The 576,716-nt window shown below is 45.4% G+C and overlaps 6 protein-coding genes, 2 long non-coding RNA genes and 2 pseudogenes across 11 annotated transcripts in view; 7 read left to right on the top strand and 3 right to left on the bottom strand.

The window, feature by feature from the left end:
* The window catches only part of LOC141182708 (uncharacterized), a 14,674-nt gene extending 13,514 nt beyond the window's left edge, over window positions 1-1,160 (top strand). The window contains exon 5 of the mRNA XM_073660851.1: window positions 1-1,160. This exon is cut by the window's left edge and continues 2,547 nt beyond it. The gene's annotated coding sequence lies outside the window, so the exon portion shown is untranslated.
* Window positions 1-198,822, top strand: part of LOC141182619 (uncharacterized) — a 213,623-nt gene extending 14,801 nt beyond the window's left edge. The window contains exons 1-14 of one of the 4 annotated variants that reach the window (XM_073660782.1): window positions 155,704-155,901; window positions 173,674-173,832; window positions 173,962-174,138; window positions 174,222-174,345; window positions 174,429-174,526; window positions 174,724-174,814; window positions 187,882-187,953; window positions 188,109-188,266; window positions 189,179-189,328; window positions 189,458-189,634; window positions 189,717-189,840; window positions 189,923-190,020; window positions 190,219-190,309; window positions 193,367-198,822. In XM_073660782.1, coding sequence (XP_073516883.1) covers window positions 173,740-173,832; window positions 173,962-174,138; window positions 174,222-174,345; window positions 174,429-174,526; window positions 174,724-174,814; window positions 187,882-187,953; window positions 188,109-188,266; window positions 189,179-189,328; window positions 189,458-189,634; window positions 189,717-189,840; window positions 189,923-190,020; window positions 190,219-190,309; window positions 193,367-195,648 — 3,735 coding nt within the window. In that variant the 5' untranslated portion in view covers window positions 155,704-155,901; window positions 173,674-173,739 and the 3' untranslated portion in view covers window positions 195,649-198,822. Of the gene's footprint in view, window positions 1-155,703; window positions 155,902-173,673; window positions 173,905-173,961; window positions 174,139-174,221; window positions 174,346-174,428; window positions 174,527-174,723; window positions 174,815-187,881; window positions 187,954-188,108; window positions 188,267-189,178; window positions 189,329-189,457; window positions 189,635-189,716; window positions 189,841-189,922; window positions 190,021-190,218; window positions 190,310-193,366 lie in introns of those variants that run through there. The other 3 variants (XM_073660781.1, XM_073660783.1, XM_073660784.1) reach the window with 3 other exon arrangements.
* Window positions 19,829-93,087, top strand: LOC141182707 (uncharacterized). Its single transcript, XM_073660850.1, has 5 exons — window positions 19,829-19,923; window positions 25,269-25,396; window positions 54,976-55,055; window positions 55,157-55,493; window positions 93,083-93,087. The coding sequence occupies exons 1-5, from the start codon at window positions 19,829-19,831 to the stop codon at window positions 93,085-93,087; spliced, it is 645 nt and encodes a 214-aa protein (XP_073516951.1).
* LOC141182634 (uncharacterized) lies at window positions 122,175-129,409 on the bottom strand. The gene is made up of 3 exons (XR_012257931.1): window positions 129,308-129,409; window positions 129,020-129,110; window positions 122,175-122,292 (listed from the first exon to the last, which is right to left on the bottom strand). It is a non-coding gene; the product is annotated as an uncharacterized lncRNA (long non-coding RNA).
* A 14,570-nt stretch (window positions 198,823-213,392) lies between the features above and the next one.
* Window positions 213,393-218,620, top strand: LOC141182706 (oocyte zinc finger protein XlCOF7.2-like). Its single transcript, XM_073660849.1, has 3 exons — window positions 213,393-213,614; window positions 213,698-213,821; window positions 218,577-218,620. The coding sequence occupies exons 1-3, from the start codon at window positions 213,393-213,395 to the stop codon at window positions 218,618-218,620; spliced, it is 390 nt and encodes a 129-aa protein (XP_073516950.1).
* A 26,700-nt stretch (window positions 218,621-245,320) lies between these two features.
* Window positions 245,321-292,706, top strand: LOC141182628 (uncharacterized; annotated as a pseudogene).
* Window positions 292,707-331,948: 39,242 nt separating this feature from the next.
* On the top strand, window positions 331,949-398,108 carry LOC141182705 (uncharacterized). Its single transcript, XM_073660848.1, has 16 exons — window positions 331,949-332,094; window positions 332,219-332,398; window positions 332,482-332,605; window positions 332,689-332,801; window positions 332,971-333,061; window positions 335,617-337,223; window positions 341,927-342,337; window positions 342,699-342,814; window positions 342,904-343,054; window positions 380,109-380,159; window positions 386,006-386,089; window positions 386,219-386,398; window positions 386,481-386,604; window positions 392,688-392,785; window positions 392,981-393,071; window positions 396,464-398,108. Exons 1-16 carry the CDS (start codon window positions 332,017-332,019, stop codon window positions 397,966-397,968), a joined length of 5,004 nt encoding a protein of 1,667 aa, XP_073516949.1. The 5' UTR covers window positions 331,949-332,016; the 3' UTR covers window positions 397,969-398,108.
* On the top strand, window positions 368,710-576,184 carry LOC141182624 (uncharacterized). Its single transcript, XM_073660788.1, has 7 exons — window positions 368,710-368,772; window positions 568,056-568,202; window positions 568,332-568,511; window positions 568,641-568,764; window positions 568,848-568,945; window positions 569,143-569,233; window positions 571,874-576,184. The coding sequence occupies exons 2-7, from the start codon at window positions 568,110-568,112 to the stop codon at window positions 573,319-573,321; spliced, it is 2,034 nt and encodes a 677-aa protein (XP_073516889.1). The 5' UTR covers window positions 368,710-368,772; window positions 568,056-568,109; the 3' UTR covers window positions 573,322-576,184.
* On the bottom strand, window positions 431,030-542,297 carry LOC141182703 (uncharacterized; annotated as a pseudogene).
* LOC141182633 (uncharacterized) lies at window positions 510,618-513,754 on the bottom strand. The gene is made up of 3 exons (XR_012257930.1): window positions 513,653-513,754; window positions 513,364-513,454; window positions 510,618-511,548 (listed from the first exon to the last, which is right to left on the bottom strand). It is a non-coding gene; the product is annotated as an uncharacterized lncRNA (long non-coding RNA).
* Window positions 576,185-576,716: the final 532 nt, after the last annotated feature.

Genomic DNA, 576,716 nt, shown 5'->3' with positions numbered 1-576,716 from the left:
CAAGCTGCAGAGCAGGAGGCTCTGTGCACTGCAAGCCTGAGTGAAGGCATAACACAGGCTTGTGAAGGAAACAACTGGTGCACCCCAGACTGGAACGGTACAGCCGTCTCCCATGGCATCAGGTTTACACGGACTATTTGGATATCCCAGCTGCAATCTGGAGGACAGCTTTTGCATTTGAGCTTGGAGTTTTGGCAAATAAAGACATTTAAGTTGAACTTTCCTTGGGTCAATGCCTCATTACTGCACAGTCTGAACACCGTCGCACTACAGTGGGGACATTGACGTCAACACTGATTGGGCACAGGGCTCACGTGACATACTAACCTCACATGAGTCCTAGGAATGCAAGTGCTGACACCGCTGGAATGGCGACGGCATGGGAAGTTTGTATTTCTTATTTTATTTTAATAGAACCAAACATGAGGAACGAAAAAGGCTTGTCCAAGTAGTGGACAACGTTTTTAAACATAAAAAAAATGAATTACTGGAAAGTTCTATTTTGTTGACCATCAAAAAGACTCCAATGGGGAGAAACTATATATGTTATTGACAAATTATGCAAAAACATATAACACACAGTTCTATAATTAAATGAGAAAGGGAAATTACTTTAGAACTTACCTTATTGTTTGACTTATAAGACACTTTTTAGCAATAAAAAAATATTGCTAATAAGTGAGTGTGTCTTATAGACTGGAGGCAATTTCCTGTGTCAGAGGAGGACAATGAGACAGTTTCCTTCCTGATCACTGAGATAGCTGCTCTCTCTCCTCCAACCCATACTTATCTAATTGATTGGTGCAGAGTAGGAGGGAAAGGTACCGGGACCTGCACAGAGCCTGTAAGTACTGAGTGAGCAGCTTAAGAACCTTCCACCCAAGTAGCTCATATATGTTTCAGATCATGTAACACTGTTTTACATATTTTCAAACTTTCTCATGTTCAGTTATGAAATGAGCCATTTCTTATGACTTTGACCTGCTTTCAAATATGACAATGAAAATTTTAGTTGTCTCTTGTTTCTATGATATCAAAGAGTTTTCCTTTTACTGCTACATATAATTAATGCATAAAAGTTTCAACACTTTGAAACATTATTATTTTTGAAAATATAAAGATTCAAAATATTTTGTTATTCCAATTTTCTGATATTTATTTAGTGGAAACTTGGCAAGAATTCAAAAACCTAAAATCTGTCTAAACACTATTGTGAATCATCAACAGTTAAAAAATTTGCATTACAAAATTTGTTACTCATTCAGTGACAATTCTTTTTTTGCTTGACTCTTGTCTTCCATCAGCTATTCTCTTACAATTGTCCATCAATAATCTGCAAGCATTGATGGATTCCATTTTCCGTGATATCTTTTCTCCATAGCTGCAATATCTTGGTGAAGTCTCTCAGCTTGCTTGTCACTTACTGCACCGCAGTTTGGTGGACACAGGTGATGTAAGAAATTAATCTTTAAATATGGGACCAAGGAAGAGAAGGTGGCTTGTATGCCAATGATTTGCTCTTCTTCCTAGGGAAGGCTCGGGGGGTCTCTGGAGAGCACGATGTCGACTATCTCCAGCTGACTTATTCCGTCCAAAGACCATTCTGAGGACTAGAGGGCACTTATTACAGGTGGAAGAATGGCCAATCCAGCAAACAGGCAAGAGTTCTTTACAGTTAGAGCAGTCAGACTGTGGAACACCTACTACAAGACGTAGTAATGGCAGACACTATTGTGAAGACCCTATTTCTTCCGTGGGCGTAACACTACTCAGACAACACAGTGTGAGGGGAAAACAGTGTGGTAATACTTTATTGAACCACAAAGTGGACAATAAACAGATAGAATAGTCCCAGCTAGTACCCTAGATGGTGCAAATGACAGAGTCCTCACCCTTCCACTGGCCCACCGGGAATAGAGAAGCTGCGATTTCGGGGCTTCCAGGGTCGACCACACCCACCACTGGCACCCCACTTTTGTAGGGCCCCCAAAGAGAGAAGGTAATGACAAGCTTAGAAAACTATCCGAGAGAAGTGAAGTCTGGGGCCAGGTGACTTGGATTGTTCAAGATGTCTCTGAGGGTTCAGCAATGGTCAATGGAGCCGATCTGTATTCCTCCAGCTGGGACCAAAGTCCCCTAAGCTGACCAGCTGTAGAATGATACTGAATAGAGGCAGAGACCCCTTTTTATGGACCTTTTTGGAAGTGCATTGAGGTGAAGGGTGCATTGCTGGAAAGGGGAAAAAAAACAAAAAAAAAACTTTAAATCTCTTAGTTTGCGAGTGTGAACGAGCTGCGTGTGTCTGGAGCGTAAGTGCGAACGAAAGTAAGTGTGTGACTTGTTTTTCAGTGACTTTGTATTCAGGGAGTTTGGAAGGGAGGACTTTGGACTGAATTGCTGACTGTATTTCATTAATTCTTTACTTTACTTTTTACTTAACATTTCTGTCTAGTGCAATCCCCATTAGGAAATGAGCTCCATTATTGACAATGCTATCCAGTGTACATCTTGCCACATGTATGTATTCCTTGAACAGCCGGTCGTGGGTGCATACTGCTGTGCGAGATGTGTGCACGTTGTGCGTTTGGAAGCCCAGATACTGGATCTAAATGAGCAGCTGGCAACACTGAGATCCATTGACAACATGGAAAGGAGTCTGCTGCTCACTGAGCAGCAGCTCACTGGGGTAGATGTGGGGGAGGGTGGTAGTCGGGAGCTGCAGGACAGTGAGGTCTCTAGTTGGGTGACAGTTAGAAGGGGGGGTAGAGGGAAGAGTGCCAGGGAGGCTAGTCCTGATCTTGCACACCCCAATAAGTTTGCAAAGTTGGCAGATGAGGGGAGTGACGGTACAGGGGTAGCACTACTACAGCAAGGCATGTCCTCTGAAAGCCGGAGGAGTGTCAGCTCCAGTAAAGAGGGAAATAGGAGAGTAGGGCAGGCTAGGCAGGTGCTGGTAGTTGGGGACTCAATTATTAGGGGAACAGATAGGGCAATCTGTCACAAAGACAGGGATCGTCGAACAGTGAGCTGCCTACCTGGCGCTCGAGTCCGGCACATCGCTGATCGGGTTGACAGATTACTGGGAGGGGCTGGTGAGGACCCAGCGGTCATGGTGCACATTGGCACAAATGACAAAGTTTGAGGTAGGTGGAAGGTCCTTAAAGATAATTTCAGGGAATTAGGCTGCAAGCTGAAAGCAAGGACCTCCAAGGTGGTATTCTCTGAAATACTACCGGTACCACGTGCCACGCCAGAGAGGCAACGGGAGATTAGGGAGATAAATAAGTGGCTCAAGAACTGGTATAGGAAGGAGGGATTTGGGTTCCTGGAGAACTGGGCCGACTTCTCAGTTGGCTACAGACTCTACGCTAGGGACCGGCTGCACCTTAATGGGGAGGGTGCAGCTGTGCTGGTGGAGAAAATGGCTAGAAGGTTGGAGGAGTGTTTAAACTAGGGATTGGGGGGGAGGGTATTCATTTTATAGGTGGGGAAGATAGTGCAGATAGTGACCTGGGCACAAATAAAGAAATTGGGGGTGGGGTTTGAACAGTCAATAAAATAAGAAGGAATAGAGGTACAGAGAGATACATAAAATGCATGTGCACTAATGCCAGAAGCCTCACCAACAAAATGGAGGAATAAGAATTAATTCTGTTGGAAAATAATTATGACATGGTAGGGATATCTGAGACGTGGCTGGACGAGAGCCATGACTGGGCAGTTAATTTACAGGGCTATAGTCTGTTCAGAAATGACCGTACAAACAAGCGAGGGGGGGGGTGTTTATATGTAAAATCATCCTTAAAACCTGTCTTGTGGGAGGATATATGTGAATCTAATGAAAATGTAGAGTCCCTGTGGGTGGAGATAAGGGGAGGGGGAAAAAATAATAAATTACTGATAGGGGTTTGTTATAAGTCTCCAAAAATAATGGAAGTAGCGGAGAATATCCTCGTAAAGCAAATAGATGAAGCAGCGACTCAAGGAGAAGTCATTATTATGGGAGACTTCAACTACCCTGAAATACATTGGGGGACAGAAACATGTAGTTCAAGCAAAGGAAATAGGTTTTTGACAACTATGAGAAACTGGTCTGGTCATGGTTCACAACTGGTTCAGGACCCAACAAGAAGGTGGGCACTGCTAGACCTAATATTAACCAATAGTCCAGACCATTTATCAAATATACGAGTTGGGGGTCACTTGGGTAATAGTGATCACAAAATAATACGTTTTCATGTAACCTTTAATAAGATGTGTAGTAGAGGGGTTACAAGGACACTAAACTTCAGGAAGGCAAATTTCCAACGGTTAAGAGATGATCTTAGTGCAATAAACTGGAACAATATCCTGAGACATAAAGCTACACAAAGCAAATGGGAGACATTTATTAACATCCTGAATAGGACCTGTGCACAATATATACCCCTTGGGAATAAACATGTTAGAAATAGAAGGAAACCACTATGGCTAAATAGAGCTGTAAGGGGTGCAATAAGTGACAAAAAGAAAGCATTTAGAGAACTAAAGCAAGTAGGTAGTGATGAGGCATTAAATAAATCTAGAAAATTAAATAAATTATGTAAAAAACAAATCAAGGCAGCAAAGATTGAGGCAGAGAGAATCATTGCCAGAGAAAGTAAACATAACCCCAAAATATTCTTTAACTACATAAATAGTAAAAAACTAAAAAATGATAGTGTTGGCCCCCTTAAAAATAGTCTGGGTGAAATGGTGGATGAGGATGAGGAAAAGCCAATATGCTAAATGATTTTTTTTCAACCGTATTTACACAAGAAAATCGCATGACAGAAAACATGATTAGTGATAACAAAAATTCTCCATTAAATGTCACTTGCTTAACCCAGCAGGAAGTACGGCGGCGTCTAAAAATCACTAAAGTTGACAAATCCCCGGGCCCGGATGGGATACACCCGCGAGTACTGCAGGAATTAAGTAACGTCATAGATAGACCATTATTTTTAATCTTTAAAGATTCCATAATAACAGGGTCTGTACCACAGGACTGGCGTATAGCAAATGTGGTGCCAATATTCAAAAAGGGGACAAAAACTGAACTTGGAAATTATAGGCCGGTAAGCTTAACCTCTACTGTGGGTAAAATCCTGGAGGGTTTCCTAAGAGATGCTATACTAGAGTATCTGAAGAAGAATAACCTCATGACCCAATATCAACATGGGTTTACGAGGGATCGTTCCTGTCAAACTAATCTGATCAGTTTTTATGAGGAGGCAAGTTCTGGACTGGACCAAGGAAATGCAGTGGATGTTGTGTATATGGACTTTTCAAAAGCTTTTGATACGGTTCCACACAAAAGGTTGATACATAAAATGAGAACAATGGGGATAGGGGAAAATATATGTATGTGGGTTAAGAATTGGCTCAGTGATAGGAAACAAAGGGTGGTTATTAATGGAAAACACTCAGACTGGATCTCAGTTAACAGTGGGGTACCACAGGGGTCAGTATTGGGCCCCCTTCTTTTTAACATATTTATTAATGACATTGTAGGGGGCATACAGAGTAATATTTCAATATTTGCAGATGACACTAAACTCTGCAGGGTAATCAATACAGAGGAGGACAATTTTATATTACAGGAGGATCTATGTAAACTAGAAGCTTGGGCTGATAAATGGCAAATGAGCTTTAATGGGGATAAATGTAAGGTAATGCACTTGGGCAGAGGAAATAAAATGTATAATTATATGCTTAATTGTAAAACACTGGGCAAAACTGTAACTGAAAAAGACCTGGGTGTATTGGTGGACGACAAGCTTACGTTTAGTAGCCAGTGTCAGGCAGCTGCTGCAAAGGCAAATAAAATAATGGGATGCATTAAAAGAGGCATAGATGCTCATGAGGAGAACATAATTTTACCTCTATACAAGTCATTAGTGCGACCACACTTAGAATACTGTGTACAGTTCTGGTCTCCGGTGTATAAGAAAGACACAGCTGAACTAGAGCGGGTGCAGAGAAGAGCGACCAAGGTTATTAGAGGACTGGGGGGTCTGCAATACCAAGACAGGTTATTACACTTGGGGTTATTTACGGTGGAAAAAAGAAGGCTTAGGGGTGATCTTATTACTATGTACAAGTATATGAGGGGACAGTACAAAGATCTTTCTACTGATCTTTTTACTCTGAGGCCTGAGACGGGGACAAGGGGGCATCTTCTACGTCTGGAGGAAAGAAGGTTTAATCATAAACACAGACTGGGATTCTTTATTGTAAGAGCAGTGAGACTATGGAGCTCTCTGCCGCATGATGTTGTAATGAGTGATTCACTGTTAAAATTTAAGAAGGGCATGGATGCCTTTCTTGAAAAGTATAATATTACAGGTTATAAATACTAGATTCCTTGATAGGGCGTTGATCCAGGGAACTAGTCTGATTGTCGTATGGAGTCGGGAAGGAAGTTTTTTCCCCAATGTGGAGCTTCGTGTTTGCCACATGGTTTTTTTTTGCCTTCCTCTGGATCAACAAGTTAGGCTATGGGTTGAACTAGATGGACTTAGTCTTCCTTCAACCTTAAAAACTATGTTACTATGTTACTATGTTACCGTTGTCCTTTCTGCCATAATTCACAGGTCAACCGTCAGAGATCAAGGTGGAAGGGGCCCATGACTCATTGTTTGAGCATTTAATCAACTTGCATAGTTTGTCCTCCATTTCTCAGCAAATCAACAACCCCCTGGGCTGGTGTAATACGTAATCAGCATATTATCAAACTGTATTGCTCCATGACCCTATCTTGCAAGATTTGCAGACAATACAAGTGCTTCTCACTAAATTAGAATATTATCAAAAAGTTAATTTATTTCAGTTCTTCAATATAAAGAGTGAAACTCAAAAGTCATTATCTCAGTAAATTAGACTAATTAACAAAAAACACCTGCAAAGGCTTCCTAAGCATTTAAAAAGGTCCCTTAGTCTGTTTCAGTAGGCTCCACAATCATGGGGAAGACTGCTGACTTGACAGATGTCCAGAAAGCAGTCATTGGATTCTTGTATGTGGCTCATAACAATTTCCTCCTTTATGTGTAATTATGAGTATACAATTTCTCTCGCTGAATGTGAAAGGGTTAAATTCACCTGCCAAACGCTCTATGTTGTGGAGGGAGGTGAGAAAATCAAAGGCAGACATTGTGTGTCTGCTGGAGACACATTTATTGGCAGCTGATAATCATAGATTGCATCAGGCACAATTCCCCCAAATATTCTTTGCAAATGCCCAGACTAAGACAGCAGGAATCTGTATTATGATAAAAAATTCGGTGGCCTTCCAGAACATTCAGATGTGTGCAGACCCCATGGCTAGATACTTGGAGTTGGTCTGTACATTGAATGGGACCCCTCATACGATTTCAGCACTATACGCCCCAAATTCTGCCCAGCTCCCATTTGTGCAAAAAGTACTCTCTACCATTTAAACACTTAAACAAGGGGAGGTTATTGTATGCGGGGATTTTAACATGCCAATGGATGGTACTTTAGACTGCTCATCTAGATCGGGTCGTCCTCGGAGAGAATTGGGCAAGTTGGTCCATGAATTTGGTCTGCACGATTTTTGGAGATACTCTCATGCCAGTGAAAGGGACTATACTTTTCATTCTCTCCGACATGGGTCATATAGTAGGATTGACTTATTCCTAGTAGACAATAGAGCTCTGAATAGATGTATATCTGCGGAGGTTGGAACGATTACGTGGTCTGACCATGCACCGATCTACCTACGTGTACGTCTTGCGCACCAATTCAACCCAAAACCACACTGGCGACTAAACACCTCTCTATTATTGAATGACTCTATAGTGACAAAAGCAACAGCAGAATTGACATCTTATTTTGAATTAAACAACAATAGCACAGTTTCCGACGAGACTTTATGGATAGCGCACAAAGCTGTGATACGGGGAGTCTTCTTACAACAAGCGTTACAATTGAAAAGAAAGAGGGAGCAACACAGGAATGACCTCCTGACTGAGTTGAAAAAGCGAGAAATATTAAATAAAACCTCCCCCTCCCCGGCTACCACTGAGGCCATATATCAGCTCAGATTTAAACTGCGCTCTGATTTGCTGGCAGTATATGAATATAACCTCTGCAAGTTCCAACTTAGTCACTACACCATGGGAGATAGGCCGGGAGCCGTTTTGGCCAGGCGGGTCAAGAAAAGGGCTGCAAAATCCAGAATAGATAATCTATGGGACTCAAAAGGGTTGATAGCCAGAAGTCCGAAGGACATAGCTGCAGTCTTTGCTGCATACTATAAATCTTTATATAACCTAAAAGATGATGTTGATACCCCACAGCCACAACAGGCAGATATTGATCAATATTTGAGTGATTTGAAGCTCCCGAAGATTTCCCGGGAACAGTTACAAATATTGAATGCCCCCTTCACAGAAGTAGAACTGAAAGATGTTATTAATTCATCCAAATGTCACAAGACCCCTGGCCCAGATGGCATGGCTAATGAGTACTATCGTGGTTTCCAAAAAATTCTTACCCCATACCTTATCAGGTTATATAATTCCTGGAGAGACTCGGGAAATGTAGCAGTACCTAATTTGGAGGCTACGATCGCCACATTGCCTAAGCCTGGAAAGACCCCTGATTCTCCAGGTAATTTTATACCAATAGCACTTTTGAATAGTGATGTAAAGATCTTTACCAAGCTCTTGGCTGTTAGACTAAATCGTGTCGTTGCTTCCCTGATATCCTCGGATCAAGTTGGTTTTGTAGCTGGTAGGGAAGCTAAAGATGGTACGAGGAGGATGTTGGATCTGATCAAAGTGGCAGAGTTGAGCGGCCTCCCCAGTACACTCCTGTCGCTAGATGCTGAGAAAGCGTTTGATAGGGTGCACTGGGGATACCTTAAAAGTGTTTTGCTTAAATTTGGACTAAAAGGACCTATTCTGTCTTCGATTAACGCATTGTACTCCACTCCTTCCGCTAAGGTTTTGACGTCTGGTTTCCTCTCTGAATCCTTCCCCATAACAAATGGGACACGGCAGGGCTGCCCCTTATCTCCAGTCATATTTGCTTTATGTATGGAGCCCTTGGCTGAAAAGATTAGAAAAAACTCAGAGATTTCGGGCATCTCGGTGGGGGGGTCCTCCCACAAAATCGGTCTATATGCAGACGATGTGGTTATCCCGTGCACTGATCTGGACAGGTCCTTCTCTGCCATTATGTCCGATCTCACTACGTTTACAAACATCTTGTATTATAAACTGAATGCAACTAAGATGGTTGTCCTGCCGATTCTTGTTCCGTTGTCACTTAGGCAAAGACTGGAAGGGGCATACCCTTTTCAGTGGGTGCAGGAAGGAATGACGTATTTGGGTATCACCTTAACCCTTTCATAACAATTGGTGGAAGTAAATTTTACTAGACTGATAAATACGGTGCGGGAGGAGCTGGCGGTATTACAAAACGTTGTTGCATCGTGGATAGCCAGGATAAATATTTTTAAAATGAAGGTCCATCCAAAAATGTTATACTATTTTAGGTGTATCCCAATTAAAATCCCTTCTAAAATCATAAATACTCTTCAAAGACTGGCTAATAATTACGTTTGGGACAATAGGAGACAGAGGGTGTCTGGTAGACTTCTGTATTATCCAAATGACATGGGAGGGATGGGCATGCCCAATCTCATAGCCTACTATAGAGCGGCGGTCTTGACGGGACTCAGGAACTGGTGGAACATGGACAGCGACCACAAATGGTTGCAAATAGAGTCCTTACTTGCCCGAAACCATTCTACCAGATTGATATTGGAGACAGAAGTAGTGAAGCGAAGCATTATGGTCGCCGTGTTACCAACATCGGAGGCTACTATGCATTGTTGGAGGAATTTGGCATCCAAACTGCTGTTACTCCCCAGGACTGAGATCTCTTTACGAGCTCTAGAATATCATATTCCATATATTAACCTTCAACGTTGGGTGTCAGCTGGAGTTCAATCGCTAGCAGACCTCTTGGAGGACAATGTAATAATTCCTTTTGATAAACTAGTCATGAGATTCCCGGACCTACGGCCCTTGTTTTACCAGTATTTGCAAATAAGGCATTCACTTCACTCTACACAGACATCCCCCTTTTTTATTCTACCTAAGGATAAAAAAGCTATGGGTTATTTTCTCCACTCTAAGACCGGTTCTAAGGGGGTTTCTATACTTTATAGGGCTCTAAACGACCCAGATCTGGACGATAAATTGAGGTATATGACTCGTTGGGAACGGGATCTAAGAATTTCGACGGACCCTCAGGACTGGCGGGATGGTTTGGATGAGGTCCAGCGAGTTTCGTCGTGTTTACACCACCTAGAGCAGCTTAAAAAGACGCACATGAGATGGTACTACTACCCGGCACAGATGGTACACTTCGGGTCATCTTTATGTTGGAGAGGATGCAATGGGGAAGGCTCGTTGGGCCACATGTGGTGGTTTTGTCCAAAACTTCAATCACTATGGGGGACATTGGATAGTTTGATATGGGATGTACTGGGGACTCACCTGGAGATAACACCTAGCATGGGAATACTTCATATAGGATTAATGGATGTCCCCTGGGAAATTATAGGAATTTTGTCACATATTCTGATCGCAGTTAGATCAGCTATCGCGGCTAAATGGAAAGGAGTGGGCATCCCTACGGTGGGGGAGATAGTGACCAGACTAAACACGAACTGTCAATATGAAAGGGCTCTGGCACACACACTCAAGGCAAAGAAGAAAACTGATAAAATATGGGAACCTTGGTTAAACAGCCCATTGTCTATACATGGGGAACGTTGAGGAAGCGGGATATTTTGTGCGCCGTTCTGAGTTTGGGTGACGCACGGGACGATTCTGGGCCCCTCTCCCTACATTGCACCTCCGATCTTGCAATAGAGCAAAATATGAGCCATGCGACATTCACAGCACTTACGGATATAAATTATTTCTCACAACCATCTAATATATGGGGAATTTAATGTAATGAATCCATTCTTTTTTCTTTTGTTTTCTTTTATGTATATGTAATTTCCTTTTATTTTATTTTTATACTGTTCATTTTGTACATTTTGTAAGCCCAGAGGTTGGGGCACAGTTTTTGGGCATCTGTTGGCCCTATAGATTGTATGTTCTGATTTTTGTGCAAAATTCAATAAACACATTGTTTAAAAAAAAAAAAAAAAAGAAAGAAAAAACGACCAAGTATGGAATGGACAAGGCAACTGTTAGGTGGATTCATAACTGGTTTAGTGATCGGACTCAAAGAGTGGTCGTAAATAGCTTCACATCCAGTTGGATGAATGTCTCAAGTGGGGTACCACAGGGCTCTGTCCTGGGACCTGTATTGTTCAACATCTTTATCAATGATTTAGATGAAGGAATTGAGGGTAAACTGATTAAATTTGCTGCGGACACAAAGCTAGGAGGAATAGCTAATACTAGAGAAGAGAGAGAGGATTCAAAAAGACCTAAATAAACTGGCGCAATGGGCAGTGTTACGCTCGTGCCCGGACTGACTGGCGTGAGCGTGATTAGTGATCCCACTGTACCATGAGCCGAGGAGTGTCTGGAGGGGCATAACTAAGTATCAACCCGATCTGACCAAGGTCGCACAGCGGCTCAGTCGACTCCGTGAACCAAGGAGGAACCGAGCAGAGGGACCAGGTGCTACTCCAGGTCAGACCCCAGTCACAGCTGTTGACCCACACCGGGGAATGCAGGAACAGGCAGGTTAGACTGGCGTACAGACAGGTGGGTATTGGCAGGCATGGCTGGTATGCAGACATGTGGGTACTGGTAAGCACGGCTGTATGCAGACAGGTGGGTACTGGCAAGCACGGCTGGCATGCAGACAGGCAGGTGCTAGCAGGTTGGAGCGCAGGCTGGATAGGGTCCAGTACAGACTGGGAGACAGGAACAGAGCTGCAGATGCGGTAGACAAGCAGAGTAAAGCGAAACCGCCGGAACGGAGGACAAGGCAGAGCAGAGCGGAACCGCAGGTGCGGTGGACAAGGCAGAGCAGAGCGAAACCGCCGGAGCGGTGAGCAAGCAGAGCGGAGCGAAACCGCAGGTGCGGTGGACAAGGCAGAGCAGAGCGAAACCGCCGGAGCGGTGGACAAGGCAGAGCAGAGAGGAACCGCCGGAGTGGTGGACAAGGTAGAGCAGAGCGAAACCGCAGGTGCGGTGGAGAAGAAAGAGCAGAGAAGAATTGCCGGAGCGGTGGGCAAAGCAGAGCAGAGCGAAACCGCCGGAGCGGTGGACAAGGCAGAGCAGATAGGAACCGCTGGAGCGGTGGACAAGGCAGAGCAGAGCGAAACCGCAGGTGCGGTGGACAAGGCAGAGCAGAGGGGAACCGCCAGAGCGGTGGGCTGGGCAGAGCAGAGAGGAACCGCCGGAGCGGTGGGCAAGGCAGAGAAGAGCGAAACCGCCGGAGCGGTGAGCAAGCACAGCAGAACAGGGCTGACGGTGCAGGCAGAGAGGACAGGGCTCTGTTCACATGGAACAGACTGGAAGATACAGGAAGATGGCTAGAACACAGGAGGTAGATACAGAGGAAGGGAAAAGGGACAAGCAGAACCAGATACACACAAGGTACTTACAATGAAGTAGCGAGTGGACACAAAACTCACAAACAGAAGTACAGAGACAACGAGTTGGAGTTAGGTGCAGGTTCAGACACTGCAGGAAAAGGGAGGGTACAGACATAGAGACAAACAGGTAACAGGCTAGGAGACAGTTCAGACAGGAACTGATACTGCAACGAGATACAGGAACGAGCCTGGGTATACAGTCCCCAGGGTGGCGGAAATGGACTAGAAGTCACAGATAACAGGCCTGGGTATACAGCCCCCAGGGTGGCAGAAACAGACTAGAAGTAAGAGATAACAGGCCTGGGTATGCAGCCCCCAGGGTGGCAGAAACAGACTAGAAGTCAGAGATAACAGGCCTGGGTATGAAGCCCCCAGGGTGGCAGAAACAGACTAGAAGCAAGAGATAACAGGCCTGGGTATGCAGCCCCCAGGGTGGCAGAAACAGACAAGATACAGGACAAGACCTGGCAACTCAGAGGCAAGGAGGACACTGATAGATAGTGTTGCTCAGGCACCTCCTTCTGGGTGGAGGGGGTTTAAATATCCAGTGACTCACAGCAATAGGGTGGAGACGCATTAGGGGTGTGCCCACAGCAGCTATAAGAATCAGGAAGTAACCGGGCCGCCGCCCTAAGCAGTGAGACAAGAGACATGCACACAGCATGAACTGGAGCAAGGTTTGCAGGCTGGACTGATGGGTAAGATTGCGGTCTTGCATGGTGGGAGGTGGTGCACTATGCAAGCAGGCCGCCAGGGATGTTACAGGCAGCAACTAACAGAATGTTTTTTAACAGGGAAAAATGCAAAGTACTACATCTGGGCAATAAAAATGAAAAAAGCATATACAAAATGGGAGGAACAGAGCTAAGCAACAGTACATGTGAAAAAGACTTAGGTATACTAATAGATCATAGACTAAACATGAGTCAACAGTGTGATGCAGCTGCAAAAAAGGCAAATACAATTCTGGGATGTATTAACAGAAACATATAGTCTAGATCACGTGAAGTCATTATCGGACTTTACTCCTCTTTGGTCAGACCTCATCTGGAGTACTGCGTCCAGTTTTGGGCACCACATTTTAAAAAAGACATCGACAAACTGGAGCAAGTTCAGAGAAGAGCGATCAGAATGGTGACCGGTCTGCAAACCATATCCTATGAGGAACGGTTACAGGATTTGGGAATGTTTAGCTTGCAAAAAAGACTGAGAGGAGACTTAATAGCTGTCTACAAATATCTCAAGGGCTGTCACATTGTAGAAGGATCATCTTTATTCTCATTTGCACAAGGAAAGACTAGAAGCAATGGGATGAAACTGAATGGGAGGAGACACAGATTAGATATTAGGAAAAACTTTTTCACAGTTAGGGTGATCAATGAGTGGAACAGGCGGCCACGAGAGGTGGTGAGTTCCCCTTTAATGGACGTCTTCAAACAGAGGCTGGACAGACATCTGTCTGAGATGATTTAGTGAATCCTGCTTTGAGCAGGGGGTTGGACCAGATGACCCAGGAGGTCCCCTCCAACTCTACCATTCTACGATTATGATTCTATGATTATGATTCTATGATAGGTTTGTTAACAAAACAACTAAAAGAAGCTGAGATTGTATTTAGACATGAACAAGGTCATTTAAATGATATTGAACATGAATGGACAAGTATGTCAGGCTCATCTTGTTGGAGGAATCTAGGATGATCAGTAACTAGTTGGTCACAGTCTTCAGCGAAAATGGCAGCAGGAAATGTATTAAATCCAATTATAATCATTTTTATTTTGATCTTGCTGTATATCATTTATCGGATTTTAATAATGTGTAAAATTAAGAAAATATCTAAAAAGATAATGACAGAAATGAAAAAGGAGGATGATATTTTAAGAGAAATGCTAAAAAGAAAAAATGTACTTTTTGAGTGAATTTTTATTTTTATTTTTTAATTTAGAAGTTTTTGAGAACTCAATGACATTCAGTACAGGAGTTGATACAAGGTTTTCAGAATAAAGAATGAATGTGATACGAATGGTGAGACAATGTGTTTAGGATTGATTATGATATTTCTTAAATTATAATCAGGGGGGACTGTAAAATATTAATCTCTTATGATAAAAAATACATAATAAGAAACTTTGAAGCTCTGGTTCGAACCATGTTTAGTTTTAAATATTTTTAGAGAAAGACTGAGGGGTTATTTTGAAGATCTTGGCAGAGACACCTGTTGTGTTTGTCAAACCTATAGGGCCTTTGTCAATATGGGTTATTTGGAGATAACTAATGATCCTTTTAAAGGTCATTAGTAGTGTTGAGCATTCCGATACTGAAATATCGGGTATCGGCCGATATTCGCGGTATCGGAATTCCGATACTTAATTCCGATACTTTTACAATATCGGATACCGGAATCGGAAGTTCCCATAATGCCTGCGCTCTGCAGTGTCTGTGAAGGATGACAAGTTGGATGGCAGCGCGATCCAGCCTGTCATCAGAATGCCATCCCAGCGGGGGAGAATTCTCCTGATTGTTTAAAAGCCGGCGGGCGGTATAAAGCCGCCGGCTTTTAAACAATCACACAGCCCCATACTGCTTCCCCGCAGCCTCCCACCCCGATCCTCCGCTCCCCTCGCCACCTCCCATCCCGATCGTAAGTTAGGACCGGGCGGGGAGCGCAGCTCCAAGGAGCGGGGAGTGAAGGACCCGGGCGGGGAAGCCGGCAGTGAAAAGACTTCACTGCCGGCTTTCCCGTTCTGTGCTGCGCTTTCCCGCCGGTTATTTCAAATGAACAGCTGAGGTATCAGGTGATGCCGATCAGCTGTTCATTTGAAGTCGCCGCGTTGCCCTCAGAGGGTTCATGTGAGTTCATGCTTGACTGCATGAACTCACATGAACTTTCCCACGGCCGCACAGGTCAGCCTCACCTCCCAGACCATCAGCCCGTCATGATTAGTGTGTGTGCGGGGTGTGTGTGCGGGGTGTGTGCGCGATGTTTGTGCGGGTGTGCGCGGTGTCTGTGCGATGTGTGGGGGTGTGTGCGGTGTCTGTGCGGGTGTGTGCGTGCAGGCAGACATAGGCCGATGTGACACTACTACTCCCATCGGCCTATGTCTGTCCCCCGTCCACTCCTGCCAGCAGGATCAGCTCGATGGGAGCAGTAGTACCCATCAGACTGATCCTGCTATTTAAATTGCCCTACTGTGTCCCCAATAAATGTTAGATACATGTCATTGGTGGCCAGTGGTTACCTACAATAAATTAGTTTATACATTACCTGTCCCCGCCGATCGCCACCTAAAATAAAGTAAAAAATAAAAAATTACACCTATACTCACCTAGACACCTAATTCCCCGAAGCCATCGATCTCCTGTAATAAAATATAAAATAATAAACCACAACCTTATCCTTACCCCTCCGTAGCAGTCCACGAGTGTCCCACGAAGATCTCCAGTTCAGAGCAGCCACATAGAATGTGACCGCTCTGAACCGCTGCCGCCGCTAGAATGACGGGGCCGTAAGGGTTCACCGGAGTTCAGGCAGCGCTGCTCCGGTTAGCTCTATCGGCCCTGCTGTATCGTGAGAAATTCCCACGGTACAGCAGTGCCGTAAAGGAGGTCTCCGGAGCTGCGCTGCCTGAATTCACTCCGGTGACCTCAGTCAGTGGCTCCCGCTGCCGGGAGCGGACGTGTTCCCGGCAGCGTGAGCTTACAGCAGCCATGCACAGCTGTCACCATCTCCAGATGTGACAGCTGTGCATGGGAGATCAGCGCAGGAACGTGGACAGGTAACTATTATTTTTAGTAAACTAAGAATTAAATAAAATTGTGTGTTTTATTTCAAATAAATTATTTTTTTCTGGGTGTAGTGTGTTTTTTCTTTTTAACACTTTGTAGGTTAGTAATGGGGGTGTCTTATAGACGCCCATCATTACTAACCTGGGCTTCATGGCAGCTGGCACTGACATGAACCCCACCACTATTACCCCCTGCCACCGCACCAGGGCAGCGTGGAAGAGCGAGGCTAAGTGCCAGAGTTGGCGCATCCTATGGATGCGCCATTTCTGGGGCGGCTGACGACTGGTGTTTCTAGCCTGGGAGGGGGCCAATATTCATGGCACCCTTCCTGGGCTATTAATATCAGCCCCCAGCTGTCTGCCTAGCCTTTGCTAGCTATTAAAATAGGGGGGACCCCACGTCATTTTTTTTGGGGGGGTCCCCCATTTTAATAGCTAGTAAAGGCTAGGTATTCAGCTGGGGGCTGATATTAGTAGCCTGGGAAGCTCCGTGGGTTTTACCCCCTTCCCAGGCTTCAAACATCTGCCCCAGCCGTCTGCTTAACCTCCGCTAGAGACTAAAATTATGGGGGATCCCACGCCATTTTTTTTTTAAATAAATCCATTATTTTAACACTAAATGACATTTGAGGAGTTAATAAAGATGCAGTCCCTAAATTATTATTTATTTTTTAATTAATTTTTCCCAAAACTTTTGACGTGGGCTTCGCCATATTTTTGTATGCCAGCCAGGTACAGCATCCAGCTTCTATGAACGCGCCATTTTCCGGGGCGGCTGCGGACTGCAATTTTCAGCGGGGGGCAGAAAGCTTGGGCCTCCCTGCGCTGCAGATTCCATCCCCCAGCTGCCTAGTTGTACCTGGCTGGACACAAAAATAGGGAGAAGCTCCACGTTTTTTTTTTTTTTAATTATTTCATGAAATTCATGGAATAATTAAGAAAAAAAGGGCTTCCCTATATTGTTGTGTCCAACCAGGTACAAATAGGCAGCTGGTGGTTGGGGGCAGCCCGTTCCTGCCTGCTGTACCTGGCTGGACCCAAATATAGTGCAAAGCCCCACGTCAATTTTTTTTTAATTATTTCAGGAAATTCATGAAATAATTAAAAAAAAATTATGTGGGGCTTCGCCCTATATTTGTGTCCAGTCAGGTACAGCAGGCAGGAACGGGCTGCCCCCAACCACCAGCTGCCTATTTGTACCTAGCCGGACACAACAATATAGGGAAGCCCTTTTTTTCTTAATTATTCCATGAATTTCATGAAATAATTAAAAAAAAAAATACGTGGGGCTTCGCCCTATTTTTGTGTCCAGCCAGGTACAACAAGGCAGCTGGGGGCTGGAATCCGCAGCGCAGGGAGACCCAAGCTTTCTGGGCCCCACCCGCTGCAAATTGCAGTCCGCAGCCGCCCCGGAAAATGGCGCGTTCATAGAAGCGCCATCTTCTGGCGCTGTACCCAACTCATCCAGGGCCCTGGTGCGGTGGCTCACTGGGTAATAAAGGGGTTAAGGCCAGCTTGGCATTATCAGCTGGCCCTAAGCCCGAAATTCATGGGGTCACGCCAATATTAGACATGACCACCATGAATTTCTAGTAAAGTATTTAAAAAAAACACAAACACCCAGAAAAAAGTCCTTTAATTGAAATAAAGACACAATTCTTTATTGTTCTAAATTAAACCATATTTACCATCACGCCCATTCCAGCTGAAGCCAACGATCTCCTGCAATAAAAGTAAAATAATAAAGCAACCTCATCCTTACCTTTCCATGGTTCCCAGGACAGCTTCAGCTCTGCTACATCGAGATGACAGGCTGGACCGCAGCAGAACGCTGCCATCCATCCTGTCATCCCGCAGACACTGAGAAGCGCAGGCATACTTCCACTCCTCAGTGTCTGACTGTGACGGCATCCAGATGAGCCGAGGTCATGTCCAATGAACTCAGCTCACCTCATGTACGTCACTGACAGCGTGGGAAAATTCTCCTGCACTCAGCACTTCAGCGTGAGAATTTTCCCACGCTGTCAGTGACGTGCATGAGGTGAGCTGAGTTCATTGGACATGAACTCGGCTCATCTGGATGACGTCACAGAGAGACACTGAGGAGCGCAAGCATGCCTGCGCTTCTCAGTGTCTGCGGGATGACAGGCTGGATGGCAGCTTTCTGCTGCAGTCCAGCCTGTCATCTCGATGTAGCAGAGCTGAAGCTGTCCTGGGAACCATGGAAAGGTAAGGATGAGGTTGCTTTATTATTTTACTTTTATTGCAGGAGATCGTTGGCTTCAGCTGGAATGGGCGTGATGGTAAGTATGGTTTAATTTAGAACAATAAAGAATTGTGTCTTTATTTCAATTAAAGGACTTTATTCTGGGTGTTTGTGTTTTCTTTTAACTTTGACTATGGGGTTAGTAACCTGGGCTTGATGTCAGCTGGCATTATAAGCTGACATCAACCCCAACCCTATTACCCCCTGCCACCGCACCAGGGCAGCGTGGAAGAGCGAGGCTAAGTGCCAGAATTGGCGCATCCTATGGATGCGCCATTTCTGGGGCGGCTGACGGCTGGTGTTTCTAGCCTGGGAGGGGGCCAATATTCATGGCACCCTTCCTGGGCTATTAATATCAGCCCCCAGCTGTCTGCCTAGCCTGTGCTAGCTATTAAATTAGGGGGGACCCCACGTTATTTTTTTTGGGGGGTTCCCCCATTTTAATAGCTAGTAAAGGCTAGGTATTCAGCTGGGGGCTGATATTAGTAGCCTGGGAAGCTCCGTGGGTATTACCCCCTTCCCAGGCTTCAAACATTTGCCCCAGCTGTCTGCTTAACCTCCGCTAGAGCCTAAAATTAAGGGGAACCCCACGCCAATTTTTTTTTAAATAAATCCTTTATTTTAACACTAAATGACAAGTACAGTAATCAACACTGTCACTGTACTTCATATATATGTGACTGACATGTTTCTATCTATCTAATCTATGTGTGAAGCTCTATTCTTTCTGTTGTAAATTGTCGGGTACCGGTGTATGCCGCTGATGAATTGCCGGCTTTTCATGTCATTCTACATTATTCTTAGTTGTTTTACTTCATGTAGAATTAACCTACAAGGAAAGAAAGGGTTTATTTTCATTCCGATATTTGTGTCCCATTGACTTGCATTGGTTTCCGGTATCGGAATCGGCGATATCCGATACTTTTTGGGTATCGGCCCGATCCAATCCGATACGATATTTCCTGATATCGGAAGGTATCGCTCAACACTAGTCATTAGACATATGCCAACATGAAGTAATTGTGCACGTAGTAAAAATACATATTCCATTACTAGGTTTGCCTTAATATGGAGACGCTACGAATATATTAGCAAGTCGCCATATTGGGTTATGAAACTGTAAAAATAATCTTCAATGTATATCTATGGGGCAAGATGGTATTTAAGCAGAGACAGTTGTATGGAGTGGAGATATCTCATACCTTGAGAATCTCCACCACGGATCATCTCATGCTTCTAAGACTGGATACGTAAGAACTTATAATTGCTTCCTTTCTCTTTTTAACCTGATACTTCTTTTTGTGTGTTCTGGACTATTTTTTCCGTTTTTGTAATCACTTGTGAATGAACATTAAATAAGCTTTTGTTTTATCCACACAAATCAAGATTGCTTTTCTTCTATCTTCACCGTGTCCTTACCTAGAGAAAGGAAGTGTTAATTTTTCTAACAAACCAAAGCTTATATTGGACGAGCTTGACCTTAAGGTGAAGTTATCGAGAAGTAAGGATGCTTTGTGTCTCATGTCCGCAGAAGCCGACTTGTTCAAGGTGCAAATCTTACAGGCCGCTCTCTATGTAAAGAGGGTGCAAGTCTCACCGGCTGTCCATATAGGCCACAGCCAGGCACTACTAGCGGCCACCACCTAATATCCACTTGATCGGGCTTGTTTAAAAGTTTACAGTATTCCAGTTGGTACGAGCGTAAGAAACCACGAAAATATCTTCCTCGGGCCACTACCTAAAACCGTTATATTAGGTTTTGTCGATAATGAAGCATTTAGCGGCACAATTAATAAAAATCCATTGCTGTTCCAACATTATAATGTGAACCACGCCGCGCTATACCTGGACGGACAACAGATCCATGCAAGGCCCTTTCGAGCCTTAATTTAATGTCGATTTAGCAGTCAGGGAGTATATGGCACTTGCGCACATATCTGGCAAATACAAGTCTAATAGCGGACTGTCAATAGACCGTGAAGAATTTATGGATGGGTTCACCTTGTTTGCATTTGATTTATCACCCGATCAAGAACTGGGAGGTCATTTCTCCTTGATTAAAACAGGTAACCTGCGTGCTGAGGTATGTTTTGCCCTACCGACACCCCACACGGTTAGCATGATTGCAGATTTGATCAGTACGGCCATCTTGGAATTAAATCATCAAAGAGAGGTCTTGTACGATTTTAACTGATAATGGATACTCTAGAACTCACAGTCCTGCTGAAGGCCGACCGCTATACAGAGCGCATATTTGGGGGTGTGCTGCCGTATGACTTGCTGCTGTCTGAGAGAGTGAACAATAGACCCGCCGCCTTCATTATCAACACGGATCCCTTAGGTCGTCCCGGTGGGCACTGAATATTGATAGTGCTTTGCAATGATAAAAAGACCATATTCTTCGATAGTTACGGATTCGAGCCAAATAATATTTTATTTCCCCGTGATTTTGCGACATTCTTGAATAGGAACTGTGCGACATATGCCTATCAAAACCGGCAGTTGCAAGATACATTTAGTAGTGTGTGCGGACATTTCTGTGTATTTTTTCTGAATCATTTTGCCCGGGGGCTGACCTATAAGAAGATATTGAGCTTCTTCAATACAAATTTAAATCAAATTGGGCAAATAGTGACCCCGTTTCTGAAGAATAATCTATGTCCTGCACATTGAACCTATAGAACAAGCTACCTTTATAAGCAGCGTTGTTTGGCCCTTTGTGATAACAGCTAAAATTATCGTTATAGTTGCTAATGCGATAATGAATTCTTTGATTGAAGACATAAATTAGGTTTATTTTCTAGTGAGTAAAAATACACTTTTTCTGTGTTACCCTAGTATGGCGGTGTTTAGCTGACAATGTGATGTGGAATTGCTTTGAGCTGACCACACTGCTGCATCACGCTATCAGATGATAACACTGGACACTATCTGGTCAGGACGAGGCGTTGCTGGGTTAGTGGTCATTTTATCTGGTAGCCAGGGCACCTAGCTGGTAATCGCTCTAAAAACAGTCTCTGACCATGCTGAAAATGATGCTGGCCCTGCGACATCCTCAATGTGTAGAGGTCAGCGGTCTGAGACGCGCTTGTAAAATGCCTGTGCTACTACATATTATGAAATACTTTTTATATTATTCTGAACACTTGTAAAACATATTTTTTCAAATTCAACACGTTATGTTATTGTAATGCTTTACATCACTCTGCAATTTGGCAGAAATGTGATGTGTCTGATACATTCTATTTTTTAATAAAATCATTAAAACTTATAAAGTGCCTTTCATATTCACTGTGCAGTACAACAACATACACTGTGCAGAATTATTAGGCAAGTTGTATTTTAGAGGATTATTTTTATTATTGATCAACAACTATGTTCTCAATCAACCCAAAAGACTCATAAATATCCAAGCTTAATATTTTTGGAAGTTGGAGTGTTTTTTTTTAGATTTGGCTATCTTAGGAGGATATCTGTTTGTGCAGGTAGCTATTACTGTGCAGAATTATTAGGCAACTTAATAAAAACCAAATATAATCCCATCTCACTTGTTTATTTTCACCAGGTAAACCAATATCAGTGCACAAAATTTAGAAATAAATATTTCTGACATGCAAAAACAAAAACAAAATAACTAGTGATCAATATAGCCACCTTTCTTTATGATGAGACTCAAAAGCCTCCATCCATAGATTCTGTCAGTTGCTTGATCTGTTTTCAATCAACATTGCGTGCAGCAGCCACCACAGCCTCCCAGACACTGTTCCCAGAGGTGTACTGTTTTCCCTCCCTGTAGATCTCACATTTTATGATGGACCACAGGTTCTCTATGGGGTTCAGATCAGATGAACAAGGGGGCCATGTCATTATTTTTTCTCCTCTTAGACCTTTACTGGCCAGCCATGTTGTGGAGTAGTTGGATGCATGTGATGGAGCATTGTCCTGCATGAAAATCATGTTTTTCTTGAACGATACCGACTTCTTCCTGTACCACTGCTTGAAGAAGTTGTCTTCCAGAAACTGGCAGTAGGTCTGGGAGTTGAGCTTCACTCCATCCTCAACCCGAAAAGGTCCCACAAGTTCATCTTTGATGATACCAGCCCATACCAGTACCCCACCTCCACCTTGCTGGCATCTGAGTCGGAGTGGAGCTCTCTGCCCTTTACTGATCTGGCCCATCCATCTGGCCCATGAAAAGTCACTCTCATTTCATCAGTCCATAAAACCTTTGAAAAATCAAGATATTTCTTGGCCCATTCTTGACGCTTTATCTTATGTTTCTTGCTCAAATGTGGTCGTTTTTCAGCCTTCCTTACCTTGGCCATGTCCCTGAGTATCGCACACCTTGTGCATTTTGATACTCCAGTAACGTTGAAGCTCTGAAATATGGCAAAACTGGTGGCAAATGGCATCTTGGCAGCTTCACGCTTGATTTTCCTCAATTCATGGGCAGTTATTTTGCGCCTTTTTTGGCTAACACGCTTCTTGTGACCCTGTTGGCTATTTGCCATGAAACGCTTGATTGTTCGGTGATCACGCTTCAAAAGTTTGGAAATTTCAAGACTGCTGCATCCCTCTGCATAACATCTCATAATATTGGACTTTTCAGAGCCCATCAAATCTCTCTTCTGACCCATTTTGCCAAAGGAAAGGAAGTTGCCTAATAATTAAGCACAACTTATATAGGGTGTTGATGTCATTAGTCAACACCCCTCCTCATTACAGAGATGCACATAACTAGATTTACTTAATTGGTAGTTGGCTCTCAAGCCTATGCAGCTTGGAGTAGGACATGTATAAAAAGTATCATGTGATCAAAATACGCATTTGCCTAATAATTCTGCACACAGTGTAATAATAATAGTGAATTTGATAGTGACATACATAATATGCCACAATCAAATTCAACCTAATTCAAAACAACATAATAATAATAACAATAATAATAATAATAATAATAGCCCCCGGACATTTAATTGATAGTAACACTATTGAATCTATTTTAATAGTGTCACTATCAATTTCATTGTGCAGCACAGACCCAAAAATAATAATAAACCCCGGAAATTGATAGTAACATTATCAAATCAATTAATTTAATCAAAATTAAATGATTTGATAATGACCCTATCCATTTTAATTGCTACACTAATAACACTATCAATTTCATAGTGTCAAAGGGGAGGGGTCAAGCTCTGCAAAAAGGGGAGGGGTTAGACAGTTTGATACACTTTGTTGGGGACGGGGCACCTGTCAGATTGAGTTTGATGGATTATATGAATTCTCGACTACTAGTATTTTAACTCAGGAGTGGGAGCCAAAAACAGGTGAGGAACAATCAGAGAAAAGGTATATTAGAAACAAGTGCACCACTTCTGAATTTTTGACTCACTCCTGGTTTTGGTTCCCACTCCTGAGAAAAAATACTCACCAAATACTGATAGTGGGGTCGTAGCCTCATATATAGCCATCCACCTCTCCAGTCGCCTTGGGGGGTTTTCTTGTTAAAAAAGGTTGGAGGGTTCCATTTGTGCTTGGATTTTAGAGCGATCAATAAAATAACGGTTCACAATCCCTATACTTTACCCCTTATACCGGACCAGTTTAACCAATTATCTGGAGCTGCATGGTTTTCCAAATGTGACTTGAGAGGGGCATATAACCTTATACTCATACTTCAGGGTGACGAATGGAAGACCGCATTCAATACCAGGGCTGTGGAGTCGATAAGCTTAACCTCTGACTCAGACTCCTCAATTTCCATGACACCAACTCCGACTCCCTCATACATGGCTCATGTTTAATTTACTGTAGCACAGATTCATCTCAGCTAAAAGTCTAGACTCTTAGATCAGGGGTAGGACAGATATTTACAGGACATTTCATAACTTTCCCAAATTCTTCTGAATAAAATATTCCCCACAAACTGCATTGAACTACTGTACCCAATTTATTATATATTTTAGGAGTTGGAGTCGGTACATTTTATACCGACTCCATCAAAATGGAATCAGACTCTTACTCCACAGCCCTGTTCAATACTCCTCAGTGTAATTTTGAAAATTTAGTGATGTAATTTGGGTTAACCAATGCTCCTGCCGTCTTTCAAAATTTCATACATTTTTTGCTCACTGGTGGGTAGATTTGTGGTGATTTACCCAGATGACTTTAATTAATTCACATACTCTGGAGGAGCATTGTGAGCATGTCAGGCAGTTTCTCCAGGTTCCACATGACAACCATTTATTTGCCAAACTGGAGAAATGTAAATTTGAGATCCAGCACCTAAGGTGACTGCCTTGACCGATCATAAGAACCTGTTGTATATTGATGGTGCTTAAGTGCCTAAACACCTGACAGGCTTGGTGGGCCCTGTATTTTTTGCCCGCTTAGATTTTGCTGTTACTTATCTCCCCAGATCTAAGAATGCTAACATGAAATTCCAGTCAAGATTCTTAGTGAGGTGGTGAAGATCTCAGGCACCATATTCAGGATGCTGAGGACAGTGTGAAGGAAGGTTTACCTATAAACAAACTTTATATACCTCCCTCTTTACGCGTAGATCTTCTTAATGAAGTACATGATTCCGTTTTAGCTACGTGGGTTCGTCTGCCACTTGGAGATCTCTTTCTAGGTCCTTTTGGTTTCAGAATGCTCTTAAGGATATTGAAGAGTATGTCTGTAAATACAAAGTCTGTGCCAGGGCTAAAGCCTCTCATCAAGGTCAGCGGGTTATCTCTTTCCTAACGATGTTCCGTCGCAGCCCTGGACCCACGTCCATGTACTTTGTCACCGATTTGCTGAACACTGGTAGTAATACTGTAGTGTTGTTGGTGGTGAACAGTTTTAGCAAAATGGTTCTTTTGGTCCCTCTTCAAAAGCTGCTTGGGTATCAAGCTGTCTTTTCTCTCAGTCTTTCAACCCGAGACTAATGGACAAACGGAAAGAATGAACCAGGGAATAGAGCAGTATTAGGGATGTATTGTCTCCTCTAATCAGGAAGACTGGGTGGAAATTCTGCCCCTTACAAAGTGTGCGCTAAATAAACATTCCTCAAAGGGTACTTAGACCTTGGCTTTTTTAGTTGCGGTAGTTTTCATCCAGTGTTTGGGAATTTTTCAGGATTACAGTCCTCTATGCCAGAGGAGGAGAGATTTTGTTCCCAATTAATTAAGGTGTGGAGGGAGGTCGAAAGGTATCTTTTGGTAACTGGTGACCAGGCCAAAAGAGGTGCTAATCGCAGACGTAGGAAGGCTCCTGTCCTTAGGGTGGGGGGATTTTGTGTGGTTGTCCTCAAAAACTCTGCGCTTAAAGATCACATCTAGAAAGTTTGCACTTAAATTTGTAAGTTCTTATAAAATTTAAATTTTAAATCCTGTGATATTTAAGTTGCAACTTCCTTTTGCCTGGAAAATCAATAATTCTTTCCATTCTTCTCTTTTAAAAAAAAATTGAGGGGACCTCAAGACATAATTGAGGTGGATTTGGAAGGGTATCGGGAGTATGAGGTAGGGCGAGTTCTTGGTTCCAGGTGGGTCAGGTGCTGTCTGCATTATCTCATTAAGTAAAAAGATAATGGTCCTTAAGATAATTCCTAGAGGGAGCTTAAGGAGATAATTAAGTAGCAGGAAGAAAGGGTTTGGGTTCATGGAGAACTAGGCTGTCTTTTCTGTCAGCTACAGGCTCTACGATAGAGACAGGCTGCAGTTCTAATGGGGAGGGTGCAGCTGTGCTGGGGAAAAACTGGTTAGATGGATGGAGGAGCTTTCAAACTAGGATGTGGGGGAGGGAGGGTAGCTGTGCAAATAAGGGGGTAGAGTAGACAGAGTGACAGTAGGGGTCAATGAGGATTTAGGGGGGCTGGAACATTAAAGGAAAGAAAGAAGGTGAGTAGGAGTAATAAATGTGCTAATAGTATTAAATGTCTGCAGACAAAAGCAAGAAGTCTTGAAAACAAAATGAATGAATTAGAGACTCTTATGTCAGCCACAGATTACGATGTAGTGGCCATTACGGAAACCTGGCTGGATGAAAGCTTGGGTGACAAACAGAGAGGGTTACACTACATTCAAAAGGATAGGAAAGAAAAGAAGGTAGAGGGGTGGGTAATTTTGTTAAATCCAACTTAAGACCTTTTAGCTCAATGACAACATAGGGGGAAGCTTCGACAATGTAGAGCACACATGCCAGACTTTGGGTGATTATATTTGGCCTGCGATACCAGAACCACCACACCTATGTGGGGTTATTATTCTGCATAGAGGACTTTGTGTAGCCCATTATACTGTATGGAAAGCTATGTAGGGCCCATTATACTGTATGGAAAGCTATACGGGGCCCACTAAACTGTATGGAGGACTATGTGGGGTCCGTTATACTGTACACTGGTTGGCCCACGACTTTGTTCAAGTTTTTCAATTTGGCCCTCTGCGTGTTTTGAGTTTTACATTCCTGATGTAAAATCAGTTGGGGTAATGTACATGGAAATGGCAATAATGGAAAGCTGCTAATTGGACTTTGCTACAAGCCTCCTAATATAGCTGAACACGTAGAGGATGATATGCCGCAACAAATTAAAAAGGAAACAAAAACAAGTCATGTTCAAAAGTGTTGGCTCCCTTGAAATTGTTCCAGAAAATGAAGTAATTCTCCCAGAAAATTATTGCAATTACACGTTTTGTTATACACGTTTATTTTCTTTGCGTGTATTGGAACAACACAAGAAAACAGAGAAAAAAAGGCAAATTGAACATAATTTCACACAAAACCACATAAAATGGGCCTGAAAAAATTGTTGGCACCTTGCCAAAATTGTGGGTAAACAACTTTTTTTCAAGCACGTGAAGCTTGTTCAAACGCAATTGTGGCAAGTAACAGGTGTGGGCAATGTGAAAATCACACCTAAAACCAGATAAAAAAGGGAGAAGTTGATTCAATCTTTGCATTGTGTACATGCATGTGCCACACTAAGCATGGAGAAAACAGAAGAAGAAAAGAACTGTCTGAGGACTTGAGAACCAAAATTGTTGAAAAATATCAACAATTTCAAGATTACAAGTCCATCTTCAGAGATCCGGATGTTCCTTTGTCCATGGTGCGCAATATAATCAATACATTTACAATTCATACAGTCAAATAGGGTGGAGGTTCAAAGATGTTTTGGGGTTGTTTTTCTGCCTCTGGCACTTGGCACCCTGACTGTGTGCAAGGCATCATAAAATCTGAAGATTAGCAAAGGATTTGGGGTCACAATGTAGTGCCTAGTGTCAGAAAGCTGGGTTTGTGTCCTAGGTCATGTGTCTTCCAGCATGACAATGACATACTTCAAGAAGAACCTAGAAATGGGTGGAAACAAAGTGCTGGAGCGTTCTGGCCAGCAAGGAGTCAGGAGCTATATCCCATTGAACACATGTGGAAAGATCTTAAAATTGCTGTTTGGAGAAAAATATTAAAATTTGGGAGTCCTCAGTGGTTGATACCTTTTAATGGCTAACTGAAAAGATTGCAAATTGCAAGCTTTCGAGACTACTTAGGTCTCTTTATCAACACGAAATCTGAAGTCTCATATTTATACACAACAGGGCACAGGAAAAATGCAATAGATAAGACAAGTGACGTGAAGCAGAACTATCAGTATGGGAGAGGGAGAAGCAGTTGTGGCCGTAAATATTGGAACAGTTCAAAGATAAAGAGTGCGAAAGTTTTATTGTCCTGTGTCTGAGGTTTGGTTCATGATTGTGATGCCCTTAAATGGTCTGAGGAGCACATTCCTTAGCTGAAGTAAAAAGACAAATCCAAGTGACACATTCATTCCTGCACCGAGTGTCAAAGGTTGTCATAACTCTGTCTCTCTGAGATTTGAAGTTACCTTTTAATACAATTAGTTTCATGTCCATGATGCCGTGATCAGGGATACAAAAATATTTTGTAACAAGTAGGTCTATTCTTTAATTGTATGGCAATGAGAATTCATCCGTGTTCTAAGTTTTTGCCCTGTCTCCCCTACTTACAGACCCCCAGTTGTACATTTGGTACATATAATTAAGTACACTACATTAGATGTGATGCATCTGAAAGTACCTGGGATCTTGTGGTCCTGATGTGAGTTGAGAATCTTTATCTTGTCCGTGGTCATTATAAATGGACAGGTTTTACATTTACAGTTGGTGAGGATGAATTTTGTAAGTTTCACAACAAAAGTGAAACTATCCTCCCGGTCAGTTTGCTTTCCCTCCCAGTACCTTTTCATTCTAACAATGTTAGGTTTCTGGGAGATTATACTTGTTCCTTTTATTTTAGGTTCTCCTTAGCTTGCCTTCTTTGCCCTATATGAATATGTTTTAGTTTCTCACTCAGGGTTTTCATATATTTCTTCATACTTTCCTTTCCCCTTGTTCACAGTGTTGCGACCTCCCCTCTGGTTCCTCAGGAGGCACGAGAAACTCATCAACGGCCTATTAGGGAGTTAGGTCCGTGGTGGCGTTTTTAGTTGTGCAGCTAGGGCCTTTCTAGTCTGTACAGAGACTGGATGTGGCTGCAGCATTCTTACCTGCGTGGTTTCTCCGGTGGCTATCAAGATGCCCTTACTGGTTAAAACATTTTCCACATACTGAACATGAAAAAAGCTTTTCCCCTGTGTGGGTTCTCTGATGTGTATTAAGTTGTGATTTCTGTACAAAACATTTTCCACAATCTGAACATGATAAAGGCTTTTCCCCTGTGTGAGTTCTTTGGTGCTTAACAAAATCTGATTTCTGGTTAAAACATTTTCCACATTCTGAACATGGAAAAGGCTTCTTCCCTGTGTGAGTTCTCTGATGTTTGGTGAGATTTGATTTCTTTGAAAAACATTTCCCACATTCTGAACATGAAAATGGCTTCTCCCCTGTTTGAGTTCTCTGGTGCCTAACAAGATCCGATTTCTGCTTAAAACATTTTTCACATTCTGAACATGAAAATGGCTTCTCCCCTGTGTGAGTTCTCTGATGTGTAATAAGATTTGATTTCTCTGTAAAGCAGTTCCCACATTCGGAACATGAAAATGGCTTCTCTCCTGTGTGGGTTCTCTGGTGCCTAAAAAGATCTGATTTCTGGTTAAAACATTTTTCACATTCTGAACATGAAAAAGGCTTCTCCCCTGTGTGAGTTCTCTGGTGCCTAACAAGATCTGATTTCTGATTAAAACATCTCCAACATGTGGAACAAGAAAATCTATTCTTCGCTGTGTGAATTTTTTTATGTTTATGAAAACACTTTTTAAGGGAAAAACTATTTCTATATTCTGAACCTGAAAATGACTTATTTGCTTTAGGAGCAGTTCGTTTTTTAATGCTTATTTTGTGACTTTCATTTTCCTGAGTAGTCTGTAATGAATCAGAAGATAGAACCTGTTTCAAAGGATCAGATGACAGATCTTTGCTGTGAAGGGATGATGGTAAATCTGGAGAAATGGCATTAATTTCAATTGTATTCTGTTGGATATCAAAATTATCTGATTTGAAAATTGAAGATGTCAGCTGTCCCTCTGATCTCCTGGTACAGACATCTGCCAAGAATAAAAACAATTATTATTTTTTAATAAAAAATTGTTGAATTTTATATTTTTGAACATCTCTACTTAAACTGTCTGAAAAAATGGCAAGTTTTGCAAAAAAAATTTACTCCTCACCTCGACAATGACAGTTCACAGTCTAATAGACAACCTCATAGCATGAACCAGTAGAATGTGGTGTTTAATTGTTTGTTCATTCTGCCTCCCAAATATGGAATAAAAAGCCACCAATGTTATGTAGGCGAAAATAATACCAATAAAAACTTCTACTCATCTCACAAAAAAACAAGTCCCCACTCAGGTCCACCATCTGTCAATGGAAAAACAGAGGTTTCCACATTATTAGTGGCTCAAAGGCTTTTGAAAAGAAACATGGCTTCTATAAACAAATCCAGCAATATCCGCTCTCCCAAAGTCGAATCTCCCCCTCATTTCAGAGCCTTGCAGTGTGCCCAAACCACATTTAGCATCTATGTATTCGGCATTACTATAATGAGAAGAACCCACTTAATTTACGGTTTGTGTGTCTCCTGGAGCACAATCTGGGCACAATGTGTTGGGTTATAAAACGACAAATGTGCAATTTTCACTCTAGAACATCCACTGCGTGCTAATTTCAGGAAAGTGCCTGTGGAGTCAAAATAGTCATTACTCCGATAGATTAATTCACTGAGGATTATAATTTCCAAAATGGAGTCACTTCATGGTGATTTATACTGCTCTGGTTTTAGGCCATTTTGTAACATTAGGGCTTCTGAAAATGGTGTGTCTCATCTCCTCTGGGATCTCCTTGTGCGACGTCTGTTTCTGTCACCAGGAAGCGTCTTATTCAATATGTAGGCGGCGCTGGAGGAGACATCAGAAAAAGAAGCTCTGGGCGGTGCAGGCTCTGTTCAGCCACTAATAGCCCTAGCCCCCTGAGGAAGCCAGACATGGCGAAACTTGTTGGGGAGGATATGCATATATTTTAGTTAGCACTATGGAATCCTGTGTATGTCCTAAATAATCTGACCAACCAATCTATGAACTACAGGCATAGAGTAAGACTATAATGAATATAATGAGCTCATGATATCAGATGTATTCTAATACTATACAGTTTCAAGAGACTTATTATTATAGTAAGGAAAACAAAAGCAGTTGGAGTGCCAATGGGGAAGAGCCTGACGTTTGGGGGGAATGAAGGGGGAGGATGTTATGACCACTCACCTGGTCCTGTTGTGCAAAGGGGCCCCGCACAACAAGGGAAAAAGCTTCCAGGTGGGAGTCTGTAAGATGACCGCAGCTTAGCAGAGACTGCTGTAAGGAGTTTCTGTCTGCTTCAGCGGTCACATGACCAGGACCATGTGACCAAAGTGGGCGTTCCACAATGACATCACGGCAGGTCCTGCAGTAGGCTAGTTGTAAACAGAGCAGCTTCCACCGCTCTCCACAGGGGAGATTAGCAATCAAGAAAGAAAGAATTGTGCGGTGTTAGGGAAGCGCTAGAACAACTAGACAGGGGATTAGGTTATAACACACCAACCTTTTATTGTTTAATACGCTCTCTAACGCCACGACGCGTTTCGATAGCAGAAGCTATCTTCCTCAGCTAGATACTATCTGATCTACCTGAGGAAGATAGCTTCTGCTATCGAAACTCGTCGTGGCGTTAGAGAGCGTATTAAACAATAAAAGGTTTGTGTGTTATAACCTAATCCCCTGTCTAGTTGTTCTAGCACTTCCCTAACACCGCACAATTCTTTATTTCTTGATTATTATAGTAAGGGCACAGACAAACTAGTGTAGTTTTAATTTACTTCTTTACCACATTTTAGTAAAACAGTAATAAAGGTAATGTTTTAATATACCCCTCAACCATGTTTTTTTTACACACCTCATTTAAATATTTTTCTGTATTTTAATGACTATGAAAATTGTACATTCACACTGAAGGCATCAAAACTATGAATTAACACATGTTGAATTATATGCTTAACAAAAAAGTGTGAAACAACTGAAAATATGTCTTATATTCTAGGTTCTTCAAAGTAGCCACCTTTTGCTTTGATGACTGCTTTGCACACTCTTGGCATTCTCTTGATGAGCTTCAAGAGGTAGTCACCGGAAATGGTTTTCACTTCACAGGTGTGCCCTGTCAGGTTTAATAAGTGGGATTTCTTGCCTCATAAATGGGGTTGGGACCATCAGTTCTGTTGTGCAGAAGTCTGGTGGATACACAGCTGATAGTCCTACTGAATAGACTGTTAGAATTTGTATTATGGCAAGAAAAAAGCAGCTTAGTAAAGAAAAATGAGTGGCCATCATTACTTTAAGAAATGAAGGTCAGTCAGTGCAAAAAATTGGGAAAACTTTGAAAGTCCCCAAGTGCAGTTGCAAAAACCATCAAGCGCTACAAAGAAACTGGCTCACATGAGGACCGCCCCAGGAAAGGAAGACCAAGAGTCACCTCTGCTTCTGAGGATAAGTTTATCCGAGTCACCAGCCTCAGAAATCGCAGGTTAACAGCAGCTCAGATTAGAGACCAGGTCAATGCCACACAGAGTTCTAGCAGCAGAAACATCTCTTCAACAACTGTTAAGAGGAGACTTTGTGCAGCAGGCCTTCATGGTAAAATAGCTGCTAGGAAACCACTGCTAAGGACAGGCAACAAGCAGAAGAGACTTGTTTGGGCTAAAGAACACAAGGAATGGACATTAGACCAGTGGAAATCTGTGCTTTGGTCTGATGAGTCCAAATTTGAGATCTTTGGTTCCAACCACCGCGTCTTTGTGCGACGCAGAAAAGGTGAACGGATGGACTCTACATGCCTGGTTCACACAGTGAAGCATGGAGGAGGAGGAGTGATGGTGTGGGGGTGCTTTGCTGGTGACACTGTTGGAGATTTATTCAAAATTGAAGGCATACTAAAACAGCATGGCTACCACAGCATCTTGCAGCGGCATGCTATTCCATCCGGTTTGCGTTTAGTTGGACCATCATTTATTTTTCAAAAGGACAATGACCCCAAACACACCTCCAGGCTGTGTAAGGGCTATTTGACCAAGAAGGCGAGTGATGGGGTGCTACGCCAGATGATCTGGCCTCCACAGTCACCAGACCTGAACCCAATCGAGATGGTTTGGGGTGAGCTGGACTGCCGAGTGAAGGCAAAAGGGCCAACAAGTGCTACGTATCTCCGGGAACTCCTTCAAGATTGTTGGAAGACCATTTCCGGTGACTACCACTTGAAGCGCATCAAGAGAATGCCAAGAGTGTGCAAAGCAGTCATCAAAGCAAAAGGTGGCTACTTTGAAGAACCTAGAATATAAGACATATTTTCAGTTGTTTCACACTTTTTTGTTAAGTATATAATTCCACATGTGTTAATTCATAGTTTTGATGCCTTCAGTGTGAATGTACAATTTTCATAGTCATGAAAATACATAAAAAGTCTTTAAATGAGAAGGTGTGTCCAAACTTTTGGTCTGTACTGTACACACACACACACACACACATATATATATACATACACGCACGCAGTAGGGAAAATAAGTATTTGATACACTGCCGATTTTGCAAGTTTTCCCACCTACAAAGAATGGAGAGGTCTGTCATTTTTATCATAGGTACACTTCACCTGTGAGAGACAGAATCTAAAAATAAAATCCCCCAAAAAATCACATTGTATGATTTTTAAATAATGAAATCGCATTTCATTGCATGAAATAAGTATTTGATCACCTACCAACCAGCAAGAAATCTGCCTCTCACAGACCTGTTAGTTTTTCTTTCAGAAGCCCTCCTACTCTGCACTCCTCACCTGTATTTATTGTACCTGTTTGAACTCGTTACCTGTATAAAAGACACCTGTCCACACACTCAATCAATCACACTCCAACCTATCCACCATGGTTAAGACCAAAGAGCTATCTAAGGACACCAGGGACAAAATTGTAGACCAGCTCCAGGCTGGGATTGGCTACAGGACAATATGCAAGCAGCTTGGTGAGAAGGCAACAACTGTTGGCACAATTATTAGAAAACGGAAGAAACACAAGATGACTGTCAATCTTCCTCGGTCTGGGGCTCCATGCAAGATCTCGACCCGTGGGATAAGGATGATTCTGAGAAAGGTCAGGAATCAGCCCAGAACTACACAGGAGGACCTGGTCAATGACCTGAAGAGAGCCGAGACTACAGTCTCAAACATTACCATTAGTAACACACTATGCCGTCATGGATTAAACTCCTGCAGGGCACGCAAGGTCCCCTGCTCACGCCAGCACATGTCCAGGCCCGTTTGAAGTTCGCCAATGACCATCTGGGTGATCCAGAGGAGGCATGGGAGAGGGTCATGTGGTCAGATGAGACCAAAATAGGACTTTTTGGTATCAACTCCACTTGCCGTGTTTGGAGAAAGAAGAAGGATGAGTACAACCCCAAGAACACCGTCCCAACTGAGAAGCATGCTGGGGGAAACCTTATACTTTGGGGGTGCTTTTCTGCAAAGGGGACAGGACAACTGCACCCAGCAACAGTCCCGAAACTTGAAAGATCTGGAGAAGATCTGTATGGAGGAGTGGTCCAAAATTCCTGCTGCAGTGTCTGCAAACTTGGTCAAGAACTACAGGAAACGTCTGACCTCTGTAATTGCAAACAAAGGTTTCCGTACCAAATATTAAGATCTGTTTTTCTATTGTATCAAATAATTAATTTGCATAATTGCATGAAATAAGTATGTAAAAATTATAAAATGTTATTTTCTGTTTTTTATTTTTAGATTCTGTCTCTCACAGGTGAAGTGTACCTACGATAAAAATTACAGCCCTCTCCATTCTTTGTAGGTGGGAAAACTTGCAAAATCGTCAGTGTATCCAATACTTATTTTCGCCACTGGATATACTTTGTTACTAAAAAAGAAAAAACCCACCGCTCTTCTATGTGAACATAACAAAGACTATAACTAAAAATCTTATATATTAAAAAAAAAAACTAAAACAAGGTTGACCACATTTTCTTATGGTATTTTCATCTGAAACTTCCTTGGAAAATTCACTGGAAATATCAGAAATGTCTGAAGTGGGGACCTCAATGTAAGACCCCCACCCATTAGATGTAAGGGGGCTCCCAAACCTCACGTGTCGATGCAGCACAGCCATCTGCAGCCACATTTTACGTAGAGCACACGCAGAACCGGGTCATTAACACATACATTAATCCTTTCATTTCATTCTCCTTTGCTGAAGATGTGTTTGACAAAGACCTCATCTACCAAAATAAAGAGGTGTATTCCCTATGAACTAACAATACCGTGGCATCTCTTCTTCCCAGGTCCTCTGCGTTGTGTCAATCTTCTGGAAATGTGTGGATACATTGGCAACTGGCCACTGCCAGGCCCCTGGTCGTAGTGATTATGCCTACTGTCCAAACTGATTAGACATGGACAAGGAGTAAGGTAACACCCCATTGTCAATTAGATGTAAGGCTATGTTCACACTAGGCGTTTTTTCACTACACATTACTTTCAATGGGTGAAATACACTGAAAGAAGTGACGTGCTCTATTCAGCAAAAAACAATGCAAATCACAAAATACTGATCATACAAAAACCAGGGTGTGAGCGTGAGATTTCTGAAACCTCATAGACTTTGCTTGTACTGTAAAACACAGCTGAAAATTTGCATTAAAAAAACGCTGAAAAAAACGCAATGTGTGAACATAGCCTTCAAAGGCACTGCACAGTGGTCTGAAACACAAATTCTGCAGATTTGTGATTTTATAGGGTTTATAAGATTACTAAAACAGATGTGTCAGGAGACCACACAGATCCACTTTATAAAAAACAAAAAAACACCTCAGTCATTGAAAGGTTAAATTACAACATTCCTAAGTCCAGTGCTCAAAATCTCCCAAGTCTCCTTACATTATGTAGTAAAGGACAGGTGACATTGGGGCCTTGCTTGTCCACCAGGTGATGTCTTATCGGTGGAAAGACTGTGATGAGAGGTTTGTCTTGAGGAAATTGTGGCGGAAGTAAACTGCAATAAAAACAAAGTATTAGAGCAAGACGCGGGATACATGACTGCAGCCTACAGAAACGTGACAGGTCCGGGGAAAATACCCAACACCCTCATCTCATCTCAATGGAAAATCCATTTAGGTGGCACGTAGCGTAAGGCATAAAGGGACGTCAGCACCTTGACATATGATCGTAATGGTGTTATAAGAGATCTGATGAGTCCATCATGACAAATCTAGTGTGGAAAACATCTGCAAATCCGGCTGGAAGTGCACTGGGGCGTATCCCTGCACTTAGACAGCTCCTTTCAAGTGCACGGACACGCCCCTCTGCACTCCCACACCAATCTGCAGACACTCCATTTCCTTTTGACTGGCACATCGGAGCTCTGCAAAAAAAAAAAAAGGATAATTTTTCTGGGGAGGGACAATCGACGATACTGTTCTACCACTACTTCCATATGTAAAAGGAAGCTGAGAGGACCCTATAAGCCTCCATATTGATTTAAAGTGATTTCTTATTAGTAGCAATTAAACAACTTGCATTAATACACATCATCTATAGTGACGTCATGAGCCGCCAAGCAACATCATTTAATGGCTCCAGTGCTACAAGACATGACTATGGATGACAAGTCATTGTAGGGTACCGATTACACGCGGTGGGGTCTATCAACAGCATGGGACAAAGATATTCTAGAAGTACCTAATATGGTCTGCTTTCTTTAAGGGGTTGCCCACTACCTTGATATTGATCACTTACCCATTGGATAGGTCATTAATATGGAATCAGTGGGGGCCATCTTCACAAGTGAATAGGAGCATGCGGCTCCCTCTCTGGGGGGCTGTCAGAACCCCATCGATTTGATATTGATACCCAATGCTGATGTTATCAATATCAAAGTAGAGGACAATCCCTTTAATTCCCATTAGGTTCACATTTAATAACCCCAACAAATGCAACGTAATCTCTCAACTAAGACAATAGCACCCCGTGTCACTTACATATTGATGCTGATGGTGAAGTTCTTAAAGGTGATTGGCAGTCTGTACTCCACATCTTTCTGAATTTCAGTAATAATGGAAAGATAAAAAAAAGAAAACATTAATGATGACAATTCTACAAACTGCTGTGTCCCAAAAGAAAACACAACAGGTGGATATGTGTAAACCTAACCGATGCTCCAGTATTGTGGGTGCTGGAGCGTGCAGTCTCACAAGACACGATTTGTCTACCGTCTTGAATTGGAGGTGCCCCAGCCCCCAATAATGATCTAGGTCTGATTCGGCAGAACAGCATGAGGTCCGGCAAATCTGACCGCTTTATGGATACAACATGCTCCATATTACGACCACAAGAAAAAAGCCAAATAAAGAAGTGTGAGAACAGGACGGCGATGGGTGTATGGAGGATGGCAGAGAGATGACTGCAGAACGCAGCATAAAGCACTCAGACATTAATCATCCCTGACAAAACATAATACAAGTCCTGCTTCATGCTGGGTACGCTTCTCAGGTAACCCTATACTGAAGGACTTGTACTGTTCATAGACCTAACATACAACACATTACATACAAGTTATCCCGCAGCAAGAGACACGTGACATTTTGTAATGGTTTGGAAATAATAACCATCCTAGACATCAAGTTCCCCTTTGAGAGGTCACAAGTAGTGTTGAGCATTCCGATACTGTAATATCGGGTATCGGCCTATATTCGCGGTATCGGAATTCCGATACTTAATTCCGATACTTTTACAATATCGGATACCGGAATCGGAAGTTCCCATAATGCCTGCGCTCTGTAGTGTCTGTGAAGGATGACAAGTTGGATGCAGCGCGATCCAGCCTGTCATCAGAATGCCATCCCAGCGGGGGAGAATTCTCCTGATTGTTTAAAAGCCGGCGGGCGGTATAAAGCCGCCGGCTTTTAAACAATCACACAGCCCCATACTGCTTCCCCGCAGCCTCCCACCCCGATCCTCCGCTCCCCTCGCCACCTCCCATCCCGATCGTAAGTTAGGACCGGGCGGGGAGCGCAGCTCCAAGGAGCGGGGAGTGAAGGACCCGGGCGGGGAAGCCGGCAGTGAAAAGACTTCACCGCCGGCTTTCCCGTTCTGTGCTGCGCTTTCCCGCCGGTTATTTCAAATGAACAGCTGAGGTATCAGGTGATGCCGATCAGCTGTTCATTTGAAGTCGCCGCGTTGCCCTCAGAGGGTTCATGTGAGTTCATGCTTGACTGCATGAACTCACATGAACTTTCCCACGGCCGCACAGGTCAGCCTCACCTCCCAGACCCGTCATGATTAGTGTGTGTGCGGGGTGTGTGTGCGGGGTGTGTGTGCGCGATGTTTGTGCGGGTGTGCGCGGTGTCTGTGCGATGTGTGCGGGTGTGTGCGGTGTGTGTGCGTGCAGGCAGACATAGGCCGATGTGACACCACTACTCCCAGCGGCCTATGGCTGTCCCCCGTCCACTCGTGCCAGCAGGATCAGCTCGATGGGAGCAGTAGTTCCCATCAGACTGATCCTGCTATTTAAATTGCCCTACTGTGTCCCCAATAAATGTTAAATACATGTCATTGGTGGCCAGTGGTTACCTAAAAGAAATTAGTTCATACATTACCTGTCCCCGCCGATCGCCACCTAAAATAAAGTAAAAAATAAAAAACTACACCTATACTCACCAAGACACCTAATTCCCCGAAGCCATCGATCTCCTGTAATAAAATATAAAATAATAAACCACAACCTTATCCTTACCCCTCCGTAGTAGTCCACGAGTGTCCCACGAAGATCTCCAGTTCAGAGCAGCCACATAGAATGTGACCGCTCTGAACCGCTGCCGCCGCTAGAATGACAGCATAAGCGGGTTCACCGGAGTTCAGGCAGCGCTGCTCCGGTTAGCTGCTTTACGGCCCTGCTGTATAGTGAGAAATTCCCACGGTACAGCAGTGCCGTAAAGGAGGTCTCCGGAGCTGCGCTGACTGAATGCACTCCGGTGACCTCAGTCAGTGGCTCCCGCTGCCGGGAGCGGACGTGTTCCCGGCAGCGTGAGCTTACAGCAGCCATGCACAGCTGTCACCATCTCCAGATGTGACAGCTGTGCATGGGAGATCAGCGCAGGAACGTGGACAGGTAACTATTATTTTTAGTAAACTAAGAATTAAATAAAATTGTGTGTTTTATTTCAAATAAATTATTTTTTTCTGGGTGTAGTGTGTGTTTTTTCTTTTTAACACTTTGTAGGTTAGTAATGGGGGTGTCTTATAGACGCCCATCATTACTAACCTGGGCTTCATGGCAGCTGGCGCTGACATGAACCCCACCACTATTACCCCCTGCCACCGCACCAGGGCAGCGTGGAAGAGCGAGGCTAAGTGCCAGAGTTGGCGCATCCTATGGATGCGCCATTTCTGGGGCGGCTGACGACTGGTGTTTCTAGCCTGGGAGGGGGCCAATATTCATGGCACCCTTCCTGGGCTATTAATATCAGCCCCCAGCTGTCTGCCTAGCCTTTGCTAGCTATTAAAATAGGGGGGACCCCACGTCATTTTTTTGGGGGGGGTCCCCCATTTTAATAGCTAGTAAAGGCTAGGTATTCAGCTGGGGCTGATATTAGTAGCCTGGGAAGCTCCGTGGGTTTTACCCCCTTCCCAGGCTTCAAACATCTGCCCCAGCCGTCTGCTTAACCTCCGCTAGAGACTAAAATTATGGGGGATCCCACGCCATTTTTTTTTTAAATAAATCCATTATTTTAACACTAAATGACATTTGAGGAGTTAATAAAGATGCAGTCCCTAAATTATTATTTATTTTTTAATTAATTTTTCCCAAAACTTTTGACGTGGGCTTCGCCATATTTTTCTATGCCAGCCAGGTACAGCATCCAGCTTCTATGAACGCGCCATTTTCCGGGGCGGCTGCGGACTGCAATTTTCAGCGGGGGGCAGAAAGCTTGGGCCTCCCTGCGCTGCAGATTCCATCCCCCAGCTGCCTAGTTGTACCTGGCTGGACACAAAAATAGGGAGAAGCTCCACGTTTTTTTTTTTTTAATTATTTCATGAAATTCATGGAATAATTAAGAAAAAAAGGGCTTGCCTATATTGTTGTGTCCAACCAGGTACAAATAGGCAGCTGGTGGTTGGGGGCAGCCCGTTCCTGCCTGCTGTTCCTGGCTGGACCCAAATATAGTGCAAAGCCCCACGTCAATTTTTTTTTAATTATTTCAGGAAATTCATGAAATAATTAAAAAAAATTATGTGGGGCTTCGCCCTATATTTGTGTCCAGTCAGGTACAGCAGGCAGGAACGGGCTGCCCCCAACCACCAGCTGCCTATTTGTACCTAGCCGGACACAACAATATAGGGAAGCCCTTTTTTTCTTAATTATTCCATGAATTTCATGAAATAATAAAAAAAAAAAATACGTGGGGCTTCGCCCTATTTTTGTGTCCAGCCAGGTACAACAAGGCAGCTGGGGGCTGGAATCCGCAGCGCAGGGAGGCCCAAGCTTTCTGGGCCCCACCCGCTGCAAATTGCAGTCCGCAGCCGCCCCGGAAAATGGCGCGTTCATAGAAGCGCCATCTTCTGGCGCTGTACCCAACTCATCCAGGGCCCTGGTGCGGTGGCTCACTGGGTAATAAAGGGGTTAAGGCCAGCTTGGCATTATCAGCTGGCCCTAAGCCCGAAATTCATGGGGTCACGCCAATATTAGACATGACCACCATGAATTTCTAGTAAAGTATTTAAAAAAAACACAAACACCCAGAAAAAAGTCCTTTAATTGAAATAAAGACACAATTCTTTATTGTTCTAAATTAAACCATACTTACAGTCACGCCCATTCCAGCTGAAGCCAACGATCTCCTGCAATAAAAGTAAAATAATAAAGCAACCTCATCCTTACCTTTCCATGGTTCCCAGGACAGCTTCAGCTCTGCTACATCGAGATGACAGGCTGGACCGCAGCAGAACGCTGCCATCCAGCCTGTCATCCCGCAGACACTGAGAAGCGCAGGCATGCTTCCGCTCCTCAGTGTCTCGCTGTGACGGCATCCAGATGAGCGGAGGTCATGTCCAATGAACTCAGCTCACCTCATGCACGTCACTGACAGCGTGGGAAAATTCTCCTGCACTCAGCGCTTCAGCGTGAGAATTTTCCCACGCTGTCAGTGACGTGCATGAGGTGCGCCGAGTTCATTGGACATGACCTCACCTCATGCACGTCACTGACAGCGTGGGAAAATTCTCACGCTGAAGCGCTGAGTGCAGGAGAATTCTCCCACGCTGTCAGTGACGTACATGAGGTGAGCCGAGTTCATTGTCGGCTCATCTGGATGCCGTCACAGCCAGACACTGAGGAGTGGAAGTATGCCTGCGCTTCTCAGTGTCTGCGGGATGACATGCTGGATGGCAGCGTTCTGCTGCGGTCCAGCCTGTCATCTCGATGTAGCAGAGCTGGAGCCCTCGTGGGAGCCATGGAAAGGTAAGGATGAGGTTGGTTTATTATTTTTCTTTTATTGCAGGAGATCGTTGGCTTCAGCTGGAATGGGCGTGATGGTAAGTATGGTTTAATTTAGAACAATAAAGAATTGTGTGTTTATTTCAATTAAAGGACTTTTTTCTGGGTGTTTGTGTTTTTTTTAAATACTTTACTAGAAATTCATGGTGGTCATGTCTAATATTGGCGTGACCCCATGAATTTCGGGCTTAGGGCCAGCTGATAATGCCAAGCTGGCCTTAACCCCTTTATTACCCAGTGAGCCACCGCACCAGGGCCCTGGATGAGTTGGGTACAGCGCCAGAAGATGGCGCTTCTATGAACGCGCCATTTTCCGGGGCGGCTGCGGACTGCAATTTGCAGCGGGTGGGGCCCAGAAAGCTTGGGTCTCCCTGCGCTGCGGATTCCAGCCCCCAGCTGCCTAGTTGTACCTGGCTGGACACAAAAATAGGGCGAAGCCCCACGTTTTTTTTTTTTAAATTCATGAAATTCATGGAATAATTAAGAAAAAAAGGGCTTCCCTATATTGTTGTGTCCGGCTAGGTACAAATAGGCAGCTGGTGGTTGGGGGCAGCCCGTTCCTGCCTGCTGTACCTGACTGGACACAAATATAGGGCGAAGCCCCACGTCAATTTTTTTTAATTATTTCATGAATTTCCTGAAATGATTTAAAAAAAATTGACGTGGGGCTTCGCACTATATTTGTGTCCAGCCAGGTACAGCAGGCAGGAACGGGCTGCCCCCATCCACCAGCTGCCTATTTGTACCTGGCCGGACACAACAATATAGGGAAGCCCTTTTTTAAAAAAATTATTTCATGAAATAATTTAAAAAAAATTGACGTGGGGCTTCGCACTATATTTGTGTCCAGCCAGGTACAGCAGGCAGGAACGGGCTGCCCCCAACCACCAGCTGCCTATTTGTACCTGGTTGGACACAACAATATAGGGAAGCCCTTTTTTTTCTTAATTATTTCATGAATTTCATGAAATAATTTAAAAAAAAAATGCGTGGGGCTTCGCCCTATTTTTGTGCCCAGCCAGATACAACTAGGCAGCTGGGGGCTGGAATCCGCAGCGCAGGGAGACCCAAGCTTTCTGGGCCACCCCCACTGCAAATTGCAGTCCGCAGCCACCCCAGAAAATGGCGCGTTCATAGAAGCGCCATCTTCTGGCACTGTACCCAACTCATCCAGGGCCCTGGTGCGGTGGCTCACTGGGTAATAAAGGGGTTAAGGCCAGCTTGGCATTATCAGCTGGCCCTAAGCCCGAAATTCATGGGGTCACACCAATATTAGACATGACCACCATGAATTTCTAGTAAAGTATTTAAAAAAACACAACACCCAGAAAAAAGTCCTTTAATTGAAATAAACACACAATTCTTTATTGTTCTAAATTAAACCATACTTACCATCACGCCCATTCCAGCTGAAGCCAACGATCTCCTGCAATAAAAGTAAAATAATAAAGCAACATCATCCTTACCTTTCCATGGCTCCCACGACAGCTTCAGCTCTGCTACATCGAGATGACAGGCTGGACCGCAGCAGAACGCTGCCATCCATCCTGTCATCCCGCAGACACTGAGAAGCGCAGGCATACTTCCACTCCTCAGTGTCTGGCTGTGACGGCATCCAGATGAGCCGAGGTCATGTCCAATGAACTCAGCTCACCTCATGTACGTCACTGACAGCGTGGGAAAATTCTCCTGCACTCAGCACTTCAGCGTGAGAATTTTCCCACGCTGTCAGTGACGTGCATGAGGTGAGCTGAGTTCATTGGACATGAACTCGGCTCATCTGGATGACGTCACAGAGAGACACTGAGGAGCGCAAGCATGCCTGCGCTTCTCAGTGTCTGCGGGATGACAGGCTGGATGGCAGCGTTCTGCTGCGGTCCAGCCTGTCATCTCGATGTAGCAGAGCTGAAGCTGTCGTGGGAACCATGGAAAGGTAAGGATGAGGTTGCTTTATTATTTTACTTTTATTGCAGGAGATCGTTGGCTTCAGCTGGAATGGGCGTGATGGTAAGAATGGTTTAATTTAGAACAATAAAGGATTGTGTCTTTATTTCAATTAAAGGACTTTATTCTGGGTGTTTGTGTTTTTCTTTAACTTTGACTATGGGGTTAGTAATGGGGGTGTCTTATAGACGCCTCTCCATTACTAACCTGGGCTTGATGTCAGCTGGCATTATAAGCTGACATCAACCCCAACCCTATTACCCCCTGCCACCGCACCAGGGCAGCGTGGAAGAGCGAGGCTAAGTGCCAGAATTGGCGCATCCTATGGATGCGCCATTTCTGGGGCGGCTGACGGCTGGTGTTTCTAGCCTGGGAGGGGGCCAATATTCATGGCACCCTTCCTGGGCTATTAATATCAGCCCCCAGCTGTCTGCCTAGCCTGTGCTAGCTATTAAATTAAGGGGGACCCCACGTTATTTTTTTGGGGGGGTTCCCCCATTTTAATAGCTAGTAAAGGCTAGGTATTCAGCTGGGGGCTGATATTAGTAGCCTGGGAAGCTCCGTGGGTATTACCCCCTTCCCAGGCTTCAAACATTTGCCCCAGCTGTCTGCTTAACCTCCGCTAGAGCCTAAAATTAAGGGGAACCCCACGCCAATTTTTTTTTAAATAAATCCTTTATTTTAACACTAAATGACAAGTACAGTAATCAACACTATCACTGTACTTCATATATATGTGACTGACATGTTTCTATCTATCTAATCTATGTGTGAAGCTCTATTCTGTCTGTTATAAATTGTCGGGTACCGCTGCTGAATTGCCGGCCGGCTTTTTTAAAGAGACGGTGCACGAAAACACTAATATTTTTTTTAATAAATCCTTTACACTAAATGACAAGTACAGTAAGCAACACTGTCACTGTACTTCATATATATGTGACTGACATGTTTCTATCTATCTAATCTATGTGTGATGCTCTATTCTTTCTGTTGTAAATTGTCGGGTACCGGTGAATGCCGCTGCTGAATTGCCGGCTTTTCATGTCATTCTACATTATTCTTAGTTGTTTTACTTCATGTAGAATTAACCTACAAGGAAAGAAAGGGTTTATTTTCATTCCGATATTTGTGTCCCATTGACTTGCATTGGTTTCCGGTATCGGAATCGGCGATATCCGATACTTTTTGGGTATCGGCCCGATCCAATCCGATACGATATTTCCTGATATCGGAAGGTATCGCTCAACACTAGTCACAAGGTAATATCCGATGGCTCTAAAATGGAATCTGCCACCAGGTTTTGCTATCCCATCTGCATGATGTAAGGGCAGAAACCTGATTCCAGAAATGTGTCCCTTATTTCGCTGCAGTTTTGATAAATTTTAGTTTTATCTACTGCAGATCTAGCAGTGCTCTGAATGCTGAGCTCCGTATAACCGGCTGCACCACTGATTGGCAGCTTTCTGTGTACACTGTGCATAGGCAGAAGGCTGCTATACAGACCTTGTGAAAAATGAGAAAAGAGAAAGGGAGAAAAAGCGCGCCATGTACCACCTGAGGAAGATAGTTCACTATCGAAACGCTTTGTGGAAAGGGCTCATTAAATTTATTTTTTAGTCCTAAAAATTTTTTCACTTCTAGTGTTCATTCTTTTAGCGCCCTATAGACCGCTTTTTTATTTAATTTGGACCACTCCTGAAAAATGAGGGATACCTGGTTGCAGGTTTACTAGTCTTCTAGTCACAACCTCCTACTGATAAAACAAAGATTTTATCAAAACACCAGCAAGCAGCCCAGAAAGTGACACATCGCTGGAATCGGGGTCTCTGTCTCTACATCATGCTGCTCTCGGAATATATGGCAAAAACCTAGTGACAGATTCCTTTTAAGCTCTCATCTCTAGTGATCAGGACCCTAGAATTTTCTTCTGAGGTGGGTTTCCCTTTAGCTCTGCACCTACCTAGCGTCACTGCATGGCTGCGGAAATAAAAAAAAAAATAAAATAAAAAAAAATCTTTCTGAATTCTGAAGAGAAGGAGCAGTTGTGGAGTGTCTATATAATAGATGTAGAGAAGTGGGATGACGGCGGCCTGTGCTGAGCATTGCCCGGCTGATCGGGTGATGACTGATGGGTCACATGAATGAGTTATTACAGCAGAAACCGCACCCGTCCTGATAACTATTCCTGCAAGGAACCGGCCGTCCCTAACCCTGCAGCTACATAATAGAGATGCAAAGAAGCAAGGAGAAAGAAAGGATGCAATGACAGGGATCACCAAGGAATAGCAAAAATATAGAATTTTATTAAAGACTAAACATACAAGACATGTTAAAAAAAACAACTAAAAAGCAACAATTGCCCCAATGAATAACAAAACCATTGCAAGGTACTGATATGGTTAATCCTCACATATATATGCCCAACTAGTCACAGAAAATCTCAATATATGACTACAGACTGCCCACCACAATATAATAAAGAGCAAGGTAGCAGCAAAGTATCTATTCACAAAGGCATTAATATCCAAATAAGCCTATAAAAATAGTGCCCATTATATAACCCCACAATGAACCTGCTGCTGACACAATCGCCCCAAATGTGAAACTATACAATTGGATTGTTAAAAGAGCGGAGAAGTCATTATTCCCCAACACATGATACGCTGAGACACCAGTGGGGGGCGCCACACTCATCACATCTCCCATCTGGAAGGATCCAGCCATCACTTCTAATGGGGGTCACTGCCCTTTTTTGGTGATTGCTGGAGTTTCCCGCGGTCGGACCCCACTGATCTATCAGTCGTCACCGTGCCCACGGATAAGGGGATGACTTGTTCCATCTGATAATTCCCCTTTAATGAAGCTCAGATACAGAACAGTAAATATCCTACACATTTCCCAATTTGCCCTTTCCCCAGCAGAGCCCCCGAATTATTTATAGCCAATGTTTCTAAGACCAAAGAAATATCAGCCAATCCCCAAACCCTCTGCTGACGCCTCCTGAGGTTTTATAGATTTTGGAGACATTTCTACAAGAGAAGATATCAGCGGACACCATGGGGATGGAGTATTCTGCCAGCGTTGGAGCAGGTAGTATCCATCACTCACTCACCGTTCTCTATACTCTTGTTACATGGCTTTCTGGGGCTTTCATTAAACAGACTCATCTGTGGGGACATTTTCTTTCCTTTAATGCATATACTTGGTGGTAAATATTTTTCTGAGTTTTATTGAAAATTGTGCACAGTTTGCCTCCTGTACCCTCTGTGCTGTACTGTCTATTGCTGGCTGCAGAACTAGTTAACTGAGAATCCATCAGTGAGCTCCTTCTGACAGTCTTAACATACAAATGTGGCACCCCAGGGGTCTGGTTTCCACAGTAACAGCAATGTTATGTCTGAGAGCAGGTGGGAGGTCTCTTGGTCAGGGATCCTATGCATGCCACACCTCCTGCCCAGTCCTGGGAGGGGAAGAACTTCCCCTATATAAACCTAGGGCTGAGGCAGGGTTAGTGAGTAGAGAAGAAGTAGAGACAGAGAAAAGAAGCAAATATAGGAACAGAACATCAGGAGCTCTGTGGGAGCAGTGTTACAAGGAGTCAGGGGCTGGCAGCTGCAGAGCTCGCCCTGACTGAGAAGATTTCTTACCGGACCCGGAGTCCGAGGCTGTGGGGACTAACTCCTACCCAGCAGCAGAATCCGTCAGGCAGGGGATTCCAGGTCCTCTGGCCAAGAAACCCGAAGGCACGGTCACACGCATGGGACCAGCACCGCTGTCGTGGAGCGGAAGCTACTAGAAGGCCCCGAGTCACCGGCCATACGGGTGAGCACCACACGGTACACTCAGGGACGTGGGCTACTTATACCCGCCTCTAGCAAGGTAGCCAGAAGAGTACAGTTAGTTTGGGAGGCCTACAACTCCGCCTGGCCAGGGGAGATCCCATCTGCTCAAGGACTGACCAGGCCCCAATCGCTAGCCAGTACTCCGGGAGGGTCTATCTTTGTCACCAGTAAAGACCCTGAACTACACCGTACCGTCTCTGAGTGGTTCCTGCTACCCCCATCATCCACGTCGGCTGCCCTGAGGCCATACCCCTCCCGTTGGGGGTTATACTATCACGCTGCACAATCCTACCACCGGCCTCAGCGGTCTGTCCTGCAGCAGCAGCTCCTTAGCTGTACTCAACGGGTGGCGTAGTCGTCCAACATCTACCGCTGATACATCGCCGCGCAGTTTGACTCCCTGGGCACGGACCGGGTCACCGCCACGAGACTACAACCCTCAACAGATCCGGCTCCGGGTAAGCTCCCGCGTGCGCAACGCAGCGCGACACAGGCCCAGGGGCGCGTCAACTTTTGGCGTAGTCGGCAGGATTTCGTGCCCGCAACCACCGGGTACTGCGTGCCTGAAAAAGACTGTTCAAACTTACCTGTGGTGAAGATTCCCGCCATCCGGCGCCATCTTCCGCTTCCTTCCCGCCATCGGTGGAGTTTTCCCGCCATCCGGCGCCATCTTCAGCCTTCTTCCCGCCATACGTGGAGTTTTCCCGCCATTGGACGCCATCTTGAGGACGCCGCGCGGGAAGAAGAGGGGCGTGGACTCCGAAAGCGCGCGAGAACTGAAGCCCCGCCTCACGTCCGGACGTTGCGTAAGGTCCTGGAAGGAGCCCAGCAGACGCCGACGTCACAGGAGCGCGACGGAAGGTCCTCAACCCTGACGATCCACTGCGGAGCCGCGGCCTACGGAAGAGGATCATCGCAAGGTAGGCCACGGTCCACTAGGGGGGAGAAGGATGTCTGATACGGAGGAGAGCTTCACCGCTTCAACCCCCGCCAGCGCCACCGCTGTTGCGGTCATGCCTTTCACCATGCCCTATATCCCGGGGGCAGCCTGGCTACCCCAGTACTCAGGGGAATCGCATACCCTGCATGACTTTAGAGAAAAGCTGGATAGCCTCTTCCAGGTGTACCCCCTTACAGAAGAGCAAAAAGTGAGCATCCTGGTGGCCCAATTAACCGGGGCAGCCCAAAGGGAGGTAAAGTCCTGGCCACCTGGGGGGAGGACTGTCGCAGGGATACTGGCCCGGCTGAGGGACACCTTTGATACCCGCACCTCAGCCGAGATCAAGCTTAGATTCTACGGGTGCAAACAGCGGGCACATGAGAGTATAAGGGACTATGCATTAAACCTACAAGAAGCCCTGAGAGCCATTAAGCAGACCGACCCTGACGGCGTGGGAGACGAGGACAGGCTGTTGACTGAACAATTTACAGAGGGTTTATATTGCAATGCCCACCGAACCCAGTTGCGGGCAATGGCCTTACAGGACCCTCATCTGGGATTTGCACAGTTCAAGGACAGAGCCATCCGGGTGCTCCGAGAACCGGCACCAGGTGGCGTTGTGACCCACAGACACCCCACTACTACTTACCACCAGGAGGCGGCGCCCTTGTCGGCAGGGCCTGTGGGAGCTGATGCGCAGGCTTTGAGCAATGACCCGGCTCCAGACCTGCACCATCAGGTCCAAGAGCTAGCAAAAAGCGTTGCTGCGCTAACCCGAACTGTGCAGTCTTTACAGGTTTCTACTCCAGGGAAGATCCAGCTGGCATCCGGACCGGAGGACATCCCGTGGCGTCGACCAAGGAGGACCCCACCGGCCAGAGGAAGACCCAGCGACCGATACAACGAGGACGGACGACCCATCTGCCGCCGCTGTAATCAACCCGGACATATGGCAAGGTACTGTCCTTTAAACTGGCACAACCTAGGGTAGAGGGCCAACCCCTAGGAAAAAGATCATCAGGCCCATCGAACTGGCGCGACAAATATGTGGGAGGACGTCCAGTCTTGCCTGTGGTACTGGATGGCATTCCTATGAGTGCCCTACTGGACACCGGGTCACAGGTCACCACCATCCCGTACGTGCTCTTCAAGCAGTACTGGAATGACTCGGATATTACCCGCTACCCTGACGACGACTTGAGTATCATCGCCAGCAATGGTCAGCCCGTGCCACAGGTCGGATTTAAAGAGGTGACCATTAAAATTGGTAGAGTTGAACTGGCAGCACAGGGACTGATCATTGTAGACATTGACAAACACGAGAGTCACCCAAAGATAACTCTAGGAACTAATGTAATTGAAAATTGTCTTGCAGAGGTGATTTTCCTTTTACAGCAGGTTGCCAAGAACGCCAGCTCCGGCGAGCAGCGAGTGCTCCAAAAAGAGATCCGGGCACTGATGCGACGGCAACAGGTGGAACTCTCCGGCGGTGAGATTGGTAGCGTGAGAATGTGTGACCCTTTCCCTATTGCCATGCCCCCAAAAAGTGAAATGATGATTTGGTGCCGGGCAGCTATTGGTCTGAGAGGTAGAGATTACCAGGCAATGGTAGAACCAGTTTACTCAGACAGTAGGCCCACCATCTTGACAGCACGGGGGGTGGTTAATGTACGCCATGGGAGGGTGCCCGTTCGCATAATCAATATCGGGAAGAGGGAAGTGTACCTGCCCCGGTATGCCACGCTAGCCAAATTATATACCATTAACCAAAATGCTATACAATCTGTGGAACCCTTGCCTCCATCTCACCCGGAGGAAGGTAACGGCTCTAAGAAAACAATGGAGGACTGGTGTCAGCAACTACATTTGGGTACTGACTCCACTCCCTCACACCAGAAACAGGGAGTCTATCGGGTGGTTCAAGAGTACGAGAGAGTGTTTAGTAAACACCCGTTAGACTTCGGGCGAGTCAAGGGGGTAGAACACCACATCCCCACGGGAGACCATCCTCCCATAAAAGAGAGGTATCGACCCGTACCCCCTGCACACTACCAACACGCCAAGGGGATGCTTAGAGACATGAAGGAGGCTGGGGTGATCAGGGATAGCTGTAGCCCCTGGGCAGCTCCACTAGTCTTAGTCAAAAAGAAAGACAACACCATGAGGATGTGTGTAGATTACCGGAAAATCAACCGTATCACACACAAGGATGCGTACCCCTTACCAAGGATAGAGGAGTCTTTGGCTGCTTTAAGATCTGCTAACTTCTTCTCTACCTTGGATCTCACTAGTGGGTACTGGTAGGTTCCTGTAGCAGAGGCGGACCGGGAGAAGACCGCATTCACCACCCCGATGGGACTTAGCGAGTTTACCTGTATGCCGTTCGGACTCTGCAACGCACCAGGAACCTTCCAACGATTAATGGAGTGCTGTCTGGGCCACAGAAACTTCGAGACGGTCCTGTTGTACCTGGACGATGTCATCGTATATTCTAAGACTTATGAGGACCACCTGAAACACCTGGCGGAAGTGTTCGAAGCTCTGGCAAGCTACGGCCTAAAGGTGAAACCCTCCAAGTGTCACCTCCTGAAACCAAAGGTGCAGTACCTGGGACACGTGGTGAGCGCTGACGGAGTGGCTCCCGACCCTGATAAGATCACCGCAATTAAGGAATGGCCAAGTCCCTCCAGTGTAAAGGAAGTGCGGCAGTTCCTCGGGTTGGTAGGCTACTACCGCAGGTTCATCCCCGGTTTCACCAAAAAGGCAGCTCCTATGCAGGACCTCCTGATAGGCCAGTCCCGGAAGGCCAAGAACCAGAAGCCGCCCTTCAGATGGGAGAAGTTGGAAGAAGAGTCCTTCCGCCAGCTGAAGATGGCCCTCACGGGGGATGAAATCCTGGTGTACCCGGATTACAGCCAGTCCTTTATCCTCTACACCGACGCAAGTAACATCGGGCTAGGAGCCGTGCTGTCCCAGATCCAGCAGGGGAAAGAGCGAGTAATCGCTTACGCCAGCCGAAAACTGCGACCCACCGAAAGAAACCCTGAGAATTACAGCTCATTTAAGCTAGAGTTCCTGGCAGTGGTGTGGGCAGTCACCGAACGCTTTAAGCACTACCTCGCTTTTTCCCGGTTCGTCGTGTACACGGATAACAACCCGTTGACACACCTGGACACGGCAAGACTCGGTGCCCTAGAGCAGAGATGGATGGCCCGCCTGTCCAACTACGAGTTCACCATCAAATACCGGGCAGGACGCTCCAATACCAACGCGGACGCCCTGTCCAGGATGCCAAACCTACCGGACGTAGGAGAAGATCCAGAGGGACTGGAAGAAGTCGAACTCCCCGCGTTTCACCGTCATGGGACTATCCAGTATTCCCATCGGGTAAGGAGTAAGCAAGGCGCTACGCTTAACCCCTTACCTCACTACAACTGGGCGGAAACGCAAGACAGTGACCCTGCCGTCCGGCTGGTGAAGGAGATGCTGACTCGGCCAGAGGCTCGCCTTGACCCAGACGCTCCGGAGGAAGCCAAGCAACTGTGGGCAGAAAAGAGTAGACTGTTCCTTTACAAGGGGAAGTTGTGCCGCAGGATGGTTAACTCCCGGACGCATGAACTAATCTGGCAAGTAGTGGTGCCACGACGAGACGCAGCCATGGTAATGGAGGCATACCACGATGGAGCTGGGCATTTCGGATGGAAGAAGCTGGAGTTCCTGCTGCGCGGGCGGTTCCATTGGGTAGGCATGAGGGGAACCATCGAGAGGTGGTGCAGAGACTGTGGCCCGTGCAACCTGAGGAGGAAGGACCGTGCCAGCCAGAAGACTCCCCTGCAGTCCATCGTCACCCGGCAGCCGTTGGAACCGGTAGCCTTGGATCATGTAAAACTGACCCCAAGCAGAAGTGGCTACGTCTACGCGTTAACCATCGTGGATCATTACTCCCGGTTCTTGGTTGTCGTCCCCGTCAAGGACTTAACGGCTCAAACAGCAGCTAGAGCCTTCCAGCAGCACTTCTGCCGTCCACACGGGTACCCGGACCAAGTGCTGACGGACCAGGGACCTGCCTTTGAAGCGGAGGTCTTCCAGGAATTCTGCAATCTGTATGGCTGCCGGAAGATAAGGACGACACCCTATCATCCGCAAACTAATGGACTTTGTGAGAAAATGAACCAGGTGGTAATGGATCTTCTGAAAACGTTGCCCCTGGAAGAATGCAGTCTGTGGCCTGAGAAGCTGCCCGACCTGGTGGACCTATATAACTACATCCCTGTAGGTTCCACCAACTGTACCCCGGCTTACCTAATGAGGGCAAGGCCTGGTAAGCTACCTGTTGACCTGGAGATGGGAGTCCTGACACCCGAGGACACTTCACCGGAAGCAGACTGGGACACAGAGAGGCAGCAGCAGTACCGGAAAGTACAGGAGAGAGTGGAGCGAAGTCTCTGTCTCGCTAGGGAAAGACAAGAGAAAAATTACAACCAGTATGCTCCCGCTGTTCCCCTGGTACCCGGAGAGCAGGTCTTGAAGAGGAAGAGACGGCTCCACAAGTTGGACGACCAGTGGGAGAAGGACCCGTACACCGTACTGCCCTCAAGCCACGACAACCCAAAGGTTTGTACCATCAGTAAAGACGGAGGGGAAACCACAGCCATTGTATCCCGGGATCACCTGAAGAAGTGTCCCGAACAGCTACGGAACCCAGAAGGAGAGCAAGAAGACCCTCGACCCGTAGAGGAAAGGGAAGATATGGTTAGTACTGTGCTCGGAGACTTCCCTCGATCCTGGACTCAAGTCAATGGTGCAGTTGTGGTACCCGTCCTCACGTTCCTCCAACCAGCATCCCAAGTGCCTACGGAGCAACAGGTAGAGCTGGAAGAGCAGCCGGTCCAGGAGGCAGCAGACTCCACACAAGCAGAACAGGAGGATCAACCCTCTGCTCATAGTGAGCCTGCCGTACCCCTAGTGAGCCAAAGAGCCCGTAGACAGCTGCCCAGTTTACCCTTGACAGCTCCTACACCCTGTAGTTCAGGGCCAGACAGTCAACTCCGTAGGTCCACTAGGGCCACTAGAGGCCAGTTACCCGCACGTTGGAGGATTTGAAGTGTTTAAATTGTTTTATTTGTGGTCACCTGTCTGTTACTTGTAAATAATTATGTGTTTCTAGTTATTTTTAGGAGTCCTTGGTGGATTTACCGGGAATCCTTGTACAATTGGTTGGAGCGTAACCCAGGAATGGACTAAAGACTGTTAAGGACTCGGGGCAGGACAGACCCCTACCTGGTTACGTCTCCCTGTTTTGGTGAAATGGACACCTTTGTTTTCTTCAAAACTGCACCCGGTTGCGGACACGCCGTAACCATCTTATTGTGTTTTTCTTATTGTATTATTATTGTTTATACCTTGTTATGTTTAGTCCCGGAGTACTAAATTTCACTAGGGGGGAATGTGGCACCCCAGGGGTCTGGTTTCCACAGTAACAGCAATGTTATGTCTGAGAGCAGGTGGGAGGTCTCTTGGTCAGGGATCCTATGCATGCCACACCTCCTGCCCAGTCCTGGGAGGGGAAGAACTTCCCCTATATAAACCTAGGGCTGAGGCAGGGTTAGTGAGTAGAGAAGAAGTAGAGACAGAGAAAAGAAGCAAATATAGGAACAGAACATCAGGAGCTCTGTGGGAGCAGTGTTACAAGGAGTCAGGGGCTGGCAGCTGCAGAGCTCGCCCTGACTGAGAAGATTTCTTACCGGACCCGGAGTCCGAGGCTGTGGGGACTAACTCCTACCCAGCAGCAGAATCCGTCAGGCAGGGGATTCCAGGTCCTCTGGCCAAGAAACCCGAAGGCACGGTCACACGCATGGGACCAGCACCGCCGTCGTGGAGCGGAAGCTACTAGAAGGCCCCGAGTCACCGGCCATACGGGTGAGCACCACACGGTACACTCAGGGACGTGGGCTACTTATACCCGCCTCTAGCAAGGTAGCCAGAAGAGTACAGTTAGTTTGGGAGGCCTACAACTCCGCCTGGCCAGGGGAGATCCCATCTGCTCAAGGACTGACCAGGCCCCAATCGCTAGCCAGTACTCCGGGAGGGTCTATCTTTGTCACCAGTAAAGACCCTGAACTACACCGTACCGTCTCCGAGTGGTTCCTGCTACCCCCATCATCCACGTCGGCTGCCCTGAGGCCATACCCCTCCTGTTGGGGGTTATACTATCACGCTGCACAATCCTACCACCGGCCTCAGCGGTCTGCCCTGCAGCAGCAGCTCCTTAGCTGTACTCAACGGGTGGCGTAGTCGTCCAACATCTACCGCTGATACATCGCCGCGCAGTTTGACTCCCTGTGCACGGACCGGGTCACCGCCACGAGACTACAACCCTCAACAGATCCGGCTCCGGGTAAGCTCCCGCGTGCGCAACGCAGCGTGACACAGGCCCAGGGGCGCGTCACATACGTCCTCTTTGTACGGTGAGGATTGCTCCTAATATCTGGTTGTGTTTTCTGCAGATTACATCAGTCCTGAGGAACAGCTGAGGAGACTGGCGTATTGTGTGAAGTTTCTCCCTTCTCCCCTCTACAAGAAGGAGGTCAGTGAGACGACTCAGGGCAACGCTACGGCCTCTTCTATAAGGTAGCTGTGTATTCGGATCTTCCTTGTAGCCTCCTAACTTCATCTCTTCTCTTCCAGCGCCTTATGCCGACCAACCCCATTGCCCAAAGAAGATGCATCGAAGAGTATAAAGCCAGGGAGAAAAGAAAGAGGGAAGAAAGGCGCAAGGAACTAAAAGAACGGCGCAAGTACCTGGATGAAGAGGAAGACGAGGAAGAAGAGAAGGAAGAAGAGGAGAAAGCAGCAAAGAAGATAAAGCTGGACATCATGGATTTAAGACAGAAGACACTAAAAGAACTGTGCGCCTACCTGGATGAAGAGGAAGAAGAGGAAGAAGAGAAAGAAGAGAAAGAAGAGAAAGCAAAGAAGATGAAACTCCACATCAAGATCCCTAGGGGGGAAGTGACGGCCAAAGGCCAGAAAAGAAGACAACCGATCCCAACAACAAGAAGGAAGAAGGAGAACCAGACCAACTTCCGCCAGTACATCAACCGGTATTTGAGAGGAAAGAGGAACATCATGTGGACCATCCTGCTGGTGTTAGAACCTTGCTGTTAGGTTTTTTTTCCTTTGCTGGTCACATGACCTTGTTGGCCTATTTAATCCTGCTCCGCCCTTCTGGCTTTGCTGGACTTCATTGTATATCTACTTTCTAGCTAGCCTGTGCTCTGTATCTAACTCTGTTAGTTTGCTTGGTCTACGGACCTCTAGGTTCTATCTATTTTGTTTGTTCGTCTGTCTGCTACTATTTCTGTTAGGAGGTGTCCCATATTCCTCCCAGTCCTTAGTACTTGTAGGGATTCCCTCCCCAAATCTATAGGTCTCCGTACAGACTAGATTAGGACTTTAGCAGGTCTGATCGCAGGATCAGGTTCCCTGTTACATCGTAGGGATTCAGCTGAGTCTTATAGTAGGGACAGATCTCCTCTCTTTCCTTAGCTTTGGTAGCAGAACATAACAGTAAGTCCAGCCTGTAAATTCTCTAAGGAAAGATTTTTTTTTTTGTTCCATCATGGTGTCGGTTCAGGATTTGGCTAAACACCTGCAGGGACTCTCTCTGGAAGTGGCCGAGCTCCGTCAGCACGTGAGTAACTGTCCTGGAGCATATTTCTTGGAGCCTAAGGTATGTTTGCCGGATTTATTTTTTGGTGAACATCGAGAATTTTTTTCATTTAAAAATGCTTGCTTATTGTATTTTCGTTTGAGACCCAAGTCCTCTGGGGATGAATCCCAGCGCGTAGGGTTCATAATGTCACTTTTGCGCAAAGAGCCTCAGGAGTGGGCCTTTTCTTTGCAACCTAGTGATACATGCTTCAGATCAGTGGATAGTTTTTTTTCTGCTTTAGGACTATTATATGATGATCCTGACCGTGTGGCATCAGCTGAGACTGAGTTGAGACGTTTAAAACAAGGATCAGGTAATATGGAAAAATATTGTACACATTTTCGTCGTTGGTCCACTCAAACAGGGTGGAACGATTCTGCTCTGAAAAGTCTATTTCTTGCTGGGCTCAGTGAAAAGGTTAAAGACCTGCTAATTGCTTATCCTACACCTGAGGATTTGCAACAGGCTATGCAATTAGCTATACGGGTGGACAGAAGACTGCGTGCTAGGGTTAATGAGAGCAAATCCTCTGCTATGTCAGTTTCTGGTTATGATAATGTGTGTACTAACAGTGGTGAACCGATGGAGATTGGATCGGTGGCACCTCGCTCTCAAGAAAAACACCGTCGTTTTTCAGAAGGCTTGTGTTTCTATTGCGGGAAATCTGGTCATTTGATTAAAGGCTGTGAGCTTCGTATGAAGAAAGAAAAAAAAATGGTCAGTCACGCCCGTATTGCCTGTTTAAATTCCAAGGGTATATTTTTAGCTGCTTCCACGATTGCTCAGGAAAAATTAATGGAATTTCGGGTGTTTGTTGATTGCGGGTCTACACTGAATGTTATTGATGGGGGATTCGTGGAAAAACTCAATTTAAAACCTGAACCTTTATCATCCCCCATTGCTGTGGTTTCTGTGGATGGCTCCCCTTTGAAGAATATTACTCTCAAGGTCAGTGAATTTCCTCTCACTATTAATGGTGTTCACCATGAGAAATTGGATTTGGTAGTGTTGAATAACTTGCCTTCTCCAGTAATATTGGGTTTGCCCTGGTTAAAATTTCACAATCCTGTACTGGATTGGTCTACCAGTGAAATTAAATCCTGGAGCCATAAATGTTATGACAAGTGTTGTAACGGGCGTATTGCAGCTTTGGATAGGGGAGAATTGCCTGTTCCTATTCAGGATTTTTGGAGAGTTTTTTCTGAGAAAGAATCGCAGGTTTTGCCTCCCCATAGAGACTATGATTGTTCTATTGAATTTGTCCCTGGAGCGACTCTTCCTAAAAGTCGTTTATTTAACCTTACTATTCCTGAGAGGAAGGCTTTGGAGGAATACATACAGACAAGTTTGGCCGCCGGTCACATTAGGCCCTCTAAGTCTCCTGTGGCGGTTGGATTTTTTTTTGTAAAAAAAAAAGGACGGCGGTTTACGTCCTTGTCTGGATTTTCGTGAGATTAACAAAATTACGGTACGCAATCCTTACCCACTGCCATTGATTCCTGATCTGTTTAACCAGTTATTGGGGGCCAAGTGGTTCTCTAAAATTGACCTTAAGGGGGCATACAATCTGTTGCGCATGAAGGAGGGTGATGAATGGAAGACTGCTTTTAACACTCCTGTGGGTCATTTTGAGAATCTGGTTATGCCTTTTGGTCTTACTAATGCTCCTGCATTTTTTCAGAATCTGATTAATGACATCCTTAGACCTTTGATCGGTAAAAATGTGGTTGTGTATTTGGATGACATTTTGATTTATTCGCCAGATCTGGAGTCTCATTGGCGGAGCGTGCGTGAGGTATTACAGTTATTAATGGACAATTCGCTTTTTGCTAAGCTGGAGAAATGTGAGTTCGCTGTACAGAGAATTAGTTTTTTGGGCTACATTATCTCCAGCAAAGGTTTTGAGATGGATCCGGTTAAGGTTCAGGCTGTGCAGGAATGGCCTAGGCCTATTGGTTTGAAATCAATACAGAGGTTTTTGGGTTTCGCCAATTACTATAGAAAATTCATAAAAAATTTTTCTAGTATTGTCAAACCTCTGACTGATCTCACCAGGAAAGGTGCTGATGCGGTTCAGTGGTCTTCTGAGGCCATTGAAGCTTTTGTGTATCTCAAGGAGAGGTTCACCTCTGCTCCCATCCTTATGCAGCCTGATGTTACTAGGCCGTTTTTGGTTGAGGTTGATGCTTCCTCTGTGGGGGTTGGCGCAGTATTGTCGCAGGATAACGGGGATGGATTACATCCCTGTGCATTTTTTTTCAAAAAAATTTTCGGAGACTGAATTGAATTACGATATTGGTAATCGGGAATTATTGGCTATTAAACTCGCATTTGAACACTGGCGCCACTTCTTGGAAGGTGCGGAATTTCCCGTTCAGGTTCTTACGGATCATAAAAATCTGATATATCTTGACGCTGCCAAGCGCCTGAATGCCCGTCAGGCTAGGTGGGCACTGTTTTTCTCGCGGTTTAATTTCTCCGTTACTTACATCCCTGGTACTAAGAATGTTAAGGCGGATGCCTTGTCTCGCAGTTTTTCTCCCATAGTCGGTGCTGAGAAAGAGGAAAACATTTTACAAGAAGGTGTTGTGATAGCTGCTTTAGACTCCGTTTTGGAAGATGAGATTCTTAAAGCTCAGGAGAATGCCCCATCTAACACTCCTCATGGGAGGTTGTTTGTGCCTGGGACCTTTAGGAGAGATTTGTTTGTTGAGTGTCACGAATCTCGGTTGGCAGGTCATCCCGGAATCTCTGAGACCAAGAGACTGGTGGGTCGCAGTTTTTGGTGGCCTGGATGGCAGAAGGAAGTCATTAAGTGGGTGCGCCAATGTACTATATGTGCTAGATCTAAGTCCTCACATACTCCTGCTGCGGGGTTGCTTTGTCCTTTGGAGGTCCCCAGTGCTCCTTGGACACATTTGGCTATGGACTTTATAACTGACCTTCCCCCCTCTGAGGGTTTTACTGTCATCTGGGTGGTCGTGGACCGTTTTAGCAAGATGTGTCACTTGGTTCCCTTCGTCAAACTGCCCTGCGCTAAAACTCTCTCTAAGGCCTTTGTCAAGGAAATTGTCAGACTTCATGGCGTTCCTACTGACATTGTTTCTGATAGGGGTCCTCAGTTCGTGGCTCGTTTTTGGCGTGCCTTTTGTGACAGGTTGGGAATTCATTTGTCGTTTTCGTCCGGATATCATCCTGAATCTAATGGCCAGACAGAAAGGAAAAACCAGGATGTTGAGCAGTTCTTGCGTTGTTTTGTGGCAGACAATCAAGAGGGGTGGTCTGAGTTTCTGCCACTTGCCGAATTTGCTCTGAACAATCATACATCTTCTTCTGCTGGTTGTTCGCCTTTTTTTTGTTGTTCTGGGAGACATCCGTCGTTTGGGTCGTTCTCCAAGTTGGGATCTGCCGTGCCTGAGGAGGAGAATTTTTCCGGTGATTTGGAAAGAGTTTGGACGGATGTGCGTGGTAATCTTCAGGAGGCCAACAGAAAATCTAAAGACTACTTTGATAGGAAACGACAGGAGGTTTTGTTCGCTGTTGGTGACATGGTTTGGTTGTCCTCTAGGAATCTGCGGTTGAGGATTCCTTCTAAGAAATTGGGTCCCAAGTTTGTAGGGCCCTTTAAGGTGCTTCAGGTTGTCAACCAATCTGCTGTTAGGTTGGAGGTTCCTACCTCCTGGAGAATTAATCCGGTCTTTCATGTCTCTCTGTTAAAAAAAGCTGTTGTGTCGGATGGTGACGCCTCTGCCTCTGTTCCTCCGGTGGTGGAGGACGGGGAATATGAAATTTCTCGCATCCTTGACTCTAGACGGTATAGAGGTAGTTTGCAGTATCTTGTGGCCTGGAAAGGTTTCGGACCCGAGGATAACTCTTGGGTGAGGTCAGATGATGTTTCCGCGTCCAGACTTATCAGAGCGTTTCACAGGAGATTTCCTGATAAGCCTGGTCCTAGGGGATCCGGAGGATCCTCTTAGAAGGGGGGGTACTGTTAGAACCTTGCTGTTAGGTTTTTTTTCCTTTGCTGGTCACATGACCTTGTTGGCCTATTTAATCCTGCTCCGCCCTTCTGGCTTTGCTGGACTTCATTGTATATCTACTTTCTAGCTAGCCTGTGCTCTGTATCTAACTCTGTTAGTTTGCTTGGTCTACGGACCTCTAGGTTCTATCTATTTTGTTTGTTCGTCTGTCTGCTACTATTTCTGTTAGGAGGTGTCCCATATTCCTCCCAGTCCTTAGTACTTGTAGGGATTCCCTCCCCAAATCTATAGGTCTCCGTACAGACTAGATTAGGACTTTAGCAGGTCTGATCGCAGGATCAGGTTCCCTGTTACATCGTAGGGATTCAGCTGAGTCTTATAGTAGGGACAGATCTCCTCTCTTTCCTTAGCTTTGGTAGCAGAACATAACAGCTGGAACCTCTCTGCCGATAACATCACATACGGCAATACCGGCTGGTAAGTATCAGACCACCAAATAACAGCAGGATAGTGTAATATAGTGGTAGTGTATCAGTATTAGTGTAATAAGAGTAATAATACTAGTGATAATAGTAAGAAATAAATAAAATAGTAATAAAATAACAGTAGTAATAGTAGTAGGTAGAATAGCAGTGTGATCCAGGGTCCTAGGACTGATCGCCTTTTCTCGGGGTCAAGAAGGAATTTTTCCCCTGTGACACAAATTGGCTGAAGGTGTCCAGGGGTTTTTGCCTTCTTCTGGATCAATACTGTAGTTATAGGGCAGTATTAGTAGTGATAGCAAAGTAGAATAATACTGTAAAAATATAGCAGGTTATTAATAATAATAAGAATATTAAATAGCTATATTTATAAAAATAAAAACATAAATTAAAATAACTCCAGTAGTACAATAAGTAATATAGTAATTATACAACTAATAATAACATTATTAGATTTGATCCAGGGTCCTAGGACTGATCGCCTTTTCTCGGGGTCAAGAAGGAATTTTTCCCCAGTGACACAAATTGGCTGAAGGTGTCCTGGGGTTTTTGCCTTCTTCTGGATCAACACTCTAGGTATAGGGTAGTATTAGTAGTGATAGGAAAGTAGAATAATACTGTAATAAGATAGCAGGATGTTAATAATAGTAAGAATATAAAAATAATTATAGTGTTGTTTTGATTATTTTAAGTAGTTATAGAAAAGTTAGAATAGCAAAGTAATAAGATAGCAGGACATAAATAATATATAATCTATAAAAAGTGCAAAAACCTAAATTAAAATACTAATAACTACAGTAGCAGTACAATTAGTTGTGTAATATTAATAAGAATTATTAATAACTAGTAATAACATTATTAGATTTGATCCAGGGTCCTAGGACTGATCGTCTTTTCTCGGGGTCAAGAAGGAATTTTTCCCCTGTGACACAAATTGGCTGAAGGTGTCCTGGGGTTTTTGCCTTCTTCTGGATCAACACTAAGTATAGAGATTTTAGTAATACCATTATCATAAACACAAGAGTAATAAAAAATTATAAAAATAATTAAAAAAATGAATTATAACAGGTACAATTGATTGCATTAGTACAGTAATAATAAACATTAAAAATGGTGGTCCCAGTTAGTAAGTTAGTGTAGTGTTAGTGTAGGGACCCATCTGAAGAGGTCGCCTTGACGTTGGCAGATGGGCTCGCACAATTTGCTCAAAGTGTGCGCTAAGAACCTCATATTTCTATGTACAGGAGATCTAGCAGTAATACCATTCAGGAGATAGGTATTTGTGCACACACATTTTGTTATATACTTTTGTGCCGCACACAGGGCAGGTATACAGGTACAGGACGCTCATATGTAGTGAGAGTGTTGCAGTAATATTATAACTGGGCCTTAAGGGTAAAATGTTGATAACTACAGGTCCTGGAAACACATCAGAAACTAGAACCTGTAAGTAACTGGTTCCCAGCTAGTGATTAATATGTAAAGGGCAGTCTGGTACCAGGACCCGCGTTATAGGACACATTATCATCAGGCAGGTGCAGCCAGGGCTCTTACAAGATCTGCGGCAGTCGTGTGGCGGTATAACACAGTCCCGCTCCTGCCTGAGGTGCCAGCAGTGGAGCCAACCCTGATCCTGGCAGCTTAACCCCTTATATGACACAGTCAGTGGCTTTCACAGCATTTAGGCACTTAAGACCGGAGAGGGAGGCGCGATCATGGTGCCGATGAGTTTCTATGGCAGCCGAGATCTAACAATGGACCCCATGACGGCCATCTTACTGCTCTTATTAGACCCCGGCTGAGGAGAGGTCTATGAGGACACCGGTCAGAGTTATGTCGCCTGCTCTGCAGCTATTAGAAATATCTAGGGCTGATTAGTTTGCTATCTGTAAATCGGATCTAGCCCTGCCCCCCCCCAGCAGCACTGGGCTACCACTGGTGTGATCAGGGCTATTGGGCTCCTAGATTGGGCAGAGGAGCTCAGTCTTCAGCAGGAGCTGGCTGAGGAGAGCGGAGCGACTTGCATGGGGCTGCTGCACAAGAAGCAGCTCACAAGGTGGAGATTTATCCGGAGACGCGGTACCCGGGCTGTGATCTGCTTTGCAGGCTGCATAGTCGCTGCCTCCTAGGACCCGAACTTCACCCCTAACAGGCACAGCAGAGCTCGGACAGCTGCAAGTGCCGGAGAGTGGCTGATTAGTGACTGCTGTGTCTCCTGCACTCAGATAAGAGCGGTACAGAGCGGGGGCTCAGTAATGGTGAATACGGGAAGTGTCCACCCCTCACATGCCCTATATGTGGCCCCCAGAGGTAAAGTCTTCCCTGTACCCAGCGCCTCCTCCCGCCTTCACTGCTGGCGTGCGCCATTGCTTAGAGGGGATGTCTGAAGATAACAAGTTACATACATAGTAACATAGTTTTTAAGGTTGAAGGAAGACTAAGTCCATCTAGTTCAACCCATAGCCTAACATGTTGATCCAGAGGAAGGCAAAAAAAAACCCTGTGGCAAACACTAAGCTCCACATTGGGGAAAAAAATTCCTTCCCGACTCCATACGACAATCAGACTAGTTCCCTGGATCAACGCCCTATCAAGGAATCTAGTATATATAACCTGTAATATTATACTTTTCAAGAAAGGCATCCATGCCCTTCTTAAATTTTAACAGTGAATCACTCATTACAACATCATGCGGCAGAGAGTTCCATAGTCTCACTGCTCTTACAGTAAAGAATCCCCGTCTGTGATTATGATTAAACCTTCTTTCCTCCAGACGTAGAAGATGCCCCCTTGTCCCCGTCTCTGGCCTCAGAGTAGAAAGATCAGTAGAAAGGTCTTTGTACTGTCCCCTCATATACTTGTACATAGTAATAAGATCACCCCTAAGCCTTCTTTTTTCCACAGTAAATAACCCCAAGTGTAATAACCTGTCTTGGTATTGCAGACCCCCCAGTCCTCTAATAACCTTGGTCGCTCTTCTCTGCACCCGCTCTAGTTCAGCTATGTCTTTCTTATACACCGGAGACCAGAACTGTACACAGTATTCTAAGTGTGGTCGCACTAATGACTTGAATAGAGGTAAAATTATCTTCTCCTCATGATCATCTATGCCTCTTTTAATGCATCCCATTATTTTATTTGCCTTTGCAGCAGCTGCCTGACACTGGCCACTAAACATGAGCTTGTCGTCCACCAATACACCCAGGTCTTTTTCAGTGACAGATTTATCCAGTGTTTTACAATTAAACATATAATTATACATTTTATTTCCTCTGCCCAAGTGCATTACCTTACATTTATCCCCATTAAAGTTCTTTTGCCATTTATCAGCCCAAGCTTCTAGTTTACATAGATCCTCCTGTAATATAAAATTGTCCTCCTCTGTATTGATTACCCTGCAGAGTTTAGTGTCATCTGCAAATATTGAAATATTACTCTGTATGCCCCCTACAAGGTCATTAATAAATATGTTAAAAAGAAGGGGGCCCAATTCTGACCCCTGTGGTACCCCACTGTTAAATGAGACCCAGTCTGAGTGTTTTCCATTAATAACCACCCTTTGTTTCCTATCACGGAGCCAATTCTTAACCCACATACATATATTTTCCCCTATCCCCATTGTTCCCATTTTATGTATCAACCTTTTGTGTGGAACCGTATCAAAAGCTTTTGAAAAGTCCATATACACAACATCCACTGCATTTCCTTGGTCCAGTCCAGAACTTACCTCCTCATAAAAACTGATCAGATTAGTTTGACAGGAACGGTCCCTTGTAAACCCATGTTGATATTGGGTCATAAGGTTACTCTTCTTCAGATACTCTATTATAGCATCTCTTAGGAAACCCTCCAGGATTTTACCCACAGTAGAGGTTAAGCTTACCGGCCTTTAATTTCCAAGTTCGGTTTTTGTCCCCTGTTTGAATATTGGCACCACATTTGCTATACGCCAGTCCTGTGGTACAGACTCTGTTATTATGGAATCTCTAAAGATTAAAAATAATGGTCTATCTATGACGTTACTTAATTCCTGCAGTACTCGCGGGTGTATCCCATCCGGGCCTGGGGATTTGTCAACTTTAGTTATCACTTATCCACAGGCTCAGTGATCACTTACTGATCGTGGGGTCTGACCACTGCGAACCATCGTCTGATCGGGAAGGAACGGAAAGTCAGGGAACAACTGCAGCTCCATTCATTCTCTATGGGGATCTGGAAACAGCTGAGCTCAGCGCTTGGATGCCACATAGGGAATGAATGGAGCAGATCCTGGAGTAATAACATGTCCTCCTCAGCTTTCTGTCTGTGTAAGTGGCTCAGCCCTCGCCTCCCCTTCTGTTCCCGACTTCTGTTTTGTTCCCTGTGGACTTTCTCTCAGTCCTCTGCAGCCATTATGTGTGTAGACAACTTCAAAAAGAAAAAGTAGCAGAACATCAGTCATCTAATAATCCACGATATTCAGGGGGGAAAACAAAACGGTGATGTTCTTACACAGTCGCCTCCTCCTGAGCTGATGAAGATGTCGGTGGCAGCACATTGCGGTTTGTGTTCTCTGCCTGAATATCGCGGATTATGTGACGTCCCGCAGCTTCTCATCATCCATGTTGGGCTGTTGGACGACGTGTGGACGCTCGGCTTGTTGGATTCTTGTGTTACTACCAGCACTGACTTTATATTGTGACTCCTGTGCCGATTCCCATTTCTAATTGCAGCGTGTTATACCAGCACGTGACGGCTGCCACAATCACGTGACGGCTGCCACAATCACATGACGGCTGCCACAATCACGTGATGGCTGCCACAATCACATGACGGCTGCCACAATCACGTGACGGCTGCTACAATCACGTGACGACTGTAGCGTCGGCGTCCCTGCCTCCTGCTAGGCAGGGACGCAGTTCCCCTCACCTCTCCGCTCCGTGCCCGGCGTCTTCCTCCCGCTCTGCTGGCAGCGCATACTGCTTCCTGGTCAATGTGCTTAGGGCGCGCGCGCTCCCTCTCTCTTAAAGGGGCCGCGCGCGCAGTCCTAAGGAGTCCCCGGCCAATGGCCGGAGGACCTCACCATATATAAGGCACCTCCTCCAAAATGAAGGTGCCCGAGCTCTGTTGTTGCAAAGCCTTTCAACTCTGCTTCAGCCCTCAGGTCCCTGTGCCTGATACCTGCCTGATATCTGCCTGATTTCTGTCTACCTGCTTGCAATCCTGTGGTTCGACAGTCTGCCTACCAGCACCTGCCAGTCTGTCTATGGATCAGTCCGCCTGCGGACCAGGAACTACCTGCCAGATACCTGCCTGCCTGTCCAGAGACTCTTACCCGCTCACCTGGGAGCGCTCACCTGGGAGCGCTCACCTGGGAGCGCTCACCTGCTACCCGCTTGCTAGCCTACCTGGAGGCTTAGCCGTCACTTGCTGTGACCACCTGCCTGTCCAGAGACTCTCACCTGCTCACCTGGGAGCGCTCTCCTGCTACCTGCCTGCTAGCCTACCTGGAGGCTTAGCAGTCACTTGCTGTGACCACCTGCCTGTCCAGAGACTCTTACTCGCTCACCTGGGAGCGCTCACCTGCTACCTGCCTGCTAGCCTACCTGGAGGCTTAGCCGTCACTTGCTGTGACCACCTGCCTGTCCAGAGACTCTTACTCGCTCACCTGGGAGCGCTCACCTGCTACCTGCCTGCTAGCCTACCTGGAGGCTCTGCCGTCACTTGCCGTGACCCCCTGCCTGCCTAGATTCTCTTACCCTGTTGTCACTTGCCGTGACCACCCGCCTGTCAAGAGACTGTCCCCGTCACTTGCCGTGACCACCCGCCTGTCAAGAGACTGTCCCCGTCACTTGCTGTGACAGTCCTGCCCTTCTACCCTGAGACTGTCCTTGTCACTTGCAGTGTCTACCTACTCGCCTTCCCTGGGAGCCACCTGCTTCCTTACAAGGACTGCCCTTAGTATAGTAGCTCAGAGGTTCCACCTCCCAGACCCGTTACAGTTTGCTCGGGCCATGGAACCCGGTGGCACCCAAGCTCCCTCGCTCTCGGACCTATGTCATGAACTTTCCCGTCAGAGGTCCCAACAGGAGTCCATCCTGAGTCACCTGCGTAGTGTTAACTCTCGCCTGGACACACTGACTGTCTCATCGGGAGCTGCTTCCACTCGCACACTTACTACCCCGGCACCGCCGCTGCCCATCAATACCATAGCATCCCTTCCCGGTCCCCGTCTCTCCGCCCCGCCTCGTTTTTGGCACGGGGCTTTACTAACCAGTGCACTCTGCACTTCGAACTTTTGGCACACCAGTTTTCCACCGACCGAGCCAAAGTAGCCTTCATCATGTCCCATCTCACGGGGGAGGCGCTGGCTTGGCTAAATCCTCTATGGGAGAGAGGAGATTCCCTGGTGTCCAACCTGCCAGCCTTTCTCACGGCTTTCCGGAAAGTCTTCGACGAACCAGGACGGAAGACCTCATCCGCCTCATCTCTGCTACGCCTCCGTCAAGGAAGTCTCACCGTGGGCCAATATGCCATACGGTTCCGTACCCTTGCTTCGGAGCTTGCCTGGGATAACGACGCCCTGGTTCTCCATCTTCTGGGAGGGTCTGTCCGGCCGTATTAAAGATGAACTCGCCGGTCGGGACATTCCTACCACTCTCGACGACTTAATAACACTCGCCACCCGGATTGACATCCGGTTCCAGGAGCGCACCAAAGAGGTCACCCGTGAGAGGAGGTTTCCACGCCTTGCCCCTACCTTTCAGAAACCCGTCACTTCCTCCGTTCCTCCGTTACTCCTCAGGCGCACTCACCCGAGCCTATGCAGGTCGACCAGACCAAGATGATCAAAACCCGTCAAGAATTACGCCGTGCCGAGCGGAGCTGCTTCTACTGTGGCAGTAAGGAGCACCGGATCCGTTCCTGCCCGGAGAAGTCGGGAAACGCCTGTGTCTAGGATCGCTCAGAGAGGTCGTCCTAGACAACAGTAAACCCTCTCCATCTCTGATGCTGTCGGTCTCTATCATCTGCGGGGAGAACAGTTTCTGTGAACTAGCTAAACTTGACTCTGGAGCTGCCAGAAATCTCATTTCTCTATCCCTGGTAGAGAAATACCACATTCCCACCAAACCCCTGGCTGTACCCTTATCTGTCACCTCCGTGGATGGGGGTCTCTTACCGCATCCCATTCAACTCATCACCGAATCCATAACTCTGCAGGTGGGAATGCTGCACTCTGAGAGCATCTTCTTCCATGTTCTGCCTGGACTCTCTCACGCCCTCTTGCAAGGCCTACCTTGGCTCCAGAAACATGCACCCGTGCTTGATTGGCAGACCGGAGAAGTCCTTCGCTGGGGAGAGGACTGCCATAAGACTTGTTTAGTTCCCGTTCTTCCTGCCCGTCCTTCTCCTACCCCAGCCAATCTACCCGGCCTACAGGTTCCCTATTGGTCTTATGCGGATGTCTTTAATAAAAGAGAAGCAGAGACATTACCCCCTCATAGACCATACGATTGGCCAATCGACCTGATACCCGGCGCTACTCCTCCCCGTGGGCGTATTTACCCTTTGTCCGCGGCTGAGACCCGGTCCAAGTCTGAATATATTGAGGAGAATCTGGCCTGGGGATTTATCCGGAAATCTACCTCCCCGGCGGGAGCAGGCTTCTTCTTCGTCAAAAAGAAAGACGGCTCACTCCGTCTAGACATTAGAAACGTATCGTCACATTTAATGTCGGAGTTGTAGATCACTTTAAGAGAACTTCCGTCCCGTCGTGTAATGAGCCATGTGAGCTCCTTGTCTGATCAGGATAACAGAGGGGTGGAATGTATTTGTACACCGGACAGATTAGTTGTTGGCTTCTCGGGTTTGGGCTTTGGACGCTGTAGGCCTCGTCTTTACAATGTACTGCCTCCTCTCTGTTTACAGCCTGGGAAGACACATGATAAGTTCAGGTAATATGATCTGTAGGAAAAAAATGGGTGAAGCCGGACTGCGGGACTAAGTTTAGATCAAGTGCGTCAGTAACCTTTATCTCACCAAACAGGTCACAGTCGTTCACGTTCATTTCAGATCTCACATGTACAAATACACATGAATGAGCACGGTCATGCACTGTGGACTTGTGGACTGAGGCCACGGCCCCACTATCAGTATTCGGTCAGTATTTTTTCTCAGGAGTGGGAGCCAAAACCAGGAGTGGGTGATAAATGCAGAATTGGTGACTTGTTTCTATTAGACCGTTTCTCTGATTGTTCCTCACCTGGTTTTGGCTCCCACTCCTGAGAAAAAATACTGACCGAATACTGATAGATAGTGTGGCCAATCATCAGCGTCAGGCCACAGCCCCACTAACAAGTCCACTGGTGCTCATATAAAGCCTTTTCAAAAGGGCCGATACAAAGTGTACCAAGATGGTTGCTTATTGTCGGCAGCACGTCCTGTTTACATGGGCAGATGAGATGACTATAAACAATCCAATCAGGCGATGGATGAGTCTTTTTCTAAATAATACATTGTTCCTGGTTAATAATATTTTTTTAGGACTTGGACCTTCTAAAATTAGGACTTTAAAAATCCTAAATATTTTCACCGTGATAGTGATGCTCATAGTCAGTCTCCTCTCATATGCCACAGCAATTCCAACAGTAAAGCGTTGTCCCATACACAAGAGTACTTCAGCCGAGTGTCTCTGTGTTCTCTATAAGAGAACCGCAGTCCTACATCTTTGGTGATAAGTTATCTCCAGGGAAACAGAAGGATCAATAGTTCAAAATCGGACATGTCGGACACTGTAGAGGTATTCTCATCTCCAAAATCCTATCCCAATATGTAGTAGGTGTAATAATATTAGCAAATACCTACAATTATAAATGTAGGATAGTTCTTCTGATTAGCTATGTCACTTACCCCATGTGCAGGGCATTGCAGTAGCTTAGGTATTCATTGTTACGACCACTAAGCGTAACTATGTGTGGTCGTAACCATGGATGCCTAAGCTACTGCAATGCCTTGCACATGGGGTAAGCAACATTGCTAATCAGAAGGACTATACTACATTTCTAATTGGAGGTATTTGCTAATATTATTATTACACCTACTACATATTGGGATAGGATCTTGGAGATAGGAATACCCCTTTAACTTCCCCAACAATCAGTTGTCTGGGCCCCCATACACATTTGAGTTTCAGCTGAATCTGTCAATATCGGTGGGATAGGTCAGCATTAGTCTAATATGTATAGTGGGCCTTCAGTTAGATATTTTGGTTCTAATACAGCTAAATATACCAGTAGAGTTTATACAATGGGCTCTGTGCTGCTTTATAATGGTCACCCCAGAGTTTGAAGCCCCCGTAGATCCCAGTATACCACACAATAGAACATTTGCTGCATTTTACAACAGTTTGGCTTTTGTAGATCCTTATTTCCATAAAGAATGGATGCAGCCAAATATCCCAGAATACTAAGAATTATTCAGGAATGGTTCCTTGAATAGTCAGGTATTTTCTTTTTTTCCTCGATGTCCTGGAAAGAGGTGAAGGCTCAGCAGGAGAAGCTCCGAGATGATCATTCCATCATAATGTGTCATTGTCGAGTCTTCAGATGTGGTCCTCTCCCCGCATGGGGTTTTCCTTTTAGGAGGAAGCTTTAGATTTACCACGTCAGTGTTCTGCATTGTTACTTATTTTTATGTTATGTGAATGTTTTATACACGAGAACATTGACCACTGAGCCTTTATTATAGAATTCTCGGTAAAGCTACTAAATATAGCCTAATGATAATATACAATCACGTTTGTTGTACTTGCGGAATTTTATTCTAGTGGTTTCCTGCTTCCTGACTAATTGTGATTTAGATTAAATACTATCTGACCGCGGTCACTTGTGAGGTCCGAGTACTATCTACGTCTTATACAAGTGTTGATCATGTTAAGGAATATATCAGCTAGAAATTTCTGTAATTATTAAAACCAGACATTTATATTCTTTTTTATCAATAGGTTTTTAATTTCTGATTGTCAAGATTTTTCTAATTGTATTCTCTGTAAATGATCAGGCGGCAATATTACCTGAGCTGATAAGCCTTACAGTGGATATATGGACCACTTTAGACTGTGGATGTTCACTGGGTTATAGGCATGCTCTCTTACCTGTGCAGAGGTCATTGTGCAGAGAGGGGGGAGAAGGTCAGCTGAGACCATCACCTTTTGTGAATGGTGGATCCTGTATTATCTATATGACAAGATGTTACCTTTTATTTTAATCCTGTCTGTGATGATAATAAGATGGCTGCGGAGAATCTCTACAGAACAGGCAGGGTAAGCCAATGCTGAGACTTAATATGCATTTACACTGAAAGATTATAAACGAGAGCTGCTGAGAAGTGGAGTGTAAATAGGCTATAGGGTACAACGAGAAAAAGACGGATTTTGGTAAGACCTTACCTGTAAAATCCTTTTCAGCGAAGGAAGGAAGGGAGACACAGATCCATTACTAGTGGGGGTTGGCGGAGCCCCACAGGATAGTTCACCTCAGATTTAGAAAAAGTGACAACCGGCCCCTCCAGCTAAGGCTCCTCCTACTCCCATGTTCTCCAGTCCGTACACAAGCTAAGGAAGAGCAGACAACACCAGGGGAACAACACAACCCCTTCTGAAAATTCAGAAATGTGAGATAACAGGTTATGTATATAACAGCATGAAAACACACAGTCCCAGGCACTACTTACTGGACCTGACAACTGCGATGAGCTGGCAATGCTGGAACAGAGCCCTAGTGCGCCAACCCCAGACCAGATGACCGCCAGCAGGAGGGAGTCGCGCCGCATCTAGAGAAACCATAATACACTTCTGCCATGGGAGGGTGCTGTGTCTCCCTTCCTTCAATCGCTGAAAAGGATTTTACAGGTAAGGTCTTACCAAAATCCGTCTTTCAGCAGCAGAAGGGAAGGAAGGGAGACACAGATCCATTACTAGTGGGACGTCCCAAAGCAGTCCAGAACTCAAGGGTGGGAAACAGTGGCAGAATCGCCAACACCCCAACAACTTAGGCAAGTGCGCAACAAGCGCCGAACAAAAAATAAAGAGATAACCTAAACCACCGCCGCCTGCAGGACCCTGCGTCCCAAGGCTGCATTGGCGGAAGCACTCACGTCCACTTTATAAAATTTAGTAAAAGTGTGAACGGAGCATCAGGTAGCCGCCCGGAAGAGCTGCGCTGCCGAAGCCCCCTGACGAAAAGCCCACGATCAACCAACAGCTCTCGTGGAATGAGCTTGAACCTTAACCGGACAAGGCTCGCCCTTGAGCCGGTACGCCTCCAGGATAGCCGAACATATCCACCGAGCTATAGTGTCCTTGGAAGCCCGCTGACCACGGTGACGACCAGCAGGAATCACAAACAGAGAATCCGATTTTCGAAACCCTTGCGTGATTGAAAGATAGAACTTCAATGCCCGCACCAAATCCAACGAGTGCAAGGCCCGCTCCTTCGGACTCTTTGGTTTCGGACAGAGGGAAGGCAACACGATGTCCTGATTGAGGTGGAAAACGCGACACCTCTTTAGGTAAAAAATCTCCACGGGTACGAAGCGCCACACGATCCGGGTGGAATTCCAGAAAAGGGGGCGAGCAAGACAGTGCCGCCAACTCCGAAACCCTTCTTAAAGAGGTGACCGCCACCAGGAAGGCCACCTTCCAAGAAAGCAAGTAAAGCGTAGCTGAATCCATAGGCTCAAACGGCCCATGCTGAAGAGCCTCCAAAACTAAATTGAGCCGCCAAGGAGCCACAACCGCCCTCCGAGGAGGAAACTGACGTGCAACCCCGCGAAAAAATGAACGCACATCCCTGCGTGAGGCAATAGCCTTCCGAAAAAGCCCGGATAGTGCAGAGACCTGACCCCGCAAGGTACTAACTGCTAGACCCTTGACCAGACCACATTGCAGAAAGGCCAAGAAGTTGGGAATGGAAAAAACTCGGGTTCCTTGACGATCCAGAACACCATGAATAGAAGGCCTCCCAAGTTCTGTGATAAATCCTAGTCGTAGCTGGACCTCTGGCCGCCCGCAAGGTGGCAATGACCTCGGCCGAAAACCCACGACGGGTCAAGATTTCGGTCTCAAGAGCCACGCCGTCAAACGAAGTGACTTCAGGTCCGGATGACGAATGGGCCCTTGGGTTAACAGGTCCGGGCGAAGAGGCAGTGGAAACGGAGGTGCCGCCAGAAGAGACACCAGCGTTGAATACCACACCCTCCGCGGCCAATCCGGCGCCACCAAAATCGCCGATACTCGTTCGAGATTGATCCGCCTGATCACCAGAGGAAGTAAGGATACCGGCGGAAACACATAGATCAGCTCGAACTGGTCCCACGGGGCCACTAGAGCATCTACCGCCACAGCCTCCGGGTCCCTGTACGTGGACATGAATGTCGGAATCCTGGCGTTCAGCCTGGATGCCATCAAGTCCACTTGGGGAGTCCCCCAACGGGAGCACAGCAGAGCAAAAACCTCCAGATGAAGACTCCATTCTCCGGGATCTACCCGCTCGCGACTGAGGAAGTCCGCCGAGATATTCAGCACACCCGGGATGTGAAACGCGGAGATGACTGGAACCCTGGACTCGGCCCAAACCAGGATCCGAGAGACCTCCATCATGAGTCTGGAACACCTCGTCCCGCCCTGATGGTTGATATATGCGACAGCTGTCGCATTGTCCGTCTGAATCCGGACCGGCAGACCGCTCAAAGGGACCGTCCAATGTCGGAGGCAGAGAAATATTTCTCTCAACTCCAGAATGTTGATTGGCAGAGACGACTCCTCTGACGACCAGACCCCCTGAACCCAGAGGTCGTTCCAAACCCCCCCCCCAGCCAGTCAGGCTGGCATTGGTGGTAATCACCGACCACCATGGGAGAAGAAGGGATTTCCCCAGGGATAGAGCCTCCAGACGTAATCACCATCCAAGAGACTCTCGCACCCTGCGGGAGATGACGACACAGCGATCCAGCGAAGTCGGCGATCGGTCCAAACGGGTCAGAATAAGATCTTGGAGATCCCGGGAATGAAATTGTGCAAACGGCACCGCTTCCACCATCAGACCCAGAAGGCGCATGCACTTCCGAAGGTACATCGCCCTCACCGACCTCATAGCCTGGACGTGGTGACGAAGGTTCGCTTGTTTGTCCGGAGGGAGGGACACCACTGCCTGTACGGTGTCGAAATGCATCCCCAAGAACAGGATTGACTGCGACGGCTCCAATGACGACTTCTTCCAATTGACCAGCCACCCGAAGTCCTTCATGTGCTGAAGGGAGAGATCGCGAGCTGTCACTGCTTCCTCCGCTGTGGGCGCCACAATTAACAGGTCGTCCAGGTAGGGGAGAATCGTAACTCCTTGCTTTCGAAGGAGCGCCATGAGCGGCGCCAGAACCTTTGTAAAAACCCTGGGCGCCGAGACCAACCCGAATGGTAGGGCCACAAATTGGTAATGGGCCTGCCCTACGGCGAAACGCAGGAAGCGCTGGTGAGCCCTGCCGACAGGGACATGCAAATAGGCGTCGCGGATGTCGATCGACACCAAAAAATCGTACTGCGACAAGGCCGCCACGACGGAGAGAAGAGACTCCATACGGAATTTCCGGATTCGGACATGAAGATTCAAATCCTTGAGGTCCAGAATGGGACGAAACTTGTCCTCCTTTTTTGGGGACCACAAAAAGGTTGGAGTAAAAACCCCTTTCCCCGGTCCTCCGGCGGAACCGGAACCACTACACCCTGCTGCAGAAGAGAGTCGACCTCCCGCAGCAGAGCGGCAGCCAGCTTGGGCACGGACGGGATGCGAGACTGATGAAACCTGTCCGGGGGTAGAGAGTGAAACTCTATGAAATAGCCCGCTGACACAACCCGCGTCACCCAGGCGTCCGATACGTGGGACGCCCAAACCGACCAGAATTGTAGCAGCCGACCTCCCACCCGAGAGCCCTCGAGAGGGATCCTGGCGTCAGTCCGCCTTAGCGGGCTTTTTGTCAACCTCCCTTTTGTCCCGACGGAAATGCTGTTTCCAGGGAGTACGGGATTTCTGGGTGGACTTCTTACCGGAAGACGAGGGACGACCCGATCTCCAAGAGGGCTGATCGAATCGTCCCCTGGGTCGAAAGGACCGACGACCACTACCGGCATTTGACCTGTCAGACGTAGGAGCCGCTGCTTTTCGCTGTGGCAAAGCCACATCCTTGGCCTTAGCAATCAGCTCCGTGAGGTCTGAACCAAAAAGCTGACCGCCCTTGTACGCCAGAGTTAGCAAACCTTGTTTGGATACTGCGTCTCCAGTCCACTGTTTGAGCCACAGTGCTCTCCTGACTGTGACGGCCGAGGCTTGAGCCCTGGACAGAACCGAAGTAGTATCCAGCACTGCATCTCTGCTATATCGGGCCGCCTCTTCCAACAGCTGGAAGAGCCTTTCGACGTCAGACAGCGGAGTCCGATCTTGCCATGCCGACCGCAGCTGATCCAACCATCTCAGGGAAGCCTCACCAGTATAATGTTAGGTGTCAGGCATGTGCTGGGCATGAAATTGGGTCAGAATCATCTGTGGATTCTGTGGTCTCCAATTCTGGTCCAGCCGGGGCAGACACTGCTCAGCATCACCATCTGGCCCAATGCCTAACTAGTGCACTAGATGTACAGGCTGTCCACACATGGCCCCCAAGGCCGCTCGGAATCCATGACCCGCGGCCTCGTAGATGGACTTCGCCGCTAACTCCGTCCTTCTGTCCAGCGGATCCTGTAGACTCGCCTTCCCTTTAACCGGAAGCAAAGAAGATTTGCTCAGCTGAGACAATGGCACGTCCACTTCAGGAGAGGGGACCCAATTAGCGATCGTCTCTGTGGAGCAGGGATACAGGGCATCAAAAAACCGCATCCCTTGGAAGCGTTTATCCGGACACAGGCGTTCTTTCTCCACCGCCTCGTTAAGTTCATCGTGCGCCGGCAGTGTCGAACGAGCCCGACGCGACTCCTGATACAGCCGGGCCGACTTGCCCGGCCTCGTCACCTCTTCAGACAGCTCTAACACTTCCCGCATGGCTCCAATAAGAGCATCCACGCGGCCTGAAAGTGAAGCCGGGCGACCCTGCCGATCCTCTTCATCAGAATCGGAGATCTCACCAGCAGAGCTTGTCGGTGAATCCGAAGCCTCTGATGCGCTGCGCGGAGGAGACAGCGCCACCACAGGCCTGTGGCGCTTCTTGCCCCGCGCCGGTAGGGACTTAGCTGATACCCAGTGACCCAGGAGGTCAGACAGACTGTCAATAGAGCGAGTGAGCGCTTTAGCATCACTGAGGCCCCTGACCAGAGATAAACCTGACGCCGTCAACCCCGGCATATCAGATACGCGTGACCGATCCTGAAGCGGGCCGGGAGAGAGGTCCGCGCCGCCTGGACCCTGATCCGACATGCCCCCTACTCAGTAGCGAGCGTCGCGGAAAGAGCAGTAATAATCCCTTACAAGAGCACAGTAACCGGGGAAGTGAGATCCTGCTATCACAGCCTGTTCCCACAAAATAATTTACCAAGCACTGAAGGGTTAAAGCTTCTCCTTAGAGGGAGAAAAGCTACCCCAGTGTAGCACCCTGAGGATTCGGCTGCTACAGGGGTATTACACCTCAAGCCAGAGGTGTGGTATTCCACTCCCGGGTAAGGATGGAGTGTGGGACTGAGCTCAGTAGGCTGCATACACTACATACATCCCATTTCCGGGGGACAGATCGACGGTACTCCCACCAGTTTATGTGCAGGTACGATAGTGTCTGTCCCTGGCTGGAGTGGGAGGGGGGTGGAACATCCCAGTAGTGTAGGGGCAGATAGGGGGAGCAGTCTGGGTAAGGCTAGGAGCTCATTGGGTGCTGGTCACCTGAGCTCACACATAGAGGGAGTATATAAGGTGGGCACCATCTTGGATCAGGGTCAGTCTGTCAGAGTGTAACCTGAGGAGCAGAGCAGAGAAGCTCAGCCAGAAGGGCTGACAGGGAGTTGTGGTTCCGGCTGGGCCCAGCTCCAAGGCCAAGAGAGATAGAGGAGTCAGAAGGACCCAGAGAGAAGGAGAAGGAACCCCAAGACCCCAGAATACAAGCAACAGGGTGAAGGGTTGGCACCTAGGGTACCGGATCCCAAGCTGGCAGAGAGAAAAGCACACCTTAGCCAGAGACCGGAGGTCGTGGGCAGGATCTGCCACAACCCTCACCAAATCCACCAGGAAGGCAGACCAAGTATAGGGTCAGGGAACCCAGAGGAGGTGTACCCACCAAGAGACCCGAGGGAGCCGGACATAGGTGGATCCCTGGTGAGAACGGCCAGAAGAGAGGGAAAGTCAGACAGGAGCTCAGGACCACGCTCCAGAATTACTTGGGGGTTGGCCGAGTCCAGGACCTGGTGGACGCAGCACGGCTCGGGTGGTCGCTTCAGGCCAGAGTGACCATAAGAACACCCGTAAGTAAAAACCCCTGAACTGCACAGCCCGACTCTGAGTCTTCTTGCTGATTCATCCTGCACCTTCACAACCACCATCCTCCACAACTGACCCCCTGAGGCTATACCCCTCCCGTTGGGGGTTATACTATCAGAAGCTGCACACACACCACCAGCCTCAGCGGACCCTGCTGCAGCGGCGGCCGTATTGACCGCAAATCAACGGGTGGCGTAGTCGACACTAAAGAACATCCAGCAACATCTGTAGGACTGCCACACACTGAGCTTGACACCCTGGGCACGGACCGGGTCACCGCCACTCGGAGACTACAAACCCCATCTGATCCGGCTCCGGGTATCCCCCAAACAGCACTGGCCCAGGGGGCGCGTCAACTTTGGCGTAGTCGGCAGGATTACGTGCCCGCAACAACCGGGTACTGCGTGCCTGAAGAAAAGTTCACCGTTACCTCAAAAAGAAGTCTCCCGCCGGTTCCGGAGGGTCCCCGCCAACGGACCCCATCACAGGTCGTTTCCCGCCGGTTGTCCGCCATTTGCAGCTTTTTCCCGCCATCCATGGAGTTTCCCGCCACTGGGAGACGATTCCCGCCATTTCCAAAGATTTCCCGCCTTGGAAGAACGGACGCCATTATGGGCGTGCCAGAGGGTGGCAAGAGGCCACCTCCCATCGTGGGCCAGGTCAAAGAATGGCGCCAAAAGCGGAAACCGCGCCCACCAACAGAGACTGTGATGCTGGAAGTGTCCATCAGCGTAAGAGAACTGCCCCTGGAACTGACAATCACTAAGTTGCCCCGGGACCACCCTCGATGTGGGCGGAGACAGAACAAAAGAGCGAAGATGGGTGCAGCCTGGAGGAGTCTGGAGAGAGCGCACCCGGAGACAAGAAGTCTGGAGAGAAGTCCAGAGAAAGCGTACCCGGAGATGGAGGGAGAGACAGGCAGCACCGACCCAGTGGTCAGGAGCCTGCTGCAAGCAACAACCCCACTAGGCTTAGTGGAGATCCTAGCACAGCTCCCCCGAGACCGGGAGTGTGCACAGACCGCGCTGGAGGGCCTCGCACGGAGGATGGCCCAGGTGCAGCAAGACACGCTGACGGAGTGGAGCCGTGAGATGGCCCAGCAGACCGGAACCCGTCAGCGGAGCACGCCACCCGAGACGAGGAGACAGACCGCCTCTGAGGATGGTGCAGGAGGAGTGAAGGCCGGAGACGGCGCCGAGGAGGGAGCTGAACGGACGGAGGCAGGTAAAGGGGACGTCTCTACCCCGAGCCGAGAAACCGTGTACCTGTCCCAGCTCCCCGTCGCAGAGCCCGAAATTCCCCCTGCCGTGCCCGTCGCTGCATCGTCACCGTGCCGGACTAGGCCTCAAGCAGAAGCCGCGGCCGCGACCCCTGTGACGTCAGACGCCTCGACCCTGAGCGCGACCAAACAGGAAATACCAACGGCCTGGTCGCAAGGTCTAGTACCTCCGGGCGCCGCAATTCCAACAGCGGCCCCTACCTCCGCGGAGCCACCGGCCCGGTCGCAGGGCCGAGTACCCCCGGGCGCCGCCGTCCTTACGGTGCCCTTTACCTTTAGGGTGCCCCAAGCCTGGTCGCAAGGCCTGGTCAACCCGGGCGCCGCTACCATCAACGCGCCCTCAACATCTCGAGTGCCGCACCTGGGCGAAGATCTATTTGCCCAGCACACGTGCCCGGATGGGCAGCCCTTTGTATGGCCCCAGGAGTACTACCAACTGGAACTCCAAAGAGCAAGGCCCCTGTGCGAGCCCCTGATTCCGGCTCCGAAGCCCGTCAGGAGAACACCGCTCCCGCTAGAAGAAGCACAATTCGAGTGGGACCCCACCGGAGGAGACCTCATGGGGTTCACTCAAGAAACGCGGGCAGCCGCAGCAGAGCGAGTGGAGTGCTGCCGCCAGCAGTTGGCAGCCTTCGAGCAAGAGCGGAAAGAGAGGCGGATCCGTGAGCAGCGGCTGCAGGAACAGAGCGCAGGGCAGAAGAGACGGACCAGGAGGAACCCCCGTGCAGCTCATGGTCCCCGTACCACCGGGACTGTGATTAAATTCAACCTGCAGCATGGGTGGGGCTTCATAAGAGACCATCATACCCCCGGCGACGTCTTTGTAACCCGCAGAGACGTAGAGAGCCATCTGCCGGAGGGACACAGAGGTCGTGACCTGTACGTAGGGGACGAGGTCACGTTCACCCGGCACAAGTGTGCCAAAGGACCCTACGCCCTCCATGTGCATCGCCTGACGGAGGAGGAGCTGCGGTGTGAGGAGGAGCAAGAGGACCCGGACGGGTCTGAAGATAAAGAAGGAGCAGGAGGACGCCGTCGTTAAAGTACGGTAAAGAGACTGTAAATAGTTACCCGTCGGGGTACAGTGAACTGTTGCTGCTTTAAATATGTCCCCGTTGGGACAAGTGTAAACTGTTAACCCGTGTGTCCCTTAATCCCACTGACCGAGGACTGAGAGCGGTCATTCCTTCCTTATACCTGGCCGAGGACTGAGAGCGGCCATATCCCCTTGTATATAGTTGCGCCCCCTACCGGTTTTATAGGAAACTGTTGTTTTTCTTGAAGAGACTGTCGCACTTTACCCGGTCACAAGTTGCACCGTGGCCGGAGGAACAAGAATGTTATTTATGAAAAGTTTATGCTGATATATATATTGTTTTATATGTTTATGTTTTATGAAAAAAAAAAATTGTATGTTTTGGATGTTTATTCTCTTACAGCCCGAGGACGTGCTGTGATTTACCAGGGGGGAATGTAGCACCCTGAGGATTCGGCTGCTACAGGGGTATTACACCTCAAGCCAGAGGTGTGGTATTCCACTCCCGGGTAAGGATGGAGTGTGGGACTGAGCTCAGTAGGCTGCATACATTACATACATCCCATTTCCGGGGGACAGATCAACGGTACTCCCACCAGTTTATGTGCAGGTACGATAGTGTCTGTCCCTGGCTGGAGTGGGAGGGGGGTGGAACATCCCAGTAGTGTAGGGGCAGATAGGGGGAGCAGTCTGGGTAAGGCTAGGAGCTCATTGGGTGCTGGTCACCTGAGCTCACACATAGAGGGAGTATATAAGGTGGGCACCATCTTGGATCAGGGTCAGTCTGTCAGAGTGTAACCTGAGGAGCAGAGCAGAGAAGCTCAGCCAGAAGGGCTGACAGGGAGTTGTGGTTCCGGCTGGGCCCAGCTCCAAGGCCAAGAGAGAGAGAGGAGTCAGAAGGACCCAGAGAGAAGGAGAAGGAACCCCAAGACCCCAGAATACAAGCAACAGGGTGAAGGGTTGGCACCTAGGGTACCGGATCCCAAGCTGGCAGAGAGAAAAGCACACCTTAGCCAGAGACCGGAGGTCGTGGGCAGGATCTGCCACGACCCTCACCAAATCCACCAGGAAGGCAGACCAAGTATAGGGTCAGGGAACCCAGAGGAGGTGTACCCACCAAGAGACCCGAGGGAGCCGGACATAGGTGGATCCCTGGTGAGAACGGCCAGAAGAGAGGGAAAGTCAGACAGGAGCTCAGGACCACGCTCCAGAATTACTTGGGGGTTGGCCGAGTCCAGGACCTGGTGGACGCAGCACGGCTCGTGACCATAAGAACACCCGTAAGAGTGACCATAAGAACACCCGTAAGTAAAAACCCCTGAACTGCACAGCCCGACTCTGAGTCTTCTTGCTGATTCATCCTGCACCTTCACAACCACCATCCTCCACAACTGACCTCCTGAGGCTATACCCCTCCCGTTGGGGGTTATACTATCAGAAGCTGCACACACACCACCAGCCTCAGCGGACCCTGCTGCAGCGGCGGCCGTATTGACCGCAAATCAACGGGTGGCGTAGTCGACACTAAAGAACATCCAGCAACATCTGTAGGACTGCCACACACTGAGCTTGACACCCTGGGCACGGACCGGGTCACCGCCACTCGGAGACTACAACCCCCATCTGATCCGGCTCCGGGTATCCCCCAAACAGCACTGGCCCAGGGGGCGCGTCACCAGCACTACAGAAAAAAGGTTTTCTGATGATGGCCAGAAGGGGTTAATGCTGCTGAACACGCAATGCACCTTGCCTTAAAAGGACTAAGGTGTGCATGCAGCAGAGAAGACAGCAGCGCTCTGTGCTGTAGAGATGAGACAAACAGATGACTCACCAGCTTCCTGGAGCCTGTGTGTGAGAGCGGAGAGCAGGGGGGAGGGAGAGGACAGCGCTGAGCTCCGTGAGGCAATGGCCGTTTGCAGAGCCGAAGAGAAGGAAGGCAGGAGGGGGGCGGGGACTGCCCAGCGCGCGCTTTCCAGGCGCTTCCTGTCTGCACAGACGATGGCAGGCAGCCAAGAACATAAGCCACGCCCCCCCGTTACACTAACGGAGCCCGCGCTCCTGTGACCCGCTCCCCTGCTAACAGCAGCGGTGATGTGCATTCTCCAGTATTACACCTCTGCCTGAAAAGACAAAAGGTGCAGTCACCATAAGACAGTAACACACACACACACAGGGCACTTACCCAGCTGAGCGCCACAGGGACCCCCAGGGATGTGTGGCGCCATGGCCCTTCGCTCCCCCCCACGGCGGAGCTCGCAGGGACCCCTAGATGCAGCGTGCGTCTCCGCCAGGGAGCGCCCTGTATCCCCCGGGGCCGGCAGGCTTCTGCGGGGACCTCCTTAGGGGGTACGCAGATCCGCCAGGGGAGGGCCAGGGGTCCAAGCAGCGCTGAGACCCCATGAAACCTCTAGACCACGGGGGGTCCAGGTCTCCTGGTAAAAATAAAAAATTCTTCTGAGGAGCTGCAAAGGCAGCGACTAACCTCTGCGACCTCAAATTTTAGACTTGAGAACATGGGAGTAGGAGGAGCCTAAGCTGGAGGGGCCGGTTGTCACTTTTTCTAAATCTGAGGTGAACTATCCTGTGGGGCTCCGCCTACCCACTAGTAATGGATCTGTGTCTCCCTTCCTTCCCTTCTGCTGCTGAAATGCTTGTTCGTAGGGTGAAATTATTTTTAAATCATTAAAAATCATTCTTCTTGGCGGCGCATCATCCTGTATAAACAGGACTTGCACTGCCAAGAACAATGGTAAGCTTACGCCTTCTGAACGTTCAACGCACATCATTTAGCATGGTTTTCCTGTGTAAACAGGCTTCTAAACCTCCGACAATCAGTAAATAGTTACCAGTTAGTGGTAGTTTACTGCCACTAATCTGTCTGTGTAAATGGAGTATTAGTGGGCAAAGCAAAAATTCCAAGATTTTAGGATTTTATTTTTATATGTAACCTCTCACCGCATTAGGATGTGAATGAACATCCTGAGAAGGAGCCTGCGTGTGTGGAGGTGGCTCAGGAGCTCCACAAGAAGCTGATGGTGTCTGTTAACTATTTTGAATGTGCGCTGTTAATCGATGGGTTACCACAGCAGCCGGGGGCCAGCTTAAGCAGAGGCGTTCATAGAAATCATGGGGCCCCATACCAAGAGTCTATATTGATGGACTAGGCAGGGTTAAAACATATTGATGCAGTCACACAAGGGCCTACTTTCCAACTTTTAAATACAGGGAGAGGACATGTTTTGTGGCTTGGACACAGAAATAATGCCCCTGCTACTAATTCCTCTTGTTTGCACACACTGATACCATTTTAATAAACCCCATAGAGTATGCTGCCCTCCACACACAGTGCGATACCTCGGAGTGAATCTCCTGTCATAATTTTCTCCCACAGTAGTCCTTATGACGCGCCCCCTGGGCCATGTTCAGGGGATACCCGGAGCCGGATCTGTATGGGGGTAGTAGTCCTTGTGGCGTTGACCCGGTCCGTGCCCAGGGTGTCAAACTAAGTGGCAGTCTATGACAATAGATGTTAACTTGGATGTCGACTACGCCACCCGTTGAGTGCGGCTTTGAAGCCGCCGCTGCAGAGCAGTCCGCTGAGGCCGGTGGTATATGTGCAGCAGTGATGGTATAACCCCCAACGGGAGGGGTATGGCCTCAGGGCAGCAGGTGTGGATGATGGGGGTTGTGATGATGCAGGAAGGAGAGGCAGAGTCAGGAGATGCAGTTTCAGGGTTTTTACTCACTGATGTTGCTTTAGTCACTCTGGCCTTGAGTGACCACCCGAGCCGTGCTGCGTCCACCAGGTCCTGGACTCGGCTAACCCCCAGGCAGTCCGGAGCATGGTCCTGAGCTTCCCTGTCTCTCTCTCTTCCTCCTGGCCGTTCCCACCAGGGATCCACCTTTGGCCGGCTCCCTCGGGTCTCTTGGTGGTCAAACCTCCTCTGGGTTCCCTGACCCTATGCTTGGTGTGCCTTTCTGGTGGATTTGGTGAGGGTCGTGGCAAATCTTGACCACGACCTCCGGTTCCTGGCTGAGGATTAGTGGCCTCCACCAGTTCGGGTTCCGGTACCCGTGTCCGCCAACCCTTCACCCTTTCTGGTCTGTTTCTGGGTTCTTGGGGTTCCCTCTGTCTTTCTCTCTGGGTCCTTCTTACTCCTCTCTCTCTGCAGGCCTTGCTCTGGAGCTGGGCCCAGCCGGAGCCACAGCTCCCTGTCAGCCCTCCTGGCTGAGCTCCCCTCCTCTTCTCCTCCTGCCTGAACTGAACCCTGATCTAAGATGGTGCCCACCTTATATACTCCCTCTATGTGTGAGCCCAGGTGACCAGCACCCAATGAGCTCCTAGCTTTACCCAGAGTACTCCCCCTATCTGCCCCTACACTACTGGGATGTTCCACCCCCCTCCCACTCCAGCCAGGGACAGACGCTGTCGTACCTGCACATTTACTTAGTGGGAGTACCGTTGTTCTGTCCCCCGGAAATGGGATGTATGTGTGGCACCCCAGGGGTCTGGTTTTCCACAGTAATGTAATGTTATGTCTGAGAGCAGGTGGGAGGTCCTTTGGTCAGGGATCCTGTGCATGCCACACCTCCTGCCCAGTCTTGGGAGGGGAAGAACTTCCCCTGTATAAACCCGGGGCTGAGGCAGGGTGAGTCAGACAAGGAGAGTGGAGAAGAGAAGCAGCATAGGAAACAGCAGAGTTACAAGGAGTCAGGGGCTGGCAGCTGCAGAGCTCGCCCTGACTAAGAAGATTCTTTACCGGACCCGGAGTCCGAGGCTGTGGGGACTAACTCCTACCCAGCAGCAGAATCCGTCAGGCAGGGGATTTCAGGTCCTCTGGCCCAGAAGCCCGAAGGCACGGTCACACGCGTGGGACCAGCACCGCCATCGTGGAGCGGAAGCCATTAGAAGGCCCCGAGTCACCGGCCATACGGGTGAGCACCACACGGTACACTCAGGGACGTGGGCTACTTACATCAGCTTCTAGCAAGGTAGCCAGAAGAGTACAGTCAGTTTGGGAGGCCTACAACTACGCCTGGCCAGGGGAGATCCCATCTGCTCAAAGACTGACCAGGCCCCGTTTGCTAGCAAGTACTCCGGGAGGGTCTGTCGTTGTTACCAGTAAAGACCCTGAACTACACCGTACCGTCTCTGAGTGGTTCCTGCTACCCCCATCATCCACGTCGGCTGCCCTGAGGCCATACCCCTCCCGTTGGGGGTTATACTATCACGCTGCACAATCCTACCACCGGCCTCAGCGGTCTGCCCTGCAGCAGCAGCTTCCTGGCTGCACTCAACGGGTGGCGTAGTCATCAACTATTTACTACTGCCGTCTAGTTTGACTCCCTGGGCACGGACCGGGTCACCGCCACGAGACTACAACCCTCCACTGATCCGGCTCCGGGTAGGCTCCCGCGTGCGCAACGCAGCGCGACACAGGCCCAGGGGCGCGTCAACTTTGGCGTAGTCGGCAGGATTTCGTGCCCGCAACCACCGGGTACTGCGTGCCTGAAAAGCAAAGACTGTTCAAACTTACCAGTGGTGAAGGTTTCCCGCCATCTGGCGCCATCTTCTACCTTCTTCCCGCCATCCGCGAAGTTTTCCCGCCATCCGGCGCCATCTTCGACCTTCTTCCCGCCATCCGTGGAGTTTTCCCGCCATTGGACGCCATCTTGAGGACGCCGCGCGGGAAGAAGAGGGGCGTGGACTCCGAAAGCGCGCGAGAACTGAAGCCCCGCCTCACGTCCGGACGTTGCGTAAGGTCCTGGAAGGAGCCCAGCAGACGCCGACGTCACAGGAGCGCGACGGAAGGTCCTCAACCCTGACGATCCACTGCGGAGCCGCAGCCTACGGAAGAGGATCTTCGCAAGGTAGGCCACGGTCCACTAGGGGGGAGGAAGATGTCGGATACGGAGGAGAGCTTCACTGCCTCAACCCCCGCCAGCGCTACCGCTGCTGCAGTTATGCCCTTCACCATGCCCTATATCCCGGGAGCAGCTTGGCTACCCCAGTACTCAGGGGAGTCACATACCCTGCATGACTTTAGAGAAAAGCTGGATAGCCTCTTCCAGGTGTACCCCCTCACAGAAGAGCAAAAAGTGAGCATCCTGGTGGCCCAACTAACCGGGGCAGCCAAAAGGGAAGTAAAATCCTGGCCACCTGGGAGGAAGACTGTCGCAGGGATACTAACCCGGCTGAAGGACACCTTTGATACCCGCACCTCAACCGAGATTAAGCTTAGATTCTACGGGTGCAAGCAGCGAGCGCATGAGAGTATAAGGGACTATGCACTAAACCTACAAGAGGCCCTGAGGGCCATAAAGCAGACCGACCCTGATGGGGTGGGAAACGAGGACAGGCTATTGACTGAACAATTTATAGAGGGTTTATATTGCAATGCCCACCGAACCCAGTTGCGGGCAATGGCCTTACAGGATCCCCATCTGGACTTTGCACAGTTCAAGGATAGAGCTATCCGGGTGCTCCGAGAACCAGCACCGGGTGGCGTTGTTACCCACAGGCGCCCAGCTATCACTTACCACCAGGAGGCGGCGCCCTTGTCGGCAGGGCCTGTGGGAGCTGATGCGCAGGCTTTGGACAATGACCCGGCTCCAGACCTACACCATCAGGTCCAAGAGCTAGCTAAGAGCGTTGCTGCGCTAACCCGAACTGTGCAGTCTTTACAGGTTTCCACCCCAGGGAAGATCCAGCTGGCATCCGGACCGGAGGACATCCCGTGGCGTCGACCAAGGAGGACCCCACCGGCCAGAGGAAGACCCAGTGACCGATACAGCGAGGACGGACGACCCATCTGCCGCCGCTGCAATCAACCCGGACATATGGAAAGGTACTGTTCTTTAAACGGGCACAACCTGGGGTAGAGGGCCAACCCCCAGGAAAAAGATCACCAGGCCCATCGAACTGGCGCGACAGATATGTGGGAGGACGTCCAGTCTTGCCTGTGGTACTGGATGGCATTCCCATGAGTGCCCTACTGGATACCGGGTCACAGGTCACCACCATCCCGTACGTGCTCTTCAAGCAGTACTGGAATGACTCGGATATTACCCGCTACCCTGACGACGACTTGAGTATCATCGCCAGCAATGGCCAGCCCGTGCCACAGATCGGATTTAAAGAGGTGACCCTCAAAATCGGTAGAGTCGAACTGGCCGCACAGGGACTGATCATTGTAGATATTGATAAACATGAGAGTCACCCAAAAATAACTCTAGGAACTAACGTAATTGAAAATTGTCTTGCAGAGGTGATTTTCCTTTTACAGCAGGTTGCCAAGAACGCCAGCTCCGGCGAGCAGCGGGTGCTCCAGAAAGAGATCCGGGCACTGATGCAACGGCAACAAGTGGAACTCTCCGGCGGTGAGATTGGTAGCGTAAGAATGTGTGACCCTTTTCCTATTGCCATGCCCCCAAAAAGTGAAATGATGATTTGGTGCCGGGCAGCTATTGGTCTGAGAGGTAGAGATTACCAGGCAATGGTAGAACCAGTTTACTCAGACAGTAGGCCCACCATTTTGACAGCACGGGGGGTGGTCAATGTACGCCATGGGAGGGTGCCCATTCGCATAATAAATATCGGGGAGAGGGAAGTGTACCTGCCCCGGTATGCCACGCTAGCCAAATTATATACCACTAATCAAAATTCTATACAATCTGTGGAACCCTTGCCTCCATCTCACCCGGAGGAAGGTAACGGCTCTAAGAAAGACATGGAGGACTGGTGTCAGCAACTACATTTGGGTACTGATTCCACTCCCTCACATCAGAAACAAGGAGTCTATCGGGTGGTTCAAGAGTATGAGAGAGTGTTTAGTAAACACCCGTTAGACTTCGGGCGAGTCAAGGGGGTAGAACACCGCATCCCCACGGGAGATCATCCTCCCATAAAAGAGAGGTATCGACCCATACCCCCTGCACATTACCAACACGCCAAGGGGATGCTTAGAGACATGAAGGAGGCTGGGGTAATCCGGGATAGTTGTAGCCCCTGGGCAGCCCTACTAGTTTTAGTCAAAAAGAAAGACAACACCATGAGGATGTGTGTAGATTACCGGAAAATCAACCGTATCACACACAAGGATGCGTACCCCTTACCAAGGATAGAGGAGTCATTGGCTGCTTTAAGATCTGCTAACTTCTTCTCTACCTTGGATCTCACTAGCGGGTACTGGCAGGTTCCTGTAGCAGAGGCGGACCGGGAGAAGACCGCATTCACCACCCCGATGGGACTTAGCGAGTTCACCTGCATGCCGTTCGGACTCTGCAACGCCCCAGGAACCTTCCAACGATTAATGGAGTGCTGTCTGGGCCACAGAAACTTCGAGACGGTCCTGTTGTACCTGGACGATGTCATCGTATACTCCAAAACTTATGAGGACCACCTGAAACACCTGGCGGAGGTGTTCGAAGCTCTGGCGAGTTACGGCCTAAAGGTGAAACCCTCCAAGTGTCACCTCCTGAAACCAAAGGTGCAATACCTGGGACACGTGGTGAGCGCTGACGGAGTGGCTCCCGACCCCGATAAGATCACCGCAATTAAGGGATGGCCAAGCCCCTCCAGCGTAAAAGAAGTGCGGCAGTTCCTAGGGTTGGTAGGCTACTACCGAAGGTTTATTCCCGGTTTCACCAAAAAGGCAGCGCCTATGCAGGACCTCCTGATAGGCCAGTCCCGAAAGGCCAAGAACCAGAAGCCGCCCTTCAAATGGGAAGAGCTAGAAGAAGAGTCCTTCCGCCAGCTGAAGATGGCCCTCACGGGGGATGAAATCTTGGCGTACCCGGACTATAGCCAGCCCTTCATCCTCTACACCGACGCCAGTAACATCGGGCTAGGAGCCGTACTGTCCCAGATTCAGCAGGGGAGAGAACGAGTAATCTCCTATGCCAGCCGAAAACTGCGACCCACCGAAAGGAACCCCGAGAATTACAGCTCATTTAAGCTAGAGTTCCTGGCCGTGGTATGGGCAGTCACCGAGCGCTTTAGGCATTACCTCGCTTCTTCCCGGTTCACCGTATACACGGATAACAACCCGTTGACACACCTGGACACGGCAAGACTCGGTGCCCTGGAGCAGAGGTGGATGGCCCGTCTGTCCAACTACGAGTTCACAATCAAATACCGGGCAGGACGCTCCAATACTAACGCGGATGCCCTGTCCAGGATGCCCAACCTGCCGGACGAAGGAGAAGATCCGGAGGGACTGGAAGAAGTTGAACTCCCTGCGTTCCACCGTCATGGGACTATCCAGTATTCCCACCGGGTAAGGGGTAAGCAGGCTGCTACGTTGAACCCCTTACCCCACTACAACTGGGCGGAAACGCAAGACAGCGACCCTGCCGTCCGACTGGTGAAGGAGATGCTGACTCGGCCGGAGGCTCGCCTTGAACCAGACGCTCCGGAGGAAGCCAAACAGCTATGGGCGGAGAAGAGTCGACTATTCCTTTACAAGGGGAAGTTGTGCCGCAGAATGGTCAACTCCCGGACGCATGAACTACTCTGGCAAGTAGTGGTGCCACGAAGAGACGCAGCCATGGTGATGGAGGCATACCACGACGGAGCTGGACACTTCGGGTGGAAAAAGCTGGAGTTCCTGCTGCGCGAGCGGTTCCACTGGGTAGGCATGAGGGGAACCATCGAGAAGTGGTGCAGAGACTGTGGCCCGTGCAATCTGAGAAGGAAGGACCGGGCCAGCCAGAAGACTCCCCTGCAGTCCATCGTCACCCGGCAACCGTTGGAACTGGTAGCCTTGGATCATGTAAAACTGACCCCAAGCAGAAGTGGCTACGTCTACGCGTTAACCATCGTGGATCATTACTCCCGGTTCTTGGTTGTCGTCCCCGTCAAGGACTTAACGGCTCAAACAGCAGCTAGAGCCTTCCAGCAGCACTTCTGCCGTCCACACGGGTACCCGGACCAAGTGCTGACGGACCAGGGACCTGCCTTTGAAGCGGAGGTCTTCCAGGAATTCTGCAATCTGTATGGCTGCCGGAAGATAAGGACGACACCCTACCATCCGCAAACTAATGGACTTTGTGAAAAAATGAACCAGGTGGTAATGGATCTTCTAAAAACATTGCCCCTGGAAGAACGCAGTCTGTGGCCTGAGAAGTTGCCCGATCTGGTGGACCTATACAACCACATCCCGGTAGGTTCCACCAACTGTACCCCGGCTTACCTAATGAGGGCGAGACCTGGTAAGTTACCTGTTGACCTGGAAATGGGAGTCCTGACACCTGAGGACACTTCACCAGAAACAGACTGGGACACAGAGAGGCAGCAGCAGTACCGGAGAGTACAAGAGAGCGTGGAGCGAAGTCTCTGTCAGGCTAGGGAAAGACAAGAGAAGACTTACAACCAGTATGCTCCCGCTGTTCCCCTGGTACCCGGAGAGCAGGTCTTGAAGAGGAAAAGACGGCTCCACAAGTTGGATGACCAGTGGGAGAAGGACCCGTACACCGTACTGCCCTCAAGCCACGAGAACCCGAAGGTCTGTACCATCAGTAAAGACGGAGGGGAAACCACAGCCATTGTATCCCGGGACCACCTGAAGAAGTGTCCCGAACAACTGAGGAACCCTGAAGAGGAACAAGAAGACCATCGACCCGTGGGAGAAAGGGAAGATATGGTTAGTACCGTGCTCGGGGACTTCCCTCGGTCTTGGACTCAAGTCAATGGTGCAGTTGTGGTACCCGTACTCACCTTCCTCCAACCATCATCCCAAGAACCTACGGAGCAACGTGTAGAGCTGGAAGAACAGCCGGTCCAGGAGGCAGAAGACTCCACACGAGTAGAACAGGAGAATCAACCCTCTGCTTATAGTGAGCCTGCCGTACCCCTAGTGAGACAAAGAGCCGGTAGACAGCTGCCCAGTTTACCCTTGACAGCTCCTACACCCTGTAGTTCAGGGCCAGACAGTCAGCTCCGTAGGTCCACTAGGGCCACTAGAGGCCAGTTACCCGCACGCTGGAGAATTTGAAGTGTAAAAATAGTTTTATTTATGTTTATCTGTGTATTGTTGCTTGTGTATAATTTTGTGTTTCCAGTTGTTTTTAGGAAACCTTGGTGGATTTACCGGGAATCCTTGTATATAGTTGGAGCGTAACCCAGGATGGACTAGAGACTGTTAAGGACTCGGGGTAGGACAGACCCCTACCTGGTTACGTCTCCCTGTGTTGGTGAAATGGACACCTTTGCTTTTCTTCAAAGACTGCATCCGGTTGCGGACACGCCGTAACCATCTTATGTGTTTTTCTTATAGTATTGTTATTGTTATACTTTGTTATGTTTTTCTAAATGTGTTTAGTCCCGGAGTACTAAATTTCACTAGGGGGGAATGTGGCACCCCAGGGGTCTGGTTTTCCACAGTAATGTAATGTTATGTCTGAGAGCAGGTGGGAGGTCCTTTGGTCAGGGATCCTGTGCATGCCACACCTCCTGCCCAGTCTTGGGAGGGGAAGAACTTCCCCTGTATAAACCCGGGGCTGAGGCAGGGTGAGTCAGACAAGGAGAGTGGAGAAGAGAAGCAGCATAGGAAACAGCAGAGTTACAAGGAGTCAGGGGCTGGCAGCTGCAGAGCTCGCCCTGACTAAGAAGATTCTTTACCGGACCCGGAGTCCGAGGCTGTGGGGACTAACTCCTACCCAGCAGCAGAATCCGTCAGGCAGGGGATTTCAGGTCCTCTGGCCCAGAAGCCCGAAGGCACGGTCACACGCGTGGGACCAGCACCGCCATCGTGGAGCGGAAGCCATTAGAAGGCCCCGAGTCACCGGCCATACGGGTGAGCACCACACGGTACACTCAGGGACGTGGGCTACTTACATCAGCTTCTAGCAAGGTAGCCAGAAGAGTACAGTCAGTTTGGGAGGCCTACAACTACGCCTGGCCAGGGGAGATCCCATCTGCTCAAAGACTGACCAGGCCCCGTTTGCTAGCAAGTACTCCGGGAGGGTCTGTCGTTGTTACCAGTAAAGACCCTGAACTACACCGTACCGTCTCTGAGTGGTTCCTGCTACCCCCATCATCCACGTCGGCTGCCCTGAGGCCATACCCCTCCCGTTGGGGGTTATACTATCACGCTGCACAATCCTACCACCGGCCTCAGCGGTCTGCCCTGCAGCAGCAGCTTCCTGGCTGCACTCAACGGGTGGCGTAGTCATCAACTATTTACTACTAATAGACTGCCGTCTAGTTTGACTCCCTGGGCACGGACCGGGTCACCGCCACGAGACTACAACCCTCCACTGATCCGGCTCCGGGTAGGCTCCCGCGTGCGCAACGCAGCGCGACACAGGCCCAGGGGCGCGTCATATGTAGTGCATGCAGCCTACAGAGCTCAGTCCCACACTCCATCCTTACCCGGGAGTGGAATACCACACCTCTGGCTTGAGGTGTAATACCCCTGTAGCAGCCGAGTCCTCGGGGTGCTACACTTACATGGACAACATGATGACCCCATGGCAAACCCCACCAGTATAATGCACCTACACTACTCCCCCCACACACACACACACAGTATGATGCTCTTACAGCCCCCCAAACATATACACACACAGTATGATGTCTTCCACAGTTCGCTCACGCAGTATGATGGCCCCCAACAGTTCGCTCACACAGTATGATGGCCCCCAACAGTTCGCTCACACAGTATGATGGCCGCCCCACATCATGTATGATGGATCCCACAGTATACGCTTTTCTTGTTGCCAAAATAAAAAAAAACTCCACACAGAGGGCCCGATCTAGTGACGTCATTGCACCTGCAGTGCTGAGACTTCGAGCACAGAGTACAGGCTGAATGATGGGGAACAAAGGCCATCTTTCAAAGAATGATATGCGGAAGAAGAAAGCCCTGTAGCATCAGGCTTTCCCAGCTAATGAGCGCCATAGTGGCCACGTGGTCTACCGCTATGGGCAAAATGCCTTTACCTTTAAGGCCCATCTTAGTACTTTTTACAGCAGACTGAGTGCCATAGGAAACCATGATTTCCAGTAAATACCGCAATACTGTGGTATTACAGTATATATAAGCAATCCAAGGATTACATGTTTAAGTCCACTAATGGGTACAAAAAAAATGTAAAAAAAATAAAAAAAGTCAAAATATAAAAAATAGATAATTTTTAACTATCCCACGTTTTCCCTATTAAAAACAAAGAAACGGAAAAAAAAAACATTTGGTATCGCCACATCCGTAAAAGTCAGATGTATCAAAGTATGGAATTATGGTAATTAACCTTTACGGTAAACATTGCAGAAAAAAAAAAATCAAAATGCCAAAATTGTGGGTCCTTTGTCACCTCACTTAACAAAAAAATACAATACAAAGCTAGCAAAACGTTCTATGTACTCCAAATTGGTATCAATAAAAACGTCAGCTCCATAAACACAAAAAGCGCTTAAATAAAAAACTCCCTGGTTCTTAGAGAGTTAAAATAGCGATCACAAGACGTTATGTCACCAAACTCATTAAGGCCTAGTACATTAATGGTGCCACAGGAACGGGCAACAGCGAAAAATGTTATTTGCAAATCTACTTTCAGCGTATGTATGTTGGCCCTTGAGGACATTGCACACGCTGCTGCCAATTTATAGTTTTCCATGAATGTTTATTTTGTGCATAGGGTAAAAGAATACATAAAAGATATTTCTTATAGATGGCAGCTAGCGTTCTATTACTCCTGGTTTAGGAGCTGTGACTCTCACAATCCCTCCAGGTGAGCACCTCAAATGATTTCTTTCCCCCTCCACTGTTTTTTTTCCCTATGTTCTGTGCGCTCTATTCCCTAAACAGCTCCATTTTCAATGGACAAATCATGATGTCTAGAGATCTCAATATTCTCCTTGTCAGAGGTGCCCCCATGAGGGTTGTCAGAAGATCTCAAAAACAGCAGGTGTTGTGGGGTGTGGCTGGCATACAATAGTTAGTGCCTACCAGGGTAGAACATCCGGTGAGCAGGTGGCGGAGTCATGGGCGCCCAAGGCTCATTGATACTTGTGTGGAACGAAAGGTACGGTAGCCCCAGCTGGTCCGGTGCTGCAGAAGAAATACTGTGGCACATATTGCTGAAAAATTAACTTTTGGCTATGAAGAAAAGATGTCAGGATAAAGTATTGCAGTTTATTACATATGGAGATGCACACTGGTCATTGTCATGCTGACCCGGTTACAGCCAAAAGCACCTACAAGGGTATATGGGCATCAGAACTGAACCATAAAGTAATAGAAGAAAGGGTTCTGGTCCGATGAATCATGTTTTCTTGTACATCACGTAGATGGGTAGAGGTGTATAGCTTACCTCGGGAGAAACATGGCCTCCAGGCGCACCTTAGGAAGAAGGCAAACTCCGGGGAAGTAATCTATAGTTGTATGTGCCAAACATTACATTTTATCACCCTTTTGGAATTTTTTTTATATAAAGTGACCAACCCCAATATAATAAATAATACAGAATTTTACATTTTCATTGTACAATTTTTAAGTCATATCCTCACTTGGAGTATCCTACACAACCCTATATATATATATATATATATATATAAATATATATATATATATATATATATATATATTCTCTACCTCAAGTCTTGGAGCAGAAATACTTCACATACAGAATCTGTTGCTATAGTGAGCTTATTGTTCTGTTCATGATTGCAGTTTGTGAGCTCCGATCTCCTTCTATGGGTGAATTTCTTTGGGGTCTTGAATCCTCTGGCTCGTTAAAACACGTGAAAACAATCCTAGATGCTGGTATCTTCATTGCAAAGGTAAGATGTGTTGTATCTGTTCATATTCTACTGCTGCTTGTCTGATTTGTACTATTCTAGGCACGGACTGTACAAAAATGATCCTTTTAGTGCTGAGAATAAACGAGATTTGTAATTATATAAATGTGTAATATTTTACATTTAATTTGCACATTTAGGCCGTGTCAGAAGAGGGCGCCAGCGTGCTCGTTCATTGTTCTGATGGATGGGATCGCACCGCTCAGGTCTGCTCTGTATCCAGTCTGTTACTTGACCCCTATTACCGAACCATCAGAGGATTTATGGTAAGAGGTTTTATTTCATATACTCTATGTACTGGTGGAGATTTACGGAGTTGATATTTTTTGCATAGTGTAACTTTTATTTTTCCCAATTACTATTAGGTGTTAATTGAAAAAGACTGGATTTCATTTGGACACATATTTAATCACAGGTAACCCTGGTCACTGCACATATGTTGGAAAAGTCAAACAGAGTCACTTATTTACAGAGGGCCTTTCACCAAATTTTTCATGTTGAACTGAAAACACGTTGTAGCTTCAGAGCAGAAAAAAAAAATTTGTTAGTTCTTTTTTTATTTTGCATCTCTGTTGCAGGGATATTAACAATCAAAGTATTTGTCACCTAATGAGTTAATTTTCGTTACATCCAAGTGGGTGTTATCAGAGAGCTTTCACTGTGGGGCATGTACTTCTCCTTGTACGATGCTGTCCAATTATAAACAGGCAGCAAGATGCTAGAAAAAGAACACGTCCACACCATATCTTACAGCAGGTTTCTCAGTGTGTGGGTTATAATGAAAGCCCGGATCTCCTGGTCTATCCTCCTGCATGATTAGAATATCAACTGTATTCAAATCCCATCAATCAACACATTTCAGATATGGGCCCAGCAGTCAGTGTGGGGCTAGGTTCAGCACAGCTGAGTTTAGCTGTGTCACTTTCCAAATCTTCCATCAGCTCTCCTCCTCTCGGCAAAAGAGACAAAAAAAAACACCATACATTCTAATATAATATACTTACTGTAGTTCTTCTGTGCCATTCCCAGTCTCAGGCGGTTTTGGGAGCGCAGTCCACCTGAAAAAGATGTTGCATGCATATACCCCAATTGCATTGCTTCAGCATATTTTTTTTTTTTAAGGTATGGAAGTTTAGATGGGGATCCCAAGGAGGTGTCCCCAGTGATAGACCAGTTCCTGGAATGTGTCTGGCAGCTCATGGAGCAGTTTCCCTGTGCGTTTGAATTTAATGAGAGATTCTTGGTCCACATACAACACCATATATACTCCTGTCAGTATGGAAACTTTCTGTGCAACTGCGAGAAGGAGAGGAAGGAACTGATGTGAGAGAATATGTGCTCTGTGTATGGTCACTATAGGCTTGTAACAGAAATAGAATATGGATGGTTGACGTGTCCCTGATGCTGATCTGATCACACGGTGCCCCACAGTCTGGAGAACAGCAATCACTTATAAACTGTGAAGGTTGAACCTTGGCAAAAAATTTTCAATAACTGTGCAGGAGAAAAATGTATAAAGTGATGGCATATTGGTAAAATATGCCATCACTTCAGGATTGGTGGGGGTGTCAGACCTTAGGGACTCCCACATATCCGGAGACTGAATGGGTATGTGAACCTAAACCATTTCAGTTTTTTCCTGCCCATCTGGGTCGCTGGCAGTGCCACTGTACAGAGAAACATAAGAATGGTGAAATCAAAATGCCAATAATAAAATAAGATGGGTACATGGATTTAAGAATTGCACAGTTTCTGATGTAACCAATGGTCCACTAGAAGATACTTCTTGAAGATATTCTCTGTCCTGAGTAATGTTGAAATCTTGTAGATCTTCTTTCCCAGTCACAAAATTTCCTAACCTGCACGTCAGTAGCCAAGGACATGAGATACATCCTTGTAACTAGAGGATCATGGCTTTAAAGAGATATTCTTAAAATATCAAGCTCTCATTGAGGCCTCATTCAGACATCCGTATCCACATGTACGTGTTAATGCTAATGCTATTCACATGCCTGTGTATTTTCATGGACTATGTGTCTGTGCAAAACTCACGGAGACATGTCTGTTTTTTCTTCCAATATCACAGATGAAAAAGACCTATACAAGTCTATGGGTCCATGAAAAACATAGACAGCCCACGGATGGCATGATGGTGCTGTCCGAGATTAAAGGGGTTGTCCAGTACTTTATATTACCCCCCCCCCCCAATGTGTCTCCCCGGGGCCCCTAAGGATTTTTATAATTACCTTCCGTTGCAGATAATGCCTGTGAGTGGCGCTATCACTGGCCGCTCACAGGCATCACGTGACCCCCGGCTGCAGCCGGCTTTGACATCCGCCGATGTCGCTGGCAGCAGCTGGGGGTCTCTGTCTTCCGCGTTCCAGGTGGATGCCAGACTGTGGGCGGGGTTACCCCCCCCACATCACACCCGGCATCCACCGCACGCTCTGCCTCTCCCCATTCATTGGGAAAGCGCGGTGGATGCTGGGTGTGACGCGTGGGGAGGAGGTGTAACCCTGCCCACAACCCAGCAGCCACCGTAGGGACCCCAGCGCTGAGTCACGCCTCACTTGTCGTGACATCAGCGTGGGGTCACGTGATGCCTGTGAGCGGCCACCGATAGCGAAGCTCACAGGCATTATCAGCAAGGCAAGCTAATTACAAAAAGTCTTAGGGGCCCCGGGGGGATACATTGGGGGGGGGGTAATATAAAGTACTGGACAACTTCTTTAACATTACAAAGCATAGGAGAAACTTTATAACATATTTATCCATACGAGAAGAACACTGATAACACAATGATGGTAAAAATGGACACACTGATACCATTTTTTCACATACCTGTTTAAACCTGTACATGTGAATGAGGCCTTCTGCTGATCACTGAAGAGCCCCATTCTCAGCATCGCTAAAAGTCCCATCGGTCAGACCTCCTGCATTCAGAAAGTTATCTCCTAACCCTTTACAGCAGTGGTTCTCAACTCCAGTCCTCAGGACCCACCAACAGGCCATGTTTTCAGGATTTCCTTAGTATTGCACAGCTGATAATTGCATCACCTGCACAGGCAATAATTCCATCACCTGTGCAATACTAAGGAAATCCTGAAAACATGATCTGTTGGTGGGTCCTGAGGACTGGAGTTGGGGAACACTGCTGTAAAGGGACTGTCAGTACAGAAGGACTGTTCAAATCAAGTACAGGCGCTCGGTGCACCGTGGTGGGGCCAAGCAGTTCAGTGCATCTTTCCATCTACTTTTTGGAACCGGATTTTCCAATTTTGACTATGAAGCTACACAGCTACTATGCAAAGAAACACTGAAAGCTATAGAACTTGTGGCTCATTCATATAAGAGAATCAGGCACAGTTTCACCAGTTTGGTCAGTGTCAGTTTTTATCATTAGAGTTTGGCCTGAGCTTCAGTTTCTTCATCTTTTTCCATCAAACAGACCTGGAAAACTGGACAGCGCTCAGATGGCAATTAATTGTTGGCCGATTTTTTTTTTTCACTGACCCATGGATGTGCATTGTTAATTTTGACCTGACACTCAGATAACTGTCGTTCATTTTGCCACGATTTTCCGTCTCTCAAACAATCACAGATATGTGAATGGCCCCATTCACTCTTCTAGGTACAAGTGCTATCTGGAAATAACACAAATAGGGCTCGTACACAAAAAATGTACGTCTGAATGAGCCCTTAGTGTTAGTGCAGGTTGCAGTGGTGACGGGTATACTTGCAGCTCTCATAATCTCAATATATCAGTGATGCAATCATCATCTTCCAGAATTCAGGAGAGGACCTACTCCCTCTGGTCTTACCTGTGGAAGCAGCGGTTGGATTACATGAACCCTCTGTACAGAGCAGATCACAGTCAGACCCAAGGAACTCTGAGACCACACACCACTCCATGCCACTTCAGGTAAGAGGTTATTCTGATTCCTCCTCTGCACTGAATAAAGCAGCAGAACTCTAACACACCATATACTTATCATTCATATATAGAAACATCAACCCTAACTTTACAGGTGAAAGAAGCGGGGTGACGTATCTGTAGCACCCCGAGGACTCGGCTGCTACAGGGGTATTGCACCTCGAACCAGAGGTATGGTATTCCACTCCCGGGTAAGGATGGAGTGTGGAACTGGGCTCAGTTAGCTGCATGCACTACACTCACCCCATTTCCGGGGGACAGAACAAGATAGTTGTGCAGGTACGACAGCGTCTGTCCCTGGCTGGAGTGGGGGGGGGGGAGGAACATCCCAGTGGTGTAGGAGCAGACAGGGGAGGGACTCTGGGCATAGGTAGGAGCCCATTGGTTGCATTGTCACCAGGGCTCGGGTGTCAGAGGGAGTATAAAAGGTGGGCACCATCTAGGAAGAGAGTCGGTCAGTTCAGAGAGGAGCTCAGCCAGAGAGGGCTGACAGGGAGCTGTGGCTCCGACTGGGCCCAGCTCCAGAGCTAGGCCTGAAGCGGAGAGGAGAGAGAAGGAAGAGGAGAAACACGGAGAAAGGCCCAGAGACGCAAGCATAGAGGGAACCCTGAGATCCCACAAGAGAACGAAAACGGGTGAAGGGTTGGCAGAACAGGGTACCGGATCCCAAACTGGTGGAGGCCAATTATCCTTAGCCAGGAACCGGAGGTCGTGGTCAAGTCTTGGCACGACCCCTCACCACATCCACCAGGAAGGCACACCACGTATAGGGTCAGGGAAGCCGGGAAAGGTTTCACCACCAGAAGGCCCGAGGGAGCCGGACAAAGGTGGATCCCTGGTGGGGACGGCCGGTAGGAAGGAGGAGAGGGGAGCTCAGGACCACGCTCCGGAACTGCCTGGGAGTTGGCCGAGTCCCGTACCTGGTGGACGCAGCACGGCTCGGGTGGTCACTGCTGGCCAAAGTGACCGGAGCAACAACTGTGAGTAAAGCTTTTGAAACTGCACTACCAGACTCCGTGTTTCGTCGTCGCACCTGCACCACCAGTACTGGGACATCCGCACCATCACTTCCCTCATCATCTCTACTATAGCTGCCCTGAGGCAATACTCCTCCCGTGGGGAGTCATCCCATCTTCAGCTGCACAAACAACACCAGCCTCAGCGGTCTGCCCTGCAGCGGCGGTTTCATAACCGCAATCCACGGGTGGCGTAGTCGAACATTCTAACATCTACTGCTAAATACCGCCACTCAGTTTGACTTCCTGGGCACGGACCGGGTCACCGCCACGAGACTACTACCCCTATCTGATCCGGCTCCGGGTAAGCCCCCGTGCGCGCGATGCCGCACGACTCAGGCCCAGGGGCGCGTCATATCATGAGCCCAATGTGTCCTTCAGTGGTGAAATCCAAGGCCCAACACTCTTCCCACTTGTAACCATGGTCTACATTTAGGGGTTGCGTCAGAGCTCACTCGTCAGTTCTATCTTCTGCCTGGCACAAATCAATTCACTTTAGACAGATTTACTGACATCTATGACAGCTTGTGACACGGTGATTCATTTTGCACATATTTAGACTGCGATAAAGTATTGATCTTTGGAGGTCAGACCGCTGGGACCCCCAACAATCCCCAGGAGGTTCTGTAGAGCAAGCTTTGAACAGAGCAGAGGTGGAGCATGTACATCTCTACTCCATTCATTCTCTGTGGAACTGACCCCTAGCGATCAATTCCTAAATCCTGTTGATAGGGGATTACTTATATACTTGGTACAACCCCTTTAATAGGGCATGCGGATGTCCCTGATCGGGAACTTTCTATATAAACGCATAATATAAAGTCGAGTTTGGGTCAGGAGACCTGAAGCCAGTCTTTGCATTGAAGCATACTCAGACCGCAAAACACACGTGTGAATCCAGGCAAAAGCTGTTTTTTTTTGTTTGCCTGTACAAAACAGACCAATTTTGCAAGTGTGTTAGATCCAATTTTCGGGCATATTTAGTCCACATGTCCGTTTTTATCAATGGTTTTGCCATATGCAAAAACAACGTGACAGAGGTTTCCCAAGCTTCTTCAAGTACCCAGTCAGTGAAAATGAAGAATAGCAGTAGGATGCAACTTGGATGTCCGCAAATAAGGTCAATGTAGGGGATGTCTCTGTTTATATACAGACCATCAGTCAGCAAAATAACAGAACGGACATGTGAATAGTGTAAGGATAGGATGTGTCAGTGTGCTGTCCGAGTAATGAGGCCCAACTTGCCACCACATATTTTCACTGATCTGAAGTCACCAGCCATAGATCAGCCACTGAGGGACTCATTAGGACTCGCTCACATTGCCACGTAACACGGCCGAGTGCTGGTGCTATGTGATGTTTTATCGGATAGCACTCGGACCAATAATATACTATGTTATCCGAGTGCAGTCTGATGTACGTGCACAGAGACAATGGAGAAGATGGAAAAATTAAGTCCTCCATCTTCTCCACACCTGTGCTGCAATTCTTCCATGCGAGAAAATTGGATCACACTCAGAGTTAAAGCAGAGTGTCATTAGCATAATCGGCCCAATTCTCTGGCATGGGAGAATATACAGCATTGTGAGCTAGCCCTTCATGTGTGTACCATGAGCTAGCACGTCTTAAGAACATATATCATGAGAATTGCTCGATGATAATCTTCTGTACTTGTGCATATACTAACTCTTCAAACTTATTTTTCACCATGGAAAGTTTTGGAGGGGCCTCTATAACCGATTTGAGAAAGGAATGCACCCTCGCCAGTCAGTCACTGATTTTCTACAGGCAGTAAAAGAAGAGACGCAGCAGCTGGAGGAGGAAATGGAGTTCATGGAGAAGGTGTGGTAGAAATACTGAAAATCCAGCTTCCTGGCCTATATGTTTTTGATGTTTATACCTCCGCTTAGGTTTCAGTGTAAACCAATTCAGCTTTTAATGGTGACTGAGAAACAATTTTAAATGATTATATATAGAAACCCTGCACAAGATAAAAAAGAGGCAATCATTTTTAGCCGATGCCCTACGTCTTTGGTGTTCTCCAACACAATAACTGGAAGAGAGCACCATTAAAGGGAATCTGTTACCAGGTTTTTGCTACCCATCTGAGTGCAGCGCAATATAGGGGCAGAGGCCCTGATTCCAACAATCTGTCACTTACTGGGCTACCTGCTGTCATTTTGATAAAATTACTGTGTTATCTGCAGCAGACCCCGCCCACATCACTGATTGGCAGTTCTCTGACTGCTGAGCTCTGTATAACCCCGCCCACACCACTGATTGGCCACTTTGTGTATACTACATTTGCAGAAAGCTGCCAATCAGTGATGGCGGCGGGGTTGTACAGAGCTTATGAATATGTAGGACTACCTGGCAGCAGGTTTACTAGTCCCCAATGATAATCTGCTTGCTGATAAAATAGTGATTTTATAAAAACTACTGCAATCAGACCATTAAGTGACACATCACTGTAACCAGGGTCTCTACCTTGTGTCTTTTCAATGTCAGTAATGCCTGAGCACTGTGGCGTTATGGCTTTCTTATGGCACCAGAGAAGTTTGTTCATTGGTATAAAGTTTTCAAGTAAAGGTTCATTTAGGCAGGCCAATAATTGGGTTAGGGAGCGTTCCCTCATTCCCAACTGTTGGCTGCCTAAACAGGTCATCAAACATCCAATGGAGGGGCAAAACATTCATTGGTGTGATAATTTTTGAGCAAGTTTAAAAATTATCATTAGCAGCACATTGTCCTGTGTAAACGAGAAATGTGCTGACGATAACATAAGTGCGGCCGGCCTTACTAAACAGACCATTAAACCACTGTTGAACGACTTGCATGTAGAGGTTACATTAACATGCCCTAACCCAATGTAACTTTTGCTCTTGTCTAACAATTTTTCCTTTAGAGATTAACAAAACTGGAAACTCGAGAGTCAAATGAAACCTACAAGAATCTCAATGACCAGCCAAAAATCCACAACTTCCAGATATGCATCACCAATCACTCTCCGGCTAATACGCCCCAAGATTACAGCACCAACCTGAAGCTGTTTCCCTCTCGTAGTCCATCCCAAGGTGAGGAGGACTCGGCCCTGATCCTAACCCAGGACCATTTGAAGAGCTCGGACCCCGACCTATCGGCTAACAGTGACCAGGAATCTGGGGTGGAGGACTTGAGCTGCCGGTCTCCGAGTGGTGGAGACTCGTTACCCAGCGAGGACAGTGGGAAGGATCCCGATTCAGATGAAGCAGTGTTCCTGACTGCTTAGAGGTCTTATTAACCACTTGCTATTATATTAGTGCTTCTATTTATTTATAGGGAGTGATGTAAGCTGGGAGGGATATACTGGGGGAAAAAAAAACATATCGACTTTGTTCACATGTATCAGTGGTAGTTTGTGCAGCGGAGACCAGATACTAATGTCCTATATAGTCGGTCTGATCCAGGCAATTGAACGACTGACAATTGGAAAAGTGCATACACAGGTTGACGAAACAATGACGGGGACACAATGATCGCTAATAATCTGGTATCATGTTATCAGCAGCACGTCTCCTGTTTACACTGAGTAATGTGCTGCCGTTAAGAATTTTAATGAATGCATAAAATGTATCGCACCCAATGAAACGGTGCTTTCCTAGTTTGTCTGCCGATTGTGGTCCTGGTTAGATGGGCCAATAATCGTATGTTGGAATGATTCCTATGAGCGCTCGTTCATCGTTTATTGGCTCTACGCCTTAAGTGCGTGTCTGCAGCCTCCGGGAATATTCAGAAACAGTTATCTTTTTTTAAGAGCCAACCTTATAATGCATTTTGTTTCCTTTCATGATTTCAAATCACATGTCCGTGGAGCATGAATCCTGTCCCAATATATTTGTATATTTAAGGTTTGTCATTGACAAAGGTGCCCTGAACTGGAAATATGGACACTTACATGGTTTTCAGGTTTAGGTCCACTGTGTGAAAGATCTGAATGTGCTTTGCTTCTGTGTAAGTTCCTGGTAGACTAATGGTGGTCATCCAGGATCTGACATTGGGTATTAATTCCCTACCTCCTAGTTATGTTAGGCATGACTATCACATGTAAGGTTCTTGCCACCTGGCCGAGAAAAGTTTGAAAAAAAGGACGCAAGCATAAACTGTTTGGCCTGTGACCACAGCAATTTACAGGAAAACAATGTGATTTTCGTCACATGATTAAAACCATGACCCAATGTCTATGGCTGAATAATCCCTTAAAGACTAATGTTTTGTGCTATGGTATACCATCGGTCCGATCTTCTGTAACTTTATACTGTTTCCACATAGACTGCCAATGAAACAAAACTTCAGAATCTCATTTGGAGACTTTAAAGGGGCGGTCCAAGACTTTATTGAAGGCCTATACTTGACCATCAATGTCTGATTGATAGTGCGTGCTGTAGCTGTTCCTGTGTCAACGGTGGCCAGAAATGCTCAGGTGCCGAGCTCTGTTGACGGAGTACTACATATCGGCCCCCCATTCAAATCATTAGGGGGCAGATGTGTAGTACGCAGCCGCAGCCACTATTCCCTCCACAGAGCTCTGCAGTGCAGCTCCGCTAATGAGCACCCCAATTGATCAAACATTGATGACTTATCTTAAAGAGGTGGTCACTACATTGTATAATGCCCCCATCAAATTACACCTTTTAAATACCTGCAGCCGGGGTCACGTGATGCAGACTGAGCAGTCAGCAATAGCGCCACCCACAGGTACATATGGAAGCAGGAGGTATTTACAAAATCATTTATTTAGTTAACATGTGTAAATCGATGGGGTCATTATACAATGTAGTGGACCACCTCTTTAAAGAAAGGCCATCAATGTTAAAGTCCGGGACAACCCCTTTAATTATTAATCGGTATCGGTACAGATCTATTAGACTTTTCAGAACTTCAAAATAGGTCCATCCTTCAAACAGATGCCAAAAAGTACAGTATGCTGCAAACTTTAATGGAAGCATTCCTGTATGAATACAATATTGGAGGAAATAAAGAAAAAAAAACAAAAAGCTTTGGCACTTTTATGTAGGTCTCCATAATATAGTGGGGAGAGACTTTCTTATTGACTTATATAAGTGAGGTAGAGCAGTAACCCCAAAGAAATTGAAAAATCAGCTGTGGTCCCTATAGGATGGCCCTACACATTGCATTTCCCATCACTTTTTTGAGAATACATTGGGGTGGAAAAATAAGATACCACTTTTGAAAAGCGAAAATAAAAGCAGATAATAAGAATTTATAGTCCAGAATTTACTGGTCACTTTTGTATTTCTGTAGGAATTCCAGCTCTGTACGTTGCAGATATCCGGCCCATCAGCGGATTAGCGGGGTCCCGCGTACTTGAATCCTTGCATGTTATCTGGGGGCTAAGAGCCATAGGGTTCTCTCTAAGTGCTTCCGACACTGGTTTTCAGAAAACGTACTGATCCTTTTATATTCGTGCTGCAAGGTAGTTACATGTGGGGTCTCAGCGTCCCATTACTGGGCTAGTACTAATATGGTAAGAGTCAATGTTGTGTAGTATCCCCCCGCCATCCTTTACGTGTCGCCTGCTGCATAGTGAACGGCTGCCATCTTGAATGCTCATTGAAGCTGCTATTAGTTTTTTTTGTAAATTGCATGGATAATCTTACCAGAATAATCGTTCTCACTTCTTGACTTGTCGGCTCATTGTGACCAATATCATATTGGTTTTCTAGACGAGTTTACAAGCGCTTGTAGTGCTACAATACAAGAACAAAGCTACTAGATGTAATAGGAAGATCATCATAAAATGACCGTCCCTCCCAACTGCAGATTCCAAAATCTTCTGAAGATGCAGCTTATAAGTGAGGTCCGTGATGGTCAGAAGCAGCGTCTTCTTCCCATGATCTGTGCCTGGGGTGGGAGCCCAGCGATGTAGGGGCTGAGCCGCAGTAACAGACATGGGGCCGTGTCTGCGGGGGAAGGTGGGGAATAGAGTTTTCATTTTCTAATCCAGGACAACCCTTTTAAAAGTAGAACTCCCAAAAACAATGAAAGGGAAAGCCTCTTAAAGGGACACTAATCCTCCAAATGAATGAGGGCAAAAAATATAGCAGCTCTTACTTGTGTCCAGTCTCAACATGATCCTAAAAGAGATGGGGCCAGAGTCATCAAGAGCGGCGCTGTTCACATTGGTCTTGATGAGGAGGTGTGCTGGAGTCAGGCAGACGCTCACGGTTCATGAAAAGGTGCATGCTTCTTCCTGAATTGAGAACGCACCGTCGGTCAATAAACAAATCTGCAACATGTGAATGAGATTTTGTGGCTATTTATGGTACAAAGATTTAAAAAAAAAAATTCTGCACAAGCGCTGTGTGTGAGCAAACCCCAACGGTGGTGCCGCAGGTCTTTTGGGAGTTCTCCTTGATTGCAAAGGGTTTTGTGTGTTTTTTTTTTATATATTATTTATGGTTTATTTATTGATGCCATCATTGCTTATTTTTGTGACGAGTATAATAAAATCATGATCTATTTTTTTATTTTGTGTTGCATATTTTGGCTGTAATTTATATGCAGAAATTGATTTTTGTTTTAAGATATTTTAAAATATGTTGTCAAGCAATATTACCCTAATTGTGACTATATCAGTACAAAGTACGTATGTAAAGTAGTTTATTCCGTAATGTGCAATTAGAATATTTTTGTAAACTCCCTTGTGTTGTGTGTGTGCTGGTGTGTATAGATTAGATTGGGCCGCTGTCCTTTACGGACATAGCATTACAGTCATTTATGCTGCACTTATAGAAGATGCTAAAGAATTACACTACAGGTTTTTTAATACAATTTTCTTTTCTTTTTTAAAGCAATACTTTGCTCACCCTCTCTGGGTCTAATGCAGAGTGTCAGCTATTTGTCACATTGACAGCGCTGCAGCCAGTCAGTGAGTTCAGTGACTCTGAGCAAGTAGTGCCGTTAACTCGGGCAAAGCTGCTGATCTCAGTTATTGGTTGCAGCGCTGTCGACGTGAGGCCAAAGGACAGTAACAGACACTGGGAGCAGTGGCAGAGACCCTGTGCTGGACCCAAGGAAGGTGACTAGTGCACAGTTACAAAAAAAAACAAAAAACAGCTGCACCAACGGGTTAAAGGAAAATCCCTTTAACCCTCAACTGGTGAGGTGGGGGTTGCCACACCCAGGGCGGCTCCAGGTTTTTCTGGGCCCCGGGCGAAAGAGTCTCAGTGGGCCCCTTTAACACATACCACGATTCATGATGCAGAGATACGGCGGAGAAATATATATATATAGTACAATGCAAAGATGTCACTTCTTACATTACATGAGTGATATCTATTGTAAATTCCACAATAGCTCAGAAACCGGTGAATCGCTCCACACAGAATACTGGCCCCCATATAACGCTTCATGCGGAATACTGGCCCCCATATAACGCTTCATACGGAATACTGGCCCCCATATAATGCTCCATACAGAATACTGGCCCCCATATAAGGCTCCATACGGAATACTGGCCCCCATATAACGCTTCATACAGAATACTGGTCCCCATATAAGGCCCCATACGGAATACTGGCCCCCATATAACGCTTCATACGGAATACTGGCCCCCATATAAGGCTCCATACGGAATACTGGCCCCATATAAGGCTCCATACGGAATACTGGCCCCCATATAAGGCTCCATACGGAATACTGGCCCCCATATAAGGCTCCATATAAAATACTGGCCCCCATATAAGGCTCCATACGGAATACTTGCCCCCATATAAGGCTCCATACGGAATACTGGCCCCCATATAAGGCTCCTTACGGAATACTGGCCCCCATATAAGGCTCCATACGGAATACTGGCCCCCATATAAGGCCCCATACGGAATACTGGTCCCCATATAAGGCCCCATACGGAATACTGGCCCCCATATAAGGCTCCATACAGAATACTGGCCCCCATATAAGGCTCCATACGGAATACTGGCCCCCATATAAGGCTCCATACGGAATACTGGCCCCCATATAAGGCTCCATACGGAATACTGGCCCCCATATAAGGCTCCATACAGAATACTGGCCCCCATATAAGGCTCCTTACGGAATACTGGCCCCCATATAAGGCTCCATACGGAATACTGGCCCCCATATAAGGCCCCATACGGAATACTGGTCCCCATATAAGGCCCCATACGGAATACTGGCCCCCCTTATAACGCTTCATGCGGAATACTGGCCCCCATATAACGCTTCATACGGAATACTGGCCCCAATATAATGCTCCATACAGAATACTGGCCCCCATATAAGGCTCCATACGGAATACTGGCCCCCATATAACGCTTCATACAGAATACTGGCCCCCATATAAGGCCCCATACGGAATACTGGCCCCCATATAACGCTTCATACGGAATACTGGCCCCATATAAGGCTCCATACGGAATACTGGCCCCATATAAGGCTCCATACGGAATACTGGCCCCCATATAAGGCTCCATACGGAATACTGGCCCCCATATAAGGCTCCATATAAAATACTGGCCCCCATATAAGGCTCCATACGGAATACTTGCCCCCATATAAGGCTCCATACGGAATACTGGCCCCCATATAAGGCTCCTTACGGAATACTGGCCCCCATATAAGGCTCCATACGGAATACTGGCCCCCATATAAGGCCCCATACGGAATACTGGTCCCCATATAAGGCCCCATACGGAATACTGGCCCCCATATAAGGCTCCATACGGAATACTGGCCCCCATATAAGGCTCCATACGGAATACTGGCCCCCATATAAGGCTCCATACGGAATACTGGCCCCCATATAAGGCTCCATACGGAATACTGGCCCCCATATAAGGCTCCATACAGAATACTGGCCCCCATATAAGGCTCCATACGGAATACTGGCCCCCATATAAGGCTCCATACGGAATACTTGCCCCCATATAAGGCTCCATACGGAATACTGGCCCCCATATAAGGCTCCATACGGAATACTGGCCCCCATATAAGGCTCCATACGGAATACTGGCCCCCATATAAGGCCCCATATGGAATACTGGCCCCCATATAAGGCTCCATACAGAATACTGGCCCCCATATAAGGCTCCATACGGAATACTGGCCCCCATATAAGGCTCCATACGGAATACTGGCCCCCATATAAGGCTCCATACGGAATACTGGCCCCCATATAAGGCTCCATACGGAATACTGGCCCCCATATAAGGCCCCATACGGAATACTGGCCCCCATATAAGGCTCCATACGGAATACTGGCCTCCATATAAGGCTCCATACGGAATACTGGCCCCCATATAAGGCTCCATACAGAATACTGGCCCCCATATAAGGCTCCATACAGGATACTGGTCCCCTTATAAAGCTCCATACAGGATACTGGCCCCCATATAACGCTCCATACAGGATACTGGTCCCCTTATAAAACTCCATACAGGATACCGGTCCCCTTATAACGCTCCATACAGGATACTGGCCCCCATATAATGCTGCATGCAGGCTGATACCCCCACATAATGCCCCATACAGGCTGTCCCCCCCCTTATAATGCTCCATGCAGGCTGTTACCCCCCACATAAAGCCCCATACAGCCCCCCCCCTTTTAATGCTCCATGCAGGCTGTTACCCCCCCACATAATGCCCCATACAGGCTGTCCCCCCCCTTATAATGCTCCATGCAGGCTGTTACCCCCCACATAATGCCCCATACAGGCCCCCCCCTTTTAATGCTCCATGCAGGCTGTTACCCCCCACATAATGCCCCATACAGGCTGCCCCCCCCCTTATAATACTCCATGCAGGCTGTTCCCCCCCACATAATGCACTATGCAGGCTGGCCCCCCCTTTATAATGCCCAATGCAGGCTGTTCCCCACCTTATAATGCCCCATGCAGGATGTCACCCCCCCCTCTTTATAATGCCCCATGCAGGATGTCCCCCCTTCTCTTTATACTGCCCCATGCCTCCATACATTAAAAACAAAAAATCAAATACTCACCTCCCTTCTCCTCACCTGCTACCAGCGGCCCGCTGCCCGTTGCTCGGGTCCGAACTCCAGTGTTGTCGGCGTCTTCCCGCTCAGCGCTCCCTGTGACGGCTCAGGGGAGGGCGCGGTGTAAAGACGTCACCGCTCCCTCTGACCTGAGACGTCACAGGGAGCGCAGAGCAGGAAGACAGCTGATCTGTGGAGGCACGGGGAGAGCTAAGTATCCAGCTGCCGGGGCGCTGAGCAAGCGGGGGAGAAGGGCGGGCGCTGGCACCGTTCTCCTCCGCCCATAGCCCAGCGGGGTGCGCGACCGCCAGTGGGCCCCTCTGCCTGCTCAGGGCCCCGGCATTTGCCCGGGTGCGCCGGGTGCTGACGCCGGCCCTGGCCACACCCCAGGGAATTTTTGTTCGGCTGCCATTCATTGAAAAATGCTGGTATGAGGATACGTGTCTCACTAGCTTACATCCATTTGTGGGTGTCAAAAATTTGTTCCACTCATATGCAATCAATCGCCAATAAGAAAACGATTAAAACAAACGTGATCTTCGCATTTTCTGTAAAAATAAGAGATTTCTAAACACTGGGGTATAGGAAACCCCACCTCACCAGTTGAGTGACAAAAACCCCACCTCACCAGTTGAGGGTTAATGAACCAGATAATCTGGCACAGATCAGCAATGGAATGGGGAATTTTACAAGATCAGAAGCAAGAAACTGAGCAGAAAATTAGGAAATTACCCTGATAACATTTTGAATTAGTAGCTTGTTTTTGGGCTCTCTATACCAATCCAAGGGAGGTTTGTATACTTTATGACGGACATGTAATAATTCAGAATATTTGATGATTTGGAATTTATTAGATCCCCCAGGTGAATTACCCCAATACTATAAAATGGACATAAATGACACATAAATCTGTGCGGTTACAAAGTAACATTGACGCTCCTCCCCAACTCCCCGTACAGAATGACATGCCCTCGGGTCAGGAGTGTCTACAGCTTCATAGAAATATATAAAGCAGTCACGTTAGGGTCGGGAAAGTCCGTGCATGGACTGATTACCACGGACGTCTGAATGAGTCTTTATTGACTAATAAAGTCACTATTGATCACAGGGGTTAAAACGGTCAGGAATGGAGTTCATCTCCAATGTTGGCCTTTGTGTAATATATACAACTCACACCTCCTGCACATGGAACAGGCATAGCTTCTGGGTATGAACAATGGGCGCCCTACACTATCCACCCTAAATATGGGGAAGATGGCAGTAAAGAGTAAAAGACGGTTGTCTGGGACTTGACTCTTTTCATAAAATAGGTCATCAGCGTGTGATTAAAACAGAAATGTAGAAATTTTTTGCAAATTTATTAAAAAAACAAAAACTGAAATATCACATGGTCATAAGTATTCAGACCCTTTGCTCAGACACTCATATTTAAGTCACATGCTGTCCATTTCCTTGTGATCCTCCTTGAGATGGTTCTACTCCTTCATTGGAGTCCAGCTGTGTTTAATTAAACTGATAGGACTTGATTTGGAAAGGCACACACCTGTCTATATAAGACCTCAAAGCTCACAGTGCATGTCAGACCAAATGAGAATCATGAGCTCAAAGGAACTGCCCAAGGAGCTCAGAGACAGAATTGTGGCAAGGCACAGATCTGGCCAAGGTTACAAAAGAGTTTATGCATTACTCAAGGTTACTAAGAGCACAGTGGCTTCCATAATCCTTAAATGGAAGAAGTTTGGGACCACCAGAAGTCTTCCTAGATCTGGCTGTCCAGCCAAACTGAGCAATTGTGGAAGAATAGCCTTGGTGAGAGAGGTAAAGAAGACCCCCAAAATCACTGTGGCTGAGCTCCAGAGATGCAGTAGGGAGATAGGAGAAAGTTCCACAAAGTCAACTATCACTGCAGCTCTCCACCAGTGGGGCCTTTATGGCAGAGTGGCCCAATGGAAGTCTCTCCTCAGTGCAAGACATATGAAAGCCCGCATAGAGTTTGCTCAAAAACACATGAAGGACTCCCAGACTATGAGAAATAAGATTCTCTGGTCTGATGAGACGAAGATAGAATTTTTTGATGATAATTCTAAGCGGTATGTGTGGAGAAAACCAGGCACTGCCCATCACCTGCCCAATACAATCCCAACAGTGAAACATGATGGAGGCAGCATCATGCTATGGGGGTGTTTTTCAGCTGCAGGGACAGGACAACTGGTTGCAATTGAAGGAAACATGAATGCAGTCAAGTACAGAGATATCCTGGATGAAAACCTCTTTCAGAGTGCTCTGGACCTCAGGCTTGGCCGAAGGTTCACCGTCCAACAAGACAATGACCCTAAGCAAACAGCTAAAATAACAAAGGAGTGGCTTCAGAACAACTCTGTGACCATTCTTGACTGGCCCAGCCAGAGCCCTGACCTAAACCCAATTGAGCATCTCTGGAGAGACCTGAAAATGGCTGTCCACCAACGTTCACCATCCAACCTGACGGAACTGGAGAGGATCTGCAAGGAAGAATGGCAGAGGATCCCAAAATGCAGGTGTGAAAAACTTGTTGCATCATTCCCAAGAAGACTCACGGCTGTACTAGCTCAAAAGGGTGCTTCTACTCAATACTGAGCAAAGGGTGTGAATACTTATGACCATGTGATATTTCAGTTTTTCTTTTTTAATAAATTTGCAAAAATTTCTACATTTCTGTTTTTTTCAGTCAAGATGGGGTGCAGAGTGGACTTTAACCGGTTCCCGACCGCCCACTGTAGATAAACGTCGGCGCTTGCCGGGCTCTGTGCAGTGCCGACGTTTAAAAACGGTGGGTGGTCTCGCAGTGCTCAGGACCCCCAGGGTCCTGCAAGCACTGCGATTCCGGTGCAGAGCGTTAGCTCTGACAGGGTACATCATCGGGACCTGATTAGATCAGGTCCCAGTGATGTTAACCCTTTGCTGTCTTCTATATGCTGTGATCTATAGTGATCACGGCATATAGGAGACAGCAGGAAGAGAGGGGGTCGTCTTACTTACCTCCGAAGACCTCCGTTTCGTTTGAGGACCTGGGGTTGCTATGGCAGCTGGAGGTCACATGACCGCCTCCAGCTCTGCCATATATGGTGTCCTTCCTGTCTGACTTCAGCCTGTATGTAGCTGAAGTCAGACAGGAGACTCTGACTGAAACAGTCAGTGAAGATCTCATATAATGTAATATATGTGTATTACATTACATGAGATCAGTGATCAGAAAAATAAAAATTAATGTCCCATACAGGGACTAAGTAAAAATGTAAAAAAAAGTAAAAAAAAAGTTTTTAAACTATTAAAAAAAAAATCACAAAATAAATAAAAATAAATAAATAAAATATTAAACCAATAAATCCGTAAATTATTACAAAACCAAAAAAAGTACACATATTTGGTATCGCCGCGTCCGAAACAACCCGAGCTATAAAACTGTCACACTAATTAACTCCTTCTGTGCACACCGTAATAAAAATAAATAAAAAACGGAGCAAAAAAATATGCTTTTTCATCATATCGCCAAACAAAAAGTGGAAAAAAATGCGATCAAAAAGCAGAATAGAAATAAAAATGGTACCACTGAAAACGTCATCTTGTTCCGCAAAAAAAAGCCGCCATACAGCTCCATCAGCCAAAAAATAAAAAAGTTATAGCGCTCAGAATAAGGCAATGCAAAAAAAATATTTTTTTTTCTATAAAATTGTTTTATTGTGTAAAAGCACCAAAACATAAAAAAAATACAGTAAGTGTAGTATCGCTGTAAACGTACTGACCCGAAGAATAACGCTGCCTGATCACTTTTACCACACGCAGAACGGCATAAAAAAAAACTCAAAAAACAATTCCTGAAGTGTTTGTTTTTGTTAACTTTACCTCCCAAAAAACGGAATAGAAAGCGAACAAAAAATGTCACGTGCCCAAAAATGGTTCCAATAAAAATTTCAACTAGTCCCGCAAAAAACAAGCCGTCACATGACTATCGGCCGAAATATGGAAAAATTATAGCTCTCAAAATATGGTGATGCAAAAACTAGATTTTGCAAAAAAAGCGTATTTTAGTGTGTGACAGCTGTCAGTCATAAAAACCCGATATAAATCTGGTATCTCTGTAGTCGCACCGACCCGAAGAATAAAGTAATCTAATCAGTTATATCACACTAGGAACGGCATAAAAAATAAATAAAACAAATATTATTCACCTGCTACTGATTTGTTTATTATGTCTCCCAAAGATCGGAGTAAGGCTCTGCTCACATTTATCCTTCGCTCTGCGCTGAGCACTTACACCAGAGTTTCCGTGTAAATCTCTGAAATACCAGAACCCATGATGGAAGATTCCCTGTAATGAGACAGATATAGGCCACTGTGGACGCCGTCTAGCCTGGGATCCCACGGTGTCATTTGTTTTAGGCGTGCATAAAAGTGCGGTTGGCCACAGTTTTGTGCACTTCTGAAAAAAAGGACACCACTAAACAGAGGCCAGACGGAGTCCAGAGTAACTCTGCTGCCTCATTACAGTGAATGGATCCTGCAGGGGTTTCATCTGAATTACATCACTTGGAAAATTAGATGGAAACCCCGATGTAAGTGCTCAGCCTAGAGCGCCGGATAAATGTTACGTAAAATGTTCCCAATAAAAGCTTCAACTCAGTCCTCAAAAAAAGCTAGTCCCCACTCAGGTCCATCATCTGTTAAAAATATAAGGGACTTCCAAGTTACTGGTAGCAGAAAGGCTCTGGAAAAGCAAAATGGTCCTTGCCCCCCAAAAGAAATTCAGAAAATTTTGTGCTCCCAAATCCAAATGCCTATTCTACAATAATTTGTTCTCCAATTGTCAAATAGCGCTCCGTCCCCCCCAGATCTCGCCGTATGGCTAAGCGGTACGATACAGCCACATATGGGGTATTGACACTTTTAGAAGACATTGTGTGACACATTTCGGCACCATTTTTACCCATTGCCCTGTGTGAAAATGTAAAATCTGAGGGTAAAACATTTTTTTGTGGTAAAAATATAATTATGCTTTTTTCACTGCCCAATGGTATAAATTTAAAAATTAAAAAATGCTCACTACTTCCCTAGATGAATTCCTTGAGAGGTGTAGTTTACAAAATGGGGTCATTTGTGGAGGTTTCTGCTGTTTTGGCATGTCAGCGACTCTTCAAATGTGACATGGTGTCTGCAACCTATCCCAGCCAACATAGCGCTCCTTTCTCTTCCGAACCCTGCCGTACACCAAAGCAGTGGTTTTCCCCCACATATGGGGTATCGGCGTACTCAGGAGAAATTGCACAACAAATTTCATGGTGCAATTTCTCCGGTTATCCTTATGATAATGCAAAATTAGGGGATGAAAAACATTTTTTATGGGAAAAATGTGAAAATTTTATTTTCACGGCTCAATATTATAAACTTCTGTGAAGCAGCTGGGGGTGCAAGGTGCTCACCACACATCTAGATAAGTTCCCTAAGGGGTCTAGTTTCCAAAATGGTGGCACTTGTGGGGGGTTTCCGCTGTTTAGACACATTAGGGGCTCCACAAATGTGACATGGCGTCCGCTAATTATTCAAACAAATTTTACATTCAAAAAGTCAAATGGCGCTCCTTCCCTTTCAAACCCTGCCGTGCGCCCAAACAGTGGTTTTCCCTCACATATGGGGTATCGGCGTGTTCAGGAGAAATTGCACAACAAACTTCATGGTGCAATTTATCCTGTTACCCTTATGATAATACAAAATTAGAGAATGAAAAAGATTTTTTGTGGGAAAAATGTGAAAATTTTATTTTCACGGCTCAATATTATAAACTTCTGTGAAGCAGCTGGGGGTGCGAGGTGCTCACCACACATCTAGATAAGTTCCCTAAGGGGTCTAGTTTCCAAATTGGTGGCACTTGTGGGGGGTTTCCACTGTTTAGTCACATTAGGGGCTCCCCAAATGCGACATGATGTCTGCTAATTATTCAAACAAATTTTACATTCAAAAAGTCAAATGGCGCTCCTTCCCTTTCAAACCCTGCCATGCGCCCAAACAGTAATTTGCCTCCACATATGGGGTATCAGCGTGTTCAGGAGAAATTGCACAACAAATTTCATGGTGCAATTTATCCTATTACCCTTATGATAATGCAAAATTAAGGGATGAAAAACGGTTTTGTGGGAAAAATGTGAAAATTTTATTTTTACAGCTCAATATTATAAACTTCTGTGAAGCACCTTGGGGTTCAAGGTGCTCACCACATATCTAGATAAGTTCCCTAAGGGGTCTAGTTTCCAAAATGGTGTCACTTGTGGGGGGTTTCCACTGTTTAGGCACATCAGGAGCTCTCCAAACGCAACATGGCGTCTGCTAATTATTCAGACAAATTTTACATTCAAAAAGTCTAATGGCGCTCCTTCCCTTCCGAACCCTGCAGTGCGCCCAAACAGTGGTTTTCCCTCACATATGGGGTATCAGCACGCTCAAGAGAAATTGCACAAAAAAATTTGGGGTCCATTTTTTCCTGTTACCCCTGTGAAAATAAAAAAAATTGGGTCTAAAGTAACATTTTTGTGAAAAAAGTTAAATGTTAATTTTTTTTTTCCACATTCCAAAAATTCCTGTGAAGCACCTAAAGGGTTAATAAAGTTCTTGAATGTGGTTTTGAGCACCTTGAGGGGTGCAGTTTTTAGAATGGTGTCACTTTTGGGTATTTTCTGTCATAAAGACCCCTCAAAGTGACTTCAAATATGATGTGGTCCCTAAAAAAATGTTTTTGTAAATTTTGTTGGAAAAATGAGAAATCGCTGGTCAACTTTTAACCCTTATAGCTCCCTAACAAAAAAAAATTTTGGTTCCAAAATTGTGCTGATGTAAAGTAGACATGTGGGAAATGTTATTTATTAACTATTTTGTGTGACATATCTCTCTGATTTAAGGGCATGAAAATTCAAAGTTTGAAAATTGCAAAATTTTCAAAATTTTCGCCAAATTTCCGATTTTTTCACAAATAAACGCAAGTTATATGGAAGAAATTTTACCACAATCATGAAGTACAATATGTCATGAAAAAACAGTCTCAGAATCAGGGGAATACGTTGAAGCGTTCCAGAGTAATTACTTCATAAAGTGACAGTGGTCAGAATTGAAAAAATTGGCCCGGTCACGAAGGCAAAAACAGGCTCTGGCGCGAAGTGGTTAATAGCATCTTTCTGCCACTTAAAGGGAAAGTTAGAAATAAGTTATTGTGTCGGTTCAGCGTTAAAAGTTATGTTTATGGCTTCTGTTTTAGAGTAGTTGACTTTAAAATTGCTTACATGGCCAAATTCTTTTAAATCCTTTATTATAGAGGGAAATGAGATAAGTGGGTTTGAAACATAGAGCAACAAGTCATCTGCATATAGAGCTAGTTTATAGTGATGTGAGTCTATAGTAACTCCACTAGTATCTGGATTTTTACATAACGCTACCGTGAAATGTTCCATCACCAATGTGTATAGGAGAGGTGATAAGGGACACTCTTGCTTTGTCTCATTTTTAATAGAAAATGTGTCAGAATGAAGGCTGTTTACCATATTGCTTTAGGGTCAGCGTATAAGGATCGAATTTTAGACAACAAGAAAGAGCGCAACCCAATTTGTGGTAGGGTGCTCTTCAAGAAAGTCCAATGCACTGTGTCAAATGCTTTTTTAGCGTAGACAGAAACAAGGCACATTGGGATCCCCTCGGCTTTTGCATGTGAATTTAACAACAATGTTTTATCTGTATTATCACGAGCTTCTCTAACCTTAACAAAACCAACCTGATCGTTGCTAACAATTGAGGGTAGATAGTGGGAGAGCCATGTTGTAATTATTTTAGAAAATATTTTGACGTCTACATTATTGATATTGGATGAATATTAGGGCAGGTATTTGGTCCTTTTCCAGGCTTTGATAAAACCATTATATAAGCTTCAAGTGATTGGTGGGTAAGGTCTTCTGAGATTTTATTGAACAATTTAGTTAAAAAGGTAATAACAGAGGTGCAAACATCTTATAAAATCTATTATTGAACCCATCTGGCCCAGGGATCTTCCCGATAGGACAGGCCATTAAATCATTCCCTATCTGTTGTTCAGTGAAAGCTTTGTCTAGTATCTCCTGCTCAGGGGTCTGTAAGGAAGGAAGGGCAGTGTCCATAATATATTTATAAATTTTTGTTTCAAGAGTATTAGTGGTATTGTCCATGAATATTATATAGTGAGCTATAATAGCAATGAAATGCTTCAGCTATGTCAGTGGGGTTATGAATTTATAGCCGCGGTGCTCCTTTTATTTTGGATACGTATGTCCTTTGCATCCGTAGATGTAACCTTCTTGTCAATGAGAGACCACATTTATCTGTGAATTCCTACGAGTACCTTCACATGCGATCTTGATATTTTCTATACGTTTGATCTAGTAAAGACCTTCGCTCCTTTCTTTTTTTCAATCAGATCATTTTTATTTAACAAAAGAAAGACCAACATTTTGTTTTTGTCATATAAACTCTGTGACAAAAAAAATAATAAGAAAGAAAAACCAGTAAACAATACAAGAACCGGTTTACAATGATATAAATCCCAATATCGCTCTATAGTACAATGTTTTGGAATAGTAATTTTACATTTGTACATAAATATCTGAATACTTCCTGACGGCTTATTTTCACTATTGGGACATCAAAAGAAAAAGAATATATCTAAGAAGGGACAATTGTGTGGACTGAGACAATTAATATTTGCTGACACCTTAGGTATAAGGATATAAATTCCTGGTTTATTGCAGGGATATGTACAAATGATCCAGGGTAGTATTTCTGAAGCAATACCTGGAGTAATTAACCATTGTTCCCATATGTGTATGGATTTCTTGAGAGCATTCCTTTTTATATAAGATCCACTTTCCAACCATAGAGTGTTATTTATCCTGGATCTTAGTTCTGTTATCGTTGGGGGAGAATTGTCTATCCAATGTAGTACTAACAACTTTTTGTCTTGGAATAATATTTCTGAGCTAGCTATTGCCATATGGGAGTCTGGGTCTATGTCCTCTCCCAGGAGTCCTAGGATACAGATTTTAGGTTCCAACTGAAGTAATATCCCAAATACAGATAGTACAAGAGCGATCACCCCCTTCCAGTAGTCGCCAATATTTACACATTCCCACGTCATATGCATCAAGTGGGTAACATTTTAACCACATCTAGGACATGTGTCATCCGTTTGTATTTCAATTTTAAATAAAATACTTGGGGATCTATATACCCTATGAATGAGAAGAATTCGGGACAATCTTTGTGACTCTGACAATGAAAGTTTCGGTGTCAAAATCCAGTATTTCCCCCATTGCTCCTCAGATAAGGGACCCACATCCTCCTCCCATTTTGTCTTAACCATCAAAGGATATTTATCCAAATGTAACATAGTATCATAGTGAGATGTAGGTTTCCATGTAAGCAAGTGATGGCTTATTAAGGAAAAGTCTCTACGGCTATATGTATTGTGTAAAGGAGGATAATACGTACAATCCTTTAAGTCTGGATGTAGTATCCTCCATACATCGACCAGTTGGAAAGACCAGAGCACGTTTAGCAAAGCTTTTGATTGTGATTTAGATTGGTGACACCAGCCCAGGGACGCGTCTAAACAAGGATCCAAGACAAAATTTAAGTCACCTCCAATGATGATAAGGTCCTTAGCAAAAAGTAAGTATTGACGGCCTGTCTTAATTTGGTCACAATTAGGGAGATAGCCGTTTACCAAAGTCAAAATTTTGGAGTAGATGGAGATCTTAAACACATACCTCCTCTCCGTGTCAGACAGTGTTTCTACAATAGTATGCAGCAGTGATCTGTGCTCAGCACCTTAGACTTCAAAACTGCATTTGTACTGTGATGCCAAGATGAATAATATCTATTAGTAAAGTGAGGTATATGATCGTCTCTAAAGTGTGACTCCTGAAGAAAGAGAAAATGTACGTGTTGTTTATGCCTACGATAAAACACTTGAGCTCCTTTCTCTGGAACATTAAGTCCTCTGACATTCAATGAACAAGTTTTGAGTTGTGCCATATTATATGAAAAAAAGGAGGAATGGAAGAGAGAAAGATTAAAAGAAAAGATGACGTATAGACGGTAGATAGTAACATCTACCTCTCAGCGTCTAAGAAGTATAGATAATGAATATATCAAAACAGTAGGAAATTGCGAAACAAGCAGATCCCAATGCAAGTCCCTAACTGGGGGTTGTCTTTACAGGCGTAAGTCAAACTTTCAGTTCTAGGATTCCTATTAGGTGGAACCATGGAATATAAAGCAAGTAATGTAATACAGCCTGATATTACAGTAGTATCATGTGAACTCAACTTATATGCTGGTCTAAGATCTTATATGAACTTAGACATTCTATATAGTGGAAGAGTGGCACCTAATGCTCTATTTAGATATATCTAATTATATGCTTAAAGAAATAAGTAAGCATCTGCAAACTGTCTCTCATCAGGGAAGACAACATTCATTTCAGGAGCTCATATGATTGGCAGGTTCCTTTCCCATCTGGCTGCATCATCATCAAGTTCCTGATCCATTGAACGCCTTCTGTGACGTGCTGGAACTCTCTGTGGCAATGGTGGAGCAGGTGGCCAGTCAGATATATGGATTCTGGGAATGTCCAGGACATCACAGAAAGGTCTCGTCACTTTGATCTTTCAAAGTATACAATGTTCCATTTTTCGGACCTGCAGCTGGAAAGGGTACCGCAGAAGTACATCAGGCCATTTTTCAATAGAGCATCAAGTAGTGGTTTCAATACCCTTCTTTTAGCAAGTGTCATTCAGGATAGATATGTGATCGATTGTATACGTTTTCCATTGAAAATCACCAGGACTCAACTCCCCTGCTTTCCTCACAATGGCCTCTTTTACATTGAAAAAATGTATGTGACAGATAATGTCCCTTGGATGCTCAGGATCTGGGCCATGATTGCCTAATGTATGGTGTTCCCTGTCAGTCTCCAGCTCCTTATCAATAGGGTCACCAAGGATATTATTGATTAATGTCAATAGTGTTGGCATGATCGCTTGTGCATTGATGCTTTCATGTATACCCCTTATCCAGATATTATTGTGATTTTCATGGTCATCAACCAAATTAAACAGACTGTTTATTTATGAGCATTTTGATAGCCCACATCTTGTACGACATCCGCCTCTAATCTCTGTACCTCGTCAGTAAGCTGTGACAGGCTAGAAGTGAGGGGACGTATTTCAGTTTTGTATTTGGTCTCCAGCATTTGTATATAATGCTGCATCTATTGTTTAGTAGGGATAGATGCAATATGATATACAAATCAATTATGGCGTTCTCCATATCAGAATTCCCTGTGGCTGGGGGAGTAAATGTCCCTGTGAAGCAAGCACTGCTCAGGCCGACATTAAGAGAGAAGTTGGTGCAGGATTTACAGGCTGGAGCTGTCTGGCATCATGAGGGTTAAGGCTGCTTCTTTTACCACGCTGAGATGAGGCAGTAATGGCTCCGGAGCAGGAAGATAAGACCTTCCATAAGAAACGCTGCATACCAGACATGCTGACGGAGGTGGAGGACCTCAGATTAACCTCCGATCTCCTCTTTCTTTCCTATATCGGATGTCATGTTTGAGGCTGTAAATTGCTTATAATTCCCCCCGGAACACGGTCTGAAGAGAGTGTTTTCAGTGTGTGCCTTCTCTCGGTGCTATGTCCATGCCATGGCCTTCCTGTTGATGTTCAATACATCCAAAGGTGGTGTTGATTAGGAGCAGGATTGTGTGATGTAACAACCTTATGTGAGCACTGGAAACGCAAGTTGTGACAACAATGGAACGGTGCCAGAATGGGAGTTGCGTATGATTGTTTTTTATTTTAACAAGGCCAAACATGAGGAATGAGAAGAAGTTGTCCTAGTAGTGGAAAACCCCTTTAAAAAGATACAATTTTAGATTAGAATGAAAAAGGCTTCTCCCCTGTGTGACTTCTCTGAAGTTTAAAAAAAGTTGATTTCCAAGGAAACCATTTCCCACATTAAGAACATAAAAATGGCTTCTCTCCTGTGTCAGTACTTTGGTAACTAAGAAGTGATGATTTATTCACAAAACATTTCCCACATTCTGAACATAAAAAGGCTTCTCCCTTGTGTGGGCTCTCTGGTGGTCATCAAGATGCGCTTTCCGTATAAAACATTTCCCACATTCTAAACATGAAAAAGGCTTTTCCCTTGTATGAGTTCTCTGATGCTTGTTAAGAGTTGATTTATCTGCATAACATTTCCCACATTCTGAACATGAAAAAGGCTTCTCACCTGTGTGAGTTATTTGGTGATTAACCAAAGCTGATTTCTGGCTAAAACATTTTTCACATTCTGAACAAGAAAAAGGCTTCTCCTCTGTGTGAGTTCTCTGATGATTAACCAAAACTGATTTCTGGCTAAAACATTTCCCACATTCTGAACAAGAAAAAGGCTTCTCCCCTGTGTGAGTTCTCTGGTGATTAACCAAAGCTGATTTATGGCTAAAACATTTCCCACATTCTGAACAAGAAAAAGGCTTCTGCCCTGTGTGAGTTCTCTGGTGATTAACCAAATCTGATTTATGGCTAAAACATTTTCCACATTCTGAACAGGAAAAAGGCTTCTCCCCTGTGTGAGTCCTCTGGTGATTAACCAAATCTGATTTCTGGCTAAAACATTTCCCACATTCTGAACAGGAAAAAGGCTTCTCCCCCGTGTGAGTTCTCTGGTGATTAACCAAAGCTGATTTCTGGATAAAAAAATTCCCACATTCTGAACAGGAAAAAGGCTTCTCCCCTGTGTGAGTTATTTGGTGATTAACCAAACCTGATTTCTGGCTAAAATATTTTTCACATTCTGAACAAGAAAAAGGCTTCTCCCCTGTGTGAGTTCTCTGGTGATTAACTAAAGCTGATTTATGGCCAAAACATTTTCCACATTCTGAACATGAAAAAGGCTTCTCTCCTGTGTGGGTTATCTTATGTCTGATAAAACTTGATTTCAGCTGTCCCTCTGATCTCTCGGTACAGTCATCTGGAAAGAATAAAACCAATTATTATTTATGAATAACATATCCTTAAAATTTATATTGTTGAACATTTCTACTTAAACTCTCCGTAAAAATTCACTTTATGTAAAAGTTATTTACCAAGAAAACATCACAGAAAAATCAGTCTTACCAACACCAAATCAGATAACAAATGCACTAGCAATTTAGTGTTGGTTGGGTGTACTGGGGCGTCTGTCCATGTGGGTGCACTTATATAGTGCTGGGTAGCCCTCCTGATCTAATAGTATGAGCATCATCAATAGGCTAAGCCAGACACTGTGCATCAAACCTGCCTGTGTGACTGGTGTCCTATGCAAGCTTCTTCTGTGTGCATCTAATATATATAATTATCTTATCCCGTCTGTCTGTCCAGGAAATCCCGCGTCGCTGATTGGTCCGGCCGCGGCCAATCAGCGACGCGAGATTTCAGAAAAAGATGGCGGCCGTTAGCGGTTCATCTGCCGCACGGAGGTCAGTGGCGATGCAGCCAGCTGCTGGCAACATAAGTACCCCGACCGGAGGCGCCGCTGACCTCCATTCGGCTATCGTCGGGAGATCAGCGGCAACGGGCATTATATGGGGGTTATGTGACTTCCTGCATGGGGCATTATAAGGGTGGGGGGGATGTGTCTTCCTGCATGGGGCATTATAAGGGAGGGGGGGTGACATCCTGCATGGGCCATTAAAATAAAAGGGGGAATGTGACATCCTTCATGGGGCATTATAAGAGAGGGAGGGGATGTGACATCCTGCATGGCGCATTATAAGAGAGGGAGGGGATGCAGGACATGGGGCATTATAAGGGAGGGGGGGATGTGACTTCCTGCATGGGGCATTATAGAGGAGGGGGGAGGTGACATCCTGCATAGGGCACTAAACAGGGGGGAGGGAGACATCCTGCATGGGGCATTATAAGGGGGGTGACATCCTGCATGGGCCATTATATGGGGAGGATGTGACTTCCTGCATGGGGCATTATATGGGAGCGATGTGACTTCCTGCATGGGGCATTATATGGGGGGGATGTGATTTCCTGCATGGGGCATTATAAGGGGGGGATGTGACTTCCTGCATGGGGCATTATAAGGGGGGGATGTGACTTACTGCATGGGGCATTATAAGGGAGGGGGGGATGTGACTTCCTGCATGGGGCATTATATGGGGGGGTGACATCCTGCATAGGGCATTAAACAGGGGGAGGGGGTGACATCCTGCATGGGGCATTATATGGGGGGATGTGACTTTCTGCATGGGGCATTATATGGGGGGGGATGTGACTTCCTGCATGGTGCATTATATGGGGGGATGTGACTTCCTGCATGGGGCATTATAAGGGAGGGGGGATGTGACTTCCTGCATGGGGCATTATTAGGGGGGTGACATCCTGCATGGGCCATTATATTGGGGGGATATAACTTCCTGCATGGGGCATTATATGGGGGGGATGTGACTTCCTGCATGGGGCATTATTTGGGGGGGATGTGACTTCCTGCATGGGGCATTATAAGGGAGGGGGGATGTGACTTCCTGCATGGGGCATTATAAGGGGGGGGTGACATCCTGCATAGGGCATTAAACAGGGGGGGGGGTGACACCCTGCATGGGGCATTATAAGAGGGGGTGATATCCTGCATGGGGCATTATATGGGGGGAAGTGACTTCCTGCATGGGGCATTATAAGGGAGGGGGGGGATGTGACTTCCTGCATGGGGCATTATAAGGGGGGTGACATCCTGCATGGGCCATTATAATGGAAGGGGGGATGTGACATACTGCATGAGGCATTATATGGGGGGGGTTGACTTCCTGCATGGGGCATTATAAGGGAGGTGACTTCCTGCATGGGGCATTATATGGGGGGTATGTGACTTCCTGCATGGGGCATTATAAGGGAGCGAGGGATGTGACTTCCTACATGGGGCATTATAAGGGAGGGGGGGTGACATCCTGCATGGGCCACTATAATGGAAAGGGGGATGTGACTTCCTGCATGGGGCATTATATGGGGGGGATGTGACTTCCTGCATGGGGCATTATAAGGGGGGGATGTGACTTCCTGCATGGGGCATTATAAGGGGGGGATGTGACTTCCTGCATGGGGCATTATAAGGGAGGGGGGGGATATGACTTCCTGCATGGGGCATTATATGGGGGGGGAGGTGACATCCTGCATAGGGCATTAAACAGGGGGGGGGTGACATCCTGCATGGGGCATTATATGGGGGGATGTGACTTCCTGCATGGGGCATTATATGGGGGGGATGTGAGTTCCTGCATGGTGCATTATATGGGGGGATGTGACTTCCTGCATGGGGCATTATAAGGGAGGGGGATGTGTCTTGCTGCATGGGGAATTATAAGGGGGGGTGACATCCTGCATGGGCCATTATATTGGGGGGATATAACTTCCTGCATGGGGCATTATATGGGGGGGATGTGACTTCATGCATGGGGCATTATTTGGGGGGGATGTGACTTCCTCCATGGGGCATTATAAGGGAGGAGGGATGTGACTTCCTGCATGGGGCATTATAAAGGGGGGGGGTGACATCCTGTATAGGGCATTAAACAGGGGGGGGTGACACCCTGCATGGGGCATTATAAGGGGGGGTGACATCCTGCATGGGGCATTATATGGGGGGAAGTGACTTCCTGCATGGGGCATTATAAGGGAGGGGGGGGGATGTGACTTCCTGCATGGGGCATTATAAGGGTGGGGGTGACATCCTGCATGGGCCATTATAATGGAAGGGGGGATGTGACATACTGCATGAGGCATTATATGGGGGGATGTGACTTCCTGCATGGGGCATTATAAGGGAGGTGACTTCCTGAATGGGGCATTATATGGGGGGTATGTGACTTCCTGCATGGGGCATTATAAGGGAGGGGGGGATATGACTTCCTGCATGGGGCATTATAAGGGAGGGGGGGTGACATCCTGCATGGACCATTATAATGGAAAGGGGGATGTGACATCCTGCATGGGGCATTATAAGGGAGGGGGGGATGTGACTTCCTGCATGGTGCATTATAAGAGAGGGAGGGGATGTGACATCCTGCATGGGGCATTATAAGGGAGGGGGGTGACATCCTGCATGGGCCATTATATGGGGGGGATGTGACCTCCTGCATGGGGCATTATATGGGGGGGATGTGACTTCCTGCATGGGGCATTATATGGGGGGGGTGTGACTTCCTGCATGGGGCATTATAAGGGAGGGGGGATGTGACTTCCTGCATGGGGCATTATAAGGGAGGGGGGTGACATCCTGCATGGGCCATTATAATGGAAGGGGGGATGTGACATCCTGCATGGGGCATTATATGGGGGGATGTGACTTCCTGCATGGGGCATTATAAGGGAGGGGGGGATGTGACTTCTTGCATGGGGCATTATAAGGGAGGGGGGGGTGACATCCTGCATGGGCCATTATAATGGAAAGGGGGATGTGACATCCTGCATGGGGCATTATATGGAGGAGATGTGACTTCCTGCATGGGGCATTATAGGGAGGTGACTTCCTGCATGGGGCATTATAAAGGGGGGATGTGACTTCCTGCATGGGGCATTATAAGGGAAGGGGGATGTGACTTCCTGCATGAGGCATTATAAGGGAGGGGGGGTGACATCCTGCATGGGCCATTATAATGGAAGGGGGGATGTGACATCCTGCATGGGGCATTATATGGTGGGGGGGGACAAGGGACATCCTGCATGGCGCATTATAAGAGAGGGAGGGGATGTGACATCCTGCATGGGGCATTATAAGTCCTCACTATAATTGCCCGGTCCTCACTAACACGGTTCGCTGACTGGTCGCGACCGGCGGCTGCGACCAATCAGCGATATCAGCCCCAAATTTAAACACCGTCTCCGGCCAATTGGCGCCAGATTTAAAATAAGTACGCCACCGTCGGGAGACATATTCTAGAATACCCGATACGTTAGAATCGGGCCACCATCTAGTCTTTAATACTAGGCAACCACACCCTCCATGAATTGGTAGGTTTGTGAGTGATTGCTCCATAAGTATTTTGCACCTGCACTGCCTTTATCATGGGGGTCAGCGGCATCCTGCTAGTGCATTTGTTATATGATTTGGTGTTGGTAAGGCTGTATCTTTTTCAGAGATTTTTTTTTAATTTTGCCTTATGTTAGCCGTCATTATTCACCAAGACAATAACAGTTCACAGTCTAATAGAAAACCTCATAGAAAGAACCAGTGGAGCGTAGTGTTCAACTGTCTGTTAATTCTGCCTCCAAAATATGGAATAAAAAGCCACCAAACAATGTTATGTAGGTGAAAAAATACCAATAAAAAGTTCTACTCATCTCACAAAAAAACAAGTCCCCACTCAGGTCCATCATCTGTCAGTGGAAAACCAGAGGTTTCCACATCATTAGTGGCTCAAAGGCTTTTGAAAAGCAACATGGCTTCCATAAACCAATCCAGCAATATCCACTCTCCCAAAGTCAGATCTCCCCCTCACTTCTGAGCCTTGCAGTGCGCCCAAAACACATTCAGCATCCATGTATTTGGCATTACTATAGTGAGAAGAACCCACTTAATTTACGGTGTGTGTCTCCTGGAGCACAATCTGGGCACTATGTGTTGAGCAATAAAATGATATATTTGTAATTTTCACTCTCCAACATCCACTGCGTGCTAATATCCAGAAAGTGCCTGTAGAGTCAAAATAGTCACTACTCCTATAGATTAATTCACTGAGGGTTATAATTTCCAAAATGGAGTCACTTTATGGGGATTTATACTGCTCTGGTTTTCTGAAATTTGGTCACATTAGGGCTTCTATAAATGGTGTGTCCCATCTCCTCTGGGATCTGCTCCTGCGACGTCTGCTTCTGTCACCAGGAGCCGCCTTATTCATCCTGCAGGCGGCGCTGGTGATGGAGGAGACGTCAGAACCAGAAGCTCTGGGCGGAGCAGGCTCTGTCCAGCCAGTAAGATTAGGAAGCCTGGGACCTGTAGTACTATCCAGTCTGGCAGTATGGGTGTGTGTGCTGTCCAGCTGGAGTAATCTGCTTCCTGCTTCAGCCAATTGGAAAGCACCGCACCCTACTAAAGCTGGAAGCATATTGCAGGAAGCTGCCAGATACAGCCTTGTTCTCCTCTGGTTCAGTCCTCTGTGCTCAGCTCCCGGCTTGTGTATTTGTTTCCTGTTGTGACCTCGGCCCGTTTACTGACTACTCTTGCGTTTTCTGATTTTGTATTTTCTCTGCCCTCATGGATATGACCCGGCTACCTGACCATTCTTCTTCCCATCTCACACCACAGAACAGCAGGTAACACCATGGCCCAAGCCTAGGGGTCTCTGTCTAAGTCCAAATCCATATAGAGGGGTTAAAGGGTGATGAGCAAGGCAAACCCAGGGATCAGGAAAATGGAGTAGATGGCGCCAAGTCTGTTCGTGGTAGCCATCTTTTGAGCTGCCAGGTGACTATGAACAGTGTCCCCAATACATTGTGTCTGCAAACTATCCCAGCAAAATCTGCATTCAAATAGCTAAATGGCGCTTCTTCCCTTCTTAACCTGCCATGTGCCCAGACAGTAGTGTACAACCGTATATGGGGTAGTGTCACATTCAAGAGAAGTTGGAATATTATTTGTAAGGTCCATTTGCTTCCTATTATCCTTTGTGAAGAATTCCAAAATTATCACCACATAAAGTGACACACGTCAGATTTGAAAAATGGGCCCAGATATGAACACAAAACTGGCTGCAGGAAAGGGTTAAATCAGAGTATTTTGGGCACTAATTACTGTAGTCAAAACTGTGAGTATAGACAATAACACATCTACTGAAATGATCAAACTCAACAGTCTCCATCAGTAAGTAGTGAGTAACTAGTGGTGAAACCTCTCTGGGGTAATTAGAGTATGGGGCTCGGTGGCTCTTGGGAATCTAAACTATCGTAAGGGCCAATATTTTCTGTCAGATGAATTTCATGAAGAAATATTAGACATTCAAAGAGAACTTTTTATAATAGTGCAGAGCTGAGGTGTCTTAAATTTAGCTTAGAGATACAGTATATCATAGCACAGGTGTAATGTTTTTAATATAGTTTATCACTATCCTGTTTGAAGTTAGTCGGTTTTAAAATAAATTGAAAAATCAGGATAAAGGGAAACTCTGTTGTTATTGTACAGAAATTCACACTTGGCCCTCACTGCACATTTAATGTTGTAGATCATAAAAGTAAAGTTTGGCCAGAAAGACTGGACCTGGTCTTGTAGGGACCATATGAGCACATTCAGCAGCACAGAAGGGAGAGAAGGTGGATTCATCCAATAAGATATCAGGGATCTAGGAAGGAACAGCATCATTACCCTCCACTTTCTCTTACAGACCCATCATATTATTTTTCATCAAGTGATTTTCTAACTTGTCAGCAAATTCTATGTATGCGGTCATTTGGCTTTGTAGTTTACAGATCTGGGCAGGTAACGATCAGCGTCTACTAATCCCAGGGGGTAGGTGGATTCTCCAGGTTGTAAGTTCTATGGAAAAGGGTTTTAATGCTCAAAATCATTTGAACAGTTTTGGGTGGAGGAGAATGTTGTGGTCTAGAGGCAAAATGGTGATCACATGATTGTGATACGGCCGGACTACACCACTGATAAAGCAGCCACAGCCGGTGACTGAGAAGAATCTGTGACTTCTCTGAGTTTAGTGGTTATTACTCACCTGGGTAGTCATATGTAGGAATTTCCTCTTTACACCACTCATCACCCCTTACATATGTCTCTGTAGTGTTAATATGGGTCAGATCTTCACCCTGAAACAAATATTGTAAAAGTCACAGACAGATGAGAAGTCACATCTATGATCAGCTCTAATCCTGCCATCTCCACCGTTCTCATTACACAAGCAAAAAACACATAATACTGGTGGATAAAACAAGACTGAGCACAAGACCTTCACAGCCGTGTACACATCATAGGGGAGATCTCATGACACCTTCTCTCCATCTACCTGATGATCCTGAGGAACATTGGGCTCTTCTTGTTTACAGTCCTGTGGAAGAAGAGGACGGGGACATCTCTCTGGTGTTGTCCTCTTACTGGATATATCTGGAGGAAACACATACAGGGACTGAATTCATTCTTTACATACAGATAATTATAGACCGTGTGTATTTAGCCTCGTCTGTTACCTGGTGATATGAGGGGCTGGAGAACCTCAATCATGACGTCTTTGTACAAATCTTTGTGTCCTTCTAAATACTCCCACTCCTCCATGGAGAAATAGACAGCAACATCCTGACATCTTATAGGAACCTGACACATACAATCATACAGTCATACCCCTGATCCTTTCATAGTATTACTGTGTAATGTCCCAGCATTCCCAGCAGTGTCACCTCTCCAGTCAGCAGCTCAATCATCTTGTAGGTGAGTTCTAGGATCTTCTGGTCATTGATGTCCTCATGAATCAAGAGGTGAGATGGAGGCCCTGTGATTGGGCTCAGGGGTCTTTCCCATCCCTCAGATACAGGGGCCTGGCAGTGCCCACTAGAGGTCTTCTTCACTACTATGTAATCCTGGTTATGGAGAGACACATTATTAAATCTCACTTCAGACATTTCCAGAGTCCTCACCTCTCCAGTTCTGTCCATCTGTTATTCCCATAGATAAGAATGATGTAATGTGACGTCATCAGAATCTCTCACCTCTCCAGTAAGCTGGAAGAGGATCTCTAGGGTAAGATGTAATATCCTCTCCGCCATCTTGTCTCTATTCATATCCATCTTTGATGGGTCCATAAGAAAAATTCTCTTAAATGGAAGACCTTCACTGAGAGGATCTGATATTGTAGGGACCTAAATGAGAAGATGATGAGCCGATGTAACATCATAAAAGTCCTGTGTAATAATACAATTACTGGAGATAATAAAGGGAAACATATGAGGAGATATATTATTTTACAGTATTTAGATTTCTTCTTTACATCTGGTAATAAAACCTATATATTTTAGGCCACAGACAACAAGCAGTTTCTTTCTTGGAGTCTGCAGCTGAACACTTTCTCAAAGATTCATCTTCCATAAAGCTAATTCTCGTCTCATTTACCGACAATGTTTCAATAATCCACCTCAACGCGTTTCCCCAACAGGTTCATCAGGAGGCTTGATATAAGGATGATAATTCATGATGTTCAGTATAGTGTGCCTAATAGCCAGGTGCCCATGTATAAATATCCCAATTCATCCAAAACCCCTCCCAGACTAGGAGGCTCATTCCCATTCCTAGAGGTGAATTGTCACAGGATATACAAAATGGAGTCTGTCTACAATAATGTACTGCACCTACGCTACTTCTCATGAGCTAGAGGTCCGATAATGTCCATCCCCTAGTGCGATTGTCCAGAAGTGACGTGCTTTATGCTGAAACACCAGATAAACTGATTGCCGCTGCTCCACTCGTACCTGTGACTGTGCATGCCCGTACTTATCATTCCACGCCGGAGCGAATCTAGGATCATTGTCCACGATTGCGCATGCCCAGATGTCTGCGCTCCACACCGGAGTGCATATGATATTGGATCGCATTCCATCAAATGAAAAATCCTCCCTCTGAGATCAGCATCATGGGAGACTAACAACAAGTATTGCACATCCTCCCATCATACAATAAGCATGTAGATCTACTTCTAGAAAATATGGGATGGTGGCCCACAGTAAATTTCTAAATGGTCAAATTTGACCCCTATTGCATAATTAGACATACACAAGGAACACCACACTTGTTAGTTACTAAATAGTATAAGTGGGATATAACTAATAAGAAATAATTCTGATACAGAAGCTCAGATCTCTCGAAGAAGTAAAACAATATGTGAACCCCATTCTCAGGAAACTGAGTAGCAATGGGTAGAATATAAAATCCAAAAATGTAAATCAGAATATGGATGTATTCACACAAAACAGGCATAGGAAATTTGCTCCTCGAGTACCTTAGGGGCTTGTGCATCCAGTCTGGAATCCACTCGCTTTCCTTTTTGATACATCTATTGTGATCACCTCCTCTCACATTGGGTTTAACCGCCGCAATGATACAAAACGAGATGTTTCCGGTTCATGAGTCTCACTAATTGGAGTGTCCTGACCATGGCATAAATTACCCAAATGCCCCCTCCCCACCCCTCCTCTTAGACTGCCTCTTGGTCGTTCATACAAAATCTAGGGGGCAGGTGCATGTGGCCATATATAAAAGTCCTGAGGTTTTACAGTTGGAATAATCCCTCTGGAAAAAGATTTTACCTGTAGAGGAACTCGAGAAAGATTTACATGGTCTCATCCAATTACATGTACAACTTTATCCACATCTAAAGAAACCGCACACTCTTCTATCCAGCCAAGTCCACTTGGGTGCAGGTTTTTATAGAAACTATGCACTAAACGGTCCCTAATTGACCGACCCTTTCTGAAAGTTATTGTGGGAGTACATCCCACAGCACCCTCAGGTCCCGGTTGGCCAGGGTTTTCTGAGGATATTAAAGATATGGTCACTCTGATTGTGATAAGTTCCTATTACTCGTGTTATCCCATCTTTTTCTTGCTCTCTTGGTTAGGTATGGAGGAATGTCTGTCTCTCCTGATTTTCTGCAAACAATCGTGTGGAATCCAAAATGTATCGTGGGTACCCTTTTCCATGAATCTGGTGTTCATGTCTATTGCCTGTATATTAAACTCTGTGACATTAGAGCAGTCTCTTCTCAATCGTAAAAATTGGCTCTTGGATATTGCTTTTTTTTAATGAGGATGGGGTGGTGACTATCCCACTTCAATAGTTTATTAGTGCTTGTAGGTTTATGGTAGATGAGTGTACCTAAGGTCCCATCCCCTTCATTCTTGATTAGTACATCCAGCAAAGGCAACTGGTAATATTTAAACTCTGACATAAATCTCAGGCTCACTCTATAGATATTGAGTTCCCTGACAAATTCAAGAAACTTTTCACTCGTTCCTGACCAGATGATAAAAATGTCGTCAATATATCTATACTAAACCCCAATATATGGATGCCACCACTTATGATCATCCGTGTGTCATCAGTATCACACGTACCGGCGCCTGGGAATCAACGGTACAGGTAGCGCTGTTCCCAAGCACCGGGTGCTGAACGCTCCCCTTATCATTGTCCCCCGATCAGCGCGAGCAAGGGACAATCTTGAAAGTAGTATTCTGCTCCCCCTGTGTCCTGGTGTAAAAATAAGAATAAAATTAAAAAATCCTTATATTCACCTGTCCGAAGATGTCCCCCACTGTAATTCACCTGACCGCTCATGGCGGGGAGAATGACTCGCTACAGCGAGCAGGCCCCTGCTCTGGGCTGAGCTCAGCGGGAGCAGAATACTACTCTCATCATTGTCCCTTGCTATCGCTGATCGCAGTGTAAGCAGGGGACAATGATGAGGGCAGCATTCTGCACCCGATACTTGAGAACAGCGTTAACTGTACCACTGATTCCCAAGTGCCGGTACTGATGGGGCACATGGGTGACACACGGTTGCTACACATATCACACACATGGACACGGATATTTCCAGTAACGGAAATATCCGAATGTGTAAAAGAGGCCTTACAGAGAGGCATTCTGGATACTGGTGCTAGATTCGTCCTGCTCGCGGGACTTGAAGAAGCAAACCGATTTGATTCTGCATGATTAAACATCAATCATTCATATAGAAATGTATGATTATATTTGATTTTTGATTTTTTTCTTGGGAGTCAAAGAATCTACTCCTTCTGGAAATGATGGAGACAATCAATGTTTCACTGCTAAACACAGTAAGTCATCCTGACCCTCTTTGTCCGGTCTGCAGTGGTCTATAGGCCATCATGTTGTAGCTTGTGATCCAAAAGTGTAATGTGAACATGCACACGAAGACTCAGAAGGATGAACAGTCCAGCTTCAGTGTATAAAAAGTCTCCTTACTTTTTAGTTTTCTTCCATTTTTTTAAAAGAGGCAAATTCAGTCTTGTGCCAAACTGCTCCTGAATTCTGTGCCCATGACATGATATGGGCACATACTGATTCTCTATATGCCCTTAATGTTACAATGAAGTTTTATCTAATTGATTCTATGGTAACAATGTGGCATGCTGCAACTAATGTCATATTAATAATGGAACAAAGCTCCTTGAGAAGACATAAAGAAATATAGAGCTTCATACTTATCAGGTTTCAACGTAATTTAATGCAAACTTATTAAAGGGAACCTGTCAGCAGGATTTTGCTAAGAAAACTACAGGCATTGTCATGTTGGGGCTGTTGCTGTTGTCCTTGTTACATGGAAATTGCTGCTGTCACAGTTTTTGCTGCCATTAGATGGAAGTTGTAGTTATCGTAAATGGATGTTGCTGTTGTGGCCGTTACGTGGAAGTTGCCGTTGTTGTTCCCGTTACATGGAAATTGCTGTTGTTGTTGCCTTTAGATGGAAGTTGTTGTTGTTGCCATTAGATGGAAGTTGTTGTTGCCATTGTTGCCATTAGATGGAAATTGTTGCTGCCGTTAAATGGAAGTTGTAGTTGTTGTTGCCGTTAGATAGAAGTTCCCGTTGTTGTTGCCATTACATGAAATTTGCTGTTGTTTTTGCCTTTAGATGGAAGTTGTTGTTGTTGCCGTTAAATGGAAGTTATTGTTGCCATTAGATGGAAGTTGTTGTTGCCGTTAGATGGAAATTGTTGATGCCGTTAGATGAAAGTTGTTCTTGCCGTTAGATGCAAGTTGTTGCCGTTAGATAGAAGTTGTTGTTGCTGCAGTTAGAAGGAAATTGCCATTGTTGTTGCCATTTGATGTACGTAGTTGCCGTTGATGTTGCCATTAGACGGAAGTTGCTGTTGTTGTTTCCATTACATGGAAATTGCTTTTGTTGTTGACTTTAAATGGAAGTTTTTGTTGCCGTTAGATGGAGGTTGTCGTTGTTGCCGTTAGATGGAAATTGTTGTTGCCGTTAGATGGAAGTTGTTGTTGCGGTTAGATGAAAGTTGTTGTCATCAGATGGGGAAGTTGTTGCTGTTAGATGGAAGTTGTTGTTGCAGTTAGATTGAAGTTGTTCTCATTAGATGGGGAAGTTGTTGCCATTAGATGGAAGTAGCTGTCATTAGATGAAAGCCAGGGTGTGCGTTTATGTGCTGTATGTACACCAACGTAAACCAATCTCAAATTCTGTGTTTTATCTTTGTATTTTTTGCATTCTGTGCAAGCCAGGGTGTGGCCTCCCTTCCTAGAGCTGGATAATACATTTAAAGCACTGAAATCAACTTTGACACATGGTAAGGTTTTTAATATTAGACAGAGTAGGACTATCCTGAATGGGTTCAATTTGCTTTGATGGGATAGCTTTCATGCTATTTTTGATTAAAACAGTGTTACTAAGCTTTTTATTTATTTATAGCAGGGTTTATGTTCATTTTGCTTCTAGTAGTTTTTTTTTATTAGATGGAAGTTGTTGCAGTTAGATTTAAGTTGTTGTTGCCATTAGATGGAAGTTGTTGCTGTTAGGTGGACATTGTTGTTGTTGCCATTAGATGGAAGCTTCTGTTGTCATTAGATGGAAACTGTTGTTGCCGTTAGATGGAAGTTGTTGTTTTCATTAGATGGATATTGTTGATGTTATTGCCGTTAGATGGAAGTTGTTATTGCCGTTAGATGAAAGTTGTTGCTGCCGTTAGATGAAAGTTGTTGTTGCAATTAGATGGAAGAAGTTGCTGCCATTAGATGGAAGTTATTATTGCCGTTAGATTGAAGTTGTTGTTGCCATTAGATGGAAGTTGTTGCTGTTAGGTGGACATTGTTGTTGTTGCCGTTAGATTGAAGTTGTTGTTGCCATTAGATGGAAGCTGTTGCCATTAGATGGAAGTTGTTGTTGCCGTTAGATGGAGGTTGTCGTTGTTGCCGTTAGATGGAAATTGTTGTTGCTGTTAGATGGAAATTGTTGTTGCCGTTAGATGGAAGTTGTCATGAGATGGGGAAGTTGTTGCTGTTAGATGGAAGTTGTTGTTACCGTTAGATTGAAGTTGTCATTAGATGGTGAAGTTGTTGCCATTAGATGGAAGTAGTTGTCATTAGATGGAAGCCAGGGTGTGCGTTTCAGTGCTGCATGTACACCAACGTAAACCAATCTCAAATTCTGTGTTTTTTCTTTGTATTTTTTGCATTCTGTGCAAGCCAGGGTGTGGCCTCCATTCCTAGAGCTGGATAATACATTTAAAGCACTGAAATCAACTTTGACACATGGTAAGGTTTTTAATATTAGACAGAGTAGGACTATTCTGAATGGGATCAATATGTCTTGGTGGGATAGCTTTCATGCTATTTTTGATGAAAACAGTGTTACTAACCTTTTTTTTTTATTTATAGCAGGGTTTATGTTCATTTTGCTTCTTGTAGGCTTTTTTTTATTAGATGGAAGTGATTACCGTTAGATGAAAGTTGTTGTTGTTATTAGATGGAAGAAGTTTCTGCCATTACATGGAAGTTGTTATTGTTGCCGTTAGTATGAAGTTGTTGTTGCCATTAGATGGAAGCTTCTGTTGTCGTTAGATGGAAACTGTTGTTGCTGTTAGATGGACATTGTTGATGTTCTTGCCGTGAGATGGAAGTTGTTGTTGCCGTTAGATGGACGTTGTTGATGTCGTCAGTTGGAAGTTGTTGCCGTTAGATGGACGTTGTTGTTGCCGTTAGATGGAAATTATTGTAGCCATTAGATGGAAGTTGTTCTTGCCGTTAGGTGGAAGTTGTTGCCGTTAGATGGACATTGTTGATGTTATTGCCGTGAGATGGAAGTTGCTGATGTCGTTAGTTGGAAGTTGTTGCCGATAGATGGATGTTGTTGTAGCCGTTAGATGGAAGTTGTTGTAGCCATTAGATGGAAGTTGTTCTTGCCGTTAGATGGAAGTTGTTCTTGCCGTTAGATGGAAGTTGTTGTTGTTGCCGTTAGATGGAATTTGTTGTTGTTGCAGTTAGATGGAAGTTGTTGTTGCCTTTAGATGGAAATTTTTGTTGCCTTTAGATGGACATTGTTGATGTTATTGCCATTAGATAGAAGTTGTTGTTGTTGCAGTTAGATGGAAGTTGTTGTTGCAGTTAGATGGAAATTGTTGTTGCCACTAGATGGAAGTTGTCGATGTTGCCATTAGATAGAAATTGTAGCTATTGTTGCCCTTAGAAGGAAATTGCCATTGTTGTTCCCATTAGATGTAAGCTGTTGTTGTTGCCGTTGTTGCTGTCGTTAGACGGAAGCTGCCATTGTTGTTTCCATTACATGGAAATTGCTGTTGTTGTTGAAGTTAACCCCATAAGGTTCAATGACGGACACAGCATGTCATTAGCGTGTGTTAGTTCCTGCTCTTTGCCGTGCAGTGTTGGTCATGCATTTAAACTGTCACTGCCTGTAAGCAGGCAGTGACAGTTTCGTGCCGACAGCTGTCACAGACAGCTGATCGGTACGGGGTGCGGTGCAGGGACCCATGCCGGCGGTCTGCGCACCCATAGCGCTGCGATCGGTCAGTCAATGTGACTGACCGATCACAGCACGATCGCTCAGGAGGTGCTGAAATATCAGCATCTCCTGCACGATCAGAGCAGCAGCTCGGCGCTGTCAGTGGCATAGCTGCTGCTGTGAGAGCCGGGGGCGGTGCTGCTGTGGATAAAGGGGAATTACCTGTACCTATTCAGGATTTTTGGAACGTTTTTTCTGAGGAGGAGTCGCAAATTTTGCCTCCCCATAGAGACTATGATTGTACCATGAATTTGTCCCTGGAGCGACTCTTCCTAAAAGTCGTTTATTTAATCTTACTATTCCTGAGAGAAAGGCTTTGGAGGAATACATACAGACGAGCTTGGCCGCCGGTCATATCAGACCCTCTAAGTCACCTGTGGCTGTTGGATTTTTCTTTTGTTAAAAAAAAGGACGGCGGTTTACGTCCTTGTCTGGACTTTCGCGAGATTAATAAAATTACTGTACGCAATCCCTACCCACTGCCATTGATTCCTGATTTGTTTAACCAGTTAGTGGGGGCCAAGTGGTTCTCTAAAATTGATCTCCGGGGGGCATACAATTTGTTGCGCATGAAGGAGGGTGATGAATGGAAGACTGCTTTTAACACTCCTGTGGGTCATTTTGAGAATCTGGTTATGCCTTTTGGTCTTACCAATGCACCAGCATTTTTTCAGAATCTTATTAATGACATCCTTAGACCTTTGATCGGCAAAAATGTGGTTGTGTATTTGGATGACATTTTGATTTATTCGCCTGATTTGGAGTCTCATTGGCGGAGCGTATGTGAAGTATTACAGTTATTAATTGACAATTCGCTTTTTGCTAAGCTAGAGAAATGTGAGTTTGCTGTACAGAGAATTAGTTTTTTGGGCTACATTATCTCCAGCGAGGGCTTTGAGATGGACCCGGTGAAAGTTCAAGCTGTGCAGGAATGGCCTAGGCCTATTGGTTTGAAATCGATACAGAGGTTTTTGGGTTTCACCAATTATTACAGAAAATTCATTAAAAATTTTTATATTATTGTTAAACCACTGACCGATCTCACCAGGAAAGGTGCTAATATGGTTCAGTGGACTACTGAGGCCATTGAAGCTTTTGTGTTTCTAAAGGAGAGGTTCAGCTCTGCCCCCATCCTTATGCAGCCTGATGTGACTAAGTCGTTTTTGGTTGAGGTTGATGCTTCTTCTGTGGGGGTCGGTGCGGGGTCGGTGCGGTGTTGTCTCAGGAAAAACAAGGATGGAGTACATCCCTGTGCCTTTTTTTTCAAAAAAATTTTCTGAGACTGAACTTAATTACGATATTGGTAATCAGGAATTGCTGGCTATTAAACTCGCATTTGAACACTGGCGTCATCTCTTGGAAGGTGCTGAATTTCCCATTCAGGTTTTCACTGATCATAAAAATCTGATCTATCTTGATGCTGCCAAGCGCTTGAATGCCCGTCAGGCTAGGTGGGCACTTTTTTTTTCGCGGTTTAATTTTTCCGTTACTTACATCCCGGGTACCAAGAATGTTAAAGCTGATGCGTTGTCTCGCAGCTTTTCTCCCATGGTTGGTGCTGAGGAGGAGGAGAGCATTTTACAAGAAGGTGTTGTGATTGCTGCATTGGACTCCGTTTTGGAAGATGAGATTCTCAAAGCACAGGAGAATGCCCCATCTAACACTCCCCATGGGAGGTTGTTTGTGCCTAGGACCTTTAGGAGTGTCATGAGTCTTGGTTGGCAGGTCATCCAGGAATTTCTGAGACCAAGAGACTTGTGGGTCGCAGTTTTTGGTGGCCTGGATGGCAGAAGGAAGTCATTAAGTCTTCACATACTCCTGCTGCGGGGTTGCTTTGCCCTCTGGAGGTTCCTAGTGCACCTTGGACACATCTGGCTATGGACTTTATTACTGACCTTCCCCCCTCTGAGGGTTTCACGGTCATCTGGGTGGTCGTGGACCGTTTTAGCAAGATGTGTCACTTGGTTCCCTTCATCAAACTGCCCTGCGCTAAGACACTCGATAAGGCCTTTGTCAAGGAAATTGTCAGACTCCATGGTGTTCCTACTGACATTGTTTCTGATAGGGGACCTCAGTTCGTGGCTCGTTTTTGGCGTGCCTTTTGTGACAGGTTGGGAGTTCATTTGTCGTTTTCATCTGGATATCATCCTGAGCCTAATGGCCAGACAGAAAGGAAGAATCAGGATGTTGAGCAGTTCTTGCGTTGTTTTGTGGCAGACAATCAAGAGGGGTGGTCTGAGTTTCTGCCGCTTGCTGAATTTGCTCTTAACAACCATACATCCTCTTCTGCTGGGTGTTCGCCTTTTTTTTTGTTGTTCTGGGAGACATCCGTCTTTTGGGTCATTCTCCAAATTGGTATCGGCTGTGCCTGAGGAGGAGAGTTTTTCCGGTGATTTGGAGAGAGTTTGGACGGATGTGCGTGGTAATCTTCAGGAGGCTAACAAAAAATCTAAAAGGTACTTTGACAGGAAACGTCAAGAGGTTTTGTTTACGGTTGGTGACATGGTTTGGTTGTCCTCTAAAAATCTGCGATTGAGGATTCCTTCTAAAAAATTGGGTCCCAAGTTTGTAGGGCCCTTTAAGGTGCTTCAGGTAGTTAACCAATCTGCTGTTAGGTTGGAGGTTTCTACCTCCTGGAAGATTAATCCGGTGTTTCATGTTTCTCTGTTGAAAAAAGCTGATGTATCAGATAGAGACGCCACTGCCACTGTTCCTCCGGTGGTGGAGGACGGGGAATATGAAATTTCCCGCATCCTTAATTCTAGACGGTATAGGGGGAGTTTGCAGTATCTCGTCGCGTGGAAGGGTTTCGGTCCCGAGGATAACTCATGGGTGAGGGCGGATGATGTTTCTGCTTTCAGACTTGTCAGAGCATTTCACAAGAGGTTTCCTGAGAAGCCTGGGCCTAGGGGATCCGGAGGATCCTCATAGAAGAGGGGGTACTGTTAGAACTCTCCTGTTAGGTTTTTTCTATTTTGCTGGTCACTTGACCTTTTTTGCCTATTTAATCCTGCTCCGCCCTTCTGGCCATGCTGGACTTCATTGTAATTTCTACTCTTAAGATAACCAGGTGCTTTGTAACCTTTCTCAGTCAGTTTAGCTAGGTCTTTTGACCTCTATGTTCTATGTTGTTTGTTTGTCTTTTTACTGCTACAATTTCTGCTAGGAGGTGTCCATCTTTCTCCCAGTCCCTAGTTCTTGTAGGGATCCCTCCCTCACATCTATAGGTCTTCGTTCTGACTAGCTGAGGACTTTAGCGGGTCTGATCGCAGGATCAGGTTCCCCGTTACATCATAGGGATCTAGCTTAGTTCTATTGTAGGGACAGATCTCCTGTCTTCCCTTAGTGCTTGTAGCAGATCACAACAAAGTGTTGTCACGTTTGCCTGTGGTATTTCAATTATAAATACAATACTGTGTGCATGCCTTTTTACCCAGGACTCTGCAGCACAATACTCCTATCAGAAGGTCTGCTAGAGTCAAAGACATTGTCAAGAGGATGAGCTCGTTCTAGACCCACACTCCAACATCATCACTGACCTACACACATATATATATACTGAAATGGCTGCACACATGTATACGGCAGATGAGGCTTACGCCATGATCTGTTCGGATACAGACAGCGCCAGTGAGACAGACGAGCAATTTTTGTAGATGTCCTCGTAAACTAGTTCTAGCGATGACGAGACTCAGCAACAGCGCAGTTGTCGAGAACATGCTCGCTCTACTGCCGTTGTAAATGACTGGGTGCCCACCGAATCCTATACTCCGTGCATGCCAGAATTCATTTCTGCCACGGGCATCCATGTGAACACTGCTGAATTTAGGGAGGTGGATTTTTTTTTAAATTTTCTTCAGTGAAGAATGAATAAATTGAATGATTGAGCAGACCAGTTCTTATGCTGCTGAGTTCCTTGACGGCCACCCCACATCCTATTACTCCAAAAGTAATAACTGGAGTCCTATTGATGTGGCGGATGTTTTCAAAATTTGTGCCCTTTTTCTCAATATGGGTCTGATAAAAAAAAAAAAACATGATAAGATCATATTGGTCAACTGATGTCCTGTTTGACACCTCTATGTACAGAGAGGTAATGCCCCGGTGACAATTCCTAAGTATTCTGCGATTTCTACATTTCACAGAAAATGCAAATTGCCCCCCTCCCAGTGACCCCAGCTATGACCGACTCTACAAAGTCAAGCCCCTAATAAATTATTTTAATAATAAATTTTCCCAGACGTATACCCCCGAAAAAAACATCTGTGTGGACGAGTCTCTGGTCCTTTTCAAGGACAGGCTGCACTTCAAGGAGTACTTGCCGAATAAAAGGTCCCGATTCGGACTAAAAATATATAAGCTGTGTGAAAGCGACACTGGCTAAAAACACAAATTCCGGCTGTATGAGGGGAAAGCTAGCCAGATTGTTCCTCCTGAATGCCCACCCTCCCTAAACATAGCTGGGAAAATTGTTTGGGACCTGGTCCATCCCCTTTTAGATAAGGGGTACAACTTGTACGTAGATAACTTCTATACGAGTGTACCCCTGTTGAGGTGCCTGTCTGCCAAAAAAAACGTGGCCTGTGGAACCATACACCGGAACCAAAGAGCGCTGCCCAAGACTCTTGTCACCCAAAAATTAAAGGCAGGTGAAATAAAGGCACTCTGTAATGCAGAAATGCAGCTTGTCAAATTTTGTGACAAAAAAGATGTCCTCATGCTGTCATCTATACATGCTGACAGAAGCATCCAGGTCTCTGTACGCAGGGCAAGTTCTACTGTCTGGAAGCAAGTCTGCATACAGGACTACAACGAGTTCATGGGTGGTGTGGACCTTGCGGACCAGATGCTGCAGCCTTACAGTGCCATTCACAAGTCTCACGTATGGTATAAAAAAACTTGCCGTACACCTTATCCAAGTGGCCCTATACAATTCCTTTGTTCTATACCAGAAAACTGGGGAACCAAGGAACATATCTTGAGTTCCAGGAAAAAGTCATAAAACACTTAATATTTGGAGACCAAGGGAGGGTGGGGGTTGAATCATCTAGCGCGGCCAGCAGTTTTGTCCCCGGGCAGCATTTTCCATCACAAGTGCCACCGACAGCCAAAAAAGGTCGACCCCAAAAGAGATGCAGGGTGTGTTATAAAGGTGGAGTTAGAAGGGAGACCATTTACCAGTGTGACACTTGTCCTGATAAGCCGGGCCTCTGCATTAGGGAATGTTTCCGTCCCTACCACACATCCCTAGAATAAGTGGATTTATTTTTTTCATTTTTACCCTTGCGACCTGCTACCATTTTCTGTTTATTCTTTTTATTTCTTCGTCCATTAATAAATTGGAGTCCAAAAAAACAACTAAATTTAAAAGTTAATGTTCACTATACCCCTAGATGAATACTGTAAGGGGAATTTACTGAAATAGCATACATTTTATTTTTTTTCGCCAGATTGACTATGCCGTGCCATCTAAAGAAGTCATTATAAACCTTTCTACTGTTTGGCGTTATAGAAATGGCGGATTTTCATGGAGGATACCTAGTACACGAGCTGTTTCTGGTCAATAAAGAATGGGCTTTCTTATTGTTTTATTTGGCTATTATAAAGCCCGTTATACCTGCAAAAACTGCCCTCATGTACTGTGGCATACTGTCTCTTTATGTATTCTGTAAAAGGATGGGTTGTTCTGCGCTCATGGCATTTCCTACCTTGCCGGGCAGGGACCTGCTATAGTGTGCCAGCGTCACTTGGCACATCCGTCCCTCATATAGGGATTGATTGCGCTATAGAGAAGTTGTACAACTAGTCCCTTTTTTCCCGAGAGTGGCAGTAGATCCGGATGTTCTTTTATCCTGTGAACATGCTCAGCTTTGCAACATTGTTACACTCCATTTTGAAACATGTTGCCTTTCATTTCAATGCAATTTTTTCTAGCACTAATGAAATAACTTGTGGTATGCTCTGTGAGCAAGGTATAGTCGTATTTACTGCCAAATGTGATGCTGGGGACATTGTACCCTATATATATGAATTTATGACCTAAAAAGACAGGGTGCTCCATCCCTTTTGGGTCCGGTCATTCAGTCAAACTTTGCTAATGGCGTTACGTTTGCGCACAAGAGGAATCTGAATTTTGGAGTCCACTTCCTCACCTCTCACTATTATGTATTGAAAATTTGTCCTAAATATTACGCTTTGTGAAAAAAAAGAATTTTTTTTTTTTTCACACTCATTTTGAAGTAAATCCTCTAACAAAACGTGGATTCAAAAGACTCATTACACCCATAAATTAATTCATTAGGCGATGCAGTTTAGAAAATGGGGTCAATTGTGGCGTTTCTGCTGTTTTGGCATGTCACGAACTCTATTTCAGCCAAATCTGTGTTGTAAAATTCAAATAGTGCTTCTTCCGCTCCGAGCCTTGCCATTTGTCCAAACAGTGTTTTTTGACCACATGTGGAATATTGCTACACTCAGAAGAAAGTGGGTAACAAACTGAGTGGTCCATTTTTTCATGTTACCTCTTGCAAAAGGGAAAAAATTGGGGCTAACACAACAGTTTTGTGAAAAAATTGAAATGTTTCTATATGACGATCTAATGTTATCACATTGTGTAGTACCTGTGGGTTCAAAATCCTCACTATACCCCGGGATAAAATCTTCAATGGGTGTAGTTTTCAAAATGGTATCACTTGTGGGGAGTTTCCACTATTTAGGCACATCAGGGGCTCTCCAAACATGACATGGCGTCCATTGCAAAAGTCGAATGGGGCTCTTTTCCTTCCGAGCCCCCAAACAGTAGTTTTCCCCACATATGGGGTATCAGCGTATTCAGGAGAAATTGCACAATAAATGGTATGGTGCATTTTCTCTTTTTACTATTCTGAAAATGCTAAATTTGGGCATAAAACAGAAGTTTTGTGGTAAAAATAAGATTTTTTATTTTTTCGGCTCAACGTCATAAACTTCTGTGAAGCACCTGTGGGTTCAAGGTGCTCACCACATATCTTGATAAATTCCTTGAGGTGTCTAGTTTCCAAAATGGGGTCACTTGTAGGGGGTTTCCACTGTTTAGGCACATCAGGGGCTCTTGAAATGCAACATGGCGTCCGCTACCGACTCCAGCCAATTTTTTGTTGCAAAAGTCGAATGGTGATCCTTTCCTTCCGAGCTCTGTCGTGACCCCAAACACTAGTTTTCCACCACATATGGGATACCAGCGTATTCAGGAGTAATTGCACAACAAATTGCATGGTCTATTTTCTCATGTTAGATTTGTGAAAATGCAAAATTTTGGACAAAAGTAAAATTTTTGTGGGAAAAAATAAAATGTTCATTTTTTTCCATTCACATTCCTGTGAAGCACCTGAAGGGCTAATAAACTTCATGAATGTTGTTTTGAGCACCTTGAGGCGTTCAGGTTTTAGAATGGTGTCACTTTTGGTATTTTCTGTCATATAGACCCCTCAAAGTCGCTTCAAATGTGATGTGGTCCCTAAAAAAATGGTTTTGTAAATTTTGTTGGAAAAATGAAAAATAGCTGGTCAACTTTTAACCCTTATAGCTACCTAATAAAAAAAAATTTTGGTTCCAAAATTGTGCTGAAATAAAGTAGATATGTTTGACATGTGGAAAATGTTATTTATTAACTATTTTTTGTGAAATATCTCTCTGATTTAAAGGCATAGGAATTCAAAGTATGAAAATTGTGACATTTTAGAAATTTTCCATATTTTTTTTCACAAATAAACGCAAGTCATGTCAAAGAAATTTTGCCAATGTTGTGAAGTACAACATGTCACAAAAAAAAAACAGTCTCAGAATCAGGGGGATCCGTTTGAAGCATTCCAGAGTTATTACCTCATAAAGTGACAATGGTCAGAATTGAAAAAAAATGGCCTGGTCACTAACCTACAAAGTGGCTCGGTGCTTAAGGGGTTAAACGAAGTATAATTATTATTATTTATTATTATAGTGCCACTAATTCCTTGGTGCTTTACATGTGTAAAAGGGTATACATAGCAAACAATGAGTACATTAATTTCAACAAAAATTAGTCACCGACTGGTACAGGCGGAGAGAGAACCCTGCCGGCGAGGGCTCACAATCTACAAGGGATGGGTGAGTACAGTAGGTGAGTAAATATTTGACACGTTCCCTAAAAATTTCTGGATTAGTACCGCAGTAATATCTGATATGTATGACGACCACGGTTTTAGGTACTGACCTTGTAGTACGGTATTGGTCAGCGACCAAGTGTGAATAGTTTGGAACAACACACAACTGCCAGACTTTAAATGGAGTATAAAGAACGCCTTGTAAACACCACAACACACGGCTCCACTTCGTACACCTCGTACACGTAAAGCTCTACTACGTACGCCTTGTACACGCACGGCTATGCACACCTCGTACAAGCACGGCTCTGTTTCGTACCCCTTGTACATGCTGTGATGGATCAGCTATTGAGTAGGCGCAGTTTCACACAGGAATGCAGCCTGCAGGTTCAAAAACAAAGTGATGGTTTATTAAATGTCCATAAACCAACCAGGAAAACAAAACATAACAGCATTTTTCTGGCACAAAAAGGTATAACAGAACAAAACTCAAAATAACCAGTCCATATGCAGCACGACTTCAGCCGTTTAAATGTAGTGTTTTTCTCTGCCTCCAGCAGACTCTGAGCAGCACATGCAAGGTCTGCTCACCTTGCACAACCCACAGCACACTGAGACAGGCGCAGCTGTCTTAAATCAGGCCTTCCAAGACCTGAACTGGAGGTAAGTGAGCAGCTGATCCCCTCCCCCAGCTTTTTCAGCTGCTTGTAAAACCTGGCCCTTTAATCCGGGCCCATTAACTCCCTCTCAGCACTATGTGTGCTGGAGCCTGCTTCTTCGGGTCCTACATCACCGAAGCTTGGTACTTCGGGGACACATACCTCCTGTCCACGACCTGTCCGGTAGCAACCTTACAAACCCCCATTCTGCCCAAAGCGGGGGCCTTGGCACCTTCTGCCACCATACAACAGACCCTTGACAGGGCATCAGCATTCCTATGTTGTTTCTCAGGCCTATGCTCTACCTGGAAACTAAAATCTTGTAGGGCTAGGAACCATCTAGTTACTCGGGCATTGTTCCCCTTCTTTTCTCGCATTCACCGCAGTGGGGCATGGTCCGACACTAACCTGCACCTTCTACCTAACAGGCAATATCTCAGAGTGTCCAACGCCCACTTGATGGCTAAACATTCTTTTTCCACTATAGAGTAGTTCTTCTCGCATGTGGACAGTTTTCGACTGAGGTACATTAGAGGGTGTTCGTCACTGTTAATATCCTGGGACAAGACTGCTCCTAGCCCGACATCCGATGCATGCATCTGGACCACAAACTCTTTGGAGAAGTTGTGCGCCACCAAGACTGGCTGTTTACAGAGGGCCAGTTTCAATTCCTGGAAGGCCACTTCAGCTTCCGTGGACCACTTGGCCATAGCTGACTTCGTCCCTTTCAGCAGATCCATCTGCTATCAGGGCAAAGTTAGGGACAAATCTTCGATAGTAGCCCACGATGCCTAGAAATGCCCTGACCTGCTTCTTCGAGAGGGGCTGTGGCCAGTTCAGGATCGCCTCGACCTTATTTATTTGTGGTTTTATTTCCCCTCTACCATCCACGTAGCCCTGATACTTTGCTTCCTCAATCTCCATGGCACATTTCTTCGGGTTGATGGTAAAGCCCGCCTTCCTTAGGGCGTCAAGTATGGCTTGAACTTTCCAAGAATACGTTCCCAGTCCTGGCTGAATATGATGATGTCATCTATGTAGGCCGCTGCATACTTTTTGCGGGGTGCTAAGATCCGGTTCATGGCTCTCTGGAAGGTGGCCGGAGCTCCCTGCAACCCAAACGCCATCCTGATGTATTGATAACATCCGTCTGGCATCGAGAAGGCCATCTTCTCTCTGGCCTCTTTGGACAGGGGAATTTGCCAATATTCTTTGGTGAGGTCCAGGGTGGTGATGTACCGAGCGGGTCCTAGCCTTTCAATAAGCTCATCTAACCTAGGTATTGGGTAGGCGTCAAACTTCAAGACCTCGTTCAGCTTCCTATAGTCGTTGCAAAACCGTGATTCTCCATCTGGTTTCGGCACAAAGACTATAGGACTGGACCAGCCACTCTTGGACTCCTCAATGACTCCCAGGTTCAGGATCCGCTTCACCTCTTTCGAGATCACCTCTCTGCAGGCCTCTGGGTCCGATATGGTTTCAGGTTGACACGAACATGAGGCTCTGTGAGTACTTCATGCTCTATGGCCTGATTGAGTCCTGGCAACTCCGAAAACGGGTCTTTATTTCAATGTAGCAACTCTTTGCACTGTTGCTTTTGGGCACGTGACAGTGACTCTGCCACCTTGACCTCTTTCACATAAGCGTCAGGCTCAGCCACTAAACACGAAGCTTCCACGGGTTCCCTATCTCACTATGGCTTAATCAAGTTGACGTGGTACACCTGGTAGGGCTTCCTTCTCTCTGGCTGGTGGAGTTTATAGTTGACCTCACCAACCTTTTCAACTATTTCGTAGGGGCCCTGCCACTTCGCTAAGAATTTGCTCTCCGCTGTAGGTACCAGTACCCGATCCCTAGGATTGAAGTGTCTCACTTGTGCTGATCTATTGTTCACCCTAGATTGCGCCTCTTGTGCTTGGAGGAGGTGCTCTTTCACGATGGGCATCACCCTGGCAATTCTCTCTTGCATTTGAGCCACGTGTTCGATTACACTCCTGCAGGGTATAGACTCCGCCTCCCAGGTCTCCTTTGCCATATCCAGGAGTCCTTGGGGGTGTCAGCCATCCAACAGTTCAAAAGGGGAGAATCCAGTACAGGACTGTGGTACCTCTCTGATGGAGAAGAGAAGGTACGGAAGTAGGCAGTCCCAGTCTTGGACTTCCTCTCTACGACCTTCTTTAACATTGCCTTCAAGGTTTTTCCAAACCTTTACACCAAGCCATCCGTCTGTGAGTGGTAGACTGAGGTCCGTATTTGTGTGATTTGCAGAGTTTTGCACTACTCTCTCATCACCTTTGACATAAATGGGGTCCCTTGATCCGTTAGGATCTCCTTAGGTAACCCCGTTCTAGAAAAAAAATGAACCAACTCCCGAGCTATATACTTGGAGGAGGAGTTACGTAGCGGCACAGCCTTCGGATACCATGTCGCATAGTCGAGTACCACTAGGATACACTGATGTCATCTGGTGGACTTTACCAGGGGCCCCACCAGATCCAGTGCTATGCGATCAAAGGGCACCTCGATGATAGGTAACGGCACCGGAGGCGTGTCAACGGAGTGGTCAGCTGGCAGGTGGGACAGGACCTACAATAATTTGCAATTTCTCGGTGACAACCGGGTCAATAGAACCTCTGGAGGATTCGTTCCTGTGTTTTTTCTACCTCCAGGCAACCACCTAACACATGTGCATGGGCCATGTCTTAATACCTTACGACTGTATGTTCCCGGCACCAGCAACTGCTCGACAAGCTCCCCTTTCACCTTGGTGACTCAGTCCCCATTGACGGCAAAGTATGGGTATCTGGTGTCACCCCCGGCTCTTGAGCAACAACGTGAAGTATAGACACATTATCAAATGTCCCTTTAAGAGTTAAATCCCTGAGTTGGGCAGTTCCAAAGTTTCCCTTGGACACCTCCAGCTCAGGGATGTTGGCGTCAGGTGATGCTGCCCCATCCTCATCGCCCACAAACACACATGGGAAACTCTTCGGTTACGGCCTACGGCGAGGTTTCTTCAGGGGTGTTCTGGCTGTCATCTAAGCAACCAGATGTCACCACTTTCCCCCTCATGTCCCAGAATAATGCACAATCCCGTCCGATTATTATCAGGTGCAACAAGTCTTTAACGACCCCCACTTCCTGAGCTGTGGTGCCACAGTCCGTGTTTACATCCACCCGGGCAACAGGACATTTTTTAGCGTCCCCATGGATACACCGGACACCCACCACCTTCCCAAGAACCAGCCAATGAGGGAGTTTGGCGCTTATCAGGGTTACCAAACTTCCTGAGTCCAGCAGTCCAGACACTTGCATCCCGTTCACGGACACTGAGCACGCCAGAGGGCTCTCGCCGTGTTGATGAACCGCACTAGAGGCAGGGTAGGCAAAGTAGAAGCAATGCCGGCCTATGCTGCAGTCCATTGGCTCAGAGTTCCTGGGCCACCGAGCAGCTATATGGCTAGGGGCATGACAACTCCAACAGAGGATGGATTGGGACTGATTCCCCAGCTGCGATTCATCTGCCTCTTGGACTTTGGACGAACGCCCAGTGAAGATTTAGTCCCCTTCTTTTGGGAGCCCCAGAAAGGTGACCTAACCACTGCTAGACCACCCAGGGAGCCCTCTACCACCCGGTACCTCTCTACTAGGCCCACCAGGTTGTCTGCATTTTGGGGATCTCCCTGGGCAACACAGGACTGAAGCGGCTTCGGCAGAGAGTGGATAAACCGATCCACGATCCATGACCACTCTCTCTACCATCTGGCTGGGGAACAAGTCTCTGGCTGCAGCGACTTCTGTACCAGGTGCAGAAGATCAAACATTTGTGACCAAGGAGTTTTGTCCCTGTGGAAGTCCCAGAGGTGGACTCGTACTCTGACTGCCAGGGTTATGCCCAGCCGCCCCAGGATCTCAGCCTTAAACTTGCTATACTCCTTAGAGTCCTGCAGTGCCAGATCAAAATACGACTTCTGTGGTTCCCCGATCAGATATGGCGCCCACTGCTCTGGTAGTAGTCTCTCATGGTCCGCCACCCTCTCAAACACGGCCAGGAACGCCTTGACGTCAACCCCCCGGAGTCATCTTTTGCAACGCCCCTCTCACGGTTTTCCTCACCTGGGTCTCATAGCTTTGGCCTGGAGGTGGTGCGGCTTCTCCGATACGGAGGGCCTCCGCCAGGAGCGTCATCTGTTCCTGCTGCTGTCAAAGCTGCATCTATTGCTGTTGAAGCTGGAACTGTTGTACTAACAATTTGTTGGTCTGCTGAGCTTGCTGCTGAGGCATATTCGCCTGCACCAGTTGCTTTATCAGCTCCTCCATGTTGCCGGACGAACCTTGCTGGCTGGCGGCCTTCACCCAGGACATATACGTTTTCCTGTAGCAGTCACACTGCCCCTTGGGATTTGTGCCCGCATTCTCCACCAATCTGTGACAGATTAGCTCTCGGGCCGGCGCAGGTTCACACAGGAATGCAGTCCGCAGGTTCAAAAACAAACTGGTGGTTTATAAAATGTCCATAAACCAACCAGGAAAACAAAACATAACAGCCTTTTTCTGGCACAAAAGGTATAACAGAACAAAACTCAAAATAACCCGTCCATATGCAGCACGGCTTCAGCCGTTTAAATGTAGTGCTTCTCTCCGCCTCCAGCAGACTGAGCAGCACATGCAAGGTCTGCTCACCTTGCACAACACACAGCACACTGAGACAGGTGCACCTGTCTTAAATCAGGCCTTCCAAGACCTGGACTGGAGGTAAGTGAGCAGCTGACCCCCCCCACCCCCAGCTCTTTCAGCTGCTCGTAAAACCCGGCCCTTTAACTCCCTCTCAGCACTATGTGTGCTGGAGCCTGCTTCTCCGGGTCCTACATCACCGAAGGTTGGTACTTCGGGGACACATACCTCCCATCCATGACCTGTCCGGAAGCCACCTTACAGCGCACAGATACGCACACTTCGTACACGCGCGGCTCTGCTCCGTACATCTCGTACACACGTGGCTCCACTCCGTACACCTCGTACACACGCGGCTCCGCTCCGTACACCTCGTACACACGCGGCTCCGCTCCGTACACCTCGTACACGCGCGGCTCCGCTCCGTACACCTCGTACACGCGCGGCTCCGCTCTGTACACCTCGTACACGTGCAGCTCCGACCGTACACCTCGTACCAGCGCGGCTCCGCTCCGTACACCTCGTACACGCGCGGCTCCGCTCCGTACACCTCGTACACACGTGGCTCCACTCCGTACACCTCGTACACACGCGGCTCCACTCCGTACACCTCGTACACACGCGGCTCCGCTCCGTACACCTCGTACACGCGCGGCTCCGCTCCGTACACCTCGTACACGCGCGGCTCCGCTCTGTACACCTCGTACACGTGCAGCTCCGACCGTACACCTCGTACCAGCGCGGCTCCGCTCCGTACACCTCGTACATGCGCTGCTCCGCTCCGTACACCTCGTACATGCGCGGCTCCGCTCCGTACACCTCGTACACGCGCGGCTCCGCTCTGTACACCTCGTACACGTGCAGCTCCGACCGTACACCTCGTACACGCGCAGCTCCGCTCCGTACACCTCGTACACACGCGGCTCCGCTCCGTACACCTCGTACACGCGCGGCTCCGCTCCGTACACCTCGTACACACGCGGCTCTGCTCCGTGCACCTCGTACACACACGGCTCTGCTCCGTACACCTCGTACACACACGGCTCTGCTCCGTACACCTCGTACACACGCGGCTTCACTCCGTACACCTCGTACACACGCGGCTCCGCTCCGTACACCTCGTACACACACGGCTCTGCTACATCCACACTGTAAACCCCTCCTGACCCCACACATAAACTTCAGCTCATCCAGCACCATGACAACCAGCACAGCAGAGTCCTGCATCCACTGAGGCCCCTGATCATGTGACCCCTGACTCCTCCCCTCCTGTGACCTCATCACAGCTCCTGTGCGCACAGAGCAGCCATATATGTGGTGGCGGCTCTGCAGGTGGAGGTATGTGGAGACTCCCATTACTGGGCGCAGGGGGCATTAACCCCTTCAGCACCGAGACTCTTTTGGGGTCTTGTGTTGCCCCTTTATAAGAATCGTAAGGTTTTTGTTCTGTTTCCTGTAATAGATACATACGACCCAACTATGGAGACAGGAAGTGAGGAAACGTATTGTTCTCATAGTACAGGACCCCTTTACTGGCCCCACAATGTAATGCCCCCATTATGCCCCTTATGCAGAATGTATGATGCCCCCACACAGTGTAATGCCCCTTATGCAGGATGTATGATGCCCCACACAGTGTAATGCCCCCATTATGCCCCTTATGCAGGATGTATGATGCTCCCACAGTATAATGCCCCCATTATGCCCCTTATGCAGTATGTATGATGCCCCCACACAGTGTAATGCTCCCCATTATGCCCCTTATGCAGTATGTATGATGCCCCACACACAGTGTAATGCCCCCATTATGCCCCTTATACAGGATGTATGATGCCCCCACAGTATAATGCCCCCATTATGCCCCTTATGCAGTATGTATGATGCCCCACACAGTGTAATGCCCCCATTATGCCCCTTATACAGTATGTATGATGCCCCCACACAGTGTAATGCCCCCATTATGCCCCTTATGCAGTATGTACAGTGGTGGCCAAAAGTATTGGCACCCCTGCAATTCTGTCAGATAATACTCAGTTTCTTCCTGAAAATGATTGCAATCACAAATTCTTTGGTATTATTATCTTCATTTAATTTGTCTTCAATGAAAAAACAAAAAGAGAATGAAGCAAAAATCAAATCATTGATCATTTCACACAAAACTCCAAAAATGGGCCAGACAAAAGTATTGGCACCCTCAGCCTAATACTTGGTTGCACAACCTTTAGCCAAAATAACTGCAAACAACCGCTTCCGGTAAGCATCAATGAGTTTCTTACAATGCTCTGCTGGAATTGTAGACCATTCTTCTTTGGCAAACTGCTCCAGGTCCCTGAAATTTTGAAGGGTGCCTTCTCCAAACTGCCATTTTGAGATCTCTCCACAGGTGTTCTATGGGATTCAGGTCTGGACTCATTGCTGGCCACCTTAGAAGTCTCCAGTGCTTTCTCTCAAACCATTTTATAGTGCTTTTGGAAGTGTGTTTTGGGTCATTGTCCTGCTGGAAGACCCATGACCTCTGAGGGTGACCCAGCTTTCTCACACTGGGCCCTACATTATGCTGCAAAATTTGTTGGTAGTCTTCAGACTTTATAATGCCATGCACACGGTCAAGCAACCCCAAAACATCAGGGAACCTCCTCCATGTTTGACTGTAGGGACCGTGTTCTTTTCTTTGAATGCCTCTTTTTTTTCCCTGTACACTCTATGTTGATGCTTTTTCCCAAAAAGCTCTACTTTTGTCTCATCTGACCAGAGAACATTCTTCCAAAACGTTTTAGGCTTTCTCAGGTAAGTTTTGGCAAACTCCAGCCTGGCTTTTTTATGTCTCGGGGTAAGAAGTGGGGTCTTCCTGGGTATCCTACCATACAGTCCCTTTTCATTCAGACGCCGACGGATAGTACGGGTTGATATTGTTGTACCCTCGAACTGCAGGGCAGCTTGAACTTGTTTGGATGTTAGTCGAGGTTCTTTATCCACCATCCACACAATCTTGCGTTGAAATCTCTCGTCAATTTTTCTTTTCTGTCCACATCTAGGGAGGTTAGCTACAGTACCATGGGCTTTAAACTTCTTGAAGACACTGTTAACGGAAGACACAGGAACATTCAGGTCTTTGGAGATGGACTTGTAGCCTTGAGATTGCTCATGCTTCCTCACAATTTGGTTTCTCAAGTCCTCAGACAGTTCTTTGGTCTTCTTTCTTTTCTCCATGCTCAATGTGGTACACACAAGGACACAGGACAGAGGTTGAGTCAACTTTAATCCATGTTAACTGGCTGATTTAGTTATTGCCAACACCTGTTAGGTGCCACAGGTAAGTTACAGGTGCTGTTAATTACACGAATTAGAGAAGCATCACATGATTTTTCAAACAGTGCCAATATTTTGTCCACCCCCTTTTTTAGGTTTGGTGTGGAATTATATCCAATTTGGCTTTAGGACAATTCTTTTTAGTATTTTTTCATTGAAGACAAAATAAATGAAGATAATAATACCAAAGAATTTGTGATTGCAATCATTTTCAGAAAGAAACTGAGTATTATCTGACAGAATTGCAGGGGTGCCAATACTTTTGGCCACCACTGTATGATGCCCCACACAGTGTAATACCTCCATTATGCCCCTTATGCAGTATTTTTGATGCCCCACACAGTATAATGCCCCCGTTATGCCCCTTATGCAGTATGTATGATGCCCCCACACAGTGTAATGCCCCCATTATGCCCCTTATGCAGTATGTATGATGCCCCCACACGGTGTAATGCCCCCATTATGCCCCTTATGCAGTATGTATGATGCCCCCACACGGTGTAATGCCCCCATTATGCCCCTTATGCAGTATGTATGATGCCCCCACACGGTGTAATGCCCCCATTATGCCCCTTATGCAGTATGTATGATGCCCCCACACGGTGTAATGCCCCCATTATGCCCCTTATGCAGTATGTATGATGCCCCCACACAGTGTAATGCCCCCATTATGCCCCTTATGCAGTATGTATGATGCCCCCACACAGTGTAATGCTCCCCATTATGCCCCTTATGCAGTATGTATGATGCCCCACACACAGTGTAATGCCCCCATTATGCCCCTTATACAGGATGTATGATGCCCCCACAGTATAATGCCCCCATTATGCCCCTTATGCAGTATGTATGATGCCCCACACAGTGTAATGCCCCCATTATGCCCCTTATACAGTATGTATGATGCCCCCACACAGTGTAATGCCCCCATTATGCCCCTTATGCAGTATGTACAGTGGTGGCCAAAAGTATTGGCACCCCTGCAATTCTGTCAGATAATACTCAGTTTCTTCCTGAAAATGATTGCAATCACAAATTCTTTGGTATTATTATCTTCATTTAATTTGTCTTCAATGAAAAAACAAAAAGAGAATGAAGCAAAAATCAAATCATTGATCATTTCACACAAAACTCCAAAAATGGGCCAGACAAAAGTATTGGCACCCTCAGCCTAATACTTGGTTGCACAACCTTTAGCCAAAATAACTGCAAACAACCGCTTCCGGTAAGCATCAATGAGTTTCTTACAATGCTCTGCTGGAATTGTAGACCATTCTTCTTTGGCAAACTGCTCCAGGTCCCTGAAATTTTGAAGGGTGCCTTCTCCAAACTGCCATTTTGAGATCTCTCCACAGGTGTTCTATGGGATTCAGGTCTGGACTCATTGCTGGCCACCTTAGAAGTCTCCAGTGCTTTCTCTCAAACCATTTTATAGTGCTTTTGGAAGTGTGTTTTGGGTCATTGTCCTGCTGGAAGACCCATGACCTCTGAGGGAGACCCATGACCTCTGAGGGTGACCCAGCTTTCTCACACTGGGCCCTACATTATGCTGCAAAATTTGTTGGTAGTCTTCAGACTTTATAATGCCATGCACACGGTCAAGCAACCCCAAAACATCAGGGAACCTCCTCCATGTTTGACTGTAGGGACCGTGTTCTTTTCTTTGAATGCCTCTTTTTTTTCCCTGTACACTCTATGTTGATGCTTTTTCCCAAAAAGCTCTACTTTTGTCTCATCTGACCAGAGAACATTCTTCCAAAACGTTTTAGGCTTTCTCAGGTAAGTTTTGGCAAACTCCAGCCTGGCTTTTTTATGTCTCGGGGTAAGAAGTGGGGTCTTCCTGGGTATCCTACCATACAGTCCCTTTTCATTCAGACGCCGACGGATAGTACGGGTTGATATTGTTGTACCCTCGAACTGCAGGGCAGCTTGAACTTGTTTGGATGTTAGTCGAGGTTCTTTATCCACCATCCACACAATCTTGCGTTGAAATCTCTCGTCAATTTTTCTTTTCTGTCCACATCTAGGGAGGTTAGCTACAGTACCATGGGCTTTAAACTTCTTGAAGACACTGTTAACGGAAGACACAGGAACATTCAGGTCTTTGGAGATGGACTTGTAGCCTTGAGATTGCTCATGCTTCCTCACAATTTGGTTTCTCAAGTCCTCAGACAGTTCTTTGGTCTTCTTTCTTTTCTCCATGCTCAATGTGGTACACACAAGGACACAGGACAGAGGTTGAGTCAACTTTAATCCATGTTAACTGGCTGATTTAGTTATTGCCAACACCTGTTAGGTGCCACAGGTAAGTTACAGGTGCTGTTAATTACACGAATTAGAGAAGCATCACATGATTTTTCAAACAGTGCCAATATTTTGTCCACCCCCTTTTTTAGGTTTGGTGTGGAATTATATCCAATTTGGCTTTAGGACAATTCTTTTTAGTATTTTTTCATTGAAGACAAAATAAATGAAGATAATAATACCAAAGAATTTGTGATTGCAATCATTTTCAGAAAGAAACTGAGTATTATCTGACAGAATTGCAGGGGTGCCAATACTTTTGGCCACCACTGTATGATGCCCCACACAGTGTAATACCTCCATTATGCCCCTTATGCAGTATTTTTGATGCCCCACACAGTATAATGCCCCCGTTATGCCCCTTATGCAGTATGTATGATGCCCCCACACAGTGTAATGCCCCCATTATGCCCCTTATGCAGTATGTATGATGCCCCCACACGGTGTAATGCCCCCATTATGCCCCTTATGCAGTATGTATGATGCCCCCACACGGTGTAATGCCCCCATTATGCCCCTTATGCAGTATGTATGATGCCCCCACACGGTGTAATGCCCCCATTATGCCCCTTATGCAGTATGTATGATGCCCCCACACAGTGTAATGCCCCCATTATGCCCCTTATGCAGTATGTATGATGCCCCCACACGGTGTAATGCCCCCATTATGCCCCTTATGCAGTATGTATGATGCCCCCACACAGTGTAATGCCCCCATTATGCCCCTTATGCAGTATGGATGATGCCCCCACACAGTATAATGTTCCCACAGTACCGCCTGAGGTCCTGCAGTTGGAATAAGTCCTGAGGTTTTACAGTTGGAATAATCCCTCTGGAGTTGGTTTTCCCTCTGCCTGCTCCCCTACATATACCCTCGAGCATGTATACATGCATGTAGGGGAGCAGGCCTTACTAGATATCGAGGCTTTGTACAGTAATATATCGCATGAGGATGGTATCAGTGGAGTAAGATGTTTATTGAAATCGATATCAATAGAGTGTAGTAGACATAATGACTTCATGGAGGATCTTCTGAAATTCATTCTTACTCATAACGTCTTACTTTTTGACAGGAAGTACTTAAACGAGCTCAGGGGTACTGCGATGGGGAGCCCCTGTACCCCCTCATCTGCTAATCTATTCCTGGGCTGGTGGGAGGAAACCAAAATACTCAGTGATGATTATAAGTGGTGGCAACCATATATTGGGGTATGATATAGATATATTGACAACATTTTTATCATCTGGTCAAGGACGAGTGAACAATTTCTTTAATTTGTCAGGGAACTCAATATCCATAGAGTGGCCCTTAGATTTATATCAGAGTTTAATTATTACCAGTTGCCTTTCCTTGATGTACCAATCAAGAAAGTACGGGATGGGAGCCAGGGCTGTGCAGTCGGTAAGCCAAACCTTTGACTCCTACTCCTAAATTTCCATGACACCGTCTCCGACTTCATGACTCCGACTCCCTCATACATGGCTCATGTTTAAGTGATTTACAGTAGGACACATTTTATTCGTTCTCCCATGACCGCACCATGAGAGAGAGGATCTGCCCATCAAGGACAGGAAACCTACAGGTTAAAAAGGGCGGCGCCTCTCTCTCGCCTCAGTTTAGGTTTCCTGTCCATGATGGGAGACCTCGCAGGCTTACCTGCAGAAGATGGTCTCTTTCCCCAGAGGGAGCCACAGGGTGCTGGATGGAGCTGTCTGTCCTGGGCCTCTGGAGACGTCACGGCAAGGCTCATTGGGGCACCTCCGTGTGCGTTGCGGCAGGCAGTACAAGGCAGGAGATCCGGGCCGCGCCGGCGGGGCACGTGACAGGCGCGGCCCTGTGACGTATTTCCGGTGCGTCGGGGACGTCACCGGAAATGGGCGGAGCTCTCGCGCGCAACCAGGAAGTGCGCGCGAGCATGAGGACGCCGAAGCCACGAGGAGGACAACGTCAGCTGGGCAGGCGGCGGTGAGCCCACCTGGGCAGGGGGGGGGGGAACCACGTGGGAACAATTAACTCCCTCCTGGGTTCGAAAAAAGAAAAAAACCCACACATGGTACCTGGTATGGCCAGTATAAAAGAGTCCTGGCAACATACAGAGGTGCTTCCCAGCCCATTGTTACCTTGGTAGACATGGGAGATTCATAGGAGCAGCTTTCACCTCAGCAAGAGCAACTGCTGCAGGAGCAGCCCTCTGGGGAGCCCTCACAACTGGTGGTGCAACGTCATTCCCGGTCTGGGTCTAGTCGTTCAGCTAGGAAGTTCACCACTAAGAGCAGAAAAAATAGTCCGGTTCAGCGTGATTCCCCGCCGGTTATGATGGATTCTTCTGCTTCTACGGTACCAGATATTCTGTGGGGTAAGTGGAATCTTCGTGGAAGTTCTATTAATAGTTTCCTTCTCCTTTTTTCTTTCTATAAACTCCTCTTTAAGAGCAAGAAATGTTGAGCTAAAATGAAACATAAAGAATGTGCCTTATGCAGCAATCCGCTCCCAGATGCATATAATAAGAAATTGTGCCAACTGTGTATTAACAAAGTAATGGCGGAGGAAACCCCGGGGTTTTCCCTGGACCTAAAGACTTTAATTAGAGAGGAAATAGGCAAGGCTTTGCAAGGCTCAGAATCTACTCATATTTCTCGGGAACCTGAGCCGGGTTCAGACTCTGACATATCTGACATTTCCTCCTCCGCTCTCTCTTCTTCTGATAGTGAATCGGATAGACAGTGTTTTCCTCTGCAGGAGGTTGATTCCTTGGTAAAAGCTGTCCGGTCTACCATGGGCATTGTAGACATGAGGGCAGAAAAGTCTGTGGAGGACGTAATGTTTGGTGGATTAGGTCAGAAAAAGAGAAAACGTTTTCCCGTGAATACAAGAGTAAAAGACCTCAATGATAGAGAGTGGAAAAAACCCGACAGGAAGGGCAGTGTTCCTCCATCTTTCAAGAGGAGGTACCCATTTGAGGATGCCATATGTTCCTCTTGGTCAAAAGCACCAAAGCTGGACGTTGCTGTCGCTAAAGCGGCAAAAAAGACTTCCCTCCCGTTTGATGACATGGGAGCATTAAAAGACCCCCTGGACAGACGAGCCGATACCTTCTTAAAAGGTGCATGGGAGACAGCTGCAGGAGCACTGAGACCAGCAGTAGCAGCCACCTGCACATCTAGAGCCCTGATGGTTTGGCTGGAACAGTTAAACAGTCAGCTAAGGGATGGTGTCTCTAGGAAGGAGATTATTTCTTCCCTTCCACTGGTTCAGGGTGCAGCGGCCTTTCTTGCTGATGCGTCTGCGGACTTAGTCAGATTGGCAGCAAAGTCATCAGCTCTGTCAAATGCGGCTCGACGAGCGCTATGGATTAAATGCTGGCCTGGGGATGTACAGACAAAGTCCAGGCTGTGTACAATCCCTTGCGAAGGGTAATATCTCTTTGGCCAGACTATGGACGAATTATTGGAGAAGGCCGGAGATCCTAAGAAGTGTTTTCCATCAGTACCTCTACCCTCCTTTAAGAGATCGTTTCGGAAAAGAAAATTCATCCGAAGAAGATTCTTCAGGGAACCGGACAAGTCCGAAGAAAGAGGTCGAAAAGGTAGAGGCCTTCTCTTTGGTTCATCTCCAAAAAATGAGCAGAAGCCAGGGAATGCACAATCAGCCCAGGTGGGAGGGAGATTGTCATTATTTTTCCCAGCTTGGGAACAGATTTCTCATAGTAATTGGATTTTGAGCCTGATTAAATATGGTCTAAAATTTCAATTTCAAGCTTTTCCTCACAAGAGATTCATGATTGTTCCCTCTAGTTCCTCCCCAGAACGCCAGACTGCCCTCGTATCGGAAATTCAAGTCTTAATAAGGAAAAACGTTCTGATTGAGGTTCCGGATTCAGAAAAGGGTCTCGGATTCTACTCCCCGCTCTTCTTGGTCCCAAAACCGGATGGGAGTTTCAGGACAATTATAAATCTAAAATCCTTAAATAGCTTCCTTAAAGTAGACACTTTCAAAATGGAATCCTTGAAAACAGTAATAAAGTTGCTTTTTCCCCACTGTTATATGGTAGTTCTCGATCTCAAGGATGCGTATTACCATATTCCCATTCATAGTTACTATCAGAAATACCTGAGGCTGGCCATTGAAATTGAGGGGGTGGTTAAACACTTTCAGTACACTGCACTTCCCTTTGGGTTAGCAATAGCCGCGCGAATTTTCACCAAATTAATGGCAGAGGTTATGGCCCATATAAGAGAAAGAGACATTCTAATAATCCCTTACCTAGGTGATCTCCTGATAGTGGGAAACTCTTTTGTTCAATGCGAGGCCCACCTTCGGGTGACCATGTCTGTCTTGGAGGGCTTGGGGTGGTTTCTAAATTTGGAAAAATCTAGATTAACTCCACTCAAAGCTCAGCAGTATCTGGAGGGTCATGTTAGATTCTAAAAAACAGTTATGTTATTTATCTGAAGAAAAAATCACAAGAATCCAGGGTTTGGTAAGACAGTGTATGGATAAACCCTCTATGTCACTCCGTAAAGCCATGTCGCTATTAGGGACCTTAACCTCGAGTTTTTCCGCAGTTCGTTGGTCACAATTTCATTCAAGGGCTCTTCAGTGGGATGTATTGTATAACAACTCAGTCCTAGAGGGACATTTAGACCGTGAGTTTACCCTGTGTCCTCGGGCCATACATTCCCTTCATTGGTGGTTATGACACGATAATCTTTCTAGGGGGGTCCCCTGGGAGTGTAAGCCGACGGCAGTCTTAACTACAGATGCGAGTGCTGCAGGTTGGGGAGCTCACTTCAATGGGAACTTAGTTCAGGGGACCTGGTCAAGGAGTGAGATACAGTTGTCATCAAATGTTAAGGAGCTTTTGGTGGTGGATTATGCGTTCAACAAGTTCCTTACAGGGCCAGCATGTCCGTATACTCTCGGACAATCAAGTCTCAGTAGCTTATATAAATCACCAAGGGGGAACCCGCTCAAGAGACTTAAAGAGGGTAGCGGACAGACTTCTTCAGAAGGCAGAAGATCATTGTCTCTCCCTTTCGGCTATTCATCTAAAAGGGAAAGAAAACGTCACAGCGGATTTCCTAAGCCGTATTTCCATAAAAGAGGGAGAATGGTCCTTGAATCCTCAAATCTTCTCCAGAATTGTGGCAATGTGGGGTCTTCCGACAGTGGACTTATTTGCGACAAAATCCAACCGGAAGGTGACAACATTCTGTTCCCTAGACCCCAGAGAAGAACCCCTGACAGTGGACGCCTTTATGGTTCCCTGGAAATTCCCTCTGGCATATGCATTTCCTCCCATGATCCTGCTTCCAGCAGTTATAAGGAAGATCAGGGCAGACAGGGCCAGAGTAATACTCATATGCCCCTTTTGGCCAAAAAGACCGTGGTTCCCTTGTCTCCGAAAAATGTCCATATCAGATCCCTGGATCCTTCCGGAGATTCCGGACCTTCTCACTCAGGGTCCGGTTTCCCATCCTCCAGCCTCGAGTCTCCATTTGACGGCGTGGAATTTGAGAGGGTGCTGTTAACCAACAAGGGATTCCCCGCAAATGTAGTAAATACTCTCTTGTCTAGCAGAAAACCTGTTACCACCCGCATTTATGCTAGGACCTGGAGGAAGTTTTTATCATTTACTGAATTTAAATCAGAGGAGGGGCCCCCTATTGGGAAAATACTAGAGTTTCTGCAGCGGGGCTTAGAATTGGGGCTTACCACTAGTACCTTAAAAGTACAGGTGTCGGCTTTGGGAGCTTTGTTTTCTTCCGATATTGCAGCTAATTATTGGATAGCACGATTTATAAAAGCTTCCTTTAGGTGTAGACCCATTATCAAAGCAAAATCCTCTCCCTGGGATTTGAATTTGGTCCTAGAGGCCTTAACTAATCCTCTCTTCGAGCCCCTAGATTTAGCCTCCCCAAAAATTATTCTCCTAAAAACAGCCCTGTTAGTGGCCCTGACTTCAGCCAGAAGAGTGAGTGACATACAGGCTCTTTCCATATGTCCGCCATTTACTCAGATTCTGGATGATAGGATTGTATTAAAACCTGACCCAGCCTTTCTTCCAAAAGTAGTCACTCGGTTCCATAGAACTCAGGAGGTAGTTCTCCCAACCTTTTGCTTTCCCCCCAAAAATCAAAAAGAGGAGAGGCTACACACTTTAGACGTGAGGAGGTGCGTACTCAAATACCTACAGATTTCACGCAGTTTTAGGAAGGATAATTCCCTATTTATATGCCATCAGGGGGCTAGAAAGGGTTGTAAGGCCTCCTTTGTTTTGTGCACCTTTGGGAGAAGTTGGTGAAAGTAATGTACTTAATGTAATGATGTGTTTATTGTAACTAACCTTGGCGGTCCTCTCATGCGCTGTTAACTAAACTGAGGCGAGAGAGAGGTGCCGCCCTTTTTAACCTGTAGGTTTCCTGTCCTTGATGGGCGGATCCTCTCTCTCGTGGTGCTGTCATGGGCTCCGAAAAATCCCGTTACCGGTAAGTAACTAAGGCTTTTCTCAGCTAAAAGTCTAGACTCTTAGATCAGGAATAGGCAAGACATTTATAGGACATTTCATAACTTTCTCAAATTCTTATGAAAAAATATTCCTCACAAACCGCATTGAACTACTGTACCCAATTTATTATATATTTTAGGCGTCGGAGTGGGTCTATTTTATACCGAATCCACCAAAATGGGCACCGACTCCGACTCCACAGCCCTGGTTTGGACCCTAGGGACACTCATCTACCATAAACTATTAAAGTGGGATAGCCACCACTGCATCCTACTAAAAAAAAAAAAATATATCCAAGGGCCAATGTTTTACAGTTGAGAAGAAACTGCTCTAATGTCACAGATATTAATATACAGGCAATAGACAAGAACACCAGATTCAGGGAAAAAGGTATCCACAGTACATTTTGGATTCCGCACGATTGTTTGCTGAAGAACAGGAGAGAGAGACACTTCTACATACCTAACCAAGACGCCAAGAAAAATATGGGATAACACAAGTAATAGGAACTTGTGACCATATCTTTAATATCCTCAGAAAACACTAGGATGTACTTGTGGCCGACCTGGACCTGAGGGTGCTTTGTGATCTGCTCCCACAATAACTTTCAGAAAGGGTTAGTCAATTAGGGACCGTTTAGTGCATAGTTTCTAAAAAAAACTGCACCCAAGGGGACATGGCTGGATAGAAGAATCTGGTTTCTTTAGATGTGTAGAAAGTTGTACATGTAATTGGATGAGACCATGTAAGTCTTTCTCGAGTTCCTCTACAGGTGAAACCTTTTTCCAGAGGGATTATTCCAACTGTAAAACTTTAGGACTTGTATATGTGGCCACATGCACCTACCTCCTAGGTTATGTAAGCACGACCAAGAAGCAGTCTAAGAGGAGTGTCGGGGGGGGGGGTGGGGGAGCATTTGGGCGAAATACGCCATGGTTGGGTGTCACGGGTGTGTCAGAGGTGACAGACAGTCGCCCTGCAGGGGTTTGCAGGAGATCTCCACGTTTGGCAATGCAGACAGCTGCCTAGATGAGAGGCTGTGTTTAGGACCCAGATTCTACCTCCATTTAGTCTGGGTGTATATATACCTGGTGTGTCTATGTTGGCGTCGCCGGGTATACTCATTTCTACTTGGAACTTGGCTGAAGCAGTATCACGTCCTCTTTGGAGTCTTGAGGCCGTGTGCCCTGTTGGAGTTTCTTCTAAAGCGAAGTTTTAATTCCCCTGTGTTGTCTTTCCCTTTTGTCTTTAGAGTGCTAGCGGAGGTTGACTAGTGCTCATCTCCTTCCACCCCCAGCTATAGCCTTACGACAGGGATAGTTGGGCGAGGCATGTGATGGGCGACAGCTGCGGAGGCTGTATAGAGACGTTAGGGGGAGACAGGGTGATGCTAGTCCAGATTAGGAGGTCACCTCTTCCCCCTTTTCCATAGTGTCTGGGCTCCCTTTCCCTTTCTCCTCTGTGTTGCACTCACGCCTGGCGTGATTCTTTGTGTTACACTCACACCTGGCGTGACATTGGGACACCCCATTAGTGAGACACATGAACAGTGCACATTGAGGTGAAACAAGAGACATCTCCTTTTGCATCATTGAGGTGGTTAAACCCAATGTGAGAGGTGGTGATCTTAATAGATGTATCCTCAAAAAAGAAAGTGAATGTATTTCCAGACTGGATTCACTAGGCCCTAAGGGACTGAATGAGCAAATTTCCTATGCCTGTTTTGTATGAATACAGGCCCATTCTGGATTACATTTTAGGATTTTATACTCTACCCATTGCTACTCAGTTCCCTGTGAACGAGGTTCACATATTGTTTTACTTCATCAAGAGATCTGAGCTTCTATATCAGAATTATTTCTTATCAGTTATATCCCAATTATACTATTTAGTAATTAACAAGTGTGGTGTTCCTTGTATATCTCTAATTATGCAATAGGGGTCAAATATGACCATTTAGGAGTATACTGTGGGCCACCATCCCATATATTTTGTAGTGATAAAGTAGATCCACATGCCGATTGCATGATGGGAGGATGTGCAATACTTGTTTTTAGTCTCCCATGATACTGATCTCAGAGAGAGGATTTTTCTGTTGGTGGAATGCAATCCAATACCATATGCGCTCCGGTGTGGAACGCAGACATATGGGCATGCACATTTGTGGACAATGATCCTAGATGGAATGATGACTACGGGCATGCGCAGTCACAGGTACGAGTTTCACGGCAGCAATCAGTTTATCTGGTGTTTCAGCATAAAGCACGTCACTTCCGGACATGCACACTAGGTGATGGACATTATCGAACCTCTAGCTCATGAGAAGTAGCGTAGGTGCAGTATATTATTGTAGACAGACTCTATTCTGTATATCCTGTGACAATTCACCTCTAGGAATGGGAATGAGCCTCATAGTCTGGGAGGGGTTTTGGATGAAGTGGGATATTTAAACATGGACACCTGGCTATTAGGCACACTATGTTGAACATCATGAATTATCATCCCTCTATCAAGCCTCCTAATGAACCTGTTGGGAAAATGCATTGAGGCGGATTATTGAAACATTCTCTGAGTACCATACCCTTTCCTTTATACATATTGTAGGGGTTTTACTCACTGGGGCACTATAGGAGGAAAACAGGAGGCATGTTCTTAAATTTCATGTGGGTTTATTACTTCATAAACCCAGAAGCCAAACAGAAAAGCAAATAGCCTTTAGATCAGGCAAACAAAGCAAATGTCCTTAGCAGGTCTCTACTCAGCCAGGCCTGTGTGGCACACAAGCTGGAGTAGCGTCCAGTGTCTTGGCTTGGTCTGAAGACAAACATACACAGTAGGCCTTCTACCTCCAAACACACAGACTATGTGCCAAACAACTGCCTTCATTTTATAGGCTGTTAACCACACCCAGAGATGAGGTATGTGGGTAGCTGGACCCGCCCATTCTCTCCTAGCTACCTGTAACCCGGCTCCCAGGTGCACCAAACGATCCTCTTAGTGCTTATGTGCTCTAGAGAAACACTCCGGGTTACATCACACAGACCAGCCATCTCTGTGACACATAACTCCCATCGACTACGCGACCATTAGCCACCTTACATACCCCCCCCCGCCTAAACCTGTGGGCTTGACACCTTTTACTACCAGACAGGGGATTCTCGAGAGAGCATCGGCATTACCATGTAGCTTCCCTGCTCTATGTTCTACAGGGAAGTAGGAGTCCTGTAGGGCTAAAAACCCGAGGGTGACTCTGGCATTTTTTCACTTGTTTCCCTCATCCATCTGAGTGGAGCATAGTCGGATAATAATCTAAATTTTCGACCTAACAGTACGGTAAGGTGTCCACCGCACACTTTATAGCCGAGCGTTCCTTCTCTATGACCAAATAATTTTTCTCGCAGGAGAACAGCTTTCTACTCAGGTAGAGGACAGGGTGCTCCTCCCCGTGTATCTCCTGGGAAAGGACTGCTGCTAACACGACATCTGGGGCATCTGTCTGGAGTATAAACTCTTTCTTGAAGTCCGGGGCAACCAGGACCGGTTGCCTACACAGAGCCAGTTTCATCTTTTGAAAGGACGTCTCCGCCTCTGCTGTCCACTTGGCCTTGGCTGATTTTGTCCCTTTAAGGAGGTCAGTCAGGGGTGCGGCCATCATGGCGAAGTTTGGGATGAATTTTCCTGTAGTATCCCACGATTCCCAGGAAGGCTCTGACTTGCTTTTTCGACACCGGTCTCAGCCAATTTTGGATTGCTTCTACTTTAATATTTTTGGGTTTTATCTTGACTCTACCCACTACATATCCGAAGTACTTGGCTTCTTATTTCCCCATGCCATATTTCTTCGCGTTTATTGAAAACCCCACCTTCCTCAGAGCATCAAACACAGCCTGAATCTTTTCCAGATGACTCTCCCAGTCTGGACTGAAGATAATAATATTGTTCAGGTATGTTGCAGCATATTTCTTATGGGATGCAAGGATGCAATCCATAGCTCTCTGGAATTTTGCAGGGGCCCCCTACAGTCCAAACGGCATCCGGGCATACTGGAAGCATCCGTCCAGCGTAGAAAACGCAGTCTTCTCTTTGGCTACCTGTGCCATGGGGATCTGCCAATATCCCTTCGTCAGATCCAAGGTGGTTATGTGCCTTGCTGGCCCAAGCCTCTTGATCAGCTCGACGACGCGTGGCATGGGATATGCATCAAATTGGAAACCTCATTCAACTTCCGATAGTCGTTGCAGAATCTCCACTCACCATTGGGATTTGGGACCAAGACAATCAGGCTCGACCAACTGCTCTTGGATTCTTCAATGACACTGAGCTTCAGCATACAAGCTACCTCTTTGGATATCAACTCTTGTCGGGCCTCAGGTATCTGATAGGGCTTCAAGTTCACCCACACATGTGGCTCCGTCAGAACCTTGTGTTCTATGACCCTTGTGCAGCCCGACAATTCCGAGAACAGATCCCTATTCTTCTGCATCAACTCCCAACACTGCTGTTTCTTGGCCTTCGTTAGCGTTTCCGCTATTGCGACTCCTCCAACGTCACCTTCTAGCTTGCCCAGCAAGCATGGAGCTTCCACAGCCTCTCTGTCTTGCCACGGCTTGATGAGGTTGATGTGGTATATCTGGTACGGCTTACGTCGTCCCGGTTGATGAACCTTGTAGTTCGCTTCACCCATTTTTTCCACCCTTGCCACATGGCCAAGAACTTACTTTCCACCATAGTAATTAGCATGAGGATTCCGGTCTCCCGGATTGAATTGCCTCACTCTGGCTGACTGGTTGTAGACTCTGGCATGAGCTTCTTGTGCCTGGAGGAGATGTTCTTTTACAATGGGCATCACCTTCACAATCCTCTCCTGCATCAGAGCAACCATGCTCGATGACGCTCCTATGGGGCGTGAATTCGGCTTCCCAGATTTCCTTTGTGACATCCAGAAGACCCCGCTAATGTCGGCCATACAGAAGTTCGAATGGCGAGAACCCTGTAGAGGCCTGTGAAACCTTTCGGTTGGAGAACAACAGATACGGTAGGAGACAGTCCCAGTCTCTACTGTCCCTTTCTATGTCCTTCCTCAGTATACTCTTCAGAGTCTTGTTAAACCTTTCGACTAGGCTATCCGTCTGAGGATGGTATACTGAAGTCCTCAGTTGGGAGATTTGGAGGGCTTTGCATAACTCCCTCATCACCTTACTCATAGAGGGAATTCCCTGGTCAGTGAGTATCTCCCTTTGGTAAGCCTGTTGGGGGAAAAACATGGACCAACTCACGGGATATATTCTTTGCGGAGGAGTTTCTCAGTGGAATCACTTCAGGATAGCGTGTGGCATAGTCCAGGATAACCAATATAAATTGATGCCCACAAGCAGATTCAACAAGGGGACTGACCAATTCTCTCGAACGGCACTTCAATAATGGGCAATGGCACGAGGGGACTTCAAAAGTGAGAGGTGGGGTCGGTTAACTGGCACGTAGTGCAAGACCTGCAATACTTAAATATTTCCCGGTGACATCTGGGCCTATAGAACCTTTGTAAAAGATAATGCCTTACCAACAACAGATGCAGCAAGCCTCCATGATAAAGGCGGGACTAGCACATGTGCAAAATACTGATGCAGACAGCCACTCACTAACCTACCAATTCATGGAGGGGGGTGGCTGTCTAGTATTATATATGCACACCGATGGAGTCTGCATAGGGCGCCAGTCACACAGATAAGTGTGGTGCACAGTTTCTGGCTTGCAGCTTGTTGATGACGCCCATACTATTAGATCAGGCCGGCTGCCCAGCACTATATACGTGCACCCCCACAAGACAGACGCCCCAATTCACCCAGCCAACACTAAAGAGGCCTGGCCTCATCCTGCAAAAAAATGTGCAAAAAAGATGAAAAATAGCGTAGAAGATAAATACACCACATGAGGTGTTGGTCGATATTTTGGCCAAAATACACAAGCTCGCAACCCAAACGTCAAGGGTCCTCATACTTGCGAGTCCTAACACTAAACATTAAAAATGGTGAACATTGGACATAATTTCAAAAAACATCACAGTAAGGCTGTATGCCCACTATGCGTTTTTTAAGCGTTTCCGCAGCGGCAATTCCGCTGCAGAAACGCTTAAACGCTTGGTAGAAGGTCTGTCATGTTCCCCAATGATAATCCCATGTGCTGTGCACATACTGCGGAAATTTCCGCTGCGGATTATCATTGCGGAAAAATCCACAGCGCTACCAATTATTTTGCGGAAGCGCGGCATGTTCGCCGCCATTGACTTACATTGGAACGCATGGAATCCGCATCATTGCATCTGCAGATGCGGAATCCATGCGTCGTGGGCACATAGCCTAAAAGATAATGCCTTACCAACACCAGGTCAGATTACCAATGCACTGCAGGATGCAGTAAGCCTCAATGATAAAGGCGGGGCCAGCACATGTGCCAAATACTGATGCAGACAGCCACTCACTAACCTACAATTTCATGGAGGGAGTGGCTGTGTAGTATTATACATGCACACCGATGGGAGTCTGCATAGGGCGCCAGTCACACAGATATGTGTGATGCACATTGTCTGGCTTGCAGCCTATTGATGACGCCCATACTATTAGGCTGTGTGCCCACAATGCGTTTTTAATGCGTTTTTGCAGTTGCGGAAATGCATTAAAAATGCATGTAGAAGGGCAGCAATGTTCCCCAATGATAATCCGCAAATTTAATTTCCGGTGCGGATTATCATTGCGGAAAAAACGCAGCACTACCAATTATTTTGCGGAAGCGCTGCGTTTTCGCCGCAATTGACTTGCATTAGTACGCGCCAATTCCGAAAGACTGCATCTATACTTGCGTAATTGGCACGTTCTAATGTGCGGATGGTACCCAGGTGTGGAGGACAGGAGACTCTCCTCCACACCCAGGTACCATTAAAAAAGCTGTAAAAAAGAAGAATAAAATAAAAAATAAATATATACTTACCTTCTGGTGGCCCGCAGTGCACTCCTCCTTGCTTCACGGCACTTAGCGATGGAATGAAGGACCTGCTCTGACGTCAGAGTCATGTGACGGGTCACACGACACTGACGTTGGCAGGTCCTTCAGTCTACCACTGCCGGCAGCCGGGACCGAGCGAAGCAAGACAGCGCAGGCCATCGGAGGGTAAGTATAGATTTATTTTTTTACATTCTCTCAGGTCACACTATATAAATCCATGCTGGTTGCATGGATTTATATAGTGTGACCAAGTTGACAAGCACTTTCCAAGTGATGCTAAAATCGCTTGGAAAGCGCTTGTCAACCCGCATGCGGAAACGCAAGTGAAGAACGCTTCACTTCCGCATGTCCCTGGCAGGAAAAAGACATGTACAATCCGCATTCATTTTTTTCTGCCAGGGAGATGCAGAAACGCTCAGGAAAAAATCCTGAGCATTTCTGCATCGTGGGCACATAGCCTTAGATCAGACGGGCTGCCAAGCACTATATACATGCAAGCACACAAGACATATACCCCAATTCACCCAGCCAACACTAAAGAGGCCTGGTGGGGTATTTATCATGTGGTGTATTTATCTTATACACTATTTTTAATCTTTTTTGCACATTTTTTTGCACTATGCATCACACATATCTGCGTGACTGGCGCCCGCCCTATGCAGACTCCATCGGTGTGCATGTATAATACTACACAGTCACCCCCTCCATGAATTTGGTAGGTTAGTGAGTGGCCGTCTGCTTCAGTATTTTGCACATGTGCTGGCCCTGCCTTTATGATGCAGGCTTGCTGCATCCTGCAGTGCATTGGCGATCTGACCTGGTGTGGGTAAGGTATTATCTTTTACTGTGATGTTTTTTGAAATTTTGTCCAATGTTCACCAATAGAACCTTTGCACGATCCGTTCCTGCGTTTTAACCACTCCCAGATGTCCCCCCAAGACATGTGAATGGGCCATGTCCAACACCTTCCGTCTAAAGGGGCCCGGCACTATTAACTGCTCCACACTCTCCTCCCTCACTTTCTTGACCCGGTACAACAACTCCTTACTCATCATAAAATGGGGAAACCTTGTGTCAGTCCCTGACTCCTGTGCAACCCCATTTATAATAGTGACATTATTAAAGGCTTCCTTCAGAGTTAGGTCCCTATGTTGGGCAGACCCAAAATTCTCGCTGGTCACCCCTAACTCTGGAATTGCAGACTCAGGGGGCACTACCTCCTCATCCCCCACAAGGACACAAAAAGGAAACCTGTCTGACTCTGGGTGTGGTGATACCTCATTAAGGTTAATTTTTTTCTTATCTGAGCCAGCGAACTCAGAACCCTTCCTCCACAGATCCCAAAACAAGCAAAAGTCCCAGCCTATAATAATAGGGTGCAGCAAGTCCTGAACGACGCCGACCTCGTGGGACTCTGTACCGTGGGCCATTTCAATGTCCACTCTGGCCCGTAGGGTAGTCTTTAGCATCACCATGAATGCGCTGAATGCCGACTTTTTTCCCCGGGATAATTTGGAGAGGGTCACCAGGCTCCCGGAGTCTAGCAGTGCCTTTACTTCCCATCTGTTCACCTTCATGTGACATGCTTGTGGCCTCTCGCTGGATGGACAGTTCACACTGCAGGCCGGATAAGCATAATATGAACAACGTTGTCCTATGCTGCAGTCCATCGGCTCAAGGGTCAGGGGACAACGGGCGGCTATATGGCCTGGGCCGTGGCACCGCCAGCAAACAACATCACCTGTATGGACCTTGGGCACCACCTCCCTCGTCCATTTGGACCTTGGAAGTCCCACCACCTTTTGGGCCTGCACCCCCTGTTGGGAACTCCATCATGTAGTGTGCTTGCTTCCCAAGGAACCTTCAACCCCCTGGTATCTCTCGATCAGTCCGACCAGTTCATCCGCATACCGGGGATCACCCTGGGCAACCCAAGGCTGTATGGGCCTCGGCATGGAGTGCACAAACCGGTCCATCACCACCCACTCTACCATCTGCGCAGGCATTGAGGACTCTGGCTGCAGGCATTGAGGACTCTGGCTGCAGCCACTTCTGGACCAGGTGCAGCAGGTCAAACATTTGGGACGGAGGTGGTTTGTTCTGGTGATACGAACCCACTGTGCCCTGATAGTCATTGTCAACCCCAAGCGTGCGAGAATCTCACTTTTTAGCTTGCCATACTCTTTGGCATCCTGGAAAGCTAAATCATAGTACGCCTACTAGGCGTACTTCTGGGGCTCTCCAAGTCAAGTATGGCGACAGTACCTCTGCCCACTGCTCTTGTGGAAATTTCTTCCTCTCGGCCACCCTTTGAAACACCATCAGGAAGGTCTCAACGTCATCCCCCGGGGTCATTTTCTGCAAAGCCCATCATACCGCCTTCCGGACATGGGAGTCCTCAGTCGGACCTGGGGTTGGAGCGCTCATCCTGTCCTGGATGGCGGTTGCCAGAAGCTGCATCTGCTGACGTTGTTTCTGCTAGTGCTGCTGGATCTGCTGTAACTACAGCCTGTTGGTCTCCTGTTGATGCTGCTCCGACTGGACCAGGTGTTTCAGCAGGTCCTACATTTCGTCTGGCGATGCTTGCTGGCTTGCAACAGACTTCACCCAGGGCATGCAGTCCATCCTGTAGCAGTCACACGTCTCTGCTGGTAATGCTACCCGCAAGTCTAACACTAATTGTGGAGGTTTTACTCACTTGGGTGGGACAGGAGGAAAACAGGAGGCATGTTCCTTTAAAAGTTCATGTGGGTTTATTGCTTCATAAACCCAGAAGCCAAACAGAAAAGCAAATAGCCTTTAGATCAGGCAAACAAAGTAAATGTCCTTAGCAGGTCTCTGGCCAGCCAGGCCTGTGTGGCACACAAGCTGGGGTAGCGTCCAGTGTCCTGGCTTGGTCTGAAGACAAACATACACAGGAGGCCTTCTCCCTCCAAACACACAGACCATGTGCCAAACAACAGCCTTCATTTTATAGGCTGTTAACCACACCCAGAGGTGAGGTATGTGGGTAGCTGGACCCGCCCATTCCCTCCTAGCTACCCGTAACCCGGCTCCCAGGTGCACCAAACGATCCTCTTAGTGCTTATGTGCCCTAGAGAAACACTCCGGGTTACATCACACAGACCAGCCATCTCTGTGACACATGCCTCCCATTGACTACACAACCATTAACCACTTTAGAATACTTTGATACATATCTGGTTTTATGATTACCCCACGGCTGATTAAAGGGAATCTGTCACCCCCTGGGACTTATCTGACCTCTAATATTGGCATACAGGTGATAGAAATGTGAATCTATACATACCTTTATGCCTCATATTAGAGGTCTGTTTGCTGAGAAATGGCTTTTTATTCAGTGAAGATTCTGATGCTTGCTGGCCGTGGGGAGTGGATTCCCTATAATAAATACTCACTTAGCCCCATTCTTCGTGCAGATACTAATAAATACAGGACCTATGAGATTTTTACCATATGATAGTTGGATAGTTAGGGGTGTATCATCCATAGCAGCAGCCCACAGGGCCACTATGGTGCCCGTGAAAAAACACAGAATTTGAGCTTGGTTTAAGTTGGTATCCATGCAGCACATAAATGCATGTTTACTATGGCCATAAATCAGAAAAAAAACCTTTAAGAAGAAAAATGATCATAAACCCTGCTGTAAATAAATAAATAAAAAGCAAAAGTGCATTTAAATAAAATAGGGTTCCTAGTAACACTGTTTTTGATCAAAAATAGCATGAAAGCTATCCCACCATGGTAAAATGAACCCATTCAGGATAGTCCTACTCTGCTTAATATTAAAAAACTTACCATGTATCAAAGCCTCAAACTTCTGTGTGTGAATCAGACATGAGAACTAACGTGATAGAAGATTACAGTCCGGGGAAGACGGGAAACATTCATATAGACGGCCGGTGGAGATGTAGTCAGTGAAGAACTCTGGCTAAATATGTTTGTAGAGCCGTAGTAGAAGATGAAGATGTCGTCGTCCTCCTCATGAAGTAGTTATTTCTCATGTCACGTGTAATGAATATCTCCTGCAGTATTGCTAATGCCGATTGCAGTGTCGGTAAATGAGACGAGAATTAGCTTTATGGAAGATGAGTCTTTGAGAAACGTATTCAGCTACAGACTCCAAGGAAGAAACTGCTTGTTGTCTGTGGCCTAAAATATATAGGTTTTATTACTAGATGTAAAGCAGAAAACGAAATACTGTAAAATAATATATCTCCTCATATGTTTCCCCTTATTATCTCCAGTAATTGTATTATTACACAATATCAGATCCTCTCAGTGAAGATCTTCTATTTAAGAGAATTTTCCTTATGGACCCATCAAAGATGGATATGGATAGAGACAAGATGGCAGAGAGGATATTACACCTCACCCTAGAGATCCTCTTCCGTCTTACTGGAGAGGTGAGAGATTCTGATGACATCACATTACATCATTCTTATCTATGGGAATAACAGATGAACAGAACTGGAGAGGTGAGGAGTCTGGAAATGTCTGTAGTGAGATTTATTTATATGTCTTTCCATAACCAGGATTACATATTAGTTAAGACCTCTAGTGAGCGCTGTCAGGACCCTGTGTCTGAGGGATGGGAAAGACCCCTGAGCCCAATCACAGGGCCTCCACCTCACCCCCTGATACATGAGGATATCAATGACCAGAAGATCGTAGAACTCACCTACGAGATGATTGAGCTGCTGACTGGAGAGGTGACACTACTTCGAATGCTGGGACTTTATACAGTAATGCTATGAAAGGATCGGGGGGATGACTGTATCATTGTATGTGTCAGGTTCCTATAAGATGTCAGGATGTCACTGTCTATTTCTCCATGGAGGAGTGGGAGTATTTAGAAGGACACAAAGATTTGTACAAAGACGTCATGATAGAGGTTCCTCAGCTCCTCACATCATCAGGTAATAGACAGGACTAAATACACACGGCCTATAATTATCTGTATGTAAAGAATAAATTCCGTCCCTGTATGTGTTTCTTCCAGAGCTATCCAGTAAGAGGACAACACCAGACAGATGTCCCCATCCTTTTCTTCCACAGGACTGTAAACAAGAAGATCCCAATGTTCCTCAGGATCATCAGGTACATGGAGAGAAGGTGTCATGAGATCTCCCCTATGATGTGTAGACGGCTGTGAAGGTCTTGTGTTCAGTCTTGTTTTATCCACCAGTATTATGTGTTTTCTATTTGTGTAATGAGAACGGTGGAGATGGCAGGATTAGAGTTGATCATAGATGTGACTTCTCATCTGTTTGTGACTTATACAATATTTGTTTCAGGGTGAAGATCTCACCCATATTAATACTATAGAGGCATATGTGAGGGGTGATGAGTGGTGTAAAGAGGAGATTCCTACTTATGACTACCCAGGTGAGTAGTGACCACTAAATGCAGAGAAGTTACAGATTCTTCTCAGTCACCGGCTGTGGCTGCTTTATCGGTGGTGTAGTCCGGCCGTATCACAATCATATGATCACCATTTTGCCTCTAGACCACAACATTCTCTTCCACCCAAAACTTCAAATGATTTTGGGCATTGAAACCCTTTTCCATAGAATTTACAACCTGGAGGATCCACCTACTCACTGTGATTAGGAGACGTTACCTGCCCAGATCTGTAAACCACAAAGCCAGAAAATCACTTAAAAAAATATTATGATAGGCCTGTAAGAGAAAGTGGAGGGTAATGATGCTGTTGGCTTCCTAGAACCCTGATATCTTATTGGATGAATCTACCTTTCTCCCTTCTGTTTTGCTGAATCTGCTCATATGGTCCCTACAAAACCAGGTCCAGTCTTTCTGGCCAAACTTCACTTTTATGATCGACAACATTAAATGTGCAGTGAGGACCAAGTGTGAATTTCTGTACAATAACAACAAAGTTTCCCTTTATCCTGACTTTTCAATTTCTTTTAAAACCGACTAATTTCAAACCAAATTGTGATAAACTACACAAAAAAAACATTACACCTGTGACCCGGTGTATCTTTAAGCTAAATTTAAGACTCCTCATCTCTTCACTATTATAAAAAGTTCTCTTTAAATGTCAATATTTCTTGAAACTCATCTGACAGAAAATATTGTCCCTTACGATAGTTTAGATTGCCAAGAGCCACCGAGCCCTATACTCTAATTACCACAGAGAGGTTTCACCACTAGTTACTCACTACTTACTGATGAAGACTGTTGAGTTTGATCATTTCAGTAGATGTGTTATGGTCTATACTCACAGTTTTGACTATAGTAGTTAGTGCCCAAAATAGTCTGATTTCACCCCTTCCTGCAGCCAGTTTTGTGTTCCTATCTAGGCCGATTTTTCAAATCTGACGTGTGCCACTTTATATGGTGACTAGCTACTGAACTCGTTCTACGCCCGGGTGGTGAGCATTTTTATTGGTATATGGTCTCCCATGCTGGTATGTGTGGTATGTGCTGCCCCCCTCCTGGTATTTGTGCTGCCCCCATCCTGTCCCCACCATCTTATCCTGGTATGCATGGCACCCTCATCCCCAATCCAGGTATGCGTGGTACCCCATCCCTCATCCCCAATCGCGGTATGCGTGGCTCCCCATCCCCAATCACGGTATGCTTGGCTCCCCTCATTCCCAATCGCGGTATGCGTGGCTCCCCTCATCCCCAATCGCGGTATGCGTGGCTCCCCTCATCCCCAATCGCGGTATGCGTGGCTCCCCTCACCCCCAGTCGCGGTATGCTTGGCTCCCCTCACCCCCAATCCCGGTATGCATGGCTCCCCTCACCCCAATTCCCGGTATGCGTGGCTCCCCTCACCCCCATTCCCAATATGCGTGGCTCCCCTCACCCCCAATCCCGGTATACGTGGTACCCCTCACCCCACAATCCTGGTATATGCATGGTCCCCTCACCCCACAATCCTGATATGTGTGGCCCCCTCATCCCTTCCACACTGTACACACAAACAAAAAAAATAAACAGTTATACTCACCTTTCTTCTCTGTACTCCAGCGCTGCAGCGTCCTGTTCTGCCGTAGGCCGGGGGAGGAGAGTGGCGCCATTTTGCTGAAGACACACTGTAAATGTGTCTTCAGTAAAATGGCGAAGGATAGCGCTATGTGCACGCGCCGATCCGACGCCTCACTCCGCCCCCGGTCTCCGGCCAGAAGAGAGGCGCCGCGGCAACGCTCCTCCTGGTCAGGTAAGTATGCAAGTATGGCGCCGGAGATCGCGGTATGCGTTCAGTGTCTACACATACCGCGATCTCCGGCGCCATACACCTCCTCTTACCTGTAACAGCTGGATGCCTGCTTCTGTCTGGAGCCAGACTGCGCGTCACGCATGCGCAGTCTATCGAGGCTTCGGACAGAGGGACTCTTAGCCGATTATATTATAGATAACTTTTGAATTCTTCACAAAGGATTATAGGAAACAAATGGACCTTACAAATAATATTCTAACTTCTCTTGAATCTGACAATACCCTGTATGCAATTGTACACTACTGTCTGGGCACATGGCAGGTTAAAAAGGGAAGGAGCGCAATTTAGCTATTTGAATGCAGATTTTGCTGGGATAGTGTGCAGACACAATGTATTGGGGGCACTGTTCGTTGTCACCTGGCAGCTCAAAAGATGGCTACCACAAACAGGCTTGGCGCTATCTACTCCATTTTCCAGATCCCAGGGTTTGCCTTGCTCATCATCCTTTAACCCCTCTACATGTATTTGGACTTAGACAGAGACCCCATAAGCTTGGGCCACAGTGTTAACTAATGTTCTGTGGTGTGAGATGGCAAGAAGAATAGTCAGATAGCCGGGTCAGAACATGGAGGTCAGAGAAAAGCCGGGAGCTGAGCACAGAGGACTGAACCAGAGGAGAACAAGGCTGGATCTGGCCGCTTCCGGCAATATGCTTCCAGCTTTAGTAGGGTGCGGTGCTTTCCAGTTGGCTAAAGCAGAGAGCAGATTACTCCAGCTGGACAGCACACACACCCACACTGCCAGACTGGATGGTACTACAGGTCCCAGCAACCCTAATCTTAGTGGCTGGACAGAGCCTGCGCCGCCCAGAGCTTCTGGTTCTATCGTCTCCTCCATCACCAATGCCGCCTGCAGGATGAATAAGGAGGTGAGAGAAGCAGCCGTCTCAGGAGCAGATCCCAGAGGAGATGGCACACACCATTTGCGGAAGCCCTAATGTGACCAAATTGCAGAAAACCAGAGCAGTAGAAATCCCCATAAAGTGACTCCATTTTGGAAATTATAACCCTCAGTGAAATAATCTATAGGAGTAGTGACTATTTTGACTCCACAGGCACTTTCTGGAAATTAGCACACAGTGGATGTTGGAGAGTGAAAATTACAAATATATAATTTCATTACCCAACACATAGTGCCCAGATTGTGCTCCAGGAGACACACACCGTAAATTAAGTGGGTTCTTCTCACTATAGTAATGTCAAATACATGGATGCTGAGTGTGGTTTGGGCGCACTGCAAGGCTCAGAAGCGAGGGGGAGATTTGACTTTGGGAGAGTGGATATTGCTGGATTGGTTTATGGAAGCCATGTTGCTTTTCAAAAGCCTTTGAGCCACTAATGATGTGGAAACCTCTGGTTTTCCATTGACAGATGATGGACCTTTGTTTGGTGGCTTTTTATTCCATATTTGGGAGGCAGAATTAACAAACAGTTGGACACTACGATCCACTGGTTCATCCTATGAGGTTTTCTATTAGACTGTAAACTGTTATTGTCTTGGTGAATAATGACGGCTAACATAGGGCACAATTAAAAAAAAAATCACAGAAAAAGATACAGCCTTACCAACACCAAATCATATAACAAATGTACTAGCAGGATGCCGCTGACCCCCATGATAAAGGTGGGGGCAGCGCAGGTGCAAAATACTGATGAAGCAACCACTCACAAACCTACCAATTCATGGAGGGGGTGGTTGCCTAGTATTAAAGATGCACACAGATGAAGCTTGTATAGGACGCCAGTCACACAGGTAGGTGTGATGCAAAGTGTCTGGCTTAGGATAGTGATGATGCCCATACTATTACATCAGGAAGGCTGCCCAGCACTATATAAGTGCACCCCACATGGACAGACACCCCAGTACACCCAACCAACACTAAAATGCTAATGCATTTGTTATCTGATTTGGTGTTGGTAAGGCTGATTTTTCTCTTTCCCCATGACGGCACCACGGAGAGAGGGGATCCGCCCTTCAAGGACAGGAAACCTACAGATAAAAAGGGCGGCACCTCTCTCCCGCATCAGTTGGTTTCCTGTCCTTGACAGGGACCTACGGATGAAATCCTGAAGAAAGAAGATTTTACTTACCAGGCCCGACTGTTAGAACCTTGCTCTTAGGTTTTTTCCTTTGCTGGTCACATGACCTTGTTGGCCTATTTAATCCTGCTCCGCCCTTCTGGCTTTGCTGGACTTCATTGTATAACTACTTTCTAGCTAGCCTGTGCTCTGTATCTAACTCTGTTAGTTTGCTTGGTCTACGGACCTCTATGTTCTATATATTTTGTTTGTTCGTCTGTCTGCTACTATTTCTGTTAGGAGGTGTCCCATTTTCCTCCCAGTCCTTAGTACTTGTAGGGATTCCTTCCCCACATCTATAGGTCTCCGTACAGACTAGCTTAGGACTTTAGCAGGTCTGATCGCAGGATCAGGTCCCCTGTTACATCGTAGGGATTCAGCTGAGTTCTATCGTAGGGACAGATCTCCTCTCTTTCCTTAGCTCTGGTAGCAGAACATAACAGTAAGTCCAGCCTGCAAATTCTCTAAGGAAAGATTTTTCTGTTCCATCATGGTGTCGGTTCTGGATTTGGCTAAACGCCTGCAGGGACTCTCTCTGGAGGTGGCCGAGCTCCGTCAGCACGTGAGTAACTGTCCTGGAGCACATTTCTTGGAGCCTAAGGTATGTTTGCCGGATTTATTTTTTGGTGAACACCAAGAATTTTTTTCATTTAAAAATGCTTGCTTATTGTATTTTCGTTTGAGACCCAAGTCCTCTGGGGATGAATCCCAGCGCATAGGGTTCATAATGTCACTTTTGCGCAAAGAGCCTCAGGAGTGGGCCTTTTCTTTGCAACCTAGTGATACATGCTTCAGATCAGTGGATAGTTTTTTTTCTGCTTTAGGACTATTATATGATGATCCTGACCGTGTCGCATCAGCTGAGACTGAGTTGAGACGTTTGAAACAGGGATCAGGTAATGTGGAAAAATATTGTACTCATTTCCGTCGTTGGTCTACTCAAACAGGGTGGAACGATTCTGCTCTGAAAAGTCTATTTCTTGCTGGGCTCAATGAAAGGGTTAAAGACCTGCTAATTGCTTATCCTACACCTGAAGATTTGCAACAGGCTATGCAATTAGCTATACGGGTGGATAGGAGACTGCGTGCAAGGGTTAATGAGAGAAAATCCTCTGCTATGTCAGTTTCTGGTTATGAGAATGTGTGTACTAACAGTGGTGAACCGATGGAGATTGGATCGGTGGCACCTCGTTCTCAAGAAAAAGACCGTAGATTTTCTGAAGGCTTGTGTTTCTATTGCGGAAAATCTGGTCATTTGATTAAAGGCTGTGAGCTTCGTATGAAGAAAGAAAAAAAAATGGTCAGTCATGCCCGTATTGCCTGTTTAAATTCCAAGGGTGTATTTTTAGCTGCTTCCACGATTGCTCAGGAAAAATTAATGGAATTTCGGGTGTTTGTTGATTGTGGGTCTACTCTGAATGTAATTGATGGGGGATTCTTGGAAAGACTCAATTTAAAACCCGAACCTTTATCATCCCCCATTGCTGTGGTTTCTGTGGATGGTTCCCCTTTGAAGAATATTACTCTCAAGGTCTGTGAATTTCCTCTCACAATTAATGGTGTTCACCATGAGAAATTGGATTTGGTAGTTTTGAATAACTTGCCTTCTCCAGTAATATTGGGATTGCCCTGGTTAAAATTTCACAATCCTGTACTGGATTGGTCTACCAGTGAAATTAAATCCTGGAGCCATAAATGTTATGACAAGTGTTGTAACGGGCGTATTGCAGCTTTGGATAGGGGAGAATTGCCTGTTCCTATTCAGGATTTTTGGAGAGTTTTTTCTGAGAAGGAATCGCAGGTTTTGCCTCCCCATAGAGACTATGATTGTTCTATTGAATTTGTCCCTGGAGCGACTCTTCCTAAAAGTCGTTTATTTAACCTTACTATTCCTGAGAGGAAGGCTTTGGAGGAATACATACAGACAAGTTTGGCCGCCGGTCACATTAGGCCCTCTAAGTCTCCTGTGGCGGTTGGATTTTTCTTTGTAAAAAAAAAGGACGGCGGTTTATGTCCTTGTCTGGATTTTCGTGAGATTAACAAAATTACTGTACGCAATCCTTACCCACTGCCATTGATTCCTGATCTGTTTAACCAGTTAATGGGGGCCAAGTGGTTCTCTAAAATTGACCTTAAGGGGGCATACAATCTGTTGCGCATGAAGGAGGGTGACGAATGGAAGACTGCTTTTAACACTCCTGTGGGTCATTTTGAGAATCTGGTTATGCCTTTTGGTCTTACTAATGCTCCTGCATTTTTTCAGAATTTTATTAATAACATCCTTAGACCTTTGATCGGCAAAAATGTGGTTGTGTATTTGGATGACATTTTGATTTATTCGCCGGATCTGGAGTCTCATTGGCGGAGCGTACGTGAGGTATTACAGTTATTAATGGACAATTCGCTTTTTGCTAAGCTGGAGAAATGTGAGTTCGCTGTACAGAGAATTAGTTTTTTGGGTTACATTATCTCCAGCGAAGGTTTTGAGATGGACCCGGTTAAAGTTCAAGCTGTACAGGAATGGCCTAGGCCTATTGGTTTGAAATCGATACAGAGGTTTTTAGGTTTCGCCAATTATTACAGAAAATTCATAAAAAAATTTTCTAGTATTGTCAAACCTCTGACCGATCTCACCAGGAAAGGTGCTGATGCGGTTCAGTGGTCTTCTGAGGCCATTGAAGCTTTTGTGTATCTCAAGGAGAGGTTCACCTCTGCTCCCATCCTTATGCAGCCTGATGTGACTAAGCCGTTTTTGGTTGAGGTTGATGCTTCCTCTGTGGGGGTTGGCGCAGTATTGTCTCAGGATAACGGGGATGGATTACATCCCTGTGCCTTTTTTTCAAAAAAAATTTCGGAGACTGAACTGAATTACGATATTGGTAATCGGGAATTATTGGCTATTAAACTCGCATTTGAACACTGGCGCCACTTCTTGGAAGGTGCGGAATTTCCCGTTCAGGTTCTTACGGATCATAAAAATCTGATATATCTTGATGCTGCCAAGCGCCTGAATGCCCGTCAGGCTAGGTGGGCACTGTTTTTCTCGCGGTTTAATTTCTCCGTTACTTACATCCCTGGTACTAAGAATGTTAAGGCGGATGCCTTGTCTCGCAGTTTTTCTCCCATAGTCGGTGCTGAGAAAGAGGAGAACATTTTACAAGAAGGTGTTGTGATAGCTGCTTTGGACTCCGTTTTGGAAGATGAGATTCTTAAAGCACAGGAGAATGCCCCATCTAACACTCCTCATGGGAGGTTGTTTGTGCCTGGGACCTTTAGGAGAGATTTGTTTGTTGAGTGTCACAAATCTCGGTTGGCAGGTCATCCCGGAATCTCTGAGACCAAGAGACTGGTGGGTCGCAGTTTTTGGTGGCCTGGATGGCAGAAGGAAGTCATTAAGTGGGTGCGTCAATGTACTATATGTGCTAGATCTAAGTCCTCACATACTCCTGCTGCGGGGTTGCTTTGTCCTTTGGAGGTTCCCAGTGCTCCTTGGACACATTTGGCTATGGACTTTATAACTGACCTTCCCTCCTCTGAGGGTTTTACTGTCATCTGGGTGGTCGTGGACCGTTTTAGCAAGATGTGTCACTTGGTTCCCTTCATCAAACTGCCCTGCGCTAAAACTCTCGCTAAGGCCTTTGTCAAGGAAATTGTCAGACTTCATGGCGTTCCTACTGACATTGTTTCTGATAGGGGTCCTCAGTTCGTGGCTCGTTTTTTGGCGTGCCTTTTGTGACAGGTTGGGAGTTCATTTGTCGTTCTCGTCCGGATATCATCCTGAATCTAATGGCCAGACAGAAAGGAAAAACCAGGATGTTGAGCAGTTCTTGCGTTGTTTTGTGGCAGACAATCAAGAGGGGTGGTCTGAGTTTCTGCCACTTGCTGAATTTGCTCTGAACAATCATACATCTTCTTCTGCTGGTTGTTCGCCTTTTTTTTGTTGTTCTGGGAGACATCCGTCGTTTGGGTCGTTCTCCAAGTTGGGATCTGCCGTGCCTGAGGAGGAGAATTTTTCCAGTGATTTGGAGAGAGTTTGGACGGATGTGCGTGGTAATCTTCAGGAGGCCAACAGAAAATCTAAAGACTACTTTGATAGGAAACGACAGGAGGTTTTGTTCGCTGTTGGTGACATGGTTTGGTTGTCCTCTAGGAATCTGCGGTTGAGGATTCCTTCTAAGAAATTGGGTCCCAAGTTTGTAGGGCCCTTTAAGGTGCTTCAGGTTGTCAACCAATCTGCTGTTAGGTTGGAGGTTCCTACCTCCTGGAGAATTAATCCGGTATTTCATGTCTCTCTGTTAAAAAAAGCTGTTGTGTCGGATGGTGACGCCTCTGCCTCTGTTCCTCCGGTGGTGGAGGATGGGGAATATGAAATTTCTCGCATCCTTAACTCTAGACGGTATAGAGGTAGTTTGCAGTATCTTGTGGCCTGGAAAGGTTTCGGACCCGAGGATAACTCTTGGGTGAGGTCAGATGATGTTTCCGCGTCCAGACTTATCAGAGCGTTTCACAGGAGATTTCCTGATAAGCCTGGTCCTAGGGGATCCGGAGGATCCTCTTAGAAGGGGGGGTACTGTTAGAACCTTGCTCTTAGGTTTTTTCCTTTGCTGGTCACATGACCTTGTTGGCCTATTTAATCCTGCTCCGCCCTTCTGGCTTTGCTGGACTTCATTGTATAACTACTTTCTAGCTAGCCTGTGCTCTGTATCTAACTCTGTTAGTTTGCTTGGTCTACGGACCTCTATGTTCTATATATTTTGTTTGTTCGTCTGTCTGCTACTATTTCTGTTAGGAGGTGTCCCATTTTCCTCCCAGTCCTTAGTACTTGTAGGGATTCCTTCCCCACATCTATAGGTCTCCGTACAGACTAGCTTAGGACTTTAGCAGGTCTGATCGCAGGATCAGGTCCCCTGTTACATCGTAGGGATTCAGCTGAGTTCTATCGTAGGGACAGATCTCCTCTCTTTCCTTAGCTCTGGTAGCAGAACATAACACCGACTAGTCCGGCTCAGGCAGCGGGGGTTCCCTGCCTCTGCTGGTGCGGTGTCCTGAAGCGCCACAGCTGGGGTCAGCGGGCCTCTAGGGTGGCTTGGGAGACGCGAAGCAAGCCGCGGTCTCCTGTGGCGTCGGGCCCAGGCGGTAAGTATAGAAGGCTCAGGGCTCGGGTTGGCCTGAGCCCTGGGTCAGGGTCTGGGCCTTGTGCAGCGCGCGCCCCGCATGCTTGCCGGATAGCGATTCGGCGTTTGGGCGGGTGCGTGCGCTCACCGACGCTCCCCCTCGTGCGCGCGCCGGAAGTGACGCGGGAGGCGCCCGGAAGTGACGCGGCCGCAGGAGCGGCGAATTCAAACGCGCGCGCGGGAAAGGCCTAACATGGAGGACACAGCGGTGTCCTGGCCAGAGGGGGGCGCACCCCACAGCGGTGTTGGAGGGGGAGGGGGCGGTCACCTGCATAGCTTAAATTGCCAGGGAAGCAAAAGGAAAATGCTTCCTGTCATACGTGAAAATCAGCAGTATGAGTGACCAGGAGCCCCAGGAGGTGCAGTCCCTGCGCCCCCACTCACCATCTCCATCACCATCGCCTCAGAGGAAACGCACGAAAGGACCCTCCAGCGGCCCTCCGCGTCAACATAATCAAGGTGACGGAGGAAGCGGTCGGTCCGGCAGGTCTTCTCAGCGTGGCAAAGATTCCGGCACGGCATCAGCCTCGGCGAAAGACCCAGCTACCAGAGCAGGTTCCTCTTCGAATGCGGTATTCCCTCTCTCTCTTTCGTATAGGCGGTAAGTGATCTTCGTGAAAGTTCACTTGTAATTTGGACCCTCCCCCCTCTCTTTTCTTCTTAGGGAAGGAAGAGCACGGGGAAGTTTAAAAACAGGGCCTGCGCACTTTGCGCAGCAGATCTACCCACCACATGGCAAAAGAGACTATGTAGCTCATGCATCGAGCAAACCATCTGTGAGGAGACCCCTAAGTTTGCTACCGAGCTCAGATCCCTGATAAAATCGCAAGTCGAAGATACCTTCAAATCCCTCCAAAAGGGGGGGAAGAAGCATAAAAAAACTAGGCACCTTTCCCCGGAGTCAGAGTCTAGTAAATCAGATGAGGAAGTTGCGGGGTCTGAATCATCCTGTTCATCATCTGCTTCCTCATCTTCAGAGGACGGTGGTCGTAACTGTTTCCCTATAGACGGAACAGGGCACAGGGACTACCAGAAATTCCTGAGGGTAGCCATACCAATAAGGGGCACAATCAGACACTTCCAGTATGGGGCCCTTCCCTTCGGGTTAGCAATAGCCCCCAGAGTCTTCACGAAAGTGATGTCGGAAGTCATGGCTCATCTAAGGGAGAGGAACATCCTGATAGTCCCATACCTGGACGATCTACTGGTTATAGGCAACTCGTTCAGCCACTGCAAAGACCAGCTAGCAGTAGTTATGGATTCTTTGACAAGTTTGGGATGGCTTCTAAACCTAAAAAAATCCAGAGTGGAGCCAGTTCAGCTACAGGAATACTTAGGTATCCTGTTAGATTCAAGAAGTCAGGAATGCCATCTTCCGGAAGAGAAAGTCCAAAATATGATAGCCCGTGTGTCCTATGTGAGGAAGCATCCGGTTATGACACTAAGGGGAGCAATGTCCCTCCTCGGTTCTATGACTGCCTGCATCCCGGGTGTCCGCTGGGCTCAGTTGCACACCAGGGTCTTACAATGGGAGATTTTGAGGGCGGAAAAATCTCTAAGAGGGCACTTAGAAGGGCGACTGACCTTATCCTCAAAAACTTTACTTTCCCTAACATGGTGGACAAAGAAAGAAAATCTAGGCAGGGGCGTCCCATGGACAATACCGTCACCCCAGATTCTGATGACAGATGCAAGCCCCAGGGGGTGGGGGGCTCATCTAGACCAGGGTTCCCCAACTCCAGTCCTCAAGGCCCACCAACAGGTCATGTTTTCAGGATTTCCTTAGTATTGCACAGGTGATGTAATTATCACCTGTGCAATACTAAGGAAATCCTGAAAACATGACCTGTTGGTGGGCCTTGAGGATTGGAGTTGGGTAACCCTGATCTAGACGACCGAGTGGCTCAGGGAGTCTGGGCAAAGGGGGTGGAAGGTTCTTCCTCCAACATGAAAGAACTTCTGGCGGTGAAGTATGGCCTCTTGGAATTTCTAAACGTGTTAAAGGGTTACCACGTGAGAGTGTTCTCGGACAACCAAGTAGTGGTGGCATATCTAAATCACCAGGGGGGTACCCGGTCCATCTCCCTTCTTCAGGCGTCAAGCTCCATCCTCCACGTAGCAGAGAGGAATCTAGAGTCCTTATCAGCTCTGCACATAAAAGGGTCAATGAACGTCACGGCGGACTTCCTAAGCCGTACCCAGTTGAGACAGGGCGAATGGGAGTTGAACCAGCTAGTGTTCAAAAAAATCACGAGGGCTTGGGGAATCCCATGTATAGACCTATTCGCCAACTGGAAAAACAAAAAGGTGGACACGTTTTGCTCGATCGACCCCAGGGGGAACCCAGTAGCACTAGACGCTTTTTTGATTCCATGGGGCCACCAGCTAGTATATGCCTTTCCTCCGATTGCTCTCATTCCGGCAGTTCTGAGGAAGATCAGGGAAGACGAGGCGAATGCGATCCTGATCGCCCCTTTCTGGCCAAGAAGGCCTTGGTTTTCCTGGCTGAGGATCATGTCCGTCTCCGACCCCTGGGTCCTTCCGGAAGTTCCGGACCTGCTGTCTCAGGGTCCAGTACTACACCCGAAGGTAACAAACCTGCACTTGACAGCTTGGAATTTGAGAGGTCACTCTTGAGGGATAAAGGGTTTTCCCCCAATCTAATCTCTACCTTGCTGCAGAGTAGGAAACCTGTAACTACTAGGCTCTACGGGAAAACTTGGAAGAAATTCCTTTCCTTTGCAGGTACGGATATAGTAGGGGAGGCCCCCGTGGTTACCATCCTGGAGTTCCTTCAGAAGGGGTTGGAACTGGGGTTGGCCACGAGCACGCTGAAGGTTCAGGTGGCAGCTCTGGGAGCCCTGTATAACTGCAACCTGGCAAGGGATAGATGGGTCTCCAGGTTCATCAGAGCATCTCATAGATCCAGGCCCATCCCCTCCCGGAAGGCTCCTCCGTGGGATTTAAATCTTGTTCTTTCAGCCCTGACCAGAGGCCCCTTTGAACCTCTAGGGGAAGCGTCCCTTAAAATCTTGTCCCTTAAGACGTCCCTTCTGGTAGCCCTCACCTCGGCTCGCCGCATTAGTGATATCCAAGCACTATCCGCAGGACCCCCTTTTACACAAATACTAGACGACAGAGTGACGCTTAGGACCGACCCTGCGTACCTTCCTAAGGTGGGATCCCTTTTTCACAGGTCACAGGAGGTTACCCTCCCTTCCTTCTGCGCAGCCCCAAAAAACAAGGGGGAAGAGGCCCTTCACACCTTGGACGTCAGGAGGTGCATTATGCAATATTTAGAGGCCACACGGGAGTGTAGGAAGGACAGGGCTCTTTTTGTGTGCTTCCAGGGATCTCGGAAGGGACAGAAAGCTTCCAAAGGAACCCTGGCAAGGTGGATAAGGGAAGCCATTTCCCTGGCTTATTCCTCAAGCGGGGAAACAGCGCCGGTGGGCTTAAGGGCGCACTCGACAAGGGCAGTGGCAGCCTCCTGGGCGGAGAAGGCCAGAGCTTCAATCGAACAGATATGTAGAGCGGCGACCTGGTCTTCTCCCTCCACGTTCTTTAAACACTACCGGCTGGATCTAACATCGTCTTCAGATCTTACCTTTGGCAGAAGGGTTCTGGAAGCGGTGGTCCCTCCCTAATCTTCACTGCTCTGCAATCTCTCCGTGGTGCCGTCATGGGGAAAGAGAAAGAGTAGTTACTTACCGGTAACGAAATTTCTCGGAACCCATGACGGCACCCGTACATTCCCTCCCCTTTTTTCTTACACATGGGTGTGCACAATCGTTACTACCTGTTGTTTAGTCACAGGGTGTGTCTGAAAAAAAAAAATATATATACATATATAGTATATATAATAAAAATGCCATATTTGGTGTTACTAACCTGGCGGTGCTCTGTAAACCAACTGATGCGGGAGAGAGGTGCCTCCCTTTTTATCTGCAGGTTTCCTGTCCTTGAAGGGCGGATCCCCTCTCTCCGTGGTGCCGTCATGGGTTCCGAGAAATTTCGTTACCGGTAAGTAACTACTCTTTTTCTGTGATGTTTTCTTGGTAGATAATGATACTATTACGTAAAGTACATTTTTACGGAGAGTTTAAGTAGAAATATTCAACAATATAAATTTTAAGGATATGTTATTCATAAATAATAATTGGTTTTCTTCTTGGCAGATGACTGTACCAGGAGATCAGAGGGACAGCTGACATCTTCAATTTTTAAATCAGATGATCTTGAGATCCCACAGGACACAATTGAAGTGAATGTCATTACTCCAGATATACCATCATCCCTTCACAGCAAAGATCTGTCATCTGATCATTTGAAACAGGTCCTGTCTTCTGATTCATTATCGACTACTAAGGAAAATCAAAGTCACAAAATAGGCATTAAAAAACGAATTGCTCCTAAAGCAAAGAAATCATTTTCATGTTCAGAATATGGAAATAGTTTTTCCCTCGAAAAGTCTTTTCTTAAACATCAAAGCATTCACACAGCAGAGAATAGATTTTTTTGTTTCAAGTGTGGGAATTTTTTTTAACCAGAAATCAAATCTTGTTAATCACCAGAGAAGTCACACAGAGGAGAAGCCATTTTCCTGTTCAGAAAGTGGAAAATGTTTTACAGAGAAATCAAGTTTAATCAAATATCAGAGAACTCACACAGGGGAGAAGCCTTTTTCCTGTTCAGAATGTGGGAAATGTTTTAGCCGGAAATCTCTGGTGCTTAACCAAACCTGAACTCACACAGTGGAGAAGCCTTTTTTCTGTTCAGACATGAGACCTAACGTGATGGAAGATTACAGTCCGGGGAAGATGGGAAACATTCATATAGACGGCCGGTGGAGATGTAATCAGTGAAGAAATCTGGCTAAATATGTTTCTGGAGCTGTAGTAGAAGATGAAGATGTCGTCCTCATCATGAAGTAGTTATTTCTCATGTCACATGTAATGAATATCTCCTGCAGTATTGCTAATGCCGATTGCAGTATCGGTAAATGAGACGAGAATTAGCTTTATGGAAGATGAGTCTTTGAGAAACGTATTCAGCTACAGACTCCAAGGAAGAAACTGCTTGTTGTCTGTGGCCTAAAATATATAGGTTTTATTAGTAGATGTAAAGAAGAAAACTAAATACTGTAAAATAATAAATCTCCTCATATGTTTCCCTTATTATCTCCAGTAATTGTATTATGACGCAGGATTTTTATGATGTTACATCGACTCATCTTCTTCTCATTCAGGTCTCTACAATATCGGATCCTCTCAGTGAAGATCTTCTATTTAAGAGAATTTTCCTTATGGACCCATCAAAGATGGATATGGACAGAGACAAGATGGCGGAGAGGATATTCCACCTCACCCTAGAGATCCTCTTCCGGCTTACTGGAGAGGTGAGAGATTCCAATGACGTCACATTGCATCATTCTTATCTATGGGAATAACAGATGGACAGAACTGGAGAGGTGAGGACTCTGGAAATGTCTGGAGTGAGATTGATTTATATGTCTTTCCATAACCAGGATTACATATTAGTGAAGACCTCTAGTGAGCGCTGTGAGGACCCTGTGTCTGAGGGATGGGAAAGACCCCTGAGCCCAATCACAGGGCATCCATCTCACCCCTTCATACATGAGGACATCAATGACCAGAAGATCGTAGAACTCACCTACAAAATGATTGAGCTGCTGACTGGAGAGGTGACACTGCTGGGAATGCTGGGACATTATACAGTAACGCTATGAAAGGATCGGGGGATGACGGTATCATTGTATGTGTCAGGTTCCTATAAGATGTCAGGATGTCACTGTCTATTTCTCCATGGAGGAGTGGGAGTATTTAGAAGGACACAAAGATCTGTACAAGGACGTCATGATGGAGGTTCCCCAGCCCCTCACATCACCAGGTAATAGACAGGACTAAACACACACTGCCTATAATTATCTGTATGTAAAGAATGAATTCAGTCCTGTATGTGTTTCCTCCAGATCTATCCAGTAAGAGGAGAACACCAGAGAGATGTCCCCGTCCTCTTCTTCCTCAGGACTGTAAACAAGAAGATCCCAATGTTCCTCAGGATCATCAGGTAGATGGAGAGAAGGTGTCATGAGATCTCCCCTATGATGTGTAGACGGCTGTGAAGGTCTTGTGTTCAGTCTTGTTTTATCCACCAGTATTATATGGTTTATACTTGTGTAAAGAGAATGGTGGAGATGGCAGGATTAGAGCCGATCATAGATGGGACTTCTCCATCTGTCTGTGACTTTTACAATATTTGTTTCAGGGTGAAGATCTGCCCCATATTAATACTACAGAGACATATGTGAGGGGTGATGAGCGGTGTAAAGAGGAGATTCCTACATATGACTACCCAGGTGAGTAGTAACCACTAAATGCAGAGAAGTCACAGATTCTTCTCAGTCACCGGCTGTGGCTGCTTTATCGGTGGTGTAGTCCGGCCGTATTACAATTGTGTGATCACCATTTTTCCTCTAGACCACAGCATTCTCTTCCACCCAAAACTGTTCAAATGATTTTGGGCATTGAAACCCTTTTCCATAGAACTTACAACCTGGAGGATCCACCTACTCCCTGGGATTAGGAGACGCTGACCGTTACCTGCCCAGATCTGTAAACTGCAAAGCCAGAAAATCACTTGAAGAAAAATATTATGATAGGCCTGTAAGGGAAAGTGGAGGGTAATGATGCTGTTGGCTTCCTAGATCCCTGATATCTTATTGGATGAATCTACCTTCTCTCCCCTCTGTGCTGCTGAATGTGCTCATATGGTCCCTACAAGACCAGGTCCAGTCTTTCTGGCCAAACTTCACTTTTATGATCTACAACATTAAATGTGTAGTGAGGGCCAATTGTGAATTTCTGTACAATAACAGCAGAGTTTCCCTTTATCCTGACTTTTCAGTTTCTTTTAAAACCGACTAACTTCAAACCAGATTGTGATAAACTAAAAAAAAAACATTACACCTGCGCCATGATATATCTCTAAGCTAAATTTAAGACGTCTCAGCTCTGTAGTATTATAAAAAGTTCTCTTTGAATGTCTGATATTTCTTCTTGAAACTCATCTGACAGAAAATATTGTCCCTTATGATAGTTTAGATTCCCAAGAGCCACCGAGCCCCATACTCCAATTACCGCAGAGAGGTTTCACCACTAGTTACTCATTACTTACTGATGGAGACTGTTGAGTTTGGTCATTTCAGTAGATGAGTTATTGTCTATACTCACAGTTTTGACTATAGTAGTTAGTGCCCAAAATACTCTGATTTAACCTCTTCCTGCAGCCAGTTTTGTGTTCCTATCAGGGCCCATTTTTCAAATCTGACATGTGTCACTTTATATGGTGATAACTTTGGAATTCTTCACAAAGGATAAAAGGAAACAAATGGACCTTACAAATAATATTCCATCTTCTCTTGAATCTGACAATCCCCTATATACGGTTGTACACTACTGTCTGGGCACATGGCAGGTTAAGAAGGGAAGGAGCGACATTTAGCTATTTGAATGCAGATCTTGCTGGGATAGTTTGCAGACACAATGTATTGGGGACACTGTTCATGGTCACTTGGCAGCTCAAAAGATGGCTACCACAAACAGGCTTGGCGTTATCTACTCCATTTTCCAGATCCCAGGCTTTGCCTTCCTCAACATCCTTTAACCCCTCTACGTGGATTTGGACTTAGACAGAGACCCCCTAAGCTTGGGCCACAGTGTTACGTAATGTTCTGTGGTGTGAGATGGCAAGAAGAATAGTCAGATAGCCGGGTCAGAACATGGAGGTCAGAGAAAATACGAAACCACACAAAAGTAGTCAGTAAACGGGCCGAGGTCACAACAGAAACAAATACACAAGTCGGGACCTGAGCACAGAGGACTGAACCAGAGGAGAACAAGGCTGTATCTGGCAGCTTCCAGCAATATGCTTCCAGCTTTAGTAGGGTGCGGTGCTTTCCAAATGGCTGAAGCAGGGAGCAGATTACTCCAGCTGGACAGCACACACCCCCATACTGCCAGACTGGATGGTACTACTGGTCCCAGCAACCCTAATCTTAGTGGCTGGACAGAGCCTGCGCCGCTGAGAGCTTCAGGTTCTGACGTCTCCTCCATCACCAGCGCCACCTGCAGGATGAATAAGACGGCGCCTGGTGACAGAAGCAGACATTACAGGAGCAGATCCCAGAGGAGATGGGACACACCATTTACAGAAGCCCTAATATGACATAATAACAGAAAACCAGAGCAGTAGAAATCCCCATAAAGTGACTCCATTTTGGAAATTATAACTCTCAGTGAATTAATCTATAGGAGTAGTGACTATTTTGACTCCACAGTGTTTTTCTGGAAATTAGCACGCAGTGGATGATGGTGAGTGAAAATTACAAATATACAATTTCATTACCCAACACATAGTGCCCAGATTGTGCTCCAGGAGACACACACCATCAATTAAGTGGGTTCTTCTCACTATAGTAATGTCAAATACATGGATGCTAAATGTGGTTTGGGCACACTGCAAGGCTCAGAAGTGAGGGGGAGATCTGACTTTGGGAGAGTGGATATTGCTGGATTGGTTTATGGAAGCCATGTTGCTTTTCAAAAGCCTTTGAGCCACTAATAATGTGGAAACCTCTGTTTTTCCATTGACAGATGATGGACCTGAGTGGGGACTTGTTTTTTGTGAGATGAGTAGAAGTTTTTATTGATATTATTTTTGCCTACATAACATTGTTTGGTGACTTTTTATTCCATATTTGGGAGGCAGAATTAACAAACAGTTGGACACTACGATCCACTGGTTCATCCTATGAGGTTTTCTATTAGACTGTGAACTGTTATTGTCTTGGTGAATAATGACGGATAACAAAGGGCACAATTAAAAAAAAATCACAGAAAAAGATACAGCCTTACCAACACAAATCATATAAGAAATGCACTAGCAGGATGCCGCTGACCCCCATGATAATGGTGGGGGCAGCACAGGTGCAAAATACTGATGAAGCAACCACTCACAATCATACCAATTCATGGAGGGTGTGGTTGCCTAGTATTAAAGATGCACACAGAGGAAGCTTGCATAGGACGCCAGTCACACAGGTAGGTTTGATGCACAGTGTCTGGCTTAGCCTAATGATGCCCATACTATTACATCAGGAAGGTTGCCCAGCACTATATCAGTGCACCCCACATGGACAGACACCCCAGTACACCCAACCAACACTAAAATGCTAATGCATTTGTTATCTGATTTGGTGTTGGTAAGGCTGATTTTTTTCTGTGATGTTTTCTCGCTAAATAATGATACTTTTACACAAAGTTCATTTTTACAGAGAGTTTAAGTAGAAATGTTCAACAGTATAAATTTTAAGGATATGTTATTCATAAATAATAATTGGTTTTATTCTCGGCAGATGACTGTACCAGGAGATCAGAGGGACAGCTGACATCTTCAATTTTTAAATCAGATGATCTTGAGATCACACAAGATACAATTGAAATGAATGCCATTACTCCAGATATACCATCATCCCTTCACAGCAAAGATCTGTCATCTGATCATTTGAAACAGGTCCTGTCTTCTGATTCATTACAGACTACTAAGGAAAATCAAAGTCACAAAATAAGCATTAAAAAACAAATTGCACCGAAAGCAAAGAAGCCATTTTCATGTTCAGAATATGGTAATAGTTTTTCCCTCGAAAAGTCTTTGCTTAAACATCAAAGCATTCACACAGCAGAGAATAGATTTTTTTGTTTCAAGTGTGGGAAATTTTTTAACCAGAAATCAGATCTTGTTAATCACCAGAGAAGTCACATAGAGGAGAAGCCATTTTCTTTTTCAGAAAGTGGAAAATGTTTTACAGAGAAATCAGGTTTAATCAAATATCAGAGAACTCACACAGGGGAGAAGCCTTATTCATGTTCAGAATGTGGGAAGTGTTTTAGCCGGAAATCAGATTTGGTTGAGCATAAGAGAACTCACACAGGGGAGAAGCCTTTTTCCTGTTCAGAATGTGGAAAATGTTTTAGCCGGAAATCAGATTTGGTTGAGCATAAGAGAACTCACACAGGGGAGAAGCCTTTTTCCTGTTCAGAATGTGGAAAATGTTTTAGATTGAAATCAAGTTTTATCAGACATCAGAGAACTCACACAGGGGAGAAGCCTTTTTCATGTTCAGAATGTGGGAAATGTTTTAGCCGGAAATCAGATTTGGTTGAGCATAAGAGAACTCACACAGGGGAGAAGCCTTTTTCCTGTTCAGAATGTGGAAAATGTTTTAGCCGGAAATCAGATTTGGTTGAGCATAAGAGAACTCACACAGGGGAGAATCCTTTTTCCTGTTCAGAATGTGGAAAATGTTTTGGATTGAAATCAAGTTTTATCAGACATCAGAGAACTCACACAGGGGAGAAGCCTTTTTCATGTTCCATATGTGGAAAATGTTTTAGATTGAAATCAAGTTTTATCAGCCATCAGAGAATTCACACAGGGGAGAAGCCTTTTTCCTGTTCAGAATGTGGAAAATGTTTTAGATTGAAATCAAGTTTTAGCAGACATCAGAGAACTCACACAGGGGAGAAGCCTTTTTCCTGTTCAGAATGTGGAAAATGTTTTAGATTGAAATCAAGTTTTATCAGCCATCAGAGAATTCACACAGGGGAGAAGCCTTTTTCCTGTTCAGAATGTGGAAAATGTTTTAGATTGAAATCAAGTTTTATCAGACATCAGAGAATTCACACAGGGGAGAAGCCTTTTTCCTGTTCAGAATGTGGAAAATGTTTTAGATTGAAATCAAGTTTTATCAGCCATCAGAGAATTCACACAGGGGAGAAGCCTTTTTCCTGTTCAGAATGTGGAAAATGTTTTAGCCGGAAATCAGATTTGGTTGAGCATAAGAGAACTCACACAGGGGAGAAGCCTTTTTCCTGTTCAGATTGTGGAAAATGTTTTAGCCGGAAATCAGATTTGGTTGAGCATAAGAGAACTCACACAGGGGAGAAGCCTTTTTCATGTTCAGAATGTGGGAAATGTTTTAGATTGAAATCAAGTTTTATCAGACATCAGAGAACTCACACAGGGGAGAAGCCTTTTTCATGTTCAGAATGTGGGAAATGTTTTACAGTGAAATCAAGTTTTATCAGCCATCAGAGAATTCACACAGGGGAGAAGCCTTTTTCCTGTTCAGAATGTGGAAAATGTTTTATCCGGAAATCAGATTTGGTTGAGCACCAGAGAACTCACACAGGGGAGAAGCCTTTTTCCTGTTCAGAATGTGGGAAATGTTTTAGCTGGAAATCAGTTTTGGTTACGCACAAGAGAAATCACACACGGGAGAAGCCTTTTTCCTGTTCAGAATGTGGGAAATGTTTTATCCAGAAATCAGTTTTGGTTAAGCACCAGAGAATTCACACAGGGGAGAAGCCTTTTTCCTGTTCAGAATGTGGGAAATGTTTTAGCTGGAAATCAGTTTTGGTTACGCACAAGAGAAAGCACACAGGGGAGAAGCCTTTTTCCTGTTCAGAATGTGGGAAATGTTTTAGCTGGAAATCAGTTTTGGTTACGCACAAGAAAAATCACACACGGGAGAAGTCTTTTTCCTGTTCAGAATGTGGGAAATGTTTTAGCTGGAAATCAGTTTTGGTTAAGCACCAGAGAACTCACACAGGGGAGAAGCCTTTTTCCTGTTCATAATGTGGGAAATGTTTTAAAGATAAATCAGATTTGGTTAAGCACCAGAGAACTCACACAGGGGAGAAACCTTTTTCCTGTTCAGAATGTGGGAAATGTTTTGTGAAGAAATCATCACTTCTTAGTCACCAGAGAACTCACACAGACGAGAAGCCATTTTCATGTTCTTAATGCGGGAAATGTTTTACACGGAGATCAACTCTTAACAAACTTCAGAGACGTCACACAGGGGAGAAGCCTTTTTCATTTTTAACCGAAAATTATATCTTCATAAAGGGGTTGTCCACTACTAGACCAACTCCTTCTCATTCCTCATGTTTGGCCTTTTTAAAATAAAAACACTCATACGCACTTCCTGTTCTGGCGCCGTTCCATTGGTGTCACAACTCGCGTTTCCTTAAGGATGTTACATCACACAAGATTGTTACATCACACAATCCTGCTCCCAATCAACGCCACCTTTAGACGTATTGTACATCAACAGGAAGGACATGGCCTGGACACAGCATCAAGGGAACGCACACACTGAGAGCACTCTCTTCAGACCGTGTTCCTGGGGGAATTATAAGCAATTTACAGCCTCAAACATGACGTTCGATATGGGAAAGAAAGAAGAGATCGGAGGTTAATCTGAGGTCCTCCACCTCTGTCAGCATGTCTGGTATGCAGCGTTTCTTATGTAAGGTCTTATCTTCCTGCTCCGGAGCCATTACTGCCTCACCTCAGCATGGAAAAAGAAGCAGCCTTAACCCTCATGATGCCAGACAGCTCCAGGCTGTAAGTCCTGCACCAACTTCTCTCTTAATGTCGGCCTCACAAGAAAACAGCTCCACAAATCTCCTTGTACTCTCACCAAAGCCCACATACTGAGCAGCGCATGCTTCACAGGGACATTTACCCCCCAGACACAGGGAATTCTGATATGGAGAACAACATAACTTATTTGTATATCAGATTACGTCTATCCCGACTAAAGAAGACATGGAGCAATATATTCAGAGGCTGGAGACCACATACAATACTGAAATACGTCCCCTCACTTCTATCCTGTCACAGCTTACTGACGAGGTACAGAGATTAGAGGATAATGTCGTCCAAGTTAGAGGCCATCATAATGCTCAGAAACTAACACTGGATCTTCACAGCCAGTAAATAAACCATCTGTTTAATATGGTTGATGATCAAGAAAATCACAATAATATCTGGATAAGGGGTATACCTGAAAGCATCATTGCACAAGTGATTATGCCAACACTGCGATCATTATTCAATAATATCCTTGGTGATCCTATTGATAAGGAGGTGGAGATTTTAAAGGCGCACCGTACAATAGGCAATCATGCCCAGATCCTGAGCGTTCAAGGGACATTATGTGTCGCATACATATTTTCAATGTAAAAGAGGCCATTGTGAGGAAAGCAGAGGAGTTGGATCCTGGTGATTTCAATGGAAAACGCATATAATTGCTCACATATCTATCCTGAATGACACTTGCTAAAAGAAGGGTATTGAAACCACTACTTGATGCCATCCGGGAAAATGGCCTGATGTACTCCTGGGGGTACCCATTCCAGCTGTATATTTTCAAAGATCCAATCAACATGAGACCTTTCTGTGATGCCCTGGACATTCCCTATATCTGACTGGCCACCTGCTCCACCATTGCCACAGAGAGTTCCAGCACGTCGCAGAAGGTGTTAAGTGGATCAGGAACTTGATGGTGATGCAGCCAGATGGGAGAGGAACCTGCCAATCATATGAGCTCCTGAAATGAATCTTGCCTTCCCTGATGAGAGACAGTTTGCAGATGCTTACTTATTTCTTTAAGCATATAATTAGATATATCTAAATAGAGCATTAGGTGCCACTCTTCCACTATATAGAATGTCTAAGTTCATATAAGATCTTAGACCGGCATATAAGTTGAGTTCACATGATACTACTGTAATATCAGGCTGTATTACTTTACTTGCTTTATATTCCATGGTTCCACCTAATAGGAATCCTAGAACTGAAAGTTTGACTTACGCCTGTAAAGACAACCCCCAGTTAGGGACTTGCATTGGGATCTGCTTGTTTCGCAATTTCCTACTGTTTTGATATATTCATAATCTATACTTCTTAGACACTGAGAGGTAGATGTTACTATCTACCGTCTATACGTCATCTTTTCTTTTAATCTTTCTCTCTTCCCCCTCCTCCTTTTTTTCATATAATATGGCACAACTCAAAACTTGTTCATTGAATGTCAGAGGACTTAATGTTCCAGAGAAAGGAGCTCAAGTGTTTTATCACAGGTATAAACAGCACGTACATTTTCTCTTTCTTCAGGAGTCACACTTTAGAGGCGATCATATACTATACCTCAGATTACTAATAGATATTATTCATCTTGGCGTCCCAGAAAAATGCAGTTTTGAAGTCTAAGGTGCTGAGTATAGGCCGCCACAGATCACTGATGCATACTATTGTAGAAACACTGTCTGACACGGAGAGGAGGTATGCGTTTGTTAAGATCTCCATCTACTCCAAAATTTTGACTTTGGAAAAGTTCTATCTCCCTAATTGTGACCAAATTAAGACATACCGTCATAACTTAAACAAACTAAAATATTTTGCGGCGGACCTTATCATCATTGGAGGTGACTTTAATTTTGTCTTGGATCCTTCTTTAGATGCGTCCCTGGGCTGGAGCCACCAATCTAAAACACAAACAAAAGCTTTGCTAATTGTGCTTTGGTCTCAACCGGGCGATGTATGTAGGATACTACATCCAGACGTAAAGAATTATACCTATTATTCTCCTTTACACAATATGCATAGCAGTATAGTCCTTTTCTTAATTAGCCGTCACTTGCCTACATGGCAACCTACATCTCAGGTAGGAACTGCTGTATGGTGAGATCATGCTCCTGTATATTGTAATCTGACTATACGTGACTCCACCAAGGCTTCAGATGTTGGAACTTAAATGATAATCTGCTGAAAGACTCACTCTGTGTCCCAGACCTTCTTGAGACTATAGACTGCTTCAAATATATGAGCATGATGAAATGCCTTACCATTTAAATGGGAAGCACTCACATGCGTCCTCAGAGGGATAATAATAAAAAATACAGTACAGACCAAAAGTTTGGACACACCTTCTCATTTAAAGGTTTTCCTGTATTTTCATGACTATGAAAATTGTACATTCACAATGAAGGCATCAAAACTATGAATTAACACATGTGGAATTATATACTTAACAAAAAAGTGTGAAACAACTGAAAATATCTCTTATATTCTAGGATCTTCAAAGTAGCCACCTTTTGCTTTAATGACTGCTTTGCACACTCTTGGCATTCTCTTGATGAGCTTCAAGAGGTAGTCACCGGAAATGGTTTTCACTTCACATGTGTGCCCTGTCAGGTTTAATAAGTGGGATTTCTTGGGGTTGGGACCATCAGTTGTGTTGTGCAGAAGTCTGGTGGATACACAGCTGATAGTCCTACTGAATAGACTGTTAGAATTTGTATTATGGCAAGAAAAAAGCAGCTAAGTAAAGAAAAACGAGTGGCCATCATTACTTAAAGAAATGAAGGTCAGTCAGTCCGAAAAATTGGGCAAACTTTGCAAGTGTCCCCAAGTGCAGTTGCAAAAACCATCAAGCGCTACAAAGAAACTGGCTCACATGAGGACCGCCCCAGGAAAGGAAGACCAAGAGTCACCTCTGCTTCTGAGGATAAGTTTATCCAAGTCACCAGCCTCAGAAATCTCAGGTTAACAGCAGCTCAGATTGGAGACCAGGTCAATGCCACACAGAGTTCTAGCAGCAAACACATCTCTTTAGCAACTGTTAAGAGGAGACTTTGTGCAGCAGGCCTTCATGGTAAAATAGCTGTTAGGAAACCACTGCTAAGGACAGGCAACAAGCAGAAGAGACTTGTTAGGGCTAAAGAACACAAGGAATGGACATTAGACCGGTGGAAATCTGTGCTTTGGTCTGATGAGTCCAAATGTAAGATCTTTGGTTCCAACCACCGTGTCTTTGTACGACGCAGAAAAGGTGAACGGATGGACTCTACATGCCTGGTTTCCTCCGTGAAGCATGGAGGAGGAGGTGTGATGGTGTGGGGGTGCTTTGCTGGTGACACTGTTGGGGATTTATTCAAAATTGAAGGCATACTGAACCAGCATGGCTACCACAGCATCTTGCAGCAGCATGCTGTTCCATCCGGTTTGCGTTTAGTTGGACCATCATTTATTTTTCAACAAGACAATGACCCCAAACACACCTCCAGGCTGTATAAGGGCAATTTGACCAAGAAGGAGAGTGATGGGGTGCTACGCCAGATGACCTGGCCTCCACAGTCACCAGACCTGAACCCAATCGAGATGGTTTGGGGTGAGCTGGACCGCAGAGTGAAGGCAAAAGGGCCAACAAGTGCTAAGCATCTCTGGGAACTCCTTCAAGATTGTCGGAAGACCGTTTCCAGTGAGTACCTCTTGAAGCTCATCAAGAGAATGCCAAGAGTGTGCAAAGCAGTCATCAAAGCAAAAGGTGGCTACTTTGAAGAACCTGGAATATAAGACATATTTTCAGTTGTTTCACACTTTTTTGTTAAGTATATAATTCCACATGTGTTAATTCATAGTTTTGATGCCTTCAGTGTGAATGTACAATTTTCATAGTCATGAAAATACAGAAATTTCTTTAAATGGGAAGGTGTGTCCAAACTTTTGGTCTGTACTGTAGATAAAGGCTAAAAAAAGGAGAGAACAGCTAAAGTCTCCCATTTGCTTGAACAGATTGATCTGCTTCCCTCCAGGTATACGCAGACCTGCTTAACGCTAGAAGGGAGCTAAAGTAGTTTTATGGATGGGGTACTCGCAAATATTGTGTAATTTCAGGGCACCTACTTATGGAAGGAACCAAGTGGAAACTTCCATTCTCGGTACTAGATATGGGGCCTCCTCGAGAAAATTGCTTAAAATGTTGTACACTAAAGTTAATATATAAGGCGTGGGATAGGGGTAAAATTTTTCTGGGGATTGGAAAGTACTCAAACTATACCCCTTTATGGCACAACTATAACTTACCAGAGCTACATAAACTAAAAAATGTTATCGAGTGGGAGGATAGGGGTATATGTTTGGTGTCACAACTCTTGAGGGATGGATTATTCAAGATGTTTGAACAAATAAAGTCAGATTTTAACCTTCCACATAGGGTGTTTTATCAATATCTGCAAATACATCTTGCATATAGTAGAATAAACGCCATACTGATTGACATCACCCAATAGATACCATTACTACATCGATGGATACAAAAGGTCTAATATCCCTTTTTTATAGGCAGTTACTGGCCCTACATTTGGATAAATATCCTTTGATAGTTAAGACAAAATGGGAGGAGGATGTGGGTCCCTTATCTGAGGAGCATTGGGGGAAATACTGGATTTGACACCGAAACTTTCATTGTCGGAGTCACAAAGATTGTCCCGAATTCTTCTAATTCATGGGATATATAGATCCCCAAGTATTTTATTTAAAATTTAAATACAAACGGATGACACATGTCCTAGATGTGGTCAAAGGGACGACCACCTGGTGCATATGATGTGGGAATGTGTAAATATTAGCGACTACTGGAACATGGTGATCGCTCTTGTACTATCTGTATTTGGGATACAACTTCAGTTGGAACCTAAAATCTGTATCCTAGGACTCCTGGGAGAGGACGTAGACCCAGACTCCCATATGGCAATAGTTAGCTCAAGAATATTATTCCAAGCCAGAAACTTGTTGGCACTACATTGGATAGACAATTCTTCCCCAACGATAACAGAACTAAAACCCAGGATAAATAACACTCTACGCTTGGAAAGTGGAGCTTATATAAAAAGGAACGCTCTCAAGAAATTCATACACATATGGGAGCAGTGGTTAAATACTCCAGGTATTTCTTCAGAAATACTCTACTGGACCATTTGTACATGTCCCTGCTGTAAACCAGGAATTTATATCCTTATATGTAAATAATAATTGTCTCAGTCCACACAATTGCCCATTCTTAGATATATTCTTTTTCTTTTGACGTCGCAATAGGGAAAAAAAAGCCGCCAGGAAGTATTCAGATATTTATGTACAAATGTATAATTACTGTTCCAAAACCTTGTACTATAGAACAATATTGGGTTTTATATCACTGTAAACCGGTTCTTGTATTCTTTACTGTTTTTTCTTTATTTTTATTTTTTTTGTCACAGAGTTTATATGACAAAAACAAAATGTTGGTCTTTCTTTTGTTAAATAAAAATGATCTGATTGAAAAAAAGAAAGGAGCGAAGGTCTTTACTAGATCAAACGTATACAAAATATCAAGATCGCATGTGAAGGTACTCTTATGAATTCACAGATAAATGTGGTCTCTCATTGACAAGGAGGTTACATCCACGAGTTTCCAAAACAAAAGGGGCACCCGGCTATAAATTCATAACCCCACTGACATAGCGGAAGCATTTCATTGCTGTTATAGCTCACTACATAGTATTCATGGAAAATACCATGACATGCCACCTTATAGTATTAAAACAAAAATTGACAAATATATTAAGGACACTGCCGTTCCTTCCTTACAGACCCCTGAGCAGGAGGTACTAGACAAAGCTTTCACTGAACAAGAGATAGGAGAGGCCAATAAATCATTCCCTATCGGGAAGAGCTCTGGGCCAGATGGATTCAATAATAGATTTTATAACATGTTCGCACCTCTGTTATTACCATTAGTGTTCAATAATATCTCAGAAGACTCCCCTTTGCCCCCCAATCACTTGAGGCTCACATAACAGTTGTATCAAAGCCTGGAAAAGAACTAAATGCCTGCCCTAATGTTCATCCAATTTCATTAATATATACATCAAAATATTCTCTAATATAATTGCACCATGGCTCTCCCACTACCTACCCTCAATTGTTAGCAATGATCAGGTTGGCTTTGTTAAGGGTAGAGAAGTGCGTGATAATACCAATAAAACGTTGTTAGTTTCACGTGCAAAAAAAACGGGATCCCAATGTGCCTTGTTTCTGTGGACGCTGAAAAAGTGTTTGACAGAATGAACTGGACTTTCTTGAAGAGCACCTTACGAAAAATTGGGTTGGACTCTTGTTATCTAAAATTCTATCCTTCTACACTGACCCTAAAGCGATAGGGTAAACGCCTTCTATATCACACATTTTCTATTAAAAATGAGACAAAGCAAGATTGTCCCTTATCACCTCTGCTATACACATTGGTGATGGAACATTTCGCGGTAGCATTACAAAAAAATCCAGATATTAGTGGAGTTACTATAGGCTCACATCACTGTAAACTAGCTCTATACGCAGATGACTTGTTGCTCTATTTTCAAACCCAATTATCTCATTTCCTTCTATACTAAAGGAATTCGAAGAATTTGGCCAAGTAAGCGATTTTAAAGTCAACTACTCTAAATCAGAAGCAATAACATAAGACAACAGCTAATTTTTAACTTTCCCTTTAAGTGGCAGAAAGACACATCTAAAAACCTCGGTATACAAATTGCAGGGAACATGGATGATCTGTATAGTTTAAATTATATCACTGTCCTTGAACAAACTCTTCAAAATGTAATGAATTATAAATTCAAACCCTTGTCCTGGTTTGGTTGTATTTATGTGATAAAATGGACATTTTGCCAAAACTTCTTTATATATTCCAGACCGTTCCTGTCTGCGTTCCTCAGACCTTTTTCTCCCATCTCGACAACGCTATTAGGTAGTATGGGGAACGTCGAGGTCTAGAATACGTTTTAAAATATTGTGCTGTTCCAAAAATAAAGGGGGGTACTAGTATGCCTGATCTAAAAAAATTACCATCAATCTTTGATTCTTATGAGAGCACTGGACTGGTTCACATCTGTGGAACATAAGCAATGGGTGAAACTGGAAGAGGACCTCTATCCGTGGATACTCACATCTCTACCTTGGATTGACTAAATACATGTACAAACTAAACAATTACCAATACCCATTCAACACATTTTGAAAACATGGGATCAAGTCTTAATCTCTTCATTTATACCACGTAGGTTGGGTCCATTAACGCCCTTGTTTGGCAACCCAGATTTTCCCTCTGCTTCAGGTACGGACTCATTTCTAATCTGGGACTGATCTGATGGGGTTAGATTGAGACACGTTCTCATGGGATCAGGCTCTTTTCCTTCCTTTATAGAACTTCGTGGCTCCTTTCTAATTAGGAGTCTATCCTGCCTGGCTTATTTCCAGCTCATTTATAAATTCTCACATGTTACTAGTATAAAGGATGAACTCACTCCGTTTGAACCCATAATCACTTCACTCAAGTAGGTCTTTGTACTAAACTTCTATCTTGCATATGTAGCACCCTGAGGACTCGGCTGCTACAGGGGTATTACACCTCAAGCCAGAGGTGTGGTATTCCACTCCCGGGTAAGGATGGAGTGTGGAACTGAGCTAGTAGGCTGCATGCACTACATACATCCCATTTCCGGGGGACAGATCGACGGTACTCCCACCAGTTTATGTGCAGGTACGACAGTGTCTGTCCCTGGCTGGAGTGGGAGGGGGGTGGAACATCCCAGTAGTGTAGGGGCAGATAGGGGGGAGCAGTCTGGGTAAGGCTAGGAGCTCATTGGGTGCTGGTCACCTGAGCTCACACATAGAGGGAGTATATAAGGTGGGCACCATCTTAGGACAGGGTCTTTTGTAGAGTGGGTCAGTCTGTCAGAGTTGAGTCAGAGGAGCAGAGCAGAGAAGCTCAGCCAGAAGGGCTGACAGGGAGTTGTGGTTCCGGCTGGGCCCAGCTCCAAGGCCAAGACTGAGAGAGACAGAGAGGAGTCAGAAGGACCCAGAGAGAGAAGAAGAAGGAACCCCAAGACCCCAGAATACAAGCAGCAGGGTGAAGGGTTGGCACCCAGGGTACTGGATCCCAAGCTGGCAGAGGACAAAGCACACCTTAGCCAGAGACCGGAGGTCGTGGGCAGGATCTGCCACGACCCTCACTAAATCCACTAGGAAGGCATACCAGGTATAGGGTCAGGGAACCCAGAAGGGGTGTACCCACCAAGAGACCTGAGGGAGCCGGACATAGGTGGATCCCTGGTGAGAACGGCCAGAAGAGAGGGAAAGTCAGACAGGAGCTCAGGACCACGCTCCAGAATTACTTGGGGGTTGGCCGAGTCCAGGACCTGGTGGACGCAGCACGGCTCGGGTGGTCGCTTCAGGCCAGAAGTGACCATAAGAACACCCGTAAGTAAAAACCCCTGAACTGCACAGCCCGACTCTGAGTCTTCTTGCTGATTCATCCTGCACCTTCACAACCACCATCCTCTACCCCTGACCCCCTGAGGCTATACCCCTCCCGTTGGGGGTTATACTATCACAGCTGCACACACACCACCAGCCTCAGCGGACCCTTCTGCAGCGGCGGCCTTTTGACCGCAAATCAACGGGTGGCGTAGTCGACACTAAGGACCTTTAACAACATCTGTAAAGACTGCCACACACTGAGTTTGACACCCTGGGCACGGACCGGGTCGCCGCCACTCGGAGACTACAACCCCCATCTGATCCGGCTCCGGGTAATCCCCAAACAGCACTGGCCCAGGGGGCGCGTCAACTTTGGCGTAGTCGGCAGGATTTCGTGCCCACAACCACCGGGTACTGCGTGCCTGAAGAGAAGTTCAAATTTACCTTAAGAAGAAGTCTCCCGCCGGTTCCAGAGGGTCCCCGCCATGGGACGCCATCACGGATCGTTTCCCGCCGGTTGCCCGCCATCTGCAGCTTTTTCCCGCCATCCACGGAGTTTCCCGCCACTGGGAGGCGATTCCCGCCATTTCCAGAAGATTTCCCGCCTTGGAAGAGCGGACGCCATTATGGGCGTGCCAGAGGGTGGCAAGAGGTCACCTCCCATCGTGGGCCAGGTCAAGGAATGGCGCCAAAAGCGGAAACCGCCCCCACCAACAGAGACTGTGATGCTAGAGATGTCCATCAGCGTGAGAGAACTGCCCCTGGAACTGACAATCACAAAGTTGCCCCGGGACCACCTTCAATGTGGGAGGAGACAGAACAAAAGAACGAAGATGGGTGCAGCCTGGAGGAGTCTGGAGAGAGCGCACCCGGAGACAAGAAGTCTGGAGAGGACTCCGGAGAAGTCGTACCCGGAGATGGAAGGAGAGTCAGGCAGCACCGACCCAGTGGTCAGGAGCCTGCTGCAAGCAACAACCCCACTAGGCTTAGTGGAGATCCTGGCACAGCTCCCCCGAGACCGGGAGTGTGCGCAGACCGAGCTGGAGCGCCTCGCACGGAGGATGGCCCAGGTGCAGCGAGAGACGCTGACGGAGTGGAGCCGAGAGATGGCCCTGCAGGCAAGAACCCACCAGCGAAGCACGCCACCCGAGACGAGGAGACAGACAGACCGCCTCTGAGGATGGTGCAGGAGGAGTGAAGGCCGGAGACGGCGCCGAGGAGGGAGCTGAACAGACGGAGGCAGGTAAAGGGGACGTCACTACCCCGAGCCGAGAAACCGTGAGCCTGCCCCAGCTCCCCGTCGCAGAGCCCGAAATTCCCCCTGCCGTGCCCGTCGCTGCATCGTCACCGCTCCAGACAAGGCCTCAAGCAGAAGCCGCGGCCGCGACCCCTGTGACGTCACGCGCCTCAACCCTGAGCGCGGCAAAGCAGGAAACACCACCGGCCTGGTCGCAAGGTCTAGTACCCCCGGGCGCCGCAGTTCCCACAGCGCCCTCTACCTCCACTGAGCCACCGGCCTGGTCGCTGGGCCAAGTAACCCCGGGCGCCGCCGTCTTCACGGTGCCCTTTACGTTCAGGGTACCCCAGGCCTGGTCGCAAGGCCTGGCGAACCCGGGCGCCGCTTCCACCACCGCGCCCTCAACATCTAGAGTGCCGCACCTGGGTGAAGACTTGTTTGCCCAGCACACGTGCCCGGATGGGCAGCCCTTTGTGTGGCCACCGGAGTTCCACCATCCCCGACTCCGGAAAGAAAGACCCCTAGATGAGCCCCTGATTCCGGTTCCGAAGCCCGTTAAGATCACCCCCACTCTCATTGGAGGAAGCGCAGTTTGCGTGGGACCCCACCGGAGGAGACCTCATGGGATTCACCCAAGAGACTCGGGCAGCCGCAGCTGAGCGTGCGGAGTGCTGCCGGCAGCAGTTAGAGGTCTTTGACCGGGAGCGAAGAGAGAGGCGGGTCCGAGAGCAGCGGCTGCAGGAACAGAGTGCAGAGCAGAAGAGCCGGACCAGGAGGAACCCCCGTGCAGCCCACGGTCCCCGTGCCACCGGGACTGTAATTAAATTCCAGCTGCAGCACGGTTGGGGTTTCATCAGGGATCATCACACCCCCGGCGACGTCTTTGTCACCCGCAGAGACGTGGAGTCCCATCTGCCGGAGGGACACAGAGGTCGTGACCTATATGTAGGGGACGAGGTCACGTTCACCCGGCACAAGTGTGCCAAAGGACCCTACGCCCTCCATGTACACCGGCTGACGGAGGAGGAGCTACGGTGTGAAGAGGAGCAAGAGGATCCGGACGGGTCTGAAGGAGGAGCAGGAGTACGCCGTCATTAAAGTACGGTAAAGAGACTGTACATAGTTACCCGTCAGGGTATAAGAACTGTTACTGCTGCTAGTTAAAATATAGTCCCCGTTGGGACCAGCAAATTGAACTGAAACCCGTGTGTCCCTATTCCCACTGACCGAGGACTGAGAGCGGTCATTCCTTCCTGATACCTGGCCGAGGACTGAGAGCGGCCATACCTTCCCTTGTATATAGTTGCGCTTTCTAAGGCGCCCCCTACCGGTTTTATAGGAAACTGTTGTCTTTACTACAAGAGACTGTCGCACTTTACCCGGTCACAAGTTGCACCGTGGCCGGAGGAACAAGAGTGTTATTTATGAAAAGCTTTATATGAAAAGTTTATGCTGATAATATATGATGTTTTATATGTTTATGTTTTATGAAAAAAAAATGTATGTTTGTGGATGTTTTTATTCTTTTACAGCCCGAGGACGTGCTGTGATTTACCAGGGGGGAATGTAGCACCCTGAGGACTCGGCTGCTACAGGGGTATTACACCTCAAGCCAGAGGTGTGGTATTCCACTCCCGGGTAAGGATGGAGTGTGGAACTGAGCTAGTAGGCTGCATGCACTACATACATCCCATTTCCGGGGGACAGATCGACGGTACTCCCACCAGTTTATGTGCAGGTACGACAGTGTCTGTCCCTGGCTGGAGTGGGAGGGGGGTGGAACATCCCAGTAGTGTAGGGGCAGATAGGGGGGAGCAGTCTGGGTAAGGCTAGGAGCTCATTGGATGCTGGTCACCTGAGCTCACACATAGAGGGAGTATATAAGGTGGGCACCATCTTAGGACAGGGTCTTTTGTAGAGTGGGTCAGTCTGTCAGAGTTGAGTCAGAGGAGCAGAGCAGAGAAGCTCAGCCAGAAGGGCTGACAGGGAGTTGTGGTTCCGGCTGGGCCCAGCTCCAAGGCCAAGACTGAGAGAGACAGAGAGGAGTCAGAAGGACCCAGAGAGAGAAGAAGAAGGAACCCCAAGACCCCAGAATACAAGCAGCAGGGTGAAGGGTTGGCACCCAGGGTACCGGATCCCAAGCTGGCAGAGGACAAAGCACACCTTAGCCAGAGACCGGAGGTCGTGGGCAGGATCTGCCACGACCCTCACTAAATCCACTAGGAAGGCATACCAGGTATAGGGTCAGGGAACCCAGAAGGGGTGTACCCACCAAGAGACCCGAGGGAGCCGGACATAGGTGGATCCCTGGTGAGAACGGCCAGAAGAGAGGCAAAGTCAGACAGGAGCTCAGGACCACGCTCCAGAATTACTTGGGGGTTGGCCGAGTCCAGGACCTGGTGGACGCAGCACGGCTCGGGTGGTCGCTTCAGGCCAGAAGTGACCATAAGAACACCCGTAAGTAAAAACCCCTGAACTGCACAGCCCGACTCTGAGTCTTCTTGCTGATTCATCCTGCACCTTCACAACCACCATCCTCTACCCCTGAGCCCCTGAGGCTATACCCCTCCCGTTGGGGGTTATACTATCACAGCTGCACACACACCACCAGCCTCAGCGGACCCTTCTGCAGCGGCGGCCTTTTGACCGCAAATCAACGGGTGGCGTAGTCGACACTAAGGACCTTTAACAACATCTGTAAAGACTGCCACACACTGAGTTTGACACCCTGGGCACGGACCGGGTCGCCGCCACTCGGAGACTACAACCCCCATCTGATCCGGCTCCGGGTAATCCCCAAACAGCACTGGCCCAGGGGGCGCGTCACATACACAAAGCAACACAAATGGACACCAGCAATGACCCTCTACCCTTTACTGGGGTTGGGAGAAGGAATTGGGTAGTCAAATTTCAGAGATGGATAGGAAAAAACATTCATACTCTCCCACAAATTATCTAATACTTGCCGTGCCTAGGAGAAAAACGATAAGATTCTATCTAGATGGCACCATTGTCACATTATGCTAAGTAGCATCTTCGGACTTGTGCTGGCGGTGTGGTGCAGACGGGTCTGTGTTACATATATGGTGAGAATGCCCATCATCGTCGGATTCGGTGGACTACGCTGGACCTGAATGCTTTTTTTGGGGGGGTGGGGTTGATTTAATGAAAAAAAAGTGTTGGGGAGTGTTTATTCAAATTAAGTATTTTTTCGTGGGTGTTTTTATTTTTGATTACTAGGTCAGTAATGGGTTTGTCTGATAGACACCTCTCCATTACTATCACCAGGGTTTGATGCCAGCTGTGATTTTTGACAAACCACAGCTGACATTAACCCCAAGATACTTTATGTAGCACCCCGAGGGTTCGGTTTCTACAGAGGTATTGCATCTCACCCAGATGTGCGATATCTCACTTCCAGGTAAGGATGGAGTGTGGCTCAGGACCCTAACACCCACATGCACTACACCACATTTCCGGGGGACAGCTCGACGGTGCTCCCATTAGTTATGCAGGCACGAGTGAGCATGTCCCTGGCTGGAGTGGGGGGAGGGAACACCTAGAGAAGGGAACCCGGTAGTGTGTGCGTGGGGGAAGTAGATCCTGGGTGCACTCTGTACAGGAGTATAAAGGGAGGCACCATCTTGGAAAGGGAGGGAGTTGAGAGAGGAGAAGACAGGGAGCAGAGCTGCTTTATGGGCTCTGCTCCACAGGCAGGCCCTGTCAGGAGGCCTGAGCCTGGAGGAGGGAAGAAGGAGGAAGAGGAGCAGACTGGGTTCCAGGAAGGACAGAGGGGACCCCAGGGGTGTGGACTGGCTGGTAGCCACCACACGCCCGCCGCTACCTGAGTAGGGGGGTCAGGTCAAGAAGATGGGAACCGGATCCCAAATTAGTGGAGGAGAGAAACTACCCTCAACTAAGAACCGGAGGCTGCGACATTACATGTGGAGCAGCCCCTCACCACACCCGCTAGAAAGGCACCACATAGGACCTGGGAAACGCAGGCCAACGTTTGCCCACCAAGAAGGTCCGAGGCAGCTGGACATAAGCGTGGTCACTAGTGGGGTTGAAGACCAGAGACAGGGGACATAAAAGGGGGTCCTGCAAAGCACTCCAGAAAGACCTGGGAGTTAACCGAGCCCCTCACCTGGTGAGCACAGCGCGACACAGGCGGCCACCTCTGCAGCGGTGGCCTGGAGCAGTAACCGAGTAACCGTGAGTAAAGACCCTGAACTGCACCACCAAGACTCCGAGTTGTCTTTGTTGCGCTCGTGTACCACCATCACCCCCATCATCTATCCCTGCTGCCCTGAGGCCATACCCCTCCCATTGGGGGTTATACCACCACGCTGCACATCCTCATACACCTGGCGTCAGTGGACTGTTCTGCAGCGGCGGCTTCAAAGCCGCACTCAACGGGTGGCGTAGTCGATCAAGTTAACATCTACTGCCATAGACTGCCACTTAGTCTGACTCCCTGGGCACGGACCGGATCACCGCCACGAGACTACAACCCTAAAGAGATCCGGCTCCGGGTAAGCTCCCGCGTGCGCAACACAGCGCGACACAGGCCCAGGGGCGCGTCACTTTACACCAATTGTCAATGCATCTGGGCAATTGGGAAGAGCAAAGGCAAAAAGCCATAATTGGTGCATCTCATGTGATGCGCCACTTCTGAGGTGGCTACGAGCTGATATTTTTAGGCTGGGGAGGGCCCCATAACAAGGGACCTTCCCAACTTGATAACATCAGCTCTCAGCTGTCTGCTTTACCTTTGCTGGTTACAAAAAAAAAATAGGGGGACCCCATGTCGTTTTTTTGCAATTATTTATTAGGTTAAACAAGGCTCAACACCCTTTAGTTCCACATAAAAGACTCTAAAGGGCGCAGATTTATAACATATAGGAGGTTGTGAAATTATATATCTGCAGGACATCTATCTATTCTCTATCATATCTCTATAACTTCTTTCTATCGATATCTGTATATAAGATTGTTTTCTTCATTTTGTAAACCAGCTTTAAGTTACATAGAGGATTATAGTAAGTAAAAGACGATGTTAAAACGCACTGTATATGGATGCAGGCGAGAATGAGATCTCACACTCGCATGACACTCGTCTAACTATTCGAGATGAACATCGGAGCGATTTATAATCCGCTGATGTGAACGAACCCTAAGCCGGACTCTGAATATATCAAGGCCTCCCTCCCTGGAAGGGGTTAAACATATGAGATTTCTGCATTTTGCTCCTGGTATGAAGTGGATAGCACAATCATATGCCATCATATAGTAGACGTCCGGTAACTGGTGATAATCACCTCATGTGTCGTCTATTTGTCTCCAAGCAGGAAAATCCCACGTTACATCCTCACATAAAACTGTAGAAAAGGCGGCGCGGGGTAATTGTGCCAGTAGTGAGGGGCAAATAATGCTGGAAATGTCACTGACTGCGGAGACGTCTCCATGTAGCGTCTTCACTCCGGATATCACTGTACAGGAGCCGCACTGTTCACACTGTGCATTCACTGAGGCCCCTGATCATGTGACCTCTGACTCCTCCCCTCCTGTGACCTCATCACAGCTCCTGTGCGCACAGAGCAGCCATATATGTGGTGGCGGCTCCGCAGGTGGAGGTATGTGGAGATCTCCCATTACTGGGCGCAGGGGGCATTAACCCCTTCAGCACTGAGACTCTTTTGGGGTCTCTGTGTGATGTGAACAGTGAGGTAACAGCTGTGGACAGAATGCGGCTTAGCTGGTTCCCGTCCACATTAGATCCATTCAGACGACTGCAGGATGAAGGACAGAAGCCCAGAGAAGTCCTCACACAACGCCATTATTCCTCTCCTAGCCCCAGCACAGTAATGTAGATAGTAGTGATAACCGTCCACACACAGAGGACGATCCAGGACCTCAAATAACATAAAACCTTTATTCCTTCATTTTATAACCTTATGTCACAATAATGATGGGACGTCATCAGAACATTGGAGGAAAGAATCCAGAGAGATAAGGTGGAGGTGACGCGTTTCGGAGTGATACTTCTTACCCAGAACCGAAGGTAAGAATGAAACCCGAGCAGGATATAAATGTCTCCGGAGCAGCCGCTCCTGTGCACAGGATGAATGGCGGCATTAATAGATGTAATAGATGTGATACAAAGAAAGACAAGAAACACAATCATCTTACAGTCATCACAATATGGCCCCTTCACTTGTCTGGTAATGTAAGATCAGATCCTCCTTCTCTTTATACCCTCCGGTACGATGGATTTACCCTCAGTGTCCAGGAAGCTTCACGGTTCAGCAATGCTCCTCTGCCATCTCCCCTCCACCTGAACGATTTACCCTTTCACTGCCACAAAACTGAAAGTTCTTTCAGTCCCCATTGTGTTCTCTTAGGAAATGTGTGGAAACGTTGGAGGGGTTAATGGCCGCGGGATTAGTGGGGTCTCCTATGTGCTCATTAATTCTCTGCCTTATTTACGGGAGGAGCAGCCGACATATCTGACATTACATCCCAGACACTGAATACATTATATTCCAAATTCACGTGTAATGAAATGTTTTATTTAATGTGATTAAATCTATTTCTTGTGTTCGGCATATTTACATGGTGGACATTTATCAATGCCGCATTTGAGAAAACCCAGAGGTGTAAGCCAGGTTCTCGTTATGTGTTTCTCTTACGATTAAACCAGGAGACAGGAGTTGTGAAAGGGTCGGGCCGAGAACAAACAACCATCTCATAATAACCATCAGATAACCATCTTGTGAGAAAGTATTCAGCTGCAGACTCCAAGGAAGAAACTGCTTGTTGTCTGTGGCCAAAACTATATATATTTTATTAGTAGATGTAAAGAAGAAAACTAAATACTGTAAAATAATAAATCTCATCTGTTTCCCTTATTATCTCCAGAAATTGTATTATTACACAGGATTTTTATGATGTTACATCGGCTCATCTTCTCATTGAGGTCTCTAAAATATCAGATCCTCTCAGTGAAGATCTTCTATATAAGAGAATTTTCCTTATGGACCCATCAAAGATGGATATGGAAAGAGACAAGATGGTGGAGAGGATATTACACCTCACCCTAGAGATCCTCTTCCGGCTTACTGGAGAGGTGAGAGATTCTGATGACGTCACATTACATCATTCTTATCTATGGGAATAACAGATGGACAGAACTGGAGAGGTGAGGACTCTGGAAATGTCTGGAGGGAGATTTATTAATGTGTCTCTCCATAACCAAGATTACACAGTAGTGAAGAAGACCTCTAGGGAGCGCTGTCAGGACCCTGTGTCCGAGGGATGGGGAAGACCCCTGAGCCCAATCACAGGGCCTCCACCTCACCCCCTGATACATGAGGACATCAATGACCAGAAGATCCTAGAACTCACCTACAAGATGATTGAGCTGCTGACTGGAGAGGTGACACTGCTGGGAATGCTGGGACATTACACAGTAACACTATAAAGGGATCAGGAGGATGACGGTATCATTGTATGTGTCAGGTTCCTATAAGGTGTCAGGATGTCGCTGTCTATTTCTCCATGGAGGAGTGGGAGTATTTAGAAGGACACAAAGATCTGTACAAGGACGTCATGATGGAGGTTCCCCAGCCCCTCACATCTCCAGGTAATAGACAGGACTAAATACACACTGCCTATAACTATCTGTATGTAAAGAATGAATTCAGTCCCTGTTTGTGTTTCCTCCAGATCTATCCAGTAAGAGGACAACACCAGAGAGATGTCCCCGTCCTCTTCTTCCACAGGACTGTAAACAAGAAGACCCCAATGTTCCTCAGGATCATCAGGTAGATGGAGAGAAGGTATCATGAGATCTCCCCTATGATGTGTAGACGGCTGTGAAGGTCTTGTGCTCAGTCTTGTTTTATCCACCAGTATTATATGTTTTATACTTGTGTAATGAGAATGGTGGAGATGGCAGGATTAGAGCTGATCATAGATGGGACTTCTCCATGTGTCTGTGACTTTTACAATATTTGTTTCAGGGTGAAGATCTGACCCATATTAATACTACAGAGACATATGTGAGGGGTGATGAGCGGTGTAAAGAGGAGATTCCTACATATGACTACCCAGGTGAGTAGTGACCACTAAATGAAGAGAAGTCACAGATTCTTCTCTGTCACCGGCTGTGGTTGCTTTATCAATGGTTTAGTCCGGCAGTATCACAATCGTGTGATCATCATTTTGCCTCTAGATCAAAACATTCTCCTCTTCCAAAAACAAAACTGTTCAAATGACTTTGGGCATTGAAAGTACTTTCTGTGCTGCTGAATGTCCTCATATGGTCCCTACAAGACCAGGTCCTGTCTTTCTGGCCAAACTTCACTTTTATGATCGACCACATTAAATGTGCAGTGAGGGCCAAGTGTGAATTTCTGTACAATAACAGCAGAGTTTCCCTTTATTCTGACTGTTCAATTTCTCTTAAAACCAACTAACTTCAAAAAACAGGATTGTGATAAACTATACAGAAAACATTACACCTGTGCCATGATATATCTCTAAGCTAAATTTAAGACACCTCAGCTCTGCACTATTATAAAAAGTTATCTTTGAACGTCTAATATTTCTTCTTGAAACTCATCTGACAGAAAATATTGGCCCTTACGATAGTTTAGATTCCCAAGAGCCACCGAGCTCCATACTCCAATTACCCCAGAGAGGTTTCATGACTAGTTACTCATTTATTACTGATGAAGACTGTTGAGTTTGATCATTTCAGTAGATGTGTTATGGTCTATACTCACAGCTTTTGACTACAGTGGTTAGTTCCCAAAATACTCTGATTAATCCACTTCCCACAGCCAGTTTTGTGTTCATATCAGGGCCCATTTTTTAAATCTGACGTGTGTCACATTATATGGTGATATCCTTTGTGAAGAATTCCAAAGTTAATAGGAAACAAATGGACCTTACAAATTATTTTCCACCTTTTCTTGAATCCAACAATTCCCTATATACGGTTGTATCCTACTATCTGGGCACATGGCAGGTTAAGAAGGGAAGGAGCGACCTTTAGCTATTTGAATGCAGATCTTGCTGGAATAGTTTGCAGACACAATGTATTGGGGACACTGTTCATGATCACCTGGCTGCTCAAAAGATGGTCACCATGAACCGGCTTAGCACTATCTACTCCATTTTCTCTGTATCTGGACTTACACAGAGACCCCTAGGCTTGGGCCACGGTGTTACCTGATGTTCTGTGGTGTGAGATGTGAAGAAGAATAGTCAGGTAGCCGGGCCAGAACCAGGAGAGCAGAGAAAATGCTAAATCAGAAGACACAAAAGTAGTCAGTAAACGGGCCGGGGTCACAACAGGAAACAAATACACAAGCCGGGAGCTGAGCACAGAGGACTGAACCAGAGGAGAACAAGGCTGTATCTGGCAGCTTCCGGCAATATGCTTCCAGCTTTAGTAGGGTGCGGTGATTTCCAGTTGGCTGAAGCAGGGAGCAGATTACTCCAGCTGGACAGCACACACACCCATACTGCCAGACTGGATGGTACTACAGGTCCCAGGCACCCTAATATTAGTGGCTGGACAGAGCCTGCGCCGCCCAGAGCTTCTGGTTCTGACGTCTCCTCCATCACCAGCGCTGCCTGAAGAATGAATAAGGCGGCTCCTGGTGACAGAAGGAGACATCGGGGGAGCAGATCCCAGAGGAGATGGGACACACCATTTGCAGAAGCCCTTAATATGACAAAAGGCAGAAAACTAGAGCTGTAGAAATCCCCATAAAGTGACTCCATTTTGGAAATTATAACCCTGAATGAATTAATCTTAAGAAGTAGGGAATATTTTGACTCTACAGGTACTTTTCGGAAATTAGCACTCAGTAGATGTTGGAGAGTGAAAATTGTGCATTTGCCATTTTGTTACCCAACACATAGTGCCCAGATTGTCCTCCAGGAGACACTCACACCGTAAGTCAAGTGGGTTCCTCTCACTATAGTAATGTCAAATACATGGATGCTAAATGTGGTTTGGACACACTGCAAGGCTCAGAAGTGAGGGGGAGATTTGACTTTGGGAGAGCGGATATTGCTGGATTGGTTTATGGAAGCCATGTTGCTCTTCAAGAGCCTTTGAGACACTAATAATGTGGAAACCTCCATTTTTCCACTGACAGATGATGGGCCTGAGTGGGGGCTTGATCTTTGCGGAATGAGTAGAAGTTTTTATTGGTATTATTTTCCCCAACATAACAGGTTCATCCTATGAGGTTTTCTATTAGACTGTGAGCTGTCATTGTCTTGCTGAATAATTCATATTTTTACAGAGAGTTTAAGTAGAAATATTAAAAAATATAAAATTCAAGGATATTTTATTGAAAAATAATAATTGATTTTTATCATAGCAGATGACTGTACCAGGAGATCAGAGGGACAGCTGACATCTTCAATTTTTAAATCAGACGATCTTGAGATCCCACAGGATACAATTGAAGTGAATGTCATTACTCCAGATATACCATCATCCCTTCACAGCAAAGATCTGTCATCTGATCCTTTGAAACACGTCCTGTCTTCTGATTCATTACCGATTACTAAGGAAAATCATAGTCACAAAATAAGCACTAAAAAACGAACTGCTCCTAAAGCAAAGACGCCATTTTCACGTTAAGAATGTGGTAATAGTTTTCCCCACGAAAAGTCTTTTCCTATATATCAAAATATTCATACGGCAGACAACAGATTTTCTTGTTCCAAGTGTGGGAAATATTTTAGCAGGAAATAAAATCTTGTTATTCACCAGAGAACTCACACAGGGGAGAAGCCATTCTCATGTTCAGAATGTGGAAAATGTTTTACACACATGACTAGTTTTATCAGACATCAGAGAATTCACACAGGGGAGAAGCTTTTTTCATGTTCAGAATGTGGGAAATGTTTTAACCAGAAATCAGCTGTTGTTATACACCAGAGAACTCACACAAGGGAGAAGCCTTTTTCATGTTCAGAATGTGGAAAATGTTTTACACACATGACTAGTTTTATCAGACATCAGAGAATTCACACAGGGGAGAAGCCTTTTTCATGTTCAGAATGTGGGAAATGTTTTAACCAGAAATCAGCTGTTGTTATACACCAGAGAACTCACACAATGGAGAAGCCTTTTTCATGTTCAGAATGTGGAAAATATTTTCCACACATGGCTAGTTTTATCAGACATCAGAGAACACACACAGGGGAGAAGCCTTTCTCATGCCCAGAATGTGGAAAATGTTTTACACACATGACTAGTTTTATCAGACATCAGAGAATTCACACAGGGGAGAAGCCTTTTTCATGTTCAGAATGTGGAAAATGTTTTCCACATATGACTAGTTTTATCAGACATCAGAGAACTCACACAGGGGAGAAGCCTTTTTTCATGTTCAGAAAGTGGGAAAAGTTTTGTGAAGAAATCATCTCTTCTTAGTCGCCAGAGCAGTCACACAGGGTAAAAGCCTTTTTTATATTCTTAATGTGGGAAATGTTTTCCTTCAAAATAAACTCTTAATAAACTTTAGAGAAGTAACACAGGGGAGAAGCCTTTTCCATGTTCAGAACGTGGGAAATGTTTTAACCAGAAATCAGCTGTTGTTATGCACCAGAGAACTCACACAGGGGAGAAGCCTTTTTCATGTTCAGAAAGTGGGAAATGTTTTGTGAAGAAATCATCTCTTCTTAGTCACCAGAGCAGTCACACAGGGTAGAAGCCTTTTTTATATTCTTAATGTGGGAAATGTTTTCCTTGAAAATAAACTCTTAATAAACTTTAGAGAAGTAACACAGGGGAGAAGCCTTTTCCATGTTCAGAATGTGGGAAATGTTTTAACCAGAAATCAGCTGTTGTTATACACCAGAGAACTCACACAGGGGAGAAGCCTTTTTCATGTTCAGAAAGTGGGAAATGTTTTGTGAAGAAATCATCTCTTCTTAGTCACCAGAGCAGTCACACAGGTTAGAAGCCTTTTTTATATTCTTAATGTGGGAAATGTTTTCCTTGAAAATAAACTCTTAATAAACTTTAGAGAAGTCACACAGGGGAGAAGTCTTTTCCATGTCCAGAATGTTGGAAATGTTTTAACTGAAAATTGTACAATCTTAAAGGGGTTGTTCACTACTAGGAAAACCTGTGTCATTCCTCATGTTTGGCCTAGTTAAAATAAAAACACTCATACTCAGCTCCCATGCCAGCGCCGTTCCAGCGGTGCCGGGACTCATATTCCCGGGGTTGTTACATCACATGAGCCCTGCGCCCAGTCAATGCTGACTTCACTGTCCCAACCTTTGGACATATTGAACATCAACTGGAAGCCAGGGCTGCAGCTGCTCTCAGATTTCCTCATGATGTTCGATTCTTCTGAAGGTGGATACAGTGATTCCAGCAGTTACTGGGCTCACACGACGTAACAATCTCACATGAGCCCCAGGAACGCACGTGCCGACACCGCTGGAATGGCGCCAGCATCGGAGGTTTGATACAAATCTTACAGACTGTTTCATACAGAAAATATAACATATAATAAAACATCACATTTACAGGATTTAAAAAAACACCCCAACCGTCCCCACCAGAACCCCCCCTTTTCATCCCTTACCCATCTGATTTTGCATAAGACTATCATCCCTCCTTGACGTACAAATACCAAATGTATCATGAATTGCACAACATTCTATCCATCCTATTATGTTGCTATTAAAGAACTAGCATATCAAATATTATGTCTCTGACCAACTCATCCAACGCCACACTTGAGCATTTAACCCATTCTCCCCACTGTTTCCCAAATTTAGCTGTGGTCCCTTTTCATATAGACCCATTTTTCCATTAGAATAGTACTGTTTAAAGCTCCCACTACTTCTTCTATTAAAGGAGCATTGTTCGCCAACCAATGCCTACTTATAGTCTTTCTAGTATGATATAGAATCTTGGCTATTGGCAATTGTATACAAAGATCTGTACAAGGACGTCATGATGGAAGTTCCCCAGTCCCTCACATCACCAGGTAATAGACAGGACTAAATACACACTGTCTATAACTATCTGTATGTAAAGAATGAATTCAGTCCCTGTTTGTGTTTCCTCCAGATCTATCCAGTAAGAGGACAACACCAGAGAGATGTCCCCGTCCTCTTCTTCCTCAGGACTGTAAACAAGAAGACCCCAATGTTCCTCAGGATCATCAGGTAGATGGAGAGAAGGTATCATGAGATCTCCCCTATGATGTGTAGACGGCTGTGAAGGTCTTGTGCTCAGTCTTGTTTTATCCACCAGTATTATATGTTTTATACTTGTGTAATGAGAATGGTGGAGATGGCAGGATTAGAGCTGATCATAGATGGGACTTCTCCATCTGTCTGTGACTTTTACAATATTTGTTTCAGGGTGAAGATCTGACCCATATTAATACTACAGAGACATATGTGAGGGGTGATGAGCGGTGTAAAGAGGAGATTCCTACATATGACTACCCAGGTGAGTAGTGACCACTAAATGAAGAGAAGTCACAGATTCTTCTCTGTCACCGGCTGTGGTTGCTTTATCAATGGTTTAGTCCGGCTGTATCACAATCGTGTGATCATCATTTTGCCTCTAGATCAAAACATTCTCCTCTTCCAAAAACAAAACTGTTCAAATGACTTTGGGCATTGAAAGTACTTTCTGTGCTGCTGAATGTCCTCATATGGTCCCTACAAGACCAGGTCCTGTCTTTCTTGCCAAACTTCACTTTTATGATCGACCACATTAAATGTGCAGTGAGGGCCAAGTGTGAATTTCTGTACAATAACAGCAGAGTTTCCCTTTATTCTGACTGTTCAATTTCTCTCAAAACCAACTAACTTCAAACAGGATCGTGATAAACTATACAGAAAACATTACACCTGTGCCATGATATATCTCTAAGCTAAATTTAAGACTAGTGTTGAGCGAACATGCTCGACACTGCTCGGTACTCGCCCGAGCATCACGCTACTTGGGATGTTCGGCGAGCACCGAGCATTTCCGGGTTAGTCGGGCGGGAGCTCGGGTCTCCGCCCTGCATGTTTGGCGCTCTTTACAGAGCCAATGAACATGCAGGGATTGCCAGCCAGTCACTGTAATGCCGCAGCCATGCTGTTTGTGGGCATTACAGTGATTGGCTGGCCGCGCAGCGTCACCTCGAGTATTTAAAACCGGGCGCCGCCATCTTGGACACAGTCGCTCCGGATCAGACAGTGTAGGGACAGCGCTGCTGATTTAGGGAGAGATATATCCTGCAAAATAGTTAGTGTAGGGTCTGTAAAAGCTGCCAGATCAAACAAACAGTCCTTCTCAGGACTAATATCCATCCCAGGTATATCAGGCAGGCCGGCAGGCAGGCTGTATAGGAGACGCAGTGGTTATACCAGCAAACGCTGCATTACAGTCCTGTGTGCTGCTCCTGTTGCTGAAATTGCTGGACTTAGCTCCAGGTCCCGGGGGCCAGGAAAAATCCTTTTTTTTTTAATCTAAATCCTCTTTTTTTTCCCTCCTTCACAATGTACAAATACCCATCTTATTAACCTTTTGGTGCCCCTCCCCCCCCCCAAAAAAAAAGTGTGCCTCTGATTTTTCAGACACAAATATATCTGTTGAAAATAGTCTGGTGGAGGCCAGAGAAATAGAAGTGTGGTTTTGCAGTTCTATGGGCCATTTGTATCTAAAAAAAACAGTTTGAGTGTGTCGCTCACTGTTCAGCCGCAAATATATATATATTTTAAAAAGCCTGGTATACACCAGTAAATTATTACTGTGGTTTTGATGTTCCACGGTAAAACATCTCTATTATCCTGTTTTTGGCACTTTTTGCTGTATAAAAATAATAATAGTGTCTCCCTGATTTTTCAGACACAAATATATCTGTTGAAAATAGTCTGGTGTAGGCCAGAGAGACAGAAGTGTGCTTTTGCTGTTCCACGGTAAAAAATCTCTATTATCCTGCTTTTTGCATTTTTTGCTGTAAAAAAAAAAAAAAAATAGTGTCTCCCTGATTTTTCAGACACAAATATATCTGTTGAAAATAGTCTGGTGTAGGCCCGAGAAATACAAGTGTGGTTTTGCAGTTCAACGGTACAAACCTCTGTATTATCCACTTTTGGGCCATTTGTATCTAAAAAAAACAGTTTGAGTGTGTCGCTCACTGTTCAGCCGCAAATATATATATATATTTTAAAAAGCCTGGTATACACCAGTAAATTATTACTGTGGTTTTGATGTTCCACGGTAAAACATCTCTATTATCCTGTTTTTGGCATTTTTTGCTGTATAAAAATAGTAATAGTGTCTCCCTGATTTTTCAGACACAAATATATCTGTTGAAAATAGTCTGGTGTAGGCCAGAGAGACAGAAGTGTGCTTTTGCTGTTCCACGGTAAAAAATCTCTATTATCCTGCTTTTTGCATTTTTTGCTGGAAAAAAAAAAAAATAGTGTCTCCCTGATTTTTCAGACACAAATATATCTGTTGAAAATAGTCTGGTGTAGGCCCGAGAAATACAAGTGTGGTTTTGCAGTTCCACGGTACAAACCTCTGTATTATCCACTTTTGGGCCATTTGTATCTAAAAAAAACAGTTTGAGTGTGTCGCTCACTGTTCAGCCGCAAATATATATATATTTTAAAAAGCCTGGTATACACCAGTAAATTATTACTGTGGTTTTGATGTTCCACGGTAAAACATCTCTATTATCCTGTTTTTGGCATTTTTTGCTGTATAAAAATAATAATAGTGTCTCCCTGATTTTTCAGACACGAATATATCTGTTGAAAATAGTCTGGTGTAGGCCAGAGAGACAGAAGTGTGCTTTTGCTGTTCCACAGTAAAAAATCTCTATTATCCTGCTTTTTGCATTTTTTGCTGTAAAAAAAAAAAAATAGTGTCTCCCTGATTTTTCAGACACAAATATATCTGTTGAAAATAGTCTGGTGTAAGCCCGAGAAATACAAGTGTGGTTTTGCAGTTCCACGGTACAAACCTCTGTATTATCCACTTTTGGGCCATTTGTATCTAAAAAAAACTGTTTCAGTGTGTCGCTCACTGTTCAGCCGCAAATATATATATATTTTAAAAAGCCTGGTATACACCAGTAAATTATTACTGTGGTTTTGATGTTCCACGGTAAAACAACTCTATTATCCTGTTTTTGGCATTTTTTGCTGTATAAAAATAGTAATAGTGTCTCCCTGATTTTTCAGACACAAATATATCTGTTGAAAATAGTCTGGTGTAGGCCAGAGAGACAGAAGTGTGCTTTTGCTGTTCCACGGTAAAAAATCTCTATTATCCTGCTTTTTGCATTTTTTGCTGGAAAAAAAAAAAAAATAGTGTCTCCCTGATTTTTCAGACACAAATATATCTGTTGAAAATAGTCTGGTGTAGGCCCGAGAAATACAAGTGTGGTTTTGCAGTTCCACGGTACAAACCTCTGTATTATCCACTTTTGGGCCATTTGTATCTAAAAAAAACAGTTTGAGTGTGTCGCTCACTGTTCAGCCGCAAATATATATATATTTTAAAAAGCCTGGTATACACCAGTAAATTATTACTGTGGTTTTGATGTTCCACGGTAAAACATCTCTATTATCCTGTTTTGGGCATTTTTTGCTGTATAAAAATAATAATAGTGTCTCCCTGATTTTTCAGACACGAATATATCTGTTGAAAATAGTCTGGTGTAGGCCAGAGAGACAGAAGTGTGCTTTTGCTGTTCCACGGTAAAAAATCTCTATTATCCTGCTTTTTGCATTTTTTGCTGTAAAAAAAAAAAATAGTGTCTCCCTGATTTTTCAGACACAAATATATCTGTTGAAAATAGTCTGGTGTAAGCCCGAGAAATACAAGTGTGGTTTTGCAGTTCCACGGTACAAACCTCTGTATTATCCACTTTTGGGCCATTTGTATCTAAAAAAAACAGTTTCAGTGTGTCGCTCACTGTTCAGCCGCAAATATATATATATTTTAAAAAGCCTGGTATACGCCAGTAAATTATTACTGTGGTTTTGATGTTCCACGGTAAAACATCTCTATTATCCTGTTTTTGGCATTTTTTGCTGTATAAAAATAATAATAGTGTCTCCCTGATTTTTCAGACACAAATATATCTGTTGAAAATAGTCTGGTGTAGGCCAGAGAGACAGAAGTGTGCTTTTGCTGTTCCACGGTAAAAAATCTCTATTATCCTGCTTTTTGCATTTTTTGCTGTAAAAAAAAAAAAATTGTGTCTCCCTGATTTTTCAGACACAAATATATCTGTTGAAACTAGTCTGGTGTAGGCCCGAGAAATACAAGTGTGGTTTTCCAGTTCCACGGTACAAACCTCTGTATTATCCACTTTTGGGCCATTTGTATCTAAAAAAAACAGTTTGAGTGTGTCGCTCACTGTTCAGCCGCAAATATATATATATTTTAAAAAGCCTGGTATACACCAGTAAATTATTACTGTGGTTTTGATGTTCCACGGTAAAACATCTCTATTATCCTGTTTTGGGCATTTTTTGCTGTATAAAAATAATAATAGTGTCTCCCTGATTTTTCAGACACAAATATATCTGTTGAAAATAGTCTGGTGTAGGCCAGAGAGACAGAAGTGTGCTTTTGCTGTTCCACGGTAAAAAATCTCTATTATCCTGCTTTTTGCATTTTTTGCTGCAAAAAAAAAAAATAGTGTCTCCCTAATTTTTCAGACACAAATATATCTGTTGAAAATAGTCTGGTGTAGGCCCGAGAAATACAAGTGTGGTTTTGCAGTTCCACGGTACAAACCTCTGTATTATCCACTTTTGGGCCATTTGTATCTAAAAAAAACAGTTTGAGTGTGTCGCTCACTGTTCAGCCGCAAATATATATATATTTTAAAAAGCCTGGTATACACCAGTAAATTATTACTGTGGTTTTGATGTTCCACGGTAAAACATCTCTATTATCCTGTTTTTGGCATTTTTTGCTGTATAAAAATAATAATAGTGTCTGCCTGATTTTTCAGACACGAATATATCTGTTGAAAATAGTCTGGTGTAGGCCAGAGAGACAGAAGTGTGCTTTTGCTGTTCCACGGTAAAAGATCTCTATTATCCTGCTTTTTGCATTTTTTGCTGTAAAAAAAAAAAAATAGTGTCTCCCTGATTTTTCAGACACAAATATATCTGTTGAAAATAGTCTGGTGTAAGCCCGAGAAATACAAGTGTGGTTTTGCAGTTCCACGGTACAAACCTCTGTATTATCCACTTTTGGGCCATTTGTATCTAAAAAAAACAGTTTCAGTGTGTCGCTCACTGTTCAGCCGCAAATATATATATATTTTAAAAAGCCTGGTATACACCAGTAAATTATTACTGTGGTTTTGATGTTCCACGGTAAAACATCTCTATTATCCTGTTTTTGGCATTTTTTGCTGTATAAAAATAATAATAGTGTCTCCCTGATTTTTCAGACACAAATATATCTGTTGAAAATAGTCTGGTGTAGGCCAGAGAGACAGAAGTGTGCTTTTGCTGTTCCACGGTAAAAAATCTCTATTATCCTGCTTTTTGCACTTTTTGCTGTAAAAAAAATAGTGTCTCCCTGATTTTTCAGACACAAATATATCTGTTGAAAATAGTCTGGTGTAGGCCCGAGAAATACAAGTGTGGTTTTGCAGTTCCACGGTACAAACCTCTGTATTATCCACTTTTGGGCCATTTGTATCTAAAAAAAACAGTTTGAGTGTGTCGCTCACTGTTCAGCCGCAAATATATATATATTTTAAAAAGCCTGGTATACACCAGTAAATTATTACTGTGGTTTTGATGTTCCACGGTAAAACATCTCTATTATCCTGTTTTGGGCATTTTTTGCTGTATAAAAATAATAATAGTGTCTCCCTGATTTTTCAGACACAAATATATCTGTTGAAAATAGTCTGGTGTAGGCCAGAGAGACAGAAGTGTGCTTTTGCTGTTCCACGGTAAAAAATCTCTATTATCCTGCTTTTTGCATTTTTTGCTGCAAAAAAAAAAAATAGTGTCTCCCTAATTTTTCAGACACAAATATATCTGTTGAAAATAGTCTGGTGTAGGCCCGAGAAATACAAGTGTGGTTTTGCAGTTCCACGGTACAAACCTCTGTATTATCCACTTTTGGGCCATTTGTATCTAAAAAAAACAGTTTCAGTGTGTCGCTCACTGTTCAGCCGCAAATATATATATATTTTAAAAAGCCTGGTATACACCAGTAAATTATTACTGTGGTTTTGATGTTCCACGGTAAAAAAATCTCTATTATTCAGGTTTTGGTAGTTTTTTCCGTAAAGAAAAACAGTAGTGTCTCCTGACTGTTGTGACACAAAAATATATCTGTTGAAAATAGTCTTGTGTAGGCCCGACATCCCAGTGTGGTTTCGCAGTTCCATGGGTCAAATCGCTGTACTATCCAGTTTTGGGCCTTTGGTATCTAAAAAAAAAAGCAATTTGAGTGTGTCGCTCACTGTTCAGCCGCAAATATCTCTATTTAAAAAAGTGTGGTATACCCCAGTAAACAATAACTGTGATTTTCCTCTTCCACGGTTCTAATCTACTCTTTATTACCCTTTTTCCATTGATAGTGCAAGTGTAAGCTATTTTATTTCATTTACAATGGGCAAGGCGCGTGGCAAGGGACGTGGAAGTGGACGTTCTGGTGATGGTTCGTGCAGAGGACGGGGCCGTGGCCAAGGTGAAAATGTGCCACAACCAACAGCCACATCTTCTCGCTCCCACTTCTTGACCGAATTACTAGGGAAGCACAGAACAACACCAGTATTGAGAACTGATCAGTGTGAACAGGTTATTAATTGGATAGCAGACAATACTTCCAGTTACCTGGGCACCACCACCTCCGGTCTGTCTTCCACACGGTCAACTCTTAGTAGCCGTGAGTCTCGACCGCATACTCCTCCTCACCCTGATGCTCCTTCCTCCCACCATGCCGAGTGTCGTCAGACAGCAAGTGATCCCACACTTGGACACTCTGAAGAGCTCTTCACTGGTCCATTTCCATATTTTGGCCCCTCGCCTGATACGCTTGAAGTGGTGGAAGAGGAGATCCCATGTTGCGATGCCCAAATATTTGAACAGCCACGGCCACAGGAAGTCGACGTTGGCAATCTGTCACAAGAGGTGGACGATGACGAGACACAATTGCCAGGAAGTGAGGAGGAAGATCGTGGTGCGCAAGTGGAAGAGGAGGAGGTGGTGGATGATCTAGTAACTGACCCAACGTGGAAGGAGGACATGCAGAGTGAGGCCAGCAGCACACAGGGGGAGGGAGGCAGAGTACCCCAACAGGCAGGAAGAAGCAGTGTGGTGGCCGCAGACAGAAGGCAGGCAACCGTTCCCCGTAACACCAACATGAGGGACGTTGCCAGTACAAGCGGTAGGTCTTCCAGAGTCTGGAATTTTTTTAAAGACTCTGCTGATAACCCCAAAAAGGCCATATGTTCCACCTGCCATGCCAGCATCAGCAGGGGTGACAAAACTACCAGCCTGACCACCACCAGCATGATCAGGCACATGGCAGCAAAGCACCCGACTTTGTGGGGCGAAACCCAGGGTCCACGACCAGTGTCAGCGGGTGTCACCACTGCTTCTTCCACTGTTGTGCGTGCAATAGAACCCCCTGTTGTGTGTGCAAGGCAATCCCCTGTCCATACTGCATGTAAAGATGCCCCCTCCTCTCAGTCTTCACTTGTTATGGCAGTTTCTCAAGAAACAGCATCAACGTCCACGTCCACGTCCCACCGCAGCGTTCAATTGTCCATATCCCAGACCTTTGAACGAAAGCGGAAATTCACAGCTAACGCCCCACAGGCCACAGTCCTAAATTCGCACATTTCACGACTGCTTGCATTGGAAATGCTGCCTTTTAGGCTGGTGGAGACGGAATCCTTCCGCAATCTTATGGCGGTGGCCGTCCCTCGGTACTCGGTCCCCAGCCGACACTATTTTGCCCGGTGTGCCATCCCCGCACTACACAAGCACGTGTCCCAAAGCATCTGCCGTGCCCTCAACAACGCAGTTACTGGGAGAGTCCACCTGACAACAGACACGTGGACAAGTGCTTGTGGCCAGGGATGGTACATCTCTCTGACGGCACACTGGGTAAACATAGTGGAAGCCGGGACCCAGTCGGACCTTGGGACGGAACACATCCTCCCCACACCGAGGATTGCGGGCCCTATGTCAGTCAGAGTTGCCCCCACAGTGTACAGCTCCTGCGCATCCTCCTCCTCCTCATGTTCAGCCTCCATCTCAGATATCACCACATCAGTTACAAGCTGGAAGCATTGCAGTACAGCCTCCGCCAAGCGGCAACAGGCAGATCTGTGGCTGAGACCGCTGAACCTACATCCCGGCATGGTCGTGTGTGACAATGGCCGTAACCTGGTGGCGGCTCTGAGGCGAGGTGAGATCACACACGTACCATGCCTGGCTCATGTGCTTAACCTCGTGGTTCAGCGGTTTCTTAAATCGTACCCCGAGTTGCCAGATCTGCTCGTGAAAGTACGCCGCCTGTCAGCTCATTTTCGCAAGTCGGCTACAGCTTCCGCCGCCCTTGCTGTGTTGCAGCAGCGTTTGCAGCTTCCGGCACACCGACTGGTGTGTGATGTCCCCACACGTTGGAACTCTACCCTCCACATGTTGCAAAGGATTTGTGAGCAGAAGAGAGCAGTTGTGGAGTACCAGCTGCAACAAGGCCGTCGATATTCAGGTCAGACTCCACACATAAGACCTCAGGAGTGGACCTGGATGTCTGACCTATGTACCATCCTGACAAACTTTGAGGAGGCCACCAAGATGGTGAGTGGTGATGACGCCATCATTAGTGTCAGCATCCCACTTGTCTGTCTTTTGCAACGCTCTCTGCAGAGAATTAAAGAGGAGTCATTGCAGCCAGAGTATGATGAGATGGATCAAGAAGCCGTAGCGGGCGATTACACACAGCCCAGCCTCATCTCATCCCAACGTGCATTGGGGGACAATGAGGGAGAGGAGGAGGAGGAGGAGGAGGAGGAAGAACAGGAGCTGCTATCATACGTTGTAGACGGTAGTACCTGTACAAGTGTCATACCGTCGGTTCAGCGTGGGTGGCCTGAGGACACGGGGGAGGAGGAAGAGGTGGAGGAGGAGGAGAGCATGGTCAGTCGTCATCTTGGTGAGGACACGGAAATCTTGCCCGTTACCAGTCTGGCACGCATGGCTGACTTTATGTTACGCTGCCTTAACCATGACCCTCGCGTTGTCAAAATGTTGGGTGACAGTCATTACTGGTTGGTGACACTTGTAGACCCCCGCTACAAGGAGAACTTTCACTCTCTTATTCCTGAGGTGGAGAGGTCTACAAAAATGGGGCAATACCAGAAGGCCCTTGCTGCAGAACTCTTAAAAAAATTCCCATCTGAACACGCTAGCGGCAGAGGTCACAGTTCATTGCCCAACCAAGGTGTACAGGCGAGAGAGATGCAACTCCAATCCAGCAGAGGCAGGGGAACACTGTCAACGTTCTGGGACAGTTTTCTGACACCCGCCCAGCTTACAGGCCCTGAGGCGCGGGGTACTCTCACAAGGAGTGGAAAGTTTCAAAAGATGGTGAGGGAGTACCTTGCCGATCGTACCAGCGTCCTCCGTGATTCCTCTGTGCCTTTTAATTATTGGGTATCCAAGCTGGACACTTGGAATGAACTCGCTCTGTATGCCTTGGACGTCCTGGCCTGCCCTGCCGCTAGCGTGTTATCGGAGTGTGTTTTTAGTGCCGCTGGGGGAATTATAACTGATAAGCGCACTCGCCTGTCAACTGACAATGCTGACAAGCTGACCCTTATCAAAATGAACAAGGGCTGGATTGGGCCAGACTTCTCATCACCACCAAATGACAGCAGAGTAACATAAAGTCAAATCCACTGTTTTATTTCGGGAGGTGTATTCACATGCACCGCTTCACACCCACACATGGGTATACGCTTCCCCGTTTCGGCTGTTTAATCTTCTTCTCCTTATCCTCAGCCTCCACCACCACTATACCACCAGGGTGCCAGCATTGCAAGTTCCTCCGTCCTAATTTTTGGCAGCTTTTGCTGGGAAAGCATAAGCAAATACTATGGGAGACCCACTCCCCAATAATGGGACTTATGTTTGTAATATGCTGTACTGCATGGCTCTTGTAAGGGGCATTGCAAGTTGCTCCGTCCTAATTTTTGGCAGCTTTTGCTGGGAAAGCATAAGCAAATACTATGGGAGACCCACTCCCCAATAATGGGACTTATGTTTGTAATATGCTGTACTGCATGGCTCTTGTAAGGGGCATTGCAAGTTGCTCCGTCCTAATTTTTGGCAGCTTTTGCTGGGAAAGCATAAGCAAATACTATGGGAGACCCACTCCCCAATAATGGGACTTATGTTTGTAATATGCTGTACTGCATGGCTCTTGTAAGGGGCATTGCAAGTTGCTCCGTCCTAATTTTTGGCAGCTTTTGCTTGCAAGGCATAAGCAAATACTATGGGACACCCACTCCCCAATAATGGGACTTATGTTTGTAATATGCTGTACTGCATGTGACGCGCCCCCTGGGCCGTGTGTACACGTGTGTGGGATACCCGGTGCCGGGTCTCTGGGGTCTGTAGTCTCCGTGGCGGTGACCCGGTCCCGTGGCTCAGGCTGGTCAAACCAGTGGCAATCTTTCTTAGGTTTTGAGGTTAATTGTCCGACTGCGCCACCCGTGGATTGCGGTCAGGGAGTACCACCGCTGCGAGGCAGACCGCTGAGGCTGGTGTTGTGTGCGCAGCATAAAATGGGATAACTCCCCTCGGGAGGAGTATAGCCTCAGGGCAGTGAGTGTGGATGATGGGGGTGATGGTGCACGAGCGCAGCAGGAATGACTCAGAGTCTTTGCAGTGCAGTTCAGGGTCTTTACTGATGATTATAAGGTAGACCCTCCTGGGAGTACTGGCTAGCATAAGAGGCCTGGTCAGTCTGTGAGCAAGCAGGAGTTCCCCTGGCCAGGTGGAGTTGTAGGCCTCCCCGTCTGTCTGCACACTTCCTGGCTACCTTGCTGTAAGAGGGTAGAAGTAGCCTACGTCCCTGAGTGTACAGTGTAGTGCTCACCCGTATGGCTGGTGACTTGGGGCCTTCTGTTAGCCTCCGCTCCACGACGGCGGTGCTGGTCCCTTGCTTGTGACTGAGCCTCCGGGCTTCTATGGCCAGAGGACCTGAAATCCCCTGCCGGCTGGTTTCTGCTGCTCGATATATAAGTCCTCACAGCTTCGGACTCCTGTGTCCGGTTCCTATTGTCTTCTGCCAGGGCGAGCTCTGCTCAGCTTCCAGCCCCTCGTCTTTGGCTCCTAGCTCCTACAGAGCTCCTTGCTGTTACTTTCCCTTGCTCTCACTCTGACTCTGACTGTTCTCTGACTCACTCAACCCCACCCCATATCCAGTTTATAAGGGCAGAATTCTCCCCTCCCAGGACTGGGGCAGGAGGATGTTGCATGTTTAAGGGATCCTGACCAGGAAACCTCCCACTTGCTCTCCGACGTAATCTCTATTACTGTGGTGACCAGACCCCTGGGGTGCCACACATGGCTCTTGTAAGGGGCATTGCAGTACCTCATAATTTTTGGAAAGCATTCCATTCACTGCTTAGGCCAACAGTGCACAGGAGACCCAGTTGCTATAAATGGAAAAAAAGGTTTAGTTAACGCCCTCTGACCTCCATGTCATTTCCAAGGGGCATTGGAGTGCCTCGAAATTTTTGGTAAGCATTGCACTCACTGTATGCCCTATAACTGTGTAGCCGAACTGCTCCTTTTGTTACAGAAACATATCCTACAAGACATATCTGGTTGACTGGCCTGATATTGATGTGAATGGTCCCTGTTCCTCCTGCTCTTTCTCCTTTGCCACTACCTCATCCATCATTTATCACCTGAAGCTTTGTTTTAACGGGAGTCATAGAACTTGGATAGTAGCAGGAAAACATCCAGCAATCCTCGGAGGAGGTAGGATATGCGCCAAAACGCTGACCTCCTCAGGCCTAGCCGCTACTACATACATGCGCTTGCATTACAACAAAACAAAGCAGATGCTAACTTCTATCATCCTCATCATGCTCCTCACCTTGGCACTCTCAACTCCCCTGATGGAGAAGCCAGGGCCCACCGGAGGAGTCAGATAGTCCGGTGGGCTCGGCCAATGCTGCCCTAAAGCAGGCCAGGCTAAGAAAAGTGTGGGAAAGGTTACCGGTACAAATAGGGGTGGCTGGGGACCGAGTATGGACATCCGGCCACCCCCTGGAGGCTGGGGAGCAAGCGGGGACACCCGGCCACCAGGCGGCTGGGGACTGAGTATGGATACCAGGCCACCGACACAGCCATGGCGTGGTGGCCAGATTCCGCCTCCACATGCCTAAAAGGCCCAATTTAAAGTGCAAGCAAGCAAGCAGTATGGTACTGCAGCCTGGGGGTGGGTGGGTGGCAGGCTGCATACTTGCGCTTGCATTGCAAGGAATGGGAGAGGTACAATTGAACACTGCCCTGGGACAAGGACTTGAATGGGGATAGTTGCAAGTCTGCAACGACAGGTGCAAGGTGGGAGGCATCTTCGCATGTACCATGAACAGGGGTTTGGCATGCACACACTACAGCGGAATAGGCTCTCCTTCCCACTAAATGCACTGGGGAGGGCACAGGTAATGTTTTGGTATACGCGCTTAATCTTATGTATAAGGCACACCAGGACAAATAGGGGCGGCTGGGGACTGAGTATGGATACCTCGCTGCCGAAGCAGCCATGAGGTAGTGGCCAGCTTCGGCCTCCTCTAAACTAAAAGGCCCCATTTCAAGTGCAAGCTAGCAGTATGAATTGCAGTCTGGGGGTGGGTGGGTGGCAGGCTGCACACTTACACTTGCATTAAAAGAAAGCATCTGCTATGTTAACTTCTGTCATCATCATCATGCTCCTCACCTTGGCACTCTCAACTCCACCGATGGAGAAGTCAGGGCCCACCGGAGGAGTCTGGTTCTCTGGTGGGCTCGTCCAATGCTGCCTAAAGCAGGCCGGGCTAAGAAAAGTGTGTGGGGGGATGTTCCAAGGAGAAATGGGGGCGGCTGGGGACTGTTTATGGACACCCGACTGACCCCAGGAGGCTGGGGACCGTGTGGACACTCAGCCGCGGGGCGGCTGGGGACTGAGTATGGAAACCCGGCCGCCGGGCGGCTAGGGACTGAGTATGGATTCCAGGCCGCCAACACAGCCATGACGTGGTGGCCAGATTCCGCCTCCACATGCCTAAAAGGCCCAATTTCAAGTTCAAGAAAGCAAGCAGTATGGTATTGCAGCCTGGGGGTGGGTGGGTGGCAGGCTGCATACTTGCGCTTGTATTGCAAGGAATGGGGGAGGTACAATTGAACACTGCCCTGGGACTAGAACTTGCATGGGGATAGTTGCAAGTCTGCATCTTCTGATGCTGCAAGGATCACTTATGATGGGCACACTTTTAGACAGTGACCTGGGAGTCAGAGATGCTTCCAGGGGTCTTCCCCATGCTGTTCCCATGTCTTTTCAGCACTTTATGCATGTGTCACACAGCACATGGCCAGATAAGGTTGTAAAATGTTAAAATGACATTTCCCGTTGAATGCATTTGTCATAGTTGAAAGCAATACAAAAGTGCAAAGACGCATAAAAAATGCTACTTGTGAACATAGCCGAAGGTGTGGAGGAGTATTTTTGTTTTTGCTCATTTATTTTAACTTATACACAAGTCTTTTCCCTGGAAAGGATGTTCCTTAACATATTTCACAGGAAAAAAGTTTCACTTTCGTTTTATTGTGAGCCTGTAAAAGTGGCTTAATACCTCTGACCACGTTGTTGACAGCAGTGACCTGGGGGTCAGAAATGCTTCCTGGGGCGATCCCCATGCTGTCCCCATGTCATTTGAGCACTGTCACTATCGTTTTGGGCACTTGTTAGGCTTTTAAAAGACTGCCGGGGGTGCCACCGCAAAAATGCTCGAGTCTCCCATAGACTAACATTGGGCTCGTTGCTCGGGTCGAGCACCCGAGTATCACGGCGAGCTCGGCCCGAGCTTCGAGCACCCGAGCATTTTAGTGCTCGCTCAACACTAGTAATAACCTGTCTTGGTATTGCAGACCCCCCAGTCCTCTAATAACCTTGGTCGCTCTTCTCTGCACCCGCTCTAGTTCAGCTATGTCTTTCTTATACACCGGAGACCAGAACTGTACACAGTATTCTAAGTGTGGTCGCACTAATGACTTGTATAGAGGTAAAATTATGTTCTCCTCATGAGCATCTATGCCTCTTTTAATGCATCCCATTATTTTATTTGCCTTTGTAGCAGCAGCCTGACACTGGCCACTAAACGTGAGCTTGTCGTCCACCAATACACCCAAGGTCTTTTTCAGTTACAGTTTTGCCCAGTGTTTTACAATTAAGCATATAATTATACATTTTATTTCCTCTGCCCAAGTGCATTACATTACATTTATCCCCATTAAAGCTCATTTGCCATTTATCAGCCCAAGCTTCTAGTTTACATAGATCCTCCTGTAATATAAAATTGTCCTCCTCTGTATTGATTACCCTGCAGAGTTTAGTGTCATCTGCAAATATTGAAATAATACTCTGTATGCCCCCTACAAGGTCATTAATAAATATGTTAAAAAGAAGGGGGCCCAATACTGACCCCTGTGGTACCCCACTGTTAACTGAGACCCAGTCTGAGTGTTTTCCATTAATAACCACCCTTTGTTTCTTATCACTGAGCCAATTCTTAACACACATACATATATTTTCCCCTATCCCCATTGTTCTCATTTTATGTATCAACCTTTTGTTTGGAACCATATCAAAAGCTTTTGAAAAGTCCATATACACAACATCCACTGCATTTCCTTGGTCCAGTCCAGAACTTGCCTCCTCATAAAAACTGATCAGATTAGTTTGACAGGAACGGTCCCTCGTAAACCCATGTTGATATTGTGTCATGAGGTTATTCTTCTTCAGATACTCTAGTATAGCATCTCTTAGGAAACCCTCCAGGATTTTACCCACAGTAGAGGTTAAGCTTACCGGCCTATAATTTCCAAGTTCAGTTTTTGCCCCCTTTTTGAATATTGGCACCACATTTGCTATACGCCAGTCCTGTGGTACAGACCCTGTTATTATGGAATCTTTAAAGTTTAAAAATAATGGTCTATCTATGACGTTACTTAATTCCTGCAGTACTCGCGGGTGTATCCCATCCGGGCCCGGGGATTTGTCAACTTTAGTGATTTTTAGACGCCGCCGTACTTCCTGCTGGGTTAAGCAAGTGACATTTAATGGAGAATTTTTGTTATCACTAATCATGTTTTCTGTCATGCGATTTTCTTGTGTAAATACGGTTGAAAAAAAATCATTTAGCATCTTGGCTTTTTCCTCATCCTCATCCACCATTTCACCCAGACTATTTTTAAGGGGGCCAACACTATCATTTTTTAGTTTTTTACTATTTATGTAGTTAAAGAATATTTTGGGGTTATTTTTACTTTCTCTGGCAATGATTCTCTCTGCCTCAATCTTTGCTGCCTTGATTTGGTTTTTACAGAATTTATTTAATTTTCTATATTTATTTAATGCCTCATCACTACCTACTTGCTTTAGTTCTCTAAATGCTTTCTTTTTGTCACATATTGCAACCCTTACAGCTCTATTTAGCCATAGTGGTTTCCTCCTATTTCTAGCATGTTTATTCCCATAGGGTATATATTGTGCACAGGTCCTATTCAGGATGTTAATAAACGTCTCCCATTTGCTTTGTGCAGCTTTGTCTCAGGATATCGTCCCAGTTTATTGCACTAAGATCATCTCTCAACCGTTGGAAATTTGCCTTCCTGAAGTTTAGTGTCCTTGTAACCCCTCTACTACACATCTTATTAAAGGTTACATGAAAACGTATTATTTTGTGATCACTATTACCTAAGTGACCCCCAACTCGTATATTTGATATGCGGTCTGGCCTATTGGTTAATATTAGGTCTAGCAGTGCACCCCTTCTTGTTGGGTCCTGAACCAGTTGTGAAAGGTAATTGTCTCTCATAGTTGTCAAAAACCTATTACCTTTGCTTGAACTACATGTTTCTGCCCCCCAATGTATTTCAGGGTAGTTGAAGTCTCCCATAATAATGACTTCTCCTTGAGTCGCTGCTTCATCTATTTGCTTTTATGAGGATATTCTCCGCTACTTCCATTATTTTTGGAGACTTATAACAAACCCCTATCAGTAATTTATTATTTTTTCCCCCTCCCCTTATCTCCACCCACAGGGACTCTACATTTTCATTAGATTCACCTATATCCTCCCGCAAGACGGGTTTTAAGGATGATTTTACATATAAACACACACACCCCCCTCGCTTGTTTGTACGGTCATTTCTGAACAGACTATAGCCCTGTAAATTAACTGCCCAGTCATGGCTCTCGTCCAGCCACGTCTCAGATATCCCTACCATGTCATAATTATTTTCCAACAAAATTAATTCTAATTCCTCCATTTTGTTGGTGAGGCTTCTGGCATTAGTGTACATGCATTTTATGTATCTCTCTGTACCTCTATTCCTTCTTACTTTATAGACTGTTCTAACCCCACCCCCAATTTCTTTATTTGTGCCCAGGTCACGATCTGCACTATCTTCCCCACCTATAAAATTAATACCCTCCCCCCAATCCCTAGTTTAAACACTCCTCCAACCTTCTAGCCAATATCTCCCCCAGCACAGCTGCACCCTCCCCATTGAGGTGCAGCCGGTCCCTAGCGTAGAGTCTGTAGCCAACTGAGAAGTCGGCCCAGTTCTCCAGGAACCCAAATCCCTCCTTCCTACACCAGTACATGAGCCACTTATTTATCTCCCTAATCTCCCGTTGCCTCTCTGGCGTGGCACGTGGTACCGGTAGTATTTCAGAGAATACCACCTTGGAGGTCCTTGCTTTCAGCTTGCAGCCTAATTCCCTGAAATCATCTTTAAGGACTTTCCACCTACCTCTAACTTTGTCATTTGTGCCAATGTGCACCATGACCGCTGGGTCCTCACCAGCCCCTCCCAGTAATCTGTCAACCCGATCAGCGATGTGCCGGACTAGGCAGGTAGGCAGCACACTGTTCGACGATCCCTGTCTTTGTGACAGATTGCCCTATCTGTTCCCCTAATAATTGAGTCCCCCACTACTAGCACCTGCCTGGCCTGCCATGCTCTCCTATTTCCCTCTTTACTGGAGCTGACACTCCTCCGGCTTTCAGGGGACATGCCTTGCTGCAGCAGTGCTACCCCTGTACCGTCACTCCCCTCATCTGCCAACTTTGCAAACTTATTGGGGTGTGACAGATCAGGACTAGCCTCCCTGGCACTCTTCCCTCTACCCCCCCTTCTAACTGCCACCCAACTAACGGCCTCACTGTCCTGCAGCTCCCGACTACCACCCTCCCCCACATCTACCCCAGTGAGCTGCTGCTCAGTGAGCAGCAGACTTCTGTCCATATTGTCAATGGATCTCAGTGTTGCCAGATGCTCATTTAGATCCAGTACCTGGGCTTCCAAACGCACAACGTGCACACATCTCGCACAGCAGTATGCAACCCCGACCGGCTGTTCAAGGATTGCATACATGTGGCAAGATGTACACTGGATAGCTGTTATGCACACGCCCGGGCTAAGCGGCGTGTGCGTGTGATTGGTAGTGATTCCACTGGACCGTGCCGGAGAGTGAATGCCTGGAGGGGCGTGACTAAGTATTCACCCGATCCGACCAGGGTCGCACGACGGCACACGACGCCAGTGCACCAAGGAGGAACCGAGCAGAGGGACCAGGTGCTACTCCAGGACAGACCCCGGACACGGCTGTTGACCCACACAGGGGAATACAGGAACAGGCTGGTAGGCTGGCACACAGACTGGTGGGTATAGGCAGGCACGACTGGTATGCAGGCAGGCGGGTATGCAGGCAGGGGGGTAAAGGCAAGCACAGCTAGAGTGCAGACAGGGAGGCACTAGCAGGTAGGAACACAGGCGGGATAGGACCCAGTACACACCGGGACTCAGGAACAATACAGGCAGAGGGTTACAGGCAAGCACAGCTAGAGTGCAGACAAGGCTGAGCAGCGAGGACAGGGCTCTGTTCACACGGAACAGACAGGAAGGGAAAGACAGAGCCAGACACTCACACAGTACCTGCAGAGACAACAAGCAGGAGTTAGGTACGAGTTCAGACTCTGCAGAAAAAGGAAGGGAATGGACATAGAGGCAAAAACAGGTAAAGGACAGGAGAGAGTTCAGACTGGAACTGAGTGAACGGAGGAGACCGACACTGCAGAGGGATACAGGAGCGGGTCTGGGAATACGGCCCCCAGAGAGGCGGAACGAACAGGCAAGGAGCGTGTTCAGACAGGACAGACCAGACGCAGGAGCGGGTCTAGGAAATCGGCCACTAGAAGGCGGAACGAACAGGCAAGGAGCGTGTTCAGACAGGACAGACCAGACACAGGAGCGGGTCTAGGAAATCGGCCACTAGAAGGCGAGAGGAACAGGCTAGGAGCGAGTTCAGACAGGACAGACAAGAGAACACAGAAAGGACTCAGTTCAGACACAGGAGCTGATACCGCAAAGCAGGAGACATACAGGACTCAGTTCAGACACGGGAGCTGATACCGCAAAGCAGGAGACATACAGGACACAGTTCAGACACGGGAGCTGATACCGCAAAGCAGGAGACATACAGGACTCAGTTCAGACACGGGAACTGATACAAAAAGCAGGAGACAAGAGACGGGACCTGGCACCTTCAGAGTGCAAGCACACACTGAAGGAAACACTATGCTCAGGCAGGGATAGAAGGGAGCTGCTGAGCTATATACCAAGTGACAGACAGCAATAGGCTGAGGACGCACAAGGGGTGTGACCCACAGCAGGTACAAAAGGCAGGAAGTGATCGGGCGCCGCCCTTAAGCAGCAGAAACAGACACAAACAGACAGCATGGAGGGAAGCCAGAGAGACATTCTGGACAGGAGAACAAGTGCGCGCTCTTGCACAGTGGGAGATGGACCACCATGCAAGGACGCCGCCAGGTATGTTACAGTACCTCCCCCCTTACGCCCCCTCTTCTTCAGGCCTGCCAGAATCTTCCGCAGGGAATTCGAGGACCAGTCGTTCACTGGGTTGGAGGGGGACAGAGACTTAAGGGTAATCTCTGCTTCGAGGTACATCTTGTCAAGCTCACAGGAAGAAATAGACGGGTTATCAGGTACATAATGAGGAAAAGTCACTGTCTCTTTGTTATCTGGTGGTATCCCGGAGGATTCAGGAAACAACTGGAGGTCCTCCGCCGGGTCAGAAGAGTGCAGAGGCTCAGAGAAAACAACTGCTTCAGAGTACACTAGGTCGGACTCACTGGAGGAAGCAGGCGAGGTATCGGGTACCGAGTATAGGAAAGTCTCTGTCCATTCACCACCAGGTGGCACCCCGAAGGGTTCTGGAGACAGCTGGCGGTCCTCCGCCTGGTCAGAGGGGTGTAGAGACTCACGGGTAACCTCTGCTTCAGAGTACACTAGGTCGGACTCACTGGACGAAGCAAGCGAGGTATCAGATCCAGGATATAGGAAAGTCTCTGTCCATTCACCACCAGGTGGCACCCCGAAGGATTCTGAACACAACTGGAGGTCCTCCGCCTGGTCGGAGGGGTGTAGAGACTCAGGAGTAACCTCTGCTTCGGAGTACACTAAGTTGGACTCACTGGACGAAGCGAGCGAGGTATCAGGTACAGAGTATAGGAGAGTCTCTGTCCTTTCGCTACCAGGTAGCACCCCGAAGGGTTCAGGAAACAACTGGAGATCCTCCGCCTGGTCGGAGGGGTGTAGAGACTCGGAGGTAACTACCACTTTGGGGTACCCATTGTCAGGCTCACAGGACGAAGCGGACAAAGTATTGAGTACCGGGTGTAGAGAAGTCTCTCTCCATTTGTCATCGAGTGGTATCCCGGAGGATTCAGGAGGCAACAGGGGATCCTCCGCCAGGTAGTAGAGGTGCACAGACTCAGAGGTAACCACAGCTTTGGAGCATCCTTGGACATGCACACCGGTTAAAGAGAGAGAAGCATCTGATGCCGGGTGCAGGAAGTTCTCCTGTGTGGAGTCTGGATGGGCAGAAGTCTCTTCGGGCAGGAGAACTGGTGCACTACCCACGCACATTACCCATTGGGGTTTCTCCGGGATACAGGGAGATGAAGCTTCAGTAGGGACTTCAAGGTTGGGGTCAGGAGGTCTCAGGGAGGACAGACCCTGGCGTGACGGCTTGCCTCTAAGTCTAGCACGTCTGGACTGCCTCTTGAGGTTGAGAGAAGTATTCCGGAAAGCGTAGTCACCCTGTGAGGATTCTGGGTGGGCAGTAGTCTCATTGGGCTGGAGGACTATTGCGCTACCCACACACATTACCCATCGGGGCTGCTCCGGGATATTGGGAGGTGAAGCTTCAGCAGGAGCCTCCGGGTTAGGATCATCGAAGACCATTAGAAAGGCCACCAGGAAGGCCATTAGGTCCAGGAGGATCGGATCCTGTGTTTCAAATAGGGGGTTGATCCATTCCAAGGCATCACCCGCCAGGTAAGACATAATAAAGGCCACTTTAGCCCAATCGGAAGGAAAATAGAGAGGGTAGGCCTTAAAGTGTAGCATGCATTGCTCCACAAATGCACGACACTGTCTTGGATCCCCATAGTAACGTGGCGGATCCGCAGGAACGAGAGCTGATAGATCCATCTGGACGGTGCTTAATTCGCCTGGAACTCAGCTAAGGGAAAAAAATTTATTTATTTATTTTAATGCATGTATTCGCTGGAAAAACTTCTCAAAGAGCGAAGGCCGTGGGGCTCAACGGGAACCATGGCCTGAGCATGCTGTTATGCACACGCCCGGGCTAAGCGGCGTGTGCGTGTGATTGGTAGTGATTCCACTGGACCGTGCCGGAGAGTGAATGCCTGGAGGGGCGTGACTAAGTATTCACCCGATCCGACCAGGGTCGCACGACGGCACACGACGCCAGTGCACCAAGGAGGAACCGAGCAGAGGGACCAGGTGCTACTCCAGGACAGACCCCGGACACGGCTGTTGACCCACACAGGGGAATACAGGAACAGGCTGGTAGGCTGGCACACAGACTGGTGGGTATAGGCAGGCACGACTGGTATGCAGGCAGGCGGGTATGCAGGCAGGGGGGTAAAGGCAAGCACAGCTAGAGTGCAGACAGGGAGGCACTAGCAGGTAGGAACACAGGCGGGATAGGACCCAGTACACACCGGGACTCAGGAACAATACAGGCAGAGGGTTACAGGCAAGCACAGCTAGAGTGCAGACAAGGCTGAGCAGCGAGGACAGGGCTCTGTTCACACGGAACAGACAGGAAGGGAAAGACAGAGCCAGACACTCACACAGTACCTGCAGAGACAACAAGCAGGAGTTAGGTACGAGTTCAGACTCTGCAGAAAAAGGAAGGGAATGGACATAGAGGCAAAAACAGGTAAAGGACAGGAGAGAGTTCAGACTGGAACTGAGTGAACGGAGGAGACCGACACTGCAGAGGGATACAGGAGCGGGTCTGGGAATACGGCCCCCAGAGAGGCGAAACGAACAGGCAAGGAGCGTGTTCAGACAGGACAGACCAGACGCAGGAGCGGGTCTAGGAAATCGGCCACTAGAAGGCGGAACGAACAGGCAAGGAGCGTGTTCAGACAGGACAGACCAGACACAGGAGCGGGTCTAGGAAATCGGCCACTAGAAGGCGAGAGGAACAGGCTAGGAGCGAGTTCAGACAGGACAAACCAGACACAGGAGCGGGTCTAGGAAATCGGCCACTAGAAGGCGAGAGGAACAGGCTAGGAGCGAGTTCAGACAGGACAGACAAGAGAACACAGAAAGGACTCAGTTCAGACACAGGAGCTGATACCGCAAAGCAGGAGACATACAGGACTCAGTTCAGACACGGGAGCTGATACCGCAAAGCAGGAGACATACAGGACACAGTTCAGACACGGGAGCTGATACCGCAAAGCAGGAGACATACAGGACTCAGTTCAGACACGGGAACTGATACAAAAAGCAGGAGACAAGAGACGGGACCTGGCACCTTCAGAGTGCAAGCACACACTGAAGGAAACACTATGCTCAGGCAGGGATAGAAGGGAGCTGCTGAGCTATATACCAAGTGACAGACAGCAATAGGCTGAGGACGCACAAGGGGTGTGACCCACAGCAGGTACAAAAGGCAGGAAGTGATCGGGCGCCGCCCTTAAGCAGCAGAAACAGACACAAACAGACAGCATGGAGGGAAGCCAGAGAGACATTCTGGACAGGAGAACAAGTGCGCGCTCTTGCACAGTGGGAGATGGACCACCATGCAAGGACGCCGCCAGGTATGTTACAATAGCATTGTCAATAATGGAGCTCATTTCCTAATGGGGATTGCAATAGACAGAATGTAAAGTAAAAAGAAAAGTAAAGAATGAATAAAATACAGACAGCAATTAAGTCCAAAGTCCTCCCTTCCAAACTCCCTGAATCCAAAGTCACTGAAAAGCAAGTCACACACTTACTTTCATTCGCACTTACGCTCCGGTCACACTCAGCTCGTTCACACTCGCAAACTAAGAGATTTAAAGAGCTTCCCCCCACCCCCTTTTCCAGCAATGCACCCAATGCACCCTCGTGTCTCCACACTATCTATTTATTTCAAAATGTTTATGAATTTCTCTATAAAATGCTCTATGACAATGATTATATAATGTACATTGTGGACCATTCAGCCTCAGATGCAGAGTGTGAACATTGCCAAAAACCTTTATTGTACATTTAACTGAAATAAATGATACAATTCATCAGAAATGTTAACCATTTAGACGGTTTTCCAAAGTTCCTGATATATATGAACAAAATGTAAATGTTGATTGATAAGCCATGAATTCAGCGGGTCGGTCCTGAGGGAACTTACATCCCATGTAGGAATTCAGGGAATCTGGGAAGGGATTTCACACCATATGAACAACACCGGATGGAATGGGACAGATAACCCGGCACCCAGACTGGAAAAGATCCATACGCTGGTTTTCTTCGATGCCGATATGAAAGAAATAAAAACAAATATTTTCTAACATGTTTCTATTTTTTTTTATAAATATTTGATATTAACCCCATTATCACCTTGGGTTTCTCCATTTTTGCATTTTCGTTTCTCGCTCCCCTTTTTCCCAGAGCCGTAAAGTTTTTTTATTTTTCCGTCAATATGGCCATGTGAGGGCTTGTTTTTTTGCGGGACGAGTTTTACTATTGAACGACACCATTGGTTTTACCATGCTGTGTACTGGAAAATGGGAAAAAAAGTTCACATTTTCCAAGACCCGGAGCGTCTTCATTTTTCGCTCTCTGGGGCCGGGTGAAGGCTTATTTTTTGCATGTCGAGCTGATGTTTTTACTGATACCATTTTGGGGGTAGATATGTTGTTTTGATCGCCCATTATTGCATTTTATTACAATGTTGATACCAAATATGTGTATGTGATTTTTTTGTTATTGTTTTATTTTGAATGGGGCAAAAGGGGGGGATTTAAACATTTATATTTTTTAATATTTTTATAAACATTTTTTTTTTTACTTTTCACTTGCTTCAATAATCTCCATGGGAAACTAAAAGCTGCGATCATCAGATCACCTGTGTGTAGCAGAAATGCTCACTGGCTATGAGAGCCGACCGCTGGGCTCATAGCAATCTGGCAATGACAACCGCAGGGGTCTCCTGGAAACCCCGGGTTATCATGCCAACCCATCGGCGATCCGCAGTCATGTGATATGGGTGGTGATGAGTGGGACTTATGACGTCCTTCCGCCGTGGCCATGTTAAAGAGATTGACAGAAGCATTTAACGTGTTAGCAGCTGAGGGTGGATTGCGATTTTTCTCAGGAGTGGAAGCCAAAACCAGGTGAGGAACAATCAGAGAAAAGGTATAATAGAAACAAGTCACCAATTCTGCATTTATCACCCACTCCTGGTTTTGGCTCCCACCCCTGAGAAAATACTGACCAAATACTGATAGTGGGTCTGTGGCCTTTTGTAGACTTCTGAAGATAAAGCATCTTCAGCCTCGGCTCTTTATTTCCTACAGACAAAATGGTGGGAAAACGAAACACTTTTTATAATCAGTTATTTTTTATTACAGTTTTATTTAAAATGAAATTACAGTAAAATGTCCCCAATCCCTTTTCCTCCATCTCCCAATCCATAATGCTGGGGTAAGATTATCTCTACAGAGACCCCTGTACAGGAATATTAGGGCTCCAGCGACATCACATCTATTATACAGAGAATAGCGCTATCTCCATAGCTCTGTACACAAGGACATAGAGATCAGACAAGGTCCTCATATTCAGGCAGCTTCTATTTTACTCCAACCCTCTTTATAAGAACAAGATCAGAGTCTCATTATACCGAGCAGAGAAGCTCCAGGGACAAAGACCCTGTCTGCTCCTAACACGCCGGGGGTCCGGAGTATCCAGCCACGGGGCCCGGATTCTCTCATTTGTGGCCCCAGCGTTTCTTGTAGAATAAATCCCTTTCTCATCCAGTCCTGTAGTAATGACTTTGTTATCAGGTTTTGTAGGAGGGTTCGTCTGACTCCATCTTATGTTATCAATATCTGTGCGAGAAACAGGAGACGTCCGAGCGCAGTTTTACTGAGGGTCCAGTGTCAGATAAAGAGCCGCGGTGTCTGCGACCGAACCTGGGAGTATACAGCTGTATACAGTGTACACACACGGCTCCGTACACCTCGTACACACATGGCTCCGCTCCGTACACCTCATACACGCGCGGCTCCGCTCCGTACACCACGTACACGCGCGGCTACTCTCCGTACACCTCGTACACACATGGCTCCGCTCCGTACGCCTCGTACACGCGCGGCTCCGCTCCGTACACCACGTACACGCGCGGCTCCTCTCCGTACACCTCGTACACGCGCGGCTCCGCTCCGTACACCTCGTACACGCGCGGCTCCGCTCCGTACACCTCGTACACGCGCGGCTCCGCTCCGTACACCTCGTACACGCGCGGCTCCGCTCCGTACACCTCGTACACGCGCGGCTCCGCTCCGTACACCTCGTACACGCGCGGCTCCGCTCCGTACACCTCGTACACGCGCGGCTCCGCTCCGTACACCTCGTACACGCGCGGCTCCGCTCCGTACACCTCGTACACACGCGGCTCCGCTCCGTACACCTCGTACACACGCGGCTCCGCTCCGTACACCTCGTACACACGCGACTCCGCTCCGTACACCTCGTACACACGAGGCTCCGCTCCGTACACCTCGTACACACGCGGCTCCGCTCCGTACACCTCGTACACACGCGGCTCCGCTCCGTACACCACGTACACACGAGGCTCCGCTCCGTACACCTCGTACACCTCGTACACATGAGGCTCCGCTCCGTACACCTCGTACACACACGGCTCCGCTCCGTACACCTCGTACACACGTGGCTCTGCTCCGTACACCTCGTACACACACGGCTCTGCTCCGTACACCTCGTACACACGCGGCTCTGCTCCGTACACCTCGTACACACGCGGCACCACTCCGTACACCTCGTACACACGCGGCTCTGCTCCGTACACCTCGTACACACGCGGCTCTGCTCCGTACACCTCGTACACACGCGGCACCGCTCCGTACACCTCGTACACACGCGGCTCTGCTCCGTACACCTCGTACACGCGCGGCTCTGCTCCGTACACCTCGTACACACGCGGCTCCGCTCCGTACACCTCGTACACACGCGGCTCTGCTCCGTACGCCTCGTACACACGCGGCTCTGCTCCGTACGCCTCGTACACACGGCTCCGCTCCGTACGCCTCGTACACACGCGGCTCTGCTACATCCACACTGTAAACCCCTCCTGACCCCACACATAAACTTCAGCTCATACAGCACCATGACAACCAGCACAGCAGAGTCCTGCATCCACTGAGGCCCCTGATCATGTGACCCCTGACTCCTCCCCTCCTGTGACCTCATCACAGCTCCTGTGCGCACAGAGCAGCCATATATGTGGTGGCGGCTCTGCAGGTGGAGGTATGTGGAGACCCCCATTACTGGGTGCAGGGGGCATTAACCCCTTCAGCACGGAGGCTCTTTTGGGGTCTTGTGTTGCCCCTTTATAAGAATCATAAGGTTTTTGTTCTGTTTCCTGTAATAGATACATACGACCCAACTATGGAGACAGGAAGGGAGGAAACGTATTGTTCTCATAGTACAGGACCCCTTTACTGGCCCCACAGTGTAATGCCCCCATTATACCCCTTATGCAGGATGTATGATGCCCCCACACAGTGTAATGCCCCCATTATGCCCCTTATGCAGGATGTATGATGCCCCCACACAGTGTAATGCCCCCATTATGCCCCTTATACAGTATGTATGATGCCTCCACACAGTGTAATGCCCCTCATGCAGTATGTATGATGCCCCCACACAGTGTAATGCCCCCATTATGCCCCTCATGCAGTATGTATGATGCCCCCACAGTGTAATGCCCCCATTATGCCCCTTATGCAGGATGTATGATGCCCCCACAGTGTAATGCCCCGTTATGCCCCTTATACAGTATGTATGATGCCCCCACACAGTGTAATGCCCCCATTATGCCCCTTATGCAGGATGTATGATGCCCCCACACAGTGTAATGCCCCCATTATGCCCCTTATACAGTATGTATGATGCCCCCACACAGTGTAATGCCCCCATTATGCCCCTTATACAGGATGTATGATGCCCCACAGTGTAATGCCCCTTATGCAGGATGTATGATGCCCCCCACAGTGTTATGCCCCCATTATGCCCCTTATGCAGTATGTATGATGCCCCCGCACAGTGTAATGCCCCCATTATGCCTCTTATACAGTATGTATGATGCCCCCCACAGTGTAATGCCCCCATTATGCCCCTTATGCAGGATGTATGATGTCACCACACAGTGTAATGCCCCCATTATGCCCCTTATGCAGGATGTATGTTGCCCCACACAGTGTAATGCCCCCATTATGCCCCTTATGCAGTATGTATGATGCCCCCATTATGCCCCTTATGCAGTATGTATGATGCCCCCCCATTATGCCCCTTATGCAGTATGTATGATGCCCCCCACACAGTGTAATGCCCCCATTATGCCCCTTATGCAGGATGTATGTGCCCCCACAGTGTAATGCCCCCATTATTCCCCTTATGCGGTATGTATGATGCCCCCACACAGTGTAATGCCCCCATTATGCCCCTCATACGGTATGTATGATGCCCCCACACAGTGTAATCCCCCTATTATGCCCCTTATGCGGTATGTATGATACCCCCCCACACAGTGTAATGCCCCCATTATGCCCCTTATGCGGTATGTATGATGCCCCCACACAGTGTAATGCCCCCATTATGCCCCTTATGCAGGATGTATGATGCCCCCACACAGTGTAATGCCCCCATTATGCCCCTTATACAGTATGTATGATGCCTCCACACAGTGTAATGCCCCCATTATGCCCCTCATGCAGTATGTACGATGCCCCCACACAGTGTAATGCCCCGTTATGCCCCTTATACAGTATGTATGATGCCCCCACACAGTGTAATGCCCCCATTATGCCCCTTATGCAGGATGTATGATGCCCCACAGTGTAATGCCCCTTATGCAGGATGTATGATGCCCCCATTATGCCTCTTATACAGTATGTATGATGCCCCCCACAGTGTAATGCCCCCATTATGCCCCTTATGCAGGATGTATGATGTCCCCACACAGTGTAATGCCCCCATTATGCCCCTTATGCAGGATGTATGTTGCCCCACACAGTGTAATGCCCCCATTATGCCCCTTATGCAGTATGTATGATGCCCCCACACAGTGTAATGCCCCCATTATGCCCCTTATGCAGTATGTATGATGCCCCCCACACAGTGTAATGCCCCCATTATGCCCCTTATGCAGGATGTATGATGCCCCCACACAGTGTAATGCCCCCATTATTCCCCTTATGCGGTATGTATGATGCCCCCACACAGTGTAATGCCCCCATTATGCCCCTCATACGGTATGTATGATGCCCCCACACAGTGTAATCCCCCTATTATGCCCCTTATGCGGTATGTATGATACCCCCACACAGTGTAATGCCCCCATTATGCCCCTTATGCGGTATGTATGATGCCCCCACACAGTGCAATCCCCCTATTATGCCCCTTATGCGGTATGTATGATACCCCCCACACAGTGTAATGCCCCTTATGCAGGATGTATGATGCCCTCTACAGTGTAATGCCTCCATTATGCCCCTTATGCAGGATGTATGATGCCCCTCACACAGTGTAATGCCCCCATTATGGCCATTATACAGTATGTATGATGCCCCCACACACTGTAATGCCCCCATTATGCCCCTTATGCAGTATGTATGATGCCCCCACACAGTGTAATGCCCCCATTATGCCCCTTATGCAGTATGTATGACCCCCCCCACACAGTGTAATGCCCCCATTATGCCCCTTATGCAGTATGTATGATGCCCCCATTATGCCCCTTATGCAGTATGTATGATGCCCCTACACAGTATAATGTTCCCCCAGTACCACCTGAGGTCCTGCAGTTGGAATAATCCGTCTGGAACATGGTTTTCCCTCTGCCTGCTCCCCTACATGTAGACCCTCGAGCATGTATACATTCATGTAGGGGAGCAGGCCTTACTAGATATCGAGGCTTTGTACAGTAATATACCGCATGAGGATGATACCAGAGGAGTAAGACATTTCTTGAAATCGAGATCAATAGAGTGTAGCAGACATAATGACTTCATGTTGGATTTTCTAAAATTCACTCTCAGGCTATGTGCCCACAATGCGGATTTAATGCGTTTCCTCAGTGGAAAAAAATGCTTGTTAAATTGTCTGCCATGTTTCCCAATGATAATCCGCATGTGCTGTGCACATGCTGCGGAAATTTCCTCTGCGGATTATCATTGCGGAAAATTCCACAGCACAACCATTAATTGTGCATAATCGGCGCCATTGACTTGCATTGGACCGCATAACATCCGCATGACTACATGTGCACATGTGTATATTATGCGATTCAATGCACGGATGGTACCCGGGTTTGGAGAAGAGGAGACTCTCCTCCAGACTCGGGTACCATAGTACCTGTAGTTAAAAAAGAATTTAAAATAAAAATATTATACTCACCTTCTGATGGCCCCCTGTCTGCTCCCTGCGGCGCTGCTGGCTCTTCGGCTTCTTGCTGTGGTGTAAAAGGACCTTCCATGACGTCATTTAGTCATGTGACAGGTCACATGACCGCTGACGTCGGTGGTCGTGTGACCTGTCACATGACTAAATGACGTCATGGAAGGTTCTTTTACACCACCGCGAGCAGCCAAAGACACCGGACGCACCGTAGAGGAGATCGGGGGCCATCGGAAGGTGAGGATAATGTTTTTTTGTTTTTTTTTCAACATTTTTATTCATTTTTTTTTTACTATTGATGCTGCATTTTCAGCATCGTAACTTGGTCACACAACATAAATCCATGCCGGTTACATGGATTTATATAGTGTGACCAAGTTGTCAAGCACTTTTTGTAGTGATGCTAAAATCGCTTGGAAAAGCGCTTGACAACCCGCATGCGAAAACGTGTGTTCAAAACCCTTCTCAAACGCTTCTACCTGGCAGAAAAGATGCATGTAAAATCCACATGCGTTTTTTCTGCCCGGGAGATGCAGAAACGCTCAGGAAAATCCGGAGCATTTCTGCAACATGGGCACTTAGCCTTAGGGTATGTGCACACGATGCAGAAATGAAGCAGAAAATTTCTGCATCATTTCTGCATCTCCCTGGCAGAAAAAACGCAAGCAGATTGTGCATGCGTTTTTCCTGCAGAATACATGCGGATCCACATGTAGATTCACATGCGTTTCCGCATGCAGATTGACAAGCGCTTTCCAGGCGATTTTAGCATCACCTGGAAAGTGCTTGATAACTAGGTCACACTATATAAATCCATGCAAACAGCATGGATTTATACAGTGTGAACCGAGAGAGTGTATATACTTACCTCCGATGGCCCGCGCTGTCCTGCTCACTCCGTTCTCCCGGCTGCCGGCAACTTTGAATTGAAAGACCTGCCGACGTCAGCGTCACGTGACCCGTCACATGACTCTGACGTCACCGCAGGTCCTACAACTCACTGCAAGTGCCGGGAACCAAGCGGGAGCGCTGCGCGGGCCGACAGAAGGTAAGAATACATTTATTTTTTATTTTATTCTTGCTTTTACAGCTTTTTTAATGGTACCTGGGTGTGGATGAGACTCTCCTCTCCTCCACACCCGGGTACCATCTGCACATTAGAACGCACCAATTACGCAAGTACAAATGCTGTCTTGCGGAATTGGCGCGTTCTAATGCAAGTCAATGGCGGCGAAATCGCCGCGTTTCCGCAAAATTAATTGACATGCTGCGGATTTTTGACCGCAGCGTTAACGCTGCGGAAAAATCCGCATCATGGGCACAGCACATGCGGATTTCCATTGGGGAACATTGCTTCCCTTCTACCATGCGTTTTTCATGCGTTTCCGCGGCGTTTACACAACTGCAAAAACGCCGCGGAAACGCATGAAATACGCATCGTGTGAACACAGCCTAACTCATAACTTCTTTCTTTTTGACAGGAAGTACTTCCACCAGCTCAGGGGTACTGCGATGGGGAGCCCCTTTGCCCCCTTGTATGCTAACCTATTCCTGGGATAGTGGGAGGAAACCACAATATTCAGGGATGATCATAAGTGGTGGCATCCATATATTGGGGTATGGTATAGATATATTGACAACATTTTTATCATCTGGTCGGGGACGAGTGAACAATTTCTTGAATTTGTCAGGGAACTCAACATCAATAGAGTGGGGCCTTAGATTTACATCAGAGTTTAATTATAACCAGTTGCCTTTCCTGGATGTACTTATCAATAAAGAATGGGATTGGACCCTAGGGACACTCATCTACCATAAACCTACAAGCACTAATAAACTATTGAAGTGGGATAGCCACCATCCCATCCCCCTAAACAAACGAATACCCAAGGGCCAAATTTTATGGTTGAGAAGGAACTGTTCTAATGTCACAGATTTTAATATACAGGCAATAGACATGACCAGCAGATTCAGGAAAAAAGAGTACCCACAGTACATTTTGGATTCTGCACGATCATTTGCAGAAAAATGGGAGAGACAGACAATCTTCCATTCCAAGAGACCAAGAAAATGATGGGATAACACAAGTAACAGGAACTTACGACAATCAGAGTTACCATATCTTTAACCCCTTAAGCCCCGCGGGTGGTTTGCACGTTAATGACCGGGCCAATTTTTACAATTCTGACCACTGTCACTTTATGAGGTAATTACTCTGGAACGCTTCAACGGATCCCCCTGATTCTGAGATTGTTTTTTCGTGACATATTGTACTTCATGATTGTGGAAAAATTTCTTCGATATCACTTGCGTTTATTTGTGAAAAAAACGGAAATTTGGTGAAAATTTTGAAAATTTTGCAATTTTCAAAATTTGAATTTTTAAGCCCTGAAATCAGAGCGATATGTCACACAAAAGAGTTAATAAATAACATTTCCCACATGTCTACTTTACATCAGCACAATTTTGGAACCAAAATTTTTTTTTGTTAGGGAGCTATAAGGGTTAAAAGTTGACCAGCGATTTCTCATTTTTCCAACAAAATTTACAAAACCATTTTTTTAGGGACCACATCACATTTGAAGTCACTTTGAGAGGTCTTTATGACAGAAAATACCCAAAAGTGACACCATTCTAAAAACTGCACCCCTCAAGGTGCTCAAAACCACATTCAAGAACTTTATTAACCCTTCAGGTGCTTCACAGGAATTTTTTGAATGTGGAAGAAAAAAATGAACATTTAACTTTTTTCACAAAAATGTTACTTTAGACCCAATTTTTTTTATTTTCACAGGGGTAACAAGAAAAAATGGACCCCAAAATTTGTTGTGCAATTTCCCCTGGGCACGCAGATACCCAATATTTGGGGAAAAAATACTGTTTGGGCGCACGGCAGGGCTCGGAAGGGAAGGAGCGCCATTTGACTTTTTGATTGTAAAATTTGCTTGAATAATTAGCGGACGCCATGTTGTGTTTGGAGAGCCCATGTGTGCCCAAACTTTGGAGCTCCCCCACAAGTGACCCCATTTTGGAAACTAGACCCCCCAAGGCACCTATCTAGATGCATAGTGAGCACTTGGAACCCCCAGGTGCTTCACAAATTGATTCGTAACAATGAAAAAGTGAAAAAAAAAAACCACTTTTTAATTTTTATGAATCAATTTGTGAAGCACCTGAGGGTTCCAAGTGCTCACAATGCATCTAGATAGGTGCCTTGGGTGGTCTAGTTTCCAAAATGGGGTCACTTGTGGGGGAGCTCCAATATTTGGGCACACAGCGGCTCTCTAAATGCAACATGGTGCCCGCTAACAATTTGAGCCGATTTTCCGTTAAATTTGTTAGAGGACACCATGTTGCATTTAGAGAGTCCCTGTGTGCCCAAACATTGGAGCTCCCCCACAAGTGACCCCATTTTGGAAACTAGACCCCCCAAGGCACCTATCTAGATGCATAGTGAGCACTTGGAACCCCCAGGTGCTTCACAAATTGATTCGTAACAATGAAAAAGTGAAAAAAAAAAAACACTTTTTCATTTTTATGAATCAATTTGTGAAGCACCTGAGGGTTCCAAGTGCTCACAATGCATCTAGATAGGTGCCTTGGGTGGTCTAGTTTCCAAGATGGGGTCACTTGTGGGGGAGCTCCAATATTTGGGCACACAGCGGCTCTCTAAATGCAACATGGTGCCCGCTAACAATTTGAGCCGATTTTCCGTTAAATTTGTTAGAGGACACCATGTTGCATTTAGAGAGTCCCTGTGTGCCCAAACATTGGAGCTCCCCCACAAGTGACCCCATTTTGGAAACTAGACCCCCCAAGGCACCTATCTAGATGCATAGTGAGCACTTGGAACCCCCAGGTGCTTCACAAATTGATTCGTAACAATGAAAAAGTGAAAAAAAAAACACTTTTTCATTTGTATGAATCAATTTGTGAAGCACCTGAGGGTTCCAAGTGCTCACAATGCATCTAGATAGGTGCCTTGGGTGGTCTAGTTTCCAAAATGGGGTCACTTGTGGGGGAGCTCCAATATTTGGGCACACAGCGGCTCTCTAAATGCAACATGGTGCCCGCTAACAAATTTAACGCAAAATTGGCTCAAATTGTTAGCGACACCATGTTGCGTTTGGAGAGCCCCTGTGTGCCCAAACATTGGAGCTCCCCCACAAGTGACCCCATTTTGGAAACTAGACCCCCCAAGGCACCTATCTAGATGCATAGTGAGCACTTGGAACCCCCAGGTGCTTCACAAATTGATTCGTAACAATGAAAAAGTGAAAAAAAAAACACTTTTTCATTTTTATGAATCAATTTGTGAAGCACCTGGGGGTTCCAACTGCTCACTATGCATCTAGATAGGTGCCTTGGGGGGTCTAGTTTCCAAAATGGGGTCACTTGTGGGGGAGCTCCAATGTTTGGGCACACAGGGACTCTCTAAATGCAACATGGTATCCGCTAACAAATTGAATGGAAAATCGGCTCAAATTGTTAGCGGACGCCACATTGCGTTTGGAGAGCCCCTCTGTGCCCAAACTTTGGAGCTCCCCCACAAGTGACCCCATTTTGGAAACTAGACCCCCCAAGGCACCTTTCTAGATGCATAGTGAGCACTTGGAACCCCCAGGTGCTTCACAAATTGATTCGTAATAATGAAAAAGTGAAAAAAAAAACACTTTTTCATTTTTACGAATTAATTTGTGAAGCACCTAGGGGTTCCAAGTGCTCACTATGCATCTAGATAGGTGCCTTGGGGGGTCTAGTTTCCAAAATGGGGTCACTTGTGGAGGAGCTCCAATGTTTGGGCACACAGGGACTCTCCAAATGCAACATGATATCCGCTAACAATTTGAGCCGACAATTTGTTAGCGGATATCATGTTGCATTTGGAGAGTCCCTGTGTGCCCAAACATTGGAGCTCCCCCACAAGTGACCCCATTTTGGAAACTAGACCCCCAAGGCACCTATCTAGATTCATAGTGAGCACTTGGAACCCCAGGTGCTTCACAAATTGATTCATAAAAATGAAAAAGTGTTTTATTTTCACTTTTTCATTTTTACGAATCAATTTGTGAAGCACCTGGGGGTTCCAAGTGCTCACTATGCATCTAGAAAGGTGCCTTGGGGGGTCTAGTTTCCAAAATGGGGTCACTTGTGGGGGAGCTCCAAAGTTTGGGCACAGAGGGGCTCTCCAAACGCAATGTGGTGTCCGCTAACAATTTGAGCCGATTTTCCATTCAATTTGTTAGCGGACACCATGTCGCGTTTGGAGATCCCGTGATGTGCCTAAACAGTGGAGCTCCCCCACAAGTGTCCCCATTTTGGAAACTATACCCCTCAAAGATTTTATTAAGGTGTATAGTGAACATTTTGAACCCAGAGGTACGGCACATTATTTGTTTACATTAGGTCATCATATTGAATAAGTTGTCATTATTCTTGAGCGCAAGTGCTCGCTACTTGAGTTTGCATCGGGTACTCAGGTATGCACCATGTACAGCGTGTGCTCGAGTGACATGCTCGAGTCCCTGCTCCGCATGTTTCACGGTTATTATACACCCAAAAAAAAAAACATGCGGGGATCGCTCGTGCATGGCAGGCAATCCCCGTAAAGTTTTTTGGCCGCGAAGCATATGGGGCAGAGACTCGAGCATGTCACTCAAATACCCACGATACTAAATGCATACCAGAGCACCCGATGCAAACTCAAGTAGCGAGCACTTGCTCTCAACACTAGTCGCCATATCGTCATCTTTTTTTCTTACTTTTGAAAAAAATCCCAACCCCAGCCCTAACCCTAGCACAACCCTAGCCCCAGCACAACCCTAGCCCCAAACCCAGCCCTAACCCTAGCCCAATCCTAACTCAAGAGTTTATTTTTGACGCCGTTCCTTGTGCGGTATAAGTGATTAGACGACTTTATTCTTCGGGTCGGTGTGATTACAGCAATGCCAGAATCATATGGGGTTTTTATGACTGACAGCTGTCACACACTAAAAGACGCATTTTTTGTAAAATCTAGTTTTTGCATCGCCATATTTTGAGAGCTATAATTTTTCCAGATTTTGGCAGACAGTCATGTGACGGCTCGTTTTTTGCGGGATGACTTGACGTTGTTATTGGTGCCATTTTCAGGCACGTGACATTTTTTGATCGCTTTCTATTCCGATTTTTGGGAGGCAGAATAAACAAAAACCAACAATTCAGGAATTGTTTTTTTTTTTTTTTTTTTTTTTATTCTGTTCCGCGTGTGGTAAAATTGATGAGGCAGCTTTACTCTTCGGGTCAGTACGTTTACAGCGGTACCACATTTGTATCATTTTTCTATGTTTTGGCGCTTATACACAATAAAAGCTATTTTATAGAAAAAAATATTTTTTAGTATCGCTTTATTCTGAGAGCTATAACTTTTTTATTTTTCGGCTGATGGAGCTATATGGCGGCTTGTTTTTTGCGGGACGAGATGACGTTTTCAGCGGTATCATTTTTATTTATATGCGTCTTTTTGATCGCGTGTTATTCCACTTTTTGTTTGGCGGTATGGTGATAAAGCATTGTTTTTTGCTTGTTTTTTTTTTTTTTTTTTTTTTTTTACCGTGTTCACTGAAGGGGTTAACTAGTGGGACAGTTTTATAGGTCAGGTTGTTCCGGACGCGGCGATACCAAATATGTGTACTTTTATTGTTTTTTTTAATTTTTTTTATAATAATATTTATTGATGGGTACATTATATTTTTATTTTTGGTGTATTATTTTTTTTTATTTTTTTATAATATTTTTGCACATTTTTTTTTTTTTTTTTTTTCCACTTTCACACAGTTTATACACTTTATTACTTTGTCCCACTCTGGGACTTTCACTTTTTTTTTTCTGATCGCCTGCATGGCACAGGAATGGAGCACCATCCCTATGCCATGAAGGCTGTCAGAAGTGCACAGTGTGAAGATTGCTTGGAGATGCACTGCGCATGTCCAAGCAATCTTCCTGCTCTCTGGTGACCCGGATGTTGTCATGACGACATCGGGTCGTCATGGCAACACCCGGGAAGCCTTTGCAGACTGCGCTGGAAGCCGGAAGAGGAGGTGAGTATCGCCAATCACCTCCCCTTGCCCCCGCAATGCCGCGATCGACTTCGATCGACTTCGATCGCAGCATCGCGGGGGTTAATGTGCTGGGAGCGGTGCGTGACCGCTCCCTGCACATAGTACCGGGTGTCAGCTGTGACAATCAGCTGACACCCGGCGGCGATCGCGCCCGCACAGCCTGTGTGCGCGCGCGATCGCGATGACGTACTAATACGGGTCTGGCTCTTAAGTCCCAGGGCACAGACGCGTATTAGTACGTCAGATGTTATTAAGGGGTTAATATCCTCAGAAAACACTGGTATATACTTGTGGTCGATTTGGACCTTTCAGAGTGATGTGGGATCTACTCCCACATTAACTTTCAGAAAGAGTCGTTAAATTAGGGACTGTTTAGTGAATAGTTTCTATAAAAAACCTGCACCCAAGGGGACTTGGCTAGACAGAAGAATCTGTGGTTTCTTTAGATGTGGAGAACGTTTTACATTTACTTGAATGAGAGCATGTGAATCGAGTTCCTCAATGGGTAAAACCTTTTATCCTGAGGGATTATTCCAACTGTAAAACCTCAGGACTTGTAATGTAGGCAAAACCAAGAGGGAGTTTAGGAGGAGGATGGGGGACAGTTTAGGTGATATACGCCATAGTTGGGACACCCCATTAGCAAGACACACGAACAGTGTACATTGAGGAGAAACTGGAGACATCTCCTCTTGTATCATTGAGATGGTTAAACCCAATGTGAGAGGAGGGGATCACAATAGAAGTATCCTCAAAAAGGAAAATGAATGGATTGTTAGACTTGATTCACGAGCCCATAAGGGACTCAATGACAAATTTCCTATGCCTTTTGTATGGATACAGCCCCATTCTGGATTACATTTTTGGATTTTATACTCTACCCATTGCTACTCAGTTCCCTGTGAATGGGGTTCACATATTGTTGTACTTCATCGAGATATCTGAGCTTCTATATCAGAATTATTTCTGATCAAGTTATTTCCCACATATACTATTTAGTAATTAACAAGTGTGGTGATCGTTGTGTGTCTCTAATTATGCATTATGGGTCAAATTTCATAGAATCATAGAATGTTAGACTTAAAAGGGACCTCCAAGGTCATCTGGTCCAACCCCCTACTCAATGCAGGATTCACTAAACCATCTCAGACAGATGTCTGTCCAGCCTCTGTTTGAAGACGTCCATTGAAGGGGAACTCACCACCTCTCGTGGCAGCCTGTTCCACTCATTGATCACCCTCACTGTCAAAAAGTTTTTTCTAATATCTAATCTGTATCTTCTCCCATTCAGTTTCCTTCCATTGCTTCTCGTGTTTCCATGTGCAAATGTGAATAAAGCTGACAGATATTAAGTCTCCTCTCAAACTTCTCTTTTGCAAGCTAAACATTCCCAGAACCTTTAACCGTTAGAAGATTGTTTTTAGACCATTCTGCTATCTCTTCTCTGAACTTGCTCCAGTTTCTTCATGTTGTTTTTAAGATTTGGTGCCCAGAACTGGACACAGTATTCCAGATGAGGTCTGACCAAAGAGGAGTAGAGGGGGATTATTACTTCACGTGATCTAGAATATATGCTTCTGTTAACCCCTTGGCAACCCTGGGATTTTCCGTTTTTTGCTCCCCTTGTTCCCAGAGCCATAGCGTTTTTATTTTTTGGTCAATATGGCCGTGTGAGGGCTTATTTTTTTCGGGACAAGTTATACTTTTTAACGCCATTACTAGTTTTACCATATCATGTACGGGAAAACGGGAAAAAAATTCCAAGTGCGGGGAAATTGCAAAAAAAGTGCAATACCACAGATGTTTTTTTTAAAATTTTTTTACCACGTTCACTGAATGCTAAAACTGACCTGCCATTATTATTCTCCAGGTCATTACAAGTTCGTAGATACCAAACATGTATAGGTTCTTTTTTATTTAAGTGGTGAAAAAAAAATTCCAAAGTTTGCTAAAAAAAAAAGAAAATGGCGCCATTTTCCAAGACCTGTAGTGTCTCCATTTTTTTGGGATCCGGGGCCGGGTGAGGGCTTATTTTTGGGCGCCGAGCTGAAGTTTTTATTGATACCATTTTGGGGTAAATCCGATGTTTTGATCGCCCGTTATTGCATTTTATTGCAATGTTGCGGCAACCAAAAAACGTAATTCTGGTGTTTTAAATTTTTTTTCTTGTTATGCCGTTTACCGATCGGATTAATTATTTTTTTATATTGGTAGACCGGGTGATTCTGAACGCGGCGATACCAAATATGTGTATGTGTTTTTTTTTAAATTATTATTTTATTTTGAATGGGGCGAAAGCGGGGTGATTTAAACTTTTATATTTTTTTAATTTTTTAAAATTATTTTTAAAAACATTTTTTTTCACTTTTTGCTTGCTTCTATAATCTCCATAGGAGACTAGAAGCAGCACTTGTCTGATCGCCTCTGCTACATAGAGGTGATCAGCAGATCACCTCTATGTAGCAGAAATGCTCCTGTGAAGCACTGGGTGGTGCTCATAGCGAGCAGCACATGACAACCACTGAGGTCTGCTGCAGATCCAGGGTTGTTATGCCCACACATCGGTAACCCGCGATCACGTGACAGGGTCACTGATGGGCAGGGTAAGTGACGCGCTTCTGGCGCGACGCTGTTAAATGCCGCTGTCAGAGATTGACAGCGGCATTTAACTGGTTAACAGCCGCGGGTGGATCGCGATTCCACCCGCGGCTGTTGCGGGCACATGTCCGCTGTAATAATCAGCTGACATGTGCTCGGTTCAGTGAGGGCTCAGCGCCGGAGCCCTCATTGAACCGGGGGTTACAGCCTTGTACGTACCAATACGGCACAGGCTGTAAAGGGGTTAATGCAACCCAGAATTGTGTTTACCTTTTTTGGCTGCTGCATTAGCTCATGGTCAGTCTGTGAGCTACTAGTATACCTATAAGTCTTTTTCACACGTGCTTAGCCCTATTCTTCCCATTGTGTATTTGCTTTTTTTTTTTTTTTTCATTTTTCTTGCCCAGATGTACTACTTTGCATTTCTCCTAGTTAAAAACCATTCTTTTAGTTGCTGCCCATAGTTGCAATTTTTTAATTCTCTTTCTTTCTTTCTCTCTCTCTCTCTCTCTCTCTCTCTCTCTCTCTCTCTCTCTCTCTCTCTCTCTCTCTCTCTCTCTCTCTCTCTCTCTCTCTCTCTCTCTCTCTCTCTCTCTCTCTCTCTCTCTCTCTCTCTCTCTCTCTCGTATTAGCTATCTCTCCTAGATTTGTGTCATCAGCGAATTCAATCAGTTTACCCTCAATTCCTTCATCTACAGTCATGGCCAAAAGTATTGAGAATGAGACAAATAGTAATTTTTCCAAAGTTTACTGCTTAATTTTTTGTAATGGCAATTTGCATATACTCCTGAATGTCAAAGAGTGATCAGCTTAACAGCAATTACTGTACTTGCAAAGTCAATATTTGCCCAGAAAATGAACTTTAACCCCCAAAACACATTTCAACATCATTGCAGTCCTGCCTTAAAAGAAGCAGCTAACATCGTTTTAGTGATTGATCCATTAACACAGGTGTGGGTGTTGATGAGGACAGGGCTGGCGATCAGTCAGTCATGATTAAGTAAGAATGACATCACTGGACACTTTAAAAGGAGGCTGGTTCTTGGTATCATTGTTTCTCTTCAGTTAACCATGGTTATCTCTAAAGAAACACGTGCAGCCATCATTGCACTGCACAAAAATGGCCTAACAGGGAAGAGTATCGCAGCTACAAAGATTGCACCTCAGTCAACAATCTATCGCATCATCAAGAACTTCAAGGAGAGAGCTTCCATTGTTGTCAAAAAGGCTCCAGGGCGCCCAAGAAAGACCAGCAAGCGGCAGGACCGTATCTTAAAACTGTTTCAGCTGCGGGATCGGACTAACAGCAGTGCCGAGCTTGCTCAGGAATGGCAGCAGGCTGGTGTGAGTGCTTCTGCACGCACTGTGAGGCGGAGACTCTTTGAGCAAGGGCTGGTTTCAAGGAGGGCAGCAAAGAAGCCACTTCTCTCCAGAAAAAACATCAGGGACCGACTGATATTCTGCAAAAAGTACAGGGAGTGGACTGCTGAGGACTGGGGCAAAGTCATTTTCTCTGATGAATCCCCTTTTCGATTGTTTGGGACATCTGGAAAACAGCTTATTCGGAGAAGAAGAGGTGAGCGCTACCACCAGTCTTGTCTCATGCCAACTGTAAAGCATCCTGAAACCATTCATGTGTGGGGTTGCTTATCAGCCAAGGGAATCGGCTCACTCACAGTCTTGCTTAAAAACACAGCTATGAATAAAGAATGGTACCAGAATGTCCTCCAAGAGCAACTTCTCCCAACCGTCCAAGAGCAGTTTGGCGCCCAACAATGCCTTTTCCAGCATGAAGGAGCACCTTGCCATAAAGCAAAGGTGATAACTAAATGGCTCATGGAACAAAACATAGAGATTTTGGGTCCATGGCCTGGAAACTCCCCAGATCTTAATCCCATTGAGAACTTGTGGTCAATCATCAAGAGATGGGTGGACAAACAAAAACCAACAAATTCTGGCAAAATGCAAGCATTGATTATGCAAGAATGGACTGCTATCAGTCAGGATTTGGTCCAAAAGTTGATTGAGAGCATGCCAGGGAGAATTACAGAGGTCTTGAAGAAGAAGGGGCAACACTGCAAATATTGACTTGCTGCATTAACTCATTCTAACTGTCAATATAACCTATTGGTACTCATAATATGATTGCAATTATATTTCTGTATGTGATATAAACATCAGACAAACACTAATAAAAACCAGAGGCCAGCAGATCATGTGAAAATATAATTTTGGTGTCATTCTCAAAACTTTTGGCCATGACTGTAAATCATTGATAAAGATGTTGTTGAACAACACAGGGCCCAGTACATTGCCTTTTGGTACCTTACTTGAGACATTCTTCTAACTGGATGTGCAACCATTTATGACCACTCTTTGGGTCTGATCACTAAGCCTGTTATGAATCCACCTAACAGTTGCCTTTTCCATTTCATAGTTGGTCATTTTTTCAATAAGGATGGTGTGAGATACTTTTGTCAAATGCTTTTCTGAAGTCAAGATATACTATATCTACTGTGTTTCCCTGATACACCCAGTCAGTGATTCAGTAGATTTACATGCCTATTGCATGATGAGAGGCTGTGCAATACTTATTTTTAGTCTCCCATGACGCTGATCTCAGAGATGGGACTTTTCTACATTGGTGGGATACAATAATAATAATAATTATTATTAATTATTTATATAGCGCCAACATATTCAGCAGCACTTTACAAATAAGCGGAGATGTGTACATACAATAAATTCAATAAAAGGTAAGACAGTTTAAACAGTTACATTAGGAGTGAGGTCCCTGCTCGCAAGCTTACAATCTACAAGGAAATGGGGTGACACAGTAGGTGAAAAGTGCTTATTTCAGGTCAGGCAATTATAATAAATAGGGATTTTCATATAAGGCTGCATGAACCGGTCATCAGTCCGTTTGTTTAAGTGCAATAATCAAGTAACGAGTGCAGTTATCGTGTGCATGGAGGGTGTGGAGACAGATGAATAGTAGGGAACAGATTCTGAATAATATTTAGAAGGAGGGAACAGGGGAAAGTTAGTTTACTAAGTTGAAGTGGTAGGCTTGTTTAACCCCTTTCTGACGTGTGACCTAATAGTACGTCATGGTGACCTGGACCGATTGGACCAGTGACGTATTATTAGGTCATATGGCGATCGCACCTGCACACGTGCCTGATAATCACAGCTGACACCTGGTGCTATGTGCAGGGAGCGGTCCCGCACCGCTCCCGGCACATTAACTGCCGCAATGCTGCAATCGAAGTCGATCGCAGCATTGCGGTGGCAAGGTGAGGTGATCGCAATACTCACCTCCTCTCCCGGCCTCCAGCGCTGTCTGCCGCAGCTTCCTGGATGTTGCCATGACGACCCGATGTCGTCATGACAACATCCGGGTCACCAAACAGCAGGAAGATATTTTGGTCATGCGCAGTGCATGGCCAAAGTATCTTCTACATCTGCAGGACTGACAGCCTGTATAGCACAGGGATGGTGCTCCATCCCTGTGCTATACAGGCGATCAGAATAAAAGAAGTGAAAGTCCCATATTGGGACACAGAATAAAAGTCCAAAAAGTGTTAAAAAATCCACCAGAAATAAAAATATAATGTACCTATCAATAAATATTATTATGAAAAAAAAACCAATAAAAGTACACATATTTTGTATCGCCGCGTCCGAAACGACCTGACCTATAAAACTGTTCCGCTAGTTAACCCCTTTAAAGAACACGGTAAAAAAAAAACAACTAAGCTAAACACAATTCTTTATCATCATACCGCAAAACAAAAAATGGAATAACACGCTATCAAAAAGACAAATATAAATAAAAATGGCACCGCTGAAAACGTCATCTTGTCCCGCAAAAAACAAGCCACCATACAGCTCCATCAGCCAAAAAATAAAAAAGTTATAGCTCTCAGAATAAAGCGATGCAAAAAAATATTTTTTTATATAAAATAGCTTTTATTGTGTAAAAGCGCCAAAACATAGAAAAACTATATAAATGTGGTACTGCTGTAAATGTACTGACCCGAAGAATAAAGCTACCTTATCAATTTTACCACACGCGGAACAGCATAAAAAAAAAACCCATACAAACAATTCCGGAATTGCTGTTTTTTGTTTATTCTGCCTCTTAAAAATCGGAATAGAAAGCGTTCAAAAAATGTCATGTGTCATAAATTGGTACCAATAAAAACGTCAACTCATTCCGCAAAAAACAAGCCCTCACATGACTCTGTCGGCCAAAATATGGAAAAATTATAGCTCTCAAAATATGGCGATGCAAAAACTAGATTTTACAAAAAAAATGCGTCTTTTAGTGAGTGACAGTTGTTAATCATAAAAACCCGATATAATTCTGGTATCTCTGTAATCGCACCGACCCGAAGAATAAAGTCGTCTAATCACTTATACCGCACGAGAAATGGCGTAAAAAATAAACTCTAGGGTTAAGGTTGTGTTAGGATTAGGGTTGGGGTTGGGGTTAGGGTTGAGCTAGGGTTAGGATTTTTTTCAAAAGTTAAAAAAAAAAAGATGACGATATGGCGACTAGTGTTGAGCGCAAGTGCTCGCTACTTGAGTTTGTATTGGGTGCTCGGGTATGCACTGAGTATCGCGGGTGCTGGAGTGACATGCTTGAGTCTCCGCCCCATATGCTTCGTGGCCAAAAAAACCCATGCACAAGCGATCCCCGCATGTTTTTTTTGGGGTGTCTAATAACGATGAAACATGCGAGCGGGGACTCAAGCATGTCACTCAAGCATGCGCGATACATGGTGCATACCCGAGTACCCGATGCAAACTCAAGTAGCGAGCACTTGTGCTCAAGACTAATGACAACTTATCCAATATGATGACCTAATGTTATCACATTCTGTGTCGTACCTCTGGGTTCAAAATGTTCACTATACCCCTTGATAAAATCCTTGAGGGGTGTAGTTTCCAAAATGGGGTCACTTGTGGGGGGTTCCCACTATTTAGGCACATCAGGGGCTCTCCAAACACGACATGGCATCCGCTCTCAATTCCAGCCAGTTTTGCGTTCAAAAAGTTGCACAGTGCTCCTTCCCTTCTGAACTCTGCAGTGCGCCCAAACACTATATTTTCCCCACATATAGGGTATTGGCGTACTCAAGAGAAATTGCACAACAGTTTTTGGGGTCCATTTTCTCCTCTTACCCTTGTGAAAATAAAAAATTGGGGCTAAAATATAATTTTTGTGGAAAAAATTAGATTTTTTTATTTTCACGGCTCCATGTTATAAACTTCTGTAAAGCACTTGGGGGTTCACACATCTAGATAAGTTCCCTGAGGGGTCTAGTTTCCAAAATGGTGTCACTTGTGGGGGTTTTCCACAGGGGTACATCTGCTAAGTATTCAAGCAAATTTTACATTCAAAGTCAAATGACGCTCCTTCCCTTCCGAATCCTGCCGTGCGCCCAAACAGTGTTTTTTCCCCACGTATGGGGTATCTGCGTGCTCAGGGGAAATTGCACAACAAATTTTGGGGTCAATTTTTTTCCTGTTACCCCTGCGAAAATAAAAAAAAATTGGGTCTAAAGTAACATTTTTTTTTCTTCCACATTCCAAAAATTCCTGTGAAGCACCTGAAGGGTTAATAAAGTTCTTGAATGTTGTTTTGAGGGGTGCAGTTTTTAGAATGGTGTCACTTTTGGATATTTTCTGTCATAAAGACTCCTCAAAGTGACTTGAAATGTGATGTGGTCCCTAAAAAAATGGTATTGTAAATTTTGTTGGAAAAATTAGAAATCGCTGGTCCTCTTTTAACCCTTATAGCTCCCTAAAAAAAAAAAATATATTGGTTCCAAAATTGTGCTGATGTAAAGTAGGCATGTGGGAAATGTTATTTATTAACTATTTTGTGTGACATATCTCTCTGATTTAAGGGCATAAAAATAAAAATTTTGAAAATTGCTAAATTTTCTAAATTTTCACCAAATTTCCATTTTTTTCACAAATAAACGCAAGTGATATCGAAGAAATTTTACCACAATCATGAAGTACAATATGTCACGAAAAAACATACTCAGAATCAGGGGGATCCATTGGAGCGTTCCAGAGTAATTATCTCATAAAGTGACAGTGGTCAGAATTATAAAACTTGGCCCAGTCATTCATGTGCAAACCACCCTCGGGGATAAAGGGTTTTAAAGAGAGAGGTTTTTAATGCGCGCTTGAAGACGTGGGGGCTAGGCATCAGTCAGATCGTCTGGGGTAGAGCATTCCAGAGAACTGGTGCAGCAGGAGAGAAGTCTTGGAGACGGAGGTGCGAGGTTCGGATTATGGGGGATGTTAGTCTTTGGTCATTTGTAGAACAGAGGGCACGTGTAGGCGATAGACAGAGATGAGAGAGAAGATATAAAGCAGTGCAGAACTGTGGAGAGCTTTGTGGGTGAGAGCGATGAGTTTATATTGGACCCTGTAGCGAATGGGTAACCTGTATAATGATAATGACTGGCACAAGATGGAGGCATCGGTGAAGCGGCTGGACAGAAATACGACCCTGGCTGCCACATTCAGGATGGATCGGAGAGGAGAAAGTTTGGTAAGAGAGACCGATCAGAAGAGAGTTGCAGTAGTACAAACGAGCGTGAATAAGAGCGACAGTAAGAGTTTTAGCAGTTTCAAAGGTGAGAAAAGGTCGGATTCTGGAGAGGTTTTTAAGATGCAGGTGACAAGAGCGGGTGAGTGATCGGATATAGGGAGTAAAGGAAAGTTTAGTGTCGAATATGACCCCAAGGCAGCGGGCTTGCTGCTTGGGAGTTATGGTTGAACCCTCCAAGGTAATTTCAATGTTAGGTATGTAGGGATTGTAGTCACTCAGGTGCGATGAGAGGCAAAAAGGAGGCATGTTTCTTTAAATATCCATAGCGGTTTATTGGCTTCATAAACTGTCAAAAGAAAAATGCAAACAAACAGCCTTCTGTCCAGGCAAAAGAGAAAGCAAAACAGTCCTTTTAGCAAAATTTTTGGTAAACTGGATCTGTGGTCACACAGGCTGGTAAGCATCCAGCACACCGCTCAGTCTGGAGACAACACACAGGAGATCTTCTCCCTCCAAACACAGACCATGTATCAAACAACAGCCTCCATTATATATGCTGTTAACCACACTCAGAGGTGCGGTATGTGGGTAATAGACCAGCCCAACTCTTCACAGCTACCCATAACCTGGTCCCAGGTGCACCAATTGGGCTTCTTAGTGTGTTCGTGCACTAGAGAAAATACTCCGGGCTACATCAGAGACCAGCCATCTCTGTGATACATACCCCCCTCTGCCTAAAGCCGTGGGGCTTGGCACCTTCTACTACCAGACAGGGGATTCTCGAAAGGGCATCGGCATTGCCATGTAGCTTCCTTGCTCTATGTTCTACATGGAAGTTAAAATCCTGTAGGGCTAAAAGCCAGGCCTGGCATTTTTTCCCTTTGTTTCCCTCATCCTTCTGAATGGGGCATGGTCGGATACTAATCTCAAATTTTCGACCTAAGAGGTAATACCGTAATGTGTCCACCGCCCATGTTATAGCCAAGCACTCCTTCTCTTTGACCGAATAATTTTTCTCGCAGGACAGCTTTCTACTCAGGTAGAGAACTGTGTGCTCCTCTCCGTGTGTCTCCTATGAAAGGACTGCTCCCAAACCAACATCTTAGGCGTCTGTTTGGAGTATAATCTCTTTCTTAAAGTCGGGGGCAACCAGGACAGGTTGCTTACACAGCACCACCTTAATTTCTTGAAAGGCCGACTCCGCCTCTGCAGTTCACTTGGCCATAGCTGATTTCGTCCCTTTAAGGAGGTCAGTCAGGGGTGCAGCCATCATGGCAAAGTTTGGGATGAACCTCCTGTAGTATCCCACGATCTCCAGGAAGGCTGTAACCTGCTTTTCTGACAGCGGTCTCTGCCAGGTTTGGATTGCCTCCACTTTACTGATTTGGGGTTTTATCTCGCCTCTACCAACTACATAACCCAGGTATTTGGCTTCTTCTTTCCCCATGGAACATTTCTTTGGGTTTATTGAAAACCCCGCCTTCCTTAGAGCATCAAACACCATCTGGATCTTTTCCAGATGACTCTCCCAGTCTGGGCTGAAGATAACAATATCATTCATGTATGCTGCGGCGTATTGCTTATGGGGAGCAAGAATTCGATCCGTAGCGCTCTGTAAGGTGGCAGGGGTCCCATGCAGTCCAAACAGAATCCGGACTTACAGGAAGCATTCGTCCGGCGTAGAAACCGCAGTCTTCTCTTTGGCTCACTGTGCTATTAGGGATCCGCCAATAACCCTTCGTCAGATCCAAGGTGGTTATGTTCCTTGCTGGCCCAAGTCGCTCGATCAGCTCATCGACGCGTGGCATGTGATATGCATCGAACTTGGAGACCTCATTCAACTTCCGATAGTTGTTGCAGAACCTCCATTCCCCATCGGGCTTTGGGACCAGGACAATCGGGCTCGACCACCCGCTCTTGGATTCCTCAATGACCCCGAGCTTCAGCATACAAGCCACCTTTTTGGAGATCATCTCTTGTCGAGCCTCGGGTATCCGATAGGACTTAAAGTTCGCTCATACATGTGGCACCATCAGAATCTCGTGTTCTATGACCCCTGTGCAGCCCAGCAATTCCGAAAACAGATCCTGGCTCTTCTGTAGCAACTCCCGACACGGCTCTTCGTTAGAGTTTCCATTATTGCGACTCCTCCAACGTCACCTTCTGGCTTGCCCAGCAAGCATGAAGCTTCCACAGCCTCTCTGTCTTGCCAGGGCTTGATGAAGTTGACGTGGTATATCTGGTACGGCTTAAGTCGCCCTGGTTGATGAACCTTGTAGTTCACGTCACCAATTTTTTCCACCACCTCATATGGCCCTTGCTATTTGGCGGCCAAGAACTTATTCTCCACTGTAGAAATTAGCAAAAGGACTTGGTCTCCCGGATTGAATTGCCTCACCCTGGCTGACCGGTTGTAGACCCTGGCCTGAGCTTCTTTTGCCTGGAGGAGATGTTCTTTTACAATGGGCATCACCTTCACAATCCTCTCCTGCTCGATGGCGCTTCTGTGGGGCGTGACCTCGGCTTCCCAGGTTTCCTTTGCGACATCCAGGAGACCTTGCAGATGTCAGCCATACAGGAGTTCGAATGGCGAGAACCCGTAGAAGCCTGTGGAACCTTTCGGATGGAGAACAATAAATATCGTAGGAGACAGTCCCTGTCTCTACCGTCCTTTTCTATGGCCTTCCTGAGCATACTCTTCAGAGTCTTGTTAAACTTTCCCGCAAGGCCATCTGTCTGAGGATGGTATACTGAAGTCCTCAGTTGGGAGATTTGCAGGATTTTGCATAGCTCTCTCATCACCTTACTCATAAAGGGAGTTCCCTGGTCAGTCAGGATCTCCTTTGGTAAGCCTGTTCAAGAAAAAACGTGGACCAACTCGGGGGCTATACTCTTTGCGGAGGAATTTCTCAGTGGAATCGCCTCAGGATAGCGTGTGGCATAGTCCAGGATAACGAATATATATTGATGCCTGCAAGCAGATTTAACTAGGGGACCAACCAAGTCCATAGCAATTCTCTCAAACGGCACTTCAATAATGGGCAATGACACGAGGGACTTCGAACAGTGAGAGGTGGGGGCGGTTAACTGGCACATAGGGCAAGACCTGCAATACTTCAATATTTCCCGGTGAAACCCGGGCCAATAGAACCTTTGCGCCATCTGTTCCTGCGTTTTTTTTCACTCCCGGATGCTCCCCCCATGTGATGGGCCATGTCCAACACCTTTCGTCTATAGGGGCCCGGCACTATTACCTGCTCCACACGCTCCTCCCTCACTTTCATTACAACAACTCCCCACTCATCATAAAATGGGGAAACCTTGTGTCAGCCCCCGGCTCCTTGTCAACCCCATTTATGACAATGACATTATTAAAGGCTTCCTTCAGAGGTAGGTCCCTATGTTGGGCAGACCCAAAATTCTCGCTGGTCACCCTTTAACTCTGGAATGTCAGGCTCAGGGGACACTACCTCCTCATCCCGCACAAGAACACAAAAGGGAAACCAATTTGAGAAACCAGGTAATCCTGAAGAGGTATCACCACAACCAGTGTCAACCGCGCCATCTAACGCTGAACCTTTCCCCCACAGATCCCAAAATAAACAAAAGTCTCGGCTTATAATGATACCGTTCAACAAGTCATGAATGACGCCGACCTCGTGGGACTCGATACCGTTGGCTGTTTCAATGTCCTCTCTGGCCATAGGATAGTCCTTAGCATTGCCATGAATGCACCGTACGCCTGATTTTTTTCCCGGTATCAGTTGGAGGGGTAGAGTGGCCCTCACAAGGGTCACCAGACTCCCGGAGTCTGGCAGCAATGTTATCTGCCGCCCGTTCACATTCACGGGACGCGCATGTGGCCCCTCACTGGGTGGACAGTTGACCCTGCAGGCTGAATACGCGTAATATGAACAGCGGCATCCTATGCTGCAGTCCATCTGTTCGGGGATCCTTTTGCATGGATTTATATAGTGTGACCAAGTTGACAAGCACTTTCTAAGTGATACTAAAAACGCTTGTAAAGCGCTTGTCAACCGACATGCGGAAATGCATGTGAAGAATGCTTCACAACCGCATGTGTTTGGCAGGAAAAACGCATGTACAATCTGCATGCGTTTTTTCTGCCAGGGAGATGCAGAAACGCTGCAGAAATTTTCTGCTTCAATTCTGCATCGTGGGCACATAGCCTAACATCAATTGTAAGGATTGTACTCACTCAGGTGCAATGAGAGGCAAAAAGGAGGCATGTTTCTTTAAATGTCTATAGCGGTCTATTGGTTTCATAAACCGTCAAAAGAAAAATGCAAACAAACAGCCTTTAGTCCAGGCAAAAGCAAAAGTAAAACAGTCCTTTTAGCAAAGTCTCTGGTAAACCGGACTTGTGGTCACACAGGCTGGTAAGCATCCAGCACACCGCTCAGTCTGGAGACAACACACAGGAGATCTTCTCCCTCCAAACACAGACCATGTGCCAAACAGCCTTCATTATATAGGCTGTTAACCACACCCAGAGGTGAGGCATGTTGGTAGCTAGACCCACCCAAATCTTCACAGCTACCCGTAACCAGGTCACAGGTGCACCAATTAGTCCTCTTAGTGCGTGCACTAGAGAAAATACTCCGGGTTACATCACAGACACCAGCCATCTCTGTGATACATGCCTCCCATCGACTATGCGGCCATTAGCCACCTTACAGGTAGAGTTAGGTTAGTAGAGGGAGAAACACAAGAAGTTCACTTTTGGAGATATTCAGTTTAAGATAGAGGGAGGACATGATGTTAGAGACAGTGGACAGACAATCATTGGTATTTTGAATTAGGGTAGGGTTGATTTCAGGGGAACAAGTGTATAATCCAAATCCATTATGTGCTTTGGCATGGAGCGCATGCTTGCAGCCATTCGCAGTCGCAGATAGGAGACTTCGATGCTCTCCAGAGTGGAACGCACACGTCTGGTTATGCGCAATCGCGGACAATGACACATAATGCACTCCAGTGTGGAACGCATAACTACGGGCATGCACAGTCACGGGTACGAGTGGCGCGACAGCAATCAAACAGCAGTATCACTGCTTGATTTGCCAGCAAACTCGCCTGACCTTAACATCATAGAGAATCTATGGGGTATTGTCAAGAGGAAGATGAGAGACACCAGACCCAAAAAATGCAGACGAGCTGAAGGTTGCTATCAAAGCAACCTGGGCTTCCATAACACCTCAGCAGTGCCACAGGCTGATCGCCTCTATGTCACTCCACATTGATGCAGTAATGGATGCAAAAGGAGCCCTGACCAAGTATTGAGTGCATTTACTGAACAGACATTTCTGTAGGCCAACATTTCGATTTTAAAAATCATTTTTAAGCTGGTGTTATAAAGTATTCTAATTTAATGAGATAATGACTTTTGTGTTTTCATTGGCTGTAAGCCATAATCATCAACATTAACAGAAATAAACACTTGAAATAGATCACTCTGTTTGTAATGACTCTACATAATACAGTGGGTACGGAAAGTATTCAGACCCCTTTTCTCATTAAAGTACTCTCTGCACCCCATTTTGACTGAAAAAAATAGAAATGTAGAAATTTTTGCAAATTTATTAAAAAAGAAAAACTGAAATATCACATGGTCATAAGTATTCAGACCCTTTGCTTAGTATTGAGTAGAAGCACCCATTTGAGCTAGTACAGCCATGAGTCTTCTTGGGAATGATGCAACAAGTTTTTCACACCTGGATTTGGGGATCCTCTGCCATTCTTCCTTGCAGATCCTCTCCAGTTCCGTCAGGTTGGATGGTGAGCGTTGGTGGACAGCCATTTTCAGGTCTCTCCTGAGATGCTCAATTGGGTTTAGGTCAGGGCTCTGGCTGGGCCAGTCAAGAATGGTCACAGAGTTGTCCTGAAGCCACTCCTTTGTTATTTTAGCTGTGTCCTTAGGATCATTGTCTTGTTGGAAGGTGAACCTTCAGCCAAGTCTGAGGTCCAGAGCACTCTGGAAGAGGTTTTCATCCAGGATATTTTTGTACTTGGCCGCATTCGTGTTTCCTTCAACCAGTCGTCCTGTCCCTGCAGCTGAAAAACACTCCCATAGCATGATGCTGCCACCACCATGTTTCACTGGTGGGATTGTATTGGGCAGGTGATGAGCAGTGCCTGGTTTTCTCCACACATATTGCTTAGAATTATCACCAAAAAGTTCTATCAATGTCTCCTCAGACCAGAGAATCTTATTTCTCATAGTCTGGGAGTCCTTCATGTGTTTTTTGAGCAAACTCTATGCGGGCTTTCATATGTCTTGCACTGAGAAGAGGTTTCCGTCAGGCCACTCTGCCATAAAGGCCCGACTGGTGGAGGGCTGCAGTAATAGTTGACTTTGTGGAACTTTCTCCCATCTCCCTACTGCATTTTTGGAGCTCAGCCACAGTGATCTTGGGATTCTTCTTTACCTCTCTCACCAAGACTCTTCTCCCACGATTGCTCAGTTTGGCTGGACGGCCAGATCAAGGAAGACTTCTGGTGGTCCCAAACGTCCTCCATTTAAGGATTATGGAGGCCACTGTGCTCTTAGGAACCGTGAGTACTGCAGAAATTCTTTTGTAACCTTGGCCAGATCTGTGCTTTGCCACAATTCTGTCTCTGAGCTCCTTGGGCAGTTCCTTTTGAGCTCATGATTCTCATTTGGTCTGACATGCACTGTGAGCTGTGAGGTATTATATAGACAGGTGTGTGCCTTTCCAAATCAAGTCCTATCAGTTTAATTAAACACAGCTGGACTCCAATGAAGGAGTAGAACCATCTCAAGGAGGATCACAAGGAAATGGACAGCATGTGACTTAAATATGAGTGTCTGAGCAAAGGGTCTGAATACTTATGACCATGTGATATTTTAGTCTTTCTTTTTTAATAAATTTGCAAAAATTTCTACATTTCTGTTTTTTTCAGTCAAGATGGGGTGCAGAGTGTACTTTAATGAGAAAAAAAATGAACTTTTTAGAATTTACCAAATTGCTGCAATGAAACAGAGTGAAAAATTTAAAGGGCTCTGAATACTTTCCGTACCCACTGTATATGAGTTTCACTTTTTATATTGGCAAACTGAAATAAACTTTTTGATGATATTTTAATTTTGTGAGAAGCGCCTGTATATAGAACACCTCAATTTTTATATTACATAGGATTTTGTTCAAGTTTTTTTTTTTGTCCTAGATGCAACTTACTCAGCAGACATGCTTCATATGATATGGAATTGTCCTATCTTAGTGTCCTTTTGAACAGAAGTTCTAGCAATCAATAGCAGGGTTTATACAATGCAGAACTTTCACCATTACTATGTGTACTAAGGTATGTTGAAGATCTGACTATCGATGAGCATCGTAAAATAGCGGTGGCACGTATGTTATATATGGCAAGGAAATTAATAGCCTAAAAATGGATAGTAGATCAGGAACCTGTGATGTCAGAATTTATAGACAAAGTTGATTGGCTAGTAAACTTGGAAAAAGGCATATACCTAACATCTCTTTTTATCTCTAAATATGATAAGTTATGGAGTTTATGGATTGATGGCTCCGGTTTGGCGTCCAGGAAATTGCAGAGATTTCGCTACATCTATGTTCTGGTGTCCTATAGAGTTAATTTTTTTAAACAAATGTTTAACATGTTAAAAAATAACAATCTGTCTTATGCTTTTTGCATGTTTTTTTCTTATTACAAGACTTGTTGGCGCCAATTTTCTTTTGAAACTTTTTAATATCTGCTTTTTTCTGGTGTTTTTATTGTAATATAGGAAAGCCTAAGGCCAGAAATAAACCCCATAAACACTGTATATGTAGACTTAGGTGTCAAGTAATTTCTGTCCATGGTGTTTGTGCAAACAAAAAAGCTTTTATAAAAGCCTGAAATTTCTGTGTGTGAATCAGAGATGAGATGTAATGTGATAGAAGATTAAAGTCCGGGGGAGACGGGAAACATTCATATAGACGGCCGGTGGTGATGTAGTCAGTGACGGACTCTGGCCAAATATGTTTCTAAAGCCGTAGTAGAAGATGAAGATGTCATCCTCATCATGAAGTAGTTATTTCTCATTTCACGTGTAATGAATATTTCCGCAGTATTGCTAATGCTGATTCCAGTGACTATAAATGAGATGTGAATTAGCGTTATGGATGATGGGTATGTGAGAAATGTATTCAGCTGCAGATTCCGAGGAAGAAACTGCTTGTTGTCTGTGACCTAAAATATATAGGTTTTATTAGTAGATGTAAAGAAGAAAACTACTGTAAAATAATATATCTCCTCATATGTTTCCCTTATCTCCAGTAATTGTATTATTGCACAGGACTCTTTATGATGTTACATCGGCTCCTCTTCTTCTCATTCAGGTCTCGACAATATCGGATGCTTTCAGAGAAGATCTTCTATATAAGAAAATTTTCCTGATTTACCCATCAAAGATGGATATGGACAGAGACAAGATGGCGGAGAGGATATTACACCTCACCCTAGAGATCCTCTTCCGGCTTACTGGAGAGGTGAGAGATTCTGATGACGTCACATTACATCATTCTTATCTATGGGAATAACAGATGGACAGAACTGGAGAGGTGAGGACTCTGGAAATGTCTGTAGTGAGATTTATTAATGTGTCTCTCCATAACCAGGATTACACAGTAGTGAAGAAGACCTCTAGTGAGCGCTGTCAGGACCCTGTGTCTGAGGGATGGGGAAGACCCCTGAGCCCAATCACGGGGCCTCCACCTCACCCCCTGATACATGAGGACATCAATGACCAGAAGATCCTAGAACTCACCTACAAGATGATTGAGCTGCTGACTGGAGAGGTGACACTGCTGTGAATGCTGGGACATTATACAGTAACGTAAGGGATCAGTGGGATAACTGTATCATTGTTTGTGTCAGGTTCCTTTAAGGTGTCAGGATGTCGCTGTCTATTTCTCCATGGAGGAGTGGGAGTTTTTAGAAGGACACAAAGATCTGTACAAGGACGTCATGATGGAGGTTCCCCAGCCCCTCACATCACCAGGTAATAGACAGGACTGAATACACACGGCCTATAATTGTCTATATGTAAATAATGAATTCAGTCCCTGTATGTGTTTCCTCCAGATCTATCCAGTAAGAGAACAACACCAGAGAGATGTCCCCGTCCTCTTCTTCCACAGGACTGTAAACAAGAAGATCCCAATGTTCCTCAGGATCATCAGGTAGATGGAGAGAAGGTATCATGAGATCTCCCCTATGATGTGTAGACGGCTGTGAAGGTCTTGTGCTCAGTCTTGATTTATCCACCATTATTATATGTTTATACTAGTGTAATGAGACTGGTGGAGATGGAAGGATTAGCGCTCTTCTTAAATGTGACCCCTCCATCTGTCTGTGACTTTTACAATATTTGTTTCAGGGTGAAGATCTGACCCATATTAATACCACAGAGACATATGTGAGGGGTGATGAGAAGTGTAAAGAGGAGATTCCTACATATAACTACCCAGGTGAGTAGTAACCACTAAATGTAGAGAAGTCACAGATTCTTCTCAGTCACCGGCTGTGGCTACTTTATTGGTCGTGTAGCCCGGCCGTATCATAATCGTGTGATCACCATTTTTGCCTCTAGACCACAACATTCTCCTCCACCCAAAACTGTTCAAATGACTTTGTGTATTTGTCAGGGACGTCAATGACGACACCGGGGAGATCATATAATATCCCACCGCTGCCAACCATTTTGTCAGGGACGACTCCGGGGAGATCACACAATATCCCATTGCTAGCCGTCACTTTGTCAGGATTGAGCAGGGATTCGCGCACACACGATCCCGATTACTAAGTAGGTATCGGCAAGCGCGCAGTGAGCGTTTGGCGTACACACCTCCGGAGTCCAACGCATGGAATATATGTATACGGCCCAGTACGGTCACTGCCAGCTTCACGGTAACCCACTTATTATTATTCGCTGCCACCACCGACCAGCTATTAAAATACAATACAGACCTGATCAGACGCCTGCTTTCTGGTAACCTATGGCTTCGGGGGAGGGAACGATTACATAGCAAAAGAAACAGAATTATTACATTTTATATATAATCCAAAAGGGAGACAGTGTTTATGAAAAATATACAAAGATTTTACAAATGGAGACAATACAGTACAGAATATACAGTTACACAAAATAAAAAGGATTAATAGAAGACTTACTCGACAGATCGCAGAGACGATTCAGTCCAGCTGGAGAGGGGGGGTGCTCCACTTGATTTGACCATTATCGAACGGGACCCCTTACTTATAGCATCTATACCCCCCCCCCCCCTGCAATGAGTACTGACCCATTTTCGGTGGGGTCTTTTATGCCAAAGGGGGAGACCTGCCCACATACCCCCTGTAATGACATCACGTGGGCTGGTCTCCAGCCTTCATATTTTTATTAAAATATCTGGCTTCTGTGATAACTTATCGCTGGTTGATCGCAGAAGCCCGAAAGTGATACCATATATTTCCATTATGAATTTACCTTTCTTTAGAGACCACACATGACATAGCTGTGGTCTGTTATTTTGTACTTTTGCATTACCGCTCTCCGGAGTGGCATACAGCTACGGAAAATTATGCATATTATTCCTTAGCTGACCCTGCAACTAAAAATATGGGTCCCATTATTATCAGAGGAATAGAACTTTAGATATTTCATATTTCGCGTCGGTGCCGGACAGACTGAAGATTGTTGTTCAGCAAAAGGGGGAGGCCCTGGGGGGTGAGAGAGAATTCTTTTGAAGCCCGGGAGTACGTGCTTCTCACCTAGGTGTAAATTTATCGCAGGTCTCTGTTAATTGGGTTTGCCACCTCTCATGTGTGCTGCGATTTACATGGAGAGCTTCTTGTATTGACAAATGGTCAGTAAGGGAGGGGTAAAGAGCTGCTTGGGGAGAGCGACATTTTCTTAATATTTTCTAGGACCTCTCCCTCTCTTTGAGGTAGCATAGGGGCCGATTTACAGATCGCCCCTTAAAGGAGTATTCCCATCTCCAAGATTCTATCCCATTATATAGTAGGTGTAATAATAATAATATTATCAAATACCTCCAATTAGAAATGTAGTATAGTATTTTTGATTCGCCATCTCTCTTACCTCCTGTGCAGGCACTGCAGAACCTTAGTTATCCACGGTTACGTCCACTGATAAAGTCACAGTTAGTTAGATAGATGCTAGTGGTCGTAACCGTGAATACCTAAGGTCCTGTGGTGCCTGCACATGAGGAAAGAGATAGCGAATCAATAATACTATACTACATTTCAAATTGGAGATATTTGCTAATATTATTATTATTACACCAACTACATATTGGGATAGGATCTTGGAGATGGGAATACCTCTTTAAGCCTACCTCCTCGGTATCTCCTTGACTGTACAACCCGTCGGCGTTACCACATTCACTACCCTTCTTGTGCTGAATGGTAAAATCGGAATGCTGTAGAGCCAAGCTCCACCGCAGTAGTTTAGCGTTGTTACCAGACAACCGGTGCAGCCAGCTGAGGGGGTTGTGGTCAGTTACTATGGTGAAGTTGCGCACCGTATAGATAGGGCTGAAGCTTCCGCAGGGCCCACACTATAGCGAGGCATTCCTTCTCCACAGTGGCGTATACCACGTCCCGAAAACATCACCAGATGCTCTTCCCCCTGTCCGTTTACCTGGCTGAGCACAGCACTCAGGCCAAACACACTGGCATCCGTTTGGACTACAAATGGCCGGGTGAAGTCCGGGGCCTGCAGAACTGGGGAGCTGGCCAAGGCTGCTTTTAGCGCCGCGAAGGACTGCCCACAGTCAGCTGTCCACCTGACTGTCAGCGGTAGCTTCTTTTTCGTGAGATCCATCAGAGGCTTAGAAGGGCACAATAGTTGGGAACAAACTTCCTATAGTACCCTGCTGTATCCAAGAAGGACATCACCTGCTTCTTGGTTTTGGGGGAAGGCCAGGAGATGATGGTATCAACCTTCCCGGGCTCTGGCTTCAGAGTTCCGCCACCCACTCAGTTGACTAATCGCTGGAAAGTGGCAGGTGCATTCTTCAAGCCAGAGGGCATGACGAGGGATTTATACAGCCCAAATGGTGTAATGAAGGCGGACCTCTCCTGGGCCTCCTGTGACAGAGGAATCTGCCAGTATCCTCGACTCGGGTCCATAATTGTCCGGGCCCCAGCTAAGCGATCCAGCAGCTCATTGATGCGTGGCATTGGGTACGCATCAGTAGCTGTGATGGCATTTAGCCTCCTTTAGTCCACAGAGAACCGGGTGGTCCGGTCCTTTTTCGGAACCAGGACTACAGGCGAGGCCCACACAATCTTTGACCTTTTGGATCACTCCCAGTCGCAACATCTCACCTATCTCCGCCTTCATGTCTTTCTGCACCTCTAGAGAGACACGGTAAGCGGATCGATGGACTGGGGGGTGGCTCCCTATGTCCTCCTGATGGACAGCTAGCTGCGTCCTCCATTGTACACCCGTGAAGAGGCTCAGGTAAGTCAGGAACACCTCCCGCAGCTGGGACTTCTGGTCTGTGGATAGTTGCAGGTTGAATTCACCGTCCTCAATAGACCCTTTGTCTTGGGCTGTGGCCAGTAAGTCCACCGAGACTTCTGACTCGCCTTCTTCGGGGACGATACACATAGGAAGGGTACAGGCTTCCCTTTCATGATGAGCTTTCATCATTTTGACGTGGAAGACCTTCTGCCTCTTCCTGGCATGGTCAATGGTGACCACGTAGTTTACATCATTGAGGCGCTGGCATATGGGGTATGGGCCTTCCCAGGCCGCCTGAAGCTTGTTTTGGGACTAGGACCCACACCTTCTGACCACTTCAGGTCGTACCACAGCTTCTGGCTGGCCTGGGCCTGCACCATATTCTCATGCACCAGCTGCGTCATTGCCTGCATTTTGTCATGGAACCGCATGACCTACTCTATGACGGACATTTTGGGTGAGTTCAGTTCCACTTCCCAGGATTCTCTTACCAGACCAAGGGGCCCCCAGACTCGTCTGCCATACAGGAGCTCGAAGGGGGAGAACCCCATTGAGGCCTGTGGTACCTCTCTGTAAGCAAAGAGCAGGTGTGGGAGGTACCGCTCCCAGTCACGCCCATGGGACTCAACCAGCATCTTAAGCATCTGCTTAAGGGTACCGTTGAATCGTTCACACAAACCATTAGTCTGTGGGTGATACGAACTTGATACCAGGTGCTGCACCTGCATTTTCTTACAGACAAATTCCTTTAGACGAGACATGAACTGAGTCCCCTGGTCTATAAGCATCTCTCTGGGAAATCCTACTCTCGAAAAAATGGCCAGTAGTGCATCTGCCACCTTATCAGCCCGAATGGAGGACAGAGCTACTGCCTCTGGTTACCGGGTAGCATAATCTACCACAGTAAGGATGAACTGTTTTCCAGAGCTTCTGGGGATGGCCAGTGGTCCAATGATGTCCACAGCAATCCTCTGGAATGGCTCCTCTATCACTGGCAAAGGGATCAGGGGAGCCTTGGGTGCTCGCCCCGACTTCCCCACCCTTTGACACGTGATACAGGAGTGGCAGTAGTTGGCAACATCTGTCCCCATTTGGGGCAATAGAAGTGGTGTGATAGCCAGGCCTTGGTTTTGCAGACCCCCAAGTGTCCAGCTAGTGAAATCTCATGGGGAACCCACAACAACTACTCCCTAAATTGATAGGACACGACCAGCTGTCTTTCTCTCATCCACTCCTGTTGGGGGTTACATGGGACCGTTTCCCAGTACAACCTCCCCTGATCCCAGAATACCCTCTACTTATTGGATTCGGAGATGGGCTTCTCTGCAAGGTCCCTTAACGTCTCTAGACTGGCATCTGTGCACAGAGTTGCCTGGAACACCTGGCTGGAGGTAACCAGAAGCGACGTTAAGGCCCCAACCTCATTGGAACCGTCTAGTACCGGCTCTGGGTCCACAGCCAGTTCTGTTGTCCCACCAGGTGATGAGGGCCCAGAAGGCAGCGCATCGCGTGCGTTCTGGGCACTCATACTTTGAGTGACAGCGGCTATGTAGGCCGTCTCCCCGGAGGACAACAACCCTTTACCATCAGCCTGACAGGCTGGGGGCACCATCTCCCCATCAACCCCCAATACCTCAGGAGCCGTGCCAATAATGGGACAGTTACGACCTGCCAAGTCACAGTCCGTCGTGACACTGGTCGGCGGCACGGGACCGCTGGCTTCAAAGTCTCCTTGCCTGCTCCCTTTGTCACCCTTAGCACTCACGCTGGCTTCGTTTTGGGGGTCCTCAGCAACATCACCCCACAGGGCGACATGGTTGAGCACTCCTTTACTACAAGACATATTATCATTATGCATCATATTTTTCCCCTTCTCCCATGACAGCACCACCTGAGAGAGGGTATCCGCCCACCAAGGACAGGAACCTACTGAATAAAAAGGCGGTACCTCTCCTCCGCATCAGTTTTGGTTCCTGTCCCTGATGGGAGCCTCACCAGGTGGTACCTCACGTACCTGGATTATGGACGGTGCGGCCTGGAGGCCGTGGAAGCAGCAGATAGTCCCTGTTCCCAGCCCGTCTGGCTGCTGCCCGGGTCTGCGTGTGGGGAGGAGGTGCTGTTTCTGGATTCCTCCCCGCGTGCGCCGGGGCCTGCGGCCGGGTCTGCGCCTCGCAAAGATGAACTGAGCGCGCCGGCCGGCAGGTCTTCCGGGCTGCGCACGTGGGGGTCGCGTCGCACCCTGTGGCGGAGCGCGCCGGAAGTCCGGGCTGCGCACGCGCGGGGTGCTGACGCGCCCTATCACGGAGTGCGCCGGAAACCGGGTCTGCGCATGCGTGGGTGGGAAGCTGTCATCCCGCTGCAAGCGCGCCGGGTGCCGCTGGGCTGCGCACGCGCAGAGGCAGGTGGATCTGCGGGTAGCGCGCCAGCTGGCTAAAATTAAAAAAAAAAAAAAAAAAAAAGAGAGATGAGCACACTGCCGGAAAGGGAGGAGCCTAAAGGAGGTGGAGCCCTACTGCTTTTAAGGATGGGGAGCAATCAGGATGGCGGTGTCTGCATCCCCGCCATGATGGATGAGGAACCGCAGTCACCTGGGCAGCAGCTGTCACCGCCACAGGAAGTACAGCAGCAGCCACAGCCATCAAAGCAGCGCAAGCAGCTCAAACAAATGGAACGGGAATCTTCCCATCGACAAAGTCACAGCAGTGAGGGGCGTACGAGTTCCGACAAGACTGGTCAGAAAAGACTTCGTCAGTCCACCTCCGCCAGATGGGAGCCCTCATGTGAACGGCAACCACCGCCTCCGGTACCCTAGTCTGAACGGCAGTGTGGTGAGTGATCTTCGTGAAAGTCTCACCTTGAATAATGTGCTCTTCTCTCTCTCTCTTTTCCTCCTTCTTCTCCTTTTATTTCTTGGGGCAGGAGGCGAAGAAGTGTAGTGCTAAAAGTAAAAACAGGGAGTGTGCTTTATGCAAAATCGGTCTTCCCACCTCCTATGCCAAAAACCTATGCTCGGACTGTATTCAGAAAACCATTGCAGAGGAGTCCCCCAGGTTTTCTTTAGAATTAAAGGATCTAATCCAGACAGAGGTCAGAGAGTCCTTAAGAGGCTTAACCTCACTCAAAAAGAAGAAGCGAAAACTAGTTTCTTCAGAATCAGAGGAATCAGTGGAGTCCCGTTTTACGAGAGAACTGCCTTCCTCCTCTAATCACTCCTCATCGTCATCGGAGTCTTCGGATGATGATGGGGGGGGCAGACCTTGTTTTTCGGTTGAGAATACTGAGAGACTAGTTAAAGCCGTCAGAGGGACTATGGGTATTACCGATACCAAAGTGCCCAGAACAGTCCAGGATGTTATGTTCAGGGGCTTAGACCAAAGGAGGAGACGCTCATTCCCGGTCAATGACAGGATTAAATCTCTGATAGAAAGGGAATGGAAGAAACCGGAGAGGAAGGGTCAGCTGCCGTCATCCTCCAAGCGGAGGTACCCCTTTGAGGATGAGGATGCGGCTAAATGGGACAAAACCCCTAAGATTGACGTGGCCATTTCAAAATCTTCAAAAAAAAAAAAAATCCACTCTGCCCTTTGAGGATTTAGGAGCCTTAAAAGACCCACTGGATAAAAAAGCGGAGTCCTTCCTTAAGCAAACCTGGGAGTCGTCAGCAGGGGCCCTTAAACCGGCAGTAGCAGCGACCTGCACTGCTAGATCTATGATGATCTGGCTTCAACAATTGGAAGACCAGATCAGGGGGAATGTGTCCAGGGAGAAAATTCTATCAGACCTTCCTCTTGTGCAGGGAGCGGCTGCATTCCTGGCAGATGCATCGGCAGATTCAGTTAGGCTGGCTGCCCGGTCTGCAAACCTCTCTAATGCAGCCCGTAGGGCGCTATGGCTCAAGAGCTGGCCAGAAGATGTGCAGTCAAAGTCTAAACTGTGCTCAATCCCTTGTGAGGGGGACTTCTTGTTCGGCAAAGGTCTAGATGACATCCTAGATAAAGTTCCCGATTTAACAGTTTCTTTCGGAAGAGAAAATACAGCCGCAGTAAAGCTCCCAGAGACCAAGGTAGCTGGAAAGACCGAAAGCCGTATAGCAGAGGCTTCATGTTTGGGGGTCCCTCCTCCGAGAATAAGAAAGCCCCTAAGTGACAGTTCCCCCCGGGTGGGAGGAAGATTGTCCCACTTCCTGCCTGCCTGGAAGGAAATTTCATCCAATTCTTGGATCTTAGGGATAATCAGGAGGGGGCTCACATTAGAGTTCAAAAGCAGGCCCAAGAACACTGTCAAAATATCAGCCCCAGAGGTTTAGCGGAACAGATAGCCTTACAGCAGGAAGTTCTCTCTCTGCTCATGAAAGGAGTTCTGGTGGAAACACCTGCACCCGAGCAAGGAAGAGGATTCTATTCGACTCTCTTCCTAATAAAGAAGCCGGACGGCTCCTTCAGGACCATTGCGAACTTAAAGAGACTGAACGACCATTTAATCTACAGGCCTTTCAAGATGGAAACAATAAAATCAGCCATAAAGATGTTATTTCCGGACTGTTTTATGTGCGTCCTCGATCTGAAGGACGCCTACTACCACGTCCCGATTTTGCCAGATCATCAACAGTTTCTAAGAGTAGCTGTACAATTCGGCAGGCACGTAAGGCATTTTCAGTTCGCAGCTCTTCCCTTTGGCATTTCCATGGCGCCGAGAGTCTTCACAAAAATCATTCTGGAGGTCACAGCGCACTTGAGGGAAAGAGACATTTTGGTCATCCCTTATCTGGACGACTTCTTAGTAGTGGGCAGATCAAGTCAACTCTGTGCTCTAGCCCTGGCGGACGTCATGGCCAGTCTAAGACGCCTAGGTTGGCTGTTAAATCTGGAGAAGTCAAGGCTGGAACCAAAGAGGGTTCAGTCTTTCCTGGGTCTCATTCTGGACTCAGAAAACCAAACCTGTCTTCTGCCAGAGGAAAAGAAACTGAAGATCAGATCCCTAACATCTCAGGTTGTCAGCAATCCGACCATGACCCTGAGGAGTGCAATGTCTCTGTTGGGTACAATGACGTCTTGCATCCCGGCGGTTCAGTGGGCCCAGCACCATTCCAGATGTCTTCAACAGGAGATTCTGGCAGCGGACAGGCGGCTCAAAGGTCGCCTGAATGGGAAAATATCTCTTCCAGATGTTGTGATCAACTCCCTGGACTGGTGGACATCTCCGGTCAACCTATCTTTGGGGGTTCCTTGGACCTTCCAGGTGTCGGATACAATTACAACAGACGCAAGTGCGGAAGGTTGGGGAGCTCACCTAAGGGATCGTTCTGTACAAGGCCTCTGGTCGGACAGCGAGACAAGTCTCTCTTCCAACATGAAAGAGCTGTTGGCAGCCAGAAACGCGCTAATAGAATTCAGTTCTGTTCTTCAGGGTCCTCACGTCAGGATAATGTCAGACAACAGATCAACAGTCGCCTACATCAATCATCAGGGGGGTACCAGATCTCTCCCTCTGATGTTAATAGCGGATCAGATCTTCAGGTTTGCCGAGAGTCGGCTGGTTACGCTCTCGGCACTGCATATAAAAGGGGAAGAGAACATAAAGGCCGATTTCTTGAGTCGTCACATCTTGAAACAAGGAGAGTGGGAGTTGAATCCAGCCGTTTTTCAGCAGATTGTGGATCGGTGGGGACAGCCCCAGATAGATCTGTTTGCAAACAGACACAATCGGAAGACCGAAACCTTTTGCTCCCTGAATCCAAAAGAGGGGGCGTTTGCGGTGGACGCGCTGCAGATTCAGTGGGATTTCACTCTAGCTTATGCCTTTCCCCCTTTAGTACTGATCCCTACTATCCTGAGGAAGATCCGAGAGGAACGGGCGAGGGTTATATTGATCGCCCCGTTCTGGCCCAAGAGACCATGGTTCACTTAGATGAAGAGAATGTCCCAAGCAGATCCATGGGTTCTTCCGGACATCCCGGATCTCCTCAGGCAGGGCCCAGTCTGTCATCCCCAAAGAGTGGGCCTGCATTTGACGGCTTGGATTTTGAGAGGTCGCTATTGACGCAAAGGGGGGCACTGTATAATTATGACTTGGCAGCAAATAGATGGATCATTAGATTTATTAAAGCCTGTCATAGATCCAGACCTATTCCTGTTCCAAGAATGCCTCCTTGGGACCTTAATTTAGTTCTGGAAGCATTAACCAAACCTCCCTTCGAGCCCTTAGAGAAGGTTTCAGAAAAAATCTTAACTTTAAAGACTGTGCTATTGGTGGTCCTGACATCAGCTCGTAGAGTCAGTGACTTACACGCACTATCCGTTAACCATCCATTCACTCAAGTATGTATGGATAGAGTAATCTTAAGACCAGACCCGGCCTATCTTCCAAAGGTAGCCTCCAAGTTCCATAGGACGCAAGTAATCACTCTCCCTTCCTTCTATCCTAATCCTAGGGATTCTGAGGAACATAAGCTTCACACCTTAGGTGTTAAGAGGGTGTTAGTCCAGTATTTGGAAGTGACAAAAGCCTGGAGAAAGAGTGACGCTTTATTTATATCCTTTCAGGGGGCTAGGAAAGGACTTAAGGTTACAAGGGGGACCATAGCTAGATGGGTCAGGGATACTATTACCTTAGCCTACTCTTCTAAGCAATCTGCCGGTTCCTGAGAACCTGAAGGCCCATTCCACCAGAGCGGTAGCTGCTTCCTGGGCTGAGAAGGCGGATGTGCCCATCGACATTATATGTAAGGCGGCAACTTGGTCATCCCCTGCTACATTTTACAAACATTACCGTCTTGACCTTTCCTCTTCTACTGATCTGTCCTTTGGTAGAAGGGTGTTGCAAGCGGTGATCCCTCCCTCTGGTATTTGATCTCTATAAATCTCTCAGGTGGTGCTGTCATGGGAGAAGGGGAAAAGATCCTAGTTACTTACCGGTAACGGGATTTTACAGAGCCCATGACAGCACCCTATTAATTCCCTCCCCTTTATCACTGTGGTGTGCACTTTTTTTAAGGTGTTTAGTACATATGTTGAGGTGGTGGTTATGTATTAACCTGTCTTCGGAGGCCCTCTCATGCTCTGAAACAAAACTGATGCGGAGGAGAGGTACCGCCTTTTTATTCAGTAGGTTCCTGTCCTTGGTGGGCGGATACCCTCTCTCAGGTGGTGCTGTCATGGGCTCTGTAAAATCCCGTTACCGGTAAGTAACTAGGATCTATCGTCCATATAATGCAGTATTTTCCTCACAGACGATATTAGATCAGGGAGGGTTGTCAGGAATATATTGGGCAATCAACCGTCCCAGATCAGTCCCCATAAGCACATTTGTCGGGAGGTTCTCGGAGACACCCCCTTTTTCCCGCAACCTCCTCCCCGCACCCAAGTCTAGGAAAACCCTGGCCATTGGCAAAGGACGGTGAGCACACCCAATCCCGGTGACAGTCAGGGTTTTCCCAGGGATAAGGTCTTCAGGGGACACCAACTCAGAGCGGATGAGGGTCCATTCGGCTCCGGTGTCCTTGAGCCGCATAGTGACTTTATCACCCACAGTGACTGATTGTAAGTTGTCACAGACCCCCTAGCTTCCCCACCCACAAAGAGAACCGCTGCAGTAGGCCCCTGGTCCTTGGGTGTAGGGCTCTTCTTCTGCCTCTACAAGCAGGTGAGGCTGATGTGACCAGTCCTGTCACAGGTATAGCACTGGCGTGAGTCAGATGCAGGCCAGGTGCTGGAAGATGGGGCAGTACCCGCTGAGGGCCGGCTGGCTGGAACACTGGCTGTGGTTGTCGGCTTACTCCCTTTCCATCTGGCGGCGGCTGACTTCCGCACCTCTAGTGTGCGGTTGGCCTCATAAGCATCTGCGATCTGGGCTGCTGTGGCGGCTTCCTTTGGCTCCCGGTCCATCACAACTGTTTCACTTCCGCAAGGCAAAGATGAAGAAACTGGTCCTTCACCATCAGATCCTTCAGGTCCTCGAAGGTACTGCTCAAAGTTGGTCCTGAGCCCATCAACCACGTCACCGTAGCTACCATGTAGTCCACACTGGAGGGCTCGGAACTTTTGCTGGTAAATCTCTGGAGTCGGCTTGTACTTTTTTTTATCAGGGCCTGCTTGACGGCCTCATAGTCTCCATCTTGGTCTCAAGGGAGAGAAGAAAACACCTCCAGAGCTTTTCCTCTGAGCCCTGGGGTTAAATACCTGGCCCACTGGGCTTCAGGCAGCTGGTACTGCCTGCAGACTTTTTCAAATCCCTGCAGAAATAGCTCCAAGTCCCCATCCTTTTCCATTACCGGAAAATTCTCAGGACGGGGTTTAAAGCTGTTGGTGTTGCCTGGCTCACAGCCCGATGGGGCAGATCTCAGCAGCTGGATTCGGGCTAACTCCAGCTGGTACCACTGCTCATCTTGCTACTTTCGCTCAGCAGCCACTCTGTCAGCTTGGGCCTGTCGCTCAGCAGCCTCTTCAAACAAGATTGCGATAAACTATACAGAAAACATTACACCTGTGCCATGATATATCTCTAAGCTGTGCATGGCTGATGGCTGTAATATACGTTTATTCACGCCTGCAGAAGATGTGTTGGCATGGCTCGAGCTCTGGTTTCATTGAATCACTCCACTTAATAAATTCCATTATGTTTTCCCCTCACCCATGACAGCACACCTTGAGAGAGGGATCCACCCCACCAAGGACAGGAAAACGTCTGAAATAAAAGGGCGGTACCTCTCCCTCGCTTCAGTTGGTTTCCTGTCCTTAATGGGAACCTGTTGAAGATGTCCATACTTACCTGGGCCTGTTCTGGTGTGGAAGAGCGGGCAGCAGCCTGTGCACCGGGTTCCAGGTTCCAGAAGCACCATCCGCGGTTCCCTGGAGCCGTGTCCGAGCGTGCGCAGGCGGTGAGGAGGGCTCCGGCTCCCCGCAGACCGCTGCGCTGTCCTCACCCTGCCGCAAGCTCCTGGCTGGCCGCACGCCGGGAGCGGCGTCTTCCGGGTGTGACGCGCCTGACGTCACGGCGCGGCGCACGCTTGGAGAGGCGTGCCCGATGACGTCGGAGGGCGGCACCCGGATCCAACATGGCAGCGCCCTGTAAGCGTTTGCCGGCCGGAGGTTCCGGATGTGCTCTATTTTGGAGGGGTTGTCCTGGTCAAATGCTGCCTTGTGGTATAGCAGCTATGGCAGACCAGGACAGCCAGGAACAGCAGCAGCTGACCCCTCCATCTCAACAACGCCAGCGGAAGAAGCAGTCGGACGCCTCTCACGCGGACAGCCGCTCCAGCAACCGTAGCTTCAGCAGAAGTAAGGTGTTGGACACTTCAGGGCCATCCAGAAGGGATTCATCTTATGTCCCGCCACAGCCTCCAAATCCGGTACCCTTTTGTGACTTCAGGGGTGAGTGATCTTTGTGAATGTCACTTAATAGTAACGCGGGTTACTAGGTGCGCGTGTGCTCCTAGTAACCCGATGTTTACCATGGTTACCAGCCTGCTCCTGCTTCAGCAGGCTGGTAACCAGGAGCAGGACATCGTGGAAAGATTCTTTCCACGATGTCACTGCTCCCCTGATCGTTGGTGAGCCTGCCTGTTTGACAGCTCACCAGCGACCACATAGCGACGCAGCAACGATCCCTGACAGGTCGTATCGTTGTCGGGATCGCTGCAGCGTCGCTAAGTGTGACGGGGCCTTTAAGGACCATTATCAACCTCAAAAGTCTAATTCAGCTGATAGAGAACCAGACTTTCAAGATGGAATCAGTGAACTCAGCAGTAAAACTCCTACACCACAATTGTTTCATGGCAGTTATCAACCTAAAAGATGCCTACTTATCACGTCCCAATCCATCCAGACTACCAGAAGTACCTAAGGGTAGCCCTATTCATCCAAGGGGAATTGAGACATTTCCAATTTACTGCCCTACCTTTTGGACTCTCAATAGCACCGAGAGTGTGTACAAAGGTTATAGCTTAGGTGACAGCCTTTTTCCAAATCAAAAAACGTGATGATTGTTCCCTACTTGGACGACTTTTCGGTAATAGGGAAATCGGAGGACCACTGTTCCTCTCAACCTTTAGAGGTCAGGACAGCCTTACACCAGCTAGGATGGTTGATAAATATTCAAAAATCAAAACTATCCCACTCAAGGACTCAGATCTTTCTGGGCTTGAACCTAAACTCCCAACTCCAAGTCTGCTTCCTCCCGGAAGACAAGGTTTGCAAAATAATCAGCTTGGTCTCAAGGGCCATAAAGTCTCCTGTCATGTCCCTGAGAGGAGTGATGTCCCTAATGGGCTCCTTGACGTCCTGTCTCCCGGCTGTCAAATGGGCCCAAGGTCATATGAGGCTTCTTCAGTGGGAGGTCCTGTCAGCCCAAAAATCCTTCAACGGACATTTCGAAAAAAGACTGTCTGTCTCTTTCCTTGCAGGCGGTGTAGACTCCCTCTCATGGTGGACAAACAGGGAGGATCTGATCTCAGGCTTGCAGTGGTCCAGACCAGTCGACCATACAATTACAACAGGGAACGTGATCTTGTTCCTCCCTGATGGTAGTGGCAAACAGAATCCTGCAACTAGCAGAACAGCATCCCCCATCCCTCAGTGCTCTTTACATCCGGGGGGTAGAAAATTCAAAAGCGGATTTCCTCAGTCGCCACACTTTAAGACAGGGAGAGTGGACTCTAAACCCGATAGTCTTCCAACAAGTTATCCAGCTATGGGGGTCACCGGACATAGATTTGTTCGCCACCAGGGCAAACAGGAAGGTGGAGAGATTCTGTTCACTAGATCCGACAGAGAATCCCTATGCTGTAGACGCTCTCCACATACCCTGGAAGTTCACGAAGGCCTACGCTTTTCCACCGATGGTAATGATCCCTGCAGTTGTGAGGAAAATTCAGGAGGAGGGGGCAAGGATAATTATGATAGCCCCCTTTTGGCCAAAAAGACCCTGGTTCTGCCTGCTTCGCCAAATGTCGGTCTCAAATCCCTGGGTTCTGCCGGACAGGCCGGACCTTCTCATCCAGGGGCTAATGTTCCATGCACAAGCCAAAGGTTTTTCCATCTGGTGTCTTAGAATTTGAGAGGATGTTACTGAGAAATAGGGGGTTTTCTCCAGGCCTAGTTTCCACCCTATTTGGTAGTAGGAAGCCCATAACAACTAAGATCTATAGCAGAATCTGGGGAAAATTCCTGGTTTTTATAGACTCCCGTTGTCGGATAAACCTCCAATTAAAGATGTCCTAGAGTTTTTACAGAAGGGACGTGACCTGGGGTTAGCTATGGGAACACTTAAAGGTCAGGTGTCCGCCCTAGGGGCGCTCTATAATTGCAACCTGACAGGGAACATGTGGGTCTCTGTTCCAGAGCTAAGCCAGTTCGGGCCTCAGAGTCCCTTCCTGGGACCTGAATTTGGTTTTAAACGCACTCTCTGGCGACCCATTTGAACCCCTGCAGGTTATCTCTCCAAAGTTCCTCACCCTCAAAACCATTCTCCTGGTGGCTCTAACATCGGCCCGTAGGGTGAGTGACCTGCAGGCCCTTTCTGTTCATCCCCCATACACTCAAATTAATGATGACCGGGTCGTCCTACGTACAGATCCAGCATACCTTCCAAAAGTAGTTTCCAGATTCCACTGTAATCAAGAAATTGTGCTTCCCTCATTCTGCAGTAACCCAAAAAACCCCGGGGAGGTTAGATTCCACAATCTAGATGTTAGAAGGGCTTTACTACAGTACATAGACATGACTAGTCAGTGGAGGAAGGATCGCTCCTTGTTTCTGGCCATTGAGGGGAGTTAGAAGGGTCATGGGGTGTCAAAAGGAACTATTGTCTAGCTTACATATCTACAGGTGTTCCGGCACCGGACGGTGTTTAAGCTCATTCCACCAGAGCTGTCGCAACCTCCTGGACAGAGAGAGCAAACGTCTCTATTGACCAGATATGTAAACCTGCTACTTGGTCTGCACCATCCACCTTCTACAAGCACTATAGGTTGGTTCTATCCTCCTCTGACCTCACCTTTGGGAGAAGGGTACTTCAGGCGGTGGTCCCTCCATAGGGTGCTCATATTCTCCAAAATTCTCTCAAGGTGTGCTGTCATGGGTGAGGGGAAAACACCATGGTTACTTACCGGTAGCCGGTTTTTCCTGAACCCATGACAGCACCCGCCGTTTTCCCCCCGTTTCTTTCTCACACCCTGGTGAGCACTTTACGTTTTGGGTGATTATATATATATATGTATGTATGTATGTATATGTGTGTGTGTATATATATATATATATATAATGTATACCTCCTTGCATGAGTATGGACCCATCTTCAGCTGGGTCTTTTATGCCGAAGGGGGGTCCTGCCCACACCCCCCCTTGTGATGACCTCGCGTGGGCGGGGCTCCACCCTTCATGTTTTTATTAAAAACTCTAACTTCTGCGATAACTCCTTGCTGGTTGCAGAAGCTCGCAAGTTATACCATATTTTTTATTACGAATTTACCTTTCTTTAGAGACTACAAATGGCATAGCTGCGGTCTGTTATTGTTGTACTTTTGAATTATAGCTCACCGGAAGGACGTACAGATCCGGAAAAATATACGTATTGTTCCTTAGCTGACCCTGCCGCTAAAAATGTGTCCCATTGTTATCGGAAGTATGGAACTTCCGATATTACATATTTCGTGTAGGTGCCAGCGAGACTGCAGATTGGACACATATGCAAATGAAGATGTCTTGGTGTGAGGTAGGACGCCTTTGAAACTTAGGAGCTGCATCCTCCTCACCCAGGTGTATATTCACCACCCCTGTCTCTCCATTTGATATGTTAACTAGAATGGACACTTGGTGGCTGCTGCTATTTGCATAGCAACAGCTCCTTAGATGGCAAGCTTCTTTTACTCTGATAGATGGTCGATAAGAGAGGGGGGGGGGGGCTTGGGGAAAGAGATTTTTAATATTTTCTATGACATTGGGGAGGTAAATTTTTTTTTTTTTACTCTGTCTTCTTTTACAGGTTCATTCATGATAGTTTGATTGTGGTGGGATCGGCCTGCCTCACTTTTTTGAGTCTGTAGCTCCCTGGTAGTCTTTAAAAAAAGGTGTCCATTGCCTCTTCCAAATGCCCGAAGTCTAAATTAAAGACACCTTAGCTCTGCTCTATTATAAAAAAGTTCTCTTTGAATGTCTAATAGTTATGCCAACTACATGGATGCTAAATGTGGTTCGGACACACTGCAAGGCTCAGAAGCGAGGGGGAAATTTCACTTTGGGAGAGCTGATATTGCTGGATTGGTTTATGGAAGCCATGTTGATTCCCAAGAGCCTATGAGCCACTAATAATGTGGAAACCTATGTTTTTCCACTGACAGATGATGGACCTGATTGAGGGCTTGTTTTTTTTGTGAGATGAGTAGAAGTTTTTATTGGTATCATTTTTCCCCACATTACATTATTTGGTGCCTTTTTATTCCATATTTGGGAGACACAATGAACACACAGTTGAACACCACGCTCTACTAGTTCATCCTATGAAGTATTCTATTGGACTGTAATCTGTCATTGTCTTGGTGAATAATTAATATTTTTTTTACATAACTTGCCATTTTAACAGACATTTTAAGTAGAAATGTTCAAAAATATAAAATTCAACTATATTTATTCAAAAATATTAATTTGTTTTATTGTTTAGCAGAAGACTGTACCAAGAGATCAGAGGGACAGCTGACCTCTTCAATTTTTAAATCAGATGACCTTGAAATCCCACAGGATACAATTGAAGTGAATGGCATTACTCCAGATATACCATCATCCCTTCACAGCAAAGATTTGTCATCTGAGCCTTTGATACAGGTCCTGTCTTCTGATTCATTACCGACTACTAAGGAAAATCAAGGTCACAAAATAAGCATTAAAAAACGAACTGCTTCTAATGCAAAGAAGCCATTTTCAAGTTCAGAATATGGAAATGGTTTTCCCCTCAAAAAGTCTTTTCTTAAACATCAAAGAATTCACACGGTAGAGAATAGATTTTCTTGTTCCAAGTGTGGGACATGTTTTAACCAGAAATCAGATCTTGTTAGGCACCAGAGAAATCACACAGGGGAGAAGCCATTTTCATGTTCAGAATATGGAAAACATTTTAACCATAAATCAGATGTTGTTATACACCAAAGAACCCACTCATGGGAGAAGCCATTTTCATGTTTAGAATGTGGAAAATGTTTTAACCTTAAATCAAACTTTGTAAAGCACCAGAGAACCCACACAGGGGAGAAGCCTTTTTCCTGTTCAGAATGTGGGAAATGTTTTGTACAGAAATCAACTCTTAATAAACATCAGAGAACTCACACAGGAGAGAAACCTTTTTCATGTTCAGAATGTGGGAAATGTTTTGTACAGAAATCAACTCTTCATAAACATCAGAGAACTCACACAGGAGAGAAGCCTTTTTCATGTTCAGAATGTGGGAAATGTTTTGTACAGAAACCACATCTTAATGCACATCAGAGAACTCACACAGGAGAGAAACCTTTTTCATGTTCAGAATGTGGGAAATGTTTTGTACAGAAATCAACTCTTAATAAACATCAGAGATCTCACACAGGAGAGAAGCCTTTTTCATGTTCAGAATGTGGGAAATATTTTACATGGAAATCAACTCTTAAAGAACATCAGAGATCTCACACAGGAGAGAAGTCTTTTTCATGTTCAGAATGTGGAAAATATTTTACACGGAAATCAACTCTTAATGGACATCAGAAAAGTCACACAGGGGAGAAGCCTTTTCATGTTCAAAATGTGGGAAATGTTTTAATCAGAAAACGCATTTTGGTAGCCACCGGAGAACCCACACAGGGGAGAACGCTGCAACAACACCCAACTAGTCTTTGTGCAGACTAGAAAGGCCCTAGCTGCACAACTAAAATCACATTGGACCTACATCATTAATAAGCCATTGAGGGGTTTCTCATACCTCCTGAGGAACCAGAGAGGAGGCCCCAACACTCTGTCAATTAGGGGAAAGGAAATTGTGAAGTAAGATACGAAAACCCTGGGTGAGAAACTAAATCACATTAATATAGGGCAAAGAAGGTTAGCTAAGGAGAATCAAAAATAAAAGGAACAAGTATAACCTTGCAGAAACCTAACAGTGGTAAAAGGAAAAGGTACTGGGAGGGAAAGCAAATAGACCCAGAGGATAGTTTCACCTTTGTGGTGAAACTTACAAAAAGAGGGGTATATTACCTTTATCCCTTTGTGTTCAGCAAAAGTCCTTTTTCCAGTTCTGGATTTTGCATGTTTTTTGTATGTGCATGTATCTCTAGTAGATGTGTGTTCTGGGGACATTGTTTCCCTTTCCAGCTCAGTCTTTATTGCATTCTCAGGTAGGATTTCATTCCACCATATCTTTATTAGTTAAATAAACAAAAAAGCTGCCTCAACGTGTCCTATTTATATGAGATCTCAGTGAATAAGGGCTTTTTGCCAGAAACGCGTTGAGATGTATTCCCAACCTGTATGATCTTTTAATTAGTTTGCAATAAATTGAGGATTTTAATTATTTTTGGGACGCACCATAATTATTTTTCCCATATCTTTATTACTGTTCTGGTGTAAAAATTTGCTCTCTTATATGCATTTGGGAGATGGTGACCAAATATTGCTGTATATTATATGACCTACTGGTATGGTTTGCTTAATTGTGATACTTTCCTTTTAATCGTTTTTATGAATTTGTTGATATATGTTAATAAAGAATATTTTTTTATTTCCAAATTTGGCTCTCATCCCTGTATGAAGTTTTGGTTTTGCTGATTTTATGTAGGGAGAGCTCTTGATGGTGTTGGCCCATTGTGTAAAAATACTTTGTTCATTTGGTGTGCAATCTGTACAGCACTTTTATGGACATCAGAAACTGACTTTTACTTAATAATGTGATCAACTCTGAAGGAAGTTTTCTGTGGTTGTCCACTTCTAGGTTTGTCAGCTGTTCCATAACCTTTTTCTTTACTTAATATACATGACACTTGACTCTGAGAACAGTTACATTCCATAGCTAACTCTTTTTGGCTTTTGCTTGACTTCACTCTCGGAGTAATAAGCTTCCTGAAATCTGGTGATAAATTTGGCTTTGTCTTTGCCATGTTTTAACCTAAAAACATATACACAAAAAAAATGTAGGCAACATTTGACTACCCATGGCAAAATATGCAAAACATTTGGCCAAGCAAATGTTGAAAACTTACACATAAAGGGATAAAGCAATGTCAGACATAATTTGCATTTTTTATCACTGACAACCATTTGACCTGACTACATTTAGAAATATGGTGCATATCCCATCCCTTGTAGACAGTGAGCCCTCTCAGGCATGTTCCTCTCTCCTCTTGTACCAGTCGGTGACTCCTTTTGTTCACGATTATTGTACCTATTTTTATTATATAGACCCCTTTTCACATGTAAAGCTCCATGGAATAAATGATGCTATAATAATAAATAATAATAGTATCCAGCCTTAGGTCTCGCTCACACGAGCGTGTAACACGGCCGAGTGCGAAACCATGTCATACTATGGGGCAGCTCCGGTCTGTGATTATTTTCTCATGCCGGTTTGGCAGCATGCTGCAGGTGGCTCAGATATTCGGATCACTCGCACACATATAAATCAGTGGGTGCTTGTGAAACATCGGTCTGCACTATGTTCTCCGTCTCCTCCGCACCTGTGCTGTGATTCTCCCATGCGAGACAATCGGATCACACTAAGATGACACTGGGATCAGACTCTGACAGATTCTCTATCATCCACATGAAGGAGGACGGACATGACAATCAAAGAGGAGTCGCCGGATCAAGAGCTGTGATACACGTCTGCTTGGAGCCTGGTATAGATGACTATAATAAAAGGTGTTTTTTTCAGACAGTGTTTACCGCATTCCAAAATGTTGGATATAAGGACCTACAGGTGCTGGCCGTAGTTTTTATGGGCCAAAACTGGTGACAGGTGGAATACCAATTAATACCTATCGCTTTCCATTGTGCTCTCTGGAACGCACGTTCTGTGTGTAACTAACTTACATTCACGATTTTTTCCTCTCTAATTCTCTTAACCTTCTGGCTATTACAGAAACCTGGATCCAGCAGTAAGGCACCACCGCCGCTGCTGCACTCTCATTTGGTGGGCTGAAATTTTCACATACCGCCAGACCTGAGAACAGACAGGGTGGAGGTGTTGGTTTGCTCCTTTCATCACAATGTGCTTTCCAGGTCATCCCCCCGGTTTTCTCACTTATGTTTCCTTCCTTTGAAGTCCACACCGTCAGACTCTTCAAACCCTTCTCCCTGCAAGTGGAGTGGCGGTTGTGTATCGCCCTCCAGGCTTCTCCCGCCAGTTCCTGAATCACTTTGCCACCTGGCTTCCTCACTTTCTATCCTGTGACATGCCCACCCTCATCATGGGAGACTTTAACATCCCCATCGATGATCTCCTGTCCCAATCTGCCTCTCATCTACTCGCTCTAAACTCATTCGGCCTCTCACAGCTTACTAACTCTTCTACGAATGAAGACGGGAATGCTCTGGACTTGGTCTTCTCCCGTCTCTGCTAGCTGCATGACTTTACTAACTCCCCTCTCCCGCTCTCGGACCACAACCTTCTTTCCTTCTCTGTCAAGAACCGTCTCTTCACCCGAGACACCCACACTTATAGGAATACACATACACGTACCATTAATACCCAGCAGCTTATGGACAATCTACACACATCTCTAGCTCTCATCTCCTCAATCTCCTGTCCAGGCTTAGCATTGTCACACTACAATAATACACTGAAGAGCGCCCTAGATGAAGCAGCACCTTCTACACGCAGAAAGACCCAACACAGACAACGGCAGCCCTGGCACACGATGCAAACGCATTTTCTTCAGCGTTGCTCAAGGTGTACTGAGCATCAATGGAGAAAATCACTTTTAGCAGAGGACTTCACCCACTATAAATTCATGCTCAAAACTCTGCCCTTCATCTGGCCAAACAATCCTACTTCACTACCATCATCACTTCACTATCCAACAATCCAAATCGACTTTTTGAAACCTTAAACTCCCTCCAGAGCCCTAAAGCACAGACCCCCACCACCAACCTCAGGGGGGACGATCTGGCCACTTATTTCCTATAAAAAATCAACCACATCCAGCAAGACATCTCAGCCCAATCTTCTCAGTGCCTGGATCCCCTTCCCTGCCGCACTTCAAGCTCACTTGCATTCTTTGAGCCTGTCACAGAAGAAGTTGTTACCCAGCTCCTCGCTTCTTCTCGGCCTACAACCTGCAACAGTGACCTCATTCCCTCACATCTCCTGCAGTCTCTCTCACCAGTGGTCACCACTCACCTGACTAAAATATTTAACCTCTCTCTTTCTTCTGGTATCTTTCCCTCCTCATTTAAACATGCCATCCTAACCCCTTTACTTAAAAAGCCATCCCTGGACCAGAACTGCACTGCTAACTACACACGCGGCTCCGTACACACACGGCTCAGCTCCGTACACATACAGCTCCGCTCCAAACACCTCGTACACACACGGCTCCACTCCGTACACACACGGCTCCGTACAGACACAGCTCCGCTCCGTACACCTCGTACACACGCGGCTCCACTCCGTACACCTTGTACACACACGGCTCAGCTCCGTACACCTCGTGCACACAAGTCTCTGCTCCGTACACATGCGGCTCCGCTCCGTACACCTCGTACACACGGCTCCGCTCCGCACACCTCGTACACACGCGGTTCCGCTCCGTACGCCTCGTACACACGCGGCTCAGCTCCGTACACCTCGTACACACAAGGCTCCGCTCCGTACACCTCGTACACATGTGGCTCCGCTCACCTCTTACACACGTGGCCCCGCTCCGTACACCTCGTACACAACGCACGGCTCCGCTCTGTACACCTCATACACGCATGGCTCCGCTCCGTATGCCTCGTACACACTTGGCTCCGCTCCGTACGCCTCGTACACACTTGGCTCCGCTCCGTACGCCTCGTACACACTTGGCTCCGCTCCGTGCGCCTCGTACACGCGCGGCTCCGCCCCGTTCACCTCGTACACACACGGCTCCGCTCCGTACACCTCGTACACACACGGCTCTGCTACATCCACATTGTAAACCCCTCCTGACACCACACATAAACTTCAGCTCATCCAGCACCATGACAACCAGCACAGCAGAGTCCAGCATCCACTGAGGCCCCTGATCATGTGACCCCTGACTCCTCCCCTCCTGTGACCTCATCACAGCTCCTGTGCGCACAGAGCAGCCATATATGTGGTGGCGGCTCTGCAGGTGGAGGTATGTGGAGATCCCCCATTACTGGGCGCAGGGGGCATTAACCCATTCAGCACGGAGGCTCTTTTGGGGTCTTCTGTTGCCCCTTTATAAGAATCATAAGGTTTTTGTTCTGTTTCCTGTAATAGATACATACGACCCAACTATGGAGACAGGAAGGGAGGAATCGTATTGTTCTCATAGTACAGGGCCCCTTTACTGCCCCACAGTGTAATGCCCCCATTATACCCCTTATGCAGGATGTATGATGCCCCCACACAGTGTAATGCCCCCATTATGCCCATTATGTAGTATGTATGATGCCCCCACACAGTGTAATGCCCCCATTATACCCCTTATGCGGGATGTATGATGCCCCCACAGTGTAATGCCCCCATTATGCCCCTTATATAGGATGTATGATGCCCCCACAGTGTAATGCCCCCATTATGCCCCTTATGCAGTATGTATGATGCTCCCCCACAGTGTAATGCCCCCATTATGCCCCTTATGCAGGATGTATGATGCCCCCACACAGTGTAATGCTCCCATTATGCCCCTTATGTGGGATGTATGATGCCCCCCACACAGTGTAATGCCCCCATTATGCCCCTTATGCAGTATGTATGATGCCCCCACACAGTATAATGTTCCCCCAGTACCACCTGAGGTCTTGCAGTTGGAATAATCCCTCTGGAAAATGTTTTTCCCTTTGCCTGCTCCCCTCCATGTAGACCCTCGAGCATGTATACATGCATGTATGGGAGCAGTCCTTACTAGATATCGAGGCTTTGTACAGTAATATACCGCATGAGGACAGTATCAGAGGAGTAAGACATTTTTTGAAATCGAGATCAATAGAGTGTAGCAGACATAATGACTTCATGGAGGATCTTCTAAAACTCACTCTTCCTCATAACTTCTTTCTTTTTGACAGGAAGTACTTCCACCAGTTCAGGGGTACTGCAATGGGGAGCCCCTGTGCCCCCTCGCATGCTAAACTATTCCTGGGCTGGTGGGAGGAAACCACAATATTCAGGGATGATCATAAGTGGTGGCATCCATATACTGGGACATAGTATAGATATATTGACGACATTCTTATTATCTGCTCGGCGACGAATGAAAAGTTTCTTGAATTTGTCAGGGAACTCAACATCAATAGAGTGGGCCTGAGATTTATATCATAGTTTAATTATTACCAGTTGCCGTTCCTGGATGTTCTAATTAAGAAAGAGTGGGATGGTACCCTAGGAACACTCATCTACAAAAAACCTACAAGCCCTGATAAACTATTGAAGTGGGATAGCCACCACCCCCTCCCCCTAAAAAAAAACAAAAAACAACCCAATATCCACTGGCCAATTTTTATGGTTGAGAAGAAACTGCTCCAATGTCTTTTAATATACAGACAGTAGACCTGAACACCAGATTCATGGAAAAAGAAAAAGGGTACAGACACTCCTTCATACCTAACCAAGAGACCAAGAAAAAGATGGGATAACACGAGTAGTAGGAACTTGGGACAATCAGAGTGACCATATCTTTAATATCCTCAGAAAACATTAGCGTGTACTTGTAGTCAACGCGGACCTGGGGGTGCTGTGTGATCTACTCCCACATTAACTTTCAGAAAGGGTCGGTCAATTAGGGACCGTTTAGTGCAAGGGGACTTGGTTGGATAGAAGAATCTGCTGTTTCTTTAGATGTGGAGAATGTTGTACATATATTTACATGGTCTCATCCAATTACATCTTGAGTTCCTCTACAGGTAAAACCTTTTTCCAGAGCAAGAGGGATTATTTCAGAGGGACTTGTATATATGGCCATATGCCACTGCCCCCTAGATTATGTATGCATGACCAAGAGGTAATCTAGAGGAGTGTGGGGAGCATTTGGGCGATATACACCTTGGTCCAGACACCCCATTAGTGAGACACATGAACAGTGTACATTGAGGTGAAACCGGAGACATCTCCTTTTGCATCATTGAGGTGGTTAAACCCAATGTGAGAGGAGGTTCCTCAAAAAGGAAAGTAAGTGGATTTCCAGACTGGATTCATAAACCCCTAAGGGACTCAATGAGCAAATTTCCTATGCCTGTTTTGTGTGAATACAGCCCCATTATGGATTACAGTTTTGGATTTTATACTCTACCCATTGCTACTCAGTTCCCTGTGAATGAGGTTCACATATTGTTTTACTTCATGAAGATATCTGAGCTTCTACAGTACAGACCAAAAGTTTGGACACACCTTCTCATTTGAAGAATTTTCTGAATTTTCATGACAATGAAAATTGTACATTCACACTGAAGGCATTAAAACTATAAATTAACACATGTGGAATTATATAGTTAACAAAAAAGTGTGAAACAACTGAAAATATGTCTTATATTCTAGGTTCTTCAAAGTAGCCACCTGCTTTGCACACTCTTGGCATTCTCTTGATGAGCTTCAAGAGGTAGTCACCGGAAATGGTTTTCACTTCACAGGTGTGCCCTGTCAGGTTTAATAAGTGGGATTTCTTGCCTTATAAATGGGGTTGGGACCATCAGTTGTGTTGTGCAGAAGTCAGGTGGATACACAGCTGATAGTCCTACTGAATAGACTGTTAGCTGCTTTTTTCTTGCCATAATACAAATTCTAAGTAAAGAAAAACGAGTGGCCATCATTACTTTAAGAAATGAAGGTCAGTCAGTGCGAAAAATTGGGAAAACTTTGAAAGTGTCCCCAAGTGCAGTTGCAAAAACCATCAAGTGCTACAAAGAAACTGGCTCACATGAGGACCGCCCCGGGAAAGGAAAACCTAGAGTCACCTCTGCTTCTGAGGATAAGTTTATCCGAGTCACCAGCGTCAGAAATTGCAGGTTAACAGCAGCTCAGATTAGAGACCAGGTCAATGCCACACAGAGTTCTAGCAGCAGACACATCTCTTCAACAACTGTTAAGAGGAAACTTTGTGCAGCAGGCCTTCATGGTAAAATAGCTGCTAGGAAACCACTGCTAAGGACAGGCAACAAGCAGAAGAGACCTGTTTGGGCTAAAGAACACAAGGAATGGACATTAGACCAGTGGAAATCTGTGCTTTGGTCTGATGAGTCCAAATTTGAGATCTTTGGTTCTAACCACCGTGTTTTTGTGCGACGCAGAAAAGGTGAACGGATGGACTCTACATGCCTGGTTCCCACCATAAAGCATGGAGGAGGAGGTGTGAGGGTGCTTTGCTGGTGACACTGTTGGGGATTTATTCAAAATTGAAGGCATACTGAACCAGCATGGCTACCACAGCATCTTGCAGCGGCATGCTATTCCATCCGTTTTGCGTTTAGTTGGACCATTATTTATTTTTCGACAGGACAATGACCCCAAACACACCTCCAGGCTGTGTAAGGGCTATTTGACCAAGAACGAGAGTGATGGGGTGCTACGCCAGATGACCAGATGGTGGAGATACATGGGGCAAAAAACAATAATAAAATTATCATTGGAGTCTGTTATAAACCACCAAATATAGCAGAAGCCACGGAAAGTCTAATAATGAGACAAATAGACGAAGTAGCAAAAAATAACGAGGTGATTATTATGGGGGACTTCAACTACCCCGATATAGACTGGGAAACCGAAAGCTGTAGATCTCAGAAAGGAAACACTTTTCTGTCAATTATCAAAGACAATTATTTGTCACAACTTGTGCAGGAACCAACTAGAGGGACGGCCCTTTTTGACTTAATATTAACTAACAGGCCAGACAGAATAACTGAGGTGCAGGTCGGGGGGCACCTGGAAAATAGTGACCACAACATTATACAATTCCACGTGTGCTTCAGTAGGGTGCCCAGCAAGGGAGTCACAAAAACACTGAACTTCAGGAGGGCAAAGTTTGATCAGCTAAGAGATGCCCTTTACCTTATAGACTGGGATAGTATCTTCAGTAATAGGAGCACGGATAGAAAATGGGAGATTTTCAAAACAGTCCTACATAGTCACTGTAGAAGGTACATACCTTATGGGAATAAAAGGGCTAGGAATAGGAGGAAGCCAATGTGGCTAAATAAGGAAGTCAAGAGGGCAATGAAAAACAAAAAAAGGGCTTTCGGTAAATTTAAACAAGAAGGCAGCGAGGAAGCGCTAATATCTTATAGGGAAAAAAACAAAATCTGTAAGAAACAAATAAGAATAGCAAAAGAGGAGACAGAGAGACTAATTGCCAAGGAAAGTAAAACGAATCCCAAACTGTTCTTTAACTATATAAACAGTAAAAGGATTAAAACTGATGGAGTTGGCCCATTGAAAAATAACCTGGGTAAAATCATAGAGGGCGATGAGGGTAAAGCAAACCTACTCAATAGCTTCTTCTCCACTGTTTTCACAAAAGAAAACAATTTATCGGAGGAAATGCAGAGTGATAAAGTAAACCCTCCGCTAAATATCACCCACCTAACCCAGGAGGAAGTTCAGAAACGCCTAAATAATATCAAAATAGACAAGTCACCAGGCTCAGATGGCATACACCCCCGGGTACTAAAAGAAGTAATGTGATAGACAGCAGGGCCGGCCCGAACGTATAGGCGAACTAGGCGGCCGCCTAGGGCGCCGACCCTAAGGGGGCACCAGAGAAAAAATAGAAAAAATTATAAAAAATCTTTTCAAAAGGCAAAAAGTTTTAGGTATGGAAAGAAAAGTGTACATAAATTTTTTTACCATAAATTTAAAAGAAAAACCGTTGAGCTTCAATTTACGCACGGAAAGGAGGCGCTAAACTACGGACGTGAGTAGTTTGCATCGTCTGCTGACAGGTGTTTGATCCCGCGCGTTTATTTTGCTCCTAAGTTTTCAAATGTTGGCAAAGCAAAGCAAACAACCAAAAATGCACACACTACACTAAGGGGGCGCCCGAGAGAAAAAAATACGTATACTTAAAAGGTAGGTGTACCATATGGCCTATTTATACGTAGTTTGGACTTTAGGTACTAGGTACTAGTTGGCGATTATATTGATAGATGTCATCAGCAGTCGATGCGGCTAGTGGGAGGAGTCTGTTTTGACGCATTGGTGTAGACAGCCTGGACTGCCAGTCAGGCCAGCTAAGGCAAGGGAGATAGTATCTACGTTTTTTGCATATCGGCGCGCGCGATTATAATATTTTAGAGGTATGTCTCTACTGTTTGCATGCTTTATCATGTGAGCCATTGCTGTTATTTTGTATATTCATTAGATTCATTGTTCCATGAGGTTTCATGAATGCAAATAGAAAATAGGAGGTTTTTAGTACATTTTTGGCCTAGGTTCTAAAGTGTTAGGCGCTGCGAGGTAGGTATATTGTTTTGATTTTCAAAAATATTGGAAACATTGGAAATTGTTAAAGAAATTTGTGGTTTTTGTCTTAAAAGTAAAATCGTATTATATAATGTTCAGATAACAATTTTAATTGGCGCGTTAACTTTTAGGTAAATGCTGTGTGTTGTAACGAGTCATGGCTGATAAGAAGAAAAAACTTTCGGAGTTTCAGAACCGTAAAAGAAAAGCTGAGGAGGAGAAATCACTTTCAAAAATCAAAGGGTCATTTTTAAAATATCTAAGCAATAGAAATGAAGACGCGGAATTCCAAACGTTGGAACAACAGGCTTCTGTTGCCTCGGAAATATCGAATGTGGAAATAGAATTTGTTTCTCATGCTGAAAATAGTGAACTACAACCATCAATATCTGGTGGTAGATCTGATCAAAGTACCAGTACTGACATGGAGGCTGGTACATCTATAGAAATACTACGCAAAGACTATTCGGATGATCCCGCTACGTGGACCGTAATCAATGATGACTTACGCCTAGATGTAGTAAAACTCGGCCCCACACAAGTTAAAGATTTCGACTTTCCTTTGGACACTAATCGTACAAAATTTTCTTGTGTTCACTATAAACGTCGTCTTGTCAATGGTGAAAGTCTTGAATTCAATTGGCTAGCGTATTCTATTCAGAAAAATTCAGTTTTTTGTTTTTGCTGCACGTTGTTTCCAGACTCATCACTTCAACTAGGAATCATCAAATGCTCAGTCTTAGGTACTGATGGTGTAAATGACTGGAAAAACATATCTGCTATTTTAGCCAGCCACGAAAAAAGCAAAGATCACATGATTAGCTTTCAAAAATGGAAGGAACTCGAAAATAGACTTAAGATGAAAAAGACCATTGACGAAGAACACTTACGCAAAATTGAAGAGCAAGAAAAATACTGGCATCAAATTTTAGAAAGGTTGATAGCTCTAGTGAGGGTACTAGGTACGCAAAACTTAGCGTTCCGTGGATCAAATGATGCATTGTTTGCATCTAATAATGGGAACTTTTTGAAATTTGTGGAGTATTTGGCTATGTTCGATCCCGTCATGTGTGAGCACATTCGGAAAATCCGGGACAAAGAGATTCATGCACATTATTTGGGAAAAACAATACAGAAAGAGATGATTCAACTGCTAAGTAATGGTATTCAGGAAAAGATTCTTGACGATGTCAAAACTGCAAAATACTTTTCTGTAGTGCTGGATTGTACTTCTGACGTGTCTCATGTTGAACAAATGACTATCATTGTTCGATTTGTTTCCCCATCAGAAGACAAAAAGTTTGAAATTAAAGAGCACTTCTTGGGATTCATTCCTGTTTCTGATACAACTGGAGGTGGTTTGACAGCCGCTGTCTTGAACAAATTTGAAGAACTGTCGCTCTCTGTGGACAACTTACGAGGGCAAGGCTACGACAATGGGAGCAACATGAAGGGAAAAAAACATTGGACTACAAAGACGAATTTTGGACATACACCCACGTGCATTCTTTGTGCCTTGCAGCTCCCATTCTCTAAACTTAGTCGTCAACGATGCCGCTAAATGTTGTTTTGGAGCGACAACTTTTTTCCTGTTAGTTCAAAATCTCTACGTATTTTTCTCTTCGTCAACTCAGCGTTAGGAAGTACTCGTGCGTCATTTGCCATCTCTGACTCTAAAACCTCTAAGCGAAACAAGGTGGGAAAGTAGAATTGATGCTCTGGCCCCCCTCCGTTACCAATTGAGCGAAGTCCATGATGCCCTAATGGACATAGCAGAAAATATTAAGTCTCACAGGAAGCTCTGGAAATGTCTCCCGGCTAGAAGCTCAAGGTCATGTTAAACAAGTTGGAACCTTTTCTTGTGTTACATCTGTTCTAGTAAGGTTCAACATTTTGTACGAAATCAATTTGACAAGTAAGTTACTTCAGTCACAAGAATTCGATTTAGCTGCTGCTTCTCAACACCTTGACAAAACAAAGAAATATCTGCAATCATTAAGAAGCGATGAAGAGTTTGAGAAGCTGTTAGTTGATGCGAGGGAAATCGCAGAAGAGCTTGGCATACCAGCTAATTTTGAGTCAAGTTCTGCGCCAAAACGTTTAAAGAAAAAAACCAGACAGTTCTCTTATGAAGGGAAAGATGAGCCCATAAGAGATGAGAAACAGAGTTTCAAAATTAACTTTTACTTTGCGATCTTAGATACTGCTATAAATTCAGTTGATGAGCGGTTCACTCAGCTGAAAGAAATGGAATTGAAATTTGGATTTTTGTACCACATCCGTTCACTTGAGGGAAAACCAAGCAAATTTGTTCTGGATAAGTGTAAAGCTCTGGAAAAGTCTCTTACACACAACGAAGTAAAAGACATCGATGCCATAGAGCTATGTGGTGAACTGCAGGCAATGTCAAGACGTGTTCCAGAAGATTCATCATCAAAAGACGTTCTTGAACTTTTGCTTAAATCTGACTTGAAAGAAAGTGTCCCCAACCTGGTGGTGGCTCTAAGAATTCTTTTGACTCTGCCTGTGTCCGTGGCCTCAGGAGAGAGAAGCTTCTCAAAACTAAAGCTAATTAAAACATATTTAAGGGCAAATATGACGCAAGAGAGGTTGGTTGGGTTGGCAACAATTTCGATAGAATCTGAAGTTGCTAAACAAATTAATCTCGGTGACTTAGTGTCATTCTTTTCAAAAAAAAGGCAAGGAAACAAAAATTTTAATTACCTATGGTCGTTTTTGTTTTGTGTTATTGATTACTTTGTATATATTTGTCCTATACAACTTCTCAGAAGATTAAAGAGTTAGGAGAGAGTTAATTAATCATTGTTGTTGTGGTTTATTTTGCTCCTAAATTTATATCCCAAGTTTTCATCTACTGCCAAGAATAGTAGGGGCGCAACAAAATAGTTTTGCCTAGGGCGCCGTAATCTCTCGGGCCGGCCCTGCTCTTAATGTATTAACTGCACATGAAGGAATGGGCACACGATGGGGTTCTCCCAAAAAAACATATCTCATGCTGGTGAGACTTCTGTACGCCGATAGTCACAGATACCTGGGTGTTAGAAAAATAAAATATAGTTTATTTACATTTTATTTGACCTTGTATAGCGTATAGATGTAAAGAAGGTTGTAATTATTTTGATTCGAGGGAACAAGTCTATAAACACTATTTTCCTGCAGATATAGTGGTGATCTGCAGATAATTAGCATTAGGGCTCTCACCACCTTATAAATCACAAGCTCTATCTGATGGTTTATTGGATAACACACCCACCCATGTTTTTCAATGGGGCGGTGCAGATGGACAATTTTTTTCACTGATATTTTCTCTGTGAAAAAAAAAATTGCAGCCTGCTGCGATCTGACTCTAATATGACATGCCACTCACACATTCAAGTCTATGGATGCAGAAAAAAAAGAAAAATCGGATGACTTACAGAGCCACAGTTTGGCATGTGATTTTTACAAATACAGGGCATCAGCCACTAAGTAGTGGACAACTCCTTTAAGGCAACAAGTTATATATCCTATCAAAAATCTATTTGTTTGGCACTTTGTTCATCATGGAAAAATATGATGATGACCTAGCCTATTGGTCGTTTGATTAAGATCATTGGCGGTTGAACACTATGACCCACGCTGTGATTCACAACCTGAACTTGCTTATGCAAATTTGGATAATTCAGATAAATCTGGTCAGGAAGTATAGCGGCCGGGGCAGGATGTATAGCGGCCGAGGCAGGATGTAGAGCGGCCGAGGCAGGATGTATAGCGGCCGAGGCAGGATGTATAGCTGCCGGGGCAGAATGTATAGCGGCCGAAGCGGGATGTATAGCGGCCGAGGCGGGATGTATAGCGGCCGGGGCGAGATGTATAGCGGCCGGGGCGGGATGTATAGCGGCCGGGGCGGGATGTATAGAGGCCGGGGCGGGATGTATAGCGGCCGGGGCGGGATGTAAAGCGGCCGGGGCGGGATGTATAGCGGCCGGGGCGGAATGTATAGCAGCCGGGGCGGGATGTATAGCGGCCGGGGCGGAATGTATAGCGGCCGGGGCGGGATGTATAGCGGCCAGGGCGGGATGTATAGCGGTCGGGCCGGGATGTATAACGGCCGGGGCGGGATGTATAGCGGCCGGGGTGGGATGTAAAGAGGCCGGGGCGGGATGTATAGTGGCCGGGGCAGGATGTATAGCGGTCGGGGCAGGATGTATAATGTCCGAGGCAGGATGTATAGTGGCCGGTGAGGATGTATAGTGGCTGAGGCAGGATGTATAGTGGTCGGGGCAGGATGTATAGCGGCCGGGGCAGGATGTATAGCGGCCGAGGCAGGATCTATAGCGGCCGGGGCAGGATGTATAGCGGCCGGGGCAGGATGTATAGCGGCCGGGGCAGGATGTATAGCGGCCGAGGCAGGATGTATAGCGGCCGGGGTAGGATGTATAGTGGTCGGGGCAGGATGTATAGTTGTTAGCACCACGCCGGATTCCTGCTCTGACAGGCAGGGTCTCCAGCGTGTCACTTCACTCACCCGCGCTGCGGTTGATGCTTCCCTCCCCTGCGCTGTGTCTGCTTCCAGCAAGGCTTCCAGTCATGTGCTTAGGGCACGCGCGCGCTCCCGCTCTCTTAAAGGGCCAGCAAGTGCACTTGCTATTACGTCCCCAGCCAATGGCTGTGGGACATTACATATATATTGCTTCGTCCCCACAAGGGAGGTGCCTGAGCAACCTTCCTGTTTCACAGTCAAAGTTGTTAAGGTTGCATACCAGTCCTGCCTGCTGCACTTTGGTGCGAATCCAGCCTGCTGCAGTCTGGTGCGAATCCTGCCTGCTGCACTCTGGTGCGAATCCTGCCTGCTGCACTCTGGTGCGAATCCTGCTTGTTGCACTCTGGTGCGAATCCTGCCTGCTGCTCCATCCAGTCTGTCCTACTGGGTCCAGGTGCTGCGCGCCTGTTGGTCTGTCCTGAAGTGGCATCTGGCGTTCATCGGGAGCCAAGTCTAACCTCACCATCAGAGGCTCAAGTGAACAGTCAGGTGCTCATCTAGTCACGCCCCTCCAGGCTCTCCGCGGTCCGTGGCACAGTGGTTCCTCAAACCACGTCCGTGACAATAGTGTCCGGGGCAGGATGTATAGTGGCCGGCGGGCAGGGTATATAGTGGTCGGGGGGCAGGGTATATAGTGGCCGAGGCTGGATGTATAGTGGCCGGACAAGGATGTATAGCGGCCGGACAAGGATGTATAGCGGCCGGGGCAGGATGTAGAACGGCCGGGGCAGGATGTAGAGCGGCCGGGGCAGGATGTAGAGCGGCCGGGGCAAGATGTACAGCGGTCGGGGAAGGATGTATAGTGGTCGGGGCAGGATGTATAGTGGTCGGGACAAGTATTCAATCGAGAGCACAGTGTTTGCTTTATGTATGTGATATTGATATTTAGAGAACATTTTAATGATTATTACTTACCGATTCTCATGTCGATTACATTGTCTTTCTGTCAGTTGACGGCCAGACTGGCTAATCCTGATTTGAAAGTCTCTTGACAAAATCTCTGTGTTGAGCTGGGGATCGTCCGTCACACATTGGTGAGTTTCTAAAATATGTGACATAGATTGATACTCAAGGCTGCAGACGCCTTCTTCTACTGTTGGCATTACCGAGCATTATCTGTGCTCAACAATCTTCCATGTGGATCTGGTGTTTGAGTTGGACGTTCCTCACTGTGGATCATTTTGGAAACACCATGGGTTAAGTCAGTTTTCTACATCAACACGACTCTGCAGTCTGTCTAGCAAGGCTTGCAATCCCTTAAAAAGAACAAATAACTCCTAATATGGTACAGACTGGTGAGCCGCACTTCAAAAATGTTTTCTTAATTTTGGTTAACATTATAAGTTAAAAACATGAATGGATTAAAAAAAATTACACACAGTATATGTTTATACCCTTTGATAGAGGTTTTGTTTTTTAGGATAGGTCATCAATACATATTAGATTGCGGTGGGAAATAGCAGCCAAGATAAACTATTTATTCCAACTTTGTACTTTAGAAGTAAAAGTGTACAATGCAGAACAGCGTTGCCGCACAAGTACACTTCAAAAAAATATAACATGAGAAGATTTGCAGCATCCGGCACCACCACTTACTAAACTGTGATGGAGCAGCGGTGTCAGCACCATAGACTTTGCTCCAGGAGACCCCAAACTGTGATCTAATCAATTTATCAATGAACAATTAGAAATCAATGTAATCCCAAGGTGTTGTGCTAACTAATATACCTACAGAGTTAGAGCCTTGAGGGGGATGAGTTGAAGTTGGTCATCATCACAATCATCCTCTGTTTCTTCCTGCAAATATAAAATGCAAATTAGCATAATAATAATGCAACTAAATAGACCTTAGAATGAAAATGTAGAATTATACTTAACAAATTGTTACCTCGGAAGCTGGATCAATGTCTGACTCTGATTCATAATCAATTAGTTCAGCAGTAAAAGTTCACGAGACTATTGGTAAACACAACATGTAAAAGTAGATTATTTTAGTGTTAAAAAACAACAACAATAATATTAGACATTAATATTAGCACTATGCATATTCCATTTACAGTATACTGTATTTAATGGGATTGTCCAGTAATTTACATTGATGGCTTAGCCTAAGGATAGGTGATAAATATAAAATCAGCTGTTATTGGCATCGGTGGCCAGACAGCAACAGCAACATCAACTACCTGGTGGACATGGCCGGGTAATGCACATCTGCCCTAATGGAAATGAACAAGGTTAGATCGGTAGCACCACACTGTGGCTGCCGTACAGTGGGAGTGAGGTAGCTCCACTACTGAGCAGATCTCTCCGCTGTCGGTGCCAATAACAGCTCGTCGGTGAGGGTGCTGGATGTCGTATCGCCACCCCAGTGATGACCTACCCGAAGGAAAGTCCATAAATATAAAGTAATGCACAAGTACTGAACAATCCCTTTAATATATGATACTTAAACTGTTTGTGATCTATAAGATGCACAGAGTATGTTCCATTCACTATGTAACCAGCGTTATACCCATGACAGCAGTCTGTGCATCAAGCTGCATGAGAACAAGTTGCCATCCATCATCTCATGCCTGGCCAACCTGCTAACAGACTAATTTGAAGGGGTTATCCGTCATTAGACTACAAGTCTGTAGTCACTCAGGGTGAATGGAGACTTGTGATTCCTCACATCACACACAGGGAGCGAGCATCCTGTGAGTGCAAGTATGTGATTTGATTACTTCCAATGGTGTTGGCACTGTGTCTACCGCCGATTGTGACATTATGTGAACCTAGTAGACGGTCAGTGGCCGCTTCACTTTCTTCACCTTAGTAAAAATCGCTTGCATCTGGAGGAAGAGAAAAAGCAGCAGCAGCGCTCACGTTCTACAGATAGAAGTGGTTGGTCAGAAGGTGGGAAGAGTGAAGTGACCACTGATTGACCACAGGGTTCGAGTGAGGTCACACTGTGATGCAATCGCTGAGAGAGACACAGTGCCGACACCATTGGAACTTGCAGGCACTGGAATTAAGTAAGCAGACTAAGAAGGGGCTGTTAGAATAGTGGACAAACCCTTCAAAGTTCATATATAGTTTTATATACAGTACAGACCAAAAGTTTGGACACACCTTCTCATTTAAAGATTTTTCTGTATTTTCAGACTATGAATATTGTACATTCACACTGAAGGCATCAAAGCTATGAATTAACACATGTGGAATTATATACTTAACAAAAAGTGTGAAACAACTGAAAATATGTCTTATATTCTAGGTTCCTCAAAGTAGCCACCTTTTGCTTTGATGACTGCTTTGCACACTCTTGGCATTCTCTTGATGAGCTTCAAGAGGTAGTCACCGGAAATGGTCTTCCAACAATCTTGAAGGAGTTCCCAGAGATGCTTAACACTTGATGGCCCTTTTGCCTTCACTCTGCGGTCCAGCTCACCCCAAACTATCTCGATTGGGTTCAGGTCTGGTAACTGTGGAGGCCAAGTCATCTGGCATAGCACCCCATCACTCTCCCTCTTGGTCAAATAGCCCTTACACAGCCTGGAGGTGTGTTTGGGGTCATTGTCCTGATGAAAAATAAATGATGGTCCAACTAAACGCAAACCGGATGGAATAGCATGCCGCTGCAAGATGCTGTGGTAGCCATGCTGGTTCAGTATGCCTTCAATTTTGAATAAATCCCCAAAAGTGTCACCAGCAAAGCACCCCTACACCATCACACCTCCTCCTCCATGCTTCACGGTGGGAACCAGGCATGTAGAGTCCATCCGTTCACCTTTTCTGCGTCACACAGAGACACGGTGGTTGGAACCAAAGATCTCGAATTTGGACTCATCAGAACAAAGCTCAGATTTCCACTGGTCTAATGTCCATTCCTTGTGTTCTTTAGCCCAAACAAGTCTCTTCTGCTTGTTGCCTGTCCTTAGCAGTGGTTTCCTAGCAGCTATTTTACCATGAAGGCCTGCTGCACAAAGTCTCCTCTTAACAGTTGTTGAAGAGATGTGTTTGCTGCTAGAACTCTGTGTGGCATTGACCTGGTCTCTAATCTGAGCTGCTGTTAACCTGCGATTTCTGAGGCTGGTGACTTGGATAAACTTATCCTCAGAAGTAGAGGTGACTCTTGGTCTTCCTTTCCTGGGGCGGTCCTCATGTGAGCCAGTTTCTTTGTAGCGCTTGATGGTTTTTGCAACTGCACTTGGGGACACTTTCAAAGTTTTCCCAATTTTTCGGACGGACTGACCTTTATTTCTTAAAGTAATGATAGCCACTTGTTTTTCTTTACTTAGCTGCTTTTTTCTTGCCATAATACAAATTCTAACAGTCTATTCAGTAGGACTATCAGCTGTGTATCCACCAGACTTCTGCACAACACAACTGATGGTCCCAACCACATTTATAAGGCAAGAAATCCCACTTATTAAACCTGACAGGGCACACTTGTGAAGTGAAAGCCATTTCCAGTGACTACCTCTTGAAGCTCATCAAGAGAATGCCAAGTGTGCAAAGCAGTCATCAAAGCAAAAGGTGGCTACTTTGAAGAACCTAGAATATAAGACATATTTTCAGTTGTTTCACACTTTTTGGTAAGTATGTAATTCCACATGTGTTAATTCATAGTTATGATGCCTTCAGTGTGAATGTACAATTTTCAAAGTCATGAAAATACAGAAAAATCTTTAAATGAGAAGGTGTGTCCAAACTTTTGGTCTGTACTGTATATTGTCATAGAAAATGTTAAGAAAATTTCTCTCTCCCCCCTCCACTATACTATGTGTCAAAAGAGCTATAAGCAGTTGCTCATATGCAAATAGCAGAAGCCGCCAAGTGTCCAGGCTAATTAACACATCATATGGAAAAACAGAGTTGGTGAGGAGGATACAGCTCCACTGAGCTTCAAAGAAATTCTTTCACACTTCACAAAATAGCAGAGTCACACTCATTTGCAAAGTCTTTTTGCTCAACAGAAATCTGCAGTCTCGCCGGCACCGACATGAAATATGGAATATCAGGGTTTCTATAATACCGATTGCGATGGGACACATATTTTTAGCGGTGGGGTTAGCTAAGGAACAATATGCATATGTTTCCGTATCTGCACGCCCTGCTGGTGAGCTATAATGCAAAAGTACAAAAATAACAGTCACAGATATGCCATGTGTAGTCTCTAAAGAAAGGTAAATTTGTAATAAAAAATATGTCATCACTTGCTAACTTCTGCGATCAACCAGCGAGGAGTTATCGCAGAAATTAGATAGTTTAATAAAACCATGAAGACTAGAGCCCAGCCCACGTGAGGTCATCACATGGGAGTGTGTGGGCAAGTCCCCCCTTCGGCATAAAAGATCCAGCGAAAGATGGAGCAATACTCATGCAGGAAGTTACATAATTTCATGTAGCACAGGTCCCGTTACATAATGGCCAGAATTGGGGTGCTTCCCTCCAGCTAAACTGAATCGTCTCTGCAATCTGTATAGTAAGTTTCTTATATTAATCCCATTTATTTTTGTGTAACTGCATTTTATGTACTGTATTGTCTCTCTTTGTAAAACCTTTTGTATATTTTTCATAAACACTGCCTCCCTTTTGGATTAAATATAAAATTGAATAGTCCTATTTCTTTTGCTCTGTAATCGTTCCTCCCCCGAAGCCATATACTGCCAGAAAGCAGGCGTCCGATCAGGCCTGTATTTCAAACTTGATCGGTAGTGGCAGCAAATAATATTAATTGGGTTATCGTGAAGCTGGCAGTGATCGTATGGGGAATATACACATACTCCATGCGTTGGAATTCGGATGTGTATACGCCATATGCTCACTGCGCGCTTGCCAATACCGCTGTAGTGAGTAATTGGGATCATGTGTGCATGAATCCCTGACAATCCTGACAAAGTGACGGCAGCAGTGGGATATTGTATGATCCCCCCAGTGTCGTCCCTGACATACATATATATAGACATATCTGACTCTGCATCAAAATATTCAAGTGTATTGTATATGAATAACTATTTTTTTTCTTACATGCATACACATAAAAATATATATTTGTGTGTGTATATCAGGGTTGACATAACACTGGTGCAATCTGTGCAGCCAAGAGGCAAGGGGGGATCATCTCTACCTCCAGAGCAGGTGGAATTGTGCATTATGATGAGCTGTAAGGGTATGTGCACACCATCCGTACTGTCAGTGCTTTGAACGCAGTATACTTTATGTTGCGTCCAAAGCGCTGCATGCAGGTGAATCTGCATGTGTTCATTGAACCATGCAGATTCACTGCATCCAATACATTGTAGTGATAGAATTTCTCTTTCAGAGACTAGCGGCTCCGCAAGAGAAATTGAAATACTGCGGTCTGGAAAGACACGCCGCATGTCCGTGTCCGCGGGTGAGCTGCAGGTGCACGGGGTTGCATAGTGGGCATAAGATTTCTTGAAATTCCATCCACTATGCTGTAACATCCGGCCGCTGCGGATTGCACACAGCGAATACTGATAGGGTGCACATACCCTTGTACTGCAAAGGGCCCATATACCGTTTCTGAAACAGGGGTCTCTCCTGTATATGAGCCCTTATGGTGTAAAATACACACACATATAATATGCATACAAGTATATGTAGATGGACATATATACCCACACGTGTAGTGTGCATTTACTTATATGAGACATATGTACAGTGAGATCTCTCTATATCACATATCTATACTAATCTTTATATACTATGAAATATATCACAAAGACCAAAAGATAAAAGCTTTATTACCATGGCTGTGCCATCCTTGGTGCTGGAGCTTGTGACACTGATGTGATGTCTCCTCAGCCATAGTTGCTTGTGTCACAATAAGATGCTACAGATTGAAGATAGAGGAGGGTGAGGAGGGTGGGTGTGCTAGGTGCTGGCTTACAGGCCAGTGCAATGCATGATGGAACTTATAGTATTAGAACACAGGAAGTCAGGAGACAGGAAGTTGTCGATTAACCCCATTAGAGCTGGAGCCAGCACTTCTTTAAATCAGACCTTGAAGGAATCTCCAGTTCTTGAGGAGGCACATCTTCTGGTATCCCTCGCAATTTTACATTGTTTCCTCGAAATCCACTAGTTTAGTTTGTATAGCTTACAATTCGTCTGAGAGTTCATTATGTGCAGCTATCAGCTTGTTGTGTGATTTCGCAAAGGCTGCCATTTTATTTTCCATGTGAGATACTCTCTTATCTAGTTGCTTAGTTACAGTTTGTATAGTCAATAGTGATGAGCGAGTATGTTCGGTTAACCCTTTCGCCGAGTATACTCGGACAAACACCGAGTATTTATAGAATACTCGGGCTGTAAGTTTTCGTCGCTCCGTGAACATGGTTTGCGATTGTTTGACAGATTTAATACATGTGAGGAATGCCTGTTTTTCCAGCATTCCTCACATGTATTAAATCTGTCAAACAGTTGCAAATCATGTTCATGGAGCGACGAAAACTTAAAGCCTGAGCATTCTATAAATACTCGGTGCTCGACCGAGCATACTCGGCGAAAGGGTTAACCGAACATACTCGCTCATCACTAATAGTCAATAATAAAGTGGTAAAGTCCTTCTGCATAGAACTGCTGCCACCAGCATATCTCTAAGCAAGTTGCCTGATGCTGGTTCATCTGAGGTGGTGAACTGTGCCAGTGCTATTGAAGAACTAGATATAGCAGAGCTGCATGTCTCCCCTGCTGACACTTGCAACTCCTCCAGCCTCTGTCTGTGTGAAGCTGAATTAATTGTGGGAGAGGAAATATACCTACATCAAACTGTTTGACAGCTTTAATACATGTGAGGAATGCTTATTTCTTTCGCATTCCTCACATGTATTAAAGCTGTCAAACAATGGCAAATCATGCACACGGGAGTGATTCAAACATATCACCGAGTACGCTGAAGATACTCAGTACTCGCCCGAGAATACTCGCCGAAAGGGTTAACCGAACATACTCGCTCATCACTTTGTGTGACATATCTCTCTGATTTAAGGGCATGAAAATTCAAAGTTTGAAAATTGCTAAATTGTCACCAAAGTTAACAAAGTAACACAAGTGATATCGAAGAAATTTTTACCACTATCATGAAGTACAATATGCCATGAAAAAACAGTCTCAGAACCAGGGGGATCCGTTGAAGCGTTCCAGAGTAATTACCTCATAAAGTGACAGTGGTCAGAATTGTAAAAACTGGTCCAGTCATTAATGTGCAAACCACCTTCGGGGGTAAAGGGGTTAAGGCAAATAAGTGGAATATTCTGCAATGGTCGGGTCAGTCACCAGATCTCAACCCCATCGAGCTGCATTTCACAGGCCGTAGACAAAACATAAGGCAGAAAGACCCACAAACAAGCAATAACTGAAGTCACTGCAGTGAAGGAGGCAAAGTATCACAAAGGAGGAAACCCAGCCTTTGACATCCATGGCTTCCAGACTTCAGGCCATCATTGCTGCAAAGGATTCTCTTCAAAGTATTAAACATGCCTGCCTTTTCTTTGAGCTGGACAATATATTCATGCAGTTTCCCATGGCTGGGTGTCCATTAGCCGGGTCTCGGTACTTCTCAGTCCTTATCCACGTACACTCTACTTGACAAATGGTAAGGTTTTAATATTAGAGGTTAGGACCGTCCCGAATAGGGTCGCCGAGGCGTGGTGGGATGTCTTTTACATGCAGTATGTATGATGCCCCCACATAGTGTAATGCCCCCATTATGCCCCTTATGCTGGATGTATGATGCCCCCACACAGTGTAATGCCCCCATTATGCCCCTTATGCAGTATGTATGATGCCCCCACACAGTGTAATGCCCCCATTATGCCCCTTATGCAGGATGTATGATGCCCCCACACAGTGTAATGCTCCCATTATGCCCCTTATACAGTATGTATGATCCCCCCACACAGTGTAATGCCCCCATTATTCCCCTTATGGAGGATGTATGATGCCCTCACACAGTGTAATGCCCCCATTATGCCCCTTATGCAGGATGTATGATGCCCCCACACAATGTAATGCCCCCATTATGCAGTATGTATGATGCCCTCACACAGTGTAATGCCCCCATTATGCCCCTTATGCAGGATGTATGATGCCCCCACAGTGTAATGCCCCCATTATGTCCCTTATGCAGGATGTATGATGCCCCCACACAGTGTAATGCCCCCATTATGCCCCTTATGGAGGATGTATGATGCCCCCACAGTGTAATGCCCCCATTATGCCCCTTATGCAGTATGTATGATGCCCCCACACAGTGCAATGCCCCCATTATGCCCCTTATGCAGGATGTATGATGCCCCCACAGTGTAATGCCCCCATTATGCCCCTTATGCAGTATGTATGATGCCCCCACATAGTGTAATGCCCCCATTATGCCCCTTATGCTGGATGTATGATGCCCCCACACAGTGTAATGCCCCCATTATGCCCCTTATGCAGTATGTATGATGCCCCCACACAGTGTAATGCCCCCATTATGCCCCTTATGCAGGATGTATGATGCCCCCACATAGTGTAATGCCCCCATTATGCCCCTTATGCAGGATGTATGATGCCCCCACAGTGTAATGCCCCCATTATGTCCCTTATGCAGGATGTATGATGCCCCCACACAGTGTAATGCCCCCATTATGTCCCTTATGCAGGATGTATGATGCCCCCACACAGTGTAATGCCCCCATTATGCCCCTTATGCAGGATGTATGATGCCCCCACAGTATAATGCCCCCATTATGCCCCTTATGCAGTATGTATGATGCCCCCACACAGTATAATGCTCCCTGAGGTCCTGCAGTTGGAATAAGTCTTGAGGTTTTACAGTTGGAATAATCCCTCTGGAGTTGGTTTTCCCTCTGCCTGCTCCCCTACATGTATACCCTTGAGCATGTATACTTGCATGTAGGGGAGCAGGCCTTACTAGATATCGAGGCTTTGTACAGTAATATACTGCATGATGATGGTATCAGAGGGGTAAGACATTTCTTGAAATCGAGATCAATAGAGTGTAGCAGACATAATGACTTCATGGAGGATCTTCAAAAATTCACTCTTACTTATAACGTCTTTCTTTTGACAGTAAGTACTTCCACCATCTCAGGGGTACTGCAATGGGGAGCCCCTGTGCCCCCTCATATGCTAACCTATTCCTGGGCTGGTGGGAGGAATCCACAATATTCAGGGATGATCATAAGTGATGACATCCATATATTGGGGTATGATACAAATATACTGACTACATTTTTATCATCTGGTCTGGGAAGAGTGAACAATGTTTTGAATTGGTCAGGGAACTCAATATTTATAGACTGGGCCTGAGATTTATATCAGAGTTTAATTATTACCAGTTGCCGTTCTTGGATGTACTAATCAAGAAAGATTGGAATGGGACCCTAGGAACACTCATCTACCATAAACCTACAAGCACTAATAAACTATTGAAGTGGGATAGCCACCACCCCATCCCCATAAAAAGAGGAATACCCAAGGGCCAATTTTTATGGTTGAGAAGGTACTGCCATAATGTCACAGATTTTAATATACAGGCAATAGACCTGAACACCAGATTCAGGGAAAAAGGGTACTCCTGGTACATTTTGGATTTCACATCATCGTTTGCAGAAAAATGGGAGAGACAGACACTCCTGCATACCTTCCAAGAGACCAAGAAAAATATTGAACTACACGAGTAAGAAAAACTTATGACAATCAGAGTGACTGTATCTTTCATATCCTCAGAAAACACTGGGATATACTTGTGACTGTCCCGGACCTGAGGGGTGCAGTGGGATCTACTTTCACAATAACATTTTTAGAAAGGGTCGGTCCATTAGGGACCATTTAGTGCATAATTTCTATAAAAAACCTGCACCCAAGGGGACTTGGCTAGATAGAGGAATCTGCGGTTTCTTTAGATTTGGAGAACATTGTACTTGTAATTAGATGAGACCATGTAAATCTTTCTAGAGCTCCTCCATGGTTAAAATCTTTTTTTCCAGTGGGATTATTCCAACTGTAAAACCACAGGACTAGTATATATGGTCACATGCACCTGTCCCCTAGATTATGTAGGCAAGATCAAGAGGGAGTCTAGGAGGAGGGTGGGGGAGCATTTGGGTGACATGCGCCATGGTTGGGACACCTCATTAGTGAGACACATGACCAGTGTACATCGAGGTGAATCTGGAGACATCTCCTTTTGTATCATTGAGGTGGTTAAACCCAATGTGAGAGGAGGTGATAACAATAGATGTATCCTCAAAATGGAAAGTGAGTGGATTGTTAGACTGATTTCATTGGCCCCTAAGGGACTCAATGAGCAGACTTCCTATGCTTGTTTTGTATGAATACAGCCCCATTCTGGATTATATTTTTGGATTGTATACTCTACCCATTGCTAGTCAGTTCCCTGTGAATGGGGTTCACATATTGTTGTACTTCATCGAGATATCTGAGCTTCTATATCAGAATTATTACTTATCAATTATATTCCACTTATACTATTTCATAATTAACAACTGTGGTGATCCTTGTGTATCTCTAATTGTGCAATAGAGAGAAAATTTGACCATTTAGGAATCTACTGTGGGCCATCATCCCATATCTTATGTAGTGATATAGTATATCCACATGCCTATTGCATGATGGAAGGATGTGCAATACTTGTTTTTAGCCTCCCATGACGCTGATCTCAAAGATAGAAAAATCCTATGTTGGTGGAATGCAATCCAAAACCATTATGCGCTCCGGTGTGGAACGCATGCTTCCGGACATGCGCATTCGCAGATAGGAGACCATGATGCACTCCGGCATGGAACGCACATGTCCGGGCACGTTTGTGCTTTCTGCCCGTCTCTGTTGTTTTGTGCTGAATTGTGGGGAGTACCTGAAAAAAAATTTTGTTCCATCTGTCTTTAGTTGACCCCACTGATGCATCAGATAAGTCCTCGGAGAATTATAATTAGAGGAACCCATGGACACATTAGGATTTGTGAAGCTGACCTCCGCTCTCCTCTATTTCCTTTGAATTTATTGTGTGACTTGTATTTCAGAACAGTAGCTCTTGGTTTGTTTCATTTCCATGTGTAAATTGAATTTGACTCGCAGTCTTTGATATCTGTTTCAAACTTAGTTTTTTTGATGTCTGAGATCCATCCTCCAGACTTTGTAAATTCTTTTGCATATTTTGTTTGAGTTTTGTATTCAAAAAGGCTTCTACACTCGGCGGAAAACTTTCACCAAGTTATTTTCAAGAAACAAATATCAAACGCAATGTGACTTGGCTATCCTATAAGTTTTTTTTAAATGTGGCGATACACCCTGTAAAGCATGCAACTATGTTAATAAAACCGACACATTTGAAGAAAACCTAACGGGACAGCAATTTGCAATACACAGTTTCATCAATTGTAACACTATAGGGGTCATCTATTTAATAGAGTGTATAGAGAGTTAACTACAATATGTAAGATGCACGTCAGGTCCGCTAAGAAATATATTAGCGGACATTTATCCGATGCAATCAATTCCACAACATTAAACGTGTCTGTGGTTTCAAGACACTTTTCACAAAAACATAACCCGGGTGCTCGGGTTCAACATATTGCGGATCGGATAGACAGATTGCTGGGTGGGGCTGGGGAAAACCCACTGTTCATGGTACACATTGGTACTAATGACAAAGTTAGAGGGAGGTGGAAGGTCCTTAAAAATGAGTACAGGGAACTAGGAAAGAAGCTGAAGACCAGGACCTCAAAAGTGGTGTTTTCACAAATACTGCCGGTGCCACCTGCGTCACTAGAAAGACATTGGGAGCTTAGGGAGATAAATAAGTGGCTTAGAAATTAGTGCAGGAAGGAAGGGTTTTGGTTCATGGAGAACTGTGCCGATTTCGCTGTTGGCTACAGGCTCTATGGTAGGGATGGGTTGCATCTCAATGGGGAAGGTGCAGCTTTGGGGGGGGGGAATGGTCAGACGGATGGGGGAGCTTTTAAACTAAGATCTGGGGGGAGGGAGGGTAGTCATGCTTATATGGGGTTAGATAGAGTAGACAGAGTGGGAGAGTAGGGGCTATGGAGGATCTAGGGGGGGCTGGGATACGCAAGGAAAGTAGGGAGCTGAGTAGGAGTAGCGAATGTGCTAATTGTATTAAATGTCTGCTAGCAAATGCAAGAAGTCTTGCAAACAAAATGGCTGAACTGGAGACTCTTATGTCAGTCACAGAATACGATGTGGTGGGTATTACAGAAACCTGGCTGGATGAAAGCCATGACTGGGTGACAAATATAGAGGGATACGCTACATTTAGAAAGGACAGGAAAGACAAAAATGGTGGAGGGGTGTGTATTTTCGTAAGATCCAACTTAAAATCTGTGCTCAATGACAACATTGGTGGGAGCTGCGACAATGTAGAGTCAATTTGGGTAAATGTACATGGGGATGGCAATAATGGAAAGCTGCTAAGTGGAGTTTGTTACAAGCCTCCTAATATAGCTGAACTTCTAGAGGACGAAATATTGGAACAAATTAAAAATGCAGCAAATAATAATAGGGTCCTTATTATGGGGGATTTTAACTATCCAGATTTTCAATGGGACATAGAATCTTCCAGTTGTACTAAAAGCTACAAATTCTTATCCACAGTTCAGGACAATTACCTCTCTTAGTTGGTAGATGAACCAACCAGGGGAGGTACGGTAATCTGCTGGATCTGGTGCTGTCAAATAGACCAGATACAATTTCAGATCTACAGGTCCGGGAGCATCTGGGAAATAGCGACCATAATATGATAAGTTTCAATGTAATATTTAATAAAACATTTCAAAACAAAAATGCTAATACCTGGAACTTTAGGAAAGCTGATTTCAACAATTAAAGGGAAGAGCTTAATTGTGTAGACTGGGACCATATCATGGTAACTGGGGATACCGAATGTAAATGGGGCATGTTTAAGGAAATACTACTAGATTCCTGTAGAAAATTTATACCCTGGAATAAAAAGGAACCAGGAATAAAAAGAAACCATTATCGATAAATAAGACAGTACAAATTTTAATAAGACAAAAACAAAGGGCATTCAAAATCTTGAAGGCCAAGAATATAGAAATAGCATTTCAGTAGTATAAAGACCTAAATAAGAAATGTAAAAAGAAATCAACCTAGCAAAATTATCTACAGAGAAACAAATTGACAGGGACATTAAATTCCCAAAAATGTTATACATACATCAATGCCAAAAAGAGTAAATCAGATGGTATTGGCCCCTTAAAAGACAATAATAACAAGATAATTATAGAGGACAAAGAAAAGGCTGAGATATTAAGCAGACACTTTTCATACGTGTTCACCTTCAAACAGTCTGTTTCAGGGTTCTTTCAAGAGGGCAAAAATCAAAGTTCACCTCCTAATATAACTAGTTTAACACAAAAGAAGTACGCCTGCGTCTGAGCAAATTAAACATTGTCAAATCCCCTGGACCAGATGGTATTCATCCACGGATACTGAGGGAATTGAGCTCAGTAATTGACAAACCGCTGCATCTCGTATTCTTAGACACTCTTGTAACAGGGGTAGTGCCACAGGATTGGAGGATAGCTAATGTGGTACCGATATTTAAGAAAGGTAAGAAGGTGGATCCAGGTAACTACCGTCCAGTAAGTCTGACATCAGTAGTGTGCATAGTTTTTGAGGGCATCATAAGAGATGACCTGCAGAGATATATTGCAGAGAATAATATAATAAATGATAATCAGCACGGATTCATGAAAAATAGGTTGTGTCTAACCAACATGTTGGGGTTCTATGAGGGGATAAGTGGAAATCTGGATGTTGGTAATGCGGCTGATGTGATTTACCTGGACTTTGCAAAGGCATTTGATACTGTACCACATATACTGAAGCTACAGAAGCAATGACTTGGGGGAACTATATGTAGATGGTTGAGGAATTGGCTAAATGATAGGAAACAAAGAGTCCTCATAAATGGTACATTCTCTAAATAGGACATAGTCAGCAGTGGGGTGCTACAGGGATCTGTGCTAGGACCAATTCTCTTTAACCTCTTTATTAATGACCTTGGGGATGGGATTGAGAGTAAAGTGTCAGTTTTTGCTGACGACACCAAACTATGTAGGATATTAAAATCTGATCTTGACATTACGATATTGCAGAACGATCTGGTTAGGATGACTGAATGGGCAAACACTTGGCAGATGAGGCTTAATGTAGATAAATGTAGAGTAATGCACCTAGGGTGGCGACCAGGGAAGACAGGCAGGCGGTCACAGCAGGTGACCGGGACAGTCTCTGGGTAAACGGGCAGGAGGTCACAGCAAGTGACCGGGACAGTCTCTGGGTAAACGGGCAAGAGGTCACGGCAAGTGACCGGGGCAGTCTCTGGGTAAACGGGCAGGAGGTCACGGCAAGTGATCGAGGCAGTCTCTGGGTAAACGGGCAGGTACGACCTGTGACGGCTGAGCCTCCAGGTAGGCTAGCAGGCAGATGGCAGATGAGTGCTCCCAGGTGAGCAGGCGAGAGTCTCAGGATAAGCAGGTGGTCACAGCATGTGATGGCGGAGCCTCCAGGTAGGCTAACAGGCAGGTAGCAGATGAGCGCTCCCAGGTGAGCGGGCAGGAGTCTCTGGACTGGCAGGTGGTCACAGCACATGACGGCGGAGCCTCTAGGTAGGCTAACAGGCAGGTAGCAGATGAGCGCTCCCAGGTGAGCGGGCAAGAGTCTCTGGACTGGCAGGTGGTCACAGCACGTGACGGCGGAGCCTCTAGGTAGGCTAACAGGCAGGTAGCAGATGAGCGCTCCCAGGTGAGCGGGCAAAAGTCTCTGGACTGACAGGTGGTCACAGCACGTGACGGCGGAGCCTCTAGGTAGGCTATCAGGCAGGTAGCAGGTGAGCGCTCCCAGGTGAGCGGGCAAGAGTCTCTGGACTGACAGGTGGTCACAGCACGTGACGGCGGAGCCTCCAGGTAGGCTAGCAGACAGGTAGCAGGTGAGCGCTCCCAGGTGAGCGGGCAAGAGTCTCTGGACTGGCAGGTGGTCACAGCACGTGACGGCGGAGCCTCCAGGTAGGCTATCAGGCAGGTAGCAGGTGAGCGCTACCAGGTGAGCGGGCAAGCTGGTCCATAGACAGACTGACAGGTGTCGGAAGGCAGACCGTCGGACCTCAGGCTAGCAAGCAGGAAAGCGGATGACAGGCAGGAATCAGGCAGCAAACTGGCAGGAGACTGGCAGGTAACTGGCAGGTAACTGGCAGGCAACTGGCAACGGGACCTGAGGGCTGAAGCAGAGTAGTGAACAGTGCAACAACATTGCTCGGGCACCTCCATTTTGGAGGAGGTGCCTTATATATGGAGGGATCCTCCGGCCATTGGCCGGGGACTCCTTAGGGCGACGCGCGCGGCCCCTTTAAGAGAGGGGGAGCGCGCGCGCGCCCTAAGCACAGTGACCGGGGGAGAGCGGGCGCTGCAAGCAGAGCGGGAGGAAGCCGCTGGGCACGGAGCAGAGAGGTGAGGGGAACAGCGTCCCTGCCTAGCAGGAGGCAGGGACGCCGACGCTACATAATCCTAATGCTGCATATACATTAAGTGGGAGTATACTCGGGACTACAGAACAGGAGAAGGATTTGGGTATTCTAGTTACAAGTAAGCTGAGCAGCAGTGCTCAATGTCAAGCAGCAGCCGCAAAAGCAAACAAGATTTTAGGGTGTATAAAAAGAGAAATAAAATCCTGCAATCCCAACGTATTGATCCAGTTTTGGGCTCCACATTTTAAAAAGGATATTCAGAAGGTAGAGTAAGTTCAAAGGTGGACAACTAGATTATTATATACAGTGCTGGCCAAATGTATTGGCACCCCTGCAATGCTGTCAGATAATACTCAGTTTCTTCCTGAAAATGATTGCAATCACAAATTCTTTGGTCTTATTCTCTTCATTTAATTTGCTTGCAAGGAAAAAACACAAAAGAGAATGAAGCAAAAATCAAATCATTGATCATTTCACACAAAACTCCAAAAAAGGGCCGGACAAAAGTATTGGCACCCTCAGCCTAATACTTGGTTGCACAACCTTTAGCCAAAATAACTGCGAACAACCGCTTCCGGTAACCATCAATGAGTTTCTTACAATGCTCTGCTGGAATTGTAGACCACTCTTCTTTGGCAAACTGCTCCAGGTCCCTGATATTTGAAGGGTGCCTTCTCCAAACTGCCATTTTGAGACTCTCCACAGGTGTTCTATGGGATTTAGGTCTGGACTCATTGCTGGCCACCTTAGAAGTCTCCAGTGCTTTCTCTAAAACCATTTTATAGTGCTTTTGGAAGTGTGTTTTGGGTAATTGTCCTGCTGGAAGACCCATGACCTCTGAGGGAGACCCAGCTTTCTCACACTGGGCCCTACATTATGCTGCAAAATTTGTTGGTAGTCTTCAGACTTCATAATGCCATGCACACGGTCAAGCAGTCCAGTGCCAGAGGCCGCAAAGCAACCCCAAAACATCAGGGAACCTCCGCCATGTTTGACTGTAGGGACCATGTTCTTTTCTTTGAATGCCTCTTTTTTTTTCCTGTACACTCTATGTTGATGCTTTTTCCCAAAAAGCTCTACTTTTGTCTCATCTGACCAGAGAACATTCTTCCAAAACGTTTTAGGCTTTCTCAGGTAAGTTTTGGCAAACTCCAGCCTGGCTTTTTTATGTCTCAGGGTAAGAAGTGGGGTCTTACTGGGTATCCTACCATACAGTCCCTTTTCATTCAGACGTCGACTGATAGTACGGGTTGACACTGTTGTACCCTCGGACTGCAGGGCAGCTTGAACTTGTTTGGATGTTAGTCGAGATTCTTTATCCACCATCCGCACAATCTTGCGTTGAAATCTCTCGTCAATTTTTCTTTTCCGTCCACATCTAGGGAGGTTAGCCACAGTGCCATGGGCTTTAAACTTCTTGATGACACTGCGCACGGAAGACACAGGAACATTCAGGTCTTTGGAGATGGACTTGTAGCCTTGAGATTGCTCATGCTTCCTCACAATTTGGTTTCTCAAGTCCTCAGACAGTTCTTTGGTCTTCTTTCTTTTCTCCATGCTCAATGTGGTACACACAAGGACACAGGACAGAGGTTGAGTCAACTTTAATCCATGTTAACTGGCTGCAAGTATGATTTAGTTATTGCCAACACCTGTTAGGTGCCACAGGTAAGTTACAGGTGCTGTTAATTACACGAATTAGAGAAGCATCACATGATTTTTCAATGGGTGCCAATACTTTTGTCCACCCCCCTTTCTTAGGTTTGGTGTGGAATTATATCCAATTTGGCTTTAGGACAATTCTTTTTGTGTTTTTTTCATTGAAGACAAATTAAATGAAGAGAATAATACCAAAGAATTTCTGATTGCAATCATTTTCAGGAAGAAACTGAGCATTATCTGACAGAATTGCAGGGGTGCCAATACTTTTGGCCAGCACTGTAGGATGGTAGACCTCTCATATGATGAGAGGTTGAAAAAGTTGAGCTTGTTTAGCTTAGAAAAACGACGCCTCAGAGGGGATCTCATCTACAGGTATAAATATATGTGTGGTCAGTACAAAGGTCTAGCACATGACTTATTCCTTCCAAAAATATCAAATAATTTGGTCCAATGTGTTCGACCCCAAGGCTGTAGGTCTGGTGGGGGGAGAAACAAAAAACAGGCGCAGATCTAAGTGTAGATGTATATATATATATAGAAACAGAAGAAAAATGAACTGCTCACCTTTAGCAGATCTTGTACCAAGGCTTATCGACCAATTCTGGTCTAATGTGGGTAGCTGGTCCACTGGTATGCAGCTTCTATCTGGATTAAACGGATCTCCCAGCTGGAGTCCGTAAGAATAGGGTTCAGAGTATGTATCCAGCCAATTGAGCGCTCCCAGGGTCACAAGGAATGATTATCCAAAAAAAGGATTTACTTCTTCAGAAGATTTATTCAGGTTGGTAAATAGATAAAACTTATAAATAAAACAACGCGTTACAGCTATTAAAATTAAAGATATATAGCCTTCCTCAAATAATTTGGTCCAGAATCTGATAAATTAGTCAGAGACCAAATTTAATTCAGCAAACATTAAATTTTTATGAATAAAATACACAGACACAAAATAGAAAAGAGATAAAAAGCTCCTCCATGCTATGAGGGATCAACCACTGCATATATATGCCTAATATTGTATGTATATGGTATAAAATTAATACTATACTTCCATAAAGTGCTATAGTGCAAGCTGTGAGTTAAAGATATCCTAACAGTGCAAAATGCAAAACATGGTGTAACAAGATGATAAACATACCACAGAGCAGCTATATTGCAGGCACCAAGGTTGTGCAGCGTCCTTGGGGTTGAGGGACGTTGCACAACCTTGGTGCCTGCAATATAGCTGCTCTTTGATATCATTATGCATGGACAGCCACCAAAAAAGTCTGGCAATGGCTTTCCATGTAGCAGTAACCCCAGGATGACCACTTAAGACGGAATCATGAAATTCTTGTAACACACACAATCTTAGGTACACAGGCACAAATGATTTAGATCCTGGAGTGGTGGGAGGAGCCAATGACTGGGCGTTATGGATCTCCTTTTCCAATTCTGAGGTTACCATAGAAACTACAATACCCTGAGGAATTATGGAGGATGGAGGTACTGGAGGAGAAACTGAATTGAGACTACGAGATAATGCGTCAGCTTTCACATTCTTAGACCCCGGTCTGAATGTAATGCCTCTGTGGCAGTTTATCTTTTAGCTCATTCAATGTAAGCTACATTCTTGTGATCAGTGACCACAGTAACTGGATGAACCGCTCCTCCAAAAAATGCCTCCATTCCTCAAAGGCTAATTTTACAGAAAATAACTCACGATTCCCAACATCATAACTTCTTTCCGCCGGCGAAAATTTTTTAGACAAAAAAGCCCATAGACGCAAGTTAGTCAGTATTTTGGACCCTTGCGACAAAACCGCCCCCACTCCGACCTCCGAGGCATCCACCTCTACAATGAATGGCTCTTTGAGATCCGGTTAGATCAGAATGGGAAGAGACATGAAACACTCTTTTCATGTTTCAAAAGCCCTGATAGCACTCTGTGACATGCCCCCTTACATGTAAGGTCAGTAAGAGGTTACACAATCTGAGAAAACCCCTTGATAAATTTCTTACAATAGTTGGCGAATCCCACAAAATGCTCCAAAGGCTTGAGATCACAAAGCTGAACCCAGTCAATTATGGCCTGTACCTTCCAAAAACACATTTCTCTAATTTAGCACACAAAGAGTTCTCCCTTAATCTTTGTAACACAACACGGACATGTGCATTTAATAACCCAAATGGCATGACAAGTAGTGTTGAGCTAACTTGTTTGGCATTTAAAATTGGTGTTCGTGTGCAGGGTCCCGACTTGTTCGCGCCAAAAAATTGGCTCCGAAATGCTGAACAAATTCGCTCAACACTAATGACAAGGTTTTCAAACAGACCCTCAGACCTTAAAAACGCTGTTTTCCACTAATCACCCTCCCGGATGCGTATCAAATTGTAAGCCCCTCTAAGATCAAGTTTAGAGAACACCATGGCCCCCAGAAGCTGATTATATAGGTTGTGGATGAGTGGAAGTGGGTACGTATTTTTAACCATGATTTTGTTGAGTTCTCGGAAATCAAGGCAAGGACGGAGACCCCCATCTTTCTTTTATACATAGAAAAAAGCGGCAGCTACCGGAGAGGAGGAAGGACAGATATGACCCTTCTGTAAACTTTTGTTAGCATATTCTTGCCCATTCAGACCCAGACAAATTGTAAAGGAGAGCTTTAGGCAATTTGGCACAAGGAATAAGATCAATAGCACAATCATAAGGATGATGGGGAGGTAGTATCTCCGTCTCTTTCTCCAAGAACACATCTCCAAAGTCCTTCAGGTACCACGGCAGACCCTTCAGACTAGAGGAGCATATTTGTACAGTTTTTAGCGATTTCTTGCAACAATTAGGGCCACATTTAACAATCTCCCTCTGACACCAATCAATAACAGGATTGTGAATCTGCAACCATGGAAGCCCTAGTACCAACCCAACAGGTAAATTATCCAACACAAAACATGAGAAGGATTCAAAGTGGAGTGCTCCCACTTGAAGCCTGAAATCCACTGTTACCTTCTTGATCAAATTCCTAGATAATGGTGTCTTGTCAAGGTCGAAGATTTGCATGGGTCTTTCTAAACTAACTGTCCCTAACCCTAACTTCCGAACCAGTCCCAAATCAGTAAAGTTAGCAGCAGACCCACAGTCAATGAAAGCCAATGTTGATAACACCTGGTTCTCAAAGCATAACACTGTATTTATCAGTACTTTAGAAGAAAAAGGTACCTGGGAGTCTGGGTGACCTCCTTGGCCATCACCCACACTCAGACATTCTCCTGATGGTTTGCTAGCCTGAGGGCGAGTAGGGCAATTCTTGAGAAAATGTCCAGAGAGACCACAGTACAGGCAGTCTGAGATCTTGTCTACGTCTACAACACGAAGATTGGCAACTTTAATCTCCAATGGCTCCACCTCCGGTAAATGGACCTGCTCCGGGGATATATAATGGACAGCTTGGTGTTCCTCATGTCTCTCATGGATTCTACAGTCCATTCGTATGACCTGGATCATGGCCTCCGCCAGGGAACAAGGAGCTTCATGGAGGACCAGGGCGTCCTTAAGGGTTTTGGAAAGGCCTTTGTGGAACTGGCACTCAGTACAGTAGTCCTCAGCTGTGCGACGCCTTGAACCAGGTTTATGATCTTAGCCTCAGCGACCTGGATCCTCTTGGGTTCGTCATATGTCAGTCCTAAACTGTCAAAGAAGGCGTCAACAGAAAACCGTTCTGGGGCTTGTGGGGACAAGGAAAATGCCCAGGTCTGAGGGCACCCTTGCAGAAGGGACAGGATTATTCCCACCTGCTGGAACTCTTCCCCTGACGATCAGGGGCGCAGGGTAAAAAATAACCTACAGCTCTCCCTGAAGACCCTAAACTGGTCTTTCTCTCCAGAAAATTTATCAGCGAGGTCTAATACAGATTCCGGAGAGACCAACTGTACATCAGAGGGTACTAACGTCACAGCCACTGCCGACAGCTTCAGCACGCCCCTGTACAAGCGGAGCAAAACCGCAGGTGCGGTGAACATGCAGAGCAAAACCGCAGGTGCGGTGAACAAGCAGAGTGGAGCACAACCGCAGGTGCGGTGTACAAGTGGAGCAAAACCGCAGGTGCGGTGAACAAGCAGAGCGGAGCAATACCGCAGGAGCGGTGAACAAGCAGAGCAGAGCACAACCGCAGGTGCAGTGAACAAGCACAGCGGAGCACAACCGCAGGTGCGGTGAACAAGCAGAGCAGAACAAAACCGCAGGTGCGGTGAACAAGCAGAGCAGAGCAAAACCGCAGGTGCGGTGAACAAGTAGAGCGGAGCAAAACCGTAGGTGCGGTGAACAAGCAGAGCGGAGCAAAACCGCAGGTGCGGTGAACAAGCAGAGCGAAGCAAAACCGTAGGTGCGGTGAACAAGCAGAGCAGAACAAAACTGCAGGTGCGGTGAACAAGCAGAGCGGAGCAAAACCGCAGGCCCGGTGAACAAGCAGAGCGGAGCAAAACCGCAGCCGCGGTGAACAAGCAGAGCAGAACAGAACCTCAGGTGCGGTAAACAAGCGGAGCAGAGCGGAACCACCGGAGCGGTGAACAAGCAGAACAGAGCAGAAGGTGAAGGCGGACAGGACAGGGCTCTGTTCACATGGAACAGACTGGAAAATACAGGAAGATGGTTAGAACACAGGAGGTAGATATGGAGGCAGGGAAAGGGGACAAGCAGAACCAGATACACACAAGGTACTTACAATTAAGTAGCGAGTGGACACAAAACTCACAAACAGAAGTACAGAAGTTGGAGTTAGGTGCAGGTTCAGACACTGCAGGCAAAGGGAAGGTACGGACATAGAAATAAGTAACGGGCTAGGACACTGTTCAGACAGGAACTGAACCGGGAACAAGATACAGGAACGAGCCTGGGAACTCAGCCCCCAGGGTGGCGGAAACAGACTAGAAGTCAGAGATACAGGTAGCGGCACTGCGTACTCGGTCCCCAGGGTGGTGGAAACAGACTTGAAGTCACAGGTACAGGAAAAGGCCCTGGGTACTCAGCCCCCAGGGTGGCAGACAGACTAGAGTCAGGACAGGACCTGGCACCTCAGTTGCAAAAGACAAACTGAGTGAAAGTGTTGCTCAGGCACCTCCTACTGGGTGGAGGGGGTTTAAGTATCCAGTGACTCACAGCAATAGGCTGGGGACGCATTAGGACTGTGCACACAGTAGCTATAAGAAACAAGCACAAAGCCGCGCCGACGCCCTAAGCAATCAGACAAGAGACATGGACACAGCAGGTAATGGAGCAAAGAGTGCAGCATGGACTGACAGGTAAGATTGCGGTCTTGCATGGTGGGAGGTGGTGCACCATGCAAGCACGCCGCCAGGGATGTTTCAACCAGATAGGACCACCAAGCTGTCAATCAAAGTACCGACAGCTCCAGCACGCCCCTGTACAAGATTGGACAGCTGAGCTGTCAGTAACTGCATCCCAGACACAGTGAGGGGTGAAACTGTGACAATTATCATTTTCTTCCATACAGTACAGAGTCAAATTGTCTGAGAAGTACTCAGTAATCAATGGACACTCAAGTGTTTGAAAGGGAAGGATATAAAAGTATCACAGAGACTCACATGTTGCCAACCATGAATAAGCATTGGTTTCATATGTGGGCACTTGGTGGTATGCCATCACAACAGTTTTTATGAATTTACAATAAATGTGAGGTTTTAACAATATAGACAATACTGGAGAATTCATCTTTCCTCCTTTCTCTACTTGAAATGTCCCTGACCAGGGCGGTTCCATGCGGTGATCTTCAGACAAAGTGCATTGAATAAACAGTGAGCTTACCTCCCTCTTCATTTTCCCATTATATGCATGTTTTCCCTATAGTGACGAATATTTATTTTTGCTAAAACTGTGATATTTTCACTTTAAAACTTTTTTTAAACCTTTTTTATAAACTTTTTTAAACAACTCTCATTAGTGTGATCATACAACATACAAGCCTTTTATTTCTCAGGTGATGCACTGTACTACTGTTGTGCCATGTATTATCACTTGTCAGTGTAATAGTAACGGCCCCATGCAGATGAGATACGTTTTGGCTGAACGGTCATTTGGCAGACAGCTATCTCTCCTGACTCCCCCATACTCACAAATATTCCAGCTTTCCTGTGGTCTGTATGACTGACTGCATTTCTAGTCAACCAAAACCCCCAAAATCAATGCTTTCATGCAACTTTAGTCTAATATTTAAGGGTGGCGTTAAAAAGTAACTTATTGGACTCTGCCTCTGGCCTGGCCTAATAGACTTTCGTACATTGCAGGCCCAGAAACCATTATTAAGCATTTAAGTATTGTAGGAACTAGGCAGCCCCATACTATTGAGCATTTGGGGAAGAAGGGGCATTGGGCCGAACTCTGTCACACCTTAGATGCCATGTTTGCTTTTTGCAGGAGCAAGTGGTTAAGCTGCCAGGGATTTTGTTGCAGCCGCATCTGTGCCATCCTTACTGTGTACATGTATGTTCTGGTGCCCAAAAGAGTTCATATAAAAACAAAAACCCAAAAAAATGTTTAACGTGTTAAGAAATAATAAAATGTGTTTTCTGCTTTTTGCATGTTTTTTCTTTTTACAAGAATTGTTGGTGACAATTTTCTTTTGAAACATTTTAATATCTGCTTTTTTTTTTCTCTTGTAATATTGGAAAGCCTAAGGCCAGAAATAAACTTCATAATACACTGTACACGCAGACTTTGGTATCAAATAATTGCTGTCCGCGGTGTTTGTGCAATCAAAACAGCTTTTATAAAAGCCTCAAACTTCTGTGTGTGAATCAGACATGAGCTGTAACTTGATAGAAGATTACAGTCTGGGGAAGACGGGAAACATTCATACAGACAGCCGGTGGTGATGTGTTCAATGACGGTTTGTGGCTAAATATGTTTTTAGAGCTGTAGTAGAAGATGTTGCCTCATCATGTAGTTATTTCTCATGTCACGTGAAATGAATATCTCCTGCAGTATTGCTGATGCCAATTCCAGTGTCGGAAAATGAGACGAGAATTAGTGGTATGGAAGATAAGTCTATGAGAAACGTATTCAGCTGCAGACTCCGAGGAAGAAATTGCTTGTTGTCTGTGGCCTAAAATATAAAGGTTTTATTACTAGATGTAAAGAAAAAACTAAATACTATAAAATAATAAATATCCTTATATGTTTCCCCTCATTATCTCCAATAGTTGTATTATACCAACAGGATTTTTATCTTCTACTCATTCAGGTATCTACAACACCGAATCCTCTCAGTGGAGATCTTCTATATAAGAATATTTTCCTGATTTATCCATCAAAGATGGATATGGACAGGGACAAGATGGCGGAGAGGATATTACACCTCACTCTAGAGATCCTCTTCCGGCTTACTGGAGAGGTGAGAGATTCTGATGACGTCACATCATTCTTATCTATGGGAATAACAGATGAACAGAACTGGAGAGGTGAGGACTCTGGAAATGTCTGTAGTGAGATTTATTAATGTGTCTCTCCATAACCAGGATTACACAGTAGTGAAGAAGACCTCTAGTGAGCGCTGTCAGGACCCTGTGTCTGAGGGATGGGGAAAACCCCTGAGACTAATCACGGGGACTCCACCTCACCCCATGATACATGAGGATATCAATGACCAGAAGATCCTAGAACTCACCTACAAGATGATTGAGCTTCTGATTGGAGAGGTGACATTACTGGGAATGCTGGGACATTATACAGTAACGCTAAGAAGGGATCGGGGAGATGACGGTATCAATGTATGTGTCAGGTTCCTATAAGGTGTCAGGATGTCGCCGTCTATTTCTCCATGGAGGAGTGGGAGTATTTAGAAGGACACAAAGATCTGTACAGGGACGTCATGATGGAGGTTCCCCAGCCCCTCACATCACCAGGTAATAGACAGGACTAAATACACACGGCCTACAATTATCTGTATGAAAATAATTAATTCAGTCCCTGTATGTGTTTCCTCCAGATCGATCCAGTAAGAGGACAACACCAGAGAGATGTCCCTGTCCTCTTCTTCCACAGGACTGTAAACAAGAAGATCCCAATGTTCCTCAGGATCATCAGGCAGATGGAGAGAAGGTGTCATGAGATCTCCCCTATGATGTGTAGACGGCTGTGAAGGTTTTGTGCTCAGTCTTGTTTTATCCACCAGTATTTATATTTGTGTAATGAGAACGGTGGAGATGACGGGATTAGAGCTGATTATAGATGGGACTTCTCCATCTGACTTTTATAATATTTGTTCCAGAGTGAAGATCAGACCCATATTAATACTACAGAGACATATGTGACGGGTGATGAGCGCTGTAAAGAAGAGATTCCTACATATGACTACCCAGGTGAGTAGTAACCACTAAATGCAAAGAAGTTACTGATTCTTCTCAGTCACCCGCTGTGGCTGCTTTATCGGTGGTGTAGTCTGGCCGTATCACAATCGTGTGATCACCATTTTGCCGCTCGACCACAACATTCTCCTTTATCCGAAAATGTTCAAATTACTTTGTGAAATCGTGAAAGCCCTTTTCTATAGAACTTACAACCTGGAGGATCTACCTACCCCCTGGGATTAGAAGACACTGTTCGTTACCTGCCCAAATCTGTAAACTACAAAGCCAAATGACAGCGTACGTAGAATGTGCTGACAAGTTAGAAAATCACTTGAAGAAAAATATTATGATGGGACTGTAAGAGAAAGCGGAGGGTAATGATGCTGTTGGCTTCCTAGATCCCTGATATCTTATTGGATGAATCTACCTTCTCTCCCTTCTGTGCTGCTGAATGTGCTCATATGGTACCTACAAGACACTGTACAATAACAACAGAGTTTCCCTTTATCCTGACTTTTCAATTTCTTTTAAAACCAACTAACTTCAAACAGGATTGCGATAACCTACACAAAAAACATTACACCTGTGCCATGATATATCTCTAAGCTGTGCGTGGCTGATGGCTGTAATATACATTTATTCACACCTGCAGGAGATGTGTTGGCTCCAGCCCTGGTTTCATGGATTCTCTCCACGTCATAAATTCTATTATGTTTTCAATCCTAAGGAACTCAGATTACTGCACAATCTCTCCTGAAATGGGGGCGCTAATACTCTCTCTACTCTTCTGGTCAGAATTCATCGTAGCTCCAATGGTTTATCATAAATGAGTGCAACTCCAGTTTAGTGTTGGATTTCTCCCTTCATACATACGTTGTGTTAGAACCCTCCTGTTTGTTTTTTCCATCTTGTGTTTTGCGGTCACGTGACCATCTGCCTTTATATTCCAGCTCCGCCCTTTTGGCTGTGGTGGACTTCATTGTTTTTTGACTGTTTTGCTGGCCAGGTGCTTCTGTGCCTATCTCTGTCAGTTCGCTTGGTCCTTTTGGGCCCTCTAGTACCTTTTTGTCAGTTTATCTTTTTGTGTTCTGCAACAACTTTCTCTGTTTAGGAGATGTCCCATTTTTGTTCCAGTCCTTAGTTCTTTTAGGGACCCCTTACCTTTATTCTATAGGTCTCCATTCAGACTAGCCTATGACTAAGGCGGGTCCGTTCGCTAGGAACAGGCAGCCCCCTACATCGTAGGGATTCAGCTTAGTCTTATTGTAGGGAAAGCTTTCCCCTTCTTTCCTTAGTACTTGTTGCAGATCATAACACGTTGTTGTTGGGGATGTTACATGTTTTTATATTCTTTCTTTTTTTACAGGTTCATTCTGTATGATAGTTTCATTGTATTGGGATCGTCCTTCCTCACTTATGTGACTCTGTAACTCCCTGGTAGCCTTTCAAAAAGATCTCCATTGCCTCTTCCAAATGCCCGAGATCTAAATTTAAGACACCTCAGCTCTGCACTATTCTAAAAAATTGTCTTTGAATATCTAATATTTCTTCTTGAAACTCATCTGACAGAAAATATTGTCCCTTACGATAGTTTACATTGCCGAGAGCCACCGAGCCCCATACTCTAATTACTCCCATCACCAGCGCCGCCTGCAGAATGAGTAAGGCGGCTCCTGGTGACAGAAGCAGACGTCGCAGGAGCAGATACCAGAGGAGATGGGACACACCATTTGCAGAAGCCCTAATATTACAAAATGTCAGAAAACTAGGGCAGTAGAAATCCCCATAAAGTGACTTCATTTTGGAAATTACAACCCTCAGTGAATTAATCTATAGGAGTAGTGATTATTTTGACTACACAGGCACTTTCCGAAAATTAGCACGCAGTGGATGCTGGAGCGTAAAAATTGCATATTGGCCATTTGATTACCCAACACATAGTGCCCAGATTGTGCTCCAGGACACATACACTGTAAATTAAGTGGGTTCTTCTCACTATAGTAATGCCAAATACATGAATGCTAAATGTGGTTTGGTCACACTGCAAAGCTCAAAAGCGAGGGGGAGATTTGACTTCGGAAAAGCAGATATTGCTGGATTGGTTTATGGAAACCATGTTCCATATTTTGGAGGCTGAAAGAACAAACAGTTGGACACCACGCTCTACTGGTTCACCTATGAGGTTTTCTATTAGACTGTGAACTGTCATTCTATCAATAACTTCCATTTCTACAGACATTTTAAGTACAATTAACACAAGAATCCCATAGAAAAATAAATAAAGATTGCATACCACATCTAAATCAATCTAAACAAACACATCTCTGGGCTACATGCTAGTCCAGGAAAATGAAGAAATATATGCTCAAGTTTAAATATTCCTCTATTTTTTAGATATGTGATTAATAAAATTGATTTTTAAACTTGAGCATATATCTCTTCATTTCCCTGGATTAGCATGTAGCCCAGGGATGTGTTTGTTTAGACATTTTAAGTAGAAATGTTCAAAAATATAAATTTCAAGGATATTTTATTCAAAATTAATAATTGTTTTTTTTTCTTGGCAGATGACTGTACCAGGAGATCAGAGGGACAGGAGATTTTTAAATCGAATGATCTTGAGATCCCACAGGATACAATTGAAGTGAATGCCATTACTCCAGATATACCATCATCCCTTCACAGCAAAGATCATTCATCTGATCCTATGAAACAGGTCCTGTCTTCTGATTCATTACCAACTACTAAGGAAAATCAAAATAAAATAAGCATTTCAAAACGAACTGCTCCTAAAGCAAAGAAGTCATTTTCACTTTCAGAAAATGGAAATAGTTTTACTTTCGAGAAGTCTATTCTTAAACATCAAAAAAAACACTCAGCGGACAATAGATTTTTTTGCTCCAAATGTGGAAAATGTTTTAATCAGAAATCAGTTTTTGTTAATCACCAGAGAACTCACACAGGGGAGAAGCCTTTTTCATGTTCAGAATGTGGGAAATGTTTTAACCGGAAAGCGCATCTTAATAACCACCAGAGAACTCACACAGGGGAGAAGCCATTTGTCTGTTTAGAGTGTGGGAAATGTTTTAGCCAGAAATCAGATTTGATTAAGCACCACAGAACCCACACAGGGAACAAGCCTTTTTCATGTTCAGAATGTGGGAAATGTTTTAACCAGAAAGCACATCTTAATAGCCACCAGAGAACCCACACAGGGAAGAAGCCTTTTTCATGTTCAGAGTGTGGGAAATGTTTTAACCAGAAAGCGCATCTTAATAGCCACCAGAGAATTCACACTGGGGAGAAGCCTTTTTTCTGTTCAGAATGTGGGAAATGTTTTATCCAGAAATCAGATCTTTTTAGACACAAGAGAACTCACACAGGGGAGAAGCCCTTTTCATGCTCAGAATGTGGGAAATGTTTTAATCGTAAAATGATTCTTGATAGCCACAAGAGAACTCACACAGGGGAGAAGCCTTTTTCTTGTTCAGAATGTGGGAAATGTTTTAACCGGAAAGCGCATCTTAATAACCACCAGAGAACTCACACAGGGGAGAAGCCATTTGTCTGTTTAGAGTGTGGGAAATGTTTTAGCCAGAAATCAGATTTGATTAAGCACCACAGAACCCACACAGGGAACAAGCCTTTTTCATGTTCAGAATGTGGGAAATGTTTTAACCAGAAAGCACATCTTAATAGCCACCAGAGAACCCACACAGGGAAGAAGCCTTTTTCATGTTCAGAGTGTGGGAAATGTTTTAACCAGAAAGCGCATCTTAATAGCCACCAGAGAATTCACACTGGGGAGAAGCCTTTTTTCTGTTCAGAATGTGGGAAATGTTTTATCCAGAAATCAGATCTTTTTAGACACAAGAGAACTCACACAGGGGAGAAGCCCTTTTCATGCTCAGAATGTGGGAAATGTTTTAATCGTAAAATGATTCTTGATAGCCACAAGAGAACTCACACAGGGGAGAAGCCTTTTTCTTGTTCAGAATGTGGGAAATGTTTTAACCGGAAAGCGCATCTTAATAACCACCAGAGAACTCACACAGGGGAGAAGCCATTTGTCTGTTTAGAATGTAGGAAATGTTTTAATCGTAAAATGATTCTTGATAGACACAAGAGAACTCACACAGGGGAGAAGCCTTTTTCTTGTTCAGAATGTGGAAATGTTTTAATCATAGAATGACTCTTGAAAGTCACAAGAGAACCCACACAGGGAGAAGCCCTTTTCCTGTTCAGAATGTGGGAAATGTTTTACAAGGAAATCAAGTTTGATTAAGCACCAGAGAACCTACACAGGGGAGAAGCCCTTTTCCTGTTCAGAATGTGGGAAATGTTTTAACCAAAAATCAGTTTTGGTTACGCACCAGAGAACCCACACAGGGGAGAGGCCATTTTTATGTTCAGAATGTGGGAAATGTTTTAACCATATATCAAATCTTAATAAACACCAGAGAACTTACACAGGGGAGAAGCCTTTTTCCTATTCTTTTTTTTTTAATCCAATAAATTTTTATTGAGATTTTTTCATTAGTTTTTTTTTTGACAAAACATCCCAATCCTGGTATGCACGGCACCCCATCCCTCATCCTGGTATGCATGGCTGCCTCATCACCAATCCTGGTATGCATGGCACCACTCATCCATCCCCAATCCTGCCATGCATGGCACCCCATCCCTCATCCTGGTATGCATGGCACCCCATCCCTCATCCTGGTATGCATGCCCCCCTCATCCCCAATCCTGGTATTCATGGCAACTTTTATCCCAAATCTGGTATACATGGCACCCCTCATCCCAATCTTAGTATGCATGGCTCCCTCATCCCCAATCCTGGTGTGTATGGCACCCCATCCCTCATCCTGGTATGTATGGTACCCTTTATCGCTATCCTGGTATGCATTGCACCCCACATCCCCCAATCCTGGTATGCATGGCACCCCATCCCTCATCCTGGTATGTTTGGTACCCCTCATCCCTATCCTGATATGTATGGTACCCCTCATCCTGGTATGCATGGCACCCCATCCCTCATTCTGGTATGAATGGCACCCCATCCCACATCCTGGTATGCATGGTACCCCGCATCCCTATCCTGGTATGCATGGTACCCCTCATCTCTATTCTGATATGTATGGCCCCCCTCAACCCCATCCTGGTATGTATAGTGGGCACAATGTACTGGACACTACAACGTAGTGGTCACTTCAACGGCAGTTTGAAATTTTCACTCAGCAACATCCAATGCTGCTTGTTTCTGGAAAACACCCATTTGTCCCTACACCTGTAGGTAAATTCCCAAAGGGGTATAGTTTCCAAAATGGGGTCATTTGAGGGTGGATTCTGTTTTTCTTGCACTTAGGGGCTCTGTATAGAAGAAATTGTGTGACACATTTCGGCACCATTTTTACCCATTGCCCTGTGTGAAAATGTAAAATATGAGGCTTAAACAATTTTTTTGTGGTAAAAAATATAATTATTTTTTCTTCACTGCCAATGGTATGACTTTAAAAATGTAAAAATACTCACTACTTCCCTAGATAAATTCCTTGAGAGGTATAGTTTACAAAATGGGGTCACTTGTGGGGGTTCCTGCTGTTTCAGCATGTCAGCGACTCTTCAAATGTGACACGGTGTCTGCAACCTATCCCAGCCAACATAGCACTCCGTTCTCTTCCAAGCCCTGCCGTGCACCAAAGCGGTAGTTTTCCACCACATTTCGGGTATCGGCATACTCAGGAGAAATTGCACAACAGTTTTTGGGGTGCATTTTCTCCTCTTACCCTTGTAAAAATAAAAAAATTGGGGCTAAAAGATCATTTATGTGGAAAGAGTGCTCACCACACATCTAGATAAGTTCCTTGAGGGGTCTAGTTTCCAGAATGGTGTCACTTGTGGGGGGGTTCCTCTGTTTAGGCACATCAGGAGCTCCCCAACTGCGACATGGCGTCCGTTAATTATTCAAGCAAATTTTACATTCAAAAAGTCAAATGGCGCTCCTTCCCTTCCGAACCCTGCCGTGCGCCCAAACAGTGGTTTTCCCTCATATATAGGATATCGGCGCACTCAGGAGAAATTGCACAACAAATTTCATGGTGCAATTTCTCCTGTTACTATTATGATAATGCAAATTGGTGACTGAAAAACATTTTTGTGGGAAAAATTTGAAAATTTTATTTTTATGGCTCAATATTATAAACTTCTGTGAAGCACCTGGGGGTTCAATGTGCTAACAACACATCTAGATAAGTTCCCTGAGGAGCAAAAAGTCAAATGGCGCTCCTTCCCTACCGATTCTTGCCGTGCACCCAAACAGTGGTTTTCCCTCACATGGGGTATTGGCGTGCTCAGGAGAAATAGCACTACAAATTGGTAGTCCATTTTTCCTGTTACCCATGCGAAAATAAAAAAATTTGCGTCTAAAGTAACATTTGTGTGAAAAAAAGTTAAATGTTCATTGTTTTCTTCCACATTCCAAAAATTCCTGTGAAGCACCTAAATGGTTAATAAACTTCTTGAATGTGGTTTTGAGCACCTTGAGGGGTGAAGTTGTTAGAATGGTGTCAACTTTTGGGTATTTTCTGTCATAAAGGCCTCTCAAAGTCACTTCAAATAAGATGTGGTCCCTGAAAAAATGGTTTTGTAAATTTTGTTGGAAAAATGAGAAATCAGTTGTTAACTTTTAAACCTTATAACTTCCTAATAAAAAAAAATTGGTGCTGATGTAAAGTAGACATGTGGTAAATGTTATTTATTAACTATTTTGTGTGACATATCTCTCTGATTTAAGGGCATGAAAATTCAAAGTTTGAAAATTGCTAAATTTTCTAAATTTTCGCCAAATTTCAGATTTTTTCACAAATAAACGCAAGTCATATCGAAGAAATTTTGCCACTATCATGAAGTACAAGATGTCACGAAAAAACAATCTCAGAATCAGGGGAATCCGTTGAAGAGTTCCAGAGCTATTACCTCATAAAGTGACAGTGGTCAGAATTGAAAAAATTGGCCCGGTCACGAAGGCGAAAACCGGCTCTGGCGCGAAAGGGTTAAACTTTTCCAGAAGAAGATACAGATTCAGTGGAATGTAATCCTGAGATCTTTTTGTTATTCTTGTACCCGGTATTTGAATTTCTCAACCGTTTGTATTCGTGTATGTTCTAAAATGCTCAAATTAGGGATATCATCAAATGGTAGAATAACCGACTTACCTCAATTAATGGACAGTCCTGACCAGGTGTGCACCTACTGCTGGTGCAGCCGGTGCAACTGCACCGGGGCCCGACGGTGCAGGGGGGCCCTTGCCGGGCGGCTGATAATGAGGGTAATCTGGCCTGCTTCTCGGAGCCCCATGGCCAGATTGCCATCATCATATGTGGTGGGCATGGAGCGATCCCTGCAGCTCCGCTGCTGACAGGAGGAAAATGGCAGCAGAGCTGCAGAGATCCGTTTTCTGCTTCCTGCCCTGTGCTTCCTCCCTGACACAGGCCCATGCTGCTTGATGACGTCATCATTTGGTGCGAGCCTGTGTGTCAGGGAGGAAGTTACCGGAGACTAGGAGGTGCAGGGGAGCGAGCTGAGGTAAGTTGTGTTTTTTATTTTTTTAACAAACTGGGGAAGCTGGGGAGAGCAATGAGAGGAGGCTGGGGAGAGCATTGAGGGGAGGCTGGGAAGAGCAATGAGAGGAGGCTGGAGAGAGCAATGAGAGAAGGCTGGGGAGAGCAATGAGAGGAGGCTGGGGAGAGCAATGAAAGGGGGCAGGGGAGAGCAATGAGAGGAGGCTGGGGAGAGCAATAAGAGAAGGCTGGGGAAAGCAATGAGGGGCTGGAAAGAGCAATGAGGGAAGGCTGGGGAGAGCAATGACAGGAGGCTGGGGAGAACAATGAGAGGAGGCTGTGGAGAGCAATGGGAAGAGGCTGGGGAGAGCAATGAGAGAAGGCTGGGGAGAGCAATGCTGGGGCTGGGGAGAGCAATGATGGGGATGGAGGGAGAGAGCAATGACAGGGGGTGCTGGGAGAGAGCAATGATGGGGGTGCTGGGAGAGAGCAATGACGGGGGTTTCACTTTGCTTGTACTGTAAAGTCTTGTATATTTTCCATGTGCACATAGCCTTACAGTTAATTGGGGAGAGTCACAGAGACTGAATAATTAATATTATTGGCCGGTGGAGATTATAGTTAATGGGGGGGCACAGTGCTGCTTATCACTTTATATTTTGATTACTAAGTGGCTAATAGTATATTAATGGGGGGGTACATATCTGTATTCAGGAGCGCAGTGCGGGGGAGACATGTATGTATACAATATATGTGACCTTGTTATTTTCTAGGCTGAAGAGCATCATGACAAGACGAGTCGTGGCTGGGAGATGTCGACATGAAGGTCTGACCAGATGGAGAAGAAGCAGCAGAAACCGACTCTGATCACGTCAGCGGTAAGTGCCTGGATGTAAATATTATTCTGCATCTGCACTGTGTGACTAGGCGTGATCTTAAAATCCCTTAGGCTGAATTTTCACATTTGTGTGAAATGTTCGTGTGCTGCCAGATTTTTTTATCGGATGGTCCATGGACTCGTACAGTTTTATAGATCCATTCACACATCCATGAAAATCACGTATCTGAGAATGAGATCTGTGAGGGTCAGAGAATGTCCTGTTCTGGTGCAATTTTGAGGATTAGAATAGGACATGCTTAATGCATCTGTAATCATTGCTCTGGAGGGAGGGAGGGCTTGGCTTCCATCTGTGTACATATGCTTTTGCATGGGCAGCCATTTTAGGGGGTCTCGTGTGTACACGGTAGTGTGGTTCAAACAGTATTTTTTTCAAATGTTCCATGTATGCTCACTGTATGCTATTTTTTATTTCAGATGTCTTACAATAGCGAGGAATTTGTCCGTGAACTAATCGAGATGTATCGGTCCCTGCCCTGCCTTTGGCAGATTAAGTCTGCCAAGTACAGTAACCGAAATAAAAAAAGGGAGGCATATGGGAAACTAGTTGCTCTCTTTAAGCAGCATAATCCCTGCGAGAAGGTCGATGAGACTGTTGTTCGGAAAAAGATCCAGGGTCTTCGCACAGTCTATAAAAAAGAGCTGGACAAGGTGGAGAAGTCAATGAAGTCTGGTGCCGGCACAGATGAGGTTTATGTGCCCTCGTTATGGTACTGTGACTTGCTTGGCTTCACCCGTGATCAGGAGCTGCTGCACACAATGGTATCTTCGATACGGCAGACCCTGGATCAAGACCCTGTGATCCCGACTGACACCCCTGTTGGAGATGTAAGTAGCTTCTTTGCTTGCTTCCCTTTAAATAGCATTTAAACTTGGTATGTACATGCCATAGTTGAATAGAAAATATTAACTAATGTTTTACCTGCTTAATTCTGCAGTTTACAAAAGTTATCCCTTCCAGTTCAGATAAGTACACTCCTTTACTATTTTCGCCACACTCACTTCTCATATTGTTGAATGCCATTTCATATCCTGTACTGCTAGTGCCTCCCCTCACATTTGTTTCCAGTGCACGTTTACCCATGCTGGTCATGATATATCCAATGCCAACACATTTCTGTGGTGTGGTGCTGGATGTTGTAAAATAATTTTTGGGTTTAGCTTTAACATTAATTTTCTGTTCCCGCAGCAACATCAGCAAGATCTGTCAACCACAACAAGTGATGACATCCTGGGCGATGAACCTAGCCTGGCGGAGGCTACTAAGGGGTCGAGTGAAGACCCTCCACCCTCAACTCAGCTACTGTACCTCGGCGAATAATCAATTCACATAAGAGAAAGGCCACCTTGTCGCCATCAACAGAGCTAGTCTCTTTGGCAAAGCAAATTTTAAGCCAGCAGACCAACACCGGCATGGACAGCTTTGCCAACTTTGCCGCTGATCGACTTCAGAAGCTGGATGACACACAGAGGATCCATGCCGAAAGGGTCATTTTCGAGACTTTAATTAAAGCGGCAGCCGGTCAACTGGATGAAACGTCAACTGTACATAGTAGGATCGACCGTGATCCTTGTGCAAGGCAGCCATGGACCCAAATGCCGGAGCTACTGCGTAGCACACCAGTACGACGGATTGTACCTCAGCAAAACCTGCCACTTGCCACCCCCCCCCCACACACACACACACAATATCCCAGGTTTCCTCATTCTTTCCTTGCAGAACTATCTTCTCCGCCCAGGCAAGGATTTTTGAATGCAGAAAACCAATATCAAGATCTTTAGTGACATTTTACTTTTAGGGTTTAAGTAAAATGTTTAAATTGTTAAGTTATTGTTTATTTAATAGTTAATTTAATTGTTTATTTATTAAAATATTTGTTCGTAATAAAAATGTTTTTTGGATTAAAACTTGCAGCCTGCTTTACTGAATTCAGCATATAGTTATTAGCAGGTCTACTAGGCGGGGGAATGGGCAGGGTGCATCTATACAGATGAATAGATATAATGGGTGTGAGTGATGAAACATGTTATTTGTAACAAAGCTTACACAACAGTGGATATAAACTTTAACGTTTTTTATAAAAACAAAATAAATATAACAACAACAAAAAACAAAAATATAGTAACAACAAAAAACAAAAAAGTTAGTGGCTGCCTAGTGGCTGCCGCGCCGCTGTTGGGCCGCCACAAACCTTGCCAGCATCACTCCGTGCTGTTGGACTGCTTCTGCTAGTGTCCGCTGTGACGCCAGGAGGTCGTCTAATGTAGGGATTTCTACGGAGGGAATGGTAAAACTTAAGACGAATAATTCTGTACATTCATCTGATTAACAGGTACATGTTTGTTATTTAACACTTACGGTTTTCGGTTTGCTCAGGTGATGATGAGCTGATGGACCACCGGGATCCTCTGGCATCACCGGCTAGGGAAAGACACAACAGTTCATAGTACATGACAGCCCTATACTTTCCAAGTTGTATGGACCTTATTTTATGTGAAAGTATTACCGGAAGTCAAAGCTACACCCATATCACGGAGTGATGCTGGCGAGCCTGTAGGTGACTCCTGCTGGGGCTCCGGGTCAGCAGGTGACTCCTGCTGGGGCTCCGGGTCAGCAGGTGACTCCTGCTGGGGCTCTGGGTCAGCAGGTGACTCCTGCTGGGGCTCTGGGTCAGCAGGTGACTCCTGCTGGGGCTCTGGTTCAGCAGGTGACTCCTGCTGGGGCTTCGGGTCAGCAGGTGACTCCTGCTGGGGCTTCGGGTCAGCAGGTGACTCCTGCTGGGGCTCCGGGTCAGCAGGTGACTCCTGCTGGGGCTCCGGGTCAGCAGGTGACTCCTGCTGGGGCTCCGGGTCAACAGGTGACTCCTGCTGGGGCTCCGGGTCAACAGGTGACTCCTGCTGGGGCTCCGGGTCAACAGGTGACTCCTGCTGGGGTTTCGGGTCAGCAGGTGACTCCTGCTGGGGCTCTGGGTCAGCAGGTGACTCCTGCTGGGGCTCCGGGTCTGCAGGTGCTGGAGAAAAAATAACTTATTACATACCTGAGGTACTGAACTGTAATTACAGTTGTAACCAATGTGCTGCCATATACTGTGCTAACCTATGTTAACACCACTCACCACGATGGGGCAGGGTCTGTGACCGGATGCTGGTGATGCGGTCACTAGATCTGAACCTCAGATCCGCCAGCTTCTTTCGGATCTGGGTAGTGGAGCGCTGAACCCCAAATCTTTGGGCCAGGCCCCGACTTATCCTCCACAGCACCGCCTGCTTATGGAGCACTGGATGTCCTGGGTGCTCATGGCACTCATAGTCCCTGGCATCCAGCTCTGCTATCAGGTAGCGCACCTCTGCATCCCCCCATGGATTTGCCCGTTTCCTGGCCACCATCCGTGCCTCATCTTGACGCTGAGCTTCCTCAACCAGCAATGCAGCAGACACAACAGCACACTGCACATTGTTCATGATGCTGCAAACTGAAAAATATAAAATGAAAACATGAGAAAAGTTTAAAAAAAAATAAAGCAATAAATGCATTCCATTCCGTTAGCGCGCATGCCAGAAAACATGCTGTACGGGTGTGCGCACACGAGACCCCCTAAAGTGGCTGCCCATGCAAAAGCATATGTACACAGATAGAAGCCAAGCCCTCCATCCCTCCAGAGCAATGATAGCAGATAATTAGTAGGTGTCCTATAAATTAAGAAGGTAATGGGAACGCATTTGAGACCCCAAACGATACCTATCGTGCACAGAGATAGATGTCAGAAGAACCGTTGAAGAATCGATGTGGAGCGCAGCCCAGAGAACTCTACTACAATCTGCAATCCACCACGCAGTCAGGAACAAAGGACGGAAGCGCTACTATGTTCCCTTCTGTTTAAGACAAGGCCGCCCAATCAGAACGCAGTAGCGACCACCAATCGGAGTTGAGGGGTGCGGAAAAGGCAACGCAAATGCACGCCTATGTGTCTCAATTCTGAGTCGCTTACTAGGTCGTTGGTAAGGTGTCAAACGCACCGATGCATGCTACCCAGCGGGATTTCAACGATCAAAAAAAGGTCCAGACCTTTCCGACACGACCAGCGATTTCACAGCAGGGGCCTGGTCGCTGCTACGTGTCACACTAAGCGAGATCGCTACTGAGGTCGCAGTTGCGTCACAGAACTTGTGACTCAGCAGCGATCTCGCTAGCGATCTCACTTAGTGTGACGGTGCCTTTAGGCTGTGGGGCAGAGAATGTTGTGCCACATGCAGTTTTTCTGTCTTTTCGCCCCTTCATTAATGTGGCTGCCTCTCCCATATCCTCCTCACCCGACTCCTCTGCTCCGGAGCCCATGCACAGCTATGGGGTAGCTGCTATAAGAAGATCATTGTCACCTGCTGAGACCTGTGTTTCTGTGGGGGCAAATTGCTCCAGCCTGACCACCACTTCCCTCCTCCTCATCTCCCCTGCTCAATCTGTCTCCAGATTACCTTAACCATGGTGTCATCTTGGAGCTGAGAGCCTGCTTCTCCCACCATCTTTCTGTAGCTTTTCCTTGTCATTTTTATCCCCCGCAGCAAAGTACCTACACACTAAACAAGATATCCGGTAGATGAATGGCAATTTTCAGGATGATATCCAGGTCCTATATCAGATACATAGCTAGATGTTCTGCAGGACCTCCTCCATCTCCTTATTCTCACATGCCGTCAAGGTGGTTCTCCTTTTACTTGGTCTCCAAGGTGGATAAACAAAGTACTGCTGCTTTCTGTGTGAATGGGATAGTCTTGCAAGAGAATATCACTACTATAACAGAGACTGGCCTCCCAGACATTCACTTCAGCCAGGGAGTAAAAATGTCCTGCATCCAGAGGTTGTTGACCCACCTAAGATTTTTTTACCACCATTGCATATCACATTGGGCCTAATGAAGAACAATGTAAAGGCAATGGATAAAAATGTAAAAACATTCAAGTATCTCATTGACAAATTTACAAGGTTAAGTGAAGCAAAAGAAAAGATAGGAGTCTTTATTGGACCTCAGATTTGTAAGCTTCTTCAAGATGAGGAGTTTCCCTGTTTGTTGCAGTGCAAGGAAAAGGCTCCATGGGTAGCATTCACATCAGTGGTAACAACTTTTTGGGGAAACTCAAGAGTAAATAACTATGAAGAGTTGGTGGAAAATCGCCTCAAAACATATAAGAATCTTGGCTGTAACAAGTCATTAAAGATTATACATTTGCATCTAAACTTCTTTTCCACCAAACTGCGGAGCAGTGAGCGACGAGTGATAGATTCCACTAAAATACTGCGGCTATGGAGAAAAGATATCAAGGAAAATGGAATCCATCAATGCTTCCAGATTACTGTTGGACAATTGCTGCAGGGTGTTACCTAACCTACTAAGCATAGTATTAGATTGTGTCATAATTGGTAGCAGATGAGGAATGTTGCTCACCTTATGGGGTTATGCATACAGGCACAACTCCAGGATAATATATAATCTGTATTAATACTTGATAGCGGTCTGCTGCCACCTTGATATACCATGGAGGATCCTCCAAAAGGTTCTAACATTAATTTGGCAGGTAACACTCCTCAGTTTCTGAAGCTACTTCCCCTTATCGGGTGGATGAGTGGGTTGCAGACACAATGCGGGATTTGGGAACATTTTCAACACTTATCAGTGAGTTCATTTCCAAACAAATAGCATTTTTCCAAACAATTGGACAATAAACCACTCTAACACACAGCTTAGTGAAATATAATGTGGATATAAAAGGAAGTATGTTCCTGCACGCCATTTGGTAATAAATTAGGACACAAAAAATAGGAATGTATTTTAATATAACATTGATCCTGTTTATATAAAAATAAAAAAAAATATAAAAAAAAATGTATAAAAAATAAGTAAAAAAAAAAGAAGAATGGCACAATACCACCTGCCCCATATATAGAAATGTTGTTTACCTAAGGCTAAGTGCCCACGATGCAGAAATGCTGCAAATTTTTTTCGCTTCACCCTGGCAGGAAAAACGAATGCGGTTTTTACATGTACTTTTCCTGCCAGGTAGAAGCGTTTGTGAAAAGTTTTTGCATGCGTTTCCGCATGCGGATTGACAAGCGCTTTCCAGGCGATTTTAGCATCACTTGGAAAGTGCTTGACAACTTGGTCACACTATATAAATCCATGCAACCGGCATGGATTTATATAGTGTGACCAAGTAAATAGTTAAAAAAAAAGAATAAGAATGGTAAAAAATTAAAAATAAAGATTATACTTACCTTCCGATGTCCCCCGGTGTTTTCTCCGCTCCGTCTGGTCTATTGTATGGGTCGCGGTGGTGAGAAGGACCTGTGGTGACGTCATTGAGTCATGTGACAGGTCACGTGACCTGTCACATGACTAAATGACGTCGTGGCAGGTCCTTCACACCACCGCGATACCATTGGGCAGTGAAGAAAACATAATTATATTTTTACCACAAAAAAATGTTTTACCCTCAGATTTTACATTTTCACACAGGGCAATGGGTAAAAATGGTGCCGAAATGTGTCACACAATTCTTCTAAAAGTGGCAATACCCCATATGTGGCTGTATCGTACCACTTAGCCATACGGCGAGATCTGGGGGGGACGAGGCGCTATTTGACAATTGGAGAACAAATTATTGTAGAATAGGCATTTGGATTTGGGAGCACAAAATTTTCTGAATTTCTTTAGGGGGGCAAGGGCCATTTCGCTTTTCCAGAGCCTTTCTGCTACCAGTAACTTGGAAGTTCCTTATATTTTTAACAGATGACGGACCTGAGTGGGGACTAGCTTTTTTTGAGGACCGAGTTGAAGCTTTTATTGGGAACATTTTACGTAACATTTATCCGGCGCTCTAGGCTGAGCACTTACATCGGGGTTTCCATCTAAATTTCCAAGTGATGTAATTCAGATGAAACCCCTGCAGGATCCATTCACTATAATGAGGCAGCAGAGTTACTCTGGACTCCGTCTGGCCTCTGTTTAGCGGTGTCCTTTTTTTCAGAAGTGCACAAAACTGTGGCCAACCGCACTTTTATGCACGCCTAAAAAAAATGACACCGTGGGATCACAGGCCAGACGGCATCCACAGTGGCCTATATCTGCCTCATTACAGGGAATCTTCCGTCATGGGTTCCGTCTGAGATTTACACGGAAACTCTGGTGTAAGTGCTCAGCGCAGAGCGCAGGATAAATGTGAGCAGAGCCTTACTGCGATCTTTGGGAGACATAATAAACAAATCAGTAGCAGGTGAAGAATTGGTTTTCTTTATTTTTTACGCCGTTTCTCATGCAGTATAAGTGATGAGATTACTTTATTCTTCGGGTTAGTGCAATTACAGACATACCAGATTTATATCGGGTTTTTATGATTGACAGCTGTCACACACTAAAAGACGCATTTTTTGCAAAATCTAATTTTCCCATCGCCATATTTTGAGAGCTATAAATTTTCCATATTTCGGCCGACAGAGTCATGTGCTGGCTTGTTTTTTGCGGGACGAGTTGACATTTTTATTGGTACCATTTTTGGGTACGTGACATTTTTTGATCGCTTTCTATTCCGTTTTTTGGGAGGTAAAATTAACAAAAACCAACAATTCAGGAATTGTTTTTTGAGGGTTTTTTTTATGCCGTACTGCGTGTGGTAAAAGTGATCAGGCAGCGTTATTCTTCGGGTCAGTACGTTTACAGCGATACTACAATTACTGTATATTTTTTTATGTTTTGGCGCTTTTACACAATAAAACAATTTTCTAGAAACATTTTTTTTTTGCATCGCTTTATTCTGAGAGCTATAACTTTTTTATTTTTTGGCTGATGAAGCTGTATGGCGGCTTTTTTTTGCGGAACAAGATGACGTTTTCAGCGGTACCATTTTTATTTCCATTTTGATCGCATTTTTTTCCACTTTTTGTTTGGCGATATCATGAAAAAGCATAGTTTTTTGCTCCGTTTTTAATTTATTTTTATTACAGTGCGCACAGAAGGAGTTAATTAGTGTGACAGTTTTATAGATCAGGTTGTTTCAGACACGGCGATACCAAATATGTGTACTCTTTTTGTTTTTGCATAAATATAAGGATTTATTGGTTTAATATTTTATCTATTTATTTTTATTTATTTTGTGATTTTTTTTAACAGTTTGAAAACATTTTTTAGACTTTTTTTTACATTTTTACTTAGTCCCTGTATGGGACATTAATTTTTATTTTTCTAATCACTGTTCTCTTGCAATGTAATAGACATGTATTACATTGCATGAGAACTTTGCTGACAATTTCACACTGTCTGTCTCCTGCTGGACACCATATATGGCAGATCTGGAGGTGGTCATGTGACCTCCAGCTGCCATAACAACGGCAGGTCCTGGAAGGCATCAGGGGGCCGTCGGAGAGATAAGTGGACGACCTCCTCTCCTCTCACTATCTTCTATATGCCGCGATCACTATAGATCGTGGAATATAGAAGACAGGAAAGGGTTAACATCATTGGGACCTGATCCAATCAGGTCCCGATGATGTCCCCTGTCAGAGCTGTCGCTCTGAACCGCAACCGCAGCACTTGCAGGACCCTGGGGGCCCTGAGAGCTGCGGGACCGCCGACCGTTCATAAACGTCGGCGCTGTTCAAAGCCCAGGCAGCGCCGAAATTTATGTACAGTGGGCGGTCGGGAAGCGGTTAAGTGTTTTTTCTGCGGAAATTTCGCGGCAAAACGCTTAAAAACGCATAGTGGGCACGCAGCCTAATCATAAATTCATGTCCGTATTAATATTTATGAAGCTCATCAAAAGAATGCCAAGAGTGTGCAAAGCAGTCATCAAATCAAAAGGTGGCTACTTTGAAGAACCTAGAATATAAGACATATTTTCAGTTGTTTCACACTTTTTTGTTAATTATATAATTCCACATGTGTTAATTCATAGTTTTGATGCCTTCAGTGTGAATGTACAATTTTCATAGTCATGAAAATACAGAAAAATCTTTAAATGAGAAGATGTGTCCAAACTTTTGGTCTGTACTGTATGTATACATATATACACACATACATATATTGCCTAAAATACAAAGGAAATGTGTCATCTTTAACTTTAGGTCTTTTAGAGATCACTTCATCTTCAACTTGCTTAACTAATCACAATAACAGTAATTTTGACCAGGGGTACCTAAACTTTTACATGCCACTATAATTTAAGATGTGTGTGTGTCTCCTGGAGCACAATCTGGGCACTATGTGTTGGGTAATAAAATGTCATATTTGCACTTTTCACTCTCCAACATCCACTGCATGCTAATGACGCGCCCCTGGGCCTGTGTCGCGCTGCGTTGCGCAGACGGGAGCTTACCCGGAGCCGGATCTGTTGAGGGTTGTAGTCTCGTGGCGGTGACCCGGTCCGTGCCCAGGGAGTCAAACTGGACGGCAGTCTATTAGTAGTAAATGGTTGATGACTACGCCACCCGTTGAGTGCAGCCAGGGGCTGCTGCTGCAGGGCAGACCGCTGAGGCCGATTGTGGGATTGTGCAGCGGGATAGTATAACCCCCAACGGGAGGGGTATGGCCTCAGGGCAGCCGACGTGGATGATGGGGGTAACAGGAACCACTCAGAGACGGTGCGGTGTAGTTCAGGGTCTTTACTGGTAACAACGATAGACCCTCCCGGAGTACTTGCTAGCGAACGGGGCCTGGTCAGTCCTTGAGCAGATGGGATCTCCCCTGGCCAGGCGTAGTTGTAGGCCTCCCAAACTGACTGTTCTCTTCTGGCTACCTTGCTAGAAGCTGATGTAAGTAGCCCACGTCCCTGAGTGTACCGTGTGGTGCTCACCCGTATGGCCGGTGACTCGGGGCCTTCTAATGGCTTCCGCTCCACGATGGCGGTGCTGGTCCCACGCGTGTGACCGTGCCTTCGGGCTTCTGGGCCAGAGGACCTGAAATCCCCTGCCCGCCGGATTCTGCTGCTGGGTAGAAATTAGCCCCCACAGCCTCGGACTCCGGGTCCGGTAAAAAGTCTTCTTAGTCAGGGCGAGCTCTGCAGCTGCCAGCCCCTGACTCCTTGTAACTGCTGTTTCTTCCTATGCTGTCTCTACTTCTTCTCTTCTTCTACTCACTCACCCTGCCTCAGCCCCAGGTTTATATAGGGGAAGTTCTTCCCCTCCCAAGACTGGGCAGGAGGTGTGGCATGCACAGGATCCCTGACCAAAGGACCTCCCACCTGCTCTCAGACATAACATTACGTTACTGTGGCAACCAGACCCCTGGGGTGTCACATTCCCCCCTAGTAAAATTTAGTACTCCGGGACTAAACACATTTAGAAAAACATAACAAGGTAAAAACATTAATAATACAATAAGAAAACATATAAAGATGGTTACGGCGTGTCCGCAACCGGGTGCAGTCTCTGAAGAAAGCAAGGTGTCCATTTCACCAACACAGGGAGACGTAACCAGGTAGGGGTCTGTTCTACCCCGAGTCCTTGACAGTCTTTAGTCCATCCTGGGTTACGCTCCAACTATATACAAGGATTCCCGGTAAATCCACCAAGGATTCCTAAAAACAACTAGAAACACAAAATTACACACAAGCAACTATAGACAGGTAAACATATAAAATAGCTTAAACATTTAGATCCTCCAACGTGCGGGTAACTGGCCTCTAGTGGCCCTAGTGGACCTACGGAGCTGACTGTCTGGCCCTGAACTACAGGGTGTAGGAGCTGTCAAGGGTAAACTGGGCAGCTGTCTACCGGCTCTTTGTCTCACTAGGGGTACGGCAGGCTCACTATAAGCAGAGGGTTGATTCTCCTGTTCTGCTTGTGTGGAGTCTTCTGCCTCCTGGACCGGCTGTTCTTCCAGCTCTACCCGTTGCTCCGTAGGTTCTTGGGATGATGGTTGGAGGAAGGTGAGTACGGGTACCACAACTGCACCATTGACTTGAGTCCAAGACCGAGGGAAGTCCCCGAGCACGGTACTAACCATATCTTCCCTTTCTTCCACGGGTCGATGGTCTTCTTGTTCCTCTTCAGGGTTCCTCAGTTGTTCGGGACACTTCTTCAGGTGGTCCCGGGATACAATGGCTGTGGTTTCCCCTCCGTCTTTACTGATGGTACAGACCTTCGGGTTCTCGTGGCTTGAGGGCAGTACGGTGTACGGGTCCTTCTCCCACTGGTCGTCCAACTTGTGGAGCCGTCTCTTCCTCTTCAAGACCTGCTCTCCGGGTACCAGGGGAACAGCGGGAGCATACTGGTTGTAAGTCTTCTCTTGTCTTTCCCTAGCCTGACAGAGACTTCGCTCCACGCTCTCCTGTACTCTCCGGTACTGCTGCTGCCTCTCTGTGTCCCAGTCTGTTTCTGGTGAAGTGTCCTCAGGTGTCAGGACTCCCATTTCCAGGTCAACAGGTAACTTACCAGGTCTCGCCCTCATTAGGTAAGCCGGGGTACAGTTGGTGGAACCTACCGGGATGTGGTTGTATAGGTCCACCAGATCGGGCAACTTCTCAGGCCACAGACTGCGTTCTTCCAGGGGCAACGTTTTTAGAAGATCCATTACCACCTGGTTCATTTTTTCACAAAGTCCATTAGTTTGCGGATGGTAGGGTGTCGTCCTTATCTTCCGGCAGCCATACAGATTGCAGAATTCCTGGAAGACCTCCGCTTCAAAGGCAGGTCCCTGGTCCGTCAGCACTTGGTCCGGGTACCCGTGTGGACGGCAGAAGTGCTGCTGGAAGGCTCTAGCTGCCGTTTGAGCCGTTAAGTCCTTGACGGGGACGACAACCAAGAACCGGGAGTAATGATCCACGATGGTTAACGCGTAGACGTAGCCACTTCTGCTTGGGGTCAGTTTTACGTGATCCAAGGCTACCAGTTCCAACGGTTGCCGGGTGACGATGGACTGCAGGGGAGTCTTCTGGTTGGCCCGGTCCTTCCTTCTCAGATTGCACGGGCCACAGTCTCTGCACCACTTCTCGATGGTTCCCCTCATGCCTACCCAGTGGAACCGCTCGCGCAGCAGGAACTCCAGCTTTTTCCACCCGAAGTGTCCAGCTCCGTCGTGGTACGCCTCCATCACCATGGCTGCGTCTCTTCGTGGCACCACTACTTGCCAGAGTAGTTCATGCGTCCGGGAGTTGACCATTCTGCGGCACAACTTCCCCTTGTAAAGGAATAGTCGACTCTTCTCCGCCCATAGTTGTTTGGCTTCCTCCGGAGCGTCTGGTTCAAGGCGAGCCTCCGGCCGAGTCAGCATCTCCTTCACCAGTCGGACGGCAGGGTCGCTGTCTTGCGTTTCCGCCCAGTTGTAGTGGGGTAAGGGGTTCAACGTAGCAGCCTGCTTACTCCTTACCCGGTGGGAATACTGGATAGTCCCATGACGGTGGAACGCAGGGAGTTCAACTTCTTCCAGTCCCTCCGGATCTTCTCCTTCGTCCGGCAGGTTGGGCATCCTGGACAGGGCGTCCGCGTTAGTATTGGAGCGTCCTGCCCGGTATTTGATTGTGAACTCGTAGTTGGACAGACGGGCCATCCACCTCTGCTCCAGGGCACCGAGTCTTGCCGTGTCCAGGTGTGTCAACGGGTTGTTATCCGTGTATACGGTGAACCGGGAAGAAGCGAGGTAATGCTTAAAGCGCTCGGTGACTGCCCATACCACGGCCAGGAACTCTAGCTTAAATGAGCTGTAATTCTCGGGGTTCCTTTCGGTGGGTCGCAGTTTTCGGCTGGCATAGGCGATTACTCGTTCTTTCCCCTGCTGAATCTGGGACAGTACGGCTCCTAGCCCGATGTTACTGGCGTCGGTGTAGAGGATGAAGGGCTGGCTATAGTCCGGATACGCCAAGATTTCATCCCCCGTGAGGGCCATCTTCAGCTGGCGGAAGGACTCTTCTTCTAGCTCTTCCCATTTGAAGGGCGGCTTCTGGTTCTTGGCCTTCCGGGACTGGCCTATCAGGAGGTCCTGCATAGGCGCTGCCTTTTTGGTGAAACCGGGAATAAACCTTCGGTAGTAGCCTACCAACCCTAGGAACTGCCGCACTTCTTTTACGCTGGAGGGGCTTGGCCATCCCTTAATTGCGGTGATCTTATCGGGGTCGGGAGCCACTCCGTCAGCGCTCACCACGTGTCCCAGGTATTGCACCTTTGGTTTCAGGAGGTGACACTTGGAGGGTTTCACCTTTAGGCCGTAACTCGCCAGAGCTTCGAACACCTCCGCCAGGTGTTTCAGGTGGTCCTCATAAGTTTTGGAGTATACGATGACATCGTCCAGGTACAACAGGACCGTCTCGAAGTTTCTGTGGCCCAGACAGCACTCCATTAATCGTTGGAAGGTTCCTGGGGCGTTGCAGAGTCCGAACGGCATGCAGGTGAACTCGCTAAGTCCCATCGGGGTGGTGAATGCGGTCTTCTCCCGGTCCGCCTCTGCTACAGGAACCTGCCAGTACCCGCTAGTGAGATCCAAGGTAGAGAAGAAGTTAGCAGATCTTAAAGCAGCTAATGACTCCTCTATCCTTGGTAAGGGGTACGCATCCTTGTGTGTGATACGGTTGATTTTCCGGTAATCTACACACATCCTCATGGTGTTGTCTTTCTTTTTGACTAAAACTAGTGGGGCTGCCCAGGGGCTACAGCTATCCCGGATTACCCCAGCCTCCTTCATGTCTCTAAGCATCCCCTTGGCGTGTTGGTAATGTGCAGGGGGTACGGGTCGATACCTCTCTTTTATGGGAGGATGATCTCCCGTGGGGATGCGGTGTTCTACCCCCTTGACTCGCCCGAAGTCTAACGGGTGTTTACTAAACACTCTCTCATACTCTTGAACCACCCGATAGACTCCTTGTTTCTGGTGTGAGGGAGTGGAGTCAGTACCCAGATGTAGTTGCTGACACCAGTCCTCCATGTCTTTCTTAGAGCCGTTACCTTCCTCCGGGTGAGATGGAGGCAAGGGTTCCACAGATTGTATAGAATTTTGATTAGTGGTATATAATTTGGCTAGCGTGGCATACCGGGGCAGGTACACTTCCCTCTCCCCGATATTTATTATGCGAACGGGCACCCTCCCATGGCGTACATTGACCACCCCCCGTGCTGTCAAAATGGTGGGCCTACTGTCTGAGTAAACTGGTTCTACCATTGCCTGGTAATCTCTACCTCTCAGACCAATAGCTGCCCGGCACCAAATCATCATTTCACTTTTTGGGGGCATGGCAATAGGAAAAGGGTCACACATTCTTACGCTACCAATCTCACCGCCGGAGAGTTCCACTTGTTGCCGTTGCATCAGTGCCCGGATCTCTTTCTGGAGCACCCGCTGCTCGCCGGAGCTGGCGTTCTTGGCAACCTGCTGTAAAAGGAAAATCACCTCTGCAAGACAATTTTCAATTACGTTAGTTCCTAGAGTTATTTTTGGGTGACTCTCATGTTTATCAATATCTACAATGATCAGTCCCTGTGCGGCCAGTTCGACTCTACCGATTTTGAGGGTCACCTCTTTAAATCCGATCTGTGGCACGGGCTGGCCATTGCTGGCGATGATACTCAAGTCGTCGTCAGGGTAGCGGGTAATATCCGAGTCATTCCAGTACTGCTTGAAGAGCACGTACGGGATGGTGGTGACCTGTGACCCGGTATCCAGTAGGGCACTCATGGGAATGCCATCCAGTACCACAGGCAAGACTGGACGTCCTCCCACATATCTGTCGCGCCAGTTCGATGGGCCTGGTGATCTTTTTCCTGGGGGTTGGCCCTCTACCCCAGGTTGTGCCCGTTTAAAGAACAGTACCTTTCCATATGTCTGGGTTGATTGCAGCGGCGGCAGATGGGTCGTCCGTCCTCGCTGTATCGGTCACTGGGTCTTCCTCTGGCCGGTGGGGTCCTCCTTGGTCGACGCCACGGGATGTCCTCCGGTCCGGATGCCAGCTGGATCTTCCCTGGGGTGGAAACCTGTAAAGACTGCACAGTTCGGGTTAGCGCAGCAACGCTCTTAGCTAGCTCTTGGACCTGATGGTGTAGGTCTGGAGCCGCGTCATTGTCCAAAGCCTGCGCATCAGCTCCCACAGGCCCTGCCGACAAGGGCGCCGCCTCCTGGTGGTAAGTGATAGCTGGGCGCCTGTGGGTCACAACGCCACCCGGTGCCGGTTCTCGGAGCACCCGGATAGCTCTGTCCTTGAACTGTGCAAAGTCCAGATGGGGATCCTGTAAGGCCATTGCCCGCAACTGGGTTCGGTGGGCATTGCAATATAAACCCTCTATAAATTGTTCAGTCAACAGCCTGTCCTCGTTTCCCACCCCATCAGGGTCGGTCTGCTTTATGGCCCTCAGGGCCTCTTGTAGGTTTAGTGCATAGTCCCTTATACTCTCATGCGCTCGCTGCTTGCACCCGTAGAATCTAAGCTTGATCTCGGCTGAGGTGCGGGTATGAAAGGTGTCCCTCAGCCGGGTTAGTATCTCTGCGACAGTCCTCCTCCCAGGTGGCCAAGATTTTACTTCCCTTTTGGCTGCCCCGGTTAGTTGGGCCACCAGGATGCTCACTTTTTGCTCTTCTGTGAGGGGGTACACCTGGAAGAGGCTATCCAGCTTTTCTCTAAAGTCATGCAGGGTATGTGACTCCCCTGAGTACTGGGGTAGCCAAGCTGCTCCCGGGATATATGGCATGGTGAAGGGCATAACTGCAGCAGCGGTGGCGCTGGCGGGGGTCGAGGTAGTGAAGCTCTCCTCCGTATCCGACATCTTCCTCCCCCCTAGTGGACCGTGGCCTACCTTGCGATGATCCTCTTCCGTAGGCCGCGGCTCCGCAGTGGATCGTCAGGGTTGAGGACCTTCCGTCGCGCTCCTGTGACGTCGGCGTCTGCTGGGCTCCTTCCAGGACCTTACGCAACGTCCGGACGTGAGGCGGGGCTTCAGTTCTTGCGCGCTTTCGGAGTCCACGCCCCTCTTCTTCCCGCGCGGCGTCCTCAAGATGGCGTCCAACGGCGGGAAAACTCCACGGATGGCGGGAAGAAGGCCGAAGATGGCGCCGGATGGCGGAAAACTTCACCGATGGCGGGAAGAAGGCTGAAGATGGCGCCGGATGGCGGGAATCTTCACCACTGGTAAGTTTGAAAAGTCTCTTTTTCAGGCACGCAGTACCCGGTGGTTGCGGGCACGAGATCCTGCCGACTACGCCAAAGTTGACGCGCCCCTGGGCCTGTGTCGCGCTGCGTTGCGCAGACGGGAGCTTACCCGGAGCCGGATCTGTTGAGGGTTGTAGTCTCGTGGCGGTGACCCGGTCCGTGCCCAGGGAGTCAAACTGGACGGCAGTCTATTAGTAGTAAATGGTTGATGACTACGCCACCCGTTGAGTGCAGCCAGGGGCTGCTGCTGCAGGGCAGACCGCTGAGGCCGATGGTGGGATTGTGCAGCGGGATAGTATAACCCCCAACGGGAGGGGTATGGCCTCAGGGCAGCCGACGTGGATGATGGGGGTAACAGGAACCACTCAGAGACGGTGCGGTGTAGTTCAGGGTCTTTACTGGTAACAACGATAGACCCTCCCGGAGTACTTGCTAGCGAACGGGGCCTGGTCAGTCCTTGAGCAGATGGGATCTCCCCTGGCCAGGCGTAGTTGTAGGCCTCCCAAACTGACTGTTCTCTTCTGGCTACCTTGCTAGAAGCTGATGTAAGTAGCCCACGTCCCTGAGTGTACCGTGTGGTGCTCACCCGTATGGCCGGTGACTCGGGGCCTTCTAATGGCTTCCGCTCCACGATGGCGGTGCTGGTCCCACGCGTGTGACCGTGCCTTCGGGCTTCTGGGCCAGAGGACCTGAAATCCCCTGCCCGCCGGATTCTGCTGCTGGGTAGAAATTAGCCCCCACAGCCTCGGACTCCGGGTCCGGTAAAAAGTCTTCTTAGTCAGGGCGAGCTCTGCAGCTGCCAGCCCCTGACTCCTTGTAACTGCTGTTTCTTCCTATGCTGTCTCTACTTCTTCTCTTCTTCTACTCACTCACCCTGCCTCAGCCCCAGGTTTATATAGGGGAAGTTCTTCCCCTCCCAAGACTGGGCAGGAGGTGTGGCATGCACAGGATCCCTGACCAAAGGACCTCCCACCTGCTCTCAGACATAACATTACGTTACTGTGGCAACCAGACCCCTGGGGTGTCACACTAATTTCCGGAAAGTGACTGTGGAGTCAAAATAGTCACTACTCCTATAGATTCCACACTCCAAAGACATACTGATAGGGAAAGTAGATTGTGTGCCCCAATGGGGACAGTGCCAATATTGTTTGTAAATTTTCTGAATTGTAAAGCGCTGCGGAATATGTTGACGCTATATAAATAAAAAGATTTATTATTATTAACCCCTTTAAAGCCCATGACGTACTAATACGCGTCAGTGCCCTGGGCTTTAAGAGCCTGACCCATATTAGTACGTCATCGGGCGCGCACACAGGCTGTGCGGGCGCGATCGCCGCCAGGTGTCAGCTGATTGTCACAGCTGACACCCGGTACTATGTGCAGGGAGCGGTCCCGCACCTCTCCCGGCACATTAACCCCCGCAATGCTGCGATCAAAGTTGATCGCAGCATTGCGGAGGCAAGGGGAGGTGATCGGTATACTCACCTCCTCTTCCGGCCTCCAGCGCTGTCTGCCGCGGCTTCCCGGGTGTTGCCATGACGACCCAATGTCGTCATGACAACATCCGGGTCACCAGACAGCAGTAAGATTGTTTGGACATGCGCAGTGCATCTCCAAACTATCTTCTCCCTGTCCAGCGCTGACTGCCTGCATGGCACAGGGATGGTGCTCCATCCCTATGCTGTGCAGGCGATCAGAATAAAAAAAGTGAAAGTCCCACAGTGGGACGAAGTAAAAAAGTGTAAAAACTCCCAGAAAGTGAAAAAAAATAGTAAAAATATTTAAAAAAATAAATAAATAAATAATCCACTAAAAATAAAAATATAATGTACCCATCAATAAATATTATTATGAAAAAAAAACAAACAAACATTAAAAGTAGACATATTTGGTATTGCCACGTCCATAACGACCTGGCCTATAAAACTTTTCCACTAGTTAACCCCTTCAGTGAACACGGTAAAAAAAAAAAAAAAAACAGAGCAAAAAACAATGCTTTATCATCATACCGCCAAACAAAAAATGGAATAACACGCGATCAAAAAGACAAATATAAATAAAAATGGTACCGCTGAAAAAGTCATCTTGTCCCGCAAAAAACAAGCCGCCATACAGCTTCATCATCCGAAAAATTTAAAAGTTACAGCTCTCAGAATAAAGCGATGCAAAAAAATAATTTTTTCTATAAAATAGCTTTTATTGTGTAAAAGCGCCAAAACATAAAAAACTATATAAATGTGGTAACGCTGTAAACGTACTAACCAGAAGAATAAAGCTACCTCATCAATTTTACCACACGCGGAACAGAATTAAAAAAAAAAAAAAAACAATTCCTGAATTGTAGGTTTTTGCTTATTCTGCCTCCCAAAAGCTGGAATAGAAAGCGTTCAAAATATGTCACATGCCTGAAAATGGCACCAATAAAAATGTCGACTCATCCTGCAAAAAACAAGCCATCAAATGACTCTGTCGGCCAAAATATGGCGATGTAAAAACTAGATTTTACAAAATGTGTCTTTTAGTGTGTGACAGATGTGAATCATAAAAACCCAATATGATTCTGGTATCACTGTAATCGCACCGACCCGAAGAATAAAGTAATCTCATCACTTATACCGCACGAGGAACGGCGTAAAAAATAAATGCTAGGGCTGGGGTAGGGGTTGTGCTAATGTTAGGGTTGGGGTTGTTTTTTTTTTCAAAAGTAAAAAAAAAAAAAAAAAAAAAAAGATGACGATATGGCAACTAGTGTTGAGCGCAAGTGCTCGCTACTTGGGTTTGCATCGGGTGCTCGGGTATGCACTGAGCATCGCGGGTGATCGAGTCTCTGCCCCATATGCTTCGCAACCAAAAAAACCTTGCGGTGATTGCCTGCCATGCACGAGCGATCCCCGCATGTTTTTTTTGGGGTGTCTAATAACCGTGAAACATGGGGGCGGGGACTCGAGCATTTCACTTGAGCACCCGTGATACATGGTGCATACCTGAGTACCCGATGCAAACTCAAGTAGCGAGCACTTGCGCTCAAAAGTAATGACAACTTATTCAATATGATGACCTAATGTTATCAAATTCTGTGTCGTACTTCTGGGTTCAAAATGTTCACTATACCCCTTAATAAAATCCTTGAGGGGTATAGTTTCCAAAATGGGGTCACTTGTGGGGGAGCTTCACTGTTTAGGCACATCAGGGGCTCTCCAAACGAAACATGGTGTCCGCTAACAAATTGAATGGAAAATCGGCTCAAATTGTTAGCGGACACCATGTTGCGTTTGGAGAGCTCCTGATGTGCCTAAACAGTGGAGCTCCCCCACAAGTGACCCCATTTTGGAAACTAGACTCCCCAAGGCACCTATCTAGATGCATAGTGAGAACTTGGAACCCCTAGGTGCTTCACAAATTGATTCGTAAAAATGAAAAAGTATTTTTTTTTCCACTTTTTAATTTTTACGAATCAATTTGTGAAGCACCTGAGGGTTCCAAGTGCTCACTATGCATCTAGATAGGTGCCTTGGGGGGTCTAGTTTCCAAAATGGGGTCACTTGTGGGGGAGCTCCACTGTTTAGGCACATCAGGGGCTCTCCAAACGCAACATGGTGTCCGCTAACAATTTGAGCCGATTTTCCATTCAATTTGTTAGAGGACACCATGTTGCGTTTGGAGAGCCCCTGATGTGCCTAAACAGTGGAGCTCCCCCACAAGTGACCCCATTTTGGAAACTAGACCCCCCAAGGCACCTATCTAGATGCATAGTGAGCACTTGGAACCCTCAGGTGCTTCACAAATTGATTAGTAAAAATGAAAAATTGGAAAAAAAAAACTTTTTCAATCAATTTGTGAAGCACCTAGGGTTCCAAGTGCTCACTATGCATCTAGATAGGTGCCTTGGGGGGTCTAGTTTCAAGCAAATTTTACAATCAAAAAGTCAAATGGCGCTCCTTCCCTTCCGAGCCCTGCCGTGCGCCCAAACAGTGGTTTTTACCCACATATGGGGTATCTGCGTGCCCAGGGGAAATTGCACAACAAATTTTGGGGTCCATTTTTTCCTGTTACCCCTGCGAAAATAAAAAAAATTGGGTCTAAAGTAACATTTTTGTGAAAAAAGTTAAATGTTCATTTTTTTCTTCCACATCCCAAAAATTCCTGTGAAGCACCTGAAGGGTTAATAAAGTTCTTGAATGTGGTTTTGAGCACCTTGAGGGGTGCAGTTTTTAGAATGGTGTCACTTTTGGGTATTTTCTGTCATAAAGACCTCTCAAAGCCACTTCAAATGTGATGTGGTCCCTAAAAAAATAGGTTTTGTAAATTTTATTGGAAAAATGAGAAATCGCTGGTCAACTTTTAACCCTTATAGCTCCCTAACAAAAAAAAATTTTGGTTCCAAAATTGTGCTGATGTAAAGTACACATGTGGGAAATGTTATTTATTAACAATTTTGTGTGACATATCTCTCTGATTTAAGGGCATAAAAGTTAAAATTTTGAAAATTGCAAAATTTTCAAAATTTTTGCCAAATTTCCGTTTTTTTTCACAAATAAACGCAAGTGATATCGAAGAAATTTTACCACAATCATGAAGTACAATATGTCACGAAAAAACAATCTCAGAATCAGGGGGATCCGTTGAAGCGTTCCAGAGTAATTACCTCATAAATTGACAGTGGTCAGAATTGTAAAAATTGGACTGGTCATTAAAGTGGAAACCACCTTGGGTTGTAAAGTGGTTAATTCGCTGACGTTATAATATCGAAAATGGAGTCACTTTATGGGGATTTCTACTGCTCTGGTTTTCTGCCATTTTGTCACATTAGGGCTTCTGCAAATGGTGGGTCCCATCTCCTCTGGGACCTGCTCCAGCGACGTCTGCTTCTCTCACCAGGAGCCTTATTCATTCTGTAGGCTGCGCTGGTGATGGAGGAGACGTCAGAACCAGAAGCTCTGGGCGGCACAGGCTCTGCCCAGCCACTAAGATTAGGGTGCCTGGTACCTGTAGTACTATCCAGTCTAGCAGTATGGGTGTGTGCTGTCCAACTGGATTAATCTGCTCCCTGCTTCTGCCAATTGGAAAGCACCACACCCTACTAAAGCTGGAAGCATATTGCCGGAAGCTGCCAGATACAGCCTTGTTCTCCTCTGGTTCAGTCCTCTGTGCTCAGCTCCCAGCTTGTGGATTTGTTTCCTGTTGTGATCTCGGCCCGTTTACTGACTACTCGTGTCTTCTGATTTTGTATTTTCTCTGCCTCCTGGTTCTGACACGGCTACCTGACTATTCTTCTTGTCATCTTACACCACAGAACATTAGATAACACTGTGGCCCAAGCTTAGGGGGTCTCTGTGTAAGTCCAGATCCATGTAGAGGGGTTAAAGGGTGATGAGCAAGGCAATTCGTGGGATCTGGAAAATGAAGTAGATAGCACCAAGCCTGTTTGTGGGGGCCATCTTTTGAACTGCCAGGTGACCATGAACAGTGCCCCCAATACATTGTGCCTGCAAACTATTCAAGCAAGATCTGCATTCAAATAGCAAAATGGCGCTCCTTCCCTTCTTAACCTGCCATGTGCCCAGACAGTAGTGTACAACCATATATAGGGGATTGTCGGATTCAAGAGAAGTTGGTAAATAATTTGTAAGGTCCATTTGTTTCCTATTATCATTTGAGAAGAATTCCAAAGTTATCACCACATAAAGTGACACACGTCAGATTTGAAAAATGGGGCCTAATTAGGAACAGAAAACTGGCTGCAGGAAGGGGTTAAATCAGAGTATTTGGGGAACTAACTACTGTAGTCAAAAACTGTGACTGTAGACAATATCACATCTACTGAAATGATCAAACTCAACACTTCATCAGTAAAAAATGAGTAACTAGTGGTGAAACCTCTCTGGGGTAATTAGAGTATGGGGCTCGGTGGCTCTTGGCAATCTAAACTATCGTAAGGAACAATATTTTCTGTCAGATGAGTTTCAGGCTGTGTGCCCACGTAGTGTTTTTCAAGCGTTTATGCTGCGGAATTTCCGCAGCGTAAACACTTGTGAAACGCTAGGTCATCCGCACCCCATGGTCCCCAAGGGGATTCCGCAACTTCTATGCACATGCTGCAGATTTTTCTGCAGCGTTTATGCTGCGTACAAAAATCCGCAGCATGTTCATTCTTTTTACGTTTCCGCAAGCGGAATTGCCATTTCCAATGCATTAAAAAACGCAAGGCAATTCCGCATGTGGAAATCGCGCGATAAACGCGTGCGGAATTCCGCATGCGTTTTACTTGCAGAAATGAAGCAGAAATTTTCTGCTTCATTTCTGCAACGTGGGCACATAGCCTCAAGAAGAAATATTAGACATTCAAAGAGAACTTTTTCTAATACTGCAGAGCTGAGGTGTCTTAAATTTAGCCCTCGGGCATTGGGAAGACGTAATGGAGACCTTCTTTTAAAGACAACGAGGGAGTTACAGACTCACATAATTGAGGCAGGCCGATCCCACCACAATCAAACTATCATACAAAATGACAATAAAGAAAAAACATCCTCAACAAGAACATATGTATGAAGGGAGAGCTCCAACACTAAACTGGAGTTGCCTCAACCATTGCATGAGCTGGACCATTGGAGCTACCATGAGTCCTGACCAGAAGAGTAGAGAGAGTATTAGCGCCCCCATTTCAGGAGAGATTGTGCAGTAATCTGAATTCCTTAGAATAAAAAACATAATGTAATTTATGACGTGGAGTGATTCCATGAAACCAGGGCTCGAGCCATGCCAACACATCTCCTGCAGGCGTGAATAAATGTATATTACAGCCATCAGCCATGCACAGCTTAGAGATATATCATGGCACAGGTGTAATGTTTTTTATAATAATAATTTTTATTTTTATATAGCGCCAACATATTCCACAGCGCTTTACAGACATTATCATCGCTGTCCCCAATGGGGCTCATAATCTAAATTCCCTATCAGTATGGTCTTTGGAGTGGGGAGGAAACTGGAGAACAAGGAGGAAACCCACGCAAACACAGGGAGAACATACAAACTCCTTGCAGATTTTGTCCTTGGTGGGACTTGAACCCGGGACCACAGCGCTGCAAAGCAACAATGCTAACCACTGAGCCACTGTGCTGCCCTTTTTATTTTTTATGAAGTCTTATCACAATCCTCTTTGAAGTTAGTCAGTTTTAAAAGAAATTGAAAAGTATAAAGGGAAACTCTGTTGTTATTGTGCAGAAATTCACACTTGGCCTCACTGCACATTTAATGTTGTCGATCATAAAAGTAAAGTTTGGTCAGAAAGACTGGAACTGGTCTTGTAAGGACCATATGAGGACATTCAGCAGCACAGAAAGGACTTTCAATGCCCAAAGTCATTTGAACAGTTTTGCTTTGGGTGGAGGAGAAAGTTTTGGTTTAGAAGCAAAATGGTGATCACACGATTGTGATACGGCCGGACTACACCACCGATAAAGCAGCCACAGCCTGTGACTGAGAAGAATCTATGACTTCTCTGTATTCAGTGGTTACTACTCACCTGGACGGTTATCTGTAGGAATATCCTCTTTACACCGCTCATCACCTCTCACATATGTCTCTGTAGTATTAATATGGGTCAGATCTTCACCCTGAAACAAATATTGTAAAAGTCACAGACAGATGGAGAAGTCACATCTATGATCAGCTCTAATCCTGCCATCTCCACCGTCCTCATTACACAAGTATAAAACATATAATAATGGTGGATAAAACAAGACTCAACACAAAAGTTTCACGGCCGTCTACACATCATAGGGGAGATCTCATGACACCTTCTCTCCATCTACCTGATGATCCTGAGGAACATTGGGCTCTTCTTGTTTACAGTCCTGTGGAAGAAGAGGACGGGGATATCTCTCTGGTGTTGTCCTCTTACTGGATAGATCTGGAGGAAACACATACAGGGGCTGAATTCATTCTTTACATACAGATAATTATAGGCCGTGTGTATTAAGTCCTGTCTATTACCTGGTGATGTGAGGGGCTGGGGAACCTCCATCATGACGTCCTTGTACAGATCTTTGTGTCCTTCTAAATACTCCCACTCCTCCATGGAGAAATAGACAGCGACATCCTGACACCTTATAGGAACCTGACACATACAATGATATCGTCATCCCCTGATCCCTTCATAGCGTTACTGTATAATGTCCCAGCATTCCCAGCAGTGTCACCTCTCCAGTCAGCAGCTCAATCATCTTGTAGGCGAGTTCTAGGATCTTCTGGTCATTGATGTCCTCATGTATCAGGGGGTGAGGTGGAGGCCCTGTGATTGGGCTCAGGGGTCTTCCCCATCCCTCAGACACAGGGTCCTCACAGCGCTCTCTAGAGGTCTTCTTCACTACTGTGTAATCCTGGTTATGGAGAGACACATTAATAAATCTCACTCCAGACATTTCCAGAGTCCTCACCTCTCCAGTTCTGTCCATCTGTTATTCCCATAGATAAGAATGATGTAATGTGACGTCATCAGAATCTCTCACCTCTCCAGTAAGCCGGAAGAGGATCTCTAGGGTGAGGTGTAATATCCTCTCCGCCATCTTGTCTCTGTCCATATCCATCTTTGATGGGATAATCAGCAAAATTCTCTTAATATAGAAGATCTTCACTGAGAGGATCTGATATTGTAGAGATCTGAATGAGAAGATGATGAGCCGATGTAACATCATAAAAATCCTGTGTAATAATACAATTACTGGAGATAATAAGGGAAACATATGAGGAGATTTATTATTTTACAGTATTTAGCTTTTTTCTTTACATCTAGTAATAAAACCTATATATTTTAGGCCACAGACAACAAGCAGTTTCTTCTTGGAGTCTGTAGCTGAAAACTTTTTTCACAAGATGGTGGTTTGATGGTTTTATGAGATGGTTGTTTGTTCTCGGCCCGACCCTTTCACAACTCCTGTCTCCTGGTTTAATCGCAAGAGAAACACATAACGAGAACCTGGCTTACACCTCTGGGTTTTCACAAATGCGGCATTGATAAATGTCCACCATGTAAATATGCCGAACACAAGAAATAGATTTAATCACATTAAATAAAAACATTTCATTAAACAATTTATGTGGACGGGAACCAGCTAAGCCGCATTTTGTCCACAGCTATTACGTCACTGTTCACACCACACAGACCCCCTAAAAGAGTCTCCGTGTAATGGGGGATCTCCACATACCTCCACCTGCAGAGCCACCACCACATATATGGCTGCTCTGTGCGTACAGGACCTGTGATGAGGTCACAGGAGGGGAGGAGTCAGGGGTCACATGATCAGGGGCCTCAGTGGATGCACAGTGTGAACTGTGCGGCTCCTGTACAGTGATATCCGGAGTGAAGACGCTACATGGAGACGTCTCCACAGTCAGTGACATTTCCGGCATTATTTGCCCCTCACTACTGGCACAATGACCCTGCTCCGCCATGGACACTTCTCCGGCCAATTGGCGGCAGATTTAAAATAAGTACGCCACCGTCGGGAGACATATTCTAGAATACCCGATGCGTTAGAATCGGGCCACCATCTAGTATGTTATAAATGTGCACCCTTTAGAGCCTTTCATGTGGAACTAAAGGGTGTTTAGCCTAATAAATAATTAAAAAAAACGACATGGGGTCCCCTTATTTTTGTAGCCAGCAAAGGAAAAGCAGACAGCTGAGATCTGATATTATCAGATTGGGAAGGTCTCTGGTTATTGGTCCCTCCTCAACCTAAAATTACCTACGATTATGTCTTTTTGTCTTTGCTCTTCCTGATTGCCCTCATGCGTTGACAATCGGTGTAAAGTGTCTTGGGATTGATGTAAGCTGTAGTTTGTCAAAAATCACAGCTGGCATCAGGCCCTAGTGTTAGTAATGGAGATGTGTCTATCAGACAACCCCATTACTGACCTAGTAAGTGTTAAATAGTTAATTATGGATATTCATTTTATTCTTAAATCTGAGTTCTATACATCAGCCATCGTGTCTAGTTGACATGCGCTATTTGTGTGTGTATTTTTGGTTCACTACCATATGTAGAACAGGTGTGCCATACGACCGGCTATAAAAGCCCATGGTGCAGAAAGGGGGCTCTCTTGCTCTTCCCATTCCACAGAACACAGAAGAAGGATCTGTATGCTGAGGAAGCTGCTGACATGTAGGCCCGGACACGTGCTGGACAAAGATGTGATTTACCAGCCAGGATCCAAGGAAAGATGGGTGAATCTCAACAATTAAGCTAATTATGGACAAATGGACAATTACTTTATAACTAATTATTGTATGTACCTGCTGCAATCTGATTCTTTTTAATGGACAATCCAAGAATAAATCGATACTTTTTTTATAAGAATATCGTGATATTGATACTTTGAGAAGTCCTCAGTAGAAAAAATAATACAGAAATGAGTATTATTTAACACTTATGAAAAATATTCCCCACATCCTGCATTGAACTACTGTACCCAATGTATTATATATTTTAGGAGTTGGAGTCGGTCCATTTTATAGCGACTTCAACTTCGACTCCGCCTCGTACACGCGCTGCTCCGCTCCGTACGCCTCGTACACGCGCGGCTCCGCTCTGTACGGCTCATATACGCCCGGATCCGCTCCGTAGGCCTGATACACGCGCGGATCCGCTCCGTACATCTTGTACACACGCGGCTCCGCTCCGTACGCCTCGTACGCGCGCGGCTCCGCTCCGTACGCCTCGTACGCGCGCGGCTCCGCTCCGTACGCCTCGTACGCGCGCGGCTCCGCTCCGTACGCCTCGTACGCGCGCGGCTCCGCTCCGTACGCCTCGTACACGCGCGGCTCCGCTCCGTACGCCTCGTACACGCGCGGCTCCGCTCCGTACACCTCGTACACGCGCGGCTCCGCTCCGTACGCCTCGTACACACGCGGCTCTGCTCCGTACACCTCGTACACACACGGCTCTGCTACATCCACACTGTAAACCCCTCCTGACCCCACACATAAACTTCAGCTCATCCAGCACCATGACAACCAGCACAGCAGAGTCCTGCATCCACTGAGGCCCCTGATCATGTGACCCCTGACTCCTCCCCTCCTGTGACCTCATCACAGCTCCTGTGCGCACAGAGCAGCCATATATGTGGTGGCGGCTCTGCAGGTGGAGGTATGTGGAGATTCCCCATTATTCTCTATTATTTCTTCCTCTTCCTTCTATGTCGCCTCCATACTCTGCAGCGCTGTACACACATTATCACCGTCCCCATCGGGCCTCACTCTCTCCTTAGTCTTTCTTCACACGTGTTCACATTTGCCGCCTTCTCCATCTGTGTAATGATGGTTTTCATCCATTTTTAGGAATATTTAACCCCTTGGCATCGGGTGATTTAAAGATTTTGTGCTTTAGAACTGAATTCACTTTAAAATGCACTGAAAAAAGAGAAAACCCTTCATGAAATGTCCGGTGTGAATGAGCGGCGATGTTTTCCTCCCGGTCGGTGCGATACCGAAATTAAGAAGAATTTATTATTATTTATTGGTTAAAATAAAATTCTGAATTTGGGGAAGAAGGGGAAGGATTTATAATGTTTATTGTTTTTATATATATTTTTATAGATTTTCAGTTATTCCCCATTCGGCCCCTGCGCATCCCCCCTCCCACCTCCATAGTGCTATACCATCTATGGCGGCCTAGATCCAGGGGCTAGCCGGCACATTATATCCCAGGGTTACAAGCCCTAGCCCATGAGAAGCGGTCCATCCCTAATGGCCACCATCCACATAGGACTATAGTGAGGTGATTCGATGGGATCCGCCAGCAGTCTAATGTGTATGGGCGCTTTCCTATTCCTATGAAGAAGATGATGTTGGAGAGAAAAGGATCCGAAGCTTTGTATTTCCGGAGGCCGATTCTTTTGTTCTCAGGGAGATAAGCGAATGCCGGAGCAGCTCTCTCATAGAGAACACAGAAGCTCGGAGCAGAGACCAATGTTCTAGTGTATGGGGGAGTCACGGAAGATAGATTTTGGATGTATCTGATGTGTTTGGGGCCTTTATCTATTTTCCTTTGGCTGCCTTATAAAGGTAACTGAGTTATTAGACTTTAAAGCAGCCACTATTAACCCCTTGATGAAATATGAAGTACTAGGTATGTCAAATGCTAGCTCCCTGACATTCATGCAGGCTCGTAAGACAAGCCCGCGTGTTTGCCAGCAGATGATGGCTGTGATAATCAGCCATCATCTGACCCACTGTTAAATGCCGCTGTTAATCTGTGACAGTGGCATTTACAGCACGTCAACAAGGGGGCGCACTGTTCTAACTGTTCATCGGCCCTCCCCCGATGCGATCGTGTAACACCGATGGGTCGTCGTGACAGCCAAGGGTCAGCTGAAGACCCTGTGCCTGTCATGACAGTACTCTTGTGAAAGTCAACCTGTGACCTGTGCCTGCCATTGATAGGAGACTTATCATTTATGATTTTTGCTATACACAGCAATACTGTGGCATTGCTGTATATAGCTCAAGCGATCAGATGATCTCAGGGGGAATAAAACATTTTTTAAAATATTTATGTGTGTGTGTGTTCAAATCACACCCCTTTTTGCCTAATTAAAAATTAGGAAATAAAAAACAACAACACCTATTTGGTTGATATCGCTACGTTCGTAAAAATCAGATCAAGATATAAAATAAATTAATCCAATCTTGACTGAAAAAAAAACAGAAATGTAGAAATTTTTGCAAATTTATTAAAAAAGAAAAACTGAAATATCACATGGTCATAAGTATTCAAACCCTTTGCTCAGTATTGAGTAGAAGCCCCCTTTTGAGCTAGTACAGCCATGAGTCTTCTTGGGAATGTTGCAACAAGTTTTTCACACCTGGATTTGGGGATCCTCTGCCATTCTTCCTTGCAGATCCTCCCCAGTCTCGTCAGGTTGGATGGTGAACGTTGGTCGACAGCCATTTTCAGATCTCTCCAGAGATGCTCAATTGGGTTTAGGTCAGGGCTCTGGCTGGGCCAGTCAGGAATGGTCACAGAATTGTTCTGAAGCCACTCCTTTGTTATTTTAGCTGTGTGCTTAGGGTCATTGTCTTGTTTGGAAGGTTAACCTTCGGCCAAGTCTGAGGTCCATAGCACTCTGGAAGAGGTTTTCATCCAGGATATCTCTGTACTTGGCCGCACTCATATTTCCTTCAATTGCAACCATTCGCCCTGTCCCTGCAGCTGAAAAACAATCTCATAGCATGATGCTGCCACAACCATGTTTCGCTGTTGGAATAGTATTGGACAGTGATGAGCAGTGCCTGGTGTTCTCCACACATACCGCTTAGAATTATCACAAAAAAAGTTCTATCTTCGTCTCATCAGACCAGAGAATCTTATTTCTCATAGTTTGGGAGTCCGTCATATGTTTTTGAGCAAACTCTATGCAGGCTTTCATAAGTCTTGCACCGAGGAGAGGCTTCCGTTGGACCACTCTGCCATAAAGGCCCGACTGGTGGAGGGCTTCAGTGATAGTTGACTTTGTGGAACTTTCTTGACGCGCCCCCTGGGACATATTCCTTTTTGAGGGGAATACCCGGCACCGGATCAGATGGGGGGTTGTAGTCTCCGAGCGGCTGTGACCCGGCCCCGTGCCCAGGGCGTCAAGCTCAGTGTTATGTGGCAGCTTTACAGATGTTACTAAAGTTCTTTTGTGTCGACTACGCCACCCGTTGTGATGCGGTCACTGTGGCCGCCGCTGCAGCAGGGTCCGCTGAGGCTGATGGTGGGTGCGCAGCTTGGTGAGATAACCCCCAACGGGAGGGGTATAGCCTCAGAGGGGACAGGCGCAGAGGATGGGGGTTGTGGTGGTGTGGTGCAGCCGGCAATGAAGACAGACTCGGGTTGTGCAGTTAAGGGAGTTTACTTACTGCTGATGTTTCGGTCACTCCAGCTGCTAGTGACCACCCGAGCCGTGCTGCGTCCACCAGGTCCTGGATCCAGCCAACCCCCAAACAAGTCCGGAGCGTGGCCCTGAGCTCTCCCTCTGTCCTTTCTTCAGCCGTCCCCACCAGTGATTCACCTAGGTCCAGCTCCCTCGGGCCTTCTGTTGGGCAACCGTTGGCCTTAGGTTCCCTGACCCTTCCTGTGGTGTGCCTTCAGGGTGAATGTAGTGGGTGACCGTGACAGACACTGCCCACGGTCTCCGGTCTCTGGCTGGGGAATGTCTTTGCCCCCACCAGCTTGGGTTCCGGTACCCTCTTGCTGACTCCTCACCCGGTGCTCTAATTTGGGTTCTTGGGTCCCTTCAGTCTTCCCCCTCTGGGTCTTTCTCTGCTCCACTCTCTCTCTCTCCAGGGCTGCTGTTTCCTTCTCTCTCCTCTCCAACTGACTTGTTCTCAGCGTCTGACAGGCTCCTCTGCGTCTGACCTGTCCTCTGCATCTGACCCTGATTCTAAGTTGGTGCCCTCCTTATATATCCCTCTATGTGTGAGCTCAGGTGACCAGCACCCAATGAGCTCCTATCACTACCCAGACTGCTCCCCCTATCTGCCCCTACACTACATGGGATGTACCACCCCCCTCCCACTCCAGCCAGGAACAGGCTCGGTTGTACCTGCACATTTCTAAGTGGGAGTACCGTCGGCCTGCTCCTCTGGAATGGGATGTATGTAGTGCATGCAGTCTATCTGAGCTCAGTTCCACACTCCTTCCTTACCCGGGAGTGGAATATCACACCTCTGGGTTGAGGTGCAATACCCCTGTAGCAGCCGAATCCTCAGGGTGCTACATTCTCCTATCTCCATACAGCATCTCTGGAGCTGGCTCTTTTCCCACGATTGCTCAGCTTCGCTGGACGGCCAGGTCTAGGAAGACTTTTGGTGGTCCCAAACTTCTTCCATTTAAGGATTATGGAGGCCACTGTGCTATTAGTAACCTTGAGTAATGCAGAAATTGTTTTGTAACCTTGGCCAGATCTGTGCCTTGCCATAATTCTGTCTCTGAGCTCCTTGAGCAGTTCCTTTGAGCTCATGATTCTCATTTGATCTGACATGCACTGTGAGCTGTGAGGTCTTATATAGACAGGTGTGTGCCTTTCCAAATCAAGTCCTATCAGTTTAATTAAACACAGCTGGACTCCAATGAAGTAGTAGAACCATCTCAAGGAGGATCACAAGGAAATGGACAGCATGTGACTTAAATATGAGTGTCTGAGCAAAGGGTCTGAATACTTATGACCATGTGATATTTCAGTTTTTCTTTTATAATTTGCAAAAAATTCTACATTTCTGTTTTCTTTCAGTCAAGATGGGGTGCTGAGTGGACTTTAACCCCTTAAGCCCCGCGGGTGGTTTGCACGTTAATGACCGGGCCAATTTTTACAATTCTGACCACTGTCACTTTATGAGGTAATTACTCTGGAACACTTCAACGGATCCCCCTGATTCTGAGATTGTTTTTTCGTGACATATTGTACTTCATGATTGTGGAAAAATTTCTTCGATATCACTTGCGTTTATTTGTGAAAAAAATAGAAATTTGGCGAAAATTTTGAAAATTTTGCAATTTTCAAAATTTGAATTTTTAAGCCCTGAAATCAGAGCGATATGTCACACAAAAGAGTTAATAAATAACATTTCCCACATGTATACTTTACATCAGCACAATTTTGGAACCAAAATTTTTTTTTGTTAGGGAGCTATAAGGGTTAAAAGTTGACCAGCGATTTCTCATTTTTTCAACAAAATTTACAAAACCATTTTTTTTAGGGACCACATCACATTTGAAGTCACTTTGAGAGGTCTTTATGACAGAAAATACCCAAAAGTGACACCATTCTAAAAACTGCACCCCTCAAGGTGCTCAAAACCACATTCAAGAACTTTATTAACCCTTCAGGTGCTTCACAGGAATTTTTTGAATGTGGAAGAAAAAAATGAACATTTAACTTTTTTCACAAAAATGTTACTTTAGACCCAATTCTTTTTATTTTCACAGGGGTAACAAGAAAAAATGGACCGCAAAATTTGTTGTGCAATTTCCCCTGGGCACGCAGATACCCAATATTTGGGGAAAAAACACTGTTTGGGCGCACTGTAGGGCTCGGAAGGGAAGGAGCGCCATTTGACTTTTTGATTGTAAAATTTGCTTAAATAATTAGCGGACACCATGTTGCGTTTAGAGAGCCCCTGTGTGCCCAAACATTGGAGCTCCCCCACAAGTGACCCCATTTTGGAAACTAGACCCCCCAAGGCACCTATCTAGATGCATAGTGAGCACTTGCAACCCCCAGGTGCTTCACAAATTGATTCGTAAAAATGAAAAAGTGAAAAAAAAAACACTTTTTCATTGTTACGAATCAATTTGTGAAGCACCTAGGGGTTCCAAGTGCTCACTATGCATCTAGATAGGTGCCTTGGGGGGTCTAGTTTCCAAAATGGGGACACTTGTGGGGGAGCTCCAATGTTTGGGCACACAGGGACTCTCTAAACGCAACATGGTATCCGCTAACAAATTGAATGGAAAATCGGCTCAAATTGTTAGCGGACACCACATTGCGTTTGGAAAGCCCCTCTGTGCCCAAACTTTGGAGCTCCCCCACAAGTGACCCCATTTTGGAAACTAGACCCCCCAAGGCACCTTTCTAGATGCATAGTGAGCACTTGGAACCCCCAGGTGCTTCACAAATTGATTCGTAATAATGAAAAAGTGAAAAAAAAAAACACTTTTTCATTTTTACGAATCAATTTGTGAAGCACCTAGGGGTTCCAAGTGCTCACTATGCATCTAGATAGGTGCCTTGGGGGGTCTAGTTTCCAAAATGGGGTCACTTGTGGGGGAGCTCCAATGTTTGGGCACACAGGGACTCTCTAAATGCAACATGGTATCCGCTAACAAATTGAATGGAAAATCGGCTCAAATTGTTAGCGGACACCACATTGCGTTTGGAGAGCCCCTCTGTGCCCAAACTTTGGAGCTCCCCCACAAGTGACCCCATTTTGGAAACTAGACCCCCCAAGACACCTTTCTAGATGCATAGTGAGCACTTGGAACCCCCAGGTGCTTCACAAATTGATTCGTAATAATGAAAAAGTGAAAAAAAAAACACTTTTTCATTTTTACGAATCAATTTGTGAATCACCTAGGGGTTCCAAGTGCTCACTATGCATCTAGATAGGTGCCTTGGGGGGTCTAGTTTCCAAAATGGGGTCACTTGTGGGGGAGTTCCAATGTTTGGGCACACAGGGACTCTTTAAATGCAACATGGTATCCGCTAACAAATTGAATGGAAAATCGGCTCAAATTGTTAGCTGACACCACATTGCGTTTGGAGACCCCCTCTGTGCCCAAACTTTGGAGCTCCCCCACAAGTGACCCCATTTTGGAAACTAGACCCACCAAGGCACCTTTCTAGATGCATAGTGAGCACTTGGAACCCCCAGGTGCTTCACAAATTGATTCGTAATAATGAAAAAGTGAAAAAAAAAAACACTTTTTCATTTTTACGAATCAATTTGTGAAGCACCTAGGGGTTCCAAGTGCTCACTATTCATCTAGATAGGTGCCTTGGGGGGTCTAGTTTCCAAAATGGGGTCACTTGTGGGGGAGCTCCAATGTTTGGGCACACAGGGACTCTCCAAATGCAACATGATATCCGCTAACAATTTGAGCCGACAATTTGTTAGCGGATATCATGTTGCATTTGGAGAGTCCCTGTGTGCCCAAACATTGGAGCTCCCCCACAAGTGACCCCATTTTGGAAACTAGACCCCCCAAGGCACCTATCTAGATTCATAGTGAGCACTTGGAACCCCAGGTGCTTCACAAATTGATTCATAAAAATGAAAAAGTGGTTTTTTTTTTCACTTTTTCATTATTACGAATCAATTTGTGAAGCACCTGGGGGTTCCAAGTGCTCACTATGCATCTAGAAAGTTGCCTTGGGGGGTCTAGTTTCCAAAATGGGGTCACTTGTGGGGGAGCTCCAATGTTTGGGCACACAGGGGCTCTCCAAAAGCAACATGGCGTCCGCTAACAATTTGAGCCGATTTTCCATTCAATCTGTTAGCGGACACCATGTCGCGTTTGGAGAGCCCGTGATGTGCCTAAACAGTGGAGCTCCCCCACAAGTGTCCCCATTTTGGAAACTATACCCCTCAAGGATTTTATTAAGGTGTATAGTGAACATTTTGAACCCAGAGGTACGGCACAGAATTTGTTTACATTAGGTCATCATATTGAATAAGTTGTCATTATTCTTGAGCGCAAGTGCTCGCTACTTGAGTTTGCATCGGGTACTCAGGTATGCACCATGTACAGCGTGTGCTCGAGTGACATGCTCGAGTCCCTGCTCCGCATGTTTCACGGTTATTAGACACCCAAAAAAAAACATGCGGGGATCGCTCGTGCATGGCAGGCAATCCCCGTAAAGTTTTTTGGCTGCGAAGCATATGGGGCAGAGACTCGAGCATGTCACTCAAATACCCACGATACTCAATGCATACCAGAGCACCCGATGCAAACTCAAGTAGCGAGCACTTGCTCTCAACACTAGTCGCCATATCGTCATCTTTTTTTCTTACTTTTGAAAAAAATCCCAACCCCAGCCCTAACCCCAGCACAACCCTAGCCCCAGCACAACCCTAGCCCCAGCACAACCCTAGCCCCAAACCCAGCCCTAACCCTAGCCCAATCCTAACCCAAGAGTTTATTTTTGACGCCGTTCCTTGTGCGGTATAAGTGATTAGACGACTTTATTCTTCGGGTCGGTGTGATTACAGCAATGCCAGAATCATATGGGGTTTTTAGGACTGACAGCTGTCACACACTAAAAGACGCATTTTTTGTAAAATCTAGTTTTTGCATCGCCATATTTTGTGAGCTATAATTTTCCAGATTTTGGCAGACAGTCATGTGACGGCTCGTTTTTTGCGGGATGACTTGACGTTGTTATTGGTGCCATTTTCAGGCACGTGACATTTTTTGATCGCTTTCTATTCCGATTTTTGGGAGGCAGAATAAACAAAAACCAACAACTCAGGAATTGTTTTTTTATTTTTTTTTTATTCTGTTCCGCGTGTGGTAAAATTGATGAGGTAGTTTTATTCTTCGGTTCAGTACGTTTACAGCGGTACCACATTTGTATCATTTTTCTATGTTTTGGCGCTTATACACAATAAAAGCTATTTTATAGAAAAAATTATTTTTTTGTATCGCTTTATTCTGAGAGCTATAACTTTTTTATTTTTCGGCTGTTGGAGCTGTATGGTGGCTTGTTTTTTGCGGGACGAGATGACGTTTTCAGCGGTATCATTTTTATTTATATGCGTCTTTTTGATCGCGTGTTATTCCACTTTTTGTTTGGCGGTATGGTGATAAAGCATTGTTTTTTGCTTCGTTTTTTTTTTTTTTACCGTGTTCACTGAAGGGGTTAACTAGTGGGACAGTTTTATAGGTCAGGTTGTTCCGGACGCGGCGATACCAAATATGTGTACTTTTATTGTTTTTTTTTTATAATAATATTTATTGATGGGTACATTATATTTTTATTTTTGGTGTATTAATTTTTTTATTTTTTTATAATATTTTTGCACATTTTTTTTTTTTTTTCCACTTTCACACAGTTTATACACTTTATTACTTTGTCCCACTCTGGGACTTTCACTTTTTTTTTTCTGATCGCCTGCATGGCACAGGAATGGAGCACCATCCCTATGCCATGCAGGCTGTCAGAAGTTCACAGTGTGAAGATTGCTTGGAGATGCACTGCGCATGTCCAAGCAATCTTCCTGCTCTCTGGTGACCTGGATGTTGTCATGACGACATCGGGTCGTCATGGCAACACCCGGGAAGCCTTTGCAGACTGCGCTGGAAGCCGGAAGAGGAGGTGAGTATCGCCGATCACCTCCCCTTGCCCCCGCAATGCCGCGATCGACTTCGATCGCAGCATCGCGGGGGTTAATGTGCTGGGAACGGTGCAGGACCGCTCCCTGCACATAGTACCGGGTGTCAGCTGTGACAATCAGCTGACACCCGGCGGCGATCGCGCCCGCACAGCCTGTGTGCGCGCGCGATCGCGATGACGTACTAATACGGGTCTGGCTCTTAAGTCCTAGGGCACAGACGCGTATTAGTACGTCAGATGTTATTAAGGGGTTAATGAGAAAAAAATGAACTTTTTAAAATTTACTAAATGGCTGCAATGAAACAAAGAGTGAAAAATGTAAAGGGGTCGGAATACTTTCCGTACTCACTGTATATATTGTATCAGAGAAAACTTACCGCATAGAAATAATAACAGATCCATACTCGCTATGTAGATACAGTAACACAATCAAGCTTGCTACATTGATACCACAACGATTATATAATAAAAAATGTGTGGCTTGGAAACTGCCGTCCTAATTGTGCTGCATTCAAGCAGCATTGTGATAACAATAGTGAACATTACACGACGATCATACAGTAAAGTCCCCACACACCAATTATTTTTTTAATTCACCTAAAAAAACTGATAGGAAGGTTATGTGTACATAAGTCTCTGAATCATAATGGGGATAATTTGGGAAGTCTGGGGAACCTGACATGATCGAGAAGAGATGAGTTTAATGACAAACATATGAAAACATTATGTCTGCATAACCTGTGATTTCTTACATCATAAGACACAATACGTATATCCACATCATTGTTTTTTTCCTTTAAAAAAATGATTCCATATAAACAGCACATAATTGACAAAGTTGTATCCTTTTTTGTAGTAGACACATAAATATATAAAAGCACATATAGTGTATGTGCAGATCTTATCATACATACACCCACATATAGACAGGCTTACAGTATATGTAGCCACACAGAGGGTCAGCACTTGTGAGGGAGCCAACACAGATGCCCCCCTGCCCATCCCAGCCCTGCGGTAATAGTAATACACCCGCCTCCCCAATTACCATAGACAATAATAATGCTCAACTTTGTTCCCCTCCACAGTTATTGTGCTTAACAATACTGAGGGCTCATTTAGACGTCTGTGCAATGTATGACCGTGGATCTCCTGACCTGAGCATGACGACTTCATAGAAGTATATACAGCTCCATGGTGAAGTCCCGGTGATAAGAAACAGGGAAGGGTCGATGCAATGTTCCCACCACCTGGTGGAGTTGAGCCGGTCAGGCCCAACTGTGATGAGAGAAGTAGCACAATGGTATTCCTCATATAGACTGCTTCTCCACTGTTGAAGTCAACAGAAGGAGACAAAAAATGAGGAAAAAAAGCTTTATGATGGTCCTAGGAAGATGTCAGATCGATTTTGAAACACATTGCTATCTTTTAATATGTTTGTTGTTTTTCTACACCTTCTCATCCTTGTCTTCAGCATCACAGCGCCCACCATAAAGCTTCTTTTCTCATTTTTTACCTCACAATTATAGAAATATATGAGGCTGTCACGCTCCGGTCAGGAGACTCGCGGCCAGCCCATGCATTGTAGTCTGTACTTGGACATTAGAATGAGCTGTAACGAGGTTGTTTTTATCCTCTTTGCTGTAATGTATAGGACACAGTTCAGACTGAACTTTCGTCAGTCCTCATAGAGCAGAGACGCTTAGCACGTGATACCAATAGAGCTCACAGTATTAGAAATATTTATTTTTTCTCCCACCACATATTCAAAAAACCTCATGGAAAAAAGGCGGCCATATTTACCAAAACCAAGATGCTGTTACACTGACTCACTTCTCACGGACAAGCCGTGAGTCAGGATAGTCAAGGAGTTCGAGGTCAACAGCCAGGAGAGTCACAGTCCAGAGTCAGAATTCCAAGGTCAGCATGTGTCAAGGCAAAAGGGGTAATACAAACTGGAAGTCAGTAGGGAAAGCCAGGGTCCGGCAACAGAAGATCAGAATGTCTGAATTCAGAGCATAAAGTGCAGAGGGAACAGACCACATTGAGCTGAAAGCTACGACCAGCAGCTATCGGGGACTTACAGCTCGGCTAACTAGCTGGGTAATCACTAGGAACAGGGAACACCTGAAGTAAACTCAGCACCTCCCAGTCTCAGATTGGGCGGCTGAGCTGTCAATCAAAGTACCGACAGCTCAGCACGTCCCTGCACTAGATTGGATGACTGAGCTGTCACTCACTGCGTCCAAGACACACTGAGCGGAGGAATCGTGACAGACACAATATTAACTACACTGCAGGACACAACAGTCCCCATGATAAAGGCGGAGGCAGCACAGGTGAAAATAGATGAAACAACCACTTACACCGACGGTTCATGGAAGGGCGGCTGCGTAGTATTATCTGTGTGACTGGCGCCCTATATCGGCCTTATCCATCTGCACTTATAAGTGTGGTACATAGTGTCTGGCCTATAACCTAATAGAGACGCTCACCACACACTTAACACTTATACAGGCTCCATCCTGCAGGGTACAGCAGAGTCCTGTATACACTGAGACCCCTGATCATGTGACCCCTGACTCCTCCCCTCCTGTGACCTCATCACAGGTCCTGTGCGCACAGAACAGCCATTTATGTGGTGGCGGCTCTGCAGGTGGAGGTATGTGGAGATTCCCCATTATTCTCTATATCGCCTCCATACTCCGCAGCACGTACACACATTAATATCACCATCCCCATTGGGGCTCACACTCTCTATAGACTTTATTCACACATTGCATTTTGCAGCTACAAAAACAATTAGATTTTTACATTTGTCTGACCTCCCAACTGTCAGGGAATATAAAGAGGGATAGATTGCACATCATGACATCTTAGTCCACGTCCATAACCATTCCTCCAACCCCTAACCACACCCATTACCATTTAATTCTACCCTGAACACATAAAGTAAATGGACGACCCCTTTACACTTAGGCCGTCTCCTCGGTGTTCCTTTCTATCCTCAGACCATCTCCTCTGCATTTCTTGTCGGTCTTCTCAGCGCTCCTCTTTACTCTCAGGCCATCTCCTCAGCGCTCCTCTTTCCTCTCAGGCCGTCTCCTCAGCGCTCCCCTTTACTCTCAGGCCGTCTCCTCGGCGCTCCTCTTTACTCTCAGGCCATCTCCTCAGCACTCCTCTTTACTCTCAGGCCATCCCCTCAGCGCTCCTCTTTACTCAGGCCATCTCCTCAGCGCTCCTCTTTATTCTCGGGCCATCTCCTCAGCGCTCCTCTTTACTCTCAGGCCATCGCCTCAGCGCTCCTCTTTACTCTCAGGCCATCGCCTCAGCGCTCCTCTTTAATCTCAGGCCATCTCCTCAGCGCTCCTCTTTAATCTCAGGCCATCTCCTCAGCGCTCCTCTTTACTCTCAGGCCATCTCCTCAGCGCTCCTCTTTACTCTCAGGCCGTCTCCTCAGCGCTCCTCTTTACTCTCAGGCCATCTCCTCAGCACTCCTCTTCACTCTCAGGCCATCTCATCAGCGCTCCTCTTTACTCTCAGGCCGTCTCCTCAGCGCTCCTCTTTACTCTCAGGCCATCTCCTCAGCGCTCCTCTTTACTCTCAGGCCATCTCCTCAGCGCTCCTCTTTACTCTCAGGCCATCTCCTCAGCGCTCCTCTTTATTCTCATCTGGTCTCCTCAGTGCTTCTCTCCACACTCAGGCCATCTCATCAGCACTCCTCTTTACTCTCAGGCCATCTCCTCAGCGCTCCTCTTTACTCTCAGGCCATCTCCTCAGTTCTCCTCTTTACTCTCAAGCCATCTCCTCAGCGCTCCTCTTTACTCTCAGGCCATCTCCTCAGTGCTCCTCTTTACTCTCAGGCCATCTCCTCAGCGCTCCTCTTTACTCAGGCCATCTCCTCAGCGCTCCTCTTTACTCTCAGGCCATCTCCTCAGCGCTTCTCTTTACTCTCAGGCGAAGCAGAAAATGTGAACGGATGGACTCTACATGCCTGGTTCCAACCGTGAAGCATGGAGTAGGAGGTGTGATGGTGTGACGGTGCTTTGTTGGTGACACTGTTGGGGATTTATTCAAAATTGAAGGCATACTGAACCAGCATAGCTACCACAGCATCTTGCAGCGGCATGCCATTCCATCCGGTTTGCGTTTAGTTAGACCATCATTTATTTTTCAACAGGACAATGACCCCAAACACACCTCCAGGCTCTGTAAGGGCTATTTGACCAAGAGGGAGAGTGATGGGGTGCTACGCCAGATGTCCTGGCCTCCTCAGTCACCAGATCTGAATCCAATCGAGATGGTTTGGGGTGAGCTGGACCGCAGAGTGAAGGTAAAAGGGCCAACTAGTGCTAAGCATCTCTGGGAACTCCTTCAAGATTGTTGGAAGACCATTTCCAGTGACTACCTCTTGAAGCTCACCAAGAGAATGCCAAGAGTGTGCAAAGCAGTCATCAAAGCAAAAGGTGGCTACTTTTGAAGAACCTAGAATATAAGACATATTTTCAGTTGTTTCACACTTTTTTGTTAAGTATATAATTCAACATGTGTTAGTTCATAGTTTTGATGCCTTCAGTGTGAATGTACAATTTTCATAGTCATGAAAATACAGAAAAATCTTTAAATGAGAAGGTGTGTCCAAACCTTTGGTCTGTACTATATATAATATAATATATATATATATATATATATATATATATATATATATATATATATATATATGGGCAGAGGAAGTGGGGGGTTAGGTAAGGTTGCAGCTGGACACGTTGTGGATGAGGGGAGGTATGTGTCCCCGAGGTACCAAGCTTCGGTGATGTAGGACCCGGAGAAGCAGGCTCCAGCACACATAGTGCTGAGAGGGAGTTAATGGGCCCGGATTAAAGGGCTGGGTTTTATGAGCAGCTGAAAGAGCTGGGGGATCAGCTGCTCACTTACCTCCAGTCCAGGTCTTGGAAGGCCTGATTTAAGACAGCTGCGCCTGTCTCAGTGTGCTGTGTGTTGTGCAAGGTGAGCAGACCTTGCATGTGCTGCTCAGAGTCTGCTGGAGGCAGAGAAAAGCATCTGCATTTAAACGGCTGAGGCCATGCTCTATATGGACCTGCTATTTTATGTTTTGTTCTGTTATACCTTTTTGGAACCTGAAAGAGGCTGTGATATTTTTGTCTCCTGCCTGGTTTATGGACATTTAATAAACCACCAGTTTGTTTGAACCTATGGACTGCATCCCTGTGTGAACCAGCGCCTACCGTAGAGCTGACCCCTCACAATAAATAAATATATATATATTTTTATTTTCATTACTCTCCTTAGGTGTCCTGCCTATTTTTCCCACTTACACATAGTGCTATAACCATCTATAGTGCCCTATAAAGTAATAGCCCCCCCCCTTCTCATTGCCTTATACAGTAATGATCCTCATCTTTGTTACCCCATAGTTTTAGTGCCCCACAGCCCACACCACTAATAGGTTTCTTCTCCTCTTTTGCTGTATTCTACAGGATATGGTTGTAATCATTTATTTTTTGTAACACCTGAGCATTCACTTCACCGTGCTAGGTGCCACCATGCCAGTGTTTCTTTTTGTATTACCATAAAAAAACAGTGCACCCCTAATACACATTGAAATAACTGAGAGATTTAAACTTGCTTATAACATATCATAATCACAATGGAGACAAGCTTCAGAATATTGCCCAACTATTTTCACTTTTTGGCTTTGTCAGGGGTGAGATGTGGAATCCACGTTCTATGGATTGAGGGATGATTCCTGAACATTGCACCCATAGCTTATAGCAGGTGAGAATAAAAAATAGTTTTCTTGATCACTTTGAAACATACACTGTCTGCGCAATTATTAGGCAAGTGAATATTTTGACCATATGATCATTTTTATGTAGATTTTCCAAATACAAGCTGTATAAACTTAAATGTTTAGTGGATGAAGTAGATCAGGTGATGTGTATTGTAATGAGGGGTGTGTTGCCTATGGATATTGAAATCCTTTGTCAGGGGGGTACAATTATTAGGCAGCTTATTTTTCTCCGGCAAAATGGGCCAAAAACTGTTTTAACTGACTATAAAAACTCAATAATAGTTAAGTCTTACAGAGTGATGCAGCACTCCTTAAATTGCTCAGATGTTGGGTGTGATCACAGAACCTTCAAAAGTGTATAGGGTCACAAAAGGAAAAAAAGAATAGCATTAGCTGCAAAAGATTTCAGAAGACTCAAATGTGAAGCGACCAGGAAGATATTATCCTCTTGTGCTGTCATATTCCAGAACTGCAGCCTCCCTGGAGGCCCAGAAGTGCAAGATGTTCAGTGCTCAGAGACAAGGCCGAGGCTGAATACCGACCACCACTGAATAAGACACAAGAAAAGACTTGTCCAAGAAATATCGGAAGACAGATTTTTCAAAGGTTTTATGGACTGATGATAGTGACTTTTGACGGACCAGATGGATGGGCCCGTGGCTGGATCAGTAATGGGCACAGACCTCGACTTCGACTCAGATGCTACCGACGTGGAGGTGGGAACTGCTATGGGCTGGTATTATTACAGATGAGCTAATTGGACCTATTCAAGTTGAAGATAGATGCAAAATCAACTCCCAAACCTTCTGCCAATTTTTAGAAGACACTTTCTTTAAACAGAGGTACAGAAAAAATCTTCATCTTTAAAAAAAAACAGGATTGTTCTGCAGGACAATGCTCAATCGCAGCATCAAAGTCTTCACTGCTCAGTACCTGGAAAGGTCTTAAAGATGAAAGACTAATGACATGACTTTTTCCTCTCTGGACCTAAACCTTCCTGAGAACTTTCGAGCTTTTCTTAAACTCGAGATTTATGGTGAAGGAGAACAGTCCCCTCTCTGATCAGTGTCTGGGACTATGGTTGGTGCTCCCCACAAAGATGAACGTCAACAAAGTAAGAAACGAATGGACTCCATGGATGGATGGCTTATCACTGGTGTTGAGAAGAATGGTGGCTATATTGGTCACTGATATATATTTATTAAATGTCAGAAATGTATACTATAACAGATGAAAATAAACAATTAAGATGGAAAATTTACATTTTTCATATAGTTGCATAATAATTCTGGACACAGAGATATTCTGCTAAGACAACACCTCACTTTTACTTTCTTAAATATTCAGGTTTCAGGTTTATTACCCTTTGGATTGACCAACAACACTGGAGATGTTAAGGCTGTGTGCCCACAATGCGTTTTTTAAGCGTTTCCGCAGTGGCAAAAACGCTGCAGAAACACTTAAAAAACGCATGGTAGAAGGCCTGCCATGTTCCCAAATGATAATCCGCATGTGCTGTGCACATGCTGCAGAAATTTCCGCTGCGGATTATCATTGCGGAATAAAATGCAGCACTACCAATTATTTTGCGGAAGTGCTGCGTTTTCGCCGCCATTGACTTGCACTGGAATGCATGTATTCCGCTTCACTAGATAAGCACATGCGTTCAATGTGCGGATGGTACCCGGGTGTGGAGGACAGGAAAAAAAAAAAAAAGAATAAAATAAAAAATAAATGTTATACTTACCTTCTGACGGCCCCTGCTGTGCTCGTCCTCCCATGCCGGCAACTCACGGTGGACTGGAGGACCTGCGCTGACGTCATAGTCATGTGACGGCAGGTCCTTCAGTGTACCGCGATCTGCCTGCAGCCAGGATGGAGCGAAGCAAGACTGCTGGGCCATCAGAAGGTAAGTATAGATTTATTTTTTTAATTTAACATTCTTTCGGTCACACTATATAAATCCATGCCGTTTGCATGGATTTATATAGTGTGACCAAGTTGTCAAGCACTTTCCAAGTGATGCTAAAATCGCCTGGAAAGCGCTTGGCAACCCGCATGTGAAAATGCATGTGAAGAACGCTTCACATCCGCTTGTCCCTGGCAGGAAAAACGCATGTACAATCCGCATGTACAATCCGCATGTACAATCCGCATGTGTTTTTTCTGCTAGGGAGATGCAGAAATGCTCAGGAAAAATCCAGAGCATTTCTGCACCGTGGGCACATAGCCTAAATAATAAAAGTAACGATCAAAAATAGAAATTGCCTAATAATTGTGCACACAGTGTAGAGTAGCCGGTGGAGATAGAAGCACTTTCCAGAACTTATCGTGGAGTAGTGAGATGTATACAAATAAACCAGGTGGCGTCACGAACTTTGTACATTAATCCCCTATAAATATTCCCTTATTGAATGACCGCCCTGGGTCACGGACCGGGTCACCGCCACTGTGACATCTCTCATAGCAACAACTGGCCCGGCACCGAGTACCCCACGTCAATAGCACATCAGTATCTCTGTATGACCTGAAGATGTATGAAGTGCTCTACCACATTATTGCTTTATACCGGCATCACAATGCTATTAATTATTTTTATTACACAGAATTTTATATATTTTAAACCAACTCATCTTCAATCCACTCAGATTCCCACAATATGAGATACTAATAATTTATCTATATAATTTTCCTAGAGAAGAATGGTTAGAGACAGAAAGAAGATGGTGGAGAGGATATTACACCTCACCCTAGAGATCCTCTTCCGTATTACTGGAGAGGTGAGAGATTCTGATGATGTCACATTACATCATTCTTATCTATGGGAATAACAGATGGACAGAACTGGAGAGGTGAGGACTCTGGAAATGTCTGTAGTGAGATTTATTAATGTGTCTCTCCATGACCAGGATTACACAGTAGTGAAGAAGACCTCTAGTGGGCGCTGTCAGGACCATGTGTCTGAGGGATGGGAAAGACCCCTAAGCCCAATCACGGGGCCTCCACCTCACCCCCTGATACATGAGGACATCAATGACCAGAAGATCCTAGAACTCACCTACAAGATGATTGAGCTGCTGACTGGAGAGGTGACACTGCTGGGAATGCTGGGACATTATACAGTAACGTTATGGAGGGATCGGGGGGTGACGGTATCATTGTATGTGTCAGGTTCCTATCAGGTGTCAGGATGTCGCTGTCTATTTCTCCATGGAGGAGTGGGAGTATTTAGAAGAACACAAAGATCTATACAAGGACGTCATGATGGAGGTTCCCCAGCCCCTCACATCACCAGGTAATAGACAGGACTAAATACACACGGCCTATAATTATCTGTGTAACATACCTGGCGGCGTCCTTGCATGGTGGTCCATCTCCCACTGTGCAAGAGCGCGCACTTGATCTCCAGTCCAGAATGTCTCTCTGGCTTCCCTCCATGCTGTCTGTTTGTGTCTGTTTCTGCTGCTTAAGGGCGGCGCCCGATCACTTCCTGCTTTTTGTACCTGCTGTGGGTCACACCCCTTGTGCGTCCTCAGCCTATTGCTGTCTGTCACCTGGTATATAGCTCAGCTGCTCCCATCTATCCCTGCCTGAGCATAGTGTTTCATTCAGTGTGTGCTTGCACTCTGAAGGTGCCAGGTCCCGTTCTTTGTCTCCTGTCTTGCGGTATCAGTTCCCGTGTCTGAACTGAGTCCTGTCTATGTCTCCTGCCTTGCGGTATCAGTTCCCATGTCTGAGCTGAGTCCTGTCTTTGTCTCCTGCCTTGCGGTATCAGTTCCCGTGTCTGAACTGAGTCCTGTCTGTGTACTCTTGCCTGCTGCCTTTCCTGGAGGCTGTATTTCCAGGCCTGTCTGAACACGCTCCTTGCCTGTTCCTCCCGCCTTCTAGGGGCCGATTACCTAGATCCGTTCCTGTATCTTGTCTGTCCTCTCTGAACACGCTCCTTGCCTGTTCGTCCCGCCTCTCTGGGGGCCGATTACCCAGACCTGCTCCTGTATCTTGTCTGTCCTGTCTGAACACGCTCCTTGCCTGTTCGTCCCGCCTCTCTGGGGGCCGTATTCCCAGACCCGCTCCTGTGTCCCGCTGCAGTGTCGGTCTCGTCCGTACACTCAGTTCCAGTCTGTACTCTCTCCTATCTTTCATCTGTCTTTTCTCTATGTCCGTTCCTTTCCTTTTTCTGCAGAGTCTGAACTCGTACCTAATTCCTGCCTGTTGTCTCTGTACTCCCGTTTGTGAGTTTGTGGTCCACTCGCTACTTCACTGCAAGTACCCTGTGGGTGTCTGGCTCTGCCTTTCCCTTCCTGTCTGTTCCGTGTGAACAGAGCCCTGTCCCCCCTACTCAGCCTTGCCTGCTCTGACTCCTTTGCTCACTGCTCCGGCGGTTCTAGCCTGCTCTGACTCCTTTGCTCACCGCTCCGGCGGTTCTAGCCTGCTCTGACTCCTTTGCTCACCGCTCTGGCGGTTCTAGTCTGCTCTGACTCCTTTGCTTACCGCTCCGGCGGTTCTAGCCTGCTCTGACTCCTTTGCTCGCTGCTCCGGCAGCCTTGCTCCGCTCTGACCCTTTTGCTCGCTGCTCCGGCAGTCTCGCTCCACTCTTGCTCACCGCTCCAGGCGGCCTCGTCCTGCTTTACTCTTGCTCACTGCTCCGGCAGTCTCGCTCAGCTCTGATCCTTTGTTCACCGCTCCTGGCGGCCTTGTCCTGCTCTACTCTTGCTCACCGCTCCAGGCGGTCTTGTCCTGCCCTGTTCTCGCTCACCTCTCTGGGCGGCCTCACTCTGCTGTGTTTGTCCGCCACATCTGTGGTTCTGTTCCTGAGTCCCAGTGTGTACTGGGTCCTATCCCGCCAGTGTCCCTACCTGCTAGTGCCTCCCTGTCTGCACTCTAGCTGTGCTTGCCTGTACCCCTCTGCCTGTATTGTTCCTGAGTCCCAGTGTGTACTGGGTCCTATCCCGCCTGTGTTCCTACCTGCTAGTGCCTCCCTGTCTGCACTCTAGCTGTGCTTGCCTGTACCCCCCTGCCTGCATACCCGCCTGCCTGCATACCAGTCGTGCCTGCCTATACCCACCAGTCTGTGTGCCAGCCTACCAGTCTGTTCCTGTATTCCCCTGTGTGGGTCAACAGCTGTGTCAGGGGTCTGTCCTGGAGTAGCACCTGGTCCCTCTGCTCGGTTCCTCCTTGGTGCACTGGCGTCGTATGCCGTCGTGCGACCCTGGTCGGATCGGGTGAATACCTAGTTAAGCCCCTCCAGGCATTCACTCTCCGGCACGGTCCAGTGGAATCACTACAATCACACGCACACGCCACTCAGCCCGGGCGTGTGCATTACAGCATGCTCAGGCCATGGTTCCCATTGAGCCCCACGGCCTTCGCTCTCTGAGAAGTTTTCCAGCGAATACATGCATTAAAATAAATAAATAATTTTTTTTTTTTTCCTTAGCTGAGTTCCAGGCGAATTACGAACCGTCCAGATGGATCTATCAGCTCTCATTCCTGCGGATCCGCCACGTTACTATGGGGATCCAAGACAGTGTCGTGCATTTGTGGAGCAATGCATGCTACACTTTAAGGCCTACCCTCTCTATTTTCCTTCCGATTGGGCTAAAGTGGTCTTTATGATTGACTACCTAGCGGGTGATGCCTTGAAATGGGTCACCCCCCTATGGGAAGCATGGGATCCTGTCGTCCTTGACCTGCAGGCCTTCCTGGTGGCCTTTCGTATGGTCTTCGAGGACCCTAACCCTGAAGCCCCTGCTGAAGCTTCACTTCCCAATATCCCGGAGCAGCCCCGACGTGTAATGTGTGTGGGTAGCGCAATAGTCCTCCAGCCCAATGAGACTACTGCCCACCCAGAATCCTCACAGGGTGACTACGCTTTCCGGAATACTTCTCCCAACCTCAAGAGGCAGTCCAGACATGCTAGACGTAGAGGCAAGCTGTCACGCCAGGGTCTGTCCTCCCTGAGACCTCCTGACCCCAACCTTGAAGTCCCTACTGAAGCTTCATCTCCCTGTATCCCGGAGAAGCCCCAACGGGTAATGTGCGTGGGTAGTGCACCAGTTCTCCTGCCCGAAGAGACTTCTGCCCATCCAGACTCCACACAGGAGAACTTCCTGCACCCGGCATCAGATGCTTCACCCACTTTAACCGGTGTGCATGTCCAAGGATGCTCCAAAGCTGTGGTTACCTCAGAGTCTGTGCACCTCTACTACCTGGTGGAGGACCCCCTGTTGCCTCCTGAATCCTCCGGGATACCACTCGATGACAAATGGAGAGAGACTTCTCTACACCCAGTACTCGATACTTTGTCCGCTTCGTCCTGTGAGCCTGACAATGGGTACCCCAAAGTGGTAGTTACCCCCGAGTCTCTACACCCCTCCGACCAGGCGGAGGACCTCCAGTTGTCTCCTGAACCCTTCGGGGTGCTACCTGGTAGCGAAAGGACAGAGACTCTCCTATACTCTGTACCTGATACCTCGCTCGCTTCGTCCACTGAGTCCAACCTAGTGTACTCCGAAGCAGTGGTTACTCCCGAGTCTCTACACCCCTCCGACCAGGCGGAGGACCTCCAGTTGTCTCCAGAACACTTCTGGGTGCCACCTGGTGGTGAATGGACAGAGACTTTCCTATATCCTAGATCTGATACCTCGCTTGCTTCGTCCAGTGAGTCCGACCTAGTGTACTCTGAAGCAGAGGTTACCCGTGAGTCTCTACACCCCTCTGACCAGGCGGAGGACCGCCAGTTGTCTCCAGAACCCTTCGGGGTGCCACCTGGTGGTGAATGGACAGAGACTTTCCTATACTCGGTACCCGATACCTCGCCTGCTTCGTCCAGTGAGTCCGACCTAGTGTACTCTGAAGCAGATGTTTTCTCTGAGCCTCTGCACTCTTCTGACCCGGCGGAGGACCTCCAGTTGTTTCCTGAATCCTCCGGGGTACCACCAGATAACAAAGAGACAGTGACTTTTCCTCATTATGTACCTGATAACCCGTCTATTTCTTCCTGTGAGCTTGACAAGATGTACCTCGAAGCAGAGATTACCCCCAAGTCTCTGTCCCCCTCCAACCCGGTGAAGGACTTCCAGTTGTCTCCTGTACCCTCTGGGGTGCCACCTGAAAATATGTGGAGAGAGACTTCCTTGTCTGCTGTTCCTGGTACTCCTCCCGTTTCGTCTGTTGCTGAGGATGGCTGGATAGGAGGTAGCATCCTAGCTAACCAGATGAGATCAGTTTTTCCTGTGGACAGTGGAAGTGATCTCCTTGAAGTGAACGACTGGTCCTCGAATTCCCTGCGGAAGATTCTGGCAGGCCTGAAGAAGAGGGGGCGTAAGGGGGGGGGGTACTGTAACATACCTGGCGGCGTCCTTGCATGGTGGTCCATCTCCCACTGTGCAAGAGCGCGCACTTGATCTCCAGTCCAGAATGTCTCTCTGGCTTCCCTCCATGCTGTCTGTTTGTGTCTGTTTCTGCTGCTTAAGGGCGGCGCCCGATCACTTCCTGCTTTTTGTACCTGCTGTGGGTCACACCCCTTGTGCGTCCTCAGCCTATTGCTGTCTGTCACCTGGTATATAGCTCAGCTGCTCCCATCTATCCCTGCCTGAGCATAGTGTTTCATTCAGTGTGTGCTTGCACTCTGAAGGTGCCAGGTCCCATTCTTTGTCTCCTGTCTTGCGGTATCAGTTCCCGTGTCTGAACTGAGTCCTGTCTATGTCTCCTGCCTTGCGGTATCAGTTCCCATGTCTGAGCTGAGTCCTGTCTTTGTCTCCTGCCTTGCGGTATCAGTTCCCGTGTCTGAACTGAGTCCTGTCTGTGTACTCTTGCCTGCTGCCTTTCCTGGAGGCTGTATTTCCAGGCCTGTCTGAACACGCTCCTTGCCTGTTCCTCCCGCCTTCTAGGGGCCGATTACCTAGATCCGTTCCTGTATCTTGTCTGTCCTCTCTGAACACGCTCCTTGCCTGTTCGTCCCGCCTCTCTGGGGGCCGATTACCCAGACCTGCTCCTGTATCTTGTCTGTTCTGTCTGAACACGCTCCTTGCCTGTTCGTCCCGCCTCTCTGGGGGCCGTATTCCCAGACCCGCTCCTGTGTCCCGCTGCAGTGTCGGTCTCGTCCGTACACTCAGTTCCAGTCTGTACTCTCTCCTATCTTTCATCTGTCTTTTCTCTATGTCCGTTCCTTTCCTTTTTCTGCAGAGTCTGAACTCGTACCTAATTCCTGCCTGTTGTCTCTGTACTCCCGTTTGTGAGTTTGTGGTCCACTCGCTACTTCACTGCAAGTACCCTGTGGGTGTCTGGCTCTGCCTTTCCCTTCCTGTCTGTTTCGTGTGAACAGAGCCCTGTCCCCCCTACTCAGCCTTGCCTGCTCTGACTCCTTTGCTCACTGCTCCGGCGGTTCTAGCCTGCTCTGACTCCTTTGCTCACCGCTCCGGCGGTTCTAGCCTGCTCTGACTCCTTTGCTCACCGCTCTGGCGGTTCTAGTCTGCTCTGACTCCTTTGCTTACCGCTCCGGCGGTTCTAGCCTGCTCTGACTCCTTTGCTCGCTGCTCCGGCAGCCTTGCTCCGCTCTGACCCTTTTGCTCGCTGCTCCGGCAGTCTCGCTCCACTCTTGCTCACCGCTCCAGGCGGCCTCGTCCTGCTTTACTCTTGCTCACTGCTCCGGCAGTCTCGCTCAGCTCTGATCCTTTGTTCACCGCTCCTGGCGGCCTTGTCCTGCTCTACTCTTGCTCACCGCTCCAGGCGGTCTTGTCCTGCCCTGTTCTCGCTCACCTCTCTGGGCGGCCTCACTCTGCTGTGTTTGTCCGCCACATCTGTGGTTCTGTTCCTGAGTCCCAGTGTGTACTGGGTCCTATCCCGCCAGTGTCCCTACCTGCTAGTGCCTCCCTGTCTGCACTCTAGCTGTGCTTGCCTGTACCCCTCTGCCTGTATTGTTCCTGAGTCCCAGTGTGTACTGGGTCCTATCCCGCCTGTGTTCCTACCTGCTAGTGCCTCCCTGTCTGCACTCTAGCTGTGCTTGCCTGTACCCCCCTGCCTGCATACCCGCCTGCCTGCATACCAGTCGTGCCTGCCTATACCCACCAGTCTGTGTGCCAGCCTACCAGTCTGTTCCTGTATTCCCCTGTGTGGGTCAACAGCTGTGTCCGGGGTCTGTCCTGGAGTAGCACCTGGTCCCTCTGCTCGGTTCCTCCTTGGTGCACTGGCGTCGTATGCCGTCGTGCGACCCTGGTCGGATCGGGTGAATACCTAGTTAAGCCCCTCCAGGCATTCACTCTCCGGCACGGTCCAGTGGAATCACTACAATCACACGCACACGCCACTCAGCCCGGGCGTGTGCATTACAATCTGTATGTAAAGAATGAATTCAGTCCCTGTATGTGTTTCCTCCAGATCTATCCGGTAAGAGGACAACACCAGAGAGATGTCCCCATCCTCTTCTTCCACAGGACTGTAAACAAGAAGACCCCAATGTTCCTCAGGATCATCAGGTAGATGGATTGAAGGTGTCATGAGATCTAGCCCTATGATGTGTAGACGGCTGTGAAGGTCTTGTGTTCAGTCTTGTTTTATCCACCAGTATTATGTGTTTTATACTTGTGTAATGAGAACAGTGGAGATGGCAGGATTAGAGCTGATCATAGATGTGACTTCTCCGTCTGTGACTTTTACAATATTTGTTTCAGGGTGAACATATGACCCATATTAATACTACAGAGACATATGTGAGGGGTGATGAGTGGTGTAAAGAGGAGATTCCTACATATGACTACCCAGGTGAGTAGTAACCACTAAATACAGAGAAGTCACAGATTCTTCTCAGTCACCGGCTGTGGCTGCTTTATCGGTGGTGTAGTCCAGCCTTGTTATAATCGTGTGATCACCATTTTACCTCTAGACCACAACATTTTCCGCCATCCAAAAATGTTCACATTACTTTGTGTAATTGTGAAAGAACTTTTCTGTAGAATTTACAACCTGGAGGATCCACCTACCCCCTGGGTTTAGTAAACGCTGACCATTACCTGCCCAGATCTGTAAACTACAAAGCCAAATGACAGCATACGTAGAATGTGCTGACAAGTGAGAAAATTACTTGAAGAAAAATTATGATGGACCTGTAAGAGAAAGCGGAGGGTAATGATGGTGTTGGCTTCCTAGAACCCTGATATCTTCTTGGATGAATCTCCCTTCTCTCCCTTCTGTGCTGCTGAATGTGCTCATATGGTCCCTACAAGACCAGGTCCAGTCTTTCTGACCAAACTTCACTTTTATGATCGACAACATTAAATGTGCAGTGAGGCCAAGTGTGAATTTCTGTCCAATAACAACAGAGTTTCCCTTTATCCTGAGTTTTCAATTTCTTTTCAAACCGACTAACTTCAAACAGGATTGTGATAAACTATACAGAAAACATTACACCTGTGCCATGATATATCTCTAAGCTGTGCGTGGCTGATGGCTGTAATATACATTTATTCACGCCTACAGGAGATGTGTTGGCTCGAGTCCTGGTTTCATGGCTTCACTCCGCGTCATAAATTCCATTATGTTTTCAATCCTAAGGAATTCAGATTACTGCACAATCTCTCCTGAAATGGGGGCGCTAATACTTTCTTTACTCTTCTGCTCAGGACTCATAGTAGCTCCAGTGGTCCACCATAAATGAGTGCGACTCCGGTTTAGATCTGAAGTTCTCTCCCCTGATAAATACGTTGTTGTTAGGGATGTAACATATCTTTTATTCTGTATTTTTTTCCATGTTCATTTTGTATGATAGCTTTATTGTGGTGGGATTGGCCTGACTCACTTATGTTTCTCTGTAACTCCTTGTTAGTCTTTAAAAGTAGGTCTCCATTACCTCTTCCCAGTGCCCGAGGTCTAAATTTAAGACACCTCAGCTCTGCACTATTATGAAAAGTTCTCTTTCAATGTCTAATATTTTTTCTTGAAAGTCATCTGACAGAAAATATTGGCCCTTATCATAGTTTAAATAATGAAGAACCACCGAGTCCCATACTATAATTCCCAATACCCACAGTTTCAAGTGGACCCTAAAAACCCATTTCATTGGACTGGCGTATCGCCTCCACACACTATCTGTCCATCCCACTTGTCCGTCCCAGTTTTCCCCCATATTAAAATCTTCTTCAATTTCAGGATCATACCAACCATGCGCTTAATAGCCTCGGTCAGGACTGCACACATACTGGCAGGCGACCAGTCCATGTATTATTTATCCTATTTAGTATATTAAGGCTGCATTATACAATATATGTACATTCTACCTTTTGTGTCTCCCCCATTTCCTCATAGACTGTAAGCTTGCGAGCAGGGCCCTCACTCCTTTCGATATGAGATATGCTTATTTTGTATTGTTGTATAAGTCCCCCCTAAAATTTGTAAAGTGCTGCGGAATATGTTGGCGCTATAAAAATAAACATTATTATTATTATTATTATTACCTCAGAGACGTTTCACCACTAGTTACTCATTTTTTACTGATGAAGACTGTTGAGTTTGATCATTTCAGTAGATGTGTTATTATCTATAGTCAGTTTTTGACTACAGTAGTTAGTGCCCAAAATACTCTGATTTAACCCCTTACTGCAGCCAGTTTTCTGTTGCTAATCAGGACCCATTTTCAATTCTGACGTGTGTCACTTTGTGGTGATAACTTTGGAATTCTTCTCAAATGATAATAGGAAACAAATGGACCTTACAAATTATTTTCAATCTTTTTTTTGAATCTGACAAACCCCTATATACGGTTGTACACTACTATCTGGGCGCATGGCAGGTTAAGAAGGGCAGGAGCGACATTTAGCTATTTGAATGCAGATCTTGCTGGAATAGTTTGCAGACACAATGTATTGGGGGCACTGTTCATGGTCACCTGGCAGCTCAAAAGATGGCTACCACGAACAGGCTTGGCGCTATCTACTCCATTTTCCAGATCCCAGGGATTGCCTTTCTCATCACCATTTAACCCCACTACATGGATCTGTTCTTACACAGAGTCCCCTAGGCTTGGGCCATGGAGTTACCTGCTGCTCTGTAGTGTGAGATGGGAAGAAGAATAGTCAGATATCCGGGTCAGAACATGGAGGTCAGAGAAAATACAAAATCAGAAGACACAAGAGTAGTCAGTAAACGGGCCGAGGTCACAACAGGAAACAAATACACAAGCCGGGAGCTGAGCACAGAGGACTGAACCAGAGGAGAACAAGGCTGTATCTGGCAGCTTCCGGCAATATGCTTCCAGCTTTAGTAGAGTGCGGTGCTTTCCAGTTGGCTGATGCAGGGAGCAGATTACTCCAGCTGGACAGCACACACACCCATACTGCCAGACTGGATGGTACTACAGGTCCCAGGCTACCTAATCTTAGTGGCTGGACAGAACCAGCGCTGCCCAGAGCTTCTGACGTCTCCTCCATCACCAGCGCCGCCTGCAGGATGAATAAGGCGGCGCCTGGTGACAGAAGCAGATGTCCCAGGAGCAGGTCCCAGAGGAGATGGGACCCACCATTTACAGAAACCTTAATATGACAAAATGTCAGAAAACCAGAGCAATAGAAATCACCATAAATTGACTTCATTTTGGAAATTATAACCGTGAGTGAATTAATCTATAGGAGTAGCGATTATATTGACTTCAGGCACCTTCTGGAAATTAGCACGCAGTGGATGGTGGAGAGTGAAAATTGCAAATATACTATTTTAATACCCAACACATAGTGTCCAGATTGTGCTCCAGGAGACACACACCGTAAATTAAGTGGGTTCTTCTCACTATAGTAATGCCAAATACATGGAGGCTGAATGTGTTTTGGGCGCACTGCAAGGCTCAGAACGAGCGGGAGATTTGACTTTGGCAGAGCGGATATTGCTGGATTGGTTTATTGATGAGTAGAAGTTTTTATTGGTATAATTTTCACCTACATAACATTTTTTGGTGGCTTCTTATTCCATATTTTGGAGGCTGAATGAACAAACAGTTCAACACTACGCTCCACTGGTTTATTCTATGAGGTTTTCTATTAGACTGTGAACTGTCATTCTGTCAATAACTTGTCATTTCTACCAACAATTTTAAGTAGAAATGGTAAAAAATATAAATTTCAAGGATATTTTATTCAAAGTTAATAATTGTTTTTTTTTCTTGGCAGACGACTGTACCAGGAGATCAGAGGGACAGGAGATTTTTAAATCGGATGATCTTGAGATCCCACAGGATACAATTGAAGTGAATATCATTACTCCAGGTTTACCATCATCCCTTCACAGCAAAGATCTGTCATCTGATCCTATGAAACAGGTCCTATCTTCTGATTCATTTCCGACTACTAAGGAAAGTCAAAATAAAAAAATAAGCATTAAAAAACGAGCTGCTCCTAAAGCAAAGAAGACATTTTCAGAAAATGGAAATAGTTTTACCCTCGAAAAGTCTATTCTTAAACATCAAAAAATTCACACAGTGGACAATAGATTTTTTTGTTCCAAATGTGGGAGATGTTTTAACCAGAAATCAAATTTTGTGAAGCACCAGAAAACCCACACAGGGGAGAAGCCTTTTTCATGTTCAGAATGTGGGAAATATTTTAACCATAAAACAAGTCTTGTTACACACCAGAGACTTCACACAGGGGAGAAGCCTTTTTCCTGTTCAGAATATGGGAAATGTTTAAACCAGAAATCAGCTTTGGTTAAGCACCAGAGAACTCACACAGGGGAGAAGCCTTTTTCATGTTCAGAATGTGGAAAATATTTTAATCGTAAAATGATTCTTGATAGCCACAAGAGAACTCACACAGGGGAGAAGCCTTTTTCATGTTCAGAATGTGGGAAATGTTTTAACCAGAAATCAGCTGTTGTTATACACCTGAGAACCCACACAGGGGAGAAGCCTTTTTCATGTTCAGAATGTGGGAAATGTTTTAGCCATAAATCAGTTTTGGTTAACCACCAGAGAACCCACACAGGGGAGAAGCCTTTTTCTTGTTCAGAATGTGGGAAATGTTTTAACAATAAATCGGTTTTGGTTAATCACCAGAGAACCCACACAGGGGAGAAGCCTTTTTCATGTTCAGAATGTGGGAAATGTTGTAACCAGAAATCAGATTTGATTAACCACCAGAGAACCCACACAGGGGAGAAGCCTTTTTCATGTTCAGAATGTGGGAAATGTTTTAACCATAAATCAGATTTTATTAAGCACCAGAGAACTCACACAGGGGAGAAGCCTTTTTCATGTTCAGAATGTGGGAAATGTTTTAACCATAAATCAGCTTTGGTTAATCACCAGAGAACCCACACAGGTGAGAAGCCTTTTTCATGTTCAGAATGTGGGAAATGTTTTAACCATAAATCAGCTTTGGTTAATCACCAGAGAACCCACACAGGGGAGAAGCCTTTTTCATGTTCAGAATGTGGGAAATGTTTTATCCAGAAATCAACTTTGGTTAATCACCAGAGAATTCACACAGGGGAGAAGCCTTTTTCATGTTCAGAATGTGGGAAATGTTGTAACCAGAAATCAGATTTGATTAAGCACCAGAGAACCCACACAGGGGAGAAGCCTTTTTCATGTTCAGAATGTGGGAAATGTTTTAATCAGAAATCAGCTTTGGTTAATCACCAGAGAACTCACACAGGGGAGAAGCCTTTTTCCTAATCTTTTTCTTTTTAATCCAATACATTTGAGATTTTTTTCATTAGCTTTTTTTTTTTTTACAAAACAAGAAACCAGTTCATACAATAATAAAATAACATACCATAGGGATGACATACATGCATCTCTCCTGTATATCCTTTCAGCTTGCCCATTACCGTCTGATAACTTTCAGTCACTATATCTTACAATTAACATTCCACATTCTTGAAATCTCTTATATAACCATAGTATTGTAATAAACATTATAATCCTATACACATATAGGTGTGCTATATTACCCATACCACATGTATATTGGAATTCCTTAACATTACAATGAAACATTAGACCTCGCCAATACTTCTCCCAAAAGTCATTGTCTCTCCAACAATAACCCCCTTGATGGTATTCCAGGTTTATCCAACCATAAGCCCCATATTTTCTCAAACGTATTCATTCAGTTATGTTTTTTATATACCCCTTTTTCTAATCTGATAATATTATTTATCCTATTTTTGAGTTCACTAATTTCTGGAGGTGAGGGGTGCAATCCATTTGGATGCAATATGTTTCCCAGCTTGAAATAAAATATGCAGCATTTGAAACAACGGATACTGGAAGCCTGTGCTAGCATTTCTTCTGCGGTGTTGCTGTCAGTGTGTCAAGAGTGGGATAAGAGGGTTGCATTGACATTCCAACACAATGGGCAGCACTTTGAACACATTTTATAAGTGGTCATAAACTTGTAAAAAATTCATGAAAGAATAAAGTTATGTTAAAACCAAGCTCACCATTGTTTTTCTTATGAAATTATCAATAAGTTTGATGTGTCACATGACCCTCTTCCCATTGAAAAAAATAAAGTTGGATCCAAAATGGCAGAATTCAAACTGGCCGCCATGGTCACCACCCATCTGGAAAAGTTTTCCCCCTCCCATATACTAATGTGCCACAAACAGGAGGTTGATATCACCAACCATTCCCATTAAATTTAGGTGTATCCAAATAAATGGCCCACCCTGTATATATCAGTAAATCGTCAGCATAGAGTGAAACTCGTTCATCTAAGATACCATATTTAAAGCCTCCAATATCCGGACTAGCACTCAACATACAGGCCACAAGTTCAATGGCCATCGCGGAAAGGAGGGGATACAGGGGGCATCCCTGCCGTGTGCCCCTCCCCAACGTGATTGTAGCAGATAAGAGACCGTTAGTTCTTATTTTAGTCTGAGGTACAGAGTACAAAACCTGTATGTATGATAGGAATTTGGGACCCACCCAAACCTTTTCAGAACCTCCCACAGGTATTTCCATTCTACGCCATTGAATACTTTAGCTGCATCGAGAGAAAGAAAGAAAGAATAGCTTTATGTCCTATTATTACATCTGATTTCTGAATATTCAAAAAAAGCCTTCGTAAATTTATTGCTGTGGACAAGTTTGGCATAAATCCTGATTGATCCTGATGAATAATCTACCTAATAATGTGAAATAATCTATTTGCCAGGGCCTTTGCAATAATTTTAGTGTCTACCGATAGAAGAAAAATGGGACGATATGACAGTATAGATTTTGGCATGTGACAGATTCTAAAGCTTCATTAAAAGTATCTAATAGTTTAGGGATTAGGAGATCCTTATATTCTTACATAGCAGTCGATCAGAGCCGGTGCCTTTTCATAGGCAAGGGACTGTAATGTATCCTCAAGATCAGGCATTGTCAGTGGGTTTCCTAGGTAGGAGCTACTTTCCTCTTTAAACTTAGGTAATTTTATATCCTCAAGAAACAATCCAAGTTCGTCCTCATTTCCTCTAAATCTTGATTCATAAATACTAGAATAGTAAGTATGAAAGGCATTTAGCACATTATTGTTTCCTGTTGTGGTGTCTCCATTTTCCGTGACATAAGATGGACCCTCCTGTGATTTATCTACGGTAGAGAGAAGATGCCTCACACTTTCCCCCTGTTCAAAATATTTTTGCTTTGTAAAGAACTGCTTGTTTTCCACCTTAGAGATAAAGTGATCATGAAATAATCTCTGAGCTGCCTCTTACTCCCACCCATTACCATCTGACGGGTTTAGGGTGTATTGCACCTCAGCCTGTTGTACCCCATTTTGGAGATCTTGTGTGAATTCTTTAATTTTAGCTTTGTATCTAATAATATCTCTTATAAGTGTTCCTCTACCATAGGCCTTCATGGTATCCCATAGTATTATTATTATTATTATTATTTTTTTAACATTTTAATGGTTTTATTGTAAAGATAATACAAAACACATCCAAACATAAACACAAGAAGAAATCAATCCAAATGGGTCTTGCTGTTGATTCTTGAGCTTTCAACCATACGTTGTGGCATAGACCAATCCTTCCTTTCTAATTTGTTCTTATTCTCATCCTCCTTCCTTTCCCTGATCTACATGCTATTGATTATTAATCTTTGTCTAACCATTTCACACCTTTATGCAAGTTGGTTTCTCATTATGTTCTAATATCTGTTACTTTTCCCAATAGATTCTTATGTATCAAACAATATTTGCAGAACAAGAATACAAAAAGACTTAGGTATACTAATAGATCATAGACTGAACATGAGTCAACAGTGTGATGCAGCAGCAAAAAAGGCAATTACAATTCTGGGATGTATTAACAGAAGCATACAGTCTAGATCACGTGAAGTCATTATCGCACTTTACTCCTCTTTGGTCAGACCTCATCTGGAATACTGTGTCCAGTTTTGGGCACCACATTTTAAAAAAGACATTGACAAACTGGAGCAAGTTCAGAGAAGAGCGACCAGAATGGTGACCGGTCTGCAAACCATGTCCTATGAGGAATGGTTACAGGATTTGGGAATGTTTAGCTTGCAAAAAAGAAGACTGAGAGGAGACTTAATAGCTGTCTACAAATATCTCAAGGGCTGTCACATTGTAGAAGGATCATCTTTATTGTCATTTGCACAAGGAAAGACTAGAAGCAATGGGAGGAAACTGAATGGGAGGAGACACAGATTAGATATTAGAAAAAACTTTTTGACAGTTAGGGTGATCAATGAGTGGAACAGGCTGCCACGAGAGGTGGTGAGTTCTCCTTCAATGGACGTCTTCAAACAGAGGCTGGACATACAGTACAGACCAAAAGTTTGGACACACCTTCTCATTTAAAGATTTTTCTGTATTTTCATGACTTTGAAAATTGTACATTCACACTGAAGGCATCAAAACTATGAATTAACACATGTGGAATTATATACTTAACAAAAAAGTGTGAAACAACTGAAAATATGTCTTATATTCTAGGTTCTTCAAAGTAGCCACCTTTTGCTTTGATAACTGCTTTGTACACTCTTGGCATTCTCTTGATGAGCTTCAAGATGTAGTCACCGGAAATGGTTTTCACTTCACAGGTGTGCCCTGTCAGGTTTAATAAGTGGAATTTCAGGTTGGGACCATCAGTTGTGTTGTGCAGAAGTCAGGTGGATACACAGCTGATAGTCCTACTGAATAGACAGTTAGCTGCTTTTTTCTTGCCATAATACAAATTCTAAGTAAAGAAAAACGAGTGGCCATCATTACTTTAAGAAGTGAAGGTCAGTCAGTCCGAAAAATTGGGCAAACTTTGAAAGTGTCCCCAAGTGCAGTTGCAAAAACCATCAAGCACTACAAAGAAACTGGCTCACATGAGGACCGCCCAGGAAAGGAAGACCAAGAGTCACCTCTGCTTCTGAGGATAAGTTTATCCGAGTCACCAGCCTCAGAAATCGCAGGTTAACAGCAGCTCAGATTAGAGACCAGGTCAATGCCACACAGAGTTCTAGCAGCAGACACATCTCTATAACAACTGTTAAGAGGAGACTTTGTGCAGCAGGTCTTCATGGTAAAATAGCTGCTAGGAAACCACTGCTAAGGACAGGCAACAGGGAGTTAGACACGCTGTCCTCCGCCTCCATATGAACGGCCATACCTGGGACCACAGCACCAAACGGAAACGCAGGAGCACTGCACCGCACCATAAGTGAAGTCCCCTATAGGCTGTTAAGCACAAGGCATATGAATGAGGTACTGGTCTTCAAAACTTCCCCCTCCTACTTGGGACTCTGGCATGTTTCTAATGCACATCCCTTGCCATTACAGTGTCATTTAGGATTTCTTATAATCCTTCCACTAAATTCCTTCCGGCACATATCCACATCTCAACCTATATAAGTAGCGCGACTTAATGAATAAGGCCTGGATTAGGCCGAAACGTCTACTTACTGTCGCCACTACATGATACTGGTTTGATGTTATGCCTATATTAATAAATGAACACTGCAACTAAATCTACGAGTGTACGATGATATAATTCCTTGTAAGGACAGGCAACAAGCAGAAGAGACTTGTTTGGGCTAAAGAACACAAGGAATGGACATTAGACCAGTGGAAATCTGTGCTTTGGTCTGATGAGTAGAGATGAGCGGTGTTCGACTAGAACTGTTCGCCAATCTCAAATTCGAGCTGTTTTGGGCGGTGTTCGAGTTGTTCGACGAACCCGAACGATTTGCAAAAAATTCGGCTGTTCGAGGTTATGTTCGATAACTGTTCGTGCACCAAAAGCGTGTCCTGCATGTCTGGCGCTATTTAGAACACCAATCATGCAGGGATTGTCTGCCACTCACTGTAATGCCACAGCCATGGTGGTTGTGGCATTACAGTGATTGCCCAAATCGATGGGAACAGTGCTCACAGTGAAACATGAAAAGCCGGCAATTCAGCAGCGGCATACACCTGTACCCGACAATTTAGAACCAAAAGAATAGAGCTTCACACGTAGATTAGATAGATAGAAACATGTCAGCCACATATATACGAAGTACAGTGAAAGTGCTGCTTACTGTACTTGTCATTTAGTGTAAAGGATTTATCAAAAAAAATAATAGTGTTTTCATGCACCGTCTCTTTAAAAAAGCCGGCCGGCAATTCAGCAGCGGTACCCGACAATTTATAACAGAAAGAATAGAGCATCACACATAGATTAGATAGATAGAAACATGTCAGCCACATATATAAGAAGTACAGTGACAGTGTTGCTTACTGTACTTGTCATTTAGCGTAAAGGATTTATCAAAAAAAATAATAGTGTTTTCATGCACCGTCTCTTTAAAAAAGCCAGCCGGCAATTCAGCAGCGGTACCCGACAATTTATAACAGACAGAATAGAGCTTCACACATAGATTAGATAGATAGAAACATGTCAGTCACATATATATGAAGTACAGTGATAGTGTTGATTACTGTACTTGTCATTTAGTGTTAAAATAAAGGATTTATTATTAAAAAAATTGGCGTGGGGTTCCCCTTAATTTTAGGCTCTAGCGGAGGTTAAGCAGACGGCTGGGGCAGATGTTTGAAGCCTGGGAAGGGGGTAATACCCACGGAGCTTCCCAGGCTACTAATATCAGCCCCCAGCTGAATACATAGCCTTTACTAGCTATTAAAATGGGGGACCCCCCCAAAAAAATGACGTGGGGTCCCCCTTAATTTAATAGCTAGCAAAGGCTAGGCAGACAGCTGGGGGCTGATATTAATAGCCCAGGAAGGGAGCCATGAATATTGGCCCCCTCCCAGGCTAGAAACACCAGCCGTCAGCCGCCCCAGAAATGGCGCATTCATAGGATGCGCCAATTCTGGCACTTAGCCTCGCTCTTCCACGCTGCCCTGGTGCGGTGGCAGGGGGTAATAGGGTTGGGGTTGATGTCAGCTTATAATGCCAGCTGACATCAAGCCCAGGTTAGTAATGGAGAGGCGTCTATAAGACACCCCCATTACTAACCCCATAGTCAAAGTTAAAAAAAACACAAACACCCAGAATAAAGTCCTTTAATTGAAATAAAGACACAATCCTTTATTGTTCTAAATTAAACCATACTTACCGTCACGCCCATTCCAGCTGAAGCCAACGATCTCCTGAAATAAAAGAAAAATAATAAAGCAACATCATCCTTACCTTTCCATGGTTCCCACGACAGCTTCAGCTCTGCTACATCGAGATGACAGGCTGGACCGCAGCAGAACGCTGCCATCCAGCCTCTCATCCCGCAGACACTGAGAAGCGCAGGCTTGCTTGCGCTGCTCAGCGTCTCTCTGTGACGACATCCAGATGAGCCGAGTTCATGTCCAATGAACTCGGCTCACCTCATGCACGTCACTGACAGCGTGGGAAAATTCTCACGCTGAAGCGGTGAGTGCAGGAGAATTCTCCCACGCTGTCAGTGACGTGCATAAGGTGAGCTCATGTCCAATGAACTCAGCTCACCTCCTGCACGTCACTGACAGCGTGGGAGAATTCTCCTGCACTCAGCGCTTCAGCGTGAGAATTCTCCCACGCTGAAGCGCTGAGTGCAGGAGAATTTTCCCACGCTGTCAGTGACGTGCATAAGGTGAGCTCATGTCCAATGAACTCAGCTCACCTCCTGCACGTCACTGACAGCGTGGGAGAATTCTCTTGCACTCAGCGCTTCAGTGTGAGAATTCTCCCACGCTGAAGCGCTGAGTGCAGGAGAATTTTCCCACGCTGTCAGTGACGTGCATGAGGTGAGCCGAGTTCATTGGACATTAACTCGGCTCATCTGGATGCCCTCACAGAGAGACACTGTGGAGCGCAAGCAAGCCTGCGCTTCTCAGTGTCTGCGGGATGACAGACTGGATGGCAGCGTTCTGCTGCGGTCCAGCCAGTCATCTCGATGTAGCAGAGCTGAAGCTGTCGTGGGAACCATGGAAAGGTAAGGATGATGTTGCTTTATTATTTTTCTTTTATTTCAGGAGATCGTTGGCTTCAGCTGGAATGGGCGTGACGGTAAGTATGGTTTAATTTAGAACAATACAGAATTGTGTGTTTATTTCAATTAAAGGACTTTTTTCTGGGTGTTGTGTTTTTTTTAAATACTTTACTAGAAATTCATGGTGGTCATGTCTAATATTGGCGTGACCCCATGAATTTCGGGCTTAGGGCCAGCTGATAATGCCAAGCTGGCCCTAACCCCTTTATTACCCAGTGAGCCACCGCATCAGGGCCCTGGATGAGTTGGGTACAGCGCCAGAAGATGGCGCTTCTATGAACGCGCCATTTTCCGGGGTGGCTGCGGACTGCAATTTGCAGCGGGGGTGGCCCAGAAAGCTTGGGCCTCCCTGCGCTGCGGATTCCAGCCCCCAGCGGATTCCAGCCCCCAGCCTGGGAAGCTCCGTGGGTATTACCCCCTTCCCAGGCTTCAAACATCTGCCCCAGCCGTCTGCTTAACCTCCGCTAGAGCCTAAAATTAAGGGGAACCCCACGCCAATTTTTTTAATAATAAATCCTTTATTTTAATACTAAATGACAAGTACAGTAACCAACACTATCACTGTACTTCATATATATGTGACTGACATGTTTCTATCTATCTAATCTATGTGTGATGCTCTATCTTTCTGTTCTAAATTGTCGGGTACCGCTGCTGAATTGCCGGCCGGCTTTTTTAAAGAGACAGTGCATGAAAACACTATTATTTTTTTAAATAAATCCTTTACACTAAATGACAAGTACAGTAAGCAACACTATCACTGTACTTATTATATATGTGACTGACATGTTTCTATCTATCTAATCTATGTGTGATGCTCTATTCTTTCTGTTCTAAATTGTCGGGTACAGATGCTGAATTGCCGGCCGGCTTTTTTAAAGAGACGGTGCATGAAAACACTAATATTTTTTTTAATAAATCCTTTACACTAAATGACAAGTGCAGTAACCAACACTGTCACTGTGCTTCTTATATGTGTGACTGACATGTTTCTATCTATCTAATCTATGTGTGATGCTCTATTCCTTCTTGTCTAAATTGTCGGGTACCGGTGTATGCCGCTGCTGAATTTGCCGGCCGGCTTTTTTAAAGAGAGTGTCTTCTGAGCAGTTTGTCAGCTTTTGGACACCTTTGCAGGTGTTTTCTATGTGTTTCTATGTGTTTTTGTTTGCCTGCCATTGGTTTTAACGGTGTTCGACGGTGTTCTAAGGTGTTCGACGAACAGTTCGACGAACAGTTCCTCGAACATCCCGGTGTTCGACGAACCGAACCGAACCCGAACACTACGGGGGTGGCTCAACACTACTGATGAGTTCAAATTTGAGATCTTTGGTTCCAACCACCATGTCTTTGTGCGACGCAGAAAAGGTGAACGGATGGACTCTACATGCCTGGTTCCCACCGTGAAGCATGGAAGAGGAGGTGTGATGGTGTGGGGGTGCTTTGCTGGTGACACTGTTGGGGATTTATTCAAAATTGAAGGCATACTGAACCAGCTTGGCTACCACAGCATCTTGCAGCGGCATGCTATTCCATCCGGTTTGCGTTTAGTTGGACCATCATTTATTTTTCAACAGGACAATGACCCCAAACACACCTCCAGGCTGTGTAAGGGCTATTTGACCAAGAAGGAGAGTGATGGGGTGCTACGCTAGATGACCTGGCCTCCACAGTCACCAGACCTGAACCCAATCGAGATTGTTTGGGGTGAGCTGGACCGCAGAGTGAAGGCAAAAGGGCCAACAAGTGCTAAGCATCTCTGAGAACTCCTTCAAGATTGTCGGAAGACCATTTCCGGTGACTACCTCTTGAAGCTCATCAAGAGAATGCCAAGAGTGTGCAAAGCAGTCATCAAAGGAAAAGGTGGCTACTTTGAAGAACCTAGAATATAACATATTTTCAGTTGTTTCACACTTTTTTGTTAAGTATGTAATTCCACATTTGTTAATTCATAGTTTTGATGCCTTCAGTGTGAATGTACAATTTTCATAGTCATGAAAATACAGAAAAATCTTTAAATGAGAAGGTGTGTCCAAACCTTTGGTCTGTACTGTACATCTGTCTGAGATGATTTAGTTAATCCTGCTATGAGCAGGGGGTTGGACCAGATGACCTAGGAGGTCCCTTCCAACTCTACCATTCTATGATTCTATGAATCATCTGTTGGGTCTTGTAGGAAATCAATATGTGATTTCTCCTTGATTACAGTGTTTTTCAATAAAAGTTTTCCATTTAACAAAGTATTTGCTCATGAGTTTATTTTTTCTGCTTCTATTCTTTCTAAATATAATAGATTTTTTAATTGTAAGGTGAAATCCTGTAAAGTTGGGATTGAAGGTTCTAACTAGCAGCCTAGTAACATACGCTTTGCCAATAGAACCAAAGCATAGAATAATGGAGGGTTCTTAAACGAGGAACTTCCTACTTTCGTTTTCTCTCTAGGCCAGTAGTAAAACAATATCATCGTAAGAGGGAGTTGTGTTTTAAAGTTCCACATTTCTTTAATGCAATCTAGAATAGCCCCCAGAAGATGCGTAGTTTTGGACACAGCCAAAAGTCCATGTAACAAGTCCGTAGAAGGGGTTTTACATTTAGGACAATAAGTAATTCTATCAGGTTTAATGTGCGTTTTGGGGAGATCAAAGGTATCTTGCTTTATGAATGATCTTAAATTGGGTTTCCCTCCACATCTCATTAGTTATTGCTTTACAGGTTTTCCCCAACCTTCTCTTATCCTTAACTCCAATGTCTTGATCATTAAATTGTTTCTCCCAGTGTTTGAAAAAAAATTCAGTATTTACTCCCAGCATCACATCCCTCATTGCATTGTATAAGAAAGAGATAGATGATGACGTCCCCGTGGCCCTCACAAAGCAATCAAAGTCATTAGTAGTAATTTCTAGGGAGGTGTCTTTCAGATGACTCATGATAGTGTCTAATTTGTTCCAATTGTAATGTCTGATTAGGGCTTAGATGAAATTTCTCAATTCACTCATCCATCTTGATTTTTGATGTCGATCCCTCGTTTATTTAAAAAAAGTCTATGATATCCTCTTTTGAAGAATTACCCACCAACATTAGCCAATATGGTTCAATTATCACGGGCATTTCATTGCCCCCTCTATTCCCCCGTTCTCAATTGCGCACATATTGGAGAATGGTCTGAGATTCCCCTGGGTAACTATTTCACTTCATGAATTAATGGGTTCAGAGATTCTGTTCCAATTGCCAAGTCAATCCTTGACAAGGAATGGTGTGACATTGAGTAGCATGAATATTGTCTAATTGAAGGATTTCTCTGTCTCCAAATATCCACGTACCCAATTTCTGAAAATAATCTAGCCATCCCCGTAGAGGAGGCCGAGTCAGGTATGTTACCCATATGCAGCCTATCCCAATGCGGGTGGAAATAATTATTGAAATCTCCCATCAACAAAACTGGAGTCGTAGGAGATTCCAATGTAAAGTATAATACGTTTTTAATAATTTTATCCTTATATGTAGGAGGTTTATATAAAGCTTCTAAAATTATTTTAATTCAGTATATATAGCCTATTATACCAATATACCCCCCTTCAGTATCCATGACAGTTTTAAGGCATTTAAATGGGATTGATTTATGAATTAAAACAGATACCGCTCTGGCATGAGAAGAAAATACCGAATGAAAAGCATAGCCTATCCACGACCTATGAATTTGTTTTGTTTCATAGGTCAAATGTGTTTCTAACAAGCAGACAATAGCTGGTTGGTATTGATGTACCAAGTATATACAGCCACCTCTTGGTTGGGTCTCTCATGCCCCGCACCTTCCACACTATAATATTTACATGCTTAGCCTTATGTGCGCAAGGAAACAGAATAACCAGTAGACCGTTTTGAGCTGTTCCTCCACCCTCCCTTCTTTTTTGCATGCACCCCTTTTTAACACATAACATAAATAACTTCTAACATTGCAATACAACCAATCAAACATTCCAGACATTTCTTACCGGAGAGGAGATTGGGAGCCTTTATAAGTCCAAAACCTGACATAAAAAGAAAAGCTCTTCTTCAAAACCTTTTCAGAGATTCCCGCTGTCCATATCAAATGGCATTAAGGCCAAAGCGAAAGTGTTGATGTTTATGGAGGTCCGGATTTTTCCGCTTTCAATTTGGCGTCGTTGATGTCCAGCCATTGTGTAGTTTCCCGGGGAGATTCATGGATGAGCACCTTTCCTGAGACAACGATCCTCAGGTGTGCCGGATACATCACAGAATATGGGAGTAGTAAGTCTCGCAGTCTTTTCTTTACAGGTGTAAATTGTGCTCTGCGTTTCTGCACTTCAGCAGAGAAGTCAGGAAAGATGGCCACCTTGGTCTTTTCAATGGATAAGTTAGGACAGTCACGTGCTTTGCGAAGGATTGTGTCTCTATAGTGCAGTAACTTCAATACAAAGGGCCTTGGCGGAGCTCCTGGTGGAGGGGGTCTGAAAGGCACCCTATGAGCACGCTCTATTGCCAACATGGGAGACAGAACCTCTCTTCCAAACACATCCCTGAGCCAGGTCGCCATATATTCAACTGGGTTTTTGCCTTCAGCTCTTTCTGGGACTCCTTATAGGAGTAGATTTTTTCTACAGGGTCTCTTCTCCAATCATCTGTTTTATTAAGCAGGGTAATCAGATTTTGCTTGTATGTTTTCATATCCTTTGCATAGGAGACAATTGATCCTCAATATTACTAATTCTGCCCTCTGTTTCTTTAATTCTTTCAAACGCCCTTTGCAGGGACTTGTTGGACATATTGACCACAGTTAGCACATCCCTCATGGTGGGTTCCTGGTCTGTGGTATGCTCTAGGTTTACTGCCGGCACCAAGTAAATTCCTTCACTTTATGCCCAGGACAGTTGCTGCTGAATATTTTTGCTGCATCATTTGCTCTTTATCAGGAGCACACGGTTCTCCCTGCTCCTCCTGTTCCTCCCCCGGCTGACCTTAGGCTATGTGTCCACGATGCAGAAATGAAGCAGAAAATTTCTGCAGCATTTCTGCATCTCCCTGGCAGAAAAAACGCATGCAGATTGTGCATGTGTTTTTCCTGCAGAATACATGCGGATTCACATGCGTTAACGCATGTGTTTCCGCATGCGGACTGACAAGCACTTTCCAGGCGATAGAATCACTTGGAAAGTGCTTGACAACTAGGTCACACTGTATAAATCCATGCAAACGGCATGGATTTAAACAGTGTGACCGTAAAAATAAAAAAATAAAGCTATTCTCACCTCCAATGCCCCGCCGCGTGAGCTGTCGCGCTCCTTCCTGGCTTCTTCCAGGTTGCCGGCATCTCGCGAGACAGCCTGCGGTCACATGACCGAGACGTCATCTCAGGTCCTGGAAGGAGAAGCGCTGCAGGGGCCGCCGGACAGGTGAATATAAACTTTATTTATTATTTTGTTCTTTTTTTTACAGGTACAATGGTACCCAGGTCTGGATGAGAGTCTTCTCTCCTCCAGAACTGGGTACCATCCGCACATTGAAACGCATATTATCCGCTTGTACAAATGTACAGACACGGATTCTATGCGTCTCAATGCAAGTCAATGGCGGCAATTCCGCAAAATTAATGAACATGCTGCGGATTTATGAGCGCTGCAGAAACGCTGCGGAAAAATCCGCAGCATGTGCATTGACATTGCGGAATGCCATTGGGGACCATGGGGTGCGGATTACCATGCGTTTTTGATGCGTTTCCGCTGCGGAAATTCCGCAGCGGAAACGCATGAAAAACGCATCGTGTGCACGCAGCCTAAAAGAGAATCCTCTACGGCTGCCTTTGTCACACAGGCAAAGCATCTCAGATGAGATGCGGCCTCCGACATCTTATCTCCCCTGTTGTGCTTCTTCGGCCGGCGCCATGTTGGACTGGCTGTCCTCCTTGCCAGTGCGGCTCTTTTGACGGGTCAGTCTCCTTGGGGACCCCCGATATCAACTCCTCACAGGTAGCGGAGTGTGTTAGGAGGTAGGATTAGCGGTATAAATCTTTTAGTCGGTACAGGCTGGGATTACAGGATTATGAGCGGGAGCTCACATAAAGCCTCAGGCCACAGCCAGTACCTTGTTTTTTTAGTATTTTTTTTACGATGTTCACTGAAGGTGTTAACTAGTGGGACAGTTTTATAGGTCGGGTCGTTCTGGACGCGACGATACCAAATGTGTGTACTTTTTCTATATTTTTTTCTCATAAAAAATATTTATTTATGGGTACAATATACAGTACAGACCAAAAGTTTGGACACACCTTCTCATTTTAAGATTTTTCTGTATTTTCATGACTATGAAAATAGTACATTCACACTGAAGGCATCAAAACTATGAATTAACACATATGGAATTATATACTTAACAAAAAAGTGTGAAACAACTGAAAATATGTCTTATATTCTAGGTTCTTCAAAGTAGCCACCTTTTGCTTTGATGACTGCTTTGCACACTCTTGGCATTCTCCGTGCTTTACAGTAGGAATGGTGTTCCTATACATCATAGGCCTTGTTGACCTCTCTCCAAATGTAACGTTTATGGTTGTGGCCAAAAAGTTCAATTTTGGTCTCATCACTCCAAATTACCTTGCCCCAGAAGTTTTGAGGCTTGTCTCTGTGCAGTTTGGCGTATTGTAGACAAGATACTTTGTGGCATTTGTGCAGTAATGGCTTTCTTCTGGCGACTCGACCATGCAGCCCATTTTTCTTCAAGTGCTTCCTTATTGTGCATCTTGAAACAGCCACACTGCTAGTTTTCAGCGACTCCTGAATTTCAGCTGATGCTATTTGTGGGTTTTTCTTCGCATCTCGAACAGTTTTCCTGGCAATTGTGGCCGAAATTTTTGTTGGTTTACCAGACCGTGGTTTGGTTTTTACAGAGCATCTGATTTTCCATTTGTTAATCACAGTTTGAACGCTGCTGACTGGCATTATTAATTCCTTGGATATTTTTTTGTATCCCTTTCCTGTGTTATACAGTTCAACTACCTTTTCCCATAGGGCGTGATCGCGCCCCCACAGCCTCTATGCGATCTTGATCGCCATGTCGTAATAATACGTAGGCGCCATTTAACGAGTCACTCTGACTTCATGGCGCCTGCGCACAAGATCCCTGCAGTACAGTAAACATAGATGGCAGGAAGAAGTGCACCTTGGGTGAAAGAAGAAGTGCGCAGGCGCTGGATTTGGTCGCGGCAACTGCACGTCAGAGGGCACGGACGTGCAGGGGGGGACATTGTAATTCACGCAGGAGAAAGGATTTCTTGCGGGCCCCGGGACGGGAACGCATCAGAAACTTGCTGTGAAATGTTTTTTTATTACTACAACAAGACCTCTAATATGAGGCATACAGGTAGGTATAGATTTACATTTCTATCACCTTTACACCATTTTAGAGGTCAGATAAGTCCCAGCGGGTGACAGATTCCCTGTAACTTATCTACTACAGCCTTAACTGATGACTAACACAGACTCTCGTCATATGGTATGAACTGTGTACCCACTTACAATTTCGACCTTTTTTCCACAATTTGTGATGTCAACAAATTCATCAGGAATATCCCTGTTAGAAAGCATTCTGACAATGATCGAATTAATGTACATTGTGGTGAATTGAATCCAGAAAACGCCTTCAGGTCTTTACGCTTTACGGAGCAACTTTCACTGTTCTGCTTGGAAAAAAGAAAATACTCATAACAGTACTGCTGATAATCTCAACAAGATGTCACCAGTGTACCAAATCCAAATTTATATCCAGTACAAAAACGTAAAACCAGCTGTGGATCAATTACAAAATAAGAGAATCAGAGCTGAAGACGCTTTCTGAAAAATTCCAAGATGGATGAATTTATACCAGCAATATCCAACCCAGTTTACAGTGCGCCTTACAACAACTCAGAACCAAGAACAACTTATCAAAACCTCAGAGAGGAGGATCAGTGGTTGTCACGGATAAAAGGATTATGTGAACTGGGTTGAAGATATGCTGTTTGACAATAATGTGTAAAGGCGTTTATCAGGTAATCCAACTCAGTCTGTTAAAACTAAACTTTTTACTTTGTTGGAACAAGGTTTCAGTTTAGGGTTTTTTTCAAAGAAAGAAAATGGAGTATCTCAAAATAGAAACTCCTGTCATGCCAATATTGTATGCTCTGCCCAAAGCCCACAAAGAAATATATCCACCCCCCATGAGACCAATCGTGTCTGGCATTGTCTCTCTGGGTGAGAGGTTTGAGGAGTGGGTTGACTGGCTCCTCCAGTCCCTCGTCCAGAGGGCACCTGGTTTCCTTCAGGATAGTACTGACATGTTGCAGGGCATGAGTGACATCATATGGCAACCATAATAATTTTTATTTTTATAGCGCCAACATATTCCGCAGCACTTTACAATTTTAGGGGGGGCTTGAACAGACAAAAAGACATTACCAAATAAGCATAACTCAGATATTAAAAGGAGTGAGGGCCCTGCTCGCAAGCTTACAGTCTATGAGGAAATAGGGGAGACACAAAAGGTAAAATGTACATACTTCGTATAATACAGCCATTAGATGCTAAGTAGGGTAAATACATAACACTACATGAACTGGTCGCCAGCCAGTATGTGTACAGTACAGACAGAGGCTAATCAGTGCATGGATGGTATGAACATGATTTTGAAGAAAATTTTGATATGGGCCAAACTGGGACAGTTAGACAAGTGTGATAATACGATAGACCAGTCTAAAGAAATGGGTTTTTAGGGCACGCATAAAACTGTGGGTATTGGGAATTAATTGAATTGTCCTGGGTAGTGCATTCCAAAGAATTGGCGCAGCACGTGAGAAATTTTTGAGACGGGAGTGGGAGGTTCGGTTTAAGGAGGATTTTAGCTTTAAGTCATTGGCAGAATGGAGGGCATGGGAAGGGTGGTAGACTGAGCTGAGGGAGGAGATGTAGAGTGGTGCTGAATCGTGGAGAGCTTTGTGGGTAAGAGTGATAAGTTTATATTGAACTATGTATTGGATGGGCAACCAGTGCAATGACTGGCACAGGGAAGAGGCATCGGTGTATCGGAGACGAATATGATTCTGGCTGCTGCATTCAGGATAGATTGGAGAGGGGAAAGTTTAGAAAGAGGGAGACCGATAAGTAAAGAGTTGCAATAGTCCAGACAGAAAGAATAAGAGCTACAGTAAGAGTTTTTGCTGAGTCAAAGGTAAGCAAAGTTCTGATTCTAGAGATGTTTTTGAGGTGTAGAAGACACGAGCGAGTGATTTGATGTGAGGAGTGAAGCAAATATCTGAATCGAGTATGACCCCAAGACAGCGGGCATGTTGCTGGCGAGTAATGATAGAGACAGAAACGGAGATGGCAATATCGGGCACAGGTAGGTTAGTGGAGGGAGGAAATATGAGCAGTTCAGTTTTTGACAGACTCAATTTTAGATAGAGGGAGGACATAATGTTAGAGACAGCGGAAAGACATTCACTGGTATTTTGTATTAGAGTGGGGGTGATGTCTGGAGAAGAGGTGTATAATTGGGTGTCATCAGAATAGAAATGCTACTGAAAACCGAATCTGTTGATTGTCCAATAGGAGCAGTGTATAAGGGGAAAAGAATGGGGCCTAGGACTGATCCTTGAGGGACCCCGACAATAAGGGGAAGGGAAGATGAGGCGGCAAAAGACACAGTGAAGGAGCGGTCCAAATATTTCTTGGATAGCTAAAGCAATGAAAAAAGAAAAAAACGTAGCACTCACCGGTCTTCTTGTTAAAAGGCCATAAATGTATTATTCCATTCTCCCCCTGTACCATTTTTAATGGAATAATAAATTTATGGCTTTTTAACAAGAAGACCGGTGAGTGCTACCTTTTTTTCTTTTTTCATTGCTTTGGATATTTACTCTACTATTGGTAAGCACCTGGTCTTGTTGGAAGTTGTGGACTCTCTTTGTCTCTCATTTGGATTGCGGTCCAGGGTATTTGTTCACCAGTTGCACAGGTGCAGACTTTCTCTCTTGGTTAGCTTCTCACTGTATACATCGATCCCCCACAAAATAGCTCCTTATGCTCTAAATTTTCACTTTTCACATGAAAAAATACAGTAATTTTTCACCAGATTTACAATTATTTGTTTTGGATGTTGTACATTTGCTCATACAAAACAATTATTTTTCATTTAATGAAACATTACATGCAAATCAATGGAGTTTCAATGGGGGCAAAATACTCCCCCTCTTTAGCCAACTTAGTTATGAGCTGGTGGGAGGAGTCGTATGTATACAGCGTGGACAATCCATATAGAGACTTTATATGGTGGTGCGGCAGATACATTGATGATATGATTATCATATGGAATTCCGATGTATCTGCCATACAAAATTTGATAATTTCAATTGCAACCCATTTAACTTAAGATTTACTTTCCATCAAGAACGAACACACATAGATTTTTTAGATTTAAATCTGGTTGGCATTCCCTATAAAACTGTGATCACCTCAACTTTCAGAAAAGTACAGCAGGTAATACAATCCTGCACACAAAGAGTCATCATAGAAGACACACAACTAGAGGTATACCTGTAGGGGAGATAATCCGGACAAAACGTAATTGTAGCATGGAAAGCGACTATTAGAGAAGTAAGAAACATCAGAAATAGACTATCCGAGAGAGGTTATAGGAATTAGAGGCTAAATAGAGCCGAAAAAATAGTTGAGGACAAAATCAAAAGGACGTCTCCGCTACACTTGTCCTGCAATACAGCAGTCAGTTTTCACAATTAAAAGAATATATTATAATAATTTATCCATTTTGAAAGAGGTCCCAGATATAGCTAAAATAATCAAAGGTGGGTGTAGTAGTATCCAGAAAAGCACCATCTTTGGATCGAGCCTCTCCTCTAGTTTTGACAACTACACAAGCCGCTTCCTCTAGTTTTCTACACTTTAAGGGTTTTATCAAGTGTGGAACAACATCCGGCAAAACATGCAAATACTCCCACAAACGTCAGAATTTTACTGCCTCAAGTAACAAAAACACCGATCAGATCAAAATGTTCTTAATTGCAACACGAGCAGTGTAATATACATGATGGACGCACGGCCTGCAATCTACAATATGTCGGCAGCACAAAACGCCGGTTACAGGCTGGAATCAGAGAGCGTATTAATGATATCGAGAACAAAGGTACAAATAGAAATATATCACAAATCTCCAAACATTTTATACAGGAACATCAAAGTCATCTCGGCACATTAATCATTTATGTAATTGAGAAAACACATGAACCCCTTAGAGGTAGTGATACGGAGAAGATACTGAGAACCAGGGAGGCATGGTGGTCTGTCAGCGAAACACCGGGGTACCGCATGGTGTAAATCTGAGAAGGGACATCATGCTTTTCCATTACATCTCCATCTCCACCCTGCTCTTCCTCTCACACTTCTTATCATCATTTGCTGTTCTCCATCTCTTGATCACCAGGATTAGAGCCTCCATTAGTCTCTCCATCTGCCTTGAAACACTGCGGCCTCGGATTATATACGGAAAAACTCAGTTCTTTATGGGGGCCGTATACAAGTTTACTGAAAAGACGGCCCGTAAATCCACGCTGTGACAAGTCTGTCTCTCCCCGAATGATCTGTTCTCCTTCCCAGCATATGGCTAACACGCCAACTTGTCTCCACCTTAGATACCCAGCGATTGTTAGCGTGCGGCTTCCACACATGTTGTTCTAATAGGAGTTTTTTCTTATCCCGCTGATTTTGAATCATTGTCTAAACCTCTGTTTTGTATGCATTGCAGTCTATTGTTAGATTACCGGTCTTGTGTATTTTGATGCCATATAGTGAGTAAATGTCATCATTAAGAATTGTTATAAAACACAAAAAAAACTGAAAAAATATAAAAATGTACTATATTATCATAATTGTGCTCCTCTTTGTTTGTACACACAGTCAGAGTCTTTCAATCAAATTTATGTAGCCTGCATTAGAAATAATAAATCAATACCAAATTTGGCATTTTATTTACCCTAAGGCTGTGTGCCCACTATGCGTTTTTCAAGCTTTTTTGCCGCGGAATTTCCGTTGCAAAAACGCTTAAAAAATGCTTGGTAATATGTGCCCCATAGTCCCCAATGATAATCCGCATGTGCTGTGCACATGCTGCAGAAATTTCTGCTGTTGATTATCATTGCGGAAAAATACGCAGCATGTCCATAAATTTTGCGGACACGCAACGTAATTGCCGCCATTGACTTGCATTGAATCGCTTAATATCCGCATGACTACATGTGCACATGCGGATATTAAGCGATTCAATGTGCGGATGGTACCTGGGTCTGGAGAAGAGGAGACTCTCCTCCAGACCCAGGTACCTTAGTACCAGTAAAAAAAGAATTTAAAATAAAAAAGAAACATATACTCACCTTCCGATGCCCCCCGGTGTTTTCTCCAGTGCGTCTGGTCTTTTGTACGGCTCGCGGTGGTCTAAAAGGACCTGCGGTGACGTCATTTGACTGCCGACGTCAGCGCTCGCGTGACCTGTCACATGACTAAATGCCGTCACCGCAGGTCCTTTTAGACTACCGCGAGCAGTAAAAAACACCGGACGCACCGGAAAAAACACCGGGGGCCATCGGAAGGTGAGTATAATATTTATTTTTTACCATTCTTATTCTTTTTTTTTTAACTATTACTTGGTCACGCTATATAAATCCATGCCGGTTGCACTCTTTTTCCTCTGATCCCTCTCATAATGGCTGTGTACTAGTAGGTCTCTCAAGTTCTTGGAACGTCGTGCTGTTATTGCAGGGTTTGCAGGTAATTAATTCTTCAGAACGGGATCAACTTGTAGTACTCGCCAATGTTTTTTAATAATCACTAAAATATTTAGATTTGAGAGTCCTCAGTGGTTGATGCCTTTTAATGGCTAACTGAAAAGATGGTAACAAATTGCAAGCTTTCGAGACTACTCAGGTCTCTTCATCAGGCATAGTATACCACAAAATCTGAAGAGTCACATATTTATACAAAATATTGCGTAAAGATATGTGACTCTTCAGATTTTGTGGTATACTATGCCTGATGAAGAGACCTGAGTAGTCTCGAAAGCTTGCAATTTGTTACCATCTTTTCAGTTAGCCATTAAAAGGTATCAACCACTGAGGACTCTCAAATCTAAATATTTTTCTATCTACTGGCTAACACAGTACAAGAATATATATTTTCCCTATAATAATTACTACAAATTCAAACCATTTCTTACTATAGTTAGCAATCAATCGTACCTGTTTTTTGTCCATGTCACTATCCTTAACTTTCTGATTTTGGTACAAAAGTTAGTTTCTAGAGATTTTCTTAGCTCTTAAATAGCCTTGGTTAATTTTTCTCCGACTTTAACCTCTCGCCTGGAATCTACATCGTAGATATCTTGATTTTTCCTTAAAGGCTTTCTCTTCAGAACAAATTCTTTTAATCCGTAAAAACTGGCCTACTGGGATTCCCCTAATGGTAGAACTAGGATGAGATGAACTGGCACGAAGTAATGAATTTGTAGCAGTACTCTTTCTGTAATCTTCCGTTGACAAATTTCCATCTGATTCAGTGTGGATTTTGATGTCCAGAAACTCCACATCTCGACCTGTTTTAAAAGTAAAGTTTTAAATTTAAATTTGTTTTTGTTGAGTCTGGACATTACTTCAATCAGGGCGGACAATGACCCTTCCCAAATAAACCACACATCGTCAATAAAACGCATCCAGTGATGTATATTTTCTATTCACGGTATCAAGTCGTCCAAAAAAATCTCTCGCTCCCATGCCCCTAAAAATAAGTTCACATATGAAGGGGCACATGTGGCCCCCGTAGCTATTCCTTGCAGTTTTAAATGCACTTTATTATTAAAAATGAAACATTTATGGGTTAAAACGAAATCAATGAGAATCAAGATTAGTTCCGCCATGTCAGATTCAATGTTACTCCCTCTCAGAAACTAAGTAACTGCAGTTAGCCCGTCGGTATGCCTAATGGAGGTATACAGAGATTCAATATCTGCTGTTACCATAATCATGTTCTCAGTCAGATGCATGTTGTCTAATCTCCGTAAAGCCGCTGTGGTGTCTTTAATATAAGACGGTAAAGTGGTTACCAGAGGTTTTAAAAATAATCAATGGTTTGCCCAATTAGATCACAAAGGCCTCCACTGCCCGCTACAATGGGTTTTCCAGGGGGATCCATTGGATCCTTATGAATTTTCGGAGTTAGATATAGAGTTGGCAATCTGGGATTTAGTTTTTTGATCACATCGGCCATTTTTTTAGGGATCATTCCTTCTTGGTAAGATCTCTCTAGAATGTTGATCAATTCCATCTGAAAGGCCGACATAGGTTCAGCTGGTAATTTCCTGTAACAGTTGGTATCATTCAACAATTTATATGCCTGTTTTTCATGCACAGTATTAGGCCAGATAACTAAGTTACCACCTTTATCTGCCCCCTTAAATACAACATCTCTCCAATCTTGCATTTCTTTTAATGCTGTTCTGTCTGCATTGCTCAAATTTGAGAAAGTATTTTTAGTGTTAAGTTGCCTAATTTCTGCTGATACAAGTTTGGTGAAAATGTCTACTGCTGGACATAAATTTAGAGCCGAAAATTTTTTGGATTTATTGAAAAGTTGTATGGGGAAAGTACTTACCTCTGCTGCAATAGTCGTGTTTTCTTCTGCTAGTGATTCCAAGATACATAAAGCCTCAATTTCTTCTTTAGTGGTAAAAATTTCTTCATTATTGGTTTTATGATGAAGTTTTTTCAATATAAGTTTTCTGGCGAAGAAATGAACATCTTTGATTGCTAGAAATGGGTCTAAGGGTTGAGACGGAGAAAAGGTTAATCATTTTTCTAACACATTTATTTGTGCCTCTGTGAGAATATAGGTCAAGAGATTAATCACCTTAAGTTTATCATTCCTTTGGTTTCTACCTCCTCCTAGGTAGGTGCTCCAAATTTCTTTTTCTTATCAAAAAATCTCGTTTTCTGACCATTATAACTGGCACCATCCGGTCCATCCTAGTCCCTATTGGATGATGTGCTTTCTGCTGCTGAGGACAGCGAATTTGAGGATATACTTCGCGTCAAGGATGTTTTTCTATTCAATTTCTTGAATTGCCATCTGTATACTTTATTGGATTCATAATCCGCCTGATCTCTGGCGAATTTTTTCAATTTGCCTTGACTTATATTATGTTCCCATTTTTCCAAGTCCTTCTCAGTATCTTTTTGGCATTTTTCAAGATTCTTAGTTGACATATCTTTATGCATGACTTTTTCTATTTTTTCAATCTCATTATCCATTTCCACCAATAGAGAGGTATTTTTGTCCACTTTGATCTTAATGAACAAAATGGAACATGTAGTTGCTACTGTGATCCATTTACTAACAAGGGTTTCATCTTCAAGTTCAAAAGTGGGAAAAAGCTGGATTCTCAGACTCCTAGGAATTATTTTTTGATCTAGATCTCAAGTGAAGTTTTGGTCCACCAAAGTTTGGTTTTCTTGAATAATAGATTTTTGTATTGACGTATGGTTTCTTTATTTGAAGTGGAGGTGTCACTAAAACCACATGTACTACCTTCTTAAAAAATTTCTATAGCCTTAGATTGCCAGACCAGTTCTCTGGCTTTAGCCCCTTAAGCCCCGAGGGTGGTTTGCATGTTAATGACCAGGCCAATTTTTACAATTCTGACCACTGTCACTTTATGAGGTAATTACTCTGGAATGCTTCAACGGATCCCCCTGATTCTGAGACTGTTTTTTCGTGACATATTGTACTTCATGATTGTGGTAAAATTTCTTTGATATCACTTGCGTTTATTTGTGAAAAAAATGGAAATTTGGCGAAAATTTTGAAAATTTTGCAATTTTCAAAATTTTTATTTTTATGCCCTTAAATCAGAGAGATATGTCACACAAAAGAGTTAATAAATAACATTTCCCACATGTCTACTTTACATCAGCACAATTTTGGAACCAAAATTTTTTTTTGTTAGGAAGCTATAAGGGTTAAAAGTTGACCAGCGATTTCTCATTTTTCCAACAAAATTTACAAAACCATTTTTTTAGGGACCACATCACATTTGAAGTCACTTTGAGAGGTCTTTATGACAGAAAATACCCAAAAGTGACACCATTCTAAAAACTGCACCCCTCAAGGTGCTCAAAACCACATTCAAGAAGTTTATTAACCCTTCAGGTGCTTCACAGGAATTTTTTGAATGTGGAAGAAAAAAATGAACATTTAACTTTTTTCACAAAAATGTTACTTTAGACCCAATTGTTTTTATTTTCACAGGGGTAACAAGAAAAAATGGACCCCAAAATTTGTTGTGCAATTTCCCCTGGGCACACAGATACCCAATATGTGGGGAAAAAACACTGTTTGGGCGCACGGCAGGGCTCGGAAGGGAAGGAGCGCCATTTGACTTTTTGATTGTAAAATTTGCTTGAATAATTAGCGGACGCCATGTTGTGTTTGGAGAGCCCCTGTGTGCCCAAACATTGGAGCTCCCCCACAAGTGACCCCATTTTGGAAACTAGACCCCCCAAGGCACCTATCTAGATGCATAGTGAGCACTTGGAACCCCCAGGTGCTTCACAAATTGATTCGTAAAAATGAAAAAGTGAAAAAAAAACCCACTTTTTCATTTTTATGAATCAATTTGTGAAGCACCTGGGGGTTCCAAGTGCTCACTGTGCATCTAGATAGGTGCCTTGTGGGTCTAGTTTCCAAAATGGGGTCACTTGTGGGGGAGCTCCAATGTTTGGGCACACAGTAGCTCTCCAAATGCAACATGGCGTCCGCTAACAATTTGAGCCGATTTTCCATTCAATTTGTTAGCGGACACCATGTCACGTTTGGAGAGCCTCTGTGTGCCCAAACATTGGAGCTCCCCCACAAGTGACCCCATTTTGGAAACTGGACACCCCAAGGCACCTATCTAGATGCATAGTGAGCACTTGGAACCCCCAGGTGCTTCACAAATTGATTCGTAAAAATGAAAAAGTGAAAAAAAACACTTTTTCATATTTATGAATCAATTTGTGAAACACCTGGGGGTTCCAAGTGCTCATTATGCATCTAGATAGGTGCCTTGGGGGGTCTAGTTTCCAAAATGGGGTCACTTGTGGGGGAGCTCCAATGTTTGGGCACACAGGGACTCTCCAAATGCAACATGGTATCCGCTAACAAATTGTTGGCTCAAATTGTTAGCGGACATCATGTTGCGTTTGGAGAGCCCCTGTGTGCCCAAACATTGGAGCTCCCCCACAAGTGACCCCATTTTGGAAACTAGACCCCCCACAGGCACCTATCTAGATGCATAGTGAGCACTTGGAACCCCCAGGTGCTTCACAAATTGATTCGTAAAAATGAAAAAGTGAAAAAAAAAGCACTTTTTCATTTTTATGAATCAATTTGTGAAGCACCTGGGGGTTCCAAGTGCTCACTATGCATCTAGATAGATGCCTTTGGGGGTCTAGTTTCCAAAATGGGGTCACTTGTGGGGGAGCTCCAATGTTTGGGCACGCAGTAGCTCTCCAAACGCAACATGGCGTCCGCTAACAATTTGAGCCGATTTTCCATTCAATTTGTTAGCGGACACCATGTCGCGTTTGGAGAGCCCGTGATGTGCCTAAACAGTGGAGCTCCCCCACAAGTGACCCCATTTTGGAAACTATACCCCTCAAGGATTTTATTAAGGTGTATAGTGAACATTTTGAACCCAGAGGTACGACACAGAATTTGTTTACATTAGGTCATCATATTGAATAAGTTGTCATTAGTCTTGAGCGCAAGTGCTCGCTACTTGAGTTTGCATCGGGTATTCAGGTATGCACCATGTACAGCGTGTGCTCGAGTGACATGCTCGAGTCCCTGCTCCGCATGTTTCACGGTTATTAGACACCCCCAAAAAAACATGCGGGGATCACTCGTGCATGGCAGGCAATCCCCGTAAAGTTTTTTTGGCCGCGAAGCATATGGGGCAGAGACTCGAGCATGTCACTCAAATACCCACGATACTCAATGCATACCAGAGCACCGATGCAAACTCAAGTAGCGAGCACTTGCGCTCAACACTGGTTGCCATATCGTCATCTTTTTTTCTTACTTTTGAAAAAAATCACAACCCCATCACAACCCCAACCCCAGCCCTAACCGTAGCACAACCCAAACCGTAGCACAACCCTAACCGTAGCACAACCCTAACCCTAGCACAACCCTAACCCTAGCACAACCCTAACCCTAGCACAACCCTAACCCCAAACCCAGCCCTAACCCTAGCCCAATCCTAACCCAAGAGTTTATTTTTGATGCCGTTCCTCGTGCGGTATAAGTGATTAGACGACTTTATTCTTCGGGTCGGTGTGATTACAGCAATACCAGAATCATATGGGGTTTTTATGACTGACAGCTGTCACACACTAAAAGACGCATTTTTTGTAAAATCTAGTTTTTGCATCGCCATATTTTGAGAGCTATAATTTTTCCAGATTTTGGCAGACAGTCACTTGACGGCTCGTTTTTTGCGGGATGAGTTGACGTTGTTATTGGTGCCATTTTCAGGCACGTGACATTTTTTGATCGCTTTCTATTCCGATTTTTGGGAGGCAGAATAAACAAAAACCAACAATTCAGGAATTTTTTTTTTTTTATTCTGTTCCGCGTGTGGTAAAATTGATAAGGCAGCTTTATTCTTCGGGTCAGTACGTTTACAGCGGTACCACATTTATATCGTTTTTCTATGTTTTGCACTTTTACATAATAAAAGCAATTTTATAGAAAAAATTATTTTTTAGCATAGCTTTATTCTGAGAGCTATAACTTTTTTATTTTTCGGCTGATGGAGCTGTATGTTGGTTTGTTTTTTGCGGGACGAGATGACGTTTTCAGCGGTACCATTTTTATTTATATTTGTCTTTTTGATCGCGTGTTATTCCATTTTTTGTTTGGCGGTATGGTGATAAAGCATTGTTTTTTGCTTCGTTTTTTTTTTTTTTTTTTTACCGTGTTCACTGAAGGGGTTAACTAGTGGGACAGTTTTATAGGTCAGGTTGTTCCGGACGCGGCGATACCAAATATGTGTACTTTTATTGTTTTTTTTGTTTTTTTTTAATAATAATATTTATTGATGGGTACATTATATTTTTATTTTTGGTGGATTATTTTTTTTTATTTTTTTTTTATATTTTTGCAATTTTTTTTTTATTTTTTTTTTTCACTTTCTGACACTTTTTACACTTTTTTACTCTGTCCCACTCTGGGACTTTCACTTTTTTTTCTCTGATCGCCTGCATGGCACAGGAATGCAGCACCATCCCTGTGCCATGCAGGCTATCAGCGTTGGACAGGGAGATGATTGTTTGGAGATGCACTGCGCATGTCCAAACAATCTTCCTGCTGTCTGGTGACCCGGATGTTGTCATGATGACATCGGGTCGTCATGGCAACACCCGGGAAGCCTTTGCAGACAGCGCTGGAAGCCGGAAGAGGAGGTGAGTATCTGCGATCACCTCCCCTTGCCCCCGCAATGCTGCGATCGACTTCGATTGACTTCGATCGCAGCATTGAGGGGGTTAATGTGCTGGGAGCGGTGCAGGATCGCTCCCTGCACATAGTATCGGGTGTCAGCTGTGACAATCAGCTGACACCCGGCGGCGATCGCGCCCGCACAGCCTGTGTGCGTGCGCGATCGCCATGACGTACTAATACGGGTCTGGCTCTTAAGTCCCAGGGCACAGACGCGTATTAGTACATCAGATGTTGCTAAGGGGTTATGATCCATTTTGGATTTAATCAAACAATTTTTTACTTGGACACTCTGTAACAACAGAAATAATTAATATATCAAAAAAAGTTCAGTATCACCAAAAATTTAAATTCAGTGGTGTTACCCTACATGCGGAACAGTGCAAAAAAAAACAATTCCTGAGCTGTTGGTTTTTGTTTATTCTGCCTCCCAAAAATTGGAATAGAAAGCAATCAAACAATGTCGTGTGCCCGAAAATGGTACCAATGAAAACGTCAACTTGTCGTGCAAAAAACAAACCTTCACATGACTTTGTCGGTCGAAATATGGAAAAATTATAGCCATCAAAATATGGCGATGCAAAAACTAGTCTTTGCAAAAATAAGTGTATTTTAGTGTGTGACAGCAGCCAAACATAAAAACCCGATATAAGTCTGGTATCACTGTAATCGCACCGACCCAAAGAATAAAGTAGTCTAATCATGAAGAACGGCATAAAAAATAAATAAAATCAATTCTTCACCTGCTGCTGATTTGTTCATTCTGCCTCCCAAAGATCGAAGTAAGGCTCGGCTCACATTTATCCTGCTTTCCGCACTGAGTTCTTACACTGGGGTTTCTGTGTAAATCTCTGAAATATGTGAGACGGAACCCCCGGCGGAAGACTCCCTGTAATGAGTGAGATGGAGGCACCGTGGACGCAGTCTGGCCTGTGATCCCACGGTGTCTGTCTTTTAATTAGATGTGCATAAAAGTGCCGTTAGCCACAGTTTTGTGAACCTCTGAAAAAAAGGACACCGCTAAACAGAGGCCAGATAGAGTCCAGAGTAACTCTGCTGCCTCTTTATAGTGAATGGATACTTCGGGGTAGGGTTAGGGTTAGGATTAGAGTTACAGTTAGGATTAGGGTTGTTTTAAGGTTAGGGTTGTGTTAGGGCTGGGATTTTTTCAAAAGTAAAGAAAAATATGATGACGATATAGCGACTAGTGTTGAGCGCAAGTGCTCGCTACTTGAGTTTGCATCGGGTGCTTGGGTATGCTCCGAGTATCGTGGGTGCCTGCCATACATGAGCAATCCCCGCATGTTTTATTTGGGTGTTTAACAACCGTGAAACATGCGGGGCGAGGATTCGATCATGTCACTTGCGCACCCACAATACTTGGTGCATACCCAGGTACCCGATGCAAACTCTAGTAGCAAGTACTTGTGCTCAAGACTAATGACAACTTATTCAATATGATGACCTAATGTTATCAAAATTCTGTGTCGCATGTCTGGGTTCAAAATGTTCACTATACCCCTTGATAAAATCCCTGAGGGGTCTAGTTTCCAAAATGGGGTCACTTGTGCGGGGTTTCCGCTGTTTAGGCACATCAGGAGCTCTCCAAATGCGACATGGCGTCCGCTCTCGATTCCAGCCAATTTTGCGTTCATAAAGTCACACAGTGCTCCTTCCTTTCTGAACCTTCCATGCGTCCAAACAGTGGTTTTTCCCCACATTTGGGGTATCAGCGTACTCAGAAGAAATTGCACAACAGTTTTTGAGGTCCATTTTCTCCTCTTACCCTTGTGAAAATAAAAAATTTGGAGCTAAAAGATCATTTTTGTGGAAAAAGTTTTGTTTATTTTCACGGCTCTATGTTATAAACTTCTGTGAAGCACCTAGGGGTTCAGGGTGCTCACCACACATCTAGATAAGTTCATTGAGGAGTCTAGTTTCCAAAATGGGGCGGTTTCCACTGTTTAGGCATATCAGGGGCTCCCCAAACACGACATTGCATCAGCTAATTATTCAAGCAAATTTTACATTCAGAAAGTCAAATGGTGCTTCTTCCCATCCGAACCCAGCCATGCGCTCAATCCATGGTTTTGCCCCACATATGGGGCATCAGCTTACTCAGGAGAAATTACACAACAAATGGTATTGTACAATTTCTCCTGTTACCTTTATGAAAATGTAAAATTGGGGGATAAAAAACATTTTTGTGCGAAAAATGTGAAAATGTTATTTTTATGGCTCAATGTTATAAACTTCTGTGAAGCACCTGGAGGTTCAAGATGTTCACCACACATCTAGATAAGTTTCCTGAGGGGTTCTTTTTCCAAAATGATGTCACTTATGGGGTTTTTTCACTGTTTAGGCACATCAGGGGCTCCCAGAACGTGACATGCCGTCTGCTAATTATTCAAGCAAATTTTACATTCAAAAAGTCAAATGGCGCTCCTTCTCTTCCGGACCCTGCCATGTGCCCAAACAGTGGTTTTCCCCCACATATGGGGTATCGGTGTGCTCAGGAGAAATTGCACAACAAATTTTGTGGTCCATTTTTTCCTGTTACTCTTTCAAAAATAAAAAAAAATAATTTCTAAAGTAACATTTTTGTGAAAAAAAGTTAAATGTTTATTGTTTTCTTCCACATTCCAAAACTTCCCGTGAAGCACCTGAAAGGTGTCACTTCTGGGTATTTTCTGTCATAAAGGCTCCTTAAAGTCACTTCAAATGTGATGTGGTCCCTAAAAAATTCTTTTTAAATTATGTTGGAAAAATGAAAAATCGCTGGTCAACTTTTAACCCTTATAACTTCTTAACAAAAAAAAAATTTGGTTCAAAAATTGTGCTGATGTAAAGTAGACATGTGGGAATTGTTATTTAGGAACTATGTAAAGTAGATATGTGAGAAATGTTATTTATTAACTATTTTGAGTGACATATCGCTCTGATTTAACTGAATGAAAATTAAAATTTCGCCAAATTTCAGATTTTTTCACAAAGTAACACAAGTCACATCGAAGAAATTTTAACACTATCATGAAGTACTATATGTCACGAAAAAACAATCTCAGAATCAGTGGGATCCGTTGAAGCGTTCCAAAGTTATTACATCATAAAGTGACAGTGGTCAGAATTGTAAAATTGCAAAAATTGGCCTGGTCATTAACGTGCAAACCACTTTTGGGGGTAAAGGGGTTAACACAACAAAAACAAAAATTAAATGGAGCAAATAATATATATTAAACCAAAGGAAAGTATCAAAAGTATCAGACAATTGTCTAGTACCAATAAGATGGTGACATATCTACACTAGGATATGAATGGCAGAACATTTGGGAATAATCAGAAACACCAAACATGAGTTTGGTCAAAAACCTTTATTTCACAAGCAATTGGTTACATGGTGGCACTGCAGAAGCGGGTGCCCACACTACATAAAATACAGTGATTGCATAATACACAAACCGTTATATGTACAGTAGGTGATATCCAGAAGTCTATTGATCCTATTCTGAACATTATTGGAGAGTTTGGTGAATGGTCAGGACTGTCCATTATTTGGGATAAATCGGTTATTCTACCATTTGATGATATCCCTAATTAGAGCATATTAGAACATACACGAATACAAAGGGTTGAGAAATTCTAATACCTTGGTATAAATATAACAAAAAGAACTCCGGATTACATTGCACTGAATCTATATCTTCTTCTGGAAAAGTATAAAAAGAAAATAGATGTGTGGTGCAGATTACCATTATCGTCTGTAGGAAGAGGGAAACTTATTAAAAATGATATTGGTGACCCAACTCTTATACATTCTGCATAATGCCCCTATGTGAATCTATAATTCCCATTTTCAGAAAATTCATAGCAAGTTCGTTCTCTTATATGGATAGGCTAGGATAAAATGTGAGTATCTACAAAGTGACAAGGAATCTGGTGTTTTGGCGATTCCTAATGCACTAATGTACAGTGGGGAAAAAAAGTATTTAGACAGCCACCAATTGTGCAAGTTCTCCCACTTAAAAAGATGAGAGAGGCCTGTAATTGACTTCATAGGTAGACCTCAACTATGAGAGACAAAATGAGAAAACAAATCCTGAAAATCACATTGTCTGATTTGGAAAGAATTTTTTTTCAAATTTTGGAGTAAAATAAGTATTTGGTCAATTACAAACAAGCAAGATTTCTGGCTCTCACAGACCTGTAACTTCTTCTTTAAGGGGCTCCTCTGTCCTCCACTCATTACCTGTAGTACTGGCACCTGTTTGAACTTGTTATCAGTATAAAAGACACCAGTCTGCAACCTCAAACAGCCACACTCCAAACTCCACTATGGTGAAGACCAAAGAGCTGTTGAATGACACCAGAAACAAAATTGTAGCCCCACACAAGGCTGAGAAGACTGAATCTGCAATAGGCAAGCAGCTTGGTGTGAAGAAATCAACTGTGGGAGCAATAATTAGAAAATGGAAGACATACAAGACCACTGATAATCTCCCTCGATCTGGGGCTCCACACAAGATCTCACCCCGTGGGGTCAAAGTGATCTCAAGAACGGTGAGCAAAAATCCCAGAACCACACGCGGGGGACCTAGTGAATGAGAGAGCGGGGACCAATGTTACACAGGCTACCATCAGTAACACACTACGCTGCCAGGGACTCAGATCCTGCAGTGCCAGACGTGTCCCCCTGCTTAAGCCATTACATGTCCGGGCCCCTCTAACGTTTGCTAGAGAGCATTTGGATGATTCAGAAGAGTATTGGGAGAATGTCATATGGTCAGATGCAACCAAAGTAGAACTGTTTGGTAGAAACACAACTCGTCGTATTTGGAGGAGAAAGAATGCTGAGTTGCATCCAAATAACACCATACCTACTATGAAGCATGGGGGTGGCAGCATCATGCTTTGGAGCGGTTTCTCTGCCAAGGGACAAGGACGACTGATCCGTGTACATGAAAGAATGAATGGGACCATGTATCGTGAGATTTTGAGTGCAAACCTCCTTCCATCATGGGCGTGCAGAGGGGGTGAATATTCATGCCCTTTAATAGCGGGCACACGCGATCGCTCAGCAGCAGGAGCCGGGCTGCTGATACACTGTGAATATAGAATCCGGCACTCATTCAGTAGTATGAAATATAATTCTTAATCAAATAATTAAAGTTCCTTTAGAGATTCATGAAAAATGCAATCCACAACATGTGACGTTTCGGTCGTTCAGCCACGACCTTCATCAGACTCTAATGCATACAAAAAAACAAAATATATGTACAGAAACATTATGTGGATAAAAAAATAAGGGAAAGGGTAGAATTCAAAAACATCATACAGGAAAGACGGACAATAAATCATTTCATTAGAGCATGTGGAGGATAATCTCTACTATAATCACAATGTAATACAATATTCAATGATATAGTACAATGCAGCGTGATGATCAAGCCTCATCAAAAGCAAAGGTGTAAGTAAATATGGTGTACCCGAAAATACTCCATAGGGAGCCGGAGAATCATTATATCAAAAGAGAAAAAAATGCAAAAAGGAAAAACAGGGGAAAAGTTTATAACCCACTTGTGGTGTCATATAATAAGATCTGGACCCTTAAAATAGAAAAAAACTTTGGAAAGGGAGAAAAAAGGGGAATAGACACTGAGCTGTTGATATACTGTGTGCCGCTATTAAGGAGCGCCTATGGGCGTGGGGAGCAGTGAATTTTCATTTTCTTCAGCAGCGGGGACAGTGCAGGCTGCAGCAGGCGGCTGCTGCCTCCTGTGCCCCGCTCCTCCACCACAGTATTATATATATATATATATATATATATATATATATATACACACACACACACATACACACTATACCCCCCCCCACCCCCCAGCAACATTCGGACTATAAGACGCACCCATTTTCCTCCAAACTTTTGGAGGAAAAAGGTGCGTCTTATAGTCCGAAAAATACGGTAAATACTGGAAAGGAGTTTTGTCTAATATAAAGAGGGTATATAAAAATAGATATTCAACCAGACCCAAAAAAATGCCTATCAGGTATATTAGAAGATGATATGGAATTTGACCCAATTTCTATAGGGATTTCACATATTTTATTTCAAGCTAGGAAACATATTGCATCCAAATGGATTAACCCCTCACCTCCAGAAATGAGTGAACTCAAAAATAAGATAAATAATATTATTAGATTAGAAAAAGGGGCATATAAAAAACAAAACTGAATGAATACATTTGAGAAAATATGGGGCTTATGATTGGATACACCTGGAATGCCATCAAGGGGGTTATTGTTGGAGAGACAATGACTTATGGGGGAGGGGGGTATTGGGAGGTCTAATGTTTCATTGTAATGTGCATTGGAATTCCTTAACATGTGGTATGGGTAATATAGCACACCTATATGTGTATAGGATTATAATGTTTATTACAATATTATGGTTATATAAAAGATTTCAAGAATGTGGAATGTTAATTGTAAGATATAGTAATTGCAAGTTATCAGACGGTAATGGGCAAGCTGAAAGGATATACAGGAGAGATGCATGTATGTCATCCTATGGTATGTTATTTTATTATTGTATGTCCTTGTTTCTTGTTTTGTAAAAAAAAAAAATGAAAAAAATCTCAATAAAAATTTATTGGATTAAAAAAAAAAATAGAATAGGAAAAAAGCTTCTCCCCTGTGTGAGTTCTCTGGTGCTTAATCAAAGCTGGTGTTTGGTTAAAACATTTCCCACATTCTGAACATGAAAAAGGCTTCTCCCCTGTGTGGGTTCTCTGGTGCTTAATCAAAGCTGATTTTTGGTTAAAACATTTCCCACATTCTGAACAGGAAAAGGCTTCTCTCCTGTGTGAGTTCTCTTGTGGCTATCAAGAATCATTTTACGATTAAAACATTTCCCACATTCTGAACAGGAAAAGGGCTTCTCCCCTGTGTGGGTTCTCTGGTGCTTAATCAAGCCTGATTTCTGGTTAAAACATTTCCCACATTCTGAACAGGAAAAGGGTTTCTCCCCTGTGTGGGTTCTCTTGTGACTTTCAAGAATCATTTTACGATTAAAACATTTCCCACATTCTGAACAAGAAAAAGGCTTCTCCCCTGTGTGAATTCTCTTGTGACTATCAAGATTCATTTTACGATTAAAACATTTTCCACATTCTGAACAAGAAAAAGGCTTCTCCCCTGTGTGAGTTCTCTTGTGACTATCAAGAATCATTTTACGATTAAAACATTTCCCACATTCTGAACAGGAAAAGGGCTTCTCCCCTGTGTGGGTTCTCTGGTGGCTATCAAGATTCGCTTTCCGGTTAAAACATTTCCCGCATTCTGAACATGAAAAAGGCTTCTCCCCTATGTGGGTTCTGTGGTGCTTAACCAAAGTTGATTTCTGGTTAAAACATTTCCCACATTCTGAACAGGAAAAGGGCTTCTCCCCTGTGTGGGTTCTCTGGTGGTTATTGAGATATGCTTTCAGGTTAAAACATTTCCCACATTCTGAACATGAAAAAGGCTTCTTCCCTGTGTGGGTTCTGTGGTGCTTAACCAAAGCTGATTTCTGGTTAAAACATTTCCCACATTCTGAACAGGAAAAGGGCTTCTCCCCTGTGTGGGTTCTCTGGTGGCTATTTAGATACGCTTTCTGGTTAAAACATTTCCCACATTCTGAACATGAAAAAGGCTTCTCCCCAGTGTGGGTTCTCTGGTGGTTATTTAGATATGCTTTCTGGTTAAAAGATTTCCCACATTCTGAACATGAAAAAGGCTTCTTCCCTGTGTGGGTTCTGTTGTGCTTAACCAAAGCTGATTTCTGGTTAAAACATTTCCCACATTCTGAACAGGAAAAGGGCTTCTCCCCTGTGTGGGTTCTCTGGTGGTTATTTAGACACGCTTTCTGGTTAAAACATTTCCCACATTCTGAACATGAAAAAGGCTTCTCCCCTGTGTGGGTTCTGTGGTGCTTAACCAAAGTTGATTTCTGGTTAAAACATTTCCCACATTCTGAACAGGAAAAGGGCTTCTCCCCTGTGTGGGTTCTCTGGTGGTTATTTAGATATGCTTTCTGGTTAAAACATTTCCCACATTCTGAACATGAAAAAGGCTTCTTCCCTGTGTGGGTTCTGTGGTGCTTAACCAAAGCTGATTTCTGGTTAAAACATTTCCCACATTCTGAACATGAAAAAGGCTTCTCCCCTGTGTGGGATCTCTGGTGATTAACAAAAACTGATTTCTGGTTAAAACATTTTCCACATTTGGAACAAAACAATCTATTGTCCGCTGTGTGTATTTTATGTTTTAGAATAGACTTTTCGAGGGTAAAACTATTTCCATTTTCTGAACGTGAAAATGATTTCTTTGTTTTAGGAGCAGTTTGTTCTTTAATGCTTATTTTATTTTGATTTTCCTTAGTAGTCGGTAATGAATCAGAAGACAGGATGTGTTTCATAGAATTAGATGATTGATGTTTGCTGTGAAGGGATGATGGTATATCTGGAGTAATGGCATTCACTTCAATTGTATCTTGTGGGATCTCAAGATCGTCAGATTTAAAAATCTCCTGTCCCTCTGATCTTCTGGTACAGTCATCTGCCAAGAAAAAAAACAATTATTAATTTTGAATAAAATATCCTTGAAATTTATATTTTTGAACATTTCTACTTAAAATGTCTAAACAAACACATCCCTGGGCTACATGCTAATCCAGGGAAATGAAGAGATATATGCTCAAGTTTAAATATTCCTCTATTTTTTAGATTTGTGTCTAATTAAATACATTTTTAAACTTGAGCATATATCTCTTCATTTTCCTGGACTAGCATGTAGCCCAGGGATGTGTTTGTTTAGATTGATTTAGAAGTGGTATGAAATCTTTATTTATTTTTCTATGGGATTCTTGTGTTAATTGTACTTAAAATGTCTGTAGAAATGGGAAGTTATTGACCGAATGACATTTCACAGTCTAATAGAAAACCTCATAGGATGAACCAGTAGAGCGTGGTGTCCAACTGTTTGCTCATTCTGCCTCCAAAATCTGGAATAAAAAGCCAAACAATGTTATGTAGTGTAGGGTTCGGTACTCACTTAGCCACGTTAGAGGTAGGCACGGGACACTGTCTCTTTAAAAATGTCCAAGGCAGGTTTATTATGCTGCATAAACCGCACTTCCAGAAGTAAACAAAAGAAAACTTTGTTCAGCACAGTGTAACAAAACAGAAAGGAAACAGTCCATCCAATATGGCGGATTCACCCGCTCACAATCAGTGTCTTTTTACCCTCAAACACTCTGGAGGTCTCCACACCTCCAGCCACAGACACTGAATGAGACACTTGGTCTCCATTTTATACACACGCCCTGGGGCGGGGATATGTGAGCAGCCAATCCCCCCATCTCTTATGACTGCTCGAAAAAAAAGGCCCTGATACGCCCTATTAAAACTATCAGCACTATGTGTGCTGGAGCATGCTTTCCCGGTTTCACATCACTGAAGCTGCCAACTTCAGCGACACATATCTTCCCTCAAGGACATGTCCGGCGGCCCTCTTACAGTAGGCAAAAATGATACCAATAAAAATTCCACATTATTAGATTCTCAAAGGGTCTTGAGAATCAACATGGCTTCTGTGGCGCCCCTGCGGGTTCAGTTGCCACAGAGGTACTGAATCTCACCCAGAGGTGTGGTACTCCACTCTCAGGTAAGGTGGGAGTACTACCCGGGACCCACACACACGCATCCAATACACTCCACTTCAGTAGGGAAGGGCGAGATTGCTCCTAAGGGAGAGCACAGTCCCTGGTCCCTAGCTGGAGGGTGGAACCATGTAGTGGGTATGGGAAGAGGAAGTAGATCAAGGGAGCACCGACAGAAGGAGTATAAGAAGTAGGGGAACCATCTAGGAGTTCAGTCAGTCCAGTTCAGAGGAGAGAGAGTTGGGAGCAGGAGCTCAGGTCAGAGGAGTGGAGAAAGGAGCAGGGCCCAGTCTGAGAGGCCCAGGAGGAGAGACTGAAGAGAAGAGAGGAGCGGTGAGGAGGGCTCCAAGAGGAAGTGAGGGGATCCCAGGGGCACGGAGAGTGCGGATGCCACCTGTGCACCCGAATCTACACGGACGTGGAGGGATCAGGCCGCAGAGAGGGGACTGGCCCCTAAACTAGTAGAGAACAACCAGGCTCAGCTAGATAACCGGAGGCTGCTGCATTTTCAAGGTGCTGCAGCCAACAACCACAATTACATCGCCGAAAAGGTGGCCACATAGGGTCCAGGGGATTGCACGTCGCCCGACAAGACCCGAGGCTACTGGCTTGGGACACTGATTGTGAGGCGCAGGGCAGGAGGGTGAGAGCCAGAGCAGTGAGACAACCGGGAAAGGTACATAGAACGGGGTCCCGTGCAAGTTATCCTGAAATACCTGAGAGTTTGCTGGATCACTACCCCGGAGGACACAGGACGGTATGGGCGGTTATAATCCGGAAAGTGCAACCTGAGGAACTTAACAACTGTGAGTAAAATCTGAAGACTGCACCCCACTGTGTCCTTGAATAATTGCTGCGCCATCACCAGCCCTGCACTACACTGCACCAACAAACATCTACCTCATAAAATCCCCATCTACTGCCCTGGAGCTAAGCTCTGCCTGTGGAGAGCTGAACCAACTCTGCTGCGTCACCATCAGCTCCAGAGGATCTGCACCGCAGCGGCGGCTCCATATAGCCGCATACCACAGGTGGCGTCACGAACATTATCTCTAAAAACTTTATTCCCCTTTTACTTTTCCCCTTTAATTGACCACCCTGGGTCACGGACCGGGTCACCACCACCGTGACCTCTCCCAGCATCGACCAGGACGGCTACCTAGTAGCCTACGGCCCAGGGGGCGCGTCACTTCCATAAACCAATCCAGCAATATCCGCTCTCCCAAAGTCAGATCTCCCCCTCACTTCTGAGCCTTGCAGTGTGCCCAAAACACATTTAGCATCCATGTATTTGGCATTACTATAGTGAGAAGAACCCACTTAATTTACGGTGTGTGTCTCCTGGAGCACAATCTGGGCACTATGTGTAGGGTAATGAAATGGCAAATGTGCAATTTTCACTCTCTAACATCCACTGGGTGCTAATTTCTGGAAAGTGCCTGTGGAATCAAAATAATCGCTACGTCTATAGATTAATTCACTGAGGGTTATAATTTCCAAAATGGAGTCACTTTATGAGGATTTCTACTGCTCTGGTTTTCTACCATTTTGTTATATTAGGGCTTCCGCAAATGGTGGGTCCCATCTCCTGTGGGATCTGCTCCTGAGACATCTGCTTCTGTCACCAGGAAGCGTCTTATTCATTCTGCAGGCGGCGCTGGTGATGGAGGAGACGTCAGAATCAGAAGCTCTGGGCAGCGCAGGTTCTGTCCAGCCACTAAGATTAGGGTTCCTGGGACCAGTAGTACCCTCCAGTCTGGCAGTATGGGTGTGTGTGCTGTCCAGCTGGAGTAATCTGCTCCCTGCTTCAGCCATTTGGAGAGCACCGCACCCTACTAAAGCTGGAAGCATATTGCCGGGGGCTGCCAGATACAGCCTTGTTCTCCTCTGGTTCAGTCCTCTGTGCTCAGCTCCCGGCTTGTGTATTTGTTTCCAGTTGTGACATCGGCCCGTTTACTGACTACTGGTGTCTTCTGATTTTGTATTTTCTCTGCCCTCCTGGTTCTGACCCGGCTATCTGACTATTCTTCTTGACGTTAAAGGGTGATGAGCAAGGCAATCCCTGGGATCTGGAGTAGATAGAGCCAAGCCTGTTCGTGGTGGCCATCTTTTGCGTTGCCAGGTGACCATGAACAGTGCCCCCAATACATTGTGTCCGCAAACTATTCCAGCAAGATCTGCATTCAAATAGCTAAATGTCGCTCCTTCCCTTCTTAACCTGCCTTGTGCCCAGACAGTAGTGTACAACCGTATATAGGGGATTGTCGGATTCAAGAGAAGTTGGAAAATAATCTGTAAGGTCCATTTGTTTCCTATTATCCTTTGTGAAGATTTCCAAAGTTATCACCATATAAAGTGACACACGTCAGATTTAAAAAATGGGGCCTGATTAGGAACACAAAACTGCAGGAAGGGGTTAAATCAGAGTATTTTGGGCACTAACTACTGTAGTCAAAAACTATGAGTATAGACAATAACACATCTACTGAAATGATCAAACTCAACAGTCTCCATCAGTAAAAAATGAGTAACTAGTGGTGAAACCTCTCTGGGGTAATTAGAGTATGGGGCTTGGTGGCTCTTGGCAATCTAAACTATGATAATGGCCAACGAGTTTCAAGAAGAAATATTAGACATTGAAGGAGAACTTTTTATAATAGTGCAGAGCCGAGGTGTCTTAAATTTAGCCCTCGGGTATTGAGAAGACGTAATGGAGACCTTCTTTTAAAGACTACCAGGGAGTTACAGAGGCCAATCCCACCACATTAAAGCTATCATACAAAATGAACCTGGAAAAAAATACAGAATAAAAGATATGTTACATCCCTAACAACAACGTATTTATCAGGGGAGAGAACTTCAGATCTAAACCGGAATTGCACTCATTTATGGTGGACCATTGGAGCTACTATGAGTCCTGAGCAGAGGAGTAGAGAAAGTATTAGCGCCCCCATTTCAGGAGAGATTGTGCAGTAATCTGAATTCTTTAGGACTGAAAACATAATGGAATTTATGGCGTGAAGTGAATCCATGAAACCAGGGCTGGAGCCATGCCAACACATCTCCTGCAGGCGTGAATAAATGTATATTACAGCCGTCAGCCACGCACAGCTTAGATATGTATCATGGCACAGGTGTAATGTTTTTTATGTAGTTTATCGCAATACTATTTGAAGTTAGTTGGTTTGATAAGAAACTGAAAAGTCAGAATAAAGGGAAGGTCTGTTGTTATTGTACAGAAATTCACACTTGGCCCTCACTGCACATTTAATGTTGTCGATAATAAAAGTGAAGTTTGGCCAGAAAGACTGGACCTGGTCTTGTAGGGACCATATGAGGACATTCAGCAGCACAGAAGGGAGAGAAGGTAGATTCATCCAATAAGATATCAGGGATCTAGGAAGCCAACACCATCATTACCCTCCGCTTTCTCTAAGAGGTCCATTATAATTTTTCTTCAAGTGATTTTTGTCAGCACATTCTACGTACGCTGCCATTTGGCTTTGTAGTTTACAGATCTGGGCAGGTAACGGTCAGCGTCTCCTAATCCCAGGGGGTAGGTGGATCCTCCAGGTTGTAAGTTCTACAGAAAAGGTCTTTTACAATTACACAAAGTAATGTGAACATTTTTGGATGGACTAAAATGTTGTGATCTAGAAGTAAAATGGTGGTCACACGATTGTGAAACGGCCGGACTACACCACCGATAAAACAGCCACAGACGGGGACTGAGAAGAATCTGTGACTTCTCTGCATTTAGTGGTCACTACTCACCTGGGTAGTCATATGTAGGAATCTCCTCTTTACACCGCTCATCACCCCTCACATATGTCTCTGTAGTATTAATATGGGTCAGATCTTCACCCTGAAACAAATATTGTAAAACTCACAGACAGATGGAGAAGTCCCATCTATGATCAGCTCTAATCCTGCCATCTCCACCATTCTCATTACACAAATATAAAACATATAATACTGGTGGATAAAACAAGACTGAGCACAAGACCTTTACAGCCGTCTACACATCATAGGGGAGATCTCATGACACCTCTCCATTTACCTGATGATCCTGAGGAACATTGGGATCTTCTTGTTTACAGTCCTGTGGAAGAAGAGGACGGGGACATCTCTCTGGTGTTGTCCTCTTACTGGATATATCTGGAGGAAACATACAGGGACTGAATTAATTTTTTACACATAATTAGATAAGATAATTATTGGCTGTGTGTATTTAGTCCTGTCTATTACCTGGAGATGTGAGGGGCTGGGGAACCTCCATCATGACGTCCTTGTACAGATCTTTGTGTCCTTCTAAATACTCCCACTCCTCCATGGAGAAATAGACAGCGACATCCTGACACCTTATAGGAACCTGACACATACAATGATATCGTCACCCCCCCGATCCCTTCATAGTGTTATTGTATAATGTCCCAGCATTCCCAGCAGTGTCACCTCTCCAGTCAGCAGCTCAATCATCTTGTAGGCGAGTTCTAGGATCTTCTGGTCATTGATGTCCTCATGTATCAGGGGGTGACGTGGGGGCCCTGTGATTGAGCTCAGGGGTCTTCCCCATCCCTCAGACACAGGGTCCTGATAGCGATCACTAGAGGTCTTCTTCACTACTGTGTAATCCTGGTTATGGAGAGACACATTAATAAATCTCCCTCCAGACATTTCTAGAGTCCTCACCTCTCCAGTTCTGTCCATCTGTTATTCCCATAGATAAGAATGATGTAATGTGACATCATCAGAATCTCTCACCTCTCCAGTAAGCCGGAAGAGGATCTCTAGGGTGAGGTGTAATATCCGCTCCGCCATCTTGTCTCTGTCCATATCCATCCTTGATAGGTGATTCAGAAAAATTCTCTTAATATAGAATATCTTCACTGAGAGGATCCGATATTGTAGAGACCTGAATGAGGAGAAGATGAGCCGATGGAACATCGTAAAGAATTCTGTGTATTAATACAATTACTGGAGACAATAAGGGAAATATATCAGAAGATAGAATGTGTAGGTGTTGTATTCTCTAATCTTTTATGGAGTGGAATATAAGTTGATTGGCTGACTTAGACATCTCCTCCATACTTCCAATCACTGACTAAGTTGGCCACTGCTTCAGTAAGAATCACCCAGAAACCCAATCAGCAATGGTATTTTTATTATTTTACAACATTCTGCTTTTGTCCCTGACATACTAATAAAACCTATATATTTTAGGCCACAGACAACAAGCAGTTTGTTCCTCGGAGTCTGCAGCTGAATACATTTCTTATAGACTCATCTTCCAGAAAGCTAATTCTCGTCATATACAGTGGTGGCCAAAAGTATTGGCACCCCTGCAATTCTGTCAGATAATACTCAGTTTCTTCCTGAAAATGATTGCAATCACAAATTCTTTGGTATTATTATCTTCATTTAATTTGCTTGCAAGGGAAAAACACAAAAGAGAATGAAGCAAAAATCAAATCATTGATCATTTCACACAAAACTCCAAAAATGGGCCAGACAAAAGTATTGGCACCCTCAGCCTAATACTTGGTTGCACAACCTTTAGCCAAAATAACTGCGAACAACCGCTTCTGGTAACCATCAATGAATTTCTTACAATGCTCTGCTGGAATTGTAGGCCATTCTTCTTTGGCAAACTGCTCCAGGTCCCTGATATTTGAAGGGTGCCTTCTCCAAACTGCCATTTTGAGATCTCTCCACAGGTGTTCTATGGGATTCAGGTCTGGACTCATTGCTGGCCACCTTAGAAGTCTCCAGTGCTTTCTCTCAAACCATTTTATAGTGCTTTTGGAAGTGTGTTTTGGGTCATTGTCCTGCTGGAAGACCCATGACCTCTGAGGGAGACCCAGCTTTCTCACACTGGGCCCTACATTATGCTGCAAAATTTGTTGGTAGTCTTCAGACTTCATTATGCCATGCACACTGTCAAGCAGTCCATTGCCAGAGGCAGCAAAGCAACCCCAAAACATCAGGGAACCTCCGCCATGTTTGACTGTAGGGACCGTGTTCTTTTCTTTGAATGCCTCTTTTTTTTTCCTGTACACTCTATGTTGATGCTTTTTGCCAAAAAGCTCTACTTTTGTCTCATCTGACCAGAGAACATTCTTCCAAAACGTTTTAGGCTTTCTCAGGTAAGTTTTGGCAAACTCCAGCCTGGCTTTTTTATGTCTCGGGGTAAGAAGTGGGGTCTTCCTGGGTATCCTACCATACAGTCCCTTTTCATTCAGACGCCGACGGATAGTACGGGTTGACACTGTTGTACCCTCGGACTGCAGGGCAGCTTGAACTTGTTTGGATGTTAGTCGAGGTTCTTTAGTCGGAAGACACAGGAACATTCAGGTCTTTGGAGATGGACTTGTAGCCTTGAGATTGCTCATGCTTCCTCACAATTTGGTTTCTCAAGTCCTCAGACAGTTCTTTGGTCTTCTTTCTTTTCTCCATGCTCAATGTGATACACACAAGGACACAGGACAGAGGTTGAGTCAACTTTAATCCATGTTAACTGGCTGCAAGTGTGATTTAGTTATTGCCAACACCTGTTAGGTGCCACAGGTAAGTTACAGGTGCTGTTAATTACACAAATTAGAGAAGCATCACATGATTTTTCAAACAGTGCCAATACTTTTGTCCACCCCCTTTTGTTAGGTTTGGTGTGGAATTGTATCCAATTTGGCTTTAGGACAATTCTTTTTGTGTTTTTTTCATTGAAGACAAATTAAATGAAGATAATAATGCCAAAGAATTTGTGATTGCAATCATTTTCAGGAAGAAACTGAGTATTATCTGACATAATTGCAGGGGTGCCAATACTTTTAGCCACCACTGTACATTACACATGGCATGAGAAATAACAACTTCATGATGAGGATGAGATCTTCATCTTCTAATACGGCTCTAGAAACAAATTTGACCAGAGTCCGTCACTAACTACATCATCACCGGCTGTCTGGATGAATGTTTCCCGTCTTTCCCAGGTTGTAATCTTTTATCACGTTACATCTCATTTATAAGAGCTTGTTTGTAAGAACACCAAGACAGGAGTTATTTGATGCTAATGTCTCCTTGTACAGTGTTTTTTTTCCTGGATATTATGTTTCTTTTAGCATTTTTATGTTGGCTTCCATATATTACATGAAAAACACTAAAAAAAGAAAACCAAGTGTAAAAACATAAAATAAAATTAAGGGATGGCGGCACTGTGGGATCATTATACTGTATGTGGGGGGATGGTGGTACTGTGGGATCATTATATTGTATGTGGGGGGGATGGTGGTATTATGGGAATATTATTATTGTATATGGGGGGTTGGCGGGACTGTGACAACATTATACTGTATGTGGGAAGATTGCGGCACTGTGGGTACATTATACTGTATGTGGGAAGATGGCGGTACTGTGAGAACATTATACGGTGTGGGGAAATAGAGGTACTATGAGAGCAGGGGTGGATTAAGAGTAGCAAGGGCCCATGTGATAGTTCACGTGAAATTAATTTGGCACAATATTAATTACAATAATTTTTTTTAGGCTGTGTGCCCACTACGCGCTTTTCAAGCATTTCCGCAGCGGCAATTCCGCTGCAGAAATGCTTAAAAAACGCTTGGTAGAAGGTCTGCCATGTTCCCCAATGATAATCCACATGTGCTGTGCACATGCTGCGGAAATTTCCGCTGCGGATTATCACTGTGGAAAAATCCGCAGCACTACCAATTATTTTGCGGAAGCGCGGCGCTTTCACTGCCATTGACGTGCATTGGAACACATGGAATCCGCATCACTGCATCTGTACATGCAGAATCCATGCGTTTCAATGTGCGGATGGTACCCAGGTTTGGAGAAGAGGAGACTGTCCTCTGGACCCGGGTACCATGGAACCTGTAAAAAAAGAATAAAATAAAAAATAAATATCATACTTACCTTCTGATGGCCCCCGGTGTCTTTATCCGATGTGTCCTGGCTTGCCGGCAGCTCACGATGGTCTGAAAAGGACCCGCCGTGACGTCATTTAGTCATGTGATGGGTCACGCGACCGCTGACGTCGGCAGGCTATCAGAAGGTAATTGTATATTTATGTTTTACCATTCTTTTACGGTCACACTATATAAATCCATGCCGGTTGCATTGATTTATATAGTGTGACCAAGTTGTCAAGCACTTTCCAAGTGATGCTAAAATCGCTTGATAACCCGCATGCGGAAATGCATGTGAAGAACGCTTCACATCTGCATGTCCCTGGCAGGAAAAACGCATGTACAATCAGCATGTACAATCCGCATGCGTTTTTTCTGCCAGGGAGAAGAGAAATGCTCAAAAAAAATCCGGAGCATTTCTGCATCGTGGGCACATAGCCTTACATTAATTGTATGTCTCAATATTGAGCACACGTAGCCATCTATACACAGCAGGAGGCCGCACATAGCCATCTATACACGGCGGGAGGCCGCACGTACCCATCTATACACGGCGGGAGGCCACACGTAGCCATCTATACACGACGGGAGGCCGCACGTAGCCATCTATACACGGCGGGAGGCCGCACGTAGCCATCTATACACGGCGGGAGGCCGCACGTAGCCATCTATACACGGCGGGAGGCCGCACGTAGCCATCTATACACGGCGGGAGGCCGCACGTAGCCATCTATACACGGCGGGAAGCCGCACGTAGCCATCTATACACGGCGGGAGGCCGCATGTAGCCATCTATACACGGCGGGAGGCCGCACGTAGCCATCTATACACGGCGGGAGGCCGCACGTAGCCATCTATACACGGCGGGAGGCCGCAAGGGCGCCCCCCCAGAGACAGCAGGAGGCCGCACGGCGCCATCTATACTCAGCAGGAGGCCGCACGCAGTCACGCACACACACACACACAAACATATACATACACGCATAAACACATTTGAAACACAAAAATACATATAAACAGACATCACACAATGATATCTGCCTGCACACACACACACACACACACACAGAGACAGACACACACACAGACAGACACACATACACACACACAGACACACACACTCACCATCCCCCGGCTCGGCTCCAGCCCTCCTGGCTCCTGCTCCTCTCCAGTGGTAAGTAGCAGTGCAGGCCGGGCGCGCACTGCGTGACGTCACAGCTAGGAGACACAGCCGCGCACAGGGCTGTGTCTCCTAGCTGTGACGCGGCCGGGCCAGCACAGGGAAGTTAACTGCTGCAGTGCTGGCCTGGCCGAAGAGCCTGGATTGCCCTCATTATAATCCGCCTATGTATGAGAGCATTATATTGAGAGGCTTAATGACCGCAGTCGCTCCTGCGACCGGGCCCAGCCAACACCAACCCCTGCTTCAGCTGGATGTGTGTTCTCGGACTGACATTCCGCTGAAGTGCCACAATACACGCTGCTGACCTATCAGAGGCCAGCAGCTGACATCGGCATGTACGTCATTAGGGGCTGAAGTCAGCTGGCAGCTCCAGCAAAAAGACACCGTGAGGCGAGGGAGTGGAGAGAAGCTGAGTATAATGTTTTTTTTGTTTTTTTTTAAATCAGCGAGTACACCTGCCCTTGGCCACACTACTACATGTAAGAGTATGGGCTGTGCATTATACTACATGGATGACTGTGGGCTGTGCATTATACGACATGTATGACTATGGGCTGTGCATTATACTACATGGATGACTGTGGGCTGTGCATTATACTAGATGTGTGGACTATGGGCTGTGCATTATACTACATGTATGGGCTGTGCATTATGCTACATGTATGGGTTGTGCATTATACTACATGTATGGACTATGGGCTGTGCATTACACTACATGTATGGACTATGGGCTGTGCATTACACTACATGTATGGACCATGGGCTGTGCATTATACTACATGGATGACTATGGGCTGTGCATTATACTACATGGATGACTATAGGCTGTGCATTATACTGTATGGAGGATTATGGGGAGTGCATTATACTTCTGTTATGGGGCCCCATCACTTCTATGTTCGCCCCTGGTGAGTGTAATAGTTTATTTTTTTCTGTACACTAAAGAACAGAGGCAGAACGGAGGACATATACCAGGTTGGGGTCAAGGATAAGGGACATACATATACAGTGGGTAGGGAAAGTATTCAGACCCCTTTAAATTTTTCACTCTTTGTTTCATTGCAGCCATTTGGTAAATTCAAAAAAGTTCTTTTTTTTTCTCATTAACCCCTTTACAACCCAAAGTGGTTTGCACGTTAATGACCAGGCCAATTTTTACAATTCTGACCACTGTCACTTTATGATGCAATAACTCTGGAATGCTTCAACGGATCCCCCTGATTCTTAGACTGTTTTTTTCATGACATATTGTAATTCATGATTGTGGTAAAATTTCTTCGATATCACTTGCGATTATTTGTGAAAAAAACAGAAATTTGGCAAAAATTTTGAAAATTTTTCAATTTTCAAAATTTTAATTTTTATGCCCTTAAATAAGAGAAAGAGAGATATGTCACACAAAATAGTTAATAAATAACATTTCCCACATGTCTACTTTACATCAGCACAATTTTGGAACCAAAATTTTTTTTTAATTAGGGAGTTATAAGGGTTAAAAGTTGACCAGCGATTTCTCATTTTTCCAACAAAATTTACAAAACCATTTTTTTAGGGACCACAACACATTTGAAGTCACTTTAAGGGGTCTTTATTAGAGTTGAGCCACCCCTGTAGTGTTCGGGTTCGGTTCGTCGAACACCGGTATGTTCGCCGAACTGTTCGTCGAACACCATTAAACCCAATGGCAGGCAAACAAAAAGACATAGAAACACATAGAAAACACCTCCAAAAGCTGACAAACTGCTCAGAAGACACAACTAACACATGAAAAAGTGACAAGTACATATAGTCATGCGAAAAGAAAAGAGGTGGAGGAGTAAAAGGAGGAGGTGACACAGATATAGGCATGTCATGCCCTTCTAAAATCAAGAAAGGCTGGATTAAAAATCTAAAATCAGCCTACCAACACCCAAACGTCGTGACAAGAAAATTAAAAAAATAAATATCTTTAGGTAGAATGGCGGCTCCATTCAGAACACTTTCCTTACAAGACGTAGTGGTATCCCCGTTGAGAGTTGTGCCAAAAACGGAACCCAATACATTCGGACTAATCCACCATTTGTCATATCCAAGGGGCAGGTCAGTAAACGACAACATCGACGCAGAACCAAGTACAGTAGTATATACTGTACATCCTTTCACAAGGCAATCAGGTGGGTCAAGAAGTTGGGAAGGGGCACCCTAATGGCCAAAACAGACATTGAGGGGGCGTTCTGGTTACTTACTACCTGTGCCTATGAATAGTGTCCGCCTATTGGGCTGCTTCTGGGAAGGAGCATACTATATAGATCGCTGTTTGCCCATGGGGTGCTCCAGAACCTGCTCAATATTTGAGGGGCTTAGTTGCTTCCTCGAATGGGTCGTCATGGACGTTTCTAAGGGGGCATATATTATCCATTAGCTCGATGACTTCTTGTGCCTGGGCCCAAAAGATTTGCCACAGTGTAAATACACGTGGTAGTCCACCTGTGAGAAGGAGAGAGCTGGAGGGAGAGCGGACACCACAGAGCCGAGGGGTTAGATGGAGAGCGGAAGAAGGAAAGAGGGCAAAGGAGGTAAGGGAGTACGGTGGAAGGCCGACCTGAGCTCCCCCACGTTCCTCCTACTGTGCGGGGAACAGCCCTGGGAAGAAAAGCCGCTTGCGCATCCCTTTGAGGTTACGGGCAAGAGGGGGCAGAGGGACTACGCTGGAGTGCGAAGCCGACACGCCTGCCCGTGCGACCTCCGTGTCGCTGGGTTTGTGCCAGAGCCGCGGTGGACCCTGACGGCCAGTCCCACTCTCCTAATACTGGTGCCTGTCCACTGGTGGGTCAAGACCCCCTGCGGTGGAGGCAGGTCTAAGCTCTGTAATATGAATGAGTACACTTTAAATCCTTTTACAAGGATCTATTGGCGGGCAAGTCTGGTGCCAGCAACCGCGGTAATTCCAGCTCCAGTAGCGTCCACTAAAGCTGCTGCAGTTAAAAAGCTTTTATAAGGATCGAGCTTGGCGGTCCGCCGCAAGGCATGCTACCGCCAGTCCCAGCCCCTTTTCCTTCGGGCACCTCCCCGATGCTCTTCACTGAGTGTCCCGGGGCCCGAAGCATTTCCTTTGAGAAAATTAAGTGTCCAAACCACAGGTGGTGTAGCTTGCTTAACAGCTGGGCTACTCCGCTGACTAGCAGACACTGCTACTAGGCCCAAAGTATTGCCTGGGCTAGATGCAGTTAAAAAATTTTAATTAGATCTACAGGCAGTGTAGCTTGCAAAACAGCTGGGCTATTCCGCTGACTAGCAGACACTGCTACTACGCCCAAAGTATTGCCTGGGCTAGATGCAGTTAAAAATTGTTATTAGATACAAAGGCGGTGTAGCTTGCTTCAGATGGGCTACTCCGCTGACTACGAGACACTGCTACTATCCCAAAATGATTGGCTGGGTTAGATGCAGTAAAAAATTGTTATTAGATACACAGACGGTGTAGCTTGCTTCACAGCTGGGCTACTACGCTGACTAGCAGACACTGAAGCTTTGGAGCAGACCTCTGATTCCCAGGCTATAGTATGAGTAAACAGCTCTTCAGACTCAACCATCTGTGTTACCACAAGCCATAGTGTATGTAGTTTCTTACGGTTAAAAGGGAAGGGGGGGGCGACCCGACCCACCTGGAATTGACGATGCCAACGTCATGTAAAACACAGCAAGGGGACTCCAAAAAGAGTCTCCATTTTTTCCAAAAATTGTGGCACAGACACCACTTAAGTGGCATCAATTGCCCCAGAGTTGCTTAAAATGGTTGGTGAGGTGATTTTCACAAATCCTCAAGCTTTTAGTCTCCACAGGATGACACAGGGGTAGAAAAGTCCTTGCGGATCCATGATTTGTTCATCTTTATGAACGTGAGTCTGTCTACATTGTCAGTGGACAGCCGCGTGCGCTTATCTGTCAGCACACCACCAGCAGCGCTGAACACACGTTCAGAGAGAACGCTGGCTGCGGGGCATGACAAGATCTCCAAGGCGTGAGTGGCGAGTTCAGGCCATTTTTCCAGATTGGAAGCCCAAAATGAGCAAGGGTCCAGTGACACAGTTATGGCTTCGATGTTCACTTGGAGATACTCCTATACCATCCTCTCTAGGCGTTGACTACGTGTCAGACTTCTTGTCTCCTGTGGCCTTGCAAAGGATGGTCTAAAAAAATTGGTGAAACGATTCCGCAAAATTGCTGTTACCAGCAGATACGGTGTTACTGTTACGGTTTGAGTGATGAAGACTCGACAGTCCCACGGTTGGCAAGTTAGAACTGTGAGATTCACTACGTGCACCACTGGTGTTTTGTGGAAAAGGGCATGTAAGATTTTGTAACAGCCTCTGCTGATACTCCTGCATGCGTGAATCCCTCTCTATGGCAGGAATTATTTCGGCAAATTTACTTTTGTACCGTGGATCTAAGAGTGTGGCAACCCAGTAGTCGGGATTACTTCGAATTCTGACAATCCGAGGGTCATATTGCAGGTACTGCAGCAAGAAAGCACTCATGTGTCTTGCGCATCCAGGAGGACCAAGTCCTTGTTGTGTTGGTGGCGAGGTAAGAATCATGCTTCCTTCCTCTACCCTCTCCCCCCAACCTCACACAACAGAAATGTGATCAAGGTCTCCTTCATCTGATGAGTCTTCCATGCCCATCGCCAGTTCGTCCTCTACTTCTTCCTCAGCTCCTGCACCTTTCTCAACAGTTTGGCTGCTACCATGCGCCCTCGTTAATCCCTCTCCCCCACCCTCCCATGCCTGTTGCCTTGGTGCTGCCGACCGTCTGGACCTTGGAGATGTTATCCCTTCCGCATACGACTCCTCCTCTACTTCCTCCCCCTCCTCTTATCCCACTACCTGACTCCGAATTCTGTTTAACGTGTTCTCCAGCATGTAAATGACCAGAATAGTCATGTTGATAATGGCATCCTCAGCACTAAACATCTTCATCGCTGGTGCTGCCACAATCGCTGCACATGTGCAGAGTTGAATTCCACCGCGTCGGCACGTTGCATTTCAGCCAGTGAACTGGCAGGCCCAACAACTTCTGTAGAGCTGCGAGATGCGAACGGCGGAAGTGAGCACACAGCGACCGTGCCCTCTGCAGAAGGCCATCTAGTCCGGGATAGTGGGCTAAAAATTGCTGGACAACCAGGTTCAACACATGAGCCATACAAGGCACGTGTGTGACATTGCCCCGGCGAAGGGCCACACCCAGGTTTGCAGCATTGTCGCACATGGCCTTCCCTGGCTGCATGTCCAGTGGAGCTAACCATTCATAAAACTCGGTCTCCAGAGCTGACCACAACTCTCTCAGCTGTGTGACTCACACTTCCCAGACATTTCAAAGTAAACACCGCCTGATGCCGTTGAGCCCTGCTGCCAGCATAGTAAGGAGGTGTTCAGGATTCCTTCTGCGCAGTTAGAACACGGGCAGCATTACCAGATAGGCTTTGGGTGCAGGTGGAGGACCGAGAGGAGGTTGAGGAGGCAGAAGCAGTGGAGGAACTTCTAGAGAAAAAGGATTGACGCACAACTCGTGGGGATGGCAAGACTTGGACAGCAGCCCCTTGTCCTGCTGTCACCATAGTTACCCAGTGCCCAGTCAGCGACATGTAACGCCCCTGTCCATGCCTACTCGTCCAAGTGTGTGGTGAAATGCACCCTGTCACACACAGAGTTTCTCAAAGAAGCCGTGATGTTGTGTGCGACATGCTGGTGTAGCACAGGCACACCTTTCTTTGAGAAGTAGTGGCGACTGGGCATCTGGTACTGGGGCACTGCGACGGACATAAGGTCTCGAAAATCCTCTGTGTCCACCAGGCGGAAAGGCAGTATTTCTGTAGCCAACAGCTTGCAGATGGTGAAATTGAACCTCTTAGCTTTGTCATGGCTAGGAGGAAATGGTCTTTTACTTGTCCACAGATGAGGGACCGAGGGCTGGCTGTTGTGATTAGACGGGGTTGAGTAGGGTGTCCCCGGCAAACTGCCGGTCTGTGAGGAAGATGCAGGCGGACATGTTAGGTTGCCTTGATCCAAAGGTGGTGCTCTTGATGTCGGAGAGGGCTCAACACCAGCTGGTGTTTCCACTTCCAAATGAACTGATGACCTGCCAATCACACTGGATGTTGCGGGTAAAGAGGTGGCAGGTCTGCGTCCAAACACATGTGTGACTGCTGTCCCCCCAGTCACAGAGGATGAAGAGGCCGCAGATGCACAAGATGGGGCAGACGGTGGTTGGCCCGGCTCGCTAGGCCGCATTGTAGCACAGTGAGCTTCCCACTGCAACTTATGCTTCATATCCATGTGACGGTTCATGCATGAAGTACTCAAACTATGGATTTTTTGGCCTCTACTTAGCTTTTGGTGACAACTGTTACAGATAACATGAGTTGGGTCATCCTTATCGATCTGAAAAAATGCCCAGGCTATGCAAGGCTTAGAGCTCATGCGATCTGAAGAGCCACCACGACTTGAGGTCAGAGGCAGAGTTGTGGTTGAGGATGCAGTTGTTGACGTGCTTCCAGTACTCCGTCTCTGTCCAGGAAGGCGCAACCTAACCTCATCGTCAATAGCATACTCCTCCACCTCCTCTGCTGACCTCATCGACTGGCTGACTGTGGGTTGACAGTAAGTGGGATCTCCAACCTCGTCATCATCACCCTGCGTGTTCTCACACCCGTCGTCCTCAGAGCCAACCTCTTCCTGCCCTGACCGAAAAGTCAAGTTGTCACTCCAATCAGGTATCTGAGTCTCATCATCATTTCCCTCATTGTCTCCACCAACAGGAGTTACAGTTTGGGAACGAGGTCCTACATTATGCTCAGAACCTTCTTCATCTGGGCCTGGATCCGACTCAAACATTCTGGGCATCAGTGCAGATCATTTCCTCGTCTGGATTCACAGAAGCTCTGGAGCAGACCTCTGATTCCCAGGCTATAGTATGAGTAAACAGCTCTGCAGACTCAACCATCTGTGTTACCCCATACTCAGACGGGCAGCTGTAGATTTGGGAGCTGTGAGGAAGCAAGTTCGATTGGGGTGACACCTCTGAGGACTGGAGTATTTGTGATGTTGAAGTTGAGGTGGAGGAGAGCCCACTTGAAGGAGCACTTGATATCCGTTGAAGCACCAGCTGTTTTTGTGCCTCATCTGGAATTTGTAGCGATGGGCGTGTTCGTAAGAAAGGGATCGTATCACATTGTCCACGAAAAGAAGTAGACATCTTAGTTTGGCTGGAAGATGGTCTTTCTTCTGCAGATGTTACTGTTGCTTTAACACCTACCCCATGGACACAAGTTTTTTTTCACTTTCCAACACACCTATTCCCCTTTCCACCAGCAGCAGGCCTTTTGCCACTCATTTTGGTGGTTAACTAATTGGCAACTCTGTAGTTGTTTGCACAAAAAACGATGGATGGAAACCGAGCAGAGCTGAGTGGCCAAACTGTGGTACTAGCCCAAAAGGATTGGCTGGGTTAGATGCAGTAAAACAATTTCATTAGATACACAGGAGGTGTAGCTTGCTTCACAGGTGGGCTACTCCGCTGACTACGAGACACTGCTACTATGTCCAAAAGGATTTACTGGGCTAGATGCAGTAAAAAATTGTTATTAGATACACAGGTGGTGTAGCTTGGTTCAGATGGGCTACTCCAATGACTAACAGACACTGCTACAGGCCCCAAAGGATTTACTTGGCTAGATGCAGTAAATAATTGTTATTAGATACACAGGTGATGTAGCTTGGTTCAGATGGGCTACTCCAATGACTAACAGACACTGCTACAGGCCCAAAAGGATTTACTGGGCTAGATGCAGTAAAAAATTGTTATTTGATACACAGGTTTTGTAGCTTGGTTCAGATGGGCTACTCCAATGACTAACAGACACTGCTACAGGCCCAAAAGGATTTACTTGGCTAGATGCAGTAAAAAATTGTTATTAGATACACAGGTGGTGTAGCTTGGTTCAGGTGGGCTACTCCAATGACTAACAGACACTGCTACAGGCCCAAAAAGATTTACTGGGCTAGATGCAGTAAAAAATTGTCATTAGATACATAGGTGGTGTAGCTTGGTTCAGATGGGCTACTCCAATGACTAACAGACACTTCTACAGGCCCAAAAGGATTGGCTTAGCTACATTTAGCCAAATGCTGTGAAAAACACTGGCACAGCACTGGCACAGACCTGCCTGGCAAAAAGTGCTAGGAACTGCTGTAACCTAGCCCTCAAAAGGGCTGCAATTACAACTAGTCCCTACTACCTAAACCTCTCTCTCTATTTAACAGCAAATTCGCTCCCAATTCACACAGTTATACTGTATAGCTCTCACAGCAGCAGTGGTGCCGTCTAACACTCAGCTGCAGCAGTGAGAAAATGGTGGCGACGGGGAAAATGGCTTGGTCTTACAGGGCAAGGACATGTGACATACACAGCCAATGACACATGCCCTTGCTTGTGTGAAAAAAAAGCACTTCGCTGCCTGTGTGCGCTGCTGATAGGCTGACAGACTGCACCGCGCCACTGTAAATGTGGGAAAGAAAAAAAAATGGAGATCGGCTTTATTTCTGCAGAGATCCATCCCCTGCCCCTCCCCCCGCCCACTCTACACTGAAACTGTCTATTAACATTGATTAACAGTATTACTATGAAAAAATCCAGTTACGCTTTTGGTGCACGAACAGTTATCAAACATAACCTTGAACAGCCGAATTTTTTGCAAATCGTTCGGGTTTGTCGAACGGCTCGAAGACTGCCCAAAACAGCTCGAATTTGAGATTGGCAAACAGTTCGAGTCGAACACCGCTCATCTCTAGTCTTTATGACAAAAAATACCCAAAAGTGACACCATTCTAAAAACTGCACCCCTCAAGGTGCTCAAAACCACATTCAAGAAGTTTATTAACCCTTCAGGTGCTTCACAGGAATTTTTGGAATGTGGAAAAAAAAAATTAACATTTAACTTTTTTCACAAAAATGTTACTTTCGACCCAATTTTTTTTTTATTTTTGCAGTGATAACAGGAAAAAATGGACCCCAAAATTTGTTGTGCAATTTCCCCTGAGCATCGGGTCGTCATAGCAACATCCTGGAAGCCGCGGCAGACAACGTTGGACGCCGGCAGGAGAGGTGAGTATCGGCGATCACCTCCACTTGCCCCCACAATGGTGCGATCGACTTTGATCGCCGCATTGCGGGGGTTAATGTACCGGGAGCACCCAGCACATAACATCGGGTGTCAGCTGTGACAATCAGCTGACACCTGGCGGCGATCGCGCCTGCACAGCCTGTGTGCGGGCGAAATCCACAGGACGTACTAATACATACCTGGCTCTTAAAGCCCAGGGTGCAGGTACGTATTAGTACGCCCTGGGCTTTTAAAGGGTTAAAGTACACTCTGCACCCCACTTGACTGAAAAAAAACAGAAATGTAGAAATTTTTGCAAATTTATTAAAAAAGAAAAACTGAAATATCACATGGTCATAAGTATTCAGACCTTTTGCTCAGTATTGAGTAGAAGCCCCTTTTTGAGCTAGTACAGCCATGGGTCTTCTTGGGAATGATGCAACAAGTTTTTCAAACCTGGACTTGGGGATCCTCTGCCATTCTTCCTTGCAGAACCTCTCCAGGTTGGATGGTGAACGTTGGTGGACAGACATTTTCAGGTCTCTCCAGAGATGCTCAATTAGGTTTAGGTCAGGGCTGTGGCTGGGCCAGTCAAGAATGGTCACAGAGTTGTTCTAAAGCCACTCCTTTTTTATTTTAGCTGTGTTCTTAGGGTCATTGTCTTGTTGGAAGGTGAACCTTTTGCCAAGTCTGAGGTCCAGAGCACTCTGGAAGAGGTTTTTATCCAGGATATCTCTGTACTTGGCCGCATTCATGTTTCTTTCAATTGCAACCAGTCGTCCTGTCCCTGCAGTTGATAAACACCCCCATAGCATGATGCTGCCACCACCATGTTTCACTGTTGGGATTGTATTGGGCAGGTGATGAGCAGTGCCTGGTTTTCTGCACACATACCGCTTAGAGTTATCACCAAAAAGTTCTATCTTCATCTCATCAGACCAGAGTATCTTATTTCTCATAGTCTGGGAGAACTTCATGTGTTTTGAGCAAACTCTATGCGGGCTTTCATATGTCTTGCACTGAGGAGAGGCTTCCGTTGGGCCACTCTGCCATAAAGGCCCGACTGGTGGAGGGCTGCAGTGATAGTTGACTTTGTGGAACTTTCTCCCATCTCCCTACTGCATCTCTGGAGTTCAGCCACAGTGATCTTGGGGTTCTTCTTTACCTCTCTCACCAAGGCTCTTCTCCCACGATTGCTCAGTTTGGCAGGACGGCCAGGTCTAGGAAGACTTCTGGTGGTCCCAAACTTCTTCCATTTAAGGATTATGGAGGCCACTGTGCTCTTAGGAACCTTGAGTAATGCAGAAATTCTTTTGTAACCTTGGCTAGATCTGTGCCTTGCCACAATTCTGTCTCTGGGCTCCTTGGGCAGTTCCTTTGAGCTCATGATTCTCATTTGGTCTGACATGCACTGTGAGCTGTGAGGTCTTATATAGACAGGTGTGTGCCTTTCCAAATCAAGTCCTATCAGTTTAATTAAACACATTTGGACTCCAATGAAGGAGTAGAACCATCTCAAGGAGGATCACAAGGAAATGGACAGCATGTGACTTAAATATGAGAGTCTGAGCAAAGGGTCTGAATACTTATGACCATGTGATATTTCAGTTTTTCTTTTTGAATAAATTTGCAAAAATTTCTACATTTTTTTCAGTCAAGATGGGGTGCAGAGTGTACATTAATGAGAAAAAAATTAACGTTATAGAATTTACCAAATGGCTGCAATGAGCAAAGAGTGAAAAATGTAAAGGGGTCTGAATACTTTCCGTACCCACTGTATATATCAGGATGGGGGGTGGTCAAAATCTCACAACGTGTCCCATCAGACCTTAGCTGTACCTCTGATTATACTGTGTGGGGGGGTGGCGGTACTATGGGAACATTACACTACCTGGGGCAAGAAAGAGGCCCTGTACTATGAGAACAATACGTTTCCTCCCTTCCTGTCTCCATAGTTGGGTCGTATGTATTTATTACAGGAAACAGAACAAAAACCTTATGATTCTTATAAAGGGGCAACACAAGACCCGAAAAGAGGCTCTGTGCTGAAGGGGTTAATGCCCCCTGCGCCCAGTAATGGGGGTCTCCACATACCTCCACCTGCAGAGCCGCCACCACATATATGGCTGCTCTGTGCGCACAGGAGCTGTGATGAGGTCACAGGAGGGGAGGAGTCAGGGGTCACATGATCAGGGGCCTCAGTGGATGCAGGACTCTGCTGTGCTGGTTGTCATGGTGCTGGATGAGCTGAAGTTTATGTGTGGGGTCAGGAGGGGTTTACAGTGTGTACGAAGCGGAGCCGCGTGTGTACAAGGTGTACGGAGCGAAGCCACGTGTGTACGAGGCGTACGGAGCAGAGCCGCGTGTGCACGAGGCGTACGGAGCGGAGCCGCGCGTGCACGAGGCGTACGGAGCGGAGCCGCGCGTGCACGAGGCGTACGGAGCGGAGCCGCGCGTGCACGAGGCGTACGGGGCGGAGCCGCGCGTGCACGAGGCGTACGGGGCGTAGCCGCGCGTGCACGAGGCGTACGGGGCGGAGCCGCGCGTGCACGAGGCGTACGGGGCGGAGCCGCGCGTGCACGAGGCGTGCGGGGCGGAGCCGCGCGTGCACGAGGCGTGCGGGGCGGAGCCGAGCGTGCACGAGGCGTGCGGGGCGGAGCCGCGCGTGCTCGAGGCGTGCGGGGCGGAGCCGAGCGTGCACGAGGCGTGCGGGGCGGAGCCGAGCGTGTACGAGGCGTGCGGGGCGGAGCCGAGCGTGTACGAGGCGTACGGAGCGGAGCCGCGCCTGTACGAGGCGTACGGAGAGGAGCTGCGCGTGTGTACCAGGTGTACGGAGCGGAGCCGCACGTGTACGAGGTGTACTTAGTGGTTTTATTCGATACTCTCGTCCTCCCATTTGGATTCTCCAATGCACCAACAGGATTTCACAACTCTCTGAATGATTTTTCTCTGATTACTTTGGGAGATTTCTTGTGATTTATCTTGATGATATAGAATCTTCTCTCCTGATTTGGATTCTCACCAGGAACATGTCCGTGTTGTATTAGAAAGGTTGAGGGAGAATTCTTTGTTTGTTACAATTGAGAAATGTTTTTTTTTCTATTCAGGAAGTTTCATTCCCGGGTCATTTTATCGGCTGATGGGTTTACGATGGATCCTGGGAAGGTGAAAGCCATAATAGATTGGGTCCAACCTAGTGACCTGAAAGTGTTGCAACATTTTGTAGGATTCGCCAACTATTATAGGGAATTCTTTAGGTTTTTTTTTCTCAGATTACTGACCTCACATGTAAGGGGGCAGATCTCAAGGTTTGGCCACCGGATGCTATGAGGGCTTTTGAAAAATTGAAGGAGTGTTTTATGTCTGCTCCTGTTCTAATCCAACCCCATCTCCAAGAACCATTCATTGTGGAGGTGGATGTTTCGGAGGTCCGGGTAGGGGCCGTTTTATGTCAGTGTTCCAATTTGCGGCCACATGGTTTTTGATCAAGAAAATTTTCATCTGCTGAAAGAAATTCTGCTGTTGGGAATTGTGAGTTACCTGCTGTTAAATTAGCCTTTAAGGTTTGAAGACAAAGGGAGGGAGAAGTTCATGAAATCACTGTGGTCACTGACCAGAAGAATTTAGCGTATATTGAATGAGCTAAATGGCTAACTCCTAGACAGGCCAGAGGGTGCTTTTTTTTTCTCTAGATTCAATTTCTCTATCACTTTCCAAGCAGTTTTAGTTCTGTTTCTCCTCCAAAACCTCCATTCTCCAAGGGCATTGTGGTTTCTGTGATAACCTTGGAGGTTGAAGCTGAGATCCGTAAAGTCCAATCGTTTGCTCCTTTCGCCACACCTAGGCCCGAATTATTTGTAGTTGTATACCTAAGATTGCGTCTGTTTCAGGAGTTTCATGATTTAATCATGAGTGGTCATCCGCGGTTCACAGCTATGCAGAAAGCTATTACTAGGCTTTCTTGGTGGCCATCTATGAATAATTATATTAAAGATTTTGTATCTGCTTGTGAAGTTTGCGTACACGCTAAAGTCTGTCATAACAGTCCGGTTGGAGTATTGGCTCCATTGCAATTCCAGAAAGACAGTGAACTCATCTGTCCATGGATTTCATCACGGATTTGCCTCTGTCTGGTGGGAAGACTGTCTTTGGGTGGTCGTTGACTGATTCAGTAAACGGGCTCATTTTGTTCCTTTGTCAGAGATATTCTCCAGGTTTTTTATTTCTCATAAAATAAGGCTACATGGGATTCCCTCTTAACATTGTGTTTGATAGGGGAGTGCAATTTGTCTCCAAATTCTGCAGAGCGTTTTGTAATAAACTGGGAATTCATTTATTTTCCTGTGCCTACCACCCTGAAAACAATGGTCAGACAGAAAGGACTAATCAATCTCAAATTTTAAGGTGTTTTGTTGCAGCTCAGTGTTTTGTTGCGACTTCATTCTTACTTCTTGCTGAGTTTGTCTTTAAGGCCACCGCCCCACTATTAGTATTTGGTCAGTATTTTTTCTCAGGAGTGGGAGCCAAAACCAGAGGTGGGTGATAAATGCAGAATTGGTGACTTGTTTCTATTAGACCGTTTCTCTGATTGTTCCTCACCTGGTTTTGGCTCCCACTCCCGAGGAAAAATACTGACCAAATACTGACAGTGAAGCCATGGCCTAACAGTCGGATCAGTCAGTCTGCTGGAACCTTGCCGTTTTATTGTAATTATGGTGATCATCCCCATTTTTTTTTAATTTTCCTTCCTTTTCCTGTTTGCCCGAATGGCCATTTCTCCACCCATAATAAGTGCTCCCTAGTCCTTAGTATCGTCTTTGGAAGGAATAAGTCAGCTAAAGATAGTCATCATCATGCTCTCCAGAGACCCCCGAGCATCCCCAAGGAATAATCGTAAATCATCGGCAAACAGTGCCACCTTCTCTTCCTTGGTCCCATATTTAAATCCATTTATCTCAGACATTTTACTAATTGCTGCCACAAGAGGTTCAGTTGCTATTGAAAACAATAAGAGAGACAGGGGGCACCCTTGTCTTGTACCTCTGTGCAACAAAAATCGATTAGCCTTCGAGCCATTCGCTCTTATTTTGGCCTTTGAGTCTGAATAAAGCAATTGCACCCATTATATAAATTTGTCACCAAAGCCAATCTGCTGCAATGTAGCTCACAAATATCGCCATTCTACACTGTCAAAGGCCTTAGCTGCATCCAAAGACAGGATCCCCCTATGACCAATATTATCAGTCCTTGCTTGTATATCAATATAAAGCCTTCTGAGATCGCTGTGGACTTATTTGACATAAACCCAGATTGATCGGGGTGTATTATTGAAATTACTTTTGAAAGTCTGTTAGCAAGAAGTTAAAGGAGAGATGAGTCTATAGGATGCCAGCAAGCTGGGGGCCTTGCCTTCTTTAGGTAACACTTTAATTATGGCTTTGTGCATGGGCGTGGCAATGATCCCCCTTCGAATTGCATACCTCCAATAATATTGGTAGTAATACTTCCTTATATCTCTTATCTACTTCCACTGGAAGACCGTCCATTCCTGGTGCTTTATCGTTGGTCATTGAGCTCAGTGCACATTCTAGCTCTTCTACATCAAAGCGATTCATCTAATAAATTGCGAGAGTCTTAAGGAAAGGACGGGGAGCTGAGCCTTTATCTAGGAAGGTCTGGGTCTGTTCTTCTGAGGGTTGAAACTGAGAAGTATACAGCTTTGCAAAGTATTCCTCCAACACTTTCAATATGTCCACTGTGGACTCTACCACATTACCCTCCCTAGTCTGCAGACTGGATATAAAGGCGGAGTCCCTCTGGGTGACAGCTATCACAGATATAAGTGACCTGCTTTATCCCCCTCTTCACAATATTGCATCTTATGAAACATCTTCTTCCTTCCTGCAGCTGCAATGTTCCCTGATCCAGCAGGTCCTGAGCTGCTTTCAGCCTGTTTTGCGCAGCCGGCGTTGGATCTGTAATCATCGCACTCTCTGCATCTCCCAATTCCTGAAACACCAATGGATCCTGCTGCTTAGTCCGAGATTCAGCTGCTGAGATTTCTGTTATAAATATTCCTCTAAGGTCGGCCTTCATGGCTTCCCATACATATAAGATAGAAGTTGTATTTTTAATAACACAAGATTCTCCTTTAGTTTCCCTTCAATTTTCCCCTCAAGATCCATAACTTGCAACTAAAAGGGGTTAATTTCCCTTTGGGTCTGTACTGTATTGGGGGATTAAGCTTAGGGAGACACAGAGGAGAATGATGGGATAGCGCTCTGGGCAGGAGCTGATGTCAGATATAAGACCCAGCAAGCGTTCATTTACAAGAGCCAAATCCATTCTCCACAAAGAGGAGAATGTGGACGAGAAGCAGGAGTATTGGTATACATTAGGAGGACGGGCTCTCCAAAGAGCAATTACGGATGTCTCCTTAAAGGGGTGATGCCAACATTGAACATATAGGTAATCCTGTGGACATCATGTAAAGAAAAGCTTTTGTAAATTAAACCTATTATAAATGATGCCACATTCAAAATATATGTCCCTCTGATGGTCAGTATGGCGCCCCCTAGTGATAGCATTACTGGTATCTATATCCGTCCTTATAGCCATCTCTAGAGGCCGAGCATGCATGGTGCCCTTTCCCATGCAGGTTGGATCCCTCCACCCGTCAGCCTGCCGGATCTCATCCAGCTGATTAACAGCCGCTGTGAAGTCCCTGCGCTGCTGGAAGTCCCTGCGCCTCTGCTGTCCTCACTCAGGTGTTTTCTATCGATGGCAGCAGCTGGAAAACAGCTGAGTGTTGGCGCTGATCCTGATAATACATAGAGGAAGGCACAGACCTCAGACATTACATGTTAGGCTATGGGTTGAACTAGATGGACTTAGTCTTCCTTCAACCTTAAAAACCATGTTACTATTGTCCTCCCACAGACATACAGGACAGGTCACCAGCAATTCTGACTCCAGCACAGGGATGTCTCAGACCTTCCCTGCAGTCAATGAGTGACGTGAATATTGATAAGCCACATGTAAACCAGGGCTGGGAAAGTGCAGAATGTGAACACAGGCAGAGGACAACACCTTTCTCAGGGACACAGATAACAATAGGAAACAACTTTACATCACATCTACGTCCCCTAAACCGGTTCATTCAGTAATAGTGACTGCAGACACCGGATTACAATGTCTGTGATGGCAATACAGAGGACCAGTATACGAGGAGTCCTACACTGCCATTTATGAAGACGGAATCCATATCACCTAATCAATCATATAGTGAGTTTCATTCAAATAGCGTTTACTGTCATTTGCCTGTGGATGAAGAAAGCGATAATTCTGAAGACACTTCCTCAGATCCTGATAAGAAAATAAAGGACGAAATCCTTAAATTTGTATCAAAAAGTCCCAGTGAATACACCGATGTCTCATCTTATGCAAAACACGTACTAGATAACCAGACCGCACGTGTACTTATGTATATTTTATTCTTTAGGATTCTTTATTCTCCCTCCCCCCCTTTCCCCTATTTTCTTTAGGCTTTTAGTATGGTATATACAGGTGCATCTCACTAAATTAAAATAACATCAAAAAGTTTATTTATTTCAGTTCTTCAATACAAAAAGTGGAACTCATATATTATATAGAGTCATTACAGAGGGATCTATTATATAGAGTCATTACACACAGAAGGATCTATTATATAGAGTCATTACACACAGAGGGATCTATTATATAGAGTCATTACACACAGAGGGATCTATTATATAGAGTCATTACACACAGAGGGATCTATTATATAGAGTCATTACACACAGAGGGATCTATTATATAGAGTCATTACACACAGAGTGATCTATTATATAGAGTCATTACACACAGAGGGATCTATTATATAGAGTCATTACACACAGAGTGATCTATTATATAGAGTCATTACACACAGAGGGATCTATTATATAGAGTCATTACACACAGAGGGATCTATTATATAGAGTCATTACACACAGAGGGATCTATTATATAGAGTCATTACACACAGAGGGATCTATTATATAGAGTCATTACACACAGAGAGATCTATTTCAAGTGTTTATTTCTGTTAAGGTTGATGATTATGGCTTACAGCCAATGAAAACACTAAAGTCATTATCTCAGTAAATTAGAATACTCTATAACAACAGCCTGAAAAATGTTTTTAAAATCCGAAATGTTGTCCTACTGAAATGTATGTTCAGTAAATGCCCTCAATACTTGGTCAGGGCTCCTTTTGCATCAATTACTGCATCAATGCGGCAATGTGGCATGGAGGCGATCAGCCTGTGGCACTGCTGAGGGGTTATGGAAGCCCAGGTTGCTCTGATAGCAGCCTTGAGCTCGTCTGCATTTTTGGGTCTGGTGTCTCTTATCTTCCTCTTGACAATACCCCATAGATTCTCTATGGGGTTAAGGTCAGGTGAGTTTGCTGGCCCATCAAGCACAGTGATACTTTTGGCAGTGTGGACAGGTGCCAAGTCCTGCTGGAGAATGAAATTTCCATCTCCAAAAAGCTTGTCGGAAGCATAAATTAGGAGCTTTTCTATATAGTATATAAACACCACCATAGGTCACAGGCACCTATATAAACATTGCCATAGGTAACAGGCACCTACACATGTCAAAATTGTTGGTACCCCTCGTTTAATGAAAGAAAAACCCACAATGGTCACAGAAATAACTTGAATCTGACAAAAGTAATAATAAATTAAAAATCTTTGAAAATGAACAAATGAAAGCCAGTCATTGCTTTTCTGCTTCCACAGAATTTAAAAAAAAATTAAACTCATGAAATAGGCCTGGAAAGAAATGATGGTACCCCTGAAAATAATGTGACAAAAGGGACATGTTAAATCAAGTTGTGTCCACTAATTAGCATCACAGGTGTCTACAATCTTGTAATCAGTCAGTGGGGCTGTATATAGGGCTACAGATACTCACTGTGCTGTTTGGTGACATGGTGTGTAACACACTCAACATGGACCAGAGGAAGCAAAGGAAAGAGTTGTCTCAGGAGATTAGAAAGAAAATTATAGACAAGCATGTTAAAAGTTAAAGGTAAAGGTTATCAGACCATCTCCAAGCAGCTTGATGTTTCTGTGACTACAGTTGCACATATTATTCAGAAATTTAAGATCCATGGGACTGTAGCCAACCTCCCTGGATGTGGCCGCAGGAGGAAAATTGATGACAAATCAAAGAGACGGATAATAGGAATGGTAAAAAAAAGCCCAGGATAACTTCTAAAGAGATTAAAGGTGAACTTCAAGCTCAAGGAACATCAGTGTCAGATCGCCCCATCCGTCGTTATTTTATCCAAAGTGGACTTCATGGGAGACGACCAAGGAGAACACCATTGTTGGAAAAAAATCATAAAAAAGCCAGACTGGAATTTGCCAAACTACATGTAGACAAGTCACAAAGCTTTTGGGAGAATGTCCTATGGACAGATGAGACAAAAATGGAGGTTTTTGGCAAGGCATATCAGCTCTATGTTCACAGACCGAAAGATTAGGCATATCAAGAAAAGAACACTCCCTACTGTGAAACATAGTTGAGGCTCGATTATGTTCTGGGGCTGCTTTGCTACATCTGGCACAGGGTGTCTTGAATCTGTGCAGGGTACAATGAAATCTCAAGACTATCAAGGGATTCTATATAGAAATGTGCTGCCCAGTGTCAGAAAGCTTGGTCTCAGTCGCAGGTCATCGGTCGTGCAACAGGATAATGACCAAAAACACACAGCTAAAAACACCCAAGAATGGCTAAGAGGAAAACATTGGACTATTCTGAAGTGGCCTTCTATGAGCCCTGACCTAAATCCTATTGAGCATCTTTGGAAAGAGCTGAAACATGCCGTCTGGAAAAGGCAACCTTCAAACACAAGACAACTGGAGAGGTTTGCTCATGAGGAGTGGGCCAAAATACCTGTTGAGAGGTGCAGAAGTCTCCTTGACAGTTACAGGAATCGTTTGATTGCAGTGATTGCCTCAAAAGGTTGTTCAACAAAATATTAAGTTAAGAAGAACCATCATTTCTGTCCAGGCCTATTTCATAAGTTACATTTTTTTAAAATTGTGTGGAAGCAGGGTTGATAAGCAATGTCTGACTTTCATTTGTTCATTTTCATAGATTTTTAATTTATTACTACTTTTGTCAGATTCAAGTTATTTCTGTGACAATTGTGGGATTTTCTTTCATTAAACAAGGGGTACCAACAATTTTGACCACATGTGTATATAAACACCGCCATAGGTAACAGGCACCTATATAAACACTGCCATAGGTAACAGGCACGGTCAGGGATCACCCACAGGGACGACAACGGGGAGATCACGCAATATCACACCGTGCCGTCACGCTATCAGTGTTTCATCCGGAATCGCGAGCACACGATCCAAACTACTCACTCCTTGGGCATCGGCGAGCACACAGAGAGCGTATGGCGTCACACCTCCGAATTCCAGCTCCAGGATTATGGGTGTACGCCCCGCACGCTTGCTGCTGGCTGCATGATAGACTGATTATTAACATCAAAATCACACAAAAATCATCAATGGAAATCAAATTTATTAATCAATGGAGGCCTGGATTTGGAGTCACCCCCAAAATTAAAGTGGAAAAACACACTACAGGCTGATCCAACTTTGATGTTATGTCCTTAAAACAAGTCAAAATGAGGCTCAGTATTGTGTGTGGCCTCCATGTGCCTGTATGACCTCCCTACAATACCTGGGCATGCTCCTGATGAGGCTGCGGATGGTCTCCTGTGGGATCACCTCCCAGACCTGGACTAAAGCATCCGCTAACTCCTTGACAGTCTGTAGTGCAACGTGACGTTGGTGGATGGAGCGAGACATGATGTCCCAGATGTGCTCAATCGGATTCAGGTCTGGGGAACGGGCGGGCCAGTCCATAGCTTCAATGCCTTCATCTTGCAGGAACTGCTGACACACTCCAGCCACATGAGGTCTGGCATTGTCCTGCATTAAGAGGAACGCAGGGCCAACCGCACCAGCATATGGTCTCACAAGGGGTCTGAGGATCTCATCTCGGTACCAAATGGCAGTCAGGCTACCTCTGGCGAGCACATGGAGGGCTGTGTGGCCCTTCAAAGAAATGCCGCCTCACACCATTACTGACCCACTGCCAAACCGGTCATGCTGAAGGATGTTGTAAGCAGCAGATCGCTCTCCACGGAATCTCCAGACTCTGTCACGTCTGTCACATGTGCTCAGTGTGAACCTGCTTTCATCTGCGAAGAGCACAGGGCACCAGTGGCGACTTTGCCAATCCTGGTGTTCTGTGGCAAATGCCAAGCGTCCTGCACGGTGTTGGGCTGTGAGCACAACCCCCATCTGTGGACGTCAGGCCCTCATACCACCTTCATGGAGTCGGTTTCTAACCATTTGTGCAGACACATGCACATTTGTGGCCTGCTGGAGGTCATTTTGCAGGGCTCTGGCAGTGCTCCTTCTGTTCCTCCTTGCACAAAGGCGGAGGTAGCGGTCTTGCTGCTGGGTTGTTGCCCTCCTTGGGCCTCCTCCACATCTCCTGGTGTACTGGCCTGTCTCCTGGTAGCGCCTCCAGCCTCTGGACACTACGCTGACAGACACAGCAAACCTTCTAGCCACAGCTCGCATTGATGTGCCATTCTGGATGAGCTGCACTATCTGAGCAACTTCTTTGGGTTGTAGAGTCCATCTCATGCTACCACGAGTGTGAAAGCACAACCAACATTCAAAAGTGACCAAAACATCAGCCAGAAAGCATCGGTACTGAGATGTGGTCTGTGTTCCCCACCTGCAGTACCACTCCTTTATTGAGGGTGTCTTGATAATTGCTAATAATTTCCATCTATTGTCTATTCCATTTGCACAGCAGCATGTGAAATTGATTGTCAATCAGTGTTGCTTCCTAAGTGGACAGTTTGATTTCACAGAAGTTTGATTTATTTGGAGTTATATTCTGTTGTTTAAGTGTTCCCTTTATTTTTTTGAGCAGTGTATAATGCAGGCCTGGGCGGACGCCTGCGTTTTGGTAGCGTATGTGGCTTTGGGGGAGGGAACGATTACAGGACAAAAGAAACAGAACACTGCGACGATTCAATATAGGTGGAGAAGGGGCTCCTCAGCTTGATTTGAGCATTATCGAACACGACCAGGTGTTTATAATCCTTATACCACCCTGGCAATGAGTGCTCTTGTATTGTCCATGTGTTCTCTTATACCTAAGGGGAGATATGTCCACACGCCCCCTTTGGTGACATCATGTGGGCCGGTCTCCAGCCTGTACATTTTTATTAAAAATGCTAACTTCTGCAATAACTCATCGCTCGTTGATCCCAGAAGCCCAAAAGTGATATCATATTTTCTATTATGATTTTACATTCATTTACAGACTACACATCGCATAGCTGCAGTCTGCTACATCGCCCTGATTTTGCTTACAGCCATGGAAAACTATGGATACATTCCTGGGCTGTTGCTATCAATAAAAATATGGGTCCCGCTAGAATTATGGAACATACAATATTTCATATCGGAGACAAAGTGGCTGGAGGTTTCTTTTTTAAGTTGGGGGAAAGCAAACCTTCCCCATCACACACAAATTACTGTGATCTTGACACTAATTGCATCCTAAGTAGCTTGGTGGCACCTCTTGGCTGCCAGTTGTTTGTATAAGCTATTTTGGCTGTGGGTGATAATTTGCAGGAATACATTGTAGATTGTCATCTCTGGACTGTGTTAATTGGGGCTTTTGTGCTGAGAAAAAGGGGAATAAGGGAGGGGGTGAACATCTATGTCAGGCAAATATGGAAGAAAATTTTCCTGACAATATTTCCCTGACAGGCACCTATATAAACACCGCCATAGGTAACAGGCACCATCTCAGATGAAGGCGGTCGTAACCGCTGAAACGCGTAAGAACTGTACTCACTCCGGAATTCATTGCCTGAGTGATGTCACTTACCTGCAAAGGCGGCAGCGCGATATACGGTGGCCAGACGGCACCGCATTCATATCGCTCAGCTCCTTCTCCACCACGTGGATTGTAGATACATACACCACACGAGTGCACCTAAGATTGGGACACACAATCCAGTACCCGGCATAACGGGATGTACTTTTTCTGGCATTTTGCCAGGATCTTGATTGAGCATAGTGCAACACTCTGCAGAATATTTGCCAGGATCTCTATTGAGCAGAATGTAACGCTCTGCAGGGCAGTTAATTTAGGAGAGAACAAAAGGATCATCATTCGGATATATCCATAATTTTCATATGGCACAGATCATTAGTGTCAGAAGATAACAAAAGGTAGGAAACACTGTTTTTGGAACCTTTACCTATATATTATATTGGTTTATATTCATATGAAATACTGCAATTATTTCTATATTTTTCAGTTTTGCATTTACTTCTTACCGCATCTCTAACTTTTTACATTGAAATCACAGATATATTCCTTTAATAATTTTTATTCCCACTTATCAGTTTTTAATTAATCCTTGGATCAACCCCTCCCCCCTTTATTTATTCCTTTTTTATCTAGATTTATGAACTAATTAATTGAGATTTTAACATGATTAATAATATTCCAGGATCAAAAAATGACAAATGATCTCTTTTAATCAATTATCTATTTATTTTAAAATAGTTTTTGCAATGAGCAGTTATTCATTTATTTTTGAGATATTCAGCGCGTTTTTCACAATTCATATATACAAAAAGCTCATATTCGATTGGCTGCATATACAACACATTTTTTTGGTATCATTGGATATATTTTAAGTATAGATTAAAGCTTGGCACTTAGCCCTTCACTTAGTATAGTTTATCACAAAGATGTGACAATAATCTATTTATTCCTAACAGCTCAGTACACATGAAATGCTTTCCAATACACATTGTAAGGGTTTGATCCATTCTCCTTCGTTTAATACATCTTATTATATGATGCCGCTCACCCATTTTCCCTTCATCTCTTCTTGTTTTCTCACATCCACCATCCTGTTTTACCCAACAGCCTTCTTTGTATTGCTGCTTGCCTCTGACTCGGAACGCTTGTCGACCGCAATCCTCTGGTGCGGCTTGGAAGATCAGCCGACGTTCCTGTGTGTTATACTATTCATCTTATTTAAACCGAAGTGTGTATCAACTTACTTTACAGTCCACCTCACTCATCTAATCATCAGGCGTATCTGACGTTTCCTTTTGTCGGATATGCCATTCAGCTCCCACACTAGAAGCTCTCCTTTGGTAATCATCACGAGCTCTATTTGGAGCACCAGAAAAACCGCGCTCTAAAACCACTAAGCACACACTCATTATTTCTCCCCACCTACTGGTTAACATTATATTCTCTTTTTTAATAATTATTTTTCTAATGTCATATAGAATAATTGTGCCAAATATTGTTAGAGACTAAGTATAAACCATTGGGATATCATTCCCCCTTTCATAATGAACCAATTTTGCAGCTCTATTCTGATCATTGAAACTCTTGGGTGGCCTTCAGCACTGTTAAACCACATTCATACTCCAATAAATCAATTGAGCACCAGTTCGCACCTCATTTAGGAATACATACAACAATTTTTTTTTTTTTTTACTCAAATGGTATGAACATTTCTTTTTCAGTTGTTTTTATTAATATACGATATTATGTTTTAATGCAATTAATATATTCAATATTTTTCTGTCTTTAACACTTCAACCGACCTCTTTTTAATGTATTTACATATGAAATTGACACATCATGTGTCCCCCCTGTTTGGTGTTTTTTTTCAAAAAGCATATAAAACTCAAGTTACACATGGTACCTATTAGGTTATGTCCTGAGGTTGTGTATGACTTCGAAACGCGTTAACTTTTAACCTGTACATATACAGTACAGCCCAAAAGTTTGGACACACCTCATTTAAAGAAGACTACCGCTTGAAGCTCATCAAGAAAATGCCAAGAGTGTGCAAAGCAGTCATCAAAGCAAAAGGTGGCTACTAGAATATAAGACATATTTTCAGTTGTTTCACACTTTTTTGTTAAGTATATAATTCCACATGTGTTAATTCATAGTTTTGATGCCTTCAGTGTGAATGTACAATTTTCATAGTCATGAAAATACAGAAAAATCTTTAAATATGAAGTTGTGTCCAAACTTTTGGTCTGTACTGTACAACTGTTTGCAGTTTGTCAATAACATATATAGTTTCTCTCCCCATCGGAGTTGTTTTTGATGGTCAACAAAATACGATTTTCCAGAAAATCACTTTTCACACTCTAGGTATGATAAGGACTAGTCTCTATGTGGGATTTTTGATGTTTAAAGGGGTTGTCCACTACTTTCACAATCCCTTTTCATTCTTAATGTTTGATCCTGTTAAAATAAAAACATTTACACAAACTTCCCAATCCAGCGCTGTCAGCATTCTCATTTCCGAGGCTCAAGTGAGGTTGTTGAGAGTCTTGCGCCCAATCAGTGCTGGCGTAACTGTCCCCACCTTCGAACAAATTGAACATTAAGAGGAAGTCGGAGAGCAGCTGCAGCCCTGGCTTCCTGTTGGTGTTCAACAAATCCGAAAGCGGCGACAGTGAAGCCGATTGAATGCAGGGCTTGTGTGATGTAATGACCTCACATGAGCCCCGGGAATGCGAATCTCATCTCAACACTACTAGAACGGTGCTGACACGGAAAGTTATTATGAGTGTTTTTATTTTAACGAGGTCAAACATGAGGAATGACAAGAGACTGTCCTAGTAGTGGACAACTCCTTTAAGAAGGTACAATTTTCAGTTAAAACAATTCCAACATTCTGAACATGAAAGGGGCTTCTGACCTGTGTGACTTCTCTGACGTTTATTAAGAGTTTATTTCTGTGTAAAACATTTCACACATTAAGAACATGAAAAAGGCTTCTCCCCTGTGTGAAATCTTTGGTGACTAAAAAGAGATGATTTCTTCACAAAACATTTTCCACATTCTGAACAGGAAAAAGGCTTCTCCCCTGTGTGGGTTCTCTTGTGAATTACAAAATTTGATTTGTGGCTAAAACATTTCCCACATTCTGAACAGGAAAAAGGCTTCTGCCCTGTGTGAGTTCGCTGGTGCCTAATAAAACATGAATTATCGTTAAAATGTTTCCCACATTCTGAACAGGAAAAAGGCTTCTCCCCTGTGTGAGTTCTCTGGTGCTTAACCAAATCTGATTTACGGCTAAAACATTTTCCACATTCTGAACAGGAAAAAGGCTTCTCCTCTGTGTGAATTCTCTGGTGCTTAACCAAATCTGATTTCTGGCTAAAACATTTTCCACATTCTGAACAGGAAAAAGGCTTCTCTGTGTGAATTCTCTGGTGCTTAACCAAATTTGACTTCTGGCTAAAACATTTTCCACATTCTGAACAGGAAAAAGGCTTCTCCCCTGTGTGAGTTCTTTGGTGCTTAACCAAATCTGTTTTCTGGTTAAAACATTTTCCACATTCTGAACACAAAAAAGGTTTCTCCCCTGTGTGAGTTCTCTGGTGCTTAACAAGATCTGATTTATCTTTAAAACATTTCCCACATTCTGAACATGAAAAAGGCTTCTGCCCTGTGTGAGTTCGCTGGTGCTTAACAAAATATGAATTATCGTTAAAACGTTTCCCACATTCTGAACAGAAAAAAGGCTTCTCTCCTGTGTGGGTTCTCTGGTGAGTTACAAAACTTGATTTCTGGCTAAAACATTTCCCACATTCTGAACATGAATAAGGCTTTTCCCCTGTGTGAGTTAGCTTGTGCTTAACAAAATCTGATTTCTGGCTAAAACATTTTCCACATTCTGAACATAAAAAAGGCTTCTCCCTTGTGTGAATTCTCTCATGTCTAACAAGATTTGATTTCTGGCTAAAACATTTCCCACATTCTGAACAGGAAAAAGGCCGCTGCCCTGTGTGAGTTCTCTGGTGCTTAACAAAATTTGATTTGTGGCTGAAACACTTCGAACATTCTGAACATGAATAAGTAGTCTCACCTGTGTGAATTCTCTCATGCCTAACAAGATCTGATATCTGGTTAAAATATTTCCCACATTTGCAGCAAGAAAATCCCTTTTTTGCTTTATGAATTTTTTGAAGTTTAAGAAAACACTTTTCCAGGGGAAAATTATTCCCGTGTTCTGAATGTGAAAATGGCGTCTTTGCTTTAGGAGCAATTAGTTTTTTAATGCTTTTTTTGTGACTTTGATTTTCCTTAGTAGTTGGTAATGAATCAGAAGACAGGATCTGTTTCATAGGATCAGATGATAGATCTTTGCTGTGAAGGATTGATGGTATATCTGGAGTAATGGCATTCACTTCAATTGTATCCTGTGGGATCTCAAAAACATCTGATTGAAAAATTGAAGATACCAGCTGTCGCTCTGATCTCCTGGTACAGTCATCTGCCAAGAAGAAAACTAATTATTTTTGAACAAAATATATCCTTGAATTTTAGATTTTTTTGAACATTTCTACTTAAACTCTCCGTAAAAATAGTAAGTTATGTAAAAATATGGAATGATTCACCAAGACAATGACAGTTCATAGTCTAATAAGAAACTGTGAAGATACTACTCAGTCTGGCAGTCAAAAACTGTGACTATAGACAAAAACACATTTACTGAAATGATCAAACTCAACAGTCTTCATTAGTGATGGGTGAGCACTAAAATGCTCGAGTGCACGATGCTCGGGTCGAGCACTTTGGAATACTCGGGTGCTCGACCCGAGCGACGAGCCCAAAGTAAGTCTATGGGAAACTCGAGTATTTTACCGGCGGCATCCCCAGCGGTCAGCAGAGGGCCTAAAAATTGCCCAAATCGATGGGAACAGTGCTCAAATGACATGGGAACAGCATGCGGAAGACCCCTGGAAGCATTTCTGATTTCCAGGCCATTTCTGTCAAAAACGTTGTCAGAAATATTACGCCACTTTTACGAACTCGCAATAAAACATACAAAAACGAAACCAAAATGGATTTTTCTGAGAAATATGTTAAGGAACATCCTTTCCAGGGTAATGACTTGCATATAAAGCAAAATAAATAACCAAAAACAAAAATACTCCTCCACACCTTGGGCTATGTTCACACTTAGCGTTTTTAATGCGTTTTTGCACTTTTGCATTGCTTTCAACCGTGACAAATGTATTCACCAGGAAATGTAATTTTAACATTTTACAACCTTATCTGGCCATGTGGTGTGTGAGATATCATCAGACACATAGTGTTTCATTTATGAAGGAGGGACTCTGAAAGTCACAAAGCCTATTTTTATAGGGCCATCAGGCGGTCTTTACTATTCTTAAAGGGCAGCAGTCGGCCCTCACTATTCTTAGAGAGCCATCAGCAGGCTATGTTTTATTGTTCCCATTAATAAAGAATGGGTTTCCTATACTGTTATGGCGTATGCAGTGAGTGGCAGGGCTGCCCAAAATTTGGACACACCCCAACACCCCTTTGAACAGACTTAGAGGAGGGCCTCCTTAAAACAATATTCCCAATGTTAATAGGAAGTAGGTCTCCCATTGTGTGTGACTATGCACTGAATGCAAGGGTTGCCAAAAATTTGGAGGCATTCCAATGCCCCTTGGAAGAGACGTGGAGGAGGGACTCATAAAAAATGTTACCATTAGAAAGGAGCGGATCTCCTATACTTGTAATGCCCATGCACTAAGTGTATGGGCTGACAAACATTTACCCATGGGGTGTATACATGAACATACTGTATAAAAAAATTTTTTGTGCGTGCATCATAAACAGCCTTTAAAAAATTATGTGGGTGTTGCATCACGGACCACGGTCACCCTGGTGATATGGTGGTGGAGGATGAGGATGAGGAGAAGGAGGAAGACAAGAGCAAAAAGCCAAAATCAAGAAGTGTATACCCATGTGTGGGTGTGAAGAGGTGCATGGGAATACACCTCCCAAAAAAAGACACTGGATTTGAGTTTATGTTACGCTGCTATCATTCAGTGGTGTTGAGAAGTCTGGCCCAATCCAGCCTGTCACCATTTTCAGTTGACAGGCGGATGCGCTTATCAGTTATGATTCCACCAGAGGCACTAAAAACCCGCTCTGATAAAACTATGCGGCAGGGCAGGCCAGGACCTCCAAGGTGTAGAAAGCCAGTTCATTCCATGTATCCAGCTTGGAAACCCAATAATTATAAGTCACAGAGGAATCACAGAGGACGTTGGTATGGTCAGCAAGGTACTCCCTCAGCATCTTCCCAAACTTTGCACTCCTTGTGAGAGTACCCTGCGCCTCAGGACCTGTGCGATGGGAGGGGCTGAGAAAACTGTCCCAGAACATTGACAGTGTTCCCCTGCCTCTGCTGGATTGAAGTTGTGTCTCTCACGCCTGTACTCCTTGGTTGTCCAACGAACTGTGACCTCTGCCGCCAGTGTTTTCAGATGGGAATTTTTTTAATAGTTCCCCAACAAGGGACTTCAGGTACTGCCCCATTTTTGTAGACCTGCCCGCCTCAGTAATAAGAGATCTAAAGTTCTCCTTGTAGCATGGGTCTAGAAGTGTCACCAACGAGTAATGACAATCACCCTAAATTTTGAGAACGCAAGGGGCATGGGTAAGGCAGAGTAAAATAAACTCAGCCATGCGTACCAGACTGCAACAGGCAAGACTTCCGTGTCCTTACCAAGAGGAAGGCTGACCATGCTTTCCTCCTCCTCAGGCCATCCACGCTGAACAGACGGTATGACAGTTGTGCAGGTATTACCATCTATAGCGCGTGAAACTAGCTCGTGTTCTTCCTCCTCCTCCTCATTGTCACCCAATCCACGTTGGGATGAGATGAGGCTGGGCTGTGTGTAATCACCCTGTATGGTTTCTTGCTCCATCTCATCGTGCTCCGCCAGCAATGCATCCTCTTTGATTGTGAGCAGAGAGAGTTTCAGAAGACAGAGAAGCGGGATGGTGACGCTAATTATGGCGTCATTGCCGCTCACCATCTTGGTGGAGTCCTCAAAGTTTTGGAGAATGGTACATATGTCTGACATCCATGTTCACTCCTGAGGGCTTATGTGTAGAGTCTGAACGGAATACCGACGGCCTTGTTGATGCTGGTACTCAACAACTGCTCTCTTCTGCTCACAAATCCTTCCCAACATCTGCAGTGTAGAGTTTCAACGAGTGGAGACATCACACACCAGTTTGTGAGCCGGAAGCTGCAAACGCTGATGAAGCACGGCAAGGGCGGAGGAAGCTGTAGGCGACTTTTAAAATGGGCACACAGCCGGCGTACTTTAACAAGCAGTTCCGGGTAGGATTTGAAAAACCGCTGAACCACGAGGTTAAGCATGTGGGCCAGGCTTAGTACGTGCGTGAGCTTGCCTTACTTCAGAGCCGCCACCAGGTTCCGGCCTTTGTCACACAGGACCATGCCTGGCTGTAGATTCAGCGGTGTGAGCCACAGATCTGCCTGTTCTTTCAGATCAGTCCACAACTCTTCAGCATTGTGCGGTTTGTCACCTAAGCATATTAGTTTCAGGACAGCCTGTTGCCGCTTGGCCGAGGCAGTGCTGCAGTGCTTCCAGCTTGTGAATGATGTGGTCATTTCGGAGATGGAGGCTGAAAAGGAGGAGGCTGAGGAGGATGAGGTGCAGGAGCTGCAGACTCTGGGGGCAACCCTGATTGACCTATGGCCCGCAATCCTTGGCGTCGGGAGGACGTGTTCCGTCCCAAGGTCCGACTGGGTCCCGGCTTCCACTATGTTAACCCAGTGTGCCGTCAGCGAGATGTACCATCCATGCCCACAAGTACTTGTCCACGGTTAGGTGGACTTTCCCGGTAACTACATTGTTGAGGGCACGGCTAATGTTTTGGGACACGTGCTTGTGTAATGCGGAGACGGCACACTGGAAGAAATAGTGGCAGCTGGGGACCGAGTACCGAGGACGGCCGCCGCCATCAGGTTGCGGAATGCTTCCGTCTCCACGAGCCTAAAAGGCAACATTTCGAGCGCAAGCAGTCGTGAAATGTGGGAATTTAGTAGTGTGGCCTGTGGGGCGTTGGATGCTTATTTGCGCTTGCATTCCAAGGACTGGGGTATGGACAACTGAACGCTGCGCTGGGACAAGGACGTGGACATGCTTCCTGATGCTGCTACTTGAGAGTGTGCAATGACAGGTGTAGGGCAGGAGGCATCTTCGCATGCACCATGGAAAGGGGATTGGCTTGCATGCACAACAGCAGAAGAAGCAGTGATACCAGACACTGTTCCTGGACCCTGGGGTTCAGCCCACAAAGTCGGGTGCTTTGCTGCCATGTGCCTGATCATGCTGGTGGTGGTCAGGATGCTAGTTTTGCCACCCCTGCTGATGCTGGCCTGGCAGATGGTCAAATCACCTTTTGGGGGTTATCGGCAGTCTTTAAAAAACAACCAGACTCGGGAAGACCTAACAGTTGTACTGGCAACTTCCTTCGTGTTGGTGTTACGGGGAACGGTTGACTGCCTTCTGTCTGCGACCACCAGACTGCTTCTTCCTGCCTGTTGGGGTGCTCTGCCTCCCTCCCCCTGTTTGCCTCTGTCCTCACTCTGCATGTCCTCCTGCCAGGTTGGGTCAGTTACTATATCATCCACCACCTCGTCTTCCACTTCCGCACTCTGGTCCTCCTTCTGCCTTTCTGGCAATTGTGTCTCATCATCGTCCACCTGTTGTGACACTTTCCCACCATCGCCTTCGTGTGACCGTGGCTGCTCAAATATTTGCGCATTGCTACATGCGATCTTCCCTTGCCCCGCTTCAAGTGGACCGGGCGAGAGGCCCGAATCTATAAATGGAAAAGTGAACAGCTCTTTGGACTGTCCAAGTGTGGGATCAGTTGTCTCCGGGCACTCGGCATGGTGGGAGGAAGGAGGATCAGGGTGAGGAATATGCAGTCCAGACTCACGGCTACTGAGACTTGACCGTGTGAAAGACAGGGTGGTAGTGGCAACGTGACTGGAAGCATTATCTGCTATCCAACCAACAACCTTTTGACACTGCTCTGGGTTCAATAGTGGTGTGCTGCAGTCCCCTAGGAATTGGGACAGGAAGGTCGGGCAAGAAGATGTGGGTGTTTGTTGTGGCACAATTTCAGCTTGCCCACGGCCTCGGCCTCCGCATGCACCCTCACCATCACGTCCAGTTACCCGTCCCTTGCCACGCGCCTTGCCCATTTTAAATTGAGGACAATATCTTCCACGCTCACTACAAATGGCTGAATTTGGAGCGAAGTTATATGTAATCCGTGTGACAGAGAAATCACAGTTTTAAATACCTGGCCTGTAGGTAACTATTTCGAACAGCAAACCGGTGTCAAAAACTTTGCTGACACACGAAAGAAAAATTTGAATGGAGGCCAAAAATGGCAGTATTTTCAGCGCAATTATATGTGATCCGTGTGACGGACAAACCACAGTTTTAAATAGCTGGATTTTTAGCGCTGTAATATGGAAAGGACCTGGCTGTATTCTGCAGTGCCAACAAGCAAATGGCGCAGAAAAATGGTGTTCTCTGGATTGCTTTTTAAGCAAATAATGAGGATTAAGACCCCCAAAAAATTATTCCTGGCCCCTGAGACCTGGGCCTATTTCTAGAAATATCCAACACATCCAGCAGAAGGCAGAACTGGAATGGAGCCTCTTGTGCTATATGCACTGCAGTCTGCTATATACCCTGCCTGCCTGATATCTCTGCAAATGGATTAGTCCTCAGAAGAACTGTTTGTTGAGATGGATATGTGTAATGTACTTGTTTTCTCCCTACACTACCTAATACACAACCAAATCTCTCCCTAGGTCAGCAGCACCTCTCCCTATACTGCCTGATTGCGGAGTAGACTGACGAGCACGGCGGCACCAGGTCTGATATAGCCCTGATGACGCTGTGCGGCCAGTCAATCACTGTAATGCCACAACCAATATGGCTGCGGCATTACAGTGAGTGGCAGGCAATCCCTGCATGTTGACTGGCGCTCTAAAGAGCGCCAAATATGCAGGGAGGGGACCTGAGCATCCGGGCGAGTACCGAGTACTTGAGAGTATGCTCGCTCATCACTAGTCTTCATCAGTAAAAAATAAGTAATTAGTGGTGAAACCTCTCTGGGGTAATTAGAGTATGGGGCTCGGTGGCTCTTGGCAATCTAAACTATTGTAAGGGACAATATTCTATCAGATGAGTTTCAAGAAGAATATTAGACATTTAAAGAGAACTTTTTATAATCATGCAAAGCTGAAGTGTCTTAAATTTAGCTTAGAGATATATCATGGCACAGGTGTAATATTTTTTTTATGTAGTTTATCACAATCCTGTTTGAAGTTAGTTGGTTTTAAAAGAAATTGAAAAGTCAGAATAAAGGGAAACTCTGTTGTTATTGTACAGAAATTCACACTTGGCCCTCACTGCACATTTAATGTTGTCGATCATAAAAGTGAAGTTTGGCCAGAAAGACTGGACCTGGTCTTGTAAGGACCATATGAGAACATTCAGCAGCACAGAAGGGAGAGAAGGAAGATTCATCCTATAAGATAGCAGGATTCTAGAAAGCCAACAGCATCATTACCCTCCGCTTTCTCTAAGAGGCCTATCATCATTTTTCTTCAAGTGATTTTCTAACTTTTGTCAGCACATTCTACGTACGCTGTCATTTGGCTTTGTAGTTTACAGATCTGGGCAGGTAACGGTCAGCGTCTCCTAATCCCAGGGGGTAGGTGGATCCTCCAGGTTGTAAGTTCTATAGAAGAGGGCTTCAATACCAAAAGTCATTTCAAAATTTTTGGGTGGAGGAGAATGTTGTGTTGTAGAGGCAAATTGGTGAACAGACGATTGTGATACAGCAGACCCTACACCAATGATAAAGCAGCCACAGCCGGTGACTGAGAATAATCGGTGACTTCTCTACATTTAGTGGTCAGTACTCACCTGGGTAGTCATATGTAGGAATCTCCTCTTTACACCGCTCATCACCCCTCACATATGTCTCTGTAGTATTAATATGGGTCTGATCTTCACCCTGAAAGAAAAAGTAGTCACAGAGAGAAGGATAAGTCACATCTATGATCAGCTCTAATCCTGCCATCTCCACCGTTCTCATTACACAAGTATAAAACATATAATACTGGTGGATAAAACAAGACTGAGCACAAGACCTTCACAGCCGTCTACACATCATAGGGGAGATCTCATGACACCTTCTCTCCATCTACCTGATGATCCTGAGGAACATTGGGATCTTCTTGTTTACAGTCCTGTGGAAGAAGAGGACGGGGACATCTCTTACTGGATAGATCTGGAGGAAACACATACAGGGACTGAATTCATTCTTTACATACAGATAATTATAGGCCGTGTGTATTTAGTCCTGTCTATTACCTGGTGATGTGAGGGGCTGAGGAACCTCCATCATGACGTCCTTGTACACATCTTTGTGTCCTTCTAAATACTCCCACTCCTCCATGGAGAAATAGACAGCGACATCCTGACACCTTATAGGAACCTGACACATACAATGATACCGTCATCCCCCCGATCCCTTCATAGCGTTACTGTATAATGTCCCAGCATTCCCAGCAGTGTCACCTCTCCAGTCAGCAGCTCAATCATCTTGTAGGTGAGTTCTAGGATCTTCTGGTCATTGATGTCCTCATGTATCAGGGGGTGAGGTGGAGGCCCTGTGATTGGGCTCAGTGGTCTTCCCCATCCCTCAGACACAGGGTCCTGACAGCGCTCACTAGAGGTCTTCTTCACTACTGTGTAATCCTGGTTATGGAGAGACACATTAATAAATCTCACTCCAGACATTTCCAGAGTCCTCACCTCTCCAGTTCTCTCCATCTGTTATTCCCATAGATAAGAATGATGTAATGTGACGTCATCAGAATCTCTCACCTCTCCAGTAAGCCGGAAGAGGATCTCTAGGGTGAGGTGTAATATCCTCTCCGCCATCTTGTCTGTGTCCATAACTATCTTTGATGGGTAAATCAGGAAAATTCTCTTATATAGAAGATCTTCACTGAGAGGATCTGATATTGTAGAGACCTGAATGAGGAGATGAGCCGATGTAACATCATAAAAATCCTGTGTAATAATACAATTACTGGAGATAATAAGGGGAAACATATGAGGAGATTTATTATTTTACAATATTTTGTTTTCTTCTTTACATCTAGTAATAAAACCTATATATTTTAGGCCACAGACAACAAGCAGTTTCTTCCTTGGAGTCGGCAGCTGAATACGTTTCTCATAGACTCATCTTCCATAAAGCTAATTCTCGTCTCATTTACCAACACTGGAATTGGCATTATCTATACTGCAGGAGATATTAATTACACGTAACATGAGAAATAACTACTTCATGATGAGGACGACATCTTCATCTTTTACTAAGGCTCTAGAACCATATTTGGCCAGAGTCCGTCACTGACTACATCTCCACAGGCCGTCTATATCAGGGGTCCTCAAACGTTTTAAACAGGGGGCCAGTTCACGGTCCCTCAGACCATTGGAGGGCCGGAATATAGTTTTAAAAAAAAAACTATGAACAAATTCCTATGCACACTGCACATATCTTATTTTGTAGTAAAAAAAAACAATACAGGAACAAATACAATATTTAAAATGAAGAACAAGTAAAGTTAGATAAACTGGTATTTCAATAGGTAGGTAACTGTACCCAATAGGCAGGTAAATGACCCCAATAGGCAGGTAAATGACCCCAATAGGCAGGTAAATGTACCCAATAGGCAGGTAAATATCCCCAATAGGCAGCATAGGTCCTCAATAGGCAGGTAAATGTTCCCAATAGGCAGGCTGTTCCACCTCTTATAATGCCCCATGCAGGCTGTTCCCCCCCTTATAATGCCCCATGCCGGATGCCACCCCCCATATAATGCCCCATGCAGCATGTCACCCCCCCCCATATAATGCCTCATGCAGCATGTCACCCCCCCCATATTATGCCCTATGCAGCATTTCACCACCCCCATATTATGCCCCATGCAGCATGTCACCCCCCCATATTATGCCCCATGCAGGATGTCCCTTTCCCCCCATATAATGCCCCATGCAGGATGTCACCCCCATATAATGCCCAATGCAGGATGTCACCCCCCATATAATGCCCCATGCAGCATGTCACCCCCCCATATAATGCCCCATGCAGCATGTCATCCCCCCATATAATGCCCCATGCAGCATGTCATCCCCCCCATATAATGCCCCATGCAGGATATCACTCCCCTGTCTTTATAATGCCCCATGCAGCATGTCACCCCGCCCCCCATATAATGCCCCATGCAGCATGTCACCCCCCATATAATGCCCCATGCAGCATGTCACTCCCCATATAATGCCCCATGCAGCATGTCACCCTCCCATATAATGCCACATGCAGCATGTCACCCCCCCATATAATGCCACATGCAGCATGTCACCCCCCATATAATGCCACATGCAGCATGTCACCCCCCCCATATAATGCCCCATGCAGGATGTCACCCCCCCCATATAATGACCTATGCCTCCATACATTAAAAAAAAAAAAAAATCCAATACTCACCTCACTTCTCACTTGCTGCCGCTGCTCTGGTCTGGACTCCAGCGTCGCGGCGGCGTCTTCCCGCTCAGCGCTGCCTGTGACGGCACTCGGGAGGGCGCGGTGTAAAGACGTCACCGCGCCCTCTGACCTGAGACGTCACAGGAAGTGCAGAGCAGGAAGACAGCGGATCTGCGGAGGCACGAGGAGAGGTAAGTATCCGCCTGCCGGGGACCTGAGCAAGCGGGGGGAAGGGAGGGCAATGGCACCGTTCCTCTCTCCTCCGCCCATAGCCCGGCGGGCCGGATAAAAGTCCTCCGCGGGCCGCATGTGGCCCGCGAGCCGTAGTTTGAGGACCCCTGGTCTATATGAATGTTTCCCATCTTCCCCAGACTGTCATCTTCTAACAAGTTAGAGCTCAGGTCTGATTCACACACAGAAGTTTGAGGCTTTTATAAAAGCTTTTTTGTTTGCACAAACACCACAGAAATTATTTGACACCAAAGTCTCCATGTACAGTGTTTTATGGGGTTTATTTATGGCCTTAGAAGAAAAACACCAGAAAAAAAGAAGAAATAAAAAAGTTTCAAAATAAAACTGGCACTAAAATTCTTGCAAAAAGAAAAAAAGCATAAGACACATTTTCTTATTTTTGAAAACATTAAACATTTGTTTAATGAGAAATTGGGCACCGAACACAGATGTACACCGCTAGGATGGCACAGGTGCAGCTGCAACAACATAAACCCTGCCAGTTTAACCACTTGTTGACGTCAAAAGCAAACATGGCATCTCAGAAAGTTTGACAGAGTTCGGCTCAATGCCCCTCTTCCCCTAAATACTCGATAGTATGGGGCTGCCTAGTTATTCCGATACTTAAATGCCTAATAATGGTGTCTGGGCCTGCAATGTACGAAAGTCTATTAGGCCAGGCCAGAGGTAACGTCCAATAAGTTACCTTTTAACATCCCCATACATATTATGGGGATGTTAAAAGACCATTCCCTCTTACTACAGACTCTCTCTTCTCTTGGCATCACAGACTTGGCCCTATTTTGGATCTCTTCATACCTAACAGACTGGACATTCAACGTCTCCCACTCACACACCACCTCCTCATCTCACCCCCTATCTGTCGGTGACCCCCAAGGTTCAGTCCTAGGATCCCTGCTCTTCTCCATCTACACCTTTGGCCTGGGACAGCTCATAGAGTCTCATGGCTTTCAGTATCACCTCTATGCTGATGACATGCGGATCTACCTCTCTGGACCCGATATCTCCTCCTTGCTAACCAAAATCCCACAATGTCTGTCTGCTATTTCATCCTTCTTCTCTGCCAGATTTCTAAAGCTTAACATCGAGAAACTGAATTCATCATCTTTCCCCCACCTCACTCAACCCCCCCATCTGACCTATCCATCAAAGTGAATGACTGCCCACTCTCCCCAGTAACACAATCTCGCTGCCTCGGTGTAACCCAGGACTCTGATCTCTCCTTCAAACCACATATCCAAGCCCTCTCCACTTTCTGCCGACTCCAACTCAGAAATATCTCCCGGATCCGCACATTCCACAGCAAAGACTCTACAAAAACAATAGTGCATACCCTCATCATCTCCCACCTCGACTACTGCAACCTCCTGCTCTGTGGCCTCCCTTCCAACACTCTCGCACCCCTCCAATCTATCCTAAACTCTGCTGCTCGACTAATCCACCTGTCCCCCCGCTATTCCCTGCCTCTCCTTTCTGTCAATCTCTTCACTGGCTCCCCATTACTCAGAGACTCAAGTTCAAGACCCTAACCTTGGCATACAAAGCCATCCACAACCTGTCTCCTCCATACATCTGTGACCTAGTCTCCCGGTACTTACCTAGCCGCAACCTCTGATCATCACAAGATCTCCTTCTCTACTCCCCTCTTATCTCCACCTCCCACAATCATATACAAGATTGCTCCAGTGCATCTCACCTACTCTGGAACTCTCTACCCCAACATATCAGACTGTCGCCTACCGTGGAAACCTTCAAAAGGAACCTGAAGAACCACCTCTTCCGACAAGCGTACAATCTGCAGTAACCACCGCTCCCACCATACCGCTGCACGACCAGCTCTACCCCCACCTACTGTATCCTCACCCCTCCCTTGTAGATTGTGAGCCCTCGCAGGCAGGATCCTCTCTCCTCCTGTACCAGTCGCTGATTCGCTTTGTTCAAGATTATTTTAAGTGTATTTGCTATGTATACCCCTTTTCACATGTAAACCGCCATGGAATAAATGGTGCTATAATAATAAATAATAATAATTAGGTTAAAGTTGCATGTAAGCACTGATTTTGGGGGTTTGGTCGACTATATAATGTATTTGGGGTCCTCCTGACAAATCATGTCAGGGCAGAGAAGAATCTGGCATCCTGAATTTCAGAAGCTATTCTGTTTGTTATTCCTGTAGATAATCCTAGAAGAGTCTGGAGTTGACTCTCTCATATAGACCGCAGAAAAATTGGAATAATTGTGTGTATGGGGGAGTCGGGAGAGATAGCCACCTGCCAAATGACCGTTCAGCCAACACTTATCTCATGTGTATGGGACTGTTAGTATTACACGGACAGGCAGTGATAATACACGGCACTACAGTAGTACAGTGCATCACCGGAGCAATCAGAGGCTTGTATGTTGTATGATCGCACTAATGAAAATTGTTTCAAAAAGTTTAAAGAAAGGTTTAACGTGAAAAATAATATCAGTGTTTGCAACAAGAAATATCCGTCACTATGAGGAAAACAGACTCACTGCACAATGTTAGTTAAGTCACGTCCTTAACCACTTTATTATACTTTATTACCCTATACAGTAAACAATGATGTTGCTGAATAATTGATAGAGTCTGTAACATTTCTGGCGGCGTGCTTGCATGGCTTACCACCTCCCATCATGCAGGACCGCAATCTTACCTATCAGTCCAGGCTGCACACTTTGCTCCAGTACATGCTGTTTGTATGTCTCTTGTCTGCTGGCTTAGGGCGGCGGCGCTGTTACTTCCTGATTCTTAAAGCTACAGTGTGGGCAGTCCTAATGTGTTCCCAGCCTATTGCTGCGAGTCACTGGATACTTAAACCCCCTCCACCCAGTAGGAGGGGCCTGAGCAACACTTCCTTACAGTGTGTTCTGTACAACTGTGAGTTGCCAGGTCCTGTCCTGAATCTAGTCTGTTTCCGCCACCCTGGGGGCTGAATACCCAGGGCCGTTACCTGTGACTTCTAGTCTGTTTCCGCCACCCTGGGGGCTGAGTACCCAGGCTCGTTCCTGTATCTTGTTCCTGTATCAGTTCCTGTCTGAACTGTCTCCTAGCCCGTTACCTGTTTGTCTCTATGTCCGATCCTTTCCTTTTCCTGCAGGTGTCTGAACCAGTACCTAACTCCTACTCGTTGTCTCTGTACTTCTGTTTGTGAGTTTAGTGTCCACTCGCTACTTCATTGTAAGTACCTTGTGTGTATCTGGTTCTGCTTTTCCCATTTCCCTGCCTCTGTATCTACCTCCTGTGTTCTAACTATCTTCCTGTATTTTCAAGTCTGTTCCATGTGAACAGAGCCCTGTCCTGCCTGCCTGCACCTTCTGCTTTGTTCTGCTCTGCTGCTCACCGCACCTGCGGTTTCGCTCTGCTCTGCTTGCCCACCGCACCTGCGGTTTCTCTCTGCTCTGCTTGCTCACCGCACCTGCGGTTTCGCTCTGCTCTGCTTGCTCACCGCACCTGTGGTTTCGCTCTGCTCTGCTTGCTCACCGCACCTGTGGTTTCGCTCTGCTCTGCTTGCTCACCGCACCTGTGGTTTCGCTCTGCTCTGCTTGCTCACCGCACCTGTGGTTTCGCTCTGCTCTGCTTGCTCACCGCACCTGTGGTTTCGCTCTGCTCTGCTTGCTCACCGCACCTGTGGTTTTGCTCTGCTTGCTCACCGCACCTGCGGTTTCACTCTGCTCCGCTTGCTCATTGCACCTGCGGTTTTGCTCTGCTCAGCTTGCTCACTGCACCTGCAGTTCTGCTCTGCTTGTCCACCGCACCTGCGGCTCGGTTCCTGTATCCCAGTCTGTACTGGTCCCTATCCAGCCTGCGCTCCTACCTGCTAGTATCTGCCTGTCTGTGTTAGAACCTTGCTCTTAGTTTTTTTTTCCTTTGCTGGTCACATGACCTTGTTGGCCTATTTAATCCTGCTCCGCCCTTCTGGCTTTGCTGGACTTCATTGTATATCTACTTTCTAGCTAGCCTGTGCTCTGTGTCTTGCTCTGTTAGTTTGCTTGGTCTACTGACCTCTATGTTCTATATATTTTGTTTGTTCGTCTGTCTGCTACTATTTCTGTTAGGAGGTGTCCCATATTCCTCCCAGTCCTTAGTACTTGTAGGGATTCCTTCCCCACATCTATAGGTCTGCGTACAGACTAGCTTAGGACTTTAGCAGGTCTGATCACAGGATCAGGTTCCCTGTTACATCGTAGGGATTAAGCTGAGTTCTATCGTAGGGACAGATCTCCTCTCTTTCCTTAGCTCTGGTAGCAGAACATAACAGTAAGTCCAGCCCGCAAATTCTCTAAGGAAAGATTTTTCTGTTCCATCATGGTGTCGGTTCAGGATTTGGTTCATCGCCTGCAGGGACTCTCTCTGGAGGTGGCCGAGCTCCGTCAGCACGTGAGTAACTGTCCTGGAGCACATTTCTTGGAGCCTAAGGTATGTTTGCCGGATTTATTTTTTGGTGAACACCGAGAATTTTTTTCATTCAAAAATGCTTGCTTATTGTATTTTCGTTTGAGACCTAAGTCCTCTGGGGATGAATCCCAGCGCGTAGGGTTCATAATGTCACTTTTGCGCAAAGAGCCTCAGGAGTGGGCCTTTTCTTTGCAACCTAGTGATACATGCTTCAGATCAGTGGATAGTTTTTTTTCTGCTTTGGGACTATTATATGATGATCCTGACCGTGTCGCATCAGCTGAGACTGAGTTGAGACGTTTAAAACAAGGATCAGGTAATGTGGAAAAATATTGCACTCATTTCCGTCGTTGGTCCACTCAAACAGGGTCTATTTCTTGCTGGGCTCAGTGAAAGGGTTAAAGACCTGCTAATTGCTTATCCTACACCTGAAGATTTGCAACAGGCTATGCAATTAGCTATACGGGTGGATAGAAGACTGCGTGCAAGGGTTAATGAGAGCAAATCCTCTACTATGTCAGTTTCTGGTTATGAGAATGTATGTACTAACAGTGGTGAACCGATGGAGATTGGATCGGTGGCACCTCGCTCTCAAGAAAAAGACCGTCGATTTTTTGAAGGCTTGTGTTTCTATTGTGGAAAATCTGGTCATTTGATTAAAGGCTGTGAGCTTCGTATGAAGAAAGAAAAAAAAAAAATGGTCAGTCATGCCCGTATTGCCTGTTTAAATTCCAAGGGTGTATTTTTAGCTGCTTCCACGATTGCTCAGGAAAAATTAATGGAATTTCGGGTGTTTGTCGATTGTGGGTCTACTCTGAATGTTATTGATGGGGGATTCGTGGAAAGACTCAATTTAAAACCTGAACCTTTATCATCCCCCATTGCTGTGGTTTCTGTGGATGGTTCCCCTTTGAAGAATATTACTCTCAAGGTCTGTGAATTTCCTCTCACTATTAATGGTGTTCACCATGAGAAATTGGATTTGGTAGTGTTGAATAACTTGCCTTCTCCAGTAATATTGGGATTACCCTGGTTAAAATTTCACAATCCTGTACTGGATTGGTCTACCAGTGAAATTAAATCCTGGAGCCATAAATGTTATGACAAGTGTTGTAATGGGCGTATTGCAGCTTTGGATAGGGGAGAATTGCCTGTTCCTATTCAGGATTTTTGGAGAGTTTTTTCTGAGAAGGAATCGCAGGTTTTGCCTCCCCATAGAGACTATGATTGTTCTATTGAATTTGTCCCTGGAGCGACTCTTCCTAAAAGTCGTTTATTTAACCTTACTATTCCTGAGAGGAAGGCTTTGGAGGAATACATTCAGACAAGTTTGGCCGCCGGTCACATTAGGCCCTCTAAGTCTCCTGTGGCGGTTGGATTTTTTTTTGTAAAAAAAAAGGACGGCGGTTTACGTCCTTGTCTGGATTTTCGTGAGATTAACAAAATTACTGTACGCAATCCTTACCCACTGCCATTGATTCCTGATCTGTTTAACCCCTTAAGCCCCGCGGGTGGTTTGCACGTTAATGACCGGGCCAATTTTTACAATTCTGACCACTGTCACTTTATGAGGTAATTACTCTCGAACGCTTCAACGGATCCCCCTGATTCTGAGATTGTTTTTTCGTGACATATTGTACTTCATGATTGTGGAAAAATTTCTTCGATATCACTTGCGTTTATTTGTGAAAAAAACGGAAATTTGGCGAAAATTTTGAAAATTTTGCAATTTTCAAAATTTGAATTTTTAAGCCCTGAAATCAGAGCGATATGTCACACAAAAGAGTTAATAAATAACATTTCCCACATGTCTACTTTACATCAGCACAATTTTGGAACCAAAATTTTTTTTTGTTAGGGAGCTATAAGGGTTAAAAGTTGACCAGCGATTTCTCATTTTTCCAACAAAATTTACAAAACCATTTTTTTAGGGACCACATCACATTTGAAGTCACTTTGAGAGGTCTTTATGACAGAAAATACCCAAAAGTGACACCATTCTAAAAACTGCACCCCTCAAGGTGCTCAAAACCACATTCAAGAACTTTATTAACCCTTCAGGTGCTTCACAGGAATTTTTTGAATGTGGAAGAAAAAAATGAACATTTAACTTTTTTCACAAAAATGTTAATTTAGACCCAATTTTTTCTATTTTCACAGGGGTAACAAGAAAAAATGGACCCCAAAATTTGTTGTGCAATTTCCCCTGGGCACGCAGATACCCAATATTTGGGGAAAAAATACTGTTTGGGCGCACGGCAGGGCTCGGAAGGGAAGGAGCGCTATTTGACTTTTTGATTGTAAAATTTGCTTGAATAATTAGCGGACGCCATGTTGTGTTTCTCCAAACGCAACATGGTGTCGCTAACAATTTGAGCCGATTTTCCGTTAAATTTGTTAGAGGACACCATGTTGCATTTAGAGAGTCCCTGTGTGCCCAAACATTGGAGCTCCCCCACAAGTGACCCCATTTTGGAAACTAGAACCCCCAAGGCACCTATCTAGATGCATAGTGAGCACTTGGAACCCCCAGGTGCTTCACAAATTGATTCGTAACAATGAAAAAGTGAAAAAAAAAACACTTTTTCATTTTTATGAATCAATTTGTGAAGCACCTGGGGGTGCCAACTGCTCACTATGCATCTAGATAGGTGCCTTGGGGGGTCTAGTTTCCAAAATGGGGTCACTTGTGGGAGAGCTCCGATGTTTGGGCACACAGGGACTCTCTAAATGCAACATGGTATCCGCTAACAAATTGAATGGAAAATCGGCTCAAATTGTTAGCGGACGCCACATTGCGTTTGGAGAGCTTCTCTGTGCCCAAACTTTGGAGCTCCCCCACAAGTGACCCCATTTTGGAAACTAGACCCCCCAAGGCACCTTTCTAGATGCATAGTGAGCACTTGGAACCCCCAGGTGCTTCACAAATTGATTCGTAATAATGAAAAAGTGAAAAAAAAAACACTTTTTCATTTTTACGAATCAATTTGTGAAGCACCTAGGGGTTCCAAGTGCTCACTATGCATCTAGATAGGTGCCTTGGGGGGTCTAGTTTCCAAAATGGGGTCACTTGTGGGGGAGCTCCAATGTTTGGGCACACAGGGACTCTCTAAATGCAACATGGTATCCGCTAACAAATTGAATGGAAAATCGGCTCAAATTGTTAGCGGACGCCACATTGCGTTTGGAGAGCCCCTCTGTGCCCAAACTTTGGAGCTCCCCCACAAGTGACCCCATTTTGGAAACTAGACCCCCCAAGGCACCTTTCTAGATGCATAGTGAGCACTTGGAACCCCCAGGTGCTTCACAAATTGATTCGTAATAATGAAAAAGTGAAAAAAAAAACACTTTTTCATTTTTACGAATTAATTTGTGAAGCACCTAGGGGTTCCAAGTGCTCACTATGCATCTAGATAGGTGCCTTGGGGGGTCTAGTTTCCAAAATGGGGTCACTTGTGGAGGAGCTTCAATGTTTGGGCACACAGGGACTCTCCAAATGCAACATGATATCCGCTAACAATTTGAGCCGACAATTTGTTAGCGGATATCATGTTGCATTTGGAGAGTCCCTGTGTGCCCAAACATTGGAGCTCCCCCACAAGTGACCCCATTTTGGAAACTAGACCCCCCAAGGCACCTATCTAGATTCATAGTGAGCACTTGGAACCCCAGGTGCTTCACAAATTGATTCATAAAAATGAAAAAGTGTTTTTTTTTTCACTTTTTCATTTTTACGAATCAATTTGTGAAGCACCTGGGGGTTCCAAGTGCTCACTATGCATCTAGAAAGGTGCCTTGGGGGGTCTAGTTTCCAAAATGGGGTCACTTGTGGGGGAGCTCCAAAGTTTGGGCACAGAGGGGCTCTCCAAACGCAATGTGGCGTCCGCTAACAATTTGAGCCGATTTTCCATTCAATTTGTTAGCGGATACCATGTTGCATTTAGAGAGTCCCTGTGTGCCCAAACATTGGAGCTCCCCCACAAGTGACCCCATTTTGGAAACTAGACCCCCCAAGGCACCTATCTAGATGCATAGTGAGCACTTGGAACCCCTAGGTGCTTCACAAATTAATTCATAAAAATGAAAAAGTGTTTTATTTTCACTTTTTCATTTTTACGAATCAATTTGTGAAGCACCTGGGGGTTCTAAGTGCTCACTATGCATCTAGATAGGTGCCTTGGGGGGTCTAGTTTCCAAAATGGGGTCAGTTGTGGGGGAGCTCCAATGTTTGGACACACAGGGGCTCTCCAAACGCAACATGGCGTCCGCTAACAATTTGAGCCGATTTTCCATTCAATTTGTTAGCGGACACCATGTCGCGTTTGGAGAGCCCGTGATGTGCCTAAACAGTGGAGCTCCACCACAAGTGTCCCCATTTTGGAAACTATACCCCTCAAAGATTTTATTAAGGTGTATAGTGAACATTTTGAACCCAGAGGTACGGCACATTATTTGTTTACGTTAGGTCATCATATTGAATAAGTTTTCATTATTCTTGAGCGCAAGTGCTCGCTACTTGAGTTTGCATCGGGTACTCAGGTATGCACCATGTACAGCGTGTGCTCGAGTGACATGCTCGAGTCCCTGCTCCGCATGTTTCACGGTTATTAGACACCCAAAAAAAAACATGCGGGGATCGCTCGTGCATGGCAGGCAATCCCCGTAAAGTTTTTTGGCCGCGAAGCATATGGGGCAGAGACTCGAGCATGTCACTCAAATACCCACGATACTAAATGCATACCAGAGCACCCGATGCAAACTCAAGTAGCGAGCACTTGCTCTCAACACTAGTCGCCATATCGTCATCTTTTTTTCTTACTTTTGAAAAAAATCCCAACCCCAGCCCTAACCCTAGCACAACCCTAGCCCCAGCACAACCCTAGCCCCAGCACAACCCTAGCCCCAGCACAACCCTAGCCCCAGCACAACCCTAGCCCCAAACCCAGCCCTAACCCTAGCCCAATCCTAACTCAAGAGTTTATTTTTGACGCCGTTCCTTGTGCGGTATAAGTGATTAGACGACTTTATTCTTCGGGTCGGTGTGATTACAGCAATGCCAGAATCATATGGGGTTTTTAGGACTGACAGCTGTCACACACTAAAAGACGCATTTTTTGTAAAATCTAGTTTTTGCATCGCCATATTTTGAGAGCTATAATTTTTCCAGATTTTGGCATACAGTCATGTGACGGCTCGTTTTTTGCGGGATGACTTGACGTTGTTATTGGTGCCATTTTCAGGCACGTGACATTTTTTGATCGCTTTCTATTCCGATTTTTGGGAGGCAGAATAAACAAAAACCAACAATTCAGGAATTGTTTTTTTTTTTTTTTTTTTATTCTGTTCCGCGTGTGGTAAAATTGATGAGGCAGCTTTACTCTTCGGGTCAGTACGTTTACAGCGGTACCACATTTGTATCATTTTTCTATGTTTTGGCGCTTATACACAATAAAAGCTATTTTATAGAAAAAAATATTTTTTAGTATCGCTTTATTCTGAGAGCTATAACTTTTTTATTTTTCGGCTGATGGAGCTATATGGCGGCTTGTTTTTTGCGGGACGAGATGACGTTTTCAGCGGTATCATTTTTATTTATATGCGTCTTTTTGATCGCGTGTTATTCCACTTTTTGTTTGGCGGTATGGTGATAAAGCATTGTTTTTTGCTTGGTTTTTTTTTTTTTTTTTTTTTTACCGTGTTCACTGAAGGGGTTAACTAGTGGGACAGTTTTATAGGTCAGGTTGTTCCGGACGCGGCGATACCAAATATGTGTACTTTTATTGTTTTTTTTTTATTTTTTTTATAATAATATTTATTGATGGGTACATTATATTTTTATTTTTGGTGTATTATTTTTTTTATTTTTTTATAATATTTTTGCACATTTTTTTTTTTTTTTTTTTCCACTTTCACACAGTTTATACACTTTATTACTTTGTCCCACTCTGGGACTTTCACTTTTTTTTTTCTGATCGCCTGCATGGCACAGGAATGGAGCACCATCCCTATGCCATGAAGGCTGTCAGTAGTGCACAGTGTGAAGATTGCTTGGAGATGCACTGCGCATGTCCAAGCAATCTTCCTGCTCTCTGGTGACCCGGATGTTGTCATGACGACATCGGGTCGTCATGGCAACACCCAGGAAGCCTTTGCAGACTGCGCTGGAAGCCGGAAGAGGAGGTGAGTATCGCCGATCACCTCCCCTTGCCCCCGCAATGCCGCGATCGACTTCGATCGACTTCGATCGCAGCATCGCGGGGGTTAATGTGCTGGGAGCGGTGCGTGACCGCTCCCTGCACATTGTCACAGCTGACACCCGGTACTATCAGCTGACACCCGGCGGCGATCGCGCCCGCACAGCCTGTGTGCGCGCGCGATCGCGATGACGTACTAATACGGGTCTGGGTCTTAAGTCCCAGGGCACAGACGCGTATTAGTACGTCAGATGTTATTAAGGGGTTAACCAGTTAATGGGGGCCAAGTGGTTCTCTAAAATTGACCTTAAGGGGGCATACAATCTGTTGCGCATGAAGGAGGGTGACGAATGGAAGACTGCTTTTAACACTCCTGTGGGTCATTTTGAGAATCTGGTTATGCCTTTTGGTCTTACTAATGCTCCTGCATTTTTTCAGAATCTGATTAATGACATCCTTAGACCTTTGATCGGTAAAAATGTGGTTGTGTATTTGGATGACATTTTGATTTATTCGCCGGATCTGGAGTCTCATTGGCGGAGCGTGCGTGAGGTATTACAGTTATTAATGGACAATTCGCTTTTTGCTAAGCTGGAGAAATGTGAGTTCGCTGTACAGAGAATTAGTTTTTTGGGCTACATTATCTCCAGCAAAGGTTTTGAGATGGATCCGGTTAAGGTTCAGGCTGTGCAGGAATGGCCTAGGCCTATTGGTTTGAAATCGATACAGAGGTTTTTGGGTTTCGCCAATTACTATAGAAAATTCATAAAAAAAATTTCTAGTATTGTCAAACCTCTGACTGATCTCACCAGGAAAGGTGCTGATGCGGTTCAGTGGTCTTCTGAGGCCATTGAAGCTTTTGTGTATCTCAAGGAGAAGTTCACCTCTGCTCCCATCCTTATGCAGCCTGATGTTACTAGGCCGTTTTTGGTTGAGGTTGATGCTTCCTCTGTGGGGGTTGGCGCAGTATTGTCTCAGGATAACGGGGATGGATTACATCCCTGTGCCTTTTTTTCAAAAAAATTTTCGGAGACTGAACTGAATTACGATATTGGTAATCGGGAATTATTGGCTATTAAACTCGCATTTGAACACTGGCGCCACTTCTTGGAAGGTGCGGAATTTCCCGTTCAGGTTCTTACGGATCATAAAAATCTGATATATCTTGATGCTGCCAAGCGCCTGAATGCCCGTCAGGCTAGGTGGGCACTGTTTTTCTCGCGGTTTAATTTCTCCGTTACTTACATCCCTGGTACTAAGAATGTTAAGGCGGATGCCTTGTCTCGCAGTTTTTCTCCCATAGTCGGTGCTGAGAAAGAGGAGAACATTTTACAAGAAGGTGTTGTGATAGCTGCTTTGGACTCCGTTTTGGAAAATGAGATTCTTAAAGCACAGGAGAATGCCCCTTCTAATACTCCTCATGGGAGGTTGTTTGTGCCTGGGACCTTTAGGAGAGATTTGTTTGTTGAGTGTCACGAATCTCGGTTGGCAGGTCATCCCGGAATCTCTGAGACCAAGAGACTGGTGGGTCGCAGTTTTTGGTGGCCTGGATGGCAGAAGGAAGTCATTAAGTGGGTGCGTCAATGTACTATATGTGCTAGATCTAAGTCCTCACATACTCCTGCTGCGGGGTTGCTTTGTCCTTTGGAGGTTCCCAGTGCTCCTTGGACACATTTGGCTATGGACTTTATAACTGACCTTCCCCCCTCTGAGGGTTTTACTGTCATCTGGGTGGTCGTGGACCGTTTTAGCAAGATGTGTCACTTGGTTCCTTTCGTCAAACTGCCCTGCGCTAAAACTCTCGCTAAGGCCTTTGTCAAGGAAATTGTCAGACTTCATGGCGTTCCTACTGACATTGTTTCTGATAGGGGTCCTCAGTTCGTGGCTCGTTTTTGGCGTGCCTTTTGTGATAGGTTGGGAGTTCATTTGTCGTTCTCATCCGGATATCATCCTGAATCTAATGGCCAGACAGAAAGGAAAAACCAGGATGTTGAGCAGTTCTTGCGTTGTTTTGTGGCAGACAATCAAGAGGGGTGGTCTGAGTTTCTGCCACTTGCTGAATTTGCTCTGAACAATCATACATCTTCTTCTGCTGGTTGTTCGCCTTTTTTTTGTTGTTCTGGGAGACATCCGTCGTTTGGGTCGTTCTCCAAGTTGGGATCTGCCGTGCCTGAGGAGGAGAATTTTTCCGGTGATTTGGAGAGAGTTTGGACGGATGTGCGTGGTAATCTTCAGGAGGCCAACAGAAAATCTAAAGACTACTTTGATAGGAAACGACAGGAGGTTTTGTTCGCTGTTGGTGACATGGTTTGGTTGTCCTCTAGGAATCTGCGGTTGAGGATTCCTTCAAAGAAATTGTGTCCCAAGTTTATAGGGCCCTTTAAGGTGCTTCAGGTTGTCAACCAATCTGCTGTTAGGTTGGAGGTAATCCGGTATTTCATGTCTCTCTGTTGAAAAAAGCTGTTGTATCGGATTGTGACGCCTCTGCCTCTGTTCCTCCGGTGGTGGAGGACGGGGAATATGAAATTTCTCGCATCCTTAACTCTAGACGGTATAGAGGTAGTTTGCAGTATCTTGTGGCCTGGAAAGGTTTCGGTCCCGAGGATAACTCTTGGGTGAGGTCGGATGATGTTTCCGCGTCCAGACTTATCAGAGCGTTTCACAGGAGATTTCCTGATAAGCCTGGTCCTAGGGGATCCGGAGGATCCTCTTAGAAGGGGGGGTACTGTTAGAACCTTGCTCTTAGTTTTTTTTTCCTTTGCTGGTCACATGACCTTGTTGGCCTATTTAATCCTGCTCCGCCCTTCTGGCTTTGCTGGACTTCATTGTATATCTACTTTCTAGCTAGCCTGTGCTCTGTGTCTTGCTCTGTTAGTTTGCTTGGTCTACTGACCTCTATGTTCTATATATTTTGTTTGTTCGTCTGTCTGCTACTATTTCTGTTAGGAGGTGTCCCATATTCCTCCCAGTCCTTAGTACTTGTAGGGATTCCTTCCCCACATCTATAGGTCTGCGTACAGACTAGCTTAGGACTTTAGCAGGTCTGATCACAGGATCAGGTTCCCTGTTACATCGTAGGGATTAAGCTGAGTTCTATCGTAGGGACAGATCTCCTCTCTTTCCTTAGCTCTGGTAGCAGAACATAACAGTCTGCACACCAGCCGTGCCTGCCAGTACCCCCCTGTCTGCACACCAGCCATGCCTGCCAGTACCCCCCTGTCTGCACACCAGCCATGCTTGCCAGTACCCACCTGTCTGCATACCAGCCATGCCTGCCAATACCCACCTGTCTGCATACCAGCCTAACCTGCCTGTTCCTGCATTCCCCGGTGTGGGTCAACAGCTGTGACCGGGGTCTGACCTGGAGTAGCACCTGGTCCCTCAGCTCGGTTCCTACCTGGTTCACGGAGTCGATTGAGCCGCCGTGCGACTTTGGTCGGACCGGGATGATACTTAGTTACGCCCCTCCAGGCACTCCTCAGTTTATGGTCCAGTGGGATCACTAATCATGCTCACGCCAGTCAGTCCGGGCGTGTGCGTAACACAGTCACTATCGTACTCTATCCCGCACCTAAACAAAGGTGATACTGTCTAGCCGCGGAGGTTAGCACACTAAGGAATGTCAATGGCGTCCCCGCTTACTGGTGGCTGTCCCTGAAAAACCCTAGTTAACCCTGATATATAGATAAAAAATACACTGATACATTAAATAGGACCAGATAATGCCTCATGGTATATACAAGTTCTTTTCACTAAATTAGAATATCATCAAAAAGTTTATTTCAGTTTTTCAATACAAAAAGTGAAACTCATTATATAGAGTCATTACAAACGGAAATGATCTATTTCCAGTGTTTATTTCTGTTAATGTTGATGATTATGGCTTACAGCCAATGACAACACAAAAGTCATTATCTCAGTAAATTAAAATAATTAACAAAAAACATCTGCAAAGGCTTCCTAAGCGTTTAAAAAGGTCCCTTAGTCTATTTCAGTAGGCTCCACAATCATGGGGAGGACTGCTGACTTGACAGATGTCCAGAAGGCAGTCATTGACACACTCCACAAGTAGGGTAAGCCACAAAAGGTCATTGCTAAAGAAGCTGGCTGTTCACAGAGTGCTGTATCCAAGCATATTAATGGAAAGTTGAGTGGAAGGAAAGAGCGTGGTAGAAAAAGGTGCACAAGCAACAGGGATAACCGCAACCATAAAAGTATTGTTAAGAATAGGCCATTCAAAAATTTGGGGGGAGAGTCACAGGGAGTAGACTGCTGCTGGAGTCATTGCTTCAAGAGCCACCACACACAGACGTATCCAGGACATGGGCTACAAGTGTCGCATTGCTTGTGTCAAGCCCCTCATGACCAATAGACAACGCCAGAAGCGTCTTACCTGGGCCAAGGAGTAAAAGACCTGGACTGTTGCTCAGTGGTCCATGCTGTTGAATTTTGCATTTCATTTGGAAATCAAGGTCCCATAGTCTAAGGGAAGAGTGGAGAGGCCAAATACCAGAAAATAACCAACATACGTTGGAGAGAGGGTAAATAAAGATTATCTACCGGAAGAGACAATTACCCATTAAAAATTAACTTTTAATCTAAACACACTAAAATAATGTACTAAATAGTACCGTTGGGACAAACTAACATATAAGAAAAAAGACATAGAGGGATATAAAGGTGAAAAGGACTAGAGATAGTGTCAACGTAATTGATACGATACAAGGGATAATAAACTAATCCCTTCCTGGCAGTGGAGTGTATCAACCCCCAAAATTCAAATAATGCCCCCGCTGCGCCAAGGCTATCCTTAACCTAGTCCCCAAAGAACCTTAATAATGCAATTCAAAAAGTACACATATAAATTTGACAAACAGCGTCCTAAGTAGCGTGTTCAGCAAATATCCAATAATAACGTCAATGGCATATAGAAAACTAAATGTCCACAGTAGTAGTAACGCCCCAATAAGTCAGCAAAAATTGAGGTGTATGAAAATGTAGTCCACCAGCATGCAGAGTCATATAAGACTCAAAAAGTAGTCCAATTAGATCTTGAAATAAATATAAAGTCCAGAAAAATTTTTTCAAAAAGCCACATCAAATGACCAATATAAAGCAAAATAGTAGTCCAGTGATCAAAAAATGTAGAAAATAAGTAGTAAATAGCAGTGTCCCAGAGAAAAAAAAAATAAAAATCTCCAATTAGAACCACAGAGTATTTCATAGTAATTGTAGTTCACCAAAAACAGTTAAGGGAAATATACACGATATTAGAGGTGCTGATGGATACAAAAATGACAATGTCCCAAATGAAAAAAAAGCTGCTAGTCAGAAAAACATGTATACATGTAATAACAATAAAAAAATCAATGGACTTATCTTGTTGCATCCAAGAAATGTTCAGGCTGGTGTAAAGGCAAGTTCCACTTGTTGATCCAAAGATATTCAGTTTGTAGAGATCAAATTCAGCCATGCGATCACCAACGGAAAGAGTTAACATATATCAATCCAGAGAAAAAAAGACACCAGGTACCCCTGAAGATAGTACTCCATCAGGTGAGTATAAAGTAAGCTAAATGGTATTTCTTCCTGAGTAAAAAAGACATCAGTGCAGCAGGTTTTCCTTCAATATGAAAATACACCAGTGGATCAAATGTCCAAAAAAAATAGTCCCATAATTCCTACGCGTTTCGCCCCCCCCTCCTTGAATGTGGGGCTCATCAGGGGAAAAAAAGAAGAAAGTGGCTGTATTCCAGTGTGGTAGCATCTATTATCGATGCACCCTATCCCTCATTTAAACTTTCTTCTTTGTCTTTTTTCTTATATGTTAGTTTGTCCCAACTGTACTATTGAGTACACTATTTTAGTGTGTTTAGATTAAAAGTTAATTTTTAATGGGTAATTGTCTCTTCTGGAAGAGTGGAGAGGCCACAATCCAAGCTGCTTGAGGTCTAGTGTGAAGTCTCCACGATCCGTGATGGTTTGGGGAGCAATGTCATCTGCTGGTGTAGGTCCACTGTGTTTTATCAAGACCAAAGTCAGCGCAGAAGTCTACCAGGACATTTTACAGCACTTCATGCTTCCCTCTGTTGACAAGCTTTTTGGAGATGGAAATTTCATTCTCCAGCAGGACTTGGCACCTGTCCACACTGCCAAAAGTACCAATACCTGGTTTAAAAACAACAGCATCACTGTGCTTGATTGGCTGCAAACTCACCTGACCTTAACACCATAGAGAATTTAATATGAGATAATCACTTTTTGATGGTATCTTAAATTTAGTTAGAAGCACTTGTACAGTGGGGAAAATAAGTATTTGATACACTGCCGATTTTGCAAGTTTTCCCACCTACAAAGAATGGATGGGTCTGTAATTTTCATCTTAGCTACACTTCAACTGTAAGAGACAGAATTTAAAAATAAAAACCAGAAAATCGCATTGAATGATTTTTTAAATTGCATTTTATTGCATGAAATAAGTATTTGATCACCTACCAACCAGCAAGCATTCTGGCTCTCACAGACCTGTTAGTTTTTCTTTAAGAAGCCCTCCTACTCTGCCCTCATTACCTATATTAATTGCACATGTTTAAAGTCATTACCTGTATAAAAGACAAATGTCCACATACTCAATCAATCACACTCCAACCTCTCCAACATGGTCAAGACCAAAGAGCTAAGGGACAAAATTGTAGAACTGCACAACGCTGGGATGGTCTACAGGACAATAGGCAAACAGCCTAGTGAGAAGGCAACAACTACTGGCACAATTATTAGAGAATGGAATAAACACAAGATGACTGTCAATCTTCCTCGGTCTGGGTCTGCATGCAAGATCTCGCCTCGTGGGGTAAGGATGATTTTGAGAAAGGTAAGGAATCATCTTATAACCACATGGGAGGACCTGGTCATTGACCGGAATAGAGCTGGGACCACAGTCTCAAACATTACTGTTAGTAACACACTATGTCGTCATGGATTAAAACCCTGTAGGGCAAGCAAGGTCCCCTGCTCACGCCAGCACATGTCCAGGGCAGTTTGAAGTTTATCAATGACCATCTGCATGATCCAGAGGAGGCATGGGAGGTCAGGTGGTCAGATGAGACCTAAATAGAACTTTTTGGTATCAACTACACTCGCCGTGTTTGGAGGAAGAAGAAGGATGAATACAACTCCAAGAACACCATCCCAACTATGAAGCAGGGTGAGAGAAACATCATACTTTAAGGGTGCTTTTTCTGCAAAGGGTACAGGACGATGGCACCATATAGAAGTGAGGGTGGACGGGATCACATATCAAGAAATTTTGGCCAACAACTTCCTTCCCTCGGTAAGAGAATTGATGACGGGTCGTGGCTGGGTCTTCCAGCATGACAATGTGTCGAAGCACACAGCCAAGGAAACTAAGGAGTGGCTCTGTAAGCATTTCAAGGTCCTGCAGTGGCCTAGCGAGTCGCCAGACCTGAACCCAATAGAAAATCTTTGGAGGGAACTGAAACTCAACGTTGCCCAGCGACAGCCCTGAAACCTGAAAGATCTGGAGAAAATCTGTATGGAGCAGTAGGCCAAAATCCCTGCTGCAGTGTGTGCAAACTTGGTCAAGAACTACAGGAAACGTCTGACCTCTGTAATTGCACACAAAGGTTTCTGTACCAAATATTAAGATCTGTTTTTCTATTGTATTAAATCAGTATTGCATGCAATAAAATGCAAATTATGTAAAAAGCATAATGTGATTTTCTGGATTTTATGTTTTAGATTCTGTCTCACAGTTGAAATGTACCTACAATAGAAATTGCAGACCTCTCAATTCTTTGTAGGTGGGAAAACTTGAAAAATCGGCAGTATATAAAATATTTATTTTCCCCACTGTATAAAGGAAGGTGTATGGTATTCATCAGAGAATGTTTCAGAAATCTGCCTCAACGCTTTTCCCCAACAGGTTCATCAGGAGGCTTGATACAAGGATGATAATTCATGAAGTTCAGCATAGTTTGCCTAATAGCCAGGTGTCCATGTTTAAATATTCCACTTCATCCTAAACCGCGACCCAGACGAGGAAAATCATTCCAATTCCTAGAGCTGAATTGTCAAAAGATATTTTCCTGGGTTTTATTTCCTAGGTTCCAGCCGGTGTTGGCACTTCTGCCGGCCCCCGTGCAGGCTCTTATCTCATGTCCTGGCACTCATTTCCTCGGAAAACATCTAGACAAAAGACACAGGCGCCTTCTGTCACCATTGCCATTTGGGGACACCGCATGGTTTCACATCTTGCTGGGAACCCCGCAGGCAGCCTCCTGTGGTCATTTCACCTTTTCAGATTGGGGGGGGGTAGCTCTCCCTTCAGGGAGATCTGGATGGCTCATGTGGACATCAACTCTCTGACCCTGGTATATCTCGGGGTCATAATATGGAATGCCCACTATTGGCCGGGCATATACTTGCGCTCTTTTGTCCTTCATTTATTCAACGAGAAAGGAATTTTATGGTAAATACAGAAGTCAAAATTTTCACAACTAAAGCACTGGGAACTCGGGTCAAAACGTTTTTGCTTTCATTAGCCCTAATGTCCAACGTGGCTTAATTCTATGTATTGATTTGTAAAGTTACAATTTGTATGTATAAATATATTTATAGCTTTCTCCTTTTTGTTAGCATTATTTATATACAGTATGTGTTTTAATAAAACTGTGAGAACTATGGGCTGAATTTTCATTTCTATAATTATAAATCTTGGTGTAAAATTAGTGAAGAGTAACTGCAGGTGGATCTGTATCAGTGCGTGTTCACACATTGGGATTTGTGGGAGAAATAATCTGCATCAAAGTCCTCACATGTAGACCTGCAATAAGTCCTTCAGATGTCATTGACAATTTGTTTTATGTCTTCAGCAGCAACCTTTAAAAAACACCATGATACTCGCTTACCATGTTGCCCATACAGCCTGATTAGTCGTCCAGGTCATAGTTGGCGAAAACATTTTTTGGACAGATTTCTTTTTGTAAAGAGGCATCATTTGCTTTTCGCTGAGGGTCTGACTGCTGGTGCCGCTGTTCCATTGGACAGAACCTGGCAGAGGTCATATTACATCGGCCACTTTCGGAAGTAGACTGGGGAACCGGGTTTTCTCTGCAGGCTTTATTGTATGGCATTAAACCCTGCAGCTCCAGCAAAATAAACACAGCCTTACTGGCAAAGCTACAAAACAAAAGATAAATGATAGGACAGGTTCGCCCACACAGGTTGTAGCCAAGCCTTTAGCTCCTTCCTGAGCTATGGCATTCCAGTCTGGACACCTTGCCTCTCCAAACTCAACAGAAAAAAAATTGTGACTGAGCATTTAAGCTTGCTCAGCAACACCCTGAGGGGAGGTAGGGTGAATGACTTCCCACCCTCTTTGCCATTCACATAAAACCACACCCTTTAGGTGAGTTAACCCCTAATATATAACATGCTGGAGGAAATAACACCAGTGACTGTCACATATTCCCCCCCTCTGCCCAAAGCTGGGGGTTTGGGCACCTTCAGACACCAGACAGGGAATTCTAGACAGGGCATCAGCATTCCCGTGCAACTTCCCGGGCTTATTCTCCAGATGAAAATTAAAGTCTTGAAGACCTAAGAACCATCTAGTTACCCTAGTATTTTTACTTCTCTTTTTCCTCAACCATCTCAAAGGGGCATGGTTTGAAACCAATTTAAACTTCCGGCCTAGTAGGTAATATCGCAGTGTATCTAAGGCCCATTTTATGGCTAAACACTCTTTTTCTACTATTGCGTAGTTCTTCTCGCAGGACAAGAGCTTCCGGCTCAGATAGAGAATGGGATGTTCTTCCCCATTTATCTCTTGAGAGAGTACGGCTCCTAGGTCAACCTCTGAAGCATCTGTCTGGACCAAAAATTATTTTTTTAAAGTCTGATGCGACCAGGACCGGCTGCTTACACAGTGCTAGCTGCAACTGTTGAAACGCGGTCACTGTTTCCTCCGTCCACTTCACCATGGTTGATCTGGTGCCTTTTTAGAGGTCCGTAAGTGGCGCAGCCATCATGGCAAAACTTGGGATAAACCGCCGGTAATATCCCACCATTCCCAGGAACGATCTCACTTGCTTCTTGGAGAGTGGTTGCTGACAGGTCTGGATTGACTCCACTTTATTGACTTGTGGGTTTATTTTGCCTCTCCTGATGACATAGCCCAAGTACTTGGCTTCCTCTTTTCCAATGGCACATTTTCTTGGATTTTAGTAAATCCTGCCTTCCTCAGAGCATCCAGAACGGCCTGTAGTTTAGGTAGATGACTAGCTCAGTCTGAGTTAAAGACTACAGTGTCACCAAGGTAGACTGCGGCATACTCCTTATGTGGGGCTATGATCTGATCCATAGCCCTCTGGAAGGTGGCTGGGGCCCCCTGTAGTCCAAACGGCATCCGAGTGTATTGAAAGCACCCATGAGTTGTCGAGAAAGCTGTCTTCTCCTTGGCCATCTGGGACATAAGGATCTTCCAATAGCCCTTCGTCAGGTTGAGGGTGGTAATATACCTCGCTGGTCCCAGCCTCTTGATGAGCTCGTTGACGTGAGGCATCGGGTATGCGTCACACTTGGACACCTCATTCAGTCGGCGGTAGTCATCACAAAACCTACATTCTCCGTTGGGTTTTGGCACAAGGACGATGGGGCTCAACCATCCACTTGGACTTCTCTATCACGCCGAGGTCTAACATCCTCTTCACCTCGGCCGTGATCACCTCCTGGCGTGTTCAGGAATCCTTTACGGCTTCAGGTTCACCATTACATGTGGCTCATTTAGCACATTATGTTCTACCACCTGGGTATACCCCAGCAGCTCTGAGAACAGGTCCCAATTCTGCTGGAGCAGTTCTCGACACTTTGCTTCTGGGCTGGCAAAAGGGTCTCCGCTATAGTGACATCTTCAATCTGGCCTTTGGGAGTGGCTGCCAGGCAAGGAGTTCTCACGGGTTCCCAATCTCGCCACGACTTGAGCAGGTTTACATGGTACACCTGGTCTGGTTTTCTTCAGCCAGGCTGATGGACTCTGTAGTTCACGTCACTGAGTTTCTCCACCACCTCATACGGGCCTTGCCACTTGGCCAGGAGCTTCGTTTTAACGGTGGGAATGAGAACCAGAACACGATCCCCAGGCTGGAACTGTCCCAGTCTTGCCGACCAGTTAAAGACCCTCGCCTGGGCTTCCTGCTCCTGAAGGAGATGTTCCTTCCTGATGGGCATCACCTTCGCCATTCTCTCCTGTAACTGGGCGATATGTTCAATGATTCTCCGGTGGGGTGTGAACTCGGCCTCCCAGGTTTCCTTGGCAGTATCAAGGAGACCTCCTGGATGAAGTCCATACAGGAGCTCAAATGGAGAGAAGCCAGTGGAGGCTTGAGGAACTTCTCTGATGGAGAAAAGTAGAAATCGGAGCAGGTAGTCCCAGTCTCGCCCCATCCTTTACAACGACCTTCTTGAGCATCGCCTTTAAAGGTCTTGTTGAAGTGTTCCACTAGGCCGTCCGTCTGCGGATGGTAAACTGAGGTCCGAATCTGGGCAATCTGAAGGGCTCTGCATAGCTACTTCATCGCTTTTCTCATGAAGGGGGTTCCTTGGTCTGTCAAAATCTCTTTTGGCAGACCTGTCCGTGCAAAAATATGGACCAGCTCTCGGGCTATTCTTTTACTGGATGAGTTCCTTAGGGGTACCGGGTCGCATAGGCCATGACCACCAGGATATATTGGTGGCCCCAAGCCAGTTTAACTAAGGGACCCACGAGGTCCATGGTAATCCTCTGAAATGGGTCCTCTATCATAGGTAGTGGAACTAAGGGACTACGGAAGTGGGAGGTTGGCACGGTTATCTGGCTGGTGGGGCAGGACCTACAATAGTTTAAGATTTCCCGGTAACATCCTGGCCAATAGAACCTCCTCAATATTCTCTCCTGGGTTTTCTCAACTGTAGCTGTCCCGCTAGAATATGTGAGTGGGCCATTTCTAATACCCTCCGACGGTATGACCCTGGAACTAACAGCTGTTCCACTACCTCTTCACCTTTTAGTTAGTCACCCAGTATAAAAGCTCCCCCTGAACTGGAAAGTGTGGGTACCTGGTTTCCACCCCCGGCACTTAAGCAATACCATTACAAACAGTAACATTGTCTCACGCCCCTTTCAAAGTCACTTCCTGAACTTGAGCTGACTCCAAGTTCTCTCCGGGCACCTCCAATTCCGAGAGGTCGGCCACCTTGGTCACAGTCTGGTCCTCGTTGCCAGAAAGGACACAGTGGGAACTCATCCACTTCCGATGTCGACTGGGATATTTCTCTCGGGTCCTGGCTTTTGTCCACGTAACTCAGTCTCGATCCCTTCCCCCACAAGTCCCAGAACAAGAGAAAATCGCGCCCCAATATGACGGGATGCATCAGGTCCTTGACCACCCTGACCTCATGGGATTTGGCGCCACAGTCTGTTCCAGCTGTCACTCTGGCCACCGGGTAGTTCTTGGCGTCCCCATGTATGCAGCAGACGCCCACAGATTTAGTAGGGGTCCAGACTCCCATAGTCCAACAACCCCAGGACCATCACCCCATTAACAGAAATGGCACACGCCTGCGGCCCCTCGCTGGGTTGACAGTCCACACTGCAGGCTGGGTAAGCATTATAATGCAGCGGCTTGTGGCATTACGGTAGTTGTCCAGGATGTGTTTTGGCTGACCATGTACCTCTCCCTCAGGTGACTGGTCACATGACTGTGACATAGCACAGGTCCTGTGCACAACTAGAGGATGATAAGGCGGATGCAGAGCACATGCGCCAAGTGGTTGAGACCACTCTGCAGGACACCCGTGATGAAAATGGTGACCTCCGCAGAAAGACCCTAGGTCTGGAAGCTCAGGTGAAGGAGTTGCAGACGTTCTGTGATAATCTCCAGAGGGCAGAGACATGCCTTAAGGAAAGAATCAGCAAGGTGGAAGCTGAGCGGAAAAAGATGGAGGAGTCTATCGGAGAAGCCACAGACCAGGGCCAGGAGTTGGCCATTGGAGATGGGAGGTATGAAACAAATACCTACTCGAATAATGCGAGCTCGGATGATTCGGTGGAAGTAGGAGCCGAGATCAAGGAGCTCAAGGAGTCGCTACAAGCCCATTTGAAGCAAGAGAAGCTTGAAAGACTTGCTGTTGAGAGCCGAGTGGGCGCATTGGAGACAGAGAAGTCTGAGAGAACTCTACTGTTAAAAGAGCAGTTGAAGCAGGAAGAGCTTCAGATATGGGCTGCTGAGAGGCGAGTAGCTGAGCTAGAGGAAGAAGTTTTCGAGCTCAAAGGTCGCCTAGCAAAGTATCACTCAGTGAACGAGGCCTCCTTGGAGAAGGAAAAGGGCAAACCAGTTGCACTCACTCCCTTATACCATGAGAAGGTGGACCTGAGGAGAGCCAAGAGAGTGTTAACAGAAGATAAATATGAAATGGAAGTGGTAAAGACGAAAATTTGTGAATTTGTAGCTGTGAGTCAGCTCAGGGGAAGTATACAGGGTGAAGAAGCTGAAAGTCAGTTGCCCCTGAAACCTGAGCTAGATGATCTTTTGGAAACCACTGGTGAGACAGAAACCTCTCGGTACAAGTGCCTCATAGATGTACCCGAGGATTTGAGAGAATGCACCAGTGAGTCTGTGCATGAAGAGTTTAAGAAGGCCGTGGGAGCCTGTGAGGTGTACTCGACCTCAGAAGCTAAACAGCTGGTGGTCCTGTCCACGACTGAAGTCACAGTGAAGAGGGTGGCGATCCTAAGTGACATACACGGCGATATATTCACACGAAGCGGTTTCTCCGGTTGAAGACGGAACAAGCCGTTGGACAACTGGAGCTTATGAGAAAAGCTCACAGTCTGCGGGAAGAGGTCATCCGGGTGCCTCATGTTCTGGTGAGAAAGCTCATTGGGAGAAATGGCCGAGCCATGCAGATGATGGTAAAGAAGTCGGGTGTGATGAGAGTAAGCAGTCCACGTGATCGACAGGACTGGATACCAGATGAAGACGGCATGGTGTCATTCTCCGCTGTAGGAACGGAAGAAAGTCTTGCATATATACGCATGCTGATGGAGTACCGAGTGACCTACCTGCGAGAGGTAGAACATTTGAATCTCGCTAGACTGCGAGTGGAAAGACAGAATCGCCTGAGCGGCAGAAGGTGGCAGCTGTCTAGAAATTGTGAGACCAGACAGAGAAAGGGCCCCCTAAATAACAGAACAGCTACAGCTGAAGTTAGGGACCTATCAAGATGTCCTGAGAGTAGTGGGCATGGGTTTAGAGGTAGTGAGACCTCCAGTAACTCAGGTTTGAGAGGCCCATACAAACGACCCAATAGAGTATGGGACAGTACGGAGTCTAACCGGACCTTAGATACCAGGGCGTGTGAGTCATCCTGCGGTATTGACCGCTAGGAGCGGGGGAGGTCTGACAAGGTTACGACTGACCGCTGGGAGCGGGGGAGGTCTGACAAGGTTACGACCGACCGCTGGGAGCAGGGGAGGTCTGACAAGGTTACGACCCGGAAATGTGACTTGACGAAGTCAGTGACAATGACAGATGGTAGGTCCCTAAAGGAATGGGCTAATGTCGTTGGCTAATGTTCCAGGGGCTGAGCAGCGCAATTGTCAAGTACATGGTCTCTGTGTGAACTGGGGGTTATAATGTGATTGTGTATATTGTGTGTTCAACGCCACAAGTTTGAACAGAGGGGGGATATGTAATGCAGCAGCTTGTGGCATTATGGTAGTGGTCCAGGATGTGTTTTGGCTGACCATGTACCTCCCCCTCAGGTGACTGGTCACATGACTGTGACATAGCACAGGTCCTGTGCACACAGAATGTCTAATCACATGACTGTGACATCAGCACAGGTCCTGTGTGCGTTGGAATATATAAAAACCCTGGTAGTTTTGAGACAGGGGGGGGTAAGGCGTGAGGCCTGTTCCCGTGTGGGGCACCATCAGCCTGGAGAGGCTTAGTGAGGCCTAGAGAGGCCTGGTGAAGCCTGAAAGGCAGAGGCTGGATGTTGGCTGTGTAAACATACCAGTAGCCTTGGATGGTACGAGGGCTGGAGACCCCCATCTGGGAAGCCGTAAAGCCACAGCGGTGGCCGAACAAACCTGAAGCAGCTAAAACCCGGCGAAGGTAAAAACACTGATTGATGTGGACATTTATGTTGTTGCCTAGCTGAGGGCTGTATCTGGAGCTAAGTGGACGTGTCTGTCGCTGGAAAGGCTCTTGGACATTATGTGTATGATATGTCGGCGAGCCACTGAGATGGACTCGGTTATGAGCGGTTTATGATAAATAATAAACTGCTGGACTGTGAAATACCGGAAGGTGTTGCCTGGTGTGCCTTAATTTACCCGGTGCAGCGAGTATCCCCCAGCATGATGACTAGCGCTGCCTTACAGCATAATGTGTACCTTGTCTGCCTAGGCTGCAGTCCATTGACTCAACAGATGTATGACACTGGGCGGCCACGTGTCCTGGATTGTGACACGGCCAACAGATTACATCCTTAACAACAGTCCTTGCGGCACCTTCAGTGGAAGTGGGACGACCCCCAGTTGTGGCTCTGAACCCCTTCCGTAGTAAACCCACCCCCTTTTGGGCACTCCAGTACAGGGAGGGATTTTTCAACCATTTGGTAGCTCTCTACCAGACCCACAAGGTCGTCGGTGTTCCAAGGGTTGCCCTGGGCAACCCTGATCTGCACTGGCCTGGGTAGGGAATGGATGAACCTGTCCATCACCACATGCTCAACCATCTGGGCAGGAGAGGAAGACTGTGGCTGCAACCACATCTGGACTAGATGTAGCAAGTCAAACATCTGTGAGCGTGGAGGTCTGTCGCCAGCATACGCCCAGTGGTGGACCCTTTGCGCTTTGACAGACAGTCACTCTTGAGAGTGCCAATATCTCGGTTTCAATTTGGCGTATTCCTTTGCGTCTTGTAAAGTCAGATCATAATAGGCCTTCTGCGGCTCCACGGGCAAATATGGCACCAAAACCTCCGCCCACTGCCCCAGCGGCAATCTCTCCCATTCCGCCACCCTCTCAAAAACAGTCAGGAACGCCTCAACATCATCCCCCGGGGTCATCTTCTATAATGCTCTCCTTACTCTCTCCAGTAGGTAACTAATTAAAAATAGTTACCTACAGGCCAGCTATTTAAAACTGTGGTTGTCCGTCACACGTATCACATATTACTGCGGTTCAAATCCAGCCATTTGTACTGAACGTGGAAAATATATAAAATGGGCAAGGCGCGGGTCAAGAGACGGGGAAGTGGACGTGATGGTGATGATGGTGCATGCAGAGGACAAGGACAAGGCAATGGGCTAGCTGAAATTGTGCCACAACAAACACCCACATCTTCTCGCTCGACCTTCCTGTGGCAATTAATAGGGGACCGCAGAACAGCACTATCGAACAAAGATCAGTGTGAAAAGGTTATTGGTTGGATAGCAGATTCCATGCTTCCAGTCACTTAGCCACCACCACCCTGTCTTCCACACAGTCAAGTCTCAGTAACCGTGAGTCTGGACCGCATATTCCTCACCCTGATCCTCCTTCCTCCCACCATTCCGAGTGCCTGGAGACAACTGATCCCACACTTGGACAGTCTGAAGAGATGTTCACTATTCCATTTATAGAAATCGGGCCTCTCACCCGGTCCACTTGAAGCGGGGCAAGAGGAGATCGCATGTAGCAATGCCCAAATATTTGAGCAGCCACGGTCACACGAAGGCGACGGTGGGAAAGTGTCACAAGAGGTGGACGATGATGAGACACAATTGCCAGAAAGTGAGGAGGAGGACCAGGGTGCGGAATTGGAAGAAGAGGTGGTGGATGATATAGTAACTGACCCAACTTGGCAAGAGAACATACAGAGCGAGGACAGCAGCACACGGGGGGGGGGGAGGCATAGCACCACAAAAGGCAGGAAGAAGCAGTGTGGTGGCCGCAGACAGAAGGCGGGCAACCGTTCCCCGTAACATCAACATGACGGACGTTGCCAGTACAACTGTTAGGTCTTTCCGAGTCTGGTTGTTTTTTAACCCCTTAACAACATGTGACGTACTAATAAGCGTCTGTGCCCTGGGCTTTAAGAGCCAGACCCGTATTAGTACGTCATGGCGATCGCGTGCGCACACAGGCTGTGAGAGTGCGATCGCCGCCAGGTGTCAGCTGATTGTCACAGCTGAAACCCGGTACTATGTGCAGGGAGCGGTCAAGCACCGCTCCCAGCACATTAACCCCCGCGATGCTGCGATCGAAGTCGATCGCAGCATTGCGGTGGCAAGGGGAGGTGATCGCAGATACTCACCTCCTCTTCCGGCTTCCAGCGCTGTCTGCTGTGGCTTCCAGGATGTTGCCATGACGACCCAATGTCGTCATGACAACATCCGGGTCACCAGACAGCAGGAAGATTTTTTGGACATGCGCAGTGCATCTCCAAACTATCTTCTCCCTGTCCAGCGCTGACAGCCTGCATGGCACAGGGATGGTGCTGCATTCCTGTGCCATGCAGGCGATCAGAGAAAAAAAAGTGAAAGTCCCATAGTGGGACAAAGTAATAAAGTATAAAAACTATCAGAAAGTGAAAAAAAAATAAAAAAATTGCAAAAATATTTTTTAAAAAATAATCCACCAAAAATAAAAATATAATGTACCCATCAATAAATATTATTATACAAAAAAAAACAATAAAAGTACACATATTTGGTATCGCCGCGTCCGAAACAACCTGACCTATAAAACTGTCCCACTAGTTAACCCCTTCAGTGAACACTGTAAAAAAAAAAAAAAAAAAAAACGAAGCAAAAAACAAATGCTTTATCACCATACCGCCAAACAAAAAATGGAATAACACGCGATCAAAAAGGCAACTATAAATAAAAATGGTACCACTGAAAATGTCATCTCGTCCCGCAAAAAACAAGCCACCATACAGCTCCATCAGCCGAAAAATAAAAAAGTTATAGCTCTCAGAATAAAGCGATGCTAAAAAATAATTTTTTCTATAAAATTGCTTTTATTATGTAAAAGTGCAAAACATAGAAAAACGATATAAATGTGGTACCGCTGTACACGTACTGACCCGAAGAATAAAGCTACCATATCAATTTTACCACACGCGGAACAGAATAAAAAAAAAACAAAAAAAACAATTCCTGAATTGTTGGTTTTTGTTTATTCTGCCTCCCAAAAATCGGAATAGAAAGCGATCAAAAAATGTCACGTGCCTGAAAATGGCTCCAATAACGTCAACTCATCCCGCAAAAAACGAGCCGTCACATGACTGTCTGCCAAAATCTGGAAAAATTATAGCTCTCAAAATATGGCGATGCAAAAACTAGATTTTACAAAAAATGCGTATTTTAGTGTGTGACAGCTGTCAATCATAAAAACCCCATATGATTCTGGTATCGCTGTAATCACACCGACCCGAAGAATAAAGTCGTCTAATCACTTATACCGCACGAGGAACGGCGTAAAAAATAAACTCTTGGGTTAGGGTTGGGCTAGGGTTAGGGCTGGGTTTGGGGTTAGGTTTGTGATAGGGTTGGGATTTTTTTCAAAAGTAAGAAAAAAAGATGACGATATGGCGACTAGTGTTGAGCGCAAGTGCTCGCTACTTGAGTTTGCATCGGGTGGTCTGGTATGCATGGAGTATCGTGGGTATTTGAGTGACATGCTCGAGTCTCCGCCCCATATGCTTCGCGGCTAAAAAAACTTTGCGGGGATTGCCTGCCATGCACGAGCGATCCCCGCATGTTTTTTTTGGGGTGTCTAATAACCATGAAACATGCAAAGCAGGGACTCGAGCATGTCACTCAAGCACACGCTGTACATGGTGCATACCTGAGTACCCGATGCAAACTCAAGTAGCGAGCACTTGCGCTGAAGACTAATGATAACTTATTCAATATGAAGACCTAATGTTATCAAATTCTGTGTTGTACCTCTGGGTTCAAAATGTTCACTATACACCTTAATAAAATCCTTGAGGGGTATAGTTTCCAAAATGGGGTCACTTGTGGGGGAGCTCCAATGTTTGGGCACACAGGGACTCTCCAAATGCAACATGGTATCCGCTAACAAATTGTCGGCTCAAATTGTTAGCGGACACCATGTTGCGTTTGGAGAGCCCCTGTGTGCCCAAACATTGGAGCTCCCCCACAAGTGACCCCATTTTGGAAACTAGACCCCCCAAGGCACCTATCTAGATGCATAGTGAGCACTTGGAACCCCCAGGTGCTTCACAAATTGATTCATAAAAATGAAAAAGTGTTGTTTTTTTTTACTTTTTCATTTTTACGAATCAATTTGTGAAGCACCTGGGGGTTCCAAGTGCTCACTATGCATCTAGATAGGTGCCTTGGGGGTCTAGTTTCCAAAATGGGGTCACTTGTGGGGGAGCTCCAATATTTGGGCACACAGGGGCTCTCCAAACGCAACATGGCGTCCGCTAATTATTCAAGCAAATTTTACAATCAAAAAGTCAAATGGCGCTCCTTCCCTTCCGAGCCCTGCCGTGCGCCCAAACAGTGTTTTTTCCCCACATATGGGGTATCTGTGTGCCCAGGGGAAATTGCACAACAAATTTTGGGGTCCATTTTTTCTTGTTACCCCTGTGAAAATAAAAAAAATTGGGTATAAAGTAACATTTTTGTGAAAAAAGCTAAATGTTCATTTTTTTCTTCCACATTCCAAAAATTCCTGTGAAGCACCTGAAGGGTTAATAAAGTTCTTGAATGTGATTTTGAGCACCTTGAGGGGTGCAGTTTTTAGAATGGTGTCACTTTTGTGTATTTTCTGTTATAAAGACCTCTCAAAGTGACTTCAAATGTGATGTGGCCCCTAAAAAATGGTTTTGTAAATTTTGTTGGAAAAATGAGAAATCGCTGGTCAACTTTTAACCCTTATAGCTCCCTAACAAAAAAAAAATTTGGTTCCAAAATTGTGCTGATGTAAAGTAAACATGTGGGAAATGTTATTTATTAACTCTTTTGTGTGACATATCTCTCTGATTTAAGGGCATAAAAATTCAAATTTTGAAAATTGCAAAATTTTCAAAATGTTCGCCAAATTTCCGTTTTTTTCACAAATAAACGCAAGTGATATCGAAGAAATTTTACTACAATCATGAAGTACAATATGTCACGAAAAAACAGTCTCAGAATCAGGGGGATCCGTTGAAGCGTTCCAGAGTAATTACCTCATAAAGTGACAGTGGTCAGAATTGTAAACCTGATGAAGACGGCTTAGACCGTTGAAACGCGTTGTGGCAGTGGTATTGGAGGAAGAATAAAAGTCGGTTGACATCTACCAAATTGTCCAGTATTCCTTTGGCGCTCCCTGAGACCGCTGCACCATTGTTTACTTGTGAGATATCTCCATGCGGAGCTAAAGCGGCAGGAGCGGCCTGGTCTATTTGGATGTTTGAGGACCTGCGGTATCCAACCACCGGGTTAAACTACTGAGGACCTGCGGTGACGTGGTATCTGGTCCAGCAGGATCGTGTGACCACTTGAGGAGCACGGAGTTGCGAGGCAAACACCGACAGGACGGTACTACAAATAGAGGTGACCCGGAGCCTCATTAATTACACGCTTAATCTTGGTTGTGTAGACGTACACAACCTTCACAGGTGAGTGTACTGGCACTTTTTAAATTAAGCAAATAGCCCTGTGAGTCTACACATGCGCCCTTTCTTTTCTTTTCAGAATTGTAAAAATTGGCCTGGTCATTAACGTGCAAACCACCCTCGGGGGTTAAGGGGTTAAAGACTCTGCCGATAACCCCAAAAAGGCCATTTGCACCACCTGCCAGGCCAGCATCAGTAGAGGTAGCAAAACTACCAGTCTGACCACCACAAGCATGATCAGGAAGATGGCAGCAAAGCATCTGACTAAGTGGCCCAAATCCAAGGGTCCAGGAACAGTGTCTGCGGGTGGCATCACTGCTTCTTCCGCTGTTGTGCATGCAAACCAATCCTCTGTCCATGGCGCATGTGAAGATGCCTTACACCGGTCATTGCACACTCAACTAGCACCATCAGCAAGCACGTCCACGTCCTTGTCCCAGCGTAGCGTTTAGTTGTCAATACCCCAGTCCTTGGAACGCAAACGCAAATAAGGAGCCAACGTCTCACAGGCCACACTATTAAATTCACATATTTTGCGACTGCTTGCGCTCAAAATGTTGCCCTTTAGGCTCGTGGAGACGGAAGCTTTCTGCCACCTGATGAAGGCGGCCGTCCCTCGGTACTCGGTCCCCAGCCGCCACTATTTCTCCCCGTGTGTCGTCACCGCATTACACAAGCACGTGTCCATCGTGAGCCATGCCCTCAACAATGTAGTTACGGGGAAAGTCCACCTAACCACGGACAAGTGCTTCTGGGCAGGGACGGTACATCTCGCTGACGGCACACTGGGTTAATATAGTGGAATCCTGGACACAGTCGGACCTTGGGACGGAACACGTCCAAACAATATTTTTGCTTTAGGAGCAGTTTGTTTTTTAATGCTTATTTTGTGACTTTGATTTTCCTTATTAGTCAGTAATGAATGAAAAGACAGGACCTGTTTCAAAGGATCTTTGCTGTGAAGGGATGATGGTATATCTGGAGTAATGGCATTCGCTTCAATTGTATCCTGTGGGATCTCAAGATCATCAGATTTAAAAATTGCAGATGTCAGCTGTCCCTCTGATCTCCTGGTACAGTCATCTGCCAAGGATAAAACAAATTATTATATTTTGAATAAAATATCCTTGAATTTTGTATTTTTGAACATTTCTACTTAACGTGATTGTAGAAATGGCAAGTTATTTAAAAATGTTAAATTATTCTCCAAGACAATGACAGTTCACAGTCTAATAGAAAACCTCATAGGATGAACCAGTAGAGCGTGGTGTCCAACTGATTGTTCATTCTGCCTCCCAAATATGGAATAAAAAGCCACCAAACAATGTTATGTAGGTGAAATAATACCAATAAAAACTTCTACTCATCTCACAAAAAACAAGTCCCCACTCAGGTTCATCATCTGTCAGTGGAAAACCAGAGGTTTCCACATTATTAGTGGCTCAAAGGCTTTTGAAAAGCAACATGGCTTCCATAAACCAATCCAGCAATATCCGCTCTCCCAAAGTCAAATCCCCCCCACACTTCTGAGCCTTGCAGTGTGCCCAAACCACATTCAGCATCCATGTATTTGGCATTACTATAGTGAGAAGAACCCACTTATTTTATGGTGTGTGTCTCCTGGAGCACAATCTGGACACTATGTGTTGGACAATAAAATGGTCTATTTGCAATTTTCACTCTCCAACATCCCCATATCAAAGTTTAAATCACGCCCCTTTCACCTCATTTAAACTAAATCAATAAAAAAAAAACACACACATATTTGGTGTCGCCGTGTTCAGAATCGCCCGACCAATATAAAGAAATAATTAATTCGATCGGTAAACGGCGTAACGAGAAAAAAATGCCAGAATTATGTTTTTTTGGTCGCCGCAACATTGCAATAAAATGCAATAATGGGCGATCAAAACATCGGATCTACCCCTAAAATTGAATCAATAAAAACATCAGCTCGGCGCCCAAAAAAATAATCCCTCACTCGACCCCAGATAACGAAAAATGGAGACGCAACTGTGAAATTGCATTTTATTTTGCAATTTAACCGCACTTGGATTTTTTTCTCCCCACTTTCTAGTACATGATATGGTAAAAGCGAAAAATAAAAAAAGTTATGGCTCTGGGAACAAGGGGAGCAAAAAACGAAAATGCAAAATGCTTTGGTCATGAAGGGGTTAAAGACTACCAGGGAGTTACACACTTATAGTGAGGCCGGCCGATCCCACCACAATCAAACTATCAAATCAGAATGAATGTGTATTTATCGCAATGTAATGCTATCGCAATCCTGTTTGAAGTTAGTTGGTTTTAAAAGAGATTGAAAAGTCAGGATAAAGGGAAACTCTGCTGTTATTGTACAGAAATTCACACTTGGCCTCACTGCACATTTAATGTTGTCGATAATAAAAGTGAAGTTTGGCCAGAAAGACTGGGCCTGGTCTTGTAGGGACCATATGAGGACATTCAGCAGCACAGAAGGGAGAGAAGGTAGATTCAACCAATAAGATATCAGGGATCTAGGAAGCCAACACCATCATTACCCTCCACTTTCTCTACAGGCACATCACAATATTTTTCTTCAAGTGATTTTCTAGCTTGTCAGCACATTCTACGTACGCTGTCATTCGGCTTTATAGTTTACAGATCTGGGCAGGTAACGGTCAGCGTCTCCTAATCCCAGGGGGTAAGTGGATCCTCCAGGTTGTAAGTTCTATAGAAAAGGGCTTTCAATGTCCACAGTCATTTGAACAGTTTTGGGTGGAGGAGAATGTTGTGATCTAGAGGCAAAATGGTGATCACACAATTGTGATACGGCCGGACTACACCACCGATAAAGCAGCCACAGCCGGTGACTGAGAAGAATCTGTGACTTCTCATTATTTAGTGGTTACTACTCACCTGGGTAGTCATATGTAGGAATCTCCTCTTTAAACCGCTCATCACCCCTCACATATGTCTCTGTAGTATTAATATGGGTCAGATCTTCACCCTGAAACAAATATTGTAAAAGTCACAGACAGATGGATAAGTCCCATCTATGATCAGCTCTAATCCTGCCATCTCCACCGTTCTCATTACACAAGTATAAAACATATAATACTGGTGGATAAAACAAGACTGAGCACAAGACCTTCACAGCCGTCTACACATCATAGGGGAGATCTCATGACACCTTCTCTCCATCTACCTGATGATCCTGAGGAACATTGGGGTCTCCTTTTTTAAAGTCCTGTGGAAGAAGAGGACGGGGACATCTCTCTGGTGTTGTCCTCTTACTGGATAGATCTGGAGGAAACACATACAGGGACTGAATTCATTCTTTACATACAGATAATTATAGGCCGTGTGTATTTAGTCCTGTCTATTACCTGGTGATGTGAGGGGCTGGAGAACCTCCATCATGATGTCCTTGTACAGATATTTGTGTCCTTCTAAATACTCCCACTCCTCCATGGACAAATAGACAGCGACATCCTGACACCTTATAGGAACCTGACACATACAATGATACCATCATCCCCCCCGATCCCTCCATAGTGTTAATGTATAAAGTCCCAGCATTCCCAGCAGTGTCACCTCTCCAGTCAGCAGCTCAATCATCTTGTAGGTGAGTTCTACGATCTTCTGGGCATTGATGTCCTCATGTATCAGGGGGTGAGGTGGAGGCCATGTGATTGTGCTCAGGGGTCTTCCCCATCCCTCAGACACAGGGTCCTGACAGCACTCACTAGAGGTCTTCTTCACTAATGTGTAATCCTGGTTATGGAGAGACACATTAATAAATCTCACTCCAGACATTTCCAGAGTCCTCACCTCTCCAGTTCTGTCCATCTGTTATTCCCATAGATAAGAATGATGTAATGTGACGTCATCAGAATATCTCACCTCTCCAGTAAGCCAGAAGAGGATCTCTAGGGTGAGGTGTAAAATCCTCTCTGCCATCTTGTCTCTGTCCATATCCATCTTTGATGGATAAATCAGGAAAATTCTCTTATATAGAAGATCTTCACAGAGAGGATCCAAAATTGTAGAGACCTGAATGAGAAGAAGATGAGCCGATGTAACAAGTAGATGTAAAAAAGATTAATAAATACTGTAAATTAAAGAGATATTCATTACATGTGACATGAGAAATGAAATACCTACAATCGCAATCTTAAGGCTTATATTCATCATATCAACCCAAATATAACAAGTAGAACAAAAAATAACATATGATAGTAATAAGACAACACAGGTAGGAAAACGGGGGCACACCCGGTATACATACAGGTGCATCTCACTAAATTAGAACATCAGCAAAAAGTTACTTTATTTCAGTTCTTCAATACAAAAAGTGAAACTCATATATTATATAGAATCATTACACACAGAGTGATTTATTATATAGTCATTACACACAGAGGGATCTATTATATAGAGTCATTACACACAGAGGGATCTATTATATAGAGTCATTACACACAGAGGGATCTATTATATAGAGTCATTACACACAGAGGGATCTATTATATAGAGTCATTACACACAGAGGGATCTATTATATAGAGTCATTATACAGAGGGATCTATTATATACAGTCATTACACACAGAGGGATCTATTATATAGAGTCATTACACACAGAGGGATCTATTATATAGAGTCATTACACACAGAGGGATCTATTATATAGTCATTACACACAGAGTGATCTATTATATAGAGTCATTACACACAGAGTGATCTATTATATAGAGTCATTACACACAGAGGGATCTATTATATAGAGTCATTACACACAGAGGGATCTATTATATAGAGTCATTACACACAGAGGGATCTATTATATAGAGTCATTACACACAGAGTGATCTATTTCAAGTGTTTATTTCTGTTAATGTTGATGGTTATGGCTTACAGCCAATGAAAACACAAAAGTCATTATCTCAGTAAATTAGAATACTTTATAACATCAGCTTGAAAAATGCTTTTAAAATCCGAACTGTTGTCCTACTGAAATGTATGTTCAGTAAATGCACTCAATACTTGGTTGGGGCTCCTTGTGCATCAATTACTGCATCAATGCGGCAATGTGGCATGGAGGCGATCAGCCTGTGGCACTGCTGAGGTGTTATGGAAGCCCAGGTGGCTTTGATAGCAGCCTTCAGCTCATCTGCATTGTTGGGTCTGGTGTCTCATCTTCCTCTTGACAATATCCCATAGATTCTCTATAATAGATTCTCTATGGGGTTAAGGTCAGGCGAGTTTGCAGCCAATCAAGCACAGTGATACTGTTGTGTGTAAACCAGGTATTGGTACTTTTGGCAGTGTGGACAGGGGCCAAGTCCTGCTGGAGAATGAAATATCCATCTCCAAAAAGCTTGTTGGCAGAGGGAAGCATGAAGTGCTCTAAAATTTCCTGGTAGACGGCTGCGCTGACTTTGGTCTTGATAACTCACAGTGGACCTACACCAGCAGATGACATGGCCCCCCAAACCATCACTGATTGTGGAGACTTCACACTAGACCTCCAGCAGCTTGGATTGTGGCCTCTCCACTCTTCCTCCAGACTCTGGGACCTTGAATTCCAAACGAAATGCAAAATTTTCTTTCATCTGAAAACAACACCTTGGACCACTGAGCATCAGTCCAGGTCTTTTTCTCCTTGGCCCAGGTAAGACGCTTCTGGCGGTGTCTATTGGTCATGAGGGGCTTGACACAAGCAATGCGACACTTGTAGCCCATGTCCTGGATACGTCTGTGTGTGGTGGCTCTTGAAGCAATGACTCCAGCAGCAATCCACTCCTTGTGAATCTCTCACAAATTTTTTGACTGGCCTTTTCTTAACAATCCTTTCAAGGCTGTGGTTATCCCGGTTGCTTGTGCACCTTTTCCTACCACACTTTTTCCTTTCAGTCAACTTTCCATTAATATGCTTGGATACAGCACTCTGTGAACAGCCAGCTTCTTCAGCAATTTTGTGGCTTACCCTCATTGTGGAGTGTGTCAATGTCTGCCTTCTGGACATCTGTCATGTCAGCAGTCTTCCCCATGATTGTGGAGCCTACTGAAACAGACTAAGGGACCTTTATAAATGCTTTAGGAAGCCTTTGCAGGTGTTTTTTGTTAATTATTCTAATTTACAGAAATAAAGACTTTTGTGTTTTCATTGGCTGTAAGCCATAATCATCAACATTAACAGAAATAAACACTTGAAATAGATCACTCTGTAATGACTCTATATAATATATGAGCTTCACTTTTTGTATTGAAGAACTGAAATAAATTAACTTTTTGATGATATTCTAATTTTGTGAGAAGCACCTGTATATGATAAAGAGCTAAAAAGAAAGAGCCAGTAGGCGCAAATAGATAATCAAATATAGGTGCAGGCCCCTGAACATATACTCTGTATAGACAAGACCCCAAAGGGAGAGAAGGCAAAAGGAGAGAAGACGTTCCAAGGGGTGCACCTACTAGCTGTTTCTATTTTCTTCTATTTAGCTCTGTCATATATCAGGACTGTGTAAGTAGCAGCCCACAGAAAGGGACAGACAGAGACCATAACCTATGGGAGCTAATGCAGGGGCCATTATACAGTGTGGGAGCTAATGTGGGGGCCATTATACAGTGTGAGAACTAATGTGGGGGCCATTATACAGTGTGAGAGCTAATGCGGGGGCCATTATACAGCATGGGAGCTAATGTGGGTGCCATTATACAGCATGAGAACTAATGTGGGGGCCATTATACAGTGTGGGCACTAATGCGGGGGCCATTATACAGTGTGATAGCTATTGCGGGTGCTATTATACAGTGTGGGCACTTATGCGGGGGTCATTATACAGCGTGAGAGCTAATGCGGGTGTCATTATACAGCATGGGCACTAATGCTGGGGCCATTATACCGCGTAAGAGATAATGCGGGGGCCATTATACAGTGTGATAGCTATTGCGGGTGCTATTATACAGTGTGGGCACTTATGCGGGGGTCATTATACAGCGTGGGAGCCAATGCGGGGGCCATTATACAGCGTGGGAGTCAATGTGGATGCCATTAGACAGCGTGGGAGCTAATGTGGGGGTCATTATATAGCATGGGAGCCAATGCGGGGGCCATTATACAGCGTGAGAGCTAATGTGGGGGCCATTATACAGCATGAGCGCAAATGTGGGGGCCATTGTACAGCATCAGATCTATTGCGGGGACCATAATAGTGTTGGAGCTAATGCGAGGGCCATTATACAGTTTGAAGGCTACTGGGGGACGATCATACAGTATGGGGTCCTATACACAGTGTGGGAGTTACTGTGGGGGGCTTTATGCAATGTGAGAGCTACTGGTGGAACCATTAAAGAGTGTGGAGGCTACTGTGAAGACATTTTACTATGTAAGGAGCACAGCAGTGGCCTTATTATGTGGGGCAGTGAGAGGATCTCTGCTTTTATACCACACAGCACGTGCAGTAATAGGGACACATACGGCAGCCGCGGCTCAGCATTGGGGTATCGTCAGGATGAGGGGATTGTTCAGGTTGGGAATAGATGGGAATGGTGGTGAGGAGTCAGATGTGTCTGTGCTGTAAGTTCTTCAGATCAGTCCTGTCTGGAGAAATCGCAATGTCTTTCTGAGAAAGATGGAAAAGTGAACGACTCCATCAGAAAGAACGTCAGCTGTGATTATCTGTAACTGTGCTGTATAGTCTATAAGTCCTGCAGGACCGGTATCTACCACTAGATGTCACTGTATGGCGGGAATAGTGTTGGGCTTTGTGGAGATTTTTCTTTTAGTTACACTGCGGTCATCTGCGGAGGTTCTCCTATACCCATTAATAGGCCACGGCCCCACTATCAGTATTCGGTCAGTATTTTTTCTCAGGAGTGGGAGCCAAAACCAGGTGAGGAACAATTGGAGAAAAGGTATAATAGAAACAAGTCACCAATTCTGCATTTATCACCCATTCCTGATTTTGACTCCCACTGCTGAGAAAAAACACTGACTAAATACTGATAGTGGGGCCGGGGCCTTAGTCTGCACCAGCATAGCTGTAATCAGGGTTACCAGTAAGGGCCCACTCAGACACTGCGCCCCCTGGAGCTGAACACCTAGATATGCCTCTGCAAGTGTTACGTAAGAGGCATAATGGGGGCATTACACTGTGTGGGGGCATCATACATACTACATAAGGGACATAATGGGACATAACACTGTGTGGGCATCATACATCCTGCATAAGGGGCATAATGGGGGCATTACACTGTGTGGGGCCATCATACATACTACATAAGGGGCATAATGGGGCATAACACTATGTGGGGGCATCATACGCACTGCATAAGGGGGGCATTACACTGTGTGGGGCCATCATACATACTGCATAAGGGGCATAATGTGGGCATTACACTGTGTGGGGCATCATACATCCTGCATAAGGGGCATTACACTGTGGGGGGGCATCATACATACTGCATAAGCGGCATAAAGGGGGCATTACACTGTGTGGGGGCATCATACATACTGCATAAGGGCATTACACTGTTTGGGGGCATCATATATACTGCATAAGGGGCATAATGGGGGCATTACACTGTGAGGAGCATCATACATCCTGCATAAGGGGCATAATGGGGGCATTACACTATGTGGGGGCATCATACATACTGCATAAGGGGCATAATGGGGGCATTACACTGTGGGGGCATCATACATACAGCATAAGGGGCATAATGGGGGCATCATACATAATGCATAAGAGGCATAATGGGGGCATTACACTGTGAGGGCATCATACATCCTGCATAAGGGGCATAATGGGGCATTACACTGTGTGGGGGCATCATACATACTGCATAAGGGGCATAATGGGGGCATCATACATACTGCATAAGGGGCATAATGGGGCATTACACTGTGTGGGGGCATCATACATACTGCATAAGGGGCATAATGGGGGCATCATACATACTGCATAAGGGGCATAATGGGGGCATTACACTGTGTGGGGGCATCATACATACTGCATAAGGGGCATAATGGGGGCATTACACTGTGTGGGGGCATCATACATACTGTATAAGGGGCATAATGGGGGCATTACACTGTGGGGGCATCATACATACTGCATAAGGGGCATAATGGGGGCATTACACTGTGTGGGGGCATCATACATACTACATAAGGGACATAATGGGACATAACACTATGTGGGGGCATCATACGCACTGCATAATGGGGGCATTACACTGTGTGGGGCCATCATACATACTACATAAGGGGCATAATGGGGCATAACACTATGTGGGGGCATCATACGCACTGCATAAGGGGGGCATTACACTGTGTGGGGCCATCATACATACTGCATAAGGGGCATAATGGGGGCATTACACTGTGTGGGGCATCATACATCCTGCATAAGGGGCATTACACTGTGGGGGGGCATCATACATACTGCATAAGCGGCATAAAGGGGGCATTACACTGTGTGGGGGCATCATACATACTGCATAAGGGCATTACACTGTTTGGGGGCATCATATATACTGCATAAGGGGCATAATGGGGGCATTACACTGTGAGGAGCATCATACATCCTGCATAAGGGGCATAATGGGGGCATTACACTATGTGGGGGCATCATACATACTGCATAAGGGGCATAATGGGGGCATTACACTGTGTGGGGGCATCATACATCCTGCATAAGGGGCATAATGGAGGCATTACACTGTGGGGGGCGTCATACATTCTGCATAAGGGGCATAATGGGGGCATTACATTGTGTGGGGGCATCATACATACTGCATAAGGGGCTTATGGGGGCATTACACTGTGGGGGGCATCATACATCCTGCATAAGGGGTATAATGGGGGCATTACACTGTGGGGGGCATCATACATACTGCATAAGGGGCATAATGGGGGCATTACACTGTGTGGGGGCATCATACATCCTGCATAAGGGGCATAATGGGGGCATTACACTGTGGGGGCATCATACATACTGCATGAGGGGAATAATAGGGGCATTACACTGTGGGGCATCATACATACTGTATAAGGGGCATAATGCGGGCATCATACATCCTGCATAAGGGGCATAATGGGGGCATTACACTGTGGGGGCATCATACATCCTGCATAAGGGGCATAATGGGGGCATTACACTGTGTGGGGGCATCATACATCCTGCATAAGGGGCATAATGGGGGCATTACACTGTGTGGGGGCATCATACATACTACATAAGGGGCATAATGGGGCATAACACTATGTGGGGGCATCATACGCACTGCATAAGGGGGGCATTACACTGTGTGGGGCCATCATACATACTGCATAAGGGGCATAATGGGGGCATTACACTGTGTGGGGCATCATACATCCTGCATAAGGGGCATTACACTGTGGGGGGGCATCATACATACTGCATAAGCGGCATAAAGGGGGCATTACACTGTGTGGGGGCATCATACATACTGCATAAGGGCATTACACTGTTTGGGGGCATCATATATACTGCATAAGGGGCATAATGGGGGCATTACACTGTGAGGAGCATCATACATCCTGCATAAGGGGCATAATGGGGGCATTACACTATGTGGGGGCATCATACATACTGCATAAGGGGCATAATGGGGGCATTACACTGTGAGGGGCATCATACATCCTGCATAAGGGGCATAATAGGGACATTACACTGTGTGGGGGCATCATACATACTGCATAAGAGGCATAATTTTGGCATTACACTGTGGGGGCATCATACATACAGCATAAGGGGCATAATAGGGGCATCATACATAATGCATAAGAGGCATAATGGGGGCATTACACTGTGAGGGCATCATACATACTGTATAAGGGGCATAATGGGGCATTACACTGTGTGGGGGCATCATACATACTGCATAATGGGCATAATGGGGGCATCATACATACTGCATAAGGGGCATAATGGGGGCATTACACTGTGTGGGGGCATCATACATACTGCATAAGGGGCATAATGGGGGCATTACACTGTGTGGGGGCATCATACATACTGTATAAGGGGCATAATGGGGGCATTACACTGTGGGGGCATCATACATACTGCATAAGGGGCATAATGGGGGCATTACACTGTGGGGCATCATACATACTGTATAAAGGGCATAATGGGGGCATTACACTGTGTGGGGGCATCATACATCCTGCATAAGGGGCATAATGGGGGCATTACACTGTGGGGGCATCATACATACTGCATGAGGGGAATAATAGGGGCATTACACTGTGGGGCATCATACATACTGTATAAGGGGCATAATGCGGGCATCATACATCCTGCATAAGGGGCATAATGGGGGCATTACACTGTGGGGGGGCATCATACATACTGCATAAGGGGCATAAAGGGGGCATTACACTGTGTGGGGGCATCATACATACTGCATAAGAGCATTACACTGTTTGGGGGCATCATATATACTGCATAAGGGGCATAATGGGGGCATTACACTGTGAGGGGCATCATACATCCTGCATAAGGGGCATAATAGGGACATTACACTGTGTGGGGGCATCATACATACTGCATAAGAGGCATAATTTCGGCATTACACTGTGGGGGCATCATATATATTACATAAGGGGCATCATACATACAGCATAAGGGGCATAATGGGGGCATCATACATAATGCATAAGAGGCATAATGGGGGCATTTCACTGTGTGGGGGCATCATACATCCTGCATAAGGGGCATAATGGGGGCATTACACTGTGTGGGGGCATCATAGATCCTGCATAAGGGGCATAATGGGGGTATTACACTGTGTGGGGGCATCATACATCCTGCATAAGGGGCATAATGGGGCATTACACTGTGTGGGGGCATCATACATACTGCATAAGGGGCATAATGGGGGCATTACACTGTGTGGGGGCATCATACATACTGCATAAGGGGCATAAAGGGGGCATTACACTGTGGGGGGCATCATACATCCTGCATAAGGGGCATAATGGGGGCATTACACTGTGTGGGGGCATCATACATACTGCATAAGGGGCATAATGGGGGCATTACACTGTGGGGGGCATCATACATCCTGCATAAGGGGCATAATGGGGGCATTACACTGTGGGGCAGTAAAGGGGTCCTGTACTATGAGAACAATACGTTTCCTCCCTTCCTGTCTCCATAGTTGGGTCGTATGTATCTATTATAGGAAACAGAACAAAAACCTTATGATTCTTATAAAGGGGCAACACAAGACCCCAAAAGAGTCTCGGTGCTGAAGGGGTTAATGCCCCCTGCGCCCAGTAATGGGGGTCTCCACATACCTCCACCTGCAGAGCCGCCACCACATATATGGCTGCTCTGTGCGCACAGGAGCTGTGATGAGGTCACAGGAGGGGAGGAGTCAGGGGTCACATGATCAGGGGCCTCAGTGGATGCAGGACTCTGCTGTGCTGGTTGTCATGGTGCTGGATGAGCTGAAGTTTATGTGTGGGGTCAGGAGGGGTTTACAGTGTGGATGTAGCAGAGCCGTGTGTGTACGAGGTGTACGGAGCAGAGCCGTGTGTGTACGAGGTGTACGGAGCGGAGCCGCGCGTGTACGAGGTGTACGGAGCAGAGCCGTGTGTGTACGAGGTGTACGGAGCGGAGCCGTGTGTGTACGAGGTGTACGGAGCGGAGCCGCGTGTGTACGAGGAGTACGGAGCAGAGCCGTGTGTGTACGAGGTGTACGGAGCGGAGCCGTGTGTACGAGGTGTACGGAGCGGAGCCGCGCGTGTACGAGGTGTATGGTGCAGAGCCGTGTGTGTACGAGGTGTACGGAGCGGAGCCGTGTGTACGAGGTGTACGGAGCGGAGCCACGTGTGTACGAGGTGTACGGAGCGGAGCCGGGTGTGTACGAGGCGCACGGAGCGGAGCCGCGTGTGTACGAGGTGTACGGAGCGGAGCCGCGCGTGTACGAGGTGTACGGAGCGGAGCCGGGTGTGTACGAGGCGCACGGAGCGGAGCCGCGCGTGTACGAGGTGTACGGAGCGGAGCCGCGCGTGTACGAGGTGTACGGAGCAGAGCCGCACGTGTACGGAGCAGAGCCGCGCGTGTACGAGGTGTACGGAGCGGAGCCGCGCGTGTACGAGGTGTACGGAGCAGAGCCGCACGTGTACGGAGCAGAGCCGCGCGTGTACGAGGTGTACGGAGCGGAGCCGTGCTTGTACGAGGTGTACTGAGCGGAGCCGTGCGTGTACGAGGTGTATGGAGCAGAGCCGCGCGTGTACGAGGTGTACGGAGTGGAGCCGCGCTTGTACGAGGTGTACTGAACGGAGCCGCGCGTGTACGAGGTGTACGGAGCGGAGCCGCGTGTGTACGAGGTGTATGGAGCGGAGCCGCGTGTGTACGAGGTGTACGGAGCGGAGCCGGGTGTGTACGAGGTGTACGGAGCGGAGCCGCGCGTGTACGAGGTGTATGGTGCAGAGCCGTGTGTGTACGAGGTGTACGGAGCGGAGCCGTGTGTACGAGGTGTACGGAGCGGAGCCACGTGTGTACGAGGTGTACGGAGCGGAGCCGGGTGTGTACGAGGCGCACGGAGCGGAGCCGCGTGTGTACGAGGTGTACGGAGCGGAGCCGCGCGTGTACGAGGTGTACGGAGCGGAGCCGCGTGTGTACGAGGTGTACGGAGCGGAGCCGGGTGTGTACGAGATGTACAGAGCGGAGCCGTTTATGTACGACGTGTACGGAGCGGAGCCGCGTGTATACGAGGTGTACGCAGCGGAGCCGTGTGTGTATGAGGGCTACCTCTTGAAGCTCATCAAGAGAATGCCAAGAGTGTACAAAGCAGTCATCAAAGCAAAAGGTGGCTACTTTGAAGAACCTAGAATATAAGACATATTTTCAGTTGTTTCACACTTTTTTGTTAAGTATATAATTCCACATGTGTTAATTCATAGTTTTGATGCCTTCAGTGTGAATGTACAATTTTCATAGTCAAGAAAATGCAGAAAAATCTTTAAATGAGAAGGTGTGTCCATACTTTTGGTCTGTACTGTATATCACTTATTTTTCATGTAGTTTTACATATACACGTATATCTGAACCCTCTTTAACAACACATTGATAGAAATAAAGGCAGAAGGGATTGTAGGTCTGATCAACAAGCTTAATCTGAATGGATACACAGCAGGACTGGTATCCCATGATATACAATGGATTAGCCTTGTATTTTATGGAGTAGGGTTATCTTGCAGACCTAAGTGGCGGGTAGGGAAAGGAATGAGGGACAGATAGACAAGATGATAAAAGAGGGGAGTTGTTAAAGAAATGGTTAATCTCTTGTGATAAAATGGAGACAATATTCAGTTCTTGTTTTTCTAGAATATTCTAAGAGAATGACGTTTCTACATACTAAAGAATTTGCCTGTAATTATCATCTGTTTCCAAGTCTGTCCAAGTGACAAGAAATCATTCCTTTTCTCAGAAATACCAATTCTAGGAAAATACTCCATAAATGTACTAACAATGGCATTTCCTGGATTCATCCCAAGAGCAAGTGGTTAGCCGAGGTTGACAGTTTCACACAGTTTTTGACTCTGACAAAGGATATCGCCCACACCGTCCATCATAGTAAACTGATAATGGTTTGACAAGTAATTATTTTGACCCAAATGTCTGCCAAGTACCATATGTTGTTTTGCGTAATCTTACCTCTTACAAAAATACAATAAAAAATTAGCATGTCTAGTAATAATCAGAGATTCTTTTGAGACAAACCTGTGAGTTCTGTCTTATTCGAACCTTCACAGCTGAGATCTCTAGCTATCCAGAATCTACCTGAGAGAAGTAAGATCCCAGTCTCTGACAGTGCAGAGTAAAAAAAAAGCATTTTTTTTCAGTTGCTAACGTGATTCACCACGCCATATCTCACCTTGTTATTTTTTACCGCTGAATTGCAGCTGTGTGCTGAGCTGGTGCAGAGTAAAAAAATAGATTTTTTTTATTGCTAATAGCGTGCCACTACCACACTATTTGAGCAACATGAGTTGGAAAAAGTGAGGTCATGGTGGAAGGGGGAATAGGCTTGGTGTTCAAGGTATAAGTGGGGTAGGTGGTAATGTTAGTGAAAGCACTAGTGAACCAACACCATCACGTCTTATCCAAACACAACTGACAACTTCTGTTACTGGACAGGCTACTCCACTCCCTTTCTTTGGCAGCCGAACAGTGGTATGCCTTGTTGATGAGGGCCAAAAAGAGCATGTGCTCCAGTCGATGGCAAGCGCTGCTATAAGTGGCCTCTCCTCTTCTTCCTCTACCTCAACATCACACACAGTACAGTCCACGGAGGTGGCACCCCAATTACCCTTGCTTCCCCCTGCATCACAACTCTCCAGCCACCCAGCTGACTGTAGGGAACCACAGATGGGTGAGTCTGCAGAGCTGTTCACATATGCTATGCCATGGGCATCAGAACTGTACTCCAAAGATTCACAGAGTCAAGAGGAGGAAATCATCAACACCGATGCCCAAATTTTTTTAGGTTGGACCCGGGGCAGGATGAAGTGGGGTCAACAAGCATTCTGACCCTCGTCCCTAGACGTTAACCCCTGGGGGGGGTGATCCTGTTGAGACTCAGATACCTGAGGCTCACGCGGACTGTACTGTGCTGTCCAGGGCAGGAAGAGGAAGAGGGTGACTCTCTGGGCGAGGAATGGGATAACACGGAGGATGATGATGAGGTCGTAGTTTCCACTTGGTGTGAACCCAGAGGTATACAGCTGAGTAGGTCATCTGAGGATTTGGAAGACAAGGAGGTTACGTTGCGTCCTACAGCGCAGACATGGAATGATGCAACCACGACGAGCACTGCATCCTTATGGGCCAACTCACGTTATCTGGCAACTTTGCAAAAAAAACTCAGTGGAGGGAAAAAGTGCAATAATTTGACTATTACATGCATGAACCTTCACATGCACAATCAACATGCATTACTCTGGCAATCTCACTGTGATAAAATGCAAACCAGCGGATCTCAACAACTATCAGCAACCCCATCAACCGCATTTGCTGCCTTCTTCCTTGTCCTCTGTTACCGTGCCAAGGATTGTCACGCAGGTCTCCGACCGCAGAACTTCCGGTTCTTTACCCCCTCCATTCAGGCTGAGTGAGAACCCGGCAGCAGTAACGGAAGCCTGCTGTTTTTGACTGATCTCAGAGAACGAGCACACCACAACTTTCTCAATCCACCATAACATCTCCACCTGCACCTCACTCACGGTCCAGTAGTTTGGTTCACCGTATTCCGCCCTCACTCAGCACTGCAGCCAGCTTTTGGTCCCGCAGTTGTGGTCACGCAAAAGATGGTTTCCTCCTACACATGACAAAGCTAAGAAGTTGAACTCCACCATCTCCAATCTGTTGGCCACGGAAATGCTACCTTTCCGCCTCGTAGATACAGATGGTTTCCGAAAGCTCATGGCTGTTGCAGTCCCAAAGAACAAGTTGCGCAGTCGCCATTACTTTTCTAAGAAAGCTGTGCCTGAGCTACACCAGCATGTCGCAGACAACATCACCCGTTCCTTGACTAAATCTATGTCTGACAGGGTGCATTTCACCACAGACACCTGGATGAGTAAGCATGGCCAGGGACGTTACATATTGCTGACTGGGCACTGGGTGTCTCTGGTGGCTGTGGGGGCAAGCAGTGAAGGGGCTACTTGGAATCCCCAAGGCTTGCATGACAAACCTGTGTATTTCACACTTCCTCCACTGCTTCTGCCTCCTCTAGGGCCTCCACCTGCGCACTTAACCTCTGCCTTAATGAGATACGCGTTTCAACTGTGCTGAGCGAATTACCACCAACTCCATAGTGTTCAGCCAGGGCTCATCGCAATTAGGCAGTGTTAAAATTATTATGCCTTAGAGATCGCAGTCACACAGCTGAAGAGTTGTGGACAGCTTTCCAGGCTGAGTTTGAGCAATGGCTGTCTCTGCTGAAGGCCGTGTGCGATAATGGTGCAAACCTGGTGGCGGCCATACGCCGAGGCATGCTCACATATATGCCTTACATCCTCAACCTGGTGGCACACAAATTTCTCAGGCAGTATATCGGCCTGGATGAGCTGCTGCAGAAAGCACGGAAGCTGTGCGCTCACTTCTGCTATTCGCACCTCTCAGGTCATTGACTTGCATCGATACAGAGGTCTTTGTCCATGCCAGTTAACAGGTTGATATGCGATATGCCGACACGGTGGAATTCCACTCTACACATGTTGCAGCGACTGTGGCAGAAGCAACGAGCCCTGACGCAGTATGACCTGGCAGTACGAACTGGGGCATATGACGTTTACGGAGTGGGCACAGATTAAGGATCTCTGCACCCTTCTGCACAGTTTCGAAATGGCTACTAAGATGGTTAGCTCTGACGATGCCATTATCAGCATCAATATTCCAGTCATCTACATGATGGAGCAGACTTTGAATAGCCTGGGAGGTGGTGGTCCCAGATGAAGAGGAGGATGAGGAAGGGATAAGAATGTCTCAAAGGTCCAGACTGTTGTTACACAGGCGTGTGCTGAGGGAGGTTGGATTACTGCAATTGAGGGGGGCTGGTGATACCCGACAAACTGTTTGTGAAGGTGCAAGAGCCGAGGAACAAATGGAGGAGGAAGAGGTGATGGGTTAGCAACAGTCAGGAAATTAAAAGGATAATCATCCCTTCTCTGTTGTTTGTGGTTGCCAGGAGGGGACGGAGGAAACAAGCATCAGTGTTACCCAGCCACCAACACAGCATTGGCTTGGACCTCATGGAAGCGCCCGACATATGAGTGCCTTCTTGCTGCACTATCTGCAACATGATCCTCGTATAGTTTGGATTCAAAATAGTGCTGACTATTGGGTTGCCACTCTGCCAGATCCACGGTATGAGAGTAAATTTTGCCACCCTGGAAAGGGACCCGCGAATGCTGGAGTATCGAAACAAGCTTTTACACAACCTTAAGAGAGGTTTTCCCCAAGACAGCAGTGATGCACGTCAATTCATCAATGCCAAAGCATTAGCAGCAGCCCAGTGTAAGTGGCAGAAGCAATTTCTGTGAGTCCGTTGACACATTTTTTACATCAGCTCGTGCACCAGCACAACAGAGTACAAGTCTAACACGTGATGAACAACTGCAGAGGATGGTGCATGCAAGAGTATATAGAGCTCCATATCAATACCATCAGGGAGGGTTTGGACCCTTTTACATCTTCAAAAATGGATGAGTGGCCTGAGCTCACCAATCACCACTTGGAGGTTTTATCATGTCCGGCAGCCAGCGTTCTCTCAGAACGTGTCTTTAGCACTGCTGGTGGTGTCCTGACGGATAAGAGCAACCGGCTGTCCCCTGAAAGTGTAGACAACCGAACTTTCATCAAGATGAACAAGTCATGGATCTCCAAGGACTTTTGCACACCAATCGCAGAATGTAGAGACTAGGTGATGTACTAGATTTTAGTATGCTGCATTGATCTCACTTAATTGCAATCTGTGAGATCTTTAGCATGGCTTCTGGGCCTGCTATTGCTGCAGATATTAATAATTAATAAGCATGAAGAGGGAGGGCGCACTCCGAGGGCGAGCTCGGGAATAAAGGCAGGAGGGATAAGAGGGAAAGCCCAATGGTATGTATCATGTAGCTTTGCCTACTGATCAGATGTTAATCACAATGTCATAGATCTCGTATCATATATTATTCTGCTCATGGACTTTTATGACATATTAATGTCAACAATGACATCATAGATTTTATATGTCCCTTAGATTGTCATATGCTGTGAGGTAAAATTATTTACATCTATTTGTCCTTTATTTCTATATTTAGCTGCCATCATTCTAGGTCTTATATATCCCTGGCGCAGGGATGCTTTGTATAACTAGTTTTAGATGTTTTTACTGTGTGTGTTACTCTTTGCGCTATATAATAAAATATACATTTACTTATGTTTGATAATTACATGGTAGGTGTGCACATCCTTGTGTGGTGCTGTTCTCTTACCTCGTTGCTGCAGATATTAACACTAATTTTTGGAAATGTGAACACTCCTGGTTGGGTCTACATCTGCTGGGTTGGCTGTAGTGGAAGAGGTGTCGGTCCCAATTATGCTATATCTACTCTAGCGAAATTGATGCCACTTTAGTGATGTCTGCCCCTAATTTGATCGGTTTTGGTAGCTTTTGGGCCCGTTTGAAGGTGTTGTGTATTCGTTTGGTATTACCTCCCATTGAATCCAATGGGGTTTGGAAATGTTTGATGAATGTTCAACTATTTAAATCGGCGTCTATTGCAAATTCTACGATCATAAACCGAACATTGAAATGTTCACTCATCTCTACTCATGATGATTTTAATTTTTTCCTCCTGTGAGGGGTCGTAGTACCTAGGATCATATAGGGATAATCAGGGTGAAACGACTGTAAGCAGGGGTACCACAACTTGTGCGCTTGATTTAGGGTGCCAACCTCTGTGGCAAGGAAGAGTAAATAATGAGGGATAACTAACAGGGAAAGAATTGAGGCTCCATTCCCCTCCCCCTAACTGCCTTTAACCCCTGATTTAATTTATATGGCCTAGGAATTATATACATTTTTTTTTTCATTTCTAAAGTGACAATGTGTAAAATTTGCCTGATTGGGAAAATGAGTAGTAGTTCCTTTTTAATGAGGTATAAATATAGTATCTACATTTTAATGGATGAGATTTTTCTTCATGAAACATATTTAAATACACACACAGCTCGGCTACATATGCACACTTACATACACACAGCTCTACTACATATGCATTACCCCATTTTGCAGTTCCATCCAGGTCGTGTGATTAATTACATGATCTGAAACGTCCTTGAGCTAGTCAGGTGGTAGGTCCTTCATCTGCTAACTCAGGACATGCAACCTCTGCGCAGGTCCTGGTACCTTTCTCTCCTGCTCTTCACCATTAGTTACATAAGTGTCGGTTCTGGAGGAGAGAGCAGTTCTCTCAGTGTTCAGGAAGGACACTGTCTCATTGTTCTCCTCTGTCACAGGAAGCTGCCTCCAGTCTATAAGATGCACTCACTTATTAGCAAGATCTTTTCTTGCTAAAATTGTCTTATAGTCCAAATCATACAGTAAGTTCTCAAGTAGTTTTCCTTTCTTATTTAATTATACAACTGTCTGTTATGTTTTTGTACAATTTGTCAATAACATACATAGTTTCTTTTCATCTGAGTTATTTTTCATGGTGAACAAAAAACGATTTTCCGGTAATTTATTTTTCACACTCTAGGTGTGATAATGGCTTCTCTCTGTGTGGGATTTTTGACTTTTAAAGGGGGTTGTCCAGTACTAGGACAATCCCTTCTCATTCCTCATGTTTGATCCTGTTAAAATAATAACAATTATACAAACCTCCCATGCCAGCGTAGTTCCAGCTGTGTCGGTACTTGCGTTCCCAGGCCTTATGTGAGGTTGTTATGTCAAGTGAGCCCTGCTGGTCTCACTGTCCCCACCTTTAGACAACTCAAACAATAAGAGGAAGTCAAAGAGCAGCCGCAGCCCTGGCTTCCTGATGATGTTCAACACTCCCGAAGACAGGGACATCAAAGCCGGGGCCGATTGGGCACAGGGCTCGTGTGATGTACAACCTCATATGAGCACCGTGAACTCAACACACTGCTGAAACGGCATTGGCATGGAAGTAGGAGTGAGTATGAATGTTTTTATTAAAACATTTTCAACATTCTGAACATGAAAAAGGCTTTTCCCCTCTGTGAGTTCTCTGATGTTTATTAAGAGTTGATTTCTGTGTAAAACATTTCCCACATTAAGAACATGAAAAGGGCTTGTCCCCTGTGTGGGTTCTCTGATGTTTGTTTAGACTTGATTTCACTGAAAAACATTTCCCACATTCTGAACATGAAAAAGGCTTCTCTCCTGTGTGAGTCCTCTGATGTTTAAGAAAATCTGATTTATGGCTAAAATATTTCCCACATTCTGAACATGAAAAAAGCCTCTCACCTGTGTGGATTCTCTGGTGCTCAACAAAATCTGATCTATAGCTAAAACAGTTTCCACATTCTGAACAGGAAAATGGTCTCTCCCCTGTGTGGGTTCTCTGATGTCTGATAAAACTTGATTTCTCTGCAAAACATTTTTCACATTGTGAACAGGAAAAAGGCTTCGCCCCTGTGTGAGTTCTCTGATGTTTGATAAGACTTGATTTCACTGCAAAACATTTCCCACATTCTGAACATGAAAAAGGCTTCTCTCCTGTGTGAGTCCTCTGATGCTTAAGAAAGTCTGATTTATGGATAAAACATTTCCCACATTCTGAACATGAAAAAGGCCTCTCACCTGTGTGGATTCTCTGGTGCTCAACAAAATCTGATCTATGGCTAAAACATTTCCCACATTCTGAACAAGAAAACGGTCTCTCCCCTGTGTGAGTTCTCTGATGTCTGATAAAATTTGATTTCTCTGTAAAACATTTTCCACATTCTGAACATAAAAAAGGCTTCTCCCCTGTGTGAGTTCGCTGGTGCTTAACCAAATGCGATTTCTGGTTAAAACATTTTCCACATTCTGAACATGGAAACGGTTTCTCCCCTGTGTGAGTTCTCTGGTGCTCAACAAGAACCGATTTACGGTTAAAGCATTTCCCACATTCTGAACAGGAAAACTGTTTCTCCCCTGTGTGGGTTCTATGGTGTCTGATAAACTTTGATTTTTCTGTAAAACATTTCCCACATTCTGAACATGAAAAGGGCTTCTTCTCAGTGTGAGTTCTCTGGTGACTAACAAGGTATGATTTCTGGTTAAAACATTTCTCGCACTTGAAACAAGAAAATCTATTCTCTGCTGTTTGAATTTTTTGATGTTTAAGAAAATACTTTTTGAGGGGAAAACTATGTGCAACTGGCTTCTTTGCTTTAGGAGCAGTTCTTTTTTTAATGCTCATTTTGTGATTTTGATCTTCCTTAGTAGCCGGTAATGAATCAGAAGACAGGACCTGTTTCAAAGGATCAGATGACAGATCTGTGCTGTGAAGGGATGATGGTATATCTGGAGTAATGGCCTTCACTTCAATTATATCCTGTGGAATCTCAAGATCATCTGATTTAAAAATTGAAGATGTCGGCCGTCCCTCTGATCTCCTGGTACAGTCATCTGCCAAGAATAAAACCAGTTATTATTTTTAAATAAAATATCTTTGAATTTATATATTTTTGTACATTTGTACTTAAAATGTCTGCAGAAATGGCCAGTTATGTAAGCTATTGAATTATTCACCAAGACAATGACAGTTAACAGTCTAATAGAAAACCTCATAGGATGAACCAGTAGAGTGTGGTGTTCAACTCTTTGTTTATTCTGCCTCCCAAATATGGAATAGAAACACCAAACAATGTTATGTAGGTGAAAATAATATCAATGAAAACTTCTACTCATCTCACAAAAAACAAGTCCCCATTAAGATCCATCATCTGTCAATGGAAAACAGAGTTTTCCTCATTATTAGTGGCTCCAAGGCTCTTGAGAATCAACATGGCTTCCATAAACCAATCCAGCAATATCCACTCTCCCAAAGTCATATCTCCCCTCGCTTCTGAGCCTTGTAGCGTGCCCAAACCACATTTAGCATCCATGTATTTGGAATTACGATGGTGAGAAGATCCCACTGAATTTACGGGGTGTGTCTCCTGGAGCACAATCTTGGCACTATGTGTTGGGTAATAAAACGGCAAATGTGTAATTTTCACTCTCAAACATCCAGTACGTGCTAATTTCAGGAAAGTGCCAGTGGAATCAAAATAGTCACTACTCCTATAGATTAATTCACTGAGGGTTATAATTTCCAAAATGGAGTCACTATTGGGATTTCTACTGCTCTGGTTTTTAGCAATTTTGTCATATTAGGGCTTCTGCAAATGGAGTGTCCCATCTCATCTGGGATCTGCTCCTGAGACGTCTGCTTCTCTCACCAGAAGCCGCATTATTTATTCTATCGGAGGCTCTGGTGATGGAGGAGACGTCAAAACCAAAAGCGTTGGGCATCACATGCTCTGTCCAGCCACTAAGATAAGGGTTGCTGGGACCAGTAGTATTGTCCAGTCCGGCAGAATGGGTGTATCCAGCTGGAGTAATCTGCTCCCTGCTTCATCCAACTGGAAAGCATCACACCCTACTGTGAGTATAGACAATAACACATCTACTGAAATTATCAAACTCAACAGTCTTCATCAGTAAAAAATGAGTAATTAGTGGTGAAACCTCTCTGGGGTAATTAGAGTATGGGGCTCGGTGGCTCTTGGAAATCGAAACTATCGTAAGGACCAATATTTTCTGTCAGATGAGTTTCAAGAAGAAATATTAAGCATTCAAAGAGAACTTTTTATAATACTGCAGACCAGAGGTGTCTTAAATTTAGATCTCGGGCATTGGGAAGTTATAGAATAAAAAAAATATGTTACATCCCAAACAACAACATATGTATGAGGGGAGAACTCCATTACTAAACCAGAGTTGCACTCATTTATGGTGGACCATTGAAGCTACTATGAGTCCTGACCAGAAGAGTAGAGAAAGTATTAGTGCCCCCATTTCAGGAGAGATTGTGCAGTAATCTGAATTCCTGAGGATTGAAAACATAATGGAATTTATGACGTGGAGTGAATCCATGAAACCAGGACTCGAGCCATGCCAACACATCTCCTGCAGGCGTGAATAAATGTATATTACAGCCATCAGCCACGCACAGCTTAGAGATATATCATGGCACAGGTGTAATGTTTTTTGTAGTTTATCGCTATCCTGTTTGAAGTTAGTTGGTTTTAAAAGAAATTGAAAAGTTTAGATAAAGGGAAACTCTGTTATCGTACAGAAATTCACACTCGGCTCTCACTGCACATTTAATGCTGTCGATCGAAAAAGTGAGGTTAGGCCAGAAAGACTGGACCTGGTCTTGTAGGGACCATATACAGTGGGGAAAAAAAAGTATTTAGTCAGCCACCAATTGTGCAAGTTCTCCCACTTAAAAAGATGAGAGAGGCCTGTAATTGACATCATAGATAGACCTCAACTATGAGAGACAAAATGAGAAAACAAATCCTGAAAACACATTGTCTGATTTGGAAAGAAATTTATTTCAAATTTGGGTGGAAAATAAGTATTTGGTCAATTACAAACAAGCAAATCTGAAAACACATTGTCTGATTTGGAAAGAAATTTATTTCAAATTTGGGTGGAAAATAAGTATTTGGTCAATTACAAACAAGCAAGATTTCTGGCTCTCACAGACCGGTAACTTCTTCCTTAAGAGCCTCCTCTGTCCTCCAATAATTACCTGTAGTATTGGCACCTGTTTGAACTTGTTATCAGTATAAAAGACACCTGTCTGCAACCTCAAACAGTCACACTCCAAACTCCACTATGGTGAAGACCAAAAAGCTGTCGAAGGACACCAGAAACAATATTGGAGCCCTGCACCAGGCTGGGAAGACTGAATCTGCAATAGACAAGCAGCTTGGTGTGAAGAAATCAACTGTGGGAGCAATATTTAGAAAATGGAAGACATACAAGACCACTGATAATCTCTCTCGATCTGGGGCTCCACACAAGATCTCACCCCGTGGGGTCAAAAAGATCTCAAGAACGGTGAGCAAAAATCCCAGAACCACACGGGGGGACCTAGTGAATGACCTGCAGAGAGCTGGGGCCAACGTTACACAGGCTACCATCAGTACCACACTATGCCACCAGGGACTCAGATCCTGCAGTGCTGGACGTGTCTCCCTGCTTAAGCCATTACATGTCCAGGCCCGTCTGACTTTCGCTAGAGAGCATTTGGATGATCCAGAAGAGTATTGGGAGAATGTCTTATGGTCAGATGAAACCAAAGTAGAACTCTTTGGTAGAAACACAACTTGTCGTGTTTGGAGGAGAAAGAATGCTGAGTTGCATCCAAAGAACACCATACCTACTATGAAGCATGTGGGTGGAAACATCATGCTTTGGGGCTGTTTCACTGCCAAAGGACCAGGCCCAGTGATCAGTGTACATGAAAGAATGAATGGGGCCATGTATCGTGAGATTTTGAGTGCAAACCTCCTTCCATCAGCAAGGGCATTGAAGATGAAACGTCGCTGGGTCTTTCAGCATGACAATGATCCCAAGCACACCGCCAGGGCAACGAAGGAGTAGCTTCGTAAGAAGCATTTCAAGGTCCTGGAGTGGCCTAGCCAGTCTCCAGATCTAAACCCCATTGAAAACCTTTGGAGGGAGTTGAAAGTCCGTGTTGCCCAGCGACAGCCCCAAAACATCACTGCTCTAGAGGAGATCTGCATGGAGGAATGGGCCAACATACCAGCAACAGTGTGTGCCAACCTTGTGAAGACTTACAGAAAAAGTTTGACCTCTGTCATTGCCAACAAAGGATATATAACAAAGTATTGAGATGAACTTTTGTAATTGACCAAATACTTATTTTCCACCAAAATATGAAAAAAAATTCTTTCCAAATCAGACAATGTGATTTTCAGGATTTGTATTCTCATTTTGTCTCTCATAGTTGAGGTCGACTTATGATGTCAATTACAGGCATCTCTCATCTTTTTAAGTGGGAGAATTTGCATAATTGGTGGCTGACTAAATACTTTTGCCCCACTTTAAGAACATTTAGCGTGGCGCCCTAATGCGCAATGGGGCCACAGATCCCAGAGGGGTGCATGGTACGGATTTCTCCACAAGAGGCCCTCACAGCATACATACACCTCCACCCTACCACCTCAGACGACCAGAGGGAGCCCGGATAGGGATATATATATACGGAGGGTGGAGTTAGGCAGGCAGTTCCTCTGGAGAGTTCAGCAAGTACAGGTCTGAATACAGAGTCGAGCTCAGTCTAGAGAACAGAGTTCCTGCTCAGAGTCAGAGAGGGACAGAGTTCTCAGTGCAAGTTCCTCTAGTGCAAAAGCCTAGAGAACAGCTCAGGTTAGTGAGCTTAGGGCATACCGATGCCATAAGAGCGGTGAAGAAGCAGTGTGCCTGCTGCTGTGTGTAGCCTAGTGAGGGCCCGAGTGTGGCCGAAGGCGAGTGGAGTGAGTAACATAGGGGGCAGAGGAGCTTAACCAGCTCACCCCGAAAGCATATACCGGACACCGGGTCTGAGCTTACAGGGATCTCTATGACCCAGTAGGAAACAACCGGAATCCCTGGTGAACTGCTGTCTTCTAATGCTCTGCTGACCCGTCTCTCTGGTACATGCTCTGCATAATTCCCCTGCTCCTATGTATGCTGTCTTCTAATGCTCTGCTGACCCGTCTCTCTGGTACATGCTCTGCATAATTCCCCTGCTCCTATGTATGCTGTCTTCTAATGCTCTGCTGACCCGTCTCTCTGGTACATGCTCTGCATAATTCCCCTGCTTCATCTGTCCCACTCCAATCAATATTCACATATGTTTGTTCTTTACCCACTATATACCTTATCTGATTTTTAGAGGTGCTAAACTGCAGAGACTTGCGTCCTGGCTCTGTCTTTGATCACCCAGCCATTTCCTGCTGAAATGACCAGCTGTTAATTTATCCACAAGCCGTTCCCACAATGCCCTACACCTGATATAGTTTAATGTGGCCTATATATTTAGACTCTCTGTAAGGGGTGCACGCGTGCTGGGGTGTGCACGCGTCTTCTTGTGCAAAGTGGCTTCGGAGAGAAGTGGCAGTTATTTCAGAGGCAGTTAGTCAGGGCAAGAGTCAGGTAACAAACACTTTGACCACTTACTCTCCTTAAACTATGTTTCTGTTAGCTCTCACTTTTTCCTCTATAGTCCTCCACTTTCTAATAACCCCTCAAATCCCTACACCATGTAAGAAACTCATCATCTCTCCCTCTATCCTCCCCATTCATCTCACCTCCTCCTCCAAATTATTCCTCAACATTCAATCCTGGATCTCCAAACACAGACAGCCACCTCATGCTCTCTCTTGCTCCCACCTGCTAACACTTTCTCTGCTCCTCCTCACTGCTGGAGATATCTCTCCAAATCCTGGTCCTCCTCGCCATATCCCCACAGTCACTTCTACCTCCTATCCACGACCTTCCTCAAACTGTCGCAACCCTTCTAACCTCATACCCATCCAACTAATACCCACCTCCTCAGCTATACTAACAGGAGCTCTATGGAACACTCGCTCTGTCTGCAACAAACTTTCCTTCATCCACGATCTTTTCATTACAAACAAACTCTCCTTCCTCGCCATCACCGAAACCTGGCTCACCCCCTCTGACACAGCCTCCCCAGCTGCCCTTTCATATGGCGGATTCCACCTTTCCCACACCCCCCGCCCCAATTGCAAACATGGTGGAGGCGTAGGTTTCACCCTATCAGAACTCTGCGCTTTCACCAAAATCCCACTGCCACCCTCTGTTACACTCCCCTCTTTTGAGGTGCACTGTGTGCGCATCTATTCCCCCTCCAACCTCCAACTGGCCGTCGTTTACCGACCCCCAGGGCAAGCCACCACCTTCTTAGACCATTTCACTACCTGGCTGCTTCACTTCCTTTCCACTGACATCCCCACTATCATAATGGGTGACTTCAACATCCCCATTGACACTCCCCACTCGTCTGTCTCTAAGCTCCTATCCCTCACTTCCTCCTTTGGACTCACTCAATGGTCTTCCACACCCACCCACAAAGATGGCCACACACTGGACCTCATCTTCACCCGCCTCTGTTCCCTATCTAACCTCTCTAACTCACCACTCCCTCTCTCTGACCATAACCTCCTCACATTCTCTACCCTCTCCTCTCCGGGTGCACAATCCCCACTCCACAAACTCACACACCCTCGCAGAAATCTCAAACACCTTGACCTACACTCTCTCTCTGAATCCCTCCTTCCTCTCACAGACATAAATTCCTTGCACGATGCAGACGTTGCTGCTGCTTCATATAACACCACAATAGCTGCAGCTCTAGACTCGATCGCCCCTCTCACACACACCACACCTCGCACATTCAACAGGCAACCCTGGCACACTAAACTTACCAAAGAACTGCGCCGGGCCTCCAGGGTTGCGGAGCGGAGATGGAAAAGGTCTCACTCCATCGAGCACTTCATCGCATTCAAGCAATCCCTCACTAATTTCAAGTCCGCACTCACTACAGCAAAACAAACCTACTTCTCATCTCTCATATCCTCCCTATCTCACAACCCTAAACAGCTATTTAACACTTTCAACTCTCTCCTTCGTCCCCCAGCACCTCCTCCCTCTTCTCTCATCTCAGCCGACGACTTTGCCTCATTCTTCAAACAGAAGATTGACACCATCAGACAAAACTTTGGCCTAAAGTCCACACAACCCCTCCTCATATGTACTCAACCCTCCTCCTCCAAACCCCACTTCTCCACCATTACAGAAGGTCAAGTCTCCTCTTTACTCTCCAAATCACACCTCACCACCTGCGAACTTGACCCAATCCCATCCCACCTCATCACTAACCTCACCTCAGTCTTCATCTCAACCCTAACCCACCTCTTCAATCTATCACTAACAACCGGAGTCTTCCCCTCATGTTTCAAACATGCCGTAATCACACCCATCCTCAAAAAGCCCTCCCTTGACCCTTCCTCTCTGACCAGCTACCGCCCCATATCACTCCTCCCCTTTGCCTCAAAACTTCTAGAACAACATGTCCACCTTGAACTGTCCTCCTACCTCTCCTCCTCCTCCCTCTTCGACCGCCTACAATCTGGCTTCCGACCGCATCACTCGACTGAAACTGCCCTGACCAAAGTCACCAACGACCTACTAAATGCCAAATCCAAGCGACACTACTCCATCCTCCTCCTTCTGGACCTGTCATCTGCCTTTGACACAGTGGACCATTCCCTCTTACTCCAGATTCTCTCATCTCTTGGCATCACGGACTTGGCTCTATCTTGGATCTCCTCATACTTAACAGACAGGACATTCAGCATCTCCCACTCACGCACCACCTCCTCATCTCGCCCCCTATCTGTCGGTGTCCCCCAAGGTTCAGTTCTAGGACCTCTGCTCTTCTCCATCTACACCTTCGGCCTGGGACAGCTCATAGAGTCTCACGGCTTTCAGTATCACCTCTATGCTGACGACACACAGATCTACCTCTCTGGACCCGATATCTCCTCCCTACTAACCAGAATCCCACAATGTCTGTCCGCCATCTCATCCTTCTTCTCCAACAGGTTTCTAAAACTCAACATGGATAAAACAGAGTTCATCATCTTTCCACCCTCTCATTCACATCCCCCATCCGACCTATCCATCAACGTCAATGGCTGTTCACTCTCCCCAGTCCCACAAGCTCGCTGCCTTGGGGTAACCCTGGACTCTGATCTCTCCTTCAAGCCACATATTCAAGCCCTTTCCACCTCCTGCCGACTCCAACTCAAAAACATCTCCCGGATCCGTGCATTCCTCAGCAAAGACTCTGCAAAAACACTAGTGCATGCCCTCATCATATCCCGCCTCGACTACTGCAACCTCCTGCTCCGTGGCCTCCCTTCCAACACTCTTGCACCTCTCCAATCTATCCTAAACTCTGCTGCTCGACTAATCCACCTGTCCCCCCGCTATTCCCCGGCCTCTCCTCTCTGTCAATCCCTTCACTGGCTCCCTATTGCCCAGAGAATTCAGTTCAAAACTCTAACCATGGCATACAAAGCCATCCACAACCTGTCTCCCCCATACATCTGTGACCTAGTCTCCCGGTACTTACCTGCACGCAACCTCCGATCCTCACAAGATCTCCTGCTCTACTCCCCTCTTATCTCCTCCTCCCACAATCGTATACAAGATTTCTCCCGTGCTTCCCCCCTACTCTGGAACTCTCTACCCCAACATATCAGACTCTTCCTGAAGACCCACCTCTTCCGACAAGCCTACAACCTGCAGTAAACACCACTGCACGACCAGCTCTACCCTCACCTACTGTATCCTCACCCATCCCTTGTAGACTGTGAGCCCTCGCGGGCAGGGTCCTCGCTCCTCCTGTACCAGTCGCTGACTCGTTTTGTTAAGATTATGTAAATGCTTTTGTTATGTATATCCCTATCACATGTAAAGCGCCATGGAATAAATGGCGCTATAATAATAAATAATAATAATAATAACTACAGGTCCCAGGTTCACCAGAAGCTGATACGTACCAGAGCCAGGATTCACGGAGGCCCTGCAAGCAGGGAGAGTGATCTCCAACAGAAGGCCCTACCACAAGGTCAGCAGGTGCAAGACAGAGACTAAGTTAGGCCTAGCTCCAAGCAGGTCAGAGACTTACCAAGAAAAGGCAAGGAACAGGGAGAGTCCTGATATGCACCCTTCACCCTAAAGCGCCCCGGATCGTGCCTTAAACACCACCAGTAAAGGTACTGAAGTGACTATCGTGTGTGTCCCTATTCTTGCTCTGACCCGGCTGGGTCCCCTCTGTCCTGCATCCCTACATCTACGCTGCCCTGAGGCCCAGCTCCACCTGTGGGGTGCTACACCATCTAAGCTGCCTAAACACCGGCCTCAGAGGACTGCTGCAGCGCTGGTGATCCTCACCAGATACCACAGGTGGCGTCACGAACATTTAAACCCCAAACTTAAATTACCATTTTTAAGAGATACCCCAGGGTACGGACCCGGGCGCCGACTACCGCGACACCAACCAAGATCAGGCATCAAGGCCCGGGTGCCGAGTACGTCCCCATCCCCTGGGCTCGTCATTAGCAGTTCAGAAGAGAGAGAAGGTAGATTCATCCAATAAGATATCAGGATTCTAGGAAGCCAACAGCATCATTACCCTCCGCTTTCTCTAGGAGGCCCATCATAATATTTTTCTTCAAGTGATTTTTGTAACTTGTCAGTATATTCTACGTGCGCCGTCATTTGGCTTTGAAGTTTACAGATCTGGGCAGGTAAGGGTCAGCGTCTACTAATCCCAGTGGGTAGGTGGATCCTCCAGGTTGTAAGATCTATAGAAAAGGGCTTTCAATTCCCAAAGTCATTTGAACAGTTTTGAGTGGAGATGAATGTTGTGGTCTAGTGCCAAAACGGTGATCTCACGATTGTGATACGGCCAGACTACACCTCCTATAAAGCAGCCACAGCCGGTGACTGAGAAGAATCTGTGACTTCTCTGCATTTAGTGGTTACTACTCACCTGGGCAGTTATCTGTAGAATTCTCCTCTTTACACCGCTCATCACCCCTCACATATGTCTCTGTAGTATTAATAAGGGTCAGATCTTCACCCTGAAACAAATATTGTAAAAGTCACAGACAGATGAGAAGTCACATCTATGATCAGCTCTAATCCTGCCATCTCCACCATTCTCATTACACAAGTATAAAACATATAATACTGGTGGATAAAACATATACGTCTACCTGATGATCCTGAGGAACATTGGGATCTTCTTGTTTACAGTCCTGTGGAGGAAGAAGACGGGGACATCTCTCTGGTGTTGTCCTCTTACTGGATAGATCTGGAGGAAACACATACAGGGACTGAATTCATTCTTTACATACAGATAATTATAGGCCGTGTATATTAAGTCATGTCTACTACCTGGTGATATGAGGGGCTGGGGAACCTCCACCATGATGTTCTTGTACAGATGTTTGTGTCCTTCTAAATACTCCCACTCCTCCATAGAGAAATAGACGGTGACATCCTGACATCTTATAGGAACCTGAGACATACAATGATACAGTCATCCTCCCGATCCCTTCATAGCGTTACTGTATAATGTCCCAGCATTCCCAGCAATGTCACCTCTCCAGTCAGCAGCTCAATCATCTTGTAGGCGAGTTCTATGATCTTCTGGTCATTGATGTCCTCATGTATCAGGGGGTGAGGTGGAGGCCCTGTGATTGCGCTCAGGGGTCTTCCCCATCCCTCAGACACAGGGTCCTGACAGCGCTCACTAGAGGTCTTCTTCACTACTGTGTAATCCTAGTTATGGAAAGCCACATTAAAAAATCTCACTACAGACATTTCCAGAGTCCTCACCTCTCCAGTTCTGTCCATCTGTTATTCCCATAGATAAGAATGATGTAATGTGATGTCATCAGAATCTCTCACCTCTCCAGTAAGCTGGAAGAGGATCTCTAGGGTGAGGTGTAATATCCTCTCTGCCATCTTGTCTCTGTCCATATCCATCTTTGATGGGTAATTCAGGAAAATTCTCTTAATATAGAAGATCTCCACTGCAAAGATCCGATATTGTAGGGACCTGAATAGGAAGAAGATGAGTACATGTAACATCATAAAAAACATGGGTAATAATACAATTACAGGAAACAATAAGGGAAAACATATCAGGAAATAGCCAGTGATTGGGAGCATGGAGAAAATGTCTTAGTCAGCAATTCAACTTATGTTCCAGTCCATACAAGACTAGAGAATACAACATCTACACGTTCTAAGTTACTCACTGCTACGGCAACCTAATGAGATGTAGGAATCACAAGTTCGTTGGAACTGACCAGGAAATACAGAGACTGGCAGGGGACCTAAGCAGCAATGATATTTTTATTATTTTACAACATTCTGTTTTTTTCATTGACATCTACTAATAAAACTTATATATTTTAAGCCAAAGATAACAAGCAGTCTCTTCCTCGGAGTCTGCACCTGATTATGTTTCTCATAGACTTATCTTCCATAACGCTAATTCTTGTGTTATTTACTGACACTGCAATTGGCATTAGCAATACTGCAGGAGATATTCATTACATGTGACATGAGAAAAAACTACTTCATGATCAGGATGACATCTTCATCTTCTACTACGGTTGTACAAACATATTTGGCCAGAGTCTGTTGCTAACTACATTACCTCTGGCCGTCTACATGAATGTTTCCCGTCTTCCCCGGACTGTAATCTTCAATCACGTTGGATCTCATGTCTGATTCACACACAGAAGTTTGAGGCATTTATAAAAGCTTGTTTGTAAGAACACAAAGACAGGAGGTATTTGATGGCAATGTCTCCATGTAAAGTGTTTTTTTCCTCTGGATATGATGGTTTTTAGGGGGGCATTTTCCCTTAGGCTTACATATACTGTATTCCATGGAAAAAGAACAAAAAAACACATGTTAAAATATTTCAAAATAAAATTGAGGATAAAGGTACTGTGGGAACATTATACTGTGTGTGTGGGGGGGGTGGCGGTACTGTGGAAACATTATACTGTGTGTGGAGCTGATGGCGGTACTGTGGGAACATTATACTGTGTGTGGGGGGGTGGCGGTACTGTGGGAACATTATACTGTGTGTGAGGCTGATGGCGGTACTGTGGGAACATTCAATTGTGTGTGGGGGGATGATGGCGATACTGTGAGAGCATTATAGTGTGTGTGGGGGAATGGCAGTACTGGGAGAACATTATACTGTGTGTGGGGGATTGTGGCGGTACTGTGGGAACATTATATTGTGTGTGGGGGAATGGCTGTACTGTGAGAACATTATATTGTGTGGGGTGATGGCGATACTGTGGTGAGAACATTATACTGTGTATGGGGAAATGGCAGTAATATGAGAACATTATACTGTGTGAGTGGGGGGTGGTAATAGTGTGGGAACATTACACTGTGCGTGGGGCTAATGGCGGTACTGGGGGAACATTAAATTGTGTGGGGGGTGGCGGTACTGTGGGAACATTATACTGTGTGTGTTGGAATGGCAGTACTGGGAGAACATTATACTGTGTGTGGGGGATTGTGGCGGTACTGTGGGAACATTATATTGTGTGTAGGGGAATGGCTGTACTGTGAGAACATTATAGTGTGTGGGGGTGATGGCGGTACTGTGGTGAGAGCATTATAATGTGTGTGGGGAAATGGCAGTAATATGAGAACATTATACTGTGTGTGGGGGGTGGTAATAGTGTGGGAACATTATACTGTGCGTGGGGCTGATGGCGGTACTGTGAGAACATTATACTATGTGTGGGGGAATGGCAGTACTGTGAGAACATTATACTGTGGGTGGGGGTTGGTGGTAGTGAGAGAACATTGTACTGTGTGTGGAGGGATGGCGGTACCATGGGAACATTATACCATGTGTGGGAACCAAGAAAGAGACACTGCACAGCATTAAGAATGGGGATAAGTGAGGATTTATTATCTTGTGGTTTGGGTCATAACATATTGTGTGGGGCATCTTGTATTATCATAGTGTGTGTGGAGGATGGTGGTACTGTGGGAACATTATACTATGCGTGGGGGGATGGTGCAATCATTTTACGGTGTGTGGGGGTGATGCGGTACTGGGGGAACACAATACTGTGTGTGGAGGCCAAGAAAGGCACACTGTATTATGTGGGCAATACATGTTTCCTTGGGTATCGTCTTTCATAGTTGGGTCGAATGTATCGATCAGCGGAAAAGGAAGGAAATTATTGTGATCCTGATAAGGTGGCAACACAAAAACTCCCTAAATATAAAATGTTTACAACAACCCCACAATTTGTGTATCCATAGGGTTCATCACTATGTATCCATTTGATTAGAGCTGATACTATTAAACTATAAAGTATCTGTAAAGACTTTCTTTCAAATTCAAAAAGGGGCACTTTTCCGTGTTCGTCATACCTGAATTGTTTGAAGATTATTAAAGGTGATAGTTTTCCCCACCAATTAATAGGGACACATGTGGATATTGTTTTTTATTTTACCTGACGGGAGCGACCTATGAAGCTTCTTCTTTGAACTTTATTCCTCTGTTTTTTCATATTTATATTACTCTCCGGAATCAGGAATGTATTAAGTCCTATAGAAACTGTTGAGAAATAATATCTAATTCTGTGCTTCCAGGATTATTCTTGTGGGAATTGGCTGCGATATCTCCTGTGTAATATATTTCTAGTATCAATAGGTTATAATCCTGTAACTCAAAGGACGTGCGGTGGTTGTTCGTTTCTTTCCCTTTTTTGTTTTCTTGTGTCATTTATTATCTTTATGTAACGTATGTGTATTGGTTCTGACATTTGGTATCCTCTTGTCAAGTGACAATCACTTTATAAGGTATAACTAAGGGATATGACACAGGCTTGAAAAAGGAATTCGACCCTGAATCATCACAACAGGTGCGTATTCACACGCCAACTCCCTTTCCATGATGTCCCCATGAAAGGCTGCTTGTGCTGACAGCTGATGGATCTGCTGATGTATACCCAGCAAGTATTTACCACATATTCATGCAAATTCCCTGAAGTGTTATCAATTGTATCCAGTAGGGAAGAGAAAGCACTAAAATGCTCGAGTACTCATTATTCGAATCGAGCAGGTTGGACATGCAGATGGGCTCGAGTCGAGTACCGAGTATAATCGAAATCAATGGGAAATGCTATAATTTTTCCAGGAAGCAGGAGTGCTGCGGGGGGCAGGAAAATGGCTGAAATGGATGGAAACAACGCTTAAATCGAGTGGGAACAGCATGGGGAAGATGCCTGGATGCATCGCTGACTCCTAGGTCGCTACTGGGAACTAAATAAAGATGTAATTAAAAAAAAATGACATGGGGTCCCCCCTAATTTTGAAAAACAGCTAAGGTAAACCAGACAACTGGGTGCTGATATTCACAGTTTGGGAAGGTCCATGGATATTGGCCCCTTCCCAGCTTTAAAATACCAACCCGCAGCAGCCCCAGAATTGGCACATCACATTAGATGCGTCAATTCTGGCACTTTGCCTGGCTCTGCCCAATTGGAGTCATTTTTTTGGAGTTGATGTCAGATGTGTAGTGTCAGCTGGCATCAATCCCAGGGATTACTAATGGAGAGGCATCTATCAGACACCTCCATTACTAACCCAGTAAGTTAAAAGAAAAAAAAAACACACAAAAAAATATTTTATTTTAAAATAAAAAAAACTCCCCAGTTTCCTCGTTCACCAAATTATTTAAAAATTCCATACTGGACCAAAGTAGTCCAAGGATTCCAACGTAGTCTACAAATGACAACCTGAAAGACATAAAAAGAGAGAATTAAATAAAGACAAGCGACAGTCCCTCGTTCACCAATTTATTAACCCCGCAGATCCAACGTAGTACATGGCATTCCCATGACGTCCAAAAATTCAGTAGTTCTTCCTATGGAGCCTTGTTCTGAGAATGAGGCTGTGTGCCCATGTAGCGTTTTTCAAGCGTTTATGCTGTGGAATTTCCGCAGCGTAAACGCTTGTGAAACGCTAGGTAATCCGCACCCCATGGTCCCCAAGGGGATTCCGCATGTTCTATGCACATGCTGCGGATTTTTCCGCAGCGTTTATGCTGCGTACAAAAATCCGCAGCATGTCATTTAATTTTGCGGTAGCGCAGCGGAACTCCCGCCATTGACTTGCATTGAGACGCATAGAAACCGCGACTGTACATTTTTACAAGCGGATTATATGCGTCTCTATGTGCGGATGGTACCCAGTTCTGGAGGAGAGGAGACTCTCTTCCAGACCTGGGTACCATTGTACCTGTAAAAAAAGAATAAAATAACAAATAAAGTTATATTCACCTGTCCGGAGTCTTCTCTCTGAATGCCGGCATTGCTTGAGGACCTGCGGTGACGTCACAGTCATGTGACCGCAGGCCCTTCACCGCTCTGTCTCGCGAGATGCCGGCATCCAGGAACCAGACAGGAAGCAGCGCTGCAGCCACACCGGGGCCTCGGGGGTGAGTATAGCTTTATTTGTTTTCATTTTTACAGTTCACACTGTATAAATCCATGCTGTTTGCATGGATTTATACAGTGTGACCTAGTTGTCAAGCACTTTCCAAGTGATGCTATCGCCTGGAAAGCGCTTGTCAATCTGCATGCAGAAACGCATGTGAATCCACATGTATTCTGCAGGAAAAACGCATGCACAATCTGCATGCGTTTTTTTCTGCCAGGGAGATGCAGAAATGCTGCAGAAATTTTCTGCTTCATTTCTGCATCGTGGGCACATAGCCTGAAGCTTCATAGGTCTCTCCTGATCAGGCTGCACTCAGCGAGACCTGGCGACAGCGGTGATGACATCAGTAAGGTTACTGAAATCATCGCTCTCGTGGAGCGCAGTCTGACCGGGAGAGACCTATGAAGCTACGCAGAACGAGGCTCCATAGGTTGTACTACAGAATCAGTGGATGTCGTGGGACCGCCATAGACTATGTCGGAGCTGTGGGGATCATAAATTGGTGAATGAGGGACTGTCTCTTGTCTTTATTCATTTAATTCTCTCTTTATATGTCTTTCAGGTTGCCATTTGTGAAGTACTTTGGAATCCTTGGACTATTTCGGACCAACATGGCTTTTTTTTTTTAATTAATAAATTGGTGAAGTGTTTTTCTCTGTGTTTTTTTTATTTTAGCTTACTGGATTGGTAATGGGGGTATCTGATGCCTCTCCAATACTAACCACTGGGATTGATGCCAGCTGACAATACACCCCCATAAATATTACCCCGATTGCCAACGCACCAGGGCAATCAGGAAGAGCTAATTAAAGTGCAAGAATTGGCGCATCTAATGTGATGCGCAAATTCTGCGGCTGCTGTGGGCTCGTATTTTTAGGCTGGGAAGGAGCCAATATCCATGGACCTTCCCAGTCGGATAATATCAGCCCCCAGCTATCTGCTTTATCTTGGCTGGTTATCAAAACCAGGACCCCCATGTCATTTTTTTTAAACTCATTATTTATTTGATAGGTTTAGCACTAAAGCGTCTATCTTTATAATATTTAGGTGGGGGCGGACATTAATCTAAGCTTTCCCTCCAATAACAACTCTCCCTGAGCTACTTCCTGAGGATAGTGCGCCAATGACGCGATACGGCCGGCCAATCACAGTAATGCCAGTGGAAAACATGGCTACGGCATTATTGTGTATGGCAGGCGAACCCTTTATTGGCTGCCTAACAGCAGCAAAACATGCTGGCCGGAATCCCGAGCACCCCGATGATTGATTGAGTAGTAGCGAGCTCATCACTAGTGTTGAGCCACCCCCGTAGTGTTCGAGTTCGGTTCGGTTTGTCGAACACCCGTGTGTTCGCCGAACTGTTCGTCGAACTGTTCGTCGAACACCGTTAAAACCAATGGCAGGCAAACAAAAACACATAGAAACACATAGAAAACACCTTCAAAGGTGTCCAAAAACTGACAAACTGCTCAGAAGACATAACTAACACATGGAAAAGTGACAAGTACATATAGTCATGCGAAAAGAAAAGAGGTGGAGGAGTAAAAGGAGGGGGAGACACAGATATAGGCATGTCATGCCCTTCTAAAATCCAAAAAGTGAGAAGCAGACACGGCCAGTTCGTTCCTGCCCGTGCCACCTCTGTGTCGCCGGGTTTGTGCCAGAGCCGCGGTGGACCCTGACGGCCAGCCCCCCTGTCCCAATACTGGTGCCTGTCCGCTGGTGGGTCGAGCCCCCCCGCAGTGGGGGGGGGGTAACATCTGCAGAAGAAAGACCATCTTCCAGCCAAGCTAAGATGTCGACTTCTTTTCGTGGACAATGTGATACGATCCCTTTCTTACGGACACGCCCATCGCTACAAATTCCAGATGAGGCACAAAAACAGCAGGTGCTTCAGCAGATATCAAGTGCTCCTTCAAGTGGGCTCTCCTCCACCTCAATTTCAACATCACAAATATTCCAGTCCTCAGAGGTGTCACCCCAATCGCACTTGCTTCCTCACAGCTCCCAAGTCTCCAGCTGCCCGTCTGAGTATGGGGTAACACAGATGGTTGAGTCTGCAGAGCTGTTTACTCATACTATAGCCTGGGAAACGTAAGTCTGCTCCAGAGCTTCTGTTAATCCAGACGAGGAAATGATCTGCACTGATGCCCAGAATCTTTATAAGTCGGATCCAGGACCAGATGAAGAAGGTTCTGAGCATAATGTAGACCCTCGTTCCCAAACTGTCACTCCTGTTGGTGGAGACAATGATGAAGACGATGATGAGACTCAAATACCTGATTGGAGCGACAACTTGACTTTTCGGTCAGGGCAGGAAGAGGTTGGCTTTGAGGACGACGGGTGTGATAACACACAGGGTGATGATGACGAGGTTGGAGATCCCACAACCCACAGTCAGCCAGTCGATGAGGTCAATGGAGGAGGTGGAGGAGGATGTGACTAGCCCAGGGGATGGGGATGACTTGGTACCCGGGCCTTTGCTTGGCCTTGGGGATGTCGCGGTGGTCGGCTCCCTGGCCCGTACCCTGGGGTCACTCTTTAAAAGAGTGGATAATTGTTAATTTTATAAGAGTTTGTGACGCCACCTGTGGTATCTGGTGAGAAGCACCAGCGCTGCAGCAGTCCACTGAGACCCGTGATAAGGCTGCTCGATGGTATAGCTCCCCACAGGTGGAGCTAGGTCTCAGGGCAGCGTATGCAGGGGGAATGCAGGACAGGCGAGACCCAGCTGGGTCAGAGCAAGAACGGGAACGGACACGGTAGTCACTTCAGTACCTTTTACTGGAGGAAATTCAGGCACATCCCGGAGCACTGTAGGGTGAAGGGTGAATATCAGGATCCTCCCCAATGAGCGGGTGTAGGGCCTCCTGTTTCTTGCCTCTGCGTAGTAAGTTTCTGACCTGCCTGGAGCTAGGCCTAACTTTGTCTCTGTCCTGCGCTGGCTGACCTTGTGGTAGGGCCTTCTCTTGGAGTTCACGCTCCCACTATGCGGGGCCTAAGCGTCTCCTGGCTCTGTTACGTATTAGCACCTTAGCCATCCTGGGACTTGTAGTTCTCCAGGGATTCCGGTTATGCCTTACTGAATCTAGTTAGCAGGAGCCTCGTGCTCCACTGCTGAACTATTAACTGAGTTCTCTAGACTAGACTGAGCTCCACTGCAGACTGACCTCTCTTAGGCTTCTCTACTGCAGGAACTCTTCAGAGGAACTGAACTGCCTAGCTCCACCTTCCCTATTTATATCCCCAACGGGCTCCCTCTGCTGGTCTGAGGTGGAAGGTGGAGATGTGTGAATGTTTATGGGGGCCTCTTGTGGAGGATTCCATCAATACACTCTTCTAGGATATGTGATACCAAGCACAGCGGGGCGTCACAGATGCTATTGACGACGAGGTTAGGTTGCGCCTTCCTGGACACAGATGGAGTACTGGAAGCACGTCAACAACTGCATCCTCAACCACAACTCTGCCTCTGACCACAAGTCGTAGTGGCTCTTCAGGTCGCATGGGCTCTAAGCCTTGCATAGCCTGGGCATTTATTCAGAATGATAAGGATGACCCAACTCGTGTTATCTGTAATATTTGTAACCAAAACATAAGTAGAGGCCAAAAAATCCATAGTTTGAGTACTTCATGCATGAACCGGCACATGGATATGAAGCATAAGTTGCAGTGGGAAGCTCACTGTGCTACAATGCGGCCTAGCAGGCTGGGCCAACCACTGTCTGCCCCATCTTGTGCATCCGCGGCCTCTTCATCCTCTGTGACTGGGGGGACAGCAGTCACACATGTTTTTGGACGCAGACCTGCCACCTCTTTACCTGCAACAGCCAGTGTGATTGGCAGGTCATCAGTTCATTGGGAAGTGGAAACACCTGCTGGTGTTGAGCGCTCTCTGACATCGAGAGCACCAGCTTTGGATCAAGGCAATCTAACATGTCCGCCTGCATCTTCCTCACAGACCGGCAGTTTGCCGGGGACATCCTACTCAACCCCGTCTAAGCACAACAGCCAGCCCTGTGGGGCAATTGATGCCACTTAACCCTAGAACGCATGACCATAAAAATCTACACTTTCATATACCTGGGGCCTTTTAGGCTCGTGTGCAAATAACATGGAATAACTCAAACTCAAATGACAAACAACTATATACATGAAGAATACCTAGAGTTTCAAAATTCTAACTAAAGTAATCTTGCAGAAAATAGAAAACAATTAACAGGGCGGGCCTGCGAGGCCCCAGGTATGTGTTCTAGGGTTAAGTGGTGCCTGTGCCACAATTTTGGGAAAAAATGGAGACTCTTTTTGGAGTCCCCTTGCTGTGTCTTACGTGACGTTGGCATCGTCAATTCCAGGTGGGTTGGGTTGCTCCCCCCCCTTTTTAACTGTAAGAAACTAGATACACTATGGCTTGGGGTAACACAGATGGTTGAGTCTGAAGAGCTCAGAGGTCTGCTCCAAATCTTCAGTGTCTGCTAGTCAGCGTAGAATTTTTAACTGCATCTAGCCTAGGCAATACTTTGGGCGTAGTAGCCCAGATGCGAAGCAAGCTGCACCGCCTGTGTATCTAATAAGAATTTTTAAATGCATCTAGCCTAGGCAGACTGTGGGGACCCCCAACCAAACCCAGACGCTCAGCCCCCCTACCGCCCCCCTTTCCTTGACAATACAATAATGTAACTCTTACAACTGGATGGGTGAGGATCGGTCACAGCTTTATTAACTCTTTATACTCATTCCATTAGAAAGGCATTTTATTTCTAAAATAATTCAGCTTGTTGCAGCATGCCCTGGGTCTCCACTCCGGCAAGTTGGCCAACAAGTGTAACTCTCCAACATGTCCTTTCTATTTCCAGGCCACGGAGGATCCTGCGTACTCGTATGCAGGACTCTGACCCCCACCCATCACTCTTAACGCTTGTTCCACTCCGTCCTGGAGTCCTGACAGGAATATGTCCAGTTCAATATTCATTAAGTGAACAACGTCGGGCCGTATGAGGCCTGCTTTATCTCCTTCCAGTTGTCGGTGTCGTACCACTACACCGCCTCTGTCTCTTCTAAATTTTGCCATCCGAATATTTATTACCCGCCTTGTCCGTTCGATGGCCGTGATGTCTCGCGCACCTTGCCATACCGCTATCGGCACAATCTCTGACCATACTATCGCTAGTTTTGTGAAAAATTCTCTGAAGCGCTCAGTGTCTAGTTTCATTATTGCCATTAGTTATGCGCTGTTATGATGACCTAGGTTGTTTCCCCCGGCCTGTATAACTAAGATGACCGGACATCTTGCCTCTCTCCCTACCTTGATTACCTCCATTAGTACCTGTGGCCATAGCAGGCCTCTAATACCTCTCTAGTTGAAATATGTGTTATGAAACTCTAATTTCCTCCCGCCTGGGCAGACTTTCGCCCTTTTTTCTGCCCAATACATATACGAGTGGCCTATCACCCACACTGTTGGCTTAGCGTCACCTGTAAAAGAAACAAACCACGTTAGGATAACAAGTCCGGTCTTATGTATCTTGCCAAACACGTGGATCGCCATCTCCCTATCCTCTGAACTTCCGTTTCTGACAGTCCTGCTCTTGCTGCTTCCGTGGCCGCGCCTATGCGGAATGAGTGTGTCCCGTAATCTTTGGGGTGGTTCCCTGCCGATGTTATGCATTTATTAAATATAGCTTGGAACTGGTATCTTGATAATGGCATTCCATCAATGTGTGATAGGAAGAAATTACTTTGTGATCTGATGGTTAGATATGTTTTTACTATTGTTACCCAACTCAGTGTACCGTTTGTGGGTTGTAGAAGTACCCAAGTGCCCCTGCCCGCTGGAACTGTTTTCGATTTGTGTATGCGTAGACGTATTGCATTATTGGCTATGACTACGTCCTGGTGTAATAAGCCTCCACTGGTGGTAATTTTGGATTGAGGGACTAATTCGCTTATGCATAGCGCCCCGAAGAAGGCGATCACAAATGCAGTAGACAGTAGTGTTGCTTCAAATTGTGAGTGTCATGTTAATGGTGTTAGGGATATGATGTGACACGGGACGGGACGTCTACACTCCTGACTTGGCTGACCCCTTTTCCACCCTTTTATGGATTGTCTGATGATGAACCTTTGTCACATCTCCCCAATTCAGTAGTTGGAAGTGAAATGCTACTCCGGTCAGACACCGCTGCGCTGACGCCCCTGATATGCCCCTCATAATTAGCTGGTGGAGAAATTCTATGGTGACTTGTGATCTGGCTTGTTCACATTGGTCAACCCGTCTGCCTGCTACTAGTCGTGTCCACTCTTCCCATGCCTTACCGTATGCTTGCCACGTCGACGGGGCAACTGACGCTCTGATTAATGGCATCAACTATTCGCCACTAGATCCCATAGGGAAGGTGGGCAACTGTTGCCCGATGGGTGGGCGTTGTGGAAGAGCTCTGTGAAAATCTGCCAATTGAATTGTTATAAAGCGTTAGCAGCAGCTTTAGACCCCTCAGCATAGTGGCTAGCGCGGACCCATACATTGTGTTTTAGGCACAGGAATGCTAGCCTGGGTAGTAGGCCTAGCACTGGGGGAGACGATGATGCCATCTTATTAATGCAGTGCGCTAGGCTGGTGTTTTTTGTTATGAAGCGTATATTTTTGTAAGCCAGGCGCGCGCCCCATATTTCTATTGCTACCACTATTGGGAAGAAAAATTATTTTCAGGGCTAGATGCAGCTAAAAATTATTATTAATTTAAAAGCTGGTGGAGCTTGGTATAGATGGACTAATACAATGAGTCCCACACACTGCTAGAAGGCCAAATATTTTTTCAGAGGTAGATGCAGATAAAAATTATTTTTAATTTGCAACCTGATGGAGGTCAGTATAGATGGACTAATAGAGAAAGTCCCACACACTGCTAGAAGGCCAAATATTTTTTCAGAGCTAGATGCAGACAAAAAATTATTTTCAGTTTGCAACCCGATGGAGGTCAGTATAGATGGACTAATAGAACAAGTCCCACACACAGCTAGAAGCCCAAATATTTTTTCAGAGGTAGATGCAGAAAAAAATTATATTCAGTTTGCAACCTGATGGAGGTCAGTATAGATGGACTAATAGAGAAAGTCCCACACACTGCTAGAAGGCCAAATATTTTTTCAGAGCTAGATGCAGAAAAAAATTATATTCAGTTTGCAACCTGATGGAGGTCAGTATAGATGGATTAATAGAACAAGTCCCACACACAGCTAGAAGCCCAATATTTTTTCAGAGGTAGATGCAGAAAAAAAATATATTCAGTTTGCAACCTGATGGAGGTCAGTATAGATGGACTAATAGAGAAAGTCCCACACACTGCTAGAAGGCCAAATATTTTTTCAGAGCTAGATGCAGACAAAAAATTATTTTGAATTTGCAACCTGATGGAGGTCAGTATAGATGGACTAATAGAGAAAGTCCCACACACTGCTAGAAGGCCAAATATTTTTTCAGAGCTAGATGCAGACAAAAAATTATTTTGAATTTGCAACCTGATGGAGGTTAGTATAGATGGACTAATAGAGAAAGTCCCACACACTGCTAGAAGGCCAAATATTTTTTCAGAGCTGGATGCAGATAAAAATTAGTTTTAATTTGCAACCTGATGGAGGTCAGTATAGATGGACTAATAGAGAAAGTCCCACACACAGCTAGAAGCCCAAATATTTTTTCAGAGCTAGATGCAGATAAAAATTATTTTTAATTTGCAACCTGATGGAGGTCAGTATAGATGGACTAATAGAGAAAGTCCCACACACTGCTAGAAGGCCAAATATTTTTTCAGAGCTAGATGCAGAAAAAAATTATATTCAGTTTGCAACCTGATGGAGGTCAGTATAGATGGACTAATAGAACAAGTCCCGCACACAGCTAGAAGCCCAAATATTTTTTCAGAGGTAGATGCAGAAAAAAATTATATTCAGTTTGCAACCTGATGGAGGTCTGTATAGATGGATTAATAGAACAAGTCCCACACACTGCTAGAAGCCCAGTATTTTTTCAGAGGTAGATGCAGAAAAAATATATATTCAGTTTGCAACCTGATGGAGGTCAGTATAGATGGACTAATAGAGAAAGTCCCACACACTGCTAGAAGGCCAAATATTTTTTCAGAGCTAGATGCAGAAAAAAATTATATTCAGTTTGCAACCTGATGGAGGTCAGTATAGATGGACTAATAGAACAAGTCCCACACACAGCTAGAAGCCCAAATATTTTTTCAGAGGTAGATGCAGATAAAAATTATTTTTAATTTGCAACCTGATGGAGGTCAGTATAGATGGACTAATAGAACAAGTCCCACACACAGCTAGAAGCCCAAATATTTTTTCAGAGCTAGATGCAGAAAAAAATTATATTCAATTTGCAACCTGATGGAGGTCAGTATAGATGGACTAATAGAATGATGCTATGCCCAAAAGATTTTACTTCACTAGGTGCAGTAAAAAAATTGGTATTCTATACACAGGTGGTATATCTTGCAACACAGATAGGCTACTCCACTGACTAACACACTCTGCAATAGGCCAAAAAGGATTAGCTTTGCTAGATTCAGCCAAATGCTGTGAAAAGAACTTGCACAGCACTGGCACATACCTGCCTGGCAAAAACTGATAGGAACTGATGTAACCTAGTCCTGAAAAGGACTGCAATTACAATTAGTCTTTACTCCCACAATCTATCTATTTAAGAGCACAGACCTGCCTGATAAAAGTCGTAGGAAATGCTGTAACCTAGTCCTTAAAAGGACTGCAATCACAACTATTCCCTACTCCCAAGCTATCTGTAGATTTGTGCGAAAATTGGCTTGAAATTAACAAGGTATAGCGCACACAGCAACAGCGGTGCCGTCTAACACGCAGCTGCAGCAGTGAGAAAATGGTGGCGACGGGGAAAATGGCTTGGTCTTATAGGGCAAGGACATGTGACATACACTGGCAATGACACATGCCCTTGCTTGTGTGAAAAAAGCACTTCGCTCCGTGTGTGCGCTGCTGATAGGCTGACAGATTGCACCTCCCCACTGTAAATGCGGGAAAGAGAAAAAAAAATGGAGATCTTCATTATTCCTGCAGAGATCCATCCCCTGCCCCTCCCCCCACCCCGCTGTACACTCAAACTGCGTATTAACATTAATTTTCATCATTACTGAGAAAAAATCCAGTTATGATTTTGGTGCACGAACAGTTATCGAACATAACCTCGAACAGCCGAATTTTTCTCAAATAATTCGTGTTCGCCGAACGGCTCGAACACCGCCCAAAACAGCTCGAATTTGAGATTGGCGAACAGTTCGAGTAGAACAACGCTCATCTCTACTCATCACTAATATCTACATTATTGTCCACAGCTGTTACGTCACTGTTCACACCACACACAGACCCCAAAAGAGTCTCGGTGCTAAAGGGGTTAATGCCCCCTGCGCCCAGTAATGGGGGTCTCCACATACCTCCATCTGCAGAGCCGCCACCACATATATGGCTGCTCTGTGCGCACAGGAGCTGTGATGAGGTCACAGGAGGGGAGGAGTCAGGGGTCACATGATCAGGGGCCTCAGTGGATGCAGGACTCTGCTGTGCTGGTTGTCATGGTGCTGGATGAGCTGAAGTTTATGTGTGGGGTCAGGAGGGGTTTACAGTGTGGATGTAGCAGAGCCGCGTGTGTACGAGGTGTACGGAGCAGAGCCGCGCGTGTACGAGGTGTACGGAGCAGAGCCGCGCGTGTACGAGGTGTACGGAGCGGAGCCGAGCCGTGTGTGTACGAGGTGTACGGAGCGAAGCCGCGTGTGTACGAGGTGTACAGAGCGGAGCCACATGTGTACGAGGCGTGTGGAGCAGAGCCGTGTGTGTACAAGGTGTACGGAGCGGAGCCGCGTGTGTACGAGGTGTACGGAGCGGAACCGTGTGTGTACGAGGTGTACGGAGCGGAGCCACATGTGTATGAGGCGTGCGGAGCAGAGCCGTGTGTGTACGAGGTGTACGGAGTGGAGCCACGTGTGTACGAGGCGTGCGGAGCAGAGCCACGTGTGTACGAGGTGTACGGAGCGGAGCCACGTGTGTACGAGGTGTACGGAGCTGAGCCACGTGTGTACGAGGTGTACGGAGCTGAGCCACGTGTGTACGAGGTGTACGGAGCAGAGCCACGTGTATGAGGTGTACGGAGCAGAGCCACGTGTGTGCGAGGCGTACGGAGCGGAGCCACGTGTGTACGAGGTGTACGGAGAGGAGCCGTGTGTGTACGGAGCAGAGCCGTGTGTGTACGAGGCGTACGGAGCAGAGCCGTGTGTGTACAAGGCGTGCGGAGTGGAGCCACGTGTGTATGAGGCGTACGGAGCAGAGCCACGTGTGTACGAGGTGTACGGAGCGGAGCCGCGTATGTACGAGGTGTACGGAGAGGAGCTGCGTATGTACGACGTGTATGGAGCGGAACCGCGTGTGTACGACATGTACGGAGCGGAACCGCGTGTGTACGACGTGTACGGAGCGGAACCGCGTGTGTACGACGTGTACGGAGCGGAACCGCGTGTGCACGAAGTGTGCGGAGCGGAACCGCGTGTGTACGAAGTGTACGGAGCAAAACCACGTGTACAAGGTTGATGTGGAAACCTGTAGAGAAAGTTTTAGGAGAAACTCAAAGGGGTTTCACACGTTTGCCAGTTTTGATCAAATCAGGGAGTCGATCCATTGGAGACAAAAGAAACACAACCAAATCTGTCGGTGTCCCAGACTCGTCTGAGTTTCAGACGCCTGGTCACAAGTTTTTATTACAAACTACAAAGAGAAGGAAACTGGGAGTGGCTTATATTATGTTACCTAAAAAGGAGGATAAGTTGGAAAAAAACAAAGTCATAAATCATGTCTTCTGCTGCATTCCCTAGGAGGCTGGTTATATCCAGTTTAATATACACTGCTCAAAAAAATAAAGGGAACACTCAAATAACACATCCTAGATCTGAATGAATGAAATATTCTCATTGAATACTTTGTTCTGCACAAAGTTGAATGTGCTGACAACAAAATCACACAAAAATCATCAATGGAAATCAAATTTATTAACCAATGGAGGCCTGGATTTGGAGTCACCCCCAAAATTAAAGTGGAAAAACACACTACAGGCTGATCCAACTTTGATGTAATGTCCTTAAAACAAGTCAAAATGAGGCTCAGTATTGTGTGTGGCCTCCACGTGCCTGTATGACCTCCCTATAACGCCTGGGCATGCTCCTGATGAGGTTGCGGATGGTCTCCTGTGGGATCTCCTCCCAGACCTGGACTAAAGCATCCGCCAACTCCTGGACAGTCTGTGGTGCAACGTGACGTTGGTGGATGGAGCGAGACATGATGTCCCAGATGTGCTCAATTGGATTCAGGTCTGGGGAACGGGCGGGCCAGTCCATAGCTTCAATGCCTTCATCTTGCAGGAACTGCTGACACACTCCAGCCACATGAGGTCTGGCATTGTCCTGCATTAGGAGGAACCCAGGGCCAACCGCACCAGCATATTGTCTCACAGGAGGTCTGAGGATCTCATCTCAGTACCTAATGGCAGTCAGGCTACCTCTGGCGCGCACATGGAGGGCTGTGCGGCCCTCCAAAGAAATGCCACTCCACACCATTACTGACCCACTGCCAAACTGGTCATGCTGAAGGATGTTGCAGGCAGCAGATCACTCTCCACGGCGTCTCCAGACTCAGGCACGTCTGTCACATGTGATCAGTGTGAACCTGCTTTCATCTGTGAAGATCACAGGGCGCCAGTGGCGACTTTGCCAATCCTGGTGTTCTGTGGCAAATGCCAAGCATCCTGCACGGTGTTTGGCTGTGAGCACAACCCCCATCTGTGGACGTCGGGTCCTCATACCACCCTCATGGAGTCAGTTTCTAACTGTTTGTGCAGATACATGCACATTTGTGGCCTGCTGGAGGTAATTTTGCAGGGCTCTGGCAGTGCTCCTCCTGTTCCTCCTTGCACAAAGGCAGGGGTAGCGGTCCTGCTGCTGGGTTGTTGCCCTCCTACGGCCCCCTCCACGTCTCCTGGTGTACTGGCCTGTCTCCTGGTAGCGTCTCCAGCCTCTTGACACTACGCTGACAGACACAGCAAACCTTCTTGCCACAGCTCGCATTGATATGCCATCCTGGATGAGCTGCCCTACCTGAGCAACTTCTGTGGGTTGTAGAGTCCTTCTCATGCTACCACGAGTGTGAAAGCACAACCAACATTCAAAAGTGACCAAAACATCAGCCAGAAAGCATTGGTACTGAGTTGTGGTCTGTGGCGCCCACCTGCAGAACCACTCCTTTATTGAGGGTGTCTTGATAATTGCCAATAATTTCAATCTATTGTCTATTTCATTTGCACAACAGCATGTGAAATTGATTGTCAATCAGTGTTGCTTCCTAAGTGGACAGTTTGATTTCACACAAGTTTGAATTACTTGGAGTTATAGTCTGTTGTTTAAATGTTCCCTTTATTTTTTTGAGCAGTATATATATATATATACTATAATAGCTGCAAATCCTACAAAACATTTCAGGTCACTAGGTTGGACCCAATCTATTATGGCCTGCATCTTCTCACAATCCATTGTAAACCCATCAGCCGATAAAATGATCCCACAGGAATGAAATTTCCTGAACAGAAAAAAACATTTCTAAATTTTTTCAACAAAGAATTCTCCCTCAACCTTTGTAATACAACACAGACATGTTCCTGGTGAGAATCCAAATCAGGAGAAAAAATTATACATCAAGATAAATCTCAAGAAATCTCCCAATGAAATCAGAGATATATCATTCAGATAGTTGTGAAATCCTGTTGGTGCATTGGAGAATCCAAATGGGAGGACGAGATTATCGAATAAAATCTCAGACGTTAAAGATGCCAATTTCCACTCATCACCCTTCAACATGCGGATCACATTGTAATAAACCCCTCTAAGGTTAAAGTTAGAAAACTCTTCATTCCCCAAAGGCTGATTATAGTCACGGCTCCACTCCGTACACCTCGTACACGAGCGGCTCCGCTCCGTACACCTCTTACACGCGCGGCTCCGCTCCGTACACCTCGTACACGCGCGGCTCCGCTCCGTACAACTCGTACACGCGCGGCTCCGCTCCGTACACCTCGTACACGCGCGGCTCCGCTCCGTACACCTCGTACACGCGCGGCTCCGCTCCGTACACCTCGTACACGCGCGGCTCCGCTCCGTACACCTCGTACACACACACGGCTACGCTCCATACACCTCGTACACACACACGGCTCCGCTCCATACACCTCGTACACGCGCGGCTCCGCTCCGTACACCTCGTACACGCGCGGCTCCGCTCCGTACACCTCGTACACGCGCGGCTCCGCTCCGTACACCTCGTACACGCGCGGCTCCGCTCCGTACACCTCGTACACGCGCGGCTCCGCTCCGTACACCTCGTACACGCGAGTCTCCGCTCCGTACACCGCGTACACATGCGGCTCCGCTCCGTACACCTTGTACACGCGCGGCTCCGCTCCGTACACCTCGTACACGCGCGGCTCTGCTCCGTACACCTCGTACACACACACGGCTCCGCTCCGTAAACCTCGTACACACGCGGCTCCGCTCCGTACGCCTCGTACACACGCGGCTCCGCTCCGTACGCCTCGTACACACGCGGCTCCGCTCCGTACGCCTCGTACACACGCGGCTCCGCTCCGTACGCCTCGTACACACGCGGCTCCGCTCCATACACCTCTTACACACGCGGCTCCGCTCCATACACCTCTTACACACACGGCTCTGCTCCGTACACCTCGTACACACACGGCTCTGCTCCGTACACCTCGTACACACGCGGCTCTGCTACATCCACACTGTAAACCCCTCCTGACCCCACACATAAACTTCAGCTCATCCAGCACCATGACAACCAGCACAGCAGAGTCCTGCATCCACTGAGGCCCCTGATCATGTGACCCCTGACTCCTCCCCTCCTGTGACCTCATCACAGCTCCTGTGCGCTCAGAGCAGCCATATATGTGGTGGCGGCTCTGCAGGTGGAGGTATGTGGAGACCCCATTACTGGGTGCAGGGGGCATTAACCCCTTCAGCACGGAGACTCTTTTGGGGTCTTGTGTTGCTCCTTTATAAGAATCATAAGGTTTTTGTTCTGTTTCCTGTAATAGATACATACGACCCAACTATGGAGACAGGAAGGGAGGAAACGTATTGTTCTCATAGTACAGGACCCCTTTACTGCCCCACAGTGTAATGCCCCCATTATGCCCCTTATGCAGGATGTATGATGCCCCCACACAGTGTAATGCCCCCATTATGCCCCTTATGCAGTATGTATGATGCCCCCATTATGCCCCTTATACAGTATGTATGATGCCCCCACAGTGTAATGCCCCCATTATGCCCCTTATGCAGGATGTATGATGCACCCACACAGTGTAATGCCCCCATTATGCCCCTTATGCAGGATGTATGATGCCCCCACACAGTGTAATGCCCCCATTATGCCCCTTATACAGTATGTATGATGCCCCCACAGTGTAATGCCCCCATTATGCCCCTTATGCAGGATGTATGATGCACCCACACAGTGTAATGCCCCCATTATGCCCCTTATGCAGGATGTATGATGCCCCCACACAGTGTAATGCCCCTTATACAGTATGTATGATCCCCCCCACACAGTGTAATGCCTCCATTATGCCCCTTATGCAGGATGTATGATGCCCCAACAGTGTAATGCCCCCATTATGCAGGATGTATGATGCCCCCCACACAGTGTAATGCCCCCATTATGCCCCTTATGCAGGATGTATGATGCCCCCACACAGTGTAATGCCCCCATTATGCCCCTTATGCAGGATGTATGATGCCCCCACACAGTGTAATGCCCCCATTATGCCCCTTATGTAGTATGTATGATGCCCCCACACAGTGTAATGCCCCTTATGCAGGATGTATGATGCCCCCACACAGTGTAATGCCCCCATTATACCCCTTTTGCAGTATGTATGATGCCCCCACACAGTGTAATGTCCCCATTATGCCCCTTATGCACTATGATGCCCCCACACAGTGTAATGCCCCCATTATGCCCCTTATGTAGTATGTATGATGCCCCCACACAGTGTAATGCCCCCATTATGCCCCTTATGCAGGATGTATGATGCCCCCACACAGTGTAATGCCCCCATTATGCCCCTTATGCAGGATGTATGATGGCCCCACACAGTGTAATGCCCCCATTATGCCCCTTATGCAGTATGTATGATGCCCCCACACAGTGTAATGCCCCCATTATGCCCCTTATGCAGGATGTATGATGCCCCCACACAGTGTAATGCCCCCATTATGCCCCTTATGCAGGATGTATGATGCCCCCCACACAGTGTAATGCCCCCATTATGCCCCTTATGCAGTATGTATGATGCCCCCACACAGTGTAATGCCCCCATTATGCCCCTTATGCAGTATGTATGATGCCCCCACACAGTGTAATGCCCCCATTATGCCCCTTATGCAGGATGTATGATGCCCCCACACAGTGTAATGCCCCCATTATGCCCCTTATGCAGGATGTATGATGCCCCACACAATGTAATGCCCCCATTATGCCCCTTATGCAGGATGTATGATGCCCCCCACACAGTGTAATGCCCCCATTATGCCCCTTATGCAGGATGTATGATGGCCCCACACAGTGTAATGCCCCCATTATGCCCCTTATGCAGTATGTATGATGCCCCCACACAGTGTAATGCCCCCATTATGCCCCTTATGCAGGATGTATGATGCCCCCACACAGTGTAATGCCCCCATTATGCCCCTTATGCAGGATGTATGATGCCCCCACACAGTGTAATGCCCCCATTATGCCCCTTATGCAGGATGTATGATGCCCCCCACACAGTGTAATGCCCCCATTATGCCCCTTATGCAGGATGTATGATGCCCCCACACAGTGTAATGCCCCCATTATGCCCCTTATGCAGGATGTATGATGCCCCCCACACAGTGTAATGCCCCCATTATGCCCCTTATGCAGTATGTATGATGCCCCCACACAATGTAATGCCCCCATTATGCCCCTTATGCAGGATGTATGATGCCCCCACACAGTGTAATGCCCCCATTATGCCCCTTATGCAGGATGTATGATGTCCCCACACAGTGTAATGCCCCCATTATGCCCCTTATGCAGGATGTATGATGCCCCCCACACAGTGTAATGCCCCCATTATGCCCCTTATGCAGGATGTATGATGCCCCCACACAGTGTAATGCCCCCATTATGCCCCTTATGCAGGATGTATGATGCCCCCACACAGTGTAATGCCCCCATTATGCCCCTTATGCAGGATGTATGATGCCCCCACATAGTGTAATGCCCCCATTATGCCCCTTATGCAGGATGTATGATGCCCCCACACAGTGTAATGTCCCCATTATGCCCCTTATGCAGGATGTATGATGCCCCCCACACAGTTTAATGTTCCGGGACGTACTAAAAAGAATGAAGATCAGGAATAAATGAAAAGAATGAACATAAAAACTTACAGGTCCAAACATATGGAGAGATATTATGGATTTCTTGTGTATCTTGCACATGGGATGAACATGAAATATATATTCCATTTACCATGTAAACAGGTGTATATTATATTCCTACCGTACCACCATCCCCCCACACACAGTATAATGTTCCCACAGTACCGCCTGAGGTCCTGCAGTTGGAATAAGTCCTGAGGTTTTACAGTTGGAATAATCCCTCTGGAGTTGGTTTTCCCTCTGCCTGCTCCCCTACATGTAGACCCTCGAGCATGTATACATCCATGTAGGGGAGCAGGCCTTACTAGATATCGATATCAAAAGAATCTAGTCGGCACTCTGTACAGCTGGGGTGGTGCACGTGGAAAACAGTGTTTCTAGGAAAAGCAAATCCCGGCACTCACGTGTTGATGATTAATTTGTTTATCCCACAAGTCACAAGACGTCTCAGCCTGTCCAAGGCTTTTTTCAATTGTGGTTAAATGCATTCAGTCAAAATATATATAGACAAATCCACGGAAATGACACAATTCTCATTAACATAAAAAAGAAGACCAACAGACAATATTTATAACCAAACTAAGCAAAAAATTAATGAGAATAATAAACATAAATTACAAAACATCACCCACAAGTAAATTTATATACCTAAATAATCTCTAAACCAATATAAATACATTAGTCTCAAAATATGAATTCCATTTAATTATTCCCACCTATACATATAATATATTTTAATACTTTCTCAAATATATATTTTTTTCAATATTCTTATATTGTTTTTATTAAATGTATTTAATATTTTATAATTTTTAAATTATTAATGTTTTAAGAATTTTTTTGTTTTTTAATTACTGCTCATTATATTTATATATACAGCTAATTCCTTATAAACAACCTGCATCAAATAATTGAATCTACCTTTTCCTCTCCATAATATTAAAATCCACCAGAGTCGTTTCAAGTCACTATCTAATTAATGTCCTGTAAATAAATCAGTATATTGCCGTGTTTGCGGTGATTTCTATAATAGTAGCTGGATGTGAAAACATACCTCTCTGAATGGGATAGGCTGAATTTGGATAATGAGATAAGTAGAAATAAAGGAACATTATGGTAAACCATTCTTACCTTGTGAATTAGGACTTGTGGGAATGGGGCCCATAATTCTGTATGGAGATGGTCATTGTATCACCTGTGTATATACCTGTATTACAGCGTATTTGGGTACTCTGTATATGCTGTAATGTCACAGGTGATCACTGTATTACCTGTACACTATATACAGGGCTCCTGTGTGTAATGTCACTGATGATCCCTGTATTACCTGTACACTGACACTATATACAGAGCCCCTGTGTATAATGTCACCGGTGATCACTGTATTACCTGTACACTATATACAGAGCTCCTGTGTATAATGTCACTGGTGATCACTGTTACCTGTACACTGACACTATATACAGAGCTCCAGTGTATAATGTCACCGGTGATCACTGTATTACCTGTACACTGACACTATATACAGAGCTCCAGTGTATAATGTCACTGATGATCCCTGTATTACCTGTACACTGACACTATATACAGAGTTACTGTGTATAATATCACCAGTGATAATATTAGTGTTATTAGCATTGTGTTTTTTATTAATGATCAGTATTGTATTATTCGGTCACTGTGTGGTGGTAATATATGATCTCGTCATGATGTGACAGTATTATTCAGTCTCTATGTGGTCTGGTAATGGTGTGATGGTATTATTCAGTCACTATGTGGAGGTAATATGTGGTCTTGTTATGGTGTGACTGTATTAATCGCCTGTATGTGGTATTCGATCACTATGTGGTCTGGTCATAGTGTGGCGGTATTTGTTCTTGTATGTGGTATTATTCGGTCACAATGTGGTGTTAATATGTAGTCTGGTCACGGTGTGGCAGTATTTCTCCCTTGTATGTTGCATTATTGGTCTTGGTAGAGTGGATTGTATTGTGTATGGCTGCCCTTTGTTCTCTCTGATATCAATAAGGGTAAGACTCTTGATTTCCAAAAGAGATTAAATACTTGGATGTTTAACCCCTCCCTGTCTTGTGACTATTACACAGTAGCAAATATGCACTTACAGGTGTTATATGGTGAAAACAAGTAATCGCCTATCCTAAGGCCCCATTCACACATTCATTATTTGGTCAGTATTTTACATATGTATTTGTAAGCTAAAACTAGGAGTGGGTGATAAATGCAGACATGGTGACGTGTTTCTATTATAATTTTCCTCTGATTGTTCCACTCCTGGTTTTGGGTTACAAATACTGATGTAAAATACAGACCAAATACTGAACGTGTGAACGAGGCCAAAGGATAAGTTATTGATTGGTGTGGGTCTGACTGCTGGGACCTGCACCGATCTTCAGAATGTGGAGCTTTTATCCCCATTAGTATGGAGCAGCATGTGCGACTCGACTACTGATCCATTCATTATCTAAGGGGCTGCACTTGGCTTTTTCTGGAAGACCCCAAAGAGGATGAATGGAGCTACGGTCAGACATCCCACCTGCTGCTGCATTTTAAAATGGGGATAAAAATTCCCAATTCTTCCGATCGGTGCCGTTTCCAATGCTCGGATTCCACCGATCAATAAGATATCACCTATCTAACCTGTGGATCGGTGATGATTTGTTTTCATCAAAGAACCCTTTAAAGAACCGTAATTTTGTGTACATCCCAGTTATAGTATGCGCACAGTAGATGTGGAGGAGCCGCCTGTGCTTTACAGTCAACGCTCCACTATAACGGGAATAATGGCTAACCGGTATTTACATATAGCTGTAGGGTGGGCCCCTAGAGTCAACTTTCCCTGTGGGCCCCAGACACCCCAGTCCGACCCTGCCTGTATGCCTCATATTAGAGGTCTGTTTGCTGTGAAATTACTTTTTATTCATTGAAGATTCCAATGCTTGCTGGCTGGGGGACGGGAAGAAAGCCCCGCCTACTGTGTTGATTAAAATATTTACCCCCTCCCCTGCACGTCACAGTGCCCTGTGACATGCAGTTGCCATGTCCAGATCCCGCTCCTACACGCTTTTTACGGTAGTGAAGCACTTGTACTGTGTACTATGCAGTTATAGTACTGAAGGGATCTTGTGCCCAGGCATCGGGAAGTCACAGTGACTCACTGGCATAGTACACAGTACAACTGCGCTTTCCGTAAAAAGTGAAGTGCGCAGGACCTGGGCATGGCTGCACGTCACAGGGCACTTCTTCCCGTCCACCGGCCCGCAAGCATCGGAATCTTCACTGAATAAAAAGCCATTTCACAGCAAACAGACCTCTGCTTGAGGCATACAGGTAACTATAGATTCACATTTCTATCACCTGTATGCCAATATTAGAGGTCAGATAAGTCCCAGCGGGTGACAGATTCCCTTTCATCAGCCGTGGGGTAGTCAGTGGAGTGGATTCCCATTAATAAATACTCACTTGGCCCCATTCCTTGTGCAGATACTAATGAATTCAGGACCTATGAGATTTGTACCTCATAATAGTTGGATAATTAGGGGTGTATCATCCATAGCAGCAGCCCACACGGCCACTATAGTGCCCATGAAAAAACACTGAATTAGAGCTTGGTTTAAGTTAGTATCCATGCAGCACAAAAATGCATGTTTACTATGGCCATAAATCAGAAAAAAACTATAAAAAGAAAAATGATCATAAACCCTGCTGTAAATAAATAAATAAAAAGGAAAAGTGCATTTAAATAAAATGGGGTTCTTAGCAACACTGTTTTTGATCAAAAATAGCATGAAAGCTATCCCACCATGGCATGGTGAAACCATTCGGAATAGTCCTACTCTGTATAATAATAAAAACCTTACCATGTGTCAAAGCCTCAAACTTCTGTGTGTGAATCAGACATGAGATCTAACGAGATAGAAGATTACAGTCCGGGGAAGACGGGAAACATTCATATAGACGACCGGTGAAGATGAATGTCATACTCATCATGAAGTAGTTATTTCTCATGTCACATGTAATGAATATCTCCTGCAGTATTGCTAATGCCGATTGCAGTGTTGGTAAATGAGACGAGAATTAGCTTTATGGAAGATGAGTCTATGAGAAACGTGTTCAGCTACAGAATCAAAGGAAGAAACTGCTTGTTGTCTGTAGCCTAAAATATATAGGTTTTATTAGTAGTTGTAAAGAAGAAAATTAAATACTGTAAAATAATAAATCTCCTCATATGTTTCCCCTTATTATCTCCAGTAATTGTATTATTACACAGGATTTTTATAATGTTACATAGGCTCATCATCTTCTCATTCAGGTCCCTACAATATCAGATCCTCTCAGTGAAGATCTATTAAAGATAATTTTCCTTATGGACCCATCAAAGATGGATTTGGACACAGACCAGAAGGCAGAGAGGATATTACACCTCACCCTAGAGATCCTCTTCCGGCTTACTGGAGAGGTGAGAGATTCTGATGATGTCACATTACATCATTCTTATCAATGGGAATAACAGATGAACATAATTGGAGAGGTGAGGACTCTGGAAATGTCTGTAGAGAGATTTATTATTGTGTCCCTCCATACCCAGGATTACACAGTAGTGAAGAAAACATCTAGTGAGCGTTGTCAGGCCCCTGTGACTGAGGGATGGGAAAGACCCCTGAGCCTATTCACAAGGCCTCCATCTCACCCCTTGATACATGAGGACATCAATGACCAGAAGATCCTAGAACTCGCCTACAAGATGATTGAGCTGTTGACTGGAGAGGTGAGAGATTCTGATGACGTCACATTACATCATTCTTATCTATGGGAATAACAGATGGACAATACTGGGATATTATACAGTAACACAATGAAAGCTTCTGGGGGATGACTGTATCATTGTATGTGTCAGGTTCCTATAAGATGTCAGGATGTCGCTGTCTATTTCTCCATGGAGGAGTGGGAGTATTTAGAAGAACACAAAGATTTGTATAAAGACGTCATGATGGAGGTTCCCCAGACCCTCACATCACCAGGTAATAGACAGGACTAAATACACATGGACTATAATTATCTGTATGTAAAGAATGAATTCAGTCCCTGTATGTGTTTCCTCCAGATCTGTCCAGTAAGAGGACAACACCAGATAGATGTCCCCGTCCTCTTCTTCCACAGGACTGTAAACAAGAAGACCCCAATGTTCCTCAAGATCATCAGGTAGATGGAGAGAAGGTGTCATGAGATCTCCCCTACGATGTGTAGATGGCTGTGAAGGTCTTGTGTTCAGTCTTGTTTTATCCACCAGTATTATATGTTTTCTATTTGTGTAACGAGAACAGTGGAGATGGCAGGATTAGAGCTGATCATAGATGTGACTTCTCATCTATTTGTGACTTTTACAATATTTGTTTCAGGGTGAAGATCTGACCCATATTAATATTACAGAGACATATGTAAGGGGTGATGAGCGGTGTAAAGAGGAGATTCCTACATATGACCACCCAGGTGAGTAGTAACCACTAAGTGCAGAGAAGTCACAGATTCTTCTCAGTCACCGGCTGTGGCTGCTTTATCGGTGGTGTAGTCCGGCCATATCACAATCATGTGATCACCATTTTGCTTCTAGACCACAACATTCTCTTCTACCTAAAACTGTTCAAATGATTTTGGGCATTGAAAGCCCTTTTCCATAGAACTTACAACCTGGAGGATCCACCTACCCCCTGGGATTAGGAGACGCTGACCGTTACCTGCCCAAATATGTAAACTACAAAGCCAAATGACAGCGTACGTAGAATGTGCTGACAAGTTAGAAAATCACTTTAAGAAAAATATTATGATGAGCCTGTAAGAGAAAGCGGAGGGTAATGATGCTGTTGGCTTCCTAGATCCCTGATATCTTATTGGATGAATCTACCTTCTCTTCCTTCTGTGCTGCTGAATGTCCTCATATGGTCCCTACAAGACCAGGTCCAGTCTTTTTGACCAAAATTCACTTTTATTATGATCGAAAACATTAAATGTGCAGTGAGGCCAAGTGTGAATTTCTGTACAATAACAACAGAGTTTCCCTTTATCCCGACTTTTCAGTTTCTTTTAAAACCGACTAACTTCAAACAGGATTGTGATAAACTACATAAAAAACATTACACCTGTGCCATGATATATCTCTAAGCTAAACACCTCATCTCTGCACTATTATAAAAAGTTCTCTTTCAATGTCTAATATTTCTTCTTGAAACTCATCTGACAGAAAATATTGTCCCTTACGATAGTTTAGATTGCCAAGAGCCCCCGAGCCCCATAATCTAATTACCCCAGAGAGGTTTCACCACTAGTTACTATTTACTGATGAAGACTGTTGAGTTTGATCATTTCAGTAGATGTGTTATTGTCTATACTCACAGTTTTTGACTACAGTAGTTGGTACCCAAAATACTCTGATTTAATCTCTTCCTGCAGCCTATTTTGTGTTGCTAATCAGGCTCCATTTTTCAAATCTGATGTGTGTCACTTTATGTGGAGATAACTTTGGAATTTTTCACAAAGGATAATAGGAAACAAATGGACCTTACAAATTATTTTCCAACTTCTCTTGAATGTGACAATCCCCTATATACGGTTGTACACTACTGTCTGCTCACATGGCAGGTTAAGAAGGGAAGGAGCGACATTTAGCTATTTGAATACAGATCTTGCTGGAATAGTTTGCAGACACAATGTATTGGGGACACTGTTCATAGTCACCTGGGACCTCAAAAAATGGCCACCGTGAACAGGCTTGCACCATCTACTCCGTTTTCCAGATCCCAGGGATTGCCTTGCTCATCACCCTTTAACCAATCCTTACCATGGATTTGGACTTACACAGACATCTCCAGCTTGGGCCATGGTGTTAGCTGCTGTTCTGTGGTGTGACATGGCAAGAAGAATAGTCAGGTAGCCGGGTCAGAGCCAAGAGGGCAGAGAAAATACAAAATCAGATGACACAAGAGTAGTCAGTAAATGGGCCGAGGTCACAACAGGAAACAAATACACAAGCCGAGAGCTGAGCACAGAGGACTGACCCAGAGGAGAACAAGGCTGTATCTGGCAGCTTCCGGCAATATGCTTCCAGCTTTAGTAGGGTGCGGTGCTTTCCAATTAGCTGAAGCAGGGAGCAGATTACTCCAGCTGGACAGCACACACACCCATACTACCAGACTGGATGGTACTACTGGTCCCAGCAACCCTAATCTTAGTGGCTAGACAGAGACTGCACCGCCCAGTTGCTTCTGTTTCTGACGTCTCCTCCATCACCAGCGCCGCCTGCAGGATGAATAAGGCGGCTTCTGGTGAGAGAAGCAGACGTCGCAGGAGCAGATCCCAGAGGAGATGGGACACACCATTTGCAGAAGCCCTAATGTGGCCAAATTGGAAGAAAACCAGAGCAGTATTATCCCCCATAAAGTGACTCCATTTTGGAGATTATAGCCCTCAATGAATAGTAGTGACAATTTTGACTCCACAGCTTCTTTCCAGAAATTAGCACGTAGTGGATGTTGAAGAGGGAAAATTGCACATTTGCCATTTTATTATCCAACACATAGTGCCCAGATTGTGCCCCAGGGGAGACACAACGTAAATTAAGTGGGTTCTTCTCACTATAGTAATGTCAAATACATGGATGATAAATGTAGTTTGGGCACACTGCAAGGCTCAGAAGTGAGGGGGAGATTTGACTTTGGGAGAGCGGATATTGCTGGATTGGGTTATGGAAGCCATGTTGCTTTTCAAGAGCCTTTGAGCCACTAATAATGTGGAAACCTCTGTTTTTCCACTGACAGATGATGGACTTGAGTGGGGACTTTTTTTGTGACCTGAATAGAAGTTTTTATTGGTGTTATTTTCATCTACATAACATCATTTGGTGGCTTTTTATTCCATAATTTGGAGGCAGAATGAACAAACAGTTGAACACCACACTCCACTGGTTCATCCTTTGAGGTTTTCCATTAGACTGTAAACTATCATTGTCTTGGTGAATAATTCAATATTTTTACATAACTTGCCATTTTTATGGAAAGTTTAAGTAGAAATGTTCAAAAATATTAATTTAAAAAATATTGTATTCAAAATAATAATAATTGGTTTTATTCTTAGCAGATGACTGTACCAGGAGATCAGAGGGACAGCCGACATCTTCAATTTTTAAATCCGATGATCTTGAGATCACACAAGATACAACTGAAGTGAATGCCATTACTCCAGATATACTATCATTCCTTCCCAGCAAAGATCTGTCATTTGATCCTTTGAAACAGGTCCTGTCTTCTGATTCATTACCGACTACTAAGGAAAATCAAAGTCACAAAATAAGCATTAAAAAACGAACTGCTCTTAAAGCAAAGAAGCCATTTTCACATTCAGAATATGGAAATAGTTTTCCTCCCAAAAAGTCTTTTCTTAAACATCAAAAAATTCACACAGTAGAGAATAGATTTTCTTGTTCCAAGTGTGGGAAATGTTTTAACCAGAAATCAAATTTTGTTAGTCACCAGAGAACTCACACAGGGGAGAAGCTATTTTCATGTTCAGAATGTGGGAAATGTTTTGGGAATAAATCATCTCTTCTTAGACACCAGAGACTTCACACAGGGGAGAAGCCTTATTCATGTTCTGAATGTAAGAAATGTTTTGGTAATAAATCATCTCTTCTTAGACACCAGAGCAGTCACACAGGGGAGAAGCCATTTTCATGTTTAGAATGTGGAAAATGTTGTGTAATGAAGTCACACCTTGTTAGACACCAGAGCCTTCACACAGGGGAGAAGCCTTATTCATGTTCTGAATGTGAGAAATGTTTTGGAAATAAATCATCTCTTCTTAGACACCAGAGAATCCACACAGGGGAGAAACCTTTTTCATGTTCAGAATGTGGGAAAAGTTTTACTCACAAAGCGCATCTTGATAGCCACCAGAGAACCCACAGAGGGGAGAATCCTTTTTCATGTTCAGAATGTGGGAAATATTTTACACAGAAATCAAGTTTTGTTAAGCACCAGAAAAGTCACACAGGGGAGAAGCCTTTTTCCTGTTCAGAATGTGAGAAATGTTTTAACCGGAAATGGAATCTTGTTATACACCAGAGAATCCACACAGGGGAGAAGTCTTTTTCATGTTCAGAATGTGGGAAATGTTTTCGAGCTAAATCAACTCTTTTTACACATCAAAGAACTCACACAGGGGAGAAGCCTTTTTCATGTTCAGAATGTGGAAAATTCTTTAACACTGGATCGGCTCTTGTTAGGCACCAAAGAATCCACACAGGGGAGAAGCCTTTTTCGTGTTCAGAATGTGGGAAATGTTTTACTCACAAAGCGCATCTTGATAGCCACAAGAGAATCCACACAGGGGAGAAGCCTTTTTCCTGTTCAGAATGTGGGAAATGTTTTAACCTGAAAGCACGTCTTGATAGCCACCAAAGAACCCACACAGGGGAGAAGCCTTTTTCCTGTTCAGAATGTGGAAAATGTTTTGTACACAAATCATCTCTTCTTTATCACCAAAGAACTCACACTGGGGAGAAGCCTTTTTCATGTTCAGAATGTTAAAAATGTTTTAACCTAAAATTGTATCATCTTAACCCTTTTACCCCCGAGCTTGTTTTTTCCTTCCTGACCAGGCCAAATTTTACAATTCTGACCAGTGTAATTTTCTGTGGCAATAACTCTGTAACGCTTTAACGAATTCCAGTTATTCGGAGATAGTTTTTTCATGACACATTGTACTTTGTTTCCCTTAAATTTAGGTCAATTTGTTTATTTGTGAAAATATCAGAATTTTGGTGAAAATGTTGAAAATTTCGCAATTTACTTAACACCTTGGTTGCATAAGCGAATATCTACCATGTTTTTTTTTTTTTTTTTAAAAAAGATGCTGCTGAAGATATATCTCGCAGACAATTTTTCTATATATTAACTATCTATCATATCTATCTATCTATCATATAACTATCCACAGTATCTATGCATATCTATCTATCCATACAGCTATCCATTTTTTATGTATCTTTGCCCTCACAGGGTGCTTCTGCGCTTTCTTTATATACATTGTGCAGTTATTGCAGCTGGCACCTGTTCACACTTAGGAGGTGCTGGTCAGGTTTCTTACTATATATCACTATAGGAGGTTTGTAACTGCCTCCTCCCTGACTCAGCACTCCTCCCATTAATCAGCTGTTGATGTATAGCCAGTTCTACCAGCCCATTAAATTGTAGGCGTTTTAGCCCAGAATTGACATGTTTTGTCAAAAGTTGTAGGCTTGTAGCCCGAAAGTGGCATGTAGCGTGGAGCAGGACCCATCAGACGGGAGGTCACCTTGCTGCTGTTGATGGGCACACACGAATTGGCTAATTTATGCGCTAAGAACCTTTTGTTTTTTATAAGTACAGCTTACTGAGTAATACAGTTTAGATCTAATGTTTCCATTGTTTTTATGTATCTTGGCCCTCACAGGGTGCTGCTGCACTTTCTTTAGATACATAGGTAGATGGATATATCTATCCTTATATCTATCTATCATATATCTATCTACAGTATCTATCCATATCTATCATATATCTATCTCTGTATCTAATGAAGATAAAGGCATCGCTCCAGTCTTCACTGTATTTCTATTGGTTTATTGACACATAGTCATGGTGGTAATGGCAGTGGAAACGTTTCGTTCCTATTGAGGAACTTGTTCGAGCAGTGCATAATCCATCAAGTGAATCATATGAAGGTGCAGCAATTAGAATTATAACAATTCTACTTATCACAAAATCAAGAAAAGTGCTTAGATACAGTGCATAAATATACATAGACTCATCCACATAATCATTCATAATAGTCCACTCCATTAATGTTTACCTTTGTATAAAGTGCCAGCAATGTCATAGTTATATTAATTGATAATGTGATTTCACCTGTGTAAGATTTAACCCCTTAGTGACCGGACCAGTTTTTTTTTAAATCTGACCAGTGTCACTTTATGTAGTAATAACTCTGGAACGCTTCTACATATCCCATTGATTTTGAGATTTTTTTTGTGACACATGATACTTTATAATAATGGTAAATTTAGGTTGATATGTTTTGCTTTTATTTATAAAAATATCAGAAAAATGTTTTAAAAATTGCAATTTTCAAACTTTGAATGATTATCCCTTTAATCCAGATAGTGAGACCACAAAAAAACATTAACCACTTCGCACCAGAGCCTGTTTTTGCCTTCGTGACCGGGCCAATTTTTTCAATTCTGACCACTGTCACTTTATGAAGTAATTACTCTGGAACGCTTCAACGGATCCCCTTGATTCTGAGACTGTTTTTTCGTGACGTATTGTACTTCATGATAGTGGTAAAATTTCTTCGATATCACTTGCGTTTATTTGTGAAAAAATCAGAAATTTGGTGAAAATTTTGAAAATTTAGCAATTTTCAAACTTTGAATTTTCATGCCTTTAAATCAGAGAGATATGTCACACAAAATAGTTAATAAATAAGATTTCCCACATGTCTACTTTACATCAGCACAATTTTGGAACCAAATTTTTTTTTTGTTAGGGAGCTATAAGGGTTAAAAGTTGACCAGCGATTTCTCATTTTTCCAACAAAATTTACAAAAACATTTTTTTAGGGACTACATCATATTTGAAGTCACTTTGAGGGGTCTTTATGACAGAAAATACCCAAAAGTGACACCATTCTAAAAACTGCACCCCTCAAGGTGCTCAAAACCACATTCAAGAACTTTATTAACCCTTCAGGTGCTTCACAGGAATTTTTGGAATGTAGAAGAAAAAAATGAACATTTAACTTTTTTCACAAAAATGTTACTTTAGACCCAATTTTTTTTATTTTCACAGGGGTAACAGGAAAAAATGGACCACAAAATTTTTTGTGCAATTTCTCTTGAGCACGCTGATACCCCATATGTGAGGGAAAACCACTGTTTGGGCGCACTGCAGGGTTCGGAAGGAAGGAGCGCCATTAGACTTTTTGAATGTAAAATTTGTCTGAATAATTAGCAGACGCCATGTTGCGTTTGGAGAGCCCCTGATGTTCCTAAACAGTGGAAACCCCCCACAAGTGACACCATTTTTGGAAACTAGACCCCTTAGGGAACTTATCTAGATGTGTGATGAGCACCTTGAACCCAAAGGTGCTTCACAGAAGTTTATAATATTGAGCTGTAAAAATAAAATTTTCACATTTTTACCACAAAAACGTTTTTCATCCCTTAATTTTGCATTATCATAAGGGTAATAGGATAAATTGCACCATGAAATTTGTTGTGCAATTTCTCCTGAACACGCCGATACCCCATATGTGGAGGCAAACCACTGTTTGGGCGCACAGCAGGGTTTGAAAGGGAAGGAGCGCCATTTGACTTTTTGAATGTAAAATTTGTTTGAATAATTAGCGGACGCCATGTTGCATTTGGGGAGCCCCTGATGTGCCTAAACAGTGGAAATCCCCCACAAGTGACACCATTTTGGAAACTAGACCCCTTAGGGAACTTATCTAGATGTGTGGTGAGCACCTTGAACCCCAAGGTGCTTCACAGAAGTTTATAATAATAAGCTGTAAAAATTAAATTTTCACATTTTTCCCACAAAAAATGTTTTTCATTCCCTAATTTTACATTATCATAAGGGTAATAGGAAAAATTGCACCATGAAATTTGTTGTGCAATTTCTCCTGAGTATGCCGATACCCCATATGTGGGGGAAAACCACTGCTTTGGTGTACGGCAGGGTTCGGAAGAGAAAGCAGCGCTATGTTGGCTGGGATAGGCAGCAGACACCATGTCACATTTGAAGAGTCGCTGACATGCCGAAACAGCAGAAACCCCCACAAGTGACCCCATTTTGTAAACTACACCTCTCAAGGAATTCATCTAGGGAAGTAGTGAGTATTTTTTAATTTTTAAATTTATACCATTGGGCAGTGAAAAAAGCAT

Source organism: Phyllobates terribilis, unplaced genomic scaffold, assembly GCF_046119375.1.
Source record: "Phyllobates terribilis strain yellow unplaced genomic scaffold, ASM4611937v1 Scaffold_35__1_contigs__length_13245226, whole genome shotgun sequence".
Lineage (NCBI taxonomy): Eukaryota > Metazoa > Chordata > Amphibia > Anura > Dendrobatidae > Phyllobates > Phyllobates terribilis.
This window is presented reverse-complemented; position numbering and strand designations above follow the sequence as displayed.

Bases quoted from the DNA above. Each gene is read 5' to 3' on its own strand.
- LOC141182707 (XM_073660850.1), top strand. From the start codon at position 19,829: ATGGTATTTAAGCAGAGACAGTTGTATGGAGTGGAGATATCTCATACC. The intron at 25,397-54,975 runs GTCAGCGGGTTA...TGTTTTCTGCAG, and splicing joins GGCTAAAGCCTCTCATCAAG to ATTACATCAGTCCTGAGGAA. The intron at 55,056-55,156 runs GTCAGTGAGACG...CTTCTCTTCCAG, and splicing joins CTCCCCTCTACAAGAAGGAG to CGCCTTATGCCGACCAACCC.
- LOC141182705 (XM_073660848.1), top strand. From the start codon at position 332,017: ATGGATATGGACAGGGACAAGATGGCGGAGAGGATATTACACCTCACT. The intron at 337,224-341,926 runs GTTTTAATCATA...TTTTTATTTCAG, and splicing joins CTTGTTCAGAATGTGGAAAT to ATGTCTTACAATAGCGAGGA. The intron at 342,815-342,903 runs GTACCTCGGCGA...GCAAATTTTAAG, and splicing joins CCACCCTCAACTCAGCTACT to CCAGCAGACCAACACCGGCA.
- LOC141182624 (XM_073660788.1), top strand. From the start codon at position 568,110: ATGGACCCATCAAAGATGGATTTGGACACAGACCAGAAGGCAGAGAGG. The intron at 568,765-568,847 runs GTAATAGACAGG...TGTTTCCTCCAG, and splicing joins CCAGACCCTCACATCACCAG to ATCTGTCCAGTAAGAGGACA. The intron at 568,946-569,142 runs GTAGATGGAGAG...TATTTGTTTCAG, and splicing joins ATGTTCCTCAAGATCATCAG to GGTGAAGATCTGACCCATAT.
- LOC141182706 (XM_073660849.1), top strand. From the start codon at position 213,393: ATGTCTGGAGGGAGATTTATTAATGTGTCTCTCCATAACCAAGATTAC. The intron at 213,615-213,697 runs GTGACACTGCTG...TGTATGTGTCAG, and splicing joins TTGAGCTGCTGACTGGAGAG to GTTCCTATAAGGTGTCAGGA. The intron at 213,822-218,576 runs GTAATAGACAGG...ATTCTTCTGAAG, and splicing joins CCAGCCCCTCACATCTCCAG to GTGGATACAGTGATTCCAGC.